At 42.5% G+C, this 521,890-nt stretch overlaps 10 protein-coding genes and 5 long non-coding RNA genes across 56 annotated transcripts in view; 8 read left to right on the forward strand and 7 right to left on the reverse strand.

Moving 5' to 3' along the window:
* FZD4 (frizzled class receptor 4) overlaps positions 1 to 4,265 on the forward strand; it is a 6,283-nt gene extending 2,018 nt beyond the window's left edge. The window contains exon 2 of the mRNA XM_086882184.1: positions 1 to 4,265. This exon is cut by the window's left edge and continues 323 nt beyond it. Coding sequence (XP_086738310.1) covers positions 1 to 1,006 — 1,006 coding nt within the window. The 3' untranslated portion in view covers positions 1,007 to 4,265.
* A 2,440-nt stretch (positions 4,266 to 6,705) lies between these two features.
* Positions 6,706 to 7,718, forward strand: LOC111924970 (uncharacterized). Its single transcript, XR_015284851.1, has 2 exons — positions 6,706 to 6,788; positions 7,441 to 7,718. It is a non-coding gene; the product is annotated as an uncharacterized LOC111924970 (long non-coding RNA).
* A 70,474-nt stretch (positions 7,719 to 78,192) lies between these two features.
* Positions 78,193 to 86,306, reverse strand: PRSS23 (serine protease 23). 5 transcript variants are annotated; one of them, XM_086882188.1, is made up of 3 exons: positions 86,160 to 86,254; positions 83,872 to 83,944; positions 78,193 to 81,332 (listed from the first exon to the last, which is right to left on the reverse strand). In XM_086882188.1, the coding sequence occupies exon 3, from the start codon at positions 81,317 to 81,319 to the stop codon at positions 80,201 to 80,203; it is 1,119 nt and encodes a 372-aa protein (XP_086738314.1). In that variant the 5' UTR covers positions 81,320 to 81,332; positions 83,872 to 83,944; positions 86,160 to 86,254; the 3' UTR covers positions 78,193 to 80,200. The 5 variants fall into 5 exon arrangements, with proteins under 5 accessions (XP_086738314.1, XP_086738313.1, XP_086738318.1 ...); XM_086882187.1 differs by lacking the exon at positions 83,872 to 83,944 and having other exon boundaries at positions 86,160 to 86,306; XM_086882192.1 differs by lacking the exons at positions 83,872 to 83,944; positions 86,160 to 86,254 and adding an exon at positions 85,745 to 86,005.
* Positions 86,307 to 130,430: 44,124 nt separating this feature from the next.
* ME3 (malic enzyme 3) lies at positions 130,431 to 248,174 on the forward strand. Of its 2 annotated transcripts, XM_086882193.1 has the most exons (14): positions 130,440 to 130,692; positions 194,511 to 194,644; positions 195,984 to 196,133; positions 212,845 to 212,920; positions 216,628 to 216,789; positions 219,727 to 219,830; positions 231,467 to 231,576; positions 242,653 to 242,750; positions 243,918 to 244,031; positions 244,702 to 244,807; positions 245,377 to 245,519; positions 246,375 to 246,548; positions 246,970 to 247,068; positions 247,889 to 248,174. In XM_086882193.1, the coding sequence occupies exons 1-14, from the start codon at positions 130,519 to 130,521 to the stop codon at positions 248,048 to 248,050; spliced, it is 1,806 nt and encodes a 601-aa protein (XP_086738319.1). In that variant the 5' UTR covers positions 130,440 to 130,518; the 3' UTR covers positions 248,051 to 248,174. The 2 variants fall into 2 exon arrangements, with proteins under 2 accessions (XP_086738320.1, XP_086738319.1); XM_086882194.1 differs by lacking the exons at positions 212,845 to 212,920; positions 216,628 to 216,789; positions 219,727 to 219,830 and having other exon boundaries at positions 130,431 to 130,692.
* Positions 187,579 to 190,413, reverse strand: LOC147654285 (uncharacterized). The gene is made up of 2 exons (XR_015283961.1): positions 190,127 to 190,413; positions 187,579 to 188,749 (listed from the first exon to the last, which is right to left on the reverse strand). It is a non-coding gene; the product is annotated as an uncharacterized LOC147654285 (long non-coding RNA).
* A 7,907-nt stretch (positions 248,175 to 256,081) lies between the features above and the next one.
* Positions 256,082 to 257,285, reverse strand: FAM181B (family with sequence similarity 181 member B). The gene has a single exon (XM_086882195.1). The coding sequence runs from the start codon at positions 257,210 to 257,212 to the stop codon at positions 256,169 to 256,171; it is 1,044 nt and encodes a 347-aa protein (XP_086738321.1). The 5' UTR covers positions 257,213 to 257,285; the 3' UTR covers positions 256,082 to 256,168.
* A 3,246-nt stretch (positions 257,286 to 260,531) lies between these two features.
* PRCP (prolylcarboxypeptidase) lies at positions 260,532 to 309,537 on the reverse strand. Of its 18 annotated transcripts, none has more exons than XR_015284864.1 (13): positions 309,161 to 309,537; positions 294,589 to 294,729; positions 293,363 to 293,464; positions 292,826 to 293,007; positions 291,985 to 292,142; positions 291,204 to 291,376; positions 289,539 to 289,703; positions 288,195 to 288,382; positions 280,609 to 280,748; positions 268,639 to 268,739; positions 268,041 to 268,168; positions 267,284 to 267,397; positions 260,532 to 261,316 (listed from the first exon to the last, which is right to left on the reverse strand). XR_015284864.1 is itself a non-coding variant. In XM_023921375.2 (10 exons), the coding sequence occupies exons 4-10, from the start codon at positions 293,456 to 293,458 to the stop codon at positions 283,692 to 283,694; spliced, it is 1,167 nt and encodes a 388-aa protein (XP_023777143.1). In that variant the 5' UTR covers positions 293,459 to 293,464; positions 294,589 to 294,729; positions 303,531 to 303,601; positions 309,161 to 309,515; the 3' UTR covers positions 280,783 to 283,691. The 18 variants fall into 18 exon arrangements, 2 of the variants coding, with proteins under 2 accessions (XP_023777143.1, XP_023777121.1); XR_015284859.1 differs by having other exon boundaries at positions 267,284 to 267,383; positions 268,639 to 268,745; XR_015284865.1 differs by having other exon boundaries at positions 267,284 to 267,383; positions 268,639 to 268,758.
* A 22-nt stretch (positions 309,538 to 309,559) lies between these two features.
* Positions 309,560 to 321,157, forward strand: DDIAS (DNA damage induced apoptosis suppressor). Of its 3 annotated transcripts, XR_015284853.1 has the most exons (8): positions 309,560 to 309,847; positions 309,950 to 310,056; positions 311,924 to 312,052; positions 312,801 to 312,962; positions 314,055 to 314,172; positions 315,763 to 316,431; positions 319,428 to 319,592; positions 319,686 to 321,157. XR_015284853.1 is itself a non-coding variant. In XM_086882197.1 (7 exons), the coding sequence occupies exons 3-7, from the start codon at positions 311,940 to 311,942 to the stop codon at positions 319,707 to 319,709; spliced, it is 1,086 nt and encodes a 361-aa protein (XP_086738323.1). In that variant the 5' UTR covers positions 309,560 to 309,847; positions 309,950 to 310,056; positions 311,924 to 311,939; the 3' UTR covers positions 319,710 to 319,824. The 3 variants fall into 3 exon arrangements, 2 of the variants coding, with proteins under 2 accessions (XP_086738323.1, XP_086738322.1); XM_086882197.1 differs by lacking the exon at positions 319,428 to 319,592 and having other exon boundaries at positions 319,686 to 319,824; XM_086882196.1 differs by lacking the exons at positions 319,428 to 319,592; positions 319,686 to 321,157 and having other exon boundaries at positions 315,763 to 318,528.
* An 8,895-nt stretch (positions 321,158 to 330,052) lies between these two features.
* Positions 330,053 to 379,060, reverse strand: RAB30 (RAB30, member RAS oncogene family). Of its 5 annotated transcripts, none has more exons than XM_086882201.1 (5): positions 378,504 to 379,060; positions 339,559 to 339,659; positions 338,100 to 338,183; positions 333,156 to 333,339; positions 330,053 to 331,199 (listed from the first exon to the last, which is right to left on the reverse strand). In XM_086882201.1, the coding sequence occupies exons 2-5, from the start codon at positions 339,649 to 339,651 to the stop codon at positions 330,949 to 330,951; spliced, it is 612 nt and encodes a 203-aa protein (XP_086738327.1). In that variant the 5' UTR covers positions 339,652 to 339,659; positions 378,504 to 379,060; the 3' UTR covers positions 330,053 to 330,948. The 5 variants fall into 5 exon arrangements, with proteins under 5 accessions (XP_086738327.1, XP_086738330.1, XP_023777157.1 ...); XM_086882204.1 differs by lacking the exon at positions 378,504 to 379,060 and adding an exon at positions 342,529 to 342,547; XM_023921389.2 differs by lacking the exon at positions 378,504 to 379,060 and adding an exon at positions 341,192 to 341,416.
* A 12,804-nt stretch (positions 379,061 to 391,864) lies between these two features.
* Positions 391,865 to 399,976, forward strand: LOC111925046 (uncharacterized). Its single transcript, XR_015284870.1, has 2 exons — positions 391,865 to 398,152; positions 398,197 to 399,976. It is a non-coding gene; the product is annotated as an uncharacterized LOC111925046 (long non-coding RNA).
* A 5,797-nt stretch (positions 399,977 to 405,773) lies between these two features.
* PCF11 (PCF11 cleavage and polyadenylation factor subunit) lies at positions 405,774 to 426,905 on the forward strand. Of its 2 annotated transcripts, none has more exons than XM_086882205.1 (16): positions 405,774 to 406,237; positions 410,907 to 411,032; positions 413,308 to 413,496; positions 413,884 to 414,075; positions 414,847 to 415,955; positions 416,213 to 416,402; positions 416,497 to 417,130; positions 417,217 to 418,694; positions 420,056 to 420,143; positions 420,859 to 420,978; positions 421,494 to 421,602; positions 422,764 to 422,947; positions 423,340 to 423,495; positions 424,558 to 424,650; positions 425,182 to 425,217; positions 425,798 to 426,905. In XM_086882205.1, exons 1-16 carry the CDS (start codon positions 406,049 to 406,051, stop codon positions 426,005 to 426,007), a joined length of 5,103 nt encoding a protein of 1,700 aa, XP_086738331.1. In that variant the 5' UTR covers positions 405,774 to 406,048; the 3' UTR covers positions 426,008 to 426,905. The 2 variants fall into 2 exon arrangements, with proteins under 2 accessions (XP_086738331.1, XP_023777176.1); XM_023921408.2 differs by lacking the exon at positions 405,774 to 406,237 and adding an exon at positions 410,701 to 410,812.
* Positions 426,906 to 428,114: 1,209 nt separating this feature from the next.
* ANKRD42 (ankyrin repeat domain 42) lies at positions 428,115 to 453,111 on the forward strand. Of its 10 annotated transcripts, XR_015284866.1 has the most exons (17): positions 428,115 to 428,321; positions 428,940 to 429,037; positions 429,853 to 430,006; positions 430,384 to 430,547; positions 432,071 to 432,178; positions 432,499 to 432,618; positions 433,206 to 433,341; positions 436,209 to 436,409; positions 436,731 to 436,856; positions 438,511 to 438,616; positions 439,222 to 439,397; positions 439,802 to 439,928; positions 442,525 to 442,669; positions 443,823 to 443,949; positions 446,848 to 447,045; positions 450,255 to 450,299; positions 452,637 to 453,111. XR_015284866.1 is itself a non-coding variant. In XM_086882206.1 (15 exons), exons 3-14 carry the CDS (start codon positions 429,988 to 429,990, stop codon positions 443,910 to 443,912), a joined length of 1,518 nt encoding a protein of 505 aa, XP_086738332.1. In that variant the 5' UTR covers positions 428,115 to 428,321; positions 428,940 to 429,037; positions 429,853 to 429,987; the 3' UTR covers positions 443,913 to 443,949; positions 446,238 to 448,909. The 10 variants fall into 10 exon arrangements, 7 of the variants coding, with proteins under 7 accessions (XP_086738332.1, XP_086738336.1, XP_086738334.1 ...); XR_015284868.1 differs by lacking the exon at positions 430,384 to 430,547 and having other exon boundaries at positions 428,213 to 428,321; positions 428,972 to 429,037; XM_086882206.1 differs by lacking the exons at positions 450,255 to 450,299; positions 452,637 to 453,111 and having other exon boundaries at positions 446,238 to 448,909.
* LOC111925115 (uncharacterized) lies at positions 437,842 to 442,391 on the reverse strand. Its single transcript, XR_015284869.1, has 4 exons — positions 441,885 to 442,391; positions 441,483 to 441,798; positions 440,952 to 441,115; positions 437,842 to 440,270 (listed from the first exon to the last, which is right to left on the reverse strand). It is a non-coding gene; the product is annotated as an uncharacterized LOC111925115 (long non-coding RNA).
* On the reverse strand, positions 444,776 to 455,408 carry CCDC90B (coiled-coil domain containing 90B). Of its 4 annotated transcripts, none has more exons than XM_023921459.2 (9): positions 455,294 to 455,408; positions 453,358 to 453,477; positions 450,686 to 450,789; positions 449,317 to 449,418; positions 448,642 to 448,683; positions 448,491 to 448,562; positions 448,356 to 448,409; positions 447,316 to 447,430; positions 444,776 to 446,169 (listed from the first exon to the last, which is right to left on the reverse strand). In XM_023921459.2, exons 1-9 carry the CDS (start codon positions 455,385 to 455,387, stop codon positions 446,114 to 446,116), a joined length of 759 nt encoding a protein of 252 aa, XP_023777227.1. In that variant the 5' UTR covers positions 455,388 to 455,408; the 3' UTR covers positions 444,776 to 446,113. The 4 variants fall into 4 exon arrangements, with proteins under 4 accessions (XP_023777227.1, XP_023777235.1, XP_086738339.1 ...); XM_023921467.2 differs by having other exon boundaries at positions 455,077 to 455,408; XM_086882213.1 differs by lacking the exon at positions 450,686 to 450,789.
* A 76-nt stretch (positions 455,409 to 455,484) lies between these two features.
* On the forward strand, positions 455,485 to 519,940 carry LOC111925122 (uncharacterized). Its single transcript, XR_002862065.2, has 3 exons — positions 455,485 to 455,744; positions 463,117 to 463,242; positions 517,445 to 519,940. It is a non-coding gene; the product is annotated as an uncharacterized LOC111925122 (long non-coding RNA).
* The last annotated feature ends 1,950 nt before the right edge of the window (positions 519,941 to 521,890 follow it).

The following is a 521,890-nucleotide window of genomic DNA, read 5'->3' on the forward strand; positions in this document are numbered from 1 at the left end:
GTGTGGCTACGATGCCGGTCTCTACAGCAGGTCAGCTAAGGAATTCACAGATATCTGGATGGCCATATGGGCCAGCCTTTGCTTCATCTCGACTGCCTTCACAGTCCTGACCTTCCTGATTGATTCATCCAGATTTTCCTACCCGGAGCGGCCAATCATATTTTTGAGCATGTGCTACAATATTTATAGCATTGCTTATATTGTGAGGCTAACTGTGGGCCGGGAAAGGATATCCTGTGATTTTGAAGAGGCAGCAGAACCTGTTCTTATCCAAGAAGGTCTTAAGAACACAGGATGTGCGATAATTTTCTTGCTGATGTACTTTTTCGGGATGGCTAGCTCCATCTGGTGGGTTATTCTGACACTGACGTGGTTTCTGGCTGCGGGACTCAAGTGGGGCCACGAAGCAATCGAAATGCACAGCTCCTATTTCCACATCGCAGCCTGGGCCATCCCGGCGGTGAAGACCATCGTCATTTTGATTATGAGACTTGTAGATGCAGACGAGCTCACCGGCCTCTGCTATGTTGGGAACCAGAACCTGGATGCGCTGACAGGCTTTGTTGTGGCTCCACTTTTTACCTACCTGGTCATTGGGACTTTATTCATCGCAGCAGGACTCGTGGCCTTATTTAAAATCAGGTCTAATCTCCAGAAAGACGGAACTAAAACTGACAAACTGGAAAGACTGATGGTCAAAATTGGGGTCTTTTCAGTGCTGTACACTGTCCCAGCAACGTGTGTCATCGCCTGTTATTTCTATGAAATCTCCAACTGGGCCATTTTCCGCTATTCAGCTGATGATTCCAATATGGCAGTGGAGATGCTCAAAATTTTCATGTCCCTTCTGGTAGGTATTACATCGGGTATGTGGATCTGGTCAGCCAAAACTCTGCACACGTGGCAGAAGTGCTCCAACAGACTGGTGAACTCAGGGAAAGTGAAACGGGAGAAGAGAACAGATGGCTGGGTGAAACCTGGGAAAGGGAACGAGACTGTGGTATGAGAAAAGGACAGCATCCCGCTGGTCTGACTGCTCTCCTGTGAAGGACTGATCATGTGTAAGCATTGCTGTATAAATGTTGGGAGTAGAGTAGGGGGGCAATTACACAACCTGTCTCTGGGGATGGGAGGAAAACAAAAAAGCCTTAAAGAATAAACAGCAAAAAGATCATGCTGCAGATACAATAGCCATAAACCATGCTGCCCAAAATAGGAGAGCCCGGGGAGGCTTTAAAAGCTGTGAAATACCCAAACATGTTATCTTCCTTTTTTTTTTTATTAAAGCAGGATGCAATTACTGAAGTGTTGAAGTCTTTAGAAATGGAGGTGCTTTATCCCATAGCTGTGGGATGAGGTTTTTCCTTTCATCATCTTACAGCTGATGGAGGAAAGGCAGGCCAGGGCCAAATTCTGGGCTTAAAAAGAGTCCAGTTACCAAGTTACCAGAAGATGCAGTGCCCTAGACCTCAGTCAGATGTCTTCTTCCTGACTTGAGCATTGAGAAGGAAGCACTTGATGAGGATTCTGTCCTTATGCCCTGGGGAATTCTTGTGTTCCAATACACTGTAAAATTCAGTCAGGGATCACATCCTGAAACAAAAAGCAAATGGACTTTCCAGGTCCTTGCCGTGATGAGTGGGATTTAGCGAGGCATTAGTGAGGATGACTTTTCAGTCCTCTAATGGCCTAATAATAATTTTGACTCATTCTTTTTGCCATTTATAACCTGGGCTGATTGGAGAGTTGATTCTGCCTTGTGGGAATTTGAACCTCCCTATGTTTCTTCCCACCTCAGTTATTCTGTGGGTCTATCAATATGTATAAATTCTAAAAGCTTTACTCAAGGCCATCCTCAGAAGTAGAGGAATCAGGTCACAGTGGGAAACTGCATATGGTCTTCTGCATCTATTATCATTATCCATCTGCCTCCATTCCTGCCCCTTCAGGTGCTCCTGCTATTTCTAGCAGACCACTTTATTCTGCTGCATTTATTAGCTTTAAAAAGTCTTAACTATACAGTGTTCCTTCCTCTGGGAAAAAGTTATTTGAAGGTACCTTCAAACAATACCATGTTTCTCCAAGCAAACTTACTTGTCTTTCTCTGCAGACTCCTTGCATGAAGCAATTAAGTCTTAATGGATTTCATTCAGTGTGATGGTATCTCCTCTGTAGACGCCAGTCTATGGAGAAGCAAAATGTTAAGTTCCTTGGCAACCTCATGTTCACACAGATCAGTTGTGTAATTATGTGTGTCAGATGCAATTAAAAGAACATTCTCAGTCCATGACATTGCAGTACAGCTGACTGCTTCACAACGATGCTTCAATTGCTCACTGGCAGCTATGGAGACTTTATTTTAATGTATATTTATACACCAAATGTGAGCAGGCATTCAGTCCTCAGGAGCAACAAAGATCTTCCCAGTTTTTGTAGAGGGATCCAAGAAATCAAACTTCTTGGTGAATAATGTTGTTTCAAAGAAACCATTGCATTTTCTTATTCTGTTATTTGAGGAGGCACCAGCTTGTGCTTGTGGGAAGCTGAATGTAATACCAGGGAATTGTAAGAAAGGTGATGCAAATACAGATATCCTAGAAGCACTTAAGAGAACACTGTTATGATGCTCTAGCCCTTTGAAACACATTTGGTTTTACCTATGTGCCCCAAGCTTTTGCTTCCTTTGTTTGTGTGGAACCTGATCAGCTGCAGAGCATCCCCCTGGTGCTCCAACTCCCATGATCTTCCAGGGCAGCTGAGAGCAGATGCTGCTTTATTAAAGTACTTGCTTTGCACACAGGTGCCCATGTGCTTTGCAAACCACAGTTCACTCCAGCTCTGGAAGTGAGCACTAATCTGTCCCAGAAGCATGTATTGTTTCAATGTCAGTGTCGAAACATGTGCTAGAGAATGTTTTTTTAGTTTTACAAACAAAATCCAGACCCCAAACAAACCCTAATGGCAGTCTTTGCGGTTGGGCTCCCTCTCCAGCAGAACAAGTGACAACTTGACACATTCTGCTCAAGACACACAAGCACTGTCTTGGCCAACACCACATTCCAGCTGGGCCTTTTCACCCTCTCCATAAAGTCTCTCACTGTTAGTGTTGTGTTTGGATCTGGTTATTTCTTTGTGGACAAGGAGTTTTGCAAGTGTGAGATCTTCAGATGGCTGAGCTTCTCCATCGTGCAGTCTTTCTGCTGGCGCAGTGAGGAATGTAAAGTCAGCAGCTTTATGTTGGCTTTCAAGGAGCGAGGATGCATTATGACCCTTTTTTTGTAACCTAGTGTTTGGCTGTGCCAAGGTGTCGCGTTCACTCAAGGTGTGCTTCACTCTGAAACACTTTGGATACTCTCCTGGCCAATAAGACCCATGTTTGAGCAGACTGATTCAATAAATGGCATTTTTAACCTTGTTATGTACACAGAGTGAATGTTAAATAGTGCCTGTTTATCAAATCCTTGCACCTCTGCCTGTGACCCTGTGAACTATTGACAGAGGGATGTCCCTGGTGATGTAAGACACAGTGAGTTGGATGAGGATGGCAGTGTGTAACCCTAAGAGGGACCCCGGAGGGATATTCCATTAAAGCATGTGAGGGATTCAAGTGCTATGGGAAAGAGTTGGGCAGGGGGAGGCACTAGCTACTGTGTCTGAAGAGACATCTTTCCCCAGCAACTGGGGGAACGCTGTACTGACCCAAAGTGAAATTAGTGGCTGCATCAATTAAACCATTCCACTGATGTATTGACCCACATGTATTTGTCTGGCTCCGTGCTGGGGCTGGGTAAGTGGGAAGACACAGCAGACAGCCTGAAAACTGGGGCTTGCGAAGAACCGAGCATCAGCAACTCCAAGTTCTCTTGTTTCAACATTGTTACGAGCTTAAAGCCAAGACCCGCGTGACTAATCCTGTCTCGGAAGTGCAGTTGCTGTGGTTATACAACCAGAAACTTTGCAGGCGTTTCCTTGGATTGCGCAGTCCCTGCTCCCATCTCCCCCCTCAGCGTGTGCTCTTGGCACTGCAGGTTTCAGAAGCGTCTGCCAGAGAGGTACAAGCTTAGCTCTTGAATTAAACAGACGAGTTTTTTTCTTTCTCTGAGTTTTAAGGAAATAGACGCTGATTATTTTGGGGTGTACAGAAAATATATCTACTTTGATGTATGTACTGTAAATTTCTAATTTATCACTGTAAAAAAACCAAAACAACTTTGCTATTTAATTTTTATATCAAAATAAAACTTTAACCTCTGTGGATAACTAAAGAATTCCTGGCAGCCTTCACATTTTTGATGAGTTTGTTTCTTAAATAGGCTTCAGCGTTGTTGGAAGTGCTTTTTTTCCCCCTGAAGGAAGAAGGACTGAAATGCTCATGCTTTGGTGAAAGGATGCTTTGAATGGGTTAATCCAGCATGGTTTGGATGTATTAACTGAGAACAAGACATTGTTGGGCAAGAGTCAAAGTATGTTCACGTTTCTGCACATGGGGTGGACAGAAACCCTTTCAGAGACAGCACACACGTCCTGGGTGCTGGCTGGGGCTGCAGCTGGAGCTTTGCTGCTGTGGGAGCATGTCTTCAAATCCCAGCTGGAAGGCACTGCTGTGAGGTAGCTCCTGAGAAGAGCAGCACCTCCTGAAAGGCTCCTTTTCTTTCAGGTGTCATGGAATACATACATCCAAAGCGTGAGCATTCCCATACGGAGCATACAGTGCAGGAGGGCAGTGTCACCACCGGTCTGTTCAGTATATGGGAACTATTAGTGGCTTTTGGAAGGGAAAAATCATCTTAGTAACCTGCTTGAAATGAGTTCGTTCCTGTGGGTGATTTCAGCCCTTCAGAGGAGAGATTCAGTTCAATGTCTACATTTTCTAGCAACGGTTTGCTACAAACTTGAGCTTATTCATGCTCTACTTTTCATTCCTGTTTGTAATTTCTGTTCACAGTTGTGATGTATGGGGACAGCAAGGAATTCCTTTTTGTGTGCATCCCTCACCAGTTTCTTTTGACACTGATAGAACAGCATGCAATCTTAATTGTTTAAACCCACTTAATTGTCTCCATCATGAAACAATCCGTGTGTGGGATTATTTAATTAGCAGAATGTTATTCTAGTAAGAGCCTAAATCAGACTAGAGTGGATAATAGTGAGGGTGTGCTATAAAAAAGAGTAGCAACTATCACCTGTGTATCTGTAGCTAATCAAGTTTTGAAGAGCAGCATCTAAAACTGGTAATTATGAGGGATTTGCTCATGCCTTTGGCAGCTCATCATTGCAATGTTTTCAGGCTGATGATTAATGTGATCTCTCAAACTTATCCTAATGAGTCTGTAATAAAGCTACTGTTAACTGTAACAAACATAAAAGAGCTTCTGGGGGAAGGAGCAGGATCTCCTTCTTGTTCATACCACCTGAAAATCTCAGGTGTGGCATTCAAGATGGTGTTGGCTGCTCCAGGTCTCTCTCATGGGTGTTAGCCTTCACACAGATCCCTCACATCTGGTGTCTCAGAGCATCACCTATGAAATGACCGTGGATTGCTGGAGTGGCTGTGAATGGTGAGCAAGCTCCCCAAGCCACAGAGATGACAAATCCACTCAGGTTTGCCCGAGTATCTTGAGGAAAGTATCTGTGTGCAATGCTCACAAACAGTTAGCCTTTATGAGGACTAATTTTTGTGGTTGTTTAGATATTTAGGCTTGGGGGGTTTTACTTGGTTGTTTTTTGTTTTTTCTTTTTTTTTTCTTTTTTTTTTTTTTTTTATAACATTGTCTTTAAAGAAAGCAAATGTTAGGGAGTTTGTAGAGAAGGAGGCCAGAGTTGTGCTGCCAGCAATCAGGAGCAGCTTAAGCTCCAGTAATGTGAAAATATGGTATCATCAAGTCCCTGGCTTCAGTGGTGGTTTCCACCACACCTCCTCCATCCTCAGCCACTCATTCCCATAATGGTGCCACATTTCAGCTCCTCCTTCACTTTGCCAGTACAACTACCTGTGGTATGGTGCAGGCATCATCCTGCAGAGCTGCTTCCCAAGCCCTCTTGCACCATCTCCCCCATCAGGCCACAGCTGTGCCTACCTGCGAGGTTGTAGGAATGGGAGAGAGCAAAGTGACAACTGCCTGGCCACTTCCAGCTTCCCCAGCCTCAACTAAAACAGCAAAGCCTTCAGTAGGGCTGTTGGTAACTCCCCCATTCTTTAACTGGGGTGACTGAGTCCAGATGTGAACTGCTCACCTATAGGTGAATGCCCCATTAGGCAGCCCCACAGCAGCTGGGTTGCTGATGCTCCATAGTGCCCTTTTCAGCATGCTTGGACTAATTGGCTCATAATATAGACCAGGAGTCTGCAGCCTCTTTCTCAATCTAGGATGGCTTAACTGGCCTGCCAGACTCTGGTGTAACTTCTGTACAGAGCAAAGCCTCTCCGTGCTTGCAAATCCAACACAGGCTGCAATAGAAATGAGGCAGAGCACGGTCCTGGCTGGAGCAGGGTCATGCAATCCTGCTGCCCCTCACCAAGAGGAATGGGTGCAGGTCAGACAGCTGATGCTGAGCTGGTGCAATAGATCCCATATCACTAACTATTTCCTGCAGCTGGGAAATGATTTCTGACCAGAGGTCCTGCACATCCTGGCAGACTCCAGCTGTTGTAACAGCTTTGTGTTGTTAGCAACCAGATGTTTTGTTTTATGCTCTGGGAACAGCCTACCAAACAGTCACCACAGGGCTGGAAGAGCACAAAGGTGGCTTAGAGGGCAGCAGCAGCAAATGAGGACTCACACGCTAAGGTATCACAGAGAAACTGTTGTTTTCTTTTCCTAGTTTTTTTGGGGGGAGCAGGGACATCCTGAGTGCCAGATGTTAGGTACAATACCACAGAAAACAGGTTAAATGCCAAAGACAAATATTATTGCACCAGAAAGTTTACTGTAATTTATAGCTTTCATTTTCTTGTTGTGTTTCCTTCCAAAAGGGAAAGTGCTTATTAATTAGATCCACTCAGAGGGCTCAGAAAATGGATACTTAAATATTGTCCATTTTTAAATCAAAGGGTTAAAACATTAAAGATAACCAAAATAAAACAAAAAAAAACGAACAATTACCCATGGCTTGTCAATACACTGGCAATATAAATATCTTCATCTTATATTTCCATCAGTATTTAGCTAGTTTCCTGTCTGGTTTTTTCATTTCCTGAGCTTACTCTGAGGAAGGGGAAAACATCCGTCCTGCAAAATCAATGCAAATCGTTCAGCAGACTGCTTCTGCTTCTACAATATTAAATTTAAATATATTACTATGCAGAGAAACAGCCTGACAGTAAATGTTTCAATGGATGAAGTGTTTTCTTCCAAAGCAGCTCAGAGGTACTCTCACTCAAGTCCTTGGTAAGGATTGATAAGCAGAGTGCCGTGGAAAAGCAGAACTTCGGTTTTTCAGGGATTTTTCTTGCACTCGGTCTTCTGCCTTGCAGCAAGGAATGGCTGACATCTAGTGGCAGCTGCAGCCTGGCCCCAGCTGCTCGAAGCCTCTCCCAGCCCTGCCCTCCACTCGTGTCAAGAAGCAGGGCAGGTACCTCAGCTACTGATGTTGAAGGCTTTGTCCAGCAGCACATTCTACCAGCTCTGGGCTATACATTATGGTTTGTACCAAGTGCATCAGCTAAGAAAATCAAAAATTCTCCCCCTGTTTAATAAATTGAATGATGTTAGATTAGATATTAGGAAGAAATTCTTCATTGTGGTGGGTGTGAGGCTCTGGAAGAAGTTGCCCAGAGAAGCTGTGGATGCCCCATCCCTGGCAATGTTCAAGGCCTGGCTGGATGCATCTTGGAGCAACCTGCTCTAGTGGAAGGTGTTTGCCCATGGCAGTGGGAGTGGAACTAAATGGTCTTTAAGGTCCCTTCTAACTCAAACCATTCAATGATTCTATGATTCTATTAATCTCTCCTGGTTCAGCCCTGGGCTTAAGGCTGGCATGATTACAGGAGGGTTGATAACAGTGCTCATGGAGAAATAAACCAGACCTGGTTAAGTAGCATGGCAAAAGGGCCAATGAGACGTAGTCCCCTGCTGTGGTGAGGAAAGCTGCTCTTGGCAGAAGCCAGCAGCACATATAGTCCAAAAACTTTATTTGAAAGATTTAACACAATCTCTTCCTTGGCTTCACACTAGTTATGTTTATAAGAAGAAGCCCTGGGGGACCACAGCAGAAAAGAAAGGCTCCAGCCTGGGCTGACAGCCTTGCTTCTTTCTGCTGCCATTTGGCAGTGGTGGGAAGAGCTGTCAGCCCCAAGAAGAAAGCATAAAGCATTTGCAGAGTCATGCACAAGAGACCTGCAAAACAACTGTACATCTTGAAAGGAGGGGTGCAGGAGAGGCCTGGAGATGGGGAAGAAGCTTCTCAGAGCAGGAGGGAATATATATATGTATGTATGTACGTATGTACGTACGTATGTATGTATGTATGTATGTATGTATTAAACCAAAAAAATCAGCTGAAGAGGCCCCAGCATATGAAAGTTATGACAAAAAATAATACCATTCCACTCACAAAACAATCATGTTGCTACAGCTATGGCCTGAGCAGAGCCAAAATAAATGAGGAGCCATCCATACCTCCCCTGAGAATGCTTTTATAACCAAAGCAGGGAAAGGGGCAGAGCTTATTCTGAGACACCAGTAATTCTCCCTGTCAGCGTCAGCAGAGCCGGTCATCAGTTTGTCATGGGATGAGCTGGGTTTCACTTTTGCGAGTTCTCAAAGTCCCTCCTCCTAGAGAGCTGCGCCAGAGCCCTGCCACCTTCGGGATGCACCAGGACACTGCACAGAGCCTCGTCGCTTCTTCCCCCCCTCTTCTCAGAATATCAGGTGCTTTTTACTTATTTCAGCTGTGAAAAGTCCGAGAGACACAGCCACCAGCCCAGTCCTCCTCTTTTGCGTGGCGTTTCCAGTAGCTGCTCTCTGCAGCCCCATGACTCCCTGCCTCAGCCTGGGCTCCCACCAGGAGTTTGCAGTCACAAATCTGCTACTAAATCTAAATCTGCTGCTGAGTGGGGGGAGTGACCCAGACATGGTGAACTGAGAGAGAGTAGGATTCAGCAGCTGCCATGGCTATTGGGACATGAGTGATAAGACATGGGGAAATGGCCTTAAATTTCACCTGTAGGGGTTTAGGTCGTATATTAGGAAAAATTTGTTCAATTCCTCATTGTTAGGCCCTGGAAGAAGCTTTCCAGGGAAAGTCACCATCCCTCAAAGTGTTTAAATGATGTGTAGAAGAACCTAATTAACCTCCAGGGGACAGAAGAAAGACTAAGAAGTCTGGGAATCTGTTGGTCCAAAGAGGCACACAGAGTAGGGTAAGCAGGAGAAGAATCTCCATGTGAATAGATTCACAGCAAAAATGGAACCTGGCACTCCGCATCCCATTCCCTGTTCCACCTGTTGGCTCATCACCTCACACCTAAGGAAGGAATCAGAGTTGTTCCACAAGAAGAGGTGAAGAATTTGCCTTATTGAAAAAAGAGTACTGCAAAGTGCTTTCTCCATCCAGCTTCTCTAGTTCGTCTATGAATCTAAACACAAATTTGGCCAAGAATGTTTCTTAACTGAAGCAGACACATAGAGAGACATCCCTTAGAATCTCCATTCTCAAGGGCTGGAAAACAAACTGGGCCTGAGCCCCATAGGGCAAAGGCTGGAGGAAGATATCTGAGAGAAGAAAGAAGAGCAGCATGGAAGGTGAGCCCCAAGGTGCCCCAGAGTGTGGGCAGATGTCTGTCGAGAAGAGAAGAGAAGAGAAGAGAAGAGAAGAGAAGAGAAGAGAAGAGAAGAGAAGAGAAGAGAAGAGAAGAGAAGAGAAGAGAAGAGAAGAGAAGAGAAGAGAAGAGAAGAGAAGAGAAGAGAAGAGAAGAGAAGAGAAGAGAAGAGAAGAGAAGAGAAGAGAAGAGAAGAGAAGAGAAGAGAAGAGAAGAGAAGAGAAGAGAAGAGAAGAGAAGAGAAGAGAAGAGAAGAGAAGAAGCTAGCTCCCAGTAACAACAATTAACAGTGAAAACATTGGAAGGGGCATTTCCATAGCCCAAGTGTGTTGCAACACCATGCAAATCCTATTTCTTATTGAAATGGGAGCACATGAGGACAGAAATATTCATTTCCATAATTAAAAAAAGACCCAAATGGCTTGGTTTTTTTTTTTTTTTTTAATTATTCTACATAATGTGAATATAGCTTTAACTGTATCAACTATCTCAACAACTTTGCTGAACAACTTTAGTGCATCAGCAGGAAAAAATGGATTTCCCTTCAATTTGTCTTCAAAATATTCTGATTTTGACTTTTGATTCAAAGTATTTCAACCTAAATTTTGTAGCAATAAATACAATTTGATTGATTACTCCCAAAATATTGACTCTGAAATGGAGTGTTTGCTCAGTGATCAGTCTCAGAGCACTCTGAAATAGTGGAGGGAGGGGGGACGTGTTTACTTACTTGATGGATCCCAGACTGGCGAGCAGGAGGAAGGTCTCAATAAATCACTTCTGACATTAACCTTGCAGAAACAAATTCCCAAGAGTATTTGTGTTAGTTCTGCTGTTGGTGCTTGTGCAAACACTGCTGGACAGAATTCACATCGCTATCTTTCTTTGACTAGTTTTGCAAACAAAAGTTCCTCATTGGCATTCGAGACAAAGTCAATGGAAAAGGCAGGGATGAAGGAAAATGCACTTTGTTTATTCAAACAACAGTTAGTGTGTCATTGGAAATATGCATGAAATATTCATAACAGATTTTGGAGTTGATAAAAAAAAATAAAAGAAAGCATGCACTGGACTAAGCAATGAAACATCACTTCTATTTGTGTAAATAAGCAATATGTTCCAGATACCCAGCATCTGGCATCTGTATTTTTTGTATGTGTAATTTTTAGTGTTAACTTTATATGTACCACAAAATTTTCTTTGCATTCATTTTTTTTTTTGCACAATGACTATGAGATTAAGATAGTACAGGACAGAACTTCTTGGTCTTGAGAAAGAGTTGGAAATGAAAATGTCTGTTTCTGAGGACAGGCACAATAAGTTGTTAAGTAGCAAGTGTAAGTACATATGTACTTACACTTAAGTAGCAAGTGTTAAGTACATATGTATGTGTGTGTATATATATATGTATATATGTATATATGTATATATATATGTGTGTGTGTGTGTGTGCATATATTTGTGGGTTTAATTTAAAGTTCTCCTAACGATAACCTCGTGCAGAATTGCCATACCCTCTTCAAAGACACCAAACCTCTAACTGCAGAAGCTGTAGTGAAACCTCATTCTGCAAGGATAGGGACCTGCTTGCTTTTGTGCCAGTGGGAACTGTGGTGCCTGAAGTCTGCCAGCACACGGAGATGTCACAGCACCATCACAAACAAACGGCTGAGACCTGACACCCCACTGATGTCCCACCGGTGCCAGAGCCGGACTTTTAAGTGCTGTTTCTAAACAGAAAGTCTTTTCCAACAGTGAGGCCTGAAAACTCATTTTTAGATCCTGAAGACAAGCAGAATGCTTCCCAGACTTTGGATGTTCTAGAGATCCACCACGGAGCTCAGAATTCCTATCCTCTACTTCTTTTGTTGAGAAAAAATAGGATGCTTGTGCTTCTTCCACTAAATTAAGTAGGAGGCTCTGAGCTCCTTTGAGGGGCAGGACTTTTGCCCTGTTCACTGCTTAGGGAAGGCTGTGGGTTGGAGTCTCCCAGACTGTGATGTGCTGCTCAGGCCCATATGGTGATGGGGAGCTGTCCATAGGACTGAGGATACTCCTGCTGCGGTATCTCCGCTCTCTCCCCACTCTCCTGCATGGTCCTGCCAGGCACACCCCACGTGCAGGGCCATCACCCAGGGTTTCTGCCTGCTGGAACACCTAGCCATGGATGCAGAAGGGTATCCCAAAGCAGCAAAAGCGTTCCAACCTGGGTTGTCCAGCTGCTTTACCCTACACAGCTAAATAACACCAGCCTGCCCAGTCTGAGATGGATCTTCCCACCAGATGTGTCTCAGAGCCAGGAAAAGCTTTGTTTCTCTGTAAGCCCTGATATCACTCCCTTGGAGAAAGAGGTGAAAAACATCTCTGACCTTAGCAGGGCTCTCAGTGAACTGCTACACTCATTAATAATAAACCACCACACTTTCCTGAATGCTCCTGTAACTTTTGCCACATGTTAAGCCCCCAAGCAAGGACTTGGTTCTCAGGGGTCCTTTTTCCACAAAGATAGATTGAAATTCTGCCTTTGACAAATTAGCAGGAAAATTTCCCTGGTGTTTTTTTAACAGGTGGTTCTTCCCACATCACCAGACTCAAAGTCCCTGGGAAATATGTTATTTTTACTTGACAGAAAGGTGAAAAAAACTAACTGAAACGTGAGAAACCAGCATGTGGGCTCGACAGACCTCACTGCCCACTAACCTGCCATCGCTCATTCATCGAGGCACTTACAGTGCAAGGGAAAGGAGTGATTCTTTTTTCTCTTCTGGGAATACCAGTCTGGAGAAAACAACCCCTGTAAGTGTGTGCTCACCACTCAGCAGTAGAGCCAGGGCACCCCCATGCCATCAACCACCACTGGCCTCTCTCCAGCATGTCCCTGCACTGGGAATGAGAAAAAGGCCACAAAGTTGATGCAAAAAACCTGGAGCACCTCTCCTGTAAGGGAAGGCTGATTGTGCTGGGATTGTTCAGCCCAGAGATGGGAAGGCTCAGGGGGAATCTCATCACTGTAAATAAATACCTGGAGGGAAGGTGCAAAGACAATGGGTGGACCCAGGTTCTCTGCAGTCGTGCCCAGTGCCAGGACCAGAGGTCCTGGACATAAACTGAAACACTTGAAGTGTCTCTTGAATATCAGGAAACACATTTTAGGTTTTTTTTCCTTTTTTTCATTGTCCAAACAAAACCAGTGACCAAACACTAGAAGAGATTGCCCATGGGTGCTGTAGACTCTTCATACGCAGATAAAGCCAAAATCCAGTGGAACATGATCCTGGGTAACTGGTTATAGATGTCCCTGCTTGGGCAGGGGGGTTGGATGAGATAACATCCAGAGATTTCTTCCAGCCTCAACTGTTCTGTGAGTCTGTAGCAGCTGCCAAAGACAAGTCTGCAGCTCTGAGAGTAGGAGAAATCTCCTATTTCCACCTTGGAAACTGAATTTCCCAGTGATGAACACAGGACTTCTCCTTATTTCCAGGTCACTCTTCCTTCCACCCTGCTGACAGAGAGCATGCTCACCAAATCAGAGTGCAAAGCTGCAAATATTGAGGAGCTTCACATTCCTGAGCAGCCCATTTCCTTTGGTGGACACAGAGACTGCTTCAATCCCATGTGTAACACCCACCAGGCCTGCAAAAGGAAGTATAGGAAAACAAGTCTTCTGTCAGCAGCAGCCTGAATCATGTTTATTTAGATGTTAAAAATCTGGGGATCTGAAAACTGAAAACAGGGTCAAACCTTGTGTTCCAGTTAGCATCCATCATGATCCTTTTACCTTCACATTAATCCAAGAATGAGGAATAATGAACCTATTCTGCTGTCAGTTTAGCTGTGCATAAGCAATGTTGTTCTACAGGCAGGAACACAGCAAGCTCATCCTGTCCCCTGTACAGAGGGAACTAAGAGGCACATTTTTCCAAGTCCTAGGGTGCTCAGACTTTTATTAAATGCTGTAAATGTTCTGTTTGATGGATTGTGAAGGAAGCTTTTCTGAAGAGGTTGCCCCTGAGGAGTGAAAGGACATCCTTTTCCCAAGGCACAGGCCTGAACACTTGGAAGGAGGAAAGAATTCGTCCAATAAAATAAGAATTCCTGGAATTTCACCTGATTTCAGGGTATGCAAAAGGAGTCTGCAAGCAGAGAGGGACTGCCCAGAGATGCCATCCTCTCATCCTCTCTGTTTTATGTATTCTTGGCATTCAGTTCTAGACACCCTTTGCTCAGAAGTAAAAAGATTTAGGTGTAAGTTCTGATGTGGAAAGAACACTTCTAAGTCTTAAAAATTATCACAAAAAATATTGAGGGAAGTTTTTATTCCTTCAAACACTGCTAAAAGAAAATGGTGTTTGAAAAACAGGCATCTCTGACATCTCTTGATTCAGGCTAGTTTTGGAACTATTTTCTCCTGGCTTAATTAAAAGGGCTGAGCATTTTGTAGATTTGTGCTGCTAATTCCCCAAGGCACACAGGAGCTCACTGGGCTCCTGGTCAGTCAAAGGCAAAATTGTGCTCAGTTCTAAAACCTGTGTCCACTCCCCTGACAGCTGGGACCACCTGAGAGGTTTTCCTCTCCCTGTTCTGTTCCAGCAGCACAAATGCACCCCTTGCCTTGGCTCTGGGCAGATAAGGGACCTTTGATAAGGGGTCTGGCGTGTCAGCTGCACATGGTACACTTCAGCAAGCTGCCATGCTCACAGCCATCTCGTTTGTATTTGCATTTTGCATTTTGCTCCCAGTGGTGTAGTACCTCAGTAGATCAGCTAACTCTTCCATTTGCTGGCATTTTGACAATTCCCCTGTGAAAGTTTGTTCCCAAGCTCTTCTCACTCCGTTTTGTACTCATACTTTTTAAATATGTTACTTTATGCAGTTTCTGGGTCTTTTTTGGGAGAAGGTTCTGAGACACCTCCTTAGCAGGGCCACTCTACACAGAAGCACAAAAGGAGATGCTTTGCAACTTATCCAAGCCTGTGACAATCTGTGACATGAAGACTTCCACAGACCTTCCCAGCTGAGGCTTCCAAAGGTGTCACTCCCTTCTCTTCTTTGCCAGTGAGGATCTGCCAGGCTTGCTCACCTCCTGCCAATACATGGCTGTCAACTTTTGTACTGGTTCAAAATTTTCCAGCCCCAGGCCTCTTCCTATGCCTACACAGGCCTTGTAAATCTTTCACAACATTAACTCTACTGTATATTTGCAAAGATTTGTGGCCTTCACCTGTAGTCAATCATTCCCCATGGTCTAATTGGTCTCTTTCCCTCTGCAGCACCTTCATCACACTGCCATTGGCTGTAAATGATTTACCCAGGACTTGCAGAGCACTGAGTGTCCCTTGAGGCACAGCTCACTTGCAGTTCTGCTCTGGTTTAGACTTCCAGATTTTCTGGTATATCATGTAGATCTCCTTGCCCTTGGTATCACATCCACTTCTCACTTTCAGGACAGCAGGCTGCTTTGGAAAGGTTCTGGACATAAACTTTGAATTTGAATTTTACACTTTATGTGGAAGTGCAAAGTGGGCAGTAGCTTGTGTGGATGGACCAGAGTAGATCATTAGCATGCAGTTCTGGGAGTGTGCCCCACATGGAATCATAGGATCTTAGAATCATACAATTTGGAAAATTGGAAGCTTTGGGACATTTAAGATCATTGAGCTCAACCATTAAACCAGACACTGCCAGGTCATTAAACCATGTCTCCAAGCAACACATTTACACTTTTAAAATAACTTCAGGAATGGTGACTCCACCACTTCTCTGGACAGCCTTTTCCAGTTCTTGAAACTCTTTCAGTGAAGATATATTCCCTCATATCCAATCTAAAACCCTCATAGAACAACCTGAGATCATTTCCACTTGTCCTGTCACTTGTTACCTGGGAGAAGGGACTGACCTTCACCTGGCTGCACCCTCCTTTCAGGTGGCTGTAGAGAGTGATAAGGTCCTCCCCCTCCCTCCTTTTCTCCAGGCGAAACACCTCAGCTCCCTCATCCACTCCTCACAGCACTTGTGCCCCAGACTCTTCTCCAGCTCTGTTGCCCTTCTCTGGACACGCTCCAGCCCCTCAATGTCTTTGTTGCAGTGAGGGGCCCAGAACTGAACACAGGATTTGAGGTGAGGCCTCAGCAGTGCCCAGTACAGGGGACAATCCCTGCCCTGCTCACTGCTGATCCAGGCCAGGGTGCCACTGGCCTTCTTGGCCACCTGGGCACTCTGCTGGCTCATGTTCAGCCACTGTTGACCAGCACACCCAGGTCCTTTTACCCCAGGCAGCTTTCCAGCCATTCTTCCCCAGGCCAGTGGCACTACCTGGGGTTGCAGGCAGATCTATGGTAAGAAGCATGACCAGACCTAGAATGGCCTGTCCCTCTGCCCATGGCTCATGTGCAGCTCTCATCCAGCTGCCAGACTAAAGAGGAAAGGTTTAGATTAGATATTAGGAATAAATTCTTTACTCAGAGTGTGATGAGGCACTGGCAAAGGCTGCCCAGAGAATCTGTGGATGCCCCAGTCCTGGAAATGTTCAAGGCCAGTCTGGATGAAGAAGCTTGAAGTGACATGGTCTAGTGGAAACTGTCCCTGCCCATGGAAAGGGGAGTGGAACTAGATGATCTTTAAGATGCCTCTCAACCCAAAGCATTCTATGATTCTATGATTCCTTGATCACTGGGGATGACCACAGCATTTGACCACAAACACGGGTTTGGAACTCACTCTGGATGCCTGCAAACTAGAAGTTTAATGTTTCACTTCCCAGCACTGCTAAGTCCCTTAGTTTTCTCTGTTCATCAAGTGAGCTGGTTCCAAGATGTACAGAAGGGTTTCTGTGTGGTTGCCACATGCCCACTGCAAAGGGCTGGTTCACAGGGACTGATGGAGCGTGAACCAGGAGGGTGACACAGGGAAACAGGATTCCTCAAAAGGCTGGCCGGCAGTCTGAGCAGAGCAAAACTTCCTCAAATATGCGGAGTTCCCTTGAAAATGTGTTCTGGTGCTCCCACTGGTGCTCTTACAGAAAGCTGATGCCCTTTTTTTATACCCCTGGAGTCTGAAGACCGGCGAGATGGTCTCCGAGGGCCAGGCGTGGAGCAGCTCCTGTGTCACCACTAGGTGTCACGGCTGTCCCACAGAAGCCAGCCTGTCCCACAGCCCCGGGGCCACCAGGGCTGGCAGCTGGGGAAGCCACACAGTACCGATGAAATCCCTGCGGAGCTGACAGAGCCCGTGCCTGGCTGTACTCTGCCTCCACGGAGGAGCCCGAAGGTGGGAGGACTGGGGGCATCACCACAGCCATGGCCTGGCTCAGCACAGCACAGTGAGGGGAGGGAACTGAAGGTGCAGGACTGGCTTTTCAGACTGACTTGGAAAAGTGTATTCACAAGGCAAACCATCTCACAAACAGGGTTTATATTCCCCAGTGTCCCTATGTTCCCTATATGTCCCAGTGTGCAGTCTGTGAACATGCTCCCAGAAAATTAGTATTTCTTTCACAGGATTAATGGGTGTTGTAGCAGGTGCTTCTGGCCACAGGTTTCTCACATGTCCTGCAATGGTGTTATTAAGTCTTCAACTCTTTCTCTTCCTGTGGTGTATTTCCAAAACCAGGCTTCCCCAGTTCATGTTTAAGCACTGTGTGCTGGTTTGGTCAGGGATAGTTTTTTCTATAGTAGCTAGTATGGGGCTATGGTTTGGATCTGTGCTGGAAACAGCGTTGATAATTCAGGGATGTTTTATCTACTGCTCAGCAGGATTTACACAGAGCCAAGGCCTTTTCTATTCCTCATCCACCCCACCAGCAAGAGGACTGGGGGTGCAAAATGAGCTGGGAGGGAAAAAAGGCAAGACAGCTGACTCTGACTGACCAAAGGGATGACCCAGACCTTATGATGTCATGTTCAGCAGATAAAGCTGGGGGAGAAGAAGAAAGCTGGGACATTCAGAGTTATGACATTTTTCTTCCCAAGTCAGATGTGATGGAGCCTGTCATGGGAATAGCTGAACACTTGCCTGCTCATGGGAAGTGAAGAATGAATTATTATTTTGCTTTTTCTTTGCCTATGAAACTATATCTCAACCCATCAGTTTTCTTACTTTTGCTCTTCCAATTCTCTTCCTCATCCCAGCAGGGGAGGATGAGCAAGCAACCGTGTAGGGCTGAGCTGCCGGGTGGAGTTAAACCACAGTACTCTGCTTCTCCACAAAATGAGAAGTGACAAATGCACTACACACTGCAGTTTTCACCCAGATCATAAACCCAGCATTTCAGAGATATGGTCCCTAAAAGCATTGCTATATGAGTTTTATATCATCAAGCCAGGTTATGCTGGAGATTTAATACAGCTAGGCTGTATCCATGAGGAAGGAGGCAGCTCATTTATTCCATTCCTGAAGCTTTCTCTTTCTTGCTACCCAGCAGCCTGCAGGTCTCCTGCTCTCTTAGCACCATCCCACATGCCCACATTCAGCCAGCCCCTCTGTTTACTTTTCTATTGCTGGAGCTAGGATTGCCCTCACTGGGAGGCTGTGTGGATCAGCTGCTTCCCATTGTGATCTGCTTCATTAGTAAAGCTTTTTTTGGGGGTCTGTTTTCAAGCTGACATGTGGGAAATGCACACCACCTCCAGTAATGTAAATTAATAGCAATTGAGCTGTATGAGAGATTCCCTGTGAGCTGCTCTGCAAAAACAGTCCTGCAGCACATGTCAGGAGTCATTAACACATCAGCTGCACCACATCCAACATTCTGAAAAAGATTTAGGAGGGACTAATCCCTCCGGTGGCAGAGCTCTGCTGGCCTTTGGCAGAGTTACATCATGGGTAAATTTAGCCTCCATTGTCCAACATCAGACAGACTTGGCACCATAGGAATCACGATGACAATAGCAGATGAGCTTGACATGCCTGAGTACCACTTGTTCCCATCCTCCTGTCATTTCAGAGGGAGTTCCTGAGCCCACTCGATTACCAGACCATGTTCAGAAAACTGAAGTCAGCACACGGAGCACAGTGTGGGCTGCATCCTGGCACAAGCCTTCAGGGAGCCTAGCAGATTTTCTGTTCTCTAATGGCATACATCATTTCTGATGACAAGTTAATGATTTTTATTTTCACTCAAGAGTCACTAAATGGGCTTACTGCTATGGTTCACTGTGATTTGGCATACAAGGACAGGAACTGTGAAACGAAGGAAGAGAGCAGGCTGTCATTTCACAATGCAAGCACAGGATGCATTCAACTGCAGTAATTTGTGTTTGCATTTATGACATTTTGCCAAGAGTTTTGGTGGACTGCAAGAAGACATTTGCTGTCTTTGTCACAGAATTGAACACCAGTGTGGGTGTTATTCCCAGTCCTGGTAAGGGGTGACCCTCAGCCAGTAATTTAATCTCACTGAATCTCTGAGCATCATTCCTCCTTTGCACCACCTTTTTATCTGACAGGCTCTCTTTCTTTTTCTGCTTGTAAAGAACCTGGTGAGGTCTCAGCTGGGGCCACCAAGTGTGTCAGTGATCTGACAGAGAGCATAGCAAGCTCCTCTGATTTGGAAGCGCTGGTGGGTGTTTGTCTCATGTAGGAGCCAGGATCCCAGGGCACTATCTTTGTGTGAAAACAAGAGTTTGCAAATCTGTTTGGATGACTTCACACGGGAAATGCACAGAAGTCAGCGTTAAAGGGATAGGAGAAATGAACAGAACTTGCTGTACTCCACTCAGGCAACAAATTGTCAGAAGTCTGCAATTAAACTTGCAGCAGGAAGCCTTCTGGGGTTGGGTTGCTTTCTATATCCAGTACTTGACAATTTAGATTGAAGTCTGTTGAACTTTGTTACATAAATATGCATGTGTTTCTTTTCACTTATGAGTCATACAGTCCATTTTACTTATTTATGTGAGACAAAGCTTTAGGAAATGATTTTAAAAGCAGAAGTGTGGCCACTGATGATGTTAAACATACCTATCTACAAGCAAACTCAGCAAAATATTTGGGATGAAATGTGTTTTGCAAGCAGACTGTGTTTATTAATTTTATGACAATGTAACTTAACCTGGATAGCATTACATTTTTAGAAATTAGTTACGCCATTGAAAAGCAGCTGGTCCTCACATAAAGCAAACACAATGAAAAATACAACATACAAATGCTCAAGCTCTCTTCAGGGAGAGCTGTGGGCAGCCAGTCCCTTCATGAGTTTTTATCATTGCTGATCTCAAGTCCCTGTGCTATTTGTAGTCTTTAAAATCCTATCCATGAGTAAAACAAAGATTTTTTTCTTTTTTTATTATTATTTTTAAAATTTTCTTTTAGGCAGCACCCAGGGACAGAACTCAAACAACTCAGTAATTACCCAGTTATGATCCTGGCTATAGTCTGAGGACTGGAAAAACCTGCTGGTATAAACTTTTTTTACATGTCTGCTTTCAAATCCGAAAAATCTCTCAAAATTTTTGATGAACTTATACTCAACTTCAGCATGAGATCACTGGTCAAAACCAATTGATAACTGACCCAGAACAACAGATGTATACAACCATGTGTCTGGGACATGAAGAGCATCTTGTGAGCTTCAACTCTCCCTAAGTCAGACTTTTATTTAGAGCTTGTTTTTTTGGTTTTTTTTAAAGAGAATTTACATTTAGGTCATTCCATTCATTTTGAGGAAAGTGTCCCAGTCCCAAGGTTATTGATTATTCTAAAGATGTCCCTCTCATTTTTCAGTACAAACTCCAGATGTTAGTTTTATTCCTGATGAGAGATTATTAAATAAAATGCTAGTTCATCAGAATTTATAGGATGAGAATATAATTGGAATGCTGACTCTAAATTTTTTACTGCCAAGTTCAATGATTTGATGGAAATATATCCTGTGAAATACAAGCTTCCATATCTCCCTAGCTCCTAGTCACACTGAAAGCCAACCAGAATACTGTTCCATGCCCAGAGGATGTCCAAGGATCTGCCAAGCCTTGCCAATGTTTCATCAACTAAGAGATTTCTGTTTCTGTAGATGGAAAAATCATGCCATGAGAATTGCACAGGTGACACTGTTGCTTTTGAGAAAAAATTCTTCAAAGATAACTCTAAAGGACCAGCCCAACCATCACAGATAGATGTTAATTATGATTGTAAACCCCCAAGTCTCCTAGGAGTCCTGAACTCACATTTCCAGTTCACAGCACTCTTACGTAACACGGTGAATTAAACAGAAGAGACTGGCATAAAATTTCCCTCAATCCTATTTATACCCCTCAATTTTGCAACAAGCAACTCTGTAAAATGCAACTATCTCTCATCCACCTACCATAAAAGCAAACATACCAGAATACCAAAATACCAGACACTAATTGCCACAACCAACGTTCACCCACAATCTCAAAAGAAGAAAAATTAAAATGCAGCCTCAGTTAATAATGCCCACAATTTATGAAAAGCAAAATTGCTTTCATGTGGTCTACAAGAGTCTTTTGAAGCTGAAACTGTATAATGTTTGTCTAGAACCTCTTGATATGAGGGTGTAAATTTCTGGAGAGTCTGCTTCACGGCCTGACATGACGTGGGCCTGATTCCCTGTGAGAATGAGAATTAGAATTAACATTTGAACATTATTGCTTGTGAGAGAAAAGCAGCTGCACAGATCATGCTTAAGATGCATTGCTAGGACTGCTGGGATGGGACAAGCCTTGCCAAGGGAATAAGACCTCAAGGCTTCAGATGAATATCTTTCCTGGGAGCTTCTCGAGTGAGAAGACCTATTTCATGAGATATCCAAGGCTAGAGCTGAAGGATAGAGTCAGGTGAGAATGAAGGCAGGCAACAGCAGAGGTATTGCACCACACCACAACACCTGTGGGTAATCTTCCTATTATCCAAAGGACAGAGTTACTCCATGGCACCCATGACCAAGAGACAACTGGAGAGAAAACTCCTATCCTGGCATTTCAGGCTGCAGTGCTAGGCAGCTGGTGTCACTGAAATGTGAAACAGGAGCTTTGGACAGGGTTTGTGTCTTCCTTCCATTATAGCTGTGTTTTTTATTCATTTAACCATATTGCCTGCTTACCTGTGGGATTTTCCACAGTGTCCCTGAGAAAGTTGCACTATAAACACAAGGACCAATCAACCCAGATCAAGATGCACTGTCTCAGAGCAAACCCCTCCAATTCCAGCCTTTATAATACCATTGTGTAAGAGAAATTCCTGAGCTATTCTACACGTAAATTCAAGATAGCCTTCAAAGCCTGGCAGTCTATGAAATGCTGCATTGATGTTTCAATGTCTTTGGAAGCAGGGGGAAGCCTTGACCAGCACAACAACCTCAAGACATTGTACAGCAGATGACACAAACCTCAGATGAGAAATGATTCCTCATGGGAAGATGATTTCTGCTCTTGGAGAGTTCAATATTGGGTGTGTTAGTTACCAATCCTTCCTGCTCCTCCTGTTCCACTTAATGAAAAAACCTCACATTGTAGCACTCTGAGCTTTCACCATTCATCTGCCACTTCCCTTCAAATCTTAGAGAAAATTCATTTAGTAGGAAGATTCAGGGCTTTTGCACGATTGCATTTCAGGGGCAGCCAGCAGGAGAGAGATGCAGAAGTCAAAAGCATAAGAAGCTTCATGGTGCAGGTCTCCCCTTTCTGTTTATCACAGAAATACTCAAGTACAGGATGTTTCTTGCTTCTCTTGCCTGGGAGAAAAGCCCGCATATAAAAAATCAATAAAGAAACAAGCTTCTAGCAGGTCTAACCCCCAGCTAGTCAACAGAAGAGAGACTCCTGGCTCTAGCAGTCAAGCTGACTTGGTGAGTTGGATATTTTTGGTTGAATTTCATCTGTACTGTGCTGTAGCACCTATACTATTCCCAGATTTTGTGTAGCAATGATGGGACCTTGGCAGAAGCAGTATTAGGGGACCAGAGGTGGACACATCAAAGGAGCATGATAAACTTAATCTTATTTAATATATTTCTCCAGCAGGATTTGTTTGCCTTTCTTGGACCTGTAATTCACCTGGAATGAAAAATCAGACATTCCTGATGTTTCGTGAACTCAGACTGTAATCTGATTATCAAGTTTTTTATCAAATTTTGACTACTCAAGGGTGACTAAATAGTACAGTTTTTACTTGATCCTTCTCCCCGTGTGTAGTAAGAGCACTCATTATCCACAGAGGTATAAAATAATAATTTTTTTTTTGTTTTGGTTTGTTTTTTTGGAAGAAAAACGTTATCTGCAGCCCAAGTTATCCATATGTATTTTATTACAGTGAAGAGACAAAACCAAGATTTCCAGCCAAAATCAACAACCTTCAGAAATACAGTTGTATTCACCAACTTAGTCATCCTGCATGTTGCCCATTTGATTGGGTTTTGAACAAAACAAAGAACTGAAAAGAATAGTTTGTATTGCATTAGGATCTCTACCAAAGTCTGTAAGGGAAGCCAGAGAAAAAATTACTCTCACACTGGGAGGAATTCCACCTGTTCCCATCCAAATTATGTTTCCCTGTCAGGCTGGAAGCAGCTGATGCACTGGTTCCCATGGGAATATTTTCATCTTGAACAAAATACACATTTAAAGCCACTTCCTGAGTTTGTCCTATTTATTTTTTGTATTTTGTGCTGCCCTCTAACCAGCACAGAGCTGATATTGCATGAGCCCTTCTGCACCCCCAGACTTCAGTGCTGTTCCCAGTTTTTAAGGAAATGAAAGGTAACTAATGTAAGGAAGACATTATTATCTCCAGGACTGGGAAAGCCATAGAAGAGGTCCCCAGTGAAAAGGGATTTATTGAGAAGCAGGAACAATGGGAAATGGATTTGCTTGAAGAATTATGCTAAAGGCCTTGGAATTCCAAATAAAACCGTGACATATAAAAATAGGCTCACAAGATGTCTACAGTAAAATTCACTACCTGGAGATATTTCATTAATCCTTCTTCCAGTAATTGAGAGTTGATTATTAAAAAGCTGGTTGATTATGCATAGAAGAACACTTAAGTAATCAAAAATCACACCACTGGTGCATCCCAGTCCCCACTACAGACATCTCTTCCTATTCTGCATGGCCACAAAAAGAAATGGAGATAGACACTGACCACAAGCAGGCAGATTTTATAGGCACTTTTTCCAGCTGTTTCTTGGGATGCCTCAGAACCACAATTCTGTGGCTGTGAATCAGCCTTGAACACAGGGAGCCCATAAAGTTGCTCCATTGCATTCCTTTGTCGGCGTCTGAGTGATGTGAGGAATGGTGGCAGCAACATGTTCCTGCGTCACAGTTGATGGCAAGTGAGAGAATTAGGCATGAAGCTGGAATTTGTGGACATGTCTGCACAGACTCATACAGGCAGACGTGAGCGTGCCTCGCTGTGCTATGAACTAGCCAAGTATCAACAAGATGGATGTGATTTTATTGTGCCAGATCTATACCCACCTCTATGGGTTTCTGTAATTATCTTCTAAGGTCTAGTTTGAATATTACCAATTCGTCTGCACAATCAACATTTCAGACTTACTTAAAAAATGTAAAAATAAAGACCATTTTAAATTTTTGGATAATTCAGAATAGTGGATTACTCCATTTTCTGTTGATGAAAGGAAGGCATTTCACTGGTTTAGTCCTAACAACTGGAATATTGCAGAACGTTCCTACACAGTTGTTTTTCAACTAAAATTAATTGTCTTTAAAAGTGGATCCAATGAGCCTTTAGCTTAAAGTAATGAATCTCTCTGTTCATAGCATAGATTTGAGCCAGATGTTTTACATTTTTCATGCCTGAGTCACGAGCAGAATGTCTGACTATTGACCCACGTTTTGGAGGGAATACGTCAAGAAATCCTTTGCGGTAACTGTAGTTTCCTGTCAGATGGAAAAATGCTGGAAACTCTTTCTCATGAACTTCTGTCCCTCGCTGGCTCTATTTCCTGTCCAAGACCTTTCTAAGTGGGTTGGCATAGTGACAAGCTTTATCTAATATGCAATCACTGATTAAGGAGAAAGGGAATGTCAGTGGCAGTTTAGACAAACTATAAGGAAACTTCTTTCTTTGCTCTCTTTTTCAGGCATGTGGTGAGAGAATCTAAATGCAATTTGTGTGTCATTCAGGCTAGTGTCCTCAGAGCAGTTATTAGCTAAGATTTCTTTGGTACTTGGCAATATCTGCATCTCAGATGCACTTGAGCAGATAAGATTTTGTAGTGGTAAATAAAAAAAAGCATTATTCTCTATAAACACAAGCACTCTGGGCACAAATAACTCTCTGGTCCTCTCTTAAGATGTACTTAGGAGCTGTTCAGACCATGTGTCTGTCCTCTCCCATTCACTGTATAGCAAGTTGCTTTTATAAATTAACATGGATGAATTTCATTACTGTACAGACTGTGAGCTCATGTAATGACAAGACCATTTAAACCCCTTAGAAGGCTTGGTCTAGCTCAGATCTAAGTTTCAGCTTGCAAAAGACACCAAACAGTTTTACAGGTATAAAGATAAGACATGACAGTCAGTATGGAAAGATAAGATGAAATATTAGGAAAAAAATTCTTTGCTGTGAGGGTGGTGAGGCCCTGGCACAGGTGGCCCAGAGAAGCTGTGGATGCCCAGTCCCTGGAATTGTTCAAGTCCAGGTTGGATGGGGGTCTGACCAACCTGGTGCAGTGGAAACTGGCCCTGCCCATGGCAGGAGGTTTAGAACTAGATGATCTTTAAGATATTTTCCAACACAGGCCAATCTATGATTCTATGATGTTCAGGGAGAATGAAGTCTTCAAGGATCTGAGCTTGACCAATCCTTTGCTGGTGTAGAGCCAAGTATCAGAACTTTTATTCACTAATTTCTCTTGTCCCCAAAAAGATAATGGTGAGCAGGAAGGTGAACTAGAAGAATGGAAGAAAAGTTGAAAACCTCCAATAGCTCTGCACAGGTGTTCAGGACATACTGCAATCACACCTTTTCTAAAACTTGTCACATAGCTTTTGCCAGCAAAACAAAAATAGTCACAGAATCACAGAATACTTTGGGCTGGCAGAGACCTGTGAAGGTCATCTAGTCAAACCCCCTTGCCATGGGCAGGCCCACCTTCAACCAGATAAGGTTACTCAGAGCCTTGACCAATCTGACCTTGAATGTTGCCAGGGATGGAGCATCCACCACCAACATAAAAATTTTCTTCTGTAAATCTTGACTCAACCCACCCACTTTTATCTTAAATTCCTTACTCCTTGTCCTCTTGCAACAGGGTCTGCTAAAACATCCCCTGGAAGGCCATAATAAAGTCTCCCTGGAGCCTTCTCCAGGCAGTAATGACATGTTTTTCAGTGCCGGGGGTACAACTGCACGGAGAGGCTCTGTAGCAGCACCTCAGTGTGGCTGTGGCTGCAGGGCTGGCAGCAGGAGACATCTAGTGGTGTTCAGCTGTAAAAATAAGAATAAACAGCAGCCGGTGCATCATTCTCTTGTCTCCTTTGTTCAGGTGCTGCAGGAACAGCTGTGTGCTTTCAGGAAGCAGTTTTAACTCCTGCAATTTGCAGCTCCGCGACATCTATCTGCATTGCACAGAAGTGAGGTATTTATGTGCGCAAGCTAGAGGTGAAAGTTTTAATTTGTATACTTAGGTGTATGTGGAGGAGGAAATCTACTAGAAACTTGTCTTTTAATGAAGTTGTGAACCAAGCTGATCAAAAAGATCGCTTGTAGTTTTTTCTTACAAAATTACAAGGCTGAGGTATACCATAAAACCTTGAACTAAAACTAAATAGTTGCTAATAACACATAAAATTATGTTACCTCTTAGGATGAGGCACTGCTGCAAAAATTCAGTGTCATACACCCACTAACATCACTATCATTTGCCTGTGACCCCCTTATTAGACTCTCCATGTCAGAGTACAAGACCTAGAGTAAGTCCATAGAGAGAAAGCTTCACATAATGCCTTTGACATATAGCTGGAGCAGTATGGTTCACTTAATTTGTTTATTTATTAAAAAATTACTTTGAAAATGGAAGTGCAATGAAAAGGCTGCATTGGTTCTTTTTTAGGTGTGTAAAGCCTCCCTTTGGGATGGATTTGCAGCACAGTGCCCCTTTGGCACATCAAGAATGATCCAGAAAAGCACAGGATTATGAGCCTGAAGTTGAACAGGTACTTACATGCTTTGCTGAACTAGGGCCGGAATGCTCACTACTTCACTCAGTCAAATCTCAGGCACAAAAATAACACCAAAAGGTCAACAGAAGTTCAAACTGTGTTCTGAGAATTTATTTCTATACTGCTGGAAAATAAATTTGAGTGCTGATCAGAAAACAATCCATAGGTTAAAATCAAATGCATATGTCTTTGGTAAAGTTAATGTTATGAGCATGTCGTCAATTTTGCACAGAATATTCAGCCTGGTAAAGTAGAATTTTTTATATCATCCTGTTCCAGAAAAGAAAACAGTTTGACATTTGATCGCCCAAATTGTCAAAACTCATATAAAAACATTTTTCTTGAATTCATTGTTTTTCCTTTTGTTTGTTATTTTTTGAAAAAAGAGAAATTAAAAAAACCCACTCAACTCAAGTTGCGTGTTCCAGTGCTGGCTCTTGCATATTATAATTTTATAAGCAACACTTTGTTTGGATTGAAATATTGATTTATCATACTAAGAGAATCCTACACCCCAGTAAAAGAAAGTGCCAAACATCAGGGTACCCTAAGCCAAAAATTTGTCATGTGAATGATGTTCTATGACACCACTCTTAAAAGACCATCCTTCTCTTTTTTCATCTGATGTCCAGTGTCTCTTGCCCTCCCATCATGAATCATCGTGAATAGCCTGGCTCTGTCTGATAACCTCCTCATATATATGTAAAGGCTGCTATTAGGTGCCCCCAAAAACTACTCTTCTCCGGGCTAATCAAGACTGTTTTCATCTGCCTCCCTTCACAAACATGCCCTCCATGCGCCTGACAATTTTGGTGGCCCTCCAGCTGACCTGCCCAAGTTCATCCCTCTTTTTCTTTTGCTGGGAGCCCCAAAACTGGTCACATCACAATATTCCATGTGTGGTCTAACACGTGATTGGTAGAAAGGAATAATAAACCCTTCCTTCCAGTATTTTCTAGCTACACTCCTGTTAGTACAGTACAAAAACTTGTTTGTTTTCAGTGCTGCCAGGGCACATCACTAACCTAAATCTGGGTTCTTGTTGTTCCCCAGTCAGTCATGTCCAGCCTGCACCATTCCAATTAATTCTTCCTTCCATGGGGCAGGACTTTGCAGCTTTGTTCACTTTAATACGGTTCCTGTTGACCCATTCTTCCAACCTGTCCAGGACCTCCTGAATGGCAGCCAAGTTCCCAAGCATGCCAACTGCTCTTCCCCCGATCCTCCCCTGGCTTAGTGTACCTGCAAAGCTGATAGGGTACATTCTGTCTTCTCTTCCAGGTCACTGATAGGGATTTTGAAAAGGATACATCCCAGGACAAAGATGTGGCTATCTCCATGTGTAAGCAGCTTCCAAGAAGAGTACAAACAAACCCTTCCCTAAGAGTCTTTGAACCTGATGGCCCAGCTGGTTCGGCCTCAGTTATCCACTGAGTCAGACCTTAAGAACCCAGCTTGAAAGGAATGATGCTGAGACTGTATCATAAGCCTTGATGAAGTCAAGGTAGATAACACCTTTCTTTCTTCATTCTCAGACCTGGCTGCATCATCTTAGAAGTTAAAAATGGTCTAACACTAGGCAAACCCATAAAATATATATGACCTTTCTGTACTATCTTGCTCCAACACTGAGTCACTTAGATGAACAAAGTAATATTGGGTTCATCTTCTTCCTGTTATGAACCTGGTACACAAGCAAAGAGCTGACACAATGTCAATTTCTGTAGTGAATGAGGCAATTTATTTCACTAGAAGGCCACTCTGGAGACTCTGAATCATGGTTGCAGTACCTTCAACAGAACATTTGTATCCCTGTATCTCAACAGTGGTGCTTTTTAATGGACATAAAGAGACATTAATTCCATAATTTGCTTTTCTTTTTAGTTCTTGAAATAAAAACTCAGTAACAGAAAGGTGGGCTGAGTGGACAAGCCACAAACCAGGCTGAAAATTTTAACAGACAATCATAGAATGGCTTGGGTTGGGAGGGTCTTTAAAGATCATCTGGTTCCAACATCTTTGTCATGGGCAGAGACACCTTATTCTAGACCAGGCAGATGAAAATCCCTTCCAACCTGGCCTTGAAAACCTTCAGTGGTGGGGCATCCACAACTTCTCTGGACAACTTGTTCCTGGGTCTTACTGGAAAATAGAAAAAAAAAATAAAAAAAATATAAAGCATAGGAATGAAAGAGGAGAGAGAAAAGAAACGGGAAACACTAGGAAAGATGTTCTCAGTCTTGTCTGTGAATAGGCAGCAGCTCGGCAGCAGGGCAGGGCATCCCTCCGGCTCAGCAGAGCCCAGCGCAGCCCGGCGGGAGCTGGTTCAGCACCATGGCCAGTGCCCGCCGCGTCCCGAGTGGGGCTGGAGGGATGCTGAGCTGCGGGGACCCCCCCTCGGCAACAGGGGAAATACCTCCTCGGCCTCTTCCGCAAAATCCACACGGCCTTGGCTTCTGAGGAACATACGGGAGGGACTTAGGTGTGTCTGCGGGCCTGGGCTGCGCTTTCCCTGCTGGGATGGGGGTGTTAGCTTTTAAGCATCCACACACGGACCAGCTGCAATGAGAGCTGTTTGTAATTCCCTGTCCCCAGTGATTTCTTGGCTTGGATTGAAAGTGCCTGCAAAACTCTTTGGAAATGTCAGGTTACTTTGCTATGACATTTCTTTCTTTTTTTTTTTTCCTCCGCTTTCACTGACAGTGGCTTATAACTGCTTGCAGTGCTTTCTCTGGAAGAAAATGGTGTCCATGAGAAAATCGGTGGTGGACTTTTGAGGATGTGATCATAAATAGATGTTAGGAATTCATGACGTCCCAGTTCATTATATGTGATTAATTGAGAGATGATGAAAGGGGAAAATAAAGGTCTGCAACATGGGGGACATTAAGACCCCTGAAGGTTTGATTTATTAAATTCACATGTGTAGAGTCCTTTCTAGTTCTTTTCCATTCCTTGGTGGCTATCAGGTCTCAGAGCCAGCTGCCCACTGGCTTCTTCACTCCCTACAAGTGATGGTTTCCTTCGCATAACTTCTCAAGGAATTAAGCTCCTTGTTTTTAAATGGCTACTACTTGGAAAGCTGGTAAATCCTGCTTTAGAGCTTTGGTGTCCTTCCATCTTTATAAAACTCTGTGAAAATCAACAGGAGTAGTGCCATGAATTAATATAGGGTCTTCATTCCTGAACCCCTCCACAGACCTCCTTGTGAAGACATATCTTGCTCTTGCAAAGACTTAACCATCCATCAGATTTTGGAGACCCCCAGGAATGAAAGCAGTGCACTTTCAGACTTCCTGTGCTATTACAGCCTGTCTCACCTTTCCTGACACCCTGTCTTTGCAGGGAGCACTCACTTTCCTCCATCAGCACGGCTGCTGTCCATCTCTAGAGCTCTAAGAGACCTCACAGTCCCGAGGAGGCTGGAGCAGGGCAAGAAGAGGGATGTGACTGCCTTTACCCCACCACACGAACCAGGGACTGCAGGGAACAGGTGGAACACACATCCCTCCCTTCTCGGGAGCTGGATGGCCAGCGAGGACCTGCTGTTGGCCTCCCCCCGGGGGCCGGATATGACAGCCCACCCATCACCCTCTGCCTATGGGGACACCCCTCGCATCCTCCCCACAGCAGCAGTGGCGACAACACCCACATGGCTGGGGGGCATGGGGAGGGGGCTATGACTCCCACGCCAGAGCCTTGAGGACATGGGGACACACACATCTTCCCTGGCCACCGCAGCTCCCTCCTCCCCACGGGTCCCATCCACGCTCCCACCGCCGGCCCCCTTGCTGCTGCTGCCCAGACCACACCGAGGGTGGGTGCATGGGACTGCATCCTTCCTTCCTTCCTTCCTTCCTTCCTTCCTTCCTTCCTTCCTTCCTTCCTTCCTTCCTTCCTTCCTTCCTTCCTTCCTTCCTTCCTTCCTTCCTTCCTTCCTTCCTTCCTTCCTTCCTTCCTTCCTTCCTTCCTTCCTTCCTTCCTTCCTTCCTTCCTTCCTTCCTTCCTTCCTTCCTTCCTTCCTTCCTTCCTTCCCTCCTTCCTTCCCTCCTTCCTTCCCTCCTTCCCTCCCTCCTTCCCTCCCTCCTTCCCTCCCTCCTTCCCTCCCTCCTTCCCTCCCTCCTTCCCTCCCTCCTTCCCTCCCTCCTTCCCTCCCTCCTTCCCTCCCTCCTTCCTTCCTTCCTTCCTTCCTTCCTTCCTTCCTTCCTTCCTTCCTTCCTTCCTTCCTTCCTTCCTTCCTTCCTTCCTTCCTTCCTTCCTTCCTTCCTTCCTTCCTTCCTTCCTTCCTCCCTCCCTCCCTCCCTCCCTCCCTCCCTCCCTCCCTCCCTCCCTCCCTCCCATCCCCCCATCCTCCCTCCCTTCCTCCCTTCCTCCCTTCCTCCCTTCCTCCCTCTCTCCCTTCCTTTCTCCCTTCCTCTTTTTCTGTTTTTTCACAAACTGAAGCCTATTCTGCTGGAAGAGAAAGTTTGGTGGGAGCAAATCCATTTTAATTTGAACATTTGGCAAAGTGGTGTTCTTTGGCAAAGGCTCAATGCCTCACGTTGGTTCTCCTTTTTCACAGGCTGGGCTCTGCCATACATAAACCAGGTGTTTACACCCTGTAATTATGCATGAGTGTAAGAGCAGGTGCCTCCAGCTGGCCCCCGCTTCCCTCCCTCCCTGCTCATTCCCCACAGTCAGTATGGGAAACTGCCAGGGATAAAGTGATGAGGACATACACAGACTGCAGTGGTCCTTCCCTGGCTCCCAAACCAACCCTGGCCTCCTAAGCCAGCAGCCAGGACAGAAAGACAGCAGACATGCTAACAGCTCAGTGCAATTCACCCGGCAAACCCAGTGGAAGAGAAGATCAGTTTAGACCCTTACTGCTCTCTGTGATGCCTGTTCTTAGAAAGAGGAATTTTGTGGTTTTTGTAACAATGGGCCAGTCAAAGCATTGTGGTTTGAGCAGGAAGAAATCGAGTGACATGCTTTGGAAAACACTTATAGAAAGTGGTAAACAGAGAAAAATCTATCCTTGATGCTGTATGCACTGCTTGGACTATTAAACTGGCTGAGGGAATGGTATAGATTTGTTGGTGCACCATGAGCCACTCCACAGGGCTTGCATCTACATCTCAAGTGCTGTCAGTACCAGACCATCAGAGAGCTGAAATTTGGAGCATCTATTAGAGAAAACACCACTGTTCAGTGCTACCCACAGAAATAATTTTCTGCATTGAAATAAATCCTTTTTTGGACTAATTTGTTCTGGAGGTGGTTGTGGTTCTACTCATGCAGATTTTATGCTGATCTGGCAGCAGGTTAAAGGGTCTTAATATTTAAGAAAAAAAATCCTGTACATACTTTATAATAAACTTGAATGTCATAGTGCACTATTTTGACAAGGAATTAAAGATTTCAGGATGCTGCAGTTCATTCTAATGGAGCAGATCTGAGCAGAGTGTACTGTACTGGCTTCCTATAATCTAAATCGGTGATGACATGTTCAGTGATTTCACTGGGGCCAGGACTTTGCCCTACTATGTTAACTGGATGACTCTTTCCAGACATATGAGTACAGTTGAAAATACAGAGGATAATTCAGTGGTATTTCTACACTGCCCAAGAAAGCACTGAGCATAAAAAGGCACCAGTCCATCCATAGAGAGAGCTTAGCTGCCCAGGACGAGGTGGCTTAGCCCAGTTACAGCACCAGAGTGACAGAGCTGAGCTGATCCAGGTGCCTGGGCCAAGCTGTCTGTGCTGCCCTCCATGACACACAGAGTTTTGCTCTGCTCTATTTCATAATAAAAGCTTTTTTTATTAGAAAGTTTCTGCTCACCTATTTGCATGATTCCTAGAAATAACTTTATGTATTTATGTATTATGTAATCTATATGTAATGAACTAGTTTATTTATTCTGGATGAATATAGTGCTCTGGGAGCCATAAAAACAATGAGTTTTAGAACCATGGAATCATTTAGGTTGGTAACATTTTTAAGATAATTACATCCAAATGTTAATCCAGCACTGCCAAATCCTATGTCCTTTATGTCCCTAAATGCTGCATCTACACATCTTTTGAATACCTTCAGGGATGGTGACTTCATCACTTCCCTGTCACAGGGCAGCCTGTTCCAGTGCTTGATCCTCCTTTCCATCCTTTCCATGAAGAATTGTTTTTTAATACCCAATCCCGCTGCAACTTCATCTTGTCCTATCACTTGTTGCACGGGCAGAGGGACCATCCCCCACCTCACCACAGCCTCCTTCCAGGGGTTGTAGAGAGCAATAAGGTCTCCCCTGAGCCTCCTTTTCTCCAGGCTAAACATCCCCAGCTCCCTCAGCCACTCTTCACCAGACTTGTGCTCCAGACCCTTCCCCAGCTCCACTGCCCTTCTCTGGACACGCTCCAGCCCCTCAATGTCTTTGTTGCAGTGAGGGGCCCAGAACTGAACACAGGATCTGAGGTGAGGCCTCACCAGTGCCCAGTACAGGGGACAATCACTGCCCTGGTCCTGCTGGCCACACCATTGCTGATCCAGGCCAGAGTGCTCTTGTACATAAGCCAGAATGTTTGGTTTTTTTGCATCTTAAGGCTGTGCGCTAACATGTTAAAAATTGAAGAGTTTCTGACATCCAATCATCTGCTGAAGGGCATCCCAGAAGCAAGAATCTCTCATTGCTTTGAAACCATATTTTTTGACTTTCCAAGGTATTTTAAAATTACCTTGTGTCAATCCTTAGTTGGCCTGACTCATGCAAATCAGACTTAGGTAAGTGAGCTGAGAGTGCAAAACTCTTCTATCCCTATGTATAGCCTCTCTCAGCTGCCACCACATTTTATGTGTGATCTGTATCCCACAACACCCCTTGCAATGAAAGGAGAACTTTCCTGTAAGAGTCCTGGTACCTCATTTTCCTCAGTGATATGTCCAAGGTCATATTAGAGGTTTGTGTAGCATAAGGGAACACCAATGCTGCCAAAAAAAGAAGGACCAGAATTCAGGCTCAAGCACAGAGCACTTGGTCAGCCATGCTGCTTAGCTGGTAGTCCTGTCCCTGTGTTATTCTTGCTTTTCAAGGATGTCTTAGGAGCAGCCACGTACAGTGAAAAAGAATTTCAGCAGTATATCTTGATTTCCTCACAGAGAAGTGTCTTTAACCAGAGATGGTTATTTTGATGACCACTGTGGATTTAGAAGTAAATTCAGAAATCTGTAAACTATTAAACTTTTTTAAACTATGAAAAGACAGAAGAATTTTTTGTAAAATACAGCAGATTAATTACATAAAGTTATCTTTTATATTTCTTTTGTATTTTAAGAAAAACATCATACAGACTCAGCCATAGGTTTATGATCCTCTTCACCTTGCTTTTGGGGAGGGAGGGAGGAAAAATCTCATTTTGGGTAAAAAAGTTAAATAAACTAAATACAAAGCTAGAGGGAGAAAAAAAAGCTCTGAGAAAATAAAAGAAACTGAGAAAATAAAAGAAAAAAAAATGATCTAGCAGATTATTTTATTTGCTGGGAAGAAACCTAACCAGACAGATATGAACAGCTGAACAAACAAATTTACAACAAATGACCTTACACAGATTAATTTGAGATTACTGCAAAGCCTCTGATCATCCTCAGCCTTCCTTACTGTTTATTTATCATGTCTAACCTCCAAGAAGCAATTACTGGGAATCTCTGCTTCATCAGAGTCATCAGTTTAGATTCCCATGCTAAACCCAAAGCACAGAACTATGCCAGGTGCTAGGAAGAAAATTAGCCCTATCCCAGCTGAACCCAGGACAGCGAGATGAACACGTGGGCCCATGCAAACTCCAGACAGTGGACAGCCACAATCAAAATGGTCATAACGTGAGCAGCACTGCAGCAGGTGTTTCTAGAAATGCTCACTCTGGAAATAGCACTGTTCAGAAGTCTTGCTTCCACTGGTTTCCTGCAGCAGCAAAGACACCCTTTGCTTCATTGTTTCAACCTTTATTGGCATGGGTGTGATTCTGGGTATCCTGGGGTGGTACTTCACTTGCCATGGCTTTAACCCTGTTTGGCAAATTTTACTTTTCTGTCTGGAACTGGACCTGGAAAGAATAGTTTAGAAGAAGCATGTGCAAGGAAATATTTAGAAAAAGAGGTCACTGGGAAAAGTGTATCTTTGTTTAGCATTTAGTAAATATGGTTGACAGATGTTAAGAATGACATATTGCACCAGATGTTTTATGTTTTAGGAAGAAGAAGCATCACAGCTACAGCATGATGAATCTATTTGTTAACCTTTCTGGCAGGTGCTGAAGGGAGGGCTTACATAAAAAACTGTAATCTGTAGTAACTTTGGAGTGTTTGAGGAAGGTTAATCATCCTGCAAACTTGTGTTAGATCCTCAGCTGATGTAAAATGATGTAATTCCATTGTACTCAGTAAAATCAAGTTGATTTATACCATCTAAGGACATCATACCTATCCCTATATTTTACTTGTTTTCCTAATTAGAACTGAGATCAGAACATAAACAGTGTCCAACACTCCTTCAGGAGTTATTCCACTATTTTATCATAACCCTCATATCCTAAACTGAAATAATATAGAATGCTACAAAAATCCAGTTGGAGGAGGAAATATTCTTGAGAGTCTTGGTTTGTAATTTTTATTTTCAGTCACCTGAGAATTAAAATTAATTGTTAGCAGCCTAAATAGCTCCCCCCAAAAATTAACCAGGATTCAGCTGGAGTATGTTAGATAGAATCAGGATGACCTCTTTCTCTGGTCATGAAAAGAAATAAAAATTAAATAGTTAATAATATTTTACAAATAATTATAAGTATCTAAATTCAGTGGAAAATATCGTCCATTTCATCATTCACCATCAAGGATATGACCCCCAGAAATACCTCCAAAGCAACATCTGCCTGCCTGTTAATCCCACATACTTGAGAAATGAAAAGCTAGAAACCAGTCTTTTTGTTTTCTGTTGAAATTTTCTGTTCACTATTGTATGTGACACCAATGAACTGTCATACCAGAGATTCCAAAGTTATATTTGAAGTATAGTATCTGTCACAAATCTTGGTTTAAGATCCTGCTGACTATGCCAATTTGTTGCAAATAAGCGGTTTAGGCCACTTAAAGAATCACCATCAAAGTTATTAACAAAAGCAGGTTTTAATATAAATTAGTGGAAAAGTTATCTCAATGGCAAGGCTCACTCTAGTTCTGATTGCATGGATGAAGTGTGCAAAGGAAAATGAGATCAGAATTGGTTAAGAGTCATTTACACAGCAGTCAGGGATGAAAAAAAGGCAAGGGTGCAAAGAGTAAGGGTGCAGAAGGCTTTAGCAATAACAATGGTACTGAAGACCATGACTCAGCTGGGGAATGTTTCAGGGTTGTCAGGGGATGGCTGATTATTCTTGTTCTTGTCCTTCATTTAGGCAGGCATCTGTAGTACCTGAAGTGTCCAGGGACACTTCAACACCCAGCTCCTTACACAAAGGCCAGGGCCCAGCAGGAATCCCTGAGATCACAGAGCAGACCTGAGAGAGGAGGGGGATGCACCAACACAGTGTCCTGTTTATCATTTCCCTGACTGCTTGTACCAAGGTAATTTTACCCATTGGAAGTTTGGTTTAATGACAGTCACACACTCTTCACTGTTGCACTAGAGATTACACTCCAAAGACAAGGCAGACAGGACACATGATCTTTCTTCTAAGGTGCTATTAAAAATCCTGCTAGGCAGTTCCATGTTTCTTTAGGCATGCAGGTATGCTAGAAAGTCTGAGCCTTTTGATAAACAGGATCATGGAAAGCTGAGTTGATTAAAGTACTCCGTTAGATATTTACTGTAATCCAGAGACCAGTAGGGGACTGGTCTCAAACATCCACTGTCTAGAATATATAATGCATTGGTCTTAGATGACAAATAAATTGTGACTTTCCTGCTTCCTTTGGGAACCTATGACTCTAAACTACCTCAGCAGAGTTAATTAATTTTTCCTGTAATTCATTGTAAAGTTTCCTTTACATAACTTCATCCTATTACTCATAGTCTTACCTCATGCCACATGGTCCCTCTGAAATTTAAAATTACATATTCTGTGTATGTAATACATACCTAGCTAGTTTCTGTGTCCCCTAGCACTGCCATTAGATTACATTACATGTGGCTAGATTTCAAAAATGTTTTTAGCATAACCATTATTGTGTAATTAATGTTTAATTAATGACTTGTTTACTCCTTATTCCTGGCAGTTCATTACTGCCTTTGCGTAGCTCAGTTGCAACCCACATGAGCAGGGTGTTAACCTGGACTACTCACCGGGTCAGTGCTGCAGCAATGCTGCAATATAAATGAACACAACTCTAAACAAAGATTGTTGGTTTATACTGCATTTAAAAGGGGCAGCTCAACCTGTACCCCTTCTTAGACTCCATCCGAGTCTTCCAGGATGAGATCATTACCTTTCCTCTTGCATGGCGTCTCTTTCCTTCATAACAGCTTTAAATGTGATCCAGAAGCAGTCTTCATGAAATGGAGTGAATAGGCTCTGTAGAATTTTACCTTTGAAAGGAAAATGAAAAATAACAGAGAACAGCTATCAGTGCTTCAAACCCTCTATCTTGATATTGAGGCACGCACAGGTAACAATATCCTTTTCAGTTAAGAGTGCAGAGGAGATAACATGCAATAAATAGGTACTCTGTGCAATAAATAGTTGCTCTGCAGAGGAGACTGGTGGAAAAGCAAGAGTTAAGTGCATTATTTTTAGACCCACAGTTCAATGTGCAACCCTTATGACCACCTGCTTGACAGAAAGGTAATTGATGCTGGCAGTCCGAGCGTGCCTGGGTGTCCTTCCTTTTGGTCCCTTTCATGAACAGCCCAGAGCAAAGTACCTCTTCATCTTTTCTGCCATTGCATCTTTGAAATTCTGTTGTAACCATAAATACAGAGTGTGTCCTGTTTCTGTCTCAGGCATTTATGGTGCTCTGAACAACCTGTTCTGGCTGAAGATGCTCCTGTTCATTGCAGAGGCATTGGACAAGATGTCCTTTAAAGGTCCTTTCTAACCCATTGAATCATCATTCAATGATGATTCTTGTCACTGTTATAAAATCACCTTTTAACTCTTGTGTTTCTGTATTAGTAAGGATGGGATTTATCTCAGTTTTAGACAGCCCTGCCTGAAATGTTTATTTCTGTGCTAGTCATCCAGACTGACCTTTTTGCATTTGCATCAGTTGTGTTAGAAACACCCATCCCAGGATGAAGTGTGTTAGAAATACCCATCCCAGGATGAAATACATTTATCCCTCTGCTTGCCATCAGGATAAACTCACTGATTCATTCAGTATGTGTTTTATGCTTCAGAAGCCTGAAGGGGGACAGATGAAGTCTGAAAAGGGTCAGATAAAACCTGTTCAGATGGCTGTTTGTTTCTTTGGTTGCTGTTGCTGCTTTAATAGAACTGATGTTCAAAGCCACTGATTTTCTCCAGTTAAATGAATTTTGTCTACTTGCCAGAGACAGAGGACACCTGCCTCTCGCCTTAGAAAGGCTGATGTGCTAGGCTAAGTACAAAGATTACTATATGGAGTGGATAATAGGAAAGGTTTGGCAATTTGAAACTAGGCTGAACAGCTGAAAGCAGGCTGAGGTTTGAATACTTCCATGGAAATTAATGTTGTAGTATTTGCTCATTTTTCAATATATGGTGCATGGTTTTGTAAATTAACAGTAATTTACTTACAAGGGAAAAGTAACAATGTATGTGTTTTGGTTTAGGGCAAATTTGGGAGAAAAAGTCCTAATGGGGTCCCTCCAGAAAGCAAATTTAAGTGACTTTTCTCTTAACTGGTTTGGGAAAATATTTTTTTGGAGATAAGTGGAAAAAACTGTTTCTTTAATAACCAAAGTATTTATAAGCATTAAAAAAAGAATAATATTAAATAATAAAACTTTTTATTGTTTAAAAAATTTAGAAAAGTCTTTTTGTGGGGTGTAGCTCGGCTCGCTCAGTCTCTTTTCAGTCCCTCCTGTGCTGGAAAGTGCTGAGGCCCAAGCCCTGGTGGGCCCCAGGCATGAGCTCCCAGAGTTTGTCTGGGATTTTGGTCCAGAGCAGGTTTGAACTGATCTAAGAAAAAAGAAAAAAACACAGTCTGAGGAACTTCTCTGCCTCAGCTAGCTAAAAACTAACTAAAAGCAAAGGGAAGCTCTGTCCTGCTATCTGTCCATTCTGCAGACACCACAGTCCAGAAGCAGAATACGGAGGAGTGAGTGTCATTTCTGAAAACAAACTACAGCTTCTTCTTTCCCCCCTTCACTACTGGAACCAGTCCTAAAGGTTCAGAACTTAACATCCAGCATAAGCAGAACAGGCAATTGGGGATGCAAACATCATAAAGTTACTTTAGGACACACTGGAAGGAAAGAGAAGGCTTGAAAAACATCTTTGAGAAGTTTATGCACTGCAAAATTTCTTCTTGAGGCAATTCTTCATTCCTGGAGATAAAAGCCAGAAAATAATTTATTAGTGTTGGAAGGAAAATAGTGTCAAATCTAGTAGTTATCTAATGCATTCTGGTTGTCATAGAATCAATTATAGAATCATAGAAGGGTTTGTGTTGGAAAGGATCTTAAATATCATCTACGTCCAACTCCTCTGCCATGGGCAGGAACATTTTCCACTAGACCAGGTTGCTCCAAGCCCCATCCAACCTGGCCTTGAGCACTGCCAGGGGTGGGGCATCTGTGGTGGGGCAACCTGGGCCTGTGCCTCACCACACTCACAGTGAAGAGTTTTTTCCTAATATCAAATCTAAACCTACTTTCCTTCAGGTAGAAGCCATTCCCTTATGTTCTGTCACTATACATCCTTGTGGAAAGTCCCTCTCCATCTCTCTTGTATCCCCTTTAGCTGCTAGAAGGTGCAGGATGGCTGCTATAAATAATCTAATGGTTGACTACTGCTTCTCACCTGTGTAGCCATACATTTCACTCTCTTTCTTCAGACTGAAGCAAGCTAGCGCTGGGAGCTTGGATTAGGATTCTTGTTTGTGTTCAGTGCTCTTAGTTGGCATGTGGAGTCATACAAGCTGGAAAACCAGTCCTGACTTTCTATGTTCACAAGTTTGGGTTTATACACAGGCTTATGAAGGACCCTGCAGAGCTTAGGCTCTCCTGGTGCTCTTTGGTCTTTTAAAGTTGGCAAATCTTCCTGGTGCTTAAGTTTCAAAATAATATTATTCTACAACTGCAGCTTGTCTGAGCATAAGTAATCCTATTATAAGTAAATTTGGCCTCAGAGACAAAGATGAAACCAAAAGGCAAAAAACAATGAACAAAGACAACTGCTCTGCTGCAACAGCCGCCCACATGAAATTATCGTTTAATTTACAGAAATCCGTGTTCCTTTTTGAATTCTTAGATTAATATCTTGAGTAAATAAAATACATTTGGACTGTCCATTTTTGTTATCCAGTTCTTCTTTTGAAGGATTTTTTTTTTCCTTCAAAAAAGCCAGATCCATTCCCCCAGTTAATAATATGGAGTTAAGGAATTATTTCCAGGGAGTTAGTTTTGATTTGAAGATACATCAATATATATTCTTCAGTTGCTGAAGGTCATCATTCAGGACAGGAGATCTATGGAGGTTTAGTCAAAAACACAGCCACTTTCTGAGATTTTCACATTCTCCTTGACTCAAGTTTGAAAAATAAAGTATTAGGCTGTGTTTCTAGGTTTCTGAATAAGCTGGACAAGCTCAAAGGGATTGAGAACTCTTGTGTCATAGATGGCTGAAGAGAAAGGGCAAAAAATTCTCTGCTGCTGCCCAGTGTTTGTCCTGCCATCTTTGCTGTTTGCCTACCAGCCACTAAAATACTATAGTGCCTCTAGAGGCTATAAAGCTGTGGTAACTTATTCAGTGTTAAGGTCAAATTCCACTTCAGCCAGATACAAGGAGAGGGCTTCTATCTTTCCTGTTCTTTCTGTAGCGGCTGTGGAGGGTCTGCCTTTTACAATATTATCTGCAAACCAACGTGGTACCAGGCTGTAATGTAAAAGTGCACAATAAAAACACTAACAGAAAATATAAGTTGGGATAAGATGCTTAATGACTTTCATGAAAACTTTACATTTTATGCTCTTAAGTAAAAGGCAAAATATTTATGAACAGTTCTGGGTAAGGGCTCTACCTTTGTATTTCAGTACTAATTAGAGTGATGACTTCTGCAGTAATGTGCTTAGATATCAATCACCAGTTGTGGCATAGTGCAGCTGAATACCTTTCTATTTCCTTACCCTTAGTACCACCAGCCTGATAGTACATGGGCCCTGAGCATACATCTTGGCTCCACAAACAGAACATAGTACTTTTTTTTCAAGTACATTCACTCCTTTCTTTGTTTCCACTGTAACTTGGAGACATTTCCTGATTTCCTCCTTGATGTGTTTATTTGCCCAGGTCCAGATGATTCACATCTGGGACAGAACCCTCTTTTTTTCTGGCTTTATCTGTACTGAATGCCTCACACCCAGTGGAGATACACAGAGAGCCACCTTCTGCCAGCCATGTGGGATGAAGAAGCTCTGGGCAATCTGCTTCCTGAAGTTATTGTATTTTGCTCCTCTAGTACACTCTTAGAGATCCCAGGTATTGTCAAATTATCAGTGACTGAGGACAGCCGTATGCCCAGGCCAAGAAAAGGTTCCATGCCTCTGAAAAGGATTTGATGAACAGAAGGATGGCTGTGTTTGGCTCTGATGAGCTGCAGGGTGAATTTCAGGGCTGGAGAGAGAAAGTTGAAGACAGAGGCTTTTGAGAGCAGCTGGAGACTTTACTGCTAATTGCCTGATCTAGTGAGATGTTCTTGGCATACAGCTTTGTGACAGAAGGAATTACAGTGCCTGATTGCCAGCCAGAAATGCCTAAGCGTACAATCCACCTTGTGTGAGGAAATGGGAGACTAAAAGTCCCTCTGTGTGGGAAAGGGCTTAGAGGCACACAGAATTGCTTACAGTGATTACAGGAGCCACGTGATCTCAGTATGTACCTTCCAGGACCATATACCTTTGCTGCATTCAAGGGGGGAGATAATTCCTTATCTTTGCATTATCACATCTGAGTAAAAAGCATACTGTAGCCTGTGTGCTTCCACTGAGCAACAAAGGAATTTTGACCTTGTGTAATTTTTTTAAGATCTCCTGAAGTTCATTTCCTAGTAATGAAAAATCACATGATTTCTATAAAATATGGCTTTCAGATTTCACTTGGCACGTAACCCAGTCCTCTGGGCATGCAACTCTGCTAGTTCAGTCCTGCACTACAGCAAGACTTTGCAGACATTTACCAAATCCCAGGGTTTCATTTCTTTTCCCTCTTCCAGTCTGATGAAGAGCAGAGAGCTGCAACAATTCTCTCTCTGATTAGAAAGATAAATTGGAACTGCATTTATGGTAAGCCTCAAGAAGGTAACAGTTCATGTCTAAAGACATCTGCCTGTCCTCAAAGAATGACCCCTGAGCCCAGCACAGCACACAGTTGTGTAATATATGTCACTTGCACATTCCTTGGTACTCATCCAGAGCTCCAGTCTGTGCCAGCCCAGTATCAGAATCAGCACAAGGGGAGGGTTGGCATGAACACAACTGGTACGCTTGGGTCTGCCTCGAAGAGCTGCAGTCCCAAAGGAAAAACAAAGCCAAGAGGAAGGGAACAGCAACAAACCTGACCTTAGCATGCTGCTGAAAGCCAAACTTCTTGTGGGTTGAATACTTGAATTTTTGAACAAATTTGTTCAACTGTCTTTAGTTTGGACAATGGCTAATGGGTTGTCTTTGTTTTTGCTTCTACAGTGAAGTTGGACTTTGTGTATAGTCTTTGTGCACAAGAAGGTTTCCAAACAAAAACCTTCAATAAGCTTGGTATATTTGTCCTCAAGCAGAAGAAAAAGCTAGAAAATGTGCATTCCTCAGCTAAGCACACATATAAAATTGTATACAAATACCATATCTTTGTGTGTATAATCAATCTGTTATGTATGAATTGCCATCCTTCCCTAGTTCTCAATGTGTGAAATGTTTTCCATCTGAAAGCCAGACACACACCTCCAAAATGAATCTGGTGTGTTTCCCAGACCTGTGTTTTCATAGTATCTAGTCCCATTTCTCCCTGTTTTACCCTTTCCCATCTTAACAATATGAAGAAATATGAAAACTGTTGAAGAACAGAAATTCTAAACTGATGAATTTACCTGAATTACCTGACAAAGTTACTTGCAAAGTTAGGGCCTACACCTCATATTGTCTAATAAACCAGCAGCAGCTGGCACGTCCAGGGTGCAGGGCAAATAGTGTATTTTATGCTGCAGGATGAATTTGCAGAGATTTTTCCTGGACTCCACCCCTTACTCAAGCTGTCTGGCACCTACAGGGAGCGAAAGAATGGCTGGTGAGCTCTGGATCGTGCTCTCTGTCTTTCATGATTACTGAATGTTATTTCATGGGTAACATCAGTATTTTCTATGTCTCAGTAAAAGCATGTTGCTAGTGTCAGTGACTCAGAATTCAAACAGTGATTCATCACTGGTTTATTTTCCAGATATCATCCCAGAATCTTTTCCCTAGAGCTGGGGTAAGAGTTCTGTTTGCTACCATGTTTCAGCAAAGTCTTTTAAGGTGACAAACACTTCAACCTCAGTCAGAGCAAGACTCCACCATACTCAGATTTGGAAACAACATTTTGATCCCACACTCACAGTAGACAGTACTCACAGTGACTTTTTATAGAAATGCCTTCAAACACTGATCTCAGCTTCTTTCCAAATCCCTCCATGTATTCATGGGGAAGATTAGTTTTAGCGCATTGTTTGTATAAAAGGTAAAAATAGCAAAAGTTACATAAAATTCTGCATACACGTCCCCTTGCATAGTAACACAACGAATACGTTAAGGCATAATACGTTTGTCCTGAAAAAATTAAAGCATATTTTGAGTAGATGAGGAGGACACAGTCAAAGCACACACCATTCAACAAATATGAGCAACAAGTTTTTTCAAAGGTGTGACAGCTGCTTGGTTTTATTCAGTTATATTAAAAGATGGGAAAAGCGGGGCATTTGTGGACTCCTCAATTTTAAATACCATAAATGAAGTAGGACTGCCCTGCACTCCACCCAGGATGTTTTGGATGTTTTCTTTCAAAAGAAGAGAGAATAAAGCCTTCAAGAGGAATTCCAGAGAAAGATTGTAAGTTTAGGGCTGAGATATAAACTGTAAATAGGATCATGGGAAATATAAAGAAACACAGGCTAAAGATGGCTTTAGCATAAGGAATTTGAAGAGACACAAGAGCTGGCCAGTCAGAACAGAGCTGTGAGGGTCTTGAGGACACATAGCTGGAACTTGATGCAAAGAGAAGCCTGAGGTGCAGAGATGCCAACCTCATTCTCTCTCCTGTGGACTCTTGCTCCCCATCAGTCTGACAAGGAAGAGTGGACCCAGCACTGTGGCTATCTGAGCTGGCAATCCCTCTGCCATTAAAACTGGAGGCAGCATAACTGAATGGGAAAAGCCAATCCTGCGGGGAAAGACGCCTGCACAGCCCTCTGTTCTGCCTTTGCAGAGGGCCTGGCTGCCCTGGAGCCTGCCCCTGTGTGGGGAGGGCAGGTGTGCTATTGACATGTCATTTGTGCACTGGAGGAGAGGGCTTGTGTGCACTGGCAGCCCAGATGGACACGATGGCGGTGCAGTTGCGTTCCCTCTTCTAGAGGCGTTGCCATACGTTTGTCGCTGAGATGCAGAAGAAAACAGATGAGTTACATGAAAAATGAACTCGTACTGGGAGCAGCTGAGCGTAGTACAAAGGGGGCAGAGCCCTCTTGGTGGCACTCACAGATGCCTCTCACTCTTGTGTTACCGCCTGGGTTTTTTGGCAGCGCTTCGTGTTTTGCGCCGACCTTGTTTTGCTGTCACTTGAATGTGAGGGCTGCTCTCGTCGTTTGTGCCCCTGCTTGTTTGTGTTGAGGAGCAAGAAGCAGCCCCATTCACCCACCCACCCTCCTTGTTCTGAGGCACTGGGCTCCCATTTAATGAGTGCTCATACAGCAGAGCTTACAGCCCATGTACAAGGCCAGACAAAAGGGCAAGGAAAAACAAAATACTTGAAAAGGGCAAAGAAGCAGTGAAATTAACATAAATTTACCTAGTTAGAAACATACTAATTGCAGCAAAAATCAAGGCTGGCATTCACACAGCCTGGTTTTGCTGGGGAGAGTTTTGTCTGGCATCAAACAGGGGTGAACCTCTAATTGATATGATCTTGAAATCAGTGGGATATCAGCACAGTAGGAGTGGTGGCTACACTTTCAGACCTCCCACCTTCAGGCCTGAGCCTTGAAAAAAGAAGTCTTAGAAGAGAAACACCAATAAACCCTACAGCATATTTCAGACTTATAAAAATTTTAATCATAATCACTGTTTTATTCACAAGAAAAAGAGTGTAGAAATCTGGCCCCTATTAAAAAAAATTTTGTATTCAAATGCTGATTTTAATGAAGTTTTCAAAGGAGAATCCTATTTAAAGCTCCTGTCTCCTCATTTTGGTAGATTCCCCATGGAAATGTACATAAGGATATCTCCTTTAGAAAATAAAATGTGCTGTCCTTTGAATTTACATGAAATTCCACATGGAAAATACAACAGCTTGGTATTCCTTTTGCTAGCAGAGTCAACAGAGAGATATAGGTATGCAGAACACAATACATATATTTTTATATATATATATATATGTATGTAAATAATTATCTGTGCCAAAGGAAATGAAGCAAGCTTCAGGCTAAAAACTGATGGGAAAAATGGAGTGTGTGTCTTCTTTCTGTTCTTACTTTGAGAGTAGGATTCTGCAGTCAGGTCGTGCATAATCATCCCACTCCTATTGAGAGAGTATGTACAGCTTGCTGTGCAAAAATCAGACACATCACTGCTTAGGCAGAGGGACAAACATGCTGCATCAAGCACAGGCTTTCTTTGTGACAGTGATCACATAATTTTGAAAATTAATGCCAGTTTGAGATTTATCTATAAAGCAGGGGTGAATTACACAGAAATATCAATAAACCAGGATTTGGGAAGGTAAACATAACATAGGTTCAGACATAGATATTAAAGCAATCTGGTCATATTATTAAACCAAGCACAGGATTTCAGGGTGAGCCCACATGTGTTTAACATGCTCAGCACACTCCTGACTGAGGCCCAAAGCAGGGGACAGTACCAGACAGCTCTGAAGCAGGAGGTGCCTGGCACTGATTTGGATAAGAGTGAAAAGGAGTGACATAGCTGGTGCTGCCAGACGTATGAGCTGATTTTGAGCAATATTCTCAGAAAAAAAACACTTGTGAATTGATCAATAACAAAATTCAGTTAAATAATATCTCTTGTCTGGAGTAGATTTCCAGCTGATACATCTTGGGTGTCCAGAGTTCTAGAGAATTTGTATGCATAGAGCAAGTACCTAACCACAGGGTAAGGGTCACTGTCACTGTCATGGGCAGTTCCAACTAACTGATTAAGATAAATCAAGGCCTAAGTGTGTCACACTTTTGTCAGGAAAAGACATTCTCCAAAATTATTTTTAGGCCTCACAATTCAAGTATTATAGCTGCCTATCCTTATATTCATTGCAATAATTTCAATTTTTTTTTTTTTCAATTCTTGTGCTATTCATTAGAGTATTTCCACAGAATCAATTTCCACAGGATTCAATACATGGTTTATGTTTTCTTTTCCCAAGAATGAAAGATATCAGGTGTGGTAATCATTTGACCGAATACAACCATTTATTTTCAATCAAGTCATCCCCTAACTTCCTTTCAACTGTCTGCAGAGACACTTTATCTCATGTTAAACACCGTAAAAATTAGGAAAATTAATTGTGCCCTCAAAAAGCATATTTCTTGCTTTTCCTTGCAAGCAAGCTGAGAGATACTAGCTCAGGTGTTCCCATGTGCACTGAAAATGTCTAAAGTGAACTGAGATAAATGCCAGCATGTCCTACTTCATGGTTGTTTTTTTTTCAAGTACCACAAATGTTTTGGGCTTTGTTCAATTCCTGATGCAATTTCTGATTTGTGACGGCTCCATCATCAGTGTTGCCTCCCTTCCCCTCAGCAGGAGGACACTCCTTTGGAAGATATGGTGTCACCAGCTCTTAGTGCTACAGTCATTATCGTTGTCACCACTGTCCTATGGGTGAGCACTTGCTTGTGCTTCCTGAGGTGTGTCTGCTCTGGATGCTGCAAAGCCACCCAGGCAGCACCAGACAGAAGACTTGACCCCAGCAGGTTTGAAGAACAAGTCTAATCTCATCAGAGAATCTACTGAGCTGTGACAAGAAGTTTCTGCAAGAAGAAGTCCCAGAACATGGAGGAGCCACGGTATTCAGAGATTAATAACAAGAAGCACACCCTCATCCAACATCAGTGTTTTGCCACACTGTACTCTGTATTTTTAATCTATTTTCCTAGGTGTAGTAAGTCTTATTCTGAAGTTTTCTGAGGAAATGCTTCACTAGGCAACACCTTCAGTAGCATTTGGCATTCCTTGGCATTTTTCATCTTCTCTGTTATTATCTGATTTACTGCATTTTTGTGGACACTTTCCTGCTTTCACAGTTGAAAATGAGTTTGGGGTTCCAGAGTTCTGCCTTTGCTACCATCTTTCTTGCTTGGCAAGAGAGAGAAAGAGCCAAAGACCTTGGGAATTGTCTGAATTTTTTATCTTTTGAAATTGTAAAGACCAACTGGACACACTTTTGGCACTAGAAAGGCAAATACACATACACAGAAATCCCTCCACTTCATACACTATGGCTTGCATCGTGTCAGAGGTCAAAACAGGTGATCTAGTGATCTTCTGACCTTCTAATCTTAATTTGATCTTCTGATCTTAAACTCAGTGCCAACAAGTGCTCACATTTCAGTTACTAACAGAGCTTTCAAGTCCATGTTCTCCTTTTTTTTTTTCTATTGAACCATTTCATTTTTGCCATGTAACCAACATGCTACTGGACATCTATCAGAGCCACAATACTGACTGTTTGAAAAAACTTCTCAGCTGTTATAATTCTGGGCATGCAAGTGATATTCTCCCACTCATGTCCTAGTCAGTGACTGTACCATGTTTGAACCACGCTAGCTCTGGGGGTAAAAACCCCACATCTAGATAAAACAGAAAAAATTAATCTGAAGCTTCCTGACAACCGATATTTTTTTTGTCATTTCCAGGGCCTAATGAGAAAATGAAGTTCAAAAGAAAATGTCCGTGGAATGTCTCTTTTTGGATCACCTTGGCCTAAGCTGGACTGGGAAGAGCTGAAAAGCTTTTTTTCTGAAACAGCTGATTGTGGGTTTTTTTCTGCAGTTTGCAAATCAAAAGAAGTACGGATAAATGAAGGCAAACATCCCAGTGGTGGCCTGTTTGAGACCTGCCTGCATCAAGTCTTTGAGAGGTGTGTTGTTTACCACTGGCACATTCACTGAGGCAAACTACACCTGTGTTTTCCTTTTTACAAAGGTACCTCTCCAGCACACTTTTTTTTTTTTTTATGTCAACACCTGCTCTTGTCCTTAAAAAAAAAAACCCAAACCATTTGGGTCTTTGTTTTTATAGCAAAAAAAAAAAAAAAAAGCTTGAAGCTGGAATATTTGAAATTCATATGAGGCAAATGTGAAAGAGAAACTCTTATTTTGCAAATCTGCCTATGTTGCATGAGCCAATCCACATTTTTTTGATGAGTGGAGTTGCCAGCAATGCATGCCAGGCTGGTTTTGAATCTGATCTGCTTCCCTTGGGCATCTAGTGCTCCTAATTCAACAGCAAGGAAGAAAAGAGCCAGGACCACTTTTATTCCGGGAAAGGCCCACAAAAAGCAGCACAGCTCTGCATGCAGACCTGGATATTATTGTGGAAATTAAACCAGTTATTCATATCCAAATTTCACCTGCAATGGATCAGCATTACTTGTGATTAAAGCTAATATGTTTGTTTTGCCAAGTCAAAGCTGTATGTTGTGTTTTTCCTCTTAAGTATGTATTTCAGTATTTCTGTGTATCTCTGTCACAAGGTAACTGAAGAGCCAATTCCCATCAGATGAAAGACTGTCCTTGGCAAATCTACTGTGTTACAAAATACAAAATAGCAGTCTATTCTATAACAACTTAGGCCTTTTTTTTGTTTCAAAATTCAGCTATCTAGAAAATCTTCAAATCTAAATCAGGAGAGAAATGATCACTTGTATTAATTAGGACCATGTGTGCCAACATTTCTTTTAATATATTACTTTAATCTGAATTGTAGCTCCTTGCATCTCACTCAGTAGGTTTACTGTGTTCCAGTCCAGTGGCTCACGTGCTAGCTCTGACAGAGCCGTGCATCCCAGCTGTTTTCCTGGATATATTTTCTTTGCAGTAAGGTGATTTTTTGGCTCTTAAACCAATGAAAGCTGCAGAATGAGATAATAATGTTATAAACTGAACCCATATTAGTGATAGCAAAAGGGATAAGGGGGAGAGAAAAGAATGGGAAGTCATGAAAATGCATAGGGGATCAGAAACCCTGCTCATGGTGTATTACTGTTCACTCCAAAGTGAGTACAGAAGTAACCCCAGCTGTTCCATACCCAGTGCTCTCATCTCCTCATCTCTCTTCCACAGAGCTTGACTCCTCTAGCCATTCCCAAAGATATCCTCAATCTCTTTGAGACTGAGTCCCCATCACAGCCAAGACCAAGAATATAGACCATTCATTCTCGTTATTCACCTCCCTTAATTTTGTTTCTAATTTCCTCCCATCTACTCTATATTTTCTGTGACATTCCCATTACTCATGGCCCAGTGCATAACTCCTATTACTGCTGACACTTCAGGGTTACTTCAATTCTGTTTGCCAGAAAAGATTGTTCCCTAAATGTTGTAGGGAACATGACAGAATTGGTTATATACAAAATACATAATCATATAAAAAAATTCAAATGGAATTTATACAATGTTCTCCATTTTTTCTTGTTAAATATAAGGCAATTCTTCACTCAGTAAAGAAGAATTATCAGTTGCACATGTCTGATGAAGGTCCTCAGAACACTGCTACTTGCAACCATGGATCTCAGTTCATCAAGACATCTTGTAAAAAAGAAGCCAAAAGAAAGATTTGGAAGTTGCTGAAATATAGAATAACCCACCTCTTAAACCAATATGGCTTAATTTTCAGGTCTGGTGTCTAAATAGTACGTCTTCAAGCTAGACCATTGACCAATGAAATGAGTTACTGCAGCAATGAAAACAACAGAAAATTTTTGAAGGGATAGCTAGACAATATTCTATGGTTTGTATTTCCTTTCTATTAAACCCTTTTCTCACACCCTAACTGTTTGTGACTAAATAAAGACAGCAAACCATAACTCTGATTCTTTTTGATTATTGACCTGTTTGGGTTGGTGGCTTCCATTTTAGATACCTGTGGTATCCTGATTTTACAGAAAGGAAGGGTTTGTTTGACACACAATCAGCCTGCATTTCTTCCTCTGCCAAAGACCCATATGGACACCTCAGAGCAGCTCTAACACCTTTGAGGACCTCTGCACTTCTGCCCAGCATCAGCACAGCTTTGGGAAGGACACAGCAGCACTTCCCACCAAATCCACCACTACCAGCCTGCAGCTCTGGCTGCAGCTTCCATTCTTTCCTCCGCTGGGAAAGTAGTTTAACATGAGTCAACCAGAGGAGGAACAGAAACAAGCTGGTGGTTAAGGTACTATCCTGGGCATCAGGAGTCATGAGCACTACTCCCCTTACCTGGGATTTGCTTCTGTATTTGCCAGTAACCTTCAGAAAAGAAGCAATAGCTGGGAGCAGACCAGGACCTGTGCCTGCTCCCAGAAAAATATGGGCCTGATTAATTGTTAGCATTTTTACACAACATATGACAGCAGTGTTGAGGATCACAAAGGTTGGAGAAAAATTGGGGGAATTTAGCAAAACAACTCAGTGATCAGTGCTGAATAGCTTTGGTGGTCTACAGGGAAATCTAACCTCTTAATCCTTGTTTGTAAGACAAAAAATTGAACACTTCTTTTACCTCTAACAATCTGTCCTTAGGAAAAAGGCCTCAGCAAAGGAGCTCCATCAACAAAGAAGTCCCGGGAAGGCATCCACCAGAGGGAGTTCCATGAATGCATCAAACCCAGCCGGAGCTATAAATGATTATACAGCAGCTGAGAAGAGCTGCCTGTGCACTCCCCGGGACAGACAAGCTGCTCCCCGCAGCTGCTGGGCAGGAGCCTGGGCTGAATTCAGCAAAGTACTGACCCAAATCTGCATAATCTTAAGTGAATACTCAGTGAACTCTAAGGAATTGCTCTGTGCCTGGCATTAAGCGAGTGTTTTATTAGAGCGGGGTCAAAATACTCAGTGCTTTGCAGGATCATATGAGGAAAAGAAAAGACTCTGTTTACACCTCGGCTTTTATTTTTCCCTCACTGGTTCACTTGTTAGGAAGAAAGCTAAGCCAGGGCCAGCCTGGTTTCTGGGAGGCCCAGGGAGGAAGCTTTGGAAGCAAACCCAACTGCTTCCACTCAGGAAGAGTTTTTGATGAGGCTGCCTCTGACATGCAGCAACAGCAGCTGCTCTGGATGGATCCTGGCCCCTCTGCCAAGGAGAAAAACAACTACATGATGACACCTCTCTATCTGGAATACAGGATAATTCTCTGGTTCAATATGAAGTCTTCTTCTGAGACCTTTTTGTCTATTTTATGCTAAAACTATTTTCAGCAGTGGGTAATAGCGTGTACTCTTCCTTTATAAAAAAAAAAAGAAATCAAATTCTTGCCTCCCTCTGCCCCAGAAAGCAGGCAAAGGATCACAGTGCTAACAAGCCTTTGTGGAAATATCCCAGATTAAAAATACCGTTTTAGACCTTTTGATTTTTTTTCTTTTAATTGCTTCTCCTGGGTGTCCTGGAGCCTTGAACAGTTCCTAAAAGAAATTCAGGAAAAAGCACTTCACCCTGCTGGAGATCTCAATCCAAATTCTGCTTTATATTGGATAAAAGAGCACAAGGAGCTAATCCCAGCTATGTGCTTTGACACAATTTCTGACTAAAGGCTCACAGAAGCTGTGAGAAGACATTAAATGAAGGTGATTCCTGCCTTGATGAGATTATTTTCCAGTAAGAGGTGGGGGGAAAGACATTGCAATATTAGGAAAGGACAAGGCTGTTGTTTCTGTGACCACAAGGAGATGCAGAGAGGGTTTTGCCTTAGGACATTCCTGAGCTGGAATTCCAGACCCAAAAGCAGGCGGCCCCTAGCCCAGGGCACAGTCCTTTGTCACCTCTACCCTCTCTGTAAACCAGGCATCTTAATACCCCCACTTTTCACAGGAATGCTAAATAAAATGCCTTGAAGATGAAGTGTCTGTCTTGCTGTCACGCTGCCAATTCTCCTTCACTGTGCGGATTCATATGGTAACAGGAGCCAAGGTCAGGGAAGCATTAGTCAGTCTGAATTTGGCAAACGGGGGTGTCAGTGTCTGATAGCCCTCACTTGCAGATTAGATTAGCATGAAATGCCCTGCCTGGGTTATCCTTGAAAATCACTTCAGCTACTGCAGGAAGTGGCTGCTCAGTTCATTAGCAGGGGTGAAAGCAGGACAGTTACTTTCGACACATATTTGTTTTGCCAGCTTTGACTTTTTGTGCTGTCAGTGCTGGCTTGGGCCTATCTGAGAAACATAAATAGCCCCAGTTTTTTCATGGGGTACTTCTGATCTGTTCACATCCCAGGAGGTGTCCACGGCCAAGCTGGATGGGACCCTGAGCACTGGTCTAGTGAAAGGTGACACTGGCCACAGCTGGGGGCTGGAAGGAGGTGATCTCCAAGGTACCCTTCCAACCATTGTGGGATTCTATGATATCTAAGGTATTGCTCTTTCATCCCATTCCTCTTTTCATTTCTTTCAAGCATATCCCGGGGGTGTCTGCTGCCAGGCCATTCCCAGCAGTGGTTTCCTCACCTTGGAGGTCTTCTTAGCCCTGTCTGAGCGTGCAGATTTTGGTGCAATCAATTACTGCAGGGAGAACATGATTTAGCACCCACTGAGCCTGTACATCCACGGAGGGCAGAGCAGTGCAGACACAACCTCGGCATCAGTGTAATTGCTTCACTGAGAAACCCTGCCATAAGCAAGGCTGATGAGCTTCTGTGCAATGTCCTCTGGCCAGCACGCTCCCAGTTCTGGAGCCAGCTAACTGGGCCCCATCTGTCAGACACCCTGCTCAACTGATCTGTGCAAGAAGAGGCTGCTGACAAGTTCATCCTGCACTGTTGGGTTGGAGAAAACATCTGGGATGACAGCAGGTAGCCTCAGTCCTGTGACAGGAGATGAGCATGTCAGGTTTATGAGGCTTGTTTTAATTGTATCAAAAGGACCTCTTGCAAATCTAATGTATTCATTTTAAAAATATTTTCTTAATAAAAAGACAAACACTAAGAATTAAAATGTCAAGTGGTTCTCAATGCTGTCTGCCAGTCACCTTTAGTCTGCTGTCACTTGTAGTCTAGGTGAAAGGCGAGTCTTTTGAAGCACTACTACTGTTAGTAGAAATCTAAATATTAGCCCTTCCTCTCCATGTCTCCATCAGATAAGACACCAGGTTTTCTGTTAGCAGCCTTGAAGGTCGTAGTTCTTGATGCCAGCCACTCTCCAGCAGGAGTCTGGGACACAAAGAGGTGGGGAGAAAATATGGATCCAAGCCACTTTTCTTCTTTCCTGCCCTCTTGCATAAAGTATTGCAAATAATTGAATACTCAAATTGGAGTGAAGGTGAGGACCACTCTTTCTGGGAGTGACACAGTGCTCCAGCCCTGCTGCCTTCTTAGTCTTTACCTCCTCCTCCCAGTGCATGCACTCACTCTTAGAGCAGATGTGCCCTAATCTGCAACAGTGCAAACACACAAAGCAAAATATCAAGACTGGACCAGTGTCAGCATTAACAGTGTTGGGAAATAATGCCATTAAATCCAGTCTAGAGCATTTTTCATGTACTTCTGTGGGATTCTGACAATAACTGTATGTTTTATAGCAGTTCCTTTTGCTCTACACACCCTAACCCTCGCTCGGGGTAAATTGCATATGGTACAAGAGTGCAAAACAATCATCTCAAACCAGAGATATCTTTCAGCTCCACAGTCATTCTGACAGAGATCTGTGTTGCTCTATACAGGCAAATCAGCTTCCAAGAAGCAACATGTTTCTAGAGGGACAATGTTAGCAAAATCAAAGTGTGTGAGGAAAAGTCAAGACAAGGCTGGGAAGGCATTCAGCTGTCAGTAAACACTCCCTCCCCCTTATCCCTCATCATTCCCTTGTCCCCTGTATCACTGGAAAACAAAAATCCTGATGAAGCCACAAATGACATAAGGAATATTTAATTTTTAGGAGTGAAATCAGTGTGGGATAGCTCTGGGCTGTATTAAAGCCATGAAAAGTCAAAGCAGCTTGTGCAGAAGCCAGGACAGCCACAACACTGATGAAGGCTGCCATGGAAGCAGGGCCAGGAGTCACATGGAGATGAGTCTTTGAAAAGAGTAATTTCTAATGTAATCAAAGTCAAAATACAATCCAGGATGAGATTCCTGTAAATAAAAGAAAATTTATTAGTTCCACATGGCATCATAATACAAAGTTAAAAAAAAACCTTAAAGCCAGCATTCTGAAGACCATAACCAAACCTTTGGGCCTGTCTTATGAAATGATGTACAGAGAGCCTTGCTGGATGTGGTTACTCCCATACACGCTCCCTATGAGAAAAAAGGGAGGGAATTCCTAAGAGAAGGGTTTCCAGCCTGCCTTCTCTATACATCTGATATATTCTGGTCTCTATGCATTTCAACATTTGAGACCAAGAGAATCTTTTTTTTCTGCCCAATGAATTTTGATTGTTTGAAACCTGAATAAATCACAAAATTCCATCTGAAAAGTCAGCTGTCCTTTGCACAGCTACTGGCAGGAATAAGTCAGAGTTACCTATGCCTTGATCATGTCTGAAACACAAGAACCACTTTCATAAAAAGTCAAGGATAGTTTCACTAAACCAAATAGAATGACTTAGTGGGTTCAGGATTTCACCCCAAACCATTCTCCTGCAGTCTACAAACTGAACCTGAATCTGAAAAATTGTGTTTAACTTTCTCTCATTTTCCCATCACCAATAATGTTTGTACTCACCAAAAAAATGTGTTTATAATGCATAAACCAGAAACTTGCTTGTGCCCATGTTGTCCCTGCAGTGCTCTCAAGGAGAGAAGAAGCAGGGCAAGTCTATTTTAGTCAACCAAGTCAGTTGGTGAGGTCCTATGTACTTGCAGGAATTCAGTTTGTTGTATAAGCAAGGCCAGTCACATTTACATGTTTCCATAGTCACTTAATAACCACCATATGCAAAATCCCCAAGTTTTGCGTGCTTTCAGTTGAACAAAACTCCACCTCAATCCTAATCTTCATCCTTCTCTCATTTAGATTTCCCTAGTTTTAGCTGACATCTTGGGCTCAAAAGAATAGTAGCTACACATATGAGACAGTAAATGTTTGCTCAGTCCTGGCTGTGTGATCACCTGGCTCAGCACCCCTAATTCTCCAAAATATTGTGAGACTTTTCTATTTCCTTTCCATTTCCATTTTTCCCCATTTTTCTTCCTTTCCATTTCCATTTCCATTTCCATTTCCATTTCCATTTCCATTTCCATTTCCATTTCCATTTCCATACTCCTTTCCCATTTTCAAAGTGGTTGTTTCTTCTTTGCCTTGCTTTGGTCTGTGTGTGATAAATTCATTTATGAACTGGGATGTGTTTTTTTGCTGATGCTTCTTTTCTTTCCACAGCTGGGACTGCAGTGTCTCTTCCAGCACCAGAAAATAACCTATTCAAACATCTTCAGAAACTTTTCAGGCTATGGTTTTTAGTTTTATTGCTTCTTTTGCTGTGTGTGGAAGTTGACTTCTCAGAGAGTAAGAGTAGCAAAACTGGAAACATTTAATAGTTCATTAGTTCTAAGGACTTCTTTATTGGCTTAAAAAAAAATATCTTTGTTGGCTGTGGCCTCTTCTAAGACTGTAATGCCCTTTCTGAGGGGCTTCCTCTGCTTTCTGGGGTGCCTTAGGGCACCATGAGGGAGCAGTGCTGCAGCAGGGTCCCAGCACTACGGTGGTCCCATCATTTTTCTTCAGCTGGGAGGTGACAGCTGAAACCACGGCTTCTGCCTGAGCCTGTCTGGGAAATACTCCTGGTTGCACCTCACCTTCATATCAGTGAGACAGTGTTTGAGACAGCAAGTCCAGAGTCAGTGAGCACTGACATGCTTTAACAAGCACCTCTGAGCAGCACTGCAAATCACTTAGCAGGCAACAACGGCTTGGATGATTTCAAGCAAGGCTAAAATGGTGCTTGTCTAAAAGGTGAAATGTTTTAGAGAGCTCACTTGGACACTGACCTCCCATCAAACCATAGCACCTGCTATTCCCACGCTGAAAAGCTTGAAGTCCTCAGAACTCGCAGGACAGCAGTGTCTAAAAGCATCTTATTTCATCTTTAAATTAGATGTTAGTCAGAAATGCCTTACTCAGAGGGTGGTGAGGCACTGGAATGTGTAGCCCAGAGAAGGAGTGGATGTCCCAGTCCTGGCAATGTCCAAGGCCAGGTTGGATGGGGATTTCAGCAACCTGGTCTAGTGGGAGGTGTTCCTGCCCATGGCAGGGGGTTGAGGCTAGATGATTTTTCTGTGGTTCTGTAGCTTCAGGCAAGCTAAGAAATTCCCTTATTTCCCTGTGGATGAGGATCTCAGTGTTCCATACCTCCCACTGACTCACTGTGATTCACTGTTTGAATCTGAATATAAAGACGATACAAGTCCAACTCAACTTGTTTTCTCCAGGCTTCAGGTCTCCATGAGCATAGAAGCTCCCAGGGAGCTTCTGTACCAGTGGTCAAGCCCATTTTTGTTTCCTGAGATATTTGTGCTACTTTGAGGATAACAAAAAGTCAGGATAAAGCTTAAGACAAAAAAAGAAGCATTTTTTTCTCTTGACTGGAGCCTGGCTATTAGAGGCTTTTGGACAAATTGATTCCCTGAGCACCTTTAGGAAATTAGGCAAACCCTTCCTGTCCAGATCAGTTCTCTCAAAAGGTGACTCAGCCCCCATCACTGCAAACAATTGTTTTTGTCTCAGCTGCAAGGTCATGTCTGGATTAAAATATTTTCAGTTTACTCTTGATGAATATTCCCCATCTGAAGGCAAATGAGAAAGGCTTTTTTATTTTCCTTCAAAACACTCACCGTTTGCACAGATCTAAATAGTCCTTCCTCTGGAACAATGCCACATACTCAACTTCCTAAGGAAAGCTAAAACCAGCCACTAGAAAAAAAACCCCTGAACTCCCCTAAAAACTAGGAAATTAAAAATGCCATTAAATATGGAAAGCAAGGGCTTTTAAGTTGTTACTATTTGCAAAGCTTTGTATTATAATTGTCAGTCTTAGGGTGGCACCTATACAGAGTAATTCAGATTAGCATTCCCCTGAGATAAGCACTGTTCAAAGTCCTTATAGTAGGAGGCAATCCCCATAACAGCAAGGAGATTAATGTTGAAGAGAGTGAAGTATTTCATAGGTGAATGTCCTGCCCAGTAAAGCTGGACAAAAAGCCTTATTTTCACACTCCATTTTCTTCCAGCAAAGAGGGACAAATTGGCCTGCATGGTGTAATAGACTAATGACTTCCAGTCTTCAGACCAGGTCGCTGCCTGTGGATAAATCTGCCTGGGAGACCTTGGGCAGATGAGAACTCCCTTGCCAGGGCTCAGGGCAGGTGAGATGAGAGCCAGCTTTGAGCCAAAGGCTGCGTGACCAGGTTATGGTAGCGCTGAGGTGGTGTGTCCCTCTGCCTGCCTGGTGCAACCTAGAGGGACAAGTAAAGAGCAGGAGGAAAGATAATTCCATGGTTTGAAATAATTGAGTGAGTATCTAAACGACATCTCTGAGGTCACTTACAGACACTGACTTGAATGGCAACAGGGCACAGGAGTGAAAAGCAACAAGCAAATCTCATTTTCTGGAATATGAACAACCCAATATTGTCTGACAGGGGTTTAGAAAATATTTTGTACAGATGAAACATTCATCTCCTTTTCTTTCTGACTCTGCCAGCTCCAGCTTTACCAAGCTGCATTTTTCTCCATGAATTTCTTTAAGATTTTCTCTATTCCACCCTGGAGCTGGGGGTGAAGTGTTGTACACCAGCAGGGAAGGTGAGTGCACACAGAAGGAATGTGAGTGCTGGAGGAAGCCAGGCTGCCAAACAGCATCTGTGTCTACTGCTGAAGGCTATGCTGACACACCAGGTTATTTCTGCTCTGATATTACCCGGGTGTCTAATTAAAGACAAGGTTAGAGACCCAGCCTGAGATTTAAAGTTGTGAATACTTACAAGCAGAGATTTCAGATTTTGCTTTGGTGCTTAAAAGGTCAGAGGCTTTATAGCTCCTGCCAGTCTCCAGTGAGATGCATCTCAAACACCCTCTCAGGTAGCACAAGCCTAGTTTTAGGACACCAGGGCAGCAGAGAAGTATTCCCCTGAAGGGCTAATCAGAAGTTTGCTGCAATGAGAAAACTAGTCAGATTTTTCAGACTCAAAAATGCTTGGTAAAAATATTGAGGGTTTTTTTTTGATATAGCAAATTAAGCAGTTTCTTATTGCAACTAAGTCACTGTATCAGTTAACACATAAAGTGTAGAGATAAATAATATTTTTCCATTAGGTTTTATTTGGAAATTGAAAGAAGTACAAAACCATATTTTAAATTCAGCTTCTTATCCTTGCCAAAGAGCATGAGTCACACATTATGGTATTCACAGAGAAGCCAGTGAAGCTTGGAGAAATATTTTGGTATTAGGTTTCTATTCCATATCTAGAACCAGACAAACCTAACTGAGGGTGAAATCTGAGAATAATAACAGTGGTCAAGATTTTTGAACTCAGGTGCCTAGAATGTAATTTTGTTCTGGGAGGCTCTGGTGAAAAATAATGTCATTAATCAGTTGTGACATCTACAAAATTTCCTACCATTTATCAGGCATTGGAGGTGTGCACAGCAAAGGAAACTGGGGTGGGGTTCAAGCACCACTTGTAGGCGTCTGCATGTGAACTAGGGACCATTCTGTCATTACAGTAAATATGGATGGTGCCTCCAATAAAGTTGTAGTGAATAGTCTGGAAATTACTCAGCTGACTACCAGGTGACTCAGGATACACCAAATTATACTGAAAGCTCTACGGTGTGTATTACCTAGATTTCTATTGAGTATAAAAGGAGTACAGACACTTAGGCCTCACGTACACACTGGCACTCACGTTTTAGCATGCAACTGAATCCCACACCAGATGTTAAAATATGGGCCACCTGTGTAACCATACTCAAGATGTCTTGAGCCATGTCTAAACCAGTTGTGGTTCAGCAGCCACAAATCCATACAGAGGTTACTCCTCAGTGCACACCACACTCCTACCCATGCACATCTGTTTCTTCACAGCGAGGGAGCTGAGGTCCTCTGAACAAACCCAAAATGAGCACCCTGGCGCAAACCAAAATGACAGAAGCCTCTGCCCACATGGACAACACACAACCCATCCTCAAGCTGCAAGATTACCTTACCATGCCTTGTATCTGCAGGTAAGAGGCTTGAAACCCAAGTCTGAATGGAGAACATGGGGTCAGGACTAACACTGACAGCCTGGGCTCTCTAACTTGTATTGACCTGATGAAATAGGAATTGAGATTCCTGACCAAAACTATTTTGTATCATGCTGCTTCCATGAAAGCCAGTCTCAGAAACCAAACATACAAAACTTGTGTCCGACCTTCCTTGTAGACTCTCCTGGCCCATCTTAAAATTGACCTGAGCTTCCAAATATTTTTAATAATTCTTCAGGTTTTGTTTCTTTTTTCCTTTCTTTCTCCTTGATTTCCATTTCTAAATTTTCACAATCTATTTTCCATAGAAAATTGTATCATAAGTCTGGCCACATGCTCTTGTTACATGGACCTTTAAATCTCTGCAGGGTGACACTGGAAGTCAAGGGCTTATGTTCACAAAGCTCCCTGCCATATCTAATCTATATAACAAAGGACAGGAAGAGAAGGAAAATCAGCCCCAAAGTTCTCAGAGTGAAACATCTGAAAGGGTGAGGAATGCTGACAGAGGGTGAGGTGCCTGCTGCAGCCCAGCAAGAGGCTGAGCGATGTTGCGAGCGTGACACTTAAGCAAGGCTGTCCTGGTAATTGAAAACAGCCAGAGCACTCGGTGTCTCCATCGCTGCAAAGGACACCAAACACTCAGACAAGTGTGTTCAACAGAGCACAGCCAGGCAAGGCCCTGAAAAATGAAAGATTACAGTACTGGGGGGAGCAACTGGTGGTCAGGTCTCCTCAGCTCTGCTTTTTGCATTGCCATTCCTGGTGCCCAGCCTCCTTAGGAGCCAGGGCTGCAGAGCTGAGTGCCAGGCACTGCTTTCCCCTCATGCAGCCCAGCCTCCCCAACCTCATGTGATCCCACAGGGGTGATTTCCTGAGGCACAGGCTGAAGCCTGGAGATGTTTCCTGGGAAGGGATGGGCCTCACCATATGTACAGGACACTTTTACAACCCTGCCCCCCCAGACTGAGCCTGAGAAAGCAACAACCAAGCCGATGACAAAGGGTCGCATTGCCATGTAAGGCAGTTGGAACTAATGATATAAATACACTTTGAACAAGACATCTTTATCAAGAGAGGAAGTATTAAGAACTACATTGACCAGGCAACACAGGAGAAAGGAGGATAAAGAGGGATTGAGATAAGGTTAATGAAGAATGACAAATAGAGCCAAGTGGCTTTTTCCTGTTAAAAAAAACCCGTCCCTTCTACTTATCGAGCTCAAGGATAGAGAGGGGGCTTTCCTGAGCCAAGGACCCCAGCAGAAAAGAGAACTGGTGCTCTAGAAACCCAAACCTTCTCCTTTACAAATATGGGGTGCAGCTCCAGTCCAGCCACAGGTCAGCCTGTTCCTCATGGGAAGCCAAAGGGGAGAACACCGCTCATTCCCATAAGGCAGAGCATTTCCCTTGGGGCATGGCCAGCCCTGGGCAGTCCCTGGCATGCAGGCAGTACTTTGATGACTTGAGGCATTGCTTTTGCTGCTCTCTCTGCAGCCAGGGAAAGCCAAATGCAAACATATGCAGGTTAAGCCAGGAAAAAACATACTTGATTGCCTAGAGTTGTCATTTTTTTTTTATTCCAGAAAAGTTCCGAGAAGGATAATAAACTGAAAGGATTAATTAAATACTAAGAATTAATCAAAAGCAAAGCAGTACCTTCTGGCTAACAGACCCTATTACACTTGCAGATAGGATTGTTTCCATCCCTCCATGGTGAGTTTTTAGTTTCTAATAATTGAAGTCCCTCCAACCATTTGCAAGCAAACTTTCCTGGCTGCCACCTGACCTGAGTCTCTCCACTGATGATGGCCTTTTTTTGTGGATGAAAAAGCAGCACGTTCATCAGCAGTGCTGGGAGACCAGGAAAAGCCTGTCCCAGTAACTGGCTGGCTCCAACAAAACTGAAGCCAGTGGAAAGAATCCAAATTACTTTTGAGGATGCTGGCTCAGGGCTTTTGAGATTTCAGGCCAAGATGACGAGGCTAGAAGTCACAGGAGCAGAGCAGGTGTGAAGGTCAGGGGGAGATTTACATGACAGCACCCAGTGCACAGCCCTCCTTCAGAGCAGGGTCTGCCTCCACCAGCCTCTCTCACCAATGGGTGAGCTTGTGCAGAGCAGAGCCAGGGCTCTGAGACAAGCTGATTGTCTCAAATAAAACTCAGCCCTGAGTTACCTGACCTGACCAACCTGCCCCCTCTGCCCACGTGCTGTAAGTAGTCCTGTCCCTGGCTCCATATCCTGTTCCCCCTGAGCAGGCTGCCCGGATAGGTCCCAGATCTTGCCTTGTCCAAAGGCCACTTGGTGGTCAACAGAAGTGGTCACTGCTCCTGGCACACTGATGACTGCACCCAGTGAGGAATGGCACGCCCTGTACTGGGATCACCCTCCACTCCCAACCTTTCCTCCCTTGTGGAGCAGCCCCACTCCTACTGCTCCTGAGCAGTCACTTCAATACCATTCACAGCCCACACGAGGACCCCATGACTAGCTAATGACAGCTCCTGCAGTCATCCCAAAGTGCTCTCCATACTCTGCTTCACTGACCTTCCCAGCCTTGGCAAGCGGGCAGCTTTCCTGTGAGCAAGGCAGAAGGCACAGGTCTCCTCCCTGGAAGTCAGATCGAGGCAGGCAACCTTCAAGGGCACCTCAAAGGCATCTGGTGTTCTCTGGATAAAGAGGGATTCAGTTCCCAGGCCAACCAACTCAATACTCCATCCAATTTTAAATCTGGAAGAAAGGAGTTAAGTGAAAGAGTGGGTTTATGCATAGATATAATTAGGTTAAAAGCAGAGTGCTATGACATGGTAAATTGTATGGTATACACAAATTTTTTGAAGAACAAACCAAAAACCAGCTTCATATACACACATCCATACACTTTCATATGGTTTCTTTTAGCTCATCTCACACAAAAGGATGTGGACATTCTCATCAATCTCAGATTTAAATTTGGGAAACCTGGATATATCACTTAAGGCCTAAGGTATCCAGCAGTCAGGCAAGATTCTAACAGCCCATTTATAGGTCATGCTGTCAGTCTCAGCATGCTATCATTTACAAAATATATGTGTAACTCAGACTGATACTCTCTTGGTATGATGTGCAGGTAGATCATCACCTGAAAGTGTATCTAAATAGCAAAGCATTACTGAAGATTACTTGTGTTTTGGTAAGGTGTATTAAATTTGAGAAAGGGCTAGCAGCAATGAAAAGATGGATGGGAAATTCTTAGTAGTTGTTCTTCCCATCAGGAAGATTTATGACCTCTCAAAGGAGGTGCAGAAGGACTTCCCAGCTCTTACCTCCAGGCAACAAAACACATGGTGCTGAAAACTGGTAGTTGCTAAGAATATCTGTAATGAAACATTCCACATGGCATCCTTTGCATTTCCACATGGAGCCTTTTTGACCTCTAAAAGCTGGTCCTTCTCATCACTTTTATCCCACACAGACATAAATGTTCATTGCTGCATCACTTCACGAGCTGATAGGCAGAGATGCAGCTTCAAAGGAGCCTGAGCTGAACTCCATGAGCTGAGATGTACAGCTCAGGCAGGTCTGTGCCTCACTGCACAGCCCCACATCACTCGTGATAGCTCGTGATATTCGTTCCAATAACATTTCCAGTGCTCCCTTTAACAATAATTTAACTTTGTGTTTTAATAAAAAAGGCAGACGTAGGCTGCAACAGAACAATTCCCTGCGTGAAGTAACTTTGAACTCCAGACAAACATGCTTTAATAGACTTCCCTCACATATCATTTAACAAGTTTTCAAATGTACAGATGCTATCCAGTTACCATCGCTTTGCTGGCAGCTGCTTCACAGACCTTTTCTACAGTAAAAACAAGCCATCAAAAAATGACAGCACAAGAAAAATATAGCCAAAGTGATAGCATTTTGTAAAATTACCATCTGCTTATTTAAAAGCAACAAGCATTTAATATCCTGCAGTCACTCTTGTTTTTCAAGCTTTTTATGGTTCTGAAATATTTGCAGGACAAAGGTCCCAGAAGTCCCAGGCGAAGGGGAGAGATCCACTGCTGCAAAAACAAACCCAGAATGAAACAGCTCGTCAGTGAGATCAGAAATGTCACTCACTCCACTGTGTCACTGCAGCCAGTGTATAGAGCTGCCTCTTTGCCCATCCAAACCCCCTTCCTTTGGACTCATCCCTGTTTAGACAGAAGAAGGGGAACTAGCTTAAAATCCATGCAAAAAGTTTGAAGAATAGTGACTTGTCTCACTTCATGCTTGTGCAAAGATTTCACTATAAAGAGAGCAGAGGAACCCAATAGATCTGAACATGTGGAAGTGCTTCTTTGTTGACCCAAAGGTTTTAGGGAAGCTAAACCAGGCTTATTATGGAATTTCTTTTTGTATGCTGTAAATTACTAAAGAGAGGTCCCAGACTTCAAAATCTGGCCTGGATTTAAACCTCCCAAAGAGCTGAGCTGATTGATTCTGTGGTTATAGTTCAAGTGCTGTCACGGAGCCAGTTGCAAAACTGGCATGTGGTTCCAGCCTCAGATTTTGATTATTTTTGGACCAAAAGCCACATGCGTCTGGAGCTGGGATTTTATATTATGGCTCTATTAACTAACATTTTGCAAATGCTCAGTCCAGAAGGAGGGTGTACATTCCAAGGGGCACAGTCTGTTTTAAAATAGAATTATTTGCCAATGTTCTGGTGCATGATCAGGACCAGAGCAGCATTGAGCACTGCTCGCAGGTGGGCAGGAGCTGCCTGCAGCCCACAGCCCGAGCATCACCCGTGAGAGAGCAGTCCCACATCCCATATGAGTCCTCCTCTCCCTCTGCCACCCTGAAAAGCCTCAGCCATCCACACCAAGTTCTACACAGGTATCCCAAGGAAGCAGACAGGCCCCCCAAAAACTGCCTACATCATGTGCCTGACAGCAAACAGGCCCACAGGATCGTGAACCTCTCTGTGCAATCCCACCACAGAAACTAATGCTTCCAACCTTGGTACAAATGCTCAGCCCTGCCATTCTTCATCATTGGTCCAGAAGCTGAGCTGTAACAAGGGACTTTCCCAGCTTAAAACCCTCTGAGCAAAGCCAACTCCATAGCAGCAAGCTCTGGGTGCAAGCGATGGAAAAAGGGAAAGTAGGAAATCTGGCCTTCCAGGCTCAGCGCCTTTTCAGCTGAACTGTGTGTGATGATGGGTGGATGAGGGGAATTACAGACCTCTGGGTTTTAATTAAGCAGTAAAACCCCCTGTTCTTTGATCAAAGCAATGGGAAAGCCTCCACATGGCATTTATTTATCTCTGAGTTAATCTGTTTTAAGGGTCTGAAAAACACATTGCATCTGCAGTAGTTTTTACTGTTTCTGGCCATATGAGCTTTGTCACTACACATCTGAAGCTCTTTAAAACACATTCAAGAAGCATGAACTAGTCCTCACACTAGCCCAGTGACCAAGTGTGAGTGACAATCCCAGAGACAAAGTCCCTGTAGATGCCTCATATTGCCTGCACCATTTATAAGGCAAACCTCAGAAACTAGTAAATGGTATTTCCTCAGGGAAGTGTCACAGAGGCACAGACAAGAATAAGTAGTTTCTTACCCCATGGTAGCTCAAGAGAAATCTGTCTGCTGCTTTACTGAGTTGTGCTAATCACCTGTCCCTGCTCTTTCTTACCACTAATCTTACCACTTTCTTACCACATATAATCAAACTTGATCTGAATTAATTATATTCATATCTTACCTAAAGTGACTGTTGGAGTCAAGCAGCCTTTTAAAAATTGAGTTCCTGGAACTATTGATACATACAGACATTACTCAGTAAAGATCACTCTTCTAAAATTATTACCCATATTAATTACAATGTATTTTCCCTTCCCCTCTTGCCTGCTACAGAGTACTAAGAGAGCTATGAGAAAGTGAAGTGATTTTTAATTCTGGATTGCAAACCACCAACACAGCTGCAGATTCATTTCCAGTTGCAGATGCTTTCTGGCTAATGAAGTTAGAGCCAGAAGAAATGCAGTTTGGCTTTGATGTTTCAAATGGTTTATGGGTCTGACTGCCTGGAAGGGAAAATAAAATAACGTTTTATTTGTACTTTTGGCAAATTAATTTTTGAAATGGCTGAAAGGCTGACAATGGGCCTTGCACTATCATGCTCGCAGAGTTGCTTTTGAGATTGAAGCTAAACATAAAAACTTCTTGGATGAGAGCCTGAAGTGCTCCCTGGGAAATAATTGTGCAATAGCAGAGGGATGAACAAGATGGCAAAATAAATATTTTTTGCCATTACTGTCTCTGATGTTAGAGTGCTGCTAAGGACGTGATAGCAGGAGAGACTTAAAATAATCTTATAAGACTTGTGTTGAAAAAAAACCACCCAAAAAAATCCACCTGTAAGAGTCAAAGGCACTGTAAGGCCTGCTGGCACACTGTGCAGTTCACCCAACACAGAAATTCTGTGAACTTTTAGAGTTCCCCAAACCACTGGATAAAGGACAGAACAAAAAAGCGAGTGCCTTCAAAGAGGGAAAAGGCTTGGGAGCTGCCATCAGAACACATGTTAAGGTAGGAACCACGATCAGCCAAGGCAGTGGAAAACAAATCATCTGCTTAGAGGACAAAATCATTGAATGCGCTTGTGGAGACAGCTCTGGTCTGCTTGCTCCAGTTGACATCACGTTTTCAGTGGCCAGAGCAGGTGTGTGGAAACTTAATCATTGCCTGAAGGGAAGTGAGTGTCTCCAGATGGTAAGGGGAATAGACAGGGGACAAGGACAGTGTCCCAACCCAGAGAAGAGGCTCCAGTGAAACTGTGAGGGAAGTGAGAGGGGCAGGAGCAGGGAAAAAAAGGAAAGCATAACCAAGGACTGTGTGTAGTTTGCTGCAGCTCAGAAAGTCCTTAAGTGAGCCAACCCCTTTCTTCCAGATGTGCCACAAGGGCCAGCAGAGATGCAGGAGCCTTTTTTCATTCACATTCAGCTAGAGTTTTAAAAATGTGTTTGGCCTTTGGCACAGTCAGCCAAGTGGCAAAAGAAAAGGAGTGACTGTGCAGGGGCCCATCGCAGGTCTGCTTGGTGACTAGGGCTTGCACTTTCCTTTGGGAACTTCCCACTGCTCCCTCACATCAGTGGCTTCCACTGGGTCCCAGAAAGTCAAAACAATTCTCAGAAATGGGCAGAAGTCCTAACAACGTGTTGTGGAGATCACATCTGAGTCGAATCCCTTTGAATTTTAAGAGGAAACAAAGTGTGTTCCAGGCTGACCTTTCAAATCTATCTATAGTACTTTGATGTTGCTAGACCACTGTCCAAGCACCTTCCAAATTTAACAGTTTTAGCTGTCAGCTACCTTTCCAAAACAGGAAGGTTCCGTGCTCCTGTAACTGAGCTAAGAGCCCTCAGCTCCTTTTAGAGACAAAAGACAGAAACAATATTATTCAGTGATTCATCTGACCTATTTTAAACACGAACTTTACGGAAACAAATCGTGACCTACAAAATGACTTCTCCTCTCTATTGACTGTGAAGAAGTGTTTATCACATCATAGACATCTGCATTTACTCAGCCCAAATTGCATCCAGAGAAATGAAAGCCCAGACTAATTCTCTTTATTTCATTGGAGTTTGACGTTGAAATGTCTTTTAAATCTGTTCATGGTTACACAGACAGGGGAAGTAAATCTAGGTCTGAATTCCAGGCATTAACTTCTTTCTGGGTCCGGTATGAAAGGAGAAATGGTTTGTTTTTAGCTTCTATTTCAGTTACAACTAAATTTTCCAAATAGGCCAGTATGGTTTGAGTTCTTCTCTTCAACAGAACATAAATATCCACCAAAGACTGAATCTCAGTGTTTCCTCTATGTTAGAGTTCTTGCTCAGAACTAAATTGTCTATCATTTAAAAATTTATCCTAACTCTGTCTTAAATTTTCAACATACCAAATCTGTCTAAAATCACATCTGTCCTGATTATTTTGCTTCAGATATTTACATTTGAATCTTGTCAGAAAACTCTACAGCTGTTTGAGTAGTCATAATTTATTGTAAGTTAAATGAAGTTGTATAACAGGGAAAATGGCCTATAGGATTTATTTGTAGTGATATGATTCAGTTATTAATTTTGTTCAATAAATTTCTCTTTAAAATCAACTAAAACATCATAATTTCCAGAGAAACAAAACATTTTGTCTTTCTCTTCCCTTCATGTATATCTCTTTTCCTCCATGCCAGTTTTCTCCCCTCTTGTAATAGAGAAATACGTCTTCACTGGGGAAGTAGAAGAAGATTTTCCATCCACTCCTACCTGGAACTGACCCACAATTCCCATAATGAGCAAACAGATGTCCAGTCCATCTTTCACACCCTTTTTGCTGCCTTAACACTCCTTCTTCTCTACACTTCCAACTCCATATGCAGCTTATCCTGGCATTGCCTTCAAAACACTTCGAGCAGCTCTAGAACTCTTGAGCTCCTGACTTAAATTTTCTGCTCAGTAATTCCTTTCAGTCCTCCACTACAAGTCTCAGAGCTCCCTGACTCTGCCTGTTATTGAGATTTCCTGCTACTTTCTTTTAGAAGATCCTGTTAAAGGTCCTAAAACCTTGGCAAACTCCAGCTCTAAGATGGTGATGTTCCTGATGTTCAGCCTTCTGCTGACATATTCTTGGAAACTTCACTCATTCCTGTAGTGAAGGAAGAAGATGAAAGAGATTGTTGTACAGGTTAAAAATCAAAGGCAACGTGTTGGGTATAGAAATGTGTTTGCATCAGTTCTATCTCTCTTAACAGTTTTCTAAAAGTTGGCCCCAACCTGAGCAACCTCTAAGTGTTCAGGAAAAACCCAACCTTGTGTTTACTCTACACAGGCTTCTCCTGTGTAAATAAGTGCTATCTCTGAAGTCCTTACTGTGCATGCTCAAACCTTTCATTTTTAACCTGCATGTTCTCACCATTTACACCCACAAGAGAGTGATGCTAACCAGGGCCTGTTGTTAACCCGACTGCAAAGGCATCCAATCCTCCACACCTCTACCACTGCTCTGGTTGAGGACACCAGGGACAAACACTGACCTTCCCAGAGATGAAGAGCTGTGGCTGTTGCTAGAACCAGGGGTTGGGATCTGCACTGCTCTGGGTGACCCAGGCTCCCAGGAGCACTGAGAAAATAACATTTGAATTCAGTATGGAAATGTTTAAGATAGGAGTAGGGAAAGGGAAATGATTGCAGAGCAGCTGGAAGTTTGGATTAGGAAGAAGTAGTGACAGAGAGGTTGAGAAGGATCTAAATTTCCATATGAGACTGTGGATTGGGGGGTCTGGTTTGGGATGGATAGTGAAGGATGCAGATTTTTAGTCAGTACAGAGGTGACACAGAGACTGAAGAAGGGATTGAGTGGTCAGGATATCCTCCTATCTTTGTGGAGTAATGAGGAGCCAGCTCAGATCACTGGTGATAAGAACCAGCCCAGGTGAAGGGATGAGCTTAAAAAGAGGAGAAAAAGCCAGTAAACAGGTAACTGGCTGTGGTAGGAGATGTGGCCTGGACTGAGAAGCTCAGTGAGTGAGCCTAAGACAAAAGCTTTGCATTCACTCTCTTCCCCAAGGAGCTTCCAGCAATAACTTTCATTAGTGTCTCACATGGGAAGGGGAGGAGTATTTCCCTCTGGTGGAGTGCTGGGGTGGAGAAGGGTTCTGGTGTGGCACATTCATGGCAAAGGTATGACCTCATGATTTTAATCTCTAATGCTTTCTTTTTTCTGTCTGGATGGACTTTTACTGATTTATAGAAGAGCTCCTCCCAATGGTAAACAGGCTGCCTTCAGGCAGAGGCCAGCTCTTACCTGCCTCATAGTCTAGCACTTTTATAGATGCCTCTTGACTTTAACCTCACTGTGAAAAGCTCTAGGTGTTTGGACAGTCACCGGTCAAGAGTGAGGGCTGAATCTCACCTATCATCTTGTGGATAGACATGCTCTAGAAGTTGGATCCCATAAAACATAAATTCCATGCAGTTTAAAAGATCAGGGTCATTTTCAACTTGCTGGTGCTCAGACCACACAGCAGCTGGTAGATAATTCCATTTTTGACACACACTCAGTCTTGGCCTTGACACTGTGTTTGACACAAAATGATTATTTTGTTTGTGAGAATGCTGCTCTCATCTTGAGAATGGATGGCATCCAAACATGTTCTTGTCTTCCTTCCCAGGCTGGGCTTGCTCATGCCCATTGGTATTTGAAGAGTTGTTCAGCACTCCAGAGGAAACAGAGCCAGCTTTGTTTCCAAGCTCCTATTACTCACCTTCTTTATCTTTTAAATGCTTTAATGGATCTGTTTTGCTGAAGCATTTGAGGTTGGAGGCTATGAAGAACTTCAAAGGTATTTAATAGCAGCTTTGTCACTGATTTTGTAAAAAGACCACATAGCTTGATTAAAAGTAAACCCTGCTCACAACACTGCATGGAACTCTGCTGATCTATTTTTACTGCATCACAAATAAAGCTAAGGAGAGGGGGAAATCCCACTGAGCAACAGGATGTGCGGGAAGGACGGAGCATGTCTCCCTTCTGTATTATCCAGGTACTCATTAACTCTCTGATAACCAGTTTAGACAACATAAAGTGGAATGTCTCCAGCACCAGATGGTGGTGATGGGGAATAATGGGGAGTGCAGCAGACAAGATAAAACTTGGCAGAAAATATGCAGAGGAATTTCTGTTTATTAGGGCAGAGATTGGAATCTGAGTCCTCAGTTTTACCATTCCTTTGTTGTCAGGAAGTGTCTGAGAAGTATAAGGACAAAGATAACTCCTGTCCCTGGTCACATAGCTGGACCCTCCTCAAAATTCCCAAGCATCTAGTGATGCAGTTTCTGCTCAAGTGATGGAGTGTCTGTGTATGTATAAAACAGTGCTCATGTGTACTGCTGACAGTGTGGGTACCAGATAGATCCCTGTAGAACAGCCCAAGTTTGCAATCTCTGAACTTTTCCAAAGTTCAGAAATGTGAGTGTTCTCTTGGCCCATGCAGCTTTAAGTCAAGGTTCACATACAATGATAAATCTTAATTAAACACTCCCATGTGCTTTCTCCAGTGTGTCCCAGAGCATTATAACATAGCTTCATCCTTTGCCACAAAGAATATATTTTTAATATTTTTTTAAGAAACAAAAGGCAAGCTGGGGCTGTAGTAGTGTAAAAGGCTTATTCTTCAGAAATACCAGTTACCTTCAATATCTTTCTGGATTCATGAAAGTAAGGCTTTGTAATGAATAAAGCATTTTCCCAGATTAATGAAAAGTTCCTCTCTGAGTGAAGCAGAAGAATTTTATTGACAAAGATCCCATATAGGCTTTCAAACACTCACTGTGTAGATAGAAATTTTTGGAATGCATCTCCTGATGAGATATTAGACCTGTTATTAATTCTGCCTGTCATTTTTACTGAAAGCCAAACAAACTGCATATAGGATATGAAAAGCAAATGTAAACCTTCAGTGGCAAGTCATGCAAGAACCCCCAAGATCAAAGCAAGCCATGCTTTCTCTTTGACATGCCTTGTAATATACCATGTTCTGCCTTGGTAAGAATACTTAACAGGCACATATCTTGCACTAAGTGGCAAAAAATTTGTGCAGAACTCAGAATTTGCAGACTTTGAATTCCATGTTTATTAAAAACTAGAGTAGCAATGGTACCTGGTCTCCTGAGAAAGGTTGTGAGACCTGAAGCCACCATACATATTAATTCAGAGAGTTTGTGTGAAATTATCCATTAAATCCTTCAGCCTGCTCCCATTTCACCTTCAAATTACAGATCCTTTGCAGAAGTAAGTGTGTGTTGCTGGGCATATGGTTTCCTGTGGCTGGTCCCTCAGCAACAGGATTCCTGGAAAAAATAATGCACTTGAATGCAAGTGTCTAAGTGAAGGTACCAGTGCTTGATACCAACATAACAAGTCTCCCTACACAATAAGTTCTAAACTTAAATTCTTACTGTATCTCAAGAAAAAGCATTATTATGGGAATTTAGGAGCAGCTAAACACAGACATGAACAAAGCAAATCCCAGACCAAATATTTGTCATGGAAGTACCTTAGGCAAACCTAAAAAGGATTTTTTCAGATGGGTACATGACTGTGGCTGTTGCACTTATAGTGTGGAAAACACAAATCCCAGCTCAGTGCCAAGAAGCCAGGCCTACCCAGGCTGCTCCCACGGCCCTGTGGTGGGGTAAACAGGAGTCCTGGCAGCCTCTGGCTCATACTGGGTTATTCCTGTGTGCTGGAGAACCCTCTGAGGCTGCGGCAGAGGCAAGGTGGTGATGCAGGGAACCATGACCCTCTCCTCAGCAGCAGCTCTGAAACAGTAAGGGATTGTGTAACACAGTGCCTAACATAATCCTAACTTTGATTCCTGATTCAGCTCTTCCACTCAAATAAACAAAACTTTTCGTACCCCAAACTGAGGATTTCTACTAAAGCCTTCTATAAACTGACTTCACAGTCTGTTTCTGTAATCTTTCCAGATTGCAAGAATCAAAACTGAGAAGAAAAAGAAGGCAACACTTTTTTTTTTTTTTTATGGAAGCAAAGAAAAGGATTCTTCCATTTCCAGATGTCTCACAGCCCTTTCAACTGTAGTGGAAGATATCACGACAACAGATTTTATGATGCTTGGCTCTGTAATCACATGAAAATTGTGTTTTATCTGACATCAAAAGAATGAGCTGTTTTATCATCATGATGATGCTAAAGATCTTGCATCTGCTCAGATTAGTAACAATGCAAATAAGGCATCAATGGAATAAAAAAAAAATCCCTTTTGTGTCCTTAGGCAGTATGTGTGGTTTTTTAAACTATCAGCTCTATGAAGAAAGAGGACCAATAATGTTCATGTTCTGGATTAGAGTTTAAGAAAAATGAATGTGTACAACTTTTTCATATGCTTGAAACCTAGATAATTTTGAAATTTTGTCCCATATGACCTCCAGTTGTTTTGATAGCATTACACTAAATCTATGCCCCAAAACTGAAATCTTAGTTCCTGTGATTTCTTTCTCATGAACATTAAAGTGAGCATGATGAAATAGGCCACTTATATTGCACATAATTTATTGCAGACTCTTAGCATTGTTCAAGCAATAATTTAATTTATAATAATTGGTTTTGGTGGACCTCATCTAACTAGATTTCAGCAAAGCAATTAAAATGGTGCCATATAGGGAATCATTAACAAAAAATTCTGGCTGAAGCAGTGACAAAAGGTGCTGAAAGGGGAAGTATCAGGGTAGAGAGAGGTTACAAGCACAGCTTCTCAAGCATCACTCTTAGGCAGTCTGAACTAAATATATTCACCAGCAACACTTGCACAAGAAGAAGGAGCACATTAATGAAATTTGCTGATGACACAAAGCTGGGAAGAGCAGCAGAATGTCTCACAGGAAGAACTCAGGGAGCTGATTACTGAGAAATACCCTAAAGACATTTCATTAGACAAAGCTTAAGATCATGTACTTAAAAGGGGATTGTGTTTCCTGAGTGAGGTCTGGTGGAAACTAGGAGACAGAAAGTCTGTTTTTATGGTGAAGCCTGGGAAATGGGAATTTCTAAAGTGGATGTCTCCACAGTACCCACAAGTTTTGAGTCCAGCCCATGCAGTTAAGGTTTAGTGCTGGCAACAACAGCAGTGGCCACAGGTACTTAGAAAAATAAGTTTTTCTGGGTACCTGCTTGTAAAGTTATTTAATTGGTATGGTGTTATTGTCTCAATTTTTATTGTTCTTCCTGTTAAATAATTACTCCCCACTGGAGGCAGATGGCAGGTATTGAGTAGTTCATCCATAAAGGTGAGAGTGTGGCAATCCCTCTCCTGTTCAGCTATTGCCAGAGACATCTCTGGGCATGGGGAGGGGTCCTGCTGAGCAAAGCTGCCCTCCTTCCACCTGCAAAGATCACTCAGCCTAGCTCTTTACTGCAGGGAAAAGACATTTCAGTTTTTCACACATCTGATGTGTTCCCAGCATGAAGGGTTGCTTTTCTGCCACCCACACTTTCTGGAAAAGTCTTTCCTGCCCTTTCATTTCCCACAATGATCCCTCAGAAGTGCTGGCTGGGGAGAAGTGCTCCCACACGACTGGTGACATTTAAGCCATGTGGCAGATCCCTTTGCGCACGAATCCCGCTCCCACCCAGCACAATAGCTGACTCGGTGGGTCGGGATGAAGCCCAGAGTGACATTTTCTTCCACCCCACGCTTCTCTGCTCAGTGCAGCTTTTGTGAGATGGCAGAGGCCAGAAAACCCCTGTGACTCCACCTGTTTCTGTGGGCTCCAGTCCCACGGCTGGCTGACCCTTTGCTGCAGTGGTGATCTTCTCATGTCCTCCTTGCCCCACCAACAATGAAACCAGCCCCTGTATGCTCCATTCAGAGTAAAAAAAACCCAAAAACCTGCAATTAATCCAGGAAAAACACGACTTTTGGACAGGAGAATTTTGTTTAATGCTGTTGATGAGACAAAATACCATCTTCCAAGCATCCTCATTCCCATGTGGACCAGAACACAGCAGGAAACATTACCTAAAGCAGGACATGATTGAAAATTCATTAGGAAAATAGGTTCGGTTTCTATGAACTTCTGTTAATAGAAGGGACTTTCTTAAAGCATCCTGATTTCAAAAGAGTTTTTATTAGAAAGTATTCTTTGACGCAGGTAGAAATTTTTGGCCAAGACTGAAGCAAGTGTGACCTTTCTGTCTCAGAAAAGTCGAAGCAGCCAAGCTGTTGGGTAGTCACACCATGTGCCCAAGAGCATTGTCCAAATTCATCTTAAATTCTGTCAGGCTTGGTGCTGTGACCACTTCCCTGGGGAGCCTGTTCCAGTGCCCAAACACCCTCTGGGTGAAGAACCTTTTCCTAATGTCCAGCCCAAACCTCCCCTGGCACAGGTTCAGGCCATTCCCTTGGCTCCTGCCACTGGTCACCAGAGAGAAGAGATCAGTGCCTGTACCTCCTCTTCCCCTCATGAGGAAATTGCAGACTGCCATGAGGTCTTCCCTCAGTCTCCTCCAGGCTGAACAGACCAAGTGACCCCAGCCACTCATCATGCAGCTTCTCCTCAAGGTCCTTCAATATCTTTGTGGCCCTCCTTTGGACACTCTCTAATAGTTTAATGTCTTTCTTCTATTGTGGCACCCAAAAACTGCACAGAATATCCAAGGTGAGGCTGCCCCAGCTCAGAGGAGAGCAGGACAATCTCTCCCTTGCCCAGCTGGCCATGCTGTGCCTGATGTCCCCCAGGACACACTTGGCCCTGTTGGCTGCCAGGGCACTGCTGGCTCATGTTCAGCTTTACATCAACCAGCACCTAAATCATCATTAACTTCTTCATGTAGGCAACCTGTGGAAAATCACCAGATCTGTGATAGTGTGGCATAAAGCTGTTAAAGGAAGTTGTTCAGGATAAGTTAAAAAAAACCTGTTGTACCTTATTACTGCTGTCACTCCATATGAATTAACAATCTTCATACTCTTATCACAAATCAGTATTTCTTGTACATACTTTTTGCATTCAAGTTGGTCAGACTTGCTAGAAAAATACTCTCTCCTCACCAAACCAGCATAAATGGCGATTTCCAAAATTGAAATGACTGCAAACAAGCAAATGTCATTAAAAATGTCTCAGATATTACATATTACATGTGCTATTTAAGTGGACTATTTTATTTTGTGATTATTTGCTTGGTGAATGGAAGTGTTTAACTTCTTGCAGATCTCTGCTTATGCACAAATCTTTAAATGGAATTTATTGTAAAAAAAAAACAAACAAAACAAAACATTGTCCATAAAAAGTTTGCAGAGGAACATTCACTATTCCTTCCTTGAGCCACAACACTTAGTTACTACTAGAGATCTTTAGATAAAAAAAGAATAGTATAACCCTTCATGGCATAGTATAACTGCTTCATGGCTCAACCTATGCCCATTTAGTTAAAAATCAATCCACACCCAAAGCTTCACTGATAATTTTATCCTGGGAATAATCAGTGTTGATAATAGTGTCTGGAGCATGTTAAGCTATTTCTCTTCCCTTGTATAATCATTTACCTATAAAAGCCCACACTACCTTTGCCAGCAGGCACAAAGCATGTGCCACCTAATAGTCACCATGTAAGACAGGAAAAAACATCTTTTGGGAGGAGATCAGGTTCCTAATGCTTATGTCACTGTCACTCTTCTCTTGTGTAGACAAGTCACAGCCTAAATTTCTCATCTGTGCTGCGCTGGCTGCAGGGCTGGCATTAATGTGCTCATTTGAAGAGACTCAATTTACTTCAGCTCCTAAGATTTTCTTGTCCACCTAGTAGAAGTAGGAATGGAAACCAACAACATTATTTATAAAAACCCTACACACATGCACATCCACAAAACTGATCCTCTAGGAATCCCTCTCCTGTGATACAAATCATACTGCCCTTTCACTCTCTGCTGCTCTTCTCCATCCACGCCTCCTTTTTATTTCAGAAAAGCAAATTTTTTACCCAGCCAGCACACTTCATGCACTCATTGAAAGCTTCTCTTCCCAAGGCCTGTGCATATTGCGTTGGCACACTACCAAAACCTGCTAACAAATGGCAGATTAAGTGGAAACACGGAAAAGAATTTCAAGCATGTATTATACTTGCTTGGGGTTCAGCCTGCAACTTTAAGACGAGGGCTGCCCTCTAAACAGGCAGGCCTGGGAATTCAGTTGCAAAACAATTACAGATGCAAGGAAAACACTTTTTCTCTGAGAAGGAAACTTGATGATATTCTGCAGTCTCCAGTAGGCTAAGTTCAGTGTGTGCTGGGGAACAGCTCAGCAGAGTCTGTGTTTTCTCGAGACCCCACTTTCCATCTCCAGCACTGTTCTCTTGAGGGATTTATAGCAAATGAAGTAAAATTTTTCATATGTCAGTCTCTTACAGATGCAGAAGCAGCCTTTAATCCCTTTCAATCACAGACAAAACAGTACCTCTATACCAATCTACTGTCTTGCCTTCATATATACAAGAATAATGAGGCACTTCATTCAGTTCTGCAGGTTATAGGCAGTCATTGGCTGGACAATGAAATTTCAAGTGCCATGCCTGTATATAATTAATTACTTGTGTTTTCTTGAGCCTTATTTTGGCTGCATGGCTATCCCCACATTTTAAAGTTCTGCTTTTAGAAGAGCCTATTTGCAGCATCAAAGCAAATATCCTCAGGATGCAATTTTCAAACCTGTCTAGCACGCCCAACCTTGCTGCACATAATTACACTGGCAAAATTACCACTGATTCTGGTGGGCACAAGTGAAACAGTGCTGAACTTCAGCCCATGTTATCTGAGATTTCCTTTTCTTTCCAAAACTGGAATGTTTGCACAGGGTGTGCAGTGGGAAGAGACTCTCTCACTCCTGATTACACTGAACTTTCTGCATACATTCTTAGAAAAAAAATAAAAAAATTTAAAAAAACAAAACAAAAAAAAAACCCAAAAAAACCCAAAAAAAACCAAACCAAAAAACCCCCACTTTGCTCACATTACTCTAGAGGAAATGGCCTCCAGTTGTGCCAGCAGAGGTTTAGACTGAATATCAGGAAAACTTTCTCCACCAAAAGTGTTGTCAAGCATCAGAACTGGCTGTCCAGGGAAGTGGCGGAGTCACCACCCCTTGAGATTTTTAAAAGACATATAAATGTGGCACTTTGGGACATGGCTTAGTGGTGGACCTGGCAGTGTTAGGTTTACAGCTGGCCTTGAAGAGCCCAAAGATCTTTTCCAGCCCAAATGGTTCTGCATCCTGTGAAAAGTTCTTATCTGACAATCTGAGAAAGCAGTTGAGAACACAGGATCAGTGGATGGGAAATATGTCCAATAAATCAGGACTGATGTTCTCAAGCTCACATGACGTAGTGTGCACTATTAAAGGTCAGGAAAGTTGTACGGGCAGCAATTTCAAAATGAAAAACTTTCTGCATCCAGTGTTTCTCTAAAAACTGTGAGTCTCACTGTTGGCCTCAAAGGAACTTTTTTTTTAATACTGCATCAACTCAAAGAAAAAGAAGATAGACTGACCTCAATTATGACCTTATACTGACTGATTCACATTCCTCCATAGTTTATTTACCCTGAAGTTCATAAAAACAATGTGGCTTTTCAGTCTAATAGGTTATTTTCAGCTCTAACTAATCAGAGCTCCTGACTGCTTTTTGGAACTGCAAGAGTCATACAAAAGCTAAGATTGATTATTAGCATCCAAATTTATAAAGTAATTAAGCCTACCGAAAAAACATAAAACAATACATCAAAACAAGAACTTCCAACAGGTGGGAGCAGAAGAAAAATGAAGGAAAATAAACAGCACCAAGGATTTTAATAAATCTGTATCTGAATGTCTTTACAAAGAAGTAGCTGAAAGGATATTGAAAGTGCAACTCAATACAGCACAAATACAAGAATGTCTGCATTGAAATTCCATAACTTTTCTTTATTCACTGTGATACATTCAAACAAAAGTGCTCCAGATAACAGCCATAGAGTAAAGGAAATTAAAATAAAAAGTCAGAAAAAGACCATCAGATACATACGGTGATTATTCGTATTTCAAAGCATTAGTAACTGCTTGTATCTGAGTGCACCAAAAACCCACATGAGAGTCCACATTTTTGTACACTGCTTCTATAAAAATAATAATCATAGGCAGCTCCAGCAAAAATGTTTGTCAGAACTAGAGCCAAAGCCACCACAAAGATAAAGCACCATCAGGCATATGTTTACAAATGCCGTAGTAATTAGTAGAGTGTAAAAAAGGCTTAGCTGAATTAACATTTTCCTTGTACTGGTATAGCACAGGGAAGCTCTGCTTGGATTCACTCCTTCCCAGCTTTGATATTTCTCAACAGGGACTTGCATTTGCCCCACAACACCAAGCACCATGGGCAACTGGGGAAGCTTCAGGAGTCAGTGAGTGATGGATGGAAGAGAAACCAGCTGGTGTCTATCCTCACGCTTAAAAAGTAATCTTGGCACAGCAGCATGTCCTCAGCCATGTTACTGAAATACTGTGGCACAATCCATCTAAGAAAGGCTGTTTGTAGAGATCATGTTGACTTCCAAATGCTGTTCACTGAGCTACAGTATTCGGCTGAACGGTTTTTACCTCAAAAAGGCAATTCTTGTTTCCAACTCTAATTATTCTATAGTAAAAATATCACTCTTTTCTGTAAGAGACAGCAGAGGATCACTTCACAGCAAACTCAGGCCGCATCCTATACAGTGGTTCTATTCCAGCTGCAGAAATCCTGAACTGTGCATTTTCCAAGAATTATTTGTAACTCAATACCTAGGTGGGGAGGAGGATTCCTATTCCAAAAACACAAGAAACATTAGTCAAGATGCCCAAATTACACTGTCAAAGGGATATGGCTGAGAGACACTTATAAGTCTAGGGTCCCTCTATAAGGTGTATTATTAGGTAAAACAGCTAGGATCTTCAACAGATACGGGGAGAACTTGGTAGAACCCTTATCCTGCTCTGCAGGCAGCTATTCAGCTAGACAGCAAGACTGAAGACAGCCTTCCCCCCTGAAAATCTGAGTTGCTGACATGAGATTTTCCTTAAAAGACCTAAGCAGGTCATGAACCCAAAAGCCCCTTTCCCCACACAGTTTCTAGTATATTCATAGGGATCCTGCTCCTTCATAGGTCCCAGCTCCTATAAAGATTTAATCCCATGAGCGATTTGTGCCTCCCAAAGCAGGATGTAATGGCACAGATCATATGACCAACAACATCTTCACAGTCAAATCCTTGCAATATCAAGGTCTGTTTGCTCAAAAAGCATTTTTCTTAACTGTTACTAATAAAGTCTCAAATCACTCAGGCTGAAAGGAAGTTAGAAGTGTTATGTGGTTATTTACCCTTCACGCTATTTGTGTGGCATTCATCTCCCACAGCGCATGCCTTGCCCTTTTCACACTCCCTTTTCTCATGCAGGAACGCAAAGCTGTAATGTTTGGGTTGCAAACACCATTAAATGCCCCTCTTCAGCCCCCAACAGCATAGAAATATTTTCTTTTAAAAGTTCAGATCAAAGCATTTCTACTAATCCTAGGATTTATTAAAACAAACATTGCAGGCATGAGATAGTCAACAGCGTCCCTTTTACAAGATTCTTTGGAGACGGTTCTGTTTTCATACTGTTTACTGATCCGCCCCTAATTAATCTTCAGTTGCTCAGCTGCAAATTCAGCAAGTCCACCTGCTCCTTCCCCACCCAGCAGACGTTCCTCTCTCCCCAGTTTCAGGCTGTAATGATAGCACCACACAGTCCCCGTCCTAAGAACAAGGCTTGAAAAGCTACATATCACCTCTCGATGTTACATGATCACATGCATTTGCAGCACAAGTCTAGCCTTTCCTCAGATGAGTAACTAAAACCAGTCATTAAGTGCTTTCAAGGAGTTTGTCTTTATCCTTCCCTGCAGTCAAGGTAGTTGCCTTTGATCCAGTAACAGATCTGTGCGTATTTGAGGGGTGTAATGCGAACAGCTACATTGAAATCCTGCGGGGTGCCATTCATGTCCACCCACTGATGGCCTGAAAATATACCAATAATTTTACGCTCCCATTTGTGATTCTGCCTCTTCCACATCCTCACATATACCCCAGATCCACTCGCACCCGGCTGGGCATCGCACTGCTGGTACAACAGGTCGTACGTTTCATCTTTGACATCACAGAAACGGTAAACCAGGTTTCCCGGACGGTCATTGTCGTAGCCAGAGAAGTGAATCCTCCCTCCAGGTAAGTGCCTTGCTGGTGGGCTCACACCTATCTTCATAAACTTTCTTTTGTGTGGCTTCTTCAGCTCCAGCAGGGCATAGTCATAATCCATGCCAATGTCATTGGCATTGCCTTTGATCCATCCTTTGGGGACATGCGTCCGTTTCACTCGGATCCACTGGAATTTCATTTTCTCAGGCATTGCCGAGTTGGTGCTATTGGACCCTTTGCTGCCGTCTTTCTGTTTGGGCTTTAGGAACCCCACCCGCAGTTTCTGAGCTCCTTTGACGTAACTCTTCCCGTCATGGATACAATGAGCGGCAGTAAGAACGTGCTTTTCAGCCACCAGCGTCCCTGTGCAACCTGTAGAGAGCTTCACCGATGTGGAGAATGGGTAATTCAACAAGAAGTCTTTCCCAAAAATGCTAAACCTGCTGTCATAGCCATAGATCTGCCTCTTAGTTCGAGATCTGCCTCGAGACCCATCACCACCGTTGCTCAGAATATATATGCCCACTTCCGTTTCGGTGAGGCTGCCATTGGCGTACAAGGTTTCGTAGGACAGGTAGTTCTTCACTTCTTCGTAAGTTGGCAGCGGAGAACTTTTGTGGCATGCTGGGCCACATGGAGATACCACTTCCAGTCTGGCTTCAGCATCAAACTGTGGTTTGTCCAAGTTCAGGGTAGACTGCGGCAGGATAACGGGAACTCTGTAAGACGGCCAAGTTGGCTTCCAGTGAGGACTGGAAGGCATCACATCTTTAGCAGCACACAAAAGGAGGATTAAAGTGGACAAGGCTGCCATTCTGAATGTTGGTCTGTGGAAAGCAAAAGCAAATACAGTTATTCACCCAAACTCATTGCAAGATTATCCTACCTTGCTAAGTAGTGGCTTGCTAACCCAGTATAAATCTAATAAGGGTCAAGCAATTTGAATGGAGTTAACTTACATTAAGTAGCTCAGATTTCTCAGCGTCAAACTAATGCCTTAGCCTGAGTCTTGAAACAAGACTCCCAGGTTAACACTGAAATACAGTACATTTAACCCTTAGGTGTGCTGAGCCAGCAACTCCCAGTGACATCAGTGGGAAGCTAATAGTACCTGTCTTCACACAGTTCAAAGAAAATTCAGATTCTCTTTAAATCCATTCGTCCAGCAAAACAGAGCTCCTGCAAAGAATAAATGTGTCTGTCTTCAGGTAGATTAGAAGACTCTCTGAAAGCTCTCCCCTACTTTCCAACTTTGCTGAAAGATGTCCTTTAAATCTCTTCAGCCCTTTTGCTGTCTCAGCCAGAGACATCAGGCTGACGGTAGGGACAGGCAGGGAGGGACAAAGAAGGTGACCTGACAGGGACTGGGTTGCAGAACATGAACCACAGAGGAGACTCATTCCTCATTGCAGCTCCCACCAGACAAAGGTTCTGCACCACGTGGCACTGGCTCTCCCCGAGGCTTACACGAGAAAGGGTGATATGATTGCACATAGGCAGCTAATGAAGGAAGATTACAATTCTTGAGGGAATTTTCAGTTAACACACTGGCTTATTGCTTTATAAACTCAATTAATTAGAAATGCAAACCAACCCCCTCTGAGCACAGGGAGGCAAACGCGACTGTAAACGTGTTTATGAACCACAGGCAGAGTGCCTGAGACTGCAGAGAACAGCGTGCACTAGTACTGTGTCAAAAAAATGCGTAACTTCAGTTTATTTGAAAATTAGCCATACAGCTGAATCGCTGCAGGAGGCACTGTGCCCTGGGCAAGAAGGCAAGCAGGATCTCCCTCACACAAAGATTATTCAAACCAAAGTTCACAATTATGTTGAGCTTACACATATTTAAAACCCTGCTGAGGTTACACTGATCACAACTGCAGGATCATTCCTGAAATGCCTCAAACGAGTAAACCAAAGCAAATCACACAGGAAATGACCACAGCTATCTAAGAATAAAAAAGAAAAATCTGTCTCTCCAGCTCTTTGTAGGAATACTCCATCCCTAAGCTGCACCAAAAAAAGACTTTGAAAGCTACAGGCTGCTGATGTCCAGTGGTGTTCAGCTCAAATACTGGGCTTAGATTCTTAAGATTTTTGATACCATCCTCTTTGGGAATGAAGGCTATCACTAAAGCACACAATGCTTAAAACATTAATTGCCCCATGCAAGACATCAAAAGACCTGAAGTCCAAAAAAAACAGATGTAGATGAACAGAACTGATGTTACTGAAACCCACAGAGGCAGGTATTGACTCTTTCAGAAGCGCACACACATTCTGTTGGCAAATTTTTGATTAACAAACAGGACATCTTTAAAGGAACATTCTTTTTTCCTAGGTTAGTCCCTACCAAATGTGCTGCACTATACCTAGCAGATGGCTCATGCTGGCAAATACAGGTAATTAAAAACATTAATCAGAATTGCATCATTTTGGATGTCCCAAAACCAGAAAATACTTGGTATTCAAGGAAAACCACCAGCTCCTCCGACTCCTTCCACAGCAAATTTTAATATTGGATGTGGCTGCATTTTGCAAGCTATGAAATGAGAGCGTTTCAAATTGCTCTAAGGAAGACACAGGGAACACCTGCTTTATTATCACATAAATTGTTGTAGGACAGTGATTAGGGAGCCAGAAAAAAAAATAAAGTAACAGGGACAAATGATACCGCTCCATCCCCACAAAGACAATATACAGTGGCATAAATCAACTGCTAGCTGTCCTGCTTGTGTCAGTGAGGGCTGCATGCAGCAGTGCTTGCAGGTTTCACAGTCAGAAGCTGACAGCAGACTAAACTACAGTTAAGCTGTGCATCAGGTAGCTGATGCCATCATTAAGAGCATGTACTTCTATGCAGTTTGCCCTCGGCTTTCTTGACAGATGGAATCTCTCTAAATTGCACCACTCATGCCACTTCTTGGAGCTAAAACCCATTCATGCTAACTGAGCTTCTGCTGGCCTTTGGCTGGTTTTTGTAGCTGGCAGGGGAAAACCAGAAGTGTCTTGTCAGCTGTTACTTGCACAAGCAGCCAGATTCCCTGGTGCCTGTCAGCACGGCGACCCCATGAAGGGACTGTGTGCCAGACAGCTCCTCTGCTTCCTCCGAGATTATCATCTGGGCTGAGAAGGGAGATTACCTCGCCCTGCAACCTGCTCTCCCTGATCTCCCCGCCACCCCCAGCGCAGCACGGCCAGCGTGCGGAAGGGCAGCTCCAGACAGCAGAGGGCAGCCGCCCGATGGAAGAGAGCAAGACAGGAGACCGCACTCCAGCTGGCCCCAGAAAACCCCAGCTGGTCCCCGAAAAAGAGACTTCAGAAGACGGTGCTTGAGTCTGTGCTGTGCAAAGCGGTACTTACTCCACTTTGCGTCTCTGAGCAAGCCTCCCACTCCCCTCCGCTGCTGCTTCTGTGCTGTGATCACATTGCAGCTCTAGGGGATAAAAAAGCCTTTTCATCACTTACAGAACTTTTCTATTCTTCACAATGTTATTTAAACCTGACAATAAAACACAGCTGTGAGTTTATACATGACTGTAGAAGCTAGAGAGTGTTCATTTACTGAAGTCTTCACAATTGCAGCCCATCTGGAGATATAACTGGTACTAAATCAGATCTGGACAGCAATAAATAGAATAAATACATCTTATTTATAACACGATGCAAATTAGTGCACAGTACCTCTTTCTGTGTAGATCCTTTCTCTTAAAAATGAACAAATTGAAAAAACAGTCTATATTTAAACAGAGACTTTGCAGTAAGGCTCTTCTTTCCTTTTCCTTTCTCTTTCCATTTGAAACACAACCAAAAAGCAGCAAAAAAACTCCAGGGTTAAAGCTCTCTGTCCTCAGCTACTTACTCCTGGGTGACCCTGAGAGGTGTTGTCAAACTGAACAAACTGGTAAGGAGTGAGCACTTCCCTGCACGGCTATCACAGACTGGTACTGAATGAATTACGATGTGCTGCTCTACTGTAGCTCTGCTCTTCTGGTTCTATTTAAACTGTGTCATAAACTCAACCCACCCTTTGACTCAGCACAAAGCCCTGCTCTGACATCCAGCCTAGGAACCCCCTAGAAGCGGTTTGTACATAATCACACTCACTAATGGCATTAGAATTGTTTAGAGCATGGAAACAGTGACAGCTACCCCGGGGCTCCCCATGCTGCTAAAACACATTTTCCTGCTTGCTCTGGGCATTCACGCCCCAAGATAGATGCTGCTGAAAGAAAACTGCCTTGTTCAGGATGGACATGAATAATTTTCTAACAAGCAAGTAATTTTTTTGCAAGAGTTCACTACTTCAGGGGTGGTTCTCGTAAAAGATGGTTAAATAACAATAAATCACGGATCATCTAGTATGAAAGCCCATGAACCAGTCTCCATTACATTTTGAAATGAAGAAAGTTTTTCCACAGTGCTGAAAGCCAGAATGATTAACATACCAAAAAAAAAAAAAAAGAAGGGAGAAAACCAAGGCAGTGAGAGAGAAAAATCTGCCTCAAACCAAATCATAAAGGAGAACTGAATCACTGTCAGTGCCGTGCCAAAATACCTCTCCTGCTTTTCCTGGTCACAGAACTTGTTAAAACACAGCAAAAATAATGGAGCTGCACTTCAATAACTACAGAAGCCTTCCTGCCATTAAAATCTAACAACTTTATTAGCCTGCCTGAGATGCTGAGGCTGGTGCGAGGGTTTCACTTCCTAACCTGCTCGACTGAGGGCTGTAGGAAGCGATGCCTTGGAAAACCTGAAACTAACTTTGATTCTGGCAGACCACAGATGTGTCCATGAGCATACACACAGGGCACAGCAGCTATTTTGGCACGTGTGTCAGTGCACACACAGAGGAGACTGCCTCCTTTCACCTTCCTTCTTTCCTTCTTTCTCTTTCCCTGCACGTCAAGCAGCTTCGCTATGACGGTACAAGGGCAAAGCGCGTTACAGGCGGACAGCGAGGGTCAGTCTGAATAAGGGGGTAAGCTGTAGGGAGGACCTGCATCCCCAGGGCTTCCAAACCACCTGAGTGACGGGGCAGCTGCACAAGCTGGGTCCCGGTGGAACCTTACCAACCCCTCGGATCTTACTCGGGGCAGGAAGCAAAAAACTACCCTTTCCCAGGCTCCAGCAGCCGCTTCGCTGAAGAGCTCGTGTCGCGTACGTCTTAAAAGGCCACCCAAAAATACTAATGTACTCAGCGGTGAATCCAAGCACAGGACCGCAGCGGTACCTGCAGACGCCTCCAAAGGATGAAAAAGCAGCAAAGACGAATTTTATCCCAGCTGCTCCCTCACCCGCCGTCCTTTCAGAGTCGGTCACCGGCGGACCCGCAGCGGGGACCGGCGGGGAGCAGCCGCGTTCGCCCTTTTGTGGCCGGCGCCGCCGTGGAGGCGGCTCCCGGTGCGCTCCGGTGGATGCGAGCGGGGTTAAACATTGAGCCCTGCGCGGAGCGAGCGCTCGCCCCGGGCCGGGACAGCCGCTCCCGGCGCCCCGCACGGCCTCGGCGCCGCGCCCGGGGCAGGTGAGGCACTGCCCGGGGCAGCGCAGGGCGAGCCCGGCGCTCGCCGTCCTCCCGCCGCCCCTTTGTCCCCCGGCACGACCCGCACCCCGCGGCGCCCTCCCGGCCGGCCCGGCCCGCTACCTACCGGCTCCCCGCGGCGGCTCCGGGAGCGGCTCAGGCAGGTGGCGGGGCCGGTGCCGGTCCCATCTCTCCCGCCGCCTCCGCGGAGCGCCTCCCCTCCCTCCCTCCTTCCCTCCTTCCCTCCTTCCCTCCTTCCCTCCCGCCGGGCGCCGGCCCTCGGCGGCGCGCTCGGAGCGGGGCGGGGCGGGGCGGGGCGGAGCGGCGCCTCCCGCAGGTGGATCCCGCCGCTGGATGGATCCCGCCGCTGGATGGATCCCACCGCCGCTGGATGGATCCCGCCGCTGGATGGATCCCGCCGCTGGATGGATCCCACCGCCGCTGGATGGATCCCGCCGCTGGATGGATCCCGCCGCTGGATGGATCCCGCCGCTGGATGGATCCCGCCGCTGGGTGGATCCCGCCGCTGGATGGATCCTGCCGCTGGATGGATCCCGCCGCTGGGTGGATCCCGCCGCTGGGTGGATCCCGCCGCTGGGTGGATCCCGCCGCTGGGTGGATCCCGCCGCTGGGTGGATCCCGCCGCCCCCAGCGGGCCCCGCCGCACCGCTTTGCCCTGCAGCCGCCGCCCCAGCGCGTCCCGTGCGCCGTCACCCCCCCCCCCTTTTCGATCTTTTACTGCTGCCTTCATTTATTTCCCCAGGAAAAACATAAGGGGCTTTCCCCATCCTTGTGTTTTATTCGCGGTGTTCCGGCACTACGGGCAGCTCGGGGGCTGCCGTCCCGATGAGAGATTTTGGGGAGCCGCCCGTGGCACCTCTACAGCCCCGAGGGCAACAGGCTCTTTGTCCCCAGTGCCCGGGTCCCCAGCTCCCTTTCCAGAGGGTCCCTGAGAGTAGGGTGAACCCCCGGGGTCCTTCCTGCCTCCGCAGGGCATCAGCTCCAGGAGCTCTGCAGTCACTCACCCATGTTGCCTCATCAAGCGGACATTTAAATTTAATTGTCCGACACATTGTTTGCATGCGTTTTAATTACTCATCCTTCTTGAATCCTTATAATGATATCTGGCAAGAAAAGAGGAAAACAGAGCCAAGAAGGCAAAAATCCTGCAATGTTTGAACTCCACAAGAAAAAGTCACCAAAAAAAAAAAAAAAAGGTTTTCAAAATTCTCAGCTGATCCTATTTTTCCAGAAAGGAAATGCAAATTTCATAGTAGTCAATTTATTCACAGTCTTCTACTGACCTTTTCAACCCACTGCTGCCCTTACAAAGGATGAGGAGAGCCTGGAGCAAAGCAAAACCTTTGCCTCACCCGTGGACAATCTGTGACAAGCCAAAATATGACAGGATCTTACATCCTCAGACATGATTTTTCTAATTTGCATTTCCTTGGCCATAGCACCATCTCCATGTGGGTCTATAGAAAGAGTTTACCAAAGGAATGAAAAAGCAAATAGTAAATTTAAAAAATAAAAGTAACTACTCAGACAGCTAGAGAATACAACTGGCCTTGGGGAAGGGCTGGTGACACCAGTGCAGCCGCTCTTGGGCCTTGCGGGAATGACCATGCAACAGTGACAGAGATCCTTGGAGTATCAGCAGGCAGCAAAGTCAGGCTCCATCTGTAATGCCATACTAACCTTTCCTGATCTGACTCTGTGTCTAACCACATCCCAACAAGATGTGCAGTCCCACAGTTCAGAAGCTTTGCCCTGTACACATCTGCTGATTTGCATGGGTGGAAGGGCTGGCCCATGCCCATGGGTGAAAACGTGAGGTTTGGTTAGAGTGGGTCTCAGGGCTGCAGCAGCAGTCCAGGTGGGTTCTTACTTCCCATGGATGTGCAGTCTCTTGTGTCACACTTGCCTTACATGCTCCAGGGTCTTACAGACACGAATTCAAATAGACACAATCTTAGACGATGTGATGGTGATAGAAGTTCTTACGGCAGACAGGGCGACAGAGATACAGATAAGATGTATATAGTGGGACTCACCTCACTTAACTGTAGGGGTTTGGGATGCCCTGAGCTATCCACAATGCAATACAGGACTGCAAACCTTCTATGCCTGAAGCAGCAGCAGTGGAAATTGCCCTTGCCTGTGGCAGGGCGTTTGGAGCTAGAAGATCTCTTGAGTTCACTTCCAACCCAAACCATCCTATGATGATGTGATTCCATGAAGTGTGTCTCTATGTACAGCACAGATGGATGAAAAAGAACCACAAGGCATGGTGTCTACAGGCCCCCTCCTGAAAATGAAACCTTGAATAAAGTGTTGGGCAAAACTTTGATGGCAAAAGGAGTGGAGAAGAATGTTTAGTTTAAAATTTAGTTACAAGACATTTTGTTGTCATAAAAACTTGTGATTTCTGTTAGTTTTAGTGTATACATTAAACCAGAAGCTCAGAAAGGACAGTTTGTCTGGCCTGTCTTTAGAAATAATCAACTACTGTCCTGTTCTATTGAGCGTGTATAGACAAAATTTTATGTTTTAACTTTCTAATTCAAAAGAGGAAAAAATTACCAAATATAGATTTCTTTTTGCCCTATGTGTATAATTCTTAAGAAAGAAGAGCTCTGGTGAAATTGGGCTGCACAGTTTTGTTTTTTTAAAAAGAGAGTGAAGTCCAAGATCTGAATGTTACTGTGAGCCATTGTTGAGGCAAAGAGCAGTGACAACATACATAAGGATGAAGAGGTATTAGCTGTACTATATTGTCAAGTGATAACACACACGCTGACTTTTCAGCACCCTGTGAGTAAGCTGAAAATGAAACAGTCTACAGGTGGGAGCCCTAATGAATGGCACTGTCAGGAGATAATTTCTCATGGTTGAAGAAATCTTTTATTCTGCAGGGAAGTGAAGTAACCTGGCATTATGGTCCTGTGCCAGATTCTGCTGCAGACAATGAAGTGATTTCAGAGGCCACTGAGTCTGGAAGGAAGAATGACAACCCACAGTTGGCTCAAATGAGTCTCCCCATTGCTCACTGTTGATGCAATGCAGAAGAAAAGTCCTTGGAGTTCCCCACTGCAATGGCAGCTCTCCAGCTGTCTCCCTCTACTTTCCCTGGGGCACAGACCCTTCCTCACTGATGCCCTGTTTCCTGAAATGCTTTTTAGCTGTCAAAGTTAAAGGTGAGGACACTCTCTATCCCTTAAAAAACAGCCTATTTTGAGAGCAAGAATGATGCAGACTAGAACTTTGGAGAAGCAAGTACTTGTCTCATCCCCACCCCTACTCCAGTTCCAGATTTCATGAAGGCTCTGGTGCCACAGTTCCCAAATCCGTGCAACAAGTGTGAGAGCATATCCTATCTCAATGAAGTGTGCTGCACCACAAGCTGATACTGCTAGGAAAGAAGGAACTCTTCCTCAGGTTCTTCAACATTGTGGATGCAAGGGTGGTGGTTTCCCAGAAGCAAAATGCTTTTACTGTCAGCTCTGAAAGGAAGCACGTCAGGACTGGGAATCTGAGTTGATTAGTTTATGGAATGGATTGCCAAGTGGGAAAATTGACAGCTGAATGTATACAATATCCTTCCTGTGTTGGCAAAGATCTTGGCATCAGCAAGTGACACCGTGGAGCAGCATGGAGGAGGGCCCTAGCCTTGCAGGGGATTCCACTGATGAATAAAGACAATCGAAAGCTAGTCATGACCATTCTAGGTTCCTTTTGCAGGTCTTAAGGGGCTACCTCAGAGGGCAAATAATCACATCCCAAAATGGGATGTAAGTTAGGCCAGAAAATCCTTCCTTAAAAGCACTCATTTTATTTTGCTGTCTATCGTGAGAGGTTAAATCTAGATTTTTGGTGCCTTCAATTACATGAAGTGAAGCCCACTCAGTGTGTCCATCTTCTTCCTGGATGGATAGGGATATTTGAGCATCTAGTTGTAACTCAGACAGGGGAAGGTTTTTACTGCACAGGTTCAACATACAGATATAGCTGCAAATAAAAGGCTTTGCCTGAGAAAACTCAACTGTTAAAGACAATTTCTAAATCTATTGGAAAAATAATCTACTCCTATATGGAAAACACAAAAGGTAATATTGGACTGAAAATACAGTACATTTAGGAATGATTTTGTCACTGTTTTCCCCTCCACCAGAATTTTCAACTTAAAGGTTTAATGGGATTATCCATATCCGTCAGACATGGCATGGGATTCTCTAAATAGAGTATATTACGTAGATAGTTTTGATCGAACTATGAGGTGCATTGAAGGAAGAAAAACATGATTAATATTTTGAATTCAGCTTGTTTCAAAATTCACAGCTATATATATATTATATATGTGCTCTTAACTATTGAGAATTTCTACTATTCATATTATTGAAAACATTTCTGATGAGTGATATTTAAACTAACAGTACCTCTTTAATTTCATAATAGTGAAAACTTGTTGAAACAAAACAGGCATCTGGATTTGCTCCAGCAAGACTGAGATTCTTTTAGGACACTGCATCTTCACCATTTGAATAAACAGCATTTCACTGCAGTGAAGTAATCCCAAAATGACACCTTAAAAATAAAACGTCCACTGCAACACTGCACTCTCTGAGAACTTCAGGAATTTCCTGAAAAGGGGGATCTTCAGTGTTATGCAAAATTGGATTGAGTTCATCACTCCTGTTTTTGTTTTCGTGCCAGCCTGTGTCTATCTGCTGAGTTTAGATTCTGCCGGTGGTGTCACTGCTCCGTCTGGTGGTTTTGAATCCACTATGTGCTCATGTGAGAATAGTGAGCTGCAACATTTTCTAAGTGCTGTATGTGACCACGAAGCTCCTGTGTATTTATGAGGTCATTGAGGATATTAGAAGACATTTTTTCAGATCCTGCTAGAGATAATACTCACCTTATGCCCTGCCCAGCTTGTTTTAAGATAATCCCATATTTGATATACGTGGCAAAACAGAAGGTTCTCCCCCCAGTAAGAGCCCATCCTGCAGAGCAGGGAAAGGCCTTTTCTATCCCACTGTACAACCAGAACTGGTGGCATTTCTAGTGAGATACTTGAGCTCATACTAATTTTGATGCCTGGTCATCTTGCAGCAGCATGAAGGCACCTTGAAATTAGCAGTGTGACTCTGAAGGACTGCATCGTATTTCAGACAATGTTTTAGCTATGGTCTAAACAAGGTATGCTCTTGTGAAGATCATCCTGCAGTGGATGTAGGCCCTGTGGGGACAACAAAATCAGGTCTATCTCCCCATCTTAGGGAGGCAAAGGAAAGGGAAAACTAACCAGGGATTGTGACTTTTTTTTTGGTTTTTTTTTTTTTTTTTTTTTGAGTGGTTCTGTCTCAATTTTTTGGTCAAATGAGCTTTTGCTGGTAGAATTTGGATCAGTGCTTCTAAGGGAAGCACAATTTCTAAGGGAAATTAATATGAGGGCTCAAGGCAAGCAGGAGGGCTGTTTAGTCATCAAAGCCAGCACATGGGGCCGTCTTTAAGGGGCTTCTGTTCTGAAACATGAAGAGGAATCATAGTAGAACCAGGAGAGGTCAGTTATGATTATCTTGGGAACAAGTAAGCAAGATCAGCTTTGTCTAGTTTTAGCCATCTAAAAATTATGTCAATAGCCTAGGGAAGGCCATCTTGAAGCAGAGGAGAGGAGGCAATCCATCCTACCCATGTTGGATGCTGATGTTATTATGGAATTATTGTCTGGAATTATTTTCTCTTGGGTATCAATAGAGGCAGCCTAGACAGGTTGTGTGAGAGTGGACATGCTCCTCACCAGAGAATTGCTCTTGAGTGGCTCTTGTTCACGTCTTGTCAAGATGAACTTAGGGTGTTTTCCAAATCTGGAGTATCCAAATGTAAAGAGAATGATGATTTTTCCCCAAAGAGGCAACCTGTTCCACTAACCTATGATCCTTTTGTTTCCCGTGTGACAGATGACATCTTTCATTTGCAAGGTACTAACTGCAATTTTATGCTTCTCAGCTGTGATGCAGCCACTGCAGGACTGTATTTAGGTCTGGCTAACTACACATGAAACATAGACAGATTGGAGGTAAATAAGAAGAAAAAAAGTGGATTAAAAGTGAATAAAGAAAACTTACATAGTTTATGATAGGATGAATTTAACAGTCTGCACTTACAGTACAGAGTATATAGGACCCTAAGGCAGAATTATTTCACATGGCACTAAGGAGTATAATGAAAGGTGTTTAATGCAATGAGATTATAAAAGACATATTTGGGCTAAACCTCACCAGAAAAATCGCTGACTGTGCAAATTTGTTGTGAAATAGTATCCCAGGGGATTTCTGCTGCCTGCCCCCTGGATATATAAATTGTGTGAGGCAAAACATTAGGAAGGGAAAACTATGCTGAACCTCATGTAGCAGTTTAGGCAATCCAATAGATCTTTCCCAGCACTAATTACTACAATCTACAGATCAAAGCCTAGAAAATAGGCAAGCCATTTGATGATATGTCATGTAGAGACATATCCCATGAGAAATATTTATAGCAAGTCTTATAACTTACTTGTGACACAGTTTGGCTTTGAGTGCATTTCAAAGCTCAAAGATGAATATATAAAAGATCCCTGTGCTGCTCCATACAATGAACCAGGTACTTAGCGGTGGTCTGTTAATATTTCCTTTCTCCAAAGCATTTCGTCTCCAAAATTCAAATATATGCACCCAGTCTATACTCTTTCATTTAACCTGAGTTCCCTTTGGAATCAAAGAGAGAGAGATTTAAGTGGAAGCATTTAGTTTTTAATTACATGCATACACCGTCACACAAGACAAATCAGATAAAAATACAGACACTCTGAACTCGAGACTTGGACCAGGTTTGTACCAGGAGCTGAGTCATGCATCAAACCTGTAAATATAATTTAGAATTTCACACTACTTTCTAGTTCTCATTGAAAATACAAACTAAGACAAGCAGAGTATAGGTATCTACCTATGTTTATCAATAGCCTAAGACAGTAAGTCTGAGAGACATTCTGAACAACTCCATGGCGACATTGCATGGCCACCTTGGCAGGAGACTTCCTGGGGCAGAAAAGGACTGAGCAGCACACACCCAACAAAGACATCCACACAGATACAGCTGGAACGGTGGTTTAGCTACTATCAGAAGTAAAGGTCCTTAAACTGCCCTCACCCTAGTTTATTAGTAGGAAGATCCCATATAACTTCTGATTGGAGTAGTAGAACCTGGGTAATGAGGGAAGACTGTCCAGCAGTACCATAGGTGATGCAAAACACTTCGGTGTTTCACTTAATAGTTAAGTTGCCCACACAAAGAGGGTTTTATAGCTGGGATAAAACACTGAGATCCAGCCTGACTTTCTGCATTACCCATGGAGTTCTCTGCCCCTGGCTGCTAGTCTTGTTTGAGCTAGAAAGATATTTTAAAGAACAGTCAGTCTTGAGCTAAAAATTATCACAGTGTAGGTGTACATTACAGCCTTTAGTTCATCATTGTCTAGTTATTTCTATTTATACTTCAGCTGTTTAGCAAGAAATCTTAAGGTCAAAGGCCCTAAAAGTCCTAGTGTACTGCATCAGTATATATGTATATATATATATATATATATATATATATGTACTGTTATTCTAAAACCTGCACTTCCATCAAAGGCTGAATTATACTTTGGCAAAATCTATTTCCATAAATCTTAATTATATAATATATATTTATATTATATTATATTAATTATATTACTTTGATTATTTGTGAAATATATTGTCAATCTGATTATGAGATCTGAGATTGAAATCAAGTAAAAAAAGCCCACCGTTATCTGGGTTATTCCATATACCTTATTTAAATACTCATATCACCCTCACTTTCTGCCAAATTTTTACAGTTTTCCTTCTGTTTTAGGATGAATTGATAATTTACAGTAATGGTCAAGATGTCTTGAAAAGTTTCTGGGAAGTCCTGATTTTAAAATTTCTAATTTTAGAAACAGCTGTGAACAACAATATTTAATTCTTGGAACTATGCCTTTGTTACCTGGCAAGGCTAACATATTTTCTGTGTTGATTTTCAGTCTAGGTAACTGCTGTAGGTAATTTTAGATAGTCCCACTGTCACTGTGGGAAATCCAGAATAGCTCATTCAGCCTAAGTCAGTTTCTCTATACAGTGCAGAGAGATGTTTTAAGTAGATACTTATCATGTGGTTCAAAAACATTTGATATCAATGGTTTCCCTTACCAGTGACAGAAAGAGCTGATGCCCTTTTTTGATGTACAGTTTCTGCTATTTTGAGGTTACTACTTGCTGTTTTACTTATAGCAAGTGATTTAAACTGTCTGGTCACAGAAATACTGCCTCTAAATTTGGTAATATCTGTTGGGTCAAACTGATGTTTATTAGTGACCAGGCAAATTCTTTTGACTTATTTTCCATACTGAGTATTAGCTTAAGTAAATTAGATATTTCATTCCTTGCAGGTCTCTTGGTTGGTTTGCTGTTTCCTTTCATGGTGTTTTAAATTTGTGCTAATGAGTGCTTTTGTTCTACGTTCTCTCTGCTCTTTTCCTACCAGCTTAATGCTTCAGAGAAGTCTATATGCCTCTCTCTTGATTTGGAGCCCATGTGATGAAGCTGAGCCTTTTAAGTCAAATAAACACCCTCTCTTGCAGAATATGCAGCAAGGACCATCATCTGCCTTTGAACAGGTTGTGACTTCTTGTACAGGAACATGTACAGCCTCACAGGTTAAGACTTCCACAGTGATCTTTCCTATACCCTCTGGTTTTTTTCTAAGCATTTTGTGTCTAGATGGCTGAAGAAAACAATTAATACCAAGTCCAGTGATTATGTGCAAGAGTGGCTTAATTCTGCTCTCAAAGACAAGTGAAAAGCAATATTAGAATCACAAAACAGTTTGAGCCGGAAGGGATCTTAAAGATCATCTAGTTCCAAACCCCCAGCCAAGAGCAGGGACGCCTTCCACTAAACCAGGTTGCTACATCCAACCTGGCCTTGAACACTTCCAGGGATGGGGCATCCACAGTTTCTCTGGACAACCTGTGCCAGTGACTTGCGCCCTCACAGTAAAGAATCTCTTCCTTTTATCTAATCTAAACCTTCTCTCTTTCATTTTAACTCTATTCCCTCTTGTCCTGTCACTACATGCCCGTGTAAAAAGGCCCTCCTCAGCTTTCTTGCAGGCCCCTTGCAGGCACTGGAAGGTCACAATAAGGTCACCCCAAGCCTTCTCTTCTCTAGGCTAAACAACCCCATCTCTCAGCCTTTACTCATAGGAGAGGTGTTCCTTCCCTCTAATCATTTCTGTGGCTCTCCAACAGGTCCGTGTCTTTCTTGTTCTCGGGAGCCCAGGGCTGGATGCAGCACTGCAGGTGGGGTCCCATGAGGGCAAAGCAGAGGGGTGGATTCACCTCTCTTGACGTGCTGGCCACGCTGCTTCTGGTGCAGCCCAGGATACATTTGGCTTTCCAGGCAGCAGGTGCACATTGCCAGCTCATGTGCAGCCTGCCAGGAAGACAAGCAACCTGTTTTTTTCTCACTTTCTTCCAACATCTAATAAAAAAATACTTTCCTTTAAATTTTTGAGTGGTTTTTAGCATATTTTATTTATTTATTTATTTATTTACCATGTCAAAGCTGGCTTGAAAGATCTGTGGCATTCAGAATGTCAATGTTAATTAATTAACATTAATTCAGAATGTTAATTTCCTTGAGGACTTACTCAAGTTCCTTACTTGCATTGAAGAGAAGGGTTGGATAAAATTAATTAGGGTAAAATGTAGGAGTTTGTGATGTGCAGGAGATTGACTTAGATAACAGTGTGTATCTTTTACTGCATCAATCTGAAACTATAAAAGGCATGGATTATAATAAGCATAAAGTCCTGACAGAAAAGGTACTACCTGCATGCATAACTCAGTTGGAGACACATCATTAACAAATTTGAAAATAAATACTTCACAAGTACTTGTTTAAATATTTCCTGCATTGCCAGCATGAAGGAATAAGGATACAATTCTCCATTGTACTGCAACAGGCATGATTATAAATGGAAAGGCAGTTTTAAAATAATGAGTTCTCTATTATGTTTCATTAAAAGCCAGCTGTTTGCTACCAGCAATGAACACAGAAGGGTCTGTGACAGCACTACTCCAAGTTTTACTTTGTCTAAGTGTACATTGCTTATAATGTTGGTAGTATATGCTGGTGGTGCCGACCTGTTTCGTTATATGACTTTTGAACAAACTCTCTTTTACCCTTGCTGTAAAGCTAAGTACATTTCTTTTTCAAAGTTCCTAGTAAATAATCTCCAAATCTCCATTTACAAAAATAGAGTGGGGCAGAAATTCCTAATCGAGGCTTTGGGTCCGGACAAACGGCCACAAATGTTTAAATATTTGACTGGAGAAAAGCCAAATTTCGAATGTCATGGAGAGCGGCCAGTGCCAAGCATCCAATTCTCCTACATGGCCTGAATGTTGGAGCTGGAGCTAATTGTTTACCCAGTCTGTCTGCCCGGGCAAACAAGCTCCTGGAGGCTCATTGCTGCGAGTCTGCTGGGATCCCCATTCCTCAGCCTTTATGTACTTATTAGGCTTACAATGAAGGCCGGCACCGAGGCAGGCGGGCGCTGACAAAGCCGGGAAATGCCAGGCCTGGCCAGAATGAAATCAGTGTGTGGTGAGAGCTCTTGTCCTGAATGTGAATACCGAGCTTCTGTTGCGAGGGCAGAGGAGTGGCAGAAGGAGGGTGAGATGGAGTTGAATCCCCCGCACTCCCCTCCTTGGGGAAAGCTGACAGCTGACTGAGCCCTGTCAACCTGATCCTGCAGGCAATATTCTCATTGAAATAAATGGGAGCTGTGTCTGATTAGGAACACTATTGTATTATGTTGGTTCATATATTGTTTGTATTGCTCTGGAATCCACAAGTTTTAACTCTGTTTGGAACTGCAATATGCTATACATTATAAAACTGAAAAAAAAAAAAATAAAAATATACTTTCTTACCCTATTTGCAATCATGATTGGAAAAAATAGTCTATCTGTTTAATTTTGCACACCGTGTATCTGGCACAACCTAGAACACAGTCAGCATCCCAGAACCTCCTTTAAGTCAGTAATAGTACTCTAATTTAATTGGGTTTCTCAGCTACAATCCTAACTTTAGGATTTAACTTGCTTTTGATTTTCATATTTTTCTATATTCCATCTTCATCATAGTAGTTTCAGGAGGCTGTCAGATTCTGTAGTATTCAGTGAAGGACAGAATTTTTAATTTGTCTCTAATGTGCTTGAGGAGATAACAATAAATGTTTGGAATTGATTTTCTTATTTCTTGGAAATTTTCTGTTGGAGGAATGGAAAGCAAAAGAAATGTGGAGCTGGAAGACAGCAGCTTTTGAGCTGCTTTTCTTGATTGGAAATTTATCTGAGGAGCTTGTTCCCTCGTGGTGGTCAAATAATGTCATAGCTTGACAGAGACCATGAAGTGTGGGAATTGAAGAGAGAATCTCAGTTTAGAAAACAAGCTCTGTGGTTTCCCTTGGAGATCAGTGGTGTTCTTGTGCGTCACTACCATGCTCCTTTAGCATGCAGCAGTGCCTGTGCTGAGGCAAGGGGACCCCCAGCCCTTCCTCACTCAGTTTCTGGCCCTCCTGCTGAGATGACTGATAAATATGTTAGAAAGTGGTGATGTTGGAGGATGAACTTATATTACAAGCCTGTGTCTCCAAATTGCCAGCTTTCAGTAGCTCTGGTTGCTGCTGCCTTGGACCTGATTTGAATGCCAGACAAAAGGGGAAAGCTCCATGTGCCATTGTCTGGCTCTATGAAAAAGCTCCTCTGGCTCTTTTCTAACCCACAGAAGAAGACTTTAAAGTGGGTTCATCTGTGGATGTAGATGAAATCACAGAGGAAGCAGGGCATTGGGGAGGCCCTTATGTTCCCCAGAAGCAGAGGACATCCTGGGGAGTTCCTGAGCACTAATACACCACCTGGGAAATAAGTAGGAGGAACTGGAGGACTGTGGAGCTATGCCATCACTGCCGTTACAGAGGTGTGGTGGGATGTTTGCATGGCTAGAGTGCATGGATGTACTCAGGTGGAGCTAGAACATGCATCTCACTCTTCAGGAAGTGCAGAGAAGATGGGAAGAAGGCTGTGCTCATTGTCAAGGAGAGCTCTAATGTGCAGCATTGACTAGATATCTCCAGAGGTCCTTTACAAGGTAAATTTCTCTACAATTCCCCGTGATGTGTTTTCCTTGGAGGATTATTCCTTAGCATCACAGATCCCTCATCAGGAGCCTAGCCTACATTGTCCGTTTTTCCTTGTCACATTTTTCTCCCACTCTATTCTGCTGGAAAACATTTTTCCCTATTGGTCACTTGCCAAAATTAGTGATAAAACTGGAATTAGGAAGACACTGCCAAGAAGTCAAGTTTCTGACATCCTGTGTTGAAAAATCACTTGTGTCTGGGAATACTGACCAGGTTTTAGTTCTCAATTTGTAATCTCACATTCAGTTGTTTCTTGCAAGCATTGGGTTTCTAAAGGAAAATAGGGCAACCTAAGAAACTGCAATTGGCTAAATGCTAAGGGTAGAAGTAGGACAGATTTTCTGATCTAGAAGGAGACATTTTAGTACTTTGAAATATTAGAAGCCCAAAAGTCTGTTAGAGCACAGTCACAACAAGAATTTAAAGCTGTGGGTCTCATGAAGGGATGGACTGGGATAGAAGGTACTAAGAAAGAGCAGTGGGATCAACAGCTGAACTTACACCTGTACTGACATCTCCAAGTTGCTTTACCCTTCACTGGACTTTCCTTGGAATGCCTGATAACATTTTTTCTCCCCCAGTCCTTCATGTCTCCTCTGGCCTTCTGGCCTCAACTCGAGCCATCAGAAGAGGGAGCTTTTGCCCCTCCTGCCCAGAATCCCACAATCATTCCCATGCTCAGCTGCAGGCAGTAGCATTTTCTGTTGTTGCAGCAAATAGTTACCTGGAATAAAAATTCACATTGAAAGCAGCTTTGCAAACCAGTATTTGAAGGAATAGTATAATCAGAGTCATAGCATAAAGACATGCCTTGTGAAATTTTGAAAGCTTGTATCTAATGTTTTTCTTAAAGCCTTTCAGAAACTACTTGGACCACTCACTTTGCCTATTCAATTATATTAATTTACAGCAGATGAAAACTTACGTCCAAGGATAAAAGCAGGTAATTAGATTGTGGTTTCAATGCAGTGGATAGGAAGTACATAGTTTCACGCTTAAGTGCTCTGGATAGTTCCTACAGCCTCCTCATTATTTGGATGCCAAGCCTGCTAGACCCACAAATAGCCTTATGGAAGTTGGAAGACTGGAATGGAAGATAGTTGCCACCTTAATTCTAAGTTTATATTTTCTGGTGATTTCCAAGGAAGACCTCCTTTGGTGCTGAGCTGGGAATGACTGCAGATTGGCAAAGCCTTTTTCACTTAGTGATTTCGCAGGGGTCAGAAGACAATTTTTATGTGAGAGATTTTTCCGAGAAGCTGAACACAGACAAGTTCAAATGCTCTGTGGAGTTATGGAACAGGACACTGCTCCCGTCTGCCAGCAGAAGAAAAGGAATGGCAATAAGAAAATGGTAAAACAAGTTGTGTATAAGTAACTGTGCTGATACTTTGTGTTTTCCATCTCTGATCTTCCCACTATAAGATCCAGATCTTTGTATGGAGAAAGGAAGCTGTACAAAATAGGAAGGATGCACAACACTGCCATAAGGGAATTTGGACTAAGTTATCTGCAGCTGAGAGGTGCAATTTGACAGAGTCTGTAGGGGTCCAGTGCAGTGCAGTGAGCAGCTAGAACCTTGGGAGGCAAGGAAAGTTACTTGGATACAGCAATCAAATCAAAATCACATGTGAACTTGAATGTCTCAAGGACAAGGAGCCAGTGGCCAGGCAGGGGTTCATGCCAACCGTTCTAAAATGTCAGCATTGCTTGTGCTCCATGGCTCAGGGACACATTATCTTCTCTGGGTCAGGCAGCCTGAAAATATCCCTCTGGTGCAAACAGGTGATCCAAAACCTGGCAACTCAGCTAGTCCCATGCCCTATGTATGTCTCTGTGAACGTGCTGCAACATAAGGCTGGACCTACATACTTGGCTAGCAGCAAGAGGAGACACAGATACTCAGCTTGTGTCATCCAGAGCTGAGCAGGAGCTGTGGGCAGTGCTAGTCAGGAGAGCAGCTGCCTCCACAACACCCCCCCCAGGGAAACCCTCACTGCAATAGGACAGCTTATTCCTCCATCACAGATATCAGTGCTGAGGTCTCCTCAAAGCAAAAGACTTTCATACTGAAAGTCATTTTGCACTGTCCCTGGAAACGTGTCACTATTGGAAAGTTCCTATCCACCTATTTGCTGGGTTGTACCGAGCATAGATATATATGTGTGTGTATACTTATATTTATATTTATATTTATATTTATATTTATATTTATATTTATATTTATATTTATATTTATATTTATATTTATATTTATATTTATATTTATATTTATATTTATATTTATATTTATATTCGTGCATGTGTGTGTGTGTGTGTGTATTAGCTGTATCTCTCACTAGACTGCTGACACTGCATAGGAGCAAGTGAAAGGACATTCTGGCTTAATAGCTGGATTTCGCCAGGAGAAGAGCTGTACATTTATTTAATCTACCTACTGATAATACAGCTGTAATTTAAGCATCTATGACTGCCTGAAAGTATTCTGACATAATTTTTCCTGTTCCATCTACATTCAAAACTTCCTCTGTAACAGTGCTGACTTGGATGGTATTTTGGATTGACTTCTTTGACTGATTTTTTATTTCACAACAACTTGTTGTCTCCAAACAATATTTTGCTCTATATTACATTATATTAATACTGCCCAAAGCTAAAGTCATAATAGTATTCTTTGTTCTCATCATAATAGAACTGACATTAAAATGTTGGCATTTCATGTGGAATGGAAACTCAAGGTTTCAGATAGATCTAATCACTTTTAATAAATCCCTTATTTTAATATAGACTAAAACATTAGGGGCAGGGGCTCACACCTGTTCTGTAGAATCCAGCTGTATTCTCATAAAAGCAGGAAGACATGGTTGTTTCATAAAGTAATCTGAAACTCCATTAAAAATTTGGTTGGAAATCAGAAAATGTACTTCCAGCCAAAATCAGTCAATAGAGATTCTGTCTGTTTGCTGCTCAGATAAATTTGAACTTGACATGTCATGGAGAGAAAAATGGAATACATTAACATTGATGAGCGAGGTTGGCAGGCTGTCCCAATAAACTGTTTCAAGTGAGGAACAATGTATACAGCTACAGTTCCCACCTCTTTCATTTCACTGAGTGAACTTCCTCCTCATTTTCTGGGGACCCCTGTTGGAGGAATGATTCTGACCAGATTTTTAATTTATAGCCACAACAAAGCCAAAGTTTTTGATGCAAAACAAAATGCAAAACACAGTGAGAAACTCAAAACTACAGCACCTTCTAGCAGATATTCATTTGCACTGTCTTTGCTAGTTGAGAGTTAGAAAAATTTTCCCATGCCAAGGAAAGGTGAGAGGGGGCAGTAGTTTAGCTTGCATCACTTATCTTTTCCAGAGCTACAAGCCAAACCATGGCTATAGATTTCCCCCCTCCTACTCACTGGGCTTTCTAACATGAGAAATATCTTCCCATGGAAAGCAGTGGTTATACAGTCACATGGGATCCTGCCTTACTCATACTGTTGGTATCTGTTTTATGAAACAGGGCAGAGATGCCAGAGCTCCCCTCAGGCTGGGATCTCTCTTGTAAGCAGCTGCAGAAGTAGTCAGGAAGGAGTAGACAGGCTCCAAAAGATCCTCCCAGTCATCACAGGGAGTGACTTTTATTGGACTAAGCAGCAGGCGAACATCCTGCTGTGTATTGTGGCCCACGTACTGCCAGGAGAACAGGGGACATAAATCTGAGTACCAAACCACCCATGCTCCCTGAAGACCCTGAAATCTTTTTGTAAGACAGAGCTGTTCCGTTCTGAGCCTTAGACAAATTCCAGTCTAAGTACAATGTTCTTATCCACAGTGCTTTGCCAGCAGTAGTGGGACACTTATCCATCACTCACTGACCTTAGCAGCAATACCAGCACTGTTTGAGAATCTGCTCTGCCCAGCACCAACCTGGGTGAGAGTATTCCAGTGCTAAGCAGAGCATGTTTTTAGACTTATAAAATGCTTTGAGAATGTCACACAATAAATTGGAAGCTTTTTGAAAACCTCAAGCATATCCACCCAGAACCTGAAACACGAGGAAGGGGGCTTGGTGAATCCAGATAGCTCCAGCACCATCAGGCCATGAGCAGCTTGCTCTCTGCTCTGGAGAATGCCAAGAGGTGAACCACAGCTCTGGGCCCTTGGGTTGTCCCCCAGTTCACCTGAACGAGGTAGGCATTAGGCACTTGCACTGCATTTGTGCTTCAGGAGGTGGTCAGCAGCCTCAGTTATCTGTGGTTTGATGTGCTGTATGTGCACATAAAACTGCTGTGGATGTGAATGGGCAGGTAGGATGTGCTGTACAGAGAGAGTAGAAGGGTCTGTAGGGCTCACTCACATGCTAGGGAGGATGGCTGTTTACAAGGGCAGAGCTGTCTGCTGGGGCTTCAGAAGGAGATAGAAAAGCAAGGTGGTAACCTGAAATTAATGTGTGAAGCTCCTCTTTTTATTCCTAGGCTGCTTTGCCTTTCTGTCACTAAGCACAACAGCATTTCCTTCAAAATGTGTCCCAGTGGAGACACAGCAGGAGAGGGAGTGGAAGCAATGTGAGTTGATAACACTCTCACCTGCAGGAGCAAATGCAGAATTGTTGCTTGATGGGTGTGCTGGACATGCAGATAAAACGAGTCCATCTTTATCTAAAAGCCTTTTAGACAAAAAACTCACAACCAAACAACCAAACAACAAAACATAGATGAAATGAGAACTGAGGCCATTTGGAGAGGTCATAGCTCTTACTCTCACTGTTCTGCCATGACTGTCAAACATCGACAAAATGTTTTTTGACTCTGCTATATATTAATCTTCTACAAAGGCTGTAGGAATGAAGTAACATCACAAAAGTAAAGCTGTAGGCCTATGCTGTTCAGAATATTAAGCCTTTGGAAGCTTTTCTTTGGAATTGAGGGAGATGATTGTCCCCCTCTGCTCTGCACTGGTGTAGCCTCACCTCAAGTCCTGCATACAGTTTAGGGCACCTAAATATGAGAAAGGCATTAAGCCATTAGAGAGTGTCTAAAGGAGGACCACAAAGATGGTGAAGGGCTTTGAGGAGAAGCTGCATGATGAGTGGCTGAGGTCACTTGGTCTGTTCAGCCTGGAGGAGACTGAGGGAAGACCTCATGGCAGTCTGCAACTTCCTCATGAGGGGAAGAGGAGGGACAGACACTGATCTCTTCTCTCTGGTGACCAGTGGCAGGAGCCAAGGGAATGGCCTGAACCTGTGTCAGGGGAGGTTTGGGTTGGACATTAGAAAAAGGTTCTTCACCCAGAGGGTGGCTGGTCACTGGAACAGGCTCCCCAGGGAAGTGGTCACAGCACCAAGCCTGACAGAGTTCAAGACATGTTTGGACAATGCTCTTGGGCACATGGTGTGACTCTTGGGATGTCCTGTGCAGGGACAGGAGCTAGACTTGATGATCCTGATGGGTCCTTCTAACTCAGCATATTCTGTGATTCTGTGAGATCTTGCAGGCAACTCAGGGTACTGTGAGCCACAACAACTCTTGTCAATGTGTTCCCTGGAAAGTCTGCCCAAAGTTGTGCCAACATGGAAAGTTAAGACTTTATGAGGATAACTGTCCTGATGCATCTCCTATCTTCTTCTACTCTCCTGTTTCTATTGTTAGTTGTATCTAGTAATCAAACCATGACTGATGAGTTGCAAAGGTATATGACAACAGTAAGAAAGATTTTTCTTCCTCATACAGCTTCTAGATTTGCCACCAAGTTCCCAGCCCCAAAGCACTGCCTGTGGACACTCATGCATATAATGTGAAATAAATTAATTTCAGGCTTCACCCAAGGCCCCTACTTTGGGCCACTCTGACTCACAGGAACCCACAGCAATGCCTACAACACCATAGTGGGGTTTTTTTATTGTTTTCCTCTGAATTAAGGCCACAGTAATAACAGTGTCATGAGACCAGCACCAAACAGAAGAAATCCTGCCAAGTGAAGCTGTACTTATGTACAGTGTGAAATCAGCTAGGAAAGGAACTGCTCAAAGACTAAAACATTTCCATGTTAAACTTATGATTTAATACTTGTGTAAGTTAAACATTAATATGGGTAAAGCAATCTTCAAAACAGAGCCAGTGCAGAGTTGATCCAAAAGTCAACAGGACAAAAGAATCTAGAGCAAAAATCTGAGCCAAACCACTGAAGCTGATAATGTCTGGCAAGAAAATTCACCTCGGAGAAGAGCTTGAGGACAAAACTCCATTAAAAAACACAAATCCAACCTTGCCCTGTTCTTACTGTCTCTGCCTTTTTTTCTGACCAGATGTAAAAGACTCATAATCTTGGATGCCTGGGATATAGTTTCTAAGAGGGCTCCACAGGATCAGGATTGCTTCTGCACTTGGGGATTCAGATTCCAGCCTGAGCTGCAGCTGACCTTGCCAACTTGGATGTACAAGGACAGAAATCTTTAAGTGACTCTGGTCCAAATGGTATTTACTGACAGAGAGCTGGTCTTGAGCTTGCCAGCTATTAATTGTAGTTTGACAAATTAGAAAGGCTTCCTGTTGTCTATCAGGGTATCCACTTCCCTTTATTCTGGGCTAACAGTCTGTAAAATGAAATGGCAAACAGAGCTTCATTAAAACAAAGCAAGACACTTCCTTGGCTGGCAGGTTTGGAAAAGTAGGAACTGAGTCCCAGGGGCTGCACTTCCAGCTTCATCTCTGAATATATATATGGGGGAAAGAAAGGACAAACCATGCTTTCACCTCTGTGTACCTCAGTCTACACATTCATCAAGCAGGGACACACACTGCTACTCAAAGTCATCTTAGAATGTTATAGAAATTAATTACAATTTATTAAGCAATCTGTGATGCTGGGTGGATGCAGATACCAAATTCTGATATTCCAAAACCATCCAGTTTAGCTTTCAAAGCTCTAAATGTTTTTATTAGTGGTCATTATTTATTAGTGATACCAGGATGTTGGTGTTAAAATCAATATCAATTAATTAATTTATCATCTGGGAGAGTACAAGGGAAAGTACACTTCTCTGGTCTAATCAAATACAACTTGGTTTCTCTTATTTGTCCAGATTCCTCTGCCCTGACTGTACACCTACAGTTGAGGCAGCTACTGAAGAAGATAACACTTAAGTCTTCCACTGCAGAGAGACAGACAGATACCTCCAGGAGTGATTCAGATCCTGGCTGGGCTGACTCATACTCTGAAAGTGTCTTTATCTTTCTGGGTCCTAGACCTGGTCAGTATTAGGAAGTTAAATGTGTCCTCCTCTAGACCTGAGGCCAGACTGCAGCAGACAACTGCCAGTCAAGTAAATCTGCCTGCTCTCCTAATCAAGGTGTCTGTGTTGGGTCATGGCAGGTTCCCAGGTGGTGATAGGGCACTGCTTGAACATGGCTAGTGCCCTCCACTACACCAGTGTCAAGGGCCCTTCTGGCAGTACAGCAGCACTTCAAATCCTGCACCCTGCAGCATTCCCTGGCTCGCTTGATTTATTAGTGGAGTTGCACCCTTAGATGTAGGAGATAAGTTTCTGAAGTTAGCTGAGATGTGCTAGGACAACAGAGCTATTTGAGGGATGGGGCTAATTCTTTCCATCCTGTAGCCATGTGACAATCCTACTTGTTAGGAAATAGGGACAGACCAATATCTGAGTTGTTAAGGTAAGTCTATATAAGCTAAATACTTCAAAGGAACTCAAGGCAACCTCATACATCTCCCAGCCTCTGCACACAGCTGGAGAGCACTGTGATACAGAGGTTAGAAGCTGGGTACGTAGGACTTATCCACAGCCTGACTGAGTCAAACCCAGGAATGCCAGTCAGGATGTCTGAGCCCCAGCCCCCTGCCTGAAGCAGGAGACTGCAGTGCCTCACAACTATAGGCTGAGCTCGTTTGATCCCACTGCTGTAACCAGCCCCTAATGAGGACCAGATACATCAGCCTCCACAAGGAGACAGGGAAAAGGAGGGAGGATTTCCTCCCTAATACTGTAGAAAGAAGAGTAGTTCCTGGGATATTTACCAAGCCACTGAACCAAAACTTTGGTTTTCTATTTTGTTTTTCAGAGCTTTTCAGCTCCTCTTTTTTACTTTATAGCTATTTCACAGCTATCAGTTTTTAGTTCACTAAAAACCTGTGATGCAAAGGAAACATGGCCATATCTGATATCCCAGCATCCAAAAAAGCAGCTGCTAGTGGAAATTCATATGAAGTAAGAAGTGCGGGAGTACTTGCATGTATGAAGGTACTGTCCTTAAACCTCAGCATTTAGAATACTGCTTCTAATTTGCCTTAAAATATTAAAAATATTAACTAAAACTTTACATGCCAAGTAAGAAAAACTGCACTACATTTGGCCCTTGAAGTGCTTTGATTTGATTTGAATGTAACCATTTGGATCACATGCCTTGCAAAAGGCACATGCCTCAGAGTGGCAGCTTTTATTCTTTCAAGGCAATCAGCATCCCCTCAATGCAAAGGATTAAATCAAAACTAAATTAAATGGCGTACTACAGAGAAGGCTGGCTGTGTACTTTTCAATATGGACAAAGCAATCCTTCTCCTCACTGGTAAAAATTCAGGCTAGTGCAGAGACCCAGCACAAAGCCTAGACACCACTTAACATCCTGCTGAGGGTTTAAGTGTTGGCTACGCTTTGTGCTAAGCCTCAGTAATGGATGGAATATCACCCACGAGAAAGAGCAGGGACAAACTGCATTTCAATTTTGCCTGGGTCTGATTCTGTATTCCCAAAGCCCTTTTTTTGGTGGGAATTTGTAGTCAACATGAGATAGAGGATGTGTCTTTACATTTCACCTCATACCTGAAACCTGCCTTCATAATGAAAGGAGCAGACAGACATATTATCCAGGATTATATTTCTTCAGTGTGAATGGACACTGCACATAAAATACCTGCAGACCGACTATCAGCCATCAAAGACAGTGGCACTCACCTGAAGGAAATGGTGCGACATGAGTACTTTTGGCTCAGAGTCTCTCATAGGGATTACACAATCCATGTCTTCATTCCCACACTAAGAAGCATTGTGCCTGTACCATGGCCATGCAAATGGATCTGTGCATGTAATTCCCTTGGGATCTTGCGACAGACACTACTGGGACTCCAGCTGAGTTGTCAACACTGGTTCTTCACTCAGGTATCATTTTTTTTCCTTCTTATAATGCCTATGTTCTTGTCCCAGATTCTGCCCTCAGGAAAGAGGGTGCAGATGATGTTTGTGGCTGTTCTGAACTTCCCATAATCTCTTGGTGTTTCCAGCCAGGGCAATCATGTGGGTTGGCTGCTGTAAGAATGAGTGACTGGGTTTGGCTCATGGTGTCATTTCAGCTACCTCAGCCTTCTCTTCTACAGTTTCTGCTTCTCATGGACTTTCACAAAAGGAAGCTCAGCTGGAAGTAAAAACCCCACAACTCATCACGCCACAGGCATGTTTGGAACAAGATACCAAGTTGAATCCTGGAGGTACGAGAAGGGATACAGGAGGCAAGCTATGGTATGTGTGCATGGGGAAGACTAAATGTCTTTCATTTGATAGGTTTAAGTAAGAAAGCAAGAGAAAAAGCTTAAGTGGGGGATCAGTTGCAGAATTCACTGCAAAAATCGTGACAGACAGGTAAGATGTATACTTCCCACAAGTATAAGGACATTAGGCAGTAAAACTGCCTTAGAAACTAAATCCACGTTTGTTTCAAGTACTGTCCCAGGTGTGAAGCAGAACAGCTTCACTCAGCAGGGCTGCTTCACTCAGGTCCCCTAATCTCAATGGAGCCCTGCACAGAAGCCAGCTGTCAGCTTCCAGCTCCAGGCTTTCCCCTGTTCATATCAGAGAATGAGCCAAGGAAATCAGAGGACATGAGAGGTATTTTCACATTTCCCCCACAGATTTTACTACAGATTTAACATTATGTGGCAGTTAGCACCAGGACTGACATAGCAGAGCAGACAGAGAGCTGTTGTGTCCAGCATCCTCTTCCCAAAAACCTGCAGGACCAGATGCTGCTAGGGAGGATACCAGAAACTCTGTGTAATCTGATCCCAGAAGAACTTAATACTTTATCAGTTCCAAAAATCAGACTTTGGTTGGGTGGTGATTTTTTTGGGTTTATTTTTTTTTTGGCTTTTGAAATATTTTTCCCATTCCTCTGGATATTCTCACTGGCCATATAAATGCATTGGCCCTTCCAAAAATCCTGCTAAACTCTTGGTCTTAATGGCTGTGTCTAGACTGCTAAATTAAACAGGGCCACGACACCACTTCTGACACTGCCCCATGCTTGTCTGTGTTGTTTCGTGGCCCCTGAACATGGATTAGCAAGAGCCAGCAGAAAATACATACCTGTTAGCACAGTGTAGAGAACAGCACATTCTTGGGACCATTCCCAAAAGGTAGGCTGGGTGTGGCCACCCTGTTTTTAGGGGTAAAATAGTTCAGTCAGGTGGGTATGAATCATAGCATGCCTCTGGCTTCATTCCAGGCAGCAGTCACTGGTCTGTTCCACTTAGTAGTACAGCTGCAGCCAGTGGGACTTTTAAATAACAAGCTACATGGACCAGTGAAGGGCACTGTGAAAAGCATCTCTGGGTAGCTTTTGAAGAATCTCATGATATGTACTGTTGGATGTACATAGTAGACTGATCACTTTTAGGGGAAGAAGACAACATTTCCACCAAGGACTTGGTGCTGTGTCAAAGTACACACTGTTCAGTGAGGGTTTTGCCACACTTTTCAAACACTATCAGCAACCTAAGATTAGACATGCACAAAGAAGGCTTAGCACTGTCCCTCCCAAATACCTCCCATCCCTGTGGGCACGTTCAAGGCTTGTCCAAAACATCTTGGCTTAAATCTATCAGTCATCTTTAAGACAAACACAAAAACCTTCTAACCTGCGGTGCTTTTACATGAGCATCCAAATGGGAGGGTTTGGATTGCCACATCCAGCTGCCACCCTGAACAATATTCTTCAAATTGCCAGCACACAGGTATATTCACAGAGGCAGGGAACACCTCTTTGAATGCCACAAGGTTCCTCAGCCTGGTTCTGCAGTCCACTCTGAGCCCAGCTTGAAATGTCTGCATCCTAACCACACTTGCACATACTTTTCTAAAAACAGAAGGAAATTGTCCACAAGGTCTCTGTTGACCTTAGTAACACAAATACAAAAATATTTGCAGTCAAGTTAAGTAGCAGAAAATGTGTCCAAAGCAGTATTGAGTAACCCTCCTTGAGGAGGGGAGTGTCTGTAGAGTCAGTGGGAATTGATACTGATGTCTCAGAGGATTTGGGAATACCAAGGACAAGGCACACCAAAAAAGGCATAAGTAAATATTTAACTGAAGACTGCTAGAACTTTCCCTTTTAGGTAAATCACTCTCCATATCTGAGTTCATCCCAAGGTGAAAAGGGCAGAGGACAATTAAGTAATTAAGTAGGCATCACCCAAGTAATTCCAGAAACAAAGAGTATTGCTTATGGGAAAATCATTAACCCAGAGTGAAAAACAAGAAGTTTGAAAAAGAACTGGGGAGTGGATGACACTGTCTTATACAGAGATGAGAAGTGGATGTTCCATTAACCACATCTGACTTGAAGCAGTCTGTTCCCTCTGGCATGTGCCCCTGCAAGCACTTTTCTCCAAGAGATAGAGGTAGTATGTTTGGAAGAAAAGGTCCTAAGAGATACATCCAAATCCTGTTTCTCCAGAGATGACAGTGAATTTTGCCTCCTGAAATCAGTGCAAATCCAGTTTTCTCTGAAACATGCATCCATTTCCATCCATACATGGAATTCTGTTGGGTTCCTCTGTTGCATCCAAATCCAGGTCCCAGTAAAGAGGATGGATGCACCCAGTAGAAGAAATAGGAAGCCAGCCAGCCAGATCCATGCCTTGCCTTGATTTAGCAACAGTTACAGGCAGGTGAGCAGTGTGTTGTGTGGACCTCTGGAAAATCAGTGCTTTGCTTCATTCATCTATTAGGATGGCTTAGGAAAAACACTTATGACTTTTATTTACTTAACATTGCAGGAGAGTTTAGTTAATATGGTAAGTACATAGTTCTTCCCAAAAGAGTAGGATGGTGATGATTCAAGACTCCAAAAAACCAAAAAGTGAAAAAGTTAAAAGATGTATCTCTCTAAAACCTATGCACCACTGAAATCAGTTGGAAAGTTATTGCTGCCTCTGACAGGAACGAGAGTTTACCTGCTAGAGACCTATTTTCTTTTAAAGAATTTCAGATGGTAAAAAAAAAAAAAAATATTTCTCCACTGCTGGTTTTAAAGTCTCACAAATGGCACTTTTACAAGGACTTATTTCACTACAGAGAAAAACTTCTTCGCTTTAGCATTAAACATTGTGCAAACTCATTTTGGCTGAAAGGGTGGTCATTTTTTATGTCGGATAGTTCTTATGACAAACAACTAAAATATGCATCTGGAGCTCTTGGGCTTGTGGGACTTAAATCATTAAAATATTTTTATGGGGAAAAAATATGAGTACAAGATGGAAAACTACACTTTTGCTCTGAGGGAAAGTTCATTCAAGTGTACAGTATTCAGGGCACACAAACCCACTATTTAAGCACACATATGCCTCAGATACACTGCTTCCATGGACATTTCCCACATATCTGTGAGTGTGCTTGTGTGTGCAATGTTTACACGACCTCTATTGCATTTGGCTACATTTACTTTTCTATTCAGCAGCCCAGTTTGAACTGGAACCTGCTGGTTTTTGGATATGTAAGGATCAAACTCCTTAGATACACAGATACATAGAAGAATCATAGAGCATTTTTCACACCAGAAAGTGCCATGTAAACACAAGGTTTTATTTAGCCATGAGAAAAGTTACTACTGGGCATCCTGCAGCTTTGGTGTTTCGCTAAAGTGAGGAACAATGGATGCAATGATGATTTTTAAAACTACTTCTGCATCATAAACTGAATGAGTATGTTTAAAAAAGGCCTAGTGACACTTAGCTGCTTTCTTGGCTTTGTCCCCTACACTTTTACTAGTCCCTTACTAACAGAGTTGGGTGAGTGATCTCACCATACACCAGCAATGCCAATGACTGCTTGCTTGGGTTGGAGGGAATCTGTAAAGTACATGAATGTTGGGAAATATCTGCTGGAATGGCTTAGCTGAACTCAAACATCTGCCTGCAGCACAGAAAAAAAAGGGAGGTTCCTAAACTACTCAGTGCACAGACCCTAAAGGCAAAGGTTAGCAGTCCCCAACTCCTCCTCCACCTAAGAGGCTTATGGTTTATTTACGTGGAGTGTTTTATAATACACAAGGGATGCCTTGTCATCTGGGCTTGGATTAAAAAAGAACCCTGTAGCTATTAGTATGAAACTCAGCCCTCTCTCTTTTTCCCAGGGCAGTTTTATAATATTCATATTTCTTTTTAATACGAGGTCCAAGAAAGGAAAAATAACTTTGGGTAGTTTTTCAGTGTGTCTTATAAGGAAAGTCCACGAAATATATGGGGAAGCAACTGACTGCAGACTATCAGTCCCAAAACCATGGTAATTTATATGACTATCTGAATAAAAGCAGTGTGAATACTGTGACTTTGCCATCTGTCCAGTAAGATACACCTCAGGTTTGTTTTAAGCCTGTCTGGGTAACAATCAACATGCATTTGCTGAAATTCCTCTCACAGTGCCTTGGAAGGGATCCACCTTCATCTCAGGGTTGGTTCACACATTTTGACTGGCAGATATGAAAGGTGAAGTTGTTTTATGTTGGTGTGTACAGCTGATGGGCAGTTATTCATCAAGCTGTAGTAACACAGACGTGTGTTACTCTTGTTGCATGCCTGCACTCTGGTTTGGATGCTTGAAATGGCAACCATATTTTCCCTCCCAAACCCCAAAGTTCAATGCCTCAGTACTGTTCTACAGCATGAAACCATGAACTTTATCTTCTGTGCAAGGATGCCCTTGATAAGGTGATAAAGCCCTTAGTATTACCATTACCTAAGTCTGTCCTTCCCTTTTCCTTCTCTTTCCCTAGCTATAGGATGAAGCTGTTAGAAATATCTCAATTGAGAGGTCTTTGTCCACTTGCTTGCACTGGCTCTCTGTATCATCACTTCTAATACCATACTCCTTTTTAAGGTGTTTCTACTGCTTTCATCAAGACAATATGTAGAAACTTATTTTCTGTACCTTTACCTGTCTTTTTTTTCCTTCTCCATACCTTCTTCCAGGCATCTCTCACCATCCTGTTGTTGCCATACCCTTTCTCCATAGGTATCACAAACATTTCTCTAGAAATAGTCTCAGGCTCAGTGTGTGGTTTCATGATGTATTCAAATAGTGATGCTGGAGTTAGGAAACAGTAAGAAGGATCAAGGCATGGAGAAAAGTAGAGGTGAGGAAAGCCACCAAAAACCTTCAGCAGCTCTGATGAAACACTGTCTATACTGCACCAAGATGTTTGCCTCTGTGTAAATCATATCTTAGGGTTTAAAGTGTGCCATGGACCTTGCTCTTTAAAGGTAGGTGGCACAGGAATCCAGGAAAGCATCTGTTAAAATGTAATCTCAGTACCTGCTGGTTCCATTACCCTGAAGTCTCTCAGAACAGATGTGCAAGCTATAGTTACTTAAAATTTCACTGCATGAATGAACATGTGGCTTAGAGAAAGCAGCCACTGAAGCACAGGAGACTCCCTGTATAGCTGTTGGTTTCACAGAACTCTGTAATAGAGTTCAGGTTTCATCTGGTAGGAGTTTGTGCCCTGGGCAAATACGTGTAGATTCACACCAAGAGATTAATCATAGGCCTGTTTTACAATGAGTTCTAGTCTTTGGAAGAAGAGGAGCAGTCACTATAAAAGTAAATATTTTTTTCTTCAATGAGCTAAAAAACGTATTTTCTTAATTCTTATCTAACATAGGAAAATGTTCAAGCGAATAAATAAGTCAGTCGGCTTCTGCCAAGTTATCTTACCAAGTAAAAAACCAGCCCATTTTTGAATTGAATGTATTAAACCAGAATTTTCTTTAGTATGGTGTTTTTTAGAGACAGTAAAGTGGTCCAGATAACATGATTTATCATTTTCCCAGGCATATTCCTGATGTTTGTACTCTCAAGTCTAGCTGAAACTCTGGCAAGGGATGGAATTTCCTCTGTTTCCTATGCATAATTATTGTGCTTCTTGCATGAGAGTGAATTCTTTTATTATTTTATTACTTATTTTGCTACTGATCTATATATTCATCCTTATTCCATTTTCCAGTAATACATTATGCAATAAAACATCTGGCATTTGGTATTTGTTCTCCCATCCCTTCCCTGCGGGTAAAGGTGAACACACTGCAGCACGTTCTGGTGGGAGCTGGGACCGAGTATGTTCGGGTTTTTGGGTTACTTTTCTTTTCTTATAAATGTTAATAATCCCACTGATTTATTTGATTCTATGTTTGTGCTTCTTTTTGTTTCACTCTGTGAGATAATACCAGTTTAACCCTTCTGCCTTTTGGACATTTGTGACGTTCAGGCCTTGTTCAGGTCAATGAGAGAAGTACAGCATCTGCAACCAGCCAACAGGGATGGCTGTGGCTACTGGGGCTCCTCAGACCATGTCCAAGGTCCAGCTCTGCCACAGTTTCCTGCATGGTCATGGAAAAAACACTGTGTAATGGGAAGGGATAGCATCCTTCTCCCACATGCTGCTTTATACCCCATAAGCTTTCAGAGGTCACCACACTTAATTGCCAGTCTCATCTCAGGCATTTGAGTTAGGTTGTCCCAAGAGCAGGACAGCAGCAAATTGTTTTGATAGATGAGGTTCACTCTTTAAAGCTTCTTGGGACTCTTTTCCCTTCTCTTGTCATCAGCTGCATCTTTGAGTTACCACTCCTGACCCTAGCATTTCTTCCCAGCACTCTTTGCCTCTTTGTGTGGAGTTCCACTATGAGGTTGTGGCTCTGCTTTAGGAAATTATTCCCATGTGAGTTTTGTGTCAGAGCCTCAGAGAAATCCTCGGGCTTTCCCAGATGAGACACACGTAGCTGACACACTCAAGAGTGAAGCAAGCTTAGTGCAAGCAGAACTCACAGATGCAAGGCCAGGTTACTTACACTGCCCCCGTGTTCCTATCTCCATGTCGGGGAGACTGGAACCTCTCCCAGTGACAAAGTAATCCAGGAGGAAAGGTGGAAAAGGCAGAATAGCACATGCCCACTTCTCAAACAGCTTTGCAGAGTAAACAAAAAGGCCTTCTTCCATCTTGATTGTTTCTCAGTGTTGGCCTTTTTACACCTATACAAACAGGTATGATCTGTCTTGCTCTATCTCTGCTGGGATCACAGGCAGCACCAGCCACCACTGACAGCTGTTTTTCTGGATATAGCCAGTCAAGATGGAAGGAATGAGTCAGTGTTATGAAGAGCAAGAGCAACACAACACCTATTTCATGTGTGTTCCTGCCTCTTTTTGTTGGAGATGAGGGTCTTGAATTGTTGGGGTTTTCAGCACTACCTAGGTGTCCTAGCTGTGCAGTAGCACTGATGAGATCCATACACACACACCCTGAGGTGCAGACTCGCCCTGTAGGATAGTTAGGAAAATTCTCCTTGTTGGCACCTCTTCAAAGGCTGCTTCTCAGCCCCAGTTTTGGAAGACGACTAAAACTAGTTGTGGGAGAGAGCCCTGTGACAGCCTCCTGCTGCTGTCACAGGTTTGTTTTTAGAAGCCAAACGTTGGTGTCCTGCCAAGCTGGATACCTGGCAGTGGGAACACAGATGTGATGGTGCCTGGGGGCATGTTTGTGCACTACAGGCTGTTTCCTATAGGTGGAGTGAGTTGTTTAACGCTCTGTGGTGGTTCTTCACGTTTGCAGGATTGTTTGGCAGGTACAGCATCACTCAGGGCACTCTTACAAATTAATTCTAAAACTCGTTTTTGACATATAATAATAAGAAAAAAATGGTCTCCAGCCTTCAGAGAATGGAAGGAAAATTTCCTGTCAAAGGAAGTTCCGAAGACAGTGGGATTGCTACAGGATTAATTAATAGAGGTTTAAAATATTATTTCAGCTGTTTCTAATCACTCATCATCTCCCTCCGGTATCCTAGGGACTCAGGAGGGGCAGACTCTGTGGTCTCAGCTTTGTTTATTATTTGGAGGGGGAAAAAAATCATTGCTTTTCAGGCTTTCAGCACTCTTAAGAATCTTCTCTTCCTTTAAAGCTTGTCTCAAAAACCACTCACTGGCAAAGCCATTGCTCCCACCCTCTGTTAACATCCAAAATCTCTCACATGACAAGAACATTCTCTACCTGATGCTGACGAGTGCCTGTTATTGTATGCTGCAGATTAAATGTCTTGTGCTTAGGCCTGTGAACATGTTCTTGAGGGGTTAATTGGAATGTGGGTTCACAGAGCATCCGGTAACTGCTGGAGCATCCCGGTAACTGCTGGAGCATACTCCATGGTCAATGTGGTCTGATCCAGGGAGCTTGTTCCCCGGCGCCGGGGGATCAAGCGTGCAAAGGGCTATTTCCACAAAATAGCTGAGGTTTTGTAAGTTCACAGCTAGTCAACCTTCCAGTCAGATGTTGATGCGACCGTACCCTGTTAGTGTGCTCCCGATGGATAAGTCTCAAATATTCAAGTAGGACTCTTATCAGACAAATAAAATAATAGTTAAAACTACCCAGAGACATCTAATGTTCTGGAATCAGCCTTAAAAAGGAACAGTTTATAAACAAGACTGTGTTTTGAAACTAAGTTTTGACACAGAGAAGTGACTCCAATGTAATTCTTCTGGGTGTGGATATAAAATACCAGATCTGGCTTGGTTCTCACAGACCGTTGCGTGTCTACACAAACATCCTTTTCATATAGAATCATACAATGGTTTTGGATTGGGCTGTTAAAGATCATCTAGCCTCAAACTTCCTGCCATGGTATTAATATCCAACTGTTGAGAGATGTCTCTGACCGAATTAAGGTGCAAACAAGACCATATGTAGAAGTCCATAATACAATTTTATTTAACAATAAATGTGAGGTAGAGAGAGAAAAAAAAAAAAAGAGTGAGAAGAAAGAGAGAGAGATCAAATACCAGGTAGTCTCAACCCATGGATCCAGCAGCATCCTGTCCTGTTCATCCTTCTTCACCCTGAATTTCTCCATGGTGGCGGTCTCAAAGTCATTCAAAACTTTTTATTCACTCTTTATATACCTTAGCAAACAAAGGGTCATTGGCTACACGGTTCTCTTTTCTATTGGTTAAATTAGTCCCTCACTTCTAATGCTAATCAGTCCACATGCTCTGCCTTTCTCTTTTTTTGAGGTCAGTCAGTTTCTTGGGTTGCTGATCTGTGAGTTGGGGGTTGCTATCTCCCCCTGCTAGAACTACCTTTTACCCCATCCAAGCTGATTTCAGCTGAGCTGGCTTTCCAAGTGGGCCATAAATCCTGCATTATCTGTGATACACTCTTCTCTCCCCACTTTGTTAACCTTCCCCTAGGTCTGAGATAACACCCAAGACAATAGTACCACCTTTATCTTATCTCAGGTTCCTGCTGTGGTGGCTTAACTTACAGTCTAAGTTCCGGGTATATTCAGGGGGCTTCGGTGGTCATTGGTGGTCACAGATGCCATCTGCCCCATAACTTGGAGTGATCTTTGTCTGACCAGTGATATGAGTACAAGCAGTTACTTTTTTATACAGTTTACCACAGTGTGAATTTTTGTCTGGATGTGTTACCTGGGATGTGCTAACCAGATCTCACCTCCACCAGGACTGGAGTTAGTGCCATCCTGTCGCTCCCTTCTCTACTTATCCCATGGCAAAGTCCTTCTGTGGCCTTCACAGTGTTTGAGACAGACCACTGTGGTCTGTAAGTCTTTATGCATGGTCAGGGACCCTTTCACTTTCACCAGGTTGCTCAAAATCCATCTAGGCTGGCCTTGACACTTCCAGGGATGGCACATTCACAGCTTCTCTGGGCCACCTGTGCCAATGCCTCACCACCCTTACAGTAAAGAATTTCCTCCCCATATCTAATCTAAACCTGCCCTTGCTCAGCTTAAAATCATTCCCCCTTGTCCTATCACTACATGACCTTGTAGGAAGTTCCTCTAAAGCTTTCTTGTAGTGTCTTTTCTGAGGTGTGGTTCATGGCAAGCTAAACAAAGGTACATGGGCAGGTAATGGCCAAGGTTTATTAGCATGAGAAAATAGCAGCTGAAAAGTCTCTTAAACCAAATCATAACAAATTATTCTATTTTTTATTAGTCTTGCCTGCTCTTTTCTGTATGCAGGTTTTACTGATGGTCCTCAAGCTGAGCCAAAATATGTATCATGAATTAGTCTGACCTTGCTCAGAACAATTTTATATGTTTGCATTCATGCCTGTAAAAAACTCTCTCTCATAACCCATATCTGAACGTTGCCATATGTATTTGCCACATCGTAAAAGTATGTAACGTCATTCACCTCTGGGGATTAAAGGCAGCACTGTTTAATGACAGGGACTAAATGTCCTTGATCACAGTCGGCCATGCCCTAAGCAATCTGTTAAAAGGATTTTATACCACCAACAATGGCCCTAGATTAATCAAAATAGAAAAAAGAAGAGAAGCTGCAACAAAACAATCTTCCACACACAATATGGAAGTCTAAGCCCTGTCTGCAGCAGGGATATACCTCCTTGTTACAGTCCCTACATCAGTCCCTTTGCTGCCACTGTGCCCAGTGCAATACATCAGTTTAGACTCACCTCTTGTTACTGTGTGCAGCTTCCCCAGTTTCTTGTTTAGTGCCACAAGAATTATTTCTATTTGCAGTTACTGCACTTGCAATCAGAAGACCTATGGCACTCAGCATTTTAACAGTCTGGCAGAAAAAAGAATTATAGCTGAGAACCTACTGAAAGATGGCTTTGCTCTTAGGCCACTATGATGGACAGGTGAAAGTCCTCTGCTTTGACACACGCTTCCCATGTGATCCTAAAAAAGACCCTGTTCAGTTATGGTGCAGGTCGTCTTCTGAAAAATGGGAATCCCAGGAGACTGGAGAAAGAACCACGTGTGGGAAGATGGGGGACATTTTGACACCATAGTTACAGAGAGCTCCCCAGAAGGAACACACAGTTAATGTAAACAGGACCATTTCATGCCTCAAGTTGTTCAGTTACAAACCCTGGAACAAGATACTGTAAGAAACAGAGCCAAGTCCAATGTATATTTGATGTGCCGCTGCTGTTTTGCTTGGCAGCTGCTCTGGTGATCAATACACTGTGGAGCAGGACTGTCACCCCCTCTTAAGAGTCATTAGGATAATGCATGACTCTGCAATCCTCTCACAATATTGAGTACTGAGTAGCTTATTAGCAGTCACACAATTTCCTTATCCCTGCCTCTCCAGAGTTAAAGCTGAAATACATTTTCTCCTGATAAAGGTCAGGGAACCAGTTTATATGCAGACTGTGGTATTATAGTCTTCACAGGATTTGAACAGGTTGGACCAGATGGTCCTTGAGGTCCCTGCCAACCTGGTATTTCATGGTTAAAGCAAAGTTTTAATTTATTTGTTTGGATGGAAACTTACTAATATACCGATAGTTTTTGTTCTTAGTTATGCAATTAAGCGTAGAACGTGGGTAATTAATCCATTGCAGATTGGACCCTGAGAGGAGCAGATATGGTGGTTCTTGACTACAGAAATTTGATCAATTGTTGTAACTGATGGAAAAAACATGTTCAGAAAGAGAAACAGAGTTAGCAGGACTAATGAGGACTTACCTCCTCCCTCCATGTGTCTTTTTGCAGTACCTCAAATAGAGCCCACGATAGTTTTCTTTTTAGGGCTCTTGTTTCTAAGCTAAGATATTGACATTGTCTTGTTCCAGAACTGGGCATCAAGGTCAAACTGAATGTCACAAACAAAGTAGGATATCAGAGTGCCACTGTCCATCTTAATTTTGTGAATTCTGTGACTCTGGAGATTATTAGGTCCTCAATTGCCCAACTCCAGCTCCAGCTCCTCCTGTTTGTCTGCCAACTTTTCCCAAACCTGCCACTACTTTTTGTGCCAAGGGCAGGAGAGGCATCTTATCTCCCTTTCATCAGTTTTATGCCTCCTTCATGTATTTCACTCTTTTGGAACTACTTGACTTGAAACTACTTGTTTCGGCATTCAATAGAGCTATAATCCTGTGGGCTCCTATAAAATTTCTTTTCCTTCCCCCCTTCCTCCTGATTGCATGATACAACCACCTCCTGCAATCTTCCATAAATCAGGGAATAAGGTTGTGAAGGACAAGGGTAATTTCTGACATTTCTTTATAGGTCATTCCCATAATACACAGAGCTCCCACAGGCTTAGTCATATCATGCAAGGTATGGTTGGATAATCTCGTCTGCCACAGCACAGAACATCTTAGCAGCTGTTCTACCTAAGCAAAATGAGCAAGGAAAGAAACAAATGATACTTTTAGAGTTTCTTCTCATGCTGTAAAAATAAGATTTTCACAAGTAGTGCTGAAATCAGTAGGAGAGACTTAGGCATTGTAGATCCCACTGCAATTTTTGCAGAACATCATAAGGAGACATGCATCCAATCTTCCTAATGGAAGCAACCAAATGGTACCCTGAATTGTATCCAGCTAAGTAATCTTTTAAAAGTCAGAACCTCAGAACCCACATGGTCTGTATAGTCAATGAAAAGAGGGAAATGCCTTTGGAAGCTTACAGTGCCTTTGGAAATGGACATCTCGCCTGTAATGGACAAGAGCTGTTTACTCAGTTTTGGAAATTTAGAGTGTAAATTAGTTGTCCAAATTACCTAGACTTAACCCCATCCAGACTCTCCTTGTGGTACTCAGTGATCATGAGACCAAGGGAAAATTCTGTCCCAGGTAAGTATAATTTACAGTTCTTCCCATCTGCATTGTCAGTTGCAGATGCTGCAGTGCAGATGTAGTGTGCTGTTACTGTTTGGTGCTCAACACCCATAAGATGACTGCAGAACAACAGCAGGTGACTTCCTCTGTTTCATCAATGAGGTCTTATAATCATTCATGAGGATCATACATACAAGATATTTTTTTACCATCTATTATTTATTATTACCTCATATCCTAAACTTACATCTAGCCATGTAGAAAAAAATTAGCAAACTGTTTAAAATTTCTTCTCAGTATGAAAATTAAAAAGATTGTTTTTAAGTAGAACATCAAAAAAGTGATGGGTTCAAGTGATTATCAGACTTAATGAACAGAAATCTGGGTTTCTGATACTCTGTCATATCACCATACAAAATGTCACTAGGGTGTCTCACCCCAAATGCCTCAGTTTCTCTTGGAAAAAAAAACCCTGTATTTCTCATGCTAGTGTGAATACTAATTGACTAACATTTCCAAAGCAGTTTGTGCTGTTCAGATGAAAGACTTTTCTAAATGCAAAGTATTATTACATGGTAAGTTCATGACTGGAGCAAATTTTTAAAACAAACCATATGAAAAGCAGAATTAAGAGTGGAAATGCTGATCCAGCCATTAATTGCTTCACATCAGAGAGTGGGCAGAGGGTCTCCTTTTATGTTGTTTATTTCAAACAAACAACTCTGGGAATCTCCTGTGGAAATGAAAAGCAAAAACCAAAGCTGTTTCATGGGTATTTTTGGTTTATCTCCACATGAATCTTAAATTCATCATGTGGAGAGAATGTGGAACACATTTTTTCCCCCCGTATACACTGACTTTCCCACAATGAATAAAATCCATTTTCTTGCACAATTTGTCTTCTTGCTCACCCTCGGGTAACAAAATAACCCAGAAAGCAGGAACACCCTGTCCCTGAACCCTGTTGAAAACTAAGTAAATAAATAAATAAATAGAGAGATAAAGAAAAGGAAAAGAGGGATGACTTGGAGGGTTCCCAGAGATGACTCAAAGGGTTCCCAGGCAAACCTTCCCTATTTAACTTCACATACACAGTGACCACAGACACATGAACCCCGGAGCTCCTAATTCCTGATCTATTGCTCAGCAATGAGTAATAAACCCTTGCTCAATGACTCACACAGGCTCTGAAATACAGCCAAGTGTCAATAAGCATCCAGGTTTAGAGAATGTGAGTGGGAAGGGGAAGGTCTCTTGTATCTGCCTGTGCTGGGACGGGGGAGAAGCCTGGAAGGCTGCAAAGATATGTCTGCACTTTTAGTTATGGCTGTTGGTACACAGACTGTCATACCAGAGCCTCCAGCACATTTAGTACTCCAAAACGATTTTGCTTCTGTACTTCATCTTCTCTTCCACCCTCCTTCCAGCACACATGTTGACCTTCTTTTTCAGATTTAATCCTTCGGTTTTCAAGATGCCACTGCTACAGATACAGCATCTAACTGGGAGTTAGATGTCAGTAGAGACCCTTCTCTCGCTGCAGTAAAGTTTGGCTTTTCCCAGAGAATACTGATGTGAATACACAATAATGAAGGCAGCCAGCTTCAACGAAAGGAAAATGTTTATAAACTGTTTATAAACAGTTTACAAACTGTAGTGAAAAAGGCATACAAACTGGGCTCATAACAGGTGGATTCTAAGGGTTAATCCTAGTTTGTTTTACCTGTTTAAATATTAGACAGCACTTAAAGATACACCTCCATTCTTTAGGATGAGAGGAGTCAGGCACTTCCCAGCTGGTGATTCACAGCCCCTTAAGTGCTTATCTTAGGATGGGAGAAAGTGGCCTCTGGTGATATCTTTCTCTGTTTGCTCAAGATTAGGCTCTGCTCATTTAAATTATCCCTCCTGTTTTCAGCAGTTAAACAACATCTAATGTCTTAGGAGCATTTTGTATAATTTTGGGCTTCAAAGGTCCTTTATTCATTTTGCTGTGTTATATGATTTTTTTTTTACACAGCACTGGTAACTTGACACTTGTGCAAGTGATAGTTTGTCTTGTGATAAAAAGATGGTATCCATTTCCTCTTTATTATTCTGGTGGTTCAGTTTTGAGAATCTGTCCCACTAACCCTCAGCTGCTCCCTGCACTGAACTCTTACATATTCTGCTGTAGTGACAAAAGAGAGGGTTCTTAGGAGTTGTCCATGTTGACATTCACAGCTCCATTTCAGTGAAATATGCACTGCTGCATACTGTCCACCCACACACTGCTGCTAGGTGCATGATGTATGGAAATGTTTGGATTTTAACAGGTCTTCAGAATTTAGAGGTTATCTATAACTTGTGCATGCACTTTGGACTTGGAATGTCTCTACCTTTCTTCCCTCTGATTCTTTCCACTGCTGTCTCTAGTGATGTTGGGAAACAGACAGGGCTTTCACTGATTTTGATATGAGTTTTGGACATCAGTTATTTTGTTATCAAATTGTCTTCTGTGATTCCTGGGAAGCGTCTCCTCACTTATAAATGGCTCACTGCAATCTTTGCTGCTTGCAGATTTCTCTGTATCAGTGATGGATTGTCTCCACTCAGCTCTAGAGAATGAGCTTATTCATCAGCATTGCATATGCCAATAGGTGTTAGTGGAGTTAGTCTGAGCTCCCTAGGGATGGGCCTGTGGCTATTTCCTTCCTTCTTAATTTAGAAGCAACACAAATAAGTTCATCATTTAAGATTCATTATGGCATAAATTATGTTCACTATTACAATGATTTATGTTTTCCCTTTGTATTAAATGGCAATTCATAAAGAATTAACTTTCATATGTGGCATTTCCCATGGGTTAAAAAGCCTTTGGAAGCCTCCTAGACTTCCGCATGGATCCAATAGCCTGTACGGATGTGCTGGCAGCATTTGCACTTTACAGCTACAAGGACTCCTCTTACTTTGCCTACTAATTCATTCATCCCCTTTGCAATGTCACAATTCCCCACTGTGGCCTAAAGAATGTCTATTTGCAAAAGAAAACCCAACCCAAATTCATTTCTGCCTGGTTCAATGTTATAATTGCTGTCTTCTCCCTCCTCTTTAAAAAAAAAAAAAAAAGCCAAAACCAAAAACAACACCCCTCTCTGACACACAGGGCTGGCAACTTGTGCTGCAGAAGTTTACAACATCAGCAGAGCCAGCTGCTGTCCACCTCCTTTGCCAGAAGTTGATTTCTCAGAGCAGAGTCAGCAGAAGCACATATCTGCCCAGCTCCCAGCAGCTTCAGTGCAAAGCTGGACTTCAGCTGGAGCTTGGCAGGCCACTATTTTTAATGATGGGCAGCAGCTTTGATTAGAAAATGAACACACTGATTAAAATTCTTTTCTACAGCTGTCTCATGTATTCAGGTTCCATGAAATAAAGTCTATTACCCAAACTGTCAAATCTTCTCAGCAGAATATCTAAGAGGTTTTCCTCAGTGAACCATCAAAAACAATTTACTTTTTGCAGTGCAAGTTTTCCTGTACTTTTATTAAATGGCCTTTTAAAGTGTTAATTATCTACTTTCTGGTTTTTGTATCTACAATAAATAGGTACTCCTAACTACAAGCACTCAGGAGGAATGCTGCTTGTTAGGAATGAAAAGATAAGGTCAGTGATATAAGGGTGCTAAGATTCTGCTAGTGTGAAAAGAAATGTCAATAAAAGCTATGCTGATTTCTATCAGTCAAAAATATAGGCTCACTGACTTAAAAAATGTTAGCCCTCCTTTATTTTAAGATGCGTAAAAGACTCGAAGTCTCCTAAAATCATACCCAAAGGCTTTTTGAAAGCTTTTTTTGGAGGTCAGAGAATTTACTGAAGGCTTGATGAACAGACAAAAATTTTGAAAAGCTTTGTACTGCTGAAAAAGAGCACTTAATGAGAAAACCAGCAAACATTTCTGCTTTACTTATAGAAATAACATGTTTTTATGCCACATGATTTGAAGCCTGTCACTTTTTAAAAATTGCATAGGTCTCTACAAAACTGACTTTACACACATTTTTTTTGAACGGCATCAAGACTGAGAGCTCTGCCCAAGGTAGGAAAGCATGTCAGCAGCTGAGTACATCTGTACCTGTTCTGCAGCTGACCTTTCAAGCTACTTTTCACTTTCAGCTGTTTACTTTGCTTATCAGTCCTGTACTTCACCAATAGAGCTCTGAAGAGCTCTGTCATGCATAACTGGATGCGCAGCAAAGGTCAGTGAGAGGCTGCTGCCCTCTGTGAACTGGTTATCGCTCGGAAATTTTGTGCCAGCGTTTTCCTTCTCCCAAAGAGTTTAAAGGAGGCACGCTTTAGGATACAGCACTAATGAGCTGATTTCACCAGGAGGCCATGGTTGCAGTTTCACTTGATAGCTCCTGATTGTTAATGGCAGAGTTTATACAATTATGCAGAGGCCAGTCAAGCTAAAGCAGATTTCTAAGGGGGTCTGTACCATACCAGCACCAGTTTCTCTAAGAGCGTGAGAAATCTTCAACAGATGAATTCTTCCAGTCCTTACTTGTACTACAGTTCTTATTAGAGACTTGCCTGCTAAGGAAGATATCCGTTGAGGATAGGGATGAGTATGAAGAGCATTATATAAATATAGCACTTGGAGACTGTTCCACCTTACATTAGTAAGCCTTCTTAGATGAATGAGATTCAAAAAATGAAGGGATTACAACTGCTTGGTTGTAGAAGATGAGTGAAGAAATGCTTTGCATGTAGGCATGCAGGTTTCTTTATGATATTTATTTTTCTTATGATATCCAGTTTTATCTGGCTCTGAAATAATTTTCAGAATGTTCACTTGTTGCACTATATTAGGAATGGTGAGAAGTACAACATGACTGTCTTAGCTGCATTGTCTAAGAGAGCAAGATTTATTGTCTTTGATCTTCATTTATAGACAAGCTCGAGAAGGTCTGAGAGGTAAAACTGTCTTTGGTCGTTAAAACAACACATCACCATCATTGGTTAATTGAAACACCACCCCTTGACTGTTTCTTGCAAGTAAACAACAAGGATCCTAAACAACACCTGCAAAGGTATGGATGCTAAATATGAGCAGAAGCAGGAGCACAGTGCCTGTGGAAAAGCAGGCTGCATAATTTTTTCAGTCTCACCTGAGAAAGTGGCTTGGGAAATCATGGGGAGGAATTAAAACAATCCTCAGAGATAGAAAACAGCCTTGCAGGTGCTGTTTGTCTGTTCCTTGTTTTCTTGCAAGAGAAGGTCGAGGGGTGGTGTACCCCACTGACCAATGATGGTGATGCGTTAATTTACTAACCAATAAGAGTTTTCTGTACTTTCACTATCGGTCTATAAAAGAAGATCTGAGGTAATAAACCTTGGAGGAACTCTCCTGTTCAGCTCACAAGAGAGTCTGTGTCGTTCTTCTCGCCACTCCCAATACAGTGACACAAAGGTTGTTGTCCTTTACCAAGGATTGTTTGGATTCTTTCTCATCCTTTCTCGGGCCAAAGTGAGAAGCTTGTGTGACTTAGTTTCACAGGGGCTCTGTTCCCTGCTTGCTTTTTGCATTTAGCATCCACATTCACTTATGCACAACCTGGTATTATTTCCTCATTTTGCAAAGTTCAAAAATAGCTATTTTTAAACCCTGCCTTTTCACACATACAATTAAAACATGTATTTATATATCACTATAGATTGATTAAGCAGTTAAACAGTGTATTGTCTTTGGTGTTCTGTCCTCTTCTTTGGTCACTGAGGATCATGCATCTGTTCTACAGTGTTACTGCACTGCTTAGGACATACGTAGTAAGATGGGAGTAAAACAACATAAGAACAACAAAAATATACCATTTGTATTAGAGAGGAAGGGAGAAATTATTGACTGAATTATGTTTATTTCCATCCTCGGCATTCATTTTAAGAGGTGAAAGTATAAACTATCATCATTATAACTTAAAAAAGCCAAGAAAGAGGTCCAAGAGTCTGATTAAGGCTTTAGTTGCATATCTGCAGAGGTTTTTGTCCAGCTGACAGTGAAGTCTCTCACTGCTGAAGAATAAGAGCGTGAGAGCATACATCAAGGAAGTAAGATGTGACAAAGGCAGCCTAGTGATAGAAGACAGAGTAAGCAAGGGACTGACAGCTAGGATGTATGGATCCTGTTCCCAGCCCCATCACTGTCTGACTGTGTGACCATGAACAAGAATCCTCTGCCTGTCCCTCCATCTGTAATGTGTGTGAGAAAATACAGAGTTAGCACAGCTGCATTAATCCTACTTATATTTTTAAAAAACTCTGAACTTTACTGCATGGGACAGGCTGGAGTAATAAGGATTTTTAGGACCAGAGAGGCTTGTTCTCTCCTTGCAGGGACCTGCTATTTTATGGCAGCATGTGATCTGTGGCATTCTCTCTGTAATATTGGGTCTTACATTTGTTAGAGGCGAACAGAAGGATTCTGTGGCTGCTGCATCCAAAACAGACTTTTGTGAATCCTTGTGGATTAAACATCAAGTATGTAATTGCTTGCACTTGAGGAAGGTTGGCACAATGATCCTCGTGGTGTCTTCAAATCCCAGCAGGACCAGGGCAGTGACTGTCCCCTGTACTGGTGAGGCGACACATCAAATCCTGTGTTCAGTTTTGGGTCCATCACTACAAGAAATACATTGAGGGGCTGGAGCGTGTCCAGAGAAGAGCAACAGAGCTGGGGAAGGGTCTGGAGCACAAGTCTGATGTGGAGTGGCTGAGGGAGCTGGATGTGTTTAGCCTGGAGAAAAGGAGGCTCGGGGGAGACCTTATTGCTCTCTACAACTGCCTGAAAGGCGGCTGTGGTGAGGTGGGAGATGGTCTCTTCTACCAAGTAATAAGCGACAGGACTAGAGGAAACAGCTTCAAGTTGCACCAGGGGAGGTTCAGATTAGAAACGAGGAAAAATTTCTCCACTGAAAGGTGATCAAGCACTGGAATAGGCTTCCCAGTAAGTGGTTCACTCACCATCCGTGAAGGTATTTGAAAATCATGTAGATGTAGATGTAGGGACATGGTTGAGTGGTGGACTTGGCAGTGTTAGGTTAAAGTTGGAACCTGATGATTTTAGGTCTTTTTGAATCTATGTGTCTCGGTGATTCTGTCTGTGAATCAGCTGGCTGCAGACTCTTCTACAGCACTTACAGTTTTTCTAGCCACTGTTGTACAGAGGGATCCCAAGAAAACTCATTACTCCTGTTGTGTTAGGCTTCTCATATCACAATGAACTTAAATTAACAGTCTAAATAGTATATAGTCTGTGCAAAATCTAATAAACCAGGGGACACATGGCTGCACAATGCCAGGAACTCTCAAGGTATCTGATTTGAAAATCACTACAATGAAAGTTTATAACTGCAGCTCAATTCATTTCGTGAGAGGAAAGATAATGCCTAAGAAGAATAGACGCTATACAATTCTGCTTTATATGTCAGAGATTCATTCTCTGGTAAGCTTAAAGAGTATTTCATTGGCATTCTCTTAGATGCCAAACTGTTAAATGCAAGGCCACAGCACAAAGAGGTTTCTTAAATTACTGGACGAATAAATTGGGTCTTGTAACACACTTTCAATTGCATTCTGTATCAACACTCAAAACCCCAAGTGTATACAGAATCGCACTTCACAAACCATTGTTTCCCTCTTGCTGCTGAAAAATAGCTTTAAAAAATCCTAAGACCTCAATGACGAATATAAGTGTGAATTTCATTGCTTTTATGGCTTTTTTGTAATGTTCTTTCTAGTTTTTTAATCAAGAACTTGACCATCTCTTTTATTCAATTTGCTTTCAAGAGAGGTTTTCACATTAGACGAAGCACACTCGTGTGCATCTGACAGCAAGCACTCTGCAGCCAGGAGATAATGAATCTAAATCAAATTCAAACTTTATTTTGCAGTGACAGGTGAATTTTAGAGGCCCAGCATTTGTAATTTATTTCTCATTAAGATGAAAAAGTCAGTTTGATGGCTGCTGTCAGCCAACAGGAGGTAAAAGATGAGATGGCCCCTGCAAGCAGTGGCTGAACAAAAGTAGGGGACAATTTGTGGCTGCAGAGAAAAATTAATTTTTACACTTATAAATATATAATACATCCCTTCTCTGAGAAGCACATAAGCTAGAATTTTAAAATTAAGGAAATAAAGTATGTGAAAGAGTCCACAAAGTAACAGTAAAGTCAAAAGCATACACAGGTGTATATATCTTCTTGTGGCCATATGTGCATGAGCCAAAAATGCTTATAATCCTGTGCACTTATTAAAATAGCCCTGTCCAATAACCTCAGCAGCCAACAATGAGAGATCACACACGCAGCCATTTCTGCAGCCCGTTTAGAAATGAGACACTACAGATAAGGCACTTCCCTTACCCCCCAGTTTGCACTTCTTGCCAATTCATTATAGAAGGGCTGTGTAGCAATTCCCACCTTTGCCATTCGACCTGATGTGTAGCCCGAGGCAAACGATTCCTCCATTTCCCTGCCTACATTCCCGGGGCTGCATCAGAAGCTGTGTGACCAGCAGGTCAGGGAAGGGATTCTCCCCCTTCACTCTGCTCTCATGAGACCCCACCCAGAGCGCTGCATCCAGACCTAGGCCCCCAAGATAAGACAGATGTGGACCTGTTGGAGCAAGTCCAGAGCAGGTCATGAAGATCTCAGAGAACTGGCATGGTGGCTGGTGTACCAACTGGCTGGTGGGAGGAAGAGAGCTTTGGCAAGCTGGCATGATATTGACTTGGCTTTTATGCAAATTGTTCCTGAGGAAATTGAAATATCTGGATTTTTCCAGTTTATAGTTACACAAAAGAAAAAATAAGTAGGAATAGTGGTATATTTCTTCTTGTGTCTTCTATGCACTAGTAATCTCCCCGACCTGAGCTCAGTGATGCACATACTCCTTTTCTCCACCACCTGGGTCTTCCCTGAAGTGTGTCTCCATCTATGGCAAATTTTTCAGGGTAAGACCGAAAGACCAGACAAACCACCTTACTTCTAGGAGTCTTTTCCCACCCATAGCTCTAGTAGATATTAAGTTGCCAAAGTCCTCAAGCATAAGGTTTGAATATAGTCATTGCCTACACCAGAGGTGTAAATATCCTGAACACACTAAAAACAATGCACGAAGCCATGTGCTCTTTAGGGAGAAATCATAAGATTGTGGAATCAAAATGCAACTGTCTATTCTATTGAGTGCCTAGAGGCAAGGCAAAGAAAAACAACCATATCCATCTAGTTGTCTTTTGCTCTGCAATCTGTTCTTTCCTGCATGGATAGTATAATTTATCCACAAATATGTTAAAGCATATTAAAAAACACACCTGCAGGGAGCAACACTAATGGAAGGACAAGCTGGAGAGTGTCCCTCTAGCAAAGCAGATGTGAACTTCATGAGAGGGATGCAGACACAGAAGTGGTGCTGATCTTAAACTGAAATTGAGATGAAGCTGAACACAAATCTTCCAGTGTTCTTGGGGGTAATCAGAGCACTGCTTTTTCCACAGAAGCGGCTGTGGTGATGGTAGTGACTGTGGTGATGATGTTTTCACCATTTTAAAGCATAAAACAGCTCATTTATAAAACAAAACAAAAACAAAATCAAAAAAATTCACAAACCAAACAAACAGATTATATACATTATATAACTACATACATAGAAAATGCATTATATGTATAATATACGGTGTATATGAATTTCACATAGGGAATTTATGGATTATATGCGGCTTGAAATGCCAAACCAAGCACGGTTGTTCACACTCCTGGACTGAAAAGTTCTTTGAAGATGCTCCGTAAGAATTAAGAACTCCTCCGAGCAGCTTTGCTCCGCTGTCCTGCTCCGCGTCCCGCTGGCGTCCCGTGGCCCTGTCCAGGGTCCGCAGGCGCTGCAGCGCCCACCCGACGCCCTTTATCGGGGCTGGGGGGCACAGTGCGGACGCAGAGGGGGCGAGGGCCGGCGGGCAGCCGCGCTCCCACCGCCGGGTCCCGGGCCGGGCGTGTCGCTGTCCCCGGCGGGGGCGGGCCCGGCCCGGCTCCCCCTCCCCTGCGCCGCCGGCTGAGCCTTAGCAGGTAACGGAGGAGGGGCGGCCGCCGCGGGGCTGCGGCGGGATCTGCTTCCTGGGTTTCCTTTCGCTTCGGCGGGTCCGCCGCGCCGGCTACACCTGGACCGGGCACGCCTGGGCCGGGCCGGGCCGGGCCGGGCCGGGCCCGCCGGGCTCCCTGTGGCAGGAGCAGCGATGGTGCCGGTGTGCGGCGGGGTCTGCGCCCGCCGCCTGCTGCGGGCGGTGGGGCCCGGCCCGGGGCCGCTCCTGCTCGCCGTCACCCGGGCCCGAAGCAGCCAGGCGGGGAGCCCCGCTTCGGCCGTCAAGAAGCGAGGCTACGACATCATCAGGAACCCGCACCTCAACAAGGTGAGTGCCTTTGGCGGGGGTGTTGCAGGGGAGTGCGCGGCCCGGGCCTCGGGGAGGGCGGCGGGGGTGGGGAAGGGCCTGGATGGCAGGTGTCCGTCCCTGTGGCGGCGTCAGCCGGGACCGGCCCCGAGGAGCGGCTCCGCTCCCGCGGGAGTGAAATGCTGGCCAGGGGGAGCGGCCGCGGGTTGACTGAACACAGCTGGGGATGTGTGATGGATGTCCAGCTGCTGGCTCCGTACTGCAGCCTCCTGTGCAGTCCTTCCTTCCCTCCGGCCGCTGTTCTGCTGCCGCAGTGGCACTGAGAGAGCCTGGGTAGGACAGAAGTGCCTTTGCCTGGGAACTGAAGCTGTTTTCCTGAAAACGCGAAAACCTGAAACCTGGACTGGACAAAGCATGGCTTCTCCTTAAATTCGAATGCCAAAAACCTGATATATATATATATATATATATATATATATATACATATATATATATATATGTATGTGTGTGTGTGTGTGTGTGTGTGTGTGTGTGTTTGTATATATGTATATAGTTTTACACATGTAGTAGTGAAACGGGTCATTCACACCTTCATGGTAAAACAAGCATGTGTGGCTGCTCTTGTTTTCAGTCTTCCTTTTATAGCATATACGTAGCTGTCTGTGCTCCCCTACCAAAGCAGCATCTCGCCAGGCTGAAGATGTATTTATCCTCAATATTGTGGAAACATTAACAATACAGTTATCATAAGAACTAAAAAAAAATGCTTTTGGAGAAAGTTTTCAGCAGTCTACAAAATGTGTGAAGTGAGACCCCTTAACTTAACTGTACACTGCTTTTCTATGGCTTTCCATAATTTGAAGAGAAAAAAATAATCTAGGTGCCAATTTTGGGATCAAATATGTCGGACTCAAGAATGTTGGGATTTACTTTCTTGTGTTAATATTACTAAAAATAACTACAAGTGCATAATTTACCTAAAATGAGCAGGTGTTAAACATGGTATTGAAATTGATCAATTGATTGGGCTGTGACTATGTGTCATATGCTTGGTACACAGTTTTCCAGTCCATGAGCCTCCTATCTCGTCTTCCAGACTGGAGACCCTTTGGATGACCACTTTTGCTTTGTGTAGGATGCTGTACATTGAGCTGCATCTTCTGGTACCATTTCAGCATCCATAGAGATGAATCCCAAAGGACCAAGACATGCCATGACACTGGATATTACTAAATATATAACAGGTTTGTAGGCAGCCTGGTCTGAATCATGATACAGTGCCTGTCTGTACGGTTGAAGAGAAAAGGGACTTCCAACTAGATTATAACAGTCATTTGTCGGCATTAAGAGGTTTTGATGAGTGCTTCATGGTAATTACAAAGAGTCACATAGCTAGTGTTTCTACTTTTATTGCATATATTGATTTGAACTGGAAAACTAATACTTCAACCTTTGTGTAATGCATTAATAGCAAACAGTTAAAACAGTTCAAACAGTTGAATCTGGCTGATGCAAGAGTAGATTTTTAATGTCCTGTTTTGTAATTTTGAGAAGTGAGGCTTTTCTTAAGTATTTTCCTTCCTCTAGTGAAATAAAGTACTTTTCTTGACATCTAAATGGAATTTTTGGCCATGTGGAGAGAAGAGTAGAAAACTGTTCCTGTTAGAGGAAAAATGTACTGTAGTGTGCCATGTTTAATTGGCCATGAGAAGTCTCCCAGTTGCTCTCCAGCCTGGGTGTTTGGTGTTTGTCATGTTCCTCAGTCAGTGCAGACCTTACAGTCACGGAGATAATCATCTACAGAGCATCCAAGCCAAGACAGAGATGGCTAACCTCTGAGGTAAGAGATAAGGACTGCCTGTGTATGCACCTAGGTAACCCGTCATTGCTAAACACTCAAGACCTCTTTCCAGACTTTTCTAAACAGGCTTCCGCTCCTCTGTGGCTCTTAACAGTTCATTGTAGCCTGTAAATGACCTGTGTTCAGCTGAAAAGGTGTGTTTCAGGCAGTTCATGTGTTGTCAGTGTGGGATTGGTGGCCCTTTGGTCTGCTGAGCTGCAGTAGTGTAAATCAAAATTAGGGATCCCTAATTTAGGTAGGTTTTCAGCTGTTGTACTCTCCTCACATATCAATTTCTCTTTACCCTTCTGGTAACTAAATGCAGGCATGGGGTTATTGCTGTTTTTCTGCAGTGGATCTCACTTTAATCTAAATTTTCAACTGATTGCAAGTAGCTCTGCAGGGAATAGTCCTTACATCTCTCCAAGAACCTCTGATAAAAATGTTCAGAAGTGAGACTTTGGGCAGCAAGTGTTTTGCTGGTTTATTCAATATCCTGGCTCTTTTATAGCTTTTGGATGAAGTTTAAGCTGTCAGTCTGAAGCTGTGAAGTGTGTGGTATTTATTAAATGAAGAACACTGTCCCTTCAGCAGAATTGCAGACTGATTTACAGTCTGAGGTTATTGATCCAAGTCTTTGCTTGCTTACTAGGTTGAAGGTGCTTTGAAGAAGAAGCAGGCTCAAAATCCGCTGCTGACAGGTCCTCTGTAGTATCCTAAATATTAGTAAAAGTAAAAGCAGGCTGTCCTCTGAGAAGTTCCCCTAGTTTCTAAAGCTGCCTGAGAAGAAGAAATATCCAAAAAATAGTTATGTATTTAATAAATTTGCAGTTATTTCTTCCCTTTGGTCTTTTTTTGCTATGTGCTACATTTCTTTTTACTGTAGTATTCAGATACTGTTCTTCCTTGTGTTGTGAAGTGTGACAGTCCATGTTTAATCCAAGGGCAGGATTTGGGAAACACCAGCATTCTTGTGAGAGGTACTTGCAGCTTTAAAAGGCAATAGCAGTTGTTCTTAGTTGACTGAAGAGTCTCAGAAATAACAAGAGGGTGAAGAAGAACTTGTCACATGTTTTCATGAAGTGTTCCATGAAGAAGTTCTTTTCTGGACTTTGAATGCCGCAAAATTGGAAAACCTAAAAACAACCAGAGATCACCAATAAGAGTGTTCTGTGGTGGTCCAATGAAAATGGACTTGCTGAGAAATAAGTCTGTTCTGCTGTGGGGCCTCAGCCTTGTGAAAAGCTAATTTGATGCTGAGACCCTGGGAGGAAAGATGGGGCTTCCCTTACCCACTGCCTTTTTTATCAAAGCTGCTTTGTGTTTGATGTGGTCAAGGCCATGTCATGATCTCTCTGTCACTGCTGTCAGTTCTTAAGATTTGTGCAATTCTGTTCATCTCAGATGTGCCTTTAATGATTCCCAGTTTTTCCATGTATTCTGTCACAAATTCATATGCCTTTTCTGTATTTGAACAGCCGTGGGCTGAGCTGGCCAATTCCCAGTTTGACCACACACCCTTGCAGGGACTCAAAAATCTTGTCATGTCCAAAATTGACTGCAACTTTGTTCATGACATCTGACTGGAAGGTTGATGACACTTCTTGCATTTTTCTTCAAGTTCTAATTTTGAGATAAATCATGCCTCCTTGGAGATCTGCCATGACAAACAGATGCAGCACTGGAGGTCACAGCTTGTTTTTGGAGTGGCAGGATATTGCCCTATTTGAAGGGTTGAGATAATCCATTAAACTTTCCTGCAAGTGCAGTGCAGAGATCTGACTTTGTGGTCTCTGAGTACATCTGGATAATGCTCTCTACTCTTTTGATGTGCGTGCATGTTCTCCATTGTTTTTCATGGAATGTCATAATGAATTACCAAAAAAAAAAAACCAACAAAACAAAATTACTAGTCTTGATCTGTAAGAATCAAACCTTAAAGAATTGGTGTCGGTTTCTGCAGCATTTTTTGAATGTACTGCTGTATACATGATTCAAATGCAGAAAGGTTGTTTGTCCTTCAGCTTTGCAGAGATTGAAATTGAGCTGACTGAAAGTTCTTTGAATGGTGTCAGTAATTTGCCACTGCAGCTGAGAAACAAATTGTATGATCTTGCACATGGCTGCACTTGGCATCTGACCACTGACTTGTGGTGAAGCAGGGCTAGAATTAGGTGGATTTGTAAAGTTATTAGATTTTTAAAAAAATAGTAATGAGCACAAGAACAGTGTGTCTGAAATTAGTTGGCAAGATCAAATGGAGGCAAAATTCTGGTTTCAAAGTAGTGAATCTCTCTAAATCCACAAGGTTGAGTTCTTACAACTGGAGGTTTTTTTGCAGCTGGAATTTTCAGCTGGCTTGCTTTAGTTCTGGACAGACACATAACAACTGAGTGATGCACGGGGCTTTAAGTGTGTGCCTTCCAGTGTTTGTTAACTTGCCATCTGTGTTTTGCAAAGCAAAGAGTATGAGGTGGGCAGAGTTTAGAGGTTCCCCTCATATTTTTTCAGGAGCCTGTAACTATTTGAGCAAGTTTTGGAGGACAAATTTTAGACTGGAGAAGTTAATTTAGGGAGAAAAAAAAATTCTACTGGGGGTTACTAAATACTCTAAAAAACCACTTGGCTTAGAAAGTCCCCAAATTGAAAATGATGAAAAGATGGTAGAGTAGAGTGGAAGAGTATCCTATTAACATGCGTTATTTACTCTTCTTAAGGCTTGTGGCTGCTTTGGGAGACAGGATGCTCATGTACATGAGCTGACCTGATAGTACGATCGATTTTCTAGGGCTATCAAACAGGACACTTTCATAGCCAAGCCCTGCAGCTTTAGACCTTAATTTAATTAAATTAAATTAAAACTATAGATGAGGCATGATGTTTTGTCAAATCAGGTTCTAAATACTCTAGATTTGAAATGTGAGTGAGCTGGAGCACTGTGCATTGGGATGAGCCTTTGATGGTGCCCAGAGCATGTTTGTACTTCATTAGTCAAGCCAGGGTGTGTGTATCCCCCATGACTTCAATTGGAAACAAACTCCAAGGCCACGAGCTTTGGCCAAATATTTTGACAAATGTGGTGGCATTCTGGAAATAAGATTGCTCAGTTAGATTTGTTTTGGCCATAATCCTGGCATATGAATTTTTTTTTTGTTTGCTTGGTGTTAGTGTCAGTCATATCTTTTTCTGAGTTCAGACTGTCTTTTGGCAAGGACATTTCCTAATGGTTTGATGCCAAAGAACTTGTTGTTACGGTGTGGTCAGCAGACTGAGCCCAAACTAAATCTGTTGGTGCTTCTGGTATTAGCAGCAGCCTGGAAAAGTCCCTTTACTCACCCAGCTTGGATTCCAGTTTGTCTCCCTTTTCATAGCCAAACCAAGAAGCCATCTGCCTTCCTGTCTGCCCACATAACCTCTTGCCAGCACTTCATTCTCCCCTTTGGGATGCTGCTAATGCTTTGGGAGTAGCAGTCCCATGGAAACGCTCAGAAGTGTATAGACTGTCTGTTGCTGTGAGGGTGAGAGGGGTGCTGATGCAGACCCTGTCTCTATGCTGTACTAACCCAGTAATATGTTGGTCCTTGTTTTCCCTTCAGCCCTTATAAATGAGATTGAGAGTTCTTGGAAGCATTGGTTGGGCAGCTTTTATAAGTTCTGAGTTATGCTTGCACTCAGTATAAGATTTTAATAAAAATAAATTGGTTTTGGAACAAAATGCTTCTTTCTGTTTTTTGAAAATATTGTAAAAATACCTTTAAAAGTGCCTTTAAGTTGAGGAGGTTAATCAGTTTGGCAGCTGTTTATGTTGCTTTCTTTTTATCATGCCCCTTCTTTTGGAGAAGCCTTAATCCTTACATCAGGCGTGTTTTGGTAAGGCTGAGCCAAGAATGAATGCAGCTCTGGTTTCATAGGATGGACTAAGCTTTTCTGGCACTTGAATAAAATTTGCACTTAAGTAACACAAACTCTTAGGTGAAGAATATGAAAATTGATATTGTCGCAGTTAGAATGGATTTAGTGCTGAATATTGCAGCTTGTTCACATTCCTATTCCTTGCATCTAGTGAAATACGGGATAAGCTACTAGTTGATTACTTTGGAACCATGGTAGATATTTGCAGGAAGACTGAGCATATTATGAGTGGGGTGAACAGTGTGTACTCCACTGACCTTGGCACACTCCAAGCCTTGCCCCACTAAGTAGCACGACATAAAGTGTCACTGGTGTTAGAGACTGTGTGCTGCTCTTCCATGAGATGAGTCATTGGAGCTTGTCAGAATTAGTGATTCACCTGAAGGTGCTGAAAGGCAGTGCTGATCTCCAAGATGAAGTGGAGAGCTGTAGTCTGTGGCTTGGTTTTGCTTTCACATGGTTTGGACATGCAGTAAGGTACTGGCTAGAGATGGGTCTGGCAGCCTTGTAATGCTGTGTGGCAGATTTTGACTCCTAAGTTTTTGGTTTTGGTGTGTTCGATCTGGCATTTGCTAAACAAAACTGGACCTAGAGCCAATTCCATTTGACTTGATTTTGTATTAAGAGAATGTAAATTTGAATTCCTCTTTAGCTTCTGCAGCAGCCACCTCCAGAAGAACGCTTGGTGCTGTTACTGACCTTCCTTCAGAGATGAGAAAGAAAAGGTTGTTCTTCAATGAGTAACTGTGCTCTCTTTATACCCCTTGCTGAAGGTTGAACAGTTACAATTTTTTATAGTATTTAGGCCCCTCCAGGGCTTTGGGATAGTTTTATTTCTCTGACTTGCTATAATTGATTCTGATCTACCTTCCTGCTCCACCTCACTTGCCTGGCTAATGGGAGACACTGTGCAAACATACCTTTTGGCAGCTCTCCTGTACTTCAGGTGTTTTATTCATTCTTCACTTCTAAGAGAGCCTCTGACACCATGTGCCCCCATGCAGGCAGCACTCTGGCATTTCTAGCACTGAGCCCCTGGCAGAGTTTGGGCTTTAAGCTTGATAGGGAAGCTGCCAATACACATGGCTGCTGTAGCTGAAAGCTGGATGTTGCCCTGCATGGGGGGAAACATTGCCTCTGCCTCTCTCTTATTAAATGATATGCAGTTCTATAGATAGTCTGATTTTTCTGGGGTTTTTTAGGCTGGTTTATTGGTTTGGGTTTTGTTTTGTCTCTTATTTTTCCTCTGTTACTTATTTTTCTGTCTTTTTCTCATTGAAATACAGACCTGCTATCAAACCTTGAACAGCCTATTGTAGAACTCATCCAAAGAAATTCTTTTGGGACAGACTTAGCTTTAGAGCTGTTTTAAGCAGGTCAGACAGGCCTTGGTGCTTGCGGGAGAATAAACACTGCTGAAAATTACCTCTCTTTCAATAGAAGGCTTAGCCTAACAGCAAACTTGACTACTTTCAGTTTATAATGTGCTCTACTGGAGATGATGAGCATGTTTTTAATTCTTTAACCTCCTCTTTGAGGCCCAGGGGTGACACTTGCTATCTGTGTCTCCAGACTATGTGACATTTTGATAAATGACTTCTGTATTGTCAGCCTAATACAATATCATTCTTCTAAAAATGTTTTAAATGGCAAAGATTTTTATAGTTCTGCAGCTGCCAAACACAAAACTTAGACAGGAACTGAGTAGACTATGGTTCTGACAAAGAAAATAAGGCCAATGCAGAAGTTTTCTGCATATCAACATTTTCTACTTTGCAGCTTCTCTGTTGCACATTACCTTTCTCAGCGTGTGGACCCAGAGAACTGAAACAGATTTTCAGTACATTTCTCTGTCGTGTATATAAAACAAATAGCTCCACACCTTAGAGAATTCTATTCTGTATGTCTAATTTAAAAAGTGGTAAGTCTATTTTATAGTAAATCCATATGGATTAGCTGTGCTCAGTCTCATAAAACATGTAGTTAAGACTTCATTGTGTCTCTAAATATTGGAAAAAATAGGTTATTTCAAAAACAACAGTGCTGTGTTCTCCTGGACAAGATATCTTGAACATTTTCTCTTTGGCTGGGCTAATGGATTTGTCACATTGCCTAGTGCTTAAATTCATTATGCAAACTATTAAATTCTGTGTTACCTTCATTAAAATTGTTTGATATGAAACCTGCAGGTGATTTCAGCTATGATTATTTGCATTATTTGTGATTATTATAAATGGATTAAACTGCCAAATCATGTTATTTTTTGAAGTGTCCAGATTATTAAGGGTTTCTGTTGTCAAGATGGTCTAAGCAGGTAAATAGGGCAGAGTCTGGAGCAAGAGGTAATCTGTTTTATTGTGCCTAATGATTTAGAGGTGGGGAGAAAAGGGGAGAAGTAAGGCCATGGATCTTCATGTTCATAGCCCTTCTTCTAGCAGCTCAGTTTTAATTATCCCCAGATAGATTACTTGTTCTAATAAACAAAGAAAGAAAAATCCAACAAAAAAAAACCCCAAACAACCCCACCTCCACCAAAGCTAAAAGCTTCTCGCTTTTAGCCATTTCTGATCTCACAAGGAATTTGATGTCTTCATGTTGTCATTTGCGTCTGTAGCTAATTTCTGTGATAAAACAACTGCCTCTGTAAATCAGGTTCCTTGATCACAATTATTGGAGGATCAAGACCCTTCTTTCCCTCAATACTGTATGAAGGGTTCTAGATCTAGCCACTAAATGAGAAAAGTAACAAAAATTGTTTGCCGAAGTGCTAATCTGACTACCGAGAAAAAAAAAAAAAATCTAAAAATTGTATCTCCCATTGTTTTGGATTTTGTTTTTCTATGACAGAACCTCTTTAAAACCGAGCAAAAAAACCCCAAAAAAATCTGCAAGAGAAGGTCATTTGCAGTAGTGGAGTGAGCATAAAGTCTGAATTCCAGCAGACACTACTCTGTTAGGGAAAAGTTGTACAATGGTTGCAGAAGTGTGAAAGACACTTGTACTAACAGCTTAGCAGTTCAGATGTTTTGTGGTGACAGACAAACAGTTTGTGGGAGAGGATCCCAAAGTATTTGAAGTGATGAGGATACTGGGGAGAAGAAGTGAAAACCACTCTTTTCCCCTGGTGCCTGGCAGATACAGTGGCTGATGTGTGAAGGCCATGAAGAGCAATGATAGATGTGACCATGTGCTCCAGGTAGGCAACTAGACAGAAAACTTTCCAAATGGAATTCACTGCTGGTCTTAATGCAGAGAGGCTTTTTCTGCAGTTTCTGCTACTTTATACTCAATAGTGAGTATTTATGCTCACTCTTGGCTGCCATTGGTGGCTCATGAGCTTGTAAATTACATTCAGACACAGAAATAGTTGTTCAAAGGTAAAGGTAAAATAAAATACTTTTTTTTTGTCTCAAGTTGTGAGGATTTTCAGCGCACATACCACTGTGACTTGTTGCTCATTGCACACATGCAGCAGATTCCTCTTAGGTTTGGTAACTTGCCCAGGTTGCGATGTGCAGCAGTATTTATTTGAAGGAGATGTGGAACGTGCCTTTCACTCCGTGTGCTGATGCCAGCAGCTTTTCCTGGCTTGTGTCTAGGGGGAAAAAATGCTTGCAACAGCAGAGCTCTGCCTGAGCATTGCTTTTTGGTTTCTAAGGGGCAGCATAGGCTTAAGTCATTGGGAGGGTTTCTGTTAACTTCAGTCAACTTTACATTGAGCCTTTTTTGAATTTAGGAATAAGCAGCTGCACCATTCAAGATACAAGGTCCTTTTCATTATAAACTGTTAAGGTTAATGGTAGTAGAGTGTCAAATTTCATTGTTTTGCTCTGTTAATAAATGGTCATTAAAATGAAAGCATATATGAAAAATTGTGCTTACTGATTGTTTAAGCCAAAGTCTCCAAGCAAAAATGGAATTTACCAATAATATCAATTTCTACTGATAGAGAATCCCATGAAGGCTCCAGCTACTCCCACAGTTGTGTGTCCTAAAAATCACAAGCGCATGTTAGCATTCTTTATTTTAATGTTGTCTGTTACAACGCATGTTGCAACAAGATCCCAGAGAGCAACCAGCGTTCTCAGGGCCTGGAGCACACCAAAGAAAATGCTGATGATTTAAGATGAAGGGATGGGTTCCCATTTGGCAATCCAACAACTGGTTTATTGAACACAGCCTTGATTAGGTTCAGGGACGAGAACCAAGGATTTGGCTCAGGGCACAGGGTTAAATGAGCGACAAAAGGGGTCGAGGTCCATAGGGATAAGGGAAAGTGGTGCAGGGGAATGGATAAGGTTTGGGAGAGCCAAGGGGATAACAGGGGTGGAACAATGTGGCAAAGCAGAGCCAATGGGGGTTAAGGGAAGGAAGAGCATTCTAGGAAGGGTACATGAATGGTAGACAGGGGCTGAACAAGGGTGGCATCAATCCCCACACACTATCAGAACACCAGAACCCAAAAGGCACCAACGTGTGGCTGCAAAAGGCCCATGGGAAGGAGGCCTTCTCTTATGCTTTTCTAGAGGGGCATCTCTCCCCTTTTCCCTCTGCCCCTCCAGGGTTGAGGCATTTTGGTAACAGGCCCCTGGGCCTCCACAGTTGTCTGCCTAAACTCATTCATTTTCCATAGGAGCTTTGGGATGACCCAGTCAGTGATGCCTTTCCAAAGCCAGAAGCTGTCCTCTGGCATTCAGGCAAGAAGAGCTGGATGTTTTTACAAGAGCTGCTGGAGGAAAAACGACGGCACTGAGATGCCTTGGAGAGCTTGAAGCTGCCCTGCAGAGTTCTTGTAGCTTAATAAAATTTACAGAAGTGCCTTTGAACTGTGACCTCCCACATGTCCACTGGTCGAGGGTAATGGGGTGGGCTTATGAAAGCAGAATGAAACTGGGACACTCTCCCTAGAGGCAAGTAATTGTTTTGTATTTAGCATGTTAACTGTATTTGGAGTTATAAGATAACAGAGTAATTCTTCTCATATAAATAGAAAAGAAGTGATGGGAAAGCACTGGAAAGCAGCAGCAAGACTCTGGCTGCTGCTGTAAAGTGGGTTTAGTGTTGGCCACTTTTAAACAGCTCATTACGTTTTAAAGATAAGCTTTAATGGAATTGGCAGTGACAGTGCAACTGTAACCAGATCTTGTTGTTTTGTACAAGTGCCTTTCAGGTTTCTTTGCAAGGTCGAATGTCCTATTGACTGGCAGCTGGACTGTTTTCCTTGTAGGAATGTAACCGGTATTTGATGGAGTTGCAAAATGAGTTTCCCACTGAAGCCAAATATAAAAGAGTATGAGAGTCCAGCAGTTTCACTTCCTGCAAAGCTGGAAACCCTTGTAGCATTTATTAGGATTTCCTGCAGGGAAAGAGGGATATTAATCTTGTTTGACTTACAGAATCATAATATTTGTGCTGCAATTTGTAACACGGAGCAAGAAGTTTTCAATTAGTATTTCCTGAGAAATAGCAAATTCAGTAAAGTAGATGCTTTTAACTTTTTGGGTTTTGTTTTTTTGTCAGAGAATAACTGTAACATCTCACAGGAGCTTAAATATGGCACAGTGTTGGAGCAGGGAAGAGCAGTGGTGAACGTGGCTACAAATCTGCTAGGACACGGAGCTGCTGGAACTGTTCTCAAGTCTTTCTCAAAGTCTGATTGGCACCATCATAATGTACTCTCTGAACTGCAGTACTGTATCAAGTGTGCTTTTAGGAGACATAAACTCATTGATAACAGTCACCTTATCAGTTCATCATTGGTTTTAATTTCCCTAGTGTTGGAATCTTTTCTCAAAGTCTGAGCTGCTTGCAGTGAACCCCAATTTGGGGCCCAAACCAAATTTGCTTGAAGTACTGTGAGCCTCTTTCCTTTCAGATTTGTAGTAGTTTTATACTATGGAAAGCACTTTATGTCTCTTGAAAAGAAGCTTCACCCTTTACTTTGGGGAAGCACTGCATTTTCCTATCCAGGCAGAAGAATGGTGCTAGGAGAGATGAGGCTGAGGGCTTGAGCTGAGGAGCTGTAAGTATGTGAGACTTTCCAGATCTGTGGTGGGCATGGTTACTAGACCATCTGGACAAACTTTCTGCATTGTAGATATTCCTCACCTCCATTCTGGATGAGATGGACCATATATCTGGGGCTTCTACTTAACCAGCATCTCCTTTGCATATAGTCTGTGCATATGCAGAGGCTGATCATATTTGGGATGCAGTGGATTTAATGTCCACTTGCAGACTAATTCATCATGTGAGACTGAAGCTCTGGGTTCCTGGACTTTCAGAAATCATAGGGCAACAGCCAAAATCCTTATATTTTTCCCCAGCAGAAAATCTAGGTAGAAACAGATGGAATGCCTTGAGATACCTGTGCAGGAGAGAATAGATCTCAGAGCTCATTCTTTAGGAAGAACATCTCTATTCATGTTTTTGAATTCACCTGACAAATGACAGGTGATGTGAAAATATACTAGAAGTAGTAAAGGTACGTAGTTATTGCTCTGCAAATCAAGAAGCATGCTAGAATGCATCATTTATGTCAAATGTTCTGCAACCTGAGTATAAAATGGAGTCACAGATTACTTTTTCAATGCAGTGAGGCTGTGATTAGACACATAAGCCCCAGCTGTGGCTTCCAGATTTTGGTGAGGTATAGAAACTATTTGAACATCAAGACTTGGGAAAAAATAAATAAAATAAAATATAAATAGAAAATAAAAAAGGGAAAGGAAAGGAAGGGATGGAAGGGAAGGGAAGGGAAGGGAAGGGAAGGGAAGGGAAGGGAAGGGAAGGGAAGGGAAGGGAAGGGAAGGGAAGGGAAGGGAAGGGAAGGGAAGGGAAGGGAAGGGAAGGGAAGGGAAGGGAAGGGAAGGGAAGGGAAGGGAAGGGAAGGGAAGGGAAGGGAAGGGAAGGGAAGGGAAGGGAAGGGAAGGGAAGGGGAAAAAGGAAAAGAAAGAAAAGAAAAAAAGAAAAAGAGAAAATTAGAAGATTGTGACTGAGACAAATATTTGTGGTTTATTTCTTATTCCTGATTCTTGGGACTTTCAAGGCATGTATCATTCACTTTCTGCTTTTCATTAATGGGATTCATTCAGGCTACTGGAGCCCTAACACACTGCTGCATTACATCAAACACTTTTGAACTCTGTCCTATTTCTTATCAGTTATGGAGGACAGTTTCTGAATCACTGATATGCATTCAAGAAAGAATCATGCAGGCATGGACATCGTGTCATAATTTACATTTAGTTTTGGAGTACTTCAGGGTGGAGCTGAATTTAGCTTGCTCAAGGTAATATGGGACATTTGTAAGTGAACATGAGTCTCTCAGAATAAATTCCCTCACCATTCAGCCAGCAAACCTGTTTACTCAGTTGTCTTTTTGTAGCATCTATTATCTGTACCAAAAATAATCTCTACCACAGCCTGTTAGAAACACACATGATGTATCAAATGCTCTATCCCATACATGCCATCAAATATGCATTGTATAAAATGAAAAACATTTTGTGAAATAGTTCCCAAAAGCTGTGCACAAAGGAAGTGAGTGTTAATACACCACTGTTACAGGAGGTTATTTTAATTTTGTTTACTAGAGCTCACTTCTTTTTTATTTAATCACTTAAAATTTCTGGCTTTATTTCGTAACAGTTCAAAACTTCAAATCACAGTGTGCATAAGATACAGATGCCAATACCTGTAAACTTGAAGTTATTACCTTGTCTGCATAATTAAAACAGTAATTCAAAGAGAGAACAAAAATAAATACTTTAAGCTAGTTGGCCATAGAGTGGGCTAGTGGGTGTGATGTGTGGTCCCCCTGTGACTGCTACTCAAGTATCTGATGAGATAGATGTAACAACCAGTGATTTCTTAGAAATCAAGAAATTTTTAGCTTGGCTTTCCTCTCATTTTATTTAATGACACCTTCCAGCACATGTCTAGGACTAGATCCAAAGCAGATTGAATTTTATGAGAAGCAAATGAGTACTTACAGCCCTTTGCAGTAAAGTTATAATCTTACTGGCTTCATATTGTTTAAGAAAGTACTTTGCTGAACTAGGGCATAGGTTTTTGATTTAGTATCCCACTGCTGTAAGACTCCGGGTGTCTTCTGGCTAACGCCTATCTGAGGAGTGGATTTATAGGAACACAGCTGGGTTGTAAACAAATGGTGATGCACTTTGCTCTGCATTCAGAGGGAAGAGAAGCAAAACTACAAGACAATAATCGGTCTGTATTTTTGAGTATTTTTGAGTATTTTACGTATTTTTGTACTGATGTATTTTTGAGTACCAGGCAGAAGAAAATCAACTGCAAAACTTAAATGAATTTGTAGGATGAGCTTCAGACAGCTTATGATGTCTGTCAGTTGGCATTTGCTGTATTAAATAAATGAGAAGTAAAACACAGTCACTTTTGAATGTATGTATCTGCCTACATCTGAGGTTTCATGGCATTTTTTCTCTGAATTGCTTTCTTTCTTTTATTTGAAAAAGGAAAGGCAGAAGTGTAGGGGATGCATGGAAGAAGAAATCCTGAAGCAGTATGACAGTCCCTTATACTATAATGGGTTTAGATCCTAGATTCTCTAATGCTAGTGTAGGAGTTTGACCTGTCTTCCCCATGTGCTATGCAGTAACTGAGCAGTAAGATTAAAGTATGATTGGTAAAAAAGACACATTAAGGGTGTTTGGAGCCAGGATCGGCCTCCAAGCCATAGAGAGCAAACCCTTCTAAACCATTCTCCCCAGATAGTTAAACATTAAATTTTGGTTCACTTTGTTTTAGTATTCTGAGACATTTGCTATTTTGGTTCAGAAATCCCATATCCCAACTCTCTTGTTCCTAGTTAGGGAAAGAAAAGCAAAGTGTAGCAATAACAAAGAACATAGTGAGGATTGCCTGTACAGTATGATAAAAAGCATAAAACCCATAGTCATGGCAAACATGACAAACTTCTATATACCAGGCACTTTGCAAGCCAAAAGTCAATGAATTTATTGAGAAGAAAACAGATCAGCAAAATTGTGTAAATGTTTGGGGTTTGATCATACAGATCCTTAGGTACAGTTGGTTACAGTCAGGAAGTGGAATCCTATCTCCTTGATCCATGTGGAGAGACTTACACCAGGTTGTAGGTTCTGGATTATGCACAGATTCTGGGATTTGATGAGAAAATTCAGCGGTAGAAAGATTGGTGAATAATATGAATGTGGATGCCTAGGTCTGTGCAGACAATACTCCAAGGCATAGATTTTCAGTAAGGACAAAAATAAACCCAGAATGTTTGCCTCTTGCTGAGTCTTAGCAATGTTGTTCCAGCATAAACATAGCTTAGAAGTTGTTGGCTTTTAGGAAAAACAAGTTTTATTTTATTTTTTTTAATATCTCTGAGTTATTAGGTCACCTCAAGCTTTGCAGAACTGCTTTATTTTGTCTGGAGAGGAAAACACTTGAAGAAGTATCATGGCAGCTCTTATGCAGAAAGTTTGACTGAGGCTAGCATAATGTAATAGAGATTCTGTGTATTTGCATGTAATAGGAAATGACTTTAAAATGTGCAACTGCAGGAGCATCCCTTTGCATTTAACGTAACATTCTAGTCAGTAGTAAGATTTTCATAGATATGAAACACTCCCAACAGTATAAGATTTGAACAACTTAAATATAGTGTGGATGCTTATCAAAGTAGAATTTTACATTAAATTTGTCTGAAACTGCCCATTTTCCCCCCATAAGCAATCACATGTATGTGCTTATACCATGGTTTTTGGCAGAATCTGGCCTCTATTCTAAGTTCTGGTTCACTCCTGCTGTTCTCTGAAATTCTCTCCTGATTGTCATGCAGGCAGAGGCATTGCTCCTGCCATCTGCAATGCATCAGCATCTACATCACACTAAAACCACACTGATCTCTCAGCATATGGTGACTTTTTAAGAATGTTCAAAGGCATCTCCTTATCTTGTGTCAAACAGGCAAATTAAGAGACTGAATGTGTTTTGTCATGTAACCAATTGGTTAGGTGAACATCAGCTTCAGTTTGTGTGTTCTGTGATCTACAAATGATGTGTTTATCTATTGTGTTAATCCATATTTTGTATTTTACAACTAAAAACATTCCTCTGAAGAAGGAACAGCTTTGAATAATATCTTCAGACATAGTTGCAAAAGCTGTCTCTTTTAGAGCTCTTCTTAAAATAAATTAATGTTTATTAATATCATTAATATAAATGCTTTGGAAATGCAGGTATAACTTCACATCTGAGGCTGCATTCTGTGGAGAATCTGTAACACTTTGGAGAAAAGTGTGAAATGTTTCATGCTATTAATACCACCTTTTTTTGAATATGGTGTGCCAGAAAACAATTTTAACGTAACTGAGGGGATTTTAATCATCAGGAGTATGAGATAAGAAGAAGATAAACAAATCTCTGCCCAATAATAAAAGCAAGACTGATTGCAAAAGTGATTTGAGGTTTTGCCTGTGTCTATGCTATATTTGGGCTAGTTTGGAGGAGCCCAGATCCTGGCTCTGTCTGTCCATTTGTCTTGGTAAGCAGCTCATCTTCATCTTGTTCCTGAAACTGAAACTCTTGTGCAGATCTCTTCAGGAGGAAGTATCTGTGGTCCTCCTATATGTTGGCATCAGGTGGCTGAAAAATGGATGAGAGAGGACATATCTGAGCCTCCCTGTGATCTGTTGCACCACAGGAGACAGACATGTCCTTGAGTGTACTGTAAAACACAGACTGTACTTGAGACCTTTTCTTAGTTGTAGCAGCCTGATCATCCTGCTGGTGTCCCGTGGAGGGTTTTTGAGGGTGAATAGGATGGGCAAGCAGTGAATCAGGCCTTGAGCCTGGCATTTTGAAAGATACAGTAGAAGTAGGTGGTGTTCCTGTTTCTGAAATCTTGTAGAACATATATTTGTTTCCAGTTAGTTTACTTTTCTGTGTCTTTAAGCAAAAATAATCCTCTTAAAATGACTAAAACAAAATCCTGCTCCTGTACAGTGGGGAGGGAAGGGAGTGAAGTCTGCATAATGCTGTTTAGATGTATAAAGTACCATATAGTTGCAGTGCAGTGCACTTTGCCTCCTCATTCTGTGTCAGAAGTTCTCTAAGTTTGCAGCACTTTAGCATGGAGATGATAATTTTTTTTAAACTTTATCAATATGTCTCAGGAAATCAGAGATAAAATGGTTACATATGCCTCTCTCTCTCTTGCCTTTGAGGACTTAAACGTGGTGAGAATTTACAATCAAGTTTAAGATTTGGAAGATTTTATCTTCTTCTGGAAACATGATTAGCTACCAAGGGAAGATTACAGAAACCATTTTTTCAATCTGGATGCTTTTTGCTGCAAACAAATTCATTCACTGGATGTAAGCATAATTGCCCACAGTTTATGTAAGCATAATTGCCCACAGTTTATTTAGCCATTGGATACATTGAGAAAAACTTCAGAAAAGTGTCTGATTTAAAATCAAAATTAAGATTTCCCTTAGAAATACCTCTTTGCCTTCACTGTGCTTCATCAGACATCAGGTTTTGGTGATGTCATGGTGTTGAAAGAAGTGTACTATTTTAAAGGGCGGGTATTGCAGATAAGCTCTTGGGGAAATGGTTGCAGAAGCTTTTTGAAAGTGATTGGAGGTTCTTGTGTGTGTGATGCTCAGAAAGGTTGTAGCTTCAACTCTACAATCAAAATCAAATGTAATGTATTATCCTTCTCAACATCAGTAATCTGCCAGCTCTCAACAGTGTTACGATCGCTAGCAGACTTCTTTGGACTACTAATTGATCACATCCTGATTCTCATTTAAAACCACTTTGGGCTACTTTGCCATCTGAACAAGTTTCTATGACATAATTAAATGTTCACATTTATAATCTGATTACAGTTCCGTAATGCAGGCTTTATAGCTCAAGTTCACCCCTGTCTCTGGGGAAGCTGTCAGTCAGCACTTTCTGTGAATTGGTCTGCTTTCAGTTTTGTGGATTCCTGATGATGTAAAAGCTCTAGAAACCCCAAACAACATACATCAGATGTAGGCAGTCTCTGTACTGTATATTAAGCATGTACAGCATAAGCAACTGAAGCCAGTTGCAAGGCCTGCATGCACACTGCTAAAGCCTTAATCTTTCTAACAGTGAGTCTTTATAACTGGGTCTGTTTTGTGACCCATTGTAGCTCCCAAATGACCAGTCCAGGAATCACTGGTCCTATAAAGAGAACTGACTGCTGCAGAGGTTGTGCTTCTACTGTTACTGGGAAACATCATGGGTTCGCAGGTAAAATGCAATATTGGTAATGACAGCTTTCAATATACATGTATTTAATTATTCTCCTACACTTGTTTTTAATATAACTTGCTATGCAAGTGCAATTCTACTTTTGATATGTTAACAATAGTACAATTAACTTTTTGCTACCAGTTTTCTTCAAATCTCAAAATTCGAAGTATGGTTTACAGTATTTCATTTTTTTTAGCCAGGGAGACTTTTCACTGATGATGTTGTTTTATTTTGAGAGGTGGATGTTGTGTTTGTTTGCTTTGGTTTGTTTGGTTTATTTTTCTTTCCGCATCAATGATGACCACAGGTTTTAATTTATTTTGTTCCATTCTTTGTACTTAAAGACATGAGTCCCCATGTGAAGAACTTCTGGATAGAAGTAGAATTTCTTTTTGAAGCAGAATCTAATTCTAATTCTAGTCTTAAAATATGCAAAAGCACTTTCCATTGCCTTACTGTTCTTTATGATGTAGCTCAGTTGTGATGTTATTTCTGTTTATTTGCTTTGGAATAAGGTATGAAAATTATTAATTTTGTGTGTGATGTCATCTTGCTTTAATAAGACTTAGAAAGTTGTGGCTAAAAGCTTAGACTATGGAAAAGGACACTGACATTTTAGAGTGTCAGTGCAGCTCTCCTTGCCTGTACCTTTTCAGTGTGAATCCAGTGTGGTCTGTATGACAGCTGCTTGTGGATTTTTTTGCTTGTCCACAGCAGAGTCAAAGACCTCTTCAGCAAACAGGGATTTTCCACCCACGTTTTTAAGAAATTCCTTGAAAATTATATTTCTTGTGGGCTTCCTCAGTGTTGGTGAATCATGAGGTATTAAACCCACAAATTATAGCTTGGTTAAGTGGTCTAGAGTAAACAAAAATTTCCAGTATTTGAAGAAGAATTTGTGACCCTGAAAGCTTGTCCATTACTTTTTTATCCCTGACTGTATTGCATCGCCAAGCCAAATGGCGATGATAGACATATTCCAGGGGCTCATAATTGTGAGACTGAGAATGGCAATGTTTATGGTTAGTGCAGAATGGTTAATGCATTTGCCTAGCATTTCTAATTGGAAAGCTTTTCATTCCCCCAGGATGGTACTTTTCTCTTGGACTAATTTTTCATTATGATAATTAATATGAAAGCTGAGAAATCAATTGCAGATAATTTTACATAGGAGAATTGATCTTTTTAGTTTTCAAATTTTATTATTTAAAATATTTAGTTCTCTAATAATGTCTTTTAAACCTTGGGTTCTTAATTGATTTGCACTAAGAGTTTATGGTATCTTGCTTGTTGTTTCTTACGTAAATGGGGTAGCTATTTTAGAGAGGAGTGAAGAACTAGACCCCGTTTATAAGGGCTGTTTTTTGGAAAAGGGTTGTTTAAAGCCTCACAGCTGGTGATTGCCAGTATTCTTGGGGTTTTTGGCTGTTGTAGGAAATGCTCTCCTACCTGCAACACCTGCAAGGCTGGTGGAATTGGAAGGTACATGTAAAATACTTCTCATAGAGATACCCATGTAGGAGAGGTTCCAAATAAAAGGCAAGCAATCTGATGGACCTCTGAAAAATAGTACTTCATCAACCCCCAGAGTAAGTGATGACTTGTGTTTCAAGCACTAGTTCATCATCCTTCCAAAAACGATGCCTGGCAAAGGATGAATGGTGTTCATTAGATAAGTAATGGGACTTTGGGAGTTGAAGAACCAAGATCAAAGGGAGCTTCAAAATTTATGTCTATTGTGCTCCAAAACTGACCTTTCATCAGTGGTTTAGACTTCTTTCTTCATGATTTATGTGGACAGAGACTTTTGCTCACCTTACTACAGCAGCAATCAACTTAAGCAAGGCTAAACAGTCAAGTTGAACCATCAGAGACTGAAAGATTTTAAATAGATGCAGCAATTATCTTCAGGGCCTTGTGACAACATTCTACCCAAAAGCCAGTGGTCCTGCCTTGAACAAAAAGCGTTACCACTTATAGCAGTTCACAGACCCTCAAAGGACCCTCTGTTGTGGTTCAAAACCTTCTATGTGGGTGTTTGGCTTTTGAAAGGATCTGCTGCATCTGTGAGCCCTGAAAGGGTTCTGCTTGTTTGTAGAGTATTGTCAAGTCTCCTTTCTACAAATAAAGGTTGTGTTTCTGTATAAAAGGGTAGAACATTTTTGGGGGTGTTTTTTTGCAGGCAGGTCTTGTTTTCATTAAATGTGAAGAAAAGCCTACGGTTGCTTTGCTAAGTAAGACTTAGTTCTGAAGCACTGTCGAGTGTTAGTGTGATATTTCAGACAGATCTGGCACAGGGATGGGGTCTAGCTGAACAGCACACCCTTTCTCTGTGCCATGCTTCAGCACTTCAGGAAAGCATTCAGATTTTAAATATATTATTGTGTTTCAAGAAACATTTATTAGTTTCTGACTTCACAGACCTGTGAGGCATGGTTTTTGTATTGACTGCTTATCCGTGGGAAGCCTGCATAAATTCTCCAAGTACTGCCAGCTGGGTATATGTAAACATGTTGGTAGTAAGAGAGCATGTGATGGGATTTATGCTGTAGTTCCAAAGGATGTTTGTACCTTGCTAATATTTTCAGTGATAGATCATAGTCAGCTTCTTTTCTGTGAAGGCCTTTCACAGCCAGAGCTGCCCCACAAGCAGAAGTTTGAGGAACACCTTGATATGTTTAGGAGTGTGTGTACATACAGGAAAAAAAAAAAAACCAAAACTATGGATGATACAGCTTCTTTTTAATCTTGCTCTTTATAGTGTAAAATTTCCTTCTCAGTACCCTTGCATTAACAGTGGTGTTACATCCAAAGAGTTTCAAATTGGAAAACACTCTTGTATTTTTTTTCTTTGCAGCCTATTCATCTAAAGCCATTCATGTCTATTTCACTCTGTCAGGATTGCTATTTCTGTAGCATTACCTATATCTTGTTTGGGTTTATTTCAGCATTTATGCCTGGCTGTAAGTACAAGTACCTTGATTGCAGAAGCCGTACAGTCAATGTATGTTAGTGTAGGGCATTTTGGTCAGTTACATACTGGATGATACTTTGGCTCTGTCAGCAGAGTTTGGCTGGTCAAGCTGACTCTATTCTGTTCTCTCTCCACCCACCCTCTGATTTGTTTTCCCCTGTTCCACAGTTTGGAAAGAAAAAATATAAAATTGAAGAAATCTCAGAGGTTCCACTACTTCATCCCCAGTTCTCTGTCTTTAGGAAATCTAGTTCAGCTGTGAGTCATAACCACCCCAGTGTGAGGTTTACTGTTCAGAGAGTACAGTCTTGTGTTGGTGTTAAGACAGTCCAGCTACTCAGGTCGTTCCTAGTGCTGTTTTCAGTGCTTCATAAATTAGAATATACTTTTGCCTTTTTAAGGGATCTTGTTACAAGTGTTGGAGAATTTTGGTTTCTGCACTTACTGTGTGGTAAGATCCCCCGGCATGTACCTTGTCTCTGCAGTGAATTGGGCTTGGAGCATCAGTGCTAAAGCAGTGTCAACCCCACAGCAAGAAATAGTATGAAAAAAACCATGAGCAACTTGAATTAATGTGGAGGCTCCTTGTATTCTACCAAGCAAATGGCTGTTCATATCATAACTTTCCTGGATTTCAGGTAGATTAATAATTTCAGTCTTTGGATATGTCTGTTTGGCTTTAATTAGACCAGACTCTTTATGCCAGTGTCCTGTTCTTAGAGTGGCCAGCAGCAGGTCCTTAGGGAAAAACAGGGGAAGGCAAGCAAACAGCAGCAGTGTTTCTGCCACCACCAGTATCCATCTCAGGGGTTTACAAACTTAAATAATTCCATTTAATACCCTTCAAATTTTTTTTTTTCTCTCCTGCTTGTTAAATGCTTTTAAACTCCATATTCAGAGAAGTAACATCCAAGGTAATGAATTGATTAAGATGACTGAGAGTTGTATAAAGAAATATTTCATTTATTTTGAACTTGTAGTTTGGTAGAATTGTTTGATGTCCTCTTGTCCTTCTCTTAGAAGAGACTGGGAATAATCACAGATTTCTTTGTACCTCTAGGAGAAATATGATTTCTAGCAACTTTTCAAGAGAAACATCTAGAGAATCTCAGAGCCTGAGGTGCTGATGGAATGAAGGCATTACTAATGAAGGATTGAGGTGGTGGGATGCAGACTCTGAAGTAGGACAACATGTACCAGTCTAATTCAATTTCTCAGTCTTGGGGACTAACTACTGGGGCTAACTAGATAGAGTGGATCTCTCTTCTTTACCTTCCAGTTTTCTGGAATATATATAAAAATATAGTATATTATTATTGCTCAGATGTTTATGACCTCCTCAATTTCAATACTGAGGTTTCTTTTTCAAGTGTGTGCAGGGAAGAGAATAATACTAAGAGTCAGGAAATGTGAGTTCCATTTGAAGCAGATTTGTTTTGAGTCTCACCAAGTTTAAAAAATAACAAACCACAAATAATAATAAATGCTACCAAAGATTATTACCAAAAATTAGCACATCTTTTTTAAAGTAATTGGTTCTCAGCCAGCTGCTAAAATTCTCATGGTGAATGAGTGAAAAATTCAAAAATAGGATGGAGGCTTGATTTTTATAAGCCCTAGTGTGTTGGAGTAGAGCTAGAAAATGAATTTAAAATGTTCATTTATAGAAAGTAATGTTTCTAATTTCATAAAAAAATAAGAATTCTAAAGCAATATCTAAAATACAGCTCTGAAATGAAAATTACTACCATAAACTGAAAATGTAACTTCAAGTGCAATGCATAAGCACATATTCTACAGCCTCAGAGCATATTTAATAGATCTACAGGATAGAATTTCAATACAAATTGCTCTGTGAAAGGGTAAACATCACTGTGATGGTAAAGCTGTAGTGATAAGCTGTAAGGGTCTTTACAACAGTTTTTTTTTGTATTGATTTTCTTTAAAAACAAACGGCTATAACGTGCACTTTTTCTTAAGGAAACAGTCCTTGCCCATTTTATGTAATTATTTGCTCTGAGCCTGGCTTTAATTTAAAATAAATTCCTCTGTTATCACAGGCTGGGCTTGAAATTTCCACGTATTTTGAAGTCATCTGCTGTTCTGAGGGTTCATTAACTTGTGAGAGAATGAATGCAAACCCAGCAGGTTCATCATTTCAGCCTCAGTGGAAACTCCCTAGGGATGCCCTGTGGAGCTGTAGGAGCAGATCCCAAAACTCATTTATGCTCTCAATCCCATCTGCTCTATCTTACTGTGCATTCCTGTCATTCACTGAGATGTTTCTCTGAGCTGTGCTGAGGATCTCACACTGGATTTCAGTTCTGCAGAGAATGTGAAAGTAAGTCTGAAATCTAGAACCAAGGAAAAATTTTGCTGATTGGAGAAGCATGGAGATGGAAACCCCTGTCACTTCCTTTAAAATTATGGGGAGGTTTCTGCCAGTACAGTGCTGGAGATGACACATGAGGATAACCTGAGGGAAGTCAAGACAGCTGTGGACTCAGCCTTCTGTGTTGTCCTCAGAATGACTGTGTGCCCTTAAAGAGGCCTGTGAGGACTGGCATGGCCAGGAGTGCTATTTCTCTGAACAGGTGCAGTTCTGCTAAAGCATTCCTCTCAACTTTGGCTCTAAAATTCTTTCCTTACCACATCATTTGTAGCTTTGTCAATTTTTGTACCCCAAGTACATTAAGCAGCTCTCCTGGCATCTACTTCCAAGTTGCTACTGCAGGAAGCTCTGTGGGTCTGTGCAGTTTCATCTGTCCTGGCTATTTGTTTGGCAGTGCAGTTGGATTTTCTGTTTGGGGTGTTTTGCTTTTTTTTTGTTTCAGACTGTTATTGGAGCCTGTGTTATGGTTGTCATAATTCACCTCACTTGCATCCAGGGAATTTGACCTGGAATTCTTTCAGCAGGTCTCTGTTGATTTGTGGTAGAGTGTAGGGAACTGCTTCTTGTTCTGAAGTCTAATTAGAAGTTGGGGATCAGCTGAAAATTACTAATCAGCTTTTCCAGTAGGGTTGATAGTACTGGACAAGCATCAGCCAATGTCTTGTGAATAGGAACAAATAGAAATACAGGATATTTTGGATTGGAATGGACCTTTCAAGTTCATCTAGTTCACCCCCCCTGCCATGATCAGGGCTGCTCAGAGCCCTGTCCAGTGCGGCCTTGAATGTTTCCAGGGCTGGAGCATCTACCACCTCTTTGGGCAACCTGTTCCAGTTCCACCCTCATTGCAAAAAAATTCATCCTTATATATAGCCTGAATTTACCCTCTTTTTGCAGAAAACCATTATCCCTTGTCCCGTCCCTACAGGCCCTACTAAAAGGTTTGTCCCCAAGGTTCTGTGATGGGAGCTTACTTTGGGGTTTCGTTTATTTGTTGTTAAAAGCCTTTTCCCTTACAAAAGTATCTTTCAAAACTTTTCACAAGAGGCATGTGTTAGAAGTTTTCCAGTTTTTAATTAAAATGAAATATTAAAACTCACTTGTTTTTAGTTTAGCCTTTTTAAAGGAGTTTTACTTTTTGTCACTAAGTACAATAAAAGCCTACCTGCTGTGTTTTGTTCTTCATCCTGTTACCATATTGCAGGGTTTTTTATTTTAATAGCTCAAACTTAAGCTAGAATAAAGAAAAAGGAATTAATGTGGAAGGAGGAAAGAACTGAATTATTCTCTTTCAGAAAGACAGAAAAGGAGAGGAGGAAATAAGGTTTAAATAACAAAAGCCAACCTCCATCAAGGGTCCTACAGTCACTCAGTGAACACAGTCAGATGAGTTTTTCAGTAATCCATCTGAGGAAAAATGAGGCAAAAGGGGAACATGCAAACAAAAATATTCTTCAGATGAAAATATTCCTGTAATTATGTTGTTTAGATCTGTACAGCGTGTGTGGCCTGGGGTCTCACTGTGCTAATTAGGTTAATTCAAATAGTGAGAAACACTGTTTTTTTGTTCTCTGCTGCATGAGAAAAGGAGGGAATGGGAGAAGAGCAATTAAAGATCAAGAAGCAGTTGGCTTTGGTTCCTTCAGGCAGATGAACAAGGATGCAGATGCTCCATCAGTGACTGTGAGAGAAAGAGCTTCAGGGGGACAAGACAGTCTGGCATGCCTGGTTCAGGTCACCTTGCACAGCATGCCAGGTCTGGGCAACAAGGAATATTTTGCCTGTTTCTCTTCCTGGTCATTTTGTTTGAAACAAACAAAAACCCCACACTACAAAACTTGGTTTACTATGGGTATCAAAAACATGTTAATTTTTCTACTGATTTAATCTCTTTTATTCTGAAAAGTTTCTAAATTCTAAATTATTAGGTCAGTGCTGCGCTCCAGTCACTCCATTCTCTCTGCTCTGGCAAACCCACCTGGTTTTTGCAAACAACTAAGAAGGCATGAGGCATGATCCTGAACAAGCTGACATGCTATTAGCAGGGTTAGGACTAGATCATCTCTGGAGGTCCCTTTCTACCTAAATTTATCAGTGACTGTGTGGCACTCATGTTCCTGAGGGAGACTACACTTCAGTAAATTTTGTCCTTGGAGTTTGGCCTCCACTGCTGACCTGGACAGCAAGAAGAGTAGCTTCTGTCCTTCTGGTTGAAGCCAGAAGCTTAAAGCTTGAAGACTTTAATTTCTAGCTATTAATTTCTAGATATTAAAAACAAATGTGTTTGTTTTTTTTTATTTAGCTTGACATTAATTGATACTTTATTGCTGCCTAAGGGACACAAAATGTAGAATTTTAATGTTCTGTAAAGATTATTTTTTAAGTGAGACCAAAATTAAACTACAACTTTTGGCAGAAGGTGTAATTTTTTTTTAATCTGTGCCAAGAGAATTGTTCTTTATTTCTCCTTCCCTATTTTTCAGCATAGATCTTTCAAAGTTTAAAAAAACATGCACATCCATACAGCATCTCTGAAGCAGAGAAGAGCAAGAACATTGCTCTTTCCAGGTAGGTCTTCACAGATTACTTAAATGCACTCTTGGATGGCAAGAAGTACTTGGACAACTTGTTTTCATACAGGAAAGTCTCTGGCTCATTTAAAACTTAAAGCCAGGGCTTGTATCTGTGTCATTGCTCAAGATGAGAGTCCATGTGCTTGGTATATAGCTACAGGGATGTGGAAAAATAATTCTGAGAATAGCACTGCTGTGTGTATGTGAAAGCCAGGCAGACAGATAGCTGCTGCCCTCTCATCTGTCACTGTGCAACAACTTTTCATAATCTTTCCAGCTTTTGCTATTAATTAAAAAAACCTGCTTGTACATAGACTATTCCTTCTTTAAAGGCTATCAGAAAAACCTGTCAAAGGTTTGTTTTGAAAATAAGAGAGGCCAGAACAACTGTACTTCCAATGTTTTGGTGTCATCTGCATGTGAGTGAGTGTGAGTGTGTGTGGGAGTGTTTAACTGTGTTAATGAGTGTGTGTGTGTGTGTGTGTGTGTGTGTGTGTGTGTGTGTGTGTGTCACTTGCCTTCTGGAAGGACTTAATTCACAGTAAGGGGCAAGTCTGGACATGAATTTGGATGCACTTGAGATCAGTAAAAAAAAAAATCAGAATAGTTTAAAGATCATATTTGGTAGCAGGAATTGTTGGGAATTCTGTGCAACCTGGGCTGAAATCTCATGTTCAATAAAAAGAGAATAACATTACATACTTAGTATTGTCTCTTCTACCAGAACTATGACTCTAACTGCATACACAGAGATCACAGGGGCAGAAAATACTCTTGTAGTGGAAAATCCGGTTACCACCATAGCTGTTGTCTGACATCTTGTCTAAGATTTGCCCAGAGGTGAAATGGGCAGACAGTGTCAGTGTTTGTTTCCTGCGGCAGCTAACCAAGGTGCACTCCAAAAAAAAAACCAGAAAAAGCCTTGATTTGACATTAAGTAAGTGCCAGATCTGGCTGAAAATTTTTCATTTTAAGTGCAGCTCATACCAGTGACTACAGTGTCCATTAGATTCACTGTCCCTGCAGAATAAAAAGGCCAAATATCCACTGCAGTTACGCTCAGCTCTGTAAGATTAAGTGAGTATGAAGAAAATTGATAAAAGCACATTAAAAAGGGATTTTGAGAGAATTAAACACTTGGAGGAGATATGGGGCTGATGAACGATGCCCCACCAGAATTGTTAGTACATATCCTCCTCTAACAAGGGTAGGGAAAAAAAGAAATGGTCAAAGGGAGCAGATACAGGCTAAACAGCAAAGTAAATTAGGTTATGAAATGACAGAAAGACAGTTTTTAAAAACCTAAAAACATATCCAAAGGATGAGAAGTAAAAAGGGTCCTAATCTCCATAAGATATAAAGATAGAAAAATATAAAGCAAAAAGAAGAAGCAGTTTACTAAAAGACTCAAAAATACAGTATTAATTCTTCAAATCCTCAAAAGCAAAAATCTGACCAGAGACTGTAGGATCACTTTATGATCATAGTTTAAAACTGAGCAGCTGGTCATGATGGACACCCTGTTGCAGAGAAGCCAAATTAATTATCTGCATTGTTATTCACTATTGAAGAAACAGGTGAGACAAACAGAGTATTTTGGGGTAAATTCATGAGAGAATATATCCAATAATGAGGCCACTGTGGAGGAAGTTATGGTGCAGTAGATAAAACGTAAGTGTTCACCTGAGAGTCTAAGGAAACATACATAAGTACCTGTGTTGCTTGTAGTGAAATGTATCATTTAAAACTCTCAGTATCTGAAGATCTTGAGTTGGTTGATGGATGTCCAGCTTCAGAGCATTCTGAAGGAATGTGGGGAGCTACAAGCCTGCAACATCAGCAAATTCTTAGAGAATCTAATAAGGGCTTGAATGAGTAGATGCTTGGACAGTCAAGTCTGCTGAGGAAGAATCCATAGGCTTCTTTAAGGACTGTTATAATCACCTTGTTTTGTACATCTCTGAAGGAATGAACAAATGCACAGATAGATAACATGGTTTGATTGATATTGTCTATATGGATTTTGATAAGTTTTTGATGTAGTCCTTGCCAGACTTTTTAGGAAGTGAAGGAATTGTGATAGAAGAGGGAAAATCCTGGTTATATCTGTAATTAAAAGATAAGAAACAAAGGCTTGGAGTGAATGAAGGGAGTTACCAGTGAAGTCCCAGAAGAATCTGTGCTGAGATCTGTTCTTCTCATCTCACCTGTAAGTGCCCTGCAAAAATGGATGTCCTGCCAGAGGTCACCAGAATTGCAACAGGGCTTCAGCAGGAACAACTGACCATATTTGGATTATTTGTGTTCCAAAATTGTGAGTGGTATGCAAAGGATGGACAAATACAACTTTAGTTTTCCAAGCACATATGAATAGTAGGATATAATTTTCAGGAGTTATCTTTTGAAAGAAAATCCCCAGGAGTTAAAACAGTGAGCTGGAGATGAGACAAGTTCCATTTGTATTTCTCAGTGCCTTCCTTAACTTCTCGGGTCTAAAATTGAGACATTAATTTAATTTGATTGGTTTCAGTCTTTCCAGTTTCATTTTGTTTCAGAAGTCCTGGACATCTCCATAGATTGATAAAGTTATGGCTTCTCCTGGTAACTTTAAGTTGGACACTAAGTGCTTCAGAATGAGACCACCAAATTAGTCACAATACTCAAATTCCTGAGTATTGCTTGGGGAATTTTTTGTAAGACACAAGTTGTACCTAAGCATATGGGTCTAGAGAGACTTTACTTGCTTCTGCTGGAAAACTGGCCAGTAATAACATAGTTCCTGTTAAGAAGACTGTGGCTGCATTAGTCACTGCCAAAGTGGCCTGCTGCTTTGTTTCCAGAGCAGAGTGGCTTGGGGTTCATTTAGATTGGAATGTGAGGACAGTAAATTCCTGTTATTTCATGTAGGGGTATGATAGAGCCCCCAGATTGTTCATAGTCTTCTAAAGGATGTTGCCAGAATACAAAGGAAAGAGACAAGTAATTTTTGAGTTTGTCTGTATTGGGGGCGAAAAGCATTTACTGAGTAAATAAAAGATTATAAAATTAGAAGCAGCCAAAAATACTCCAGTGGGTGCTTTTTCAGCTTTATTCGGGTACTTCTGCTGCATTGCACATACTTTTTTTTCACGAATACACAAGAGTTAGATCAGCCAGGCCAAGCTTGGATCCAGTGTAAACAGATGCCAAACTTTTATTGCTTGTGGTCCCGAGTCCTTATTTTCACTTAACCTGATTTTACCCCTTTGTTATGTTATTAACATGAGTAGAGTTGCTCCAGGTATTGCTGATAAGTGCTATCAAAATCAGATTTTTAATGAGAACTAGGCTCACTATTTCAAGGGAAAACTGTACCCTTAAACTGTTGCCAGAAGTAGAGAAGCACTCATTTCCAAACCAGACCAACTGCTGCTGACATTTATTTGCTATGAGAGTTGTTCTGGAAGTATTGGGGTTTATGCTGATCGATAAAGAGACTACTGTAAGCCAGAGTATTAAAGCTGTTAACTTTTTCTTTATGGATCACTTAAAAGACTTTGTTAAAGAGGAGTGGACATTAAATTACTGCCATGAACATAAAATCATGTTGTGTTCACGTGCAATACAGTTAAAGGTTTCAGGCATTCCAATAAGGATCAGCCCACGCTGATCCGAATCACTGAACAGGAAATGCTGCTAGGCAAGATTGTGAGCTTAACTATGTAATTTTAATTTATGTCTTAAAGTGTTGATATAGATAATGCAATAATTGCAAATGCTTATGTTTGAAGACCATGAAAATTGCTAAAAAATGAAATTTTGTAATCATCAGACTATGAGGGTTGGTCACATTGGGCAAAGAAATGTTTGTCTTGTTTCCAGGGGAATACATCTGTAATTAAGATACAAGTAAAGACACTTGGGTAGATATAGGTCTTTGAAGCACATACCAACTTTTAGACTCAATACACACTACCATTGCACTTGGGGTCACTGAAATACATATTTTTGCAAGATGCCCGGTAAATAATTTCAAAAACCAACCCAAAGTCACAAATGCCCAAACTCTCTGTTTTATATTTTGTCCTTTAAATGACTTATTTGTTCCCAGGACACTTTGTTTAACCATATTAATTTCTGAATGATGGAATGAGACAATGTTTTCAGGGTCAGCGACTGATCTACACTTCTGCTCTTCACCTTCAGGCAGTGGATTCTCACCCATTGAATAGACCTGAAACCTGTCTGTTGTTCCACCAGTCCCTAAATCAGCTGCTTCCAGAAGGGTGTAAAGAGTATCTCTGGCTTTAGAGAACCAGTTAGTTTATTTTGGGAAAATTTGTTGGTTCACTCTGCTGCTCCCAAAGGTTCCCCAAAACTGTCACTAGGAAGTTGTTTAGTACCAGCCGTGACTCAGAGTTTGACCTTTATCTTCATGATCGTAGGCTACAATTGCACTACTTTGAACATCTACAAAAGAAAATTGTTAGAAAATGCCCTTCTAGGGGGTATTTAGCCAATCCCCTTCTTTTTCAATAGGAGAGGCTTTGCTCACTGCAGCTGCCTCCTCTTCCAGCTACCTGAGGCTGCTCTGCTGAAGAGCTGACTTGACCTTGTGGGCACTCTGTGGTCACTCAGGGTGAGACTTCGCCTTCTGTAGATGGGATGGTGTTTCCTCCTTTCTTTGTCCTTTTTAGGCTTCTTGTTTTGGGCTTTTCAGTAGTAATTCTGCTTTAGGATTTGATTAAATGTATGTTGAAAATTTCTTTCTTTTCCTGCTTTTTCATATGGGAGAACACTGATCCCTCATGCTGCTTCTAGAGTGGACTTCTCTCAGCTTTCCTGACCTTGTGTAACTAACACTATCCTGGGATCCTTAGATGCCATATCTTTTCTGACTTCAAACTGATTTTCCCTGTTCGCAGCATTCAGAAATCCCAGGGTGTTTAAACATACGCGCATCTCATTGGAATTGCCATGTGGAGCTTGCTGCAGGCATTTCATGCTTCACACACAATAAACTAATATATATGCCAGGTTTGGCACGGAGTCCTGTCCTAAATTACTCCTCCCACCTGCCCACTCTTGCTTTGTGTTATTTGGAGGATTTTGCCATTTCAGAATCCTGTGCTTCCAGGTGCTTTGTTGCACCTGAGTGTGCTCTCCTTAAGGCATAAGAAGATCATGTTCTGCCAGTTCCAAGGTTTGTTTCCTTTTCAAGCTGAAAATACAGATGCTCAACAAGTACCATGAATGCTAAATTTACATTAGAGTTGCTTTCAAAATCTCCCTAAAGGGAGTTCCTGCAGGGACCTTAAAATCTAGAATTCTGCTGCCTGTACTGTATCTTGCCTGTGATTTGTTGTCACTTTGTTTTTCATCCACTTTGGCTATGTACATTTGATACAAAAATATATGAAGGTTTCGGTGTATGTAACATTGAAAATTTAACTGCTTTAACACCAAAAGTTCTAAAGGTGGTGCATCTCTAATATCTTCTTATTCTGGTTTTTATATACAGGCTATGTATCTGTATTTGTAAAATGTTGCCATTGAGAGAAAAAATTACTGCCAGCCAACTATAATTTTCTAACTCTTGGAGAGTTTCACAGTAAATGTGTTTCCTACCTGCATCCACTTCAGCAGCTGTGCATGTGCCTGTATACAATTTCAGGAGGAGAACTACTTATAGTAGTTAGAACCCAAATGAGACATAAACCATGGCCTCATGTCATCATGATTTGGTGCTGTGGGCCACCAGAGTCTGCAGGTGTTTAAAATAAACCTCTTTCTTTCTAAGTTGATCACCATCTCTGAAGTAAAAAGCAAACATTTAAATGCAGATTTGCTGTTAGGCCATTTTTCTTTCATTTGTATAAACTGAAGCTCCTAAAAGTTCACAATGTTGATGCCTCCACATAATTTACCAAAATCACATGCACAGAGAGACTTAAATGAGAGCACAGGGAGTAGGCAAGAGACAGGAGAGACCATAAGGCAGATGGAAAGGAGGAACTGATAGAAATTTAGCCTCATTTTATGTGTGTTGCATATTGCCAGTGTTTCTGCTGAATCATTGGGTCTTGTGCTTTTAAGAACTTACTCCCTGTTATGGGTGTGAAAATTCAGCAGATATGGTGAAAACACAGGAAAGAAGGATTTTATATTTCTATAACCTGCTGCAGAAAAGTACATTCTTGTTCAGCCTGATAAGCTGTGGGGATCATAATGCCTTCATTGCTCTATCTGTGAATGCTTTTTGTGGCCTCTCCTCTGAATCCAAGCAAACCAACTTAAGCAGCCCTGTAAGTGATCTTGATTCAGTCTCCCTGCCAGAAGGGGAGGCCTCTCTCCTTAGCAATTTCAAATGGCGCAACTTTCATTTGTCTGGCCTGTGTTCTTTGTACCAGATCTTAATTTTTGTATGAGTAGACTGAAAGGTGGAAAAATAGTAGTAGTTTGGAGTGTGTGAGGGATAAAACAAAACAACTGTCTTTTAACTGATTGGATCAGATTCAGCCTGGCAGCTGAAGTCCAGCCCCAAGCAGGGCTGAATTTGGCATCATCAGACACTGCTCCATGGCTGATGGGGTGGATTTGTCCTGCCTGGAATTTGAAAAACAGGCTGTTTCTTGTACTTTCTTCACTCTGATGCTTATTAAGAATTTGACCTTTTGGGAGGTCAGTGTCTTGGTGCACCCAAGAGTCTTGTAGGTGAGTGAGTATTTGAGTTAAATCTTCAAATACCAGTCAGCCCTGCAGCTATCTTAAGGAGATGCATCTTCTCATCTTCTTAGGGTGGGCAGGCTGCCACTTTGCCACGGCTTTCTGTGTTGCACTGTCACTTCTTTCTGTGTGAGGCTTTTTGCTGGGACGCAAAAAGCTTGTGTCAGATTTAAGCTCTCAGTTCTGTGCTTAGGTCATGTTGAAAATTTTTGTGCTACTTTGCCTTGCTTTATTCAAGTGTTAATCTGACGGTTACTTGATTTTTCTTGTTCCTCTCTGCTAGGTAAAATGGAGCCATCTGTTTGCAGCTAGGAGTTTTTCTACAAATTTTCTTTGACATCAGCTCACGACCTGATGTCAATGTGCAGGATTTAAGAAAGCCTATTTTGGCTGGCGTAGCAGGCTGTCTGTCTGTGCACATGCCTAAAGTGATCTCCTGCTGGGGGCTGGGAAGGGATTTCCTTTATCAGGAGCAGCATACAAAGAGCCAGAAGCATTTCTGAAGGAGGGAAAAGCACACATTCCTTCAGGGCATCAGCTACCTGCAGCTTAGATGGGAACAAGCAGAAGGGGACCTGACAGGCCTTCTGCTTAGGGGACCAGCTTGGTTTTGGCATCTGGCTACTCATCTCTTTGACTCTCTGCTTACCACAGCAATTATTACACATTTTCCAGAAGGAGACCCTGACATCTAATTCCTACCTGCTGTATTAAAGCCCCTTAATTTTATTTCTTTCTGGGTGATTCGAGGGCACTGTGGTCTGTAGCTCCCCACAGTGGGAGATCTCTGGAAATGCTTTAAGCTCCAGTGAGTTTGCAGGGATGGAGGAAGGGTGACTAGGTTTGGTTTTTTAGCTATCTCTGCACTTGGCCTATTTCACCCTTGGCAGGAGGTAAAATATGTCCCAAGTAATGAGATTTTTTTTTTTTTTTCAGTTTGTCTGCAAGGTTCAAAGGAGTAGAGATGCTTGGTAGTTTTTGTCTCCCCTTTGGGAAAGAAAAATGCAGCCCTCAAATTTCTGTTGCACTGCTGGAGAGTGAAATCCAGGGTATTTTGCTGAGGGCATAAAGGGGAACATCTCTCATTAGACCAAATACAAGTACAAGGCATCTGAAAGCCAAATAGTCACAAATTAAGAGCTATGGGATTTAAAAACAGATTCTGACTTTATTTGGGTCAGGTTTCACTCAGATGACGTGGTTAACAGTTGTCCCATGTTTCAGTCTGTTTCTCTGAAGAGCAGTGTGTGCTCTTCACATAGGGGCGACTGTAGAGATACCACAGCTCTCCGGGTCCCTCCTGGGAAGAATTGCTTGGCATGTCAGTGTCCAAACTGACTCCTCAAGTGGGCATGGGATTGGTTTATGACTGCAAGAGAGGGTAAGGGCAAGAAGATGGGATGGAGAGTTGAGCCTTTGTCAGGTCCTATCTGCAGATATCTAGGATAAGATATCCTTGGAAATTAAAGCTCAGAAAGGTCCCCAGGGCTAGTTGCACATGTGCAGATTGTGGGAAGGACAATGGTGAGCACTGAGCTGCAGTTGGACTCCTTGGCCCTGCCCCATGAACCTGGGTCACACCAAAGAGCATGAGCCACATCTACCACTCTTGACCAAGTGTGTGAACTGGATATTAAGTTATTTCAATAAGCAACCACTTGAGTCAGCATTTTTCCAGCTGAAGCAACACAAAATAGGGCTTTTCATAGTATACACACTGGCCACCTTATAGGTGGCTGTCACACAATACAGGAAAATTCCATGTTGAGTTTCCAGCTTTACATTTGTTCTTGAGCCTGAGACAGTCCTAAAGAACAGAACAGGATCTTCCAGATCTTCATCTCATTATGTTACTGTTTATTTATTTTTTTATATATCTATATCTGTGGATAATGCTTTAAAATGGGCTTGAATATTTCTTCAAAAGTATGATTTGGATCCTACGTTTGGTGTTAACAACCCTAGTTTACATGTGTGTGTTTGCTGCCACTTGCTATTAGTTGCATTTAATTCAGCTGAAATAACAAGCATCTACACAAGTTAATCTTCTGTTCATAATCTGTTTAGATTCCAATTCACTTCATTGTGTGCCCCAGCGCTGGTATTCTAGCCCTCAATCCGTTACTGCACCTTGCAATCAGAAGTGATATCTTCTAGTCGGGGCAGGTCTCTCTGCAGGAAAGATATGTGAGGAAAATTTGAAAACCAGTGTAGTAGTTTAGCATTGAAACTTTTGGACTACAAACAGAGCAGAAAGATAGAAGTAGTCTGAAAACATTCAGACTTTTTGGACCATTCGAACTGGGCTGTTTGTTCAGGTCTGCTGCAAACATTGTGTGCCTCCAGTCAGTATATATATTTATTTTTTTTCTTATACCTATATATGTACTTCATATCGTGTCTTTCGGAAGGATAAGGGAGGAGGTCAATCCTTCCTTGGAATACTGCCAATAACCCCCTAGTAGCTCCCTTCAGAACAGTTCTGGCCTGAAGTAGTCTAAATTGTTTCTTAAAAATATTTCATAGTGTTCGATTCAGCTCTGACTTGCACCCTTTTTTTCCACAAAAGCCGTAAACTGAAGGAAACATAAGCACAATACATCTTAATTTTTGGTTCTATAAAATATACTAAATCTAGCAATATAATTTGCTGATTTCTATTATATGATAACTTTTCAAAAACAGATAGTGAAGGGCTAAACTTTAAAGGGTTTGAAAAATTTATCTAGAGGAATGCTACCCAACTTGTTTCACTACAGTCATATTTGAGTAGCACCAACAGCAGCTGATGGGCTTCAGTAGGGATTGTGCTTCACACACTTAGAGTTTATTATTACACTGAGTGATTTCAAGAAGCAATTTTATTTATAACCCTAAACAAAAGCATGTGAAGTTTTGTTTTATAAATACATCTTCATTGCATCTGTGCATTTAAGCAGCACCCCTGTGCACTGCATCTGGGAATTGAAAACGTGATTTTTTCCAGTCAGGTTGTGATACAGATCTGTGTCACTGCTCTAATTCCTGACAAAATTTTCCAGGGTTCTAAAAGTCAAACCCCAGTGCCCTGTAAACTACATTTTGCTACGGATGCAGTTTAATAAGGGGTTTTCCAGGGAAGAAGATTCACGCAGCACTGAACATTCAACCATTCCTGTCTCATGAACTCAGTGCTGTAGTGGAGGGCTGCAATAACATCTTTGGTGCAAGCAGATTTACACAGATACACCCAGAACAAACATTTCCTGTCATTTTTTATCTTCTTTGTTAGATACAAACACAAATGTCTCCAAGGACAATCAAGTGGGAACACTTTGAAATGAACCCAAGCAGTGAGCAAGTACATTAACATGCAGGGTCCCGTTTGAGTTTTCAGATTAAACTCAATTGTGTTCTCTGACCTGCATTTTAAATACTGAATATTGAGTGAGATTCATACTTTTTCCTCCCAGCCTGGCTCCTTTCAGGCTTTGTTCAGCATGTGAATAACTCCATTAGGGAAATGTGAATGCACTGGACTATGCATTGAGTTGCTATTTTGACATTCCAGAGGGAGATGCTACTAAGCTGTAAATTACAGAATTGGACATCATTGATTTGAATTCAGATCAGTTTGGCCTGAAAAGCTGGGTTTAGCTATTTGACCTGCCACGACCCTTTTTTGTCCTTTGTTTAGTAGGTACCTGAGTTGTTTGCTAATTTTTTCATACTCTCCTGTGTACAGAAATCTAAAGTATTCAAATGTTTTTTGAAAACATTTCAAATGTGTTTTTTTAAAGCAAGCATATCCCTTGCTTCAGTGAAATAAAAATAATTTTGTGCTTCATCATAACATGAGATTTCTAAATGTTTTTGGGACTGCCCTTTCTTTTTTTTTCTTCCCATCATGCCACAGTTTCAATAGTGTAGTTACAAAAAGAAGAAAATTGCTTATAAAACACATCAAATTCTGGAAATTGTTGAAGCTAACATTTAATATAGTATTTACAGTTACCTGAGGTGAGATTGTAAAGGTACTGGGTAGGAAACCTGGACTCCAGGAAGAAGTAGAGTACTCTCTGCCTGAGCCATAGCCTAGTGCAGAGCTCAGCTTGCATGTTGGAGGAACAGAGCTGGGGCAGTAAGACCAGTATGATGAATCTGTGCTGTGCTTGAGATGGGTGCTGAAGAGGCAGCAGTAGCCCCTGTGAGTTGGACGGACAAGTGGAATGAAGCAGTGAATTGAGTAGCATCACCTGTTTTTTCAAGTGAGACTCACAGAAAGGTTGAGATTTAAGAGACTTGGTGTAGTTCCCTGGATTTTCGTGTTATTTACTGAAATAACTTGAAAGTTTGGAGCATTGAGGAATCATAATACAAATACAGGTCTTTATTTTCTACTTCAAAAGCCTCTTAAACTGAGTGCACGAACATCTCGGCCAATACATGTGTGGGTGCAGATAGACTGTTCGGGCAAAAGCCGCAGATCTTCAAAAGGAGACCCACTGGATGCAAAGCAGATGCCCATTTGCCACCTTTGCAAATCATTTCCCACGTTTTCAAGCAGCTGGTGCTGGCTGTTGTCAGAGCAGGTTGCTTGAGTCACTGGTGTGACACCCTTGTGGTTCCAGCTATGCTGCTGTGGCTGCTCTGCATCCTGCCTGCACCTCCTGCCTTCCCTCCATCCCATGTGTTCCCACACTGCAGCCTCCAGCTTTTCAGAAACACCGACACTGGACTTTGCTAGTGCAGCAAGGTGCTGTGGTGGAGGGGGGCTTGCTGTGGTGTGCTGAGGCTCTGCTGCTTGCCGTGCTTTTCAGTGGGGTGAATGTACTTCCAACCCAAATACTCCAACCTCCACAGCTTGCTGACTCAAGCTTTTGAAAAGACAGATGTACTGCAGCAGGGTCACTTCACCAAGTTGTTTGCTTCCTACTCCCTTTTTGATATGGCCTTTGGAAAGGCTAGGAGAAGTGGGAAAACTGCTCCCATAGAGAGGCAGGAGACGCCTTCTTGGCTGTTGCCAGTTTTCCTTGACTGCCACTAGATTATTGTCCAAGTCTGGAAGAACAGAACTTCTGAGGCTGAATTATGTTGTTTATTCTTCCTGGATGTTCATAGGGAATGGGGAATTTTTTGTTTTCACTCCCTCAGTGCAAGTCATGAATGCAGCTATACTGTGCCCAGCATTTGGTCTGTAGGTTGGCTGATGCAGGATCATAAAAGGCCTGGGTAGTGGGCAGGTAAAGCTGATATAAAAAGTTTTTCTTAGTGCAGAGAAGAGCTGGCACCAAGCCCTCTGCATCTCTTTCCATTTCAGTGCAGAGGATTTGCAGGGGCACTGTAATAGTCATGGGCTGTGAGTGGCATTGCTGGAAGTCTGCAATGAGGAACAAGTCCTTTAGCTGACTGAAGCAGCCATCAGCTGGGTCCAGATGTGAGCTGGCAGCTACTTCTGCCTGCAGCCCTGAGCTGTCCCATCTGATTGCAGCCACAGCTGAGAGCTATGTCTGGAGTTGGACAGTAATGCTAGTGAACTGTCTGGATGGTCTGCACAGGGCTGTGAAGTAGGACATGGTAGAGTGAAGAAATGATAATTCAAGAATGCTCATCACTGTGATGCAGTAACAACTAAACTTAAGCTTAAAGGAAAGGAAGGAGAGAGCAAAGGCGGGAAACAAAAGATGTACAAAACAGAGAAAGATGTACACAGTCTGCATTTCCTTTAACCATTTTTTGCTTCATTTGATGCTTTTGGAGACACTTTCCCACCTGGTTGTTATATTTTTATAACAACTATGGTATCCTAATTAAAGAAATGGCTTGCTCAATTTTGCCTTTTCCAGTCCTGTGTTGTTACCCTGCAAAGCATGGTACTGAAGTTCTCTTGGCTGTAGCTGCCAAGTAGCTCATTCTGATGGGAACCTGCTGCTCTTTGAAGCATCTAATCTAGGAGTTTTGTCCTGAAATGTGAGGTGTAGCAAACATTTCTGGTAGTGGCAGTTACAGTACTTATTTTTTTGTTTTCCTGAACAGTTTGTGCTTTGTGTGGTTTTGATAGAAATGATACAGTAAACAATAAAGAAATGACAGTAAAATTACTCCATGGTACTGTTACCTGTTTGTTCACTGTACTCACTGCTCCCTCTTAGTTTCAGATAGGCCTGAGCAATCTGTATTTATCAGCTACTGCTTGAGTTCATGGGAATGCTGTTGGCACTGGGAGCAGTGATTCCCCCTTCCTGAGTTTACTGAGACCAGAAGGACCTTCCATCATGGCCCATGCACTTTGCCGTGGCAGAACACAGAAATGAAGAAATCATTCCTTTAAGCTGGCTGTTAAAAATTTAGATGCCAGCAGTGATATAACAGAGGGCTCTATTTTCTGTGCTTTTTACTGCTTTCTGTGTATTGTAGGGTTTGAGGTAGCAGTGATTTTAAAGCAATGCAATTGCGGTATGTATTCATTACGTTTGCTGATGACAACAAGCTATGGAGTATCTGTGGGCATATCCAAGGGCAGAACTAGAACTCAAAAGGATTTGCACAAACTGCAGAATTACATGAAAAAGCATACATATGTGAGGTTGATTTGCAATAATCAACAGTGTAAACACAAGCTGAGGGGAGAATTCCAGCCAGGGAGCACATCTGCAGGAAGGGATCCGAAGGGTGATTGGGGGGTTGTGTCAGATCTCAAACCAAACAGAAGACAACGATCTCATACTGTTGTGGAAAATAAAATCCAGTCTTCATATTGGTATATATAGATTGGGTTGTTCTTTGCAAGATGTATTTAGGTGAACCTTCTCCTCCCTTTGGCCTGTGCAATTGAGCTGGGTGCCATGCCCCATCTGGCACACAGCACTTCCAAAGGGATGTGGCCTCTTGGTCAGAAGCTGGAGGTATGTTCCATAAGGGACAGTGGTCTTCATGTATCTGAAGTGGGGCAGTAACACAGAGGGATAAGTTGGTTTTTGTAGCTATGAGAGACATGATGGGAAGTAGTGAGCTTTACTGCAAGTAAGGGCTGGACAACAGGATGGTTTTCTGAAGAGAACTGAATGGGTGATGTGGAACTTCTAACATGCGAGATTGTTAAGACTAAAGAAACGGTCTGTCCAAAGAGGTGTAGGTGTAGCTCATCTTGCCATATGGGCTAGAGGACCTCTTTATGCCCCCTCCAACCCCTTTTCTTTTCTGTGACTAAAAGAAAGTAACTTTGCAACTGAGCAGACCTTAGACCCAAAGGGTGTATTGGCTGTGGGACCTTCTCATGGAAGCTTGACTGAGTGGGAAGGAAATTAATACTCTCCCAAGGCCACATGATGAGGAATGTAACCTCTTCAGGCAGATCAATAATCATGTTTCCTTTCCCCACCCCAGGAGAACTAGTAGGGCAAGAAGCATTTGGGGAAAAAAATTGGCTCATGACTACAAAATTGGACATAGAACCTCATCCAGATGTATTTCCTATCCTGTGCCAACATGCAGTGTCATTATGTGGGCTATGTCAGCAGGACATTGGCAAGGAGAGAAGAGCTGGATTTGCCCATTGAAGCATTCAGCTGGGGAACAGTGTGCACAGGAATTTGCTTGCATTAAAGTAGCAAGTTCAGCTGGAAGCACAAGATGTGCAGAGGCTGCTGCTCTCTGTGGATTTATGTTGGCACTGTGAGCACAGCCTGAAATCAGAATGATGGAAATGAAGCATCCAAAACAGTGAATTCCTGCTCGTTGATTTTCATAACCTTTCTTGTTACATCTGTATCACACAGGCAACTCTGAGTACTTGCTTTCTTCCTCCTTCTGTGCAACAACCAACCACCTTTTTACTCAAGAAGAAAATTGAAATCAGGTCAGAATTTACTTTAAAGAACAAAATTACTATTATGCTGAATATGGAGCAATTTGGGCTTTGCACAATAGAGAGTAAGATGGTAATTACAGTTTGTCATTTTTCCCTCGCTCATTTCCAAAAAAAAAAAAAAAAAATCAAGATGGTTTGGGATTTATTTGGCAAATCTGACACCAGTGCTCACTTCTTGAGATTAAAGGGGGGAAAATAAGATGGAAACTTCAGTCTCAGACAGAAAAGAAATGTCTAGGAAAATAACCAACCAAGATGCTAGTAATTCCATGATACCATTATGGTGTGTATGTGCTTGTGTAGGGTCCAAGGAGATTCAAATATGTTCATATAGAGTGGATGGTGTGTCATAACCATAAATAACTGGGGTGAGGGAAGAATCTTGGGGATAGATTTGAGACAAACTTGCTTTTAATGATGCCCGTCAAAGTTTTGCCCTTAACTTCAGTCAGGTCAGATTTCACCCTTTGGAAATGATCCTCTCTGGAAAAAGAAACGGACCAAGCTTTTATATAGGTGGATGGAGTTTGTCTCCAATTTCTGTGAATTTTCCAGGTTAGCTTTGGGAGTTAAGTTATGCAAGTAAATTGGAAGAAATGGAAAAAACGTGCATGTGGTTTTAGAAAAACATGTTGAATACATTAACACTGAATGAGAGCAGAGGGAATTCATAAAACGTTTTACATTCTACTAATTCCTGAGCTACACAACAGATGTAAGAGTAAACCAAGTGGCACTGGTAGAAAAATCTTTTTTTCAGAGTTCAGTGGACATCTGGCTACAGTTAAGGGATGCTTTTTTAATACAAAATGAATATGCTGTTAAAATATGCAGTCCTATAGGTTCAGCATTGGGAAGGGCCTGCATTAGTCAAGGGCACTATAAACAGAGATGCACACTAATGGGGGAAATGTTCAATAACCGCCATATTATAAGTTGTTATTCAAATTGTTTTGGCTCTGGATAGGAGAATTGCCAGGATGAGCTGCTCAGGATTCTGAAGGAATCAAAAGAGAAAGAGGGAAGGACCCTGAGCTGTGGGGAATCTTCCCTTCTTGACAGCTGCCTTCAACTCTGATGTTGATTGCAGGAGATTTCTGGTTTAGTTTAAGACCTTCCTCCAGATGCTACAGGGGCATCCCCAGTATGGCTGCTGCTGGTGGTGTTGCCCCTTTGGTAGGCTCCATGTAGAAGTGGATGCAGAGACCTGGAGCTTTTGGACATGGCAGATTCCTTGGCAAGGGTTTTGAGGAGTAGGTATTAATTTCTAAGAAGTGCAAGACTTCATACCTTATGGGCTTTTTAAAGCTGATACAAGCTTTTCACATCAAAATGTTCAACCTGTTTTCATAGGACAGGAGTTGTACACTCAGAGATATTGTCATTCCATCAGCTCTACTTCACCCCTTTCTGAGGTTTTTCTGTCTTTTCATGCAAGTTTCTCCCTGTCTCCTATTTACAGCTGAGCTTTGCTTTAAGAAAGTCATAAATCCTTTACATCACTTCTTTATTTTTTTTTTCTTTTTCAGAGGAAACAGGTATGACGCCAGGAATAATAACTTAGTGGAGTAGGACCAGGTCCTAGTGATACGGAAGGTTCTTCTTCTTTGATAAAAGTTCAAATGTAGCATTTCTCTGTGGTCTAAATAACTCTGTGGTACATACTGCATATTCCTGCTAGGAGAAACATTTCTAGTGACAAGACCTCCTCGTCTTAGGAAAAAATCCTCAAATAAAGTATTTTACACCCTTCCTTCTATTCCAGTCTCTGCCAACTTCAACAAAGTCCATGACATCTCTGTTCTTGAAGTCCCATCATCCTTTGCCATCTGTAGCTGTTTGCCTCTATTCATACATCTCTCATCACATTTTTATTTTCCTCTCACTAGAAGACTTCTTGGGAGAAGATCTCCTGCTGTTTGTCCCTTTCTTTTCCCTTGATCTTTACCATAACTACAAGTGCAACTACCATCACCTATGTGTGATGTACATTTTATATTTCTCCACATGCCTATCTCTTTCCAAACTGCAGTCCTTTCTCTACAAGCTACAATTTAGCCTATTTCAGATACAATTTTATCTGACCTTTCTTAAGGCTATCTAGCTATTAGCTCATCCTTCTGTACCTAGGATGGTGAAGTTTGTATTTCATTCCCTAGCTTTTTGGACCACTTTCAGCTGCAGCAGCCTCCATCCCAATGTAACCAGGCACTCTGTGTCTCTCTAAAGGTCATACTCAGTATATCTGCATGTTCTCAGCGTCTTTTTGCATAACATCTCCAGTGCACGGTCTTTCTTATGCTGAAATGTCATACAGGTGTCATTTCATCTAGGGTTTTTGAATTCTGTATCTGAATAAACCTGAAGCATTTTTGCTTTGTTTCTGGCTTTTCTGTGTGCTGCTATTCTTTTTCCACTTTCCTGTAATGAATCTAGTCTTTTCGGTCATAGAAGTTCACAGGTGATTCTCATTGCATGGCTTCTTTTGTTTATTGTCAGATGTTGACTCCTGATTCAAAGCAGCCTGCAACAGGAGCCTGTCATTCCTTTGTAATATTTTCTGCTTTCTCTCATTTTCTCCACATTAGAAAGAACTTCCTTTGAGTACCGCTGAAGCTGAAACACTCAACCAACTTTTAAAAAAACTACTACCTGACCAAGTTAAGCTAGTGCTACAGAATCACAGAATTATTTAGGTGGGAAAAGGTCTATAAGATCAAGTCCAGCTGATAGCATGGCATTGACAAGTCCATCACTAAACCATGTCCCTAAGCACCACATCTCTCAAAATCATTGCTTTTCTTGCAGGTATACATTTGTACCCTGCTGTGTGCCTGGACCTGGAAGCTGGACTTCCTATGCTTTATAGTCTATTTGGGCAGGATTTGCTCTGTTGGTCTCACCTCCAAAACAACTGCTCTGGGTCTCACTAGCAGAGATGTCCCCCAAAGGTGCCATGGTAGTTTGAGAAGGAAGTTTACAAAGTATTTGGTGGGTTCCATCTGCTTACCACTGAGCCTGGCCTTTGAGTCTTTCTTTAACTTTTTGTCTAGTATAGAAACAATGACTTAATTCCTTTCCTGTTTTAGGGAAAGTGCTGTAAACCTTTAGCCTGTGACCTCCCTGAAGGGCTGTGCTGGCAGGAGCACGCTTTGCGTGTGCTTCTCAGCCCTTCCTGTGAGGCTGAAATTAAACATCCATGTTTGACTGCACTTCTGCAGTCTGGAAAAACTTCCCTTTGATGCAGTAAAACTGAAAAGTCATTTTGCACGTTTCAGACACAGACCACAAAATTCAGCTTGTAAACTTTGCATGGCAGCAGTGCCAGAAAGCTGAAATGCCTTTGTGTTTGCAGTAAAATATATATGGGAAGTGAGCTATTGGGAAAATGAGTTCATCTTCTAACTTCCTATTTACTGCATGTCAGATTTGTAGGATCAGTGATGTATTAACAAAATATGTGAAAGAATGTAACTGGACTCAATACAAGGTCCCTGGTGACAGAATATTACTAGGAGCCATCTGTACCCTTTGCATCTTTTTGCCATCCCAAAACTTTTCCTTACAGCCTTCAGATGGGGGTGGTCTAATGCTGCTACTGAATGGTATTAGAAGGAAAACATCTCATACAGTATCATTGTCTACTTTTATTCTGCCCTTCCTGGCTCACCCAATTAATTCTGAGAGCAAGAGTTGCCTATTAGGTAGCTAATGATGCAGTAATTTATGCTGGTTACATACCTCCTGCAGCTGGTAATGCATCCCAATTACGTGAAGCAAGACAGAAGTCTGGAGCATCTCTTCCTTGGTCTTCCCTGCTTTTACAAAGAACAACATGCTGTCTTTTCCACTCTGCTGTGTCAATCCATAGGGTCTGTTCAATGTTGTCCCTCCAAGGAAGCATCCCTTGACTGTGTTGTGCTATGGGATGGTTGTCCTGCTTAGCCATGTCTGTCCTCAGCAGGCCTGGTGACTGCCAAAGCTGGCACTGTGAGCTCCTCATTTGCGCGGCATGCCCAGCTGGGTGTCATGCAGCTCGATGGGAGTAGCCTGATTTTCTATGCAGACATTTCAATGGGGCCATAGGCAATAAATCTGTGTCCTATGGCGAGGGGTTTTTCTTCGTGTCACTCACAATAAGAATTCAGCCGAAGATCCTTTGTGTTTTACCTCTGAGATGAATGTCATCCTACCCTAAAATGATTTGCACAGAGGATTACTTTAACATAACAAATATTTTTGAGCTGACTTACTGACTTGGCAGCAGGCGTGCTGAGAGCACTGCAAGGCTTGTGCTGAGGATGAAGCTCATCATGCTAATCAGTACTGCTCCTCTGCTGTCTCCTGCCTCTCTGTACCAGTTGTTTCCTTGGGACAGAGCCCACCTTTTTTCATTGCTTTGTTTTTATCTCCTGTATCTTTTTTACAGTGTGCTTTGGATCCTAAGGCCGTGATGCATGACAAGGGCTATGCTAATATGAATATTTTTGAGGGTTTGTTCATAGTCCAGAACAACACCTTCACATTTATTGAAAAGAAATAGGCTGCTTTTCTTTCAGTTGATGCAAGTTACAGTCTTCTGGAGTGCATTGAGCTTATGTCTGTCCTGTTGGTAAACAAAGCTTGCAAGCATAGTTGTCAATACTTAATGCTGCCAGGCTGTTTCTGTAAAGGGCTGTGTCGCATCATGGTGGGTTTTTTGTTTGATTTGTTGTTTTAATAAGGATCATTTATGTTGGTTGATTACTTAAACCAAGTAAAATGCTCAAAAGGCTATAAATGATAGTGTTCCCACCTTACTTTCCAAGGAGTTTTACTGAGAATTGTGTAATATGATACACCCCATATTCAGATAATAATGATGAAGGTGATAAGTTAAATGGTAAGAAAGCAGGCTTAGGAGTCCCAGTCTATAAAGAATTACATGTGCATTTGACATTACATGTCAGATGGTGGGAAAAAGCATGTCCGAAAGCCTCTGTAAAAACAGAAGGCCTTGATTTCTGGTGTTTTGAAAAGAGTAAGTCAGAGGAGGAAGGATGTGCATGTGAGTTTTCCATGGGAGAGACAAGGTTAACAAAAATCCAAAGAATGTAGATTAAAAACATAGTGGAAATTGGCAGTAGAGAGATGTTAGGTTCTCCTGGATACCCAGAACCCATGGACTACCAGACTTCTCTAGTTACACCTTTGCAAGTACCTTTCCTGTAACATTTCCACTCCTAGTGCTATGCTGCTCAACAACCTTTAGATCAGAACCCATGGACCCTGTGTATATATAATGTCTGGCACAAGCAGGCATCAATCTTTATTGGAGGCTGTAGGTGCTACCAGACTCCAAGGTGGAAACACTCTGGTCTGAGCCTGTGAGAGGGGAGGAAACCAGATCCAGAACCGCTAAGACCCAGTGTGATAAACTGTCTTTTCTCTATGCTCTGGTGGAAGCATCCAGCTCTGGTTTCAGCTGAAATCTGGGGGCTTTCCCACAAACTTCATAGCACAGGACACGCTACAGAGGCAATACATCAGGAGCAGAGTTGTGCTTTGTGTAAGGACAGAGTGCGAGCAGCAACCAGCACTGAAATCTGCTAAAGGCTTCTGAGCCCCCTGCCATGTGCCACAGAAGGAATCACACTATTCATCCTAGAGCTTGGAGGTGGCACCTCTATATTCTGACCATATCACAGGTCTCCTTCCCTCTTCACGTGGACGATCTCTTCTTCTGGAGTTGGTTCTGGTCTAAAGAAGGAGCAAAGGAAAAGCAGTGCAGTGGTGAAAAGACGTATTTGTATTGCCTCTGGTGTGGGCATGTCTGGATGAACTCGTGGTTTGACCTGAAGACTTCCTTTTTTTTTTCCCTTTTCTTTTTTTAACCAGCAGTAGGGAATTCCTCACCAGCTTGTTCTTGCAGTAGCCAGGCCAACAATGACAGGAATGTGGAAATCAACTAAGCAATTATATTCACAGTGGTGGTTAACAGCATCCCTTCATCTGAAACAAATCAGTTACAGTCCAGTGAAACCTGCTGTACCTACTGCCTGTACATAATAGAGCCCTTGTGTACTTTCAGAGTGTGCCAGACCACTTAAACAGGATCTATGAGAGGCAACAGGAGAGAAATGCTATGTTTTATTAACCAGGGACATGGTAAACTGAGTATTCTTTTATTCAACGCTCTTCCACACGGAGAAATTTGCCATTGTGTTTATAAAGGCATTTCTCTAGGTGCTGCAAATGTAGGAGTGAAGTCTAGGAGTATAACTTAAAAACAGCCGTGAACAAAAGTGATGAACAATTGCCAAGGTAGGAAAAGTTATCTTACAGATTTGAAATTAGCAGTAGTTACTGTGATCTTGGTCACCTCCAAAAATCTGCAGTATTTTCTGTACCACTGTTTAACCTGTGAGCCCCAGGAGTCCAGGAGTCTGTGAAGAGTGGTTAGGAACACAAGTGCGCAGCTGCTGAACAGCACTGTACAGACATTTCTAAAAGAGCATTTGTTTCTTGCTTGAAGATTATCAGAGACTTACAACTCAAACAAGACTGCAGAAATGCAATATGTTGTGATAGACAGAAGCTTAGAGAAGTCAGGATGTGCAAGAGGCAGTTTGGAAGGCGTGCCCTAAGGTACACTCCCAGTGTTGTGAGCCCTCATATACAACTAGAGAGAATTTGATCCTTGATGTTTCTTGACCCAAAGAATTGGCTCCTCTCTCTTGGAGGTGAAAGATATTCATGGTCCTAGGTTGTGCACCATAGAAACTCCTTGTTTATGATGCTTTTATTGTATTTCTGTTGAAATTACTTTTCAGTGACTTAGTGACTGTTAGCAGGTTTGGGAAGATTCTGCAGTGGGGGTAGCAATGTCCAGCCAGCAGCCATACAGTTAATGCAGCTAATACCTTCTCTTGCTGAATTTGTTGTTTGAATTACTCTTTAGTCTGCACAATTATCTTGAAAGTGAAAACAAGCTGTTTCAGAGTGAATTGAACAACAGGGTCCTAAATGTGAGGGCAGTGTGAACTAGAGTAGCAAATTTTCATGGATTAATGGCCAAATTGTTGTCTCATTAAAGTCCAATGGCAGAATTCCCGTAGGCTACAATAAGAGACAGGATTTGACCCTAAGAAAAGATTCCATTTGAAGCATTTGATTGTCTCCCAAAAGCCAATTATTAAATCAGAGGCGCCGTAATAACTGAGCTCAAATTTATTTCAGGACCAGGAAACACAGTTGGGAGGTCAGTACATGCTCATCATGTCATTTCTATGGTGACTTCATTGCAGAACTCGGCACTGGGCTGTGTACAGGGCTGACAATAAGGCTGAGCTGAGAAAGAGCCTGAAAGAATCGCATTGTAACTGATGAAAAGAAGCTGTTTCCATCAGCCACATTGTCAAGCAACTTGGCAAAGCACAAGCAAAAAAGGTCTCTTCTGGTGACTGACTTTCACCATGTTCCTCTTCTTTCAGTGCCACCACTAGTCACCACCTGGCTCTGCTCCAGACTCTAAAGAAAGCTTCAAGTAATCAAATGTTTGCTGACAAAACCACACTAACAGAGTATGTCTGTCTCCTCAGTACAATTTAATACCTGCATATCATTGTTTCCTCTTCCTCTAAACAAACAAAAAAATCAACAGCAAAGATTCATTTACATGGCTCCATGTGAAAAATGTGTTGCGTATTCACTTTAAAGTTTGTTCTTTTCTTTTTGTTTATTCATGGTTAAATAGAAGAAATCAACTGCCAGAAGAAATCAACTGGTAGAGGCTTTCCCAAAATGCCATTTTACCTTTAGCACTTTTGTTAGGGGCACTAACTTCCTACTGATTCTGTTCTCATTAACAAAATTATCAATGCCACACATATGCACATCCTTTTAATAAGCTGGGATGTTCTGAGCCTTAGAAATTGCAGAGGAGGTCTGAAAATTAGAAGGTGAGGAACTTGGTTGTCCATAAAACTACACATCTAGAAAAACTCACGTAGCCCCCTCAACAAAATGAACCTCTGTAGCAAAAGCAGCTCACGAGTCACAGCACTGTGGTGCAGAAGCAGCATCCTGCTGGAGTACATGATCTGGAGGGAAGTAGTGGCTCACTGAGGTCTGGTCTCTAATAAAAAGGAAACCTGATTTTGTATTTTGTCTTTATTTTCCTTAATGTTCTTTCTCCTTGGCAGGCAATGCTTATGTACATGTATGTCTATAATCATGTTCTTGTTATCAGAAGACAGCCCCAAGACATTGTTTTAGTTGAGCAGCTATTCTTTTTTCCTTTCCCAGATGCTTTTATCCTGATTTTATATTAGGGCTATTTGGCAAGGTATCTTTTAAATAAATTTGTATGGCTTCTTTTTGTGTGTGTGAGTGTGTGTACCCAGACTTGCAGGATAACTTCATGAGAAAACCTAGTTTATAAAATAAATGAAATACAGCCAGTAGAGAATCTGTTGTTTCTTACTATCTTTTCAGTCAGACTTGTGGAAGTATTTAGACAGAGCTATATTAAATCTCTGGGATCTGAACACAATGCAAATTAAAGACGTATTTTATTAACATATCTTTGATAATCCGAGTAGATATATTTATGCATCTACAAGTACCTAAATACACCTGGAAAGTAGCACTCTGTTTTCATGAAGAAAATTAAATTCTATTTTCATTTCATTTTCATTTTACCTGTCAATACCTGATACTGAATTTGGCTCTGTTTTTTCTACATAAATTAAAAAACACATAGCTTAATAATGCAATGTTTGTTTTGCTACAAAAGTTACATTTATTTTAAAACCTTTAAGTCTGTAAGATCACAGAACCGTAGAAGATCTCTAGCTGGAAGTGACCCACAAGGATCACGGAGTCCTACTCCCTCCTCCTCACAGGACCTTTCAGGTTTAGTATGATTAAACCTTTGTATGTCTTGCCATTGCTTCAACTTTCACTTGAAGGAGGTTTTATTTTTTAATAATAATGTAGTAATTATCATTGTTTACATTTATGTTTTTGTCTAGCAAACAAATCCCAAAGACTTATCATATCTGATCTGCTCTGGATTCAACATGAGTTTTGCTGTGGAGCCAGGGCTTACCACCGGAGTCCAGCTTCTCTTAAGCTGGAAACAAGGGCTAGGCTAAATGCTAAGCTGAAGTCTCTGACTAAGGAACAAAGGAAGCTTATTCCACTTTGCTTTCTGTTTTAGTACATACAAGGTTTGATTTTGCCAGGCCTAAATGTCAGCTTCATAATTTCCACCCTAGCCTGCTGCTGAGTGAAGGCCTGCATTAGGCTCAGAACAAATCTGCAACCTTTGGGCAGAAGAGATGGCTTTCAGACAAATTTCTAAATTGGTTTTAAAGATTTAATTTTTAAAATTTATTCTAGCAGAAGGACAAACTATGTGCTTTTGTCTTTAGACAAGCATCTTTAGGCTTCAAATCACTGATTGTCATCCTGGGACTCAGACACAGAAACACCATCCTCCTTCCTCTGGGGAGTCCAGACTTCATCTATGGTTAAGCTCTCTGTTGTGCTTTGTGTTTCTCAAGAGTTGAGTTGATAGGGTTTTAGGAATAAAAGGTTGTTTTGAATTGTTAGGGGTACTGCTGAAGGGAAAGGCTTTTGGTTATTTCCAGAAGATCACACCCAGGATCTTCTTGACTTCTTCCAGAGCTAGATATCTTTGACAACATGTTTCAAGTTTGCACACAGTTTGCTTTGGGATGTGGTATCTGCGCTGTCTCAACACACATCTCAACCAGATGTTGTGGTGGTTCAGAGACCAAGCTCTAAGTCAAAATTCAATCTGTATCCAAAGGCTCAGTCCACTAAATCTTAGTATGGGTTGGAAGCAACTTGAAAGATTGATTTCTTTAAAAAACAAGGTTTAACAGTGTTGGCTGAAATATGCTGCGTACACTTGAACAGAAGGCTGGTGGACTCACAACAGCCGCTGTCTCAAATGGAGCAGGTCACCACTCTGTGCCAGCAGGAGTGATTTTGTGATCTTTAAATCAGTGTGTACCAAGTTGCCTAATACAGCCTAAAACAATAAATGTGTAGGAACTGTCTGAAGGATTATCTTTCTTTATTACTGACATTATCTGTACACAGAATGCTATCATGAAAGTAGTGATAACAAGTTACTAATAACCGTGAAAATAATCCACTTTTAGTGCATTTTTTTTTAAATTGTGTGCTGAAGCAGCAATCAGGTTCGTCCTGCAGATTTGGCACTAATGGTGTTCATTTCCTTAGCTTCTGGGGCACATACATCTGCTATCAGCTAGAAAAAACAAAAACCTTGCTTCAGGAAGTCATCAGAGGAAATACAATGACAGTGTGTCAGTATTTCAGCCCAAACAAAATGTTCACTGACGTTCTTGAAAGCTCTGAGTGATACATCCTGGAAATAGCAACAGCCATGAGATAATTTGGCATTTGTTATCACCTCTGCCACATAACTTCTTTGCATTTTCTGTGAAAGAAAATCTGGAAAGAGAGAGGGGGCAGAAGAAGCATGCTACACCTCTGTTGTTACAAAACAGTAGAAAGTGGTCTACGAATGGAAATGCACTTGAGCTTGGAAATGCTCATGTCCAGGTGACTGGGAACTCCCCTTGGGCTCTGGAAAGACCGAGTCAGCTCCTGGGGCAGTGCTGACCCTGCTGTGGGGGCTGAAGTATCCCATTGACTTCTTTCTGACCACTGCATACTACTATAGAGCTGCACCAAAAACCCCTGTGTTTGCCCACACTGGTATCAGGACTGGGATTCCATCTCTCTGGCTCATGGGCTTTTGCCCAGCCTATGGCTTTTATTTACTGGAGAGGCTGCTGATGCAGGTGTCTGTGCATTCTTAAATAACTCTTCAGTAACTCCCTGGGCTGCCACTCAGCTTCAGGACTTTCCTCCAAGAGAATCCTTAGTTCATCAAAATCTGTAATGGATCAGTCAAAACTGCCAACCTCTTCTCCTAGGTTTGGAAAGGATGCTGCTATGTGGCAGCAAGTCAGGCACACTGCCAGAAAGCAAGTGCTGTTGGTTAATGACTGACCTGGAAAAGTCAGCACTTCTGTGTACTGATGGGACAGAACACAATGCTTTTGTAAACACACAAAAGACATGCCATATGGACATATATTCTGACAATCACACTTTTGTTGGGAGGAAAGACAAAGCAGAGTGTGACTTGTTAGGTTTTGTTCAATGCTAAACATAACGGCAGCCTACAACTTCAGAAGTGCTCCCTCACTCAGATTTTATGGATAGTGTGATAACTTCTTACATCTGAGGTTCAGGGCCAGGACAAAGATGCTGCATATGATAAAACTCCACACAGCTACTGACAACTGCCAAAATCATACTGGTGGTGAATTAATCATACTGGTAGCCTTGTTTTCCCCAGAACACAAACTCTTGTATTGCGTTGGATGGGACCATAAAGACCATCTAGTTCTTGTAGTGGGTTAGGATGTCACCCACTAGACCAGGTTGCTCAAAGCCCCATCCAAAGTGAGCATTTGAACATTTGCAAGGATGGGTCATCTACAGCTTCTCTGGGCAACCTCTTACAGTGTCTTACCACCCTCACAGGAAATAATTTCTTCCTAGTATCTAAATGAAACCTTCCCTCTTTCAGTTTAAAGCCATTCCCCCTTGTCCCATCACTACATGCCCTTGTAAAAAAATATGAATGTTATTCTAAAAAAAAAAAATCTTCCTTACGTCCAATCTAAACCTACCCTCTTTCAGTTTAAAACCACTAACCTCTGTCCTATCACAGCAGGCTCTACTAAAAAGTCTGTCTCCATCCTTCCTATAAGTGCCCTTTTTATTTTTAAAGGTCAAGATAAGGTCTCCATCCAACTTTTCACCTCTGACTATCCAGACCTTCATTTATTTCAAGCACCAAGTTAAAAATCATTTTACATTTGCTTTACTCTGATTTATTGTGGTGTCAGGCAGAGGAGAATCAAAACCTTGGCCTCAGACCTGAGTCTGAGGAGGTCTATTCCCAAAGATATGCCCTGTGTACAGGTCTTCCATGGCAGGCCATGAGTGAAAATCATGTCAGCGTTCCCAGTATTTGCAGACTCTGGCACTGCCTCCAGTGCTTCCCACATCCCTTTTTAGCAAGGCAGGTATTACTAAGTTGAAACCCCACATTGAATATCAGGTTTGTAGATTTGATTGATGTCTCCTGACTGAGGTGAATGAGCAAAATCAATGTTTTAACCATAATCTTTACCTGATCATCCATATATCAAATTATTTTGAGATAACACTTGTGCATTCAAAGAGCCTGGACTGTTTGTTACCCTTACTGCAGTCACACTTCATATTTGTGTCATTTAGCCAGATTGTTTTGGGTACAGAGGAATAGATGTTCTGCTGGAGGAAGGAAACCACTTCTTTGGCCTCAGATAATACTTGTTTAAGCTAGGACAGGCTGGAGTAATTGAGCCGAGGTGGACAGGCAGCAGCAATGCCAACAATAATACTACTTGCATTTTAATCTATAGCATCTAATGGGATCTAGAACAGAACCAATTTATTTTGAAACTCATGTGAAGGCTTGCCAGAGGGGTGATTTACAGCTTCCTAGAAATAATGAACAGTTCAGATGTCTTGACCAACATGTGGTCACGCATTTTACAAACTGACAGAAATATTTCATAACATGTAGCTGCAATTGCTGTCCCACAGAAATGTTTGTCAGACAGCTCAAGGAATCAAAAGGGGTTTAATCTTTAAATTTCATCTCCGAGTAATTGTGCTTTCTCTTTTTTTCATTCTGAACTTGGATAACTTACTTCATTCTGTCCTTGATTAAAAGCACTTGGAAGAGGAAGATGGGAGTTTCATTTTTGAACTTTCTTTTAAAAAAAAATCTCAGGAACTTTATTAGGTATTTGATTTACAGTTTATAGAGCAGTGTGTGCTTTTGAAACTTGAAGTGGTTAAGCTCAGTCTTGAGAAAGTGATACAAATTAAAGCACTTGTATGAAATTAGTGGTATTTTGTCACCTGGAATATTTGGACATAGTGTACTCACACCACATGGAACCAATAGAAATGGAATTTTGAGGAGCAAAGAAAGTGGAAAATAAAAGGGCTGTATAACTGGAATACTTAGAGATCCTGAAGGGGAAGTTTGATAGAAAGGATGTATCATTTTGTATTGTGTTACTGTAGAAATTGCAGCCCAGATGCTTCAGTGTGCCAAGTGCTGAGTATTCGACTGCAGAGAATTTAGCAATAGCTCACTTTGAATTGTCAGTAAACAAAGATAGCAGGGAGAGTGCACACAAAGGTGGTGAGTGCTGAAGACAGAGGGTCAGACTAATGTATGTGAGCACTTCATGCATCTTCCTTTTTCCTCTATGCATTAAAAGGAATAAAAACTTTAAAGTAAAGTATTCAGACAAAGAGGACAAGGGGACAGATCAGAGAATAGTCATGATAGGCCAGCTACTCTCCTGGTGGTGCCAAAAGTAATTTGGACAGTTAGAAAGCCCATGTGTGCTCAGGAAAAACATGTGCTTGGCAAAGCGACAGGCCCCAGGGGTCAGCGTGGAGATCATTTTGGGCCTGGCTGGAGGCTGGATTGGAAAAGGACATGCACTGGGGCTAAGTGTTTGTATATATGTATATACACATACATATATTTGTCAGTCTTAAAAAGGGGTTTTGTGAAACACAGCTGTAAAAATGCTGGAGTAGAGAGAGGAAAGCAACTTGCTTAATGCATTGAGAGATAAAACCACTGGAGGGTTGAGCCTTTGGAAGGCTGAGAAGTGGGAAGAAAAATATCACCATGCCATAGAGCACAATTAAACTCTTAAGGTCAGCTGCCAAATGAGGACTGCACAAAGATCTCCAAAGGGAAGCTGGACACTTGAGATTGCTGTATGCCTCTGGTGTGTTCCAGTGCCAATGAACACTGCACTGGGGGTCGGTTTCTCTGTTGAGCCTCAGCATAAGCTGCCTGGGTGGAAGTCCATCAGTGACCTTGCCATGCAGGACTGCAGAATCAGTGAGGGAAAAACAAAAGTTGTACAAATTACTCAGACAGGAAATGGAGGCTCACACAGATTTCCTGTGGGGTGCCCTGTGTTTACCTGCATGTTTTGTTGCCTTCAGGTGAAGCTCAGGGTGTTTTTCCTAGTGTGTTTGTTTTACTAAAATGGCAGATTTCTCAGTTAAAGCCTTGTCTGTTTCTCGTATTCCTAATTTTTAAAAGAAAACCTTGCCTTTCTCTAGAATCCTTTATCTGAGAGGATATCTGAATGTTTAGTAAACATCTCAAATGCTCTGAAGGCGACATATGTTAGATCTCCTTGCACAGCTGTCAAAATTGTGGTTCAGGAGCCAAGCCTGCTTCTCCTGGATTAGACAAAGATGTGCAGAGAACATCTGGTACTGCTCAAGAAGCTGCTGCTATGGCTCCTTTCTACAAAGCCTTGCTAGAAACAGCATGTGAAGGAGGACAGTGACAAGGCCATTAAGAATACTACAGTGGAGAAGACATTTCTGGTAAAGTCAGTAACAAAACTACTCCTGGTTTCATTCAGATTCAGCTTCCACCCAAACTATTTTCTTGTGAAACAAGATTTGTAATTGTATGGCTGAGGCAGTGCTTTTCAGTGGTGTTTAACCAAAAACAGCATCAGCAGTCATCCATGAGCAGTAATCCAGCTCCAGCCTACATTTGGAGCAACCCCATTTGCTGATGTGGCAATAGCAAAACAGATACAAATTTCAGAGAGGCTCCCACCCTCCAGACCTACAGCAGGGTGCAGTTTGTATGCAAGCAGTAAGTGCACAAGTCTCATTTTATGTGATTTACTCAAAAGGGGCATCAAAAGGAAGTTAGTGCTCTAAATAGCACCAGGCACAAATTCTATGTAACCACAATTCACATGATCAGCTGCCTGTACAATGGGAGAAGTTTCCAGACATTGTAAAACTGGCTTTTAAAACTGTATTTTCTTAATGTTTTGGATCACATTTAAACCTTAGAATTGCCCTGATCTTTCTTCTCAGACATAGTTGCTTTTTCAAATTGATGATGATGGCTTGTTTTCACAGGCTTAGGAATGCAAGCATTGTCATTTACACTGAATTCTTCCTGTCTAGTGGCAACATTATATTTGGGAGAAAAGTGTGTCTCCAACATCACAGTAACTGAAATATTTGGGTTAATGCTTGGCAAATGGTCTGCAGAAACTGATTTTACCCTGCCCCCTTTCCTCATGAGAAGAGATAATAGCTTCCCCCATAGCTGAGAGATAGGCATGTGGACTGTGAGCTTCCCATTTCTATCCTGGACTAGCTCATTTCACTCACTAATTGGCATGAAAAGCTGTGACAGTTGTAGATGTAAAACTGATGTGGAATTATTTAGGGAGACTGGGAATAAAGTAGGGGCGACACCAAGGAGTCTTCATTTGCTTTGGAGTTACGAGGGGCAATCCACTGAAATCTGTGTGCCAGGATCACATGGGATACTTTTGAGAAGGGACTGAGAATTTGGGGTTTGCCTCAGGGTTCTGCTCAACAGCTTAGCTATAGCCCAAAACCTGATGTCCTTATTACTGCCTACTCCATCAGGTCACCCTTGTCTACAATATCTTGCTATGCATGAGGAGGAAACCAGCAAGTGCTTCATGATTTAGGCTAATGCAGGCAGGAGTGGTTTTCTAACCTGTTGTTTACATGCACCATATGTCCCCCACCATTTGGGATTCTGCACTGCTCTATTGTCCTAATAATTTCTCAGGATTTCTCTGGGGTTTTTCTTCCTTGTGCCACCTAATATTTCTGTACATGACAGTCTTGTTCTCCCTGAAGTGATTTAACTCTTCTCCTTTACCAAAAGACACTGAAGCTTGTATTTGGACACATCATACATGTAAACACATTTGTGAATCTAGTCAAAATCAAAAGAAATGTCAGGCTTATCTATCCCTCCATAGAGCCAAAGAAATACTCCCATTAGCTTGGCTAGAACTTTGTGAGGATCTTAACATGTTTTTGTGGGAAGAAGCCAATGTGCCAAACAAGCTGTTCTTTGGGGAGTTTTGTCTCATTCATCTTTTAAAAATCTGTTTTTCTCGGTGCATCAGAAACTTATTTTAAAACACATAAAGTCTTTAGAATATAGATTTTATTTATTTAATTTTTTATATGGAGGACAAATTGCTGCCCTGGAGGCTGACAAAGTGCAGGAAATCATAATGAGTTGTCTACTAACTTTGGTGTAGAGCTGTACCACTGCAGTTTGAAATCACAGTGCAGGCGCTTGAGGAGTTTAGCACTGCAGTTCTTCCTATGGATTAATTAATAAATCTCTGAAGACATTTGTCCAATGAGTTTTATTTATTAAGAAAACCTCCTGCAACACATGGGAATGGCACAGCTTTGCTGCTTTTTGCTTGGGACCCTGTCACATCTTGCACCAGGGATGTCCTCGCAGGAAAGTGTTTACTTCTGTGGGATTAAACTGTGCAGGATCAGATCCCCGTGGCACAGGCGCTTTGTCATGTTCCAGTTCTGCTCAATCTTATGCTGGTGTAAATCAAAAGTCACTGAGAAGAATAATAGAAATGTAATCCAGTGAAAAAAAGTTACTTGCACAAAACAAAAGAGTTCCTGGTAAAAACCTCATTAATAGTAGGGACAACTTATGTTGCAATTGAATTAGAGGACCTCATTAAAGATAGTTCCCCCAGGAACTAAAACAAACAAAGTTGAGTTGCTTAATTATCTTTGTCTTGGAGTTTTTAATAGTGTTCCCAGACTCTGTGGGAGAGAAGGAAGAACAATATGAAAGGATTAGAAATCCATTTTTATATCATTTTGTAATAAAGGTGATGGCTGAGAGTGAGGGATTTTTCAGCTAGTGACTATGAACTCAGAAAGATGAATACACGCTGTGAGAAGAGTTTGTAAATCACAGGCAACAAAATGTTTGCCCAGCAATAATTGCTGAGAGGACACAGGGATGATTCTTCTTTTCAGGTTTTAGAGATATCTTCCCCGTATCCCAAAGCATCACAAGTTTGGGTTTTTCTGAAGTTTAAGAGCACAAACACATTCAAATTAAAGGTAATATGAAGCTACAAGACTTCTTAAAGGAGAAAATAAAGAATTTCCCCTCTGATGTCCCTCCTTCATTTTTTTTATTTTGCAAATAATATTTTCAATATAGCTTTTCCAGGGTAGAGTGCAGTGCCTGTCAGTCCATCTACACCAGGAGGAGAAGCTTGAGTAGCTGAGAAGGAGCACTGTGAAAAAGCTTATCAAGTCAGTTGGAGTCAAAAAGGTCACTGTAGGATCTGATCTCTGTAGAAAAATCTTACTTCATGTAGAAAATGGATGTTTGCTGCTGTTGCTCTCTGCTTCCCAGTCTATGTGCAGTCTCAGTGGGGATTGGTTTAGCTTCTGGTGCTGACCCCTTATGGGAGGAACTTTTGCTTGCAGATAGTCAAAGTACATCCCTACCATAAAACTGGACGGGTGTAAATATCTATGGAAAACACATTACAGGAAAAATCTGTATAGAATAAGCTTGTTAATTTCCCTGACTATTAGGTCTTCCCTAGCCTGGCTGTTAACATACTAATTGTAAAGGAGATGTAGATTAACTGCACCTGTTCTTGAAGCCTGCAGCGGTGATCCTTGTGTGTCTGTATTTCCTTGTGCCCTTCCAGCACTCTGCTCTAGTCAGAATAGGAAGTTCCCAGTTCCAGGGACCGTTGCCAAAGGGTTGGAGATGTTCTCTTGTTTACTCAGCTTAGACACTGCCAAACTAGCTTTCACTTGCATGGATGAAGGATGTGCTCCCAAAAGTTTCCTGAGAACTGCAGCTGGAATCCCAGCATCACAGAGGGCAATGGCCTGGGACTGTATAAACTGTGTGAACCTCTTGTCTGGCCATCCAAGAAGTCCCACAACCCTCCCTGTGCTGTTGCTCATTGCTCTCTGGAGCACAGGGATATGGATAGATGCAGTAAGCCAAGGCTTTGCTCCAAAAAGATGCTAAGGAGCTGGAGATTATCTGAGTTACGCTGGATTCTGGATGTTCTACACTAGCTAAGAATAATTCAGCCCTTGATTAGGCATCCATTACGTTAAAAACAGTTTTCTGATACCATAGGAACTATCATTTGTGTCTTTATTCCCACCTACAGAAGTGTGATCTATAATGAGTAAATTATAAACATATATTATAAACACAAGTGTAATTTATTATAATTTACTATAATGAGTAAATTATAAAGACAAGCCTTGCCAGCATCCCCCCTGCTTGTATCCAGTCCTGAGTGAAACAGCCCCTTCTCGCTGCTAGAAAGTACAGGCAGTGATAAAACTAATCATTATCTGTGAATTGGCTTCACCCTTCAGTTTCCAAAATAAGTGGCTTTTATGGAATTGAACTGCAAAGAGGGACCTGACACATAACAGACTTGGTGCTGTCAGCAATAAGAAAACAGAAGCATTTGAGGTTATTTGCAGTAAGCCTTTTTTGGAACAAAACCCCTCACTTAGCTTCTATGTAGCGTGAAGCCTTGTGGGCAGCTGATATTTTTGCCTTTGTTTTTGGTTAGTGACATAGCATCTGCCCTCTCCATGCCAACTCGTTTCCAATACATTTAAAATTGAATTGGAGCACCTGGCTTCGGCTCTGCAAGGTTGTGGCTCATCATCTAATCATTAGACCTTTCAAGACCAGAAAAGGAGAGATACAATATGGCTTTCAGGCAGTCTTTTAAAAAATCCAAGTCTAAAAGCTTTAATCTTAAACACAGCAATACCTCAGTGAATTTGAGCTTTTGATCTGGGGCAGAATGTGTTTCCAGATTCATTTCACGCTGTGCTGTTTCAGTGAATATAACCACCTTACCATGGGGTCCTGCTCCTAGGCCTTGACAGAAGCTTCAGAATGCAGACTTAATGTTAGAGCTGGCAATTTCTGTTCCACTCCCAACCCTGCCTCAGAGGCACTGGATGATGGACCAGCTCTGTACTGAAAAGTGTTTTGGAGATTTAATTTTTGGTTGTGAAAGCAGCAAGTTCCTCATCACACTGGATTGCTCCAGTATGAATATGCTTATAGTGGTGTAGCTCGTTCAGATAAATGCAGAACTGCAGCGAGTTAAAGATGTTGAGTGTCACTGTTGCCATGCTTAGCCTTGGGCTAGTAACAGCACAACTGTGGTTGTGTTTAAACAGTTTGAGCTGTTGGAGCAGTTTGAGCTGCTCCTGGTCTTGCAGGATGGTTGGAAATGTCATTCAGGCAGAGCTCAGTCTGGAAAACAAGAGCAGGTTACTATAGTGGCCATTCAGACTGTTGTTTCTGTAGGGCATTACGGTATTATTTTGAATGGAAATTAGCTGAAATACATAAAGTTTTTCTTGTATTGGATGTGTGATCATTTGATGAAATACTAAAACCTTCCACTGTGTGGAAAACCACTGAAAGGACTTTATTTCCTACTGAAAAATTACGACAGGATTTTCAGTGGTTGGATGCAGAAATGCCTAGGATACTGTTTCTGCTTTTTCTACCCTTTTCAGAAGAGTAACCACTGCTGGTTTACTGTGTTAGCTAGCTTCGTTTCTGTTCTAGGGTATGAGCAGGGGTCAGGTCTGACACCCTGATTGGCCAATCTTTCATGTGCCTTTCTCTAGACAAGCAAGTAGAGTATTTACTGACAAATATTTCTGTCTCACATTATCTGTCCTGCATGTGCAAAGGTCACAGGAAGTAAATGGTTTGAAATGGTATTATTTTTTGCCCATTAACTGTAGATAAACTTTGACATTCACAGTAGCTGTGTTTTCCCTGCTGATACAATATTGGCAATGTAAAGCCAAATTCTGCCTCAGAGCTGGTGTCCAGTGTTGATCTTAGTCTAGTACTTCAGAAGTCTCCAACCTGAAGAATGCAGATGACTACAAGTTTTCTGATGAGAACTTGATGCCTCTTTTTTAATTCCGAAATGATGACTTACAAAAACTCAAACTTTATCTTGTGGGAATGTGCTTCCCACATTTCTGCTTCCCACAGTTCTGCTATGAAACTCATTTGGAGGGAAGTTTCTCTTGTCCTGGAAGGAAATTTGGGTCAGAAATGTCAGGCATTTCAGCAGAAACAGGCATGTCCTGGGTACAACATTCAACAACGACCATGGAGACCTCAGTGCTGTTTCTGAGCTTGGAAGCAAAATTCTGGCCTCATGCCTCCCAGGCAGCTGCTAATTCCTCATCTGCTGGCTGGAAGAGGAACAGTTTCTCTCTGCTATGGTCTTAGAGCAAAGATTTTTGAAAATACTTGACTCTATTGTGATTCAGAGCAGAAAAAAAAATTCTGTGAAAATGCTTGTGAGATAAAGATTGTTTTCAGCCATCCTGGAGGATGAATAACTTTTCTAAAATATATGAAGACTTTTTCTTTCTTTTAATTTGCACTAGTGCACGTTTTACTAATGGAAGGAGTGTCACAGTATGTATGTACAGAGCATGGATCTGGCAAACAGGAAAATTGGTTTTGATCCTTCCCTCTGTCTTGGCACAGGTTCCTTGGCATTGCTGATAGTTTGACAAACATTTTTGCCAGCATCTGCACCACTTGTATTTGAGCGGCTCATTCCCATAGCCATATGTCCTCAGTGGCTGTTCCCAGGTTTGCCAATGCCTGTAGAGTCATCTGTGGTATCATCAGCCAGGGAAGCTGATCTGAGATCAAGTGATGCAGTTATTTCTAATCCAGGTACTTCCTCTTGCCTATTAACCATGTGACTGCACATGTGCTCGTACTGGCACAACCACTGGGATGGCAGGGATGGGAGCAAGCAAGAGGAGGGAAGGGAAGGTTGCCAAAACCAAATTCATCAAGATACGTCCTCAGTATCCAGTTTTTCTCTGGCAATGGTAACAGTTATTTGTCATAGAGAAATGTTAAATCCATGGTAGAAAACAGCAGTTTAACAGCTCTGCAGCCGTAGAGCTGCTCATTAATATTTTGTCAAGCATGTGTCTGTATGCTTGAGTAGATGTAGTTCAATAGTTACAGATTTTGAATGTTTCACTGTCAGCTGTTCATCAAGATATTTGTTACTCAGTTTGTTAGTTACAGGTGAAATTTTCATTAGGATTTAAGCTCCCCAGACACTCCTGAAAATGCTTTCTGACATCCTGCTGTCTAATCTGCTGTCAGCATAGCAGAAATACCATTAATTAAAGACTGTTGAATTAACTTACCATTGCTGTTTACCAGGCTGAGTCCAGCACAAGGCACTGCTGGTGGTCTGGAGTGTCAGCCCCTGCATGCACAGGAGCAGGACATGCTCAGGCTTCTGCCTCGGAAGCGTGACCTTGTCCTGTAAGAGAAGGGTCATCCTACAGAGTCTAGCAGTTGAGCTCCAGCTATGGGACAGTGTTGTTACTAAATAAGATTTGTGGCACTCTATGTGCTACTTGTATTTAAAATAAAAGGTTAGCACTGAGAAAGCATCCTACATGGCCCGTCTGTCTTCCGCTCCACTAATATGCCATTAGTAAACTGTGTCTGGTGATAAACTAGTAGGTAACTGAAGTGGATGAGCTGGGTGTACTGTGCAGTACCCAAATATAAATCTTTGCTATCTGAAGGTTAGCAAATGTGAAACTCATCAACAAGAAAGGCTGTGAGGATGATCCAGAGAACTATAGACCTGTCAACATGACCTTGGTGCTGGAGAAGGACATGGACACGGTCATCTTGAGGGCTGTCATGCAACATGTGCAGGACAACCAGGCAAGCATGTGTTTGTGAAAAGCAGGCCCTGCTTGACCAAGTCGATCTTTTTGTATGATAGTGACCCAGTTAGTGGATGAATGAAAAGCTGCGGATGTTGTCTACCTGGATTTTAGTGAAGCCTTTGGCACTGTTTCCCACAGCATTCTCCTGGAGAAACTGGCTGCTCATGGCTTGGACAGGTGCATTGTTTGCTGGGTGAAAAGCTGGCTGGATGGCTGAGCCCAGAGTGGTGATGAATGGAGTTAAATGCAGCTGCTGACTGGTCAGCAGTGGTGTTCCCCAGGGCTCACTAATGGGGCTAGTCCTGTTTAACGTCTTTATCAATGATCTTCACAAGGGAGTGAAGGGTAGTTAATTCATTAAGTTTGCAGGTGACACCAAGTTGGGTGGGAGTGTTGATCTGATGGAGGCAGGAAGGCTCTGAAGAGAGATCTGCACTGGCTGGATTGATGGGCCAAGGCGAATTGGTTCAACAAAGTGTAGTGCAAGACCAATGACATCGTGGCCTGTATCAGCAATGGTGTGGCCAGCAGGACCAAGGCAGTGATTGTCCCCCTGTACTGGGCACTGGTGAGGCCACGTCTTGAGTCCTCTGTTCAGTTCTGGGCCCCTCACTGCAACAAAGACATTGAGGGGCTGGAGCATGTCCAGGGAAGGGCAAAGGAGCTGGAGACGTGTCTGGAGCACAACTCTGATTAGGAGCAATTGAGGAAGCTGGGGGTCTTTATCCTAGAGAAAGGGGGCTCAGGGGCCTCATTGCTCTCTACAACCACTTAAAGGTGGTTGTAGCCAAGTGGGGGTCAGTCTCTTCTCCCAGTGATAGGATAGGATAAGATGTGATAGATAGGATGAGAGGGGACAGTCTCAAGTTGCACCAAGAAGGGTTTGTATTGGATATTGGAAAGATTTCATGAGAAGTGTCATCAAACATTGGAACAGGCTGCCCAGGGAAGTGGTGGAGTCACCATACCTGAAGTTATTTAGAAGCCATGTAGATGTCATGCTTATTTAGTCCACAATTTAGTGGACTTGGCAGTGCTGGGTTAATGGTTAGACTTGATGATCTTTGAAGTCTTTTCCAACTTAAATGATTCCATGATTCTACACGTGTTATGTGATCTGTAAAGGAGTATGATCACTGTGCTTCCAGGAAGGCAATGGAAACTAGTAGGCATGAGTTAATGAGGTAATATAAAAAGAGTATGAAGTGGAAGAAACACTAAGTATATGTACACTGTGAAGTCAGAGACGCTACAGAAATAAACCAAATTCAGATGGCAAAAGGGTGTGAGTCATTAAAGCACTACTGGTGTTGGACAGCTAATACAGAAGCTGCAAGCCTGGGTGGTCTGGACCCCACACTCCCTGCAGGGCAGGACTGCTTCCAGGCCCACAGGGGCTGTATGCTGTTGCTTGCTTTCTTGGATATCCTAGTTGTTAGTGCATATTATGCCATTTGAATGTGCCTTCCTTTTTTTCTTCCCAGGGAATGGCTTTTACACTTAAAGAAAGGCTACAGCTGGGAATTCATGGCCTCCTTCCTCCTTGCTTCCTGAGCCAAGATGTTCAAGTCCTTCGTGTGATGAAAAACTTTGAAAACAAGTCTAATGATCTAGACAAGTATGTCAAAAACATTTTATTTCCTCTCCCTTCCCCTTTTACCTTTCAGTTCTTTAAAACCTCAAGGAAAAATTGTGGATTCTGCTTCAATGTACACAATTCCTTCCCTCTGAATCACTTTTTTCCAGCGGTCCATATTCTCCAGCGGTCCATATTCTCCAGCAGCAGAATCATAGAGTAGTTTGGATTTGAAGGGACCTTAAAGATCATGTACTTCCAAGCCCCCTGCCATGGGCAGGAGCACCTTCCACTTGACTGGGTTGCTCAAAGTCCCATTCTTGAACACTTCCAGGGCCAGGACATCCACAGCTTCTTCTCTGGGCAACCTGTACTAGTGCCTCACCACACTCACAAATTTCTTCCTAATATCTAATCTAAACCTGCCCTCTTTGAGTTTGAAGCCATTCCTTCTTGTCCTGTCAATACATGCCCTGGTAAAAAGTCTTTCTCCAGGTTTTATTTAGGCTCTGTTTAGGTACTGGAAGTTGCTAGAAAATGCCCCCAGCACCTTCCATTCTCCAGGCTGAACAAGGCCAATTCTCTCAGCCTGTCTTCATAGGGGAGAGATGCTTCAGCCCTCTGATCATCTTCATGACCCTCCTATGGATCTGGTCCAGCAGGTCCACTGATTTTACTTTTTTCTACCACTACATTACTGGAGAGTTCTGGTATACTTTGGGTACAAGAAAAAAGCAGAGCAGTGAAAATAGAGTGAACTCATGTAGTTCATGTACCTATCTGTATGCTCTCTAATACATTCACTAAAACACTGGATAGAAGAATGGAAAAAAACTGTCAGAATGTAGGAAAAAATAGAAAGAAAACAGAAGCAATAGCGTATCAGCTGATCTTTCTGAGTTTTCATTGCATCCAGTATTGTGCATCAGGGTTACTGATGGAAGATGCTGTTTGTTTCCTGCTGTGATGGACAGCAGGGTTTGCATCTCCATCTCTTTCAGTTGCTGTTGATATGAGGACTGAAACAGCAGGACTCTTACCCTGTAGACCAGTTGCATAGCCTTTTCTGTGTCACAAATCTTGAAAATTATGTATTGATAGCTGTGTGTGATGCCTTTTGATGTAAATTTCAAAATTCTAAGATTGTGCATGGGTGCGACGTCCAGCCCTACTGAGTCTTTGTGAGGTGTCACTGAGGATGGTGGAGCTGGCCAGGCCCTCTGGGAAATTCTGCTCTAAGTACCTGCTCATGATGAAAGGAGTGTCAGGGCTTGGGAGAACTGAGTGCATACTGAGTGAGTCAATGACTGCTTTTCGTGAAACTATGAACTACCATAAATACTGATATGTAACTATAAAACTGTTTTTTATTGCTTTAAAGGTATATTGTTCTTATGACATTGCAAGACAGAAATGAGAAGCTTTTTTACCGAGTGCTGACCTCTGATATTGAGAAATTCATGCCCGTAGTTTACACCCCAACAGTTGGCCTGGCTTGTCAGCAATATGGTTTGGCTTTCAGGAAACCACGGTGAGTGAAGAGACTGTGTTTGAATTTTTTTCAATTTCATGTGAATGTTTCTTTTGTATTGACACCATCTTTATGTGGGTGGCCCGAAACATCTAAAACTCAGTCCCTCATCAAAAAATGAACCATCAAGCAGCTTCGTGTGTATACACTTGATGATGAGTTGGGGAGTCGAGAATAGATCTGACTTCTTCCTAAAAACAGTGAACAGAGTGGTTTTGTTCTCGAACAGTGCTGTACAGTCCCTAAACAGCTTGCTGAACTTAGGGCTGCACCCCTCCCCATCTGCTGCCTCAGGAGTACACAGTGCCCTCTGCAATGCTGTTTTGAGTAATTGTTGGGTTTTGGGTACATCATGCTGATTTTGAGCTTTTGTATGCACTTCCATAAACTACCCTACTAGAATCATCTTCATAGATGATGCTCTGCATCAGTGCCTCCCTCTGCTCAAAACAGTCACTGTATAAATTCATGCAACATTAAACACTCTGTACCATGTTGGAAGACCCCATTCTGCATAGTTCTTTTTAATAATTAATGCTTTGATAAATCCCTTGTTAGCTTTCTGAAGTGCATTTTAACTTAGCCTAAAAATTCAATGGTGTGGTTCAGTTTTCTTTGCAGGCTTTTAATTTTTTCTGTCCTTGAAATGTACCAGTAGTCAGATGAACATTTAAGCTTTTGCTATATAAATTTGCAAAGTAAAGGAATGGAATAATACCATTTTCAAGGGATTTCACAAACAAGAGGTTTCACTGCAGTTTCAGCTGAGACTAGTGCCACCGATGGGGCAGCTGAGGTAAGTTCTACTGAGTCTAGGTCACAGGGAGTCCCTGAGGCATACCTCAAAGGCATAAGGGCTGTGTAGACAAGATAATTAATGACATTATATGTATAAGATTATCTTGGCAAACATGCTTGCTTCCTGCTTGTCGTGAAAATTCCTAATAAAGCCAGTGAATTCCTTCACATGAGCTGCTCCTCAGGATTGCTGTTGCACAGGCTTGTGTCTTTGCCAGGTAATTGTGTTCTGTGCCTTGATGTGCAGCTTGTGAATCTGCTGGGCTATGGTGAAGTCATTCGTCTCTCCAAGCCTTGATCTTATCCCCTCCTCCTCCTCAGTGTGTATGAGGAAACAAGAGAAGGATCTGCACTTCGTATAGTGGAGGACACTAACTTCTTCTGGGCATGAATAAAAGGGAGCAGAGATAATAGAGCCTGGATTGTATCTCCAGGTGTTGAACTGTGAGCACTGCCAGGCAGAGAAGAGCACACTGCTGATTCTCAGCTAATCAATATTAATGCAGCAACTGCTGATTCTCAGCTAATCAATATTCATGCAGCAATTCTTGCTGTACACCCACTGTGTCGTCTTTGCCTTCCGGCTGCCTTTACCTTACAATAAGTTAAAACAATATTGGAGAGCTTTGCTTCTTTTATTTTCCATCCACTGTTATCTTCAGGAAAGCAGGGATGTCTGTCCACATACTGAACTCTTTCTGCAGTTGTTTCTGTTGGAGAATTCCCCTTCCTGTAGCTCATGTCTTTCTCATGTTTTAAATCCACATTATTTTACCAATGTGATAGGAATGTCTGTTCTCATGGTCCAGCAGTTTTGCTGCTAAATTTGGGCTGGGTCTTTTCTGGACTCCAGCCCATGGCTTCTTCAGGAAAGAACAAATGGCCATGACCTTGGTACATTTGGTCTCCTGTGGTGAGGAGTTTGTTTCCCCGAAGATACAGAATGAATTTCAGCCTAGCTTCAGATTTGGTTGTAATCAAGGTTGTTTTAGCAGAAGAATGGTTTTGTTGTGAAAAGAGCTGTTGTATCATGTAAAGTGATGAGATTAAAATGGGAAGTGTATGTATATGCTATTTTTTTTCAATCTGACTCTAACTGTCTTGGAGTATATATTTTCTGTCCTGGAGCACATTACATACATTAGGAGATGGCCTGAAAGACACATAGTTCGAGGTAAGATGCCAATACTTGTGCTAAAATCTCCATTTTAAACCCCCACATTTTGCTCCAACATGGATGGATGTGCAAAAACACAGCTTGTTGTGCAGTCTATCTGTGGCCACAGTGGCAGCAACCTTTGGACACAATTAGCTTTTTACCTATGCTAGGATCTTTCTCAGCCCCATTAGTGCTTAGCTTGAAGGTTGCAACTAGTGCAACTTGAAGGTTGAGCCTGGAAAGATTACAGTGCACTTTAACTTGCTTACAAAGCAGCTCTTGTACACCAGCATCTAAAAACAGTCCTGGGATGTCCAGAAGGGCTCCTCTCAGAATCATTTCTCAGAGCACATTTTTCTATGTTTACATGGCTGCAGGTTTTGTTTGTCAGATACCGTTGTTGTAATTGCAGTACTCAATCCTTCTTTTTGCTTTCTTAGTCTTTATATGCAAACCTTTAAAGGGTAAACATCTCTAACCTGCACTTTTATGGGGCCAATAGCTCCTTCCAGGCTAGGGCTCCAGCATACTCCCTGCTAGCAGATTTATCTGCTCCAAATGGAGCAGATAAAGACACCTGGTGTTCTTCTCTTTCAAAAAGCTATCCAGCTAACAGTCTAAATGAACAGGCTTTCTATATTTAACAGTAGAAAGGAGCTACTAGGAACAAAAACACTTGCAAGCATTCAACTCTTCTCATGCTTATCTATGATGCCCACAGTTTCCCCACTTCTTCCGGCGGGCCAGGCATAGCTCCTGATGCCCCAGCAGGTTCTCTGCCTTCCCCAAACTCCTACTGCCTTTCTCTTTACTAGTTGCTTAAAATTCTTCAGATAGGATTTCTTTTTTTCCATTGACCTCAGACTTCTTCCTATGTGATTAAGCCTCAGAGATTTAGAATGACTGAAACAGAGGTGGAACCATAAAATTCATAAAAAATACATCCAGGCACTGTTGCCTAAGAGCTATGAAGTTTTTGCTGGAAGGTGTCTGTGTTTAATACATTTTTCCTATCTTGTTTTCCAGCCAGCTCCCTGGTGATTTAACAATATTTGTTTATTTAAAGCCATGTAATAAGCATTATAACCTTCAGGCTAAAGTACAGCTTGATTTTGTATTTTGAATTTTTGAAATAAGAAATAGAAATTATTATGCTATTTGTAAGTACAGGTTAAAGTACTAAGCAGTAGCACCTTTTTTGCAGTAATGATTAAGGGCCCTGTCAAAATCTCTCTTCTGTGATCAAACCACGTTAAATAAGCACAAAAGAAGAGTAACATGTCCGAAGAGAAGTCTTCCTGTGTACAGGTCCTGTCTGCATCTGTGGCCAGTAACAGGAGGAGTACAGGACTAGGACAGGCAAACATGCTCACTTCTTGGGCACTTCTCAGGTTATGCTCCTCCTCATTTTGTGTCTTGCGGTTGCAGTTTTGTTACGAAAATCCATTGCTCTTTTTGACTCACAAGTTCTGTAATGGTGGTGAGGGGACCCAGATTTATGCGCAAAGGATGTGACTGAAAGTAGAGTCCCAAGGTGACAAGACCTGTTTCATCTAAAGAATATATCTGTTGCAGTGTATGATGATCAAAGGTGATCCAGACTTAAGGGAGATTTCTTGCAAAGTTGCACAGCTTCAGATCCGATGTCTGCACACATGCAGCTTTGCAGTCTGTCTCCTGCAATCCATCCCTGGCATCCCTTCAACTCCTCCTTCCCACCACCCCCATGCCTCCACAGATGTCCGTGCTGCTGTGTAGTGATGGTTCAAGAATAAATCTGGGCAGATCCAAGTCCTTTTTGGGCCAGACTGGCAGTAATCCAAATAGCCAGTTCACCTGGCCAGGAGCTGTGCTGATGTGGTGAAGCAGAAACAAGCTGCTCAAGGTATGGAGGGCCAGGTTTGTTTATGTTCAGCAGCAGTGATAACAAAACTGGCTTACCTATCCTAGGTAGTAAGGAATATGGGCCTTGGAAGTGTTTGCTTTTCAAAGCCCAGGAACTCCTTATCCTAATTAGAAGTTTATCAGAAGTAAAGAATGAAATGTAACACAGCAGGGCTTGCAACTTTGAGACACTAAATGAAGGAAGGAAGGAAGGAAGGAGGAATCTTGGTTCATTGATCCCATTAACGGACAGTCACCATTTCCTTAGAAAATGCTTCTACTACCACTGTAAGCCTTCAGATTGTGGTTGAGAATCCTTTTTGCTTTAGGGTAAGGATACAAAGCCTCTACCAAAAAAAGTGCGTAGTAGTATCTTGATTTTTTATTTTTCCTTTTTTGCTCTTTTTTTTTTTAATGAAAAATGCACTTAGTGAGTACCATGGGGGTACTTATGGAGCACAGGACTGAGCACATAGAATGCTATTTAAAAGGTATGTTTTAAGTCCAAGGATCTCTTTTAATTGTGACGGTATCTTTGAAAGGGACTATACTTCTTCACAAAGAGATAGTAAAGAGCAAACTTAGGGCATGGAATCAGGGTTTTATTTCTTCTGTGATAGTGAGGGATAGTTTATTACAGTCGCATAAGACCACAGTCTCTCAAGACTAGTTAATTTATAAATATAGTGGTATTTAATAGTATAAAGTTGTCAGCTGCTTCTCAAAAGCTTTTGTCATCCCCTGAGAGTACAACTGGAAAAGGTGGTTGTATCACCATTGGAGAAAGGTTATGGGGACAGAAAAAACTTGCCTAAGTTCACTTTATTTTTTTCCTACAATGTAAATATCCTTGAGAACTGCTTGCAGAACAATGCAAAACATGTTGGGATTAGGCTGAACCTGGAGAAAGCTAACAGGATGCAGATGGTGTGAAAATTAAGTCTGACAGAATAATGATCTGTGTCTCTGATGAAAAATGAGTAAATGAAACATCAGTCAGTCTGCAGAATTGTCTTGTCAGCAGGTCTGGTTCTGATGAGTGACTTTTTTTTGTGCTGTCTGAGCAGCAGGAGGGAAAGTTACCTGCCATTTCTGGAGACTTTAAGACCAAACCAAATGGAATTAGAGCAAAAGTGTAAATCCTATAGACTTGTTCCTAACCACAGAATTGTGTCCATTCCCTCTTCTATAAAACATTGGAGATCAGAAGTGAGTGGGAAGACTGGGATTTGGATTATTGTCCTCTTGAAAGTTTGTTTTGAAACCCCTTTAGATAATCTCTACCTGTAAAAACTCCAGTCATTGTAACTTCTCTTGTTGCCATCAGCCTAGTTCAGCCTTCTTCCAGAGGCATCTGAAGCCAGTGCATGAGAAGAGGAATGTGTTTAGCAATGTGTTTAGGTAACATTGGCCCAGACACCCAAACTGACTGAAGGGGAGGGAATGTCCATAGAAAGTCTCACAGAGACCATGTGTAGTCAGGAAGCCCTGAAGAGGCTGTCAGGGCACATGTAGGGGAGACAGTTACTGGTATGGGACAAGGTTATTGAATGAGGGGGTGAAGACCACGATTGGAATAGGTGAGGAGAAAGTAGTTCATGCAGAGGGAGCCCAAGGCTGCTGAAAATGGCTGTTTGGAACTTCTGAGTTCTTCTCAACTCTGAGAACTTCTGATAGAAGAGCTGGTGTGTTGGTCCTGATCTGAGGTTCCATGCAGGCTGGGGAATGGAACAGTGTTGGTCTGAGGCTGTAACACAGTTTCTACATTGCAATGAGTGGAAAAGGAAGTGAAAAAGGGCTTAGCTTTGTGTTTTCATTAGAAAACAGTCAGTGCTCCTTGTTCTGTATCTCCAGACTTTCTCTCTCTTCCTTGCATTTCCTAAGAAAAATGTGTATGCACTGGCTCTAACAACCATGAGAAACTTTTATGGGCATGAATTAAAATGTCAGGCCCACAGAAGTTAACAGCAGATCTCATGTTAATTTATGAAGGTCATGCTTTCTGCTCCTGTCAGAGGTGATTTAAGTCTGTTGAAATTCCCTGATTTACCAGGAGGATCTCGAAGGAAGAGGTGGAGTTGTCCAAAAGAAAGAGGTTGACCTGGTGAAGGAAATATAACAGAATGTGTTCTCCTTTGATCTGGCATAAATCTATGCTGCTGACAAGTAACAACTCCACCTCAAACAAAAAATGCCAAAGACAGGGAGGAGGGAGAAGAATTATTTAGAATAATGAATACCAGGATGTAAATTTGAGGGGAAATGATGCTGACTGTCATGAAAACCTTGGACAGCAGTATCCATTGGGCTGGGGAACAGCCATAGAAAGCCAGCCATATCCTGGGCTTCATCCAAAGCAGAGTGGCCAGTAGGGCAAGAGAAGTGATTCTCCCCTCTATCTGCTCTGCTCTGGTGAGACCCACCTGGAGGCCTGTGCCCAGCTCTGGGCCCCCAACACAAGAAGGGCAAGAACCTGTTGTAGAGAGTTCAGAGAAGGCCACTGAGACACTCAGATGGCTGGAGACCCTCTCCTGTAAAGACAAGCTGAGAGAGCTGGGGTTGTTCAGTCTGGAGAAGGGAAGGTTCCAGGGAGGGATGCCTTATAGCACCTGCAGTACCAGGAAAGCTGGGGAGGCGCTTGCATTGAGGCATGTGGTAATAGGATAAGGAGCAATGGTTTTAAACAGAAAGAGGGTAGGTTGAGATTAGATAGAAGTATTTTACTGTGGGGGTGAGGAGGCACTGGCATAGGTGGCCAGGAGAAGCTGTGGATACCCCATCTCTGGAAGCATTCAAGTCCAGATTGGATGAGGCTCTGAGCAACCCGGTATAGGGAAAGGTGTCCCTGCCCATGGCAAGAGGTTTTCCATGGTAAGATTATCTTTAAGGTTCCCTTCAGACCAAACAGTTCTGTGATGCTGTGATTCTATGAGCTGATTATGGAAGGATTCATATAAAAGCTGCTGCTATATTCTGTATTTGCTGCAATTTATAGCAGAAGTTAGATTTTTTTTTTATTAGGTGGATTCACTAAAAGTATACCAAATCATATTTCATTTATCTTGAAGCTGATTTCTCTAGTATTGTGAAAATAATCTTTCTTTCCTTTGTCAAACTTTGTCCTAATTCTGTGTTCATTCTTGGAGCTCCCTGCAGTGTACTTTAAAAGGGAAGGTGTGGGTCCTGGAAGAATTTGCACAGCACAGGAAGGAAATATAATCAGAGTAGGACTTAATTTAACTTCCCAGGGGTTTTTGATCCCACCTTAACCTCTGCACTATCAAGTAAAACAGAATACATTGTGTGCTTAGCAGTGAAGCAGATAAGAGCTCCTTGGTCAAAATCAACTGAGCAACAGCACTGATTGACCATCTCAGTGTACTTCTCTTTGTAATCCTGTAATTTTCCAGTTACTGAGATACTTCCAGGATCCAGCACACAGTCAGGTGCAGAACTGAACCTCCAAAAATGCTGAGGAAAATCAGGGCCAAGTCAAATTTTCCTACACATAAAATTGTTTTTGAACAAAGAATATCAAGCCCCTTGAGCATAATGAGCTTAAACGCAGCAAAGGTTACTGAATTTGGGAAATGCTGACATTTGCTGGTTGGTGGAATCCTTGGATGGTGGAAACCTATGTCTCACCTCAATGCCTGGTCTTTACCCAACTGCATCTGTAAATTTATTTGTGGGAGACAGAAGGCAGTCTGGTTTTTCCCTCTCCCTCCTGCACATTAGCAAAAAGGGAGATCTGGGGTAAGCCAGAGTCAGATACCATACTGCAGAGCTGCTTTTACCCAGTCCTTGGCTCCAGCAGCATGATCCTTACAGAGACAGACCTTCTTGGAGGTCCTCCTAAATTGTATTGAAACACTGCTACTGGAAAGGACACTGGGAAATTTGGGGTTGTCAAGTTTTAAAATACAATAAGGATTTAATCATTGAATTATGCCATATATGCTATGGCAGTTCTCTGGTTCAACCAGAGAATCCAGTCCTGAGAATACAGTAGGAAAAGCTCATGACAAGCCAAGAGCAACATGGGTTTACTTGCCTCTTGCCTTAATCCTAGAATGTGGTTATCAGAGATCCACTGGGGACCTGATTCCAACCCTCTGCCTTTTCACATTGCTGCATAATGACCAATAACAATATGTACTGAGTTGGTCTTTCTCCATCAACTTCCTCCTGGAGATGAAGAAAGGATATTTATTCTTTAGGCTGATACCTGACTAGCAGAACAAATAAATCCGGGATTCCTCCTGCTTTCTGTAGACTGTCCCCTAACATTTTGTATCTGTGAAACCTTACGTTCCTTTCCACATACCCTTCATCTTTTTTTCATGTCCACCTGTGCTTCAGCATAGCCACCTATACCAGCTTGTGCTCCTCCCCTTCCCTCACCTCTTCCTCAGGGAGCAGTGAGCACAGTTTCCAGTGCTCTGCTTACTGTTCCCTTGATTTTCTATTTGTGCCTTTTTTATCCTGCCCATAACCATTCTGGTTTTTCATTTGGTTTCCTCTACAGTCACCTTTTTTCCTCCATTTCTCTGCCTTCTGCTTCTGCTTCTGCTTATTCATGCAGCCCAGGAAAGCTCTAAGGCTTTGCTAGCAAGGGCTAAGCAGGTACTAAAGTACTACATGCACTGCTGGGAAGCAGCACATGTTGTGGGCAGCTGCAAACTGTGTTTTTGGGCAGCTGTCAGAATAATAGTCAGAGTAAGGTCTATGTTCCCCTCCCCAGAGTGGTGAGGACATGAACCCCTTTATCTTTTCTCTTTATCTCAATAGTAATTTTCATAAAAGGGTATGGGAACAAACATCTTTGAGACCTTTGCCTTTCTGATAAATTTGTTGAAATGAGCTAGCAGGCAAGAGAAGACACAGTATAATTGCCCTTTTCCTGGGGAAGAAAAAAAACAAAGCTGCTAAAAATAATGGTGGGTGTTAATAATTTGGCAGATAGGAGATGGATCCAAAAGGTTTGCTTTAGGCTGTGGTCTGCACCTTCTTGCTGTGGCAGGGGTTGGACTGTGTCAAAGCATGGGGAGAGCTACAGCCTGCACTCACGTGCTCACTTAAATCTCTCTGTTCCTGATCTTTGGCAGTTTCCTACAGTTTAGCACCTTTCAGTCCCTTGGGATCATGGAGATTTCCCAGTGTGGGTTTAAGAGGGTTGTGTGGATACTGAATCTTTCATTATTGTACCTTGGAGCCTGCATCTTCTGGCTTCCACACTGAATTTTGGGTTTCCTACCTAAAATATATGGTGACAATGTTAAGGACATTTATTGTAGTAATGAAGTTATTCCTGTTGCAGATCATTTGAAATTAAATCTCTTACTGTATTTAAACTATACATATATTGCCTTGTAAGTCTCTGTATAGATTCCACTAATAGTTGATTGTACTTCTTTTATTTTTTCATTCTTACCTCAGGATACTGGTCAGCAGCCTACAGTTTACAAAGAAAATTACCTAAAACAATGAAAATTTCTTGGCCTTTATTATAGACAAAGCTGAAAAAAAATCAGCTGATGAATCATCACAGAGATTTTTGTCCAATCTGATGATTAATTGTACTGTATTTAGACAAATCAGTTCATGCTAGCACATACTTTCTCTCCAAAGTCTAGCCCACAGGCATTTGTAATCTCAAGCTCCCTAAAACAGCCAAGCAATTTCAAAGTTTATTTTGTTGTTCTGAAGCCTTTTGTCCTGTTCTGGCAGAGACCAGAACCAAAAAAAGTCAACAGTGGGGGTGCAGCTGGTGGAAATGTCCCCTAAAGGCTCATATTGCTCAACCTGTCAATTTTTAACATGAGTTTTGAAAGTGAAAATAAATAAAACCAAATGTAGGCCCTTACTGTAACCACAGTTTATTTCATCTCCAGCACAGACTGGCCTTAAATCCAGAGTGGCTCCTCCAGCCAGTTCCTCTGGCACAGCAGTGAGTTTTCTGTGGTTAGTACACAACAAAAGCCAAGTCCATCAGCTGATCCCTCCTTCACGTGTGTCCCTTCTGCAACCTTGGGCAGCCAAAATACCTACCAGTCATCTGGGCTGGGGGCATAATTCAGCCAGACTGCAAAGAGCACAGAGCAGCATGCAGCAGCAGTCAGCATCCTTCCACTGTGACAAGCCAACTTGGTTTTTCATTTCCTGAGTGTGAAAATAATTTTGACATGTGGATTTCAGTGTTACTCTGAGACAGTCCTGCACCAGGTTGTCAGAGAGCATCACACCTTTGTGTAAGGAATAGCTGTGATCACTGCAGAAGGTCAGCTTGTGCCATGCCTGTCAGAGCTGTTTTCTGTCCAACCTTATAACTAACTGTAGGTTTCTGGCTGCTATCTCACAACTTTTTTATGGCTATCCAACAGCAGCCTGGTGCAGGCTGGGATGATGCTGGCAAAGATCTGACTCATCTCTTTTGTTTGTTGCTTTTTTAAGCAACGATTTCCCATGGACTTCCTATGTCTTCTAAGGGAAGTCCAGGCCAAATTAAGTTAAAATGCTCAAGGACTTTTATGTGAGTAGAATTTCATCACCTTCAGGTTATAAGTGGAGACACTTAACCTTTATTAATATTCCAAGAATGAGCCGTTCCTATCCAGATAAAAACACTTACTCATGACGCCTGCTTGTCTGATACAAGTATTGGGAATATGTGCATTTTCTTAATGTTAGCTTACATGGTAGTTTCTATCGTCTCCTCGCTTGTGGAGCAAGTTCCCCTCATAGCACCCAGACTAGAAGTTAATAAGTGCAAAGAAAATTAAACAAAGCCTGAGTTTTGTTACCTTTATTCTTGCAGTTCACTGAACTGGTATGGCAGCACATACACAAGGTGACAGACTCCTTGGAAGGACCCTTCCTTGGCTGGCTCTGAAGTAACTTAGCTACCATTTTAACCTACTTGCCTCCATCAGTCCCTCTTCTCCAAACAAGAAGTTTTATAAGGCAAAGCCTGGTAGCCTATTAAAAAAGACACCTCTTTTCTGAATAAACAAGACTGATGGACTGATCTCTGTGCAGAAAGCATGTGGAACTTGCAGCTGAGGTTTTTTGTGTTCTTCCTGCTGTATACCAAACTCTGAGCAAGGTCAGGTCAGGCTTGACCATTGTAGTGCCAGTAAATATTGGGTAACGCTGTTACATTCCTCCCTTACTGAGCAAGTATCTTATTATTTGGAGAGGAGTCCTCTAGAGGAGTGAGCGAGGAGAAGGATGAAGCTGCAATAGTTGAGTGAATTGCTTGTGTTTTTCAACTCCTGTCAACTTAGGAGCTTTTGAGGTCCTTCTGTGGCTCTTTTCCTCCACAGACCCTAAAAATGCAATAATTTTCAATTTCAGCTAGTAAGGGAAGTTCATGCAAATCAAATAGCGATGTTCTTTTGCTTCATGCTAGTATATTTATCAGTGATCCAGTGCCATCATTTGCTCTGCTCTTTTGTGGGTTTTGACCAGTGTGGTATGACTACTGGTGGGTATAATTGCTGACTGTTACTCATATATGGTAAGTGTAAGGAGGCCATTAATTTTATAGATGTGAACAGGTAATCAAAGTCAGGAATGCTGCCCAAACCCACAGCACAGGACAAGATTGGAAGAAGACAGCAATGGCTTTTACATAGTTTTACATGGAGCTTGATGAAGCAAAGGCATTGATTTCATTTGATTGCAGTGGATTTCTGTTTGATTTCACATCAGGGGCAGCAGTGGGGCAAGTCTACACCAGGAGGTTGCCAACATAGCCACGGGAGTGTTAGTAATTGCCAAGGAAAAGCCATTAGAAGAGGGAGAGAGAGACTTCTGGGTAAGAGGGAAGTGAGGAGAGATTTAGAGCTGTGAGGAAAGATTGGATAATGTTTTTCACTCCCCTCTGTGCTTTAGGGAATGAACATTCTCTGTAAACAAACAATAGCTTTAGAGATAGCACTGCTGGCTTCACTCTTTTTTCTAATAGGAAATAGTTCACAAGTCAGCATTACTAACCAGGACTGTCAGAAAGGGGAATACTACTTAGCCCTTTTAAAGAAGTAGCTTGGTATTGAATTAAAGGATTAAAGGACATTTCTTTTTTCTAATATCTGAGACATGTTAAAATGAATTCCTTCCCAAATATCTAAAAGAATCATAGAATTATGGAATGGTTTGGGTTAGAAGAGACCTTAAAGAAGATCTAGTTTCAACCTCTGTGGCATGGGCAGGGACACCTTCCACTAGGTCAGATTGCTCAAAGCCCCATCCAACATGGCCTTGAATGCTTCTAGGGATGGCAAGTCCCCAAACTCTCTGAGCAACATGTTGCAAGTGCCTCACTATCCTCACAGAAAATAATTTCTTTTAATATCTGATCTAAACCTGCCCTCTTTCAGTTTGAAAGAGCTATTATCCCTTGTCCTATCATTACATGCCCTTGTAAAAAATATTAATGTTATTCCAAAAAGCCATCAGCAGTATCTAGTAGCACTTTCACTGGCCATCAAATATGCCATGTTTTCTTTGTCTCTGAACTTTTTCTATAATGTATATAATGTAATATATTTAATATATATATATATATAATATAATATATATATAGTATATAATATAGTAGATGTAGTTAAGGGATTGTTAAGGGACAACAGAATGCCATCAGGAAGTCCAAGGTCTAACCAGTACTGGGGCTCAGAGCAGGATGCTTATGACTCACATGGTACAGTGTAGCTTTGTAAGTCCTGGAGTACTGCTGTGAACTCAGTCAGGGTAAAATCAGAAAAGAAAAGATAATGTCCCTGGCTTAGGGATGACAAAAGATCCTGTGGGTGAATATACTCAAGCCCTTTGATGGATTCTGCAGTGACCTGCAGTTTGCTGGATCTTGCAGTCCAGTTCAGGCAGTTTAACTGGACTTGCTGACATCCAGACAGAAATACTGCCTCAGTAACAAATTAAGAAGCTGTAACTCTCCTTGAAGTTTCCTGGACTCTTACAGATGTGCTCAGTGGCACAATAAAATCCAGTCTGACTTCCACCTTAACTAATTGCAGCTGTAGTGAAACCTGGGACATTAATGGACTGAATATGAGACTGCAGCTCTGAAACCCTAATGAATGCAGGTTGAAGCACTCCCCACTTTTAATTACCCCCACAAAGCTAACAGCTCTCTGAAGGTTACTATTTAACCAGGAATAATGGTACAGCATTACTTTCTGGGTTGAAAGTGCTGAGGCAGTTAATTTTTACTAAGCTCTAGTTTGTGTAGTTTTGTCCCCATGCATGACTGAACCCATGTAGAATGGCAGGTTCCTGGGCACAGGTGAGTTTTCTGGTCTGGAAAAACATTGTGTCTCTGCCCCACACAATGCCTGTGTTACCTGACTTGATCAAAATTACTTACATTTTTAGCTTTACATTTTAATTGAATCCTTGTTATTGAGTGCCAAGGAGATTAAAAGAAAGCTGCATCATTTGTTTCTCTGAAGCAATTTATCACCTGCAATACCAAGGGTGTTGGAGCAGACATGATGATAAAGGCAGAATAAAGGTGATAAAGGTTGATGAGGTTTCATTTTTCCTTCAGAAGGCTTAGGCTACATATTTTCAAGCTGTAAATCAAGTTAATTTATTTTGTTGCCGCTTGGATGTTTTTTATTTGCAACTGGTCCACATAGGCCATTCTGTTCCTCTTAATAGTCAGAGCTCTACCTTTCTGTTCTCAAAGACTCAAATAAGCTTTTGCTCCTGTTACCCCTCCTATAATCATGGAATCATAGTACAGTTTGTGTTGGAAAGGATGAGAGATTATGTAGTGCACCCCCTTGCCATGGACAGGAACATGTTCCACCAGACCATCTTGCCTGAGGCCATCCAACCTGGCCTTGAATATCTCCAGGGAAGGTGCATCCACAGTTTCTCTGGGTGACCTGTTCAAGTGCCACACCGCCCCCAGAGTGTTTGTGTGTCCTTGAGACAAACTTGGCTGCTACTCTTCCCTGTTCTCTCATCAGTAAAACTTTTGCTGAGTTCATTTTGTGGAGCTTGTTTGTTCCTTCTGCCTTGCAGAAGGGATTTTTGGACAGATAAACCCTCTGCCATTTTGGGGCATGTTTATTTAACTAGTTGGTCACCTCGTCTCTGTGGATAAGTTGTTGTCAGGAGGGAGACCACAAAATGAGGACATACCTGTGACCCCTGACTCTAAATGTGTCTTTGTATCTCAAAATCTCAAAACTACCATGAATTTGCTCAACTGCCTGTCAGAATTGGTCACTGCATATTCCATGTGTGAAGGGATTTCCTGCTCACTACTACAAGGATCCCCTTCTGAATGCTTGAACACCTAATGGGAGACCACAGAGCCTCAACCAGATTCAGGAACTTGCTTCAGCTGGTTGCCTAAAGGCACTGGAAAATTAGGTGTTTTACTCAACCTGGACCCTTGGCTCTCAGATACAGAATTAGTGAAATACAAGGCTTGCTTAGATAGATGTCTGCTTCCTGATGTGGTTGTGTCACTGAGAGGTCACTTTCCCCACATGGATCACCATTTCTGCCTCTCCTGATGGTTTCCCTTGCAAAGCTGGTAGTGCCATTAGGGTGTTAGTCTAAAATAAGCCATCTGATTTTGCCTGAAGTAAAGTAAGGAGAAATTAGCATCAAATACATAATATTAAAGAAGGGAACACAAATTCTGAGAGGGCTGTCTCTCCATGCTTGGTTCTCAGTCACCAACCAGACTATCTAAGCCAAGCCAATCCAATGACAACTGTGAGAGTCCTGCTCTCACAAGGAGCATAGTGAGGCTGGTCATCAGATCTCGGAAGACCCAAGCTGAACTCTCTCTACTGGCAAATCCCGAGCAGGGATTGAAGACCAGCCTACTGCCTTCCCAATTCAAGGGTCAGAATCAAGGGGCAGCTGCCCTCTCCACTTTTATATGAAACAACTCTCAGTTCCATTGAGCTGCACAAGCAGCAGTGGGTAGACAGTTGGGTTTCAGCTTCTGCTGTGAGCTTAGGATGTTTTTCAAAGGTTAAATGGCTGGTGGACTCCCTTCAGTACTGAAGAGATATGAATGTATGAGGCACACAGCTAGACACTTAATAGGTGTCTTCATTATGTATGGAAAATGTTACCTTCAAACAAGAGCATTCTTCCTAAAAGCGTATCACAACCTGAAATATATGCAGTGATGTTACTAATTTGCACTTTTAATTCCCAGTTAATAACTGCTTTCTAAACATAGATGGCAGCAATACAGTACTCCCTTTTTATGAAGATTGACATTTGTGAATAGTGTCTTTGAGGCAAGCCATGTGTATGTGATTAGTTCATTGGTTATTGGCACAGTGTTAAAGAATTACACTGAATAAATGAAATGTTATTTTCCTTTTTTGCCTTTCTGATCTGTCTGTGTGATTGTGACTTGATCAGTGTTGAAGTCAGCACTTTTATTTTTCTTCTTTTCAAAGTAAAGGGCATTTTCATTAGGAATCCCACAGCTGACTGTGGGAAGATATCTGTCCCCTAGAAGAGTCATGTGAGATAAGCCCTTGCCAGGGTGAGTAGCCCAATTATGTTTGATTATCCATCACTCATATGGCCTTACAATGGAGGTTGTTTGCAAGCTTCTTCTCCCTAATGTTTCACATTAGAAGCCCAAACCATGACCGGATCTGAACTTTCCGGGTCTGAGCAATAGTTGAGAGATGTAAGCAACAAAAATGCATCTCTCCCATTTTTCCAACTGTTACTAATTGCTGACACAACTCCTGCTTTTGTGAGCAGATAACAAGGCAAGGAAAATGGCTGCATCCTCCTGCCAAGGGGAGTCCTCGAGTTAGAGCCCTTGATTTGTGCTGATAGAGAGGACAGGTTGCTTCTTTTGGGATTAGTGCAGCCTAAAAGGAACTTCTGCAAAATCCCAGAGTATCAGAGCAGAGATCAGTCAATGTAAGTAATACTGTCCTGGGTATTTAAAGAATCCCTGCTACAGATACTCTTTTTGGTAACAACAGCAGAGAGGTGAAAATATAAGCCACGAATCTAAAGCAAGTTTCAAAAATGATCTCTTCCAAATCCTAATTTTATTTAAAAACAAGGCACTTTTGTTTAAACCCTGAAGACCTTTGCATTGAGAAGTGATTAACCTTAGTGCAATCAGCTATGTTATTGTTCATATAAACACTTCACACTGAAGTTACATCCAAACATTTGATTTTCTGTTTTACTTCTCATAATTTTTCATCATTTTCACTTGGTGAATGTCAAAAACTAGGATCAGATATTCATGGGGAAAAAAGGGCAGGTTTGGCTTGATGAAAGCAAATGCCATGGCAGATATTGATCCAATCAAATTGGAGTTCTGTGGACTAGAGAGGTGACCCAAAATATCTAGCTCTGGAGTAGCCATCACCATCACTGACACTGGTAGCTGGGTGACAAGGATCATACTTTCACTGTTGGGATGGCCAGGAGCTATAAGCTCCTCAAGAAAGAATGTATAACAAGGCTTATGTTAAAACCATTAGCCTCCACTGCATTTATCAAAATTGCTTTAACTAGAAAACTGTTCTGCACTAAGGTAGAGTTTGCTCCCTGAAGCAAAGATGTTTCACAAGTGTTAATTGTGCAACACTGGTGGCTGCTGAATGACGTTCCCATTAAGGATGTTGAGCCTTTTGGTTTGAAAATGAGAATTTACCTTGCTATTAGGAGTCCCTTGAGGTCTCATTTTTGTATCTGTGAGTTGCCTGGTTTTGTACTCAGCAGCTGACATCTCTCCATTTTCAAGTTCACCTGTTTTCTTTTATCTTGGAGTTACTAGTTTTATTACAAGGCTTATTTTTCTTCTCTTTCTTTCCTTTTCTTTTCCTCTCTTAGGGGATTGTTTATCACCATCCATGACAAAGGCCATATTGCAACAATGCTGAACTCTTGGCCTGAAGAAAATATTAAGGTATGTGGCATGTCTTCAGTGGACTGGGAAATTACAGGCAGTTTGATGCAAAATGGGATATTTAGTGGAACTGCTTGGCATCATTTACAGAACTGGCTATTCAAAAGGACAAGCAAAGAATACTTTCCTTCCTCAGAGAATTTTCAGGCTGAACTTCAGTTCAGTGTCAATTTCCAGTCAAGTTAGGACTTCAGAGACTCTGTCATGTATGTATGCAGTCAAGAACAACTTTTTCAGAGGTAGCAGAATCTTGGTCAATAAAAGAAAATAAATGTGCATGATAATAAATTTATACAGAATAGGGGGCCTAGTGAAAATGTAAGATATGTGTATTGAAGAATAGTGTGGCTAACTCATACCAAAGCTCTTTAAGATATCTCTGTTGTCAACATGCTTGTGGGACTCCTTCCCAAATCTGGTGAGTCATGCAGCATCAACAACACTGGCAACTCTGAAAATCATGTTTGATATCCAGCAGCTGAAAATATTAGCAACACCCCACCCAAAAAGTGTTCTTGTGAAGTGTTTTTCACTAGAGCTTGGGGCTGGGCAAGTCCCTGGCATGAAATAAAGTCAGCACTTAAGACAGGTCTTGCCAGTCACCTCACCTTATTCCGTCTGTCTGAAAGTACATGTTTGGGAATTTCCATGGCTATTGACAGAGTTTTGGTCCCCTATCAATATTCTCCTTCTTCCAAGAGCAAAGGTTTGGCAGCTGAGAAAATCTTACAAGCATTTTCCATTTCTAAGGGGAAAAAAAGAGAAGAAATTTAACATGTTTTCAGAAGAAGTGATCACAGTCATATAAACTTGTGTTTGGAACCATGGAGAAGAGAGGCAGGCTAGGTATTTTGTCCTTGCTTTGTCCAACAAACTCAGTATTTCCATTTGTTTCAGAACTGTAAGCAAAATTCATTATGGCTAATAGAAATATTTTTGCAGATGGGGAAACTGGCACAGAAGGATTAGACTGTTGTTGAAACAGCCCCTCTGGCACCCAAAACAGACCATAGGAAGGGCAATGGTCCATGAAAGAGATTCAGACTATCTACTTTCAGGTTTGCCAGACTACAAAGGCAGCTCATTTTAGCAATATCACTGCTATGGACCACAGGGTTCCCTGTGTCTTTCTGCACAGACTTCTTCGTGCCTGAACTGGTACACACTGGAACACTCAAGATTTTGAGATAAGTAGAGAGGCACCTAGACTGTACCTAAGTCCCTGGAGGGACCCAGGTTCTTTTTTGAAAGGCTGAACACTGCCCACCATTGAACACCACCCACTAAAGATGGTGCAGAAATACCTGAAAATGCTGCCCAGATTTTGTTCATTAGATTTGGCTCATTAGGGCTTCATGGCAACAGTGCTTACTGTAGAAATGGGAAATCTGGGCCAAACCCTGGATCTTGTACCTGGAAGTGCTGGAAGGATGCTGGTGCTCTGTTTAGCTTAGCAAAGCCTCAGCCAAGCTCTAATGAGCCACACCTTCAACCCTCTGTCAAATCTGGGCTGCCCTGAAAGAATCATAGTGCCAGAAGCAGAACAAGTGAGAAGAAACCATTTCTGCTCATACTTACGTGGGAATGTGGGGGGTTTGTGTCTCTTCCAGGATGGCTAATGAATCCTGACATGAAGAAATATTGAATAAAATGCTGGCCATCCTCAGGAGTGCCTTCCCTTTCTAATTTTCCCTCTGATTCCTTAGTCTTGTACTCTTCTCTTCACAATGGCCCAGCTAAAGCAAAAAGACTGCAAAGAATCATACAGGATGGGTGTCATCTTGGCAGCTATGAATTCAAGCCACTCGGAGTGAGGATGGTGTAGAAAGATGTATTTTATTCCAAGACAAGTGTGCTGCTGTGCAAGCTACTGCACTGGCCTTCCATCCTGCCTTCCCTCTTTCATTCCTCCCTCTTTCTGTGGGATGCCTGCCCTATAAGTGCACTCAGGATCTTGAATCCCCACCAGGATTACTGCTGTACAGGGCTGTTCAGAACCCTTCCCACTAAGTGTTTTCTGTTGGTTCACTCAGTGTAGAGTATCAGTTCATCCTGTAAAGGCTGACCTCATGCAATCAGTGCAGAGAACTGGGAATGCCAACAGTAGCACTTGTCTCTCTGCATTCCCTTGGCAGCTCGGAGATCAGCACAGCACTCTGGATCATTCTGCTGGGCCATATGCCTGCTACTAAGTCGCTGCAAACCTGGACTGGTTAACTGGGTACAGCCCATGGTCCAGAATCATCTCTGTTAATATCAGCTGCCTGGGGTCTTAGTGCCTGGTCTCACATTGTGAGTACTTCTGCACTGCCAATGAAGAGGGAACTGAGCTTTTCAAAGAGAAATAACCCATTCATCTGTTCCCAAAACAGCTGCTGGAGAGAAGAGATGCCCTCTGGAGGTTTCTGTCTTCCCCCATCAGATGTCAAATGAGTTTAGAAACCATTTAGATGTCTTTCATAAACTGCACACCTGTGACTTCACTACAGTGACTTCACTAGAGTAGTCAAGAAAATTTGTATCACAGATGGAAGTAGAAAACAGGTTCCTAACTGTTAAACCAGCTACCTCCTACTTCAGGTAGAAGGGTGTGCCCTTTTCAGCCAGGATTAATGTCCTATTTGTTGAGTTCTGGTCATATGAACATGAGTGAATAAAAACATTAATATCTTTGTGTATCAGGTACTCACAGAAACTGCTCTCTCTTGGGGTGTTTTTCAAATCCAAAGAGCTACAAACACATGTTAATCCAGTTTCCCCTCTCTGTAACAAATAGCAATTCTCCCATGCTGTATTTTCTGTTCTGATTCATTTCTCAGTGTTGCCTTGAGGAGCTTTGATAACTATAGAGTGCTGCAGCATATCCTAGGCTAAGAATTTAGGAAAATAATTTTTCTCTCTCTGATGGCTATCTAAATGCTATTGAGAAGTTTCTAGGTTTGCCTGAGAACACTTATTTATTTGGATGAAAGAGGATCAGTGCTCCAGAGAAATATTTTGATTCATTAGAACTTAGTTTTGTTTTAATATTCTCTTCATAGTTTAAATATTAACTCCATTTAATTTCAGGATAAACCTGTAGCAGTGCATATGCTTGTAGCTTTCCCTATTCCCATTACTGCCTTTCAATCCCAGTTGCATCCTCTGGGTGTGGTAAAGAAGTGAGCACACACCCAAAACCAGATGGAGCCCACCCAAAAAGAGACTTTCTCATTGCTAACACTTCACATTGACTCAGAAGGAAAAGCAAATAGCAAAAAGTTCAAACGTGTATGGTTTATGTTGAATAAAAAGGACACTGAAATATGTTTCTTCCACAGATGCAGTTCCTAAGCACACCTTTTTTTTCTAGAAAAAAAAAGACGAAAAATCAAGGCCAGATCTCATTTGTGATCCTTCTTGTAGTACAGCTGGGGATGCACAAAAAGCCAAGCTGCTTGGTCTCTGCTACAGTGGATTGAAGTATTCTCCAGCAGAGCTTCTGTTGTCCCACAGTGTGAGCTGCTACCTGTTAACCACACTTTCTCTACCCACAAAAAGGAGCAGCCCCTTGTTGCTTACAGCTAATTAACACGCTGTTGAGGACAAGGAGCAAATATCCGTTGCACAGTGCATCTGCAAAATGGCATCAGTGTGGAAACAGTGGAGCTGGTTTTGCTTCTAGAGCCTTGGCAACTCCATACAACAGTCTCTTTTGATCCTCCTAGGCTATTGTGGTGACAGATGGAGAGAGGATTCTTGGTTTAGGAGACCTAGGAAGTTACGGCATGGGTATCCCAGTTGGAAAACTTGCTTTGTACACAGCTTGTGGTGGAGTTCACCCACAACAATGCCTCCCTGTCTTACTGGATGTTGGCACAGACAACGAGGTAAGACAATTTTTCATAAATCTGACATGGGGGGAGAAAGAATTAAGATTAGCACTTAACTGGGGCAAGTTCCCTAAATGTGGAGACAAAACCAGAGACATCCGAGATGAGATGATAACTAGACCAGCACTGCAGGAAAGTGGGAAGGTTTAATTCCTGTTTGAAGCATGAGAACCCTTTGTTCTTACGGGGAGCTGAAATAAACACTAAATAGACTCATGTTCACCTGGTGAAGAAGATTCAGAGTGTTACCTCTTGGAGCTGAAAGCTCAGCTCCACCTTTCAGCATGGCAAGGTGAGTTGACAGGCTTCATACAGGAAGTCCCAAAACTATTCTTCCTCTGGTAATTGTGAGGGAGCAGGCAGATATTCGTGTCTGTGTAGAGATGACTATATTCCAGAAATGGAGAATCCCTGGTGAGTGCTTTGGGAATGATTAATGTCACTGTTTTGTTAGATTGCACATGTTACTGCACATGATAACCAAGCAAGAGGACTCCATCTGTTTGCAGATTTTTGCCTTATGACTCTGGCTCAGAAAGGCCAAAGTGAAACATTTCAGCAATGCCAGAATGGACATCTGTGAGGATGCCTTTTAAAAATTAATATCCTATAGCTATTTGTGATAGCCCAAGTTTGTCCGTTTTTGTAAAATGTACTTGTGCTTCACATGACCCCATGTAAACCAAACACACATTTCTTGAGGGACACAAAAAACCTGGGGTATTAGAGCTTTGAGTTTGTATATGAAGACAAATCAATGCTGACAATTTGAGACATTCTGATGCTCATGGACAGCTAGATTTTCTGCACCTCTTTCAGTCCTGCCCCAAGTCTCTCACACTAGACCCTTGTAAAGAAGGAAAGAATGCAAAATCAGTGCCCATAGATGACATCTGAGAATCTCAATTACTTCTTTGGTCTCTGGCCCCAGGATTATGTTACCCCTTTAGCGTAGCAGCCTGTCATGGACATGTGGAATATGGTCATCTCAGCCTGATTCATGGTCTTTCCTGAAAAGGGAGAACTCTGAGTTTGGACCCACTATGGCTAAAGCAGGAATTAAGTCTCACTCTCTCACTCACTGCAATCTCCAATCAATAGAACATTGTACTTGACTTTGGACCCTTCATCTTTTCCTTCTCCTCCGTGCTGATCTGCATACCACCAGTGCTTTGAGCCTCCCAGCTGGAGCTTCTCCCAGAGGGACCTGGGTAAAAGTGCTTCCCTCCCCATGAAAAGCATCTGATCATGCATGTCCATCTTTTTTCTGTCTCAGCAGACAGAAGACACTAAAATCCAAAGTGGCACCAATGATTTTTAGGCCTCTGCAAGGATCAGATGGCATCAGAAAAAGGGACTTACAGAATCAGTCTTGGACCTTTTTTCTTCTGCCCAAGATTAGATGTAATTTATGTGTTCAGGAGCTTCTCTGTGAAGGCAATTTCCACATCTGGGGTTAAGATACAGAAGCTGCTGTTTTCCAGCAATATGAACAGTGTATTTCCTCATCATATAAATAATGTGTTTGCTTATTTATTTAATGGCTCTCTCATGTGCATAAATCCAGATTAACTGAACCCTAAGCAGATCCTAGGAGCATCCTGCCCCACAAGTGAACTCGTTTATCAGTGCATAAAATAGGATACCTCTTAAAGGCATTCATCCTCTTCATCTCTGCCCATTATTATCTGGTGAGCCAAGAGTGACTGTGTTGCTAACACATGAACCTCAGGTAGAACTCAGTAAATATAGCCATTGTATTCTATTTTTAGCATCAGTTGCCAGCCTCTCTTTCTGACAGTGCATAGCACTTTGTATATGCTTTCAGCAAATCAGGCTTTTTTCAGAGCTTGGCATTTCTCAGCTTGTCTGTGGCAGAATTTTGTGCTCCGTGAAGAGAGCCCAGAGCACACAGTGCTGTAGGAGCAATCCGTGAAGTTATGCAAATGGGTCTCCTTTCTGTTTCATGGCCCTGAAGAGCCCTAATGTATCAAACTCACAGGAAAACCTCTTTCATCTTTCCTTCTAAGGGAAAACAGCTGTGGCTGTAAAACTCAGATCTGATAATAGCATGCCTGCTAATATTTAGTGCTATATGGCTGCAGGACAGTAAGTTTGAGATGGCTTATCCTCCTCTCACGCGGATAGTTCCGTTCCTGAAATTGGAAGGGAAGTAGAGTTCCTTTGCAGTGACTCTCAGAGGTGTTGGCCCATCTGTCTCCTGCCAGTGTTTGTCCTGTAATCATCCCCAAAATATATGCTATTTCCAGGTCAACACAGTTGCTTATGGATATTTACTTAACACCTGATGGATTGGTTGGAGGAGTGGCCTGATTTTATGTTCCTGTTGGGAATCAAAATATAAATTAATCTGTTGTATGAAAATACCTTGACTTCGTACCTGCTAGATAACCAAAGTGAGTGCTAGGCAGGTGCACGTCTTGGGAACATTCTGCCATCTGATCACTGATTGTGGTCAACTCTCTGCTGTCACCTAAAAGGCCTAAATGACACATCATTTCAAGTTACATCAGGTGGTCTTCATTGCACAAAGCACTTTTTATGGTCAACAGGTGTCCTGCCCTCAGTGCAAAATTAAGAACTGAATGTACAGTGAACGCTCCCCACACAAGGTCAGTTTTATTCACTAGGAGTGAGGCACCTTGGCAAAGAGCTGTTCTGGGGATGCAGAGCTCCATTTCCTATGGCAGTCAAGAAGTGTTGCATCCCTCTGACTTTATTTATGCTAAAAGATAGGCCACAGCTTCCTAAGGAAACACTTCCTGCTTGGGAAGAGACATGTGAGCTGGCCTTCATTGCAGAGTAAGTAAAATTAATACGACTACATCAGACAAATATTTTTGGTAGGCTGGGACATAAATCTCTGTCCATCTGCAGAAGAGAAGATGTCAACAGAATTGCTTTGTGTCCTAGGCTCTCCTGAGTGATCCACTGTATATTGGACTGAAACACAAGAGGGTTCGTGGGAAAGAGTACGACGAACTGATTGATGAGTTTATGCAGGCAGTTACCAACAAGTAAGTGGGGTTATATACATGGCTCCTCTGGGCTGCTTCCATTTAAGAACAAATGTTGCAACTCCTGAAATAAACATTAGTATAATTGATCATCCAAGCAAAGGAAGGTCATTTCAATGCAAGTCTCCTGGGTGGTCTGCAAATGACTCTTTGTGCTTGAGCACTTTGTGTCAAAAATATTTGTCTCCAGAGAACTGAAATGGGACTGACTGTTTATAAGTATTTCCTATCCACATAGGCCAGAGGTGTCAAACATATGTACTGTGGGCTGTATCTGGCCTCTGTCATGTGTTTATGAGCCTCATTCAGCATAATCAGAACCTAAACTTTGGTTTATTTACACTTGATAAAGGAAGTTTCTAGCTCTTGCCATTGTGAAGGAAATCATCTAAATGGAAATGGCATGTTCCTTCATACAGAGTGGAGTCTGTAGACTGCCTCTCTATAGCTTTGTCAAAAACAGGAACTTTCCTGCTGGCATTTAACTCTGTGGAGTGAGAGAGCCAGGTTTGTAAGCACTGTCTTTTTAAGCGTGGGACAGACCAGCTGCATACTTCCATTCATACCCACTAACTGGGATAGAGGGTCTCTGATGTACCAGGGAGTTTTTATATGGGAAGAGCAGAACTACCACCTCAGCCCTGTGCACCTCTTTCTGGAAAAAAGAAGAAAATGTATTAAAATCTCCATGACTATCCAGAGAGACTGTCATAAGAAGGAAAGTAAGGAAAATTGCTAAGGACAAAAGACTCATATTTTGAAAACTATAAGCTCCTAAGCAGCTTTTTCTGCCTTTCCTAAAGCCACGAATGATACTGATGAGCAGCAGAGAGCTGCAGTCTCTGCCTGATTGCCAAGCTGTTGCCTGTCTTTTCTTCCCAGTGAAGGAGCTATGTATGATCCTCCCTCAGTGTCTCCAGGCAGCTGTATGTGTGTATCTCCTCCTAAACAAAGGGGAGGGAGTGGGTGGTACATGTGTCATCAACTCACAGTTCCGCCTGTGTAAAAAATGACCGTGACCAGTGTCTGACACAACACCTACCCATGCACTGAGAAGGATGGGTTTACACAGGGTGCAAATGCCCAGCTGGCTGTGAGTGGAGGAAATAGGGACAGAAATGCAGAGGACTATTCATTCACAGTTGAACCTTCTTTACATTTGATAAAGAATCTTGACTGAAATGTTATTTGATTACTTTGTAGTATTTTGGTAGATGCTTTGTGCATTATCTAGTGAGAGGAAACTCTTAGAGGCTAGAAAGCTGGTAAAACACAACTAGGAAGTCACAAGAGACAAGTAGAAACAATTTAAGAGTCATCAGGGTTGATTTGTGGAGGTTTTGTTTATTTTGATTGTAGTCACTACTTAATCCTTCAGGGAAACCCTATCCTGCTTGCTTCTGGCCAGAAAACCATGGGGGTATTGCAGTGTTGGTGTTGATAATAGAATGAGAATGCAGACAATGGTCTCAGCCATCATAAATGTGGCTCTGAGACTTATGCTTGTGGTGTTAAATGCAAAGCTCATTGCACCCACTAAAGACAATTTGCCTTTTCTGTACTTGCTGTTGGAGAGGAAGGATTGGCAATTATTTTCCTGTGTTTAGTTTACATGAGCTAATCTCCACATTGAGGGGAGAAGACCATGAACAATGAACTTTTATCTTGGGAGGTGGTGAAGTCATGTCTAATGCTTTCATCCAAGTATTGGTAATCAAGTTCCTGGGGCCCCTGTCCCCATGTTTCTATTTCCCTTAACCCGGATGACTTCCTTAAACACAGTAAGGACCCTGAAAGTTCTCAGTAAGCGGAGCTGGGAAATTCTGCTTTGCACTTCACCATTCACATCTGTAAAGTATTTGGAGATCCTAGAGCGAAAGGAGCCATTACCCTATATTGTCATCCTGACCACCAGTGTACTTTAAAGCATTGTTAGGGTGTGATCTTTATGCACTCTGGGCTGGTGAATAATCCTGCTATCAGCCTGGGCTTGGCAAACTCATATGAAACAGGTTCCTTCAGTGTCAAATTTCCACTGGAATGATTGGATTCAACCCAGTAGGAGCTCTCACTTCTGTTACAAAAGGAAGCAGAAATTGTTCAGAAGGTCAAGAGCATGCTGCTTTATTGTAGCCTGCTTCCACTTTTGAGGCAACCTGTGAGTATGAGCTGCTGCAGTCTCTTAGGCAAGTCTGTAATGTCCCATGCAAATTCAGTTACTTGGGGGGGAACATTTTGGTTTTTTGCCACAAATCCTTTTCAATTTGGGGGTTTCCTTTTCATCTTGATATTCATGCAGAAATTCCCTCTACTTCCTGAGGGTACTTTAACTTCTCATGGAAACCATTTGTCAGTTCCTCTGCAGGAGTACCTCCCACCCTGTCAAAGCACTGCTGGCTCAAGGGACATTTGTCACTCAAGTGGAATGTGTTGGAGCCTACAAAAAAAGCCAGGGAGTGAAGATTTAGTCTTCTAATGGAATAATAATATCAAACAGATGTAAAAATTCTGTTGCTGGAGACCTATAGAGTCAATAGAAAGGACTCCTGGTCTCTTAATACCCACCTAGTAATGAAACAAGGCATGTGCCAGAGACTTCAGAGTTAGCTGTTCCAATATTTTGAAATAAAATGTGGGCACCCTGAGCAATTTTAGAAAGAAAAGCTCTTTCTGGAACAGCTGGATAAATTTCTGTGTTTTCCTGCTGCCTAAACCACCATTCATTAGTCTTTCACCTAAAACATGTGAAATGACTACGTTCTTTAACAACAGCTCTAAGCTATGCCTTTTGCTCCTCTTGGGAAGCAACTACATGCAAAATTTGTCCCATTGAGCCTACCTGTGTCTGAATGAAGCAGCCTGATAGATTGCTGTTTTCTCACAGTGAGCAGCAATATGCTTCACATGGGAAGATGGGCTGCTTCAGTTTTCCATCTGCTCAGTTACTGTGGCAAAGGATAAGTCAGTCTTGCTTTTAACCTGGTACATTTCTTTAGACTGAAATAAGTATCCACCTAAGTGTCCAAGGATTATAATCAGAATAAACCCCAGAATTTCTGGGGCTTGAATATCTGATCAAATCAATCCTCATGTAGCTTTCATTGTGCTCTTAGGGGTCAGATCTGTCCCAGAACTTCAGCCTCCATTTTGAGCTCTAGCCTCAGTCACTAACTGGCAGATGTGGAACATGCTGCCTGAGACTCCGTGAGATGCAGTTCCCCACGCCAGCAAACCGTGTCGCAGAAGCTTCATTAACCTGTCATAACTTCCCTTTCCTTTCCCATCAGTTCTTATTAATGGAGTGACATGGGGAACAGGCTTTCTGTCAGCCTGTGCCATAAGGCAGAGCACAGAACAGAAGGCATCAGATCAAGTGTTCAATTTCTTAGCTGGGAAAAGAAAGATACCTCTGCTGAGTTTTCTTCCTTGTGTATGTTTCATACCTCTTTGCCTAAAATTTCTCTTTGCCTAATGCCTTCCCAGTACTTTTACCCACAAACATACCAAGTCAGGCCTCATGTGCCCTTCAACAATCAGAACCTTTTTGAAGAGAAGCCACCTCTGTTTCAGCAGTTCTCCAGGGTCATGGATCACAAAATCACCAGCACTTTTCAGAAACAATATCACCAGTACAGGTGCTCCCCCATGTTATTTCTTCACATGCTCTGGTTAACTTGGTTAATTGATCCTGAAAGATTAGACTTCATTTTCTAGGCTCCAGTTTCTAGGCACTGATGGGCTTCAAAAAAAAGTCCTCACATACACTGCTAGCACTCAAAGTCACTCCCTAGCATCTGTTTGTCTGTTAGGAGGCCAGCACACCATCACTAGTGCCATGGCAGGGCTGGTCATGTAGACCAGATCCAGCTCTCATGGAATAGAGAACAAGGTGGATATTCTCCTTGCCCATCTACCCCAGTTACCTTGGCCAGAGGGACTCTGACACCATTCGTGAGGGGGAAGTGATGGTGATGGGAAGAGCTGTCCCAGCTGTCCATTGTCCTGGCTTGATCTGAGATAAGATCATTGGCCAGCATCTGTAATCTGATTTAAGACACTGGATGATATTTTAAAAGGAACAATATTTAGGTTTCACTAGCGTGATTTTCTGCTACTGATGAATGACTGAGCTCCAGATGTGCCTCTGGGGATCACTGTGGCTTTTGTTACCATGAGTTCAAATCCTTCAGGGTAACACAGTACAGACGTCACACAGCCCTCTGCTCTAGGCTTTTGTCTGGGCTTTTCCACCTACGCCAGATATAACACAGCAGTTTCAGTAAGATGCAGCTGGAGAAGCTCTTTCGTGCAGAAGGTAAGGGTGAGGCTCTGTTCCTTGTTATGTGCCAGAGGGTAGCTCAAGGCTATATCTGAGGGTCAGCACTAATATGGTTGCATCTCATGCTTTTGCCCTGCTCCTGAGAAGTCTTGTAGCTCCAGCTGCAGTCCTTCCTCATGCCAACTGCAAGTAGGATGATGTCATTTTGCATAAAAGCATTAGAATGGTCATAGCCACCATTAGTGCTGGTCTTAGTGTTTGAAAGTCATAAGATCAGATGTGCAAAATAGTTGGGTGGAGGTTTTTACTTACAAAGATTGTAATGAAAGTTGACTATGAGATTGTAATGAAAGTTGACTATGATATTGCAAGATTTTTTTTCTCCCCCCAAGAACTTTGTAATCAATCTTAACTTCGTTTTTCCCCTTATCCTAACAATACTCATAGCAGATGCCCTGGCATGTGACTAAGAAGAGCAATCCTTAGCACATTCCCCAGTTTCCAAAAATGTACAATGCTGGGATTTCCTGATATCTTCTCCTTGATATGCTTCAAGGGGCACATTTATTGACACAGCACTCACTGAATCCACAGCAGGCTCTGTGCCTCAAAGCGTTGTGGCTATGTTTGTGTTGGCAGAAACCCAGTGAGATTCCTGCCCAATCTTAGAAATTGTCTGTAACCTAAGATGATGGTGAGGCCAGCAGCAGGTCCTGTTGGGTTTGTGATGCAGCTCCCTAGCATGGGATTTCTAAACCCAGGACCCAGAGTTCTTAAGTTTATATTGGCTCCAAAGTCTTCCTGGAGCCTTCTCTTCTCCAGGCTGAACAACCCCATCTCTCTCAGCCTGTCTTCAATAGAAGGGATGCTCTAGCCCGCTGATCATCTTCACAGCCTCCTCTGGATCCACTCCAACAGGTCCATATTCTTGTGTTGGAGGCACCAGAACTGGATGCTGGATCCAGGTGGGGTCTCAGAAGGGACATAATCCCCTCCCTTGCCATGCTGCCCACATTGCTTTGGATGCAGCCCAGTGTTGTGAGGTGCCTCAGGGAGGCAAAGATTTAGTTTCAGATAAGCCAGATAAGCATTGTTAACGTGAGAGGCATGGCTGTAAGCCAGTGTGAATTTTGACCTCCTGCTTTGGAGGATGGGCATTGTGAGCCCTGGATGAAGTTATCCCACCCCAGACCTTTATTTTGAGTTCTGATTGGGTTTGAGTCTCTGAGGGTTTCTCCCTTGTTGTGTTTCTAGTGGTCCCTAACCCTAAACTCCACCTTCAAAGGTGGAGACCCTCAAGGGTTCTGTCCCTCAAAACCCCTCACCCTGCCTTTGCTCAGAGCTTTCTGTCTCTGGATCTGAGTTTGTTCCCATGCTGAATAAATGGTTTCATGAACAGAGGCCGGTCTCGTTGGTGTTTCATGCTGGTTCCCAGTAACTGTAGCTTCTCTGGACATGATCCTGTGGTTCAGACTGCACAGTTGGCTTTCTGGGTTGGAAGCACACACTGTTGGCTTATATTCAGTTCTCCATCCAGCAACATCCCCAAGTCCTTCTCCACAGGGCTGCTCTCAGCTGGCCTCTTGAGGAGGTGCCTGACAAGTATCATACTAACAGTTTAACAGTGAAATTGGCCTCAGGACACTAGACAGACTCAGGTTCTAATCTTGCTTGAGTGGACTTCATTTTTCCATTCTTATATGCTGAGCACTTGCCAAGCATGATATTTTTCTGATGATGGGTTTCTTTACAGATAATTTAGTTTTTCTTGGAAATCAGGACTTTGATTGCTGGGGTTTCAAGCAGCAGTAAGAAGATGACAAGGACAAGGACAATTTGTTTCTTCTCCGCCTGGTTTTATCTAAGAGTATGAAAAGGAGTTGCAGCTCCTCAAAGCATATTCCTTGCATCATGAATGGCTGAAAGCAGTGCTATAAAATTTTAAATTCAGACAAGGACTGGAACTTCTTTCTTGTGCTTCTTTCCATAAAGCAACAGGATCTTCTTGCAAATACCTTTTGTTTGTATGCATGTAAGAATATATTATACTCCCTCCTCATTGTCAAAAAAAAATCCCTTTTGATACTGGTCAGCAAAGGCACTGGACAGGTCCTCAGGCCACACTGGAAGTTTGACTTGGGAAGTTTTGGTCAGATGCTTCTCAGATGGTAACTGTTGCCTCATGAATTTTTTCCTCTCTGACCTTATGGCTTATAATGAGTCCAGATGAACTCAAAGAGGTACATACAAATGAGGATGAAAGAAAAAATTGCATAGTGAGATTTTTTTTAGGCAACTTAGAAGTCTCTTGAATAAAGAATCTAAAAGCAATGTAATCATTATGCCTCTTATGGTATTCATGCTCTTCTGTTCCACAGTGTTGTTCTACCACTTGTTCCAGGTGGTCATCCAAGGGAAATGTGTGTCATTCTCTGCAGAGGAGAGACTTCATTAAGAGCATCTTTTCTCTTGGCACAGCCCAGGGGTTCTGTGTAGGTTTAGGTGGATGGTAACAGTACCAGAACAACAATACAGTGATAAACAAAGCATGAATTCTGTGTTTGTGTGTTTTCCAGGAAATGGGATTATTTCTTAATAAAGATTTTCAGGTGATAATTATTACAATAGGCTTATAGTATTACATTATATGGTCTAAAGTAATCCTTCATTAGGGTGACAGTTTGTGCTATTATTTTAACCAATAATATATTGTTTTATTGAAAGTACTGTTTGTACAAGATTTGCTAAGCAAAGGCTGGAGATTGGACTAAAATTGAGTGTATGAGACCATTTTATAAAGCATTTCCCAGTGAGGCTATTTTCACAGGAACATTTTTGCAAGGTATGAGGCCCAGAATTTGGATCATAATTATTTATGGCACAAAACCATGAAATAAGCAAACTAATGAGACAGCAATATAATCTCTGCCTGAAAGACCAGTGAATATTTTTTGGATGAGTAAGAACTGACAAAGTGTATCTTTTTGTTTCCAGTTCCATAAAATGGGTAAATTAATTCCAGAGGTGGCATAGAGCAGGATCCCCCAAATGGTGGTCTGGCAGCCAAAAGGAGACATGGTGACAGTATTAAATAATGACTCTTGTAGTGTAACTACTTACAAGTTTCAGCATGTCTGAATTCTTTCAAAAACACCTCTGTTCAAGGACCCTTCTTGACAGCCTACAAATGTAAGAATAACTCATGCTGAGGGGAAAGCTCCAGTTCCACAAGGAGACATGGAACTGAAGAGATCCCATGAAATGGAAACTGCAGTGTTCCCAAGAGGAATGGCAACATTTTGAACCCAAAACCATTCAAAAAAATACAACCTTCCTTTTTTTTAAAGTGACATAAAGAACTGAAAAACGGGAGAAACCACACTGGACCATGGCACTTGCTCAGTTTCAATGTACCTTGTATGTCTGAAATCCTGCTGGTCTACATTTGAGCTTTCCTTGTAAATAAAAGCAGTCAGATTATGGCTGGAACTCATGTTCCAGATGCCAAGAAGATCATAGAATGCTCTAGAGAAGATGAATCACTGACAGTCAGGATGAGATTGCTGGCCATGCCTTTCCTGGACTGGAAAACATTCAGTCCTGATGTGACCTGCTGATCTGCTTCCAAATCTCCTTCAGGCTCTCAGCTGAAAGTTAGATGAGTCACATGGATCAGTGGAAGAATCTGTGAGATCGGACAACCAGCCAAGCAGACTGACCTCAAGAGTCTCTTCCTATCACAGCAGTTTGGAAGATCTCTCTGCAGGGCCAGCATCAATTCTTGCTGCAAAGTTAAGAATATTTAAGTGTCTTAAAAGGGATCTTCAGAAATCCTTGTTCAAATACTCACTTTACAAACATTTTTTTTATTAAAAGGCATCATGCACCTATAGACAGCAAGTATGTGAGTATTAACTGGGACTGCATTCATATCAGATGTCACATATTAAACAGAACAGGAGGTTCAGCAAAAGCATACCTCATTAAAAATGATTCCTCCAAAGGAATCCATTAATTTTGGTTTCTTATTGGGAAATACAATGTTTCCAATTAAACACAATTTTTCAAAATCTGTTTTCATTTTAAAGCATTATGATAGGGGAAGAATGGCCAGTATAATTCACTTCATCAAGCATTTCTGTGTTTGCTGACAGGGGACCACTTGGACACCATACACAAGGGATGAAGCAGGCAGTTTCTGCAGACATCAACAAAGAAATTGCAAACATTGAAGGGCAGCGTAGTATTGCAGTGAAAGAGTGATAAGGCAGTGACCTAAGGTGCATGACACATATTTAAGATGTTCCAAACCACATCTTCCCAACTGATAATTAGATAATATTAGATTACCTCTCCTAATTTAGGTGTCTAAAGTTAGGTATCTAAATTTAGGTTGATCATCTTAGTCTTCTTTCACAGACAGTCTGAAGAAAGAGGCATCTCCAGAGATGTTATCTGCTTCTATTTTTCACTTAGACTAGTTGAAAGAAGTTGCTACTGGATATGCCCTTTCTCTCCATGGTCTGAGAGGGCAGTCAGAGTTGTCCACCTGGGCAATACACAGCTGGGCACTACACAGCCAACTTTTAGATATGTAAAAGTAGTGGAAGAAATCCCATTCTGTGCTGCGTTTTATTTTCCGGATTCCAATACATGTTGCAGCTCTTGGGACACCCTTTCCCCTTGCAGTAATAAGTATATTCCAACTTCTTACCTAAGCTGGACTTTTTCTTAGCATATTAAAGGATTTCTGTGCTCCAGTCCCAAGTTGGCTACATTCTACTTCTGGGTGCTACCCAAACATTCTTTGTAGAGCACACTGAATTCCTTCAGGATGAAAGGAAATTACACAAATATTGAGATGCTGTGCTGTGGGGGCGGGACAGTAGAACTGACTCATCATATTGATACTAACAAAGATCTTACTGCACACAGCTCCAGCAGCTGGTTTGTTCAAACTCCTTGCTAAGTTTATCCTTAGCCTGCTCTGGTCACCCTTGGATGGAGAACTGCACACAGCCACCAAAGTACCACTAGGAAAGGGCAGCAAGATTAACTGGTAAATTTCTAAGACAAATCACTAAGTTAGCTGCCCAGTTGTGTTTCATTTCAGTGACTTTGGGTAGCACAAGTTCTTTAAATTTCTATCAAAACTTCAGTAAGGTGAGTAGCCCTTGAGGACTAAGATCCTGATCTGAGATTCCCATCTTTAACTGTAAATCCAAAACACTTGGTTCTTTCATTTGAAGCATCCAGTCATCAGGTCTTACCATGTCCAGTTTGTGGTCTTTATGAATGAAAACTTTAGTTTTCACATTATGCAAGGGCTCACATAAGCACAATAATGGAGTTCATCCTTTGAAAAGCTCAGCAGATGTATTGCAGTGGAAAATAAAACAATCTTCAAAAAATACCTTAGTGAGAAGAGCCTTCACTGCAGCACTGTCCTGTCATACTGAGGGGCAGAAGGAGAAATGAAGTGCTTATGGGCTATAATACTGCTTTTGTGCTCTGCTTAATAAACAGGGATCAAAGATGAATGTAGAAGTAACTTGTGCACTGTCCCTTGCTGCACACCACAAATGTGAAGTGAGGAAGGAATTCACAGAACTGGTCAGATGTACATCATATTGGCTGAGATCATTGATTTTGTTCAGCAAGTCAGTAATGTTACTTCCTCAGTGATACAAATAAATAATAATAAAGATTTGCTAGTTATTTGCTGTGAGATATTAGCAGATGTTCTGGATGCCGTATCATCTCCCTCATACCCATGTTTTCCTTACACATCCAAATGATGAATAAGAGGAACATCCATTAGTAACGTTCAACCATACCAGGTTGCTCAGAGTCCTTTACCCTTACCCTGAATGTTACCAGGGATGGGGCATCCAGTGCCCTGCTGGATAACCTGTGTCAGTCTTTAATCACCCTCGCTGTAAAAAATATTTTCCTTATATCTAGTTTGAATTGACCCTCTTTCAGTTTAAAACCATTAACCCTTATCCTGATGCTGCAGGCCTTACTAAAAACTCTGTCCCCATTGTGGTCCTTTTCTAAAAGCAAACACAGAGAATGAGGAGCAACTGTTAGAGCCAGCCCTTGTCCCTTTTTGAGACCAGGGGGATTTATCAAACAAGAGATTCTCATGATGGAAAAATAAAGGAGCACAATGCATGTGCTTATCATTGTCTCCTTACTGACAGATATACTTGAAGTGGAAAATAATAAAAAATTCAAGGCCCTTCTAGGAGAGTGTGACTGCTCACACTGTGAGTGCCATGAAAAGACCTTTTCATGACAGAAGCCACAGTTCTCAAATGGAGTATGTTTTATCCAGTATCAGTTTCTACACTAAAGCAGGGGTGTTCTACCTCAAATTTCAGTGGCAAAGGAGAAAAGTCTGAATAGAAGATATGTAAGGTGATGCTACCTCTAACAAAGTGCAGCTATTTAAAGCCCCTCCACCTGCCTGCAGCCCAGAGGTTGCTAATGGTTTCATTACTCATTCCCTGAGTTTCTCTCACTGCCCTATCACATTTATGTGAGAAACGAGTACTTATGACCCTTTTAGATTTTATTTGCAAAGCTTTGATGCAGAGTAGAATCATACAAACTGCTGAATGTGTATCCATATGGACCAGCCTGAATATTACCCAGTTTATAAACTGCACACTTCTCCTTTAAAATGCTGGGAAAATAGTGGACATTTATGGAAAGTTTGCAATTATTTCCTGCCTTTTCACTCTACAGACCTCTAGCTGTCATTGTACTGGTTTCCTGCTAAACAACTCAATGGAGAAAAACATTTCCAAGGCACAGAAGTTTGACTGTGAAATCACACCATGAACCACTCAGCCCCACTGTGAAACACTCACTCCATGGGATCCCATAAGCAGATTTTTTTCTCATCTCTTGGCCACTTACAGTTGAAGTGGGCCCTTCGTGGTGTCCCTTTAACTGGTGTCCTCTTTGCAGTCGTATTTGCTGTAATGCAGTGTGGCAGCTGCAACACCACGAGCGTCTCCTTTGCTTTGAGAAGCTCCTCCGCAAATACATCACTGAAAATTTCTCATACCAAAAGCCCAAAGATTCATGTACTTATAGGTATATAATTACACATATTAAGAAGCCACTTGAATTATGAATACAGTTTAACCCTGGTGACTCCACATTTCTCAGTATCTAGACTTTGGGATGTGTTCCTGTTTGCTGTTTGCTGTTACTGTACTGCATTTCTGTCATGATGCTTTTATTTCTGTATTAGAGTCATTAGCTACATTGTCTTGGTAAAAGGTGTATATCTTGTCCTATGTTGTATAAATATATCCATTTCAAATTGCCCTTTAACTTGCAGGTATGGCATAAATTGTCTGATCCAGTTTGAAGATTTTGCCAATGCTAATGCTTTTCGTCTCCTCAATAAATACCGTGACAGATACTGTACATTCAATGATGATATTCAGGGTAAGTACTGTTAGGAAAATCAAATTTAACCTTCACCTTGTCATGAGAAGTTGTGGTTAATATCACATGTTTATTATGCAGTAGTCAGATGTCTGGCGAATTTTAGAGTTTACACAGAAGTATTTAAAAATATAAACAAAAGCTCAGCCATCTGAGTTGAAGAGTGAGTCTCCATTGTTTTTAGGAACTTAGCTGTTCATTACAGAAACATTCAAGGGAGAGAATGGATCACATGCTTTAGATTATGCAGGTAACTTAGAGAGTTCCATTAATTTTCTATAATTTAGCTAAAACAATGATGACGTTTTAACAGTTATGCAGGGCTTTCCATTTTCATGAGCCAGGTGGTCATTAGCTGATCCTGGCATTTTCCCTCTATTGTTACGCTCTTTATTACATGCACAAAAACAAACGTAAACCAGCTTCTTTCCTGTCTGTGGATGCTAACTCTGCAGTAATCTGAGAACAGATCTGTTCTCCCCTAGCGTGGTTAACATAACTCTTCCAGCGTCAAAAAGAAGTGACAGCAGCAAAGCTGGGGTTATAGCAAGCAAGTCTCCAGGCCCAGAGAGGCTCAGCAGTCAGCAGGATTGCTCAATGCCCAGAGGGATGCAGTCTGCATCCCAGTCTGATGCTGACTTTGCTTTAAACCTTTGGAAGGGCTGTTAGCCCATGTGACAGGGACGGGATCTTCCCAAATGTCTACAAACAATCACTTCTCCTCTGAGTCCCTTCATCTTTTCTTTTGTCTAGTCCTGCTTGAAACATGCAGAAATTTCCAATGTTTGGTTTAATTATTTGCAGCCAGTTGGGCTCATCCTCACTTGTACTTGAAAGGGACTGAAAGAAACATCAGTGTTATTTTTCACACAATGCTGGTTCTTTTGTGAGCAAACTTTCCAGTGCTGTTTCTGCATCTGCTGCTTATCTAACAATATTTGGCAATGTGTATAGCAGCTTCTTCCTATCTGACACAAGGAGTAAGATCCTGGTTTGGGGAAATATGGTTGGTGTAGTGGAATGCATGGACCTGCTCAATGACATTTTCATGATGAGGGTTTAGAAGCAGAGAAGCTAAAGGCATTTCAGGGAAGGGCAGATGGATACTCCTGTACAAAAAAACACATCTTTGCCACCCCCAAACACTTCAGTGGAGAGAGAAGCACAGAAAAAGAGAACCCAGGAGATATGTTTTTGAACTGAAATACTGAATGGGGGAGCCAAGCACTCAGACTTTTCTGAAAATAAGCAGATAACAGCCATAATAAGGCTCCCTCTGAAAGTGGAAGGGGACTCAGCAGTCAAAAAGAGGCCAGGTGATGTGGCAGATCAGGGGCCTGGATGTAGGTTTTCTTGGCAGAACTGGAGTGAATGGCAAAGTTTTCTTGGTGAATTGGAAAGGTTTCTTTGATAATAGAGAGAAGAAAAAAAGACTGTTAAAGCTAAACTGCAGATTCTGAGTGGGAAGCATGAGACTATTTTTTATAGTTTTCTTTTGGCCATAGGTCATAGCTGAATGCCCCAGACAGTTTCTGGTAATGACTGCCCAAGAGCAGCAAACCACATCCAGGAGGATGCTGTAAAACAGTATTGTCATAAAATGGACCTTATCTGATTCTCTCCAGTTAGATGCATGTCACAGTGCATGGGAGATGTCAAGTCTCCTGAAAATTCTTTCAAGTCCTGCCTTTTGAAAGAGTAGGATTTTACCTCTTTGTAGTAAAATATGGTTATATTCTCAAATAAAACATTTGCTGGCACTGGTTTCTCTCTAGCAGATAAGTAAAGAAATCCTGCTGAGCTTTTGCATAACAAGCAATGAGTCAAAGGAAGCAAGCACCTTTTTTATGGAGCTGTCCGAAAGGAAAGGGAAATCCAAACCTGTAGTGTTGTAGTCAGAAATGAGTTTTGAGGACCTTTGGAATGCTGAAGTAATGTGGATCTACTCAGTTAACTCTGTCTTGGAGTCATGTCAGAGATAAAGGAGTTGAATCTGGGATAAGCAGTCTGATTTACCCACCCTAATATATCCCTCTGTATCCTCAGATGATAGGAGAAAGGTAGGAAGTGGTATTTTTTCACTTACTCCCTCCTGTTCTTTGGGTTTACCTTAGACTATCTCTTTTCTAACATGCTGATGCTTCATGACTTACCTACTTTGAAAAGTGTTAGAGTTCAGTGTAATCATTAAATGATTAATGAGAATTATACAAAGCCTTATTTAAGCATACCGGATCAATTTTACTCAAGCAAGTCAGGAACAGACCTTCTGAAGTCTGAATTATTCCAGTTTCTGAGATGGCAATGTTTTAAGTATGTTGAAATAAAAACACATCTTAGGCACAAACAGTGCAAGGTAGATCAGCTATACCATCCAGGTAGAGCTATACCAATTTAAACTCATTGATCATTGGTTAGTGGGACTCTGGATGCAGTGTGCCTACACATACACACCCAGATGAGATGAGGGAAAAAGGTGTAAGTTGCTTCCCTTAAGATCCTTTAGGCATCCCTGTTGTTGCCTTAGGGCCTACATAAAATGAAAAACTGTTTAAAATATTAATATCTACTTTTTCTTCCCCCCCCCCCCCCCCCCAATTACTGTATTTCCAAATGCATCCTAACCCCAGAGAATGAAGGTCACTCAGACCCCTTCCAGTTGGAGCCAGCCTGCTGATGCTGAGTGGGATGCCAGACAGGTACCAGCAACAGGGACGAGGTGACATTAGCCTGGGAGCTCTCAGGAGCTGGCTTCCAGTGCCCGTTGCTTATTCTGAAAGCCATCAGCCTGGGATTTAGGCAGGAGCTGGCTCACAGTGCCCACGTGTGGGAGCTCCCTTTGAGGGAGTGCTTCTCCTTCCTCTAAGGGGATGATGACATCAGTCCTTTCCCAGCTCTGTCTGGGTTCATGCAAGGGGCAACAGCTTCAATTACAGCTCTGAGGGAGAAAATTGATTGTCACTTCTTCCTTTTTCCCAGTAAAGTACCAGGGCAGGCTCTGAAGCACATAAGATTAGAGGTACATGAGAATGCTTTAGCTCCTGCTCTTTTTCTTCCTCCTCTATCTTGGCTCCACTTAATTGTTCACAGTGATAAACAGAAAGTAGAAAACTTTAAAGTCTTACAAAGTGGTCAAGTCTGGTGAATCCTTGAAGCAGGCATCTCTGGATTCCTGCTTCATACAAGAAATGACATAAAGCCATTGAAGACATTATTTTGGAAGGGACCTCTGGACATCAGCCAGCCCTCACTCAGGGTGATTTCAGACTTAGATCCAAGTTTTATATTAGTTCAGATTCCTCAGAGCCTTGTCCAGCCAAATACTTTGCAGTATATACAAGGATGGGTATCCACAATCTCTTTGTGCTACCTGTTCCAATGTTTTCTTATCTTCCTTGTGCATTTTTTTCCCTAATATCTAACTGGAATTTTGCTAATTGTTCATTGCCCCTCATATTTCTTTTCTACGCCTCTGAGAAGAATCTGGCCTCTTTACAAATACTCCAGCCAGTGCTTGTAAATAGAAATTAGATGCCTTCTTAGTCTTCTCCAGCCCTTTCAAACCCAAGCTCCTCAGTCCTTTTTGTATACCATGGTCATATTTGTGTCCCTCCTCTGGACTTCTTCCAGTTTGTCATTGTGCTGAAAACCACAAATGGGACATGCTTGCCTAGGGATGACCTCAAAAGTACTGAAACAAAAAAAATAACCACTTTTTTTGACCTACTGTTGATACAGTCTAGCAGGCTATTGGCTTTCTGTGCCATAAGGGCTTATTGCTGGCTCATCTTCCACTTGCTGTCTACCACGACCCCAAAATTTTCTTCTGCAAGGCTGCAGGACTTGGCATTTGCCTTCGCTGACCCTCATGAGGTTTTCTTGAGCCCATTTTTCCAGCCTGCTGAGATCCCTGAATAACTGTCGTACTACCACTGTATCAGTCACTATCCCAAATTTGTAATCATCCATGAACTTTATGGAAGTGCATTCTGTTTTATAATCCATATTATTATAAGAATTTAAATAGTATTGGCCTCTTTGTACCACTGACCACAAACCTTTAAGCCTACCAGCCCAGCCACTTCTTCACCCGTTTGTTCAGTCTGTGCCTCTCCAGTTTGGCTACAAGGATGTTTTGGGAGATTATTTCAAAAGCCTCATGCAGATCAAGGAAAGCCCCCAGTGTTCTAGTTCCATGATGAGAACTTTGGGCATGCAAAATTACAGCATCTCCATGAACTTCTGCCTATTTAGCAAGGATTGTTCAAGAAACAAAGTCCATGAGACTTGATGAGATGCATCTTAGGATTCATCTGAGATATGTGGCCAACAGCATTACAAAGACACTCTTTGAAAGGTTATGGTAACTGAGGAGATTCCTAATTCATGAATAAAAGACAAATGTCACAACTATCTTCAAGAAATGCAAGAAGAAAGATCCAGGAAATTTTAGCCCAGCTAGCCAAACCACAGTACCTAGGGATTGCAAAGTAAGTCTTCTGGAAGTGCACCTAGGAACATGAAGGTGAACAAGAACAGTATGGATCTCCCAAGGCAAATCATAGCTGACCAACTTAGCTGCCTTTGAGATGTTTACTCAGTACTGAACAGCAGAAGTAGTTCTGCAAGTTTAGTCAGAATTGAAAAAAAAAATGAGGGAATCTTTAATGTGTTACTTAGTTAATTGTGTTGGATCATGTAATTCAAAAATTTTTCACACATACAGGCAGGGCACAGAGAACAGTGCACAAAAGCATAAAGCCTATTATCTAAAGTAGTCTATGGGCAATGCTCAGGGTCCCCCCTTCCACAAAACACCTCTGAGTCTTTTCCAAGTTATTAAAGCAGTCATTCCCTATGGTTGTAGGATGTGTGACTGCTGATGGTTCTCAAAATATCTCTTGACCCACCAACCACCTTTTCTCATTATCCTAGCAGATAACCTTTCCATAACCTTCCCAAGACACTTCAGGAAGCAGTGCCTGGCCTGAAGCAACAGTGCTCCAGATCTCAGCTGAGGCATGATGTGTCACTGAGCTGACTCCAGTGCCACAAATCTGATCAGCTTCAAGTTGGAAATCAATCATGTGCAAATGAGGCCTGTTTCACAGGCACGTTTCCATGTGCTGTGAGAAGCAGGCAAAGTGAGAGTTCTTGGCTCAGCAGTGACTAATTTCAGCAGATTAAAATGGTACAGTATCTTACTTTGTTGTTTCAGCTGGCGTGGAAAATGCATCGGTAATTATCACAGGAAGCCAAGGAGGGGGAAGCACAAAAGGAAGGGAGTGCGGTGCGGAACGGTACCGCACTGTGGAACAAAGCAGGCAATGTCTTGCCAGGCAGCCCCTGAGCACCACGCTTTCCCTGGGGATTTACCCAGCCTGGAGATAGATGTGAAGGTGGTCTCAGTCCTGTAGAGGCTCACTATGAACAGTCCCTCTGGACCTGCTGTGCTCCACAGCAGAAGAGGCTGCTGCATTTCCCCTTGGTGCTGTGTAAGGGCCAGCTCCTGGGTTTGTGTTGAATTCACGCACTGACTGCTACAAAAGCCAGAGCAGAACAGTATTGGACTCCAGGCTGTAAATGAGCCTCAGTTTCTTTGGCTTATTAGTGCAGCACTCTAAAGATCAGGCCCATATCTTCTGTCACTTTTGGGAATTGTTATATTTGTTTCCCTTTCCTTTCCTGCTTTTCTTGTTTTCTGTTTTTCTCATCCACTGTATGCCATTGCCAACTTCTTCTCTGCTGTGAAGAACAGCACAGGTCACCTCTGTGTTAAGCTGTCTGTGATCTTTTAAGTCCAGGCTGAGGAGGCAAAATGAACAGAAGAAAGGGCAGTGCTCTGACCTGGTTTAGCTTGTTGGTATGCAGGAGCATGCACAGAGTCCCCAGTGCTGCGATGGGGACAGGGATGCTTTCTTGCAGAGTGCTGGCAGCTGCCTGATGGCCTCTGCCCGTGTGTGCTCCTCAGGGGCTCGGCCTGCGTTGGCACAGCTGTTGGAGGCTGGCACTGCACAGGCAGGAGGGAGGGCACTGCTGCTGTGGTCAGAACCCATCATTAAGGTTATGCACAGTATAGTCCAAGCACTTTACAGTGGAAGGATTAAAAGCAGGAACCTAGAGATGGCCTCATTAGGCTTCACCATTGTCAGGCAGTTCTTCTTCATGCCACCATCAATTCTGGGTCACCCTGAAGAGAGCAAGTTCCATCCTGTGCATCAATGCTTTGTATTTTAGTCCTCTTCTTGTTGACTAACTCTGCACCGTTTCTAAGTTTATTTTTTTTAATGTCTTACAGAGGCCCTCTGGGGGAAGGGTAACACTAGCCCTCAGCCATGGAGGGGAAGACCTTGAGCTACAAACATTTTGTCAGTTTTTTGCTCCAGCTTTGTTGTGTTTGACTTTTGAGTATGCGTTTGGAGTGGATCTGGACAAGCTCCACTCTGCTTTCCAGTAATGGGCGGAACTGCTGCAGGGAGTTAATGTGAACCAGAATTTGGAAAAGCCCTAGGCTTCCTCCTCATCCATAAATTTAGATATATTTCCTTGGCTGCCCTTTGCTGGAGCTGTTAAACTAGAATTTGCTGTTCCCTGGGCCCTCATATTGGCATGGTTTTGACAGGGCAAAGTGTAAGCAGGCAGGTCAAGAGCAAAAAATAAAAGATCAGGCTGAATTTGGTCATCTTTTCCACCAATGTACTGTGGAGAAGAGGGGCATCACTCACACAGGTGTTGTGTAAAGAAACAGGCTGTGGTGTAGCTGCACGTTCCCATTGCTGCTGCTATTGGAAACATTCAGCATGGTGGTGATGCTCAGGTCAGCTCAGTCAGCTCTCCTGAGGTGGGAGGACAGGTGACAAGACAGTGTCAGCATGAAAGGACTCCTAGCCCCAAGCACCCCCATGGTCCACACTCTCCCCCGTGTCCCTTGCTTAGCCACTGGCTGCTGGCACCCACAGCACAGCCTTGACCTCGGCACCGGGCAGCGCTTTCCCCAGTGACTCGTGCAGTGCTTCCTGTGACTCCGTGTGCAGAGCTGCTGGCCCCTCTGCCTGCCCTCCCCTCTCTGAGGAAGGGTCAGGTTCCCGGGAATAGGAGTTTGCTGCAGCCTTTCCCATGCCATGCTGCAGAGCAGATCCTTTCCTCAGGTTATGCTCCAGTGTACCTCCACTGACATCTGCTGGGGCTTGTTCTCACTTGCAGTGTTACTAGTGGAACATCAACCCCACAGGTTTTTCCTTAATATTTTACAATATTCTGAATATGCCTGAGTGCCAGAAATTGCTTCCTGCAGAGGTGGCCATGTTCCTGAGTGTGCCTTAGTTCTAAATATCTCTTTTGATACTGGTTCTGTTGCTGTGGACTTCCCAGAGAGGTCCTGAGGTCTGCTTGCTATTATGTTGATATCATGTTTAGCACTTACTTTAAGTCTTGGATAGACAGGATGGTTTGCAAGCAGTTTCCTTTCTTCTCTCAGTACCCCTCCATATCTCACCTCAGATACAGACCAGCCAAGCTGGCTAATTACTTAGGGAAGCAGTTATCCACAATAGCAGCACTCATTCTCTTTGGAAAACAGATTGACCAACATGTTGAAGAATGGCTGGTTTTTTCTTGCCATAGTGAGGAGATCCTCACCCCAGTCTGACTTTGTGATTCTTTTAGAACCGAAGCACAATGATTAGCCAATTTTTTACATGAACCAGCTGTGAACTCTTCTCCACAGAGATACTCTTGTTCCATGCTCAGAAATTGTAATTATCAAAGAAAAATATTGAGCTAAGGCCAAGGTACAGTAACTTTATTACTTGAGTAATGGGGGTGAGATGCAATTTGGGAGACGTGGAGGGATTAGAAACACATTGGAACGAGAGGAGGATTAGGAGTGGCAGAGCTGAACAGACTCCTGCTGTTAGTCAAACTGCAGTACAAGTGCAGGAGATGAGTAATGGCACACCCAGTCCCACAGGTCTCTGCTCTGCAGATGGAATCCATGCCCCCTTTCTTTCCATACACACCACTTGTCAAATTCCTGCTAGTGACACCTTTAAAAAGTACCTCAAGTACCTCCCTCTGTTGATTCTCTCAAGAGCATTTCCCACTTAAATGGGTTTGCAAATACCAGCCATTTGTCCCATCAGACTTCCTGACAATCGCAGGGTATAAAGCAGTTTTGCCTGGGTCAGGACCAAGAGAAACAAGATATTTCTCCAGTTACATTTCAGTTTTTTCAATACTTTCCAGGCATCTCTCACTGCTAATGCTGTGACCTGGCACTTACACCATCACACTGTAATGGTTTCACTTCTGGTCTTTTAACTTTGATCAGTTCCCCACTCCCACCACACAGGGATTTGGGGATTTCTGTGCAAAGTAAGCCTTGGAGTCAGTGTGTGAACATGTGTGAGTGTACACATAGATGTTCATATTCTACTGCATGTCACAAGCTTGGCATTGCTGACAACTGGGGGACCCTGGTCTCTTCCCATTTCTTTGTAGTTCAGAGTTACAGGGTGGAATCTCCTCCTGCACAGATTAGATGTCCGTAACAGAAGTGCCTACATGTCTTCCAGTTACCTTGTCTCTCTAAAAAACATGTGGTAGTAGTGACTCTTCTAGGGTGCATTTCATTTGACTCAGTTCAGGTGGCTGCTTTAGCACGAGCATGAGCAGGATCATACACATTTGTTTAGAGTCCCATCTTCAGCATCTGTTGTGGCAGCATGCCAAGCAGTCCTGCTGATTATGGACTCATCATAACACAGAGAATGAGCATGGACTCGTTATGTGACACCCATAAAACACAAAATCTAAAACCTAGGCAGTTATCCAATGTTCTTTTAAATTTCTTGGATGCTCATTATCTTCCTCTGTAATTTTCCTAGTCCAGTGGAATTTCACTAGGCAAATATACTACTCTAAAGAGAGTATTAAAAAGTAGATATTTAGTGCAGGAGGAGCAAGAGGAAATCCTTTGTACACTTCCTTCAGTTGTGTGACATGTTAATACTGAAGCAACAAGGCACTCAGTGGCTGGTTCCCTCCCCATCACCTCCCTTTTAAACTGACTGAACTCAGATGGTCTGGGTCAGGAAATGTAATGGTAAAAACTTTTCTGAGCTGATGAAGGGAATTCATCCTCGGTGCTGAAGTGAGTGTCTCAAGTGATCCATTGCAAGAAAGAAGCTGACAAAGCTATCAAGCATCAGTCTAGTCTGTTTCGTGTTTAAGGCATGAATGCTTGCAGTGCCCTCATTAATTCATGGATGCCTCATCCCTGGAAGTGATCAAGGACAGGTTGGATGGGGCTTGGAACAACCTGATCTAGTGGAAGATGTCCCTGCTCATGTCAGGGAAGTTGTAACTAGATGGTCTTTGAGGTCCCTTCCAACCCAAACCATCCTATGGTTCTGTGAAGTGATGCTGCCATTCTGTACCAGTGTGCCAGTGTGGATACCACATCTGCTGCAGGAGGGTGGCTGCTGTCACCTCTGCTAAACCTGAATCACTCTCAAGGGAGGCTAATTATTAGCTTTTGGAGAACTAAACTCATATGAGTTATAATCACAAAATATTTCACATTTTATACTGACAAATACTTCTGGTCTGGCCTATAAAGATTTTCTTTGTCAGGGTAGTTTATATAGGTTCCCTTAACAAAGTAAGTCATGCCAATAAAATTAGTTCTTTGGCAGAGTACTTACATTAGATTTTCTGCTTGCTAGGAAATGATAAGAATATGAATCATTCCCCAGGGATATACTAACAGATTCCTAGCTTGCCTGTGGCTTTTACACTAAAGAAAAAGAGCAGGTAAAGCTGAATTTGTTTTCTGGGTCCTTCAGAGAGGAGGCAGCTCCATCTGCTGGTGTCACTGCTTGTGGTCATCTGCTCAGCAGCTGCTGTTTCTCAGCCAGGCTGTTGCTGATGCCTTGCAGCACCCCAGGCCTAAGGAACCTGCAGGGAACCTCAGTGAAGCACCAGCTACTTGAAACCCTGAACCACTGGCTGATTACATAGACAGCAAAATGGGAAATGCTGGAAATTGGGTGAAATCAGGTGTATTAGCCTAAAGGTGCCTGCCCCAGCCATGACCACCCCCACAAGACTCGTTACTTGTGGTCTCCCTGATTTCTCACAAAGCTTCTAAAGATGAGAATGAAGAGACCGGCACTAGAACTGGGAACAGATCAAAACTAGGGCATATCCAAACTGATATTCTTTCAAATGCTAAGGAATAAACCTAATTGACTTTATGATCCTTATGGGTCCCTTCCAATTTACATATTCTGTGATCAAACTTCCTGCTTCGCTCCCAGGTCCCCTTGCATCCAGCTTGCCCAGGTGAGCTGAGATACTGCCAGTGCCTTACTTGATTTATTTCCACCATATTCCTTCACCTGAGACAGGACATTAGATGAATGTTGCATGTGATTTATATGTGAGTTATGTGGGGTAAAGGCAGGTTATTCAGTCTGGACATTTGCCCCCCTTCATGCATGGAAAGCTGTAGATACCACAGTGGCTGTAACAGCAGGACTCTGCTCCATTTACTGCATTGTCTCTCACTAATCTGGGACCAACTTCTGTTCTCAATGACTCCTTGATGTTTAGCAGCAGGATGTGATGACTGTGAGTCAGGGTATCAAGGTGTTAGAGGAGTAAAAAAAATGGTGATGCTGGGCTGTGAAGGCAAATAGGAGAAGAGGATGGTAATTCCATGATCACAGAGGAGTTTTTGACAAGGGGACCCAAGTTCAAACCACTGCTCTGCTACAGGGATCTTATGTGACCTTAGAGAAGTCAGGTGCATCTTAAACCCTTGCAAGTTAGGTATAAACTTTTCCTGGAATTCAAGGATTTGGTATCCGTTTTACTCTACAGGGAGGAAAATTTGTGTTCTCCAGCCTTGCAGGAGAATTCGAATGTTAATATTTCAGCATAGGGAAGGCACTCTGATCCTTCAGTGACAGAATCTAAGAGAATGATTCCTACCACAAAGTTTCTGACAGTGTATCTGCAAGGTAGACAGTGCATTTGCCAGGATGTCCATCTCATGGTGTTTCTCTCTTTCAGGCACAGCATCTGTTGCAGTTGCTGGCATCTTTGCAGCCTTAAGGATCACAAAGAACAAGCTCTCTGACCAGAAGTTTGTTTTCCTGGGAGCTGGAGAGGTAGGAATGTTCCTGAGCTTGTACCTTAATATGCTCCATCTTCTAATTTAGAGAGAAAAAAGTCAACTATGAAACTTCATGCAAGGCTTGGTTTCATGAGGACGACGCACAGAAGCACGTTCCTTGTCCCTGGGAAGGATTGGGTCCTACAGGTGGATCTTGCTGCTGTGTGGAAGTTACCAACAGTCTTCCAGTGATTTCTTGGCCCACAAGTCCTTGGCAGATTCCATGGATACTACAAGACTGCCCATGTGTCAGTGGGGCTTTAAGTACCTCTAGGGAAGTCCCTTATGAGGCAGGAATATTAAGGAGGCTGGTTTGAGTTCATAGGGTTGATGTCTAGGGTAAACCATAATTTCTTTAGCAGCAGAGTCCAAAGAACTCAGACTCAAAGAACTGTAAGAACACAACCTTTCTGTCTGGAGTCAATCATAGTGCTCCGTGGCAGAAGCCAGGTTGCCTGTGTGGTGCCTTGCTCAAAGAGAGAGGAAGAACCCTCCAAAGCCTGGTCCATGGACTAAAGGTGTTGGTCCAGGACTTGTCTCAGCTCTCACCCACCTGTGAGACTTTGGGAAGGTCTGTTGCTATTTGTCTATCCCTCACTGAGACAAAGATTGCTCTCTCTCTCTCCACCCCTGCAAGCAGACATGTCTGTGCTGGTCACCATGTCTGTGGCACAGAGTCCCCCTCCTGCCTTCTTAGTCCCCATCTGGGCAGGAGGGCCAGGCATGGCTGTAGGACCAAACACACAGCATGTCCAGGACTGCTTTCCCATGCAGGAATGGGAGAAGACTTTCCTTATGGCCGTATTTCAGATGCAGCAGTCTCATTCAGCTTTGAGTTCCTCTGTACTGACATTGCCACCAGCACTTTTTAAGTGTCTGCCTCTTTTCCTCCCCTGCAGCAGCTGGTTTAAATTAAGGAGACAACCTCTGCTTCTTCAGCCTCACCTGCAATCTGCTCTGCTGAATGATTGTTAGGGTTTTTATTTATGGTAGCACTTACAATGCTAAAATCAGCCCTATGCCTTGGCATTGCACAACCCTTGGAGCAGAAAGTCTCCCTGCTTTGTGCAGTGCTGGGGGATGACCCAGCCCACCTCTCATGTGCAATCTTCCCCCAAAAGATAATGATATCCCATTGAAGTGTTTATATACTGTGTTTCAGGCTGCATTGGGCATAGCTCATCTCATCCTCATGGCCATGGAAAAGGAAGGAGTTTCACGAGAGGATGCCATAAAAAAAATTTGGATGGTGGACTCCAAGGGACTGCTTGTGAAGGTGAATTTTCTCCAGAACTGGAGACTCCAGCTCCACTCACCTGCCTTCCATTGTCAGCTAGAGAGGCCAGAGGCAGATACCTTGGACCCCTGTTCAGCCCTGAAGTAAAGGCTGCAGTTTTATTGGTGTCAGCATTGTTGCTCCTGCTTTCAGAGGACTGGGTCTCATGGTGACAAGTGTGCCAGCAGCACTGGCTGCCCTAAAGATGACACTTCGGGCTAGGCCTCTCAATTGGAAGCATACCCTGCTGGCCATGGCCTCAAGCAGTGCTGGAAGTCTTGCCCATCATATGGAGTATTACCACAGCAAAATTGTGTCCTGCTCAGTGACCCAGCTTGGTCTAGCTCAATTCTTCACTCCCTGTACCCCCAGGGCCTCTGCCCATGTCCCTTCTCAGACTGGAGGACACTTGTGCTTTATGTACAAATGAATGGCAACCAGGTTCTTCCTCCGCACAGTCAGTGTGCTTCAGTGGGTGAGAGGAGCAGAGGCCAGCCCAGTGTGACATTACACCAGCCACTCAATGCCTGACTGGCTGATGCTGGGGTCCTGCTATGTGGAAACTGCTTTAGGTAGAGGGCTGAGAGATGAAATGAATTGAAGATGAGTTACTGTGTTATGTGTCCACCTTTTGCCAACAGACCAAAGTTTGTCTCCTTTTTCCTTACAGGGCAGGAGCCACCTGAACCATGAGAAAGAAATGTTTGCCCAGGACCACCCCAGTGTGGACACACTGGAAGAGGTTGTGCAGAAAGTGAAGCCTACAGCAATTATAGGTGGAGTTCACCTAATATGACCTCTTTATGTCAATTCAATTCTAAGGAGAGTTTCTGTCTCTTCTAGAGTCTCCTTTTGTTCTCCTAGTCAAAACAAAATGAACTTTTTTTCACCTCCATTTTGTTGGTTGAGTTCTCCATATTCTTTTTTCATTAACTATGGGGCACAGGCTTCCTCACTTCTGGAGCTGTAGGAGTTCTTTCAGAGCTGTAGAGGGAGGTGCTGGAGGAGGCAGGATCTGGGGCTCTCAAGCAACAAACTTGGCCCTGTCAAGCTGGGCAGGACGAGGATGACAACAGGCACCTCAGGAAGGCCTTTGGGAGTCAGAGTGCTACAGTAAGGTTGTCCAAAACACTGGTGCCCACTCTGCCTGGAGGAGCAGAGGGCTTTATTTTGAGACGGGCTTTTAATCTCATTGTCATATGAGAAAGCAACATTGCCACCTGCATCTCCAGAGATGAAGCTGGTTCCCTCCCACAGTTCATTCGCCAATCCCAGAGGGACTAGCCCAAAGCACTGGAGTCGGGCAGTGGGAAAGCACCGCCTCACTCTGCTGTTGCTGTTCCAGGTGTCGCGGCTGTTGCAGGAGCTTTCACTGAGAAGCTGCTGAAGGACATGGCAGCCTTCAATGAGAGGCCCATCGTGTTCGCCCTGAGCAATCCTACAAGCAAAGCGGAGTGCACAGCAGAGCAGTGCTACCGCCTCACCCAGGTACCGCTCGGCACAGGGCGCTCGGGGCCTGGCTGTAGCCAGGACAGCCCAGCGGGGCATGCTGGCAGACAAGTGACAGCCTGCATAAATTGAAATAACAGACATTGGAGCTGGTTGTAAAGAAAAGCTTCCGCGCTGTCCGGAGGGTCGGGAGGTGGGGCTGAGATTGCTCATGCACTCTCTGTCCTTGCACGTTTTCAAGACTGGACTGGGTAAAGCCCTGAGCAACCTGGTCTGATTCCATAGCTGACCTTGCTGTGAGCAAGAATTTGGGTCCCTACCAGCCTGAATTATTCAGTGATCTTCTAAAGAAAGTGCTTGCCTCCTTCACCCACAGCTGTCTGAGATGTCCCATCCTGTCCTCTCCAGTTTCTGTCCCCTGTGTTATGCCAGCCTAGTTGTTTGTGTAACTATTTCATCACCCAGCTTAGACCCAGTGTCACTGAATTACAGTCATGTGGATTGACTTGGCTTGAGAGAGGAGCCCTTGTCTCACTCCTTCCTTTGCCTTCCCCACCACCTGCCCATGGCCAGTACAGTCGCACAGCCACAGACTTTTATCCCACACAAGTCTCCACACTCCCTATATGGTTGATGGAAAGACTCCTCAGCAAAATCAGAACACTGTCAGTACAAACACATGCTCAGTGCTTGGAGGCCCTTTCCATGGCCCTGATCATGGCTCTGGGGAGGTGGGTCCTCCTAAAGTGTCTGGTGGTTCTGGTGGAGATACCTCTGCTGATTGAGGTTTCACAACTTTGTCACCAGCATCCCCTGAGCACAGATCATGATGAGCAGCAGAAATCAAAGACTCTTCTTCCAAATCTGAATGCTTTTTTCTTTCTCTTTGATCAGGGCCGGGGAATATTTGCAAGTGGGAGTCCATTCCCAAAGGTAACCCTGCCCAGTGGACAGACCTTCTTCCCTGGTCAAGGAAACAACGCCTACGTCTTTCCAGGAGTAGCACTGGGAGTCACTACCTGCGGGATCCGGCACATCTCTGATGAAATCTTCCTCATCACAGCAGAGGTTTCCAACTGACATTTAACTGATACTGTAAAAAGATGATAAGAGGCACACCTGTCGACTTCAGGTGTTTTAAAGAATCTGGCCCAGGACAATGCATGGAGGGGAAATGGCTCAGCCTCAGCAAAAAACTGCAGCTTTCTCCTGGCTCAGGGAAAGCTCATGCTTCCATTACACCTACAGAGGTGCAGGAGCCATGACAGGGTTCTCCTTCTCCACACCTGCTGCCCTAACACAGCACTTCCCCACTCTGGCTCCAGTCTGAAGTCTGTGATGAAATTTGTGTTTGAACAGGTCACAATTCCCACTCAGGACCAGTCCCAGCCCTGCTGCTGCTGAGGTTTCAGCCACATACCATGTAACGTGAGAGAATGTGGGATGTGCTTGAGACTGTCTCTATAAACTACCATCCTCTTCTTTCTAGACTATTGCTGCTGAGGTGACAGAGCAGAATCTTGCAGAAGGAAGACTCTATCCCCCCTTGGGCAACATCAGAGAAGTGTCTCTCAAAATTGCTGTGAAAGTGAGTATTTCCATTCTTATCTCCACTTTTCATGGTAAGGAGGGCAGAAAATGCTCCGGAATCATTTTTGGTATGTGTTTTTTAAATTCAATTTATTCTAAAGTCTAAAGCAGTTATTCTCAGGAATTATTCTGGCCATACTTGCTGCTTTGATTTTTTCCATCATAAAAACCCATATGTGAAAAATACATTCTTATTCTGGGTGCCTCACAGCTCACAAAGCTCTGCTTTATTGCTTGAAGCTGTGAGTCTTCAGCACTTCAAAAAGTGAGATTTAGAGTCAAATTCAAACATGATTCAAATTACCAAAAGATTTTAGGTTCCAAATTGCTATTTTGGAACCTTTTCTCCTGTATTTAGTAGGGACCTAAGTATATAAATAAATACTATTCCAGATCTGGACTTGTCCAATTATGGGTTTGGTTCCCTGTATACATCAGATCTGTAATTCAGAGACACACACTGAGAATCTCCTTGGCCTGCTCAGAGCTGCTGATGGATGCAGAGCACAGCTAAGGAGCTTACAGGTGTGAGCAGAGCTGGCCAAAGGGCTGCTCTCCTTCTTCACCTGCGCACCCCAACCATTCTGCCAGGCCACAGGGGTGCATTTCTCACCAGCCACTGCTTGCAGGCAGCTTGCATTCCCTCACCCAAGTGAGGGTGAAGTCCAGTTGGCTCACAAAGAGAAAAAAAGAAAACAATGTACAATTCTGAGAGGAGGAAAGAGGGAAAACACAGACAGGGCCAAACTGCAGTTGGTTTCAACTTCATAACGTGCCAGCATTGTTTCAGCAGCTCATTTTGCTTATCTTTTTTGCAGATTGCTGACTGGGCCTACAAGCATGGCCTTGCTTCTTGGTACCCTGAGCCAGCAGACAAGGAAACCTTTGTGAAACAGCTCATGTACAGCTCTGACTACGATTCATTTGTTCTTGATGACTACGGGTGGCCCCCCGCAGCCATGCAAACACAAAATATATAATGTTTTGTGAGAATTGTTCTCTCTTTTTTGCCATCGGTTCCTGTGGCCTGTGGCCTATGTCATATATTGCTGATATAACACACCTCCAGGCTTGCAGAATGATAAAAGTAAATGAGTCCAAGTAGTTTTTTACTTGCCACTGATTTTTGTTTGGGGGAGCATGTCAGAAGGGAATAAAATGGAGTCCAGGGTGGGCAGCGGGTACTCCAAGGAGAGAGACAGACTGCAACCCATCCCAGTCAGTCAGCACTGCTGATTGCTGACTGCTTAACATACTGCCTGCTCTCAGCTGCCTTGGGATAAGCTACCTGGGCCACCTCAGAAACACAGAATCCCATTGATACTGGGAATGCCCATAGGAAGCTTGAATCCACGTGGCCATCCCTCACACATGACAGCCACGCTTTGCCTGTGGCTCTCTGGATGTAGTGGGAGTGTGTGCATTCCCCTGGGAGAGTTGCACACTTGGGAAACACTGCTCTTTTCTGCTCCTGAAGTCCCTGATGTTGGGGAGTCTCAACCAACCCAAACTGGTGTATGGGTCACACAGCCTGGCACTATCATCTGCCACACCCCATAGAAACAAACCCCAAAACCTCCCTCAGCCCCGTGGCGACAACAGACCCCCCCCTCCCCTCCTCAGTTCATTTGGCCCTTCAAGAGAACAAGAGTGAGGGGACAGCCAAGCCAGAGACCAGGACGCCCCCAAAACCACATAGAGGCATCCATCCCGTTGGTGCAGCTCCTGATGGACACTGCTAAGGGCTCCCCTGGGAGTCCCTGTGTCACAGAGTTCCAGGGAGGCCTCCCCCAGCCTTGTGACAATTGTCATGCCTTGCTGAATATTAGCCCAGCAGGATGGGTGCTCCTGACCAGAACTGGGAAAGAACAGAGGGGTTGCTGGCAGCTCTTCCAGCACACACTCCCTGCACTGGTGGGGCTGAAGGGAAGGTGGGGCCTGGGGGAGCAGAGCAAGTTGGGTGGGAGCCTTTTATGGGGACATTATGCCTGCCCTGAGAGTTCCTTGCCAAAGCCCAGGGCCCTGTGTTGCCACCGTGCAGGATTCAAGGGAACCACTTGAGGGCTGCAGAGGACTTCTATGCACAGCTTTTCCCCAGCAGAGAAGGTCCTGCCGGCCGTACCTCTCATTTTACCAGGCACTTAACCAGAGGCAGTGAATTTTCTTTTCTTGTCCAGTCTTGTACAAAGAACTCCCGCTGAGGGAATACTTACTGAATACTTACTGGAGTTGGAGTTGCTGCGTGTCTGCCCTACAAGGAACATCAGCTAGTAAAAGAGACTAAATTAGTGTAGGGAAGACTCAAGTCGAATAGTGTGGGACTTCTAGCTGCTGTGCTTTGTCTAATTTAAAGTAAGGATATTTCTAGCAGCTCGTTTTGGATTTCTCTGCTCCAGGATTTTCTATCAGCAGCAGAAAAAGTCTCTATTCTTAAATTACTTTTTTTTTCTTCTTTGAAAAATGAGGTAATTTGAAACCAGTGATACAACTAGCATAAACACAAGAAAAAATATATAAATACAGGTAATAATGTATATTTATTAATACCTGTTTCAAGCTCAGAAAGGATTATCATGTCATCCAAACACAATACCAAGCCTAGCAATTTCCTGATATATGAATTACTTCTGCCAGGAAAAACAACTTTGCTTCTCTTTGCCTCATCACTCATGTCTCTCCTCTTATATAACAAAATTCCATCTTATTTATAATTCCAGTTGGTCTGGATTAGCCAGGTAGCATTTGTCCTGTAATAAAATGTATTCTTCCTCCCCTGGCAGGGCCCATCTATTGGCCAAGACAGCCCATTGCTTGGAGTTGCCACAGGCTGTAGCACTGGCTTATCTCCAGGGGCATCCAGGAACCAGTGTGTGGCTCTGACAACCCAAGGGGCTCTGGACAATACTATAAAAATAAATCATATTGAAGTCAGGGCCATCCTCCTCTGGCCTGACTTTTTACTTCAGCCCATGTGCCTGGTGTTCTGTCAGCTGCCTCTAGGTGTTAAGGATCATCTAAGCCATAAAAGGAATTAATCACAGACTTTAGGAAAAAAGGATGTCTGGCCATCACTTTTGTATTAGGAACACCAGGCATGTTCTTACAAGTAGCTGCCCTAAATAAAGCCTCTACCCTTTAAGTCTTGTTCTGAGGCTTCTTCCTCACAAGCCCTGGCTTCATGTGCAAATGGGAGACATTTGTTTTGCTGGCATTTCAAGGGTGTGATGACCTTTCCATCCTGAAAGGAAAATCTTGATAAAATCACTAATTAATGGCTGAGCTTGAATCATTTGTCCCAGATATGTGGATAAACAAAGAAGCTAAAGGTCTGGCTATTAAACAGGAAAGAAAGGTTTTTCTTCATAGAGCGAGCTGTTCAAATACCTAAAATGGTGGTAATTGATTTATATGCAATTATTGGAGTGCACAGAAGCAATTATAGCTGTTATTTGAAGCCCAGTTCTACTGTGAGGTGTTTCTATGCAAAAAATTCCTTATTAGTTACCCACTGATGAAAAATGATGGTAGAAGGATGGAATTTCTCCTCGTTTAAGCTTCAGCAAAATTTACTCCTCTGATCTTTGCTTTCTGTATCTTGAGAATACCAGGGCTGTTTACTCCAAACCTAACAAATCTAGCTGACAAACCTCTGGCAGGGAAGAGACTGCTGGCATGGGAGGGGATTTGACCACAGAACTGTAACACTGCTGGTATAATTGAAACAAGATCTGCCAGAGTCCAGCCCAACCCGTAGTCACCCAGGCTGTAATCATACAGCCATGATGAAATGAGCCATGGGGATCAGTCCCTATAAATTTCTCCTTTATCCTGTGGTACAGAGGAGCCTGTATCACATCCTGCAGTTTCTAAAGAAGGGACAAAATCTCTCCTGTGACACCATCATTGGTCCAGCAGCTTCTCAGGCAGGATTGTTCTGTTTGAAGAGTATTGGTGACAACATCAAATTAAAAAACATTCACTGAGCTTTCTCCACTGTGGAGGTACAGAGGGTTGAAGCTGTGGGCCTCTATCTTTTATGAAGCTGAACAAAAAATTAGTAACAATTATGCCTAGCTTCTCCAAGAGAGAGCAGTATGTATTCCCCCATCTACAGCTACCAGTAAAGTGATTTGTTGCCCACTGTTCTAGGTTTAACTCACTCCCAGTCTGACAGCAGATTTGCTTCATGTAGTTGTGGCTGAAATGGCTGAGCTGAGCTCCAGCCATTCCTGGGCTAAGCCAAACTGCCCCCACTTCACTCCAAACCCTCCTTGAGGATGCACTTGGGCACTGATCACAGGTTGTAGTAACAGAGGCACAGGTACAGTTCTCTTCAGCATGTAGCTAAGGGATGGCACCTACAGTAAAGAGGACAGAAAATGGAGACAGTCACCTCTTCATCTGGCACAGCAGGATTTGCCAGAATTTGTTCAGCAGAGCCCACTGAATGAATTACAATTAGCTGCTAAGGCTGAAGCAGTCTAAAATGCCCACCAGGAGACATCCTAGCACACAAAACATGCACTAAAGGCACACCAGAACCTGTTACTACAAATCCTGATGCCTCTCCTCCCTCCTTCAGTTCAGACCAGTCCACATTTTCTTATATGCCCAGTGTTGTTGGGGAGTACCTGGAGGGAGCACAGGGTAAATCCTGCAGTTTTAGCTGCCTCTGGGAGGGTGACACATACTGTAGAAATTGTTTCCCCCGTTTCAGTGGAGGAAAGGTGAAGGATCATTTGGGAAATGCTGCCTATTCTTCAAATCCCACACTGGCCAATTCAAGGAATTAAAAATACATTCCACTGACAGCAGTGCAGTGACATTGAGTCTGTGATCTGGACAACTGTAGGTCTGTGGACCATAACAACCCTAAAAAATATGGCTTTGACCACACATTTACATTTCATATGGAGGGGGTCCAAAAAGCATAAAAGCCTAAAAACCTGCAGGCTGGTGAAGTAGTTCTCTGCCAGGAAGGGGATAATCAGGGTTACAGTGAAGTACTGAAAAATATTATAAAACACCTTCACCTTTCAGCAATCTCCTGCCAATCTTTACCCCCACAGAACAGGGGATACATTGTAATACACTCTCTTTTTATCTGCTTATGTAGATGTGTTACAAATATAACTGGATTTTAAGGGAATGTTCACCAGCCTCTTTGACTGACACAAGGCTATCCTAAAAGCATTCCCAGCTCTCACTTCATATAGTCAGGCTTGTAGGCTTGAACTCTCACAGTCTCATCTGAATTTCTTGCACATCCCTACAGAATTGCTCCACCACCTTTTTCCTCCTGTTGCCAGTAAGTGCAGAATGACCTTCAGTTTTTGCACTGTTGCCAAAAGCAGTTTATTTAGAAAGTCAGAAAACAAAGAGTTTACAGTAAACTTCTGTATCTTTCTCACTAACACTTTGATCAGCTATGTAAGCTCAGTAAAGATGACTCATCATCAACGGCCAGGCTGTACTAGAGCATTCCCAAGCTCAGGCCATGAAATAGTTAATGAGCCTGCTTCAAAACACTTTAAAACAAGGAATCTTTCTGCTTTCAGAAAGTGGCTTTGGAATAGACCCAGACCATTTAAGTCACAAAATACCGAGGCACAGTAGTAATTATTCATGGTGAACCCTTACTTATTTGTCAGTAAATCACCATTAAGAAAAGGTTAAGATTCCCTCATTTAAAATGAGAATCAAGTCATCTCCCTTTATCATCTTTGACTATATATGAAAAATTAACACATGTATGCTTACCCATCAAAATCTCCAGTAATGTCAGGCAGTATGTGTAAAATACACAAGCAATAAAATGGACTTTAGTGTATCTGAGAAACTCAGTGCAGGCTTTGTAAAATTAAACAGTTTTGGTAGTCTGACCTCGATCCAACCAAACAGAACCCGTTTCCTATCAAAGGGACACGCTTCTTTTAAGACAGAAGAATCAGCTTTAGTCCTTAGGGACAGACTTCTTATAAAAGTGCATAAAGAAACCCCAAAATATCTTGCTCCATTACAAAAGCTTTTATTCTTGCAGATGCTTAGGATGATGATCTTCAGCGTTTCAGAAGAGAAAACAATTTCCCAAGGGTCCTTCTGAGTGAGACTATTAGGTGATGTTTTCACTGCCTGCTCTATTCAAGCTGGGGGGAACAACCCAACAAAAAGAGCCCACACATGCACAAAGGAGATCAAAAATACAGCCTCACTAGATGGCAACCCCTGGGCTCTTCAGGTGCCCTCACCACCTCCACAGCGGGGAGAGGGGCTCCAGCACTCCTCAGGAGTTACACAAAAGTTCTTTGTTTGGTCTGTGTTGTGGGGGAAAGCTGTTTGTAAGCTCCTTTCCAAGCTTATCAGACTTCCCATGCCAGGTACTCCTCAAATACAAATGCATCCTCTGGCAGCAATGTAACCATACTTTTGAAGAGCTCTGATTTCTAGATATCCTTTTTTTTTTTTTTTCTTTCAGTGCAAGCCCCTATAATCTGAACATCCTCCTTAAGGAACTACAGCAGGATAGAGGTTAAGCTGAAGAGACTTCTGCAGCTTCTGCTCAGTCAGCTTGATTCCCAGAGCCTGACCCAAAGTTCTTGCAAGCCCACAAAGAACCTTCCCCACCTGGCAGCCCTGGGAATGGGCTGCCACCCCAGCCTTGGATCAGCCCAGCTCTGCTGGCACCCTCAGAGCTGCTTCTCCCACTGGTTTTAGACAAGGTCTAACCCAAGAAGGCCAATTGATGCTCAGCTTCTGAGCACCACAGGTCACCTTCTACAAGGCAGAAGAGCACCAAATGAGCAAAAGCCACCAGCTGGTTGGATTTGTGGCCCTTCAGGGCTACTTGGAATAAGAAGGTGAGGTCTGCAGGCAATCAGACCCAGTTTGCAATGTCTATCCCAGAACTAATTCCTGAAAGCCTCTTTTTTACTTTTTCTGAGCAAAATCTCACTGACACCTGTGAGACAGCTGACAGGACAGCTGTTATAAAGTCTTCAGGATGAAATCCCCAGTTCATACACATTTGCCTACTGAGCTTATGAGATAAACCCTAAAAAAGGTGTGTTTGTTCCTTAGCAGAGACCAGTGCATTATCAGCTCTCCCATCATTTGCCCAGCCTGCTGAAACAAATCTTAGGTGCACAGCTCAGGGGAGAAAAGCGGGTACTGAGATTGTTAGCACAGCACCATCAGGCTGAAATATTCTGAGCAGCTGCCAAGACATGCTGCAAATTCACATGCTTGAAAGCAGGAGCTAAACAAACAAAAAAAATGATACAATGCATCCCCACCTGAAATAACCCCTCAGCTGGTCTTGCCCAGTCTCAGATGCAAGTTCTGCTGGGAGCTGGCAGTGTGGAGCTCACCAATGCAGACTGGGAGGTTTGCCAAACTGAAGAAGGCAGGACAGAGCTGACAGAGCAGAACATTGTCCCATCATCAACACCAGCAGCATGGCAGGATTAACCTAATTTGTAGCTACCTTGGCTGGACAGGCTGCCCATTGATCCCCATTCTCGAGAAGCTGAGTGAAATAAACTGCTGCAAAATAGTTCTTGAAAAGTGCATTTCCTCAACAGCACTCAGCTATCAGATGTGGACGTTCATCCGTGGGGGCTCCTTTCTCTACAGCTTGTGGAGACCTTGGGCAGCTTGTGAGGAGGAAAGGGGAGGCAGCAGTTACAGCTCTCACTTTTAAAAGTAAAATTAAGACATTTGACAAAACAAATTATCTCAGTTTATTTCCAAAAGATTTTGCTTCACCTCTCCACACTTCCAAGCATGGTGACCCCAAATCTCTTAAAAGTTAAATCTGGGTTGAAGAATGAAAAAAACTGCTTTACCTTTCACATTATCTTTTAAAACACAGAAGGCACAAGGATTTGTCACCACCGAGGGTAAAACCCCAGGCTGATCCCTATGCGGATCCCTTTTAAAAAACAAACAATCCACATGGGGCTGGCAGGGAGCCAGACTGCGAGATTGCCTTTGAGAACTTGCATCTCAATAGGAACCTCCAAGCATTTTAATCTGTTTTCATAACTGTACCAATTTTCATCCCTTGACTTTGTAGCGTATTATCGCTCCTTTCTTTCTGTGGAGTTACAGAAACCGACGGTACAAATGAAGGCAAAACCAGCACGGGTCGCTGTGGATAAAATACAGCATTTCAAAAGATTTAGAAAAGACAAAACCCGCTGCCTGTCTTAACTCCTGCCAAGAAACCATTACAGAGGATGGAGGCACGGTGAAAGCCCCCTGAACGCCGCATCTCAACAGCAGTAACAACCACACATCTCGCATCTATTGTGTAGCTTTATTTTTATAGGACCTATCATAGACTCTTTTACATAACTTAAATGATTATCAGATAATCTCCTGTACACAATGAGACGAAGCGCGTTGCTTTCTGAGCTTTGACACATTCCTGGAAGAAATCCAACAGTCTGTAGGAATCACATGGCCGCAGTGGCTACAGTACATTTTTGTCCCGAACTCACACCACCAATTAATTTACGAATCGCTGTAAATCGCCGTTTGCAAGATCCTGCAAGACGCTGTTAAAATTTCAGGACACTGAGTTTTGGTAGCAGCATTTTTAATTTTGCTTCATTTTTCTCGCCTTCTTGTGTCCTCAGCTGAACACCTGCCAGCACTCGTGACAAACGTGAGCCTGGGACAAATGTTAAGCGCACCTCAGGTGTTGACAAGAGCTTTAGTTTTACACTGGAACCACTGACGAGCGGTCCCCGCGTCGCCTACAGCCAGCCAGGCCCCGGCCCTAAGGAAGGAGGATGAAAGGGGAGCACCGGCCAGTACAGAAACACCTGAAGAAACCCAGAGTTTCACATTTTATTTGCAGCGTCGCCCAAACCGCAGGAGGAGGAGACTGGCAGTGCTGAAGGGTGAATCCTGCGGGGGCCGTGGCCGCGGTTTCGGGTGCGGGGCTCTCACATGCAGCGGGCCGTGCGGAGCTCCGTGCGGCCCCCGCGCTGTCCCAGCGTCCGTCCGTCCGTCCGTCCGTCCGTCCGCCCCCGCGGGGGCTCCGGGCTCCGCTCCCCGCCTCGCCGGGCCCCGGGCCCCGAGCCCCGGCCGCCCTACAGCCCGGGGTAGCCCCCGCGGTGGTACCCGCCGCCGTAGTCGTAGGGCGGCTGCGGCGGGGGCAGCGGGCACTCGGGGAAGAAGGGGGCGAACCCCGCGGGCAGGTGCCCTCCGGGCTCCTCGCCCCCGCCCCCGCCGGGCACGGGCTCGGCGCCGCCGGGGTAGAGCGGGCGCAGCGGCTCGGCCGGAGCCTTCCTGGGCGGGCTGCAGGGCGCGGCCGGGCTCCAGGGCGCCTCGGGGTACAGCAGCCCGCCCAGCAGCGGGTGCGGCCCGGCGGGCAGCGGCAGCTCGTACAGCCCGTGCTCCAGCCCCAGCTCGGCGGGCAGGCGGCCGCCGAAGGCGTCGCTCGGGGCGGCGTGCTCGGGCAGCAGCGCGCCGTACTCGGGGCACAGCAGCTCGAAGAACTCGGTGGCCTCGGCGCCCCCGCCGCCCTTCTCCGGCTCCTTGGCGGGCGGCCCGCGGGCGGCGGGGCCGGGCAGCGCCGGCTCGGTGAAGAAGGAGGGCGGCAGGTTGCGGTCCCGCAGCGGCACCTTCCGCGGGCCGCCCGCCGCCTTCTCCCCGCCGCCCGCGCCGCCGCCGCCCGCCTTCGCCTCGGCGCCGCCCGCCGCGCCCCGGCCCCGCTGCAGGGAGCCGAAGAGGGCGGCCAGGCTCTTGCTCTGGAGGCTGCTGCCGGCCGCCTGCGCGGGCTCCCGGCGCGGCGGGGGCCGGGCGGGGCAGGCGGAGGGCGGGCAGGCGGCGGGCGGCGGCGGCGGGGCGGCGGCGATGATGCCGGTGCAGCGCTTGATCTGCTTCTGCAGGTACTTCCTATGGTTCACCTTCCGCCGGGACTTCACCGGCCGGTCTAGCGCCAGCTTGATGTTGCTGGAAGCCGAGTCGATGAAGCTGAGCAGGTCCCGGGTGGCTTCTCTAAAGTCCCCCGCGTCGCCTCCGCCGCCCTCGTAGCCCTTCTCCAGGTCGGCATAGCCCAGGAGCCCGCCGGCGGCGGGGAAGCAGAAGGAGAGGAGGTGGTGGGGGCTGAGCAGCGCGGCGGGCACGGCCATGGCCGGCGGCGAACGCCGCCGCCCCGAGTTCCGACGGACTCCGCTGGGATGCGCCCGGCGGGCGGCGGCAGCGGCAGCGGGGAAAAGGCGGCGGGCGGGGAAGGAGGAGGAGGAGGAGGAGGAGGAGGGATCAGAGCGGGGCTGGCCCCGGCCCTCCCCGCCTCCCCGCCGGCAGCCCCGGGCCGGGCTGGCCGCACCCACCCACCCACCCACCGACCGACCCGGGTGGGACGAGCATCACCCCAGGGCTTGGGCACTCCCGCCAAAGGACAGATACTCAACCCCGCCGGACAGGAGTACGTAGGCACCCTGGGACAGGCGGACAGGCATCCCCTGACCAAACACACGCTGGCACCCCAGAGCAGGGGCACGGCATCCTTCAGACCCCATCAGTCTTGATCCCCCCTTCTGAAGCTGCTCATGTTTTCAGGCAGAAAACATGTTCCTCTGTCTGGGGTGAGGTCCGGCGCTTGCACAGCTCGGGGTGCAAGGGCACGGGGCCGTGCTCTTGCTCTGACAGCCGCCAGGATACACACACTTAGACTGATTTGTAAAGGATGCTTTTTTCCAGGCTCATTGCTATGCACATTACGTAGCGTATTCTCTGTCTAGTCATGTATTTAGAAAATCTAGAGCTGTGATCCAGTAGAGATTTCAAATGACTGGGGTGCATGGAGTTAAATTCACAGAATTATGTATTGGTTTGGATTGGAAGGGACTTCAAAGATCATGGAGTCCAATTCCCTTACAGTGGGCAGGGACACCCTGACCACCACGCTTGCAGTGTCACACGGATTTAGTGAAGCAGCAGTATATATCTTCCATATGGAGGGTAGAAAAGTTAGTGAAGTGGCTACTTAAAGTACTGGTAACAGCTCCTGAAGGAACTATCTTGTCTTTTTTACGGGGAAAAGGTATTTCAGTTTGCCTTCAGAAAACTCTTACATTGATGCAGAACAACTCTCAACACAGCTCCAGATTTATGTTCAGTGATTTTATATGTCCAAATTTGAATGAAGATCCATATCTGATTTGGAATTAAATGTAAGTGGGTTTTCGTGGTCTGCATCAATTCATTAGAAATACAGCACTTTTGTATTGGAAGGAAAAAACAGAAAGAAAAACTGCAGAAGGAAAGTGAGACCGGCTTCTAGGACTGTAATTAGTGGTAAAATGGAAAAAACCAGCCAAATTCACCTAACTGTGGTTTGAAACACTTGTTGAATACAAAGCAAATATTGCAAGGAGAAAAGAGGAGAAAGCACATCTTTCATGAGAAGGAGGCTCAATATCTTCTACAAAACAAGGCGGCTGATTTTCTTGATCTCTCACCAGCATCTCAGCAGGTCTCAGCAGGGTCCCAGCAGGAGGCAGAACCTACAGCCCCAGGCACAGCCTTGGCTCTGGTGCTGGCACATCTGGACCAGGTCTCCTTTGCAAAACTTGCTTAGCTGGAGTCTCACAGAGTCTCTTAGTTGGGAACTCACTTGCTGTAACTGTGTAATTGAAAGCCAAAAACCACTGGTAGGCAGAGGGCTATGGGAAGTTTATGCACCTCTCCATGTCAGAATGAATATGTCTACATAGAAGGTGGATTTAAACTACTTAGCTCAGATACAACTGACAGGGATTAGTGGCCCGAGCTGCTACCCTCAGGCCCTGTCAAACCCTGTCAAGCTTTGCAGCCTGCTCCAAGCTCCCTTATTGATGGGGAAATGTAAAGAACAACATGTACATCCCCTGTATGCTCCACTAGATAGTTTTGCATCCCCTGCGAGGCCACTTTGAACTGCACATGGGTCTAGAAAATGGGGGTCACTATCCTTCATGGACTGTGCAGGCAGTCTGGGACTGCTTCTTATCTGAGCAACACAAAATTATTTAAATAGAGCGGCAACAAAGTTGTCCTCAAATTAGTATCTGCTTCAGCATCGTAGCAGCAATATTCCATGGCTTGTCTAAAGGGTTTGTTAATGAGTCTGGGTGGTATTATATGCAGAGTGGCTAAATATCCGGTGGCTCAGATAAAAAAGAGCTGAAAGCCCCAGCTTCTCTTCTGTAAGGCTGAATTCATTCAATTAAACAGCTTTGAGAGCTCAGCTACGGTTTAGCGGGAGACTTTATTACCTCCTAAAACTCGGAGAGTATTAAAACAATTGTCAGGCATGCAAAGGAACGTTTGCATTCAGTTGTGCTAAGCAGCCAAATTTACATATTCTCAACCAGATCTGGAGATTTAGAAAGCCTTCATAATTGCATTAAACATGCTTATTCTCCGTGTTCTCTGAGGCAGAGCTGATTACCCCAAGTTGGGCAATGCCTGGAGGGAAATTTGCTAAGCCACATGATATCAACAACTTGTAAAAGAAACTTAATTTTATTTTTTTTTTTTCCCAAGGAAATAGCAGTTTGGTTATTCCTGCAAAACATCTCTCTTTTCCAGCAGCTGTGTGAGCCTGCTTGTCTTCTACCTGTGCAGTTTGAGGATGCTGATGCTCAGCCCACGCATGGTGACTCTCGAGCCCAGCTGTCCACCCCAGCTCACTAGCAGGGTCTGATGTCCAGGAAATGCTGGGATTAGACCCACAAAATACCCCCAACCCCAGACAAAATTTTGGACCAGATGTCCTTTTCCCTCCACTTTACCCCCAAGAGACTGAGGTGAGTGAAGTGGCTGCATAATTACTTCCACCTCCCCAAACCTTCATCCCACAGGAGAGCACTCGGTGCTTACTAAGGGGCTCCAGGGGTTCTACTGCTATTTTTTTACCCACTTTTGTGTAGGAAATATATCTAGTTTTCTTCATTTTCATGCTTGTTATAGGGAGCAGCATCTCAGCCCCCTCTTGGGGTTGAACCAAGGCTTCTGAGAGTAACGCCCTTGGCATCGAGATTGGCTTTTTTAGAGAACCAGGGCACAGTCACTTAGAGAATCAAAGGGAGTAGGGGCATGCCCTGATCACTAAGGCTTTGCTCTGGCCATAGATTGAGCTCATGGCCACGCAGTCAAGCCCTTCACAAGAAGAACAATTTGTTTTCCTTGCAGACCACTGAAAGGAGAGCAGTTTCCACAAGCAAGGAAGCCTTGCGTTGTTGAGGGCCGCGTTACAGCGCCAGCACTTCTGTGGAGCAGCTCCTCACTGGAGCCAGTTGCAGAAGCTCTGTCTGCCCTCCTGATGCCCATGGGGCCGCCCATCTCAGTGTCCAACCCCAGGGTAAATCCTCTGCCACGCAGGGGCAGGATCCCACCAGGATTCAGCCTGAAGGGAACATCTCACACTGTGCCTCATCACCAAAAGGAAATAGATTCAGGCTGATATAAGGAAGAAAGGTTTTATGATGAGTTGTGAAACACTGGCACAAGTTGCCCAGAGAGGTGGTTGATTTCCCATCCTTGGAAGTGTTCAAGGTCAGGTGGATGAGGCTTTGAGCAACTTGGTCTTGTTGAAGATGTCCCTGCTCACTGCAGGGAGGCTGGAACCAGGTGATCTTTTCAGTCCCCTCCAACCCAAACTGTTCCATGATTTTATGATCACTAGCAAAACCTTCTCCTAGGGAAGGCAAACCAACTCCAGCACTGAGCCCAGCTCTCACAATTCACAACACCCATTTTCCTTTCATCGCGGCACCAGGAAGGCAGCGTGAAGTAAGAAAATCTCTGCGACAGGGGAGGGAGGGCTTTTTTTTTCCCTTCCTGGTTGTATGGCCCATATGGTTATCGAGTTATGGGAAAATCTGGCTGCCCAAACAGGTGTCACCGCTCCCAACCTACAGACTCATTTCCTGATCGCGTCTTAATCGGCGAGTTGGTTGTGAAAGTTGATTTCTTGCACATTCTTATATCAGTGGGAATTTCTGCCCTTCCCTGACAAGTATTATAGGCAGCCTTTGACATACAGCCCTACAGGACCTAAATAGGCTGCTATTCTTTCCCTACACTGAAAGGGAGCTTTGTGCCAGGGATTCATTAAACTGCACTGCACAGCCCTTCATAAATGGGCTCAATAATGAACAGTCGATTTAACTGGAAAAGCTGCTGGAGCTGTTAAATTAAAGGGAAATAAAGTGCACTTCAGGCTCAGTCTGCCAGAAGAAAATGTTGACCTAAAAAAAAAGAAATCTTTATTTTAGTCAATCTCTTGCAAACAGGCTAAAATCTTCAGGAAGTTTATACTCACAACAGTGGGAACAATTTTAAAACATACTGGTTTGCTTTCCCACTAATAAAGAAAGAATTGCAATAAAATACTCAATAAAATCAGGAGAGATGAAAGGCACATTCCTCTTAAGCCAAATTACACCCTGTAACATAAATTTAATATTTGTATGTAGATCCCTCGTCCCATCAACTTTATATAGGCAAAGTTTCCACTGGAGCCGAGTTCATGAAGTCATTAGGGAGACACCTTATTTCCAGTTTGCCAGTACTTTCTGAAATTCTGTGGTGCTATGCAGTCTAGTCCTTCAGTGTCCAGTTCTGTCATCATGTTGCTCATAATGCAGAGGTTGTTTTGCCTATGTGAGGTGTGCAGGACTCAGGCACACATGGGAGACTCCATTTAATCTTCTGAATGAATACAAAAGTCCATCATTCAGCTGAGCCTGACCCAAGTTGTGGTTTTGGAGGAGTGAAATTCCTTATTTCAGTGGGGTTACTCCAGTGTAAACCTGGAGCAGTGAATCAGCTCTTCCATCACATCTCACTCTCCTTCTTCTAGACAGTTTTAAATCCTGTTCCTCACCTGTGTTCTATGCTTTATTTATGAAATATTGTGAAGAGAATCTATCTGTGTGAAGGTAGACTGGAAGGTTAAGGACAAGAAGATCAGAAGAAGCATGCAATGGGGAAGGGACCATGTTGAAATCTAATTCCTGGGGCAGCTCATCTGAAAAGAAACCTCAGCACCAGCTTAATAAAATTTAGTGTTGCTTTCACATTTCACATTGTAGCTATTTTTTTCCTTACATAAACTTTCTGATTGGAGAAATCCTCATCTTCCTCATGCTATTGTGATTTTTGTTCAAATATTGTATATAATACATAAGGTGATGGCAGCAGGCTTTCAGCTCTTCACTGAAGCTACCTTCACTGGGCTTAATAATTTTTCATACTCTGAAAACATGGAGCATTCAGGAAGAATGCTGAAATCAGCTGAAATATGTCAGTCTTCCACCTAAATTGTCCATAATTATTTAAAGTTTGATTATAAATTACCTGGAGTAGAAGAATTGCAAAATCATGAACTTGTCTGTCAAAATATAATGCCTTTTGTAAGTTGATAAGCCACCTCTAGTGCTGGTGACACATCAATGCAAGAGCTGTGCAAAAAACACCACTTGCACGTATCTTCAGGAAAGAGTTTTGGAGGTTGAAATTGTAATTTTGTTTCAGTAAGTCCTGCTCATAATCCGGTACTTGGCTACTGGTAAAAATATACAAAGAAGAAACATTTACAAATACATAAAAATATTAAGAAACCACTTTTCATACATTTGAGGGGGATTTTTTTTTCTTTTTTTTCTTTTTTTTCTTTTTTTTCTTTTTTTTTCTTTTTTTTCTTTTTTTTCTTTTTTTTTCTTTTTTTTTCTTTTTTTCTTTTTTTTTTCTCTCATTTCTTGTGTATTCCTTGAAATTTTAAGTGTTTTATCTTCACTCAGAGACATTTCTGAAGGTAAATGTGTGGAGGCTAGGATCGAATTCCTTCCTTTATTTCTCTAGGAGTGCAGGTTGCTGCTTGGAAGAAATGTGAAATGCTATCAGACAGCAAGTAAAGTCAGGCACTGTCTTATCTGCTGCAGACTATCTTCCCTCTAATGGTTTTTTTTTGGCTTGGCAGGAACCAGCTTGTTTGATCTCCTGGTCCCTGGCAGGCTTTGAGGAGGTGCTACACGGCCTTGGGAAGGGGCTGCGTGGCTTTGGGGAGGACAAGAGCTCCTCACGCCTTACCTGATGCAAATAGTGAGAATATAAAAAGGCTACAAAAGAGCCTTCATGTCTCTCAGAATGGCCAGTGATAGCAAAGGTGTTTGGTGTCCCTGAGAGGTCTGGCCACACACCGTCCACAGCACCGGGGAGAGCACAGGAGGGGCAGCTGCCGTCTGGGGTGGGATCATGGTCACACACGGCTTGGCAACAGTGTTTCAGAAGGAAGCCATCTCTTTCAGGATTTATGCTCTGAAGTAAGGACCTGGTCCAATTCCCAGTGAGGCCATTTCCACTGAATTTCATTAAGTGATGAATAACTCTGGTCGATGGATCTCATGTTCAGAATTTCTGGGCATCAGCAATTCTCATGACTTTGGAAAGTGAGTCCCTGTCTCTGCCTTCTGTTTGTGAATAGTCAATTTTCTTGAGCCAGGAAACCCCATGCCAAAATCTCCATGTGATTTGTGGCATCTTTGCTCCATGTAGCTATGAGCTGAACTCTGCTTGTCCTTCCAGCTCTCCCGTGGCCTGGGATCAGGACTCTCTCCCACTCTGGGCAGCTCTCAAATGATTCTTCAGCCGTGCTGACTTGGAGGTGACTTCTCTCTGACTTGAAGGTGATTTGCAGGTACCTCTGACCACAGCAGTGGCAGTGCTTTTGTAACTTTTCCTACTCCTTTATGTCTCTCAAACAAACCTGGTGCAGCTCAGCTGATGGATCAGCCTGAAGAGACAAAGGCTCTGGGGAAACTTTGAAGCACATTGAACAGACTCATACAAGAGAGATGGAGAGGGACTTTTCACAAGGGCATGGAGTGACAAGACAAGAGGGAATGGCTTTCAACTGAAAGAAGATAGGTTTAGGTTAGCTATAAGAAAGAAATTCTTTACTGTGAGGCTGGTGAGGCTCCGGAATAGATTGCCCAGAGAGGCTGAGGATGTCCCAGCCCTGGCAGTGTTCAAAGCCAGGCTCTGAGAAGTCTGGCCTATTGAAAGGTGTCCCTGCCCATGGTAGGGGCTTGAAATTAGACCTTTAAGGTCCCTTCCAACCCAAACCATTCTGTGATTCTACGTGACTCCATGGCAGACAACAACAGAGCCAAATCCTCACACATATTTATCAACAGGGAATTTTTTTTTCTGGTTACAATTGTTATGAGATATTTGCAGCACAAGTTCATCGGTAAAAGTACTGTTCAGCATCATATGCCAGTATTTAAATAATAATAATAATAATTATTTAATTAATTGAAATAAATGAAAACTGGTTAAACCCTGTTTCTTTACAAGAATCTTTTTCTCATAATAAGAAAAACAACTGTGGAAATTTTAATTGCTTTATTTTTAACTTAGAAAGCTATCAAAACTGTGTCCAGTTTTGCCTATCAAAAACTGCCTATTAGGAAATTTCAAATCATCTTTAATAAGCTTAACTCAACAGGCAAATATTATTTTCTTTTCCCAGCCTTGCCACCCATCCCCTGCAGCACTGGGCTGCTCTGAGGGGCCCTCCAAGATCAGGAATACATTTTGCCAGGGTGACATGAAGATCTATGTGAAAAATTACCAGGTGTAGGACAGCTGATGTTCCTTGTCTGAGCTGCTGCAGGGAAATCAAAATCCCAGATTAATTTCACGGTCTTCAGATACCAGGACCAATTTTATTAATTCTCTATTTATTTTTTTTTTCACTATTTATTTTCTCCCTTGCTGAGGTATGTCTGCAGGGAGTTTAATCTCATCAGGAGGAGGCACTGGACTCCTTTCTTACAGTAAAAATAATCTTCTCAGTGGTGTGGCACAGTTGGAGGCTGAGATGGCCACTGGTCTTCAGGACCTGGGCGAGGCTGGAGAACCTACTCCTGCGCAAAGAGCTTCCTTGGCCCAGCCTTGGCCATGATACATTCTCCCATGGGAAGCCCCAGACCCTAAATCACCACAACACCAGTGTCAGTCACCCAGGCCAGGCTCTGGGTTTCAATGGGTTTGCTCTCCTGCCTAGATTTGGGCCTATCTTGCGGAATGAAAGACTTTGTTCACAGCAAGAGGGGTTCAGAACCAGTTTGTGGGGCACAGCTGCCTTTTAAATGCTACCTGTCATAGGTTTCATTAGGAGTTTAGATTTTAATATTTTATTTGCCTATAAATTGTCTACATAAACATATAATAAAGACATATATACCCAGAGTAGGAGTATACTGTGGTTAGGAGCTTTGCATACAGCCAATACTTTATATAGACTAAAATATAGACTAAAAATGCTGTTAAGAAAAGACCTCTTTTAAAGCTATAGCTGACATAAATATTGGATTCTTGGTTACTAGAAATGTTTTCTTAACCAGATGTTTTCAGTCTTTTCTTAACAGAGCCACTCACAGATTGTTCCCTGAATTATTTCATGTTTAGAAATGGTGTCTGTTTAAAAGAGAGAGGGAGACGGAGGGAGAGAGTCGCACAAACTGCCATTATCATGCAAATAACTCCAGAGGAAAAAGGACAGTGAAAATGATAGCACTGATCTAATTATCTGCAGGCCAATATAGCTAAGTCACTGAAAGAGGCCCACAGAAAAGGCTGCCACAGAAACACAAAAAACAGCCAGAAAACAATAAGGAACTTAGCAACAGTGTAAAAACGGACTTCTTTCTGTGCACAAAGACTAGTTTTATGAGCATTTTTCTTGCTTTCAGTTTGCAGAAAAGGTTAGAGCACATTTTAAATTCTATGCCAGGATATTCCCCCCCTCTTCAGCTCCTAAAGATCCTTTGGCACGCCGTCATATCGCGGCGCACCCGGCGGTGGGAACGTGCTGCTCCTGCCTAGCGTGTCCGGACCGCCAGGCGTGTTGGGGGCTGCAGGGTTCCTGTGAGGTGGGCTCTGGCAGCACCCTTCTCCATGGCTTGGGCCTCCATCACCACATTCTAGCTTTTCCATTTTCATGTCTCCATGCTCTCATCTTCCTTCCTGCGCTCTCAGGGGTTCCCTGGAGCTGGAGGATGGAGGGGCTGTTTGCTTCCCACCCTCCCTCAGGTGCACTGTGCAAGGGTCTCGTTGTTCCCTCCACGAGAGGAGCTCGGCTGTGCCAGCCTGAACGGGGACAGCCATTGCCACAGCCATGATCCAGCTCAGCAAGGACCTCAGTAAAGACCACAAGACCCTGCCCACCAGATTGCCAAAAACAGACACTGACAACCAAACAAGAAATACTCAGAAGCCATTGATTGTGGTTGCCAGAGAGGACCCCACATGATCTCACCCCTAATCTCTTATTCATGGGGAGCAGCAGGTAGCTCCAGAGTAACTTCTCTGCCCTATTTCAGTGATGCTGTTGACCTTGTTTTCTTGCTGACCTAGAAAAAGGCCCCATTATGAACCTAACCAAACTAATCTCAACCAGATCTGAAGAACTCAGGGCACCACCCAACTTGTCCCAACATCCATTGGAGTGTCAAACCAGTGCAGGCAGTTGCCCATAATGTCCTGAAAATGGTTTTTAGAAATTCAGAGGTCACCACACTCCTTTTTGAGGAGCAAACTCCCATCCAGTAACTTTTGTTCACTGAAGGTTTAAACTGGACTGGGACCAAAGTTGGAATGGGAAAAAACACAGAGCACCCCTCTCTCCAAAATCTCCAAGTCATCTAATCCGTCCTACTCACACTTTCAGGCTTAGAAAGTCTACTAATATATCAAAATATCCATAATTAGCCTCATGCCAAGAACATACAGACACTACAACAAATAGTTGCCAGATGTAATAAGCCTTGTTCCTATGACTGGATGCTCAGGAGAATGAAAGTTTGGAAAGGCATTATCTTCCAAACAACTTTTAATTATTTCCTGCAGGCCTATGAAAGGGACTTTTTAGAAGGATCTGAAATGGAATATGGAACAGTCATTCAGCTTGGATGGGGAGACTCACCAATATTGACAAAATTCAGTCTTCTAGTGGCATCACAAAGAGGAATAGAATCCACTGGAAAACCCTGAGGGGTGAGAGGATTCAGAGGATACATCCTCAGACACAGACAGGGTGGGCACTTTTGCCAATGACTCAAGCCAGTTCTGTCACAAACAGCCAGACACGAAGGTATGGAAATACAAACAGTATGCACTCAATTTTGCCCAGAGGAAGTTATTTATACCTGTTTGGAGTACATCTGGTGATATTTTTTAGGCAAGAAACCATCTTTGAGCCATCTCTGGAGTCTGGAGCCTTCATCCCTGATCTTCAGGTGGTGATCACTAGGTGTGGACAACTGAAGAGTTAACACATGACCTAGATGCACTATTTAAAGTTGGTTTTCCTTAGAAGCATGATTTTGGTTCATGGGATGCTATGGGCTTCATGGAGGAAGAATCAGCAGGAGAAAGAGGGCAGAAGGACTGTTGACAGAATTTTGGAAGGGGTGGGCAGGTTCACTTGAAGAATTTAATTCTTGAGAAAGACAACTTAACTATCAGGTGGTTAAAAAAATTACTGGGGATTAAATGTTCCCATATCTATCCAGCAAGGGTTCCTTGAGATCCTGCCCAGTCTGTGTCCCAGAGGACAAACTTGGGGTTTATAATGCACATGACTTGAGTGGAGATCTATGGAAAATTGGGTCAGTTTCACAGGGAATTGGTCAGGGCAGCAGAATCTTGTTAGATTAGAAATCTGCTAATGAACCACAGACAGACCTGTGCATATCTGTCATGGTCCTTCCTTTTTTCCCTGTCTCAAGCCCAGCTCCCACCACTGTCTGTAGCCAGCATCACATACAGCCCCATGGTGAACAGCCCAAATGGCTGATTAAAGATAAACCTGTCCTTTTTCAACCTTGACAGGTTCACCTCAACCCTGACCGAATCCCCAGGGCCCTTCACTGCATTGCCAAGCCCTTGTGCCAGTTTTCCTACCTTACAGATCTCTTGGAAATGCAGACAACCACAGAGGAAGGAAGCCCAAAAGTCAAGTTGGCATGAAGAATGTGGCAGGCAGCTCATTCTCCAGCGTGGCCATCTAACTGTGCAGTGTCTCCCTGGATCTGAAGACACAACAAACAACAGCAGAATAAACAAATCAGATGAAGGAAATTACCACTAAAACAGAGAAATAACAGGCACTCAGCCTCTCCATCCAGTTCTCTGGGAGCTTATTTTTTATCTTATTTTGATTTTGTACTGTTCACAAAATCCATCTATTTTCTAGGAGAGCTTTGTCAGCATTTATGCTATTGCAGGAGGAGCTGTCATGTCTGTGAATAGTCAGCTAAGGTCAGAAAACAGATTTTGGTGGCAAAATTGGCTGTGTCAGATAAATATTAGTCATGGTGATTATCTGCCAGGGAATGTGAGCAGGCTACAGAATGATAAGAGGAGCTGCTGGCACCAGAGATCCAGTTTGTTGTTTTTTTTAACATAGAATTTAATTTATGCCATTTTTTCCAACAATACCTGACAGCTGTGTGAGATGGCCCAGAACAGCAGCCCCAAACTGGTACCCAGCTGAACTCACCTCCTTGTTTGCTCCACCAGAGAGAGATTGGAGGGGGTTTGAGCCTTCTTCCTCACAATTCTGTGCATTCTTTGATCTTCCACACAGAAGTCTCTCCTGACCTGATACTTCAGAGAGGAACTAGATCAAGCACTGCTTAGGTTAACAAGGGCCATGAAAACTAGACTTCATTGTCAATATCTAAACCCCCTTAGCATTTCAGGAAGTGATGGGTTTAATTCCTTTCTGTTTCCCAGCTGCAGAATACACAGCAGTAATCAGCTTGATAGAGGTGTGGAGATGAGCCTCACAGTCTGATGGCCACCATCCATAATTTGCTCCATGAAGTAGTCTCTGGGTAGAGAGGTCCAGCAATAACCCAACAGGGTATCAGTCTAGGGCTCAGAGACCAGAAGCAGCTTTGGGAGGGTGCCCTGGGTCAGGCACCATCATTAACAGCTGTCTGTCAAGGCACTCTTCCCATCAGCAGGAAAAAACATGACCTTTTTAAGTGTCTGGGATACACAGATCCCTTTCTGAGTACACAGAAGATAAGTCTGTGCTGGTAGCCCAGGGAACCAGTTTCCAGCTACTTTGTCTGATAGCCTGATACCTGACTTGCCCTTATCCTTGCTGCTAGTTGATCCTGCTGGCCATGGTCTACAGTTACTTGCCAAGGAGAGGATGGTTATACCTCTATAATATTAGTCAAAGTTGGGCACTTGGGGACTCAGAGGCTGCCTGGGATGTTCAAGCATGTTTAAGAAAACATTTCCAAGTCACCATTACTTGCTTTCCTCTGGGGATGTCTGAACACTTGCCTGCCCATAGGAAGTGGGGCATGAAGTCCTTATTTATGAATATCCTATGCTGTGGGGGTGGGGGAGAATGAGCACATGGCTGTGTGGGGCTGAGCTGCTGGCTAGGCACAAACTGCAACAAAATGCTAATTTCAGAACGCAGTGCAGAAGAAGTTGACTTACACCCCTCACACAGGTGAGGTGTCCAATAATTGAGGATCCCTAGGGACAGCAAACTGAACAGTTCCTGTAGCTTTGTGCCAAAGGCACCTGTGTGGGTTGTGAAGCCCTGGGTTCAGGTATCAGCTCCCAGTGCTGCTTTGGTGTTAAACATGACAGATGAAACTGCTGCCCACTTTCACTTCCATCCTCTCCATTTCCTCCTCGATCAGCAAAGACTGATGTACATCTTTGCATCTCCAGGAAGGACCTCTGTGTTCCCTTTAGTTGTCACAGCAACCCTCTGCCTTGAGTATGAGCCCCAAAGACAAGGATGTTTTATACACTGGGGTTTTAGCTGGGGAGAAGATGCAATTTGCTGCCCAGAGGGACTTTTCTTGTTAGGCTAAACCTTGAGGCTCAGACTCCTAAAGGTGTTTAATCCCTACCAGCTTTAGCATGACTCAGGGAATGTTGCCTAAGGCCAGAGATGATCTGTGGTGGTAACTCTCCAGGGCTATGAGACTTAAAGGAGAATATATGATACTTGGTCAGGTTCAAGCCAGCTATACTTTAGAAACTTTGGAATTTTATTCACATTTTCCAGTTTTCCTTTTCTCCATCTACCACACACATTACTGTATTTTTGCTTTTGAAAAAGAGAAGAAAACCAGAAAAGAATGAAGAAATAGGAAAACAGCACCCCCAGCTTAAAAAGAAATAGTCAAAAGGTTTTAAGAACTCTTGGCAAAACAAATCTCATTTAGCAATCTCAGCCAACTCTTGGTAACAAGCTGCCCTAAGAGTAGTGCCATATTCCCGGTTCTCTTCCTGTGGCAGGCACATGGGCACATCATTCACACTGCCACTGCTGCCTTCCTCCACTGGCCATGGTCTTCCCTGGTCAGGGCCATCATGGAATCACAGAATCATGGATCATGGAATATTTTGGGTTGGAAAAGACCAGTAAAGGCCACCTTGTCCAACCCCATACAATGAGCAGGGACATCTTCAACTAGGTCAGGTTGCTCAGAGCCCCATCCTGGCCTCTAATGTTTCCAAGGATGGGGCATTCACTTCCTCTCTGGGCAACCTGTGTCTCTATACCCTCATTCTAAAGAACTTCTTTCTTATACCTTCTCTAAATCAACACTCCTTCTACCCTTGGCTGCGTGCTCTGAGCATGTGTGTGCATGTGTAAATTCCCATTCTAAGCAAGGTGCTGCTGCAGTTGCATTTTCTCTCAAGATGTGCACACCTCACAGCTTGCTGCTGTCATTGTCCTTTTTTTAACATAAAACCTTGCCCAAAAGCAGTTGTGTAAAGATTTGATCAGCTAAGTGCTTGTAATTAGAATACCTGGAAGGAGAAAGGCTGGAGGACTGGTAGTGTGGTCCCCTTACCCACCTTGAGGACACAGCCTACGTATGGAGCCTGAAGCCACCAGCACATTTTCAGGACCCAATCATTCCCTGACAGGGGTTACCCGAGAGTCACTGTGTTAAAATCCTGTTATTCCCTCTGGATTTAAGTCCCCTGTGACCACGGTGGGAGCAGACACCCTGTGATAGCACCAAGCCATAGGTCCCAGCCCCGAAGCAGCGCTGTGCACGCAGCAGACAGCTCTTGAGTCACCCTCCCAGGCTCTCAGGGCCATTTCTCTGGGAGCCACTGATTGACTCGCCTCAACCCAGAACAACAACGTCCGTCATCGTTCCTCTTCCCAGCTCCGTCCCCCCGCCCTGCAGCACGGAGAAGTGTCGAATAATCCTCCTCCGTTCGGTGTGTGGTCTGCTTCTCGGTGTCGTCATGCAGACAGTGCAGAGACAGGGGGTCAGGCGGGTCATCAGAATGCTAATAAGAAATCTGATTGATGAGCCGGTGCCTCGGCGATGAATGGGATACTTAATTAATGACTTCTGCTCTGTTTAAGAAAAAGTTTCCCTTAACTTCCATCCCTCTTTTTCTAGGGAAAAAAAAAAAAAAAGAAGGAAAAGAAAAAAAAAAAAAAAAGAAAAAAGAAAAAGCCTCTATAATCCCAAGTTTTCCAAACAACATAAAGGGAACTTCAAAGACAGACGTGGTCAGTTTTTATGTGTTGGGTTGGTTCAGTGATTCTTTCCTTTCTTTGTTTACAAGGGCAGCCAGGCTTGATTCCAAGGCTGAAAAATAAAAGGCCACATTGTTCAACCAGATTCTGGATTTTTACAAGAAATTTCCTCTTTCCCAGTAGGGCAATTAACTGCTTCATTTCTGGCTCTGCCAGTACCAAAACATGCCGCCAGGCCTGTGAAACTCAGCAGAGGTCGGTTCCTGCCAAAACACTGCTCTGCTTCGGAAACAAGATGTACTATGGAGATGCTATTGTCTCATTAAATCCAACCAGTGATCCAGGACTGGTTGTTTGTGGGGTTTTTTGCAAGGAAATAAAAGCCCATCGGGAAAAATACCTGGTAGGCACTTAGCTTAGGAACATTGGACTGTGTATTCAGGGCGATTTGAATGGGATTTCAAACCAGCAATTAGCAATGGGAAAACAGCAACAGTTGCAAATGATCCCTTCCGGATTGATTTGGAGGGTTATTTCATGCTAAATGAATAGCAGCAGGAAAGAAGATGAAAAGGGAAGAAGGAAACCCACACAAATTATTTTTTTCCCTTTGAGTTTTTTTTTGTTTTTACGAACAAGCTCAGCTGCAGCATTGAGGGCAGAACAAGATGCTTGGTATCAGCACCTGGGAAATAGCAATGAAGGGATGCAGGGAGTTATATTGGGTCCCACATGTTTCCCACACAAATTCATTCACCCTCAGCTCCTGGTCTCCATGGGCCCCAACACACAACATGAAGCCAAGCCCACAGGCTCAGCAGGTTTGTGCGATCTTGAGCCCCTTTGTGGACCCAAGCAGGGAAGGAAGCCACATCCCTCAGCCCCACCTGAGCTTCACCAGCCCTCTGCTGCGGTTTAAGGATGTCCCAAATGCTAGGCCCCTTGCAAGAACATTTTGGTAGGCAGCAGCTGCTCATGTACCACTAGTCTGTACTTAGCATGTATTTAAAGTGTGTCTGTAAAGTGTGTATTTAAGAGCTTGGTTGATCTGAAACCCATGGGAGGAAGGCGAGGATCCTGACCAAGTCCATGGCTGCCCCTGGCAGTGATGCTCAGCTCAGAATCACAGGACCTGCAGGCTGCCTTTGGCTAGATTGCTAGAGCTGAATATTTTGATGCTGGTGTCCCATTTTTAACTTCTCCTTGTAGTTATCCTGTACATATCAAACATAACCTGTAAATATGTTCAACTGCAGCTTTAAATATAATTAAAAGTAATTTATTTTAAAATAGGCAAGAGACACTGAAGACACAGAGTCAGCATCAGACCAAATTTGAGCACTTAATGAAATATGCCAACTGCAGAAGAAGAAAGGGCAGGCATGGCTTTAACCTGGCAGCCTAGTCTACTATTTGTCCTTTTTAAAAAATGGTGATTTTTTAAAAAATGTGTTTTCTAAGTGAGTAGGCACCTGCTTTGGCCTAAGGGTTTAGAACAGTGGTTACTTGCACCAGCCTCACTAATTTAAATCCCCCTTTTTCAAATCCCACTTGTGGGATATAGGAGTCACCTATTTAGGTAGTTTATTATCTAAAAACCACTGACTAATTTAAAGTGATGGGAAAGTTCAGAGTCCTTCCTCCCTCTAATCTTGGGTCCCCAGAGCTGTGATTTTCTACTCAGTTTTGTCCAAGAGATGAGCTGTGCAGAGCAGCAACAAAGCAGGAACATGATGACTCAAATGTTCTCATCTCGAAACCTGACAATTATTTTAGGGAATTTGAGTGAGTTCTGGTTTATTTTTAGCCCATCAGATCTTTCTGCACAAAGGGTTAATAAAGACAGAAGCTGGGCACCAGGAGGAGGAGGAAGAGGAGCGCAGAGATGTGGGAATGAAGCCTCCTGGGGACCTCACTTCGGACACACCAGCTAAAGGAAAGGGGGGGAAAGAAACAAGTGAGAAAAGACCTGCCAAGCAATTCTGGCCAGACAGGAAAAAAAAAAAAACAACAAAAAACCAACAAACCAATGGCCCAGGGCTGATTTGCATTTGTATTGGGCACTTGGGGAATACGGATAAAAAACTCTTTATTTTTCAGAGGAGTTCAGGGAATATCAGTAGCAACATCCATGCATGAGCACAAAAGGGGAAATAGAAGAAATAGAAGTATTTTGGTAATCCTGCTCTTAGGCAGTTACAGTGATAACATCACAGTAACATATCTCTCACCCCTTTTTCCTGAGTCTCATCAAGAGAAGCAGCACAGACACAAAATTGCAGTCACTTCTGGCAGTGCTGTGTAGAAGTCAAGGAGAGGTTAGATGGGGGGAGGTCACTAGCTGCTAAAACTAATATCAGAAAGCCCCCACACCTCCTGTCACCAATGCCTGCGGTGCTCTGTGGACCTCCTGTCTGCCTGATGGGCACTGGCAGCACAAAAGCAAAGCAGAAGTGAAAACTGAAAAAGAGCGCTGGTCAAATATTGAAAAAGATCACAGAAAGAAGTCATTTGTGGCCAATGGGACAATTTGTATGGCTAAGCTGCTCCTTAAACCTCAAGCAGTGACAGTGACCACTCACCATAGGTGTAGGACACACTCATCTATCCTACTTCCCCCTGGTTCCCAGCCAGAAACCCCATCAGCATGTGTTTCCTTAGATCAAATGAGTTGGGTTGGAAGGGGCGTTTAAAGACCAGCTAGTCCATTCTCCTTGCCATGGATAGGGGCATCTTTCCCTAGATTGCTCAAAGCCCCACCCAACCCAGCCTTCAACATTTCTAGGCATGAGGCATCCACACAGATATAGGGTTGTCCCTCCTTGCATTGCCCAAGTCATAAAATGACTGCCTGCTGGGCTTCTCTCCAGCCTGGTGGTTTTGCAGGTTCCTGGGCACTTTTCCTTGGCAGATGAACATTTATCAGCTGCTGGATCTTTCCTTAATTCTCATTTAGTTACACAGACACCTGGATTCTATCCAAGCTATGAAAAAGCAGTGAATTGGCCACATTCACGCATCACATGCCAGAGATGCCCACCAGTGCACCAGTCCAGGGTACTGCCAACCACCGCGCAGCTCACTTGGCCAACTTCTGTTTGCTACACAATTTTGTGGAGACTTACTCATTTTTCACTTTTAAGTGGCAAAAAGGAACACTGAGTTCATCTCACACCCCAAGTCAAAGTGTTGATGCTACTGTTCCTGTAACAGCCTGACCCTGTGGCCAGAGATGCTCCAGGAGGACTCTGCAGAGCAGGGCACCTCAGGCACGATGGTCACTTCCCATCAGCGGTGGAGACCTATCCCGCACACACATGGTGGGTGGATCAAGCAAGGATATGGATCTACCACCTCAGGGAATGCCTGAGGTAACAGCCCAGCTCCATCACTGCTACAGGAATAGCCCTGGGGCTAAGGATCTTCTGCTATAGGCCAGTGTCCACTATTTATCCCTGACATAATGGACAGGAATGGCTCTGGTGCTCTAAAAGCCCTGGAGAATCACTTGCCCTCACATTTAAATAAACTGTGTGCTCCTCTGCATGAAGAAGGATCAGAACCAGGAGGATTCTACCTGGCTGTTTATTAGCCATGCGTACCAGATCAAAGGAATGTAGCAAGTAGCTCTCATCTCTGCTGTCATTTCCCAGCTGAGAAACAACTCAGCCTTGATTCCCTTCAGGCTTTGCCCACATAATTCCTTACTGTGCATATGCAGTCACCTTTAGAGCACACAGAACTTCAGGTGGGAGGAAAGTTCAGAAAACCCAAAGCAGTGCTGTGAAATGATTTGAAAGTGCAGCTGTGCCAATGCCACCCTGTTGGCACTTGCATCTCTGGCACCTGCACGCCAGGGTCCACACACATTGCAGGAGGTGCTGCCCTCTACACCCACTTGCAGGTTTCCTATACATCCTTTCTATCCAGAAATTCTGCATTCACCAAAAGGTATTTTTGCTGCCTTTTCTAGACATTCTGGAGGACAGGGGCGGGAAGGGAAGGGAGGAACCAAGGTAGCAGAGGTTGAGCCCCTGGCTTACTCTGCTGATCAAATCCAGGGCTGCGGCATTACCTTCCCTTTCGGCTGACCCACTCCGAGCACTGTGACTGCCTATTCCCACGCCACGTCAAAGGGAAGGTTTACATTGTTCACTGGATATTAATTTAAATTATTCTGGGGTGCTTGGAAACCACCTCCTCCCCCTGCTCCCGTTCAGTCTCCATGGGGACTATCACAGAGGCTGGGCGATAGAAACGAGTAGCGCTGACACACCGATCTTCCTCCCCTTCTGTTGCAAACTGCCATCAGCCATTTCCACTGCCACAGGGGACACATTCATGTTTCGCTGAATGACTTGCTAGGACAAGATAGATCTGTTTTTAGAGTCTGGTACAATATCCTACTAATACCATTTTCCATTTGTTCCTTAGGTTCACACGCTTGTGCTGTGGCTCTTTTCTTCACACCAACATCCTGCTGCTTGTTGATGGTATTAATAACGCCCGCGGCAGGAGGCTGCGCCCCCCGGGGTCCGGGCTGTCGGAGTAATTATTGAATGACATTGGGGTTGTTCTGTAAATTACTTTGTGACCCAGGAATTCAGCAGGTTACCGCTATAACTCAGGCTCTCACAGTTGATTGCACTCACCTCCTGCTGCCCCGACATTTATTAGTCTCGTTTGCCTAGCAAGCACTGGCCTCATCTGTGTGCTCACACAGATATGTGTTCCGTGGAGGGGAGCCCACTGTCCTCCTCTTAGACCAAAAGAATGGGGCTCACATCACCAGAGCCTGCCTCAGCCAAGGAGTTGAGGGCAACCAGTGGATCTGTGAGAGGCTTGGAGGAACACCAAGGGACATTAGACACTGCGAAAAGTTGTGTTGCTTCATATCAGACTGATGCAGGTGTGCAGGTGTGGAAGCAGAGCTCTGGGGAGCCAGTCCTGGAAATAGTGACACACTGAGCTGTGCTGGCCATCACTCCTGATGACTCCTAAGCATCTGCCCAGATGTACTGGATAGCTTCCTAGGGAATGCTGAGCAGCCCTGGAGCACAGCTCAAGATTTGGACAGAGATAACCACATTAAAATGTTTATAATTCCTTCTGAAGGAAAACGGTCAAGATATGACTGGTCTTATTCTGGTCCAAATTCCCTACTTAAGAATTGGTTATATTACATTGGTGATCCCAATAGCTCTCAGACTCATTTGACCCTATGAACCACCCTCCAAAAGAAATCCTCTACCCTTTTTATGGAGGCATCCCACACTGCTCCTCTTCCTCATCCCAGTTGCTTGGATGGCGATTGACTGTTAAACCTGTCTCACAGTCTCTATCAGAAATGACTGGGCCCTGTTTTCATTGCAACATGGAGGCTCTGAGGACTGAACATCACTTGTAAAGCTCAGAGCAGCCAAAGCTTTTCCTCCCTTGTCCTGGCAGTTGATCAGATCTCAGCTGAGAATCCATGACAGGATTGATGTAGGGATGCAGACAGCAAGAAGGTGGTCGGCCTTCAGGGTGCTGCAGAAGTTTTAGAGAAAAAGTGTTTTCAAAACTAGTCTGAGCATATCTTCTACAAAAAAGACAATGAAGAAGCTATGTTGTTCTCAGATTTCAAGTTCTTTGGAATGTCTTAGCCTTGCAGATGACACCAAGTTAGAGGGAAGAACTGAAGGAAGGGTGGCCATTCATACATGTGCTGAAAGGAGACAAGAATTTCACGGCATTCACTGAGAGCAAGTACAAAATCCCGTCCCTTTGGGAAGAAAGGACTCATTGCAGTGGTGCAGAATTGCTTTTCCTTCCTTCAGAATATTCAGTTTAATTCAATCTGGGACTGGTTTTTAGATGGTGCACTAAATTCTTGAATACTCTCTCCACAACAGAGAACCCAGCACCAAGTCCACAGTCAAGGCAGGTAGATGAGATATACAAGTATAGCTTGTCTGTGTTCAGGAGGAAGACACACTGATGTTGAGGTACCTCTTTTTCCTGTGTTGCTCTGCACTGGGTGGTGAGAGGATATTGTGTTTCATTCCAACTGAGAAAGGCAATAGCCAGTATCCTTTTTCTCCTGATGTGCTGTTTTGAGGATGCTCAGAAAACAAATTAGAAAGTCCAACCTGTTTGTCTCTGCTATAAAGCCAAATCCATCTGCTAACGAGTCCCACAGCCACTACTTGCTTTGTTAAATGCTTCAGCAACATGGGGGGTTCTACCTGTCTTGTTCACTGCTCCGGAGAAGAAGTGTCTAAGATCTGTGCTTTCAGATGGACATGGGGAAACCAAAGAATCACAAGCACCAGCCTGTGAACAGCAGAGAAGCTGAACACCACCAGGCTGGTGCCAGACAAGGTCCAGCTGTGGCTGCATCCCGTAACACCACCCTTTAGTGCTGTCCTCCCTTCCTGGCACAGGCACCACCCTGCAAAAACTTGTCAGAAGGTGCAAACCTTTCCAAGGGGTTGATATGGAAAACTGGACCTTTGGGTCTAAAGCCCTGGACCTGCAGGGGTAGGGCTGCTCACCCAAAGCACAAAACCAGACAGGGTCTTGTCATCCAAGTAACTGCAGGCGACTTCACCATGCACTCAGAAAGGAGAACACAGTCCTGTATTCCATGCTGCAGGGAGTGTGGTTTTGCAGGACTGGAAAAAGGAGAACTCTCTATTCAGGTGGCAGTCAAAGGGAGCAGAGAGTGCTCAGCCGCCTGCCGGAATTGGCCCTGTATTGGTTACACCCCCAGCTATTTGAGGTAAAACTTGGCCTCTCAAAGCTCTCTGCCTCTCTCCTGCGCCTTTGTATTCTCTAGAAGGTGAAGCGTAAGGGTATAAAAAGCTGCAAACAAGTTCCTACCTCTGGAGACCAGGCATTTACTCTAAGAAAGAAAGACCAATTGCTTCCCAGAGCATTGTCCACCCACATTAGAGAAAGGATTAAGCAGATACATTCAGCTATTCTAACAGATTTTCTTTAAACCTTGAATACGCCTCTCACACTTGGTAAGATAATCACATTAGTTTTGTCATTAAAAGATCCCTTTTATAGAAAGTACCTAAACCGCTTAAACCACCCAGAGAGGTCGCATACATTAGAAAACAACAAGACAAACGGAAGGGATTTGCTATTCCCGGTCTCAGTGTTTCACTGCCCCTACTTTCTAAACTGGGGGATGGAACCAAAAGATTTTTCAAATCACCAGCAGAGGGAAAAGCCCCGGACACCTGGGCAGCCCCCACCCACCCTGGGAACCCCCAGCTCTCCACCCAGGAAACACTTGGGTACAGCACAGAGGACTTTGGAGAGAACATTGTTACACGTGGAGATGACCAGAGGTTACACCCAAAGCACCCCCACAGCTGATTTTCCTCGGCACCCAAAACGCAACTGCAAGATGAGCAGCAGCCGAGGTTGAGCTGATCACTGCCTTGCAGAGCACAGCTGTGAGGTGCTCCGTGCTGAAGGAGCACATCCTCACCGCTCCCTGCTGGGGGTGTTGAGGGCATTGCTGTCCCTGCATCACACCCCAGGACCACGGGATCCCCACAGGGGGTGCAGCAAGGGCAAAGCAGGTCCCCACCACAGCAGGGCCCAGGGTAGGAATGCAATCAGCAATCTAACTCTGCTGTAAAGCAACTTCTTCATCGGGCTTGTATTACTGAAAATGATAGAGACTGACACTGCCTTAAAGCATGTGGATCAAATGGTTTCAGATTTGCTAGTAAAATAAAATTGGGCTGGGGGGTAAACTACGGCTTATGTTCCTGCAGCTGGAGGCAGTGCTGGGAATCAAGGAATCCAAACAATATAGGAGCACAGGTCTACTCAGACCAGTGGAAGCTCCAATGCCCAGCATCTTTGAGTGATAAAATATGATTTTTTAACAACAGAAGGGGGAAATTAAAAAGTACTTAAGCACTGTTAATTTACAGATATCTTCAGTGCATATTTTTGTCACTGCCTCACTGCACATTTTCTGGTAACCTGCACTGCTAAAACAAACCATTTTAGGTTTTTTGACAGGGACAGTCTTTAAAAAAGACAGATTTATAGTCTTATTTGTAAGACAAGGCTTTGGTTCAAAAACAGAAATTAGATTATTTTTAAAAAAAACCCAAAACCTAGAGGCTACAGTAGAAACATCCAGTAAGATGCCAGTTAAGGCATAACAATCACATTCTGAATCAACAGGGGATAGCTAAAGATAGAGGCTTGGAGTATACAATTCCCTGTATTCTTTCCAGGTTTAGTGGTCTCATAGTGTCCTCCTGACTGCCAGAAAGGCACAATGACTCCACCATTACTCCTGCAAGGAGCTAAAATATCCAAGTGTCTATGTGCTGTCTTTAACCTACATAAAGCTCTTTAGGTCACTCATTATTCCTTAGAGATTCAATTCACAACAGCTAAATACCCCCTTTTAAGAGCAGATGTAGAAAAAGAAATCCCTTTATTTGAAGCATAATGACATTTTTTGTATGATCCTTGGTGGGCAGACATCATGGGAGACAAAACTTCTCACTTTTCCTGTGAGTTAGAATCCATGCTCCAGGAGGGAGTTTCATTTCTATCACTCTTTTCATCACTCTTTTGATGATGAAATATTTGATCATCTTCAAAATTAAAATTACCCTACAAATTGAAAAAATGAGACCAAACAAAATGCAGAACTTATTTAGCTCCTTCCCAAGAGTCTGCAGCCATAGCTATACCCTATTAACTATTTGATTAAAACCTCCCCTTGCCAGGTCAGGGGGCGTTACAGATCTGTCCTCACAACCTTCCTCAGTACAGACATGGGGGAAATGAGTGTTTGTCTGGGAAAGCTTTCAAAAGGAAAATGGATTTTTCCCATTATAGGCAGCTTGACTGCATTCAGTGTGGTCACCTACAGAGAACAACCAGCTCATACACCTGCTCCTCACCACGGCCAAAGCTCTGAAGTGAGAAAGTCCCAAAGGAGTGCAGACTCACCATCTGTCATCCTGACTGCCATGTGTGTGACTCAAGTATTCCTGTAACCAGCTCTCCCCTCACTCCTCAAGAGTCAGGTACAAACTAGACAATGTCACTTGCAGAACTTGGAATCTGACAAAGGATAAAAATTGATGTCCCTGCAAAACAAAATCCAGTTCCAGAAATTCAACATTATTTTAATGCATTTTTATTGATGCAAACTGCAGGCTCACCAATAAGATTCATGCTTTATGGAAAATATTAACTATTTTTCTCTCTGCATTTTCCCTAGTGAGTAGGAAACATACAGTCTTCAACTCCTGTAATTTCTAACACAAGACAAGGACTCACATAAGCCTGAGATGAAGTATGGCCCATCACCATATGCCTGGAAAGACAAATCAACCATTTGTTATGGCCCAACTCATTCTCTCCTGTATGAAACATACAGGAGAGCCAAAATTTAGATGAGGTAGCCAAACCACAAGACAGTCCCTCTGTAACATTCACAGATGTGTACATGGATCATAAGATCAAGTCTGAATGTTTGAGATAAGACCTAAAGTTTTGACTACTCAGCTTGACAGGAAAAAAGTAAAATCAAAAATACCATAAAAACAAGTCATATAATAATAATTCATAATTCATAAGCTGGTCCAACCAATAAGAACCTGATCCAAAGTACACTTGAATCAGTCTCACAGAAAGAAACTGTATGGAATAGTAAGATTATTAACATCCCCCCTCCCCCAAATAAACAAAAAACACAAACAAAACTCCTCTGAAAATATTTTTAAGTGTCTTTTCACAAAACTTAAAGTTGAGAAATTCAATGCTACCCTAAATGTTGCTGAAGGTAACTTTTTTTGCTAATGAAAGGAATGAAAAGAGAAAGAAGAATGAAATTGCTGCTTGAAATTAAAAAGTGTTTTCCATACAACAAAGCAGCAGCTGTTTCCTGAGACAGTAAGTTCACTAGCAGGGGAGAGAGAGGAGACACAAGCTGACTAATAATATAGAGTAGCTGTTTAATTTCAGCTGTTCACATCTTTATGGAAATGCTTATCCCAAAATTTTCACTTGGAGTAGCATCCTGAACAATCAGTGGGCTAGTGGGAGCAATTGCACCAGGATCTTGCTTGCTCAATTAAATAATTTTTGATCCCCAAATTTATATGAACTCTAACAGGTTTCATTCCATGCCCTGCAGTAAACCAGGACACTGCCACACATCAATTAACATGTAAGAAGACACAACAGTATTCCTAAAAACTTTGCTGTAACATAATTGATTAAAAAACAATAGATTTTACTTATTTCAAAAGAATAAAGGACATGTTATAAAGTCCATGAGTGAGAGTCTAGAGTGTATTTACAGCAAAAACTGGAACTATTGGAAAACAGAAACACCAACACTTTTCAGTCAACAGGTTTCAGGCAAATCCTACACAGCTCATCCTTTAACCCTGTAGCTCTTACTTGGCCTTGTTCTCTGGAGTATCTAAGAAATTACCTTGCTCAAAAGTAAAAGATGTTCAGACTGCAGAGTCTGAACATAAATGCCATGTTCAACACTAGATGAGGAAAAAGACAATCTGTTGGAAAGAAGATACACAGGAGTGTTTGAAAAGATAAAAATTCAGTGTTTGGTTCTCTTTGTTCCCAGAGGACAGGAGGAGACTGGAAAAAGAAAAGGCCACCTGGGATCTTAGGAAAATACTCAACTATCAGGCATATCATCAAAGCTGGGAGAACTTTTCAACAGAGATGGAATTTTAAGAGTCTGGGGACATGAAGGCTTGCCTGAGTCATTCTAAAACTGAGTTGTCCTTTAAACTGCAAAGAATCCTTTCTGAAGAAGGGCTGCAGTGTGAATGAAGCCAAAGCTGGAAAACAAGGGGACTGCCCCAGCCATTTATTAATGTCAAATATGCTGTCTCATGAATCAGGGCAGTTTGTCTGGTTTGGAAGCCTTACAGAAAGCCCAGTGCACCTGGCTTGGTGAGCTCAGCATCAGACTTTAGGCTGATACAAGGAAATAGCTGCATTCTGTGTTTTCAATAGTTTGTCCAGCAAACATTTTCTTTTTTAAAAGGCTTTTATTGAAGAGCCATCAGCAAACAGATCATGCAGAATTTGAACAATACACAGAATGGAAGGGAGGGAAGAACCCACACAAGGCACAGCCCCAATTATTTGTCACTTCTTAAGATGTAGCCAGCACAAGTGTCACATTTGCTCTTCAAGGGAATAGCTTCAAAAGCTTTCTGATTTTAAAAAGCTATGTGTTTGTGAAGGATACAAACATATACACACACAAAATACGATCAGTTTTCTTTGGTAACCATCATCACAGATATTGACAGGTACCTCAGAATTAGGACTCACAGCAAAAGAAGAACTAGAATCCTGATGCAGATTCTGCGTGCTCAGACAGTTATCAGCAGAGTGAGTCTGGGCCCAGCCCTGACCATTCAGTGCAGCACAGAATACAAAAATGTGCCAATTAATAAGCTGCTGGAAAACTAGGTAGAAAAGAAGTTGTATATTTATTTATTCTCCAACACTGATTCCAAAAGGGTAAGGGCTGCTTAGTTTCCTTACAAACAGTACAGCCAGTTTCCCCAGGCCTTGCCTACCTCTCCACCAAATATCACAGAAAGATGTGATTTCTGTTCACTCATTATCTCCAGTAGCAGAGGATGTTTGAAATTCAACCACACTGGAGGCAGCAGGAGTTTCACCATCAACAGCACTCCCATGCAATCCACTGTTGGAACAATCACTCAGTGCAGTGAGGAGAAGGGCAACAAGCCTAGAACGGGAACCCATTACTGTGTAGTAAAGTACAGCATTTGAGCAGAGCAGAAGAGGAAAGCAAACCAGAGCAGGCAGCTCAATCCATGCACTTTGACTGGAGTGTATCATCTGAGAATGCTCTCCATCCATCTGCTGCCTGCCTCTCTCATGGATAATGGTGACCACTGCAGTGCAGGTGAGGAAGCAGGAGGGAAATGCTCCAGTGACCATATCACAAGGCCTGGTCCTGCTCTCAGCAAAGCCAAGAGAGGTATAATGGCCACAGTGGTTGCAGTACCACTTCAGTGGCTGTGCCTGGCCTTTTCAATCCACTCCTTCATGAGGCAGATCTCCATGGCTCGAGCCTGCTGTACAGACTTGGGGTCCAATGGGTTACGGCTGCGTAGGTCCAGGTGATGGGCTCCATCTGGGATCACAACTGCCACGAGGGAATTGGTGATGTTCTGGGTCACCCCACCTGCAGACCACGGATCCAGGCCACCATTGCTGTAAGGAAAGACTATTTCATCAGGGTACATGTGCACAGCAGTCAGCAGTGAGGCTGCAGCTCACATCAGCATTTCTACTAGTTTTGCATGTGCAGCAGCAGAAACAGAGCTCAGCCCTGTCTTAATATCTTGTGCCCACCCCTCTGCTAAGAAGCACCTTCTTGACAGATATATGGAGCTATCACCAGCTTAAGGAAGGCTACACTTCTCACTAATTATCTGCTAACTCAGATAATAACTTGTAACAGTATAAAAGCCTCAGAAGAGAAATCTGCTGCAACCTGTAATTGTCATAGAAGTTTCAGGTTTCCCTCTACCAAAACATGCCAAAGTTCCCAAATCAAAGCACTTCACTTTCCTTCTTCACAGTCTGCCATAAACAAATTACTCACTAGACCCTCTAGAGCTGAATTTTCAGGAAGTTCTACCTTTTCGTGTCTCAGCTGAGTGCCAATGTGGTTTTGCAAAGAAATGCTTGGATGGCTTGTTAGTGCTGACCTCAATAACAACCATATGAAAATGAAGATTTTTTTTTTCCCTTAAACTGTCAAAAATGACTCTTCCTCTGTAACAGGACAACTTCATACCATTCACTCCTCCTCCTCCAAAATCAATTTTAAAAATTCCTTACACTATAGATAGGGCTCCAAATAACACTCCATAGAGCAAACCCAGCTGGGAAAGAGCTTTCCATATCTCATTCCTAGTCCTTCAAGTCCTAGCTTAGGGCTTGACCCAATAACCCCTGCTACATCTTATTTTCCTTTACTGCAATGTCCTTCCCACACATGGCCCACCTTTCTGCACAAAGAAAGCAATATCCATATACTTGTGGAACTACACAAACCTAGATCTGTTTCTCACTTAAAACACTGGACCTGCTGCCACAAAAGGAAATGTCAGAGATGGGCTGTGGTATGAGAGAGTAAATTTCTAGAAGGAGCTAAGAAATTAAGACATCCTTGGACACAGAGACACGGTGCTAGAAAAATACCACAATGGCAGCACCAGAAAATAACAGTAAAATAATGAATAAAAATTTAAAAAAAATTAAAAAAATATTATTTTAGAAATAATCTGGAGTAGAAACCTAATATTTTTCTTGTTTCACCACTGAAAAAAAAACCCTAAACAACTAAGTATCTTGAGTCTCTGTAGTTCCTTACTTTCAGTGATTCTAAATACGACCTAAGACAAGAGAAACATTTTGTATCTGCAAAACAAAAAACGTTGAGAGCTGCCCAATAAGCCAAAAGCATTGGATTTAAAAGGTCACCTGAATCAGCAGAGCACCTTGGCAACAGGGGGATGAGTTGCTGAGAGACCCATGATGCAGATGAACTTGGATCCTTTGGTCCTAGTCATGTGGAAGCTAAGCATGCCACAGCCTTTTCTGTGAGCTTCTGGCTGCATCCTCTGCATCTCCTTCCAAAGGATAGCACCAGAGGCACTTACACAGCTTGGGAAGTGAAACTTGATGGGAGGGGAGATGGAGGTCTCACCACAAAATCACAAATCTTAACAGTTTTTGCAGATTAAGATCATTCCAACTGGAATGAATTCTTTATGTGTTAAAACTAAGCATGCATGTAAGTACTCTGTTGCCCATCTCACAGGACAGGAATTTCCCAAAGCAAAAGAAGAGAAAGAATAAGCCAGACATTTCCTTCTAGCAGTGGCCAGACAAGCAGGACTTGTGAAAAAAACTAATGCAAAAATCAGCATGGTTTCAATTCATATGCTTCCTTGACAGCACACACAGGGTTCTGCATATCCCACAACACACAGTTCCCTTTCCTATATTCTCTTCAGTCTCCTCAGCCCTCCTGCCCTGCCCAGAAGTTTTACACAATTGTAGTAGCACTGTCTGTGCACCCTTTTATAACATGACCACCTTCCACACTTGTCATGTTCCCTGTTAACTTTTTTCTCTTCAGACACATATTGTTCTGCCTTCCCTTCTTTGCCTGCATTCCCTTCTTTAGTGCTAACAATTCTCCCTTATGCACAGAGCACCAAAATCTCTTAAAACAGAGCCTTCACTTTCTGCCTCTCCCGTTCCAGTGCAGGACTGGATATGTGGGTGCCCTGACTTAAGAGCTTACAACTTAGGTGTGATTCACTGAGACTGAAAAAAAACCCCAACATTTTTAGACTCTGCACACCAAATTTCATACTGTCTAATGTAACCTGGGTTGATTTTGACTACTACAGTAGATGATGAGACACTACAACTGCTACAAGCTCTCTGCCACCACCTGTATGAACAGTGTTAAAATGTCACTTCCCACCACTGTGCAGCACATCCACATCAAGTACACAGCATGTTCCAGTAAGAGGAGTGAAAATTGCTGGAAGGGAAAGGGGAAACAGGGTTCTGAAACCCCCAATTTCCTCAGACCAGTTTTAATAAAGATGTACTGCCCAGGACAGGCAAGTGCCACCTGCCCACAGCCTAAGTAACTGCTTACACACTATGTAATTCCAGGAAGGTAGCAGAATGGCAGTGGAATTCCCTGCATTAATCCCACACAGTACAAACAACAGTGTGACTGTGCAGAGTGATGTACTGCTCACACAGGGAGAAGCAGCAGCACCAGTTTAAGCATCCTGGCCAAATCCTACTGTGTCTGGATAAATCCACCCTACAGTGGTTCTCTTTAGATGGAGTACTTTTCCCTTCCTGCACTACACTGTTGTGCAAGTTGCCTGTCACTTGAAACACAGTCCTTTTCACCCCACAGGGAGCCACATCCCCTGGTAAACATTGGGATGTTTTTTGTAAAGCACTCTGCAGTGTTTGAGAATAAAAGGCTCTTATATAAAATGTACAGTGTTGACAATGTATTTGTTTGAAGAGAAACATCCCAGCTTGAGATCCAAAAGCTTTGTGTGTACAGCACTACTTTAACATTCATTTGGTTGCTTTCAGGCTTTTCTCATTTCCAGCTCCTTCAGCTGGCATAAATTCTTAAACACTTATTTAGATTTGTTTGCTTGTCTATCGCTTACAAAGCAGATTTCTACTGTACAGAGCTGTGCAGCCTTGGAAATAAGCAACATTCTGCAGAAACTAAGTGAAACCAAATAATTTTCTTTATTAAAAAGCTTTCCAAAAAAGGGTGGGATTTCTCACTCCAGAGTAGATATCATGCTGGGACAGAAACAGCAAGAGGCAAACAAGAGGAAAGCAAAATGCCTTTGCAGCTGAACAGACTGATACCAACAGCTGTGATCCAGAAAATAATCCCCAATTCAAGTGGGAACTTTCTACTTTTAAAATGCATACCTATCTAACACATCCAAAAGACTAATTCCAGGCTTGGTTTGTAGAAGTGGCAACGTGTTTTATGAAAAGGCTTTGCAGAATATTAACCAAAACATGAAGGAATACATATCCAGGAGCTTCCCACAGTGGGTACAGAAAGTCAGAACTCCTGAGGCCTCAATGGGTTTGTGAGACACCTCCCTCCCACATAAAAACCTGATGGATAGACAGTACTCACTTAAATCACCTCACAGCATAAGTAAAACCACATGAATTTCCCTTTAAAGACAGCAGTTTAATCTTAAAAATCAGGGAAGCAAAGGTTGAATAGAGAGCAAGCAGCATGGACCAGTTTTTTGTGCTAGATTGAAACATTTCTTTCATTTTTTGTCCACATACAAAGGTGTTTAGACAAACTTTTGTTGCATTACCAGTATTCCTTACAAAAATAGAAACATCTTTGTATTTGGACCTTACACAAATTTGTTCAAACTTGTCTAAATGCCACTAAAAGAAAAAGCTGTTGGCAGTAATAGAAAAACTCCCAAAGTTACTTCCCTCTCTTTTCTGTATCAAAGGGAAAAAGGAATGTCATGCCAGCCCTTTCACAAGGCTATCACTCAGAGCAATAATTCTGGTGACCAAGATTCTGTGTTATAGCTAGGACTTATTTAGACGTTCCTTTCATGTGTAAGCAACAGTGCTTTGGGTTCATAAAAGTAGGAATTTGACAGCAGGGGAAACGTGAATTTTGACCACAAGATAAGAATGAATCCACATGGAAAGATGATGTTTGGCAGAATCCCAGCCCAGATTTTTCTTTTAGAGTCACACAGGCAATAACAGAACAGTTGGTTTCTTTGGCCACTGCAGACTGACCATTTTACTCTCAATAGCAACACAAAGCATGCCCATAATTTATTCAGCTGGAGTGCTTAAGAGAGATCCCTTCACTACTTGGGGCAGATTCTCTACACTGGAAACCCAAACTGGTGGAAGACTACACTATCAATTGAAACAAGGCTTACCTGAAGATGATGTTGCTGTGTGAACTGATGTTTTTTCCTCCATACATAGAAAGGATCCAAGAGAGGCGAGGCCTCACTCCCCACATCCTGTAACACTCTTCTGAAAGTGCATCAAAATCCCACTTCTGAGGCTCAAACATGTCATGGACACCATCTGTGCATAAGGGCATCACCATCTCAGTGCAAGCCTGAAAGAAAGGGCAGGTCAATAAAATATATGCCATGGGGAACATCCAGTAGCTGTTACTGCAGTATGTAGAAAAGAAGGTTCAAACAGCATTTGATCAGTAATTACTGCCTAACTATTACAGAACCATTTAGATTGGAAAAGACCTTGTAAGACTGAGTTCAACCATAAACCAAAAAGTGCCAAATCCACTTCTAAACCACGTACCTAAGTGCACAGTATCTTTTTAAAAACTCCAGGATGGTGACTACACCATTTCTCTCTGTAGCCTGTTTCAGTGTTTGACATTTTTCCTAATATTCAATCTAAATCTCCCTTGGTACAGCTTGAGGCCATCTCTTCTCATTCTATTGCTTGTTACTTAAGAGACAGAAACCCACCTCCCTACAATCTCCTTTCAGGGAGCTGTATAGAGCATTAAGGTCTTTCTTCAGCCACCTCCTTTTCTCCAGGTGAAACACCTCAGTTTCCTCAGCCACTCCTCACAGGACTTGTGCCCCAGACCCTTCCCCAGCTCCATTTTCCTTCTCTGGACACGCTCCAGTCCCTCAATGTCTTTGTTGCAGTGAGGGGCCCAAAACTGAACACAGCATTTGAGGTGAGCCCTCACCACTGCCCAGTACAGGGGACAATCCCTGCCCTGCTCCTGCTGGCCTCACCATTGCTGATCCAGGCCAGGGTGCCACTGGCCTTCTTGGCCACCTGGGCACTCTGCTGGCTCAGGTTCAGCTGTTGTTGACTAACACCCTCAGGTCCTTTTCCACCAGGCAGCTTTCCAGCAGCTCTGCCCCCAGCCTCTAGCCCTGCATGGGGTTGTTGTGACCCAAGTGCAGGACCCATCACTTGGCCTTGTTAGACCTCATACAACTGACTGCCGTATACGACTTCCAGTTGTCTGCTGTACATTCCAGCCTATGTGAACAGCTGAAACTCAACAAGTAGCTAGATAATGAAGATATATAATCTAAACCCCCTGAGAAAGCTGCTTCTATTTTCTGCCTTGCCTTTCCCACTACAATCATTGGTGTGTGACTATGTTTGTCATCACTACATCAATACATCTGGCACAATATATTGACAGCTAAATGACAATTCTCATCTGCTCTAGATCAAAAAACCACAACTGACTTGCAATTGATAAAGATTAGTGAGCATACCTGGTAGTACCAACCCATTTCACCCAGACTCTTCGTTGCAGTCTGCGACACATCTAAGCATGAGACTTCTCCTGTATAATTGTAATATAAATTTACTGCCTGGAAAACATTCTGCAGCAATAATTTGTCAGAGAGACTGGGATCCTTCAAGAACTTGCAGACTTCCTGCAACAAAGAGAAGTAGTCTCAATCTATATGAATTAAATATTAATACATGACACCTGGTAGAACATTAATTTATTTTCCAAGTAGAGTCAGACCACTTCCAGAAATTGTCTATGAAATGATATACCCTGATTATCAGAAAAAGCAATATCACATACGTGCAGTGTGTGCTGCTATGAAGAACCTGAAACTTTTTATTTCCTAATTAAAACTTTTTTTAAAAAACCCAACAGTGCCACTGTAATGTATTTGTCACCAAATTTTTCAATCCATTTCCCATATTTTAAAATAGATTATATTTAATAAATAGTATTTAGTACCTCTGTAATTAAAGACAGCGTATACAGATAGATAACACAAACTCCAGGTATAGATTGGGGGTTTAGTCCCTGCAGTTTGATGTAGGTAGCTCACAACAGAGAACAGATTAAACAACATGCATATATATATATATATATATATATATATATATAAAAATATATATATATCCAGCTGCTCGTTAAGGTTGGAAAAGACTTCCAAGATCATCAAGTCCACATCTTCCCCCTACCTTTCTTGCCCTCAGAGTCATAATAGAGCTACTGTTTCAGAAAAGAAAGTATCTAAACAGCTTATATAAATCAGATTTCATGCATTAGTATTGTCCAGATGAGTAGTGGCCTCTTGTGGGCTAGGTTTATACCTCAGCTAAACAGAGGTAACATGGACAGTGGTGGAGGTAAGCATGTTTCATGGTTCTTTCAGACTGATAAAAAAAGCAGAAATTATTTTCAAGGTGTTTATCCTGCTCTTTGCAGACAGCCACATAGGACAGATGAATTTCCCTCTCTCCTCAAGCATACAGCTCTATACAAGGGAAAGATTTTGTTTTATAATTAATTACTGCCTAAAACACTTGTATCTTACCTGCCTCACCTGCCTTACACAGTAACCCAAAGTCCTGCAGGGAAATTCAGCCAGAGTATTGAAAGGATAAGAACACTCCAAGGATATAGAAATCTTGGAGAGGGCACTGTAGATAAACAGTACTGCACAAATGAAGGCTTGCAAGAGTAAAAATAGGTTCTGCTTTGAAAAGGGACCCAGCAGGGAATGTTTGTGGTGATCCACATTTTCTCTCTCACTAGTTTTCCCACATCCAAAAGGACACAGGCTCAAAACTTTATCAGTTGCAAGCTCTGTCAGCTAAATCTCACATCAGAAACTCATGTGCTTTTTGTGCAGTATTTTTGCTGTGTAAGAACAGCTCTGCAGGACAACTAAGGTTTCTCAGTCATCCCTGGCACTTTTTCTCCTGGCCTGTTGGTATAATCTATTAGACCTACAAGTGGCAGTTAGGCAACAAACCAGCTCATGCACAAGTTATTATCTTGATTGCCTTTTCTCAGCACTTTGCTTCTACAGAGCCAAGAAAACAAAGGAAATGGTGCAAGCTAGGAGAGGAGGAGAGAATTAATTAAATCAAATAGTCAGTTCTACAAGATATTGGTTCTAAATTACCTGTATAGGCCAAGCTGGCAGAGGCTGTAAGAAGTCAGCTTTATAGGGATAATCCACCATAGCCAAGTTTACCCATGTTTCACTCAGCCAATTTTTCAATACAGCAGCATCCTGAAGAGTTTTTAAGGGGCTGCACAAATGAAATGCATTGGAAAGCCACTGCAAACCTGCATCTTTAATAAAAATAAATAGATAGAATAATATTTAGTGAATTGTACCATTAACATATACAACAGTTTTGCTGCTGCTAAAAACTATTTTTGCTCAGCCTAACTAATTTAGTGAAACTATTCCACACATATATAAGCACAGCAGATCAATTTTTAGTCAGCATTCTCACTACAACTTCTTTTCAGGTAGTTGTATAATCACAGAATCACTTAGGTTGAAAAAGATCCTGAAGTCCAACTAAGTCCCTATCACTGAGTTCATAATGACTACAGTATTTTCTCTTCCTGAATGCCTCAGTTGGCAAAGTACTTTTTTTTTATAGTAATGACTATCTGGCCTATTTTGTTAGAAGGAATATAAACCTTGAGGTTCTGATCTTAAGTCTGTTCTTATCTGACCTTAGGAACGTTTGGACCTGGATTCTGCATCCCACCAGGCCTGAAAGAAATCTGTGATACAACAAAACAGGCATTTAAAAGCAGTACAAGGTTCACTAAGCAAATTTCAGTACTGGAGCAGAGTTTCAAAAAACCCAAGACATACACAGGTGAAAGTCATAACACTCTCCTGATTGTTACTATTCTTTGAAAAAGCACTGGTGAGGTCTTACCTGTTGAGGAAAGGTGGTTAATAGCATTCCAGGAATTCCGGATGCTCTCTGAGCAGCCCGTGCCGCTCTTTCTGAAATCATTGGTCACTATGCTGAAAAATGTGCCACATGGAACCAGATCACCAAACTGCCAGATTGGGGCAGAGGCTGCCAGAGCTCTGCAAAGGGACATAAAAAGATCCTGAACCCCTGCAACATGGACTTCCATACCCTCCCCACAGCCACTATCTAAGCAGCATTTATAATTCAGCTTGGACACTGTGCTCTAGGTGAGCTAACCATAATGCTGCAAAATTGTTCCACAGATCTGTATACAAAAGGCTGCTGGAGGATATAAGTCTTGGACAGTAGTACAACTATATCAGCAAATAGTAGAGGTAGAAATTCAGACTTCATTACTTTATTGTTTTTCATTCTTATCTATCAGTTAGGTCTTTCTCACTAGGCATTGTGTGAACCCAAATGAAGAGAGGCATGGTCAGTGAAAATAAGCTCTAGCTTGTTTGCAAGAGGGTAACTAGGCTATCAAAGAGATTAAAGACCTGCCTAAAGTAATCAGGAAGTCTGGAGACCCTAAAAAAAAAAATCAGGTGCCAAGTCAGTTTTCACATGTTGTTTTCACAAATCTAACAGATAACTCTGACAAAATACACCTGCTGACCTACAGCTGCCTTTTTTAGGCAAACAGTGCCTCTTCCCAAGTTCAAAGTAACTTGATTCTTTTTCTTATTACTGAAAAATTCAAGCCAGCTTGAATTATGGTACTTCTGCCAGAGCAGAAACATTTACAGAACAGAAGTAACATATGCCTGCTCTGTTTAAGCAGGAGGAGCACACTCACCCAACCACCACATGGGGATACTTCATCCTAAACCAGGCTGCAAGCATTCCTCCATAAGACCCTCCAATAGCTATGACTGGACTGTGCTGGGCTCCTGCAATGGTCGTCTTTAAGTACTCAACAAGTACTGCAAAGTCTGCCAGAGCTTGTTCTGACGTCAGGTAATTGAGATGCTTGGAATCCTGAGAGAAAGAAGGCAGGTTATGGACAGCATGAGTGATTTCCAGCAGCAGTTTTTCTATTCCCCACGGCAGCTACAGCTAAAATCAGGTCTACAGCTAAAATCACAGGTGTAAATTTGTGCCTGAGAACAAATGAAATATTCTTTGCAGGTGTCCTTTGAAGTACTAAAAAAAAAACCAAAAAACAAAACCTCTAGTTGTTTGGGGGTTTTTTTCCCCTAGAATTGATAGTTACAAAAAAGTTACATCTTACTCAAATTAATACTCAAGTTAACTTGCCCTGGCAAGAATTAAAATACACAGAATTATTTCTCTATGGAATACATTTATTAGGAAGACAAAAGATGACACTTACGCTGAAAGACTCATTCCCAAAGGGCAAAGATTCTCCATAGTATCTATGTTCAGCAAATACCAACATGGCATTAAGTTCTTCAGCCACATCCCACATAAAACCCTGGTTGGAGGAAAACGACACAGAAAATAATTGATTCAACTTGTTTAAAAGTCTCTAGTTTCATTCATATAGCTTATATTTTTTCTAGTGTATTCCAGTTCTTTGATTAGAAAGATATCACTATCAAAATGCCACTAGAAAGACAGAATTCAATTTGGTTTTTAAGAATCACTTAAGTCAGAAAACACAGAAAACAGATACCAAGCCAGAGAAAGCGATATATACAAAGACAGTATGTGTATTTCAATGCTGAGAAATATTAAGTATCCTTGTCTTGTGACTATACACAGGCAATTCTAACAGAACTCCTATGGCACGAGCTTAATCCACAGGAAATAAAAAAGGCTACTGGAGAAAAGCATGCATTTGACTTAGGACTACATTACAGAAAATACAAAACTTGTTTGTCAATAAGTATTAATCTAGAGCATTGCAATACAGTTATTTTCAATTCATAAATAAGCACAACTTATTATTACTTGTTGATAACAGTTTGTTATCAGCAGCTATGAGCAGAAGCAGACAGAGATCATCTGCTGGCAGCACAAATCATGCAAGCAGTCCCTGGTGACTTTGAGCTTAGCACATGCCACCTCCTGTCATGTTACTGGACTTTGTATTGAAATGGCTGAAAAACACCCACACACTCCATTCTGCATTTGTACCAGTCAAGGAAGTAAAAATTTTCACAGGTACTGCAGAGAACAATTTGATTTCCAGCTCCCTTCATATTTTTCTTAATAGAGAAACAAAATTCCAAACATGAAAACCTTCAATTTTACTTGGGGAATCTAAAGTACTAGGATAAGTTTAATTTGGTCCAAAATTCTGAATTGTTAGCTCAGGGCAGCTACGGTGCTTCCTCTAAAACTTTTCTTCACTGCTCCAGGAATTTAATACAAGCGTATCCCTTTGCTTTGTTTGGGCTTCAAATAGGACCCTGAACCCCCCCCGAAGCTTTTTATGTGCTTTTGTTCAGCTTCCTCTTCCTCCTATAACAATCACAGCAATCATTACAAACCTATCTTTCAACGACCTTCTATGACTGCCATCTTGTTCCTCCTCACTTTTTCAGTATGCCAGCACTGGCAGGCAGGACTGTAATCCCAGTATTTCACACATACCGTGTTGTTGCAGAACCACTCGATGTCTCCTTCATTGCCTGTATAAAACAGTATTGGTCCACTGCCCTTCTTCCAGTACTGATCTGCTACCAGGTACCGCTGCTGGAATGTACGATTTTCATCAAACCCAAAGTGATCAATCTGTAAGAACAAACATCAGCAGCATGTTCAGAAAGCTGGAACTGATCCTGGAGCCCACTGGGAGTACTGACAGTTACTTACAGATAAAAAAAAGTCATTCATTTATATTCCTAATTCATCAAATTATTTCTGCTTTGTAAAAAAAAAGTCTAAAATACAGGTGTGTATACTGAAGGAGAAATGCTATTTTCAGCCATTAAGAATAAAAATCCATGCCCCTTTTATAGCACCCTACTTAACACCAGATATTCTAAATATATTTAGGAAGTCAGACAAATCTGCTGAGAGGTCACAAAGTACTTTGTGCAACAAAACTATCAACAAATAAAGAGTCATCACAGGATGTTTTGAGTCTCAAGAATACCTTACTAGCCTACTTATTAAAAAACACTGAAAAAAACTCCAGCAAATTAAACAAATAAGAACTCTAAAATGATTTCAATAAAAAAGCCACCTCTTCTTTCTCTTCTTCTGGCATAAGAATTAAATTTAAACATTCTTGTTAGAAAGTGGGTGTTTATTGACTACCACTGTTCTACAAATATTGCCAGCCTATATACATCATACCTCTTAACCCAAACCCCATAGTGTTAGATTTATTCTCTCATTAGAAATTCAATTCCTAAGGTCATTTTTTTCCAGCTTTTACTCACACTGCTTTGTATTCACCATCCATCTCAACCCTTCCCCTAGAATTCATCCACACTGGAGAGTTTAACAGGTAACTCCCTGCATAAGCATAATCTTATTCTGGAATACCCATACAGGCTTTTACTATGAAATATAAAAAAAAAAAATAAAACCAAACCACAGAATTACTCCAGAAGACCTATCCTACTTAATTGCCACATATTCACAGTTCTTCACTGCTTTGATTTATCAGCTGAAGATGACCTGTAGCTTCCCAACTTTGACTTTCATCAGTGCATCAATCCACCTTTTCCAGTCATAGTTCCTGCTGGTGGTAACAGCCTGACATCTGCTGGCTTGAGGATCTCTGCTCGCTCATCCATCTGCCTTCACACCCAAACTCTACCACACCTCTCAGATGCTACAGGAAACAAACTTTCACATTCCCTATTTTATGAAAGTCTGTAAGTGAGAGCTGAAAAGCAGCAGATCACACCCAAATCCAAGCATTTGCTGTTATCACAGTAACATATCTGCTAGGCAGATTCCTTTAGGCAGCTCAGAAAAGCCTAACGCTTGACCTGCAGGATCTGGCTACTCCACACCAGGTGCTCATATTTGCTTTGTGTCAAAGAGAGCACAGGAACTTATTTCAGATATACAGCCTGCTGCAAAATATCGTTTCTGAACTCCCTCAGAGGTTAATCTCTCTTGGACTCAAGGGGGAGGACATGTGTTCTGCAGCTCACTGCTACAACAGCAGGAACAGATGAAGGTCTGCGCATGCTGTGGACAGACATGAGAGACAAAGTCTTTGCCTTCAATAAGTAACTTCAGTGACTGCTTCCAGACCCAAATAAAACTGTTTTATGTACTTCACAGTTTTCCTCAGGGAGGCCATTTCCTCCTTACTCATAAGTACATGGAGATGCTATCATGTGTATTTAAGGGCTCTTTTGATGAACTTTAGTACTGACAACACATGCTGGGCTTGCTTCACACTGACAACTCACCTGCACAGTTATTTATTTTAGTTTCACCTATTAAGAGTGATTAAATGTAGAAAGGCAGAACAAAGTGAGCAACTGAAAAAGCCTCTGGTCATGAGACCTTGGGACAATTAAAGAGAACAATCAGTTAAAGCACATCTAAAAAGTCACTGTATAGTTTGATAAACTCCAGCACTATTAGAAAGTACAACTAACACATCTTTTCTTCCATGTCTGTTTGTAAACAGGAGAAATTCTTTTTCCATTTCAAATTTCTTATTAAACCGTTTGCCAGAGATAGGAAAAACAAGCCCATGTGTCCTGCTTGCCTTTTAAGGAATCATCTAAAACTAGGTATGTGGATTTAGAACTTGATTCTGCATCCTTCCTGCCTGAAGCCAGAGTGCCAGCTAGAGGACTATACCCCAAAAAGTATTCAGCATTTGTCTGGAGGTACCCCAAAGAGTATCTTATCACAAGAGTAAAGACTATGTTAAAATTTCTCAAGCCAGAGGGAAGAAGCCCAAGAATCAATACAAAATTGTGTGGTGAAAGGTTTGGACACACAGGGAAAGCTGCAGTTCAGGAACGACAGATGGAGCTGTTGTGTAGCCAAAGTGTGCAGCAGGAACGCAGGGCTGTGCACAGGAGCTGCTGGGTCTCATTCAAACAATTGCTTTATTTCACCATTCTTGATAGAACAGGCATGCAAACAGGTAACAAACCCCAGCAACTGCATGAAGCCTACTGTAGTACTCAAATCAACCAGAAATTTTTATAGCTTTTTTTTCATTAAGCCAGACGTCATTAAAAAGTTGAATCAGAAAGGGTTTTTTCCCCACTCTTACACAAAAGGAGTAAGATAAAAACAATGACTTTTACAACCAGACCACAACAGCAAAAAGAAAAAAAATCCATTCAGTACACATTTAAAATACCTTAACTGCTGGTTAAAACAATGGTAATGGTATACTGGCAGATACGTGTTTTTTCCAATTAAAATTTTCATATTACAACTGTGTCCAGAATGTCAGCAGTAAGTACAAGGTCCTCCTGAGCAATCCTAAACTATTCTGAAACTAGCCCTGCTTTGTGTGGGAGGTGTGAAGAGATGATGGCAAGGTTCTCTTCTAAAACAAAACTATTCTAGAATTAATGTAAACCAGTTACTCAGCCCAAAGTTCTATGCTTCTGTAAACAGGACTATCTGGCAAGTTTGGTAAAAAAATAAAACACAGTCATCATCAATGATGCAACAGAAATGTTTTACATATGAAAGTATGATCTACTGACAAAAGAACAGTCATTCTGATATTAATAAGAGGAAGGATAAAATTAGAAAAAGCAGCACTGAAACTCCTAAGTTATGAGTAAGTTTTTAAAAGAAAATCTTGTCAGCTGAGGCAGGCAGGATGGCAAAGTGAGCACCTAAATTTCAGTTCCACATACAAAAAACTTTGTGAACACTGCTTGATTAAGAAAGCCTTGTACTTTCTTGCACACCTTTGAGCCCAAAGACTCACAAAGCATTTGGGGAAAATAAAAACAAACATACAGCAGAAGGCTTGTGAGGCAGACAGCTCTGATGGAAGACTGTAGGCACTACCCAAGGAAGGACTGCTGGGAACTGCACTCCCTGAGCTGGATGACAAATGCCAGTGGGCAGCACAAGGCACTGAGCCCACAAGGCTAATGAGAGCACCAGACTGAAGGCTCAAGTCAGCAGATTTGAAAACTTTCTACAGAGAAGAGCAGCTCATCATCTCAGGATGAGGCACCTTCCCCAGACTGGTTTACTGAATGAACTCACACTGGGAGGAATAGCCAAACCCCACCTTGGGGTTTGAACTATACAGCACCTTTCTCTATCTTTACCTTGTATGTGCACATGTACCATGTGCTTTTGTTGAGCTCTCAAAGACTATTTATCTCAAGGTGGTTTTTTGGTAATGTGCTTTTTTGCTATTTTTAAAGTCCATTTAAAATAAAACAAGGTACTCTGCCACACACATGCCCTGGGGACAAAAAAATAAAAAGGCACAATAGATGTTAGCTATTGTACAGATGTTAGTCTGCTTAATGTACTTCTGGAAGTATCCAGGAAATCGGGCAATAAGTAGAGTACAAAGACAAAACAGGACATGTGGGCTAAAACCCACTTCCTTCTCAGCAGGACCTTAAGGTCATCAGTGACTACAGAGACAGGGCAGCAAAGCCAAGCCTTTACCAAAAAAATACTATCATTCACAGGGCAGTTTTAACTGAAAGCATCTGATATCATTTGAGGTGGTAAATCAGCACCTGATAGCTTTATGCTTTTGGGTTTCTGGCAAGATTGTGAGCGTCTGAAAGCCTTTCACTGATGCCTTGAATTTCAATCCTCTATGCAATAGCTTTATTTTCCCAAATTGGATATTCCATGTGAAATCACGCCAGTTGTTTTACTGGTGAGAAGCCAGGGGATTTAAGTCATGCTTTACTCTCCACATGTCCATGGAGCTGTTTTGAGGGCTCATCCTGTCTGAATTATTTCCGGAGGACAGGAAGATACAGGATAGCCTGAGGATATCCTCCTGTGTGAATGGCAGTATGGACCTTAGCCTCCCTGGGATTTCACTGATGTGTTTCTATTCCTGCATTTACTCCTGATGGGCTGTGGCGGACTCCAGTTCAGTCAGCTGGCCCTATTAGTTTTCTTTCCTCTTATAACCTTTGCTTCCTCTATTCAAATTTGAAGTTCATGAGGGCAGGGACTTTCTTGTCACATCTGTGTAACAAAGGGGGACAGGGTGGGGGAAAGATTTTGTTGAGGTTTCGTCCCACCAGTACCTGCTAAGGGTCTCTGTCCCTGCTCTGTACAGGAAAGGGAGGAGAAAAAAAGACAAGAAAATCAAGCTTAGCTTTGTTTCAACTTTTTAATTTTAAATGTAAGGAATGAGGTGTTTCCTTGCTTCCAAGGCTGATAGCTGTGCAAGGAACAGCAGAGACTGAAGATCTGCACCCCTCTGTTGAAATGGATAATCATTTGGTGCTCTGTGGAAGAGCAGGGAGATGTAAACTCCACCTTTTTGTATCAGGCTGTGTAACCCACTAACTGGAAAGTCTTAGACCTAAATAATACCAGAAATTTAAAAGAGACAGGATCATATAATTGAATAATGGAACTGCTTAGGCTGAAGCAATACCTTTAAAACTGAGTCCAATCATTAATCTAGCAATAACAAGCCCATCCCTAAGTCGCATCCACACACCTTTTGAACACTTCCAGAGAAGGCAATTCCACCACTTCCCTGGACATCCTGTTGTAGTGTCTGACAAGCTTTTCAGTGAATATTTCCTACTATCCAATCTAAACCTCCCCCATTGCAACTTGAGGCCATCTCTTCTCATTCTATTGCTTGTTACTTAAGAGACAGAAACCCACTTCCTTACAATCTCCTTTCACAAAGTTGTAGAGAACATTAAGGTCTCTCCTCCTCAGCTTCCCTCTTGCTAGACTAAATACCTCAGTTTCCTCAGCCACTCCTCATCAGACTTGTGCTCCAGACTCTTCCCCAGCTCTGTTGCCCTTCTCTGGACATGCTTCAGCCCCTCAATGTCTTTGTTGCAGTGAGGGGCCCAGAACTGAACACAGGATTTGAGGTGAGGCCTCACCAGTGCCCAGTACAGGGGACAATCCCTGCCCTGCTCACTGCTGATCCAGGCCAGGGTGCCACTGGCCTTCTTGGCCACCTGGGCACTCTGCTGGCTCATGTTCAGCCACTGTTGACCAGCACACCCAGGTCCTTTTACCCCAGGCAGCTTTCCAGCCATTCTTCCCCCAGCCGGTAGCACTGGGGTTGTTGTGACCCAAGGGCAGGACTGAGCACTTTGCTATGTTGAACCTCATACAACTATCCTCAGCCAACAGATTCAACCTGTCTAGATCCCTCTGCTGAGCCTTCCTGCCCTCCAGAAGACCAGCAGCTGGATTTAACCCCACTCACCACCACTCTCTGGGTTTAGCCATCCAGCCAGTTTTCCACCCAGCAAAGAGTATGCTCATCCAAGCCAAGAATGACTCTGTCATTGTCATTTTCCACAAGCTCCAGAATTCAGAGGTTTTGTTCACCAGATTTAATTTTATTTGTTAATCTATCACATTCACCAAACCATACAGATAACAATAGACAGGCTTTTTGACTATTTTTTGTTTCTAATTTCTATTTAACAATCGAGATGGTCGAAGGCAACTGTTACCAAGTTTGTCTCGACTGCAATGAGCTTCCAGGCAAATATGCCCCCAGAGCAAATGCAGGCTTAGGATCCTTGTAATAGAAAGAATCTATCATTGCAATTGTGTCCTTGAGAATGTCCATTGACAAAGCACATGGGTTAGTGACAAACCTGGCAGTGTAACATTACAGATGGACTTGATGATCTTAAAGGTCTTTTCCAACCTAAATGTGTCTATGATTCTACACTTCATGTATATTCCAGAAGCTTCTCTTATGCTGCAGAAATCACAGCACCTGCTCTTGCAATGCTGTTTAAGGAAGTCTGATTTTTAGCACTGATTTATCTCTTCAGTGATTAAAAGACACGAACAAGGAAAACTTGAGACAGGAACTCTACCTCTGCCCTGAGTCACACAGTTTGGACAGGCTCTTTAAAGAAAATTTAAACAGCTACAGGATATGCTGTAGGAAACCACCAGGGTACTCAGGTCAGCCCTTGTTACAAACAAACAGTACATGATGAAAGGTTATTTTTATGTCGGAAGCCCAACCAGCTAATGAGAACACAAACAAATTGATTTCTACTTCCACAAACCATTAATAGTTTTGTGCTGCAATTTAACTTTCAGATTCTGCTTACCATGTAAAAATGAAGTCCATAAACACATTTAGGCTTTAATTACTTAGGTGTAAAATCCTCCAGCAGACACAATGAAGATGCTAGTCTGTTAAAATTCCTCCATTTGGAAGGAGAAGTACCACAGGCATTCTCAAACATTTTCTGTCCCAGACATGAGAGCCAGAAAGCTCCAGCACAAGGGCAAGAATGGGTGACCAAGGCAGGATTCTCTTCAGTCAGCTTTACTGCTGTCACTCCTTAACCAGTCTCCATTCCCCTGCCACTGGTTCTTTTCAGAGCAGTGAAGGGGCTTGAGATGCCCAGACTCCACAACTCTGCAATAAACTGCTAAGGCAGTAAACACCCCAAATGTTCACATCATTAATGCTTCCATTCAAGGCATTATTTTCCAGGTGAAATTCTTCCACAGGACAAGGAATGGGGCAAGGCATCAAGAAAAACCAGCTCAGAGCCCTACTTCACAAGGTATGATTTTACAAGGCTGAAAAAAGCAAAAAGATGTACTACACCAGTAAGAACAAAGATACCCTTGTAAAAGGTCTCTCAGACCCCTAACAGGCAAAGGCCAGTAATTTTTTCCATGTGCCTTCCAGATTGAATTACAAATCCATCACATTCAGAGGATTAACTTCAGAGGAGAGGAAAAAAATGGATGTGAAATGTCAATATGTCACAGATTAAGCAGCATAAAAGCATTACAGGGTTTTTTTTAGAAGTGACCCAAAGTTCTAGTGTGTAGGACCATGTAGGACTAATTAGTCTGTGTAGGACTAATTGTTTAAGCAAAAGAATTTGCAAAGTTTCATCTTCTCTAAGGAACACACTTTTCATTTAAAAGACTTCCTCAACTCATTTTTTTAAACAAAGACACAAGGAACAACAGCATTTCAGATCCAATATAATATTTTTACTTAGTCAAATTAAATATTTTAACCAGCTGTACCCCTACCTCAAAAAGGTCTAAAACTGTCTACTTTGCTAAATATTTTTAAAAGGTTTATTTCAGGTTGCAATTGTTTTATTTCCCAGGTTTTCAGAACTACAAATAAATCTGCTTATCATTCTCCCAGTCTTAGTTCATCCACTATTACTTGTATTTCATTCTCTATTGCTAATCCTACAACAGAGCATCCAAGGAAGCAGACATGAACAGTGGCAGCTAATAGGAAAACTGTCCTGTAATCTATCCAGATAGTCTTCTAATTAGGCAGAGCACAGACAAAATGACAAAAGCTCAGTGCAGGGATGGCAGCTTATCAGTATTGAAAGGCTAAGTATTTTACAAGTGCCACTGGGGATCACGTATTTAGTAGCAACCAATTCTGATGAACATTGAGGTGGGGGGAGAGAAAATTTCAGAAAACAAAGCAGGAAAGCAGCAATTACTTCTACAACCCTGATGCAATAGCAAAAATACCACATAGCAACTGCTACTTTGGCAAGCTTGCAACACCAAGGAACAACTTCTGCTTGCAGAACTGCAAGATGTTGGTAGACAGGATGATGGGGAAACCAGCAGCATTTGGGAAAATATCATCTGCGGCTCCCTGCACCGCCAAGTGTGTCCATATCAGTGATCAGAGGGAAAGGACAGCACACAGTATATCATGGCTCCATGGTATCCCATGCAGGTAGGCTTTTCAGTGAGTTATCTCCTCTTCAGAAAAGAGACACACATCTCAAATTTTCCTCTATGGGCACCTTTTCCAGCTAATTTTCATTTAATCACTTTGGCTTTAAGCCTGACACAAGGGTGAACTTGTATATAAGCTCTGTATCTTGGCTGCAGGCGTGAATAATGGAAAAAGCTGTTACATCAATTTAAAGTTAGAAACAACAGTCCACAAGGATCAGAAGTTTTGTTCTTTGTTCTCTGTGTGTGTTTAGAGAACAACAATCACACACAGCACACCTGAGAGCAGCACCATAACAGCACCAAATATCAGAACATACTACATGCGTGCTACAGCTGAATGAAAGCATAGGAGACAGCAACAAGAAATTTAACATAAAGAATGGAAATTATCCCATTATACCACAGGCAAGGGGTGTCTACTGACTGTGCTTAAAAGAAATGCAATTCCCATTCTTCTGTCTATGTTTAATTCTCTGAATTGAGATGCCTGGAAAACAAAGAAATTAAACATTTTGCAAAGTATTAGTAAAATGGCCCAGTAATGCCTGGTTTGCCCCACTAAATTTCTTATAAGCTTCACTGCTTTAGATATAAAATCCAAATATTACAGGATGTATGAAATAAATTAAGGTAAATCAGTTTTTGAAAGCTTAAAATGAAAAAATCAAGTTTGACTTTTGGTCTCTCACCAACTTGGCAAAATGCTACAAATTATCTGCATGATCTACAACTTCTTATGTTGATGGCTGGTCTTGATCTCCTGAAAGTCAGATGAAGAAATAGATACAGAACTCATTAGCATAAAATTTCATTTTGAACTTCATTTTCCTCCATATCTCTCCACCCAGTCCCCACCACAAAAAAAAAAAAAAAAAAATCAGCTCTAAGACTTTGTTTCAGCTTGTAGAATCTCATGGATCAAGCCAAATTCAATGAAGTTAACAGGAGTTCTCATGCACATCTGGCTTGTAAATAGCTTGCTACTTCAGCCAAATGCAATTCTGCTTACTGTTTTGTTCTTTAGACTTTTAGTCTAGACAGTTTACCAGAAATCTTCCAGTGGCCTATTAGAGCTTTTAACGATTAAAGCTAGTGAGATGTGAAATGCTAACTTCCAGTGAGGTAGTAGTGATCATTGATGTTTTTTGAGTCACTACTATTAACTGCTCACTTGAAGGAAGAGGCTACAAGTTGTGAGGAAATTGCTTCCTGCTTAATTTGAGAAGCTGATGTCTGCATTGTGACCCCACAGATAAGCAGTGCATAAAAATAAAAATTCACTGACAAGCTTTAACAAGTACTTCCCCGTTTTCCTGTCCCCTGAGTAAGAGCTATTGTTCCTGCTTGTGGACCTGGTTTATAGCTTACAGTTCCAATTTTAAATCACGCTATGAAATCACAGAGTAAGAGCTGCCAAGTACTCCTGTACTACTTGATGAGTAAAACACATATTCCAAGTAATTCACCTCAGAGACAAACACCAGCATCACTTTTTCTCTAAACACCGGCATAACTTTTAATTGGTACCAAGGGGCTCTGTAAAAAGCACTTTGTTTTTTCCTTCACCAGAAGCCAAAAGTGCTATTGTGTTATGGTGCCAGGCATAAAAAAACAAACCTATCTTAACCATTCCCGACATCTGTTACTATTCTGAGACATCAACCTGAGTCACAATAAGATGCTAAATAATATGCTAACCAGAATTACAAATTATAACCTTAATCTATGTCTGTCTTCCTTAGCAAGTTTTAGACCAGTGATTGAAAATTACTTCATTAGGTTTAAAAAAAATTCATATCCATTCTAATTTTCACATTTTCAATCAGGGCTTTTATTTTCTATACCTCAGAATTTCAGTCTGTAATAAAAAATAGGGTATTAAAGACCCCTGATAAAGCCAGAAAGGATCAAATTGCATTGCTTTTTAAACTTCATCACTTTGAAGCTTCAACGTATCTTCCTTTTATGTACACACAATATATGTGGATGCATTTCTGAGCACAAGGACTTGTATGAGAATTTATTATGAGATACTGACATAGGTGTGAAACCTAGGAAGATATGAAATGTAATCAGAATCCTTCTTTTGCAAGGGGTGACACAACTGACAATCTGACAAATGACAATCTGATTGAAGAACAGGGCTCAGTAAGTTCCTAAACAAAAATTAATTTGTACTTGTTACACTGGTTCTCAGACAAATTCATAGCAATTATGATTGAGGTGAAGGGTTCACCAGCACGGAGTCTCACACAGCCATCAATTATCAAATTGAGTGAAGAGATAGCACATCCACTCTCTTTTCTAAGATGAGTTTATCACTAAGAACCCTTCAAATATCAGGAATTTTAAGGCATCATGCTCTCAGCAGTCCTGCACATAAAGCACCACAAGTTCTCAGGGTCTGTGGCTTTTCCAACACTGATATGTGTGCCAAAGGCAGAGATACAAAGGTACAAGATAAGGCTCCCCAAAGGTCAGGACTGACTGATTCCAGACCCTCCTCAGTATGCTGTAAGATTATTTCTACTTGGGTAAAGAGAACTAGATGGATCTCAGATGTTTCACCAAGTCATTCCAATGATTTGAACTGTGGTCACAGACACAGCTGCTTACAAAGAAGCCATCCCAACAGTGGTGCTCCATATACAGCTCTATACATTCTACATTCTCTGTAAAGTTCCATTTTGGATGTGTTAATTTAACACACAAATCACAACTAGCTGCTTAGCAGGCAAACAAATTACCACAGACTTACCTTCAAAAGTCACATTAGTACATCAGAAAAGCTATAAAGGAGATCATCATCACCAAAACAGACAAAATGTATTAAAGACATGGGTGATGGAAGAGTTCCTCCCCCCAAGGGCCATCTCTTCTAGGTCTGCATGAGGTACTTTTTTACTGGGGTAATCTCACTCATATATAGGAGGAGTAGAGGGCTGAAATACATCAGTTACTTTTGAAGGGAGAGGAAAATAAAAAAAATCTCACCTCTAAGACAAAATAATAAAAGGTATTAAATACATACACAGGTCAGCAAACAAGCTAAGATGCTAGTCACACTGACACAGGCACTGCTTGACTGATTTCTCAATATTCTAGACTTTAGCCCCATCATCACGGATGCCTGACACTTAAAATGGTAAACAGGAGGAAGTTTAATGCAAATGAGCATTGAGCTAAACTCTGACCCTGTTATTTCTCCATTTTTATGAAAGTAGACTTAAATGTCACCGATTCACAGTAAAAGCTAACACTAAACCCTCAAACAATGTTACATGTCTACAGACTGTCATTCCCAGAGGTTCCACTGTGCAGCAATAATAAATTATTCATAGTGATCAAGAAGTAACTTTTTAGGCAACAAATCACAGAAGGAATCTAATTACACTTTCAAAGTTTTCTTCTGTAGAAGTATTAAATATTTAAAGACTCTATTTAAAGGTATTTTTAATATTAATAGGTATAAAAAACATTTCCTTTTTGACAGCACAATATATTGCTGTTAGAATATTGTACTATGAAGTATTTTTTTTAATTGAACGGTTTTAGATAAATTATTTCAACTTGTGATGAAAACCACCAAAGAGAGAAACAAGAATCGTAACAGGAACCTTAGCTAAGAATAAAGACTTTGGCAGCAAGGAACACAGGCAGAAATAGAACGTAATTAATTAAACTTCAACAGTCCTGAGAGGTGGCAAAGTATCACCGCCCCTTATTTAAAGTGTTAATCATAGTTTTTATGTTGCATTACGGAATAATAATGCGATTACAAATTCCCAGACAACAGCACTGAATACATGTTTCATCAGGGTTGAATGCTATCAGTTCTACACACAGCGCTACTGTTAGTGCGTCCTATGCTCTCCATGTGATTAGACCTCTCATGCTGCCTCTGTATCTTTCAAGTGCCAGGCAGCAGAATTCAAATCTTTGATAAACACACCTCTCAGATTCTGTTCAACAATACTAGTAAGTCTTTGGTCAAAGAAAGCAAGGATTTCCAGGCCTGTGAATGGGTTCCCTCTTTCCTGAAGCAGACACTCTCGGCCAACACGATTTTGCTTTGAAGCATGAGAAGAAGAGACAGAGGGGTGAAAAAGATGTGGCATCAATATTTACAATAGGTTGTTCCTGTGACTCTTTCCTCCCTTGTCTCAATACCCATCTACATCCCAAAATCCACAGACTGGCTGGCAGCCGGATGACACCCGGGCTGTCTGTGCCAGAGCTGAGGAGAAAAGCCACAGCCCCGGGAGGAGATGAGGACAGAAGTGTAACAGATGGTGACAAAGGGTGGTTCAGACCACAGCACAGAATTAGTATCACTGATACTATGATAACAATGTGCAACAACCAGTGTGCCACAACAATTAGGGTTAATTACACAACTACTGCAGGACTGATATCCGGGCCAACACTGGCCACACACTGCAGAAGGTATCTGCAGTATGCTCACAATACAAGCTCCAGGGCTGATAGAGAAGTTAATGCAGGGACACAAATCTCAAATCATTAACCAAGTGAACATTAGGCAGAAATGTTTTCAAGATGCAGAAATTCCATGACTTATGCAGGGAGACCCATGAAACAGAAGGATTCCCAGAAGCAGTAACACTGTCCGTGGAAGGAAGACTGTAATCTCAGTGGATGGATTTCTCACTAAAATCCTTTCCCATCTCCCATCTCAAATGACAGGGATCCTGACCCTAAAATTATTCCATAGCTCTTCAGGATAATCTTACAAGGGTTATCTGTTTTCTTCGTGTCTATTCTCTCTCTCAGCATAATCTTCCTATTTTGCTCACTCCATCATAACTCCACTTTGTAGAAAGCTGAAAGAGGAGATATTCAATCCACGTATCATCCAAGATGCCCAGCCACAAGTTGCACCAAGAGACGTTTAGACAGGATATTAACAACAACAAAAAAAATATTCACTGTTGGAACAGGCTTCCCAGAGAAGTGGTCAAATCAACAACCCTGGAGGTGCTTTAAAAGAGGTGTAGATGTGGCACTTGGGGACATTGTTTAGTGGTGCACTTAGCAGTACTGGATTAATGGATAATCTGAAAGGTCTTTTCCAACCTAAACAATTCTCTGTGTGTAAATTAAACACCTTCTCCTTCCCCCCACTCCTTAACTAGACCAGGGCATGAAATTCAGATGCATGCTACAAGCCTGATTCTAAACAAACCAATACTAAGAAAAAAACTTCCTCTCTTACTATGAATCCCAGTAAAAAGAACCACCGCCTCCCCTGAGAAACCCAGGTACAGAATAGGGGTCGATGCAGACACCCCTTGACACATCAAAGGAGCTGTTCACTGTTTTCATTAAAACCTATGAACAAGGGATCTGTTTTACTAAATAATAGCATATTATTAGAGGCAATATAATAGGGGCAATATAGAAGTGGATTTTTATTGAAGGTTTTCAGGGCAGTTATGGAAAGAGCTTCACAAAAGCCCACCTTCCCACTGGGGAGTACATTTTTAAGTTTTAGGAAATTAGTATAATTGATAAAAAACACTAATTAGGAGGACAAGTGGCAACGCAATTCCCCCCCAGGTCAAGCCCCTTGTCTGGAGGCCCTCTTCTGCACTAGTTGCACTTTGTCCTTGAAATGTATCTCGAAGAGTTGTTCTCAGCCTTGGCTCCCGGGAAGAAGCAAGATAGGAGAGGGGCCTCGTACCTCTGGAGCCTATGAGCTTTGGATTTTGTTTTGTCTTTTTGCCTAGGGAAAGACCATGGCAAACTATTGGGAAAGCTACTCACTAACGCAATAGGCTACAGAGCTACAAATATATAGAGACAGTATAGAACAAAAAGGCAAAAACCAAAACGGCAGCACTATCCAGGAGAAAGCGTCCCAGCCCATGGCAGGGGGAAAGGTGGAACTAGATGGATCTTTACGGTCCCTCCCAACCCAAACCATTCCGCGATCAAACAAACAAACCAACCAACCAAAAAAATCCCCGCACGACTGCTGTTTGCCACTACCATCGGCTGCAGCCGCGGTGCGCAGCCCCTGGCTGCTGACACGGGTGCAGCGTGTGCGGGAATACGGACCCCAGGGCCAGGGCACGGTGCACGGACACAAAAGGGAGCAAACGACCTGACGCTTTAAACAGCTCCACTTAACCGGAACACTCAAGGCTTGGAATGCTTTACCAAAGGGACCCAGAATTCGGTGTTTCTTTAAAAACCTCGAATAGTCGTGTCCCGACTGTGGCTCGAGTGAGGATTATGACAGCGGAAAACGTCCCCCAATTCCCCAAGGAAACTCCCTCCCTCCACCACCGGCTCCCACCTGCTGGCTCAGGTAGCGCGTCAGGTACGGGCCGACCAGCAACGAGGCGCTCCGGTGGCGGCGGAGCGGGGTGGGCAGGGTGCCAGCCGCGCTGAGGAGCGGCAGGAGCAGGAGGAGCCGCAGCATCGCCGCAGGCAGCCGGAGCTGGAGGAGCGGTTGGCGGAGCAGGAGCCGTACAGGCCCCGCGGCTTTATAGGGGCCCGGCTCCCCCGCCCGGGACTGCCCCGAATGGCCCCGAGAGAGCGGCGGGGTCCTGGGGGCGGGGCCAGCCCCACACGTGCAGGGGCGGGCTCTAAGCAGCGGCGCCTTCCGATTGGCTGTCGGCCGGCCGTTACCTCGCGCGCGCCTTCGCGGTTGGCCGAGGCGGCTTCCATAGGTGTTTCGGCCGCGCGGCCTCCCGCGGGGAGGCAGCGATTGGCTGTCCAAAGCACGTGATCTGCCCGTCTGGGTGCTCCGCGCCGTGCGGGGGCGCGGCAGACGTTATCGCTTTGTGATTGGGCGAGAGGGGCAGCTCGCCCCTCGGACTGCGTCACAATTGGCTGAACGCCGCCTCGTCCCGCCCCCTCCACAGCCCTCAGTTGTCGAACTTCCGCCCTTCCGCCCTGCCCTCAGGCTGCGGAACCGGCCGGGCCGCTGAGGCCCCGCTGCACCCCTGGCCCGGCGGCACCGAGCGCAGCCCGAGCCCGGGTGAGTCGAACCGCACCGGCCGCTCGCTGTCGGCCTCGGGGAGGCTCAGGGGGGCAAACGGGAGTGAGATGTGTTAACGACACGTGCTTTGCTTTTCCTTAGGGAGACAGCGAGGCAGCACCAGAGGGCACCAGGAACCGCGCTGGGAGCCGGGCCGCTGACAGGCAGCGAGCGCGGAGGGCTCTGTGGTTCCGCGTCCCGGCGCTGAGGTTTGGGTTGTTTGCTTTATTACAAAAAGTTCAAGTAAAAGGGATCTATTCGTGCCAGCCTCTTTCAGTCTGAGTCCGGGTAGTGACTTCTGTATTCCTTCCAAAGGGAAATAAAGGTGGAGATCTCGAGTCTGTTCGCTCTTGACAGAGCCTGTGTGAGAACTTACACGCTGTGCTTTATCTCCCGTATTTCAATTTAATACTTGCAGTGTTCTCTGTTTCCTGGGGTGTGCGTTTGTGCCTTTTTTGGGGTTTTTTTTGTGTGTTTTTAATTCCTTTTAAAAGTGCAGATAACAAAAGCTAAACTTTGTTTCTAGAATTCTGAGTTGAAAACAGGTGGGAATAAAGCACCTGCTGGTTTCTCCAAGCCCACCTTTTTTGGCAATAAAAAGCTCAGACTTAACTTTGTTATTCTTTTCCTATATATTGATGTGTTTTCCGTGTACTTTTTGCTGTTGTCTTGTACAAAATCTTGGTAACCAGAACAAAACAGTTCCCTTTCAGTAAGAGTTGAAGGCATGCACCATTCAATATACTGAGTCAAATGAGTCTCTGTTAATATGTTCTAAAGAGATTTTTTTTCTCATTTTGTTTGGCCCCCTATTACAGTTTGTTTTTCGTTTTTTTTTCATCTGAACTACTCAGAGTAATGATTTTAGTCACATTTTTCTAGTATTCAGTGTTACAAATCTTGTTTTTACCAGGATGCTGAGGAAGGTGTCCCAAAGGGCAAAGGAATAGCTTGTAAGTTTAACTTCCTGGTGGCAAAATATGAACAAAACATCATTGTTGATTATAGAATGTGGGATCTTTTTTAAACTGTAAAAGCCATACTTGAGTATCCTCTATCTCTTTGGTCTTTTGTCTCTCAGAGAGAATTTTGGGATGAAGATGTAGAATTCCTTCCTATTCTACAGTTTATATCAAAGAGAGATTATATTTAGCTAGGCTGTGATAAAAGAGCTTTTGCAAGTATGGACTTCTAAGGAGTCTTTTGATTCAGCAGTAGAGAACATTTTGGTCATTTTAGTTGGAACTCTGTGATGTGAGGTACTGGATAAGGTTCCAAGCAACTTGGTCTAGTGAAAGGTGTCCCTGCCCGTAGCATTGAGGCTGGAACTAGATGATCTTTTAAGGTCCCTTCCAAACCAAACCATTCCAAGATTCTGCTATTGTTGTCTACATGTTTCTAACGTCTGCTGGAAAAAAGTTGTCTGTCTAAAACGGGGGAGGTTTCCTAAAACTGGATGGTTTGGGCAGTAGAGTATAATAAAGCTAAAAAAAATCTGCAGGGAAGCAGTATGGAATAAAAATGAACTAATTCCTATTTATTTAAATGTTTTGGTTTTTTGTCAAATCTGTACAGCCTCTGTTGATCAGGAGCTTCCCCTTTAGCTCAAAGAATGTAATATAGGAGCAAATACAGTTGTTGCTGTTGTGAGCCTTTTCCAAGATTTTTCTTCCCAAGAGTATTCTTTCCAAATCATTGGTGTTGAAGCGTTTTCAGAATTACAAGTGCAGAATCATTTCCATTTTTAACCCCATTTTGACTTCACTCTAAATTAAGGAAAATAATTAGAAAGTGATTTTCTGCAGTGCTGTGCCCAAGGATAATTCTAATAAAAATCCCTAAATGCAAGTGAGAATTTGCATCATCTGTGTGCAATGGCATGCAAATGCCATAAACAGTTCCTTCATATTACATAACTTTATCCTTTTTTTTTTTTTTCTTTTTTAAAAGTTAGTTAATAGAATTTCTACTTTCAAACAGAGGTCATCATTTCCTGAAGACTGCTATTCAAAATGTTAAAATAACTCAACTGAAAGCAGTTAATGTTAACATCTCGTTTTGATTTACTCGTTTCAGGTGATACTGTGAGCACATGAATAGTGTGCAGGGATTCTTAGCTGCCTCTGTGATTTCCATCCAGAATTCCTGCTTCATCTATCCTGCCTGTCAAAACTGCTTTTCTAGGCTAATACTAGATTCCAGGAGGTACGTCCTGTTATGGGGATCATTTACTGATTTCCATTAACTTGGGGATCTCTGTTAGCTGAACCCTAAATAAAGTGGTAAAATTTCAGATCAAATCCTGATTTTATTTTTTTTTCATCTCATTCTATATGTGCAGCACACCTGGTAGTCCTGTGTGACTCTTCACTGAGTGCATGTCCAGAAATGTATGAGCTTTCTTTTTTAATTGCAGTGGTGGGTGAAATCTCTGACACACACAAGAACAGTAAATCAATGAATGTCAGCACTAAATGGAAGGAGCTGACTTTGTAGAACAAGGGTATCTGTTGTTTTAGATGCTGAAGTACAAGATAATAGTGCTGTTTCCTGATTATTTTTTTAAACCTATGCATTTATACTCAAGCTGCAGGAAAAAAAATCCCAAACCAGAATGAAATGTGAAAAAAATGAGCTAAGGAAATTCAAAATTACACTCCAACAGTCTCTCAAAGCCCACAGTCCCTTCAATTTGACAACAGGCTAGCATTTAATAAATCAGTGAAAGAAGCCAGAGTCATTCTGTCATTATACACACATCTTGCTCTGAGCTTTTGGTGACATTAATGCCTCAAGGAGTAAAGAATAAGAAAAAAAATCCTGAAGTTTTTTATTGAATATTTGATACATTATAGTAGTAATACTTATGGCTGCAGATAAATTCTTACCTCAGCAATGATCAACAGAAGTTCATGTATTCAGTCTTTTTTATCCTTTTCCTGTCTTTTGTCAGGTTCAACTGTCTAAAGTGTGGCTGCACAGGTGAAGCTAAAGATGCAAGCTACAGATATAGATTGTCCCTAAAGATTGCTGACATTACTGATTTGTTTGACATCACTGTTTTTGGAAGTTGCTTAGATCCATTCTTTGGGGTCACCGCAGAAAATCTGCAGAGGTAAGGAATAGATTGTCTGACCATATAGCTGCTGCTATTTATACAGTCTAAAAAGCTGCAATGAGCCTAGATGGTGGGAAGATGGGTGAGAAGTAACTGCTAAAGTGCTCCCTTCCAGAATTTCCTTGGTACCCATCACCTTGAGAAAGTGCTGAAGTTTGTTTCTTCCTGAAATCTTGATGTTTTGAGATGGATTACTTCTAGGTAGTAGAAGAAATCCTCCACTTGTCTGTTGAATGCAGCTACTACCTGTTAAGTGAGCCTCATTGGTTGGTTGGTTTGGCTTCTTCCTTGTGTCCTTTTTTTTTTTTTGAGATGATTGAATTTCCTTTGTTTAAGTAAGTTGGCTTTTCCACATAGAGCCTCTGGGTTTTCTTTTTTAACAGTTTGAATGCACCTTGTGACTATTTGGCAATATGACCAAATTTTCCTGAAGAAAGAAGGGATTTCTAAGGAAGTCTCTTAGTTCTCAAAGCTTGACCACCCACAGTATAGGGTTCAGATTTTCTGAAATGTGAAGCTGCTTGGATGGGATATTCAGAAGCAGATCCCTGCTTCTTTTCTAGTCTGTTACTTTCCAGTGCCTTGTGTTATCACTGGCTCAAAGATTAATTGTTTGTAATGCCATATTAGCAGCATTAATGACATGCTCGTGGCAGGCATTCTGCCCTACACTGCTGTACTGCTGTCAGCTGTGGAAAGCAGTTATTTCCATGTCTAACATGGATACTACCGTGCTGTAAAGGCTGGGCAGGAAGGATGTGTAAGAAATAGCAGCATCTTGACAGCATTGTACAGTCACTGTGTTGGCAGAAAAATCACAACAATCACAATGCAGTTGTTTTAATACAACTGTGTATTAAACATGTTCAGAGTGGTTGTTTTGTTGACTTTATCTCACTAACAAGTTAAGTGAACTAAAAAATTGAATTTATAGGTTCATGGTTTTCCTGTTCTTATCCTATCTTTAATTGAAGCTACCAGAAAATATTTTCCTTAACATGAGTCCTCATTAGCACTATTATGCAGCTAAAATGCTGTGTAAGGCTTCTTCCTCTGTGGGGCCAATACTTCTATATGTTTTTATTCTAGGTATATTCAAGGCTTCAACCAGCTGTCAGGAGAAACAAACACAGAGTCATGTACAAGAGCATTAGTTCAAGCAGTGGAAACCTGTTTCATTGGAAAAAAGTTTCTATTTGGAGTGAAGGTAACTTTTAATCTACATTATGGCCTTTTAGTGAGTTTCTGTAGCCAATTAGAGGTCTCAACTGAATTATCAAAGCTGCATGTACAACATCTTTTTGAAGTTTGAGAAAATATAAGGCTAGGACATGAGAAGGATTCTGCTTCTTTTTCCTGACTCCTGTGGTTTTTAAAATGAGTCACATCCAAAAAGCATCTTGAATGGCAGTAGTCAGCTTAACAGCTTGTCAGGGTGCTTTTTGGAGAGCCTGAGCAATGCCAGCTCCTGTGCATATCAGTAACAGCTTGGAGTCTGTAAAAAAAAACATGTATGGTTGGAGCAAGAAACAGACTCTCTTTCCAAGCACTGCACTACCTTTCCCATGCTGTGTATTCTCCTTTCCAGTCTGAAATGTATGGAGAAGCACATCTCTTTGTTGCATTTTAATTTCTGGATATAAGAGCATTTTCAAAATGTTGTTAAAGTACAGCTGGTCAACATCTGCATTGGTGGCTCTTTCATGTGTTTAACACACTCTGAAATATTAGTTCTTAGCAATATTTCTACAGAAACAGTCTTTAAGGTTCTCTTTGTGTGGTGCATATGTGAGTCATTCATATTACAAAATTTGTGAACTAAATCCTACCTGGCAAGTGTTTTGCCTCTCCCACAGGCACGACGAGGTTTGTGTCTGAACTGAGACTTCTCCTGATGTACAGAATCTTAAGTAATGGAAGTTGGAGGACTTAATCCATTAAGTTTCCTTGCATGGAACCCTTGACCAGGTCTGTGGGCCTGATGCCTTGAGAGATATAACTAACCCTAGATATTACCAGCCTTGTGGCTGTTCCTACACACACAGTCAAAGACTGTTTGTTTGAATTGTCTTGGCTGCAGACATTTCTGTATAGTCACGTTCAGCTGTGTATACAGTTGTACCATCCCAGATAATATTCAGAGTCAGCATGACATACTTTTTAAAGACTTAACTAGGAGGGTGTTGTCCTTGGCTAACAGCCTTCAGCCTCAAACCTTGCACAGACTCTTTTATAAAGAATTGCAGTTAAAGCACCTTTCAAACACCTCTCTCTAAAAAAATCTGACCAGATAAAGGTTGTAGCTTATTTCCCTTTCACGGATGTAGTGCACAGAAAGTACCATGCTGGCTTTGGCAGCTGAGCTGCCAAGTCAAGTATCTGGTACCAGAGTGCTTTGTTTCAAGTGCTGCCCAGTGCCTCCTGGATAAAAGCAAAGCACTGGCCTTAGGCTGCCAGGCATTCACACTGAACTGCACTAGAGGAAGCCCGGAAGCATCCAGTGCCCTAAAGGGAGGAAAAAATTTTCTGTGAAGTCCTTTCTCAGAGTTCTTGGTTGTTTTTCCAGCCACAAAACTCTGTAATTGCAACAAGCAAAGAACCTCTCACTGTGATGCCCTTTACAGCCCTTGCCAGAGTTTATTTCCCAGGGAGTGCCTTGTGTGACAGACTGTTTTGTATTCTCTTCCCTGCAGATCCTGACAAAAAGCGAGACTGAAATTTACGCCTGACTTAGAAGACATGTGTTATTTTTTTCTTCTCTAAGTTGGTTGTTTTTTTGTTTTCTTCCTTCCCCCAGGGTTGTGCAAGGGAAGATGGAAGGCATTCTGCTGCCAGCAGCATCTTGCAGAAGTGTTCCAGAATCAATAGAAGTACGAAAAACCTCGTAGCGTGCCAGATCTTCCCGCCAAATGCTGCTGTTACTGGCTTTACTGTTATCAGCTACTTAGATCGTCTCCTGCAGTCGGCAAAATTCAGGAGCTGTAATAACAGCTCATATTTACCTGATGTGTCATCAACTCCCATAGATGAACCTCTCAGTGAGCTCAGCAGCTTGTCTAGCCTGAGCAGGAGCTCTTGTTTTGTTCAGTCTAGTGGCAGGGAAAGTTTTTTAGGGTGCTGGCAGCAATCCTTGAGTCTGACTTCATCTGTTGCTTGGGTAACAGCGGAAGACTTTCCCACTCTGGAAGTGGGAAAGCTGGTTAGTGAACAGCATGAACAAGAGGAGAGGCCTGTCTCTGCAGAATTGGGCAGTGTAAGCCTCAACAATCAAACTCTTTGGGACTCACAGTTCCTGATCTCTTCTGTGAAGGAAGGGGATAAAGAGAAGGATAATGAATCAAGTTCACAGCTTAGTCGGACTGACGGTATCTCTGCAACTGATAAATTGGAGAGAGTTTCCTCTTCAAACACCGAGTGTTCACATGGAAACAGTTCCGAGTTGTTACAGCATCCCTTGGAATCTGAGGTAAAAAACTATTACCCAAAAACTAATAGTAGAAATTATTGTTATTCAGAAAAATCCCACAACTCCCTTGTTTGCAAGAAAGATGCCTCAGCTCCTAATCCCATAAATATAGCTAGAGTGTCTCAGACGGACTCTATGCTTTGGGAAGAGCTCCCATTCTCAGAAAGTCTAAATGAATTGTTAGCCAGAATAGAGGATGGCAGGAATGTTGTAGCATCACCCAGCCTTGATGCAGGCAAACACATCCATCTTGAAAGTACCAAGTTGGGTGTAAATCTTAACAAATCGTATTCCAGGCAAGCTGTAGGTGATTTGCCTACAGCCAGTGTCTCAGGGAGGCTTTTGCCACCAGCAGGGAGCAATAGTTGGGAGACTACAGTGTTTGCTTGTCTTCAGTCAAATGCAGACTCTCCGAGTGATGTCTCACAATATGAGTCTTCCTCTAGTGATTTATCTTCAACCCTCAAGGAAGGTGGGGCATCCTTGCCAGTTACACCAGAGCCTTCCGTTTCTCAGAGCAGATGCATGCAGTCCAAAGAAGCAAATAGTGACCCTGCAAATTCATCTTGGTCTTTTATTGGGCTGCACAGAGAAACCTCCTGTTTAAAAAAGAGTAAGACAGCCACCTGTGTGCATTCTGCATGTGAAAGCTGTTTAGCTGCTTGTGAAAATAAAGAAAACTATTCTACACCAAGCCAAAAAACGGATCTTACACTCACAGGGCCCCAGGTCGCTGATCCACCAACTCCAAACAATGCAAGAAGGATATATAAAGGAGAATTAAAACCATTGACAGAACTGTCAGATAATACCTTCAGAAGGGTTAGTAGGAAAGAGGTGCAGTGGAACAACATCTTACCTGAAGGCAGCTACAATGCTTCTGCTGATCTCTTTGATGCAAGTGTAAGAGAGGTAGCAAAACCTGTAGAATTCTTAAATAAATCATGTAATTCTTTGATACAGGAAGATACTTTGACAGAGACGGTCACAGCTGAATCAGTGCTTTCTCCTGGAGGTGCTCCTTGCAGCAGTTCAAAACTGAGCTCATCCTTACACAGGTCCCCTCATGCTTTTAGCAAGCACAGCACACCTGTAACTTACTCCTTTTGCGATTCAGAGTGCAGTTCAGTTTCTGCTCAGGACTTTGTTCCTTATTCACAGTCAACTCCTATGACAAAACCACTGCAGAAACGATGGCCTGTTGGGGAAAGAAACTCTTTTATCACCATCTTCACCCCTAAAAATCCCACTAAAATCCACTCCAAATGCAAACGATCCAGGTCTTCCTTTCAGAACACTCTGCTGCAGCAGCTTACCGGCAAGTTGGTGAAACGTGGGAGACCAAGGAACAGGAAAGACAAAGAAAGTGGTAGCTCTGCTTCCCAGCAGTTTCTTAACAGCCAACTGCCTGCCAGCTTGGAGGAGTGGATCACTCCATCTTCAAACAAAGGGCTGAAACCAACTGCATCTTCAAATTTAAAAACAGTTAGCTGGGCTGCTGACTTACAGTCTGCCTGTGGGCACACTGGCAGGAACTCTATTTCTGAAAGCAGAAAGAACAGTGAAAATTATGACAATCTCATCCAAAATGAGAAAATAAGCCCTGGGGATAAACCCAGGATTCTAACATCTCCTTTATCTGCAAGTGTCACCAAGACCTTATTTTTAAATGATCCTGAAAAGGATCCTGAAAAGGATCCTGAAGTCCTGAAAACTTGTTCCCCTTCAGAAGGCAGGACTCACCTCTCAGGTGGGAATTATTCAGAGGTTGTGTTGGAAGGGCCAACTGTCTGGTCTCCTGAGCTGTTCTTCCAAGCACGGATCCCTTTCTCCAATAAGCCAAAATACTAAGAAAGATAAATTTATATGCTGTATTCTTTTAAATTATTTTTTTAAAAATGTTTGGAAAGGATCCAGTGGAAGAAAAGAGCTGTTTAAAAGTTAAATTGTTTATACACCTGTTGGCATATGTCTTGCAAAGAGGAGTTAGGTTTATTTTCAGACCTTTGTACCACAGAGATGAGGGAAATTAGAATTTGTAATAACTATATTTTCTTAAAAATTAATGTGCAATAAACACTTTTATAAATGTGTGAATATTTAATAGATCTCACTTCATGAAGTACAAGTGGGTGAAGTGTTTTAATATTCACTGTTGTCTTTTTATCACAAGAGCAGCACTGGAATCCATGTCCAGTCCAGATTCTTGCCTGATGACTCTCTTGGGAGAAGGGCCAAGTTTTTGTTGAAGATTGATGGTGCCTTGTATCTGAGCCCATTTGGGATCCTGTGACAGCCTTGAGTTGGGTGAAGGGGGCCATCCTGAGAGCTTGGTAGCAGCTCCCAGTTTTCCTACATGCTTTTTCAAGTTACAGACTGCTAGTGACAGATTCCTGACAGTGTCTTTCCTCTCCTTAAGGGCTTCAGTATCCTCAACCCAAAACAGCTGCTTTTAGGATCGTTGAACAGAGAAATCTTGGATCTGCTGCTTGTAAGCTTTTAAGTCAGGTCCTGCAGAGGGATGTGTAAATCTGGTGGCACAGGATCTAAGCAACCTGAAAATGCTGACATTTTGTATTGAGTGAGTGCTTTAAGGTCCTAGTGTGACCTGGGGGTGTGGAGGGGATCCACCACACTTGTAGAACCAGAAACAGACCTAAAAGTACTTGCTGTGACTTTTTCCTCTGAGGTATAAAATGAATATGAACTATTTACACTGTGACTGGTGACAGGGAGGGGTTACTTGGTTCCTTCTCAGCTGCAAGGTGGATGTTTTTATCTTCCTAGGTTTGAGGCCTCATATAATTTCTACAGCACCTACTTAAGCTTCCCTCTTTGTTCAGAAGAGTTTTTCAGGAATAAGGGCATGTACTTTAACTACCTTGTTCCTTATGCATGATTTTTAGTGTGGATCACCATCACAGAACATACAGGTGAACTTTCTCAGTCTCTAGCCTGAGTTCTGCACTTTCTAATCAAATATTTTTCCCTTTGAGCAATGGCAGGGAGAACAGGAATCAAACAAGCTTCTCCTGTGGATGAGCAGGGTATAAATAAGGTACAGCCTCTCCTGCCAAGGGTGCAGATGTGCTGAGGCTGCAGGCATTCCTGTAGGCCGACCCAAGGAAAACTTACCGTGGTTATGCAGCAGGTCTGCACAGGTAAATTCCTTCTACAAAGAAGCTTTTCCAAGTCAACAATGGTTGGTTTGGTTATTATTTTTTTTCCCCTCTTTATTTACTGTTGAAATCTAGGCACATGTTCAAAGACTTGCCTGAAAGGACATGGAGCACAGCTCTGGAGATCACTGAGAGGCCTAATCTCATCTTGCTCTCTCCCTAGCAAGATACTCAAGCACACCACAAAAGTTCTGGTTGTTCCTGCAACAGCAGATGGCAGTGGAAAGAGGCACAAGATTTCTTCTGACAGGTCCAAGCCTACAGCCCTGCAGTCCCTGAACCCTAGACATAAACAGAAGAAAAAGGAACGTCTTGTTATAGCAAAGAGGGAGACAGAGAAAGAGCAAAATTAGACATCACAATTTTTAACAATGTTTAATTGATAAACTGATGATGTTTTTAAGCTGAGAGAGGGGAAATTTAGGTCAGATACTCAGGAAGAATTCTTCACCACAAGGGTGGTGAGGCACTGGCACAGGTTGCCCAGAGAAGCTGTGGATGCCTCATCCCCAGAAGTGAGGCCAGGTTTGATGCAGCTCTGAGCAACCTGGCCTGATGGAAGGTGGCCCTGCCCATGGCAGGAGGATTGGAACAAGATCTTGGAAGTCCCTTCCAACCCAAAACCATTCTGTGGTTCTGTGACCACGGTAACCTGTGCATGGAGTCACTTTCAAGTGTGGTGCCAGTGACAGCACTGTTGCAGAACATGACAGGGCTCCGATGTAAAGGACACAGAGCTCCCTATGCAAGGCCTCCTGGCACAGCCAGAGGGACAGGAGGTAAGAGCAGAAGTTGTAAGGGCTTTGCAAGCTGCTGCTGAGTTGTCCAGCTGAGCTTTAGCCCAGCAAATCAGTGCACCAAAACCACACCAGGGCTACTTCTAGCAAGGTAGGGCAGGGCTCCAGGATGAGGCCAAGTGAAAAGGTCTGGACTTGTGCCTGCATTTACCAAGAGCTGTGCCTATTGAAAAGATTTTATGTATTGAAAATAAAATCCTACTTGATGAACTCTTGGGGCAAGTGGAAAAGGGATAAGAAATGTTACCTGCCTGGAAATTATAAATCTGCATATATAGCTTATGTAGAAGAAATGAAGTGAAAGACAGCATTACTCATACTCAAATCACTGAGCATAGGGAAGTACAGAAAAGGTTTTAAGACCTCATAACACTTGAAACCAGTTTTTTCTACTCCAGCACACAATAGGGTACTGCAGTTATCATTGGCTCTTTAAGCACTCCCTTGTGTTGAACTGGACAGATACCCACTCTATCACCAGGAATTAGAACTGATCTGAGTGAGACACCAGAGACTTGATGAAGCTAGCTATGAAACAGTGCCAGAGCTTCTACATCATGTACCTGACAGCATCTTGACATGAACTGTTTGGTCCAGCATGAGTGATTTTTTTCAGCAAACAATTCATTCACATACTACGGTAAGTGATAGCTTTGGTGCAGGCTGATGTGATTATAATTATAAGCTTGTACAAGAAGTCTAAAGCTCAGCATGTTTAATTCTGAGGGTAATAAAACTCCTGAAAATGCATAGTGGGTTTGTGATTGATTCCCTATGCATAGAAATCCATAAATCAAGACTAGATTTTAAATTAGGCAGGACTGTCTGTGCCATACTATTGAAATTAAAGCAGGGCACTCAGATCCTCCTGTGCTTTGTGCGAGAGGACTGCACACAGAGTGAAGAGCAGAAAGTATTGTTGTGTGACAGGCCCCTGTCAGCAAGGTGACATCTTCTGGGCAGAGCTCCCCACATGCTCAATAGGGAGCTTCGACCATGAGAGGATGGAAGAGGGGCAGAAAAAGCTCTCTTGCTTTCACTCCTGTACTTAGTCAGCTTTGCATTTCTCCCCCTGGGCAGCTTGTTCCCTTTTTGCAGGGAGCCTTTGTGAGCTCACATTCCATTCACCCTCAGCAAAGCCTGGCACAGGCTGTACCCTTGCTGCTACACCTGCTGAACAAGAAGGTTGCACATCCCACTGGTTACATACTCCTTGGAAGGAAGAGCTGCCACTCTTCACCTGCCACTTACCTTTCCCCAGAAGAGCTTGGTCTGTTTTCTCCAGCCTTCACCCCTCAAAAGCAGCACATTCCAGCCTTCCTCTCTTTCAGTAAATATTCACTTCCTAAGAGGTCTGAATATCTGAAGGATGTTTCCTTCAACCTCTCTGCCTCGTTCCTACCTAGAAGCATACTGGGACTTTTCCCTATCCAAATACCTTTCTGTTATCTCACTGACTCAAATTGCCAGCTTCCTGGGGAAGGAAGAGCAGATGGTCCAGCCCTCATGTCAGACATTTACCAAGGAAGGAGCTTCAAGGTCAGTGGAAGAGGCAATAAAAGACACATAGTGTCTTCAGGCCTCACAGCTCGTTTCTCAGTATGTTAACAGGAGTCATCTTTGATGTGGAGCAGAGCACAGGGGAGGAAACCTGATCCCCATAAAGAGTCAGAGCACAAACTTTATGTATTCACCAAAAGACAAAAATCTTAAAATGGGAGTTCTTGTCCAAAAGGATTCTAGGCCTTGAGGAAGGCTGGTTATTGGGGAACTCCACTGGAGTTCAATGAGAATGAAAACAGGAATTTGAAGGCTCAACAGAAGGAATGGCATAAAAAAAAAAAAAAAAAAAAAAAAAAAAAAAAAAAAAAGTGACTGGGTCAAAGAATAAGAGATGACCAAAGCATCCAACCATCATTCAATATTTATACTACACAAATTCAGCATCTTGCTAGGACAAGAGTTTAACCTGCAACAGGTTTGCAAGGTCAGTGAGTGGATGGTGCCTCTGTCAAAGGCCACCCTCTAGTGCCTGATGCTGGCATTTCTTACATCTATAATTTCTCCTACTTGGAATTTTTTTTCTCTTCTAGTTCAAAGGGACCTGGCTCCCATGGGGAGCAGCTCTACATGTGCTCTTCTTGTGAGGTCTCAGTGGCGCAAGAGCCTCAGTATGCTCAGCCCAAGCAGAACATCTTTAGTAGCCATTTGTTTGCTGGTCTAATGTCAAATCACGTCAATTGAATGTGTTGTATTTAAGGCAACTTTGCTTTGCAGTCCAAACCAAAAACCAAACAAATGAAAGACCTTAAAGACCAAGTGGAAAGGATTAAACATTTATTTACATACAGATACACATGTAAGCAATTTCTAAGTATAAAAAGAACATTACAAATAAACGTGAAGCATCATACATTCATCATCCTGGTCATCCAAAACACATTCCTTTCTCAAGCCCACCGTACCACACTTGACCACAAGAACTTAAAGACACAAGCCAAATGCTTCTGACAGTGAATGGTTCACAGTTTGGTGATTTGCTAACACCTATACCCTCCCCAAAGACAGCATTACCCCACCAACGAGATCAATTGTCTGACCAGATGTAGTGCATTTTTTCCACTGAAATGGTTGTGCTTGATCAACAAAACCCACATCCTCTCCTCATCCTTCTGGCCAAATGTTTAGGAATCAGGGTTCTTGCTAAAATTCTGTACATTGTGCTACATTCACAATTGTTGGGGAAAAGACAGCAGACCTTTGTGGGAAAGACTCCAACACAGAAAATTCCTTTAATGCTTTGACTTCCCTGGCATGGAAATCACAAACAAAATGCTGCTGTTAGTGCTTAGGCAGATCTTTAAACTACAATTCAAACTACAGTTGATGGCATAAAATATACTTTGTTCATGATGTAAAAGAAATTACGTGCTTCAGTGTTGATTTTATAGTAATCAAAGCTGAGGGTAATTCAGGTTTTCTCCTGAGGAAATGAAGATGCCTTTGTAGCATCTCTAAAAATTATCATCGCTTTCAGGAAAGAGGAAATGTTTTAGATTCAAAAGTCTAAAGGTAATGCAGAGCACGACAAACTTGTCAGTTAGATAACATTACAAAGGGAAACAAGCCAGTAAACATAAAATTAAAATGCCTACTCAAAGTATTAATGTATTCAAATGAGAGCTGGGTGAGTCTTTCTGTACAGATCAAAAGCAGTTGGAAAAAAATCTCATGATCTGCAAATTCACAGAACAGCCAAATATGCGCAGCAGAACAGAGTGAAGTGGAAATAAAAGAGCAGAAAGAGCCTTGTCCCATATTGACAGCTGAGTGACTGCAGCTGCTCCAATCTCAGGATTTTGGTGGGTTTTTTCCCTTTTGTAAACAGCTGTGGAGAATAAAATGGATGTGACATATCTGCAGTGCATCTTATTATGCTAAAAACTATGGCATATTTTAAACTACTTCCCTAATATCCAGAGATATACTTGTCACTCCTAATCAGCATAGTAACAAGTGCTGGGCTTGCTCCATACTCTCATTAGAGGGCTTTTTCTCCTCTAAAATGTTGGCTTCAGAAGTTAGTTTTTCCCCCTTCAGTGCTGGCTCTGTGTGGGGGTGAGTGGAAACCCTTTCTTCCCAACAGTCTGCAAGAGCTGAGGCAATGGCAGTAAAGCATAGCAGCTCTCCCCACCATAGACCAAGAATTTTATTCCCCCTCTATTAAAATGTAAAACTGGCATTCCCTGTCCTCTGCTTGCCCTTCTGTGAAGACTCAGCTGCTGGGACACTGCGGGACACTGCATTTACTAAAGCTCTGTGCCAACAATGCAAGCGCAGCCCTCGGTGACATTTACAGCAACCCCCAGCCACGGCTCCTCCTCCACACCGCCCCAAGTCTCACTGGATGGACAGCAGCACCCACCTACTCACTAGAGAGCAGCTCATTTGCACCAAACTCCCATCAATTCTTAATGTCTGAATCTCTTTTATTGGTCCTGTAAGAAGGGAAGTATTCCTTACAGGGTGTCCTGGCTGGAAGGGGTTTAGTGAATTATTAACTTTATATCAATAGTAAGAAGCTCAAGGTGGCACAGAAAAGGAGCCTCTGATGCTCTTCTTTCTAACTAAAGCAGGAGTCAGATCCAGTGGTTCATGCAATCAGATCATCCCTCCACAGTGCTTGAGGCATGAGCAGTAATTAGAGAAGAGCAGATTCATTGATGAGAGGTACTACAGGGATCAAGCTTTGAAAAGTGCCGAGGTTTGCATTCATGTGACACCAAACACTCCAGAGCCCTCAACTGCTGCCCATGAAAGCATAAGAACACTTTTAACATCCCCTCTGCCCCAGGGAACCATGCACAGCTAAAACCATGATTGACACAGGTTTTGGCCATATCATTTTTTGCCTGAGGACCAAGTGTTCAGAAAATCCTCACCAGGGACACCACCACTGTGTACTCATGAGTGTGCATGTCCTTGAGAATGTTATCCCAAGAAATGCAGAAGTGGAAAAAGCAAAGGTGCAAATGTAAAACTGGCATCTGTTTTTGAGTAATATTGTAGCACTAACCAGAGCTAAAATTATCTTCTGAACTTACTGGAAAAGGATAACTTGTTCAAAAAAATGTGGTGACATCCACCAAGTCTCAATTGCAAGATATTAATGTGAAAACAGAGACAATCTCAGAGTATTGTAAACCCAGCTCCTGTTCATCCAGACAGATAAGCTGAGCTGTTGACCCTGGCTATGCTCCTAAAACCAGGCTAATTTTTCACTGACCACGCTTGGAGCTTAAATTACACTCATTGCCATCTCATTTTCTGCTCTCTCTGGGTTACCTTCCCCCAGTTATCCCACTGACTGTATTTGAAGGAGCAAGCTTTAGGGATGACAGTTTTTTCTGGATATGTGGCTCCCACTCAGAAAGAAGCACACACCTGTGAGTCACATGGCATAGTTTTTACTTCTGGTTTAAGTTACAGCTCGTTCACATGAGGGGAAAGGTTGTGATGGCATCTCTGAGTGATGACAGCTGGTGATCTATCCCAGCTGGATATGGTTCAGTACAGCAAAGGCAACTTTGGGTCAGGTGAGTGAGGCGGTGATTAGAAGGGTAAGTCAGAGCAAGGCAGGGTGCTGCTTTGGGAGTCCTGCATCATGGTCAGCATGACTACCCTCCTGCCTGCTTTCCCAGCCAAGACAATCCCAAACTGAGGCAGACGTGAGATGAGTAACATTAATGGTACATTTAGCTACAGCTCAAGTGGATGATTGCATTTTAAAGACATCACCAGTTCCAGTTGAGGCTGCTATGCTTAGGATGCACTACTTGCTTATAAGAAATCAAGCTATTGTTTCCCCACCATTCATCACCATAAGACATGACTGTTCTTCAAAATGATGATCCTTGAACAGCAGCTACAACAATTATAACTCACAGCAACAAGAGGATAGAACTGATGCAAGGAAAAAGGGTGATGTCAAACCCCAAATTTGTTGAGACAACAAAGTTTATAAAAAGAGGAAGAAAAGATTTTGATTTAACAGGGTTTTCACTACTAGAATTGATTAGAGTATTTCCTTTGGCTCCAGAGCATTTGCTGGTGAGCCCTTATGTACAGAGACACTTAGAAAAGGAGAGTTTCCTTACTTGCTCACTGGGAATTCACAAAGTATCCTCTAGAAACATCTTTTTCTAACCGAATTAACTCAAAAAAAGGACTTTGTTGGTAGGGGTGGTAGGAGCCAATCACATAAAGACATTGGGTGCTTGGACACTAAAAGTAAAAGAATGCAGAATTTCAGACTAAATTTCAAAGCAGACCTTTATGAAAGCCCAAAGCGATCAAAACTGAATCTATAGTGTCAATTTCAAAAGAGGATGGGATAGAGAAAATCCTGAGCAAGTGGAACCATCTCTTTACTTGCATTTTCTACTCCAGAGGGTCATCTTTCCAGTGCAGAAATGGCTGTAGCATTCATTCTGCCCCACAGCCAGGAGAGGGTTTCTGTGATAGTGGCTCCAACTGTATCTGACCCTGATGGCACCACAGGTCCCAAAGGGCAGCATATCCTGTGTGTTTGCTCAGCCTGCTTCAATAGCTGCAGAATTTCACCTATTTTCCAACTGACTTCAGTCTCTGAGTGCAGGAATCACGCCAGCTCAACATTTCAGCCTGACTTACAGACAGTCCTTCACACTGAAAAGAGAAGACAAGTAGTAAGGCAGCTGAACAAACAGCAGTCCTTAGGGATAACCAACAAGGCAAAACCCAGTGGATTTGACTCTAACTAATTGCATCCCTTGTCAGCAAAAGCTCTGGGAAGCCTGCTGTCGCATGTACGTGCACCCACCGTGCTTCTGCATCACTAACCTCGACTTTCCCTCTTTTCAAATTACTGTCTCCTGTGTCAGCCCCAGTCTGCTGCTGTTATTACTGATGCTGAAGGAATTTGATAGCCATTAACTGCTAAACCTAGACTAGCAGGAGCCAACTGTTACCAATACAGCCATCTCCAAAAAAACACAAACAGCACCAGCAGGCTGACAGATCTTAAGGGCTGTTTCATGTGTTCTACAGCAAAGAACAAAGTATCTTTCCTGACAATTTGTCACGTGTGGTTTTCATTAAATAATGATCACAGAGCCATTTATCATTCAGCACAAACACGTATCTGCATGCTCGAAGAAGCTTACCTGGAGGTCAAATCAAGACTTCAGGGCTTGAGGCAGGAAGAGGCACTCAGCACATTCCCTTTCTTTACAGAGCTCATAATTTCACTTTTTCCATCTTATTTCTTTGACCCGAAGGGTTGGTTTGGTTTTTTAATTTGGGTTTTTTGTCCCCTAGCACTTTCATGGGGTAACACAAATATGGACTGAAGGAAGTCATGGCTTGTCTCAGCAAACTGTGTCAACACCCAGTGTGAAACTTCACAGCAAGTACTTCACACCCAGTGATCTGAAGCACTGAATGTTTGGTGGTTTACACAAGATCAGGCTGACTGAATCAGTGGCTCCCACTGGAAATCAGAGCTTAGACCATCCGGTTTTCAGAGATGCTTCTCTTAATCTCTGCAAACAGGCTAACTGGCTTAAGCAAATATTTGTTGACCATCCAGTATTGGCTTCTGCTTGGACATAATCATAGTGCTAAATATGTCACAAAAGGGTCTCATTACAGGACTACTAAAAAAAAATAACATTCAGCCAGAAATAAGGTTACTCCATGGCTGTGAATATATCACCCCCAAAGCACAGCAACCACACTAAAAGCTTGGCTCTTGTGATAGTAGAGAACATTCCAAATTAAATTTGGCCCCATTATATCAATTCTGCATGGGTTTTGGATACTTCACCCAGCAAGCGTCACAAGGCTTTTACTGACGGTTCTCACAAAAAAATCTACCAAGGTGTTTAGTTGGAGAGCTGATTATCACATAATTGGGATTTTTTATTTTTCAAGACTCTGCAGTTGATAAAGTTCCTCTTCCAGTTGTGCAGCCTTTATCAGTGGATCAGACTGTAGAGGAGAAGCCCTCAGTGCTACAAGGAAAGTTTGGCTGTATGCACCACAGAGATATTTAGAGGTGTGCAAAAATAACTCCAGTAAATAGTCCAATAAAACACCACTTCTTCAACAAGAGGTGTGTTTGCAAACAGCAGAAAGAGAGGTGAGTCTCAAACTACAGCTTTGGTTTATGACCTTGTAAAAAGTGTTGCACATACCACCATTGTTTCCTTTCAACTTTTTAAGTCCACACAGAATAAACACTAACAGGAATCAGTTCAAATTTGACTGGAGAAGTCAGGTCATTCACTTGAACATCAGCCCAACCACAGTACTCCACCCTGCCACAAAAGCACATCACTGTCTGGAGATGGAGTCCTTACACAAAGATTCACTAGCAATAAGAAGAACCAGTGCTTTGAGGTTGCCAGTAGGCAGCTAGTCTCCAAAATAGTCACCTACAGATTAGGAAAGCACTGGGAAAAGATTTAGGCTTCTAGAAATCTCAAAGTAAATATCCAAGAAAATAAAGTTAGCTGTTTCTGCTATTTGACCATCTCAGTTTGTTCAGTCATGTTCCAGTTCCAGAAGTGATGCAAAGAGCACTTTAAAATGCATTTATAGAGCAGCTTGGTAGGGATGAAGAGTACCTGCCCAGCTTTGATCTTTTTGGAAACCAGGCTCAGTAACCCACAGATGTTTTACTGGGCAGTCTCCTTCTTCCCTGTTTAAGCTGATCAAAGAGTTCTGTCCTATTTGTTACCAATTATATGCTGTCAGGTCCAGCTTCAGAGAGTAAGAGCTACTACAGATTAAATACACATGATACTGATTTTTAACTTGAGTGTTACCTGCCACAGAACACCCTGAGACCAGCTCTAAAGAACCACCTAAGAGCTGTGCAGAATCAGCTGTCTTGGAGTTGGGTGCTCTTCACAAGCTCAAATGAAGCTGTATTTGGGGCATGCTCAAGAAGAAAGATACAGCAGAAGCCACCAAGTCCCACACATTTCCAAATCCTTCAGATTACAACATGAGCAGAGACTGAAATGGACCAAAGCAGAGCAGCAGATGACGTGTTCCCCAACATCTCACACTTACAGAAGCTCTTTGCTAAATGTTACCTAAATGACAAAGCAGCTTCAAACCACAACTTCTACATCTTCCTTTTACCACTAGTCATAAAAATGACCTAAAAATAGCAAGAAAATATTAAAAGTGGCCGTATGACAAACCAATCCCCCCTCTCTCTGACACAGAGTCTACTCCTCGTTACATATCAAAGGCACAATATTATACAGCCCAAAGAAAATCTTTCCAGGAAGCAAAAAAAAAAAAAAATTAAAAATGCCTTTTTTTTTTTAATTGCTATTTTTTTTTAAAGAAGTACTTACTGGCAGCTTTTTATATCAATACAAAAGCTCTGTTATAATCTTCAGTACAAGCCAAATAATATTAAATTGATATTAAACTCTAAACTGCAGCATATCACAGCCATGGAATCGCCAGGAGATATTTACCCAGATTAGCTAAACTGAACTCAAACTCCTAAATATAATAATTTATGTGCACATTCACTATCTTCTGCTTTCGCTCCCATGCCAACGCGTAAATTTGCAATGCACTGTATGGCACTAGAGGTGGAGTAACATCACAAACTCTGGGGTGCTTCCACTTCAGTGGTTCTGTAAACAGTTACACATCCCAGAGTTTGGGATTAAGGGTACAAAGCATCAGGTAAATAAAATTACTCTACAGCCCTGAACCTAAAAGCTACCCTAGCAGAGGGACCGGATGCCAAGAAGAGAGCATCAAGAGCATCTGTGAAAGCAGTTCCACAAGGTGAGAGCTGGATGGGGCAGACATGGAAGGACGCCACTTGCAACCCATTGCTATTCCCACTTACCATCAAACAAACCCCCTACAACAGATTTATACTCCTGCCTTCCAACAAGAGCTTTGTTTTTCAGCTGGACACATTGCAGCCTGCCAGTCCAGACTGCGCTTCCTGTGACCCCTTATATGCCATCCATGCACGCACAAGACTTTGGTCATGTCTGGTGCACTTTTGCCAAGTCCACCAATAATCTTTCCCAAGGCTAACATTTTACATCAGGACATGACTAATTAGAGGAGGAATGGTTAATTTATTTATTTATTTTTATTTCTGGAAAGTCTTTTCATCCTTTGTTGGATATCAAAGAAGCACACAGTCCTTTCCCACTATGTTCAGGCCTAGAAAAAGAGGTAATGAGACTTTTTTATTTTTATGAACAGTGCTTATTAGTGTTTTTTTCCTAGCCAGTCTAAGTTACACATTCAGAAAGAAGACAGTAATGTGGTAAGACTACATTTGGCCTATGGAATATTTGTTGAACTGCTAGCACCAAAGGGAGCAACTGGGTCATATCCATGTCTTCTTCAATCTCGAAAATGTTGCTATATGTAACTTTTTCATTTATTCCATGTTCATGAAAGTGCCTGTAGATGAGAGACATAACACTATTTCAAACACCAGAGTCCTCCATGAAGACGCAGGGTCAGACGTTATGTACACGTCCTCTGAGCTCACTCACTGCCAGCCCAGATTGCCAGAGTAGTCCAAAGTCAGCATTCATTGTTGCACTTCTTCTTGCTTTGTTTTACTTTAAAAAGGATCAAACACATTGTTCTGTAAGAGAGATTTTGATCTCTTCAGTATCTTCAAGAAAGGCTGGTCTACTCTCCCACAGAAGGAAACAAAACAGCTCATGTTCTGCATTACATGAAGCACTTGTGCAACTCTTCCTTTTCTGACCTGCTCCACAGACTGCAAGAAAAAATGAAATTTAAACCCTGTTGTATTCTGCTACATTGCCATGCAGCTGGAGCCATCAGCCTGCCATGTTTCCAGGACTGTAACCTGACTCTGAGTAAGCCAGATGGGTCAGATTGGCAGGAATTCCTTCAAGTAGAAAAATCCCAGCATACAAAAGAAAAATCCACTTGGCCCATGGCAGAAGGGGCAATCACATGCCAGCTCTTTAATTAAAATTACAGCAAGTCAAGTAGCTGATACTTTTCCCCTCTCCTGGTAAGGGGGATGAGACATTGTTCACAAGGGTATTCTGTCGTGCCTCACTGATCAACCGGCAGGCCAAGTCCAGGAAGAGTTTTTCCACGTTATCCGATTCTTTTGCTGATGTTTCCAGATAGTACATGTCCTGTGCTTCAGAAAACTCTGCAGCTCTTTGCTGGGAGACTTCCCTCTTATCAGCTAAATCAATCTTATTACCTGCATTGATAAAATATTTTAGAAAACGTGTTAATTTGATTTCAAAACCAAGAGAAACTGAGGTCTATAAAGGATAAATAAGAGTTTGGTTTGATATATGTATGGACAGTAGTTTGGATATGTAACTCCTAATGTTTACTCTCCCCTCCAAATAATGGATTCCCTGAAACATCAGTCCATTTAATATCAGCTCTTGTAATGAAATATGCCCTGTGAACATCCAAGCCAGTTTGCTTTAATTTAGCACCAGGGCATCTGTTTGCTGCTATCAACCAACATTAAAGGATTTCCATGTTAACATCTATTGAAAATTCTCCTTGGCTTGCTCTGAGGAGCACTTAAAATGTCAATTATAGAATATGAGACACTAAATGTGATATTCATCATGTTGTTACAAGCTTTTTTAAAAGCCTGGCATGGAAAAAAGGTTCCCTATTTCAATATTCCAGTATAGGATATGGCTGTGGAGGCTGGAAGAGGGATGGGCTTGGGGGGCACTTGCAGAGTGAGGTGGGGTGAGAAACCAACCTTTTGGTTCAGAGATCTGTCTAGCAGAGAGTTGATTAAAGCCTCAAGCAAGCATCTGATATGATTATACACTATTGCTGGCCCCTTAACTTCAAACATGAGGTTTCTGCCATAAATTAATCTTACAACGAAGGTAACAGACCAGGACCGGCAATATCAGGTCACTCTGTCCACAGACTCAGCAGGTTCAGGAGGAAACTTCTCCTGGCCCCACTCCTACCAACAATTTTGTGAGAGCTCATGGGAAGAAAAGGCAGTGTTTCCACCAGCAAGACTTCTCTCATTGCCTTCCCCTCATCTGAGAGCTCCTTGCCCAATAAAGCAGCATCTTAGACCCACTGAATACACTGAAGTTTCCCCTCTAAACAGATTATCACTCAACACAAGTGATTTTTTTGGGTGTCACCATCTTCAAAGGGTGTGTCATGACTAAAATACGATTTATATGTTGCGCTGTAGATGCTAGCAATTAGCTTAATGTTCACTGGAAGAATTAATGTACGTTTGTTTGTCATTTATTAATTATTTCTGCACCATTTGTACCCAGGCAATAATCATGGAGTTTCTTGTATGGAAGCTCTATAAACCTCATAGCTCACTTGAAGTAGTAGTGGGGCAAACTAAAAAGATTTTTTTTTCCTTTAAAATACACTTTTAGACACCTCTTACAATGACCTAGATTTTTTCATTTAAATAGCAAACTATTAAAGGTGACACTGTAGCATGAAACTTCTTAGTTTTCTCAAGTTATTTTTCCACTGTTCTTTATATATTCTTAGACCTTTAAAAGCCAAGTCCCAACTATCAGATGCTGAAAGCAGAGCATGGAAAAGCACTGGTAGGCAAAATAACCTTCCCCTTGCTTCTAGCAGACAGATGGCCTGAGGTCTGTTTTGCCTTGAGTTGAAGCTCTACAGATTAATATAACATTCAGTTGTTTATTTTTAGCCTCCCTAAAATCCATGCAAGAACATCCAGTTTCCCAGCTCTGCCCCACCTATGAACACTATGATCCACACAACCATCAGGTCCTGATGTGGCTCCCAGATCCTGAGCACTTAAGACAGGACTGGTTGTCCCACACCTATGGAGTATAGCAAGCTGCAGACATCACCAGCTCGAGCAGGCCCTCACTCATTTGTGGAGATGTGAGCCTGGAGTCACAAGGGGAACTGCTCTGTTCCTAGCTCGGTGGTAGCTGCACCATCAGCACTTCAGTCCCTCATGCACCGAGTGGTGGGAAGCATCCCCCTCTGCACACAGGACCCAAGACAGGACCACACTTCAAGAGGTGTCCGTGGCATCCTGAGCACCACTTTGAGCATCCTGGGGCTATTTTGCACAAGGGATGGTCCGAGCACCGGGGTCAAGGCGTGCACAGCTCGCCCCCTGAGGCGGCCCTGGCGGCCAGGGGCCACGGTCACTTACCCACGAGCACGGTGATGACCTTGTTGCTGGCATACTGCTCGATCTCCCGCAGCCACTCGGGCAGGCACCGGAAGGACTCCTCGCAGGTGATGTCATAGGTGAGGATCAGCGCGTTGGCGCTGCGATAGTAGCTCTGCGTGATGGATCGGAACCGCTCCTGGCCTGCCGTGTCCCAGATCTGCAGCTTTTGCCATAGCAAGGAAGGGTGGAGAAAGGCAAAAAAGAAAAAATAATAAAAAAAAAAAGTTGGTTTTTTTTTTTTTCATTTGATAGCAGCACCATTTTGACCTAAAAGCATCCCCTTCAGGGTAAAACCAATGCTGGGAAAGCACTTTGCTCTTCTCCCTTTGGCTTCCCCTCCCCCAGCATTATTTGTTTCTCTTCCTGCACTCGTGGATTGAAATGCAGGACACAAAGTCAGCTGGCACTGTGGCTGACAGCCCTGGAAGCTGCAGGTCTGTCAGCTTCCCTGCAACTCCCTCTGCAGCGGGCAGAACTCCCAGCCTGGAAGGGCTAGAGGGAGAGAGTCACATCTCCCACCCCTGAAGTCTAACAGCTTCCATTCCCAAGAAGGAATAAGAATGCCTCTCCTCTAGATCATGGAGCTGGTTGCAGTTATCCAGAGACAATGCAGTGATGGGTGGAAAGCACAGGATTGAACAAGGAGCTCAGCTGAAGGCTTATCTAAGGTTTGGAACGCATTTCCTCTCTACAGCTTCAGCCATCTCATCCAGCTGCTCACTGTTCACCTTCCCAACATGCAGAACTGGCTACAGCACAGAATCCTAAAATGGTTTGAGTTGGAAGGGCCCACCTAGTTCCAGCCCCCTGCCATGGGCAGGGACACCTTCCACCAGACCAGGTTGTGCAAAGCCCTACCCAGCCTGGCCTTGAACACTTCCAGGGATGGGGCATCCACAACCTCCCTGGACAGTCTGCTCCTGTCTCGCCACCATGAAAGAACTCATGAATCTTTGCCAAACCCTCTGGATCCATGAAAACAACCTACATTTCCCAATACAAACTACACTTATGCTGGCTTTATATTTTGACCATCTGATAGTTTTTAGTGGATCACCAAAACCTCAATTCTTCAAAAAAGAAATCAAAGAAAAACATCCACCATTAACATAATTTCAAGATAAAAGAGTATTTCTCTGCTTCAGCTTTTATTTTTTTAAAGTGCCTCTCCCTGGAATTAAATATGTGGAATAATGTTTTCCAGCCAAAATCCTGTGTACTTTGGGAAGAAAAAGGTAAAGTATTTGAGATTTTTTCCATATATTCAGCAGCCTGTATAGAGAAAATCTTACTTTTTCCCAGTTCCAAAGTTGTACTATACCCAAAGTGTGCTACAGCCACTCATCATAAATATATTAGTTTGAAATGTAGCAGGTTTTAGATGTGAGGTATAATTTTGGGGGGGGAAAAAAAAAGAATTTTTTTTTTTTTTTCAGAGAAAGTAACTGTGGCTGGCTCACAGCTCCTGGGCACCTTTGTGCTTAAATCTCTTGGCATAGTTGTACTTAAAAGGCTGAACCTGGTATCTGTAAAGTAACACACAAAACAGTAAGTGAAATTACTTGCACATGAAAACCAGATAATGAATGAGTCCTTGTTAAAACAAACCAGCTTCCAAACTCTGGCAGATGGAAGGATACAGATAATTCTGTTGTTACTTAGCTGTTTCTCAGGAAAAACATTTAATCACTGTCTCCTGGCTATATATTCCAGCTTATATATGTTCTGCCTTTATTGAGAAGATGTCTAAATTGATAAAAGCTTGATGTGAATATGTTCTTCCACTGCTTTAATCTAACAAACACTGAAAGCAGAAGAGAATGTGCTGGGGAGAGCAGACATGGGTCTACCTGTGAGCTGGGTACAGAAGGCAGGGAAGAGCCCCCAGTCTTACAGCCACTGATAAACTCTTCCTGCACCCAAAATGCACATCTCATGTTTTCCCTCACTGGTAATTTCTGTCAAATAAAGTATTTCACAGGAAGTATTTTATTTGTACAGTTTTCTTTCCCCCCCCCCCCCCCGAATAAGCAAAGGATGGTGTCTGACTCAGTCTGCAGAAAACCTAGATGCTTATTTTCTTGGTGTCAGCTGATGCTTCCCACCCTCCCAACATCTGCACACACATTTAGCTTCCCACCAAGCCCATATAGCACAGCCCTCTACTCACAGCACTGAGGATGCTTAGCTTTGACCAGCATAGTAACTGCTATCTGCTTTGCTTCAATTTGTGGGCCCTCTTGGTACAAGTGCTGCACGTATTTTTGGAGTGTATTGGAAGAAGCCAGGCAGATCAAAATCCCCTCACAACTGCACAGTGCTCTCTCAGCTCATTGGGCAGTGAGCTTTGGTAGCTGCTCATATCTGGAAAAGCTGCACACAGCTTTCATACTAGTGAGTCCCTCTCCACTGACTTTATAATGCTATTTTGAAAGCTGCAAAGTATTTTTCCCCAGAAATCCATAATTTATTTTCAAGTCTGAAAACTCTTTTGGTAAACAGCTCTGCTTCCTCATTCTGGATCCCAGCAGACATTCAGGGGAGGCTGTCCAGCACAGAGGCAAGAGAGTCGTGGCTTAGGCACTGCTAAATGAGCTAACAGCCAGAGCAGCTCTGTTCTCTGACTCATTCCTGATTTCCCCTCTCATTTAATGTTCATTCTCACAAGTTATACTCAAAAAGTTTCAGCTACAAGATCACTGAAAGAAATCTGCTTGCCCTCCAGACTCCAGAAGGCTCATTCCAATGCCCAAATGTATCATACTAAGCTCCCATCAAGGCTCATCAAGGTCTCTGAAACTGAGCTCCAGCAACTCCAGTTTACTGCACTGGTGGGGGTGGAGAGGACTTTAAAACCCAGTACTGGCCATGTGAAGTATAGCAGATACACCAACTAGCACCTGCAAAGGCTCTCTGACACACAATCCTGCCCCAAGGTGATTCAGAGAGGACACTTGTGCATTCATCAGACATTTGCAGGGCAGCAGAGACTTCTTAGCTTGTAGAGCTTCCCTGAACCATCCTTGCCCCTGAGGCAGCTCATACTGGCACAACTGCTTCCAATATTCTCTTAAGAACTTTGCACCCTCAGCCCAAATAGAATTATATCACAGGAGCAACACTTCAAACACAGACAAATCCTAAGGGTAAGTTCACCAGTACAAACCCCAGACCTCACACACAAGTGATGTTCTAAAGGCTCCAGCAGGATTTGACAGAGAACCAAATTCTTGAAAAGGAGAGGTATCTGAAGTGGATGGGATTTATGTCCCTCGGGACTGCTTTTCTCCCTCAAATGACCAGGACAGTCTTGAGGCTGCTGACTTAAACTACATATAGGAGAAAGAACAAATTCCACCTCCAATACACTGATTACACCATTTACCAGCTCAGATCCTCTTGAGTTGCTGCACTGGAGCTGCTTTTGGCTGAGAGAAACATCTCTCCTGTCTGAGGAGCTTGGGACAAGCAGCATTCATATCCTGGCCAGCCCTGCTAATGAGCATCACAGCCAGAAAGCTGAGCACCAGCACCACCTGATCAGCACACGTGATCCTCACTGCATCCCTGCCTGCTGCTCTGGCCCATGTGCACAGCCATGGTATGAACTTAGGATTTATCAAGTGAGGGATTTTCTACCTCTTGTCCTTCAGCTGCTCAGGTGGGAAGGTCTCCTGGTGAAGCACCACCACTTCCCATAGGTTTGTAAGCTCCTCACACAGCAGAGTCACAGCTTGCTGACATGACCATGGTTCTTAAAATGCATCCTAAACTTAGCAATACAACACCCCATTTTCTTCTTAAAACCCCTCTGTGGTGCTGTGGTCCAGGTTAAAAAAAAACCTCAGAGCTGAAAATCTGCCCAAGTCCACTGTTTCCATCCCATCACTTAAGCTTAATAACAGGTTTCAGTGTCACACCCAGCCTCTGCCACACTGGTGCCACACATTCTTGCATTGGCTCACTATTTGGTTTGATAAAGACTGCAAGGGGAAACTGCTGGGTTTCACTTTGGTGCCCCTGAATTTTATGCAGGCAGAGTAAATCCAGGAGCAACTCAGGGACCATAGACACCTTGATATTAGAGGCTCAAATAACTGTACTTTTTTCTCATCTCAGATACCACAGCAGCTGAAGTGAAACCCCTACTAATGAACAAAGTGGTAGCAGCCAGCATTTCTGGGCTCTGGAACCCAATTGTGGACCCCATTAAAGCATGAGATTGGTCTCCAATTGGACACCAGCTTCATGCTTTGTGTGTTTTGGCCCAGACAAAGTAGTTCTTTGCCAAGTGATGCTCAGGATCAGTTTGGGAGTCAGCTCAGGACAAGGACAGTTTCCCAAAAGTGTCTTCCACCCTGTTTTAGAGGGTAAAAGAGTTAAAAATATGGAGAACTCTGCCCTTTGCAGTTCAACCTGTTGGCTGAAACACAAGTACTGTGATCAGCTCTGCTTCTCCCAAATCCATAACTTGGCAGAAGTGGAAGATGAGCCTTCATTGTGCAGAACCATGCAAGTCCAGACATCTACTCTCCCCAATGGCCATCTTGGAGCTCACAGGAAACTCTCCTCAAGCACATCCCAATGGGAATGCAACAAATTTCTGCATACCAGAAACAGTGAGCAGAGGCTGCACTGAATCTCTTGTTTGGATTTCCTCAATCCAAGCCTGTCTCCTAAGCAAGGACAACGTTTTTGCAAGGTCTCCCTTTTCCATTTTCTCCCCTCCACAAGGGTCACTTTTTCAATCCTGATAGTAATGATGGAGAGGGGCTCACAGATCATTAGAACCTGCATTGCCCAAGCCATGCCAGACAGCCCTGACCTTCCTTAAATTTCTTCCAGCAGTGGAAGGGCTTCAGCAAGAAACCTCATCTATGGTACTGTCACATGAATTTACACTTTAAATGATCAGGCTCCTACCTTTACTTTTTCACCGTTTATCTCCACAGTTTTAATCATAAAGTCAACCCCAATCGTGGCTCCTTGCCCTGGTGGGAAAAGCCCCTGGAAGAAAACAAAAGTTTGATTAAACTTATTTCTACAAGACAAAAGTCTCACTGGGTGCCAATCCTCACCGTTTTCCATCTTCAAAACTATTCATCCGTTGTCCCCTTCCCGTGGCACCTACTTCCATCATATTTAGAGTGTCACATTTCCCCAGCATGAAGGTTACCATAAATTCAACCCTGTTATGTTTTCCCGGCCTTAAACATCCCTAGTTACGCAGCAAGTTATTGACTTCAGAGGTAGGAACACAGGAAAAGAAAAGGAGGAAAAAGAGAGGGGGAAAGCCCTTCTGTACAGTTGGGAGAAGCAGGGGAAGGGTGAGGACCTTCCGTCCTACTCCCCAATGCAGTGAAAGATGTGTGAACATCTGTGTGGGGTGAGATGCATTTGCAACCTTTTACAACCTCACACTTTCCCTTTTGCCTCCACAGCACCCCATGGCACCGACAGGCATTCCTGGCAGAGCTCAGCAATGGGCTTGCACCTCTGCACAGCATTCCAGGAGCAAAGCACAGAGCCAGCCATCACCGGCGCCACAGCAATGGCAAGGGACAGCGCAATGCTGGCGGTATTTGATTGCAGCACCATCAGAAAGGAGCAGCAGCAAACAAAATGAAAGCTTTTTGATTTCTGGTCTACCAAGTCACGCTGATTTTGGGCACGTCCATCCCCTACAGCAGCTGTGCTGCCAAAGAACAAGCAGCAGAAGTTGCCAAAGATTTTTGCTGCTAACCTTTTGGGTATGACTAGCTTTATTGCCACTGTCTGCCACGTGTTTTTGGAGAGCATCTAAAATCACTATCGCTTCAAAACTAAAATTCACAGTGAAAGTAAAATTGCTGACAATTCCTAGTGGAGAGCGCAACCAAAACCCCCCAACTTGTGCTTTATAATGCATCATGAAAAGTCTTCCCTTGCCCTGGATCACAGAGGCTGTTCTGCCACAAAAATAGACATTGGACCGACAGCTCAGAACCCAGATTATTCATTTACTGATGACAAATAACAGCAAAGGTTGGGGAGGAGACCAGGAGATGTGTTAGTCTTATAACTGATCCAGAACACCACCAAAACAGGAGGAATTGTCCTGGTGGCTTTCAAAGGGGACATTCCACCTTCAGAGAGGAACGAGGTTTCCCCAACACAAACTCCAGAACAGGGCCAGGTGCAGCATTAGATACAGATCTGCTGCTTGTGCCAGTATGTCCCTGTTTGTGGGACATCCCTGTATGTGTCCAAAGGTGTGAACAGCAAAAGGCTTTGGAGCTGTGACACTGGCACAGCCCTCAGTGCAGAGCCACAGGCTCCACGCTCCCATACCAGGGCTGTCCCCATCCCAACGTTCCACAATCCTGGAGGTGGCCAGCCTTACCTGAGTGAAGCGACGGACTAAGCAGGTCTTCCCCACCCCGGCGTTGCCGATTAAAACAATTTTGAAGAGGAAATCATAATCTTCCATACTCATTTACGCAGCTGCAGGAGAGACAGAGAGCACAACACCGTGTGAACCAAGTCAGTGGGGACATGCCCTTTTATCCCTGCTGAACTTTATTACTCCAAATATTCAGAACAAAGGTCTCTTGGCACACACATGGCTCCTCAGATAAGGGAGGAGAGCACTTCTCCCTCTGAGCTGGGGCATCCACGTCGTCAAAGCTCTGTGAAACCTTGGCCCCATTTTGGTTCTCATGCGGTTTCACCTGGCTGCCCACAAGTTAGAGATGCTGGTTATCAGCTTTCCAAGCAGTGCCCCACAAACCTGAGACACTGATTCCTAGATGTACCCAAATGTTTGCTTTGCTTTGAACTTACATCAGCTCCAAAGGACAGCATGGACATTGCCACATTGTCTGAGGGGATCACATAACTGACCTCTGTCAGGGAAATATCCCAAATCCCACCATGAGCTCCTCCAGGAGCGCACTGGGTGCACACAGAGCAGGGCTTGGGTACACATCAGGGCAGAACAGATAGGGGACTTCATTTTAAAACAAGAGCAGCACTGCTTGCCTTACAAAGAGAAAGAGCTCACATGCTTAAAGTGAAAAGTGGGGTACTAGTTTAGCTGAAGTACGAGAGGTGTTTAGAAGAGAAAAAATAATAGATGCTATTAGAAATATTACTACACTGATAACTTTTTTTTTAGTTTTGTGAGGAATCTTTAGATTGCTCAAATGGGAAGTGAACAGAGAGGAGCTTAGGAATTATCCAGCACACTCTATGCCCCAAACCCAAGCTCCTTGGCAGGAAGAAGAGACATATTTCAGCAATGTCACAGGAGATGGGCAGGGTTGCCTACATGGGGGAAGATCCACAAGGCTTCCTACACCACTCACGGCACAGCAAGGACCACACACACAACTCAGAGCTGAGCTGCTGACAAATGCATTTGCTGCAGCTGATCAAGTCATGAAGGACGAGCATCTACACCTGCATCTCCAGTGCTCCCAAGGGTGCTGCCAACACTGGGCCCAGAAAAGGAGGTCTGTAACCTCCAAGGAAAGCAACAACAGCCAGAAAAGATTCAGCTGGAGATTTTAGGCAGAAAGAAAAACCCAAAGACAAGGAAGCAAAGGACAGTGTGCAAATCCAGCTATGTCCAGGAGGATCAAGGTATTACACACAGCATCAAAGACCCATCCTCAAGATATCAAAAAAGAGACAGATTTACATGCCATCAATTCAGATACCGTGTAAGGCAAAACCAAAACATCAGTGCCTAACCCCCCAGTACCTACAAATTAGGTAAAGAATGAGGTGATAGAACCAAAGATGGTAAGTGTAGCAGAAGTATGGGGCAGATAGGCGGGGAATAGGGGGAGAAAGGTATTATGAAAGTGCTATCCTCAGTAAATCCCCAGATTGCTTAGAGGATTTTTACAGAGCTGATGAAGGGAGCAAATGCAGCCTGGGTGAAACCAGCTTCTTTTGCTCAGTCCAAAGTCAGTGCTGTCTCCCACTGCCTCCAAAGGTCCTTCCTTTGGAGGGTTCATTGCAACACCCACCAGAAGGCTCCAGCTACAGACTCCAGTCTCACCAAACAGCTGTGATAGGCTTATAGTCAAACAATCGGAGGATACAAGATAAAGCTGAGACAGTCTGTTTCTGCCTGGCAGGAAACCTTGAAACAGCTCTCCAAGCACCACCAAGAGTCTGGTGGACCTGAGGGCAAAAGAGGTAGAAGACTGACTCAGCTGCTTCACATCTATGTGGTCCTTGGCCTTTCCAACAGCCTAAAAAAAGGGTAACCACACCAATTAGTGACTAATGAGCTACATCACATCAGCAGATGGTTAGTAGGAACACAGCTGAGTCACTGCATTGACGTGTCACTTCACCCTGGTCAGGGACACAGTGCAGCACAGTGCCACCAAAGAGTAGCAGCTGGAGGTGTTCTGAGGATGCTCTGACTTCACTTTGCTCCAACACACAAGTCCTTACAGATCCTTCCTCTCTTAGTAGAATGAAAGAGTGGGACCTTAAAAAACAGCCCCAAAAAAGAGCCCTTTTTTATTTTCTGAGGTTTTTACTTTGTGTCATTGTTTCATATCTCCGTGACTGGCTTTCCCAGGGTGGGACTGGATAACAAAAGCAGTATTAAACACACGTTGACAGTGCTCCTAAACGAAGATTAAATGTTAACCTAAGGTTTCAAGGTTTCACACTAGCTTCTGCCATGTAGAAAAACGTGACCATCCACCAAAAGCTATTTCAAGACTAATGATACTCACGCAGCACTGCATAATTATTCCTGGGATTCTTCATACCCCAGAGGGTATGCTCCACCCAGAGAGATTTCAGTTCCATTACTTACACCCTAAACAATCCAAAATTCAAATTTATCTTCTTAGGAAGCTTAAAAATAAACTTTCTCTGCAGATCTTTGAGGTCAGAAATACTAAATGGCTCAGACATACCCTAGAGTTATGTCTGATCTCCTTCATTAGGCTCTAGGACTAATCATATGTGATAATGACCCCAAACGGGAACTGAAAGATGAGCCAAGACCATAAAACAAACCCTGCAATGATGAGATTGAATGCCAGAACTGAAGAGATAAGAGAAGTCAGGGCATGGGAAGGGAGAAGGCAAAGGAAGCAGCAAGGAAGAGTGAGCAGTGCTTTGTGAGGCAGAGTGGGCAGGTGAAGCTGACCCTTGCTGCCCAATCACCCCAGCTGGGGTTCCTCCCTCATCTGGACACACAAACAGTGCACTGGCCACGTTATGAAATCCTCTCCTCCTGCACGCCAAGCCTTGCAGCCAAGTGACCTTTGCTGCTGACTCAGGCTCACACTACCCTCCCCTCTCCCCAGAGATGTGTCTCAACCTCTACCCCACTTACCACAGCTGGGGAATGTGCATCTCAGCAGTACAGCTCATTGAATTATATGCTTAAAAAAAAGCCAAAACAAATGCAGAGCACAACTTCTCTACTTGTTTTTTGTTTTCTTGGGTGTTTTGGTGTGGGTTTTTTCTTCCCCTCTCTTTTCTTGTGTTTGCAGGTGCAAGGCTCTGCCTCGCATCCCTGCAGTTGTTTAAAATGTTCAGGAGGCAGCTGCCTGTCCCACCCCTGGAGGAGACAAGACCCAGCAGTGAGGGCAGAAGATGGGATGCCAGCCCATGCCTCAGCCACCCCTCCCCACATTCATTTACATCACAAACACTACAGCACAGAGACATGCCCTGTCATGAGATGAAGCAGGAGTGGAGTCCAAGTCTGGCAGCAGGGCAGAAAATTTGGTTTCACAGCTGTTTTTCCCCCAGGCAGTTTATGCAGCTGGCATCCCAACCAGCCTCTGTGGGCTGCTCCTGCCAGCCTCACACAGGATCAGTTTTGTGGGGTTTTATTTCATTTGTGTCACCTCTCTGCTTCATCACATGACCCCACACACGGTCACTCTGGACAGAACAAGAGGCCAGGAGGGATAAATCGAAGCAGAGTGACCACCTGGAGAGGTGGTCCATCCATGGGAATGCAGCTGAAGGACAGCAGGACATGTTTTAGACTTAGCTAGTTTCCATGGATTCATAGAATCATTAAGGTTGGAAAAGATCTCCAAGATCATCAAGTTCAGCACTGCCAAGTCCACCACTAAAGCATTTCCCTGACACATCTACACATTTTCCAGATGCTTTCAGGGATGGTGACTCCACCACTTCCCTAGGCAGCCTGTTCCAGTGCTTCATCGCCCTTTTAGTGAAGAACTTTTTCCTAATACCCAATCTAATTCTCCCCTGATGCAACTTGATGCTTCCTCTCATCCTATTGCTTTTCACAGGAAAGAGGAGACTGACCCCTGCTTCACTACAGCCTCCTTTCAGGCAGTTGTAGAATGAGAAGGTCCCCCTGAGCCTCCTTTTCTCCAGGCTCAACACCCTCAGCCACTCCAGACTTGTGCTCCAGACCCCTCATCAGTTCCATTGCCCTTCTCAGGACACACTCCAGAACCTCAGTGTTTCTCTGTTTGGGCAAGACAGTGTAATAAATGCTCTCAATAGTCTTCAGTTATTAAATCCAATTCAACCAAAAGACTGGCAAGAGCCGCCCAAACCAAAAGCAGAGGGACCAGGGACTTTCACCTCTCCTTCTCTCCCCCAGGCTTGTACAAACAAGTTCCTGCTCCCATGGAGACACCTGAAAAGGGAATGCAGAAGCCGTGGGCTGCTTTTCCCATGCTCACGTTCAGCTGCTGTTGACCAGCACCCCCAGGTTCTTTTCCACCTGGCAGCTTCCCAGACACTCTGCCCCCTGTCTGTGATGCTGCCTGGGGTTGCTGTGATCCAAGTGCAGGATCCAGCACTTTGCCTTGTTGTCAGAGGTTCAGATCCAGCTTGGCCTCAGATCCAGCCTGCCCAGATCCCTCTGGAGAGCCTTCCTGCCATGCAGCAGATCAACACTCTCACTCTACTTGATGTGATCCACCTGACTGCCACCAGCCACCTGACTGAGGGTGCCCTTGATCCCCTCTCCAGGTCATTGATAAAGACATTAAGCAGGAGTGTCCCCAAAGCTGAGCCCTCGGGAACACCACTAGGGACCAGGTAGATGTAACTGCACTCACCACCTCTCTCTGGGCTCAGCCATCCAGACAGTTTCCTACCCTAGTAAAGAGCTAGATGAAAAACAAAACACAACAAAAAACAAACTATCCACAGCTGCAAAGGTTTCTCTCCATGTAAGAATTAAGACCAAAACCATATCAAGACAGGAATGCTGATAATTTGCACCTCAACTCTATCCCAAAAAATCCCATCACAACCTAGTGCAATAATTAGACACAGAGAAGGATCTGCAGCCTTTTCACCTGCTGGATCTAACCAGTAGGCCAGGGCAGGTTTTGATGTATTTATGCAGCTCTTAATAAACAACTATTTTCTGGTTTTCATCATCCAACAGCTATAAACAAAAATAAATTTACCCAAACATCTCAAGTTCAAACAGCAGCAGTTACATATACAGATATTACAATGATTGCATACGCCATACGAGCCACAAAATTCAAAGCTAAGGCTAATATTTCAAGCAGAAAATTATTCCTTGCAGGCCAGAAAATTGCAGGGAGTTCAGGTTTGGACATGCTGCTGCATTACGTAACTCAGGATAAAATAATTTCATTTCCAAAGCACCTGCCAACCCAAGCAGGCTCCTGCACTCAGCAAGCATAAGCCCAGCTCATGTCCCTCTGCAAATGAGCAGGCTGGACTTCCCTCTGCTTCCTTGCCCACTTTCCTCACTCCTCATCTCTACGGGATTTAATTTCACTTCCACTCACACATTTCTTCCATAGAAAAATTAAGAGGAACTTAATTCCCAGGAAAGTCTGGATCATGCTGAGGGTGCTGATCATGCTCTGTGCTGATGGTAGCAAAACCACAAGTACATGGGATGCATGCTCTTGGCATGGTGCAACACTTAAACTCCAGCAGTGTCTTTTCCAAAATCAAGGGATAAAGATTTATTGTAGGCACTTGGGGTTGCAGAGCTTGACATCTCTCAACTCCCACCACACTTGCCATTGCAGGTGAGCTAAATCCAGTTGCCTGTGGACTGGGAACCCTAAACATACCTCTTCAAGGAAGGGAGAAGCTCCCAACAGCGCTCAAATCCATCCAACGCTTCCAGGAGGTATCAAGCAACTATGCACACAGTGCAGGGAGGCATGGGCTTCCCCATGTAAGGCAGGCCCAGCAACATTGGCTGATGAGCTGCTGATCACTCAAAAGTCTAGACACATTTTTAAAAGTGCTCCTGAAAAAAAGCAGGCTATGAAAACCTCAGCCCTACCCTATATGGAGATTCACACTCCTCAACACGTCACTCAGGATATTTCTCAAGCAAGCTGACATGTATCAGACGCATGTTTTGTCCCACGGAAATATTTCTATAAATAAAAGGAAAGCTGAAGGGGTTTTGGATCAATGAACCATAGAGAGCACACAGGCCTTCCCCTTACCTCTTTTGCCACCATGGAAAATTTACAGCTCACTGAACTACTCTGCTCAGGTCATGGCTCACACATGAGTTGGCCTCCAGGAGCTTGTGCAGGTCCTACAGAGGAACCCACTGACCAGCAATTACAGCTGCTTTGCCACAGAACAAGCAGGTAAATCCAGCACCAAAATCATTCCAAAGAAGAGCCTGGAGCCAGAGCTCCAGAGAACAGGATGCTGTGCTTGGTGCTCCCACCTAACACAAGACACGGCTGGACGTCAGAGGTAACTGCCTGCAGACTGCCCTCTCCATCTGCCCGCTTGGCTTAACACTAAAGCTTACAGATCTCACACTCAGGAACAATCTTTGGATTGCCACATATTCCAGGCATCCCCTGGTGGTCAAAAGGCTTTGTGTCCAGGCTCTCCACTTCTGAGTGAAGTCTTCTGGGAGAGCTTTGCTACTACTGGTGTCAAAAGCAGCATTAACACACATCATTAATCCTTTTGGGTTGGATGGTGGAAAGATGCGTTTGTGTTGGACACATCCTTGTGGATCTCAGTGCCACCAGAGACCCTTCGGGAGAGATCAGGCAACTCACAGCTTGCCTGGTGCAGTGTCCTCATCTGACTTTGTCACCTCCTGGAGGGAGAGGAGACTCAGAGACATTTGTGCACGTCAGCACTGGGAACAGCCACGGAAGTGCTGAATGTCCCATGCAGACAGCAAGTTATATTCCATCACACACATCTGAGGATTGAACTGTTAAACACTAATAATTCTCCTCGCACAGATAAACTGATCAGATTTCTGTTTTATGTAGGAATAATGAGGTACACGCAGTAGTTGCAAAATGATAAATAGAAAATTAATTTGTTTAGGATTAAAAAAAAGCTGCTGACATGCACAGCCACGATGCCTTAATGGTGTCTGACCAAACCACACACTAGAACCCCTGGGATACACACCATCTTTGGAAGCCTGACAACAGCCTGACACTCCATTTACTGGCAGAATCTGGGTTTTCACTGCAAAAAAAGTTGATGCAATAGTAACACATGCTGTTACAAACATCTTTTGAGACGCCTGGAGATGGGGATGATACTGCATGCTCAAAACAACACTTGGTTGGTCTTGGCTACATTTTAGCACATCCTGCGACCACCAAGCTGTACACTCTGCAGCAACATGTTCTTGTGTGTTGAAGCAGTTACAGCCAGCACAGCAGACAGCCTGACTTCCAAGAAAGAACTGCATTGCCATAAATCTAGCCAAAAAAATGCTGTTTCATCCAATCAAAAACAACAGCCCCTCCCCAAATGGGAAAAAAAAACAAACAAAAAACAATGAAATTATTTTTTAAACTACAGCCAAGCGGTAACTGAAGCATACCCTGCATGGAAAAGCCAGGAAAGCTTACTAAGTAGTCCGGCTCTCTAGCTGAAATAAAGCTCCACACCAAGACCTGACCCACTAAAACGGGGAAACCCATCAGCAACTTATGTGAGATTTTGTGTCTTTAGAAACCAGGTGCAGGCTGAAGCCCAGGTGTCTCCCACGAGGTTTCTGGGGACAGTGCAACTGCAAACAGTGAGGTGCAGGCTGCCCACCTCACAAGGAGGCAAAGCCAGTGGAGAAAATAAATCCTTTGTTTAGAATAAAGGCTTGTACATGTCAAATATGTAAAAAGCAAAGGAGTCTCCTGATTAATGCATTAGTTTGCTGGGCTGGCAGGGGTTTGAGTGGCATCATGATCATACGTGGAAAAGTTTTGAAACTGGGTGACAAGGTTCTGCTAAAAACTTGGAAGATTAGACAGCTTGACACCATCATTTTTGCAAATATACAAGAAAAGCTATCATAACTAAAGAATTTCAATAAAGTATTTACAGGAACATCGTGACTCAAATGAGGTTCCAAGTGCAGAATTAGCACAAGTGTAACTATGCCATTTAGCAGTGACATAATCATAAATGTATTGTGAAATATGAATGTGTGCCTTAGACACACTTTCCTAACCCAGACTATCCAAGAAAATTTTCTTGAGTTTTAACTGCAGTGACGTATCTTACTGCTGTTGACCATAGTGCTTTCATCGTGTCAGAGTCTGTGGTATGACCAAAACAAAGAAAAAACTAATAAGGTTTTATTTAGCAAGAATGGTTTCTAATTGTAAAAAAAGGCCATTATTTCCATCTCTTCACTTCTGCTTAAGTAAGCTTGTGATTTACTGGCATTCATATCACCTCTCCATCAAACCTATTAGAAGTAATAAGTAATTAAACCTCAGCTAATTGCACTTTCAGGTGTCTGAGGTCTGAGCTGTGCTTGGTACCTCACAGCTTGGGCTGTGGGCTCCATGCAGCCCCGTGCACCATGGTCTTCTGCCATGTCATGTCGATGCCATGCCATCGGTGAAGGCCAGGCTGTGCCAAATCAACAGTGTCCTGAAGGAGCAATCAAAAAGCTAAAACAAAAAAATATGCTTTTGGCTCAGTACAGATATATCATACCTGAAGTCTAAATATAGAATATATAAATATATTCCAAAATATATTTTTATATATGAAGTAATACACATTTAAATATATAAAATATATATTATAAATATGTAATTTAAACATTGTAATAGTAATAAATTAGCAATACCAGCAGCAGAGGAAGAGAAATATAAGAAAGATAAAAATCACAGATCCCTACAATAGCTTGGGTTGGAAGGGATCTGTGAAAATCATCCCTGGAAGTGTTTGAGGCCAGATTGCATGAGACTCTGAGTAATCTGATCCAGAGGAAGGTTCAGGTGACAGGGGAGATGGAGCCAGATGATCTTTAAGGTCCCTTCCAATCTAAACCGTTGTAGGATTCTAAAATAACATTTCATTTAGAGAAGCTCAACCCCTAACCCAGCTCCTCTCATACATTTTGTTACTGCGTGAAGTACAGTGAAGCACCCGTCCCAAGACAATTGCTTAAAGGAACTTTACCCAGGAACAAGCACAAAATTATCAGGGTGATAATTTGCACAGTTCAAGCAACCCATCTTCAGTCAGTCATTTGCAGTTGGGTTACAGGGGCAGCTTCTTCCTCGTGACTCAAGAAGGTGGCTGTCACTCCCAGGCAAAGCTTTCAGGCATGCCCCCTAATTCAAGGGCAACCTGCTACTCCAGAGGTGGATTGTTATGAGAAATGAGTTGTTTGTTGTGGTTATTTTTCAACTTACATGAAGAAATAAAGAAGAGACCCTGTGTTTCAGCTGGAGGCTTGCATGCAAGCACACATGCAACATCATATGTGAGCCACATGTCAGCTGTGCATCACACCTGGGCCACCACAATACAAAAGACAGCACTTTGCCACAGCACGTTTGCATTTTGGAAGGATTTCTGCCTCTGTTATGCCTTTTAATGGAAGATTTCTTCTCTAGAAGTGACAGCATTTCTGAAAATGAAGTGATAGGATAGAAGGAATAAAATACAGTTGAGTGTTACAGGCTTTTGCCTCCAAGGATGAGCTTGGAATCCCAAACCAGAGAGCAGGTCCTCTCTGCCACTAAAGTCAAGTTTGTGGTGATAAGTTCTGACCTATTCCTAGGCTGATTATTGCCCCAGTGGTCCTCAATTCACCACCTCCTGTTTCCAGATGGGAAGCACTTATTACCTGTACCAGGCACGCTCATGCACACAATGCTTCAGCTTCCTAGTGGAACTACACTATCAGCTCAAGCATTGTATGTGCCCTCTAAGAAGTTCTCCCCTCTTAAAATGGTTTAATCTGATGGAAACCCCTCAGCTGGGATCAGCCATCTCAGTGACAGTAGCAAGTGACTGATCTGGCAGGGAATATTCCTTGCATTTCTGCAAAGCAACACTGCGGTACAGCTTTAACTGTGGGTATCTGCCAGAGCAGCAGATGTTTCACAAAAACAAATTGTTCAGAGAGGGAAGAAAGTGGAAACAATAGAGACTTGGGTGTAGCTTCAGGACTGGCTTAAGAAGATGTTTCCAAAGGGAAGGCTTCCAGCCCAGCCTGATCCAGACAGCTGCAGGAGGGATCCAATCCAGATGGGAAGAAAAGCCTGAGGGTGGGGCAGCAGAATTATATTTTACAGCCTGGGTTACAGAATTTAATTTTGTAAAGTATGTTTACTATCTTGAGTATCTCAATAACAGTAACTTCTTATCATGGCTCCCGAGTAAGATTTTTACAAAGATATCACGGGTCTCTTCAGAAGGTAAGGAACAATATTCATGTTTTGCTTACATTTTAGCTCACATGCTAATACATAGCCTATTTTCAGTTCTCCTTATAGTTTCAGGAGGTTACAGGACTTCTTATTTACCGTAAACCACTGCAAATGTACAGTTAATCTTCTATGGCAGATATCTGCTGTTAAAAGCTCATGTCAGCTTTGGACCAGCTGCAATTCAAGAAACTGCAGGGGGTAAATTTGGCACTAAAACAAATCCTTAAACACAAAAAGGCAGCTCTTTAGCAGAAGCTTTCTGCTCCAGGCCTCCTGCCACTGCAGGGACATTAGTCAAACAGCTCACCTAGAAGTACAAAATCTGAAAACATTATTTTCAAAAATTGTGTTCCAGGGTCGCTGAGATTTATCGCTTCGAGCTGATGCAGCACGTGGTACCTTGAGGACTAAGCAGGCAGGGCCCCACAAAACCAAGCATCACGTGTGCATGCACACACACATTGAAAGATGGCATTGGCCACAGCAGCTCTCCAGCCCAGATAAATCATGTCTCCACCTCTGCACACCTCTATACCCAGCTAAGCTACTCCCCATCTCGAGACACATGGTTAATAAATTATTGCAGAGATCTGCAGAGAAAGATTTGCATTTGGAGAGAAGGTGAAGGCACAGCCTCAGCTTCTGCTGCACCAATATTCACCCCTTTGATGCCATCAGTGACCAGCAAGACATAGCCCAAGGTGTCCCAAAGAATGGTGCTTTTGTTCAAAAATATGTTCCCGTCTCTCAGGGCTCTTCCAGTACAGACATTGCCGTATTATAGATAATAGCACATAAAAAGATTTATTTTTTTTTCCTGTACCATTACTATGTCCTGGCAGCAGCCCTCTGAAGTTTTTGTCCCCCCTTGGGACTAAGATTAAGAAACAGAAAGTTACTTCCTCTTGCTTACTTAAAGCAAGCATCAGCCAGAGTCCTTCATAGACACTGATGTTGGTGCTGCCACAGGAACCTTCACACTCACAGCTCCCTGGTCATGGGGACACAACTTCGCACGTCAGCACCATGTTTGTGAACACCTCTTTTTATTCCTTAGCAACAGAGCAACTTTTGGGGTTGAGCCTTGAGTTTGTGAGGTTGGTTTTTTCTTGTGTTGAATGTATATTTGGCACCCTGAGGAAATTCCTAAATAGAAGATAGCAATTTTTAAAAGAGAGGATAAATGCTGGCACTCATCTTTGCTGACAGCAACACCACCACCAGGCTCATGGTTAGTGTGAGGTGCTCAGACCTAGAGCCAAGGGAAGCTCTCACGTGGACCAAGCATCAAGAGTCACATCCCTCACACTTTCTGCCTTTGCAAAACCTTGCCCTGGCATAAGAACAGGGAAAGATTTATTGGCTCATGAAGTCTCTAAGCCATTTGTATCCTGTGTAAACCAACATCTCCAAGGTTCTGAAGCTCATCACTGCTCAGCAGCACTGATGGGTCCCACGGTAATTTTTGTACTATGGGAGACAGTGCTATTGGTGAGTGGTCCTGTCTCAAGGGAGGAAAACTTCAGTACAATACAGCAATTCTGAACTAAGATACTGTCCTTACCATAAATCATGGAAGTATCAATACCCCCTATCTCTCTACAGGTCTTAAATAAAAACATGCAAATTAAATCCTGACTAATTTACATGAGAAAAAGCAAACAACACCTGATGTTTCCCAACTGTTAGTGACATGGCCTTAAAAATGAAAAAAAAAAAAAAAATATAATCATAGGAAGGATAAAGATATCACATGGCTTGGCAGTTTCATCGGTTGTCATGGCAAATGAAAATCCCTGACTCTCCAACTTGCCTGTTTTAGAGGAAAGGAAACAACAAAAATGCCCTTCTTTATGACTGGAAAGGAATATTTTCCTAATAATTGCTCATGAACCCACTGCACGCTATATGTAAACAGCTGCTCCTTCCCAGGGAAAATGTTTGCTGTTTCTTACTGAGCAGCTCTCGGGAATCCAGGCAATTCAGCCCCAGCAGACATTCAGGCGCGGGTAATGAAAATCATGTGCTCTTGGATGTGGTGACTTCTTGCCTGCCAAAGGGAGCCTGAACTAGCTGCAAGGGGGGTCTCAGCTTCATGAGAGCTCTGTCACCAGCTCCCAGGGGAGACTGCCAGCACAGCATGGCCAGGAGAACCTGCCAGAAGTGTGAGCCTCCTCCTCTGCTCCCACACCCAGCATCACCGTGCTATTTCTTGCCACATGCCCAGCAACAGGTGTGTTTTCCTGTGTTCTCAAAGCAAGCCAGAACCATGGATGTTTGTGTGAGTTTTAATCTGCCAGACAGGTAACAGCTGTAAAGACACCTCAGTGCTCCCACCCAGGAAATCCAAAGCACCTTGCACCCTGCCTGCATGACCAGCAGTAGATTTTGTAAATATAGGGAGATAATTTGGCTGTAACTTCAAAAGCAGGTCCCAGGAGAGCCTGCTCCTTCCAGTCACACTGCCTTTTGGTTCTGGCTGCATGCTAAAAATCTGGGAAGCTGAGGGTATCTCCACAGCAAATTTACGGCACTCACTTCACTACCAGGTTTTAGTTCATCAGTTTTTCTCCAGCCCTTCCCCTCCTGCAAATCACTCTCCACTCCTGGGCTTCAGTGCAACACTCTTGTCTAAAAGGAACAGCAGGACCCTAAGGAATAATGTTTATTGTACAGTGTGGTAAGCAGTGCTCCTCCGTGGGTTAGGTTTTTTCCCAACACCCCCATCCACTGTGATTGCTTGGGAGGAGCAGAAGTTGCACCACCACAGATGGGCAGCTGGCTGGAAAGCAGCCCCTTCTCTAAGGAAAGCCATGAACTCTTTCCCTTATTTTTCTGAAAAGCAGCTGTGTACCAAACTGCACCACTGCACTCCAACACTGGCTGTGTATGTACACCCAGGGCCACATTCCAAAGTCCCCAGCCTCAGCGGGTTTGCACTGCAGAACCTTCATCGCAACAGCAAAACCATGCTCCTGCACAAACCTCATCCATAATCAGGGATGCCCATACAGATTAGCTAATGGTAATGAGATAACACGTGGATAACTAATTTGGATCCGTTATCTTTTGGATATGAGGCAGAAGGAAGGCAAATCATCACTGTCCTTCCTCCATGGCCAGGCAGTGCCTGCAGGACTGCAGGTGAGACACCCACCTTCATCTACAGGCTGCAAGTACCAAAACGAGGTCACTTTGTATCAAGTACAAGATAAATAGATTCCCACAATAACTTCAGCTGCAACACTGAATTATATCACAAGCCTCATGCCTTAACCCTTACCCACACCAAGGAGATGGAACATTCAGGTTACTGAAGTTACTAGGAATGCAATCTCGAGCCAAGGGACAGAAGAACTCGGCTCTTTCACCCATCCAATAAACCAAATACACAGAAAACATGATTTTTTCCATGGAGGATTCCAGCCAGACTACCCCTTACCTTGCTGGTCCTGCAGCATGCCCTACCTGCACGGGCTGCTGTCTGGCACACTCAGTGCCCCAGTGGTTCAGGGTCCAGAGTGTTTCTGGATTGCTGTGCATGTGGGTGGTTCTGGGAAGGAATGGGCAAGGGAGAGAGAATGGGCCAAAGGGGAATTTGAAGGCATGCTGCAAAAGAAAAAGGGAAATGAGAAAACCAAAATCAAGCAAGACTAGTTCTCCTTGGGTATTATAGAAGAACAGGCTGGCACTGTTGGACACCACAGAGTTTTACAGCTTTAAGTTGAAAGGATGTGACAGAGCAAATATTTTCTATCCTGACTAGGAGACTTAGTAGTAGTCCCAAGGCTACAGCTAGTTACACTCAGGTGTTCAAGATCTTGACATACAATCCAGGAAGAAAAGTGTTTCAGTCACAAAAAAGACTGCATTTTCAGCTTCTCAAATACATATATACTTAAACATTTTCCTTTGGGATAGAGCTTGACAATTCAGATGATATGAGACAGACAGACTGTGCTTATGGGGGTAAGGCACATTTCACATTTGTTCATCCCTTGCATTTTCCCAGTTTTGCAGAAAACTATTTGGACTAGCACCATTTGTTCTTTAACAAAATGGGCAGTCTACCCAAAAATACTGCTTGTAATTCAAAACTCAACATAAGGCATTTTTATTCAGTGAAATAAAGAATTCCCCCACATCATGTTTCAGTTTGCCATTTATCCCCTCAAACACAAGCACAGCCTTGCTGCCCTCCAGCACAGCACGCTCCCACCAAGTATAAAGCAATGTACAAACAACAGCTCCTACTGCACTGCAAATTGTCAGAGTTCTAAAGAGATTTCAAGTCTAACAGAGCCTGTGTAAAGCAAAGACAAGACTTCTGTAGAAGCTCTATATTTATTTTCAGTTCCTTCTGTATCTATTGCTATACTACATGTGACTGAAATCAGATACCCAGAGAACAGAACAGATTTTATGTTTTTTTTACCTTTTTTGGTGCATATTTATCATCTTATCAGGTAAAAGAAGTGAAGACCAAAACTACGAGTCAGAATACAAGATTTTTGGCTCTGCTGACGACTGCTTGCAGGACAGGTCCTATATGGCACTTTAGATTTTATTCTTTCTGAGGCAACAGTCATCAGCACTGCCCTGAAATGGCATTGCAAGCCCAAATCCACCCATCCTGCAAAGCTCTGTGCAAGGAACTTGAACGAATGCATTAAGTCTTAATTTTAAAAGCAGATTTATAAAAAGTCACTGGTTTGCTCTCTGAAAACAGAGGGTTTAAAATGACTTGCACAATTTTATTGCAGTCAGCTAACTCCAGCAAGAATATATGAATTCCAGCAAGAACATATGAATTCCAGCTTTGAACCACCTTTTCAAACTATTCTCTTCTCCAACCTATTTAGCTTCTCTCCAAAGTAAAAAAAAAAAAAAAACCTTCCCTCTTAACATGTACTGCTGCTCCCTTATAGCCCAAGCTCTCTGCAATTGTCATGCACAGAACAACTGAACTTGAGGCAACCTGAACTACTGGATACATAAATGATAAAAAGCAGAAGAGAAGCTGCTGTGGTGGCAAAGAATCCAGGCAGGGTAACAAGGCTTGTAAAACTGGCCTCATCTGGACTGGGATATTTGCTTAGCTGGCAGTACACTCAGTTGCTACAAATGATGGTGAACAGAAACATGTTACAGCTGTAAAAATCTAGGTTTAAAGTGGGGGGGGGGGGGGAAGGTGTTTTTAAATAAACCATGAGGCAATTACAGGTTATGATTATAAAAGGAAGAAATAAGATTTATAGGTTGAAAAGAGAGGGGGAACAGGAAGAACAGAAGAAGAGGGGTTGAATCTGGGCTTAGGATGCCCAGGCAGATGCTGGAGCACCAAGGCACCAGCCCAGCCAGCCGCACTGCGGAGAGGAGCATTCCTGCCCAGCACAGCAAAAAAGGGCAGGAAAAATGCTTGCCCAGAGGGAAAGATGGGAAGAACAAACAGCAAAAAACTGTCCCTAACTCTGGCATGACACCTGCCAGCCACCTACAGAGATAAAAGCCATGGGGTTATCTCTGCCAAAAGCTGGAACGCCCTCCGTTTCTAAAATTGCAAAGGAGGTGTGTAACCCGGCAAGACTGTGTGTTGAATCTGGGAATCTGAATTCAAACCCTGAGCATAAATCAGGTTCCAGTGCCAGCCTGAACAACAGTCACTACAGCCCCAGCTAATACATCCACCTGTAAGAGAACATGCATTTGCAAGTCACAAATAGGCTTTTGTCTTATTGTTAAGAGCGCCAAAGAACCTATGACAACTGGGGAATATTTGGCATTAAAGGTCAAGTATCCAGCCCATTTGTGGTGCAATGCAATGAGACAGGTTTGAGTATGGTTTTGGCATAGCAATGTAGGCGGGCTTGGGGCAAAGTCAAGTGATCCACATCCAAAAAAAGTCTAAGTAGCATTTGGAGCAAAGAACTTCACCTCCAGTGGAGAGATACAAGTTTTCACTGTGGGCTTGCTAACCCCATGCTTTAGTTCACAGCTTTATTGATGACACTCAGCAGGAGCCCCATGTAAGACCTAAAGTCACAGCCAGCAGCTCCAAGTACTCCCTGAAAATGATTCGGGTCTCTTTTCTTGGCAACTGATAACGTCTTCTCTCCCTTCCCACAAAATTAGGCAAGCACCAAATGAGACTTCCCAGGTGCAAAAGAAGAGTTGCAGATAATGGGGGTCGCACAGAAAGCACCATGTTCCCTTTATTTTTGTATAGTCATTACACTTAAGCAGTCAGTGAAGACAGTGCATGTTTTTTGGAGCAGATCTGTGTCCACTCGTGTCTGTCCCAAAGCCAGCAAAATAAAGCCTCAGCATGGTTACAAACATCATTCCCTTCACCCTCAACACAAATACACTCTTGGACAGATCCAGAGTCTGGTGGTGATAAGCACATAGGAATTAGGAAGCCATGATTAAATATGTAATCTAGAATAAAAGTAAATTATTACTTCATTCATTACAACCAACACTGAACACAAAACTAAGTCAAACATTAGCTGGGTTATGTAAGAGCACCAGAGGAATGCTGCAGACCTTATATGGGTGGTGTCTGTGCTTTACACACTTGTTGAACTCTTCTTCTCTGTTTTATTATTTTCTCCTTGTTGGTACCTCCGTGTACATGACAAGAGTTTTCTTTATACCAGGTTGTACCGAAAGTTGCAGGGACTCCAACATGTGAGTTGTGCTTTGAGGGAATATATCACATTTTTTTTGGTCTATCACATTGAAAGTAGCATGTAGCATTTTTAAAAGGTTGGAGTAAGAAGTCATATGCTTCACTCAACATTTAACTATTGTGAGCACACTTTCCACCTCACACCTACCCCCTTGTACACCCTTTAAATTTTAAGGGGAGAGCAAGTTGCTCATAAACAGTATGTACATACTCCCCTTTCCTCATTATTGACAATTACTTCAAGCCTGTATCATGATAAAACTTGAATTTGAGGCTGATGGCCTGACTATACTCTGTGCTACAGAAAAATTACTTATCAGCAATGAAGAGAGAAGGGGACAACTGACTCAGTGATCAAAATCCAATTTTACTGTGGGTTGCATCTGCTTATACACTATCCTAGGAAAGCTAGTGATTTTTTTACTACAATGCTTGAGTTAAACATCAAACAAACATACAGACATACATGTGTATTTCAACATAGATTGCCAGGCTTGATTCAATCTTCTTGCAATCTTCAAAGCTGTGTTTGCTCCTGCTGAGGCATCCTGGCTATCAGATCTCTTATGCTAATGAAGTCCAAGGTGCTTTCTGATTTCACCATGTCTCCTCCTTCCTTTTCTACCAAAAATATTCAGTTGATGGCCTTATTAATTAATCTCTGGGCACACTGAAGTAAACAAGGTATCAGAATTAACACAATTATTAGCAAAATCAACACATGCATACCTATTTTAAACAAATCTTTCAGCCAGAGTGTTAAACCCCAGCCACTAAACAGGTTATCTTGCCAAGATACAGATTCTATTCCCAGTTTAAACACAGCATTTTTCAGTTGCTATATGCTTTTATGAATTGATTCAGAATTGTCTGTCAGATTCATGCAGCACATTCCAAAGTCTTCACACCCATGACCTTGTGCTATAGCAAGAAATCTATTGCTGCTCTGTTTTGCAGAGTAGCATGTCTTACACTGTCAACATCTATTAATAAGTTTGATAAGGCTGAGTTGGTGGCATTCATCTGTTTTGCAAGCCAACAAGTTAGTTTATTTAATTGACTTAAAGCCTTTTTTGCAGCCAGTCCGGGCAAGAGCAAAGAGGCCCAATTCATCTGAGTCTCAGTCCACAAAGACAATTTATCATCACGGTATTCATCAAATGCATGTAAATTGCTCCTTATTCTGCGGGGATATTTGTGCTGTAAAATCATGGATGCATTAGGTGTCAGCACAGTCAGTTGTCCCAGACTGCAGGGACCCCCTTTTATGTGTGAAGGGATAGCAGCCCAGGCCCAGTCTCCACAAACCAAAAATATTCCTGAGGCAGGGGGTCATTACTGGATTTAGAAAGACTGCCAGAAGTGTAGTTGCACCAAAATGTTTGATTCTTATGCACAGGGCGATAGGGAGAAACATCCCAAGCTTTAGACTGATTCCTTCCTGTGTATTTAAAATTAACACAAAAATCTATTTTCACAGAACCCAGGAGCCTTGGGGCTCCAAGGGTGCTTCAGGAAGGTAAGGGACCCATTGATCCCATGCATCAACAGGATTTGAGCTCTGCACAACACTTTCAGTATTTTTTGATTGGCCAATCATCTAATGGCAAGACAACTAAACAGGTTGAAAATGGATTGTCTGGGGATGCAGTGACTAGGCATAGGGTATCTTGCTTTGTTATATTAGCCAGAGTTATCCAAACATTCATTTTGGGCTGGACAACAGGCCAAGCTGTGCTATTAAAAGCAAGCAATGCTAATAAGCACAAGCATAGTATTCTATTTAATTCCACACTTTTTTTGCCTTTTTTTTTTTCTTTTCTTAGCTATGTTGTGGCAGAGACTTCTTTTTGGATATTAGTTTCCAAGCATACCTTTTAGCACATTCCCTTTTTGTCTTTTCCCAAGCATGTTCAAGGACTGACCAAATATAAGGCTCTAGGTTGTTTTGTTTGCACTCTACTTTGCAAAAATGACTATTTTCAGATTCCCTCAACACTTCCCTCCTGAGAACAGGGAGGCGAGGGCTATCCTCTTCCTCGTGGCCTACTACAATTAAAAATTCAATGGCCTCATACCTTATTTGTAACTCCTCATTATAACATGATCTACACCATGCTCTTGCCAGAAGGGCTCTGCAATATCACCAATTTCCACACTTTTTGCACTGACATAAAACCCAAGGTTCACAGTTTCCTTTGCAGGTGGGACAAAAGATGTGAGCCATGAGCTGCAGTCTCTGTGTGGTTCCTCCTTCTCTAGGGGCTTGGTGGAGTCCTGGCCTCTGTCAGCTGCCAGTAGGGGGTTCCCAGAAGGGTTTCAAGAAGGTTTTGGGTGGGGAGCCAGCGTGGTCCTTTCTCTGTAGAGACACAAGCAAAGCCCCTCTCCCATGTGATCAAAGGATAAGGGCCAAGGATTCTACCAGATTCTTGGTCATGGATCAGTACTGGTGGTTTCTCCTTGCAGGAAAATAATGTGGATGATGCAAAATGCCAGGTCATAGGAGGACATGAGTCCATCATTGAACAGGTCAAAAAATTAAAAACGTATAGGGCTTTCTGTAGTCTTTCAGCAGACGTGTCTCCAGCTCCCCTCCTCTGTTGTATCAGGAGATGCTTGAGAGAGCCATGGGCCTGCTCTAGAATGGACTGCCCGGTGGGTGAGAGGGGTATGCCTATCTCGTGGAGAAAAAAATGGTGATTTTATGGGAAATGTATGTGGGGCCATTATCTGTTTTAATCTGTTGTGGCACTCCCAATGTGGCAAAGGCAACAGTGAAATGATGGCAAAGCATCCTTTGTTGTTTCTCCTGTGTGGGCTGAGGCAAACAGAGCACCTGGAAAGGTGTCAATAGAAGCATGCACATATTTCAAATGACTGAATTCAGGAAAGTGTGTCACATCTGTTTGCCAAATTTGTAGGCTCTGTAAACCTCTGTAAACCTCTCGGGTTGACCCCTCTGTTCACATTAGGAAGAGAGCAACGCTGACAATCAGGGCATGTAGCAATAATGCCAGAAGCTTGTGCTGGAGTGAGCTCAAAAAGTCTTATTAAAGCTCCAGCATTCTAGTGAAAAAACCAATGACTCATTATTGCCTGTTCTACTTTGTTTGGTAACACATGTTGCACCAGGACAGCTGACAAGTCAGCCTGGGCCTTCTGAGAGGAATCCGGGAAAATTAGAATGGGACCTTAATATGCATGACAAAGTAAGGAGATGTCTTCTGATCTAAAAGAAAAATTAGGAGCTTCAGCCAGTGAAAAAGGATATAATTTTTTACTTGTTTTAAGACAGAGGCTTCAGCTCTAGACACATTCCTGCAACACAGGGAGAGTCAGTTATTAGGTTAAAAGGTGTGCTGAATTTCTGAAACACTCTGGTCACAGTAGCCAATTCTGCTATCTGTGGAGACCCTTCAACAACAGCAGCATCAGATTGCCAGGCACCGGTTTCAGGATTCCTCCACACAATCACTGATTTATGTGTTTTCCCAGAGCCATCTGTGAATATTGTCATATCTTGCAAAGGAATCTCACTTCTCCTTGGCTTTGGGAGCAAATTAAAAGAACAGCTCAACAGTGTTTAGGCAGGTGAATAGATAACTGCCCTGAGAAGTTGGTTAAGGCAATTTACAATTTCTCAGATTTCTGTAGCAACCAATCCAAATAGAACATTGTAATAGGTAGAAAGACATGGTCAAAATCTCTCCCAGCCAAGGAGGTCAGCCTTTGACAAGCTTTGACAATTAACATAGCCATAAGTTCATCTTGCATGGAAATAGCCTTGTGCATATTATTAGGCAGAAAGATCCATTCAATAATTAACACAGGCTCTGGTTTTTCTGAGTCCCACTGAAATATCAAGGCATGTGGCTCTTTATCAGGGTTTAAAATTATTAACAATAGAGGTAACTCTGGAGCCCATCTGATGGGCTCTTCAAGATAGCATCAGCTACTCTTTGCAATGCAGCTTGTGCCTTTGTATTTAAATGTCTAGGTGATGAGAGGTCAGGCTCTCCCTTTAATAAGGCAAGCCAACGGCTCTAATTCTGCATTTGAAATCCCATGCAAAGGGTGAACCCAGCTGATTGTTCTCAGCAATTTTTGAGCATCATACAGATTTCTGATTTCAGTTAAAATCTGCAAAGGTTGTGCTGAAATAGAGTGCATTCCTATGCGCCAGCCCAGATATTTCCATGGGGATATTCTCTGAACTTTTTCAGAAGCAATGGTTAGACCTGCTGATGTAACAGCCTGGCTAACAGCCAGCACTGCTGCATCCATTCAAACCACTTTTTCTGCAGAGATAAGAATATTGTCCATGTATTGGTACAACAGAACATCAGGCATACGTTCCCAAATCGGGCTCAGGGTTTTTGCAACATACTACTGGCAGATGGAAGGGCTGTTGGGCATTTCTTGGGGTAATACTACCCAATGATATCGAATTAATGGTGCCTGCATATTAATGCTCAGCACAGAAAAACTGGATTTTGGTGCATCATCTGGATGCAGTGGGCTATGAAATAAACAATCTTTTAAATCAATCACTGTCATATGCCAATTTCTGGGGATCATGGAAGCGGAAGGGAGCCCTAGTTGGAGGGTTCCCATTTCTTCCATTTATCTTGCGCAAATCATGTAACAGCCTCCACCCCCTCTGATCATTTTCTGATTACAAACACAGGGGAGTTCCAAGGGCTATTAGACAGGACTATATCTTTTATTCAGCTGTTCCTGTACAAGTTCTTGTAACATGCGCAGTTTATCTAATGACAGGGGCCACTGGTCCACCCACACAGGGTCTGAGGTTTTCCAAGTCAGTCTGGGGATGTCACACGTCCTAATGACCCCTATACAAAATTAGATTGCATGAAAATTCCCTACTGTGTCCCCCCCCACAAAACCAGGGGAACAGACAATACAAAAGGTTTGACTATGGTTACCTGCCCCTCAGGTCCTGTAATTTGTACCAAGTGTTGGCTTTGCAGGCTTTGGCTATTCCCACCCACGCTTCAGAGCATCTGAGGCTCAGTTGTTAATGGCCAGTCCCTGGGCCATTGGCTTTTTGAGATGATTTACATCGGCTCCAGTATCGATGAGCCCTGTTAGAACTATGCTCCTGCCTTTTAGTCACTTTGCATTGGCATGTGGGGTGTTGAGATGTAATACGCTGTGTCCAAAAAAATCTGTGGGACCCCTGTGGAACCAAACTCACCTCCCCTCTGTTCAGCTATCAGGGGTGCAGGTAGGGGTGCTGCTGGGAAAAGTATGAGTTGGGCTATATTCCTCCCAGCCAGGACCACACAGGGCAGCTGCAGGGTACAAGCCATGATCTTTATTTCCCCAGCTGAATCAGAGTCAATGACTCCTGGCAGCACAAATAACCCTGCTATTGAGGTGGATGATCTACCTACAAGCAAAGCATGGTAACCAGGTTTCAAGGGTCCAGAAACTCCTGTAGGGAGACACAATACTGAGCAATCAGTTAATGTTACTGTGTTATGATATGTTCAGTCCAGCGCTCCCTGCGGAGGCTGGACATAGGTCAGACACGGCCCAGTGTGGGAGAGCTGGGCTGGTTGGAAGCTGGCAGCTGCTCCTGGTTGCTGCATCTGCTGCTGCATTGGCTGTGGGATTTGTGTCTGCACACATCACCGTCCCACGCTCCGAGATGAGTTTCTCTGTAAAAGCTCACCATTCTGGTGGAACACGGAGCAACGGAGATCAGTGAAGTGAGAGCCCTTCCGGCAGTGAGGGCTTATACCTGGGGCTTTGGGCCTTTGTATTTGCACCTTCTGGCAGTCTCTTTTGATGTGTCCAGATTCCCCACAGCCAAAAGGAACCAACTGGTTTCCAGGAACTAATTTCAGGGCAGCAAAAGCCTCAGCCATACCTTGCCACACAGCTTGATAGGTAACTGCTGCAGCATGTTGCAATGTTCCCAAGTGATTGCAGGCTTCTATCATTTGAAGCAAAGTGGGCTCAGGTTCAGGGGGCAGAGATTTCAATAGGTGCTTGTAGTCCTCATTAGCATTTTCTATGCCAAATTTGAGGAGTACAGCCTCCCTCACCTGTTCATTATCTGTTTGTTTCTCCAATGTTTGTTTTAATTTGTCCACAAACTGCATATAGGGCTCCTGGGGGGGGGCTATTTGATATTTATGAAGGAGTGATGTGGAGTCCTGGCATCAGGAACCTTAAGAAATGCTAAAGGAGCTGCCTCTGTGAACCCCTGTAGGGCTTCTCTCGGTAAAGCAGCTTGCCTTTCCTCCACTAGGTGGTCAACAGTTAAGGCAGCCAGGGCTTGGTTTGCATGCTCCACATATGTCACAATTAAATTCTCCAGTCTTTTTTTCCCATTGCACCATAAATATTGTGTATTGCATCAGTGTAAGCAATAGGTTTGCCAAACATTTATCATCACGAGCAGTCATGAGGGAAGTAGTAAAAGTTGCTCCTAGTAAATTACTGAAGTAAGGGGACTCCAGACCATATTCTGGCATGGTACAGCACAGTTCTTTAAGTTCAGAGTGGTCTAAGGGCTCCCATTGCATGTTCCCCCTCTTCGGGCCAAGTTGCATGGGTGCCACAAAAATTTCTGCTGCAGTATCAAAGTCTCTGTCCTTAAGGGCTTTCTTTTTTGTTGGTAGCCAATTGTTATGTGTATGCAAAGGGAATAAGTCTGGGTCTTTTCTGGGGCCAGGGTCGAAAGGGTCCAGTTCCTCTTCACTGCCAGAGTCAGTGTCCACCACATAAGTGTCCCATCCCATCTGGCAGTTCTGGGATTGCTGGTGATATAGCAGTGGGGCTGGAAGGGTGACCGGGCTCTATCCCTGGTGCTCACTGGGGAGGGTGTGTGGATGGGGGATGGGGAGTGGGATCTGGGCAGGTTTTGGTCCAGCACAGTTGCCAGGGCTGTCTCAGAGATAGCCTTGTGAGCAGCCTCACCACTCTCCTCCCTTCTAATCACATCCATGACCTCCCTCCAAGCAGGGAGCATTTGCAGCTCTGGCTCATGACCAGGGAGGGTGCCCAGGTCTTAGAGCTCAACACCAACCTTTCCCCAGAAGCAGAGGGTAAAAGCAGAAGAGGGAGTGGCATTGGGAAACATGCATGACACCCATGGTAAAAGTGACTTCTAAAAAAAAGTCGTGCTTTAGGATGGGGGAGCCAGGCTCTCTCAAGAAAGCAAGCATGGATTCATTAACATCTCTCTCTTTGGACACACTCTGTCCCATAGTTTCGTTCCCCCAGCTCAGCTGTCCCATCACAGCTGATGAGGTGATTGTGGGCCCAGGTGCAGTTCTTTCACTGCCAGGATCGGTTCCAGGGGCACCACAACCGCCACCAGGTAAGGCCGGTCCTTTTCCTCACATGTGGCACCAATTATCAGCGATGAAGAGAGACCAAGACAACTGCCTCAGTGATCAGAATCTGATGTTACTGTGGGCTGCAGTATATACCTGCTTATATACCATTCTAGGAAGGCTAGTGATTTTTTACTGCAATGATTGAGTCAAACATCAAACAAGCATACAGACATACATGTGTATTTCAACACTGATTCCATCTTCTCCTTGTCACCAGGCTTCATTCAATCTTCTTGCAATCTTCAAAGCTGTGTTTGCTCCTGCTGAGGCATCCTGGCTATCAGATCTCTTACGCTAATCAAGTCCAAGGTGCTTTCTGATTTCACCATAATTACTTATTAAGAATTATTGTCCATCTTTGAGCACTCTGTACACACAAGCAAAATGGAGAAAAAGCAACAGATCAGGTGATTTGTCCAAAGAGAGAAGCTCAGGAGCAGCCATGTAAACCAGACCTATGCCTCATATTACCTTTGTTGAACTATTTTACCTCTCCAACTTCTTTCCCCACTCATGTTCCCAGCTCTGTTTTGCTTTTCTTTACCATCATTGATGAGTATCTTTTCACTCTTCAGTCTTAATATCACCTTCCTCTGCCCTGGTATCATGCTCTCTACGTGCATTTTTGTCTTTGTCTACCAAGGAAGTTGTAATAGGGCTGGTAATTTTTGCACCATATTCAGGAAATTCCCCCTTTTAACTAAGTTTTGTATAAAAGCTATAGGTACCACAATAGAGAAGATAATACATTCTTCTACCTTTTCTTCCTACTCACTCCTAAGTGCTGGAGTGACAGGCCATCCATGATGGCCCAACCTGTCCTGGGGTCTTCACCATTTCACCATGCAGACAGGCCACATCCCAGTGCTCTGCAACTGTTCAAATTCTCTCCTAGCCACTGGTGCCTTAGTGTCACCTCTGTCCCCAGACTGAAACAGAAATGCTTTCTATCCTAATTTAATGTTCTATGTGCAGCAACTGAACTGATTGATGCAGTCCTCAAGTAGCTGATACTTACCTAAGAAGATCCTAGATTTCCAGCTTAAAACAGGCACCACCCAGCTTCTCCTAAACCCTCTCCTCCCTTTGCTCACAGAACAGCCCTTCTTTTCCCAACCAAAGCCTCGCCTTTTGCTGTTCACACAGATCATATGAAGAACTGGTTTAGTCTGAGCTGTCAAGAGAGTTATTTCCTGCAGAAGTACTCTAGTGAAGCCTTCTGAAAAAAAGAAGTCCCCTCAGGATTAACCCAACCCATCATCCTCTTTCATCAGTCACTGCAATTGTATCTCAATAGATCTCATCTTGGATCACTGGCATCCCCCTCTCCACACACACAAAAAAAATCCAAACCAAACAAAAAACCAAACCACCAAACCAAAAACTTCCTGTTAAAGCACAATTTGCCCAATTTGTATCTTCAGGGTTTCCAGTTTTTCTTCTTTCTATGGCTCCAACTCCTTATTATTTTTCACATTCATGTTATAGCCTAGCCTACATCCTACTAATTATCCTTAAAGCAAAAGCAGCCCTGTCAACCATGCTCTCCCTCATGGCTGGTCAAGTCTCCTTGAAAACACTCACTGAGCATTCCCTTGCTCAAAAATACTGCTCTTACCTGGCCTTTCCCTGCCTCTTAGTGATCATAACCTGTAGTCACCCACCAGAAAGCACTGAGCTCTGCCAGATAGAAACTGCATTTTGCCATTGACAGCTACTGTGGATATAATGACGGACCATGGGATGCTGCAGCAATGTGCAGTGGCAGGAGGCAGAAGGAATCTCACTTGAGTGGTCACTCTTAATTTAAAGCAGCAGGTCTCTCCCCTCTTGAGGTTTATCCAACTGTTCCTAAGTGGATATGTTAGGCTGTTATGCCCATGTTAGTCATTCTCTTCCAGGTCTGACCTACAGAGAATGGCAATTCCTCTTGGATCCACCAGACTGAGAGGTGATGGCGAGATGAAAGTATGTGGCTTGGGTTTCTTGCAAACAGCAGGAGAGGAGTAGGGAATTATGGAAGATTTGAAATGTGACACAAGATGCATTTTTGATATTTACAGGGATTTCTGTGACTTCAGAGGGAGCCCTTCCCACGCAAAAGCAGAAGTGTGATGGAGAGTCTACTTTCCCAGGAACAGCCAAAATAGCTGTTATGAGCCTGTTGTTTGCAAGAGGACAAACAACCTCAATCACACAGAGGCACACTGGGACCCACTTAAGGCTTAGGATAAAATCACAGATGCTCCTTTTTAAAACTAGAAGTTGGAGAATAAAATGTCAGAGCCTTGGACAAAGTCCCCAAATGGCAAATAAGTTTCACATCTCTTCATGCGAGTTTCAGCACACAGCTTTTCCCAATGTATCTGTATGTATCACGACATATTAAGACTCGATTAATACATTTACCCTTTCAAAAGGGCACACAAGCTATAAGCACTTTCTTCTTTCCTAAGAAGAGACAGATGCTGATTACAGGAAGAAGTTCCCTCTAACAATTCTCTTCCTAAACCGTACCAATTGTCTTGCCCATTTGAAAGACTCATTTGCTGTATCAGAAGAAAAAAGACCCTTATTATTACCAATGTCTGAACCACTAACCATCAAAATTGTTTGCTTACCAGGCACGTTACTTTTCCTGCATAGCACTGCTTGAATCCCTGTAGCACCTTCCCAGACAAAGTGCCATTAACATGCAAATGAAAAGTTCACACTTCTCCTTGAGATGGTACACAATTATAGTCATAAGCTAAGGTAATGAAAGGCTCAAAACAAGACAGGTTGGTTACACATGTCACAGTACTGCTTGCAAATCATTCTCTCCTCTAATTACCACAGCATTTCCAGGAGGAATCGATTACAGCAATATGGATGAATGGGATCCTAAAACTGAAAAACGTACCGAATTAAACATTAATGCACTCACTGACTGGTTTATATATATATATATATATATTATGGTATGGCCTAGGAAAATACAGAACTAAATATCTAAAAAGAATGGAATGCTGGACACTGATGCTTTAAAGTGTCCCACCAACAGACTATAACAAAAATATAAATTCATCCACCAGGCTATAATTACACTTTGTGTTTTGTTTTTGTTGTAAAGGTTGGTGTAAGCCTATAGCCAGGCAGAAAGCCAAGCCACAAACTGCGCTCTACTGACTGCTGAGGTCTCCATTAGGTGCTCCAACAGAAATATTCATTTGCCCAGGCCAAGCCTAAACATGACACAGTGCAACCCCTACTCAATGCCAGGCAATCTTACAGATGAGGACTGCCAAACAAGCACCTGAATGCAACAAGTTCCCTGCTCCCCAAAGCATTATACACACTTTAGCTCTGTTTTCTAACAAAAACAAGCTTTTGTAATACCTGGCCAACAGGCTCAGAAATTACTGAAGGAAAGACTGTTCCAGCAAAATTATAAAGAACAATATCATGGCTGCAATTCTTTTGATCCCCAGGTGGCTGGGATAAGCCCAAAATCAGCATCCACACTGTCACTATTGAGCTGACCTCTGCTCTTGCCATTTTTTGCTTGACTACAGCTGGCTAGTTGTTCAGGACACTGGTGCCTGTCAATCAGGAGCACACTTAGCAGGCCATGCATTTCTTCTCCAACTGTTCCTATCACAATTTCCAATTCTATCCACTCATTTGTGCTATCTGGACTCTGGACCTCCATCTACTGCTTCTGAGCCCTTGAAGATGCAGCACCCAGCTACCAGAGTTGAAAGTGCTCAAAACCTTTTTAAAAGAGATGCTCCTGCATGGGACAGAAAAGCTGAACCACTCCTTCATTAATAAGTGATCTGGCACCTTGAGCCCTGTGCCTAGTTCCATTAAAGCACTAACTGTTCTGGCAGATTATACTGTACATGGCAGCACTGTTTTACTTGCCCACCTTTGAGGAACTAACCAAAATGACCCACATCTGACCCTGCTATCTCTCTCCAATGATTGTGTCTGGGACCTAAAATAATAATAATGTTATTTACACAATGCAACTTGGGCACCTACAATTCAGGAGAAAAAGCCAAGGCTCCATCATTCAGTGAACAAACCAAACGGAATGCAATAAATTCTAAGCCAACATCTTTGCAAAATTATTTTTACTTTCTTAAAGAATTTAGGGTTAATGGAACATCAGCTTAAGAGTAAAGAAGGTATGCTTTCAAGTCTTTCAGATCACATACAGGGCAAACTCCAAGCAACTGTGCCTTTTGCCTCTGCAAAAGGAGAGTAACACAGAGCCAGCCACACCAGCCTGAGGAACCACTGAAGGCACATTGCTGCACCCCAGTATTTGAATTAAGACATGCAGAAACACATAGGCTCTGCATGAAAAGAAAGCCCTGGTTGCTAGCAGGTCTTGTTCTGCTCGACTTAAACTGAACCAGTACCACAGCATCATGAGGCTGTGACAAAAATGCCACCTTTCACATCAGAGTCACTTGATCTATAGGAATCAATCATGTCAGAGATAAAAATCAGAATTCAGGTAGTGGCTGCTTCTTTTCTTACTTCTTATGTCACCTCCAACATTGGGAGAACTGCTTTTGTTCCTTGCTATCCTCTCACATCCAGCTGCACTGCAATATCCATCACACAGCACCTCCCTGATAGCTGGTGGCTGCTAAGGCAATATTTACACTATGGCTTGCGTTGCACTTTATAAAATTCTTTGGAGCTCTTCCAAAGGGAAAGCCCCACATAAATCAAAGTTATTAGTGTCATCTACAGGCTAAGTCCAGTCAAGAATTTGCTAGAGTGCACTGTGGAGACTGCGGATCTTTGAAATACCAATCAATGTGCAGCAGAGGGGCTGAGTAATAAACTTCATTAGTATTGCTGGTAACACTTTTCTTCAGTGGCATACAATAAATCACTGATGAATATTCAAGGCAGCCCTCTGAGGTTATCTCAATTTTATGCATGGAGGCAACCAAGAAACAGAAAGTTTAGAAGGAACTTGCCTATAAACACAAGAGAGAGATGCAGAATTCAATTGTCTTGCCTTCAAAGTACAAAATATGCAACTTCTAGAGGAAACTGTGAAGTCTGTAAACTGATTTGCAATGAAATTAATGAGACTGTGTTTCCCCAACACTACTAATGGCTATTCCCACCCAAGTTACAGCACTGGTTAATCACATTACAGTAACACCTACAGGCTGTGGAAAACTGCAGATTTTTTACTGAAGAAAGTGAGGACTAACAGACAGGAGTTCTATCCCAAAGACTTTATAATGGATAATAAAACTCAATCTATACACAAAATAAAGGAGCAGTCAAAGAGATTAATGACTCAAAAACTGCATCAGAGGAAGAACAAGAAATGGATCAACTCTCTGGAGTATCAGACAGACATCAATAAATTCATTAGCTAAGCATCACTCAGCATTGCCCAGGAGATATTTTTAAAACCTTCCTCTGTATCTCCAAGAACTGATGTCATCAAGCAAAATGAGAAATATTGTGAGAGATGTGCTAACACGATGGAAAGAATTTTTATGTAGTTTCACACATTTTCCAGCAAGAAGCCTGACATTTAAGCAGGATGACCTGGTTACTAGTGGCTACTCCACAAATTGATGCACCACGCTCACCCCCACAATGACTGACAGCTGCAGTAAACAAACAATTGTTCACGCCAGGTTCTTCCTCCCTGTGGCGACAGCTTTTGCAAAACCACGGAACTTAATGAGATACTTTATTTAATATTTATTTCACAATCAGGCTCATTTATTCTAACAGAATTAGCTTCAGCCCACAATGAATGTTTTCCTTGGTTATTTCATTGTGCAAATCAATACTCAATTTATTTCAAATTTCTTCATTTGATAATTCTTAACTAGGGGGGATTTGTTTTAAACATGCCTTTATTTATTATTATTAAATACCAGCTAACCACCCACATGGCTGCAAAATGAATCAGCCTGAGGATGCTACCCCAAAAATTTAACCTAGCAAAAAAGATCCAAGCAGTTTGCCAATCCAGAGGCACGACAGGTCAGAGACAACACTGATATAAATGTGATGGCCCATGACAAAAGACTGAGTTCACAATGAGCAAGGTGAAGTTACTCATGATGGAAGCACGCATGAAGGCCAGGCAGCAGCTTGAGAAGGAGCTTTAGAAGTTCCCCATACTACAGTCACATCTGCAGTAGAAAAATCAGGAATGGTCCATACTAACCATGTATAATGGCATAGGACAGGGCAATCTCAAGCATCTCCAGCACAGGCATGTCCAGTGTGATGCAGCAGACACTTCTCAAGCCATGCTTTCATAGACATTTTTGTCAGTGCTTCCTAGTGACACGGAGACCTGCATAGCTAAGTGCAAGTGCACCAAGGCACAGCTTTCCTGCAGAACTGTGAGAACACAACTGCTACATAAAAGAAAAGGAAAAAAAGATTTCCTAATAGAAGAAAACACTTACAGTAGCAAAAGTCATTTACAAATATAATGGAAATACCGAGAAGTACCTCCTGATCACAGTATGGATATATTTAAGTTTATTTTTCAGTTTTAGGTGATAGGCAAAGGAGATGGAATTTGGAGTTAACAACTGCTAAAATACACTGATTTTTTTCTGCACTGAACATACACTGCATCCCTGCAGAAGGTGTTCAGGGCATGCCAAACGCAGGTCACAACACAAGATGAGACTTCACTCCTACACATCCCACAGAGCGGTTTCCATCAGAGTCCTATGCTCATGCCTCCTTCTCCTAAATAGGTCGAGAGAAATCCGCTAGCTTGGAGCTAAGAGCTCAACTTTAGATTCCTGTTTGTATGCTGAAATTTAAGAGTTAACAGAAACCTGTGTTTATCTGACGGGTTTCTATGTGTGCACAAACACATCAATCCAAGCAAAATGCTACTACCACATTTTAGAAATGTGAATACTGCTGACTTGAAGGGAATGGGCACAGATCCCTTTTTAGAAGGAACAAATTGTTCAGAACAAGGACAAATGCAATAGAGAAATCAGGCACTGACTGCTTCTACAGTTTCAAGCTGCTGGTACATGTAACTCTGGCAGTCTTTACACATTTGGTTTTTTCAACAGACCCGACATTGTTCAAGAACCCCCTCATAAGTACCTAATGCTCTCTAGAGCAAATATTTACAGTAGGGGTTTTTATATTTTTATATGTGAGAAATTAGAGGGTACCACAATCTTCTGTTGGGTAAAGACAGGAAACAGCTACTGCCAACAAGGCTGGAATAATGGCAATGGTGCAGATACTCACTGAAGTTGAGTGTATTTTAGACAGAAGTATGGAATTAGCTGCAAACTGTGTCAAAACATCCCCTTTAGAGTAAAAGCACTTTCTGTAATTATGCCACAGAAAAAGGGATTATAGAGAAGAACAGCAGAGCCCAAAGCCATTATCACACAGGTTGAACTTGCTGCTACATCTCCAGTGAACCAGATGCTGACTATTCTGATGTCCTCAGCAGTCCATAGATACACAGAAATGCCAAACCTGCCCTTTCCTTTTTGTGACAGCTGGATATTTCTCCAGACTTTGATGGGGTTTAAATAAACTCATTACCACAGGTTTATCTGAATTGTTACCTTTTCTCCACAGGAAATGTTGCACTGTGAACTTCAGGGGGGATGAAAGAGTAAAAAGGCTAATGTTATTTCTCGTAACCTTCTTCTCAATATGCAAAAATGAACTGACACCCCCACAGCAATTTCAGGCTACCTGATTCTCACCTCTAAAGATTACTCATCTCAGGATAGAATAATCTGATGTCTCCAGAGGACTAGCGGGGATACAAAATGAGCCAGGAAAGCTTTTTCAAGCCTACATTTACTTTTCAGGTATTTGTATTAACAGGTGTAAAGAACAATAGAAAAATAATTATTTTTCCAAGTGGCAGTTGTCCTCTCACTCAGTTAATCAAGTTCAATAGGTATTATTATAAAAGTCTCACTCTTCAGTGTTGGAGAAGGAGGAATTTACAACTCCCCTCTACCATCAGAAAGCAACTGAAAAATAAGACAATACAGTATGGAGATGCCATCGTGGATTTCTTGATGTCAATTCAGGTTATACAAGGTTGTCTTACTGTGTTTCTAAGGAAGGATGTTATTTTCAGTAAACATTTCCATGCAGCCCAACTGTCATGAAAACACCACTTTTTAGGTCCTAGAAGCACCATGAAGAAATTCTCACTAATTAGACACAAGCCTGGCTTCCTTTAAAAACTTGTTAGATGAAAAGCCTTGACTGATCTATCTTCCATTTCTCTGAGTTCAGGCAATGAAATCTAAATCACAGAGAAGTGCTAATGATTATTTTTCAAGTCCACTTTTTCATTACTGAAAGCATTCTTTTCAACACAGCAAACCCAAAATGTCTTTTCTAATCCTGGCAATCCTTTAAGTTTTCTTTAATTAGTTGTAAATCTGAATGTTGGTGTTCACATCTCAACTCATGGCCTGCATCCCGAGCATGGATCTGGGATTTTTCTGGATCTCTCGTCACGTTTATATTTATGGATAAATGACTATTTGGAGCAAAAGAATGACCATTGAAAAGTCAGGAGGGTCTGACAAGTTCCTGTGCCTTAAGTTTCATGTCTCATGCAGGGTGATCTACTAACCAGACACAAATTTTTCTACTCAGCACCTTTAATAATCTGTTTCCTAGAGGCATCACCTCTCCTTCAGGTAAAGTCTCCACTCATACCTACTCCTCAGATTCATTTGTATATACAAATAAATGAGGAGCAGGTATAAATATAGATATTTATATACTTATATAATAGTAGGTATTTATGTACTTGGAATATCCAAGCTCCTGAAGGTGCATCTGGGGTGGCTGCATCGAAGCAAGAGGCTCAGGCAGATGGAAGACAAGCAGGAAGAAAACAGGTGGGAACAAGAACATTAGCAGTTCCCCTGGAGCTGGTACTGTCTCTTCAGCAACACCCCACCAAGTAGTGAAACATGCTGTACAACCCCACACAGCTTTGTCAGGGCTGGACAAGCACTGTGGAGAGCAGTGAAGGCTTTAGGCTTCTCTGGTTTGGAGAAAGAGGGTGACTTCCTTGCTCCTTGAAGTTTCCTGAGGAATAGAGGCAGAGAGAAAGGTGCTATCTCTTCCCCCCCAGTATCCAGTGATAAGATGCATAGGAATGGTTCAAGAGTGCACCAGAGAAGGTTCAAACTGGACATGAGGAAGTATTTCTTTACCAAGAGCATAGTGAAACACTGCAACAGGCTTCCCAGACAGGGGGTTGATACCCCAGCCTGTCAATGTTCAAGAGACATTTGGACAATAACCTTAACATATTTATGGTCAGCCCTGAATTGCTCATGCAGCAGGATTAGATGATCCTTATAGATTCTTTCCAACTGAAAATATTCTATTCTAACTGTTTGATTACTCAGGAGACGGGTCTTATCCTTCCAGAGCCAGGTAACAGGGTAATCCTTCCTGCCAAAGCAGTAAAAGCTCCTTTTATATATATATATATATATATATATATATATATATATATGTATATATTACTTTATTTTATTTAGCTGCAGGGATTTTGGTCCAAAACACACAGGAAAGCACATGCAAATGATTGTTAATGTGGGGGATGCGAGACTCTCATACGCAGTCAGATTCATTTTCTGCACTGTTCCAAAAAAATTGGCATCAAGGCTCAGCATCAGCCTACGGGATGGTAGTTCCATGACAAGTCTCTTTTACAAACAACAGCATGGATTTATATCAAGAAATACTCCTACTTTAAATGCACACATGCTGCCCTTTGAGTAACTGAGTTTTTGCTTAATCAAAAAAAGCAGAGTTTAGTTTTTAGAAGCTTCACTGCAGAGGAGAAGCAGCACAGTGCAGCAGTGGGTTGGGCTGCTGGGGCTCTGCATGAAGTCTCCCTCTTTATGGAAGGCATCTTTAGCAGGACACAGTAACCCAAGCACTGCTTGACTTCTGTATTTTGGCATCTCTAACGCCTCTTTTTTTTCCTCCCTTTTTAAATTCAGCCGGCAGGATACAGTCTTTTAAGAAACCATGCACAAGCTCATCTTTTTTTCATGCCAGCACAGCCTTTCCTCCCTTCCTCCTCTCCCTTTCCTTTTCTCATTACTCTTTCCAAGGTCTAAAAGAAAACACTATTCAGATACTTAAAGGTTACAGTTAACTTTTAGTTCAGCAGTACTCGAAAAACAGTATTTCTTCTAAAAGGAAAGAAAATAAACAGGGTATCCTGTGATGTTTAAAAGGACAGCAGCAGGTTTCTGTGAGACCTTACTGAAGGTTTTCTTCTCTGTTTGTACAGGTATTCCCTAATTATCTCAGGAAACTAATAGCTAGGCTAAATAGGTTTTAAATAGGTTTAAATTTTGTCTTTAGTGTATTAGGGAAGAGTGCACCTCTGCAGTGTAGTGAGAGCAGTAACTCCAGGAGAGGCGAGATGACAAATAGCAAGTGAATCTCAAGCTGTTCACAACCTAAATATCTCTCCTCAGCTCAAAGCAACAAAGCTCTCTAATTATTTTTATCTATGCAAGGTGAAATCAAATGACATTACAACATAAATCTCACTAATACCTTTTGCAGGGCCAATGTTTAATAGCACAGATTAGTTATGAAACTACTGCAACAGAGCTCAATATGGTCTCAACTGTTTAAAAGCCAACAATGATTTCAAGAGACAAGTTTTATCCTTGTTCTGCCCTAATTATTTCCACATATTAACACCTGAAGAATATTTGACTCAATCCCTTCCCTCCCCCCAGTTTAAATTCATTATTTATGCACAGGGCAACCAGGATTATATGACAAATATGACAGATCACTTCTTTCCCACTGTAAGAGAGCCATTAAAAATAAAATGAGAATTTAGTTAGTTATTGACAAAAGCACTAGGAGGAAGTGGGAAGCTAAATGACTTGCTGCAAAATGAAATTGTGGAAACTAAAAAGTCAATCAAAACACTGCCTCAGGTCATCTCATCCATCCTCCAGCCAAAGAAGAGATGTTGCTGAGCATCTCTGCCCCAAGACCTCCCCAAGTGCCCCAATGTTTTTGATGTCAGAAACCCATCTATAATATAGAAAACTATTTTCCTGTCTCCTAAATCTGCTGCTCCAAAGTTTTCCAAACATCTGTACAGGCATCAGCATCTAAAGAGTTTCCCCACCGCAAGGCATGCCTATTTTGTGCTACTTCCCGCACTCCTGCCATGCCAGCCACACAGTTACAATGAATCTAATTTTCTCACTGCCTGGGTGGTTATTTGACAACATGCACAAACTAGCACCTAGCACATTCCCCACTCCTCCTCTACTAAGAGAGAGCAAGGCTTGCACTTAAACTGCTGGTCCTGTCCCTAAAAAAAGGCGATAAGCCTTAAAATGAGAGATAGAATCAATCTAGGTCCCAGCTCTTATAATTTCTTGTTTTGCTACATGGTATGTAAAAATAAGAAAATGCTGACAAACCTATGCCACCCACAAAAAACCCAGGGCAAATGTACTTCTCTGGGACACACCACAAAACTTAGAGCAAGTGTCTCAATTGTCCAGTTGATGGATGCCAGCCAGGCCCCAAACCAAGTCAGATCCAGAGCTGAAAACAGGAGCTCTCTACAGCATTAGAGATGCCCCACACTCCAGCTCAGGCTGTGAGCAACACCTACCACCTGCAGCTGGATCTGGGAAGATGGGGAGCACACAGCACCATGACGGACCAACAGAGAAGAGCTTTTTCACAGCAGGGTGACAAATGGGGGTTGTTTGCTTGCAGACACCTTTCTCCCCTCACTTGTTTGAGAAGCGACTCCATAGTTCCTTCCTGAAGAGCCACATTCAGCCATCCACCTCCTGCTTCAGAAATGCCAGCTGTCTCACCAGATTCCCAGCCCTACAGAAATCCCTGTCCTCTCACAGCTCATCTCTGGAGCAAAGAGGAAAGTAAAGCCGAAAAGTCAGCAAGGCTAGCCCAGCTCTGGCTCTTCCTGGTTCCCCACATCTCACCAGTCTTTGGGATCCCCTGCACAGGAGGGTACGTGACACCCAAGCATCCCAAGGCAGCAACAGGCAATTTAACACAGTTCAGGGCACACAGGTAATGCTCATAAAACCAATTTGCAAGGACGTGATTTCTGGCTTCACTAAGAAGCCAATAATTAGCATCATACTCAATTTCATGAGGAACAGGACTAAAATACAAGAAAACTCTGCAGAGTATGACCATGAGACCACCCGATCCTGAATTTCCCTTCAGAAACTGGACACTAGTAAGAAAGGGGGGAAGAAAGTAAAAGACCTGAGGAAACATTTAGTGCTGCCTTCCTGGGATATTTTCTTTGCTTCCAGCAACTGGCATTTTGGAGAATTCTTAATTCATAGTAAACACATACACCGCATTCATGTCTTTGTGGGACAAGAGGAAGGATCCCCTAGCTCATCTGGGTTTTTTCACAGCAATCATTGAGTGATTTTCAGCTTTTTGTTCCTTTTTATGTGTCTGTATTTCAGTTTCTGAAAGGCAAAATTTAATCTGATGAATACAATAGTGTATATTTCTGAGGTACATTTTTAATTTACCTCCTGATATAGTATAATATAGCTTGAATATGCCAGCATGCGTTGTCACAAGTCTTTCTAAATTCAACAAATGTAATAAATTTTGAAAAACATACAAATACATATTGCTGTTTATACTTGTTTTTTTTCAAGATACATACATACAGAATGATGAAAACAAAATATAAAAAGATGGGCATCACAAAAATTGTATTATTAAAATGCAGAATCCCTGGCCATGGATTCTTTGCTTGTCCTCACCTATTTCTGTATCAGTATTTCCCAGAACAATTCCCAGGCTACACTTTCAAATCATTACTTCATATCCAGTGCCTTCTATCCCAAGCTAACAAAATCACTGCTATAAAACTTCTCCTTTTACAACCAAGATGGGAAACACATTATTAGATTATCTGTTCCCTCCTTTGTAAAATAAAGAGGAAAACGCCATTCCAGGAAACAAAAATGTTAAAAAAAGACCAACCAAAGGCAACGCCTGCGTGCACTGTTGTTCTTCCCCTTTGAGTCAGTAGTAAAGAGGAAGGAAGGAAAAGACACAGAAAATAAATGCAAGGAGGTGTGGATGCAGCATGTTTATCCCACTTGAAGAGGGGTAGCTGTAAAATACCATCCTTTGCATGGGGACGCCCCAACACCGCCTGGGTGTTTACAAACACTTTGAGCAATCCAAACAGGGAGTTTCATTGTCCCCACTGCACTCATGACACTGTCTCCCCAGCACTGCAATTCCAGGGAGAGCCCTGCCAGAGGACACACAGTGCCAGTTACACAAGAGAAGCGCAGAAGCAAATATGCAGCAGAGGGGATGGAAAAAAATTAAAAATATCAGCTCAGCTGCACACTCTCCTGCTGCTCTCAGAACAGCCTCCAAGTCGGGCTTTGGTGAGGATTAACTTTAAAGGGCACTGAAGTATGGTGACAGACTCGAATCGAGCAAGACCCCTCTGTGTGCACACATTTCATTGCCACCAGCATAAAGAGATGAGATGTCTGGGGTCCACTAGCAATTGTGGAAATAACTTTTTATAGAAAGGGATAAAGCCTTTTGATGTCATATAATAAAGAAAAAATATCTGTTATGTTGCACTAATATCTTAGCACTGTTCAAGTAAAGATCCAAATTGCACCTCACAAACACCAAGGAACAGGGAAACAAAAAGACACTAAAATGAAGTTCTGCTGGACCACAAAGTTTTTACGAAGTTTAAAATAGAGGCACTTCTTGTATTTAGGACAAAAGTGAAAAAGATCAGAGCTGTAGTTTGGAAGTTGACATGAAACATCAGACTGTCCAGCCGAGAATTGTTAAGATACTAACTCATTCTATGACTTGGAAAAGAAACCTGGACCAACTGCACACAGCCAGGACTGAGAGTATGTTGGATTCAAATCTGCCCTGTTTCCCTGAAAGAGGGGAGGAATAGCGGTGTCAAAACAACGAAATCGCAGGACAGCACACCAACGCCGCCAAAACCACCCTAAAACACATCTCGTATTTATTTTCTCCTCAGGAGCCCGGCTCTCGCAGGCTCTGCAGCGCTTAACGACAGCAATTCAAAACCCATGTCATTTTACACTCTTATCCAGCCAGGGAGACGACCGAGGCAGGGCTCCCCGCCGGCTCGGGACTGCGCAGCGCCGGGGCTCCCGGAGCATCCCGGAGTTGCGGGAGTTTCCCGGGGCTGCGGGACGCGCAGCGCGGCCGCGGAGCTGCCGCCGGGCCCGAGGGCCGGTCAGGGGCACTCATCTCCGCGGCAGGAAACCATTTAGCGGGTTAGGGGGTTTTTCCGCCGTTCCCCTTCCCTCCGCCCCTCCTTTTTCAGCTGGACCAGGGAACGACAGCGCAGTCCCGCCCGGCAGCGCTGCTCCCCGCTGAGGAACGCACAGCGCGGGGAAGGGCATCAGGAGATGGGCGCCTGTGAGGGAGGAGGTAACAGGACAAGGAAAAGCACATATAAAGAGAAGAGGAGCGCAGAACTCACCTGGTTTGGGATTTTTCCTCCCTCTCCACGACCATAAAACGAGGCGGGAGCCAGGAGCCGGTCAGCGGCGTTGGAAGAAGCGGCGGCCGCGGGCCGCTGGGGATAGCGGGGCTGGGCGCTCCAGCCCCCGCACGCCGGGCTAGGAGCTGACCCCGGAGACGAGCGCGCGGCAGCCCACTTCCACCGGGATGGGTGCTAGCCACCCTCCCGGCGCAAGGCAGCTCCCCGGGATGGGTGCAGCGGGGTTGGGCGCAAGGCGGTCCCGCTCGGGGATGGGTGTTCGGTCCCCGCCGCCCGCGCAGCGCGGCGCAGCTCTCCGGAATGGTATCGAGCCACCCTGGGGCCAGGACGCCCGGGACAGGAGCTGCAGGGCTCGGCGCAAGGCAGCCGTCTGCGGGGATGCGTGCAGGGCCGCCCGCCCCAGGCAGCACAGGAGCGGGAGCGCGGCCCCCCCGCCGTGTCCGGCAGCGGAGGCGGCACCGGCCGAGCACAATGAGCGGCGGCGCGCGGCGCGCCCCCGCGGCCCCCGCTGGGCAATGACATCACCCCTCTCGCCCGCCGGGGCGGGGCCGCTGCCCGCGCCGCCGCCTCGCCATTGGCTGGCGCCCCTTGGCAGCGGGGGCTTCTGAGGTTTGTAGTTTCTTTACGGCTGCCACAGCACGGCAGCATGCGGGGCGTGGACTCCATTTCCCGGCAGATCCCGCGCCGCGCGGCCGCGGTGGGGAGCGGGGTGGGGAAGGAGGCGGTGGCCGCCGCCATGTTGATGGCGTGGGACGCTTAGCTCTGGAGGAGCGGTCGGGGAGCCGGGTTAAGATGTCGGAAAAGGGGGAAGGGTGGGAGTCCTCTCTTGGTTTCAGGGGCAAGAAAGAGCTTGTGCGAGCGGTTGAGAAAGAAGGGGGAGACTGAGGAATAGCCGGAGGGGCGCGGCGGGTAGGGGAAGGGGGCCCTGAAGGACACGGCCGATCGTCACTTGGTGACTGCCGGCTCTGGGTGGGGCAGCGCCTCTCTGTGGTGGGAGTGGGACCGTGGGATGGGAATCTGTCCCGGGACTTGAGGGGCCCGCAGGGTTGCGGTGGGTGTGTGACAGGAGCAGGCGGGGTGGCGGTGATGCGGCGGCCGGGGCGTGTGGGCGCTGGGCGGTGCTGGTCGCGAACGGGGAGGCCGCTCTGTGTGGCGCAGGAGCCGGGGCGGGTCCGCTGGCTCTTGGGGCTGTGTCCCCCGCGCCTTCCGGGCAGAGGGGCCCGTGCGGGGCTGTACCAGCCACTGTGCTTGGCCCTTGGATGTAGTACGGACTGTGGGTTAAAGAGCAGGGCTGGCCTTGGTGGGGCGGCTGTCAGCAGGGAGCAGATTGGGACATGCCCTTGTCACGTGCCAGGTGACAGCTTACGCTTCGCTGGTTTGACGGGTCCTTTAAGGGCTCTGGCTCTGTTTGATGCCTGATAATTGCACTAATGGTGTCTGGTTGTCACAGACATACGGCTTGGTGTCACCAGCAGGAGGAGCTTTGCTTCCTTTTAAAGTCCTTAGTGTGTCTGGAGTAGGGTAGGTTCAGATTAGATACGAGGCAGAAATTTACTGTGAGGGTTGTGAGGCACCATCACAGGTTGCTCAGAGAAGCTATTGACACCCTGTCCCTGGAAGTGTTCAGGCCCAGGCTGAATGGGGCACTGGGCAGCCTGGTGTACTGGAAGGTGTCCCTGCCCATGGCAGGGGAGGGTTGGAACCAGATGGTCTTTGAGGTTACTTGCAACCCAAATGTATAATTCTGTGTCCATAGACATGTAAGTCAAATTTGAAAAAGTTGAGAGAGAGTAGATGAGATGGTGTAAGACATCTCAGCATGCTATGGGAGTGGCCAAGCTGACTTGCTTCCTCACTATTTTGCCTGTGCCTGCTGTCTCATGTTGGCATGGCTTAGCCAGCTGACTAGGTACTGTCTTAGTTTCAGCCCTCTGGCTGGCATGCAGGAGGTAGGCTGGAATTTTAAGCAGTGGTTTTAGGCTTTCTTGTAGTGAACATTATCCTTGCTTATGCTAGTCTTTTGTGCTGGGGAATAGGAAATGGGCGTTCACCAAATGAGAGAGTAATCAAAGCTCTGTGAGGCTTAAGGGGACTGGAGTTCCCTGAAACCATGTGTGGAGGGCCTGTGGCCGAAACTAGAAGGAAGGATGGTCAAAATGTTGCATGGCATGTGAAATAATACCATTTCTAGTTACAGCTGATTCCTGTGAAATAAAGCACTTTATTATGCCAAGAAGATACTTTATTGGAAAGAGCTGTGAAGAGTTTTGCAGGCTTGCTTGAAGTCTTGGCTAAAATCCAGTAGTGGTACAGCTCAGGTAAAATGGAGTTGCAAGGGTTTATTTCATACTTTGGCTCCTCCTGCAGGTAAGTACAAGGCATTTGATCAGGGTATTGCTGCACAGTAATTACACAGGTGGTGTGTTTGCCACAGGGTACATGAGTGCTGGAGGAAGGATGTTGTGACATGTTCTGTGGTACAGGTACTTCACCTGAACATCGCAGCCTTTCAAGATTTGCTAGTACTACAGCAATGTATGCTATTTTTTTGTCACTTTAAATGCAGCTTCTTCTAGGTAGAGAAGCTGAACCAGTTGCATGCTATCCTGCAAAAAGTCCAGTGTTTCAAGGACTCTTCTCTTCACAGCCAGATTCTCCTGTTTTATCATATTCCTCAGTGAAGAAAATGAGTGATGGGGGTATAATGTTCTGTTAATAAAATTCATAGCATCAATAGTTCCATATATCTGGAGAATTCTGAATCACACGTGCAGCCCCTTTTATTTCTTTCCTAATCTGTTTCTTCTCTATGCAGAAACCTTTAGATTAGGTGAACTGTGGGTGAAATAAAATGCACTGGCACAATGACTTCTGTCACAGCTGTTGTCTACTGTAGACTTTAGGCCTATGCATTTATCTCTGCAGCTGATACCTGGTAGGGATGGTAAGTATTGCAATTGAATGGTTGGGTCAGACTTGGTTATCTTATATAACTATCAGAGAAAGTGCATGTGAAATTTTCATCCATGATGGTCTGGTGGCTGAATGACAGTATGTTTTGTTAAACTGGTTTAGAAACAATTGGTTTTACCTGCAGTGGTTCCCTTCACTCCCTCCCCATCCCCCTGCAGTCAGTGCTGCTGCTCTGAGGAGGATGCTGTGCACTCCACAGATAATTGTTTTTTATTTATATCTTCTTTATCTGTAGATGTAGATGCCACTGATGTCTCAGCTAAGGTAGGAAGAAGGAAATGACTTCGGAAAACTATCCAAATGAACACCTGATGCAAGAGAGAAGTAAAACAAGTTATCTCTGCGTGTGTTGTTCACTTTGGTCAGTTTTGGGGGATTTGATACTTGCCAGTGTTTGGATCTGACTTGCAGGTCACAGCTTGTCAGAGATGTTAATGATGAAACTTGTGTTAGCATGTCTCAGACTTGGATAATCTGTTCACCTGACCATGCTAAAGTCCAAATCTACCCTGACCCAACAGGCCTTAATTGCAATGTAAGAAGCTTACAGTCCTATTGTAGAAATAAGTGATGTGGCTGCATCTCATATGAAAAGATAGAAGGTGATTATAGAACTGAAAACCTGGCTTTGGCATTTCTTAAACATTGGTATGCTCTGTTTTAGTGCTGTTAATGAAAACTTACTCCAGTGTCTGTGTGGTCCTCAGCCTATGAATCAGAGGTTTGTGTGTACTTTACTATGCTGACATCCTGCACTGCAAAACCTATAGGTTGTCTTCGTTACTGATTTTTGTCACTGTGGACTCCAGTAAGTAACCACCCTCTTTCCTGACCTGGAGAATCAGTTGGAAGATCCTGAAGGAAGGAAGATAATTAGGAACATGTGATAACTTTGCTCAAAGAAGAAAATGCTCAGTGTAAGTTTAAGGCAAGTTCATACGTAGAAACCTGTCTTCATGTCTCAGCATTGGTTCTGGCAAGTTTGCTCTTAAGAAACCAAACATTTGGATGCTTAAATTGAGTTCAGTGGGTAGTATACAAAGCCAGGCTGCATGCAAAACACATATTTCAAGATGAAGTGTACAGATACTTCATGTCATAATTTATCAGGTGTTTCGTGGTAGTCTAGGTCTGCTGTCACTGTCAACATCCATGTCAGTGCAGCACAGAGAACTTTCAGGGGTGTCTCAGTTCTTGGAAGTGATGGTCAGGCATAATGTCATTCCTGTTGTGCAAATTAATGGGATGAAAAGACTTGCGTGTGCACTCAAGCAGAAAGTGGAATATGGTTTCTGAGTGATACTATCTATGCTAGTCTTGGCACGTAAATTTTGTTTTAAGATCCTCTTTTCTTAATTACCCCAGCTGTAAGACTTGGTTGTCTGCAATCCCTATGGAGGAAAGAGTGGAAGTGTCACTGATGAACTGCTTGTTCCAAAGCCTATGGGGGAAGGGTGTAAACTCTTTCACATTAAAGTTACTTCTCAGATGATAGTGGATGAAGAAGTTGTGATGAAGGTTGGTTTATTTTAATTGTTTCCTATGGAGCTGTTAGCCAAAAAGTTTCTGGAGCTGCAAGGGGAAAGGTGAGTTAAGCTGGGAAGAACAGGTAAGTACTTGTATATCATGTTACTGTTTCCAAGAATCTTAATGCTAAGAATACATTGTGAGTTTGGAAAAACTGGACAGAGTGGAAGGCTTCCATGCCTTTTTAAAGTGCTCTAAATGAAATTGTGGGGAGGCAGCTATTAAACCAATATCTGGAAGAGGCTAGTATTTGTGCATAGCTGAAAGAGTGTAAAGTGACTGGAAATAATTCTAATAATGATAATAATTATAATAATCATCTTCAAATAATTCTAAATAATATATTTAATTATAAAGGGTTATACTTTTTTTTGTCTTTCAGCAAAAAGAAGAGTTCTCTAAGAACAGTCAAGAGTCAAGTTAGGATGGACGTGTTCTTCAACTGAAATATGGCAGCGGTTCAATAGCAGTTACACAGTAGGAAAGGGTGTGCAGGCAGCTGCAAGTCCCTGTGTTCTTAAGATCTGGTATCTGAACCCAGCAGAGAGAAAAAGGTGTTTGCTTCCACAGCTTCAAACTCACGAGTTGAAAAGGGAGTTCATCTAATACTGAAACAGGAAATTGATTTTTTTTTAAATACTGGGGAGGATAATCACAATATACAGAACTTAAAGGTGCTAGTCAGGACACTGAAAAACTGCAAGTAGCTCAAGTACAGGAGACTAGGACTCCAGTTGTGGGAACTTCCCTTTTGGAAGGCACACTAGCAGTGGGGAGAACTTGCTAAACACAAGGACAGTCAAAATTTTTGCAGCTGTTAGCTACACATGGATATATCTTTTAGGGTGGGGTAGCCTGACATGACCACTGAAGACCATAAGGCTGTAGGCAGACTGCATTTGTCTGAAAAGGATGTATGCCACTACCCAGTTCAGAATCACCGAAACAATTTAAGCTTTTGTCTAATACTCCTAGTTCCTGGAACAATAGCTTTTCTTGGTCCACCTAACTCCTGCAGAGGCAGCTGGCTGATTGCAGCTGTGCACTGAAGATAAGCCTTCCCCATCCCTGGATTGCTGGATAATGGCACACAAACGTGGCTCAGATGGACTCCAGGGCTGAGCATAAATTCTTTGGCTGCCACTGTTCTGGCTTTAATATACACAATGGATGCCCTGAGCACTTCCATGTGGAACAAGAAGCACTTGGAGTGCACAATTGGATGTACTTTGTGTGTGCACTGCCCTCTTCAGCACAAAGCTTGATAAAACCCCGTATTCCATAAAGCAGGTGGAGGTATCACATAGGTTACGTTTGGTATGCACCTGACTCAGTTGCCACTAATCTCGAGAAGGTCTATTTTTGTTGTGGTGTAGTAAACCTGAGTTGATAACTGATACTGTTCAGCTGATGGGCTTATCTGTGCCGGGAGAGCAGTCCGTGAACTGACAAATATTCAAGCATAGTACTAGCTTTTACTACTTAAAAAGAAAAAATGTAAAACATTTAAAGGTGGGAGGGAGGGAACAGAGGATTTTTAAGTGCCACATAAATTCTACTTAAATTAAAAGCTCACTAGGAATATCTTCACTGAAAGAATGCATTTTGGGAAATTACTTCCTTTGACAAGGGCAGTAAGAGCCTTTGGCTGTGGCAAGTGTCCAATACTGTTTCTTGACCCTTTCTTTGTGAGGTTCTGGGGAAGAGTGTTGGATGAAGCGAGAGTGCAAGCCACAACCAGAGGTTAACACTTAATTTTAGCAACTTTTTTTATGTGAAGTGATGCACTGTTACTAATTTTCAAAGGAAGTCCCACACCTAAATTGATACACTGGAATCCCTGATCATGTGTGGAAGGTGTTTTTGGGTTCTTTAGCTATTTGAGTGTAGTGGTGCAAAATTACACGTTATTTCCTATATGATTCAGCTTAAAATACAAGCTTGGGCAGTGTGAGTACCTAAACAACAGTACTGCAGTCAGAGCATTCCTGAGCACACACAAACCATTTCCTTTTGGGTAAGTAATGCTGCACTGTGAAAAAGCATGCAGCTCCTAGGCCAGCATCATATGATTGTGTTGCCTGTGCCACAATTCCCTGGGTTTGCTCTCTTCCTTACCCTGGACTCTTCCTGGACTCAAACTTACAGTATTTCTGTATGTTACCACTGGTTGACTGTTTTATTTTTGGGTGGGTTTTTGCTGTTTCTTTGCAAATGCTTCTTCCTGGAAAACTGGCAGCGACAATAAGTATCTCAGGTTCTTGGCCAAGTTTCCAGTCACATGGTTTCACTTGCTCATTCTGTCAAGTTATTTACATGTGGTGTCCTAAGGATGTAATTTAATGGATTGCTAGTGAGGAGCTGACCTTCATGTCTTGGCTGCAATCCACATAGGTTACACAAACCTGCTTCCTCATTAATTCCGTGGCTACTCTTGCAGCCTTTGGTTTCCTGATGGACAACTTTATGAAAAAGATAATGTTACACTGCTCTTGCAAAGATTTAAAGATGGTTACACTAGCGTTGCTCACTTTACCTGCTTAGTTGCAGGATCCAGAATGATTTTTTGAAAAACGAAAATTTCTGAACTTTGTTCTGCATGCACAACACATAGGATTCACGAGGTGAGGATATGTTCTTCATGTCTTAATAGGTTTGATGTGCCACAATATAGGAAAGCTAGCATAGAGATGTGTAGTTGATGACTTAAGCAATCTTGCTCAAAGTAGTCTTAACTCTCACGTTCTGGTTTCATACATATCAGCATTGTTTTGTTTCTAGTAGAGCCTCTTTGGGCATGCATTCCCAGGTGGTGTAATTACTTGAATTCCCTGCATTTTAGCTCTTGAAAAATGCAGTTGCATGAAGCAGAGGCAGCAGTGGCATTGGTAGTTTGAGGAGATTGGTGTTACCTTCTGCCCTTGCCTTCCCATGCTGCAGTACACCCACCATTCCTTTTCATGCCAGTGCAACTACCTGAAGCAGCACACAGAGGTATTGGTGTCTTCGTCAGGGTGCTAACACACACTCTGCCCTGGGTATGCTTTTCTGTGGGTCACTGTAGATGTTTGGAGGAGGAGGTTTGTAGTTCTGTGGCTTTCTAGAACTTCAGTTACATTTGTGAACTGGTTTAGAGCATTTTCACCGTGGCACAAAAACCAGCTGGCCAGGCGCATGCCAGAACAAAGTTGTTGCCTTGTTGCCGAAGTCTCTTGACTCATTAAATCATGCATCTAAGGATGCTGTTAATTTTGTGGGGGAGGAGCAGCAGTGACCCCTGTGCACATCGGTGTTCTGAAGAACCGTGTTCTTCTGTGTTAGGTCTCACGATACGGCTTTTTGGGGTTTTGCTGTGTGTAACCTTCTAACCAGGCAGCAGCAGCTCAAGTGATCCTGCTGTCTGTAAGCAGCACTAGAGATTGTCCAGTGTACTCCAGACAAATCCTTGTGCAAACAGAGCTGGAGTAAGATGTGGAACAGTTTTCTCCTAAGTTTTGGGGGTTTTTTATTTCTGAGACTACCAATATGTTTTCCTTTGATGGAGCTAGTTCTTACATATAGGAAGTTGTATATTACCCCTGCACACATATTCAAATACAGTTTTATATTTAGTGGCAGAGTAGATTGGCAAAAGAGAGAACTAGGTACTAAAATGTTTCACATATGGTAGGTGAAAAGCTAATCCCTACTGTCATTTTTGCAATGCTCCTGCTTCCAGTGAAGGCTGCTCTGCTGTGAACTCTTACTATGCAATTCAGATTTCCTTTCTCGTTTCTGATAATGGTGAATGTTGCCCTCTGATGAGGACAATGAGGTGGCAGCTGTTTCAGAGAGACCTGCAGTGCCTTCACTGTAGATGCTCTGCCTCAGTGGACATCAGCGAAGAGAGTAATTGCATCCCCCAAGAGTGAGATTGTTGCTGCTGTTAACCTTTCTGGGGAAACAAACATGAAGTAGAGGCAGGTGCAGTCCTCACATGAGTTGGCAGCCAGGTGGGTGCTGTGTGTCACCAGGGATGACAGGCAGTCACACTTCACACAGCGGTGAGGTTCATTTGCCCTCCTGAAAATTCCTGCCCACTGAAAGCTCTCATCTCCAGGGTAGATTGTAACTGGAGCAACTGCTGTCCCAGTGCTACCTCCTGGAAACAAGGGGATGATAAATGGAGTTTATTTTAGTAGGTCCAGTGAGAATAAATGAATGTTATTCGTTATAAATATTTATGCAATAATTCTTATAGTGTAAATTGTTTATAGGTACATATCTGGAAATTTAGGCATATATGTATGTATATAAAATGTATGTATTGAAATACATTTATATACATATTAACAATACAATTTAACATTTTTTTAAAATACCTATTAGTAAACTGGGAGAATAATGGAAGTGGAGAGGAGCTTTGTGTTGTTGACAAACTCATGAGATGGAGAAGCTATTCCCTCTTGAGAACAAATGGAAACAAATGTCTGGTCCACAACAAATACAGTTGGCGTGAATTGTTTTGTTAAAACCTGTGCTTACATCTGTCTTTCAAACTCTTACCCTTGAGTGGGTGGATTAACCTTGTCATGAGTACTGAGGCATGTGATATGCTTGGCCATGAAAGCAAGGATGTGAGGGGTCTCACAAGTTGCTGTCAACACTTGAGTGATGCAGCCCTCTGGGATGGGTGGCATTGCAGCCATTTATTCTGAGTGGCACTGCAGCCTCATTCATTCAGGTTTGATGGTACCTCAGATATCTCAGCTTTTTGCTATAGTCAGTTCTCTGTTACCTGAAGTTAAATTTAGGTACAAATCACATCAGCCAAGATCCTGCTTTTGGAATGCCTGCCATATGTCTGCCTCGCTCATTTTCTCTGGTATGAGTGGCTCTGCTTCTTGGCTACTGTCAATTTACCATCTTATTTCTCCCAAAGGAAACACGTGCCCTGAACTTTCCCTGTGCTCTGGCAGTGCATTATGTGTGCAACCTCCAGGTAATGTTTGCTTCCATGGATGTAAGGGAATAGCTATCCCAGTCTTTCTGAATTTACTGCTCAGCAGTCAGTGACATAGCAGGAAAAACAAGGCATTATTTTGCTCATGTCCACCATCCACAAATGACACTTGGTTTTCATCACCATTTTGTTTCTAGTTCGTGTGTCTGCAACACACAGGTTTTCCAGACTCTTTTTTTTTTTTCTTACTATTTCCTTGTTACCCATATGTAGTACATTGCATTCAGTGTTTAATGTGTGAGAAACCCTAGGATAATTCCCTATAGTAATAATGTATTAGCTGTGGGGAGGTGGTGATTCTGGTGGCTGCAGAGTTCTGCCTATAGCATCCCACTATTATAAAGAAAAAAGTAAGCTTGGAGGGAAGAAGCCTCCTTGAATCTGAGTGGGGAAAGATGTGTAATAACACTTAAAAAGTGGACAAAAAGTGTTTTTCATGTGCCAAGTTTCATGTATTTAACCTTTGCATTTTAAAACTCTTAAGCTGTACTTTCTATTTCCTAAATTTATGACACCTGAGGAAAAACGGATCTCTGTAGCCAGTTGCTTCAGTTACCTCCAGTACAGAAGTGGTGTTTTGCAGATGCGCAGCGAAGATGCAGTCCCAGCAGTATTACTAAAAACCAGACTGTCACAGCTAAAATACAGTAGTGCAAAAACCCATCAACAGGCTTAGCAAACCCAGCCCTTCATACACATTATGTCTGCAGTGTTCTGTGTGAAAGCTATTATCCCTTGGAAAACTTGTTGACACATTTTAACAAGGAGAATCAAAGACTGAACAGTATCTCTGTAGGGTTCCCCTAATTTTAGTGCATTCATAATCATAGTCAATGGCTGCTCTCTTTAGTAAAGATTATATTAGAAGCCATCTGTAGGTAAATAACTTGATACAGTTTTAACTATTCACCCATTTTCAAATGGCCTGGTTTTGACATCAGCAGGTATGTTCACATTTCTGAGTCCAAAATGCAAGGTAGTTTTCTGTCTCTAGAAAAAAGTAAAAGTCATAAAAGAAGCCCTAATTTTCAAAACATTAGATTTGTATTTTATTTTACATAAAATGAATGCATGCAGGTGGTTGTGCAAGTCAGTACAGGGTTTGTTCAGGCAGGGTTTGTGGTTTCCTAGCCCACCTGTTTTGCCTGCAGAGCAGCAAAGAGCACGGCTGTGTTAGCAATCATAAATCCCGTTCATCTCCTGGCGGACTCCAGGGACACAGGTGTAGGGTGAAACCCGGGCTGGATGCAGCTGTAAGGGGAGGGAGGGAGCGGCAGAGCTTCCCCTTGCAGAACCCGAAGTGGGCATACAGAGGGCCTCACTCGGTCCCTCCCAGCTGCCCTTGGGTCACACTGCTCAAGCCTTTAGGGTAGCCGAATACTATGTGGTGCTGCAAAATGCGCCTCGGGGGCGTTGATCTCTGCTGGCTCTGAAACTGGAGAGGTGCGGTAGCTGCCTTAGCTACTGGCCCACCGTACCGGTGGGTGTCGGCTAGCAGAGGGTGGCTCCAAGACCGTTTATGTATTGCTGTAATGTTTAAACACTCTACAGCGCCAATATTGAGCGTGACGGCCTCAGTGCGTCCTTTAGTGCCTAACACTTCATCTTTAGTTAGTAATTACAAGAAAGAAGCATCTAGCGGAGATTTTTGTTTCAGCTTTCCATCGCTGATTTTTTTTTTCTCCTCTGGCATTATTCTACCAGGTAATAACCAAATATAGTTAAATTTAGGAAGACAGGTTTGAAATAATGTTGGTGTTGATTGGGAACTACTTCTGCCTAGGACCAAGGTATTTAAAATAAATAATTGTCTAAGTTGTCATTTATTAGAGATTGAAACATAAACACTAGTAGTGAATGGAAGCAATTTCCTTGAACTTCAGACACTAGATGCCCAGTGTGTGCTTGGGCTTTCCTTGCACTCTGTGGAGAGCACTGCACACATCCCAGGTTTGATTTCAGCACCTCTTACCCTAATTCAGAATCTCAGTTTAGAGAACACAAGCTAGCGGGAGCTTGAGCCCAAACAGCACTTGTGCGTGCATAATTATTCTCACGTGAGGTCCACTATGTGTGACAGGTAATGACTAGATAGTTAATTATGTGAGCAGTTTGTGTAGGAATGGGCTCAATTCTTGTGTCTGTGTTGCAGGAAGACTAATTTGTCTCTTGAGATGTTCGTTCCTTTCTGTTGACCACAGAGGAAGCAGAGGTTAGACTAGTTCAGACTTAAGATATCTGACCTCCACATCTAGCTGAGATACAGCTTAGCTGCTGTGCCTGCAGGCTGCTGCTGCTATCAGGTAGTCCTCTGCTTCATCTTTGAAGGTCTGCACACACTTAGATTTTATGGATCTGATTTCACATCTAAGGGAATAAAATGTAACAGTTAAACTCATATAATTAGTAGACAGTCATTAACTTTTCTGAAATCAGTGGAATTCTACATGGGACCATGTGTGCATGAATAAGTAGTTCAGGCTGTTGTTGACTGGAGACCTCTTGAGAAGCTTTACAAAATTAAAGGTAGTAATGAATGATGATGAAAAATGTTTCATGTTCTAATATATAGTGATTTATATTCTGAATTAGATGTTGTGTTCAGATCTTTCCTACATATCTTTAAGTAGTTTTGAAAGGTTTGAACTAAAATTCAAACATTTCTGTTCTTGATTTCAGTTTACCACTCAGAAATTATTTTTAAAATGGAATTTTTATCTCAAGCTCTTTAATTAAAAAACCCAAACACCTGAGTACTAGCAGTATTGAACTATTGCAGAAGTATAGCAGAGATGCAGCCTTAGTATTTACTAGAGTAGGTAAAATTCCTCTCTGTTTGCCTAAATAGAGCTACTTAGGGACCAATTCAAGCAAAAAATTGAAGAGGCATCTTCACAAAGGCTACAAACAGCAGATGGCATCTGGCTTTCTCTTCCATAAAAAGCAGGCAGTACCGAACATGAACAGGATTCACTTCCTCGTCATCGGCAGGTATAAAGCCTTTTGAACCTGTTTCCAAAACTGTCCGTGGTGCAAGAAGTGTGTTTGATGTATGTAAACACAGAGATATGCCACAGCAATGATTAAGGGATTAGAGGAAAAGGGTCAGGAGGATAAGAGAAGGTTATTACAAGCATAAGGTTGTATTCATGACACCAGCATACACTGTGGTTCTTCTGGAAGTTTCCAGTCTACACCAGACTATACAGAGCTTTCTGCAGGATTTAAGTGTGCCCAGCACTTGTTCTCTGCTTGAGGTTAATAAGATGGAAAATCCTGTGTGTGATTCCTTGTTGTAATGACCTGTTTGTATACAGATGGGCTTTCAAGTTATGGAAATGACCCGTGACTTATGAAATAGCCTCTTCCTGTTTGCAATAATGCAATGAAATATTGAGTCATCTCTGATCCTTGAGCCTTCCCTGTACAAACTCTTTGTTGTTTGCGACCTGTCCTTTGGTATATGGATTGATGCTAGTGGACGACTGTTTTCACTTGAACTGGTCCCAGTTTTACCAGTTTTGGATTAATTGCTGCTCTTTCCTAGGGAAAAGGTTGATCCACATCACTGATGATTTGAATTGTAATAATTTACTGAAAGATTACCTGTGTATAGTTAGGTTTAAATTAATGAATTCTTGATTTGGGGGATTAATGACTTGCATTTACTGTATGTAGCTAACTGTCCTCCCACAGAGTAATGAGTCCAGGATTCCACAAACTACTGGATTCAGATGGAAAGTACATACTGTAATGCTCCACCAGATTATATTTCACTGCCTTTTGGAGAGATGCCCTAATGCCAGTGAAATCTCAGCAATATGACATCTGACCCTTCAAGGGAAGAAATAGAGTAGGTGCCTGAAAACATAACACGAAGTCTTTTGTGCAGTATTTTGTTGGGTATTTTATCCCTTCTTTACAGAATATATTAAGGCTTAGGTAGAGCAGGTTGGATGGCCCTCACAGTGGTTAATTTTAGTTTAATTTTTACATAACGTCTTGGCTGAAGAGCTTCATTTGTAGTGGCTGTGCGGACTGCTGGGTGTGCTGCCAAATAGCTGGACATTGCAGAATGGTGTTGTTGTTAATATGCTTCTGCCAGAGAGACATTCCTGTTCATCTCTGGGACAGCATCATAAATCACTTATTGGTCCTGCCCATCGCTGGACCCAGTGTGAACTCAAGTATAATGTATATGCCAGTTTACTGCCACCGTGCCTTCCTAGAAGCTGCTCATTTTAGCTGTTACCCTACAAAGAAGGAGGAAAGAAGGTGGAACAAGCCAGATTGCATTGGTGGGATAAAAGAGCCAACAGTTTTCCAGGTTTGAAATGCAATGTCGTTAAATATTGACAACTGACAGTTGTGATATCTAGGCACAGAATTTTGCAAAGTTTTTGACAAGTTAAATACAGATGCAACATGAGGCATTTTCTTGTGGAACATTTTAATGGCTATTCTTGGTTTTCCCAGTGGGGTCTTACTTTCTTAGAGCAGAGATTTGTCACCAGTTAATTGATTTTTCTTAACTTTCTGCCAAAATCAACAAGGAAAGAATTGGCAGGATGGACTTTGGAAACGGGAGTTGTGACATGTTTGAAGAGAACACATGCTCAGAGGAGGGTCTACTTCCCTTTCAAACAGCAAAACAAGCTCTGCTCTTTCCTGCATGTATCTTGTCTCTGCCTTGCAGCAGTGCCACAGAGATGCTTCATCTTGTGAGAAGGCAAGGGAAAGTGATTTACTGAAGAACAGCCTTGCACATGCTATTGCAACTTCAGTCATTCTATTGAGTTGAGCTAAGGCAAGTATTAAAGCAAATTTAGACTGTAAGGATTAGAAGTCTTCGCAATTATTACAGGGTCTGTTTTTCTACTGACATGCTGCAGCTTCTGTGACAAAGGAAAGAAATACATATTAATACAACAGTACAGAAAAATATCACCCTGCTGCCTGGTCATGGGTGACATGGGGCAGACATGTCAATCTTCTGAGAGAAATCAACAGTGCAAATCTTAGGTGGTTGAAAACTGCCATTTTTCTAATACTGAAAGATCAAACATCAGAAAATGTGAGACAGTACCCAGAGAAGTTCTATCTTTCAGAAATGTAACTAAACACAAGTAGCCAGAAGTTCAAGAACTAACTTAAAACAGATGATATCACTTCTCTTCCCATTCTTCTCCTCACCCTTCCGTGAAACACTACAACCAAAACCAGCAGCACACCATGTCTTCCCAAGCCTCAATATTCACTCACACATAAAGAAGTGAAGCTTTTTAAAATCCCCTTGACAACAGGTACAAGAAAACTGTTTAGTTATGAGTGGAATGTCCTCTTATAGCCTTGTGGTTTTTAGGCCAAAAGCTAGCAAGTTGAGCTATGAGCTCTTATTACTACTTCTGTTCCTCCACAGTAAGGATCTGGAGTGCTTTAAAAATGCTGAGAGCATGACAGTGATTGACAAGAAAATAAGGAATGTAAGGACGTACTGTGCTTTTTAAAATTTTAATTATTTTTGTAAAAACTGATAGTGATGGAGGTCCTGCATTTGCAATTTGAACCAGGAACCATGGCTGTTTTCTCAACCATGACCCTTACACACTGCCTTGCACCCTTATATAGGATCACCTAATTTGGTAAAATCCCAGAGTAACTTTAGGGAGGGAGATCCTAAGAAATTAAACAGTTGCTTGAACCATTCATGTTTTAACTTTTTCTCAGTGAAAGCATGTCTTAATTTTAGTGTGCACAGTGCATGTGGGAGGCTCTTTCCATCATTTTTATTACTGGATGTGTGCAGTGATGGATCTCCAAGCCTATGGATTTGGTTCCAGTTCACTGTGGGCATATGACTATCTTGCCATTGAATTGTGTCTGGTATGGAGTTCATATGCATTTTTTAACAGTTGGTAGCTGATATCTAATCTGACATGAAGTGACAATGGGACAGAGTACAGTAGTTGTAATCGCATTAAGCGTGTCAGTGAGAAATCAGTAAAATATTAGAGAAATTTTAACTGACAGCATGAGTGAAAGCTGGATCTGCACCTTGGGTAGCAGGTTATGGTATAACTGGTCCGATGCCAAGGGCCCTAATATTGGATTTATTGTGTCATTAAGCCATGGCCAGAGAGGAGAAGGAGGCTGAACTGTCTCTTACAGTTGCTAAAAAAGGAAAACACTGCCACTGGTATGTTCTTCTCAGTGAAAAAGCCACTGCTGTGTGAAAACTGCTGTTGGAGATGATTTAACCATCATCTGTCTGCATGTTAAATCTTCAAAATATTCTGTAACTGCATAGAGATGGGAAAAACAGTGTGAAACTGCTAACATGTAAAAGCAGGGAGATTTAAGGATGTGTTACAAGCATTCATATAACTGCACTTATTGAACTGAGCTTGTACAGTTCTTACCTGCTTGGATCATTTAACTCGCCAAAGACCAAAATGTACTCTTAATATTCCACAGACACCTATGCCTAGTAATGACAGGGTCCTCCAGTGACATGTGAACTATGTTAAAATATTAGCTAAATAATAGCTGGGTTTTTTTCTGGTCAAAAGAAAACTAGACCTTCATTAAATTACAAGATAAGCTTAAAAAAAAATTACTTTTTTCATTATGTGACCTGGTTCTCTGCTGTGGTTACTCAGTGACTGGATAATTTAGATCTGCTAATTTATTGACTTAACTGAAAACACAGCCTAAATCATCTAAAACGTAAATAATTGCTTTGTTTTTCATCAGTCTGTTGAAATTTTAAGTAAATTAGGTAAATGTGCTTTGTGAGATTCATGCTTACGTGGGGCATGAGATGTGCTCACTTCATCAGCTCACAAGCTGGGTCACAGTCTGTGAGAGAAAACAGCTCTCGGGTGGAATCACCAGCCTCTCGCACCCATCTCCACAGTGACTACCTACATCCCTTGCATTACACAGGCTCTACATCCCCAATGAAGTGACCACAAGAGATTGCTATCTTGCAATACTGACAATGCAGTTGTTTATATAGTGTATAAACATGCTTGTGCACTCTGGATGCACTAACATGCCTTCATGTTAGATAATTACCTGCATAAGTCAACACAAGGCACAAAATTGCCAGATGTCTTCACCTCTAATGAACACCTACATGGACACACAGCTGCTTTGGAACAGGACAAAGCAGGCACTTAGAGAGCCTCCAAACTAACTGCCACAGGGCAAAGCATCCCCAGCCTCCTGCAGCTTGCAGGGGGAGTACCCACTCTCCTCATGTGCACTATCTATTGTGTTCCCTGGAACATGGTGTGTAACAAAACATACAGGCTGTTGTTTTGGCACCAGGGAAGATGCTGCCTCTGTCTTGGATGCTGCAGCTGTGGTGGGAACCCTGCAATGGGTTCTTTGCTTTTCTTTGGTACAGTTAAGCATGATCAGTTGAGTGAACCACTTTAAGGACAGGATGGACAGAGAGAAGTGTTTGGGATAAGGAACCTAAATTAACAAGTTAATTAAGAAACTTTCTGTTCTGCCTAACTTCAACAGTTCTCTGTTGTTATTGTTGGGGTTTTTAAAAAGTATTCCTTTATGTTTAAAAAAATCTGATTGCTGAAGTTGAGAGCTTTGTGTTTTGGGATGTCTGCTTCATGGGAAAACTGGAGGTAGGTCTGCCTCAAAGATCTGCTGACTCCACTAGAGTGCTAATATAATTATATATGTTTATTACCTCCAAAATGAGGAGGTGCCTGCTTTAAGGAACATTGTAGGATTATAATGTAGTTAATTGCTGGAGATGCTGTTCCTCTGCCCTGTGCTTAGTGGATTTGCACTTAGAAGATTTGCATGCTTACATGATGAGAGCAAAATGCCGAACATGAAGATTTGAATGTAAACCCACTGCTAAACTTTGGCCTGGAAGCATCAAGTTGTTCTTCTGATCATTCTCAAGTACAGGTGAGTACAGAGGTAAAGAGTAATAAAAGGGCAAGGCAAAAGAAAAGGACTCATAAAGCACTTCAGCAGAGCTACCCTGTTGGCCTGTATCAATGAGTCTGAGTTTTGCCCTTTTAAATGCTTGTCTTTGCATACTTTTAAAAGTCTTTGCATACTTTGCACCATGGTCCCTTTATAAAAGATGCAGAGCTTGAACAAGGCATATTTGCAGCTCCTCTACCTACTTATAAGCTGGTGTGTACACTTTGCAGGGTTTCACATAATGTGAACGAAACAAATTTATTCCTGATGGAAGCAGCAAGGGGAAAGGGCAAAAGGAGAAGCCATCATTTCTGCTATTAGGAAGAAAATGGAGATAGAGAAAATCTAAGATTTTATTTGAGCAACCTATTAATGTGTCTGCTTGCTACTGTATATCACCAGCTCATCAGCATGTATATATTCTGCTTATTCGCTGTATTTACCGGGTGACTGGATAATTCTGCAAATTTATTGGCTTCACTGAAATTGCAACCTAAATCATATAAAATGTGGGGTAAATACATATAAGGATTATTGTGGGTTGGTTTTATTATGGGGCTAGAGTGTGTCTCTTTTCACAGCACTGAAGTGGTTAATTAGAAACACATAACTTTTACCTTTGTCTCCATGTGTTTAAAAATATGCTAAGATACCCTAACACAATATTGTCACATATAAACCCAGCTCAAAGCAATAACTGACTGTGATGAGGCCAGTAACCTGTCCCAATTCTATCTCACTTGGCACATCTCCACATGCTGATTCTCATGGTACATCCCAATGTACATCCAATGTACATCCAGCTGTTCCCAGTACTAAGTTCACTTTTTAAGTTCATTATGGATTGTTTATGATTGACAGTATTTACTGTTTGTAGATTTTGAACACAGTGCTGTAAATAAATAGGGATATTAGGCAGCTGTATGTTCCTACACTATGCAAATAAACTGTAGCTGGAGGTTTTTCCTGCTAGCAAGTCAGGCAAACAGATTGTAAAAGCAGTTGGGAGTTAGCCCAGGACTTTTATGATGGTTGTGAGGAAGTACATTGTGAGTACTTCTGTAATCACTCCGTTTAGGTCAGCCAGTGAATTGTTTTACTGTAGAGTCTACGGAGTCCTCAAAATGGCTGCACTTAGTTTGGCATTTACTGAGGGACAGGCAAGGGCTTTAGGCATGGCCAGTATGCCAAGAAGTCATCATGCTCATATCGCTTTGTCTTGGAGTCTTGGGGAGTGGGCTGGCAGGCACAGATCTGCAGCAGGACCCGTCCTTCAAGGCCGAAATTTCTGTCCTCTCCATGTCCCCCACACCAGTGTGCCACCATTGTACTGATGTGATTTGATGGGCAGGGTCTACTCACACCTTTGATGAAAGAAATTAATTTAGACCTTGTTTGGGACCCCTTGGGCAGGGTCTGCAGGGATGCTGTGACTTTAGCCCCATCCCACCCACTGCCAGCCACTTTCCACCTCCTCGAAACCTTTGCAGCAAGGCCAAGGAAGCTTTCCTTTTCAGTATACTGAAGTGATTGCTTACTCAGGATGTTTTTTCCAAGAACCATGGCTGGTGGCATCTGTATGCAACTACAAAGCTCTGGGGATCCTCTGGAGATGGATGCAGGCAGGGTATCCCAGCATAGAAGTCCTCAAGAGCAGCATAAAATGTCTACAGTCATTATGTCCTTCTGTTTATTCTGACCCTGTACAAGATGAAGCTATGTGTCATATGCTTAATATTAAATGGACTGAACAGGTTTCTCTTTAATTCTTTTAATCTTCTTACAAGATACAAAATAGGCTTAAGTCAAAACTATTCCTTAATGTAAAGGGTTGAGGGGGGCGGTTGCTTGCTTGGCTGTATTGTGATGATGACAGCTGTCCCCTAGAAGGATTTGGCTTGTCGAGCACTGAGACTACTCTCCCGAGCAGGTTTATGCCTTCTTGCATAAAGGTTTCCATAAAGATTTCTGGGAAACAATTGCACGCATAGCAAAGGAAGAGTCAGAATGTAGTTAAACCTCCCAGCCCACACACAGTAACAGGAAAATCCTGTTTGAAGAATCAGGGAAGAGCCTTTTCTGGATAACAAGAGATAATACGCTGATAATGCTGCAGCCCCCCCACCCTCTATGTGGTCATCCCCGTAGCGGAGTCCAGCCCACCGTGGTTTGATATTTTTCAGGGTCTGTCCAGGGTGGGTAAAGGAGAGAAGAGGTTCTAGGAAGTGTTTCTGCAGTTAAGCTAGCAACAATTGTATTTTAATGAACTCGGGGGCACTGCAAGAATAATTTGTCTTCTGATCCATGCATGGGTTTTCTTGTCCAGGCTGAAAGGGAAGAAGTATGTTAATAGGGAGATGCATAACACTGCAAGCTATCCAGCATGGGAGTGGGAAAAGAGAGGGAGGGTGCCTGCTTTGTCTCCTACTCAAGGATCTGTGGGTGTTAAATGTTGCTGGAACCACAGCTGTGTTAAGTAAGAGTTAAAGCACCATCCCAAGACCAGATTTACTCTTCTCAAGAGAAAGGCTGGAAACTTTCTGCACGACAATACATATAAAAAGATTTTCATTACCATAAAAAACTATTGTTGGGCTAGTAGTGTAATCTGAACCCCAAAAATGGACACCTTCAGGCAAATGGAAGATTTTTAGCCTAGAATCACAACAGTTCTTCCCAGCAAAATGCCCCAGGGAGCAGTATAAAATTCAATTCAATTAGAAGGTGCTTCCTTCTAATCTAAACAAAGAAGTAAAAAGAAAGACACCACCTACCTTATCTATTGATTTTGGGAAAACTACTTTGCACCTCACTGCCAAACTAAGCATTTGCTGATGGACAGGGTTATTTTGTTAAAAGATAAATGAGATCTTTGCTTTTAATTAGAAAACACCAACCAAACAAAAACCCCACAAATAAACATTTTTTAAAATGTCTTGCAAATCTTTGCCAACATTTCAATTTCTATTTGTTTTTTCACAATAGATAACCAAGGCATTAGTAATTGCCAACATTGATTTATCTGAAAAACATCATATCAAACCACTAGCAAACCTTACATGGGTAAACAGATTCTTGGAGAGGAAAAAAACTTTGAAAATGTCCACTCGAACAGGGCCTTTGCTTGACATAACAGTCCCATAAGCAAAGCAGCTACAACTTCTAAAGGGGTGCAAAACTGGTTGTGCAACTGTTCTCAGAAAATATTTATCAGTGATTCATTGTCAGAGCAGAGTGATGTGCACCTACAGGCATCCATTACAGGTCTGCTTCCATAAAGACATAAGGGAATAGCTCTTCCTCTTCAGAGCTTGATGTTTACACAGTCTTTTTTATTCCCAATTGATCTTCACAGTGTTAGTGCAAAGATCAGATGCTCCTCTGTTAGTCAAGTCCCCTCGCTCACTGTGAGCACTGTCACCACACAGTGATGCAGGCTGCAAATTCATTATATAAATCGATTCCAGCATGTCTAGAGGGTTACTGTGTGTAACTTCAATACCATCAATAAGAAGTAGGATCCGATTGTTTTGGGCTTTGGAACTTTCAAATTAAAGGCCAGCTACCTTCAGTTCCTTCAATTTGGAGTAGATAAGGAGTTACTTGTAAGCATTTGGAAAATAACAAGGAGAGGAGTAGTAGCTACCATGGATTCATCAGGTATAAATTATATCTAGTAGAAATTGCAATCAGATTTCTTTTTATGATAGACTAACAAGACTCATAAAAAGCAAAAAGTTGTAGATATCATCAGATACGGGGACTTGAGTGAGATTTTGGTCATTGTGCACGTTCATAAAGAAACTAACTGAAACCCATACACGCCCAGTACAAATCTGGTTTCATAGAGTTTCAGCACAGAAAGGTGGCTACAGGAGTCTATCCAAGTTTTTTCAATGTTTCACTAACAATGCAGATGATGGAATAAAAAATGCATGTCTGAAGGTTACTGATAGTGCAAAACTGGGATGGCCACAGTTACAATGAAGGATGGGTTTCAATTTCAAAACAAACTTGACAATCAGAGCAACGTTTTCAGGACTGCAACTCAATGGGGACCAGCACAAAGTCTGACACTAAGGCATGAACAATCACACACACATGTGGAGTAGAGGCTGGTGAGCAGATGGTTTTCCCAACAGGATTTGAAAAGTAAAAAGAATCACCTTCCATAACCTGCCATACTTTGCACCTGTTGTCTCTACAACCCCACACATATATACAGCTACATACACACCCCCATACCAGCCACTGTGAGAAAATCAACTCTATTACTGCCAAAACCAGCACACACTTAAGTGTTAAAGGACTTTTTATCAGACCACACTGTAACACCAAAAAAAAAAAAAAAAAAAAAATAGCCCATGATTGAGCAGAGGCTAGGCTAGCTGCAGCCACATTAAACACTAAAACAACCCAAATACTGTTTAACTACATGGAACTTACAAAATTCTTGGGCAAATTCTTCTTGTGAAAGATGGACGAGCCATTGGCTCACCCAAACACTGCTGTAGACTCCGTCTATCCAATAGTTACTGACATTTATCCCATACTACTTGACATCTGTCCTCTATTTGTTGACATTCTTCCCACATTCATTGAAAATAGTTGTAAAAGGGGATGTTGTAGAAGAAGGAAGAGTTGAACTCTCAGAACTGAACAGCAGAAGTGTGATTGAGAAGGGGATGGATTAAATACTGGACAGATAGTTTGCATAGATGGAAGAAGTCAGAGAGATAAGGGTTTACAGAGGGAATCCTCTTGAATCTGTGTGTGGAAGCAGCATTTCAGTTCTCCATATTAATGCCGAGTTTTAACAAGCACTTGCAGTGCCCTGCATAAGCAGAGCCTCAACATTGTGAGTCCCTCACTGCTATGGGTACCCAGTCCTATCTGTGCTGACAGCTGCTCATGGGAAGAGAGAGCCAGGCAGATCTGAAACACCAGGGAATCCTTTCCAGGTTAATTCCATGGTGTTACGTGACTGCATGCGCTATCAGTGAGAAAGCCAGCTGCCTCCTTGGCGGCTGTACTGCACGAGGGATAGCTGGGGGAGTGTGATGTCATGTGATAGGAGCAGGTTTAGTTAAACCAGGAGACTTTCCTGTTATCTTTCTGAAAAACAGTTGACAGAGGCTTGCTGGGGTTGCCCTTCTCAAAAGAAAACCCACCAAAATTACTCTCTGAAGCAAAATATTTCCAAGATATAGTCTACTCTAGTAAACATGCCTTTAACTCTCTAGACAGTAGTTCCAGCTAATTGCAGCTGCTTTCCTTAGAGCTGCCAGCCTGTTTGTAGGGAAGGCACAGAGAGCTGGCCAGCAGAAATGTGAATTATTAATGTTCTTGCTGAAAGCATGAGTCTTGTCACTAGAGCCTTGCTTGATTGAATGGATCTGCAGAGACAGTTTCTGTAGCAACCCAGAACCTTGCCCAGCAAAATGTCACCCAGCTAACACAGAATGGTAATAAATATCTGTCTGGATAGCTGAAGATGACACAGATGTGCCAGAGTAAAATATATCTGAGTTTTGAGTGCTCCAGTCTCTCAAGACCGACCAAGATGTCATTTCAGAAGGTGAGCTGGTGGCATGTCAACTCAGGGACCAGTAACAATCTCCAGCATGGGGTTTCTAAAGATTACACAAACTTTCCTGGGAAGGCAGCAAGTCTTTAGCACCAGGAATACAAGATAAAAAAGCCTGGAGTCAGACTTTTAGTGGTAGCCCACACAGTTAAAGTCAGTATAAATAAATATGTGCTTCACAAGACTTACTGTCACATCTTTGAGCGCCATGTCCAGATACCAAATACTGAGTTTGATAATACTGTCCAAAATATTTCAGAGATCTTTTAATTGCCATGGTATTTAGTATAGATTGACAAAGACAGGAATACATTGATTCAAGAGTTTCTTTGCTATCTATCCCTAGTCTTTGATCTTGGCTCATTACTGTTTGAGGTCTGTCTGCCTTCCTGTAAAGATGAACCCATTACAATGAAAATGTTACAGAGATTAGAAGCTGCCAGGACTATCTTGAAAAGCTTTGAAAGGCAATACAGGTTGGTACATTTGTCTAGACACACTAAACATTTTTCACTATGTGTCTATTTGTGTCTATCAACCCAGCAAACAATATTTTACTAAATATGTTTATCATGTCTTAAGTATTTTTGAGGATATGAAGCCCAAAACATATTAATAAAGTTACAATACCCAGAATTTTGAAAATTAAAGAAATGTTAGTAGATGGTTTCTTCATCTGCATCTCCAATGCAGCTGTAACTGCATTGCATCTCCAGATGCATCTCCAACTTGTTTGTACTCACCAGAAAAGTAAACTGCATTTTTTTTGTGCTTCCATAGATCTGCCATTCCAGCATTTCCTACATTTTGACTTTATGAACAAAACTAGGCTTTCCACATTCAGAACAATCTAGGTGCTAAGCTCTAAACAGGAGATAATCCAGTTATAAAAAGCCCGTGGTTATTTGGACAGAGGTCACCAAGGTACAACTCTAAAGGTGAATAAAAGTGAGGGAAGCTGCCTGACACCTATGCAACCTGGACAAGGAGTAATCTGGCTGGCAGACAACAGAGACCCGGTTTATATTTAAAAGTTTTGCTGATTTAGCAATAGCAGGATGTAACAACATTCACCAGTCAATACAGCTTTGCTGGCAAAAACCCACAGGTCTGGTTTCAACAGCACAACATGCTTTCAGCTCTGATATAAGCAAGAGATAGTTATTAAAACAATTTAAATTGGATCCTGTATCTAGGATAGTGTACCAGGTCTGCAGCTACATTGGCAAATTTTCTAGTCAAGGCTGTTCCAGAGATCAGCTGCTGGAGAGAGCGAGACTGATGTCAGCAGAGCTGCTGTGGAAGCTTGAGCAGGGTATAAAGCTTTGCACCCTCACCCTCTGGGAGGCCCACATAGAAACACAGCCTGCTTCCTTAAGAGAATCTTGGCTGCAGAACAAAGGACTTCAGCTCATACACGGATGGGTAATTTACATCTCATTAAACCAATATTTAAAAATCAACACTGTGTTTGTTTCACTAGAGTCTGTGTTTTCCTCTTTCAGACGTGTCAAAAAGGATGTATTTTCAATTTTTTTTTTTTTTTTTCACTTTTCCAGGATGAAAACCAGCAAGAACATTTCTGAGTACCTAGATTCCCTCCCCCACTGCCCCCCCTTCTATAGCTATAAAACAGTTTAAAGGAATTTTATAAAACTTCCTAAGAAAATTAATCTCATAACATAAACACATAAACACAAGTATGACTAGTCTCAACTGTAGATGTTCTGGGATGTAATAAATTCTTGGAAGGTGTTTTATCTTGATATGTTTTCTTATGTAGTACTTTAATTTCATGGCTAACCATCAAAACTTCCTTAATCATCAGTTGCTGGTAATCCTCAAGTCAAGCGTGCTATGTGTGGGTCTAGGTTAGAGGCTTTCTAGAGGGTTTTATACCAGCAAAACCTATACCTGCATCTATAAAAAACCCCTCAAATGACCCAAATATCCAAACTTTATCTGACAGCTATGTCAACTGTGATAAGAAGCAGTGGAATACAGCTGCACCAGAGGCACTTCTAGGTGATGCTTTCAGCAAAGCTATGCTTCTGATAGGAGGCTCAAGAACACATACATGAAGTGTGCTTTTGTAGCCATAGAGAAACCCACACTCTGTGCACAATGCTGGTACCACACAATTCCTGCAATAATAAACATAAGTAACATAAATAATAAACAATTCCGTAATAATGATCAACTTTTCATTAAAGAGCCCGACGATAGGCTCAATGGGTATTCTTGTGCCACTCTTAATGAGCTGTTTCACAAGTCGCTTAGAGCACGGAGGGTTCCCACGACTCCTCGGCTCACGGGGGCCCCACGATCCACTTCTCACTACCAACCTGGTGAGGTACCACTGGCTTCACATGAAGACTGCGAAAGGCGAACTTGTGTAATGCTACACTAAAACATGAGATCTGCTCGGGCACGTTGGGTGTACTCGACCTCAGGAAGACTCTGCGTTCTGGAGGCAGCACACTGCTTCACCTCATCGGGCTCCGTATTTTCCTTATTAGTGAACAGCAAACCTGCTTTTGAGGGTGGCCTTGGACCACATGGTATCCTCATCAAGGCTGTTTTGTTTCTATTATTGGTTTTGCTCCTGTAATTAACAGGAACGAGCATTCTAACTTACAAACACGTACTTGGGAGGAGGAGCTAGATTTCCCCACCCCCACATTTTTCCCCTAGCAGCAGAACAGCGCGTTCTGTTTTTGCTAAATAAACTGGGTATACGCTATGGGTTGATTCCTGGTGTATCACTAATATTCTTCACAGACAGCGTGTCTTCAAACAGCTGGCTAATATTTACTCTGAGGAAAGGTTTTGCGATCCCGGCTTTGGTCAGGCAGGGACGGAAACTTTTTTTTTTCTTATCTTGTGGTGACACACTGTAAAGGCGAAGTGGTGTGTTCAAAGTACAGCGTTTTGAGGCTTACAGGAACAAACACGAACACGCAATTCAACAGGCGAATGGAAGATGCCGTTGCATTTCTTCTTCTCTCCTTCTCTGTTTTTCATATAGGGCATACAAACACGAACACACAAACGAATTTTTTTAGCCACATAAAACAACAAGAGCAATTCTTGTCAGAAATATTCCAGGTTTACGTTTTTACTATCTTTCTACTGTATTTGCAAAATATATGTATGTGTGTATGTACATATATATATATATATATAATTTACACTTTAAACACGATCCCACATGATGTGTTTTACGTACTGTATTTTAATGAAGCTTTCACCCCTTGCCTGGTTTCAAATGCTGACAGTTCTCCAGTTACCAAGGAATATGAAGTGTGGGGGGAAGGAGCGGCTACATCTGAAAATGCTTTGCAAGCAACTTCACTCCCGGGAGACACCTTCGGGCAAACCTCATAAACAAGGAAAGGCAGGTTTTGTTACTTTTCTCTCGCTCCCACTACTCCTAGCTCTCTCCTGCGGCTCCTGGCTCTGTGTAGACCTGGAAACACTGGTGCGAGGGGGACTGGTTTAAAGGATGCCATCAGAGAAACAGGGAGGGCAGGGGCGCTTGCCGAGGCAAACGACTCACAAAATCAAGGGATTGCCAGGTTGGAAAGGGACCTCTGGAGACCACCTATTCCAACCCCCGCACCAAGGCAGGATCATTTAGAGCAGGTGACACAGGAACGCGTCCAGGTGGCTTTGGAATGTCTCCAAGACAGGGAGATTCCACAAACCTCCCAGCGCAGCCTGGCACCCTCAACGTAAAGAAAGTTCTTCCTCATGCTGAGATGGAACTTCTGGTTTTACTTAAGGCCACTGCTCCTCGCCCGGTCGCTTCCCAGACAGCAGGGAAAACCCAGCGCCCCTGGGAGCGGCCGCTCCCGCCCCTCCTGTGTGGGGGCTGTGGGGGCAGAGCCAGCGGAGGGCGGGGCGGGCCCGGAGGGAGGCGGGGCTGCACCGAGCACCAATCAGCGCTCGGGGCAGCGCGGGAAGGCGGGAGGAAGCGGCGGGGCAGGACGGGAGACGCGGCCAATGGCGAGTCGGGACGCGCGTGCGAGAGCGGGACTTGGGTGCAGGAGCCCGTCAGCGGTGAGGAAGGGCGGTGCCAACCAATCAGAGGCCGCTATGCTGAGGGACGAGCCAATGGCGAGTCGCGCAGGCGGGACGCCAACCAATCAGGGCGCGTCCGGCGAACAAAAGGAGCTCTCCAAGGCGCCGGCCCCTCTCCTGAGCACAATTTCACATGACGCAACGGCTGCGGGAAGCGGTTCGCGAGCCGTGCCCGCCGCCGCCATTTTGTGAGCGCGGAGACTGAGCCGGCGGCGGCCCGAGGAGCGGCGGCACCGGCAGCGCAGCCAGCGGGAGCCGCAGCGTGGAGGATGCGGTAGAGGAGCCCAGCGGCAGCGGCGGGGGGGCGGCATCGGCATCGCTCGGCGGCGGCGGCGGGGGATCGCGGGGAGGGGGCTGTCGGTCGGTGGGTCGGGTCCTGGTCGGAGCAGCATGTCGGCCCCGGAGAGCAGCGCTGGCAGCAGCGAGGCCCGGGAGGACGCGTGCCGCGACTACCAGTCGTCGCTGGAGGACCTGACGTTCAACAGCAAGCCGCACATCAACATGCTGACCATCCTGGCCGAGGAGAACGTGCCCTTCGCCAAGGACATCGTCTCCCTGATCGAGGCGCAAATCGCCAAGGTTTTTATATTCCACCGACTACTACTCCTACCTATACTGCTGGGGGGACCGGCCGGGGCAGCGGGGTAGGGCGGCCTAGGGGCCCGTAGGACAGGCGCGGGGGGAAGCCCAGCGGCGGAGGCGCTTCAGGGGGACACAGCCGAGCCGGGGGACGAGAAGGGCCCGAGGGTCGAGAAATGGGGCGACAGAGAGGGGGAGAGGTTCGGGCGGGGTGGGCATGGCTGGGCTGGGGCGGCGAGGGGGTCTAGGAAGTAATGCTGGGGGGGGGTGGTGATAATGAGGGGGCGAACAGAGCGAGCAGGATTCAGATGGAGTTGGGGGAGGACGGGGGTATAGGAGGTTTGGGGTCGCCGTGGGGGAAACAGGCGGAGGAGGGAAGCGTGTCTCAGCTGGGATCAGGGAGCAGCGGGGCGAGGCGGCGGGCGGGGGCTCCTCCTTCCATCGCGAAGCTTAAGGGTGCTGTTTCTTCTACTTCTGCCTCCCTTCCCTCCCCCATCGTATAGGGAGCAGGGGACTCGAGGGAGGGGAGCAGCCCCCACACCACCCTGTTGGGAGTAGGGGAGGGTTTGGGACTCGCCCCAGGAAGAGCTGAGGGAGGAGGGCAGCGTGGCTCGAGCTGCGAGCCCCGCGTAAATAGCAGGCACAACATGGCGGCCCGGCAGTGACTGGGCAGCTGCACTTCCTCGCCCTCGGAGCGGGGTTTTCCCCCGACATGCAGCCAGGATTCGATGTCCGAATCTGGTGACTAAACCCTTGAATTTAGGGCATTTCTCCAGTAGGTGGACAGTGCAATCAATAGAGAGGACGTGAGTGGGGAGATCTCGTGGAGAGTTGGGTTTTTCTATGGGAGTAGTCTAAAAGAAAAATGAGGTTAAGTTTCCACAACGCAAATCGTCTGCCACCGAAGGGCTAAGTATAGTGACCTTTAAATATAAGTTAAAGCTATTTCCCCAGTGCGGTCCCTGTGAGTGATTGAGGCGTGGGGGCTCCCTTATATCGTAAAAAAGTTTCTGGGTGAAAGGTGATAATCTCCTTCGGTTAGAGAAGTGTGTGTGGTGGTGATGGGGGGGTTGTTTTGCTCTGCCTCGTTAGAGAAAATTCCGTGGGCTTTGGATAATCTGTTTGGATTTTAGGTCATCTGTGCCCCGAGTAGCACTAGTGTTGTGTGCATATTTAATTTATTTTGGCTAGAGAGGTTTGTTGGTTGAGGATGTGGTAGAAGAAATTCTGCCTGTAGAAACTGCAGCAGCCTGTAGGATCCTAACATGGCGTCTGAAAGGCACATGATATAAAAAGGGAAAGAGGAGGCTCCCTCTGAGCCCAGCCCAGGCAGTTGCTGACATCAGTCAGCCGCTGTACATGCATGGGGGTTTGCAGCACCTTTCTAGCGAGCATTTTAGAAGAAAAGGGTTTTCTTTCAATCCCCCCCCACCCCGTATTCGTGCCAGCCACCCCTCCCCCGTTGTTTCCCTTGCTCCCTCTGATCTCAGGTGTTAAAAGGCTTTTTTCTTTGGCTTTAATCGTGGTTTATAATGGTGAGAATTGTACTATCTAATAATGGGGGTGGGAAACATCTTTTAAGATACTTACTCTATCTTTCTATCAATGCAGGATGTCTTTTTAGTGTGCCACAGACCTCTTCCAGTCTAGTTTTAAATGCTGCCAGTGGCTGAGTTTTGCCATTCCTTGGGGAGGTGACCTCATAATCTAATAGCTCTCACCATTATATCTCCTAAAGGGCAGTGGATGTGTATAAAATGATTTGTGATGAATAACAATGCTGTCAATTTTTTTTTTCATTTCTGGGTGATTTAGAACCTGCCCTGAAGTGTGGGGTTTTTTTTAAAGATGTCTTAAAACCTGTATCATTGGTTAGTTTTGCCTAGTTACTGTTGATGACTGTAGTTTATTGAAGGCAAGTTTTTAGTTGTTTCTGGGAAAGTGATCTCCTTTACTAAGCCACTTTTAAAAAGTGTTGCCTGGAGACAATTTGTTTAGTGTAAAACCTGAGTGGTCTGCTTTACAATTTAATAAATGGTTCTGAAATGTGTGACTGGTATTATAAAATTTGTAAATAAAAAGTGTGAAATATGTATTTGTCTTTTTATTTACCATTGTATAGTGCAGAATTTGTTTCCAAGACCCTTTTTGTATAAAAAGTTCCTTTTTTTTTTTTTTATAAAACAAATTTTTTTACAAGTTTGTGACTTGGGGTTCAACTGCCAGATATTATTTTAAACTTGAAATCTTTTAGGAAACTAATAAAAAAGAGCCACACATTTCCAACAATAGCTTTCCTACGTTATTTGAAGGAACAGTGGGAGTTTTGTAAAGAAGTCTTTAATTTATGCTGATGAGCTCAGAGTTAGTGTTCTTCTGTGTGCTGGTGATTATGCGGCGCCTCCCTGCCTTTTGATTAGTGTCATGTGGGCATCTTTCGTGCTTTGGGGTGTTGCAGAGACCTCCTAAAAACAAAATAATTCTGGTGTGGGATTCCCTTTTGTGGTTATTGAAATACGAGCTAGATACCTTGACATAATAAACACTTCCAGAAGAGAAGACTTAACTATTCCAACCATATTTAAGTTTGCGTTGCTTAAAATGTGACACCTGAATAGCTTATATTTGAAGCAGGGTACGCTGCTGAGCTGCTAATTGTGCTCCATAGTTGGAAGTCGGCTTCCTTACCTAGATGGTGGTGTTTGCGTGTTTGATTGGTGTTAACAGTCTGATGCATGATGAAAGTGACAGTTAAACTTTATTCAGTGCTTTTGCTACTAATGGTTCCCCAGCATCTCAAACTTACAGCTTAGCCGAGTGCAGTGAGCTACTTTCATGCATTGGTGAAATGGAAGAATTTAACTCGGGGAGTAGCTCTTGGGCATAGGTACTTCTAGGACAGCTCTTTGTGTCCCTAACACAGCTGACTAAAAGTCAGAAATGGTGCGCTGTCATTTTGTTATAAAGGAAGACACTCAGAACTGGAGTGTTTCTAATGTGCCATTGTGCAGACTGCTTCAGAGGAAGCCAGTATTCCACAGATACTTAAAACAGCTGCAGATCCACAGTCTTCTATGTCTGAGACTTAAGTGATGCTTTTTTCTAACACTTGCACATTGGGTTGTTTACAGTTCAGTATTGCATCACAGTGTGAAGTTGGCTTCTAATGTGCTGCAATTAATTTTAGCTAACTTAGCTGGGTTTTTTTGTCTTTCTGTGTACAAAATGCATCACCTGGCTGATTCTGCTTTTTCCCAGTATGTTCGAAGGCAGTGACACCCTCCCGCCCCCTTCTGCCCCCAACTAACAAGGAGTTCTGCCCTCTTCAATAATAACTTTCAGGTCATGGTAAACTAGTACACTTTAGAGGGTGAGGAAGCGCTCTGCCCATGTAAAAATACCGTTGAGTGGGTGCCCTGTGAACCACCTTAAAGGGGAAGGAATTGAATTTAAAATGGTGAAGAAAATGAGCAATGAGTGAAGTTACTCTGCTTTTATCCCGAGTTTACCAGATGGTGAATGGAGCTTAAAGTATTACAAGTGGATGCTCTTCCAAGGGGGTCATGGTCAACGCACACTGCTTGTGTTGTCTTTCATGTCCTCTTCAACAAGTCTGTGTACTTGCTGATTTTTTTTGAGCTTTGCTGTGCCTTCTGCTTTGTGAAAGCTACTGGCAGGCATTAAAATCGCTTTTAGTGGTCCAGTACTGCTTTCTGTAAATTGGAAGTTGCTGTAGCGGTCCAGGGTCACCACACTTCTATCACACAAACTTGGTACGAGTTTTGAAAAAGGATTTAAAAAAATCCCAACCAAAAACAAACAAACCAGAAAACCAAGCCTCCTGTAGCAAAGCTGTGTCCAGAGTTTGAAGACAACCTTCTATGAAAATGGTGGTTGCAGTTCCTGAGCTTGTCTGTGCGTTTAACCAGTCGACCAGATGACTGAGTTTTGACTGGATTTGGAACTCTGTTCTGACTGTGTTTTTGCATGCACTCTGGAAATCAGAACCATCGCCATCTGCAAGTGCCAAGAGAGAATGGGACTCTCTGCTATATCCAGTTGGATTACAGTGAAATAATTGCAACCTATTCTACGTGTAATTTACGAAGGACTGTGATAATCAACATATAATTTACAGCTACAGAAGTTCACTGATTTGGGCTGCTTTCCAGAAGTCTAATTTGTGTTCTATGAAATCCAGAAAAATCCATCCAGGAGGTTTGAATTATAAACTATTTTTAGAAGTTCCTTGAAGTGCTGACGATGGTTTCCTGCTAAGTTACTTCCTCAAGGGAAAGGTTACACTCAGTATACTAGTGGCAATACTGTCTCATGGGCTTCTTTTTTTCCTCTTTTTTTTTTTTCCCCTCTTTTTCCAAAGCTTTGATACACAAACAAATTAACTTAAGGTGTTCCTTTATTTTTTTTTTCTTTTTTATTTTTTTTTCTTTTTTTGGTGATAGACCCGCTGCATTATGCTTTGAACGGAGTGTCCATTTTTCAGATTAAGTTTTTGTATAAACCAAAATCCCAAGACAAATCCCTTGGTATTTATAGTGGCAACCAAAAAGAGAGGTCTGTATTTCTGGGATTGGTAATCCCTTTATTTGAAATGGTTAAAGTATGTTTTTGTTGTACTAAACTTCTCAGTTTCTTCTTATTACTCCAGGCTCCTGCATCAGAGAAGCTACCCGTTATGTACCTAATGGATTCCATTGTCAAGAATGTGGGAAGAGAGTATCTCACTGCATTTACTAAAAACCTAGTTGCAACATTTATTTGTGTATTTGAAAAGGTATATACACTTTCAGAAAAGTACTGTATTCTAAGCAAAAATTTGTTCCTGGTAAAATAAGTACGTGCTTTCAGGTTTGAGTTTTCTTGTGTGGCGAACTATACAAATGGATTGGTTTTTCTAAATCTCCATATCTGTACTCTGAAAGATTATTCCTTTTGTTATCAAGCATGTAAGTTAGCTGGAAGATGCAAAGTATTACTTAATTTGGTGTGTAAGCATCAGCAGCTTTCCTGTCCAAGCAAGTTTTTACTAACAGTATTTTGGTTATTGATGGCTTAGCTGGGTGGATTTTTTGTAATGTATAGACCAATTAATTATGAATCATTGGTTTATTTTTAAGATAGTTAATAGTCCTTATGCCAAGAATAGACTGAGAATTGGTTTCTTGTGGATTTTTCCAAGCCTCACTCTCCTGTAGTTAGATTTGTCTGATTTACATAATTCACATTGTGCAGAATGAGTGCTTAAACTCAAGAGTGAGTTGCACTGACACCTGGTTCTCTCTTGGTGGTCTGTCAGCTGAAAAAAATGCTGCGACTCTATTGGGGAAGGACCTTAAAATGTGTGACTGTATTATAAATGTTTTAATTTCATTCAACATTGAAAGCTGCTGCCATATCTTTTAATTCTGGCTCTTAATCTTGAAGCCCAGTGAAGTAGTTGTGCATACTCCTTATTGAGAAAATCCTGTCAAAGTCCAGGTTTTGAAAGGCTGGACTTGAATGGGTTTAAGTTGGATCAGAAAAAGAGGGGAAATCACTTCTGTGATTTCCTGTATGTTAGAAGAAAATGGCATTTCATAAGAATGAGATGAATGAAGCTTTTGCGTATTTATCATTACATATCAGCTAGGATCTGAAATCCCAGTATGCTTTGTATATGGTTTTCAGATGTAAAGTGTGTGATGAAGTAAGGAACAGGTTGTTATCATGACTGTAGAAGACATAAACTCCAGTGTATAGAGCAGATAGAGATAATAGATTTCCTTGGTTTTTTGTGTTAAATTGTGAATGCTCTTCTACCGAGTTGCGTTTAAGGTTGCAGCTGAATGAAGCTCTGGACAATAACTAATCTTGAGAGTTTTATATGTTAACTTGCTACTAAGCTAATTAGAACTATTAACGTGTACTAATTAGATGTGTAAAGTGTCAATAATTTCCAATAGTTTAGTTGGTCATGTTAGACTATGAGTTGAATTGCAGCACAGGCATTGTTACAGATTTGGTTTTACCAGAAAATGGTCACTAAGGTATCTTTAGACACTTGAAATCAGAACTGTTTGCTCAGTCATTCACACACATTTTTGCAGTGAACTTCAGTGAGGCCTCTCATGGAAAATTTTATAGAGGCATACCCCAGTTACTAATTGAATTACTTTCATTGAAGCTCCTACTCTTACCCAAAAAGAACCTCCAAACTGTGCAGAATATTCTGTGTCTAGGTGTAACATCTGAAAATGGCAGCAAAAGTCATCTACATGGGCAGTACTTAATGATTGAATTGGGATTTTGAAATTAGGACAGCTGCATGTATTTTGTCCTCTAATGATTTTTATTTTTTGTTTAATTGAGCCACTCAAGTTATGTGATGAACTAAATTTTGCTTTCTTGTAAAATTCTAATTTAGCTGCCATGAGATAATCCAGTTGTTTGTAAAGAGATAAAATGGGCCTCTGGTCCTACAAGTACATTTGATCTGTGACTCGTACATAGATGGGTCTAATTCTGCAGCTGAACAGAAATAATAATTGACTCCATTTTAGCTAATACTCATTTTATTGCATTTGTTGGGAAAAATCCTTCAGTGTCTAAACAGCTGAGAAAAAACCTTTTTTTTTTCCATTCAGAGTTCATTTTTTCTTGATTTGTTTGTCATTGTTATATTCCAGCACAAGCACTTGAATAATGTATTGTCTCAGAGGCTGTTGCCTTTCAATACCTTTGTTACTGTATTTTTTTTTCCACAGAAGTTGGGCCAGTAAAATGAGAATTTTGCTAATGGAAAAGTTGAAAGAAAATTCTCAGAGCGTGGTAAAACACAGTAAAATCTTCAAATGGCCTTGAAACAACAATTCCACATTTGAGCTTCTGTTACTGATCCCGTTGATAGACATGTGTGGTCTGCACTGCTTATAAGTTTTGTATAGCAAGTTCAGTATGTTTAAATGGCAAGATAGAAATAGGAAATTAATAAACTCTTAAGTTCTGCAGAAAAGTTTAAGAAATTGTTCTATATTAACTTAACAAGCCATAGAATTGTTTTATTGTTTTAGGTGGATGAAAATACTAGGAAAAGTTTATTTAAATTGCGCTCCACATGGGATGATATTTTTCCTTTGAAGAAACTATATGCACTTGATGTCAGAGTCAACTCATTAGATCCTGCCTGGCCAATTAAACCTCTGCCCCCAAATGTGAATACTTCTAGCATCCATGTGAATCCTAAGTTTTTAAATAAATCGGTAAGTTTTTCTGCCTTCTGTAAGAACAGCTGGTAATACATGTAGTTTTCATTGTTTGTATGCTGCTTTTTGACAATTTAGAATATTAAGAGTGAAGTATCTGACCTTTATAAACAGGTAAGAGAAATTTACAAATTCAGAATATTTGAAAGGTTTGGGGTTTTTTTTATTTACAAATTGTATTCTAGGTTTTGGAACATTGAAGAATTTTTATTAAATTCCTTAAACCTGTCAGAGCAGGCAAATCATAGTGGGGAAAAAGAGTTGCAGTTTATAACTGCTGTACAAACTAAGTCCTGGTACTGGCTCATAATAACACTGAAAGGAGATGGATTTAGTTGATTTCATTAGGATTTTAAATGTAAATTTTATTTATTTTTTTTTTAGCCAGAGGAATCTAATGCACCTACCTCTGCTGTCACTTCTGGTGCCTCTACTCCTCCAGCTGTTCCTGAAATACAAAAGAATTTGACACAGGAGCAACTGATAAGGCAGCAATTGCTTGCAAAGCAAAAGCAGTTGTTAGAACTTCAGCAAAAAAAACTTGAGCTGGAGCTGGAACAGACTAAAGCACAGTTGGTGAGTAGGATAGTTGATAAAACTTTTATAGGTGGGATTTCTCTTTTGGAGAGTACTTGGCTGTACTGGTGAGTACAGTACATTGGTTTTTCCTCATGTTAGCCAAGTGTAGCTATTTTAAGACTACTAGAGCAATGCAAGGTGATCTGGGGTTCCTGAACAGTGTTTGTTATCTTGAAACCTTAAGTATTAGACTTAAATGTAAAAGTGAAAATCTTGTGGTTTGGCTTAAATTTCTCTTCAGAATGATACCTGACTGCGATCTTCATCTTTAACTTGCAGCTGACAGCGAGCTGGGCTATTTCAAATATGTTTGTTCCTAAGGAACAAGGGAGCCTGATTGTTTGTAAACAAAGTCATTTTCTTGGTCGGCAGTAGTTGGAAGTTGTGCTGTGTTGGCAGTTGACAATACAAAATAAAGCATCTTTGCACTGAAGTGTGAAAACAGGATACTTGGCAGCTGAGTTGCTAAGAGCACATGGAATATATAGAAAAGCTAGCACTGTAGTTGGAATGTGTGCCAAAGTTACATATTTCACAATGTTTATTTTATATACTGGTCTTGCATGGTATCTGAATTTGATTTGTAATGGTACTGCATTGTTTTAGTGCTTGTAATTAGCAATTAGTGGGTCAATTTCATTTAGAAGGCTGAAGCTCATAACTTTCAAGACATGGCTATTACGGTTTTGTTATCGCGACAGACTATATTAGCACCTCTGGGTAGGAGTTGTGGCATGCAGATTAATGCTGGATTTTTTCCAATTTCAGGCTGTATCTCTTAGTGTTCAGCAGGGATCATCTAGTATAGCTTCAGTTCCAGCACCTTCCAAGCAACACGTGTCTCCCACACCTCATATGACAGTTAAACCACCTCATCAGGCTGCTGTGCAATCTGAAAAAATCAAACCATCCCCAAGTCCTCCACTTCATGACATCAAAATAGTGAACAGGGATCCTCGGCTTAATAGGATGGGTCAACATTCTTCTCATACTAAAGATCAACCTCATAGGAAAGAATTTTCTCCAAGTCTGACCAGTCAGTCTGAGACCAAGGGAAACAAAACAGCACAGGCTGAAAAACAGAACTCAACAAAGTCAGAAAAATCAAAATCAAGTGAAAAAACCCAGAAGAAAGAACTTGAACAGTCCAAAGCAAAATCTAAATCACCATCCCCTTTGAAAAATAAGCTGCCTGATACTAAAGACAATAAAAGCCAGGAATGTGAAAGCACTAAGGTTTCTGACATCAGTAAGCGGGATCCAAGACTGAAAAGACACCTTCAAGATAAGTCGGAGGGGAAGGACGAGGAGGTCAAAGAAAAGAGGAGAAGTACAGAGAAGAAGGAAAAAGAGGAGCATAAGACATGTGAACACAGACCAGTGGGGAGCAGAAATAAAGTAATTAATGGTGCTGTTCAGAAACAAGACACGACGACAGAGGAGTCAGAAAAACAGGGTGGAAAACAAGGAAGATCAAGTAGTAGAAAGCGGTCACGGTCACGCTCTCCTAAGGCAAGATCACCCTCTACACATTCTCCAAAAAGACGAGAGAGGAGATCACCTAAAAGAAGACTTCGGAGTCTATCTCCCACTTCATCAACTCCTAAAATTGGAAAGATACGTCAGATAGGCCCTAAGCAGTCTCATGTTGAAGAAGGCACACAAGCAGCAAGAGACGAAAGAAATTCTAATAAGAGAAATGTTAAACAAGAGGTACGTGATCCAAGGAGATTGAAAAAAGCCCAAGAAGAAAGACCCCAAGAGACAGCCACCCAGCATTCTGCAAAAGCTTCTCCAGATCCAAAGGAAAACGCAGAAAACTGGCAGGGATCCAAATCAGGCAAGAGGTGGAAATCTGGTTGGGAAGAAAGTAAAAAGTAAGTTACTATCTTTTGAACAACTTCTCTGTGAAGTCAGTGGAAATTCTGTTGGCTTCATTATAGTTGACTTGGAGAGGCAGTGTTCAGATCATTAAAATTAATAGATTTTACTTGTTTCTACTACTGAAATACAGAGATGATGCATACTTAGATTCTAAGGTGATAGTGATGTTTTGCAATGATCAGTTCTAGTAGGAACCATTATGTCCTGAATAACGAAATAATCCATATTTTACATATATTCTTGTTCTCAGCTCACAGCAGAATGATGAACACCAAGCACTTGTTAAATCCCCTCACCAAAGACATCGGGAAAACTGGCCTGCTGGAAAAGGAATTCTTTCACCCCGAGCACCGAAGCAGCAGCACCGGTTAAGTGTGGATGCCAATTTACAGATTCCCAAAGAATTGACATCTGCAAGTAAAAGAGAATTACTTAAGAAGGTAATACTAATAAATCTGTCTTCATAGAAATGTCCCAGGTATTGCTTTTTTTTCTTCTCTTTTTGGAAGTCTAAATTTGAACTTTATATTACAGGCTAATGACCGCTTAACATCTGGTGAAATAACACAGGATGAGTTTCTCATGGTAGCTCATCAGATCCGACAGCTGTTCCAGTATCAGGAAGGAAAGCACAGATGTAATGTCTGGGATAGCCCTACAGAGGAAAAATGTGGCTTGAAAAAGAAACCTCTTCTATCGGATGCAGAATTAACATATTATGAACATAAAGCTAAGCTAAAAAGGACACAAGTTCAGCATTCATTGTCAAGGCTTGATCTGTTGGATCCTGATGATATTTTGGATTATCATATACCTGATGCATTGCTTTCTGGAATAGAATGTGAGCAGACAAAAGCCAAGCGGGGGGTACAGTTTGACAGAAAAGAACCATTTGCAGAAAGATCAAGGAGACACTCTCCTGTAAGTGGCACTACAAGACCTTTTGCTGAAAACCTCTCACCCCTTGAGAGTCGACGAAGACTTGAAGAGCAGCGTGCTACTAAAGGAGCAAGAGGTTCTGATCCTTATGACAGCTGGGGAGAATCGGATGAATTTAGAGATGCTCTCAGACAACAGGGGAAAAGTACAGCAGAGTTCCAAAAAATAGATGGGGATGCACTTTGTAGGTTTGATAGTCGTGAAGAAAGACAGCTTCTTGGGCAAGCTGGTATGTGATTTTAGTTTGTTTTAAATCTGTTAAGTCATTGACAATATATTAGCGAGTGGTTATGTGATTTATTCTGGCTTTTTTAGGTGTTCGAGAGGAACCAAGGTCACCATTCACTGAACGTTTCAAAAGAGCTAGGTATGAGGATCCAGAGAAAGCACCATTTCCAGAAAGTCCAGGATCAAGATTTGGAGGTATTGAAGCAAAGCAGAGGATAAGTGCACTGATGGAAGACAGACCTCTATTTGATGGCTCACCTAGACCAACTGCTGCAAGGGTTGGGGTAGATGGACAAGGAAGTCCTTTTGTTGATGGTCCTGCTGCTGGTTCAAGTTCCAGAATTGATGGGCCAGCTGGACAGGCTGCTATGAGATTTGAGGGGCCTTTGGTGGGGACAGGTGCATCTCAGTTTGATGGACCACTGGCAGGAGCAGGGGGAGCTGGAGCCCTAAGATTTGATGGGCCACCAGGACAGCTGGCAGGGGCCCTGAGATTTGAAGGACCCCCCGGTCAGGTTGGTGGAGGAGGTCCGCTGCGGTTTGAGGGACCTCTTGGGCCTTTGCGGTTTGAGGGGCCTGCAGGGCAGCCTGTAGGTGGTCCTAGATTTGAAGGCCCTGGAGTTGGTCTCAGGTTTGAGGGTCCTCATGGTCAGCCTTCAGGTGGTCTCAGGTTTGAGGGGCCTCATGGTCAACCTATGGGGCCTCGGGGTCAACCAGGGGGTGGTCTCAGGTTTGAGGGACCCCATGGTCAACCCTTGGGGCCTCATGGTCAACCAGGGGGTGGCCTCAGGTTTGAGGGGCCACATTTACAGCCAGTGGGGCCCCATGGACAACTTGGAGGTGGCCTCAGATTTGAGGGGCCACATGGTCAGCCCATGGGGCCACATGGACCATCAAGTGGTGGGCTCAGATTTGAGGGGCCACATGGACCATCGGGTGGTGGACTGAGATTGGAAGGATCTCGTGGTCAGCCGGGTCTAGGTCCTAGGTTGATTGATGGACCAGTACACCAGGGAGCTGGTGGACTTAGATTTGATGGTCCTCTTGGTCGGGCTGGTCCAAGATTTGATGGCTGTCATGGAGCTGGATTTGATGGTCAGCCAGGACAGCTTTCTCTCCTGCAAAGATTTGATGGAATTCATGGACAGCCTGGTCCAAGGTTGGCACCTGGTCAACAGGCACAAGCAAGATTTGACACAGCCATACCTCAAAGATTTGATGGACCTCACCAGCCAGCCTCTAGGTTTGACTTGCCCCTTGGCCTTCAGGGTGCACGTTTTGAAAATGTAGCTAACCATCCTGCCTCAAGACTAGAAATGTCACCATATGGACAAGGTGGTCCGTTTGTTGAACATCCTGGCCAGGGCTACAATGGACCAGCTCATGGAATGCAGTTCCAGAGACCTGATATATTTGATGGTTCACCTGGACCAAACTTCAATGGGCCAGGTGGCCCAGGAGCCCAGAACTTCCCACTGAGAGCAGCTGGACATTACTTTGAAGAAAAAGGTCTCCAGGGTCCTCAATATGGAAATTTCAGTAATATGCCGATGGGAGGTAATCAGGTAAGAGCTGATTGCATCAAATACTTTGCTTGCAGAAGTGTTTTTGTTAAAGAATTAGCAGGATTTCTTCCTGGAAAAATTGAATATTTTTCTGAAGAGTTGGCAGGTTGAAAGTCAGTTTCAAACTGAAAAAGTCAGTAGATAATTTAAGTAGGACATGCATTGCTGTGTTTCAAGAATTTTTTTTTTAAGTATTAGACAAAATAGTGGATCTTTTTGATCGCTTCATAGTTCAGAATATGTCTTTAAAATCATTATTTTCAACATTTGAACATTTGAACAATTGTAAGCCTTTGGTACTTTCATTAAATTTCAGAAGTGAATTTTGTATTAACCATGGAAGATAATGAAAGTGAAAGATACATGATTAATTTTCCTAAGAGGTGTGAAATTAGACTGGACCAAAATAATAGTTGCCTTCTTGCAGCTGTTAGTACTGGTTACAAACCCGTAAAGAGATACCGATAGCTTGGGGGAGTTTAGGAAGATAGGGACACAGTTGAACTTTCTTCCTCAACTGTATTGTTGTCTCTTAAAATTCTTTTGGCACCATCTTGCTTTGTCACTTCAGTTGTCTATGCTGTTGCCTCTTGGAAATGCTCTCTTCAAAAGGAGGGAATGATAGTTTACAGTTGTGAAACTGATTTAATTACTTGCTTTTTTTAAAAAAATTGTTTTTAAAAGCATTTTTCATTTTGGGGGATAAAAAGAGAATGTGAAAAGTTAACTGCTTGTACAAAAGCAGGTAATATGTCCTGCAGACCTCTAGTGGGATAAAATCCTAAACAGTTTGTAAACCCAGAAATCAGCCAGTTAGGGAAGAAAACCACACATTTTTATTACAAGTGTGTTATAAGGACTGTTTTTCTACCTATGGCTTACTGTAGCTAACGTGCTGAAAAGTCTTGCTTTCAAGATGTGGGGCTGTAGTGAATGCTGGTTCAGTTCTTGATAGGAATTAATTGTGACATTTATTAATAGAGATTTACGGATTCATTTAATTTCTTGAGGAGCTCTGTTTTGGTGAACATGAGCAATTTAAAAGGAAGTACTGTGTTTGGAAAATGTGATTGTTAAGTAGAAGGAAAAGTGTTCAAGGTGTGGTGGGGTTTTGTTTGTTTTTTAATATTAGGGAAAACGAGGATGTGTTCTGAATTTTCCTAGTGGAAAATAAAAATGAGGGAAAGATCATATAGTTATTTGTGGTCCTTTACAATACCAAACTAACATGGTTCATTCCTGGAAGGAGTTCAGTATATGTGAAATTATTGAGAACGATCTACAAGTTAATAATAAAACATGAAAAGTGAGTTTATAATCACATTATTATACAAAGAATACTTAAATGTTTACTTTCACAGGTTTCTCTCATGTCCGCTCAACCAGGACCTTATGGTCAAGGTCAGCAGTATTTGCCAAATCCTGGAAATTTTGTCCAGAACCCTGCAGGTGTGTAACAGTAGAATTCCTTTTATTTCTTTCAGATTGTTCGTTTGGTGGTGGCCACAAAAATTAAGTTTTTTCTAATGTCCTGGGTCTGTGTGGATTAAGGGAAGCCTCCTCAGTGAGGTGGCTGTAGATGTGTCTGTAGCACCTTTATCTCTTAAGGAGCTTTTCTCAAACACTGGAGGCTTTTGTTAGTTTCCATTAATCATTCGGTTTGGGTATAATGTTGTGCTGAAAAAAAAAAGTAGTTTTGATATGTTTTTCTGGAAGGCATCAGTCTGTAGGTCTAGTATGCTGTGCTGGGGTGTGCTGACTTTTCCAGTGTATGAGTGCTTAGTAGTGAAACACTTCAAAGACATCATAAAAGGTTAAACTAGATGATGAAGTAGATGGAGTGTGGTAAAATATCTATGGATGAATCTAGGACAATCTAGGACTGCATTTCAAGATCCACTATCCACTGGAGATCTGTGTATGGGCAACCAGCTTAGGTAGCACTTCAGAGTACTTAATGAAGGAAGGGAAAATCTTGCTACAAAGATTTCCTGTTGCAAGGGAAAAAAATAGCCAAATACTAGATAAAGCAGAGAGTTGGTAAATAATGTCTAACAAAAAATGAAAGAAATGGGAGGAGGCAACAGGAAAATTGTGATGTTACATAGATTAAAGTGAAGTTGATTTCTGATGGTAACTTTTGAATGTTTGTGTTCTTCCCAAGGAGCCCTTTCCCATTCATATCCCGATAACCACCTTGGACAGGTTGATGTGAATGAATTGTTTGCTAAACTGCTGAAAACAGGGATACTCAAATTGTCTAAAACTGATTCCGCTTCAGCACGTATGTAGATTTATTATATTCTAACTATCTAGTTTATCCTCATCTCAAGTGTAAATCTGAGTATAGAAACCTTTGTAAACTCCAGTATGGTTTCTTTAAACGGAACTATTTTTGGAAAGGAATTTATTACATGTGTGTGTAAATTCTTAGTATCTTGTTTAATTTACACTAGCTGTCCAGAGTAGTAAGTTTTGTCTTTGTTGCTGTGCTTTCATAACTTGTTCTTGATTATAATCAGGGTCTTCTCATCTTCTGAAATATTTCTGTATCTATGAAGACTGAATTTTAATGCCAAACACTGAGGTGAAATACTGTTTTCCTTAATTGAAATGATGGCTTATTTTCTTTTATTTTTATTTAATGGTGTCACAAGATGACTGATTTAGCTGTTACACACTTGTGTTTGACCATAGTCAGATTGTCTTAATAATGTTAGAAAAAACCAAACTTTTAGGAGCATGTAGTTCCTTTCTGATGATGAATTTATGATAAAATAATATCTTCATGGTTTCTAGAAGCAAACGAAGCATCGGCCCAGCCAACTGCTGAAGAAGAAGATGATGATCAGAATGAAGATCAAAATGTTCCAGACCTCACTAACTTCATAGTTGAAGAACTTAGACAGTGCGTATATTAGAATGGGCTTACAGTAGGAATAACAATGTGTCAATAGCTAGATAATTCGTCCAAGTCAGTTAAAAGCTTTTAAAATATTATCTGTCACTTTTTGATTCAGAGGAGGTTAAACCTGCATTGTTTGATGTCAGCATTTTTAAGTTGAGAAAGGAAAAAGATGGAAAATGAACATGGGAAAACTTTGCTTTATACACAGATGTGTGTTGTTACTTAAGCACTAAGGTTGTGATAGGCAGTGAAGCCCAGACCTGGGGTGCATCAAAAGCTCTGTGACAAGGAGGTCAAGGAAGGTGATTCTCCCCCTCTGCTTTGGTGATGCCCCACCTGCAGTGCTGCTCTGGGGCCCCAACACAAGGAGGACATGGTCCTCCTTGGTTAGCAGTGATTCAGAGGAGGCCATAAAGATGAGAAGAAAGCTGGAGCACCTCTGCTGTGGAGACAGGCTGAGAGTTTGGCTGGTTCAGTCTGGAGAGGGGTTCAGGGAATCCTTATTGTAGTCTTCCAGTACCTAAAGGGGACAAAAAGAAAAGCTGGAGAGGAGCTTTTCACAAGGCCGTGATAGGACAAGGGCAAATTGCCTTATGCTGAAGAACAGATGTACTGTAGATAATAGGAAGAAATAGTTTGCTGAGAGGGTGATGAGGCACTGATATAGGTTGCCTGGAGAAGCTGTGGATGTCCCACCCCTGGAAGTGTTCATGGTCAGATTGGATGGGGCCCTGAGCAACGTGGTGGAAGGTGTCCCTACCCATGGCAGGGGGGGTTGGAGCTAGATGGTCTTTTAAAATCCATTCCAATCCAAATCATTCTATGATTTTAATTTTACCACTTTGGTAGTACTTTGTAAAGCTGGGCTAAATGAAGGCATTGCTGTTTGTGCATTATTAGGTGAGAAAAGCTAATAGGAATGAGACACAACACTAAAATGTTTCCCATGAATTGTTAATAAGAGTCCATTTTTTTTTGAAAGTTTAAGTTGATTGTGCTGTGAAAATCAGGATGAAATGTCATATTGTGTACTTTTAACTTGGAGCAGAGTCATGCTTTTCCCCTACTATTGTAGGCAAATGAAGCAATTTACTGAGAAACTTTTTACTGTCTTTTTAAAGAAGTGTTAAGATTTTTTTTTTTTAATCTCTTTTTTTGTAGGCGTTACGATAGTGTTATAAATCGGCTGTACACTGGAATTCAGTGTTACTCCTGTGGAATGAGATTCACTACTTCACAGACAGATGTTTATGCAGATCATTTAGATTGGCATTATCGCCAGAACCGGACAGAAAAAGATGTTAGCAGAAAAATTACACACAGGAGATGGTACTACAGTTTAACAGTAAGTAATGCAGTATTTGTGTGGATAAATTACAGGCTGGATTCTGTGTTTTACTCCTGCATGTGCTGTATGTTTGTGGCTGAAATCTGCATCATCACAGGAGTTGGCTGTGATAAACAGTGATGTATTGGATACTTCAAGTAGTCCGCTAATGCCTCTCAGAATACAAAGGGCAATTGTGTGATGAACAATAAACAGTTCAAAGCTGCTTATTGCACTGTTTTCGTTCCACTGAGAATGGAATTTGAAGGACAGTGATTTTTTTGGAAAAAATTTTTGTGAGAAAGGGAACACTGTGTTAATGCTGCATGTGGGAAATATTTCAGTTTTAACAAAGATCTATTAAATGCAATGCTTTGGAATGTGTGAGTAAGAATGAAAACTTTCCTTAGGACTGGATTGAATTTGAAGAAATAGCAGATCTAGAGGAGCGTGCTAAAAGCCAGTTCTTTGAAAAAGCTCATGAAGAGGTTGTGTTGAAGACGCAGGAAGCTGCGAAAGAGAAGGAGTTTCAGAGTGTCCCAGCTGGGCCAGCTGGTGCGGTCGAGGTAAGTTTCAGCTTGCCAGATAACAAGAATCTAGTTATCAGCACAGATAGCAAGAATCTGGTTTTTCAAGGGCTTGTACTGTATTCTTGTTACTAAATGTAGACTGGAATATTGTGCTTGGGCCTTTGTGCAGCCCCTCCGTAGGTCGTGTATTTGTGTGTGTAATGGTTGCTTCCCAGGGGCAGGAGTAGTATAAACCATCCGTAGTTAAAAAAAAATTACACCCATTGGCATTCTGTGGTTTTAGCAAAATTTAAATGGGCAAAGTCTGTTAATTTGCTGAATATTTAAGCAGAGAAAATAGAGTAAGCAATTTGTCCTTTGAATGGATATTTGCCATCCAGGTAGCTACAGGGCATACTGAGTTTTGGTGCTTCCAAACAAAATTTTCTTTTTTGGTAGCAGATAGGCGTTAGAAATACCAAAAGTAACCAGTAGAGCTGTGTTTTGGTTGATGAACTGGTGTAATAATCAAATACAAAAGTTGTTAGAATTACAGTTTAGTTTTATGTGCTAAGTCTCTAAGAAACGAGCTATGAAACCAGAAAGGCCTTTTTTTTTTAATTTTAAAAAGCACCTTTTGTGCTTTGTTCTCTGTGTTGATATTTTTTCACAAAAGTACTAGAAACATTAGTACTTCTTCTAAAAGTTCTGCCTTGACTTGAAATTGCAGGCTAAAGGGGAAGAATTAAGATAATGCCATAAATAAAACTAGCTAAATCACTGTAATGGATTGTCTTACATGGCAATAAGACAGCATCACACTGTTACAAAATGCTTTGCAGATTTACTAGCTAAAGGGGGCCAAAGCTTTCCTTTCTCAAGTGACAAAGAGTATTCAGGGCCCAGAGGGTGATCCTTTCTCTGGCTGCAAGCCATACTCAATTTTTAATTAAGGTTTACTAATTATTAAAGTGATTTTTAAAGCGTGGAAAAAAGATCACGTTCTAGGCTTAATATACTTAATTTAAAAGAACCTTATTTGACTCCTGGGTTCTTTAATTTCATGTGTTCAGCAAATTGCAATAACAACATTTATCTCTTTTATTCCAATAACTTCAGAGCTGTGAAATTTGCCAAGAACAATTTGAACAGTATTGGGATGAGGAAGAGGAAGAGTGGCACCTGAAGAATGCCATCAGGGTAGATGAAAAGGTAATTGATTTTATTTACATGTTAATTAATTAACACCTGAAGAATTGCAGAAAAAAATACCCAGGAGGAGGTGGCAAGTGCTCCTTTCCTCTTGAAGAATTCTTGTTGTAGTTTTCCTGGCTTCCAAATACATAAATATCTCTGCCTTCAGAAGTGCCTGAAATCCTGGTGTAATTGCTGTGGGCTCACTAGCCCTCCCTTACACTGCAGTGCTTAAAGAAAAATGCATGTCTGTGTATGGGTGTAGGTATGGATTCAATTGATTCTGGATGCAGCTGTGCACAGATAATTCCCAGCACTCACAAGGCTTCTGTAATTCCCAGCACTTTATCAGCCTTCTGTATGATAACGTTTCCTAAATAAACATCACAAAATCTTGTCTCAGGTATAATTGACACCATACTTAGCCTGCTCAGACCATAGTTTCTCTAGATTAATTTTGTGATAATGTGTAATAGACACTGTTTAGTTCGTGATCCTGCTATAATTTATTTTTACATATCTAAATGTATAACGATTTTTTTTTTTTAGATTTACCATCCATCTTGTTATGAAGATTACCAGAATGTAAGTAGATTGTTGATATTTTTGGAAGCATTTTGCTTTCAGTTTGTTTGCTTGATCTTGACTTTGCAGGGAGCAGATGTGTTCAGAATGTGCTGCCCATTTGCCTAACATTTGGAGGCTTTGGGCATGGCAAGTTTATAATACAGAATTAGCTGAGATGCATTTCTGGTTGTGATGTACCATGACAGCTTGTGTGCTATAAAGCAAAGCCATGGTTTGATGGATTTCTTGTGGAGTAACATGTAGTCTTAGGAATTTGTAACAATGGAGTAGATCGGTATTGGTGTGTGTGATATTTTTAATGTTTTGGGAGCTACAGTTGTCCAGAGGGCAGATAGCAGGGAACAGTTCATGGTAAAGTGTTAAGCATTTCATCACTGCTTGGTGGTACTTCTCAAAGGAATTGGGGAAAAAAGTAATGCTATTAAAAAAAGGAATTCGTTTCCTTAAAAGTTTGACGAAGTAGAAGTTTGGATTTTGAGTGCCTCACCATCAACATATTTGCATTTTGAAAAAACGCAAAAAGAGGCTAAAAATGGTTATTTTAGTGTGGTAATGCTACGTGACTTCGACTTTGCAGACATCATCATTTGATTGCACACCATCTCCCAGCAAGACTCCTTCAGAAAATCCACTAAATATAATGTTGGACATTGTTAAACAAGAAACAGAAGAGTCCTGTGACTCACCTAAAATCAAAGAAGAACCTGATGACACCCCTCCTGCCTGTGCAGAAGAGAGCACACCTGCATCTACAGAAATCAAAACAGAACCTGAGGAGTCTGTTTAAATAAACTGCGGTATGATTTTTTTTTTTTTTTTTTTTACAGAAGAGCTGCTGTGTTAATTCTGGAAGGCAAATACTTTTTATATGAATAAAAATGTCCAACTGAGGCAGGGCCTCAACTACTGTTTGGTTAATAAATACATTTTTGTATTTGAAATTTCTTATTGCCTGCACAGTTTCAGGTGTCATTGTGTGAAAGTTCTGTAGATGCGTGAAAATTTAATGGTATATGTAAAAATGTAAAATTTTCACTTGTTGAAATGTAAATTATAAATAAAAGATATTTTTGCTATATATGGAGTGTAATGTTTATGCACACCATCAAATAAAGACAGTGTTTATGTACTTTTTTCAGTTTAATTAAAATGAATTTTTGCTTAATAAGATTCAGAAAAGTGAAAGCAAGTCTCTTCCTTCAGTTATCCCATAGGTGGGTTTTCAAGGGAAGGAGCTTCTCGGACAGGCCTAGATTCCTTGTCTTTTTAAAGTTATTTGAACAAACTTACATATCCAAATGTTTAAAAAAACAATTACAACAACAAAATAATAAAAAAATCCACAGAAAAACTCACAAAATATCAGTTCTGGGTAGAAGGGGAAAATTTAAGAAACCAACTGGAGTGCTTGATTGTGGTGAACATAAGTGCCAACAAAAGTTAACAAACCAGGATGCCTGGTATTTCAGGCATTTTTAATGATTTTTTTTTTTTTTTTTTACATTAGTCAAACACATTTAATAAAGCTGAAGTTTCTTTACAGGGGGGAATGAATGTAAGAATGTTCATTTGAAACATGGTTAACATTTTCTTTTTTTTGTTGCTTATGACTGGACTTAGATGGTAAACCAGATATCCTGAGATGTTAATATTTCTTAAATGTTATAAATAAAACTAAGCATATATTTGAGTGTGAGTCTCTTCCTTTCAGTGATGGGTCTGTGAGCCTGGTTTGTGGGATTGGAAATAAAGTTCTGTGTTTCAGTATGCATTTAATATTTTATTCACTTTACTAGTTATAATGTGTATTTTTAACACATATATGTGTTATTTACATTTAATGTAATATTTACATATTACATTGTTTGCATTAACTTGCTGGGAGCAAAATGGAAGCACTAAAACTCAACCATGTTAATCCTAGCATGTTACTCTTGCAGTGGGAATACTTGGGAGTTAAAATTCCCCCTTTTAGTAAGTGGAAATAATCAGCAGTGCAGGAGATGTTGGCTGCAAAAACTTCGTGCCATGTTGACACCCAGGCCTCATGCAGCTTTTGAGGTGTGAGTAATGCTTTGATTCTTCTATTAAGTTGGAGCTGCAGTTGTGAGCTTGCCCTGTTCTAGACATCAGACTTAAAAATGCTGTTTAATTAGAGACAGTCCATTGGAGCAGAAATGCAATGGCTCAGGGTGGTGTCAGTCCATAGAGTGGTGTGTGTGGCTGCTGGCCGTGTTGTGTTAGTTGTTGCAACCTCTTCCTGGAGCGGGGATGTAGCCTGGTCCCCTGGCCCAAATACGATGCTTTGTGTCCTGGAATATTGTAAACTTCTAAATCATACCAACTGATAATCAGAGGAGACTGAGCAGAGATGTGATATCTTTAAAACTGTAGGAGGCTGTTCAGTAAAGGAAACAAATTACCCTTGTCTGCTGGAGATAGAACAAAGACCTGTAAGTTGCAGAAACAGCCTTTATAACAGCTCTCTAATGATAAGGATAATTAAGCTCTAAATTGTCCATTAAGTTCACTAGGTCCATGTAATTATCATTGCACACCTGTAAATCTGAGTGGGAAGGGTTCATCCTGCCTGGAAGCCGGATTCTGGAAATACAGGGTCCTTTTTTCCCCCCATCAAAGGAATCCGGCTTAGCCCCAAGGTACCGGCTGGTTTTGACTAAGGGAACTGAGGAGCAGGATCACGTCACTGCAGAAAAGGAAAGAGGGTTAAAGATTCCCACAGCGTGACTGGAGTCCGATCATCCAGAGCACGAGCTGGATATGGCGTGGTCAGAGCACCACTGGGGGGGTTCCGAGGTGAGAATTGCTGACATTTCTCCTGGGGAACGCCGCGAAGGCTGCAGCCCAGGGCCGTCCAAAAGCGCAGGAAGCCCGGGGCAGCTGCAGCGCAGCCCGGGCGGCCGGGCCAGGCCCGCGCCTCCCCCGCCCCGCCCGCCATTTTCCTCCCGCGGGAAGGGCGAGCCCGGGCCCATGGCAACGCCGGGGCGGGGAGCAGCAGCAGTAGCACGGAGCTGCTCCAGGCGACAGCGTCGAGCTGCCGGCCCCCGGTGCTGCGAGGGGCCTGTGCCCCGCTCCGGCCGGTGAGACCGCTCCGCCCGCCCCTCCACCGCCCGCTCCTTCCCCCGTCCCCTCCCCGGTGACTCCCTGGCCCTGTGGCGCGGGGCGGGACGGGCTCTCCCGAACCCTCGTGTCTGTAACACAGAGCTCCGCCGGGATCCACGCACAGCACCGCGGAGGCTCCAGATCCGCCAAAAGCGCGGGGAAAGGCGGTGGTTGGCACCGGTCGGCCGGGCCCTCCCCCTGCCCGGGCCTGGCAGCTCCGCCCCTGCCCCGGCGGGACGGGCTGAGAGGGGCCGGGGAGGGCCGGGGGCTCCCGCAGCCCTGAGGCTGCTGCCAAAACCGAGCCGCGAGGGATTGGGTTTGTGTGTTACGGAAACATCGCAAGACCTAAATTGTGCCTTTCTCTATTCTGAGCCATATCCTTCTATATTCTTCTTCACTTAATCTCTTTAATTGGCTTATGGGCAGGTACCGGTCTCAAAGTGCTTACTGAATTCTTTCTGCCAAGTTTCCTCCCAGAACATCGAATAAGTGTCTGATAACAGTTTTCTGTTTAAAAAAAAAAAAAAAAAAAAAAAAAAAAAAGCACTAGAATTATGGAGCCCGCCTTCTGCTTTTTGAAGTGTATTTTTTTACAGAACTGATGTTAACAGCTGTTTCTGAACTTCAGTCCCAGGCTGCTTGTGCTAAGAAGCCAGTGCACCCACCCACCCTTGGCGTTCATCTCCATGCAGCAGTAGGTATCCAGACAGAGAGGGGAGACAAACTTATTTCTGCTGGTGGCCCTTGTTGTTTGCTTGTCCTCTGGGTTAAGGAATAAAAATTAAAAAAAAACAGGTTGCCTTGAACTTGCTGTACCGAAACATTGTGTTAAACACGTTAGAACTTTGCTGTAGTGTCATCGGCCAGGCCTGCCTGTGATGTTGTGTAACTGGGCCGAAGTCTCTAACCCTCACCTGGTATAATGAGCAGTTACTTCCTTGGCGAAATATCATGTCCTGGTGAAGCTGTTTTTTAAAATAACCTAACCAACCCAGACCTCAAAATATATTTAGATATTTTGGAAATATTATTTGGAAACATGAGCTAGATGACCTCCTGAGGCCCCTTCCAACCAGAATTATTCTGTGTTTCTGTGCTGCTGTCCTCACAGTGTTTTGCAGGATGAAGTCCTGTTTTTTAAGTTTACTAGGCTTTGTGCAGGGCAGTCATGCAGCCTGCTGAGCTGGGGAGGTGGAGGTGGGATGAGACACAGGCACAGGACCCAGCAGTGTGTTACAGCACACACTGGGTGTATTACTGTCAGCCTGCAGTACTGGAATACAGCCCCCTGCTCCTCTCGGTGTAACCCTCTATCTGCCTGAGCTCTGCACTACAGATTACATGAAAATAGGCACTGGTAAACTGCAGAGACTGCTTTTAATTATATCTTGTGCTTTTTTTACAAATATGACAAATATGTTATTACAATAGCTGTTTTGTATTCTTTAATATTTTTTTACCTCAAATTGTGTAACAGCGTTAACTTCTAGTACCATTTCTTCTCCACAGGCAGAGGAGCTGAGGCACTAATGCCTTGAAACCTTCAGTTTTATTCTTTCTTGACTTGCTAAACAGTAGCCCAATTCTTCAGGACTTCCAGCAGTGTGAAATGTAATCAGAGTGTTAGTGCATTTGTGTACCAGAATGATGACCACTGTAGAAGGTGAATACAAATTACTTTAAGTTCTTTTCGTGCTTGGCTATCTGAAGTTAGCCCCCTCAACCATTAGATCTACTTACCTCTTATATTTCTGTGTACAAGTTTTGTCAAAGTATCAAGATGTTGTAAGGGGTTTGGACATGTTTCCATTCATGTAGTTAATCAGTGGAAAGCCCTGAAGGGAGGACACAGGTTATTTGATCCCATGGCCTGGTAACAGATTTTTTTTTTTCTTTTACCCTACTGCTTCTATGTTTAGAGTTTGATTCTGTGCCATGAATGTCAACTGTGATATTTCTTTGATTCATCACACATTTTCCATCTCTTAAATGTCGCTGATTTAAGCAATGGACTAATGCCCTTTTATTACTCCTCACTAGTTGTCAAGAAGAAGCAAAATTATACTAGTGTGCATGAAGCAGTGAAAGCTGGGGATGTAGAACAGCTTGCATTGATGATAAAAAGTGGAGCCAATATTAATGAGGTGGATGTAGTTCACAAATTCACACCATTGCAGTGTGCTGCTCACGTGGGAAGTCTGGAGGTAAAATATTACCTTAGTGTATAGGCATAGCTGGGCTTTTTAAAGTCCATATTTCCTTCTTTGGGAGAGGCTGAACACAACATTGCTTTGATCAGACTGAATCAATAATCTCTGCCTGTTTTTCTCATGAGCAGGAGTACAGGATTTTAGATATTTTTTCTTTCTGAAGCCCCAGGCAATTTACCTAATCAACTTTGCCATATTTTACAAAATCATTGATTTTCTTACTCTGAGCAAAATGTGCCATATGACCTTTCAGACTCACGACCTTCTTTTGTCTCTATTGCATTTTCTTCTTCTCTTGAGACATCTGGAAAATCCTACAGGACGTGTAAAATGTTCTGAAGGTGACTGAAACAGATGAGAAACAACACGAAAATGTGTTCATTTTGCTTACCAATATCCCATGCCTCATTCTCCATAGAAGTAGTCCTAATACATTTTATTTTAATAAATGAAAATGTTGAATAATGGTACAGAAATCAGCAGGTGATTGTATCAATATTTTAAACTTCCAGAAGGACTGAACTGCTGTGCTCAGCACAACATTCCCTTTCTTCTTGCAGCCTCCTTGTTCATTGTTCATGGCATTCTAACCTTGAAGCAGCAAGGCCATTCACATCCCAAAAGAAAAAAACGTTAAGTTCTTGTTAAACTCAAGAATTGCTAAGTGCAGTGCTGCTTCTGGAATTTAGAGACACTGTCAAGAAAATGCTAATCGTCACATCAGCCCCAAAACCAGATTGCTTACCCACTCTTTTTGTCTCTATAAATTCTGCCATTTTTCATTTGACTCGCCTACTTTGCAATCAGTCTGTTAGACTTTATTGAATGATCTGTCATCTGTTTGTCACTAAGCTCCTTGGCAGAAATAGTGGAGGAAGCAGAGCTGTAAGATTGCCTGAAAGAAGATAATAAATCTTAATAATATGTAATAAAAAGTTCTAACTGTTCCTCTAGCTGTCTTTGGATAGTTCATAAAGCTTTCCATTGCAAGCAGTGATATCTAAAAAAAAAGTAAATAAAACAAAACTGAGCCATGGAAGGATGAGAAGAGAGATGGGATTACATATGCCTAAGAAGCCTAATAAATTAAATGAGGCTTTAAATATAGTACATGATATTTTTCCTGCTAGTAATTTTAGCTGGAATTCATGTGAGCATGTTTACGTTTTTTTCCCAATGCTTTTGCCTCCTGCCATGTGAACACTCTCACACATTACATTTTAAATCCAGAAGGGTAAAATAAAAAAGTCATACTGTAACATCGATGCTAGGATCTGAATCAGTATGTTATTTGCACATTTTATACCCTTGGGTGAAACCTGGAAAGTATAACTTACTCATAACTTTCTCATGCACAAATACCTGTTTAAGGCATGCTCTGGGGTCTCGTTATTTCCATAAGAAAGTATTCCAACACTGGTTTGAAGTGTACCTTTGATGGATAAATTCTAGTTGAAATGTGCCTCAGAGACACAACGTGCCTAGTTAAATAAAAAGCCCTTTTGTTTGTTGAGCAGTGCCTTCAGTGGTTGCTGTGGCATGGAGCTGACACCACACGTGTGACTGTGAGAGGCTGGACAGCAGCTCACCTGGCAGCCATCCGAGGGCAGGATGCCTGCATGCAGGTACTGTAAATACTCACTCTCAAGCAAAAGTTAGTAGGGCAGACCTTAATACTGGACAAATTCATTATGAATATCAGCTGAGGGAGCCCCTTAGGGAACTATGAGTAGCTCATCTTTATGTCTTGACATGCCAAATTAAGTTAATAATTTTCAAACCAGAGCACTCATTTGTGCTGTCTGTGCAAACAGAGCTACTTTGTGCAATACCAGGCCCCTGAGGTCAGCCTAGAGTTATCCTGTTGGTCATCAGAAACCATCCTTCTAGGAAATGTTTGCTTTTTCAGCTTGTGAAATGAACTTGTGCTTTGCCTTTCTTTCAGGCCCTGTTACTGAACGGAGCAGACGCAGCAGCTCGGGACGAGCGCGGGTGCACGGCCTCGCACCTGGCTGCAGCCCACGGGCACTCGTACACCCTGCAGACCCTGCTGCGCACCGGGGCGGTGAGACTCCTGCCTGCAGTCCTGCTGCACAGCCACAGCCCAGCAGCTTTTCCCAAACAAAACTCTCCCTCAATTAAACTGAGATTTAGGGCTGTAGACTAATTACTGTGGGGCAATTCATTTAGTGGGTAAATTTCCATTTTCTTAGATTGTGACATACATTCAGGGAAAGAATCAAAATTTGTAGAGGATCAATAATGTGAGTTAATCACCTTCCACTGAAGATGTCATTAAATGAACATCGGGTACTGGGGTGATGTTAATTTTTGCAGTTCTAAAAATTTTCTTTAGTAAAGGAGACATAAAAGAAAGAAAATTAGTCCAGATGCATATTTAAGGAGTAATGACCAATTCAGGTCATTGTGATGATAAAAATAGGTCTAAAAATGTCTAAGTGCATTAAGTAAAAGCAAGATCCTGTGAAAAGTATCTGTCTTGAAACTGGAACTGCATCTAATGTATGAACTTTGAAAAATGTTATTTGATTTGATTTAAATAATTTAACACAATGAACAGCTGATTCCCATATAAAATTTGTCTTGTGTCTAAGATTCAGAAGAGAATGAATTAACCTGCTTTCATTTTAGGAGGTAAATGTTTCAGATGGGAATGACTGGAAACCTGTTCATTATGCTGCTTTTCACGGTCGCTTGGGGTGTTTGCAGCTTCTTGTTCGATGGGGAGCATGTGTAGATGATGCGGATAACAATGGAAACCTTCCAGGTATATCAGGATAAATCATATGTTTTTAAACCTTTGGTTTACAGTTGTTGTGAACTGTGATAATTGAGTGAATTATAACTAATGCACAGCAGCACCGTTTGCTATTTGATTCCATGCAATCCACATAGATTGCCCATTTTTCTAATGATGGGAGGATTTATAAAATCCAAAGCGTTGCTCTGTTGGTGACAGTATCCCATTCACTGCTGCTGTTAGCAAGGATGAGAGCTTGAAAATGCTAGTATGGGGAGCAGGCTGAGCCTGACTGGAGCAGGTGAGCAGCATCTCCTGTGTGTGTGATGGAGCTGGTGTGCCAGTGGAGGTCACAGGAGAAAGACTGGTGGAGGGGGAGGTAGTTTCAGCTGCTATGTGCTACTTTTTGAATTGGTGCCAGTGTAATGAAGTCCTGGTGTGTTTGCATGCAAGTTTTGATATCCCACTGTTTCTTAACTGATTTTGTAAAACAGTTGCTTTCATTTTCCTGAGATTTCTTCATCTTGATTTCTGGAATACTGCTTTTTTGGGATTATCTGTAATTTCTTTTCATAATTATCAATGTATTCATTTTAGCATAAAAATTGGCCAGTGATTTTGCCTTACTTTTTGTATTTTCTCCAGTGTTCCTCTCCCTACCATAGCACTGCCTCAATATCCTCTGTAAGCTCAATGGTATTGTTCCTGTCTTGGATTCTCCTTGCATCCTTTCCCTTTTAACATTTTACTTGTTATGGTTTGTCACATTATTTTTTCCAAAGAGCATATGTTTTTCTCTATAACTTGTACAGAGCTATCTTCATAAATCACTTCTTAAAGTCTTTTACCTTCTACTAAGTACTATTTACTTAGGAAACAGCTAGCCATGCTCTGTTTTGGAAACCCGGGTCTTGTTATAGGATTTGAGGCTCCTGCATCCCAGCAGGAAATCTGGTGCATTAGCAATCAGGGGTCACGATGTTAGGCACCCTGGGGGCAGCATGCAAGGCAGCTTTATTTCCATTTGGGAACACTTCCCTGATAGAAGACTTCTGTGGAGAGAAAGCAGATGCCAGCACAGTTCTACTTAAATGCTCTGTGTAAAATGATTAGTAGAAAACTGCTTTTGTTGTATTTTGTAATCTACAGAAGCTTGATCTTCTAACCATTGTTCTGTTTCATTTGATCATATTATCTTCCAAAGGAAAGAGAATATTTTGGAACATGGCTAGTAACAGATCAGTAGTAGTACTGTGCAAACCAGGTTGTTGTCTGCTTGTGTAGGAGAAGTGAACTTAATTTATCATAACACATTTCAGCTTCAAGATTAGCTGAACTGTGCTGTAATTTTTCCTAAAAGAATACTGGAAGAAATTTTTTGAGGTTGCAGTGCCAGGCACCTGAAACTTAAAAACTGGCTGTATCTTTTGCATATGTGTGTTACAGCAAAGGGTCTCATTAGCTTTGCTAATTTGCTTGGTAATCTTTTGGAAGAAAAAAATTCTGTGGCTCATTCAATGTGGAGAATGGGCTGTGCTTATTAACAGAACATTTCAATTTGCTTTCTCTCTGTATTCATTTTTTGGGCCACATCCATGCTTCTTTTATTGCTCACTAGTCAAACCTATTGTAAAAATCTTTCACAGACACAATTTTTTGACTTGTAGCTTTGAGAAGAGTGAATATTGTTAGTCTGATTTAATAAAAGACAAGGTAAAACAGAGAGAAGTTGGGATGCCAGAAGATTTTAGGTATCTGAAAATGGATTCATAAGGGTTGAGTCATTTTTTCACTAGCTGACTTACCTTTAGCATGGTACCCTTCTTTTCCCTTCTTCCTGAGAACTAACTCACTAACTAAAATTCAGACAGTGGCAAAAACTGCCCTTATTTCAGTGAAGCCCAGATTTTAAACGATTATCTGTACAGATGTATCCTCATCATGCTATAAAACCAATATCCACAACCTTTTAGAGCAATTATGCTCTGGAAAGCTGTGGATGGTTTGGTTTGCTATAGAGAACTTGCATGTGCCAAAAATGGAGTGAGATGGGTTTTTTGGGTCCTGGGTACATTGTTTGTTGGTTATGAAGACAGTGAGATTCTTTCCTGAAGACAAACAAATCCTTTTGCCTCTAGAATATCAGCCAGCTGTTACAGAGCATTTTCATGGAGCGATAGAACATAATTAGCATTTATTTGGCAAGTTCTTCTCATTAATGGGACTAGAGGATATTACTTATGTCAAGATAGTCAGCATGTGTTTGGTACTTCTTATTTTGTTGTAGGCCCAGCACTGTAGTAATATTAAATAAGTAAACTTCTGCATAGCCTAAAGGTCAGGTGAGGAATGTACCTTCAAATATTTTGCCCAGTAAAGCACCTATCACTGTCCTCATTTTATAGGTGGGGTAACCAAGAGTGTGATGCAACTTGTTTGTGGTGGCACAGTAGAGCCTAAAGCAGAAATGGCCTTGGCTCCTAATCAAGGACATTGCTTGCTGTCCCCCTGTAAGGAGTATCCCTGGAACAGCAGCTGCTGAAGGCAGAGATCTGTGTTCCTGGGGGAGGTGAGGCCCCAACAGTGCACTCTCCAAGCTAGGCCTCGGTGCTCTGCTGGGAGTCTGTTTTACAGTCTACTGCAGTCAGCTATGCCAGGGAATCACCTCTGCAGATTCCATCCTTGGCAGCTTAATTTCCTTTGCCTAGAGCTGAACTCTGTCCCAGGTGGGAACTGAACATCTGCAGTTCAGCTGAGACTGCTCTTCCCCTTGTGCAGTGTTGGATGGGTCATGTGCTGGTAGAGGAGCCAGCTCTAACCAGTGGTGATAGCATTGCTTTCTTAGTGGGCAGCAGGGCTCAGCTCTAACACCCTTTGTTTTATTTGTGCTGTAGCACATCTGGCAGCAGTGGAAGGACACTTGCATTGCTTTAAGTTCTTGGTCGGGAAGATGTCCAGTGTTATGCAGACTCTGAAAGCCAGGAATGACCATGGAGAGACTCCAAGAGACTTGGCTGAACGGTTTTATAAAGATAATATTCTGCAATACATTGATGGTGTGGAAAAAGAGGAGGAACATCCAGAGATGCAGGAAGGTGAGTATCGATCTAGATACACTTGAAAAAGGCATTATGTGTAATTCTTTAGAAGTACACAAAGGCATACTTATTGTTATTTTGGGTCTGTGAAATTAATCTCTTAACTGTATGAGATACCTGTAGCCATAACCAAGACATTTTTAGTCAAGTGTCTGGTGAGCACTGCTGGTTACACTGCTGCATTTTAGCTGATTAAGGAGCATTTATCCTTGCTACCTCTGAAGTGTCGATAAAAAAGTTGCTGTGAGAGAGGTGAGCTGTGAGACATGTTCAGTAGGACTGCTGGCATCTGCTTGGAAATGTGCATTTCATTTTCAGTTTTAGCTTTCCCAGCTCATGATGCTGCTTTCAAAGGGGACTTGCTAGTGGTTAGAAGACTAGTGAGAAGTGGAGTAATCAATATTAATGAGCGGGACGATAAGGGATCCACTCTCCTGCACAAAGGTCAGTAAATATGATCTGTGTTTCAGCTTGTTACTCCTTGTTGCTGATTTATTTACTTTGTTTTTCAAGTGGCTGCTAATCAGGTAATGAAAACCAGCATCTCTTCTCTTGAGGGCTTGGAAAGGCAACCCTAAACTCCTTATTTTTTAATGTATGTGTGCATGGGCCACTCTGAAAACAATTTAACCAAGCTCAAGTCAAGAAAAAAAGAGCTTATAATAAAGAGAAATCAGCATCTAAACTGAAAACTAAGTAGCACTGACATTTATTTACTTACTAGTTGTATATCAATATCAGCTTTGTTGGAATTAATCTTGCTTTTCAGTGATGGAGAAAGAATGGATCAAGCACATGAATTCCAGCTTTGAGTGATAAACAAGGCTGTATCCTAACTATAAAAGCTTTTAATGATCACTTAATTTAATGTAACTAAATAGTTTTGAAGTTTTTGGTTTTTTTTAAATCAGGCAAGATGTGGCTTTTAGAAACATCTGGCTGGCTAAGTATAAGAATCATCTGTATTGCGGCCTGGGCCTTTATTTACATCAGTACTGTGGAGATATGATGTAAAAACCACAACAAAGTCATTTGGTAGGATGCTGTGAAGAAAGGTAAACTTCTGGTTGACACTTTGACATGGAGTGGACTGCTTGTATTACAGAAAAAATAGTCCTTTTGTGTTTAGGGGTTTCACAGTATTGTCTGAAAGAAGAAATAAAAGATGTAAGAAAGAGGGAAGCATTTCTGTAATATGCTTTTAACACATTTCCTACATTTATTTTTTACTATATAGTAGAATTTTTAAAAACACAATTGAAATTCTTATTAAAATAACTGATACGTAGTGATTTTAAAATCCCACTTTCTTTTCTTGAAATGATGCTGACCTACAGTCGTTTCATCCCCAGTGTTTACATACTGATGTTGTAATTTCATTTTCTTATCTCAGTAAGAAAACAAATATAAAAAAATAACCAAAAGGAAGTGCTGTCAAGAAATGGATTTATTCTTACTTGAGAAAATCAGTGCACAGTTTCATCTAGACTTGCCAAATACTATCTTCTTTAAGTGAGACATTGTTCTTGGCACCACATGGTGGGAGCTGTTGCCATGGCACATCGTATGAGTAAGGTTGTTAGGATGCTGCTGAGAGGTGCTGCCTTGAGTGTCTGCCCCAAGAAATGCTGTAGCTTTAGCTCCAGCACAAAGCTTTTCTTTTCTGAGACAGCAGCACACACCACAGACTAGGGCAGCCAGCTGTGTCTGAACCTGGGAGCCCAAAGCCAGGGAGGTGGCAGTGCTTGGCTGCCAAACTGTGATATACAGGCCTCTCTTACTAGGGCAGCAGTTATTTGTGTGTCTTGTGCTTCGTACCTGAGACTGGGAAAGTTTAGTTTAGCTTGTCCAGCAAGATCTTCCAATACATTCTGAGAACTAGAAAGAGTCACCAAACCACACGGCATGCTCTTCCCCGAAACTCTGTGTACCCAAGTGATGTCAGCATCTTGACACACAGGCTCCTCTTGAAATAGTATCTCCCTTGTGGTGTCTTAGTGAACCCAACCTTTGTCAAACAATGGCAAGAGGAGGACATTTGAGGTTTGAAACACTTCAGTTGTGTATAACTGACTTGTGTGCACCTTCCTTCCCTTAGCTGCTGAACAGGGACATATCCATTGCTTACAGTGGTTGGTTGAAATGGAAGCTGACTGTGACATTACAAATGATGCTGGAGAGACTCCAAAGGATGTAGCCAAGAGGTAGCAGTACATATCCTGTAGCTCTGACACTTATTTACATGCTATTTGTGTATCAAAATCATGTCAGCTTTGTTGGCATTAATCCTGATTTTCAGTGATGGAGAAAGAACAGAGCAGGCCCATGAATTCCAGCTCTGATTGATAAGCAAGGCTGTATTGTAGCTAGAATATTGTAGCTATAAAAGGTTTTAATTTTCACTTAATTTAATTTTCTTTTCAGTGAGGTCAGACACAAAAGAGGAAAACTAGGTCATTTTCAAGAGGACAGTTGTGAGCCCGTATGCTCATTGTTTGCTGTACAGAGTTAATGAGAAGTAGCAGAGGCCAGCTGATTTTTGCATTAGTAAAAATAATGCAGATTCTGATGAGATTCAATTAAGAAATCCTGCAAAGGAAAAAGATGCCTCTAATGTAGGAGCCATTGCCATAAGATTCCATCAAGGCAGAGCTCATGCCATAAGAATACTACAAAAAGTAGATAAATAGTTGTAGTATGTATATAGTGCTTCCTTTAGTCCTGAAACTCCTCTGATAAATGGGAATGTGGACAGTTTCAGAGAGTTTCTACCGCACATGTTTCCAGATTTTAACTGTTCTCTGTGTAGATTTGGCCATCTGGCAGCTGTGGAACTTTTGGCACCAAGAACTGCAAACAATAACTCTAGTGATGAAGAACTAGATGCAAACAACATAAAGTTTTTTGAAACACATGGTGTGGAAGGGAGTACAGATAGCAAAGAAGATTTAACCCTGGATAAAGCAGAGAAAAGGAATGCACGCAGTAAGCACTGTATTTCCATCATTTCTTGTTTGCAAAAGTTATCAAGACTAATATTATAGCCCTAACTATGACAGTTCCTGCCAACTGCTCTGATTTTTTAGTTGTAAGATGAGATGGTTGTCAGGATATCTGTAATACTAAGCATTGAAACAAATTGTTTAGAAAGCAAGCAGAAGGCAATCAGATGATAATTGTTACACCATTTTAATCTATATTGGAGCAACAGTGTTGGATTGCTAATTGTTTTTGACATCTGCTTGCTGTGTGGGTGTCAGGTGTAGCTCAGTGTTTGCTGAGCAGTGTGATTTCTGCTCTTGTGATTGTGAGACTATTTTCCAGACTGTTGGATTCCAGCATGACTGTCTTCTCCTTGCCTTTGACCTACCTGTGACTGTTTCTTACAGTAAGGGCCTATAACAAGATTAAAGAACTTCAGCGACTTCTAGAAATTGCCTACAGCAACTACAGACAGCTGGGGGGAATAACTGAAGAGGAGAGAAAGATGAAAACAGAAGAAAGGAAAGTTGAGAAGTAAGTTCATTCTGCTCTGCTAATGGTTAACTCTGAGGGGCCCATTTTAAATCCTCCTCTAAAGCTGATTTTCCTCAAATTTGCTTTGGCCATTCTTCTGTTCCACTTACCAACTTCAACCAGGGCAAAATAAATGAATTGCAGCAATTTGTCTGGCCATTTCTAAACTTCTACCACCATGATCAGCCCCACAACACAAGTGCTTGTTAGGTCCATGATTCTTGTGCAAGACCATCTGTTTGGTCTTCAGGTTTTTCTGCAGATGTGTGCAGTAGGTCTTATAGGTTCTGGCTGTTTTGTTTCCACTGAGGATGCCAAAGACTTGTATGCCCTTCAGGAAATCTGAAAATAAGCAATAGTCTCGGCATGGTTTGGATGGAAGTGCATACACAGCAGAAATTATTCAGTGACCTGCTAACATTTCTGTTCATTGGCAATATATTGCAATATATTGGCAATATAAAACAAGCATTAGCTTGTTTCCAGACCACAGAGAAAAACCTATCAGCAAACCTGCCCTTGCATGTGAAGCATTGTTCATGATATCTAATTCTCAGTGTCCCCATTAAATCAAATGGTTCTGCTAGACTGGTCAGTTGATTTCATGGACAGATTGTCTACATTTCAAAGAAAAGTCCATCAAAAATTTAGAGAATTAACTCCAGCCTCCAAAGACAAGCCTGTCTCCACCTCTGCCCGTCAAACGTTTGGCTACCCTCTGTTCTCAGTCTCTGTAGATAACCACTTCCATAATGTGTTTGGGCCAGTTCAAACCACTGAATTGATTGGTCAGTGAGAGAGACTGTCCTGAGCCATCAAGATGTACGCCATCAAGAAGGCAGCAAACTTAGCAGTCTGTGTGGATTTGGAGCAGGTAACAAGTGTCATGGATTGCAGTGGTGTTTGTTTTACAGCCATATCTGAGCCAGGAGTTCTTTTGGTTTCAGGTCACCCTTTGACTTGGCTTATGCTGAAAGTCCCACTTCCTTAACTTGATACATAATCCATAGGTAACATTCCTACCTGCACCTGAGTTAGTAGTTGTGAGCTCCTTTTTCAACATCTTGGAGAGGTTGTAGGCACTTCCAGGGCATAATTAGATAAGTACTTCAGGATGAGCTTCATCACTTCTAGAAGTGTCTCTCTTGGTTTTAAAGGAGGAAGGTGACCAGCTCAGGTGTTGATGCCTACATTGAAAGGTCAGAGCAATCTGGTTTAAATGATGGAAAAGTCACTGTTGACTAATGACAGACATGAAAGTTCATTTTGGATAGAGCAGCTGCTCAAAAGCTAGCAGTGTCTATTAGAAGGCTCTGGTGGGGCTCTTTAAGGGATGTTGCTTTCTGTGGCATGTATGGCTAAACTAGAAAAATTGTGAGGCTCTCTCTCCTGCCTGTGAAGGCTAGAAAGCATCCCTAGCCCCAAACTATCATTTTGAAAAGGAAATGGGGGGCTTCTCAGCATACCTATCTACCCTGCTCAGGGTACCTATCTGTGGATAAACCCCAAGATGCTTGTATCATAGGCCAGAAAACCTCATTATTGACAAAGTACTTATGACAACGCCATTTTGCTAGATGAAAAGCAGGAGTTGTCACTTGGAATGGCCACTGTAACAGATTTTGAAGATTTCTGCTTTAGTCCAGATTTTTTTGGCTGTAAGAGGCCTGGCCACTTCACAGTGCTTTAACCAGGGTTCATTGCAGGAAATTGTCACCATGAGTGTGCCACACAGTTTGGGAGTTGTGGAATCTTTAATTGGAAGGATGGAAGAAGTCAGCTGTCCCCTGAGCACTGTGCACAGACCATTCTTGCAGTGTCAGTAAGGTTGATTGGTGGCTCAAAGGGTTTGAGTCAGGAGTTCTTCACTCTGGGAAACAGGGAAACACGGTAGATGTTGCTGAGAGCTTTCCTGCTGTGCTGTTTGGATGCACAGGGCAGATATCTCTCGTTTACTTTGACTGATCTTCCATCTTTGTAGCTGTGGTAATTTATCCTGGTACAGGAAAGAGCCAGCTGAACTCCAAATTCTGTTTATGTGTCAGTTAAACAGTTCCAGGAATCTCAAATAACTTAGGAGCCGTTGAGGGTGTGACCCGTGAGATCTTGTGCAACTGTATACAGGCCAGTCATGCAAGCTGCCATCTGAGTGTTCCTCATCCGTGCCTAAGCCAATCAATAGGAAGGATGTAGAAGCACCAGATGTGAATGAGAAATCTGCCCCCGACCTTTCCAGAATGCTGCTGGCTTTGTGCTTTTTCTCTGTTTCGTAACAACTTCGTTTGGGCCCGGGCGCTTCTCCCTCCCCCGCAGCTGGAGCGGGGGCTGGTCAGAGGAGCGGCCCGGGCTCGGTGTGCGGGCAGACGGCTCCATCTCGTGGTCCCATCGCGCCGAGCACCGCTGGCAGCCGAGCAGGGAGAGCTGCTGCTCTGCGCTGTCACCAGGCGCCCGGAGCCTGAGCACAGCTGGCGTGAGCGTGCTGCGCTGCTTTCTGCGTGACTGACCTGTTCCCTGGCAGAGGCACAGCACCGCGTGGAGGAGCCGGGGCAGGTTTGGATGTACTTCATGCTCTGCTTGTCTCCTTTGCTTTTGGCAGGGCTGTGAGGGAGCTGGAGGCCCAGCTGGAATATGAGCGAGTCAGGCGGGAGAAGCTGGAGAGCCAGCTGGACGATTATCGTGCTGAGATAAACCGGCTCCGAGAGGGTCGGGGGGACACCCGCACCGCCTCTGCTGCCTCCGCGGTGAGCGCAGCACCAGCTCCCCTGGCCGTGGCACAGAGCCACTGCCTGTTGCTTGTGTGTATTCCCTCTATTAGAGGGCACAGTGCTAGGAAATACTAGAGAAAACGTGCTACAGCTTTCAGCCAGGGGCACTGAAGGGAGCAGGAGCCCTTGTCTGTCCTTGACAGTGTCTCTGCTGTGAAAGGATATCAGTTTCTTTCTGTAGCCTGGCAGAGAACACCGCTATTCTTCATCTTAATGTTCACCGCAGGAGCGGAGTGATCCCGAGTACTTGCATACTGCATAGCCAGTGACTGGCAGCTCCCCTTGGCTGGCACCTGGTGTCTGAGACTCGAATGGTGCTTCAGGAGAGGTGGCACCACCTATGGAACTACCCAGCCTGCAGGGGTGTAGAGATCACTACCAATTGTCCCAGAGGGGGACAATTCAATAACAGGGACTTGATCCATGTCACAGTGTCTGGAGTCAGTCAGGCATACTGAATGAGAACCCAAGATCTCATAGAAAATTCATGGAGAGAATTCAGTTTGTTTGGGAAAGGAACGGTACATGCAGCACTAGAAGTTCTCAGACAGAGGCTCTATTTTGAATTAAAAATTAAGCTCTTTTTATATGATAGGGACATAAGAAGGACGAGGACACAAACACTGCAAGCAGCCACTAGCTGATGATGTTTCTAATTTTTTACTTTTCACTTGTACAGACAATAGATGATGGTGCTTCTATTCTTTCACAGTGTTTTTTATTTCCCAGACTATTTTTCACGTTTGCAGTCAATTGCCTCTGCAGTCCCGTTTTTGTGCTTGTTGGTGGAATCTCAGGCTCTGAATGCTAGGTGCCACAGCTGTATTTCAGAGAGGCCAACTGCACTTCTTCAAGGATGTTTCTGATTCTCAGCCTTGTGATTGCCAGGCTGGCAAACATTTTCTTTGTCAGTATTTTTCATTAGGAAGCTTTTTTTTTTTTGGTAATTTTCCCCTTCTAACCAAGCTGCTTTTGTGGCTGAGTGACTGCTATAGCCAAGGAAACCCATGCCCTGGGACTGTGCTCTCAGCTTCAGTCTGAACACAGTATTCCATGGTTACTCCCAGATGTAGATTTTTACATTCTTTCAGTGGTTGCTGTTTAATGGCTGCAGTATTCTTTGTTTCAGAAAGCTGAGACAATGGCCAAGTCTTGCAAAGACAAGAAGAAAATAAAGAAGCAGCCAGCCTGCAGCCCAGGAGGAGCAAGACTACGCTGAGGAACGAACCTCAAAGGAGGGGCAGCAGACTGTGGAGGTATAAAAGCAGTATTTCAGATAACGTGAAGTGTTTGCACAGCCCAGCTCTACAGATGAGCTGTGGGTCTGTCTCTGCCTTTCACTGAACTATGTTTTTAGTTTTCTGGCCTAACAAGAGAAAAATCACAGGCCTTCACAGTTCTAGAGGAAAGTATCTCCATCTGCTGGTCTATTTTGTACTGCTACCTTAGGGTGGAGAAAGTGCACATTACCTCCTAGCATGTTCAGTGCGGAAGCTGAATAGTGGGTAGGAGAATTACTTCTCAGCTGCAGATCTGCCAGACCCCTTGCTTTTCATCTTTAGTCATTCCTAAAGGCAGCAGGAAGCGACTCCACTGTGAGGTGCCAGGTGATCTGCAGCAGTCTAAGTCAGGGCTGAAGTATTTACTAAGTTATGGGGCAGCTTGTGGTTAGAAATGGCAACCCTGACCTCTCCTTCACACCTAGCAATCAATTAATGACTACACATGTAAAAAGTTTTTCTGTCAGCTGTGTGCTATTGTGAACATATTTTCCCTCTGGATCCCTCATTTTGAGACTTAAAAGGTAATTCTTTTAGTGTGTCAGTCCTGACCTGTCCTCTCCTTAGTACTGAAGAAAACTTAGTATCTGAGAATTTCAAAGATACTGAAAAATAAAAATCCATGTTTTTGTGTGCACCATGAAGGAGAGGGACACTGACTTAACAGCATAAGCCTTGAATCAAGAGCCTAGTTCAGGGTGTGTGAAATGATGGCTGTGAGAAGCTGCGCCGGACGAGCTATTTCCTGTCACCATTGGTGCTAAACTTTCATGCAGAAACTCTCAGATGTCCAGACAGCAAATACAAGAAATTAATTTTATTTTCTTGAATGAAGATGATAAATAACTTAATGCAGAGTATATAAGAACAGGCAGAATACCAGCAAGTTCAACTGTAAACAGAAGAAAACAGCAATAAAAATAATTGCCACTAGTCAGTACTACATAGGCCTTAGCCCATAAAAGGCCTATTCTTACTTCAAAGTTAATCCATAAAACTTAAAAAAAATATTATTTTACTGTAAGAATCAAACCAAGCATATGCATTTGTACTCAACAAGATGGAACTGCTTCAGTTTTGGAAGGCATCCACCTGTGTTGCAACTCTGCAACAAGAGTTGTCAAGTCCCTGCAGAAGGCAGTGGTCAGGAGGGTCAGTGTGTCCCACAGGATTACAGAAGAGTCTGGAGGAGTGGGGAGGAGGATCAGCACCACCACCACCCTGGCACCACTGAGATTCTGAGTATTTCTATATTAAAAGCCAGATATTATGCCCAGAAAATATGTACAGGTTCTTAGAAATACTCTGCACTACTTGAGGGGGAAGTTAAGAGCACTTATCTGTCCCAGGGCTGTACACAGGTACAGGTCAGGTACAGGTAGTGGAAGCATTTCCCCTTGGAAAGGCAAAGACAGAGAAGTTCTCCCATTCTTTTGACCTCTGGGCTTAGAGAAATTACAGGAGATACTAAAGACAATAATTCCATAGAGACATTTTGTACATGAGGTTTTGATGTTTTCAAAATGAGATTTTTCATGTTTTCAAGGAAAAAAAAAAAAAAAAAAAGGTTCTTTAGTTAAGGTCCAGGAGTGTGTTTTTATACATGTAGCTAAAAAAAAAACAAAGGGCCAAGCTTCAATTAATCAAAAAAGTGAGGAACAAACTGAAGGCAAAATCCTGAAGCTATGTTCAAGATTAATTTACTTGGATCAGATTAGGTTGTTGAAGTCTGGTATCAGCATCCCCATACTGGGAACTCTAATTTGGGACTTGTATTCCCATTACAAGGGTATATAAAATATTTAGTATTTCCATTTTGAAAGGAGCTGAGAGTGAGAATTTTCCAGAAAGAAAACAAATTTAATTCTAAAAGATATCAGGAAACTTTTCGTATAGCATAAGAAATACTTTGAAATAAATACAGTATTGAATAGGAAGCAATGAAATATTCCTATTTGGCTACTTCCCCCCAGTTATTTTGGTCTTCAGTGTTACATATTCAGAAAACATTTTTATTATATGGGAAGAATATCAAAACAAAAAGGTGTCAAGGTTATCTACAGCACAGATGTGTTTGTCGAAGTGGTGTTGCCTGGGTGGCCTTTTCTGTCTGTATTTAGTGCAGTCATTCCACGTAGATCTATTTCCAGAATCTGTAAAATCCCAGTGCTATTGCTAAGCAAGTGAACACCGAAGCTGTTAAAAAACCAACAAAGAAAGGAAATAATTAGCTGAATGCTGTTTTACCACATTATCCATACAAGAAATTAGCTGCAAACAGATGGAAGAATGTACCAACTCTAGCGCAGAGCCTCCTAAACCTCCCAGATTGCTGCAGGTGCGACAGAACAATTCCAGAAGCCAATGGCTGTCTCAGATGCCGGAGCCTGCACAGCAGCACAGCCGCAGTGCTGAGAGGGGAGGTCCTGCACAGCAGCCTGAAGAGCTGTGTTTTCAGGGACACATCCCAACAACTATGCTGGAAGCCTCAGAGCAACACAGGCTACAGGGGCTTTTACTGCTGTCACCCAGCTACTGGAAACTGCACTACAGGAGAGCTGGCTGCACCAGGGCTCACATTAGACAGCACAGGTTTCCCATGGAACCAAAATGAATGGAACAAATTTGAAAACAAGCTGTCAAACACAGCAGCACTCCTGAAGCCTGACAAACTGTCCTTTGGATTTGTTACATTGCTGTTTCAATTAGTGTTAGAATAAAACTAATCACATTTTCTTTTGAACTTATTCTCACTTCCAAATATAATGCATTACTCTCTTTTTATCCAGCTCCTACACAATAAAACCTTCACTGGTTACGTATATATTGAGAAGACTAATCTCAAATCAGACTGAAATTTGTTCTGCTTGGCAGGGGAAAGTACAAGCGCTGCCATACTGAAATTGTGTGTGGAGACTCAATCGGAGGCTGAACTGGTCACTCTCAGACCAGTCCTGAATGATAGCAAACTTTCAGGCTAATGTAAAGGACCCCAGCAAAACATCTGTAGCAACTCCATCACATCAATCAATGGCTGCTGCAGCAAGCAGAAGTACTGTCAAACTGGATAAGGTATTTAGGCTTTCAATTTTTATAAAACCGTGTCCGTATTTGTCCTAATCCCAGTTCTGGGCACAATCCTAGTCCTACTGTGGCATGCTCCCACCTCTTCTGTGTTCTCTATCACATTTCTTCCAGCTAGAGGGGGGAGGGAAATCTCCTCCACCCAATCCAGGCTGTCTGATGCTACAGACATGCTGTCTCTTTTAGCATATACTCCTGCAAAGAATTTTATACATCCACAATCCAGTACCAGTACTCACCTCCTTGCCTATCACATACCTGCCAAATAGCGAATGGTATCAAGTTTATTTGATTCCATGAGCGTTTTTAAGGAAGCTATTTCAGTGTCAATTTTATTACTGATTTCTGAGATAATGCCGTTGGTATGTGCATCCTGAAATATTAAAAGCATATATTTGACAATGGTCTCTAACCCCTTCAACTTTCCAAAGCTCAACTAAAATACTATGGTATCAGAAACAAGAAGCAATTTCCAATCTATCTCTGCTAAGAGACATTAGAAGACAGAGAACATTGCTTTATACAATCCAGGAAGATTGCTGAAGGGATAGAGACAGAAAAAAAGAAAACTCCAATGATCATAGAATCACAGACTGGCCTGGGTTGGAAGGGACCTTAAGACCAGCCCCCTGCCATGGGCAGGGACACCTTTCATTAGACCTAACTAGGTTTGTCAGAGCCCCTTCCAGTCTGGCCTTGAACACTGCCATGGATGGGGAGTCCACAACCTCTCTGGGCAACCTGTGCCAGTGTCTCACCACCCTCAAGACACAGACTTTGTCTCTGATGTGCCAGTGGCTCCTAAAATAGATAATCTACAGCACACAGAACAGTATTCCTGCATTTTTGAAAAACAAAGGTTTAAGCATTCACAAGACATATTGCAAAAATGGAAGATATGCTTAAGATGGGACATTGTCCCTCTTCAGCCTCTTAGACTTTGCTGTCCTCCAGCAGCTTTGAGGACTTCCAGCTCTCGAATTGCTTGGCTGTAGGCACCTGCACCATCCCTGTGGCAGAGCTCATCAGTTAATAATGGGAAAAGGCCAGCATGATAGCTCACATCTCACCTGTGCCAGCCTGTGACAAGGTACTTGGGAAGTGAGGGACAAGGCTGGAGCACCTCCCTCTGCTGACTGGAGTTTAGCGTGAATCCCACAGGCAAGAAACACAACAGCCCTATGTGATAGAGCCTGGCCTTTTGCTTTACCATACCCAAAATGTATTAGCTTTCACCAAAGTTTGGGGTTTACATAACATGCAATGCATAACTATATTCTGCTTTGCTCAATACTTACTTTTTTATGAAACTCCGTAGTTGCTTCCATCAGTTTCCTCTCCTGATCTGTAAACTGTGGATAAAAGATAAATCACAACTCTAGCAACAGAAACACAACACAGAGCTAATAAGGGCATCTTCACAGACCACTTACCATATCTGTCACCCTGCTCCTCTCCAGGTTTATGTCTAGCTTGCTGTCAGCTCGGATTTTTCCTGTTTCAGTCTTTAAAACAAATTAAGATTATGAAAATAGCTATTTATTTTCTCTAATGGGAGTGTGTGGATATTTGGTGTTTACTTACCATTAACTGCTGTTTAACTTGATCTAATTCAATTTTCATTTTCTAAGTGCAAAGGAGAAAAAAAAACTTAAAAATTTAATTAATTAAACAAATTAATCAGTGATGTAAGTGTTATCTCTGCATCCATGCAATTATTCTTCCCCATTTTTCCTCCCAATGGGGCAATTTGTACTTGATTAAATATCCTAACCAATGTGTTTGGATATACAGGCATATATAATCTGATGGGAATTTAGTTCAAAATAAAGGAATTCTTTTGTAACAACGATGATCTTGTAATTCTGAGTCTAAAGACAGAGATATCAAAATACCATAAAATATAAGCAAAACATGTCTCAATCACCAAATTAATTAAATTGCTGCAAAGGAATGGCTGACTCCTCCCCCTGCACTATATTGTTAATGCCCAGAAACTAGCAGTTACCCTTAAATAAAATTACAGAAGATGAAAAAGAAGTACACGTCTTAGAATCCTCTACAGAAGATCTGAGCAGGTCGTAGCATGTGAAATATATTTTAATGTGGTCTCTGAAGTTGTAACATACAGACTCTTCAATTCCAATAAAAGTATCTGGAATTACTTCTACATTTATATTCTATTACACAAAACTGGACATCAGGTAAAACACAACAAATACTGCAATCAAGCTGTTTAATGAAAGTATGTATTAGTACCTCGTTCTCTGCTCTCAAGTTTGCAAATTCACTTTTCTCCAGGATGACCATATCTTTCCGAATGGAGTCCAAATGTGCCATTATCTGCTGTAAAGTTATTTCCTTTGAAAAATAAAGCATGCCACTGATTAAGGTGCACTCTTTCTGGCAAGTAAAGAAAAAATGTTTAGGTCTGAAATGATGAAATTAGCTACTGCAAACCACAAAAGTGGGGAGTCTCTCTAACAGAATGTGACAGAAACAGACAATTTCATATCAGCAATTTGTTTGAAAGATTCAAGAGGTTTGTGCTTTTCTGTTGCTCTAATACACCAACTCTCAACTTAGGCAAAAAGGCTACTTAGTCCAAGTAGCGATGAAATGAAATGAAATAGACCTGAAACTACAGGTCAGTCCTGCACTCTCCTCCACTTTCAATGAACATTCAGTAGCCTCAGAAGCATTAATTGTTGATCTGAATGCAGGTCTTACTAAGCATTTTAATTTCTTGCCTTCCTAAGTCTGATGGACAGAAGTAAAACACTGCTAAAAAGCACTGAGGAAAGCCTTCCTGGGGTTTGAACTAACAAGTTCAGAATTCAGCCACTACATATAAACACAGGAAAAAACACAAAGTGGAAAATAAAGGAAGAAACTCAGTATTTTAAAATGCTGAAAGCAACACTCCTTCACCCAGCATATGAAAGTTACCCTACTATTTAGCATGGAAAATGACACATTGCTGTGGGATTTTCTGATGCACAGTGATGGTTTTGATCATTGCTCCAGAAGGCTGTGCAAGCTGGAAATATGTACCATTCTTCTTCCGTTACTTAATGTAATTAAACTTTCATTTTTTTATTTGAACTGCTGCCTTTCTTCAAAAATATTTTTATTTTACTGGCATTTACTTGTAATAAAAGTTGTCTAACTTCTTTTTTTTTTCTTTTAAATCTCAGAAGAAGACAAGAACTTCAGTCTCTGTGGTGTTCTTTCATCAAAATGTAAATATTTCTTTTCAGAAATCCTATTATATGTAAAGGAAGTCAGCATCCCAAACAGAATTTGCATGGAATTGTATTAGGCAGAAACAATGGTTTTTATAGTGTAGATAGTATTGATAATAAATATTTTAAGATGGCATGAGGCATGTGAGCTCCTCAGTGTAAATGCAACCAAAGTTATTGCAGGAATTGTAAAAAGTTAGTTGTAAAAGTTAGATTCCAGTGGAAGCTGGTCAGGGCCTGTAACTATCTGTTAAAATCCCAAGTGAAACTTAGCAATACCTGGCAAAGTGAGGTGTTTGTAAGTACTAGAGAGAGCTGCTCACTTGTGTTTTAACGATGCAAACACGAGCCTTTACAGCTGCACAGCACAGATGAGTTTTTACCTGCTGGGCCTGTGTAACCATGTCCTTATAGACGGTGTCTAAGCTGACATTGGACAGGGTTATCAACGCCGACACGATGGTCTGTGCCTGCTCCTTCCCAAAACCTAGGGGACAATTGAAGGATGACAAGTTAAGGTGATATTAAAAATCTGGATGAGGAGCAGGAGATGCTCAAGTGCTGCACCTAACCACAGTGGCACATGGGAATTCACACAATGACTGGAAACTGACAGCCAGGAGCCAATCACTGCAACTTCAGCTAGAAAAAACAAACTTAATGCTGCAAAAATCTGAGGCACAGTACCTTTTAATATACTGAAAGTCCAGACATGCAGCTGTTAGAGAGACCAAATTTCTTCACACAAGATTCAGCCATTCATGCATTATGAAAATAATTTAGCAAAACTTAACTTCATAATGAACTTTCACAAATTCTGTAAAACCAAACTTACCTTGAGCTACAAAGCATGCAATCTATAGAATAATAACAAATAATTCTGCATATATTGGAACTGTCCTGCACAGATAGGAACATATACAAAACTGATTTTTAAACTGCTGCATTCATTGCCTGCAGAATGAACTCAAACTGGGATTTTTGCCTTCTGATGATAAACAAGTACACTTTGTCTGTAGCTTGGTGTAAATTTGAAGTGTTAAAGATGATGTGTGATGAATAATGGGGAAAAAAATGGCTCACATTTTAGCCAGATCTAGTCAAGTGCTGAAAGCTTTTGCCCTAGAGATTTATTTCCAGCAATCTGACTGATACGTTGTGTTTCAACTATCCCATTTTATAAAGTGGGCTAAATTAACATTGAAAAATGCTTTCAAGGCACATTGTTTAGAGAACTATGACACTTCTCCCTTCTAGAATACTAGTACTGTCCAGGTGCACCACTGGTTTACATGTCTAAAAAAGCTACATGTGCTTTATGACAGCTTCTTTCCACTACAAAGTGTGATAGTATTGCTTCAGTTTCTCTGAATTTTCAGGGTGACTTAAGCTCTTGCCAATTCCTTATGTTGCTCTTCCTTCACAGCAAGAAATGACTGTGTTTTGCAAAAGTTTAGAAAATGAGGAAAAATTTATATAAGCAAGAGATGGGAGCCTGAAAACTGCTTAAAGCTTGGGAAAAACAAAAATGGCTCCCTTACTTTTGTGGTTTTACCTATAAAGACCTGTCACTGTGGTACCGAAGTATTTGTAGAAGTTTCAGAACAAATTAAACTGAAAAACAACCAGCACCAAACAGACTTCTCCTCACAAGCTCTAAAGGAACTCAAATAAGAAATAGCTGAATCAGTCCCTGGGATGAGTAACATTTCACAGCCTCCCATGGTTACCCATGGACTGGAAAATAACAATGCCAGTTTTTAAAAACAGTTCTAGAGAGATGTAGGGAAGTACAGGCTGTCAAGTCTGACAAGCATGAAAAGAATAAACATAGGAGACTACTGTAAATCTTTTAACTGCTAACACATATTATTATTTTTATTAGACTCAAATAGTGGAAACAATCCTAACCTCTGACTGTACAAAGTTTCTTTTGTCACTTGGGATTTTAAAAGATAGTTGCTAGTCCTGATAAAGACATCAGCTCAAAGCTCAGAAGGGATCAATCAAGCAAACCAAACCCTTTGAATGACTAGGAGAAAGAACAGAGAACAAAACAGACACAACATTACTTTACTCTGCAAATCCACAGGACATTCAGTTGTCAAGTAATGCCAGCACTGTTTCCTGGAAACATGAAATGGTATGTGATAGAAGCACAAAATATTAACAGACGGGCATCATGAATAATCAAAAATATGGAAAATCTACTGCTTCAGGAAAAATGAAACAAGCTAGGATACTTCTGTTTGGAAAATGATGGAGCAATATGACAGAAGTTTGCATAATCATGAATGACATGAAAGATTAAATGTTCATTCCTTCTTCCCACAGATGAGCTAAATGGGCATCAAATTCACCTCACAGATGCCAGATTCTGCATAAACAAAGCATGTGGATGTCTGAAGTTCCATAAGAAAGGGTATTTTGGATAGTAATCAATTTATAGTGGCTCAGGGACTGCATAAACTTGTGAAAAGATTTCCATTGAATGTTACTAAAACTGAAAATACCTCCAAGGTGACAGAAACTGGAAACTTGGAAAGCACAAGGGGATGTGTGACATACACCTGTTGTGTTATAACACTCTGCAGGCTCTGACTCAGCTGCTGCCAGGAGACAGAACTCAGGGCTGGATGGACCCTTTATCTGACTTCAGCCAGTCTCACCCACAACAGAAGTGTGGGCATTGAGAATGTATCACAGCACCATGCTGCTGAAAATATTTCTTACTAGGAAAAAACCCTTCAGTTCCTCTTAGTAGGCTAGTAGAAGGAATTTCTTTAAGAGCTTCATTTTTGCTATGAAAGTCTTCAACTATTACTGTTATTTCACATTTGTTACCTGTGTTATGTTCCTCATCTGGAAGACACACATAAACCTGCCTACAGCTACAGATAAGGTAAACCTAATGTCTCCTTCACCAGCCTCCTCAAGAGGCTGCCAAAACATTTTACACCACCATACTGGTACTCTGGAGAAACTGACAGCACTCAAAGTTACAATACTTAATATTAGAAGTTTTCCTTCAAATTATTTATCTCATATCACTTACCATGGGCTTCCAGATCCTGCACTAAAGCATGGGTATCAAAAGTCACCTTCCTCTGCTCCAGGGGAGTGATATCTACTCTTCTGACATCGTATGACTTCCTCACAAACGTGGCAGCAAAACCTGGAAATAATGAAACATGCCTTAATCTTACCTTGATTGGCTTATCATGCAATACATTTATTTTAATTTCTTCCATCACATAAAAGCTGCATGGATATTGCAACAAAAAGCTGGGTTACAGCACACACCAGAAACCATCAATCCCTCTTCCACAGGAAATTTACACTAAAGAGGACTTACAGGTCTGTCTGAAATGCATTCATGTAATTGTGCCACAGACAAGCATCCTGACACACCACAAATAAACCCCCACAGCCAATTGCTTTATAAATACTCGGGAAATAATTTAATAATTTAAATAATTTTCGTACTTGTAAAACACAGAATGACTTTATGCAACTAAGCCTTCATTGCTATTTTATTTAAGTTGCTGAGCCTTAATTCCAACAGCTTTTTATTTTATCACAGAATGGTCTGGTTTGGAAGGGACCTTAAAGATCAACTAGCTCCAACACCCTGCCATGGGCAGGGACACCTTCCACCAGACCAGGCTGCTCAGAGCCCCTTCCAGTCTGGCCTTGAACACTTCCAAGGATGGGGAATCTACAGCTTCTCTGGGAAACCTGTACCAGTGCCTCACCACCCTCACAGTAAAGAATTTCTTCCTTATGTCTAATCCAAATCTCTCATTTTCAGTGGCTTGTGTGAACATAAAGGTACATTTAAAAAAAAAAAATGCAAGTCTAATTTTCATGATGAATGAATTTATTGGTTCACCAGGAAAGTAACTGGGCAGTAAAGGGATACGATGTTTGTTTCTAATACCTCAGTGATTAGGTACACCTAATCTCTAAAGAGGGATTAGCTAACCTCAGGTATTAGCTAAAGATCCACTCTATTTATGATGTGCCTTCCCACAAGCAGGTTTCACTGCTTCTCCTACTTTTACTTCAAGCATATGTTTCTCTTCACCTTGTGTTTGTGCAGTTCTGCATATTACAGATTCTGTTCTGATTAATTATTTGTTATCTAAGCAGCCCTGTTACTTCTTAATCTGTTTATTTGAAACTATATGCACTGCTGGCTCTCTCTTTGCCTTAACCAGATTGTTCTGTGTCTTATCCAGATCTTTACTCAAAAGCTTTATATCATTTTAAAAAAAAGGGAATATTGTGCCACTAGTAGATAAATCAAGTTATGTGCTATCTTACAAATACTATAAAGATCTGGCTAGAACTTAACCAGCTACAGTAGAGTTAAGATGCACCAACTGCTACACACAGATAATTAAAACCAACTCAAAACATCATTTTCACGGAGCTGTTCCAGCATTTAAACGCACAGCTCTTGTCTTCTAAACGCATTGGTGGATTTTTTCACTGGGTTGAACAGCTGCATTGCATAGACGCTGTCCTAAGAAAGGTGATATTACAGGTGTGGTTGCTCGCCACGCTGCTCTTGGCCCCACTGCTCCACTCCTGCAGTCTCGACAGGATACTCCTCTCCCAGCCCGGAGCTGAGAAAACCACTCCACAAACCCCTACCTGAGATACCTTTTGGTGACGCCCTTCTGCACCCCCTGGTAACTCCTCCCGTCCCGAACACCACCTGACAGCCCCATACGCCGCTCACCCGGCTGCTCCCGCCCGTGGAACTCACCCCTTGTTCCAGCCCCGAGGGAAGGCCCTCAGCGCTCCCTCACACAGCGCCTCAGGGACGGGCCCCGCGGCCGCTCCCTCACACCGAGTCCGGCCAGCCCCAGCGCCGCTCACAGACCCGGCCAGGGCTCACCCGACCCCGGCAGCCGCCCGCCCGTCCGCGCGCGGGGACTGCCAGCCGGCCGGAGGGCCGAGCACGGCGCTGCGGCGCCTCTCACCTCTGCGAGGAGCCGGGGGCAGCCGGGCCGGGATCGGGAGCAGGAGCGGGCCGGCCCAGGCGCGGATAGCAGCGCTGCTCCCGGCGCCCCTCATACTGCCCCAGCCCTCCGCTTCCGCCCGCTCACTGCCGCTTCCGGCCGCCCCGCGGGGCATACTGGGTACTGTAGTCTGCTACCGCCCAGCAGGGCTCGGCCAGAGGCTGCGGCACAGCGCCCCCGTGCGGATGGGAGGAGCCCAGTGCTCTGGCCGCCATGTCCGCCCGAACGATGGGAGCTGCTGCGCTCTGTGACGCGCGGGGAAACCTCCTTGAATATCAAGTAGTTCCAAACCCCTGACATGGGCAGAGACACCTTCCGCTAGACCAGCTTGTTCAAAGCCCCTTTCTGTACTTATCTCATGTCAAAGTTCTTCTGTGGCCTTCACACTGTTTGAGACGTGCAGCTGTGGTCTGTAAGTCTTTACGTGTGGGCAGGGACCCTTTCACTTCATCAGGTTGCTCAAAATCCCATCTAGGCTGGCCTTGGCACTCCAGGGATGGGGCATTCACAGGTTCTCTGGGCAACCTGTGCCAATGCCTCACCACCCTTAAAGAATTTCTTCTATCTAATCCAAATCTCTCATTTTCAGTGGCTTGTGTGAACATAAAGGTACATTTTTTAAAAAATAATTTTATTTTAGAAATACATGCAAGTCTAATTTTCATGATGAATGAATTTATTAGTTCACCAGGAAAGTAACTGGGCAGTAAAGGGATACGATGTTTGCATCTAACCCTTCAGAGATACCTTCTCTGGGCAGCCTGTGCCGATGACTGGCCCCCATCATGGTAAAGAATTTCTTCCTAATATCTAATCTAAACCTGCCCTCTTCCAGTTCAAAACCCTTGCCTCGTGTCCTGACACTATTGGGTCGTTTAAAAAGTCTCTCTCTTTTCATAAGCCTCCCTAAGGTGCTGGAAGACCACAGTGGGGTTTCCCTTTAAGCTTCTTCCTGGCTGAACGTGCCCGACTCCCTCAGCCTTTGTAGAAGTGCTCCAGTCCTTTGATTATCTTTGTGGCCTCCCCTGGACTTGCTCTAACAGGAGCACATCTTTCTTGTGCTGAGTTCCCCAGAGCTGGACACAGCACTGCAGGTGAGGTCTCACAAGGGCAGAGCAGAACGGCAGAATCCCTTCCCTCGCCCTGCTACTCACGCTGCTTTTGCTGTAGCTCAGGACACATTTGGGTCTCTGGGCACGAACACAGCACTGCCAGGTTGTGTTTGGTTTTTCAGAAATGAGAGCCCCCAAGTCTTTCTCCTCAGAGCTGCTCTCAGTAAGTTCCTCTTCTAGTCTGTGCTCATATATGGGATTGCCCTACCAGATGTAGCCCCTTGCACTTGTTGAACTTCATGAGGTTCTCATGGGCCCACGAATCAACAGCTTATGTGTTGCCGAGATTCAGACATTAGAAACAAACCCCAACAATAGCAACAAAGAGCTGTCACTAAGGGAGAAGAGCCGCAGATCGGCGCCCTCTCTGCAGGGATGTTTTTGTTCCACGCTAACAGTGTCACACGCAGGCTCAGGATGGCAAATGTGCTCCTTGAGCAGCACACAGTTCTTTCCATCCAAAAAAACTTCCCTGGCGGCGCAAAGAGGCTGAGTGCCCCAGGGTGCTGATTTTCTACTTCAGACAAACAGCGAGATGGCAATCTGGGTGTTTGGAAGCTGTGATTTCTGTCAGCTGGAACCAGCAGCTGAGCTCGTTACGTTTCAGCAATTCAGAGAGCTTCTCGGGCATCAGGACTGCTGTCCCAGCTTGCCATAGGAGGGCAGCAGCCTACAGCCGGATGGATTGGCGACGGGACTGTCCTGATTAATTCCCCCTTCTGCTCTTATTCTCATCTGTACACGTTCCGTGGAGGACAGCCTCTATGCTGTCCTCCACAATGATATGTGTAGCCATATGCTCTCAGCTGGCTATTCTACAGCTTTTGCACTCACAGAACTCACACATCTCTATATTATCAGTCCATTTGTCTGGGTGAAGGTCTGCAGCAGGGATTACTTTCATGCTGCCATACTCTGCAAGGATTCTCTAGGGTAGAAGGATCTTCTCTGAAGCAGATGAAAATAGGGAAGGTGAGTGAATGTGGACTGCCAAGAGAAAAACGTTGAAACCAGTGAGATGGTTGGAAGGAGGGAAAATAACAAGGCGCATCCTCTGCCTGGTGTTGGGACCATCCATCTATCATCCCTTTCTCAGCATCCAGCATCACACCTCCCTCCCAGCTCTGTTCTGCTTCACCTCGTGGGGTAAGAGGGGGACATTGCTGGGAAGCAGATCTGGCTCTGATCCTTCTCTTACCACACTGGTGAGACAAAGCCAAAGTGCAAGATACAGCTTGGGAGGCAAAGGTGAGCAAGACTGAACAGCCTGGAGTGGGACAGAAGCCAGCTTGCATCTAGAAGATAGTTGCTATTAATCATAATTTTGTCCTCTAATTTTTTCAGCACTGATTGGGATTGTATATATTTAGGAACATGAGACCTCCACAGTGTCTCTTACTCAGGTCAATGTGTTGTGCTCTGACTCCTCTGCATTACAAAGCTGGGCTATGCCACTCGTGGCTACTCAGTGGGCTCTTTGTGCTTCAACATCATGCTAGCAAACATCTCTCAGGATTTCTCTGTCATTTGCCTAAGCTACCTTGCAGGCAGGAGGTTGTTACCTAGCAGCTTCTACCTAGTTTTGAACTGACTGGAGCTTAGGAGCTTAACTGTGCTTCACAAACACATGGAGACGAAGAGTGGGGAGCAGGTGAATAATTCCAGTGCAGATCAACAACAACAATACAGATTCTGTATTCCTCATACAAAAGAATTCACTGAGGCATGCATCCTGGAAAGCTTTCTTCCTCCTAAGGTACCTATCACAATTTGTTTTTCATCTAGATAAGCACATTTGCAGCAAATTAGATTACCTTCCAAATAAACATGCAGGGTGGGGCATGGGAGCCTGGGGTAGGATAGGTCAGTGCTCTGCATCACTAATTTATTTACATTAGGCTCAGATAAATCTCATCAAATTAGGTTTAGATGGAGTATGGGCTGTGGACAGACAGATTTTGAAGCTGTGGTTGATATGATGTTGATTTTCATCCTTGTCAGTGCCTTGAATAGCACTGAGACCCCAGTGGGAAGGAATAATAGAAGCGTTATCACAGATATATTTGATTAAGTCTTGTCTAAGTCAGTGAGGTGGCTGCAGTCGATGGAACCAAGCTGACTTGTGTCAGCAGAGGCTACTGCTTGTTCTTCGTAATAATCCTGTGGTACTGTGAAGCCCAAACCCTGCATCAGCATCTCACCATTGTGAAATCTCAGTTTGTAGATTCTGCATGCAGACCAAGTCAATAAAATTCTAGTGTGGAAATTTGTTAGAGAAAAAAGACTTTGGTGCTTATTGCCTGATGCTCCTCTTGCCCATCTTTTTGAATTACCCTGTCCTGGCCCTTCACAGAACTGCCATCTACCACCTGTGTGACACTTTGGTGGTCAAGTGCACCCCTCAAGCATTAGCCCACCCACATACTGTGTCTTTCCCTAGATGTCGTGATGTTTCATGAGCTCACTAAGCTACAGATAACTGACCCTGACATTCCCAGTCTAGGTCACTCCAGAAATCCAGGTGGATTCTCCTCACTTGTAATCTGATGATTTTAGGACTGTACAGCAGTGTCCAACAAAGCCTTCTACGTCTGTGGATCGCATGCTAGGCCATCAAACCAGCATTCTTGGATGGATACTTCGTAGCAGTGGTTTTCCTTGCAGTCCATGCATGTGGGCTTCTAGATTTGAGGTGGGCACGTTGTTCCCCTTCTTCATTGTCCTGATTGTGTAGGAGGAACCACAGGCTGGCACGGCATGCCCTGGATCCCCCTTTCCCTCTGACAGGACAGAGACAGCTCTGTAGGACATCTCTGGCAGCCGAGACCTAGACCTTTGGTCAGGGGGAGGAGGTGAAGTTCTCTTTGAGTCTCGGGAGCCATTGGAACAGTCACTCTGCAGTTAGTGGTTTGGAGTCTGTCCAGTGCATCAGCCCCATGGTGTTGGCATACAACATTGATGAGTTATGTACACCTTCTGCACATGGACTGGGTACAGCCCCACCACCCCTACTTCCCTCGAACATTGGATGCCTTTTACAGTGGTGGTTCACTGACCCAGGCATTGTACCAAGTCATCCTTGAGGGAGTAACTGTCCTTCATCGTCAGCAGGAATTATGTCCAGAGGGTTCCCTTTGTCAGTCCCGGTGTCACTACTTAGGCACCCCAGCTGCCTGGCTTGCTGGCTAACTCCTGACAGCAGACCCCAGTATCCTGACATTGGAGCAACTAGGCAGCAATCTGCTCACCTGGATTGTGGCTGTAATTTTTCCACAGATCTTGCAGCTCCTTTAAAACTTGAGGTTTATGGCCCGAGTGATTTCCACCTCCCTAGTGACTTTGTCACTCCCTCATCCTGCCTCCTCTGATGGTGCTGGGCTGAGGCTCAGTAGGCACAGGCCAAGCCTGAAAACATTGCCAAAAGTTGGGTCTCATTGGGTTAGGCAAGGCACCTTCCTTCAAGTGGTGAGCCAGCTCAACAGGTTTATGTGCCTGTTGAAGCGTAAAATCTCAGGCTACCAAAGGTGAGAACTGCTCTAGGCACCTTCCCAAATCTTCCCACAAACCCTGCCAGCACTGACTGGACACCTTGGTGCACATTTCTTTGTCACCCCACCGACAAGTTGTTTGCTCTTGTGCCAGGACCAAGCCAGGTTCCACAAGCCCAACAGCAATCCAACAATGCTAGAGAACATGATCAAACAGCATGTGTGATGACATACAGAGAACATGATCAAACAGCATGTGTGATGACATACAGGGAACTTGGGAGCCCCTGTAGAAGTGCTGGACACATCCATCCCAGAGAAGCAGAGGATCTGTCCCAGAGGAGCAGAGGGAGGTGTAATTGCTAATGCTTCTCACAAGGGAGCTCACACAGCCCAAGAGGAGCATCAGTGCTAGGGCCACACGCCAGCCCTGGCACACAGCCATTGCCTTTTTCAAAAGGTGTCCAGGCACAGTGAAGTAAAGCAGTAAGCACCACAGCAAACAGCAGAAACAGCCTCAGAATGTAATATACAGTAAAGAACACAAGCTGCACGACCAGCACACGACCTGCCACTTAACAACTCTTAACTGCTGACAGAATGCTCAGATTGAACCCCTTCTCTCAGTCCCCATGCTGTGCTTGGAACAGACTGTTGTGGGTTGACCCTGGCTAACAGACACCTACCCAGCTGCTTGCTGACTCCCCTCCCTCATGGGATGGGGACAAAACAGAAAGAAGAAAGAAGGTGAGGAGATTTGTGGTTAGATCTAGTGATAGTTTAATGGGGAGAGCAAAAGCTGTGTGCACAGGCAAAGCAGAGGAAAAAAATTATTTTATTACTACTTCCCATTGGCGGGAAAATGTTTTGCTACTCCTCTTTGATAAGGAGGACCTCATCTTTAGTCGAGAAGACAAATGCTGAAACCACAAACATAGCTTCACAGAATCACAGAGCCACAGACTGGCTTGGGTTGGGAGGGACCTTAAAGACCATCTAGTTCCAACCCTCTGCCATGGGCAGACACCTTCCACTAGACGAGGTTGCTCAGAGCCCCATTGAACCTGGGCTTGAGCTCTGCCAGGGACGAGGCAACCTGTTCCAGTGCCTTACCACTCTCACAGTGAAGAATTTCTTCTTAACATGCTCCGTTCTTCCTCCCCCTGAGCTTTTTCTGCTAAGCATGATGTTATATGGTATGGAATATCCCTTCTGTCAGCTAGAATCAACTGTCCCTTTCAACCCTTTGCCAACCCCCAGCCAACTTGCTGGGTGAGGTGGGCAGAGGAGGAAAGAGAGAAAACCACAGATGCTTTGTAAGCTCTGTGCAGAAACAACCAAAACACTGTTGTGTTACCAACACTATTTCAGCCACAGCTTCAAAGCATAGCTCCACACAGGCTGTTAGGAAAAAAACGTAACTCCATCCCAGACAGGCCCCGTACACTTGTCTAGCAAAGATCCTGAAGGACACAGTTGTAATGGAGAAGCTGGCACAACTTCATAAACAAGTTCATAAAAGTCACTGTGATTTTATTTACAAGTCATTATGGAAATGGCTGACAGCTCCCAGGGAAACTGTTTTTCACATCTCCTGATGTTGCTCAGAAATTCTGATGGAGTCCAAAATGCTTTGCCTTAGATTGCACAGTGGGGTTTTAATGTTTTGAGACCACACAGACGTTGATGCATTGCAATGTAGGCATGAACAGCACCTACCCAACCCCAGTGCTCTGTATCATGGGAACAGCTTGCAGACCATTGTTTCCACAGATCTTCTTGCTTGAATAGGTTATACAAGAACTAAGAGTTTTTCGCAAAGTGATCAAGTGTTTCTGAGCCAGGAAACAGAGCAAATATATTTCTTTGCAGGTTAATGTAAATCCAGCTGGGATCTTAAAAAATTTAACAGATGAGCTTCAGAAAGGTACACTGTTTACTTCAAGACAAGTGGAGACATGGCAACATCTCCACTTAGAGCTCCTTCACACGCAGAGGGTACCGTCATCCTGGCTTGGTGAGGTTGTGTCAAGGGAGACATGTCACTGTAGCAGCTGCTCATTTCTAGATGCTTATTTCATCCATCTGCCCTGCAACCCATCGTGCTGTTAGCTACATTTGCCTGTAAGGACATTTGTCTTCTCAGCAATTCTGTAATGGTTAGACACGCTACAGCCAACTGCTAAATGCCACAGACCATCAGAAATGACTGCAGAGTCATATGGGCCGTTGCATAATGGAGTTAGATGAGGTCATTTTTCTCCCCTGTTCCAGGTACTGCAGTTTACACTGAGGAGCTCTGCCATCTCACCCAGGAAGTGTCTAAACTGCCAGAGTAGGAGAGCCATGCCTGACCTTCAATCCCCAGGAGACACTTTGCTCAGTAGATAGCTGAGAAAGTTTCTCAGCTATGACAGAGTTTCTGAGTTTACCATACACATACACACATGCACTCATACACATTTAGGTAAATTCAGTTCCCATTAGCATGGCTATAATTTAGGAGTGGTTTTACTGCAAAAATATCAGACTCATTTGTCAGCAACCTCCAAAACGCTCTATGCTAGTTGATATTCAGTTGAAATCAAATCTCTGCTGATGTCATTCAAGTTCTGATTGTTTTCCCCAACAAGAGATTTGTCCCCTCTGTTGGTACCATAAACCAGGTGAACAAAGGCACTGCTGCCTCCAGCTTGGTTTGCTACGGGGATTGTAAATGGGGATGAATAAACAAATGCTACAGATTTAGATTTTATTCTACTAAGGAAGCAGAAATTCCTCACTCCAATGTTATGCTGATTCCTCAGCAATCAATCCAGTTTAAGGCTATAATGTTCCTTTTTAATAGTTTTACTGACTTTAGGTAACAGATATGCAGAATATGGAATTAATTTTCCTGATGAAGTTGTTACGCTGTTTTTCACATTAAGGGCAATAGGTTTGCACAACAAAGGATAAGATTTATAGCAAGTTATAAGTCTTTTTAGTAATCAGGTTTTGGCTACTTCAGCTTCCCTGTCCAGGCCAAATGGAAGTTTGGGTATTAGAAATTCAAATGTACAGTCATCTGCCCTTCCTGGTTTGCAATCTATACTCTTTCTAAAATGAAAAATATTACATGTTTTGGAGTTGTGGAAGAGCTTGAAGCTATGAAGCACCTAGTAACTACTGTCTCCATTTACAGGATAAATGAAGAAGTCATTCTGAGAGAGCTGCACAACAAATTCCTGTCAACACCACCTATGTATGGCCAAGGACATGAGGAACACATCAAGCCATGAAGAAATGGCCTCTCAGCCACCAGGTCAAGGTCAGAGCTCATCAGAGTTTCAGACTCTCTTGAGATACCTCTTTTCCCCAAAATGAAATTATTGTCAGTATCTACAGGTAATGTGCAAAACTGAAATCACTCCTATCCCAATAGACAAATCTAATTAAGACTTATGTAAGATGTTCAAGGTGTTCATCATTGGAAATAATGGATTTGAGGCTGGATGGGGCTTTGAGCAACCTGGTCTAATGAAAGGTGCTCCTGCCAATGGGAGAGGATTTGGACTAGGTGATCTTTAAAGGTCTCTTTCAACAGAAATAATTTTGTGTTTTAATGATAAACCTCTCAGGTTTGATGTGCCAAGAGGATTGCTTCTGAATAAATGTTTTGTAGGTCATCAGTTCTAGTGTACAAAGGAAATGTGATGCTCAAGATCAAAAGTGAAAAAGATTGTATAAGGGGATGAGAAAGACTGAGAAGACAAGAGAAAACTGATTTGGGGCAGGCTTGAGGTGAAGTTCAGCCTCCTTTGCATAAAACCAGAATTTTCAGCATGGCTCTGTGAAATAGATGAGGTCTTTTGTCAGGAGTGGAATGGAAATGCTGCCTGCTTGTATCATTCACAGAGAGAACAATTGAAGAAACAAGGGCACAACTCTGCCCAGAGGTCTGTAGTTGTTCTGTGGCAAAGATGAGAGTAGCACAGAGGCATTCTCTGTCATGTGCCAGAGTCTAGTCACTTCATGGCATAATACCTTTTTCCTTACTTACAGTTTAATCATTTGGGCTGAAGTATTCTGAGTTGGAAAATCTGTTCATGGCTGAATTTGAAAACGTAAGGCAGAATGGTTTAGATCTTTCTGAGAAGGCAGCTCTGGTACTCCCACATATTAAAACAACATAGGAATTTTGGAAGGGCATTAACTTGGATCAAATCCTTTGCTTTCTCCTTCAGATTTTGTAACAAGGAATTTAGAAGAATCTACCAGTTCATTGCAGTTCTGTAAATGGAGTGGTTAACCCACACTTCTGTGAACCATAGAGATACAGACCTAAGCACTGAATGATCACAGGTCTTTAGGAAAATACCATGTGATCTTGTTGTTCGGAGCTGACTCATAACACATGAACAGCGTGAGCAGGGTAACCTTAAATCTGGCATTATGGTACTTGCATATGCTTGGATTCGCAGGTTTAATAGCCTGTGTGTAATATATATTTATCTGGCTATATACACAATATATGTGTTTAAGCTTTGCTGTGAAAAAGCAGCCAACTTCTGTTTCAGTAGCAACTGGGAATTATACGGAACAGTGAAATAAAGCTGTGAAAAGGATTGTTTTGATCTGAGATGTTATTTCTGTTCTGATTTCTCTTTCCTTTTCTTCCTTTGCCTTAATCAAAACTATTAACCCAAGATCATACTTCAGAGCTAAAGCAAGCCCATGGGGAATTTCTGAAATGTTCAAAAGGAGTGCAAAGAAGCAATTTTGCTTTATTTTGTTATGCTTGTAGATGTTCTGTGCCAGGTCTGGTCCCTCCTGTAGGCTCAGAAAAATTACTTAAACAGTCCTAATTGATGAACGCAAATTAACAGGCATAGGTAAACCAGCATTAGTGTGCCAATCTCTCCATGCATGAGATGAATCACCCCCTGGAACAGACCCAATCTAGAAACTGTGCTGCTCTGAGAGTTGTAATAAAATTGAGTTTACACATTCTCAAGTAACTCTTTGTCTCAGTGCTGATATGTGGACATGGCTAGCAGTAACAATCCTGGTTGTAATAGGATTAAATTGAAGAGTAATAAGATTAAGTTAAGGATTGGAAAATGAAGCTTCCACAATAAATTTCCTGATGATGAGACTCAACCTGACAAGTAAAGCTTACCACCTGACACCAAATCACTTAGGAAATATACAGTGCAGAAATTTGATAAGAGAAGGGATTAAATCTAATGCCTCTTCTCCATCCAAGAGTTTTAATGATTTCTATCTTCTTTGCAGGCTCATGTAATTTAGCATGAAGAAAACAATTAAAAAGAACAAAAACTTTTACTTTTTTTTAGTTTTATAAATCACTCCCCTGGAGAAAAGGTGGGCCTTTCCTGTTGTTGACTCTGAACAAAATGATAATGATTGAGAGAGGTTGGAGCAAAGCACAGTCCGAATGTTCATGTGAATCACATTTGCAAAGGAAGAGGTCTTAAATTCCTCAGTATTTCAGGATATTCTAAAAACCTGCTTTCAACTTAGGGAAGGAAATATTCTTTACTTATTTTAAATGCTTTGGAATACCCTTAGTTGTTTGTGCGTTGCTTCCTTGAAAACCAGAAAAGGATGATGTGTGTGGTTGATTCAGCTGAAAAAAAATCTTTTAAAGACTTTAAAACTGGCTGTTCTCATATCCCTGAGAGACAGTGTTTTGTTACTATTTGCATTACAGAAGTTCCTATGGCTGACAAAATACTTACTCAGGAACAGGTTAATCTGTGTCTAGGATTGTGAGTCCTAAACCAGAATTGTACTCAGCTGGCAGTACATGGGATATTTCCCTCCCATCTGCCAACTTTATCCATAGAGGAGCTAAAGACTAGGCTTGCAGACTTCCTTTTGTCCTCAGAAATGCCTGGAGAGCAAGATAAAATACAGAACATATCCTCACTTACTCACCACGCTGTGTGCTTTGCATATGGACAGGTTGGCCCCCTTCATCCCACATAAAGCCTGGGGCACTTAGGGGCACCTAAATGTTCAGGAAGAATGACCATGGGCATTCATGCATAAGTAGACCAGGCTAAACCTTTTATTTTTTTTTTTTTTCTGAATTTTTCTGAGTTTTTCCTCAAAACTGGTACCTGAGAGTGAATTTCATATTGAAAGCAGTTTGGATTCAAGAGCATGGGCTGAGGTGATCAGTAAAGTGCAGATGGGATGGTTAGGTGGCTTGAACTCCTAAAACCTGTACCAGTATCTTAACCAGAGATCCTATTTCCCTTTTGAATAAGTGGGATTTTATTCACCAGGGCCGAGAATCACTTTATTCACTGGCAGGTGTATGAGTTGAAGCTACTACAGTTTTTATTAGCTTAAAACCATGATTTTTTGTTTCCTTGAAATTGGGTTGGTGATGCAAAGGGGCATAGAGTAAAAACAGCTATAGCTTCCTTCTTCTCCACTTTCTCTTTTTGTGAGAAAATGAAGGGTCTCTCCTTTTGTAGGTTGAAATCATCATCTGCCTTCTTCAGGAAGCCTTTTCACACTGGGGACACTAGGACAGGCATGTGGACATGGTTGTTTCTAGGAATGTGTTTGTGAGGCTGGGCATGATGGCCACTGCCTGGCCCCTGGGAAGTTAGCCACACAGGTCAGTTCTGATTGGGATCAGCAGCAGCAAGGAGGCAGCTCTGGGAGACAGCGAACAATTCAAAAAGATGTGTTGTAAACATTTCTTCATCTGCTCCTCTGTTAGGCATAGATAATAGGTTAGAATAGTAGATGTAACATGGGAAAAACTGGTTAAAAACTTCCGTTTTCCCATGAATCTGTCTGAAAAGAATTTGGAAGTTTTTCCCAGCCAAGGAGTTTCTGGTACCTTCTGGTCTCTAAGAGTACATCAGGAGAGCCTGGTCTGCTTGAGAAACAGATCTAATGTTATCTGAATTTATATCAACCAAAGAGCAATTATGAGTGGTCTGGTTTGGCAGATATAAAGTCCAAGGTAACTAACTGGCTTGAATTGGAGAACTGCTAGTGTTGTATCATAAAACAATTTCCTAAGTCACTGATAGTGAATAAATTTCAACAGCTTCTTTATGCTGCCAAGTAAATCCACAAAGGTAGCATGGCAAGGCAGTGGAGTGAGAGAAAAATCAATTTTCATTTAACTCTGGTGAGAGTTAACTGGAGTGTGAAAATTTGGTGGTCAATTCCTGCTATAGAAGGAAACTCTTCTCATTGTCTGGAAGGGTAGAATTGTGGAAACAACTGTTTTTTTGTATTCGTGGCTTAAATGAAAAATCACTAAAATTAATTTATTTGGGTCTAATGTAGAGTAAAAAGACAAACAACAACCTAACAGTAAATGTTGGAATGAGACACTAGTAGCTGGGTTCTTTTCCCCCTTGGACTGAGATTGACGAGAGAGGCAGTTTTCTCTTGTTCAGACTTGGTTGTTTATTCTTCTCTTACCTATGTTTCATATATACAAAGTACAAGGAGCTATATACACTAAGATAGAAAGGTGCAAAATGGCTAACAAATAACTTCTTCAAGGTCTTTTATATGTCTATTTACCCAATTAACAAATGCCAAGTAAATTATTTTTCTTAGTGACCCAATGACCCAACACCTGTGTGCTGCACTGCATCATTTTCTATCCAATCACTTATTACTACCCAAAAATCCCTAGAAGAAGAAGATGAAGAAGGAAGAAGTGACAACACCCTAAATCCTCCATCTTGTTTTTTATTTTTTAAAAGAGCTTAAACTTTAACTTTCTCACCTAGTGATTTAAGAAAACTCTCTGACTTACACACTCACATTCCCAGTTTTTCTATTTAACTTTAACAGTTGTCTCCATGGTGTTATATGAAATTCAGTGCTTTTTTGGATGTCAGAGCCAGGTATCAGAGATAAGGGCACACACTCTGTGCCTCTGACTCCAACAAGTAAAACCAAACAGCTTTCATATCAATTGGATCAGTTAAATATTTTTTTTTTTTTTTAACACTTGAGAAAATACATTTAGGAATGGGCTAAGGAACTTTGTTTCTGTAAAAAAAAAAGAATAAATCCAAGTGTTCCATTAAAATAAAAAGGTGGAAACAGGATTTGACACTTTTAGTTGCTGAGAGCATCTGGATTCTTAATTTGTGACAAACTGTCTGATCAGAACATGTCATGCCACTCTGCTCAAGGAAGACTGTTGTGGAGCTACAAGCTGCACAGGGACAGGTTTCAGTGTCAGAGCAGGGACTGCTAAACAATCCTTCCACCTCACATGACAAGAAAGAAAATTTCCATGAAGTGGAAATGAGGAAATTCTGTAGGCCAGAGGAGACAGGCCTATAAAAGATGAAAGAGCTCTGGCAACCTGGTGCTTTCCTCGTGGTGTGGGTAGTCATGAAGAGCAAGTCTGTCCCAGGGTTGTCAGGTTTTGCCTGTGTGTTTAAAGTGAGCTGATGTGAATGGAGGGGCTCTCCTGGGTGGTGAGAGATATGGCTTGTGCTTTGCTGCACATTCAGCACATGTGGTGCTGCATGAACCCCTACCACAAGCCAGGTGACTGGAGTGGAGTGGTCTGCCAGTTCTCTGCCTGTGTGGTTGACAAGGGCTTTTCCTTCCAATGGGCAGGACTTTGTTGAATTTCAGGGGGTTCCTGTTGTTGCCTTCCTCCAGCCTAAGTCCCTCAGAACAGCAGTCCTCCTTAATTTTGATTTTTTCCCCGGTGTGGTGGAAAGAGAAGGCAAATGAAGAAATAAAGAAAGAAATTTTCTGTTTCTCTGTTTCTGCTTTGCTTTTCTGTTTCTGCTTCTCCCTTTTGTTCCTTGAGCAGCAAAGGGGTTTCTTTTGGGGACAAAATCAAGGAGCATTTACTAAAAATGTGTTATTCAGGTGAAAACTGATCAGTAAGCTCCACTTGAGTAAGTAAGTAACAATAAATCTATGGATGGGAAAAAAAGGATGCAAAATTTAAAAAAGCTTTCATTGAATGTAAACCAGTGTTATAAGATCAATGTTCCTGTGCTCTTTGATACAGAATTATATTGAGCTGTTCAACCAAATAAAGGCAGGGAGTTCTGACTTTAAAATCCATGAGTCTAGCTAATTTTAACAGCCTAACATAAGCACGTAATTGCTCTTCTGTGAAGATATCCTGGTGCCTACTAATCATCTCATTCTTGGGGTGTCTGAACTCAGGCAGCTGCTGCTCCAAACTGGCTGTGAAATGAGCAGTGTCTAGAACGAATAGAACCCAGTCACACTTGATGAGATAAATAATGGCATAACAGTTTTCTGTTCCTAAAATGGGAAAGACCAGCATTTTGCAGTAGGGAACATGTTGCATCTTTTTGCCAATGCCATCACTCTGTGACAAATGAGTGCAAACTTGGTAAGAATCAGTAGTATCCATTCACAAAGAATTCCAATCCAGGTGTTACTGCATATGAGAGGAGAAAATACCATGCTCCTTGAAGAGGTCAACTTCTTTCCATCGGAACAAAACGTTACCAACCAAGAGCTCTTCCCAATTCCCATGAGCTCAGACCTACTTTTATCAAGATAAATAACCACATGAAAATTCTTAGAATTCAAAAGGGAGAGGCAGGCTCAGGTATTTTGAATATTTGGTGGCTTAGAACAGAATTATTTCTGAACAGAGCTGGACATAGTAAACCATACCTTTTAATGTACAATTAATCTGCTTAAAGGCTTGAGCACGGGAGCAGTGTATCTGGCTCAGAAAGGATAGCCAGGCTATCCTCACATCCTAGCACAACAGCCTGGCTTCTGCTGCACAGCTGTGCTCCCTGCATCCTTGCACTCCCTCCAAAAGTTTAGCTTCTTTGGAGCTAGTGGATGCTGTGATTTATGGGCATTTTAAGCCTTCAGTAAATTAACTGGGTGCTCATCTGGTCCACAATTGTAGGACTACAAAAAAAAAATTATGCCATTTTCAAGGTGTGCTCTCAGAATGAAGGTGAAGATTGAGTCAGGAGGCTCCCTCTTCTGCCTCCTTTGAGCCTGTGGAGGCAAAGTGACAACACACTCATACGTTCTACTTATTGAATATAGGTGCAGCTTGTGGCCATCAGCACAGCTGGATAATGCAGAGGGAAGCACAGCTTAGGCCTATGTACTGATTGCATCGAGGGCTTTCAAGGAGCACCTCTTTAGATCAGCTGATTTCCTCATTAGCTCACCCAGTGGTTTTCAGCAGGAGCAGCTCAGCAGCCTTTCTAACCATTGACAAGAATATTTCTTCCTTCTTGCAGGGAAGAATGTAAAATAATGTGTTATCATTCAATGTAGGAACTAGATTTCTTCCTGTCCACATTATGAAGCTCTAAGTGTGATTTAAGTCAGCCTTAGGAATGCAGATTAAATGCAAATAAAGAAGAGAAGGATATATTCCTATGCATATATAATATAATATATTCCTATACATTCCCCTACTTGCAGATGTTGCTAATACAGTTTATGTGGGGAATTTCAATGCAAGAGAAACTATGGTTCATCTACCATCCATAACTTTTAATTGTGCATCTAACTATTCTCTTGCAGCTGTGTATATTGCTCATAAACTGGAAGCATCTATGCTAAAGACCACTAAATTGATGAGATGATATATACACCCAATAGATTCAAATTATAATTGCTGCATAATTGCAATACCTATACAAATACAGAGCTAGGCATAATGGCAGATAGTGCATTTATTTGTAAATAACCATTGTATTTCTATTCAAATTATTCCTTGACTCCTGGTAAAGTTTATAAATATGAAACAAATTTGCTTCACTAGATGGTTGATATTATATTCTCAGATTGAAACTGGGGCGGAGGAAGATGGGATGGGAGGGAAAAAAATAAATAAATTAAAATAAAGTCCAAAACCAGCAACAATCAGAATCATTATGGTTGGAAAATTCCTCTAAGATAGTTGAGTCCAACCATTAACTTTCCATTCACCACGAAATCATGTCCTCATGATGTGGAAGTGCCACATCCACATGCCTTTTGAACATTTGCAGGGATGGTGATGACACCACTTCCCCTAAGCAGCCTGTTCCAATGCCTGACCACTCTTTCAATAAAGAATTTTTTCCTAATATCCAATCCAAACCTTCCTCCCTGGTGTATCTGGTTTGTTTTGTGTGGGTTTTTTTTTTTTTTGGAGAGAGCAGCACATTCCTCCAGTCAGGCCTGAAACTTACCCACCTCTCACAAGAGAGGTGAAGTACTTGAAGGAAACATGTTGTAGACAGTGACAGAAAGGACTCAGCATTCCCCCCTTCCACAGAAGCCAACCCCACTGCCTTCTAGTCCTTCTCTAGGCAACCATGCCCTCCCAGGTCTCTGGCAACTCCCCCTCCTCTATGCTTCTGCCCTCCTTCCCACACCAGTGCATGAATTGCCACTTGGCAGGGCTCCAAGCTCATCCTTCAAGGGGTAGGATTTGGAGTTTGTGTTTTTTTTTTTGTTTTTTAAAGAGTAAGATTCTTATGTTCTTTATAAGCTTTTAAGAATAATGTTTTTATCACTGAACCATACCTTTCCCATACAAGTTTACAGATTACAGGCAATAGTTACATACTTCATTGTATAGTGTAGTCTGTTCTCTGACATTTTACTGTATTGCAATATATATATATATTTCAATAGCTTTTAGTGCACTTACATTCATCCTTTTTTACAATCCATAGTACTAGTCACAAGAGCAAGCACAGTTGTAAGATTTACTGGCTATTAGCACATCTTAATCTAAAATATCCTTGTGATTTATTACAGAGGCATCTTAAACCTTAATGTATTAATGTCTACGGTAATGCTGCTTTAATGTTAATGGTCCTATTATTCAATTAAGAAAAAGATATGTTTTCTCATTCTGCCCTTATGTTCAAGGTCTTCACATTTATTTCTGTTCTGCTGAAGTTTTGTGCATGTGATGTGACAATCAGTAGTGGGAAAAGAACAAGTCTTGTTATAGAAGAGATAGGGATGATTGCTTTTAGCATAGGTCAAGGGTTAATGAGGATGCAGGAGATCTGTGTTTAGGTCAGCAAAATGATTCCAAAAACACCTTATGAGAAAGTGATTTTCACAGCCTAATCAAGGCAGACATTTTGGAATCTCTCACCCAATACAGTAACATGAGTCTGCTATATAAAATGTGATACACTGATAGGTCTCTCTTTCCACCTGTGTTTTAAGCACTTACACCTGTACTTTGTGAGTTGGCTTTTGGCCTGTTAGGCACTCTGTGGGAGCATGTGCTGATCTGATCAGGCCTCTCAGAGTTCTGTGTGCTCCTTTGCTTAATTTTTGTGTCTGGCTTGAGTAGAAACAGGTGCCAATGTAATGAGAGGGGGAATATACAGAATTCCATGCGGCTGGGGAACTTCACAATCCAAATAGACCAGGTGAGCTGCATCTCTCCAATACAGCCATAACAAGAACTGTCCTGTTGGGAATTTTAAGATGATTTTTGGGAAAGTCAGCACTAAGGCTGGTTGTGAATTGTTTCTCACTTTTACCTTGCAGTGGGGATAGTCATTGTGCATATTGCTCACTACAGGAACATTGGCATTTGTATTTATGACATCCAACTGGAATGTCTTTTTGCTTGGAAGACATATAAATGCCTCTAGCAACATGACTGTGAAGGGTGAACCAGGGAGCAAGAGCAGGTTTACTGTCCAATAGTTGATGGAAAAAGTTACGGCTTTTTCTGCTCTGAAGGTTTTGAGGGTTGTCAAGAGCAATCCTGTGAAGGGAAAACATCCCAACCATTGCACTGTGTTCCAGATGCCTGTTAAAGACTGTGTTACATGAATGGGTTTTCCTTGGGGTGGCTCTGGTGACAGGGAGCTCCCAAATCCAGCTCCTGGGGGTTGCCTGGTAGCATAGCATGCAGTCAGAGGATATGAGGGTTGTTTTGACATGTTTGCATGGACTGGAGTCAGATGTCCAGGATCATATTATGCATTACGGTCTTTAGAGTCACTTATAGATTAAGGGAGTCTGGTATGAGGGATGGGAATGGAACTCAAAAACTATTTTTCAAACTAAAGTATCTTCTCACTGCTGTGCAGAGCCTATAGATCATTACAGCTTTCCCCAGCTATTAATTTCCTGAAGAGGTCCACTTACTTTTTAGGGGAAATGCTTCTTAAAGGGATTTTTCACACCAGTGGCCAGGCCTTAGCTGGGTACCTTGTAAATATGATGAATGTGTTGTCTCCTATGTGCTCTCTTTCTAAGATAAAGTCCAAAGTGATTTCTCCTCTATGAAATTATCAAAAAACTGCATGAGAATAGCTCTTGGAACATGGCCAGCTGGCCACAGTTGAAAGCAAGCCCAGAGCTGTGCCAACATGTGTAGGTGGTGTCATTGTATTGCCCACAGTCAATGTGGTCTTCTCCTCTGCTGAACACCTAAAGATGGGCACGCTGGGACCACACCAGAGCTCACACAGCCTTGAGTAACCCTGCCAGGGTAGCCAAGTTGTCTGCACACCACAGAGGTGCTTCCACCACTGTTTGCCCGAGGTGAAAGTGAAAATAACTCCCACTTTTGGAGTAAGGGCACCTTTTCCATTTTGCAGCATGTGCAATGGAAGCTTTTGCTCCTATTAAAGTTTCTTGCTGATTCAAGCAGTCCTTTGCACCTACAAAGGTTAAAAGAGTAGTACTGGCTGCCAGATCTAATAGTAAAGGCAAGATGATATGTTTTACAGAATTACAGGATAAATCAGTGCAGATATCTAATTTTCACTGAGAATGAGAGCTCTAGGGATTTACATCTTGACCTGTGAAAATTCTCTCCTTAAATGTTAGCTGGATGTATTTTTCAGGCACTCACAATGTTTTAACTAAAATGCAAAATCATTATTTGTACAACAATTTATACAATAATTAAAGTCTCAATTATTCATTTTAGTGCAGTTATAGAGAAACCCTAACCCACACCCTTACTGACTTGGCTGATCTGCTTACCTACTTTGATGTATTTTAAATTGGTAAAGCAGCTCCTGAAGTTTAATTCTGTTAATATCTATGGAAAATTTATATGCTACAGGAGAATGCATTGAAATCTATTTTAGCTTTTGTATCACAAAATTGTTTTTACTAGTGGATGCTTTGCGAGTCAATAAAACCCAACCCACTTGACTTCCCAATCCTCTGCTGAATATGCTGTCAGATAGGAATAAGGCCAAATCGATTTTACTTGCAAATTGTGCAGATTTGATGTGGAGTCATTGATCAAGTACAGAGATTCCAAGACTTGGGCTTTTTAAAGAGAGGAATTATATTTCAAATTTAATAATGCCTTTTAAACATGCAGTCATCTCTGCACTGCAAACAGACAAGCAACTTTAAATACCTGAATATTTCTCCCCTGAATTCTTGGTAAATAAAAGAGGGAAGAAGTGATTTTGAGAAATGCCCAGCACATATTCTGTGTTACACTCTGGGCAGCATGCAACACAGCTGTTTATTTTCTGCTTCTTAATTTCTAAGGCATTTTTGCTCAAAAAGGGCTATGTCTTTGATGCAAGCACATTATCTTGAAATCTGGATTCCAGGTTACTGCTGGGTGCAAGCTTCTGTTTTATTCCGTGAGCTGGTAGCTTAAGAGGCTGAGTTTAGTGAAAAACAACAGCACTTATCTGAACTGTGGACTCCATGGGACACTTAACATCAAGGATTTTGTTGCTGGCAGCACAAAAGGAGCTGCTTTAATGAGCTTTAAAGTCACATTAGAATCCCATAAAAACCAAAGTTCTCACCGAGTGTGTTTAGCAAGGTCTGTTCCCTGGATGGACCCATGGTAAAGAAATTCCAAAATGGGTTTCTGGTAAAATATATTTTATCATAAAGTTCTTCTACTAATTATTTCCGTTTTCCAACTACTTATCCCTGGCACTATAACAATGTTGAGCAAGAAATTGATAGGGTATGATTTATCAGTGGACTTTACTGGTTTTAGGTGCTGGTTGTTAACTATTTTCTCAGAGTTCATTCAGTAGTTAAAATACATAGATGAGTAATTCCAGAGTGATATTTGGTCTCTAATTAGTTGGCAAAGAGCTCATTGTGCCTCCTGGATGTGACTGATGGATGAGTTTAAACAGATGTGTATGGCATGTAGTTGGTTTATTCTTTCACTGAATGCCTTTAATGGGATAATTGTGTTCCAGTATAAGAAACTGCATGTAATTTAAAGGTTATGACAGAGTCCTCTGAGTCTTAACTATGGTGGGAAATATCCCTGTCAGTGGGAATGTGTCATCTGTGATCAAAATTGACTATCAAAATGCTACAGATAAATAGCTCTCTGATTTCACATTTTCTGTTACTTTCTCTTCAGATGGGCTAAGGCTTCTTGGTCAGCCTTAGAAACAGCTTTTTGTGATGCAGAGCTCTGCTCTGGTTAAAAGGAAGAGGCCAATGAAAGACAAAGTCTCCCAGAGATGTTGTCAGGGCTCTGCCCTTCCTGCCTCTTGCACAGGAGGAAGAAGTGGAGGTTGCTGGCAGTGGGAACTGACCTTGCACACACACCTTGTGGGCACCACAGTGTGCTAGGGAAACTGCAGGAAAGCTTTATTTTAGTAATAAACTTTAAGATTCCTGAGTGCCCTGTGTTACTGCAGTGAGTGGTGTGCAGGTGAACAGTGCACTGGCAGAAATGCCTCCCAGGAGAATACACAGCTTGTGGCTGCTATTTTTGGAACAGTCAAAAACCATTGAGAAAGAAGCTCCTCCCAGCTGCTCTCTGAGCTGTTATTTTGCATCCTTTTGTGCACTGAGAAACCAGCTGAGAGAAGGCTTGCAGACACCTCCAGGGTGGAAGAAATGAACATTTTTGGCTTTTTAAATAATAAAGTAGGAAAGATAAGAGAACATTTCAATTCTTCTTAAGAGGCCAGGACATGCCTCCTGTCTAAGCAACTTTGCTGATGCCAGGTCGATGACATTGCAGGTGGAGTAGAGGCACTTGCTTTCCCTTGAACTCTTCATAGCCTCCCTGCCTCCATTTCTGCCCATTTCCCTCACACATGCACTCCTTGTCCATACATGGTGCAAATAAGTCAATAATACCTGACTTGTAGGCTTGCCAATTTATTAAAACTAAGAGCTGTCTCAGTGCCAAAACCCAGGACAACATGGAAACCTCAAATTTTATTTTCAGGATCTTGGATCGTGTGTGGTTTACCTGAGCTTCCTCCTGTAGAGCAGAATGACAGCACTAGAAACTTGTGTCACATAGCACATGAACTGAATCAGCTGTCTCTTGTCCAGGGTTTGTGGTTATTCATGCTTTCAGGTATGGAAAAATATTTTGCTGGGAGAGCAAAGCAATGGTAAATGAGAAAGAAGGTGTAAGTGCAAAGATTGGGGTTGCAGAGCCGTGCAACGCACTGCATCTGCTTCCCCAGCTCTCTTGCAGATAACATCACATAGCTGTTATTTCTCCTGCTCCTAATTCCTATTAATCATTGTACAAGCCACAGTGCACCTGATGTCATGAATGCTGATAGCCAGCCTGTGCTTCAGATACTATTTGACAATGGTATCACAGTCTGCTGATTTCAGCACAGCCCAGTGAATTGCTAGACCTTGCAATTTGCCATGTTGAACCTTATGAAGATCCCATGGGCCCACATCTTGAGCTTGTCCAGGTCCCTTTGAATGATTTCTCTCAGGCATGTCAGCCTCACCACGCAGCTTGGTGTTGACTACAGACTTGCTAAGGGTACACTCAATCACACTATTAATGTCAATGATGAAAATGTTGTACTGGGCCCAGTACAGTCCCTTGAGGGACACCACACATCACTGATGTCCATTGGGACTCTAAGCTGTTGACCATTACCATCACCCACCAAACCGTCCTTCCCTCAAATCCACATACCTCCAATGTAGAGAGGAAGAATGTTGTCAAAGGCCTTACAGAAGTCCAGAGACATGGTGTCTGTAGCTCTTCCACTGTCCACAGATTTTGTCTCTCCATCAGTCTACATTTGTCGACTCATGACAAATAGGGTTCTTGAGAACCCAGCTCACTGCTACTGAGTATAGTAAAAATTGTGTCTATCCACCTGTCATTATCTAAATACGTCAAAAACTCATTAACTAATTGAGTTGCCACTATGTACGTCAGGGATGAATTCAACTCATTGCCCCGAGATAAGTTTTCCTCCTGTTATTTATGTGGCTGTAAAAATTCAGCTCAACATGACATCAGATCTCATTCCTCAACAATTGCAGTAAGATTTATGACAGTGTTTCCAGCAGCATGTTTCATCTGTTGTTAGAGAAGAGACAAAGATGAGCACATCAAAGGCACACCCTCATCTAGCAAAAGGCAACAAGCTTTACATAAAACAGCACATGATTTTTGTCTTCCATTTGCTGCTGATGTGTTCTGTAATATGGCAGCAGCTGTGACAGGGGCAGTGAAGGTTCCTGACCTGTAACCTCCAGCCAGTGCTGGCAAATGCAGAAACGCAGTGGGATGATAGTTATGCAGTCTCTTTAGGCAAAATATTATGCTCTACAAACCTTACTTACAGGGTTTAATTTGGCTGCATTGATGAAGGACTTCCACACAGTTGGCCTACTGCCACATCTCCTTCCTCTCACTTGTGTGAAGGAGTTTCATTTACTTTGACAATGGTATGTGCTTTGCCAGCATGTCCCTCATGTTTTTCCTTATGCTGCCCCACAATAGCTTGCTGATGCTCTCCTTCATCTTACCCCTGCAACAGATAGCTGCAAGTTGAGTGACTTCACTCATGGCTCTTTTCAGCTGTGTCTGAAATGTAAACCCTTGGTTCCACATAGGAGATGAGATCACTGCAGTAGAGTACCAATTTATCCTAAGATAATCCTGCAGATAAGGAGAAAGTATTTAAATTTGGTGTTGCAGGAGTCAGAAAATAAGGATGGAGAGAGTTCAGTGCAAACTCAACTCTATCAGTGGAGTTCACAACTCAGTGAAGTCAAAACAAATAATGAGGCAGCCAACCTTATGGCTTGGAAACCATCAAGTTGGGAATATGGCAAATGAGGGACAGGAAGGAGATGTCTGAAGACAAGAACTAGAGATCAGAGGAGATGTTCAGAGGCAGGCTTCACATCTTGCTGAAATGCAATGAGTGTCATTGCTCGAAGGTGAACAGTGCTGATCATGATGACTTGGTGGGGTTAACACATGATCATAATTTCTTTCTCCCTGTCTTTAAGAAAGCACAAGATATGCCCAGCACAAGGCTGAGGCATTTATAGGTGTGAGGGAAGAAGGCCATCTTTTCAATTGAAACTACTGCTTCCACTAGCTAGGTCTTCTGTCCAGCTCCTGGTATGGCTTCATAACCAAGGAAAATTTTGAGGTTCTCTCTTGAACAACACCTCACACAGGGCAGAATTGTGGAATTTCCCATTGACTGCTGGGGATCAAAGGGATCCAATATATTTATTTTGCACCTCTTTTAGTTCTTTTAATTACTAACAATGTTCTTTATATCAAAGGCATTAGTTATTTCCACACACGTGTTGAAAAACATCCATATTTAAATGCTTTGTCATCAAGCAACTTTCAGTTGACTGGTTTGGAAATGATGAAAAAGAGACACATCAATTTTCAGTATTAGGTGTGTTACAACAATTATTCTTTCTTCCATGTTCACTGTGACAGCTCTTCAGACAAGCATCAATCAGTTGATGTTTTCTAACTTCAAAGGCAGTGTTTGGCCTATGACATCACAGACTGGTTCATCAAGCAAGATATCCTCAAGAGACAAGGTAGCATTTAGATGCCGTGACTTCCCTGGTAAATATACTTGTTCAATAAACAATGCAAGTAAGTAGCGTCATGCTTGGAGCTTCCTAAAAGCCAAAACTATAAATTACTAGTAACCTTTGGCAAAGCTTAATTTATGTATTCTCATTCATGCAACAGTCATATCTGACTGCATCTGTTTACAAGTGATCTCAGACTAATTTCTTCTTCAATTCCACTGATGCATGCAGTAATAATCTCTATTTTTGCTAGTGAGTGTAGAAGGTGAATCAGCTCCATATTATTCTCAATCTTCCCTCCCACCCTTAGGTTAATTATGCTCTAGAGGGAGATGAAGGTAGGAACCGGGACTGAACAGAAGAATTTTACTCCCAGCTTTGGGTAGGTATATACAGATACATTCATTGAAATGCAAATTTACGCCACTTTATCCTCATGAAGTGCAAAAACACCCAACAAACCAAACCAAAAACTCTAGGTGAGGTAAAGAACTAATCTCCCATAATACTTACTCCCATGTATTTTTTGAGGAAAAACAGTAGTTAGAACATTTTAGTAAGAAAAAAATATTGGAAGTTCAAGACCTCTGCCAAGGCAAGCAGTTGGAAATCTTGGTGTCTAGCTCCACAGTACCCCATGATAAGGGAGATCCAAATGACAGCAAAAGAAAAACATATAAGAACCTCCCATGTAGGTCAAGCAGGACTTTTCCTGTATAACTGTTCCAATTACCACAATTTTATTCAATTTTAAACTTTTGATTAATAGAATAAGATACATTCTTTAAATCTTATCTGACTAAAACATAGGTACCTATTTAAGATAACGGAGTACCATTCCCAGCAAGAGGTGAACATTGTTAGCAAGAGTGGGACTGCTCTGGGTTTGTTGAACTTACCATTCTTTGGGTCTGCTGGATGCTCTTCAACAACACTGCAAGGGCCAGGTCGTAGGTTGGTGGTCCTGTGCCAAGTTTTCCCTTGTCCTTTCTTTTCTACAGCTCTTATCTGGAGAGAAGGGAAAAGAGATGAAACTCTGGGATTACTCTGAACATGCCACATTGTGACATATATTGGAACAGGGAAAGCCTACGGAAAATTTCTAATAGTTGTAAGATTTTGTTTGCTGGTGATACAATTACCTTTAATTGCTCTTGGTCTAGCTGTGCAAGTCCTTCAAGGAGAGATAATTTATAACTACTGCATTTTGGAAACCCATGAAAAAAGACTTAAAATAGAATTTCATCTACAATGCTCCTTTCTTAGTCTCAAAATTTTAGAAAGTTTTGACTTTTAGGTCAAATTTTTAGCAAGTTCCTTGTTGGAGAGGTGAAATCTCATTTTCCTAGTTGAGTAGAAACAAAAGATATTAAACCTTATGTTGTCACTGATGCAGGACTTTTCCCTACATCCATTATTTCCAGGTCAGTGGAAGAGGTGGTTGGGCTGGATATTTGAGGCTACTCAAGAGTTTTATATGGTGACCATCAAAATCATGAGAGAGTGTTTTCGTATGCAGGGGAAGTACCTGAATATATATGCCCATCATTGACTCTTATCCACTTAGTTACATTTCTGAATTTTTTAGGATTTTTAATTCCATGGCCTTGAACTATTCTTGGACAATTCCTGAGCGGAATTGAGGAGGAGGAAGCAAACCTCCCTTGCGTCTCCTATTAGCATTTTGCCAGCTGTATTTTAGAGGTGAGAAGTGAGATACGTATGCCTGGAGAAATCAAATGGTGGGTTGCTGGAACAGACTGTTCAAAACTTCTTTTATTTGTACAGAGAAATGTTTTGATGGATACTCCCTGGTGAAGGACAATTTATACTGATCCTCATGCTAATGAGTTGCTCAGTGCTTAGATTCAAACAAGTTTAGTACCTTTATTTTCCCACAGACCCCTTTCAAAAATACTTTTAAAAGGTGAGCCTCGTCTGATCAAATGGAAACACCTACACAATATGATCTCATCATATTCATCTATTTTACTAGTCAATGGGAGAGTAATGGGCATTTCAGATCATGCCAAAATAGATACTGAAAATATGCCAGATGTGTCACAACTTACAAGTGAATGTTTCTCCCTGTAAAGTAGGAAGAGAGTCAATGGTGAGTATTTCAGATACAGATATTGATACTATGGATGTTTAAGGCTAGGTTAAGATCCTTGGATGTGTTCTGGCAATTTTCAGCAAGACCTTTGGAACTGAGATTTATTGCTAGGTTTCTTTTTATTTTCTTGTTATGTGGTCTGAAATTGTGGTCATCAACTTTTCATAAAGAGGGGCAAAAAAGTTTAAAACACTTTGAGAACAGAAGTTTGCATAATACTACTATACTAATGGCTATAATGGCTTATAATTAACCTCTCTACCATGCATTCCCTATAATATCTACTGTATTCATTGTAGTGCTTGCAACTGAGGTTAAATGCTGTTGATAGACATATTTTCTCCATCTTCTCTGTAATTCAGAGGTATTCACAAAACAATATGAGACATGGCAGATGACATTCTTGTCGTAATTTGCTTGGTGCTGGTATAGACTAAGCAAGGGGTAACAAGAATGGAATTGGAAGAATTATGTCAATATAAACCTGTGTGTTCAAGATCAGAATTCAGTTCTTTTTATTTCTCCTGAACAGATGGGCCTCTAATTAAGCAAGTTATTTTGCAGTAATACTGGTGGGAATAGTATTGAGGATTGGTCAAATTTCTCAGTAGCTTTCTTAACAAAACCGTCATTCTTGGATCAGTTGAAAGTAATGTTAATTGATATACTTTCCTGCACTTATTGTAATAACCCTTTTATAGTGAAAAATTCTTTTTACTCAGAAATTCCAGCAGATAATAATGTCCTTGAGTGACCTATATATTTTAAAGAGCAGCCTAACAACAAAACAGAACCGACATGGAACTTTGAATGAAATAAAATTTTTCCTTCCAAGCTAATGTTCTGTTTATTATCTAGAGCAGTGAGGGCTTAGAGATCTTTTAGAGACATCCAAACTGAAAAACAGCAGAGTGATTCAGACATCAGAGGATGCATAATACAACAGCAAATACTGATACACTAATTGCTGTGATGCTCTTGGGTTAATTGAAAAAAATCTGTCACTATTTATTCCCCTACGACTAATATCTATCTTACAGGCAAGCTCTATTAGTAGCTGCTTTAGAAATTAATTGTCCATATAACATTATTGAGAAAAAGCTGCACTCAAAAGAGTTGCATGAAATTCCTCATTGTATTTCTCTGCAAAACCAACATGCGTAAGTCACTAAAGGACTCTTAAGGCCTTTTCACACTTCAGTTGCATCCAGAATATAAAGACATAGGAATGCAATAATATTAGATGGAGTGACATGTTAATACTAATTCTTACACTGCAAACAGCTACAATATTTTATGATCAAAAGAATCCTAATCAGACCACGAACCAAAATGTTGGATGATCTGAAGATCCATAGAAAACCAGTGCCTCCATTTGTAATCCTTAGCAGCCAAGTCTGACTTGGTCATGCCTTCCTTTGTAGAGGAAGGACTTCTGACTTGCTTGGTTAGATACTGCTTCTTCCATCACCTCCATTCTTAAGTATCTGCTTCACTCATATCTTGAAGGACCTCTTGAGTCTTGTGGTCTGAGGGCTGAGCCTTCAGTGAGCCTTCCTTATGTGCCTGCTGAGCCCTTTGTGATTCAGTTCAGCATCAGACTGCAAGGGCTTCAGGGGAAGGAGTTATGCAAACCAGTAAATTCCATATTCTGGCAAAGATGTGAATGGAAGTGCTAACCTAGCATTGCCCCTGGCTCTAGTGCCTAAGTATTGTGCTTTTTCATAGAGGAATGTGGATTTTCCCGGAACACAGAGAGCAATGAAAATAGGAAAGTGTGCAGAATCATAATAAACAAAGCTCAGAGGACCACAACAGGGAAGTTATTAAAGCCATCTGTGAAGGCTAGTATACTGCCTCTTGGTCATGCTGTTCTCTCAAATATGCAGCAAATAAAAGATGCCCCATTAATTCTGGGTTTATACCAGCACACATACCAACTTTTGGGAAATTTTCAAAACCACTTCATTATATCCGTCTCTCCACAGGTAAAAACCAAGTGTTTGAATTTGTGTATATTTTATCATTCGGAAAGTTTTCTGTGCTTATTTTTCAGGTTTAAGAAAGACTTCCATCCAGCAAACTCCTCAAAGATTTGCTTCAGCTCCCTCTGAGCTGCAAATAATATTAGCAACATGTGGGTTACAATGGATTATTGATAGTTCAAGAAATATCAATTTTTATATCAAAAAGAAATTAACCGTTTGGGCATATTCAGCTCTGTTAGTGTTCCTCTAATCTAAGCCATAATTGCAATCCCCTAAGAAATTCAATACCATAACAAGCAAACCCAAATGCTTTCAGATTTATTTTGCATATTACACTGATTCAGTTCCAAAGCAATTATTCTCATTAACAGAAATAAAATTGTTAATCTGAATGCTTTTCATGTCCTTGTGAAATACCCTTTCTGATATATCCCAGTCTTTGTCTGCAGGAAAGGAAAGAAGAAAAGATTTCTTTCCTAATTGAAGTGGCCTGGTCAGAACAGAGTCGATAGCACAAGTCCAATTAATGGCAAGAGAGGCAATACTGAATTAAGGCTTTTTGAGAGACTGATAGATTCAGCACAAATTCAGGTCATTTCACCCTCTCATTCCTACAAGTCTGTTTTAGAATTTTTAAGTAATCATTGTCATAGAATTCTGTTTGGTATCCAACAAATGGAGGGAAATTGCCTGTGTGTTAAAGCAGTACTCATCCTGTTTTGGAGTCTCCAGGTCCCTTTTTGCTGTTCTTTTTGTTGCTCAGCTTCAGCTTTTCTAGTTTTACTATGGGCATAATATTTAGCCATCTTTCAGGGCTGTTGTGCTTTCCAGAAAGGTGCCCCACAAGATGTACTGGTGCCTGGGACTATCCCACAACAGGGACAGGACTTCCTTTTTGTTAAACTTTTTGAGGTTTCTGTTGTCCCATTTCACCAGCCTGTCAAGATCCCTCTATGAATGGCAGTACAACTGCTGGTGTTAGCAGAAGCTCCTCCCACTTTATCTGCAAATTGCTGAGGGTGGAGCCTGACCCATCACCCATGTCATTGATGAGCATGTTAAGCAGCATTATCCCCTGTGTCCATCTCTGAGGTACACCACTAGTGCCTGCTCTCCAGCTGGGCTTTGTGGTGCTTGTCAGAGCCATCTGAACCCAGTTCAGCTAATTTTCAGCCCACCTCACTGCCCGTTTATCCAGCCTGTACTTCACTGGTTTACCTGTGAAAATGTCATGAGGGCCATTGTTGAAAATCTAACTAAAGTCAAGATTAAACAGTGTCAACTTCTTCACCCCAAACACCAAGATAGCAATTTCATCAAATAAGGCTGTCAGATTTGGAAAGCATGATTTCCTCTTCCTAAATCCAGGCTGACTACTCCTATAATCACATTTTCATTCATATATATGTTTGGAAGCTGTTTCTAGGAATATGATGCATTTGTTACTATTCTGTCACAGAATTTGTTTATGCATATAAACATGTATATATACATAAAGGGGAATCAGAACACACAGATCTGCAAAGCCATAGGTCTTAAAAATACTAAATAGTCATGGAAAGAGTTTGAAAGTAGGAATTTGTAAGAGAAAAATTGCTGATGTACACATAAGGTGTTCTGTATAGTTACTCTCCTGCTTAATTTTCCATGGCTCTATTTGTTCTATCTTCTGTTGCATTAGATAAACTCAAGGAGGAGCCTGAAAGTCGTTGACCTAACAAATGTTTTCAGTTCTCTGCAAAGGCCCATGCCTAAAAAATACCCTGCTCACGTATCTTGACACTAAAGAATTGTACTTAAAGGAAAGAACAATAGCTCTAAGGTCTGTCTTCCTGTCCTCAGCACAAGAAAGGATTCCTTCAGCAGTGTATTCTTTCCCCTTGTCTGATCAATGAACTCCTCTATCTGTTATCTGTGGTCTTTGCGCATTAATCTCTTATCCAGTAAATCAGTTTGATTTTGACATTCTTTGTCTTTTGAACAAATCCTTCAGGGTGGAATCAGATTCTTTCTTTCTAATTCTGGAAATGAGTCAAGTAGAAAGGTTCCTCTAAGTTGTATGACAATTTTGGGACTGTCTGCAAAGAACTTCTTTTATCTTTTTAGATGTGGAGGACTTTTTTTCCATGTCTGTGGCAGACTGCAGAGCTCTGCTTGATGCACAGGGTTGTCTGTTGCCCTTACTTTCTATGTTGGGCTGAAGCTACAAGGAATTGAAATTTGATCATCTCTCTGCCGAGACTGAAATTTTACAAACACTTTGGACTTAATAATGTGGTAACTCAGCAACATATTGCTTGGTGGTTTAATAATTTCTGTTCAGTGGGGTCCAACTGCTTGATGGGATGGTAGTGTTACATTTAACTAAAATATGCATAAAAAGTATGGTGTGTGATAGTATTCTTGCAAAGCATAGGAAGAGTTTTCAACCTCTCAGGGTCTTTTGCTACTACAGCAAAGCTGGAAGAGCTCCTTCCCTCAGCCTTACCCCTGGATCATACTGGTAGATATTTGTGGGGCCACAAACCTTCAGCAGTGGAAGTTCAGCTCACTAGCTGGTTTTCCCATAACAGTCCATACTTGGTGTATTGCCACAAATGAAAGGGTGTCTTGGGGACATGAATGAGCAGTCGGGCAGACTGTGCTTAGAACTGCAATGACACTGAGTTAAAAAATGACCTGGGGCTGTCTCAAGAAGGCATTGAGGGGAAAACCAAATATCCTGTTCTGCATAGCATGTGGGGTTTTAAATCTCACCAGGATACAGCTTGAATTGATGCAACCCCCCAAATAGGAAAAGAAGTTTCAAATAAACAAAGTCAAAACAACCTACTTACTGCAAGGCTGCACTTTAGAAAAATCAATTTGCTCCAGAAATTCACTGAGTCAGAAGAAACAGTGGAAAAAACAGTGACCTTGTGAGTAAGGCAACAAAGTTAAACATGTCAAATCCTGATTTTCTTATACAACAGCAGACAAGTTGTAGCCTCAACTTCCATCGTGCAAGATGACAATCTTATGTCTCAGCTTTTTAGATCTGAGTTAATGTGCTGGGACACCTCTGCAGATCATGGAATGATTAACACTTAAAAGGAACTTACCTGGCAAGTGGTATAGGACTAAACAAATCCCCAAATAGGTGGAGTCACTCCCCACTGAAATTTCTGTTCAGATAAGTGGCTTTCTGGTTTTGAGTGTCATGAGCTGGTCTCCTCCTGTTTTGGTGTTATCCCAGCTGCAGCAGCCAGAGAGCAGCAGCATTCCCTCCCTTGTTGGAAGTAGCAATGGCTGTGTTTGTAGAAATCTTCCACAAGTGGACTCCACCAGTTTCTTACCCAGACGACACGATCAGTAAATCTTGTGCCATTTTTGACACCATTTGTAAACAGTATTGCCTCTCCAGATGTGAGACTGTTCTGTCCCATGTGCTGCTGTGTGGCTGGAGCCCAATCAGCAATGTAGTGAGCTGGGTTATGTGAAGCCACATGCACCAGCCTTTTTTTTTTGTTGGTCTCCTGCCATCTCTTCATTGACTACTCTGACCTTGCCTGTGGCAAGATGGCTTGGGCAAGATTTTTGGAACACTCCCTAGTGGAGTTCTTTCCTCCTGACTCTTTGTTTCCAGTATTTCTCAGCTATGTGTGTCTGTGTGCAACTGGAGAAACACCGGTATCTCTACAAATTAATTCCCTCTTATATTTATTTTTCTAGAATCATATGTTTAAAGTTACCTGAGCTGCTGCTGCCCTTGCAGGCTAGTGTGAAGTCAATCACTCTCTGCAACCTTTCATCATGCTGTTTTATCAGTGAATTGCTCCAAATGCACTTATGTTGCAAATTGCACAGCACGAATTCACTCTTCCTTAAGGGTAATTTAAAAAATAGTTTTCAAGAAGGCTTTTTTCCTAGTTCAAATTGCTTCTATTCTCTTTAAAATAAAAGAATACTGCCTGTAGTGGCTGAGCACAAAATCCTGAATTTAAACATGCTTGTATTTCAGGCTGTTTCAAGTCTGGATCCAAACTAGCTGGCTAGAGCTTCTTTAACATATTCTTTCACTCCCTTGAAGATTCATATATTTTCCTGGGGCTTATTTATTGGCAGTGAGCAAAAGGAAAATGTGCTCTCATGCAAGGGAGGGAACCTTTTAGTGAGTAATTCATATTTGGAGCAATCCAATTATAAGTATTCTTTGAAAAAATAATGCATTCTGAGCTACCTTTTTGCACAGCCAGTGACTAAGCTTGAAGAAATAGAGAAATTTATGTAACTCATAAATTTGTTGCATTTTGCAACTGATGCTGAACAGTAAATTTATTTAAGCACAAAACAGGTTAGTAGTTTTCTTACCCTTTGATTGCCCTATCTCAGAAAGACCAGGTTTGGGGTTTATGGCCAAAGTGGTTGACCTCCAAACATTCATGCACCCTTCATTCCTGGAAGCCCTGTAGCAAAGGATCCAAGGCTGGTAGGATGGGGCTTTTCTACCTGCAGCAGCTGGCACAGAGCTGCATGGGCTGGTGAAGCATCGTGCTTCAGAGGGAAACTGTTTTTTGGGTACCTTTCAGGCAGCCAAAATGAAATTCAGCAATTAAAAAGAATAAAGGAGCTTCTATGTTTTGTCATTTGATCACAGCTACACTTGCTTCCTACCAGCTTGTCAAAGCCTAGTGACAGTAGAAGGATCCTGCCAGTTTTGCTCCAGTTCCTCTAATAAGCAGCTCCAGATAAATTCTTTCTTATGTTTTCTCCCAAACAGACCTGCATCTGAACATCTCCAAAGGCAGAAAGAGGGGAGTGTTACTGCAAATTGGAATTGAACTCTGCTTCATTTTGGGTTGGAAGTAGTGTCAAAAAGTAGAGTGAGCCTTCAAGGGACTTTGTGATGTCCAAAACCCAGAGTCAGGTCTGGATCTGCACAGTGTGCTTGAACAGTCACAAAACACTGGGTGCCTGACTTGTGAAGATTTTGCTCATCTGATAAGCTGCAGAAAATCTGTATTCTCAGGCCATTGTGAATGTGAAATAAATTCCATTAACACAAACAGGCTTTTATGTAAGAAAACACTTTTAGAGGGATTGAAACAGCTACTTTTAACTTCCTATCTTTCTAAGGGGCTGAGAGCCATCCATCAGCCTATGGCTGAGTGATGAGCAGAGGCTCCTTAGGCATCAGTATCTTGATAGCTTTTGCTTTAATGAGCGTTGCTGCTTGCACTTTGATGTACCAATAGCTGCATTTGCAATGGCAAACCAAATGGCACCACAGCTGACTACCCAGAATTGTCTTCCACAGCCAGGTTTGATGGTCTGTTTAGATAGTTAGTACTACCCCTGCACAGTATAATTGCTTTCTTCTGGAAGACAAGTTCTTAAGTTTATCACTTAAATCTATTATAAGAAAACATGAAAATAATTGCTCAAGAGCCTGATTTCCACCTGATCTTTTCATCCTGAGAGACACTTGTATCCTAATTGGTAAGATTTTTTATCTTCTATTTTAATTATATTATTTATTTTAACTTTTAATTCTATTTAAATAATTTCCAACATCTAGCCTATTTGTAATTTAATAGAAGTGTGAGTATTGTGGCTGATGGCATACAAAAAATCCTGATGAGCTGTTTCTACTGGGATTTTTAGCTTTAGCTAATTTTGCTTTGTGCCACTAACAGCCCATTTCTCAAATGTGCTCCACAAATGTCATCAGATATTCCCTTGTACCAGTTTATGACAATCTGGAGATAAATTTACCTGCTGAAGTCTGAGTCATCATTTCAACTACATAATGTTGTATATACACAGTCTTCTCCCTAACCCAACCATCCCAGTCTTCTCAGCTCTTCCTACGTGCTATTAAATATTTGCATTGCTTATCCCAAATTCCTCTGCTTTCCACTGCATTCTCTGCAATAGCAGAACTGGACAAGAACAGAGTGTTTCAGGTGAGGAATGTAAAGGAACTTACATATTTTTCTCCTCTTTTTTTTTCCTAAGCTGAATATTTGTTTAATTTTTTTTTTTTAGCTACTGCAAGGCACTAGGGAAAGCAACTGCAGTAACGATGTACTTTCAAGTGAAACTGGAAATTTGGCAATGTAATAACCCAGCAGCTCTCATTGGCTTGTGATGCCCCTGATGTTTGTTAGCACTGCACTTTGCCTGTTCTCAGCACTCCCTCTCTGTCCATTCAGCAGGGTGTGAAAGACTTGGGGATTTTAAATTATGGGAAACTCATTGTGTCCTTGCAATGTCCACTTGTAGCCCATAAAACCAGCTGCGCCCTGGGCTGCATCTTAAGCAGCATGGGCAGCAGGGCAAGGCAGGGGATTCTGCTGCTCTGCTCTCATGAGACCCTGCTTGGAACACTGCATCCGCCTCTGGAGCCTTCAGAACAAGACAGACATAGACTTGCAATGAGTTGGAGTAAGTCCAGAGGAGGGCCATTGTTATGATCTGAGGGCTGGATCACCTTTGCTATGAAGACAGGCTGAGAGACCTGATGCTGTTCAGCCTGGAGAAAGCTTCAGAGAGACCTTAGGGCACTTTCCAGTACCCAAATGTGCTACAAGACAGCTGGAGAGGGACTTTTCACAAGGACAAGTAGTGATAGGTCAAGGAATAATGGCCTTAAGCTGAGAGACTTTAAAGACATTGGATTGGATAGTAGGAAGAAATTCTTGATTAGGAGGGTCATGAGCCAGTGGCACAGCTTTCCCAGAGAGCACACCCCTGGAATTGTTCAAGGTTAGGTTGGATGGGGCTCTGAGCAACCTGGTCTAGTGCAAGGTGTTCCTGTCCATGGCAGGGGGATTGAAACTAAATTAACTTAAGGGTAATTTTTAACCCAAACTCTGTGCTTCAATGATTCTTTTCCCCTTGGCCTGCTGGTTCCTGTCCCCATGCATGTCCCCCACATCCGGTGGGAGTCCTTGTTCTCTCCCCTCCCTTCTGTATGAACAGTTTTCTGTCAGCCACCACCCTCCATCAAGAAGAGGTTAATTTCATCCCATTACAGGGTCATATCTACAAACCACATGGCCTTTTCTTATAGAAGACTGAAGGTAACGCATAACCGCCTGACAGCACCTTCCAGGTTCTCACCTCATGGCTATTGCCATGGCATTCAACTGCAGTTACATGCAGTTTTCTATTAGATCCTCATTTTCTCTTGTAATGAGACTATAAAATCAAGTCACATTATCCTTTTACACAGAAGAAGATTCGGACTCATTCAAAAGCAAACAATTTATAGCAGTGGGCAGGTGCTCACAGCATCTAATTTCTGAATTTTTAACACCAGTAGGCTTTTACTCAGAGGGTATTTCACCTTCCATAGCTACTGCGTTTCTGACAATAATTATTAAAAAAAATCTTGGTTAGAACAATACAATTTCTTTGCCAGAACAAAGAGGCTTTATATTTGAGATTAATAAAATGTAACGTTTCATTCCAGAGATCACAGCTTGTGTCTCATGCTGTAATACTCTTTGCTTAGGAACATTTTCCTCTGGGGTGGAAAATGGCTAGGTGAAAGCATTAATACAGAAACACTACTTTAGAACTGTCCATGTCTATATTTGTTTTCATGCAGAGCCAAAAAGGGGTTACAAGAAGATAATACAACTGGACAAAAATGGCAGAAAAATACATCTATTTTTCAAAAACTGGCAAAATCACTTTTGACTCTTAAAAAAGTTTCTTCTAGTACAGAGAGATTCTGATTCTGTATAGAAGGAGATGCTTTGTGGCATCTCCTCTGCTATGAGCTTTAAACCATTAACTGAAGGAGTCAGTTTACTGTCTGAGTCCTTACCCAAAAGACAAAGTGCTACTTGGCTGCACTTAGATGAACACAGAAAATATGGACACATATAGCTCTTCTGCCCTGCCTGGAGAGTGACACTGATAGCAATAAAATTAGGTTTTTCTTTCAGTTGAGGGGGAAAATAAGGGCGAGTATGAGCAGTGGAGGCAAGGGCAAGCAGGTCAGAGATGAAAATTGGAGATGGATATGGAAGAGACAGCTACCCCTTTTTAAGATTATTTATTGCTTTTAAAATGTGAAAGTTTAATTTAGTGTACAGAAATATGATGGAAGAAACCAACATAAAGGAAGAAAATAAGGTTTTTTGGCACAAGATGTCTAAAAGTGTATCATTTGGTGAAGACACCCATGAGAAAGCAGCAGCGAAGATCAGCAGCAGCAACAGGAAATGCATTTTGAAGTGCTGAAATCAGTACAGCTTCATTATCATCTCATAGTCTCATAAACTCCCAGCTTAGCAGCTAATGTTCTCCTTGGTAACCACATACAAGAACAACGTCATACTTTGAGAAAAGAAAAATCTGAATGAACTCTTTGCTCTTCCAGTTGATGTGAGGGATCATAACACTTCCTCTACACACATTGTAAATAGAACTGTTCTTTATGATCTTGTTTAACAAAATCACCTCTTTTTGGTAAGACCCCCATTACCTGCCCAGAGGGCTTTCGGAGAAGACCCATGCACACAACAGTGACCTGCTGGAGTGCTCGTGTACAAGATGAAATGGGGGAACCCAGTGAAGAAAGTGAGACATCCCACAGTGAGATTGCATTTGTTTCAGTCTGATAAAATATTTCCCATCTCATTCTCTGAGGTGCTCCATAAATCACAGAATCAAAGAATATTGTGAGATGGAAGTGACACACAAATATAATGAAGTCCAACTCTTAAGTGAATGGTCCATGCAAGGATTGAACCCACAACCTTGGTGTTATTAGGCAGATCATTTCTGCCAATCCCAGCTTTGCAAACCTCCCCTCTTCAGGCAGTTTGGTTTCTACATGCCCCTGCAGCTCAAAGTATCTCTCTTCCACAACATTGGTGTAATGCCCTTACTACCTCATGGAAGGTTCCTAATGTAGGGGAGGAAGGAAGAAGTGGCTGTGAGCTTTGTGGATTCTCTGACAGAGAAAAGCTTTTCACTGTTGCCATATCAACCCCCCTCTCTGTCTTACTAGGAAGCATTACATATGAATGAAGACACCTCAGCATTTATCACCTAACCTGAAAAATCATTGAATTGGGCATCTTTATACTTCAGCTCATAATGTAACTCTGTACAATCACACTGCTAGACACCCAAGGTCAGATCTTGGGCAATTTCCTATTTGAAGGCAGCAATTTCTCTTCTCAGGAAGCTGCAGAAGCTGTCTGTGGGAAAACATGCAGACAACACCCTTTGTCATTCCTGTTATCTCCAGGCGCAGTCAGAGGTCTGGATGAATTCAATGCTGAATACATTGAAAACTGCAGAACAGCCTGTTAGATAGACCCAGCCCCATGACTGTCACACTGGGCACAATGAGTAAGATTGACAGTACAGCCTTGCTTGGTTCTTGTGGGGTTTCGAGTTTAGATATAATCCATGTGAAAACTCAATCAGGAGAGCTTTGCTTTCTATTTTAGATGGACAAAGATGTTATGAGTGGTTGAATAGTTCCAGAGCTGGTCAGCATTGGGGTGCAACAAACAAGAAAAAACAGTGGGCTAGCTGGGTGAGACTGTGGATCAGAATTGTAAGTCCTGCACAGGACCAGGGTGAAGTCAGGCACTTGCTTTAAAATGTGGCTTGAAAGTGTTGTCCCACCCACCAGCAATTGAACGATCTTTGGTCTTTTGCATAAGAAGATGGGAGTCCACTTCTGCACCTGTGTTCCTGTCAACGTCCTTGAATTTCCTCTTTCTGGCAGAAAAATTGCTCTTCTCTTCTGGATGCTTCAGGAAGGGGTTGGCTCCACCGCCCAAAACCCTACACAAGCTCTGAGCTCCAGTAAAAGAGTGGGCAGTGGGGGCGGTAGAAGCAAAGGCTTATTTTTGTGGAGTGCCACTCTAAGTGGTGTATTTCAGATAGATAAGGTCTGTTGCTCTGCCAAATGCAAACTTAAGTGTACAGCCCCCACCTTGCAAACTGGTATTTGTATTTTTTTTTCTTTAAAATTACCATAGTCTCCATCTGGTAGCATCCTGCAGGTCTGAGCTGTATTTGTGAGGATATTGGGATCAGGATGCAGAGTACAGCCTCTTCTTGCACCTCCTGTTTTAGTTTTCATTTTGTGTTTATGCAGTAGAAATAAATGAATTCATGCCATCTGCCCCCACTTCTAAACAAAACACATCTGTGTTAGACGATAGCAGAGGGATGTGTGGGGCTGGTGAGGTTTCCAGCACAGACTCTGCAGTGTCAACATGCTGCATCCCTGCACATCCTGAGGAGAGTGGCCAGGGTGCTCTGCACTTCCAAAGAGGTGCCAAATGATGGATATGGAAGCCATAATGTAGGCACCAAGTTTGAAAAAACTTGCAGGAATCTTGGCACTCGTCTCCTATCCTCGCCTGGATATAACCAGCAGTTTTTGTCAAAAATCTGCCTACAGATTCCCCCTCTTCATTTTCTCTCCTGATTGCATCTCCAGATGAAAGCTTCAGTACTTCACATTATAACAAGTTTTTTTTCTGCCAGCAAGAGGTCTCCTTAACATACAATGCATATATAAGTAATATTGGTGCTCTGGAGGTTTATAAAATTAGGTTGGTCGTATCTCCTTTCATATATAACAATTTTCTTCACAAAAAATCCAGTGTGATTTTCTTTGGGAAGATCTCCAGTCCTAGCAAAAGGAAAGGAGACCAGATTGCTGAGTGCCTATACCACCAAGTCACTTTTCCAGGCTTCCTGAAACACCAGTACTAGAGCTGGTTTTGAGTTTTGCTAAGAAAGGAGAGCAAATGCCATGGTGTGCAGTTTAAAATCTGTTTTTAAGGTTTTAAGAGAGTTTCCTCTCCACTTCAAGTACACATTTGTCTTTCTGCTCTCTGCGGCACTCAATGCATTTCTGCTGTGATGGTTTTTCACATAACCTCTTTGGCAGCCACAGGAAAACTTCCCGCAGCTCAGACTGTGTTTGCACTCAGGCCTCTTGAAACTGCATCTGACTTAATGAAGCACATTGAACAAAATGGGGGGAAGCTGTTGGCCAAAAATAGTTTCTTTTCGCAAGTGGTTCTAACTTACAGTTAAGCTGTCAGTGCCTAAGAGCTCTTCCCTGCTTCAGGGTCCTTGGGTGGTCTTCAAACTGAAAGTACAGCTAAGACCCAGGGATGCCATATCTCTTTGCATTGGAAGAAAACCCTGGTGGATGGAGGAAGTAGGAGATGCTCTGGTCTGTCCTCAGTCTCAGGGCGGAGATGGGGATATATGGGTGTCCTGGATGTATGGTTTTGTCAGATTCTTTGTGTCACCTTTAGGCCTAAGCCAGGTGCATTATAGAAATGGAGCAAGAGTTATTGGGTAAAGGGAGAAGAGCAGTTCATGGATTAGTAGATTTCTTGTAGGTAAGTTGGGAAGAAAATTGTTCTCTGCTTCCCAGGTGTACTGGGAGATGCCCAAAAACTGAATAATTAGCACTATGTGAGATAAGTCAGTGTGGTTTTGGATATCTTAGTGCAGTAAAAAGTAAAAATAAAGACAAGCATCATCTTTCCTTTGTGCATCTTAGAGCCCTTTAGAGGTTCTGAGATTTGGTTTATATCAGAAACATCCATAAACCTAATAGAGGCATGTTTTTAATAGTAATGAGCTCTTTGTACAGTATAACAGCTCACACTGATTTCAGTCAAATTTTTACTAACGCAAATTAAAACCATATAGCCTACTACTTAGCAAAAATTAGAAACACGAAATTGTTTAAAAATGGCTTTTAAATGTAAACCATTGCACTTCTCATGGGGGGCATAAACCTAAAGAACAGGATTTTAGAGGACTTGATCTCTAAACAAGCTGTTTTTGGAGTGGCAGCAGGAGATACTCAGTGCCTCCAATATTTGTTCATGATTGGCCTCTTCTAACAGAAAAACACATCTGGACAAGACCTTGGGAACTGTTCTGGTTCTGTCACCAACAAGTAAATATGTGTAGGTGATGGCTGGAGAGACACAGACATGCGTCTCTAAATTGCTGTCTTGTTTTGTGTTTCTGAGCACTATTTCACTGAAAAAAACCACTTCTTCAGAGAGGTAAATGATTCAATTGGATGCACACTTGAGGGGAAATGTTTGCACTAAAGCCAAAGAGAGGTTCCAGTTTTTAAATAGGAGCTACTTGTTACCTCAGTCTTCTACATTTTTTTATATAATCCCTTTGCTATTACCAGAATAATTTGTGCATGGACTGTGCATAATATGGGATTTGAGAAACTACTTATCAACTCTGTGAAAATTGAAGTCATGCCTTGTAAGAATACTTACATGTAGAAAATGGGCATGAAGAAATCACAATCTTTTGAAAGAAAAAGCATTTGTCTATCCTGCAAAATGTCTTGGTTTTTATTAAAAAATGTGGTGCTTAGGAACATAGTTTATTGGTGGGCTTGTCAGAGCTGTGTTAGTGGTTGGATTTGATGATGCCAGTGGGCTTTTCCAAACTCAATAATTCTATGATTCTATGACTCTATTTAACACTTATTGTTACATTATTGTATGGCAGGGAGAAGAGGCTACAAGACAGTTCATCAGCTGTGGGCAGTTTCTAAACTTGGCCTAGAATAGGGATGAAGATTTAGAGTTGCCTAGGGAGATTAAGAGGTGGGACAATGGCTGAGATGTGTAGGTCCCAGAAAAAAAGAGTAAGAATATTGTCATCATGAAAATATCTGTTAATCTCCATCTTCATTTTCCTTTCTCACATCTCACAGTCCCGTCTGGTGAAATTTGGAATTCTTTTCCAAAGCAGTTATTCCTAAGATTAAAAAAAATACACCCATTTGATGCCTAAAAATGTTTGCTTTTTATATTTTTTTCATATATTTGTATCGCTGTAGACTATTATTGCATAGTTAAATAGCTCCTAGTATTTTCCTATCCTTTTCTTAGATTTTAGAACAATAAGCTAACCTTCTAACTCATTCCTGAAATACTGTTTAGTCTTCTTTTCAAGAAGAGAAAGTAGACAAGGACATTTTGCTTTCCAACCAAAATCTGAGGAGATACAACAAGAAATGGGGCAAAGAAGCCCCTGGAACAACTCCAGTGGGGCAGAACCCAGGGAAAATTACATAACCAGCTACTCTTCTAATTGGACAATATTTATTAGATATGGTAATTTTTTTAACTTATAAAAATTGTAGAAATCCAATGCCAGGCATGCCCAAGACCATCGGGATACCTAGGAACTTCCACTAAAGGTTTGCTTTTAGGTTTACTATTTTAACACTGTTGCAAGGGTTTTTGTCTTTTGATGTTAGGCAAAACAATGTTTTCTTCATAAAACTTCATAATTTTTCTTTGATTATTTATCACTTGACTATTTCATGTGCTAGTTAGCCCTAGAGTTTCATGTTTGTCAGTCAGGAACGGGTTCTTCATTCAGCTCCCTAAGATGCTAATGCTTCCTCTCCCCTCTGTTGTGGAAACAGCTGGAGCATTGCAGAAAGTCAGGTGTGTTCACAGAATTTTAGGATATCTTGAGTTGGAAAGAACCCACAAGGATCATCAAAGTCCAGCTCCTGGTCCTGCCCAGAACAACTCCAAGAAGTACACCATGTGCTTGAGAGCACTGAACTCCTTGGACTATGGCAAGTTTAGTGCTGTGACCACTTCCCTGAAGAGCCTTTTCAGCTAGCCCTTCTCATATATCCAGTTCCAGCCCATAGGTTTTCATCCTTTAGAATCCAGGGCCTTTGCATGGATACATTTGAAGTGTATTTTGTCTAGATGGACAAGACACTGTACGGATGGTTTGCGGCTAACACTGTTGTAATCTGCTCTCTCTGCCCACCCAATACAGTCCAAGCAGTCCAAACATAAAGAAGCCAATCTCCCTTATTGAAAAGATGTGAGGAAATGGGCAGGAAAGAGGCTTTGTGCAGAGGCAAAGTCAGGACACTGAAGCGGCTTTTACTTTCTCCATGAGCACACTTAGGAGACAAAAAGCTGGTCCTGGAGCCAAGTAAGGCAGTGAAGAAAGCTCTGTTGATACCATCTATTGTAGTTTGGATGAAAACAGCATAAGTTTAATAGGTAGAAGTTGGCCAAGCTGCTTCCTTGGGAGGGATTTAAGAAGCAGAGGTGTGGAGGATAGACAAGAAGATCTGGAGGTGATTCCAAGCTGCTGATACAGCAGGATAGGTAGATGAAGTGATAATGGGGAGAGGGGGTAATGAGCTGGTGATGAGGATAATGTAATTGTAAAGGACAAGGGAAAAGACAGTGATAGAAGGCTTAACAAATTAGAGTATTTACTCTTAGAGTATTTGCTCTTGCAGATCTGGGCAACTGAATGCAACTGGTGCAGAAAACCTGCTTGTCACTCAAGAAATGTGTTTGTGACATTAATAAAGGTGGAAGTGAGACTGGCTGAAATTATTTTGAATTTCCATACTGCTTGTAATTCAGGTGAACATGAGGGTTTCAGAAGGACCATGCCTCTGTCCTTGCCTGTCCATATGGTATGTGCATATGCAAAAAACCACATTCCCTAGAGAATTCACCAATCAGATAAAAAAGAAAAAACGTTGTTTTTTGGTTTTTTTTTCTTCTCTCACAATGCTAATTGCCATGGTATCCAAGTGCCTGTTTGCTAGGCCTGCATAAATCAGGGCTTTTCTAACAACCTCCTGAGGGAAGTTTTGTCTAGTTTGCTGGGACTCACATAGAGAGAGTAACACCAAGTGGGCAGGAGCAGGCTGGCAGGCATGTGCTATGCTCCAGTAGTTCCTAATACCCTGTGGATCATCCCAGTCCAGGACAGGGCTGCAGAGGAAGAGCTGCGAGTGCAGCTGAGGTGGGTGAGGGGTGATGTCCTGCCCTGCAGTGAGGAGAGCTGAGAAGCACTGCCTGCTCTGTCCTTCCTCCTTGGCTGTGGCACTTCATGGCCCAAGGGTTTTGAGGAAATGTAGCATGATGGGACCAGTTTAGTGCCCATCTCCTGCACACAGTTCCCTGGACATGAGTGGTGACAAGCAGCGTGATAAGGGTGCAAAAGGAGGAAAGGGTATGATGGGGAGATGGGGAATAGTCTCTTTGAATGCATGGCACAAGCCTTTAATCCTACCTGAATGAGGCATGAGTCTGGCTAGTGGCAAGGGTAACTAGGAACACCATTCTTTATCCTCATATGAAACCACAGGACCAATTTTCCTTTGCTAACTCGATGTCTTACTTTAGCCCAATCCTTTCTCTGGGCACATTTTCCTTCCTGTTGTCTTCTTTTGTTTGCCTCTTGAAACCTCTCTGTCAAATAGAAGTGCCTTGTGCTGTTCATGCTTGCTCTACTTTTTAAATGATTATCTGAAGTCTGGGAGCAAAACTGTGCTATGTTGAGGGCTACATACAAAATGTCCAGGTGTCAAGGGATTTAGGGATTTGAAAATATATGGGCTACCTCAAAGGTAGTCCTTTGAATATTAAAAGCAAAAAACCTGCCAGGCCACTTTGCATAACATGCTGTATAATCTGGGAAGCAGTTCCAAGGTGCTTGTTTCCATGGCACCTCTTGGAGAAGCTTAGCAATATTAGCAGAAAAACAGTGGTGGTGGGTTAAAGCAAGAACTGCATCTCTGGGCTCAGGCAACAGTGGATGTGCCTCAGCTGGATGCTTGCTGAAGTGGACGTGTCTGTGATTGTTTTCTTACTTCATCACAAACGCATGTTAAAACCCATCATCTTAAACCTCTTGCATTGTGACTTTAACCTGAGCTTGCCTCTTAACTAATGCCCAGCCTAGTTGTGCTGCTTGACTAAGGTCACCATGGTCCATCAAACCTTGGAAACTTCTATGCATCTCTGCAGTGGGTTTGAATTCATGTTGGCTCGATCTCCCTTTGTGGTCTGGGTCACTCCTGAGAGCTGGGATTCAGCTGCCTGACTGTAAATGTCTACTTCTGAGCTGACCTCCTTCTGTTTATTAAGAATGGAGACAAATTTTCTCCCCTGGATATGGTATATCTCATTCTAAAGTAAATCCCTAAAATAGGCCACCTGAAATACATTGTAAACACCAATTTTCCTCCTGGTTTATAAAGGAAACCTTGAATCATTAGCTTAGTTAGCACAGGCAACCATATTACTGATATTTTCATGACTCAGCTAAGCAGACAGGGGCTTTTAGTGTAAAGTGAGATGCTCTGGGAGCCAAGACATCTGCATGGGGTTGGCAGGCATGACATGAGGCTAGAAGGAGACACGTGTCCTTAAGAGTGGCAGCTGGAGGCCAGGCTGCAGAGAGTGTCCCAAATGGCACAAAACACTGATAGCTAGAAACTGAATAAGGGCCTTTGGGTGGGGTGCAGCTCCAGCCTAAGACACTTCCAAATATTCAGGTAAGTGCACGTGGACTCAGTCTCTAAGCATTCAGGGTTTATTTAGTTAGGATTACTTGTGCAGCTCTGGGATCCACAGCGTAAGGACATGGACCTGTTGGAGTGTGTGCAGAGAAGGGTCAAAAGATGAGAGGGCTGGAGCAACTCTTCTGTGAAGACAGGCTGAGAGAGCTGAGATTGTTCAGCCTGTAGAAGAGAAGGCTCCAGGACAATTTTAGAGCAGCCTTCCAGTACCTAAAGTGGGCTACAGGAGGCCTGGAGAGGGACTTTTCACAAGAACATGTAGTGATAGGATAATGACTTCAAACTGAAAGAGGCTAGAGTAGATATTAGAGAGAAATTTTTTCTATGAGGGTGGAGAGGCTCTGGAACAAATTTCCAAGAGAAGGGTATGCTCCATCCTTGAAAGTGTTAAAAATCCTTTAAAAGATTTTGAGCAACCTGGTCTTGTGGAAGCTGATCCTGCCCATGGCAGGGCCTTGGAATGAAATGACCTTTGAAGGTCCCTTTCAACTCAAAGTGTTCTATGATTCTGTGATAAGAGCTCAGCACAGCAGCTCGTACATAGGTATGCAGTACCATTTGAGATGTCCCACTGGTTCTTACCTGGCCTGCAGCTGCTGTTCCAAAAATTTGTAAATGATGCATAATATTATTGCATGTCTCAAACATCCTAGGATGTATGAAGTCACAGAGGACATCCTGATGAATGAAACCCTGTCCCTGGTTAATGCAGTGAGTGTATCCTAACACAGTCAGTGGATTCTTTCAGGAAGCATCTCAAAGCAGATCCTCAGTATCTGGTCATCTGAGTCACTTCAGGGGCCGTTGACTGTATGGAATCACTGTTCATTGATTGCCAGGGAATTTGAAGATCTCAGTTCAGTTGCCCACATGTAGATACTGCTGGTCTCTGAGGGACTCTAGGGTATCTGAGACATCTGCATGGAACTGGATAATATGACACAGAGCATATGGAAGCCAGCAGGTGAGGTACCATAACTGACTCTCAAATGACTCTAGACAACTGTCTGTGAGAAACTGCTGAGCTTTTGTGACATTTTGTGGTTTTCTGTTAATGAGGAGTCCTAAGTTTTGCTCTAAGTAGTAGATTTAAATGTCTTTTTTCCCCCCATCTTGGCATTTATGCATGGTTCTGCCCCAACCTCCTTTAGGCAAACTAGGTTCAGCTCCAAATCTTGTACAGCCCAGAATGCTCAGAGGCAAAAGTGTGCTAACAGTGTGTGTGGAAATCTGCATGTTCTCAGAGGAGGTCAAGGACAGATTCCAACTCAAACTCTGTTGTACAAGTTGCTGAGACACTGAATTTCAAATTTTGTTCAAATTATAAGTGCATTTTAGGACACAGAAAAACAGAGAGCTTAAAAATCATTATGTAGTAGTGGAGAGTCCCGCTGGATATGCTGGATATCAGCAGGAACCAGCATGGTTTCATGGAACCAGTTGCTAAACATTGGATTGGACTGTCCAAGGAGATGGTAGAGTTGCCATCCCTGAAGGTGTTGAAGAAATGACTGGATGTGGCATTTAGTGCTATGGTTTAGTTGATAAGGTGGTGATTGGCCAAAGGTTGGACTTGGTGATCTCAGGGATCTTTTCCAGCCTTAATAATTCTGTCATCCTGTGATCTGATGGCAGACACAGTCACAACATGCAGAATCTGGAAAGAAGCACTGAATGAAAGTCGATTTTACGGAGAATGGAGAGACACTGCAATATACAATAATTCCTCATGAATCATGTAATTGGTAGTTTGTAAAGCAAAATATGAGATGTGCTATTTTGTTAACAATGAGTAGAAACTAATTTTTGCTTTCATAATACAGCAACTTACTGCAAATGTCATGGCAGAAGGTTTCATTAGTAGACAAAGAAAACTTCCTTTGCTGCCAGTCAGGCTTTTTTTTTTTTTTTTTTTTTGCTTCTGAATGACACAGGTGATTGCAATGCTTTGCTCTGTGCTGCCAGCAAGCATCTCTGCAATCTCTGTTTACAAGAGATAAGATAAATTTTTGCATTTTCAGGGCAAAATGAGGGCCTATATCTTAGGAGGTGACACCAGGGATGTCTTTTCTGGTAAGGTTGCATTGTTTTCTTAATTCTTCTTACCTACCAGTACAGAAAAATTCTTGCACCATTTAACAGCAGTATATGCTGACAAATGGGAGAATACATTTGAATACTTTACTAGTTCATCAAACCTAGCAGGAGATGATGCTTCTAAATAGTGAAAAATATCCTTAATGTGTCAGCTATGCAGTGATAACTGGGACAAGTTTTTTTTCCCCAGTTCCAGGACAAATAGCCTGGAGGAATGCATTTGACTGTCTTTATCTTACCACACGTTAAACATTACAGGTCAGAAAAATCCCCAGTCCTTTCAAAAAATCTGTTTGTGAAAGCAAGCATAAGATAGGGCTGGAGCATTTCCCAGAATTGATTCCTGACTATTATGAATTGAATCTTCTCTTTGCCAGAAGCTGATAAGAAGCTGGGTTTTCTATGTTGTCAAGGAGGAGAGCAGCATGCACAATATTCTGAACCTGCTCTGTTCCCTGGGAAGCCAAAGGCAACATTTTTTTACTATTTTCAACTGGAGTAGTGGTAGGGTGTCAGAATCAAAATTTTGCTGTTGCTCAGCCCAGTCCTAAATTCCCAAAGTGATATTAAATGTCCTCTAATTATATAATTTTTAATCAATATGATATACTTATTAATCAGAAATATTATATGGTAAAATTTTACCACAGTTGTCTGAGTTAGCACTACTAAGTTATACAATTCTATATACCCGCAGAACTGTGTTCTTGCTGGAACAAACACTGGGGAATACCCTGACCCATTCTAAGTGCTTTCTAAGCTTCCAGTAACAGATTTCTCTTTATTTAGCTGAATTTTCCCTAACAAGACAATAAAGCAAAGAAGTGTTTGCACAAATACTTCTCACAGTTCATAGGTACAAATCCTCTCATTCTCTTGATTTAGTGTTGGGATTGATAAGGAGCAAGTGCATTTGTGTTTGTAAAAGGACTCATTTTCTTCAGTGTGTCTTTGATTTGTCATTGGAAGTTCAAACCTCATCAATGATTTTTGTCCTTCAGCTGCTATGGGAGAGGTGATCTCTTTTGGCCAACACAGCTCAAGTGCATCAAGAGTTCTTTGGATGTACCAAATGGATGAAGGACCTTGGGTGCTCACTTCTTTCTCTGAGAAGCTGCAGAATTTTGGTGGGAGGTTCCTACTTAGCTGATCAGCTGTCTCCAGGTGCTTAATTAGCACTGCATTAACACCAGGCTGCCATTAGGTTCTTATGTGCTGTACAAGTCAAAAGGGCTCCAGGCAGCCATTAGATTAAGAAGTGCTCTTGGATTTAGGCAATAAACTCCACCTAAATCTTAGAAACCAATGTAGACAGTCTGAATATCATTCAGTGTTCCCAGTCCTCAATTGGATGCCAGAAAAATAAAAACAGTACAAGAGATGGGGATCCAGGTCCATCTCTTATCTGGTCCTGTTGCCCATTGCCTAGGAACCAGTCTCACTCTAAAGCTGATGGTCTTGTTCTGGGCAACCTGAGGCTTTAACAGTCACACACAACAAGCAGCTGTGTTGGCTCCTTGAGGTGCACTGGGTGATTCAGCTCCTCCCCTGCTGCCAAGCAGAGAGGACTGTTTCTTGTCTGACAAATACTGTACATTGAGATTGTAGCCCCATTTGCACGCTGCATATTACAGAGAATTCACTTTGGCTCTTCCTTGTTATCTTTCTCTATTTAAAATAGGAGTAATTCAGGGTGGAAATGTATTTCCCCAGGCTTTGCACAGCAACACAGAAAAGAACTGTCCTGTAATGATGCACATAAATAATTGGTAGTGCTCCAACAGAGATTAAGTCAGTGCTTCCACAGTTTCTTGCTAAAAATTACAGCTAAAAAATTCAAATTTTGAGTTGCAAAACAAGAAACATGTTACATCACTGGAAGAAAATATATAAATTGAGCCCATAAAATCAAGGTATGTAACTTTAAGAGTCACAGGATCATGGAATAATTTAGGTGGGAGGGGAGCTCTAGACGTCATATGATTTGACCTCTTACGCAGAAAGAGACCCTGAGGAGCAGGTAGCTTTGTCAAATCCAGTCTTATTTGTGTCCCAGTTACACTGTTTCACCATCCTTGTGCTAAAAAAAAAATCATATATCTAATTGGAGATTTTTGTGATGCAACTTGTGTTCATTGCCTTTTTGCATATCATTGGCATCTCCTGGAAGAGCCATCTCCATCTTCTCTATGATTTTCTCTTAGGTAGCTGGAGATACCAGTAAGGCCTGTAAGAATGGAATTACTTCTGCTTGCTAAATCAAAAAATACTGGACTTTTCTGCCCTCACAGCATTTTTCCTTACAGGTTTAGTGATATTCAAAATTGTCTTTGAACAAAAGCTTTCTGCTTTCTGAGGAACCTTTTATTTCTGAAAAGAAATCCTGTTTAAAGAAATGTCCTTGTACAAGAGGTTGACAGGCAATTCTACTTATTGTCACCTACTCTTCACTTCTCATCCACAAATTGAAGGTCAAGAGCTGTAGTTGTCATTCTGAGCTCATGATAGGAGCAGGAACTTCCTTTACCACCCACAAGTGAGAAGCACTGCAGAGCTGCCTAGGTAAAATCTTTGCTGTGCTCCATAACTGTAAGAGGACAAACTCTAATTTACAGGATTTCATTTCAGAGAGAAGTGAAAAATTATGGCCTGCCCCTTTTAACCTCTCTTTTCTCTGCTACCTAAAGGGAAGTAAGGTTTGCTTTGGATTAGGTGCCTCTGCTCCAGCTCTCCTTGGCACCAGTTGCAAGTTCTTTGGTTTCACTATTGCAGACCCCTAACATATATTTGCAGCTGAATGTGTGTCTAAGCAATATGCCGAAGCTGAATTAAGCATTACTTAAGTGAATGGGATCTCATTTCCTCAGTATGGGAAAGACATGGATCTGTTGGAGTGGCTCCAGAGCAGGTCCATAAAAGTCACCAGAGGGATGGAGTACCTCTTTGAGGACAGGTTGAGAGGTCTGAGATTGTTCATGTTGGAGAACAGGAGGCTCTGAGAAGGCCTTTAGCACCTTGCAGTGCCTAAACAGGGCTTAAAAGAAAGATGGGGACCAACTCTTTGGTAAGGCCTGTAGTATAGGACATGAGGCAATGGTTTTAAACTAAAAGATGTTAGATTCAGATTAGATATAAGAAAAATTGTTTACAATAAATGTGGTGAGACATTGCCACAGGTTACTCAGCAAAACTGTGGATGATCCACCCCCGGAAGCATTCAGGGCCAGGTTGCATAGGGCTCTGAGCAACCTGGTCTAGTTGAAGATCCCTGCCCATGGTAGGAGGATTGGAATAGATGGCCTTTAAAGGTCTCTTCCAAACCAAACTATTCCATGATTCTGTGATCCAAGCACCCTCTCCCTTCCAGAGGGGCACTGTAGAATATATCAGAGAACAGGGATCTTGCATGGCCCTTGTGTTTCTCCGGAGCTACTAAATTAGTGGGGCTGTCACCATGTGTTCAAAGTCTCCCAAGTTACCTCATTGGTCTTCAGCTGAGGAGCAGCACAGGTCAATTTGCACAGCATTAGTCTGCTTTGGAAACCTTTGTTCTTTCTGCTAGTGTGGAACAGATTATCAGACTCTGAAAAGCTGACTTAATTGGTATCACTAGACAAAGATATCAGTGTAAGAATACAAATATTTTTGTTTTAAATGGAGTCCAGTCTGGAGTCCCATCACTGTTTTTATGTATATTGACAAGTACAAGCAATGATATAAAAAATAGCATATGGATTTTGAACAGGTGAAAGAAGTTTTCAAGATAAATCACCTTTGTTTCTGAGCCACTTTAGTTATGCTGGAATTAAAACAGGAATAAGTCCATGTCAGCCAGGGAAATCAGAACTAGGTTGATGTGCTGGGTAAAGCCAGGGGATACAATCTTATTGTTCATGTCACTCTCAGAAACTCTCCTTTTTTCCAGGTTGCTCACTAGGAAGCTTTTATTGTTAGAGTAAAAAGAGATTTCACTGCTTCTTACGCATTCTTCATTCTTAGTCTTCATCTGAAGAAGTGTAGCAATAGTGCTCTACTTAGATAAGAAGATAAGAAAATGAACAGAAAGAGTCAGGGTTCAAGCAAGCATCATTGTTTCCCTAGGCTATCCTCCAGGAACAGAATTCTTTTCTGATACATTTTCCACTACTTTAGACAATCTACTTTTAAAATAAATCAAGCAATTGATCTACAATACTACACTGGAAATTGAATCAACTCAAAGAAACTCCCAGTACAACTGAAATTTCCTCTTGTTGCTTCCCTGCTATCATCAATTTCCCTGCTTCACAGGAGCGCAGCAGCATGGGTTTAATTAGAGGTGGACTGGTGGGAATTGCTTTGGGAGGAGCAGGTCCCCTAAAAAGCCTTTAGGAATGACAAATGTGGAGAAGATAAGCATAGATGCAGATCTGAGGTTAAGAAGTCAGCATAATTTACCAGTTACTTCTACCTCTGTATGTTCCTTTGCCACTGCATTTTTACGAAGCATAGAGGCAGTGCTGCAAGATGCAAAGAAAGCAATAATAATTCAGCCAGTTTTTATAAGCCCTTTATCTCTCAGTGAGAGATGACACCCCCACAGGCAGTGCATTAACATTATCATTTCCATAACAGTGGTGTCTCCTGGCCCAGCAGAGATCACGGCCGCATCTGCTTGGAGCTACAAAAGCATGTGCTAAAGGTCTATCACTGTTTCACAGTGTTTGTGCACTTATGTAAGAAAACCAAAGAGATGAGGAAAGTTAGTATTGCTGTCATCATTTCATAGAGAGAAGGTGAAGGGAATAAGGCATAGACAATGTTACCAAGTGCCCTAAAGCCTCATAAAAATCTTGGAAACAAAACACAACCAGACTGATGGCCAAACATTGGTAGGTAGTGGTGAAGAGCAAGACCCAAGGCATAGGGTAGTCATGATTTGTTTCAGAAATAAAATCAGTGACATGGAATTAAATGCACAAATTTTACCTATGTAAGAATGGTTTTAAAAGTCAGTAAGCACAGCATGAAATTACAGAAATCACATTTTCAAACAAAAAATGTCACATTGCCTTACTTATAGCATTTTGAGCTTTCGCATGTGCGATAAACTAGATGTTGAAATGAGAGGTACAAATATTGAAAGTATTTCTGTAAAGAATCAGTGTCTCTGGGATGTGCAGCAGAATTACAGATAGATAACCCATCTTACACAAATCCCCATTTCTTAGTTATAACTCTTTGCTCATCTCCTGACTTGCCTTCTGCTAATGAGGTAGCAATCAATAGAAATTACAGCAACTAGAACACTACAGCACATAGGAGATTAATAACGGAAAATAGTTGTAACCTTCCTATCAGATACCTCTGGCAAACATTGGTTGCTACTGATTATACCCATGTACATGAGCAATAGTCCTGCAAGATTCATGTCAGTACTTGAGAAAGCACAAAGGTGCTTAACAGTAACAACAGATCAGCAGTGAAGCTGTTACTGCTATCTCAGGATAGTGTGTGTATAATATTAAGATTATAAAAATCTTAACTCTGTCCTTATCCCAGGCTTGTAAATGGCTTCTGGAATAGCAAGAAGTTATCCTCATTGCCTTATCATCTCTGACTGTGTCTGGGTTTAAGGTGTCATCATCATCATCATCATCCTCATCACCAAATGATTTGGGTTGGAAAGACTTTAAAAGGTCTATCTCATTCTCAGAGAGACTATGGCAGTTTGTGGGCACTTCCTGCCCTAGGCCAGCACAAGTGGAGCCCAGGTATGACCAGGTAGCTCCTCCTTCTCCACTCACTTCAGTCTCTCCAGTGCTTCGGAAAATGAAATTGATTCCTCATGATGGGAAAATAGCTTTTTTGGAGGGGGTCTGTCCTTCTTCCTCACCATTGCTTCCTTGTCCCATGTCCCATGTCCCATGATTCCAGAGCTGCAGCCTGCAGCACAGTGTGCATCCTGGGTATGCTTCTCCAGCATGTTTGCTTCCAAACCTGGATACATGTGCACCCTTATGGGCGGTTTCCAATGAACTGTGAAAACTGGGTGCAGAAAAGGCCTTGGACACCCAGTCATGGACCCTCAAGGGTACCCTGGGAGGAGATGCTGTGAGGCTGCAGAGACCTCTGAATGCTCACCCTGCTCAGCAGCCAACAGGAAGAGCAATATCCATGCTCTTCCAAGGCTGGAAGCCATTGCACTTGCATACATAATGTACCCTTGGCTTCCCTTAATGCAATGCAGCAAATGAAAAAGAGCATGAGAGCCAAAGTGTACAATTAACATGAGCACCCAACTAGTTGAGTGGAGTAAAAGATGTGAATCATCTGTCAGTCTCACTGTGCATGGCTCTCATGAACTTTTCCATAAGGACTTTGGCAAGTAAAGTAAAAAGTCACAGCAGGACAATATTGCACCCTCACACCTTTCTTTTCTATTTTTCCCCTTTTTGTATTTTCCTTGGGAAATAAAAATAGTTTTGAGAGAAAGCTGCAGGAAATTTCCAGCTGACTCAGCTCTTGAGAATTTCCCCCAAGATTTCATTTGGTTTTGTTCTGCTCTGCATCCCAAAGTATGCAGATTGTGTATTTGCTCAGTGTCTGTATCTCTGCAAGTTCACTGCTCACTGTGAGTGTTAACCTGTTTAATAATTCATCTTCAATTGCAGCAACTGTTTGGCTGTTCAGATCAGGTTTTTACTTTCTAAAACCACTCCACACATTTGCTGAGGTGACCCCTTCTGCTCATACTGATCAGAGGAATTATCATTGATTGAATCAGCTTTCATATGCTTTTGGTTGTATTTGTTGATATTTCAAGGACAGAATATTTCAAGGACAAAATTCTCTTATCTTTTTGGATGGTGCTGAGATGAAAATAAAATTGTTACATCTGGTGAGAGTTAATTATATTTCAAATCTGTTGCAATTCAGTTGGCTTGGACAATAAATACTAAATAGAATGTGCTCAGTATTTGAAGACTGAGACTATTCTTTCGTGGAAGTTAGTTTTCTAAGTTAATGGCCCCATGGAAGGATAAAAAATAAGTTTTAGACAGTCAGTTTTGAAACCCTCTACTGTGTGCTGGATAAAAAGCTGAATAGTACCCAGACAAAATGCAACTTAGGTTTATATTCATTCAAGGGCATTGCACTGGGGCACATGGTCTGGCACACAGGGCAAGAGAAAGTAAGAAATCACTGTCTCTCCTGACTCAGCAAATTCTTACACAACCGTGAATTTGAAACTCAGGCTTCCTTCTGAATAAGGCCTGAAATAATTTTGGATTTGCTTTTGTCTATATCACATATCAATGGGAAACCTGAGACATAGAAAGAAGCCAGAATGGAATCAAGGCATTCCGAGTTTCAATTTATCATCTCCCTAAGGAGATTGAAGGTTTAGCTCCTCTAAGCCTTCAGAAGCACAGGGAGGAGGAAGGCAGGTCAGGCAGAGGGCTTTTTCAATAGCAAGAGAACTCCATGCTGGAAACAACATCAGTTCATTGATGTCCAGAGGCAAGAGACAAGAAGTGGTTTCCAAAACACCCAAGAAGAGATACATCATCCCCTGGGTGCTGGTGAAACAAACAGAAACAACAACTTAAATGCTTCTGGATACTGGAAGCATTGTGTTAATCCATTTTAAAATGAGCTCTATAAACCTAAGAAATCCTTGTTTCTGACCAAACCACTCAGTAGCAGACTAATAAAACCCTACCCTGACACATTCTTGGGCACAGTCATGGGTTAGGGTCACCAGTACTGAATCTTTTCTATCCTCAGGCTGCTTGTTAGTTTTGTGGTGAACCAGTGATGACAGATAACTGCACACCCAGGGCTGGGCAGGCCAGACCAGTGTTCACCTCCTCCTTCACCTTAGAGACCTCTGTTGATTTAGTATTAAATGTGACTTGGTCACTGGATGGTCTATCTGCAGATCAGCTCTGCCTCCAGAAAGATCACTGACAAGATGTCTTGAAAAAATAAGTTTTCAATGGGCAGGACCTGTGTGAATTAAGAAATAGCAATTGCAATAGCTGAGAAAATTTTTATATGAATGTCTTTATGAAGTGAAGACAATTCTGAAGCAGTGGTACTCATCAAGATCCATGAAGTACTTCTGTAGTCCTGTTTATTTTCCTAAGTGCCTGTGTTTTGCATTTTGGGTCATCCCTACCAAGGTGATACCTGATGCATTTCCTGCAGGACACAATTACATCTTTTCTACAGAGATGGGTTGAAACAGTAGCTTGACTGCAAAGAAAGCTAGTCCTTGCTATGCCAGAATCTTGAGGCCACTGGGACATTAAATTACTGAACATGGTCTTGATCTTGTGATACACCCAGTAAGATTACCCTGTTACATGAAGAGTCCCACTGGTCCTAGGAAAACAAGTGATTAGGGATGTCTTTTGGCTTGCATGAATGTAAGGGTCTAAAGTTACAGGAGGACTTGTATCCATGTAAAAGCTGCATGAAAATGTCTTTCAGGATCAGGCTATAGATGCACACTGTGACCCATTCTTTAATTGTAAATAATTTTCCTCCCTATGGAGGTATTAGGTTTTTAGAGACTTTAAAGGCAGGCAGCCTTGGCAAGTATAATGTCATTCAATGAGATTTGTGAAGTTAGATGAATATTGAAATTTCATGCAAAAACATCAGTAAGTTTCTTTCTATCAGCTGTTTTATGATTGCTGTTGATTTACTTAGGTATAATGTCTTTTCCTCATTCCTCTTCTCCCATAATCTTGTGGCCTATAATTTAAAAACTTGTAGATGGTGGAGTTTTCACTTCTCTCTTAAATCTCACACGGGTAGGAAAACACAAGCCTAATGGGTGTGTCTAATCTTCGGAAGAAAATTGAGGGAAAAGAATATTTAGGAGAAGTCAGGTCTGCTTCCTTTATCCTTGAATCTGAGATGGAAGGATGTCTTTTCTGGCCAAACTGCAAGATCAGGTACAGCAGATGGGACTCAGCTCAGGCCCAAAGAGGATCTTTCGTTAGTCATCTGTAGACAAACTGATTTTCCTGGGATTCAAGAACAGACGGGCATCTAGGGGTAGTTTTATAAGTCTTCATACTTTTTGGAGCACAACAGCAGATTAAGTGCTTTTGGCGAGATCCACAAAATTCTGGGCAGATATTTTGTTTCTGCAGAAAAATTGGTTTGGGTGTGTGTCTGGGTTGCAGGGAGGGAAATGAGTCGTAAATGTTGGATGCTCAGATTCACTGGGGTATCTAAATCTAGAGATGGGTCTCCTTGCCACTTGTAGTTTTCTGAAGACCATATGAAGTCTACCTCAGCTTTTTCTCATGTTGTGAACCATTCTAGAGAGTCCTTTCATGTCAAAAATGAAACAAAATGGCATTTTCTAGGCAGAAGACAAAGGGGCTGAGAGAGGCAACTGCTTAAGCTGACACTGCTGCCAAAAGGACAGTTCCAGGAGTTTGGTGATCTTCACTGTGGGGCAGGTGTTAGGAGGAGACACAGATCACAGCTATTTTTTAGGAATAACCTATTTAGTTGTTAAAAGAATCAAACTGTAATTTCATTAATTCACCTAGTGAATTAATGGCACATGGGTGAACACCCATGTACTTATTAGCCCCTCACTCATGGCTGAGTGGTTGCGGCAGTGTCTGGAAGTCGCAAGCCCAGCTGCGTATTCAGAACCGTGGGGTCAAACTGGCTCATGTGGCTGCCTGGCAGGTATCTGCAAAATCCCTCTGAGTATATTCTGGGTCATCAGGGGAGTGTGTATTTCTGCATCCAGCAGCTGTCACACTCCTGGATAAAGTCTGAACCATGGAACCTCTCATTGCTGCCAAGGGTTCCAGCAGACTCCTGTTTGCTGAGTTTATTGATTCTTCTGGACTACACAGCATTGCCAGTGTACAGTGCAAATAAACCCCTGGAAGAGTTTCAGGCACTACTTTCTCAGTACATACCTCTCTTGTTTTCTGGTGACAGCATCACCTGACCAGTGTTTTGTGACTTTTTATTAGGACTGGATATTTTTAAGTGCAAGAAAGAAAGATCAACAGAATCACCTTGAATTGTCCAGCCAGGAGCAGTCTATGATGAATGGCTGGAAGGGTCTTTATCTTCTGCCCACTGAGTTTGGACATCTCATATCAAACTGGAGCTTTTGTATTTTTTGAAGTGGTATTCCCTCTAAATGAATGAGTTATTTAATTAGAAAAAATAAATTGATTTCTTGAATTTCTAGCTGTGCAACTAGAATTTCAACCATTTTTAGTCTTAAGTTTCACTGGTGCACTTAAATGAACTTGAAATATGCCTGCAGCTCTGGCACTAATATGCCACGGATGGGGAGCAATAACTGACAAAAGACATAACCTGAATGCAGTCAGGACCATGTTTCCTCAGCTCAAAATATGATTGACACTTTTTATTATCAGTTGAAAAATTCCACATCTTAAAAATGTGTGATAGGTAAATAATAGTTTTTGCTGCATTCCCAAGCTGAAAAAGCAGCTTGCCAGGCAATTTTTGGCAGAAAACAACAAAAGCTTACTATTACACTTGCAAACCAAGTGAGAAACAGTAAAAGTGTACTGGTGTAAGAAAAACACATGCAGACTAAGCTTCACTTGATATCTGATGAAAAATAGCACCTTATATTTCAACAGATATTTATTTTTATGATTTTCATGCCTGTCATCTTCAATTTCTTTTTCAAAACATATTGCTGACATTTCTTGAGAGTTTTTTCAAGCTTCTGAAATCCCATTAGGATCTTTCATGCTCTCACAGTCTACAGGGCTTGACTGGTAGTATCACTATAATGTTGTCTTCTACATTCTTTTACCAGTCTTTATGTCTGGGAAACAATGAAGTCAAAATTTTTGGTATTACCCCTTCATGACCTCAGACAAAAAATTTGAAAGAAGATTTTTAGGGTGTCTTCTCAATTATTTTTCTTCTTCATTATGACTGCAATACAAGAGTAAGAAAAAACAGCCAAGAAAGTATGCCTGGATTTGGTGTGGAAATCTGTTTGTATTAGTGCTTTTATGTAAATGTGAACCATTTTGCAGTGTACTGTTTAAGTTATGGGTTTTTAAGTAAGAGAGGGGAAATCACAAGGGTAATATTTGCTGAGTAGGGAGAAACATCTCTCATATGTAAGGAGACCTAACGCTAAATTCAGAGGCAGTGATGGGTGAGGGGGCTGTACACTGAGTTTCCTTCCCAAAAAAAAGGCATTTGTATTAAAGACTTTTGGGATGTGTTGTTGGGCCAGAGTCCTTCATAGAGTCACCATTGCTTTGTGGTGGTTATCTGGGTTGTGCCATGGGACAGGGCAGGGACTGGGCCTCTGGCACTTGCTTTGACCATGGACAAAAAAATAATCTCTTGATTTAGCTATCTGTGATTAATGCTTATTGCTAGTGGTCATTGTCAATGATTGAAGTGGTAGGGATGAATATTTCAAATAAAGTTGGCATCTATTGCACATCTCCTTTATCCATTTTGGAAGAAATTTTAGCTTTGGGTTGGATATGCAAATAGTGAATGTTAAATAGCAGGATTAGTAAGAAGCCAGAGGCTCAGCTGGGAAGAGGGAGAAGCAAAACAATGAGATTTGGCTGCTGTAGGTATTTTCAAGTGGGTCAGACTATGGTATCTGTAGCAAGACATTAGGCATACTGCCTATTGAATTAGGCCTGTGGGAAGGTCTGTTAGATTCCTGAGCAGAAAAAAAATGGGCAAGTGAAGATTCATAGTTCTGAAACAATTTTTGCACTATTTACTAGACAGCAGGGCAGTCATGTATGGTGTCCTTTGGAGGTTTCAAAGGCACTGGTTGCATTCACAGCATATTGTAGAGGAAGAGTGCCAGTCCACTTAGCCCATCAAGCTTCTGGTTGCCTTTGTCTAGGGGCAATTCTTCAAACAGACTCGTTTCTCAGCAGCCTCATTCTCTAATCCTACCCCTTCCTCTTTTGACTGTGCTGGTTTCTAACCAATTAACCTACAGTCTTATTGTACATATGCTGTTTTACCTTTTATGTCCCCTTAATCTGACTGCTCTTTGCTGTCTCATAATTCATTTTGCATGTCTCACATGGGCCATCACCCTGGATGGCTGGTTTCTATGAATCCCTCTGTTTTGTCACCTTAACCCTGTTTTCCTACAACTTGAAACATATCCAAACATTTTTATCTGAGCTATCTTCATTTCTAGTTCTGCAGGATTTATTGTTTTCTGGTACAGATTCTTTAAAAATATACAATTTTAAAAAATCTTCAGTAGGTGTTTGATTTTGGGGTGCTTGGTATTTCTCAAATGTACTTGGTTCCAGCTCACTTGTCTAATAAACATTGTATGATAGTAGTGGTCAAAGTCTGTAGTCCCTGCAATATAACACATTTTTCTTTTATCTCCTTCTGTCACTGTTGGATGGGAATTGATCTGTTTAAGTGTATGATATGGTCTCTTACACAAATCTCACAAATCTCTCTCTGTCAAGTGAGTGCCCATATCACATAATAAAATTCATCTCCACTGTGGAAGCCTCCCAGGGGTCTGAGCAAAGCTGGTCACACTGCCTGCAATAAACTTTTTTTTACTTCTTAGATACTGGTTTATCTCAGAGTATCTTAGCTGGACCAAAAGACAGATATTTTTAAAGCTGTTTTTGTATTAAAAAAAAGTTACCAGCATCTAGAATGGGTTTGCTGTGGTCTGTCAGTCTGAAATGATCTGTTCTGAGTCCTGAATGTCAAAATACATGATATTTTGAACTGACATTTTGGGGGCATTATTTCTTCATGGAAAGTTCAAGCACATCCAACTATCCATCTCTTTTTGGCATGCAGCCAAACCCATGAAATTTCAAACTGAGAAGAAAAACTTTGTATTTCTTGTTATTGTTGCTGTTGTTATTATCATCTTTTTCCTATTTAATTCTGGCTGTGTAATTTAGTTCTTAACATGTCCCAGGACCAGCACCATCAGTAGTCAGTAAAGATACAATTCTGTAAGTTATGGAAAAGGTGTGGATTTAGGATAAGTCTCATTGAAGCCTTGATGCTGTTGTCAACTCCACTTTTCGTATCCCTACCAGCTCTTTGACTTTTTGTACTACATTTCCCCTTCTGCTCTCATCCTGACTGATCAGGACAACTTCAATGCAGCAAGACCCACTGTTCCACAGTAACTGTAAACCTATGGAAACAGCGTGAAGTGCAAGGAGTACATGCTGGTGAGGAAGGGAGGTTTCTTGATAGAGTTAGACAGAGTAGATGTGCTTAGAACACTGTCTTGGCCAAATTCTGGCCCAACTGTAATTTTATGTGTTAATGTAGTGCCTGTAAAGTTTTACTCATGTGAAATGGAGGCTGAATTATTTTCAAAGAACTTTCAGCCTTCCAGCTCAAGAATGCTAGGATAGGCCAAAACTGGCCAAGATATGTTGACTCTTTTTCTCTTTTTTTTTCCATCCAGTTTTCATAACATTGTCTGGTGTTTGAATATATAACATATAAGGGACTTGATGATGTGCTATTCATTATCACCCTTCCTTCCTGTTTGCAAATGGTGCCATCACCATGGTCAGATCACTGCCTTTCCAACCTTTAACCCGGCACCACTGTGTTCATCACTAAACCATGTCCCTGAGTACCACATCTACTCCTTTCTCTTAATACTTCCACAGATGATGATTCTACCACATCCTGGGGCCTGTTCCAATGCATGATGACCCTTTCAACAAAGAAATTTTTCCTGATATCTAATCTAAACCTCCTTGGGTGCAACTTGAGGCCATTTCCTCTTGTCCTGTTACTTGCTACCTGGGAGAAGAGACCAATCCCCACCTCACTAAAATTGTTGTAGACTGTTGGCTTCAAAATCCCCTTCCTCCCTCTTTGTGTATGGCCAAGCCTTTCCTCTGTCACCTGCTTCTACATATTCTCTTCTTATATCTTTTCTACCCCTCTTCAAAATAAGGAGGAGGGATAGAAAACTTTCTTAATTGCCTTTGCAGTTAAATATTACTCTTTCATCTTTTTTTTTTTTCCTGTTCCCTGCTTTGACTTCTTCCACCATTGGCAAAAAAATGGCAATAAAGTTGCTGTAGTTTAAATTATTTCTTGCCTACGTAGTCCTTGCTCAATAGAGATTGTGCAGATTCTGTGTTAGTGTGAGGTGGCATTATTACTTCCCTGCCCTGTGGGCACACATCATATGGAGAAGAATTCCCAGTCATATAACAAATAGGTAGAAACTGTCACTGAAGGCCAGCATAAAATTTTGGCTATTTTTCTATAGAAAATTTGTGAAGACTTAGCTTTAGCTGTTCTAAAGAGAATTAATTCCTAATAAACTTTATCTCCAGCACTTCAATGACACTGCTCCAGCCAAGGTGTCAAACCCTCCATGAAATGGAGTGTATGTATACTCCCCTTTCAGCCCTAAAGCTTTCCAGCCAGGCTGGGAAATTGAGGGGGACTCTAGCTTCGTCTCACTGAATCTCAAAGCAGCTATATAGAAAATCCAATGTATGCCTTTCTTGCCCTAGGCTGGACTGTGATGGGTGCATACTGTCCAAGTACCTACGTGAGGGACCTTAAAGGGCTGCCTTGTAAAAGTTTAATGTCTTAAGTGATAGCATCAGAGTCCAAATATTGCAGAGTTTCTGGGCTCTGCACTGGGATTTGAAAGTGGGAATGCAGTGCTTGCAGTCCAGATAGAGACATAATAGCACTGATGCCTCAGCCCTTGCCACAGCAGCTCCTCTGATGCTGAGGCCCTCAGACTGCTCAGGTCAGTGACTTGTGTCCCTGGATGCTCTGTCTGAGCTCATGTGTGTGCGTGGGGAAGAACAAGTCTGCAGCTACTCTGCAGAGTCTGTGGAGCTGGCTTAAGGTGATGGGTTGGGATACGTGTGTGGAGGGGCCCTTCAAAATGCATTTGTGGGCAGTGAGATGATGCCTGGGCTGTGTGGGTCTCTCTCAGGCACTCACTGTTCTGTGGTGCCTCAATTCTTGCTTAAATTAAGGCAGTTGCTATATTTATGGCAGAAATTTGTGGCCACTGGGGATTTGTCTCCATGAGCAAAGGCTCAATTAACAACTGGCTTCTTCTACAGGACTATGAATTACTGCTTTCCTGGTCCCTAGAGTTTTACTCCAGGTTCTTTAATGCATTGAAATTGGTATTTGCCCTGTGTAACTTTATGCTCAGAGACCTGTTACCTCCATCTGTAACTCTGCTGGTTAATGGAGTGAAGCAGGCGCTAAACAATGAGAGACCTTCCCACTCCCACACCTCTCCCTTAGCTTTGTCTCAGGCCTATGGCCTCACTTACATCCCTGCTATAGCTGTCAAAATGACCAGCCCTTTTCCACCCCAAATCTAGCCAGCTGAGTAAGGCATGACCCATTAGCCTCACATCCACACACTGTACCTGTTCCCCAAATCCTCTTGCCCCAGGGACTACACTCAGGCAAACATCTAAGCTCATTTAATTGGAAATGGGACTTCTGCCAATCCCCTTGGAGCTGGGGATCAGCAGGACTTTTCCCCGTTTAGCAGACACAGTCCCAGAATAGTGTTTTCCTTCTCATTTGGTGTATCTAAAATAGGATGATGTGGTGTCCATTGAGAAAAGAGGCTCTGGATGTGCTGCCTGTGAGATTTCATTCTAAGCTGATAAGCATAGTCATCTACAGCAAATGCCAGTGCTGTTAAAGAAGGATTATATACAGATGAAGAGTTAATAGGTTAGGAAATAATTGCCTAATATTTTACTGGAGATGTATTGCCAGTAATGAGCAACTGACTCCCAGCAAATCACATGCAGGCAAGCAGAGTACAGCCAATAAATACACCATCAGGAGAGGAAAAACAGTGCTTTGGTGACGCCTGCATCCTACAATTCCTGTCCAGAAACATTATTTCAGATGACAGGAGTTTAAGACAAGCATTTGGCCTCAGACCCTTCAGATTTGTTCTGTGAATCATCAGGCTGACAGTGTTCAAAATACTGTTAAAAAATAGAGAAGGAAATGGGTGCTTGACATAGGTTTGACCCTTGCTTAAAAAGTACTTAAATATGGTGATGACTGGTACAATTTTGCTCTACGCTTTTATTTGAAGGTCATGAACAGCCCCTGATCAGCTTTAACTGCAGATGGCATAGTGGAAACATCCTTTCCTGGGAAAAAGAAAGAAGCAAGAAGACCTTAGAGAAAATGTTTCCTTGGAGTCCAGTATGAGTTTTGCGCAGAACAGTCTTCTGGAGCAGGTAAGTCAGGCAGAGGTCAAACAGGGTTTGGTGGTGCCACCGAGTTTCTGCTTCAGACTGGGACTTCATATGAGCTGTTAGGGATGGATTTTACTCCAGATTCCCAGCATTTTTACTTCTCTTACATATTTAAAGCCCATCCCAGAGTTTTGCAGCTTAAAGACATCTTCAAACTACCATTTATAGCTGATGCCTATTGCATTCTTTCATTCTACTGCAAGGCAAAGTCTTTGGCAGTGTCAGTGAGTCCCTGGTGGAAGGGAAGCCAGAAGAGGCTACAGTGAAAGCTCTTTGTCCTTATATTCCAGAGCAAGCCCTCAGGCTAGTTGCTTGCCCTGAGACATTAGTTAATCAGGTGGTATGGTGTAGGGGCCAGCTGTGTATTGGCCTTCTACTGATGCTGTAACAACCCTATCACTGTTATAATATGTTAGACCTAATTAATTTTCCCTGGTTGCCACCACTTGGTTCTGCTTATATCAAGTACTAATGAGTAGTTGACAGTAGTTAATGAGCTTCTGCAGCAAGCAATTCAATTTTTTCACTGACTAAAATTACTTATTTCTTCTGGGCACCATGCTCCCCTTCTCTCAGATGTTTGGCACCATCAGATTGCCATTGGATCATGCAGAATCCATCTCCACTGCTAAGAGACTGCAGCTGTAGGTGCGGTCCAGCTGCCCTCCTCCACTGAGCAGGGGAGCTGGGCTTTTGTCCACAGCTTTCCACACTAGTCTGCAGACCAGTTCAGCTCTTTTCCTGGTGACATGCCCAGCCAGCCAACCCAAGCAATCCATGCTCTGTAGCCATGGTGTCAAAGCCCAGTGATGGGCTTTGTAATGGTGCTTTTGGTGAGTCCTGCTCTGGTAAGGCTACTATGGTACATCTTCCTCAGTTGTCCAAGATCATAGAATCATGGAATGGTTTGGAATGGAAGGGACTTTAAGATCATCTAGCTTCAATCCCACTGCTATTGGTAGAGACACCTTCTACTAGACCAGGTTGTTCAGAGCTCTATACAACCTGGCCTTGAATGCTTCCACGGATGGAAGTTTTGATAATAAAGGTTTCAGTATGGATTGCTCACAGGGAAGAGCATCTTCTCTGTGCCCAGATATTTAGGAACTGTATCAATATTTTCCTGCTTTCCCACAGGTGCTTTAGGTGTCATTGCCTTGCTTTGTACCATCTATAAAGTACTCTAATTATAGTGAAATGAACAACTTGCTTATGCCAGATAGACACCTAAATTCTTCTGAAAATCATGGTGAAATGACTTCCTTAAGATGGATTTGGCACTTGGAGGTATCTGTAGAGCAGAAGTACTGCTCACCTACCTTGTAGCTTTGGTCCCAAACAATTTTCCAAACTGGGAGATAATGTCTTTCAAACCACAGTTTGAATGGACAACTAAGTCCAGATACTTGGCTGTCTGTGTGAAGGAACGATTAAAATACAGAGAGAAGCACAAATGAGAAAATGTGACCATTAGGGACATACTCTATGCCTTGCCAAGGCAAAAGGCTGGCAAAGTTTGCCATCACTGCCTGAACTGATCATCACAGCATGTCTAGCTTCCTACAATTTTGAGGAGTTTCTGTCTCACTTTATAAAGATTGTTTTCTAAGTTTCTCTTGCTTCTGCAGAATATAGTCTGGGGAATTGGCTCAGGTTGACCTAAACAGAGGATGAAGAAGAAAGTACTTTAATAAGAGACCCTGCTAAATGTCAATTGTTTGGATTATCTCCCTCTTTTGAATCTACCGGAGACATCTAAAGCATCACAATGAATGTTTAGATGATTAACCATCCTTGTGATTGCACATGTAAAACCCTGTGTCGAGAGTTTTTTCCCTATAGTCTCAGTTGTGGCTCCCAGAGCCATATGGGGGCTCTGTGGTCCTCTGCGTACTGTAGATAGTACTGTCTGTGTCAAAAGCAGTGTTCCCATCATGTTACTGCCTCTGCTGGGGACTGACAATGTTCACATGGCCTCCCTGGAGCCCACAAACCATCTGCAAAGATATTCCTGGAATGGCCAAACCCCAAGGTTCTTGAGCTGTTGGGATCCCATAGCACAAGTGAGTTTATGCTCCACTAAACTGCTCACAAGCAGCTATAATGTAATTATTACAGTCCTTTTCCCCATAGCTGTGCAGTGATGTCATAAACATGTAATGATTATTTAATTATAAAAAATATTCTGGTAATTATTCACCAAGATGCTGATGATACTGAATTCACAGCAGAGCTGTGGTAAGGAGAAAGGGCTTGTACTTCAGGATTCAGGATGAATCTTCTTGGTGGCAACTTTCATATCAGTGTGAAGTGAAAAAAGAAATAAAAAAGAGCAAGAAGGAAAAAGGTGTCTTAGTCATTTTTCAAACCATCCTCCTAATCCCAGACTTGTGTCTGTCTTGTGTGATAGATATGATAATTTCTCAAGTACAAAAGCATTGTATTTCTCTTTTACTATTCTGCTCCAAGGAAGAAAGACAAATTATGCCTTGTGAAGAAGCCATTTGCTATAAAGTGTAAAAATGCTTTAATATTAATATTTTATAATAAAATTCATGACATATTTATAAACACTCTATCAAGCATTTACAACTGAACCACAGCTGAGAGCTTGGACCGGAATAAATAAGCAAGGACACAGCTAGTATGAAATATACAGCTTAATTTTTATAATTGTGTGTGCTTTATTCTTTACACAAATGAAATGGATGCGCAGAGTATTTACACATAACAGGAGTGTAAGCTGGACAGGGTGTTTTGTAAACTCCAGTTCAGATTCTGAGTACCCCACACTACAGCTGGATTGAGAAACATCCTGCTAAAGAGACACGCGCCGGACATTGTGCTGGAGGGAGCAGCTTGGTGCATACAGGCTGCTGCACTCAGAAATTCAAACTGGCCAATTCAAATGTAGGAGCACAAGTCCAGAAATTAGAAGGCTGCTATCCCACTAAGAGCCAACAGTGTTGTCATTATTTTCCCCCTTTTTTAATGCTTTTTTCCCCCCCACCAAAGATCTTGCTTAGGATGCTGGCTCCCATCAGGGCTGTTTTACATCAGGGCAAGTTGCCTGTGCTGTAGGGCCAGAAGGTGTAAGCTGCTAATGTAGTGTGAGAGATGATGGATCACCTCTCCTGCTTTTCACCTTAAAGACAGTCTCAAAAATGGCAAATGAAGTGGTAGTTCCTATAGTTCTTGGTGACATGTCAGTGCAGCTGAAGCCTTCTGCAAATTCATTTGGCCCTTGGGGTGTCTTTTTGTTACCAATTTCACAGCACTGGCCTCAAAAAAATCTTGGTCCACAACTTGGTCCTCTGGGTGTTACAGTAAAATAAGCAGTAAATAGTGATGGAAAGTGCTGAGCCGCACTTAGTGTTTAATCAGGTGGCCTTGGTGTTTTACAGAGATGCAAAAAATATCAGTGTGATGAGGAGGATGGATGTTTAACTTCAGGTGGTAAAAATGGGATGGACTCCATTGAAATCAGAGGAGTGACTGTGATTTCCACTGGCTGAGGATCTAGGCTAGCTATATGCTGGAGAGATTTTAGATGTTATCTGTTGTTAGCTTTGATGCTGATTTGTGTCCTAGAAAGGAAACTTTCTTTTTTTAGCATAATGACCTTATTCTTATTTCTGAACCAACTGAAAAAATGTTTGATTTTTAATGGAAAATAATGGTTTATTCCACCAAGGAATGGGCTTGAGCACTTGCATGCAGTTGTACAGTGAACCACATGCATAACATGACAGGCAAAATGTGCAAGAGGGAAAATATTGAGATTAAAAGCTGTGAAGGATAAAAGACCACTTTCTGTGAACATAGCAGATATTTATGGCTTTAAATCTGCATCTTAAAAATGAGGTTGATACATTTTCCTCAACATGTTTTTTCCTACAAATATCCTATTGTGTTCTCACTTGCTGAATCCTCTGGTCAGGGATGCAATTTGAACAACAAAAATTAAAATACAAGAAAACCAAAACAAAAATACAGTTTGACTGGGTGCTGATGAGCGAGTAACAGCGAAGTTGTAATGCCAACAATTTCTCCATAAAAACTAATGTAAATAGGTAGGTGGATGTTGCATACCTAGGACACTGTCGCTGGCTCATAGTGGTTATTAGCTCAGGTACCACACTGCTCTCCAGGATGAGGATTTGTAATTTCAGTGCAATGGAGAGATTTCTTATCCTTGACCTTCACTGAGTGGTTCCTAGGACCCTATCCACACCGGAGCATCAAACCATGCTAGCTACAAACACAATTACATCACAGAA

This window comes from Cyanistes caeruleus, chromosome 3 (assembly GCF_971803275.1).
Source record: "Cyanistes caeruleus chromosome 3, bCyaCae1.hap1.1, whole genome shotgun sequence".
Lineage (NCBI taxonomy): Eukaryota > Metazoa > Chordata > Aves > Passeriformes > Paridae > Cyanistes > Cyanistes caeruleus.

What these genes read in the sequence shown, in the direction of transcription:
- ME3 (XM_086882193.1), top strand. Translation starts at nt 130,519, where the DNA reads ATGGTGCCGGTGTGCGGCGGGGTCTGCGCCCGCCGCCTGCTGCGGGCG. An exon ending in AAGTCTAATGATCTAGACAA is followed by an intron (nt 194,645 to 195,983) that starts GTATGTCAAAAA and finishes ATTGCTTTAAAG; the next exon opens with GTATATTGTTCTTATGACAT. An exon ending in ATTCAATGATGATATTCAGG is followed by an intron (nt 231,577 to 242,652) that starts GTAAGTACTGTT and finishes TCTCTCTTTCAG; the next exon opens with GCACAGCATCTGTTGCAGTT.
- CCDC90B (XM_023921459.2), bottom strand. Translation starts at nt 455,387, where the DNA reads ATGAGGGGCGCCGGGAGCAGCGCTGCTATCCGCGCCTGGGCCGGCCCG. An exon ending in ACTTGAGAGCAGAGAACGAG is followed by an intron (nt 448,684 to 449,316) that starts GTACTAATACAT and finishes CTTTGCACTTAG; the next exon opens with AAAATGAAAATTGAATTAGA. An exon ending in GGAGCAGGGTGACAGATATG is followed by an intron (nt 448,410 to 448,490) that starts GTAAGTGGTCTG and finishes TTTTATCCACAG; the next exon opens with TTTACAGATCAGGAGAGGAA.
- PRCP (XM_023921353.2), bottom strand. Translation starts at nt 309,286, where the DNA reads ATGCTGCGGCTCCTCCTGCTCCTGCCGCTCCTCAGCGCGGCTGGCACC. An exon ending in CGCGCTACCTGAGCCAGCAG is followed by an intron (nt 294,730 to 309,160) that starts GTGGGAGCCGGT and finishes TTGTTCTTACAG; the next exon opens with ATTGATCACTTTGGGTTTGA. An exon ending in TTGGGAATGAGTCTTTCAGC is followed by an intron (nt 293,008 to 293,362) that starts GTAAGTGTCATC and finishes TCTTTCTCTCAG; the next exon opens with GATTCCAAGCATCTCAATTA.
- PRSS23 (XM_086882187.1), bottom strand. Translation starts at nt 81,319, where the DNA reads ATGGCAGCCTTGTCCACTTTAATCCTCCTTTTGTGTGCTGCTAAAGAT.
- PCF11 (XM_086882205.1), top strand. Translation starts at nt 406,049, where the DNA reads ATGTCGGCCCCGGAGAGCAGCGCTGGCAGCAGCGAGGCCCGGGAGGAC. An exon ending in ACAGCTTCTTGGGCAAGCTG is followed by an intron (nt 417,131 to 417,216) that starts GTATGTGATTTT and finishes TGGCTTTTTTAG; the next exon opens with GTGTTCGAGAGGAACCAAGG. An exon ending in GTTATGAAGATTACCAGAAT is followed by an intron (nt 425,218 to 425,797) that starts GTAAGTAGATTG and finishes TCGACTTTGCAG; the next exon opens with ACATCATCATTTGATTGCAC.
- RAB30 (XM_086882201.1), bottom strand. Translation starts at nt 339,651, where the DNA reads ATGAGTATGGAAGATTATGATTTCCTCTTCAAAATTGTTTTAATCGGC. An exon ending in TAGTCCGTCGCTTCACTCAG is followed by an intron (nt 338,184 to 339,558) that starts GTAAGGCTGGCC and finishes GTTTTCTTCCAG; the next exon opens with GGGCTTTTCCCACCAGGGCA. An exon ending in GGTCATCACCGTGCTCGTGG is followed by an intron (nt 331,200 to 333,155) that starts GTAAGTGACCGT and finishes TTATCAATGCAG; the next exon opens with GTAATAAGATTGATTTAGCT.
- ANKRD42 (XM_086882206.1), top strand. An exon ending in CCCTGCTGCGCACCGGGGCG is followed by an intron (nt 432,619 to 433,205) that starts GTGAGACTCCTG and finishes CTTTCATTTTAG; the next exon opens with GAGGTAAATGTTTCAGATGG. An exon ending in ACATCCAGAGATGCAGGAAG is followed by an intron (nt 436,410 to 436,730) that starts GTGAGTATCGAT and finishes TTTCATTTTCAG; the next exon opens with TTTTAGCTTTCCCAGCTCAT.
- FAM181B (XM_086882195.1), bottom strand. Translation starts at nt 257,212, where the DNA reads ATGGCCGTGCCCGCCGCGCTGCTCAGCCCCCACCACCTCCTCTCCTTC.
- DDIAS (XM_086882196.1), top strand. Translation starts at nt 311,940, where the DNA reads ATGAATAGTGTGCAGGGATTCTTAGCTGCCTCTGTGATTTCCATCCAG. An exon ending in ACCGCAGAAAATCTGCAGAG is followed by an intron (nt 312,963 to 314,054) that starts GTAAGGAATAGA and finishes TTTTTATTCTAG; the next exon opens with GTATATTCAAGGCTTCAACC. An exon ending in AGTTTCTATTTGGAGTGAAG is followed by an intron (nt 314,173 to 315,762) that starts GTAACTTTTAAT and finishes TCCTTCCCCCAG; the next exon opens with GGTTGTGCAAGGGAAGATGG.